The following is a 576,716-nucleotide window of genomic DNA, read 5'->3' on the forward strand; positions in this document are numbered from 1 at the left end:
TTGCTCCCCATTCATCAGTTAATTCATGGACTAGAGAGTCAGGGAGTGATCAGCAAAACTCACTTGCCTTTTAAACAGCCCCACTTGGTCAGTGCGTAAAGCCAGTGGAGAATGCAGGCTGACGGTGGACTACCATGGCCTGAATGAAGTCACACCCCCACTGAGTGCTGCTGTGCCGGACATGTTAGAACTCCAGTATGAGCTGGAGTCAAAAGCAACCAAATGGTATGCCACCACTGACATTGCTAATGCCTTCTTTTCCATTCCTTTGGCCAAAGAATGTAAGCCACAGTTTGCTTTCACATGGAAGGGTGTTCAGTATACTTGGAACCGTTTGCCCCAGGGGTGGAAACACAGCCCAACCATTTGCCATGGGTTGATCCAAACTGTATTGAAACAGGGCAGTGCTTCTGAGCACCTGCAGTACATTGATGACATCATCGTGTGGGGTGATACAGCAGAAGAAGTCTTCAGGAAAGGAGAGCGAATAATCCAAATTCTTCTGAGTGCTGGTTTTGCTATTAAGTGAAGCAAAGTGAAAGGACCTGCCCAGGAGATTCAGTTCCTAGGTATAAAGTGGCAAGATGGGCGTTATCACATTCAGCAGATGTGACTGACAAAATCACTGCTATGTCACTGCACACTAGCAAGAGGGAGACAATATTTTCTGGGTGTAGTGGGCTTTTGGAGAGTGCATGTTCCAAACTACAGCCTCATTGCAAGCCCACTTATCATGTGATACAAATGAAGAATGAGTTTAAATGGGGCCCTTCTTGCTCCAATTTATAGGAGGGAGATGAGGTTCTTTTAATATCTGAGATTAAGAAACAATGGTTCATATTTTACTCCAACCAGTTTATTACAAATCCTAATCAGGGAGACGGGGAAGGGAAGGAGGGCAATAGAAAAGACAGGAAAGAAGCAAGAATTGCGTAAAGAGGGGATAGCCACCACCAGGATCCAGCAGCTCATCTATCTCTCCTTGCCCTGGCCTCGTCCATCTGTGTCCCCGGACAAAGGATTTCACAACCTTTGCCCAGGACTTGCCTGGACTTGAACAAGTCCATGTGTGTCCCGAGCAAGCTTTGAGACACTGATATTAACAGAATAATATCTTACAGGCCCTGAGCAGCAGCAGGCTATTGAACAGATTAAACAGGAGATAGCCCGAGCCGTGGCCCTAGGGCCAGTACAGATGGGACACAATGTAAAGAACATCATCTACACTGCTGCTGGAGAGAAATGTCCCACTTGGAGATTGTGGCAAAAAGCCTTAGAAGAGAACCAAGGCCAATCCCTAGGATTCTGGAGTTGAGCATACAGAGGATTGGAAGAGTACTACACTCCAACTGAAAAGGAGATCTTAGCTGCATATGGGGGTGTTCGGGCTGCTTCCGAAATAATCGGTACTGAAACACAGCTCCTTCTGGCACCTCGACTGACAGTTCTGAACTGGATGTTTAAAGGAAATATTCCCTCCACCCATCATGCAACTGATGCCACTTGGAGCAAGTGGGCTGCACTGATTACATAAAGAGCATGGATGGGGAATCTCAGCCGTCCAGGGATCCTAGAAGTCATCATGGGCTGGCCTGAAGGTAAACAGTTTGGAACATTCCCAGGAGAAGAAGTATCACGAGCTAAAGAGGCCCCACCATACAGTGATCTACCAGAAAATGAAAAGAAATATACCCTGTTCACAGATGGATCGCGTCGTATTGTGGGAAAGCATTGCAGATGGAAATCTGCTGTGTGGAGCCCCACACGACAAGTTGCAGAGGCCACTGAAGGGAAAGGAGAATCGAGCCAATTTGCAGAGGTAAAGGCTGTCCAACTGGCCTTAGATGTTGCTGAGCGGGAGAAGTGGCCAATGCTCTATCTTTACACTGACTCATGGACAGTGGCAAATGCCTTATGGGGGTGGTTACAGCAGTGGGAGCAAAATAACTGGCAAAGAAGGGGTAAACCTATTTGGGCTGCTGAACAGTGGAATAAAGAATATGGTTGTAAAGTTGCTCAAATAGACCTGGACTGGCAGAACAAGGGTGAATTGTTTGCAGCTCAGTGGGCCCATGAGACCTCAGGCCATCAAGGAAGAGATGCAATATACAAATGGGCTAGAGACCGAGGGGTGGACTTAACTATGGATGCTATTGCACAGCTTATTCCTGACTGTGAAACATGCACTGTAATCAAACAAGACAAGAGGATGAAATCTCTTTGGGAGGAGGGCCGATGGCAAAAGTATAAATATGGGGAGGCATGGCAGGTTGATTATATCACCTTGCCATGATCTCACAATGTAAGTGTTATGTGCTTACCATGGTAGAGGCAACCACTGGGTGGCTTGAAACATATGCAGTACCCCATGCTACCACCTGAATCACCATATTGGATCTCAAGAAACAAGTCCTCTGGTGACATGGCACCCCAGAAAGGATTGAGTCAGATAATGGGACTCATTTCAGAAATTCTCTTGTAAATACTTTGGGCAAAGATCATAACATTGAGTGGATTCATCATATCCCCTATCATGCACCGGCCTCTGGTAAAATTGAACGATACAACGGATTGTTAAAAACTATGTTGAAAGCAATGTGTGGCAGAACATTTAAACACTGGGAGAAGCATTTGGCAGAAGCCATCTGGTTAGTCAATACCAGAGGATCTATCAATCGTGATGGTTCTACCCAATCCAGCTCCCTCCATACTGTAGAGGGAGATAAAGTCCCTATAGTACATGTAAAGAACATGTTGGGAAAAGAAGCTTGGGTTCTTCCAGCTTCTGGAAAGGGCAAACCTCTCTGTGGTACTGTTTTTGCCCAAGGACCAAGGTCCTCTTGGGTAATACAGAAAAACAGGGATGTTCAATGTGTACCACAAGGACACTTGATGCTGGGAGAGTGCAGTCTAATTCTATGTATATATATGTATATAGACATGTATATGCAATGCATTTTAATCATTGTTTGTTTGTTTGTATATGTGTATATATATTAAGCACGATGTAGTAATGTAGAATAAGGGGTAGAAAGTCATGGTTTTATGTTTTTTGTTTTTCAGTATTCTGCATCATAACATCATGTAGTGCACTGGGAGTTAAAGTGTTAATGCTCCAATTCCAGGTACCTATCCCTATACATTATGGAAGTCATGGGATCTGGCCTTTCCGGGTAGGGAGGTCTCTTACTGCCTTGCAGTGGGTGCTGGAGGGTGCTTTCCTAGCTGTACAAAGCTTGTCAGGTTTGGCTTGTTCTCAGGAACTCCCTCTCTCCTATCTTATTTATTAGTCTCAGTTCCAATTAGATTGTATTATATTGTGTTATCTTCCATTCCGATATCATAGTTAGTAAAATAAGTTTTCCTCCATAGATTGTTGCCGCTGTTTTTTTTTTCCTTCCTTGAGCCCAGCTCCCATGTCCCTGTTCCTTTTCCCTTTCCCTTCCCATTTTGTGGGGCCAGGCCAGGAGGGCCAGGGGCCTACTGCCCCCCTGTCATTGGCATAGATTGATCTAGTTAACTCCGTGACTTTTTTTTTGTGTGTGCGTGTGTGTGTGAAATGTCCAGTATTTCCTGTACATTTTTTCAAATTATTTTCTAGATATGAATGTGTATGTACTCAATTAACTAAATTTTAAAATTGTGTTTTTAGGATTATTATTATTTTTTAATTTACTTTGTCTTTTTTTACTTTACTCTGTCTATTAGACCAGCTGATTAATTATTACTTATTTAGTTGTGTATCAATTTTATTTTGGTATCCAGGTAATACTGAGCATGCTGGTATAATCAATATATAAAGTCTCATTTCAAAATCTTAACTGAAGATTGAACATGTGAAATATAAAATGTCTGACAATAAAATAGTACTTAATATAAATAAAGACTGCGTAATAGAATCATTCATATTAATTTTTGCTGGGCAGTACTTGTTTCTACCTACTCCTAACTTTTTTCCAGCATTTTTTGATAGATGGATATGAAACCATCAACCGTGCCAAAAAACATGTTTACTGCTCTAGTTGTTTTTACATGTTCACAGGAGAATTTATGCACTTGTGTAAATATCTAAGACATTAAAAAAAAGCAAATTAGTATTTGAGGGAAAAAAGAAAGTCACTGAATCACTGAAGGGGAAATTAAAGGAAAAGAAGAAGGAAAAGGTCTACAAAATAGTCTTTCTTCTCAAAGTCACATAAAGATTGGCAATAGCTTTGACAATGAGATGTTTAAGATAATGGCTAACAGAAGCTGTTAAATTTTGCTTATGAACTGTACGTTTCACCTTTAGCATTTTGGGTAATAGGATTTTCCCCTGTGGAGCGTTGTGGTAGCATTACTGCACAAGTGTTAATCCGCCATAAATTCACTGCTTCTGTGGACTTAAATAGTTAAAAATTACTGAGAACTTAAAATGAACTGTTATTATTTAGGTCACTGAAACTCCAAGAATCTTTTAACTGGAATAGCTGGAATCCAGAGTCTTGCTAAAAGAATAGTTTTACACTTCCAATTTAACACTTATTGAATTACATGTGTAGCAGAACTGGGAAAGAAATGTGTGGAACTGTGTTTTCATTCCTAGTCAAAATCAGGCTCTTTTGTTTTCTTCTTAATGCATTAGTTTGACACTTCTAAGTTTCTAAGTTAGTAGCTCTGTCTTCAGATCTTCTGTTGCTTGCCAGATGACTGATAGCAAGCAGGCCTACAGCTGAGTTCTTCTGAGAGCTCTGCAGTAATGAGGTTCACACTCATTACTCCTGTCGCTGGTTTTTAAACTTCAAAAGTCTGACTGTTCCCACAAAATTCATCATACATTTTTCAGTCTTGGAAGCATGGGGCTTCTTTATGAATGTGAGATAGATCCAATAGTGATGACTGATTAAAGAATAGAAATACACCTACTGTCTTCAAGTGAGAGAGAACTGATGTGGCAAAACATTATTAAAAGCACAGACCTGAGGTAAGTGTCCTTCCTCCTTGTCAAACACCTTCTGATTGAAAGGGAAAATTCAGGTCATCGCAACTCACCTTGACTAAATCATCTCTAATTACATAGCTGTGGTTGAAGATTACACAAAACACCCAAAATAAGTCCATTCATTTCTAAATTCCTGGACAAATACCTACTGGAACCTTGTGTGTGGATTACAGGCTTCTTCATGGCAATGCTTTCACAGAAAACGTCCTCGATAAATTTAACACTTCATTCCATGTTGCATATGTGGTGTATGTGCATATCAGTTTAGGATGAAAACAAAAGTTGAAATATCTTAAAGGCAAAATTAAAAGAGACAAAGAGAATTTTCAGCAGGTAAAAAAGAAATTTAGGTTTTTATTTGCTCACCCATTTTAATCAGAATATTTATTTCTTTAAAGAAAAGAAAAATTATTTTTATTCTTCTTTTTGGAGGAATAACAAAACCTATCTAGCTAGATTTTTATACCTCCCCTCCTTTACATGTATTTGAAAGAAATTAAATCTCTTCATTCTACTGATGTCTACACTGCATAGGAAAAAAAAAAAAAAAATACTCTTTTTGCACTTAGTTTCCTTGTTCAGCTAGAATTTATGCAATTTTAATATATACAAATGATTATTGAAATGCAAGTTGGATACACAAAAGCTGAACACATGATTTAAATCCAGTTGTGTTCAATTATCATCATAGAAAACGCATGTTATACTCGGAAATCCTGGAAATCCTGGCTGGAGGGTATCCATTTGCCCTAACTAACCTAACTAGAGAGAAGCTCACATTTTTGGAGCTTGTTGTGACTAGTATCTCTGTTCTGGTATAAGTTGCACAAAAATGTAGATTTCTACTCTGATTATCTCATAAAAATAGAAAACTCTTCTATTTGATTAAAACTTCATGAAAACAAAAATTTTCAAGGCTTTTTTTTTTTTTTTAAAAAAAAAAAGGAAAAAAAGCTTACATATATAGCGAACAGACTAAAGTGCTGTGGATTGGCTTTACTGGAGTTTTATACGTTCTGATTTCCTAAGAAAAGTAAGCTACCATACCTTTTTTTTTTTTTTCCAACATATAGTTGGAAAAAATGTGCACCATAATGTATTATTAATAAAACAGGGTGACAAAAATTAAGAATATGGGGATGGAATATTTTTGCTGTTCTTTAAATTATGCATATTGTTATTTTCCTTAAAAGATTAATAGAATAGATATATTTTTATAAATTCAGAACTCTTTTTGGTCTTCAAAGTCACACTGTATGCAATTCTATTCCTGCCTCAAAAATTGAAGACAGTTTAAGAATTTGTGCCAAACTCTTGTTCATGAGATTTATCAAATTTCTTTGTTATCTTTTTTCCTAATAACATTACATTTGAATCATAGTGATAAGTAAATAGTAGCATTGCTTCACAGAGATTGTATGAGAAAGATAGCAATAGATAATCAATTTTTTAAATTACTAATGTAGTCATTTGTCTTAGTAATTGGCATCAATGTGTAAACTTTGGAATTAAAGTGATAATTGTAACAGATACTGCCAAATGTAAGATCTGTCAGAATAGACCTGAATTACTTAACATTGCCACAGGGACTCCTTATAATAAATAATCTTCCTTGTCTCCAAGAGATCAAGGGCCAAAGAGGAGGAATTTGGATGTTTGAAATAAACCTCTGTAAGGAGGTGTGTGGTTTTAATTTAGTACATCAGAGAACTTCTGGTAGATTCAGTTACAGATCATGCCTTTGCTGCTTTTGCCTTTTCCTTTGATATCCAGAATGACCAGGCCAAATGGTTGTAATCCGCAAACTCCACGTACATTTTTTCTTCATTTAACTAGGAAAAATGAAAAAGCTGATTCATTTATTATTTCAAGTAATTAACCTTGCTAGACAGACCATGAAAAAGAATAAACAGGTAATTTGCAGCCAAGCATTCATTCTATAGGGTCATACTATAGGGTCATACATTGAATTTCATGAAAAGATGTATAATTTACCTTTCTGGTAACTCTTGTTTGAGATATTGTATCCAGAGGAAGTCAGAGAAGAAATACATTTAATAAACATGTGCAAGCTTTGATTAAAGTGTCAGGATTATGTAAACACAGTAACGCATTTCCCATATTCTTAGATAAGCATAGGAAATGTGAATTTGTCAGCATTATCTTTCAATTTTATTCCCACCTACACAGTACAATTTCTCAGAAGCAAGAAGGAAATACAGGGATATATATCTGTAGCCTCCTGATTAATGCTATATAACATGTAGGTAAAACTTATTCTGGCAGCAATTCTGATAGGAATGTTGGCAGGGTGGGAACTTTGCACTTTACATTATCAGTCATATTTTAATCCCCTAGATCACTGTAGTAGCAGTAGTCATGGTGCAATACACTCTACACTTGTGTTCAGCACTTTGCAGAGTAAATAGTTTCAGATGTCCAGTCTGATAAAAGAAGATACACAATTCTTCAAAATTCTCTATAACTATAAAAGAGAATAATGAATTTAAATTCAAATTCCTTTTCACTCCCTTGAACAGCCAGATGATACAGAAAGAGAACCACTCCCACCCAAACTCCTGTACACTTTATTGTATTTAAGGGTATAGAACTGATCGCTTTGTTACATACTACGTACACGTAATTTACTTCTCATTAAGTTATTTCAGACTTACTTTACATGCAGAGTAGAAAATGAAGCTTCCTGCCTAGCAAACTTATTGGGAGGGTAACCTTCGCTTCACAAAGCAGACTTTTCTATTCACGTAAGATTAATTTTCACAGTGCACAAAAACGTAATTGTTAAATTCAACAAAGACTTCTAGACCAAATATGTTTTATTCCAAAGCAACTTTGATGTGACTGTTGAACATACATTTGTACAGATGAGTTCCCCAACAAAAGAGGAGAATGGAAGAAGGAGGGGAAAATGTTCATTTACTTAGAACTATAGAAATTAAACACAACAGATAAAACCAATGAAAACAAAACAGCTTATGTGCCTATGTCCTTAGGTTAATGAGAACAAATATGTCCTCGAATTATTCAAATTACGTAGAAAGAATGATTTGGTTCAAATATGAATGAAAAAATATCATAAAATAGGAAAGATGAGATTAACAACTGAAAATGATAATTTATAGTAAAAACATGTAAAACGTCGTATTTTCTCAAGTCACTGACATTTGAAAAACAAATTATCTTTAATAATAATATCTTTACTTACAGGCTAGTAGGCTAAGAAAAAGTACAAAAGATACCTCATATGCCATGCAAACACGCAGGAGAATAAGAAGACAACTTTCTTAAATCCTTCACCATGTGCAATAAAATTTTTCTTTTGGAGAATTTTTCATCTCATGCTGCTAACATTTACAGAGGTTTGGAAACAAAACAATGTTTTTAAAATAAATAAGCATGTTCAAAATAAAAAAAGTCTAAAAGTCAAAAGAATTTCAAGAAAAACTAAAACAAACCTGCCAATTAAAGAATTAAAGATAAAACTCAGGAGATAGTCATAAAAAGAAACTAGGGATGTGGGTCTCTATTTCAGCAAATTATACCTATCATTATGAAAATTTTAAGGAACTGGTAAGTAGACTACTGTCTACAGCTGTGTGATGCTTTGCTTCCTCATGGATTAATCCATAACAGGAAAAAAAGATGGGTGACCTCTATATCAGGTGTTATTTTTTTTCCCCACTTCATCATAATTAAGAGGCCAGTAAAGGATATATATTAATATTAGAATCTTAATGTTTTCAGATTACACAATTTGAAAAGAGAAAGCTTCAGAAAGCTTTTGGATGATAAAGGTCAATTTTCACTAAGTGTCTGGAACTGATGAAATTACAGTTGCCCAAAAGAAAAACAGCATGGTGCCAATAGCTAGAAGGCACATATAGGGTGAATCAGATCATTAAAAACCCATGATTAGGGTCAGTTAGGCCATTGCAGTTCTGATACAGATTCCGAAATAATGGCAAATTTGATATGAAATTAGATTTTCCGTATCTCACTATTTCCTCTAATCTAGATTTAATTTAGTTAGGTAGAAATATTGGATTTATTCAAACACTGGAAATTGGAAGTTTAAGTACTAGATTTAGATTAGCAATTTGACATGAAAAATAAGTTTATTATAACTGTTATTATATGTAATGAATTATGTGCCATCTAGAAATTGCTAATGTACCATCTGTTTTCAGTAAATGACGCCATGCAGTTTGAAGTTCTTCATATGCCTACAAAGTTTAATTTTTTTATTATTGATTCATAAGGACAATGATCATTGATGAAATCTGTAGATGGCTTTTGTGAAAGTTATAATAAAGAAATGAGTTAGTGAGATTAAAAAGCCTTCTTTCCATGGCTAAATAAGCATGGACAAGATTTGCTTTTCTGTGGCCTACAGTGATTTCATGTATCTTAAATGTAAGAATGCAGATAATACAGGTTGGAAAAAGCATATATTGAGAAGTAATCTCAAAAATATACAAAATTTTGAATAACAAATAACGCAAGAAGTGATACCAATCTCCTATACTTAGATACTACTTAAAACCAGCAACATTTACAGATCTTACTCTGGCTTACACCTCTCTTGTAATATTAGGAGGTTACCTAAACTTTCATACATGAGTGAGGTGCTAATGTTTTCATTAATGAAAATTAATTAATTTAATTAAACATTTTCATTAATGTTTTCATATATTTATTGATTTGCTCAGAACCAGGGCCCTCAGTCCGCACCAAGAACCTTGTTTTAGCGGTGTATGAATAGAATACAATCAATAACGAGGGAAGCCTTTGTCTTCATCAAATCAACCTTTGTCAAGAATCTGTTGTATCAGATTTTTGACATAACTCAAATAGATTCTGCTAAAGTAGAAAGCCATACCTGAGAATTTATGACAAGGTCACAACCCAACAGTGTCAGGGACATCTCAGGCCTGCCTAAGGGATTGGCAGGACATCGACCTTGAGAGATTTTCTGTGTTTAAACAATTATTGCCTGAGGAACAAAAGGAAGCAGAGAGGGGCTAAAAAAAAGTGTGGGTTAACGTCACAGCTGATGATCTCTGATATATGATTTTTTTAATGCCAGGAAAAATATTTTTTTAATAGGAAAAAGCAATGAAGTGGATAGGACAGAAATAGTAAAAGTATGTTGAGAGACAGAGAAGAAGTGCAATTGTTACTTATTTATATTATATTGATCAAAAAACAATGCTACTATAGTATATCTAACAATAAGGTATAATGTAATGTATAAAAAAGTTGTATAAATTTGAAATATTACTGAAAAAAACTACAAATCCTTAAAAAATCCAAAAAACTATTGAATAAGTATGTTCCCTTTTATGTGTTTTCCCATTCATAGCCTCATTCTTTTAGTGGAGTGACAGCACAATCACTGCAGCTAATTGAAACATTTCTAATTGTGATTACAGTGCTATTTCTTTTTTGTAGCCATGCTTTCCTCCTTATATCCTCCACAGAATGTCTGTTATAATGAATGAGGGGTAAAATATGAGTACTATGTTCATGACAGTAGAGAACAAAGAATTTTTGCATTGCATCCACAGGAGTTTATTCTATCACAGGAAAGATATGGTGTTCTTTAAAAATGTCTAATATGATCATATGAGAAATACTAATTTTTGTTACCTCATATACCTCATATGAGAAAACTGTGACATCTGGAGGTTAATTTACAAAGATTTGGGGTGAGTCATCAACTGTGGAAATGCAAAAAGCTGGTAAAAAAATGTAGGAAAGATTGAAAGATACATGCATTGTAGCTAAGGGATGATGATGGTGATGATAAGAGAAATGCTAGAATATGTAGCAATTTAAAAATATTGTAAGATTTTAAATACATAATAGGAAGGAGAATAGTCAAATTGAACAGAGTTAGCTGACTACATGTGAAATGGTAAGGCATCATGGCACTAACTCTTTCTAAACTGATAATAAACTTATCTTAGGAAATGACTTTAATGGACTTGTACTACTTAAAATTAAGAAATAATTGATCTCTGACAAAAGGATTATCCTTCTCTGCTCATTCAGTCATTAGGATCTATGGACCTAAGCAGCTCTGCTAATTTACACAGAGAGCCTAGTCATACTACTTGTATCATGTAGCATAAGAAAAGTATAAAGGGAAGTACAATACAGAGCTTGGATGGCATTTTTGTAGCACGAAGATTAGTGCAACATCACACAAGAGGACATGAACAGCACTGCCACTATAATATTTTCTCTTCTTTATTCTAAATAGTTTTAGAAAAGATATTTTTAGTTTACAAATAGCTATTCCATAAGTACAGTTAATATTTTTGATACCACACACTGAGCCTCTGCACTCATAATGCATGTTTTAATCATTTTTTTTATTAGTCTGCCTGTCTAACTCACAATTCATATTAAGATTTATTCTTGCTTAATGGTTATGTTGTAGGTTACATTAACCTGGAGAATTGGAACAGAGAAAAGTCATAAATTTCACATACACTTTTGTGGGTTTTGTGTGTGTGTGATAAACAGATATCGTATGAAAGAAACTTCACCTGAATTTAAATTGTATGTAAAAATCTCATTAAAATGTTAGTCATTAAATTAACATTTTTAATTAATATTTTCTGTTTTTTTTTATGATTCTGCAATATTTTTAAGCTGATGATCAATGATTTATGATTCTATGATTCTATGATCAAGTATTACCCATGCTGATAACAGTTTTGATTACAAGCTGCAGGCGGAAAATTTTGTTCAGTTATAGTAATTTGAGCCTGCAAAACAAAACACTTACTGAAATACCCATTTTTTTAAGAAAGAAATACAGATAGAGGAAAAACACATTTCAAGAAAAATGAACAATTTTCTAACATATTTTGCCTTCTATGCATGAAAAGAATCAGTTATAGACACTGTTGCATGACGATATTTTCAATGAAGGTGATGTAGTCAGTAACTCCTTATTCAGACACACACCTATTTGTGGAGGATGGCTGCTAGGGAAAAAAAAAAGAAAAAAAAAAACGGACAAAGGAAAAAAAATAAAAGAGGTCATTTCCATTTCAAGTGTACTCAGAGTAAAATCCACTGCAGATCACAGTACTGTGCTTCTGCAACCACTCTTCCCCTCCTTCCACCTAGAGTTCTTCCCTGGGCTCTGCCTATTCGGACTCCAACAATTTGTCAATCAGCTCCAGATCTTTACCAATATACATTACCACCCTAAAAACTCATACCATTGTTTCCATGCTGAGAATTCCATCACTTCAGAGAACAGAACTGAAGTGATGATAGGAAGGCAAATGCCAAAGAGTACAGCAATAATAAAAATTGACATTAACAAAAATGTATTTGTCTACACCTGCTGAGGTCTTAATAATGTCAGAGTATGGCTCAGTAATCAAGAGAACTTGTCACAGGCAGTGACAGGTGACAAGATGGAATCAATTAAGCACACTTAAGTAGTAACATGAAATACCTGAGAAACACAGGCCTCTATATTTACTATACCCTTTTTATTTTTTTTACCCCTCAACTTTTCTAATAGCAGTTCTTCCAAAAAATCCTTTCCATCTGGCTAAACACTCAATTCAGATACAGAAAATGCATTGTTTTACTCTGCTTCTTCAAAAAATCATTTTCACATCTGAATTGCCCCCTCTGAAGCTAGCAGCAACACCTTTTTAATACCATGTAGTTGGCTCTGCAAGTAACGCCTACTATTTATTTCAATGAAAACTACGAAATCTACAAAGAGCAGTGTAATATTATTTGATATAGCAAATTCTCAGCTACAAAACACTATTTTTCAACATAGCTTGCACCGTTAGCTATTCATTTTTTGCCAGCAATCAGCAAGAGCCTGCATGCCTCACTCATAAAAATTTGTACCAGTGGAAGTGACTTACCATTGTTTTCTTTTCTGTTGAAATGCATCACCCACCACTTCACTTTGCAAACATCCATAACTTGATCTTTATAAATGTTCAGCAAGCATCAATGAATGTCAGTGGGTACAATTTTTTACACACGGAGGAATTCAATTACACACCTTTGCTTCATATGTGCTTCCATGTCAGGCACCACTTTGTCAGACTGCCCCTCTGCAGCCATTTGTCACACATCAACAAATGGTAATGGAATACTGGTGGGAAGGTTCAATTTCTACTGTGATACTACCAACATCTTTCTTTGACATCATAAGCAAATAGAATAAAATAGGAGGCATTACTTTTGGAGTAGCTTTCATATTATTTGTTTTCAATCATAACTGTTTCTCTTGAATTCATTACACAACAGTAGCAACAGAGTATACAGGCACAAATTCTTAGCATTATCCTTCTTTGGAGATACTGTCCATCCTCAATCTCTTCCAATAAGTAAATAGAAATGCAACATCCAGAACCACAGTGATATTCCACATCCATTATATAGTGGCTCCCAGTAAACAGCTGCACTTGTAAAACTTAAGAGGTGAGACAATACTAAACTTCTGTAAGTTCCACATAAATCCATTTCTGAACAGAAATTCAGAGCTACAACAGCAGCTGTTGCAGACCTCTTTTAAACTGCATTAAGCTATGTGTACTATGTGTACAGCAGAGGAATAAGAAAATAAGATTTGTTTAGGCTTTGATCTAAGACAATAATTGAGGTAAGCCATTATAGGTGGAATAATAGAGGTTAATTTTAGAGAGAATTTTAGGCAATGTTGCTCAAAATATTGAGGTTAGACTTACAGATACACTTTAGGCATTATCACTCAAAACACTGCAACATTGGACAGCTTAGCCTCTGGTTTTAGGAACGAATATCAACAGGCATTGAAAATGGGGTATGTCAGAAAGGCTTTGGAAGCATCATGTTATCACGCAAGGGATGGCTGGGCCACCAGACGCTGAAATTTCACTTGACTGGGGTATCTGTGTCAACTTCAAGCTCTGTAATAGAAAGTTGCAGTCTGACAATCTCAAAAACATTTTTTTCATCAATGGCCCTAATGATTAAAACACTTAGGGAACTGGAGACTTTACGTAAGTTTTTCCCAACCCTCAGGGCATTGCATCTTTCTGTTTCCACTTTTCAGAGTCTGCTCTCATTAACACATGATAAACAAGGCCAGTTTGAAGAAATGAAAGGGGAGAAGAAACATACATTCATTATTACTCTTGCTGAAAGTTAATTGCCCTGCAAAGAATGCAAGACTGACAGCATTAGAGAGAATAAACAAGAGGGAGTCTGACTCTCCAGGCCAATAGGGAAAGTGTCTGAGCAAACTCAGTACTGAGCAAGGCTAAGGACCCTCTGCAAGATGTGGTAAACTATCCAAGTAGGAAAACAAAAACTGGTTGAGATTGGATAGAAGATCATAATCAGTAACAGTTTTATGAAATATGCCTTAAGAGATATCAACATTTAAGAGAGAGCTATCTATCTTATAGAGGAAAATATACCACCTCACCCCAAGAAATCACTGTGGAAGAAACTGACCTTATGAGGATATTGTCTGCTTCTAATCGGACAATACTCTGCTTTTGTTTGGAGAAAATGGGATTGAAATCGTTTCAGCCTGTCACTTTGGTTGCAACCCTGTCTTCCATTTGCTGCAAATATATTGACCAATATCAGCTCTCACAAAGTCTGGAAATTACTCTTTAGAAGAATTTGACCAAAGAGTTACTTTCCAGAATTGATTACTTGCATGACTTCAATGGAGAAGAGTTCAAAATAGTTTCATGCAAGATCACCTAATAATGATACACTGGAAAAAGAAAATGGATGTCTTGAATGAAATTGGCCTAAAGGCAAAATAGTAATAATAATAAATTAAGAAAACAAACAATAACAACAACAACAAAAAAAATAGAATAGCTTTAGATAGATAATTAAATTGTTACCAGAAAAAGTGATGATGAAAATACTTATACCTAGAGAAAAAAACTGCAAAAGAGACTGCATGTGTTAAGACTGGAGATTAAATTTTCAGAGAAATTCGGTTTCAACTGTTATATTCTTGAACAGCAGTTAAACATGTCACTTTAGGGTTTTGTATGATGTACTCATAATATTTTTTCAGTTCAAGAACAAAATCCTCTACCACTAAGCACCGGCTTTGCAAACTCACCATGGGGTCTACGAATCAAAGTTGACACTTTCAGACTTACTACCAGTTTTGGAATAAAAATTTAGCTGAGAGTTTTGTTTATATGTAACCCAAATCTGTCCATTACGTTTAGCCCCAGGTACATAATATTGGTTTTTAAAAAGCAATGGGATGTCATGATAAAAATGTATGTAAAAAGGTATATGCTGACCCAGGTTAGCTAAGGGTTGTTTTATTTTTTTCTTTTTCTTTTTCTTTTTCTTTTTCTTTTTCTTTTTCTTTTTCTTTTTCTTTTTCTTTTTCTTTTTCTTTTTCTTTTTCTTTTCTTTTTCTTTTTCTTTTTCTTTTTCTTTTTCTTTTTCTTTTTCTTTTTCTTTTTCTTTCTTTTTCTTTTTCTTTTTCTTTTCCTTTTCCTTTTCCTTTCTCTTTTTCTTTCTCTTTTCCTTTTCCTTTTCCTTTTCCTTTTCCTTTTCCTTTTCCTTTTCCTTTTCCTTTTCCTTTTCCTTTTCCTTTTCCTTTTCCTTTTCCTTTTCCTTTTCCTTTTCCTTTTCCTTTTCTTCTTCTATTTTGTCTCATTTTTCTTTATTGTTTCTTCAGAGTCTATCATAGAATCATAGAATCATGGAATCATAGAATGGTCTGGATTGAAAAGGACCACAATGATCATCTAGTTTCAATACCCCTGCCATACGCAGAGTTGCCAACCACTAGATCAGGCTGCCCTGAGCCACTTTGCCTTGAATGCCTCCAGGCATGGGACATCCACAGCCTCTCTGGGCAACTTGTTCCAGTGCATCACCACCCTCTGTGTGAAAAACTTCTTCCTAATATCTAACCTAAATTTAAAATCCCTTTCTCAGTTTAAAACCATTCCCTTTGTTCTATTGTTACATACCCTTATAACCATCCCACATCCTGTTTTCCTGTTTGTATGCTCCCTTCAAGTACTGGAAGGCCACAATGAGGTCTCCCCAGAGCCTTCTCTTCTTCAAGCTAAACAAGCCCAGTTCCCTCAATCTTTCTTCATGGGAGAGGGGTGCTCCAGCCCTCTCATCACCTTAATGGCTCTCCTCTGGACCCATTCCAAGAGCCCTTCTTTTACAAGGGTCCCCAGGCCTGGACACAGTACTCCAGATGGGGACTCACAATAACTGAGTACAGGGGGAGACAATTATCTCCCTCTCCCTACTGGCCACCCCTTTTTAAATGCAGCCCATAATACAGTTGGCTTTCTGAGTTGTAAGCACATACTGCTGGCTCATGTCCAGCTTCTTATTCACCAGGGCCTCCAAGTTCTTCTCCACAGAGCTGCTCTCAAGAAGATCTTCCCCTAGTTTGTATAAACACCTGGGATTGCCCCGACCCAAGTGCAACATCTTGCATTTGGCTTTGTTGAACCTCATAGACTCTCATGGGCCCAGTTCTCCAGAATGTCTAGGTTCCTATGGATGACTTCCCTTCCTTCCAATGTATCGACTGCACCACTCAGCTTGGTGTTGTCTGCAAACTTTCTGAGAGTTCACCCAATTGCATAGGCTGTCATTGATGAAGATGTTGAAGAGCACATGTCCCAAGATTAGCCCTTTGGGGACGTTGCTTGTGACTGGCCTCCACTCTGACATAGAACCATTGATCGCAACCCTTTGGTTGTGACCAGCCAACCAGTTCTTAATCCATTGAGATGTCCATCTTTCAAATACAATTTAGAGAGAAGGATGTGGTGAGGGACCATGTTCAAGGCTTTTCAGATGCTTTTCAGGTAGATGGCATCTGTCTCCCTTCCCCCATCCATTGATGCTGTCAGATTGATCAGGCATGATATGCCCTTGATGGAGCCATGGTGGCTGTCTCAAATCACCTCTTTATCTCATATGTGCCTTAACATAGCATCTAAGAGAATCTGCTCCATGATCTTCCCAGGCACAGAGGTGAGGATCATCAGCCTGTAGTTCCCTGGGTCTTCCTTTCTCCCTTGCTTAAAAATTGAATTAATGTTTCCCTTTTTCCAGTCACTGGGGATTTCATCCAACAGTCATGATTTTTTAGATATGATGGAGAGAGACTCAGCAATCACATCAGCCATCTCTCTCAGAATGTTGGGATGCATATCATCTGGCTGCCCCATGGACTTATGTACAATCAATTTCACAAGGAAATCTCAGACTTGTTCCACTGTTGCAGTGGGATGGAATCCACTCCTCTCATCCTCAGCTAGAGGTTCAGGGTCCTGGCAGACATGGAAAGCCTATCCACCAGTGAAGACTGAGGCAAAGCACTAAGTGAGCACCTCAGCTCTCTCCATGTCTGAGGAAGCCAGTTCTCCATCCTCATTTGTCATAGGGGGAACACTCTCCTTGATCCATCTCCTCCTGCCTATGTACCTGTAGAACCCTTCCTTGTTATTTTTCACATCCTTTGCCAAGTTCAGCTCTAAAACATATACTTTGTTACCTGTAGTTTTGCTACGTACTGACACTTTAAAATGCAAATAGACATTTTATCTAAATTCTGTTGTGGATTAGGATTAAGGATTTTGTGTCCTTACAACTTTGAAATATTACATAACATGAGAAAAGCTACTTAATATAAGGAATTCTTAATGCAATTAATTTATTACAGTGGAAAATTAACTCCTTTTGCAAAATGGATGAGAAGTGTCTTCTAGCTTCATATGTCCTGTGGACTGTCTGATGTCTCTGCGGAGACATTCCTTTATCTGCTTCAGATCATGAATGAGCAAATGACATACTGGAGTTCTGGTTCCTCCGCCTTAAGCTATACACTGTCTAGTGCTAGCCATGTAGTAAACAAAAATCTTCAGAAGATAGAGAACAAACTCTACGCCTTGCTACAGCGGGATGAAGGCTTTGACAGTGAGATGTTAGAACTTTGTTAAGTAATGTGGTCTCTAGAAATGGATGTCCTACCCCATAATTCAAGGGGAAATTGTGACCTACTACTCCACCTAGACTATCACAAGTCTATTGGTCTGGATGGGATCTACCCACAGTTATTGAGGAACATGGCAAATATGCTTGCCAAACCACTGTCCATCATTTATCAGCAGTCATGCTCAACTGGACAAGTCTCAGATGACTGGAGACCTTCCAGTGTGATGTTCATCTACCAGAAAGGGAGGGTATTACAGGCTTGGGGTATAGTTGGACTTGGAGTATATTGGGCTGGAAAGACATACAGAGAAAAAGGATCTGAGGGTGCTGGTTGACATCTGTCTGAACATGAGCCAGCAGTGTGCCCAGATATCCGAGAAGGCCAATGTCATCCTGTTTTTTGTCAGAAATGGTGTAGCCTGTAGGGCCAGAGAATTTATTGCCCTTCTGTACTTGATATTAATTGCACGGCACCTTGAGTATTGCATTCAGTTTTGGGTCTCTCACTACATGAAAGACCCTGAAGGCCTGGAGCATGTCCAGAGAAGGACAACATAGGTGGTGAAGGTGGTGAAGCACAAGTCTTATAAGGAACACGAGGGAACTGTGAATATTTATTTTGGAGAAGAGGGGGCTTAGGTGAAACCTTTTTACTCTCTAAAACTACCAAAAGGATGTTGTGGTGAGGGAGGAGTCCATCTCTTCTTCCAGATAAATACTGACAGGATAAGGGGTAATGGCTTCAAGTTGTGCCAGGGGAAGTTCAGATTGGTTATTAGGAAAAAAACTCTTCTCCAAAAGAGTTCTCCCTAATAGTTAGGGAATACATATTTCAACAATAGAAATGTTGAAATGCTGTTTCTTTTCCACTTGTTAAACTTACATGTAGCCTTGGTTGGCATCTTAACTGATTCAACACATGTATCTGTCTATACATGATTTTTGTGTAATTCAAGTCTGTGAATTGTACTAGTTTATTAGGTGGTAAAAATTAGCAGCAATGGTCTGGTATGTAAAGTCTATTTCCTACTTACAGAACTCACCCTATTTCTTCTTAATCTTGCTGATTTTTTTAAAAATAATATTTTAGCCGTTCATATATTTATATGTATATATATATATACATATTACTTTTTACAAATAGATAGTGTAAAAAAGAGAACACCATAAAATTTTGAACCAAATATATTCATTTCTCTCTTTAATTTATTCAAGCAACTGAACTGACTATGCATGAAAAGTTGCAATTGCTAATAAGGACATTAAAGTATCAAAAAGATCAATGTTTAAATGTCATTCTTTTACACATATAACTAATATGATAAACTCCCAATGCAATCAACACATTTGAACACATCAACACAATCAACACAAAAGAACACATTTGCCATTCATAAAGTTAATGTTAATGGCATCGGGATACGTACCTGTGTTGAGCACTAAACCCTGTGATCATTTCACTTCAAAACATTATTGATATTAATTCAAAACTACTACCGTTAGATTACTTATTCTTTGCTTTTTGTCACTTACATTAACTTGGAAATCTTGTCTTTTACATGCAAGGAGGATGACGTTATGCAGTCCCTACTGCCTTTTCCTAGTAATTGTGAGTGTATCACCATATTAAGTCTACTGTGTGCATTATATCCAAACATCCTGTGTAAAACCCACCAGGCCAGTGTATAAAATATGATCTGAATAACTGCAAGTCCTAAACATATTTAAAGAGTATATGTACAGAACTGGATAAGAAGGCTAGAACAGGGAGTATTCTATCCACAGTATACTAAAGACTAGAATAGCAGATGCAGAACTGTGTTTCATAGAATCTTAGAATGGCCTGGGTTAAAATGGATCATCTAGTTTCAACCTCCTTGCCATGGGCAGGGTCACCAACCACTAGACCAGGCTACCCAGAGCCACTGTATTTGTAGGAACATAAACTTTAGTGTTACTATAAATTACTGCAGTTTTCTGATGTAGATACAAAAAGTACTATACCTACACAAAAGTACAATATATCAAGTTATATACAGAAGCATGAATTTAAAGTGCAAGAACCCAGGGGATCAGGCTGTCCTCAAGATTACAGACAAAGCTATAATAATCACAATCTGATTTTCTACCTGCAGCATTACTTGCTTGGAAACTTCAGATAATTTCACAGAACAAGACATAAAATCCAGGGAAACTACTGAGATAAGTATTAGGTTTTGAAGAATAGGGATATGTGACAGGAGACACATTTTCATTCTGTCTTTCCCTTTACAGTGAACACACTGCTCTGGAAAAAAACAGAGACAGATTCTACAGAAACATCTTTGCAAGAGAAACTGAGAAAAAGAAAGGAAACAGTAGTGCAAAAATTTCATTCTTTTTCTTTGTTGTTTTTTCTAGTATGTCTTTCTCAGAAGTTGTTCCATTACTTTTCAGTCTGGAGAGGACAACAACAACAAAAACAATGGATATTAACAATTTTTTTTCAGTCACCAAGGATATTTGTCACTGAAGTCATTCACTGAAATATGCAAAGTATTTTGCATTTAATTCTCAGAATTTTCTTCTGAATTCATTCCTCATGAGCAGAAATCTGGTGCTCCTGTCTACAATTAATTTGTTTTTGTTTTTGTTTTTGTTTTTGTTTTTGTTTTTTCCTGAGCTAAAGAAACAACATTGTATTACACAAAGCTTTAATGTAGTTCTGGGTCCATCTCTGTTGCACTCATATTTTTTCATCTTCTATACTGGATTCTGCATGTATTCCCTGTTTAAATGAGCATAGCAGAAGTGCCAAAAACTGGAACTCACTATAGTATGCAGATTTTTCAGAAAGAAGATAAAAAAGGTACTTAATTAAATTAAAAGAATTCCATGGAGTTATGTAGGAAATGAAATCTAAATATTAAGACATCATCCAAGTCTCTTCAGGCATAACTTTCTATAAAGTTATATTACCATATTAGACAAGATGCCAGTGCAAGATTTTCATATACAGCATTGGGCACAGATTTTATATGGATATGTATGCAGGGAGGTTTTTGTCTATGTAATAGACCTTCTTTTTTTTTTTTTAATCTACTCTTTTATCTACTCTTCCCAGTCTGTTGATCTGTGTCAACAGTTTATGGGCTGGTTTGGTCCAGTTCCATGACTAGCGGGGCAGAGGGAGTTAGCAAAATCCGCGCCTCCAGAAAAAGGGGAACAGGGGACCCCAAAATAGTTAAAAACAGCAGCAACGATCTGAGGAGAAACAAATTAATTTACTAAACATAGTATCGGAATGCAAGATAACACAACATAATACAATATAATTAGAATTGAAGCTAATAAATCAAATATAATTAGAGAGAATATCCGAAAGGTGGATAGGCTTCACCATAACACTGAGGTGAGATGCACAGTCCAGTTGAGCAACAGGGGACAGGAGGAGAGCGGACAAAGAAGAGCCAATGAAGAAGAGCGCATCAGGTGACCTTGCCAGGAGTTATATCTCCTCTCTGATTATAAAGCCCCATGGGGAATGTAGTTCTCTTCTGGACAGGTACCTGGAACTTGAGCATTAACAGTTCAACTGCCAGTGCCCCACATGATGTTATGATGTGGAATACTGAAAACCAAAAATCACAAAACCATGACAACCTGTTACAATTTTGAAAAGATATACCTTATTCAATGAAGTGTTAAGTAGCAAAATTCTACATTAGTAACTGCAAACGAAACTTTAAATGTTATGAGACAGAAGTAGTAAAGTCAACTAGAAAAAAAGTGTGTTTATTAATATTAAAATTAAAATTAATATTAATATAAAAGAAATGTTATACATAGCTATTGCATAAATAAGAAAATTAATTTTATTGAGTTACGTGGCAAGATTTTGACAGCAGGGAGCCATAGGGGTGGATTCTTAGAAGAGTCCAGCAGCTACTCCACGTCAGATCAGAGCCACAGGAATAGGCCCAGGCCAGAGCTGCAGCCCTGTGGAAAGGAGTCTGTGGTGGGGCAGTAAAGCTATGAGAGCTGCTGCCCAAGGGGTTTCTATGCTAGAACAGTCTGCTCCTGAGGTGTTGGTCCCATAGTATGGACCTATGTAGCAATTCTTGAAAGACTGCAGTCAGTGGAAAGCCCACACAGGATCAGTGTTGGAACAGCTAGATCGTGTGGTTGGGATTCCACACTGGAATAAGGAAGAGGATGAGAAAGGAGTCACAGCAACAAAGTGTTGTGTTCTGACTATAACTTCCGTTCCTGATTCCCCTCCACTACTTGAGGGGAAGAGGTAAAAGAGTGTGGGTGAGGGGAGACAGTGGCTTTAGTTTGCATTTAGTTTTCCTTTCTGTAGTCTGTAACAAAATGGCAGTAAATTATATCAATCTTTCCCAAGCTGAGTATGTTTCACATGTTACAGTAATGGATGAGTGATTTTCCTGTCCTTATCTCAACTCATGAGCTTTTTCATCTAATATTCTCCCCCTGTCCTTCTGACAAGGGGGAGTGAGAGGATTGTGTGGTGGTGTTGTTGAGCTGCCTGTGGTTTTTAAACCACTGCATGAATGGATCAGAACTTGAGATATTTTGTATCATTTATTAACTTATTTAAATTTCAGTACTGGTGAAACTAATGTATTCTCTTACAGAAGGAATATATTTGAATTATGTAATAGTGCCATTGAGTTTTGTACCTAACAGAAATCATAGAATGCAGCAGAAGTTCTTGGTGCTCCTTATTTTTTTCACCCTACACAATGCAATGGACAAGACTACTTGAAATTCATGAGTCTTTTGTTCATTTACTATCAGAAATAGAATACAAAAGGAATTCTCTGTGGTGTTCAGAAGCACAGAAGATTGACAAGATGCCAAATACAGTTAAACTAAAATCAAATTAACAACAACACACACAAAAAAAGTCTGAGTACTAGCTGAGTACCAGTATGATTCAGCAAGCTTGTCGCCTTCGATGGTTCTGAAGACTTTCACTCTTACCGCTTGTGAGCTTACGCACTATGAGCTGCTGCTAAAACTATTACATTAACTTCCTGCGAAAAAAAGTGGCAGCTGCATCTGATGCTAATCTACCGTTATGCTAAGAGACTTATGGTAAGAATCAAGCCATGTAAGTTTTCACATGCATAATATTGTGCTTCAGGGTACTAGGTCCTTGCTTATTTATATCAACATCTTATGAATCTTATGACTTGCACATGTGACAAAACCACAAAATTTGATAGTGTGAAACCAGCAGAAATTACAGAATCATGGAATCATTGAGCAGGCAGTCTAATTCAATCATATTTGGGAAAGCCAGAAAGAACAGTTTGGCCCCCATACGGAGAGCCTTCAAAGCAACCAATACACACTATGCAGTCTCATTGCAGTGAGTTGTCAACAGTTTATGGGCTGGGTTGGCCTGGTTCTGTGACTAGTGGGGAGGAGGGATTTCATGAGTCTGCGCCTCCAGAAAAGGGAAATAGGGGATCCCAAAATAATTAAAAATAGCAACAATGATCTAAGGAGAACCAAACTAATTTACTAAACATGGTATCGGAATGCAAGATAACACATTATGATACAATATAATTAGAATTGAAGCTAATAAATCAAATATAATGAGAGAGTGTCCAAAAGGTGGAAAGGCCTCACCATAAAGCTGAGGTGAGATGCGCAGTCCAGCTGAGCAGCAGGGAGGAGAGCCTGATGAAAAAAGGCATCAGGGGTTATATCTCCTCTCTGACCACAAAGCCTGCTGGGGTACGTAGTTCTTCTTCTCTTCCAGACAGGTGCCCAGAACTGGAGCATCAACACCTTAAATCCCAGTGCACTACATGATGTTATGATGTGGAATACCAATAACAAAAAAATCGTAAAACCATTACATGAGTATAAGGCCATTAAGCTGAAAGATCATGAACAAGCCTTTGTAAGAGATTATTCTTTTGCACCACTGTCTCAAAACTTGATGAGGAGCACTGATGGACATGTCCTGGGCAAGGGTTGAGAAACCCATTGTCTGAAGGACAAAAATGGACAAGTCCAGGCAAGTCCTGGACAAAGTTGACAAAATCATTTGTCTGAAGATTTGCAAGCCTGGGCAACTAAGGCAAATGAGAGAGAGATAAGCCACAGCTTAATGTGGAAGCAGTCTTTTGTGTGGGTTTATCTCAAGGGAGATAGGCATCTCATGGTACTGCACATCACTCTACCCAAGTGTCCAGGAATACCATGTTGGCAGAAGAAGGAGGATAAAAAAAGGGACCAACAACCATGAGAATAGGTGTCTGACATCACAGTCCTCATGACTTAATGCCTGTATGCTGAAGGAGAAGAAGGCATCTCTGACATCAGAAGCCTCAGGAGGTGATGCCTGCAAGCTGATGGATTCTCCTGGGCCTGCTACCTGACACTTGCCACTTCCTCCTGGACTTACCCTGTCACTGTACCTGCTTGCTGCCTGGCTCTGCTGCAGTGCTCTCCCTGTGCTTTTGCCCTGGACCATCAGAATGGCATGCAATAGCATGCTGCTGGATCTTGGTGGTGATTATCCCCGTTCTACACAATTCTTGCTCCCTTCCTATCTTTTCTATCACCCTCTTTCCCTTTCCCATCACCCTAATTTGTAATAGTTGCCGCCCTCCCCTTCCCCATCTTCCTGATTAAGGTTTGTAATAAACTGGTCAGATCAACATTTGAACTGTTGTTTCTTAATCTCACGTTGGGTATACATATATCAAAGAACCTCCTCTCCCTCTGATAAATTGGAGCGAGACAGTATGTCTCATACAATTGAACTGTTTTACTACAGTCAAAACAAAGCTGTATCCCACTTTTGATTATTATTATTTTTTAATGTTGTTCTTTAACAGTTTGGTGTTTGTAAGTCATCTTATAGATTTTAGTAAATTAAAATCAAAACCCTGACGTTCCACATTCCAAATTTCCACATTTTCATAAGTGATTTATTGAAGCAATTGTCATTGTAAAATACTATGAGTGCTGAAAGTGCTTTTTTCATTAATCACTGTAAGTGGTTCTGACATTTTTTAAGGGCCAATTTTACATGGAAATTATCCAAACCCCTTGGGTATAATAATTTGTTATTTAAAGCCTCTTAACGAATAGTGGTGGTACTCCTTCAATTTGTTTCAAGGAGAATTATATAGCTTTTGGTGGTGAAATGTAACCTAAAATAAATTTAAAAGGAATATATTTATTGCATTTATATATTTTTAGATGTATTAGTTATTAGTAAATACAATTACACTTTTTTTTTTTTTTTCTATTTTTTTTTCCCCCCATGCAGTAGTACAAATTTCATGGTACAAATGAAAAAAGAATCAGCTTTTAACTTTTAATATTTATTATATATTATTATATATTATTATATATCAGAAATTAGTGAACAGGAACATGTTGTCGAGAGAAGCTGTGGATTCCCCCTCCCTGGAAGTGTTCAAAGCCAGGTTGGATGGAGCCTTCAGAAGCTGATCTAGTCAGTGCCGTGTCCATGACAAGGGCATTGTAACTGGATGATCTTTTAGGTCCCTTCAAATCTAAACCATTCTTTATTTCTGTGAATTGTATTTGATGTGAAAATTGTGATTTTTATTAATCACTAAGATTTCTTCAGTTTTTTTCACAAAGATTAAGTGCAACTACAGTGTAGTGTTTGTGTCATGAAGTACTGTTTCATGCACTGTTTCTGATACTTTGCCATCTTTCATAACACTTACTAGAGAATGCTACATTCACAAGCAGTTTTTCTTCTTGTGTGTGGGAAAAAGAGTTGTAATATCTAGATAATATCCTGGCATGGAGTCATGACATGCCTGCAACATGCATCTTGATCTAGGAATTCAGAATAGTTTTTAGAGCCTCAGAATAGATTTTACATACATGCAGTCTGTTAAAATCAGAAATAATTTTCAAAGCAAAATACTGTGGTTTGGTATTATTTGAAACATTTGGTACTTGTTAACACAAAATTAAATGTAATAAGATTTTCTTTAAATTTTCTGTTCAGTGTTTTTATGTTTCATAAAAAAAAAAGAACTTAAACATCTGTATTTGTTTTCTTTAGAATTTATACATGAGCTCTCTCCTAAGTATTTTTGCAGCATATTTTTGCAACAAGAATATCATTAAATTTAAAATAAAGAGAAAGAAAGAGAAGGAGAGAGAAAAAGGGAGATAAACATATTATTTATAGACCTGCTTCAAACATTATCTGGCTGCTACACAGTAGCTGGCAAATGAGAAGCTACATACCTTTTTGCCAAAATATATATGCCATATGTTTGTCAAAGACAAACCATCTGCAATAGATGTCCTTTGGGTAGGCAATATCTTGTTTCCTGAATGACCATTTTTACTGATTTCAGAATAAAGAAGTTTGTAGAAAGCAAATGTTAAATTGAAAAGAGAACAGCTTTCCACATGCCTTACCTGAAGCAGGCAACAAAATCATGAGAACAAACAAACAAATAAACAAACAAAAAACACTTTTAAAATATAAATTCTCATAACATTTATTTCTATTAAAGCTGTAAGCATTTTGGTAGTAATCATTCACTTGTCTTCTCTGGTGGAAAAATGTTCTCAGTGCCTTCACAGCAAATTACGAAGTAGCTATATACTACTGGACTAGGTTTTCTGTGGAGATACATTTAAAAGAGAATCTGAGTGGTGAGTAGTTTTTGTTTAGCTGACTCTTGAATTAATTCTAGTTGGCTCCTGAAACAAGACTTTCTAGGTGATTTAAAATCTCATTCTAGGAAAGAAAAAAAAAAAAGGAGAGCACTCTTTTTTTTTCCAACTTTTCCTTCCCTTTGCATGTGTTTCTCCCTGCCTGTTCATTCTTAGACTCCTTAGAGTCGTCTTGGTATTTTTAAGGCTGTTTGCTGTAACAACTTGGCTTGCCAAAATGGAGATACCGAGTTGTAAAAAAACTTTTGTACTGGTGGTTCTGAGTTGAAGAAGTGTAAGACAAGAAAAGCATCAGATAGGAAGAGATCTAGAGGGTTAGGTTTGATGAATATACTGATAAAACCATAGCATTCGGGTTCAGTTTCAGACTGGAGTTCCTTTATTCAAGAAGACACGCAAGCTTATTGTATGAGATAATTAGCTAACTATTCTGGAAAAAAAAAAAAAATCAATCAGACAATATAAATAAAAATGTTCCTTTAAAAGTTATCAGTTCAGTTCATGCGTTACCTCCATACATATAAAATCTTCCACACATAATGTATACATTAATAAAGGTCTTCCAATTTTCTACCTATCCACCTTTTATAATGTTTGAGAAAATTACAATGATTTCAAGATATTCTTCATTATTTTATAATGTTCCTTGAACAACAGTTTGATTAAGTGTATTATAGATACACAGATATTATATTATAGCTACATAGATAGATAGCCTGAAAAATATTAAGCAACACCAGAATAAGGAATAAGTTGGTATACAGTGGGAGAAGCAATCTTGCTTAAGTCATGCAAGTTAGAAAATGCATCCAAGCTAATTACGTCTCTCAGCCATATATGTATGCATGTTGTCCTCAATTACATGGAACTGTTAAGACATAACAAACAAGCAAATGAACAAAAAAAGCAGACAAAAGTTTAAAGCTTCATTCACCCTTTCTCAAAACTTGATAATGCAGATATTAATACATGTGTGATATTAATAAATGTGTAAGCACTCAGCTGCATTTTAGAAATTAATAAGGAAAACAATATTCCATGATTCTCAAACATGTTTTCTTCTTACTCGCTCTGACAGGTAGTTAACAGATCAATTAGGATTACTTAACATTTAATGGTCTCATTTTTGTAATTAATCAGTCAAGAGATTTCAGTGATCAAAAAATATTTGCTGTAATTTTCTGTGGGTGACTTGGAGAAAAACAATCATTAAAAAATAACAAAGACTAAAAAATGAAAACTTTCACTCATCTATTTTATATTGTTTTACAAATATTTATTTTTTGTTTTTCTTTGCAAATAATCCTTCTTAAATATTGATAGTTTCAATATTTTCACAAAAATCTACATGATCTTGGTGCTCAGTTTAACTTCCAATTATGCATTAAAATCATGTTCCATTATATTATCATAATTTTATTAAGGTAAATAATGTTTCCTAAGTAACATTGATGATTCAGTGCTCATGTTCTAATAGTTAATGAAATTGTATTTTAATCCTTTCCACACTGATGGCAAATCATACATATGAATTAAAAGCACATATTTTTGAGTTCGAAAATGAGTTCGTTAAGATATTACATGGTAATTTGATAATTTTTTAAAAAATCATTTAAATAATTACTTTTCATTTCTTAAGATATTTCTGTTCTGTGATCAGTCTGGATATCTATTTAAAAGTTTTAATGTGAGTATAATTAAATTTCACATCTGTAATAATAACACTTGTTCATTGTAGAATCACATTAGGTTACAAGATTAAAGACTGATATAGTGAGAGTAGATGTAGAACAGTTGTTTACATTTATTACTGAAGCATGTAATTGCTCCATTTTCCATTCTGATCTGTAAGCATCCATACTCTTTTACTGTTTTTGCCCGTTAATTTCTCTTTTCCAACGGATTGAGATTTAAAACAAACAAACAAACAAAAAAAACATTAGCACATTTATTTTTATATTAATCACTTTATTTTCAAATCTGAATGGAGTCAAATCCAGCTGGCGGCCTGCCATGAGTGGCGCTCTTGAAGTCCCATCCGATTTAATCTGTTTATGATCTGGATGATGAAATTTGAGTGTATCCTCAGTAAGTTTGCAGATGACACTAAGCTGGAGTAAGTGTTGATCTGCCTGATGAAGTCTCTACAGAGGGATCTGAATAGAATGGACTGATGAACTCAAACCAACTAACTGTATGAGCTTCAAGACCAAGTGCCAAGTCCTGCACTTTGGTCACAACAACACAATGCAATGATACAGGCTTTGAGAAGAGCAGCTGGACAGTTGAGTAGTGGAAAAGAATCTAGGGTGTTAGTCAATAGAAAATTTGAATATGAAACATTAGTGTGCTCAAGTGGCTAAAAGGCCAGTGGTATCCTGGCTTGTGCACTTCTGGCTTGTAAACAGCCCAACCAGAAGGACCATGGAAGTGAACACTGCTCTATACTCAGCACTGATGAAGCCACAACTCAAGCCCTGTGTTTGATTTTGGGTCTCGCTACAAGAAAGACATTGAGGCCTATTCAAAGAATGACAACAAGCTGGAGAGAGTACTGGAATACAAGTCTTATAAGGAGCGTCTGAGAGAGCTAGGGTTGTTTAGTCTGGATAAGTGAAGCATCAGGGGTGACCTTCTGGCTCTCTACAGCTACCTGAAAAAAGATTGTAGTGAGGTGGGGATCTGTCTCTTCTTCCAAGTAGCTAGTGGTCAGATCATAGGTGATAGCTTCCAGTTGTTCCAGAAGAGGTTCAAGTTGTATATTAGGAAAAATTTATTCTCAGAAAGAATGGTCAAACAGTGAAACAGGCTGCCCAGAGAGGTGCTGGAGTCACCGTCCCTGGAGGTATTGAAGAAATGTACAGATGTGGCACTGGGGGACGGTTCAGTAGGCATGGTTCTGTTGAAATGGATAGTATTTTTTCTTGCTACAAATTTTAAATGCACATCTTCCCGTTATCCAGAGCATACCATAGTATTCAAAATAGAACTATTCAGAGACGATTGAATAACAGGTACAATAAAATGTACTTTAATACCTGTGTCAAAACACAGATATGTTCCATGTAAAACTGAAGATTTTTAGAGATAGAATTAGTCTCCTTATGTCTGACTTTGAAAAAGTTTTTATACTGATGATATTGCAAGCATTATTCAAATTTGTGGAAAACTCATTTTAAATTAGATTTTAAAAATAGACTGAATTTCTAAATAAGAACAGAGCATATATGTATGCTTTATAAGTTAAATGCATTTTAAAAGTGAAATAAATGACTCTTTAGTGTCAGTACCTAAGTTTAAGGTATTTTCTGATTACAGTATACATCATTGTCACTAAAAAGACAGGAAATTGTTTTCAAATATTCCAAGTGCAGATAGTAAGGTAAGGGTAAAATAAAATAAAACAAAAAACGAACAAACAAAGAAAACAGGATACATACCTTGGTATTATGCTGATAATGAGTTTTAAACAAGTACATTTTAATCTAATTGAAATAGAGAAACTGTAGAATAATACAATACAATTTTTTTAATTACTTTTTTTTTTTTTAATACAGCTTCCTGAAAATTTGAGATAAATAACTGGATATAAAATTCAAAATCTGTTTTAAGTTTTCTTATTTGTTTGCTTGTTTGTTTTGAAAGTTAGGACACATTATTCTAATTCAATTTATTTATAAATTAAATACATGCATTACCCATGTTTTAAAAAAAGATTCCTTCATTTCATATGGTCTCAAATCTATGTAGTAAATCAGGTTCAGTGCAGAGCACTATCTCCACAGTTATCAAGTAATTATCTGTTTTGAAGATTTTTGTCATATTCTTTCTTTCTTACATATGTTAGTAATTTCAAACAAAGTACATCCGTTGAAATGCTACCCAAGCATACTAGCATAATATTAGAAACATTTTTGTATTGATTTTTAACATGCACATTTCATTTTTTAAACTTTTTTTTTTTCCCCGGATTTTATCAGATTCCCTTCTTTTCTGATGTGTCTGATTCATGGAAAATAATTCAGTTCCCCAAATAATATCATAATTAAAAAAAATAAATTACAAAGTTTTATTTGCTCCAGTAGATGTCACGCTTCTATGTAGCATAAAATCATGATTCCTTGCTACCCACTGGCTGTTTATTCAAGCCCAGAGGGACATCATTCGGAGCACAGAACACTCATGGGGACAATATAGGATCAATTTCTGTTGAATGCCTTCTGTAACAATCTGGATGATGAGGCAGAATCAGCTAGTTTGCAAATGACAATAAAAAAACAACCAGAGAAGTGACTTTTATGCCAGAGGGTCATGCTGCCATCCTGGAAAACTTTGAAAGGCCAAAGAAATGGGCTGACATGAACCTCATGGGGACTGCCCAGAGGGAAAGAAGCTCTTCAGCAAAGACCTGGGGCTACTGGTGGACACAGTGTCCACAAAGAAGGTTAACAGTATCCTGGGCTGCTTTAGGCAAATGGTGAGGGAAGTGATCATCTCTCTCTACTCAGCACTGATGATGCTATACCTGGAATAGCGTGTCCACTTCATAGCTCCTATGTCCCAAATGAGACATGGATATATTAGAGAAAGTTCAGTATAGGGCAAAAAAAATATGATTAAGAAGTAGGAGTATCTCATATCATTAAAAAAAAAAAAAAAAAAATAAAGACAGAAAATTAGGATGCTTCCGCTTGGAGAATTCTCAAGGTGTATCTTAACAATGTTTCTGAAGACAGGATCTAAAGAGGATGAATTCAGGATCTTTTCAGTGATGTCCTGTGGCAGGACAAACTTCAGTGGGCACAAACTGGAACACTGGTCTCTACTAAACATGAGGAAGTACTTTTTTGCTCTGTGGGTGATGGAGCATGGGCACAGGTAACCCAGAATGGTTGTGGAGTCTCCTTCCTTGGAGATCTTCAAAAGCCATCTGGACATGCTCCTGGGCAATCTGCTCCAGATATTCCTGCTTCAGTAGGGAGATTGGATCAGATGATCCTTTCAGTCAAGCCATCCTGCTATTCTGTACTATGCATAGTGTTCAGCATTTCTGTCCTTACATCCACTTATTTTGAGGATCATTAGGAAGTATCCACACCATCTTTTCCTCCTTATGAATCCTAAAAATGATTGAATAAACATTTTTTTAATTTACTTTTAAAAATCTTCAGATTGTAACTTATTATGAGGCAATGAGGTTATTTGAGAATTATTGCTGTTATTCCTCCTGTTTTCCTATTATTATAAAATGCATGTTGTGCTTTCACTGTCCAAATTTGGAAGTCTTTTTCATCTAACCTTACATAAACTCTCTAGTTCATATTTACTTTCACTTGAACTACAATTCCTGAATTGTTCCGTTTTTATTTTAATTCCAATATTGGATTTGGTCTTACGAACATATAAACATGAGGTTAATGTTTGCACTCTTAAGTAGTTCTGTTGCAGTCACTGAGAAAAACAATATGAATTTCTGTTATGTAACATGTTTAAACTGTTGTGAAAATGATCAAAATATTTTTCTATTTGGCATAATCAAGCTTTTTGTGGCAAAAAAGGTTGCATTGGAGACTTTTCTGGCATGTGCTTTTATTTTCTGAGGCCTTCATTTGATTTGAAATGGTACATTTCTATCATACAATTTTTTATTTCCATTAGTTCAGTCTCTATGAAGCTGCCATATGGATTTACCTATGTTATTTCATTTTTGTAATACTAAACTTTTTTTTAATTTAAAAATGATTTTTTTTTAATTTAAAAATAAAACAATAATTTAGCACATATTTTTTTCACTAATAAATTTTTAAATTTCACTGCATGTAATAGTTTAAATTTACAGTTATCCGGAAAGAAGAATCTGTTTATGAAAAAAACTCTTAAAGAGCAGAAGTCACATTTAAGCATGGCCTTGGCACTGGAATTAGCAACCTAAAAAATCATTTTATATTATTTAGTCCTACAATTTTAAATAATTAATGGCAAATTTTCACAGCTTACAGTTTTAGAGCACATATTTTAGAAATAAAGTCTGTGTATATCTGCATTTTTAGAATGCAGCCTCACTGTTACACCATTTGTCATAGAGTAGCATAACAGTTCATTATAAAAGTAAAAATATGTATAATGAAGAAAAATTTACTTCCCTTTCTGAATCTTTTTTTTCTTTTCCTGAAAATATAGACCTTTTTCCCAATACTTATTTATCCATATTAAACTCGTGCATGATTTTTACTTCTATAAGAGAACACTGAATGTTTGTAGGCTCTCCAAAGATTTACTGTCTCATGATCCTGTAAGCAACAGTATAAGTTTTGTGAAGAAAGCCTACAGTTATGTCTCTCCAATCTGACTTCTGTATATTCTTGCTTCACATTCCAAAAGCGCTAATGTTTACTCATATGTTGATACCTATACGACTATAATGCTGGAAGTTTAGGTCGTTCAAAAAGTATATGATACAATATTTACAGATTTTTAAAAAATCACATGTTATGAGCTCCTTTTCTGATTTGGAAAAAGAAAACTCATATAAACATATATTTACACTGTCAAGGGGTTAAATATACCACCAGTAATAGAACTTCAAATTATGGAGTATCATCACTATAAACAAGACATGATAATTGTAATTGTAATATTCATTAATTCAAGTACTGTGTGTTGAAAGTGGAGATGCTGTATAGATCTCTTTTTGGAGATTCACAAACAAGCATGTATCAACTATACTCATTTTATACACATTCTCACAAATATTTGATCTCCCGATTAAGATTAAATTGCATGTAAGGCTATCCATTTTATCATTCAATATTTACTAAACCACTTTCACCTTAAAAAGAATCTAAAACCATATTAACCATCTCTTCATATTTCACAATTAAAAAGATATACTTATCTGTCCTTTATAGTTCATACAGCTAAGGTGAACATCAATATTTATTTTACTGAAAAGTAAACATACCAATGCTCTTGCAAGAATTTACCATAATAGTTCTTCAGTATCACTGAGTTATGAAGTGAATATTGAATCTCTCTGAACTACCCAGCTAACAATCAAATACCAATCAGTTGAGACTTGTTTTATTTTTATGTCATTGTAGAACAAAAACCTGCCTTTCTCACACACACCCAAAATAATTTTTGAGATACGTCATAGATTTTATTTGGTTTCATAAATAACCCTTTGAAGTCAGTTGTGTATGAAGAAACTCATATCCTTTTACTTTATCACTAATAGTCTTTTTATAGATATCTTTAATATATTCATAACAGACAATAGAATTCATTGTTTCTCTCAACAGAGTATGTCTTCTGAAGTGGTATTTTAACTATTTTTCTTTACAAATTATAAATGAGAAAAATTTTAATTCTGACAATTAAATGGAAGTGAGAGGGACAGTTACAGTTTCAGGCCCAGAGGGAACTCTCTAAGCTATAATCAAGAAAAGAACAAGCTTTTTCATGGTCTTTTAAATAAAAAACTGTAATTTTAATATTTAAAAATCTGCAGCAAAGCTTGTTTTCCAGGCAACACTTTGATAACATGTGATATAAATTTAAATACTGTCAACTGGCACATTTACTTTGGTACACTGAAGTGCATTTGTCACGAACAGGAAATTCAGTCACTTACTTAATCAAAATATAAACAAGTATATCTACTATTTGACTGATTCTTCTCATTCCACAATTTGAGCTGAGATTTCAACAGATTTAATATAAAAGATTGACTAAAGAAACAGAGTACTCTTACTTTTTGACTGAATAGTGGAACACCAGTTTTTAAGTATGTTAACAGTAAAAGGAAGACTAGGGAGAATGTGGCTCTCCTATTAAGTGAGGGGGTGTTCTGATAACGGGGGATGCTGAGAAGGTGGAGATATTAAATGCCTTCTTTGCTTCTGTCTTCAGTGAAAAAACTCTCCCTTAGGAATCCCAGACCATGGAGATTAGTGAGAGGATCTGGGGAATGGAAAACTTCCCTTTAGTCAGGGAAGAGGCAGTCCAAGAGCACCTAGGTAACACCAATGTTCACAAATCCATGGGACCCGATGGGATTCATCAACGGGTGCTGAAGGAGCTGGCAGAGGTGATTGCTGAACTGCTCTCTATCATCTTGGAGAGGTCTTAGAGAATGGGGGAGGTGCCTGAAGACTGGAGGATAGCCAATGCCACTCCAGTCTTCAGAAAGGGCAAGAAGGAAAATCCATGTAATTACAGGCCAGTCAGCGTCACCTCTGTCCCTGGAAAGGTGATGGAACAGCTGGTGCTGGATGCCATCTCCAGACAACTGGAAGAAAGGAGGTTATCAGTAGTCAGCATGGGATCACCAGGGGGAGGTCATGCTTGACCAACATGTTAGCCTTCTATGATGTTGTCACTGGCTGGATGGATGGGGGGAGAGCAGTGGATGTCATCTACCTTGATTTCAGCAAGGCATTTGATACTATATCCCACGACATCCTCATAACAAAGTTGAGGAAGTGTGGGATAGATGAGTGGAAGTGAGGTGGATTGAGAACTGGCTGACTGGCAGAGCAGAGGGTTGTCATTGGTGGTGCAGAGTCTGGTCGAGACCTGACTGGGGGATGATCTGCTGGAGAGGAGCTCTGAGGAGAGGGACCTGGGTGTCCTGGTGGACAACAGGTGGACAGCAGCCATGAGCCAGCAGTGTGCCCTTGTGACCAAAAAGGCCAATGGCATTCTGGGGTGCATTAAAAAAAGCGTGTCCAGCAGGTCGAGGGAGGTGATCCTCCCCCTCTACTCTGCCCTGGTAAGACCTCATCTGGAGTACTGTGTCCAGTTCTGGGCTCCCCAGTACAAAAAAGACAAGAGTCCAGCAGAGGGCCACAAAGATGGTGAAGGGCCTGGAGCATCTCCCCTATGAAGAAAGGCTAAAGTGAACTAGGTCTATTTAGCCTTGAGAAAAGAAGATTGAGAGGGGACCTGATCCAGGTCTATAAATATCTAAGGTATGGGGGGCAGAGTGGTGAAGCCAGACGCTTTTCAGCAGTGTGTGGAGACAGGACAGGGGAAATGGCCAGAAACTGCAGCATAGGAAATTCCGCAAAAAATGTGTGCAAGAACTTCTTTATGATGAGGGTGACGGAGCACTGGAACAGGCTGCCCAGGGAGGTTGTGGAGTCTCCTTCTGTGGAGATGTTCAAGACCCGCCTGGACACCTACTTGTGTGACCTGCTGTAGGGAACCTGCTTTGGCAGGGGGGTTGGACTCCATCATCTCTGGAGGTCCCTTCCAACCCCTATGATTCTATGATTCTATCATTCCGTGAACACATTCCTAATGCACCAGGAATGCACAGGTCTGTGCATGACTGGAATAAAATCTACTGGAAAAACTTTTAGCCTCTCGTTGTGGAGATTGTTTCATATTTTTCTTGCACAGATCAGTAACACAAGTCTTCAATGGTAAGCTATAGACACAAACAATGGCAGATTTAGAGACTTAGTTGGACTTTGTTCACGGATCAATACGCTAACATAAAATGTTGCTGAATATTGTTAGCACTACATTTGGATAAGATAAGATTAATAATATTGTAACAACATAATCACACACACAAAATAATCTATGTGTGGTAAACAAGTAAACTAATAGTAAACAGCTGGGATGTTAAATCTGTGTTAAAAGGAGTTAAAAGTCTCTGCATAAACTGAAAATAAAGAAATACAATATTTTTTTCTAATTAACTGCAAAACTCTATAAGCATGTTTTACAATTTCTATGTGAATTTTTTATTATGGAGGCAAAAATGGGCCATTTTACATTAATGCTTCTACTAAGCTGTTTTAATAATCTCTGTATGTTAAAAAATATTCCATGCTTTATAATTTATTTCAGGGAAATTTATGTTTGGACATAAGTTATAAAATCCTGTGTAGAAAGATCTGTGATTATCCAGTTCGTGTTTGTTCCTCTAGGAGTTGTGTGTGGTTCATTCTCTTCCATCTCACAAGGTCAGCTACCTACATAAAAGCTGAGTACAATTAAATACAAAACTTTGTAACTCTAACTGAGGGATTTATTTAACATTTGCATTAGAAATGAAAGGGATACCATTACAATAAATCTGTGCAAAGTATCATGTAGTCAGAGCAAGAGATTCCCATGAAAAAGTTCTTTCACGCACACTATGCATAACTGATCAAGAGAGCCATAATTTGAGTTCCTAATTACACTACTCTTCTGATGGATAAATTCAAAATAATGAGGTACTAAAACTTTTGCAGCAGGCAGACTAATGAAGATCTAAATTACAGTTTACAGGCTATGCCTACGTGTTAGGGGGAATCTTAAAATAAACACATATATTATTATATAAATATATAAACACACTATTATTACACTGCCATTTAGACACTTATGACACAGAAATGATAATCAAAATAAGCTCTGAAACCAGAGTTATTTTTATTGAATAGCAATTTGCTAACCAGAACTTTAATAATCACCTTATTAATAAAAATCTCTCAAAAGTTATAATTGTGCTGATATTTTTAAATGCTAACCTCTAAAATGGGAACAGAAAGAATTTGGAAAAAAAAAAAAAAAAAAAGGGGGGGGGGGAAAGAGATTCTGGTTTAAGAAAGCCTTGAATACTTTCATTTCCTACACCTATTTACACTAGATAGACAGATAGACAGATAGACAGAAAGATAGATAGATAGATAGATAGATAGATAGATAGATAGATAGATAAATGTTTTCACTTTTTCACTGTTCCCTCACTAAATTTTATCTATTTTCCTTAAGCTTATATCCTCCTGTCTTGTTCAAAATGCACACTTTTTTTTTTTTTTTTTTTTTCATTATTTGCATTATTCTATATGGTGCTTATTTTACTTTATAAAATTCTAATTATTGTTATAAGGTATACAAGTCATTTAACAACACTCACTATAGCAAGATATTTCATTGAAAGGGTCAAAATCTAATTATTTTTACAATCATTTGATGTATTTGACAGTTTGCTTCCTGCTTTCCGCTTTGCTTCTTGTCTGATAGTGTAAGGTTCTTTCTTCAAGTTGAGTAAACAGAGACTCTGTGAGGAAATCCTTACTTGTGGTATAGAAATTCAATTTAGAGTCATTGTCCAAAATCACATCTTAGACCTTGGACTCATGAGTAATTTAATCAAAATTGAGACAATTAGTCAAAATTGAGATTTTATTATTAGTGACAAATAATACTCTTTTCTATAGACTGGGTGAAAATGCATAAACAGAATCAGGTTTAAATCATCTGAAAGTAAAAGTAGTATTTATTTGAATTGAATAAATTAAGCAAGAAATGTAAGACATTGCTGTATGTCTCTCATTAAACAATAAAAGAAAAAACAATGATTTATCTTTAAGGAGCAGAAAAATATTCAGAAAAAAAAAAATCATTTTTATTTCAATGATTTTGTCTTTCCCTTGGCTTCTGTGGCATTCCCTGGAGGGTTTTAGAGGACACTGAAGAACTATCTTCCAGGGCCTGTCACATTCCGAACTTATTAAAAAAGAAATATTCACATTGACCTTGATTTCCACAGGAAATAAAATAAAACTTTCAGTATCAAGTATATAAAACATAGGATTTGAGGGAAAAAGTTTTCTGTAAATGTTCTCCAGAGAAACTCTGAGGGCTTAATGATTCAGCTCTCATGAAACCTGATTTTATTTCAGCTGCACAAAATCTCACCTCACTGGCCCTGCAGCAAATACAGCACAGGCTAGTTTTCAAAGTCTTCTGATCCATAAAAAAATTTCCTGAATAACCTCTGTCTTAACAAAAGAAACCTAGAAACTTCTTTTCAGATTCAGGAAACAGAAAGGAAATGCTAATAAAAACTGAAAGCAATTTCCATTAACAGCAAGAAGAACATTCAGTGACAGCAGCAAAGAATACTAATAGAAATGCAAATCTGACAATGTTCAGAAATAGTGTAAAATAGAAAAATTTGATTGGTCCAGTTCCTGCTGAAAATTTGAAGTTTTACTTCTGGTGTTTATTTAAATGCTGAGCCTCAGTTCCAGCAAAGAGTACCATAACGCATTTGTATGAGGACTTGACATACACATTTGAAAGTCACAGTCCCATGGTAAGTCTTGAAGATATGCTTTCTCTGAGGTACAATGACTTGATTCTCTTCACAGACAAATCAGGATCATCAAGCAAGCGATGTCTCGCTCCAATTTATAGGAGGGAAAGGAGGTTCTTTCATTATCTATATACCTGGTGTGAGATTAAGAAGCAATGGTTCAAATGTTGGTCCGACCAGTTTATTACAAATCTTAATCAGGGAAATGGGGAAGGGGAGGATGGACACTATTATGAATTAGGATAATGGGGAAGGGAAGGAGGGCGATAGAAAAGATAGAAAAGAAGAAGCAAGGGGTCTTTATAGGCAGCAAGAGGGAGATAGTCACCACCATGGATCCAGCGAGGTTCGTAGTTCCGTCTTTGGTCCTCAATAGTGGTGGGCCGTCGGGCCTCATCTCCCTCCTATAAATTGGAGCGAGACATCATGGAAGAAAACTGCTCCTTCCTTATTAATTCAATATTGCTACTGTGTAAGACCTACATACTTTTCAATCTTTAGCATTAAAATATTCCAGCAATGTATTTCTCTCATCATTTTTTTAAATTAACTATGAGTTCAGATATTCATATTTTTCCAGTGAAATGATGAAAAAGCTAACTTAATATCTTGCAATGTTTTGGGGAAAGAAAAATAAATATTTTCAGTATTGAAACTGTATTGGATGATAAAGAGGTTTAGTAACACATTTTCTAACTAGTGTTTTTTCCTTTGCATTTAAAAAGCATATATCTTCTACAAACTGTGCATATACTGAAGCAAAAATTCTTGTAGGCTCCCAAAAACAAAGCTTATTCAATATTAGCAGATATGGTGGGGACAGTCTGACTCTTCTTACTACTCTGAATGAATATGCTTGTTACTCCAATACAGTATGAGCTCCTGAGTTGCTAAGACTACAAACTAATGAGCTGATTATTTGAAAATTGTCTTATTTAGAAATTTATATTTTAGAGTTCTTCAGATGTACAGATTCCTAAAATAAGAGCTAAAAATTTCTACCGGGTGTGATTTGGGAAGGATAGGGTTACAATAATTTATTTTAATTAAGTATACAGGGAGATAACAGTTCAACAAATTTTCATCAAATCTAGTGAAATATTAGCTTGTTAAATCACATGTAGAATTATTCTTCACCAGTGTTTATGCTTAGGGGTCTGAATATGAAGCTGAATACTATGTCTAACTATGCAAGTGCTCTTAATTTTGTCTTGATAATTGTTGTCTGGTTTCACCTCAATGGGAAGGAATCTGCAGATAATCTCAGATATGGGAGCAATTATACTGAAAAGTGGTTAGGTGGTTAGTTCTTCTTAGTCTGATCTGGAATTCACGAGATCTGAATGGGGTCATGAGCAGGTCAGTAATTCAACATCTGCTCAGTTCTGCCTGAAATAGAAATCTCAGCCTTTCAGCTTAAAACCAGTGAGAGACCAAAATCACCTGAAGTTCTTAAGGCATCCATTTATGTATATAAATTAGTTTTCTTTGCATATTTATGAGCTTTTTCAATTTCAGTGTTTGTTTTGCTTTGTTTTGTTTTGTTTTTCTCTTAAGAAGCAAAATAGAAGACTATCAAAATGATTATTTATGGTAACTTGTGGTCCTGCATGGCTGAAAATGTCCAAGAAACCTAAGAAAGCACAGCAAAATGTTTTGTGCACTGATATTTTATATATACAAGTACATCCATAACATTTTATCTACTATTCATCACCATAAAACAAACAGTTCAAAATGAGCAAACAAAATGTTTCAAAAGTAATGTGTATAGGTAAACATGTTTATATACTAAATTCATGCAGTTCATTTTCTTTTAGTATGTCTCAGCTGGAATGAAGGAATACATTTTTATTCTGCTGTGATCAGATAGGGGTTAGAGGCACCGTCATCTGGGCTCTTAGTTTACTGTACAGTCCATGTACAGAGCACTTTTCCCCCTTATCTCTGAGCTGTCACACTAACATCAGATAAAACCAAGTAAAATATAAAGCTAGCTTTCCAGATGACTAACTGTATTTATTCTGTTCTATAAATAAGAAACTATATTATGCACTTTGGAAGTAAAGAAAAACAACTGACAACTCTTCTTTCCCTTAAATATTTGACATATGAGCCTATAAGGGAAGTAATTTACTTCACAAAAATAACTTGTCTAGAATAAATTTTGTTATGTTTAGTCCATATTTATATACTTATTTGGACCATCTGTGAAATTCTGCTTAGTTGACAAGGAAATAAACTTTTTGTTAATAATCCTAAATTGATTTCATGGACTATGATCTACTAGGCAATATATGAAAATTGAAAAAGTAAAAAAAAAGAAAAGAAGAAAAAGAAAAAAACAACCCATGCTATTATCTAGCTGTTGATATTAATTTCTTTTTTTATAAATTTTCAAAAAGATCAAAGCAATTTTATTCAAGGATACTGAGCATTTTGAGTACCTATTATGGCACTTCATCCTCTCATCCAAGTTTCTGCCTGCTATAATTAACTGAAATCATTCAAGAATGCATTTTGTTAATTTTGATTAATCTCATAGGGCACTGATAATTGTTTGTAGGATGATAGTCACAGAATTGACTGACTAAAAAACAGGAAATGCACTGGAGTATATACTTGCTTCAGACAAATCAAGACCATTTTAAAAAGACAACTAAATATTTTTCAGTATGTAATAAGAATGATGCATATGATTTATCACTTCTAGAGCAATGTTCTTTTTCATCCATAAATTTGTATTTTGTCTTTAATCTCTCATATATATCATATGTATCATATGTCCTTATGTCTATCGTGTGTGTCAATACTAGTTTTGAATAAATTCCTTTGTTATAAATGGGGATACGTTGTGTTTTCCCTAAATTGAGGATGTTAATTATTAAAGAAATGATTCTAAGAATTAAGGAATTTATAATGGCAGACAAATATTAATTTACAATATGCCATTTTAAGAAGTACTGTGCTTAATGTACATTTTTATGCTAACTTGTTAATCCTTAAATTAATATTATAGACTTTAATCTTTGACACAATTTAATAGTTTTGCCTCATTTTTAGTATTAAGTAAACATTAATTTTCTTCTTTACATATTTCATTATTATTTGCACATCTAAATATTGTATTTATCTATATAAATATATTGCACATTTATTTCTTCTGTAATTATGCATGTAAGTTTGTCTGAAAATCAAATTATGCTGTGATGTGAAGAATAACACAGACTTCTGCACAAAGAATGATCAAAATCACAAAGTTACAAAGATATGTCCTCAGAGATAAACTGCAGCACTGAGAACTGTATGGTGACACCTTTTTCTCCACATAAGACAGAGTTCTCATTAATAGCAAGTTGCTGTAGAGCAAAGCTGTTGAATTTAATCTTTTTATTGGATCATCAGATCATGCTGAGCATGAGCCTAAATACTAACCTTGGCATTATCAAATCACAGCTAGTCAGGAAATCACATTTTTCATTTTATAATAAATGACGCACAAACACAGTTATGCTGGTACCCTCCTTACATTCACTGATAGCTACAGTCTGCTTAGCCACCACTGTTAGACTATGCTGAAGGTGATAGTCTCCCTAAGTCCAATTTAAAGTTACATTTTGGTATTAACATGCATGCAAAGACAACTTTCTTTGCGGTTGATGGTGAAATTCATAAAATCACCTTTAATAATAGCTGAGATTACCTCACTAAACTTCAGATCTGTAAGGAACTGGACACTATTATGAGAAAAGCAAGAAGGTGTGAAGCTTTACTCAATAGAAGCAAAACATGACTACAAAGTATTTTTATTCAATTTGGTCTTTCCTCATAATAGATTTTAACATAATTTCAAGTATTTCATACTGTTTCAGCAAGCAGTATATTAAGCTTAGTGACAGAGCACTTAATGTGAGCTGAACAAGACTTTTACATAGTTCAAATAGATATGCAAAAATAGAAAAATAAATATAGGTGAATTTCTTCTTTCAGTTTTAATTCTTAAATGATTGTTTCTTTACATTTTGAGTAAGTATCTTCTATCATGGTACGATGTGAATTTCTAGCTGGGGCATTTGGTGTAAAAAGTAGAATAGAAATGAATTTTGATCAGATTCCAATTGCAGTTCTCAGTCACTCTATTTGTGAGACCAACAAGACAATTCATTCTCTGTATGTCGTGAATGTCACAGCTTGTCTCTGTGTGGTTTATGATTCTGTCATGCAGATCCTCAAGGGGCAAGATTGAAGGTGTAAACACACCTTAGGTACTTAACAATAATGGTAAATTAATTTCGGTCGCTGAGTAAAAGCAAATAATACAATGCTGAAAATGCCACTGGTATTTCTCTGGTGCTTTTATTTTTTATTTTAATTTTTATTTTCTACCAAATCTGCTATTCTAGCATTAGACATTAAGAATCACAGATGACATACTGAATAAAAGCAATAGATTTCAGCTTTTTTCATGCGGTGTGTATAATACTGTGTATAATACAGTAGCACAAGCTACTGTGTGGCTGCTATTGTATAGCCCTGGAAAGCAATGACATCTATTGATGTAGCACTGTCCTGACTGAACTGATCTGTTAAGCATACTCTGAGAAAGCTCACGTAGAGCATTATAAGAAGGATTAGTAAATATTACAAATGATGTGGCTAGAGAAACTTTGATGGAGATTTTCTTAGAAACATATGCAAAGGGACAAGTCACTCGTGTTCAGAGCCCTCAGAACATGAGCTTTTACTACTTTTCAGAAGACTTCTACTTGGTAGGAATAGATATTCTTACTTATTCATCTTTGAGCTCTATTCTATCTTAGAAATGAAAACTACAATCCTGAATTAGGCAGCTTTCTACATAGTTTCAAGACTGGAGAATTCTGTCTCAGTGCTATTTAGCCTGACCTTTCACAGCTGTAAGTAAAACATGTAATCTTACGTGATCCAGAGTACAGTGGTGAATTTGACAGTGAAGGGATAATGATAAAAACTCTTTGCTGTGATTTGCATGAGAAATTATGATTTATGTGGTTTATATAACTCTATGGTGAAGTTCATTATTACAAAGACATTTTCCTCCACTATATAAAATCAGCTCCTATGTGTAACTCCAGAAAAATAATTTTCAATTATTTGCTTTTAATATAAAAGTAAGACCGTTAATTACTTTCCATTTATCTTTACATTTTTAAATACAAGTTCACCAGATTTTTTCACTCAGTCTCCCATTCCCAATATAAGGGAAAAAAATAGATATATTTAAATATATTAAAATATATTATATATATATATTATATAATTAATTATATATATTTTATATATATAAATATATTAAATAAATAGAAAAAACAAACAAACAAAACATTTTAAAATATTGAACACAATTCTTTGGAAAAAATAGAGAACTTTTTCAGTAGCCTCTCTATGTCTGTAATTAAATCAGCCAGTCCTACTTCATATTACTGTTATTATTAATTCATCTTCATATAAATTATCATTTATCTTTTTGAACAATGTCCATTTCTACTCTAAAGCTTACAAAGTTTTCTGTGAAATTTTCTTTCATTCCATTAATGTATGCTAGAAAATTAGTTTTACAGATCTTCACTGGTAAGGAATTGAATATTAGGGTCATTTGTCTCAGACTCTGCAGCTGTTTAAAAGAAAATGTGAATATGTTTTCAGCAGTTCCTGGAGGTTTGAACAGCTACTGACCTCTGGGTAAAATGAATAAAGAGCAGAGCTGAGAATAAAAGGAAACCTCAGGCCACCATTAAATCACACTAATAAGGCAGACATATTGTACAATGGTCAGTACAAGCCTTGTTTGTAGATAGGCCATAAAGAAAAAGCTTTTCATCAGCAAAGAAAGATCAAAGGTTAAAGTTTATTATTGTTTTCAAGTAATTTTTCAGTGACAAATTTCTGAAATATGAATGAGTTCTTACACTTCAGAAGAATATGTCACAGTATCTTTACACAGCACTTGATGCTTTAGGATGCACTTACCAAAAAAAAAAAAAAAAAAAAAAAAAGCCTTTTTTGAAGATTTTGGGAGGCAGGAAGCTCTGAAGGGAAGAGAATAGTAAGCTTTTTATCATAAAATAGTCAAAGTAACAAAGATGTAGAATTTTTACATTTTATGGTACCTAATCCTCTAGAAAAATAAAACTGTAACTTAGCATATCTTAATTCAGTACTATGAAATATAAGTAGAACAAAATTATTCAATAAATTACTTTCACTTATAACAATTAGTAGGAATATGTAGAGTACCTTGAATATTATGCATTCCATGTATTTCTTTATTTGGACCTGATTCTTCAATTTTATTATAGTTCTCATGTAAAGTTTGCTTTTCAGAGAACTTCAGGGCTTAGAATTTTGGAAAGGAAGGAAAGAAGAGGGAGGGAGGGAGGAATGAAGGCAAGAAGGCAAGGAAGCAGGAAGGCAGGAAGGCAAGAAGGCAGGCAGGAAGGAAGGAAGTGCAAAGGGGAGAAATTTTGCCAACAGGAAGGCACACACTGTTTGATCAATAATATTGATATTTTCGGAGAAGATGCTAAACCTCATTATTCTCTTCTGCTTTTCTACATTTGTACTCATCTCCCTTTTATTTCTTCTGAATCAGAGATCTGATCCAAATCCCTGTTCTTTTATTCATCTGTGGAATTCCACATTTTTCAAGAAAATTATCAGTTTAGGAAGAAACACTGGAAAATTAATTGAAATCTTCATATTCAAATATCTACTTTTTGTGAGCATGCAGCTCAATCAGTAATAGTTTTCTTTGTTAAAATATATATGACAAACTTTGCTTTTAACAACTCCACATGATGCATCCTGTTATGCCTGTCATGCCTGTATCTTGTTATAGATTGGCATGATGTTATGCTTAATCACATAGGTTTCTCAAAAAATAATGTCTGCTATTTATTTCCATGGAAACTACAACAGATAAAAAGAGCACAATAACAATATTTGCTAAAACAAATTTTCAGCTACAAAACACTGTTTTTCAGCACCATCATTTCCCATCAAAGTCATCACCATCAATTATGCTTTTTCATTGGCAATGAACACAATCCCACATATCACACTCATAAAAATCTGCACCAATGGAGGTGATCCTGTGTCGCTGTTATCACTATTGAAATGTACCACCCACTGCCTCACTGTGCTCACATCCATGCTGTTGTCTTCATCAGTGTTCAGCATGTCCATGAATGTCAGTGGGTGAAATTTTCAGTTACAAATCTTTGACTCAAAGGCACTTCCACATCAGATGCTATTTTGTCACACTGCCCTTGTGCTGCCATCTGTCACATGGCAGTTAATGAAGTATTGACAAGAAGGTTCATCCTGTACCACCATACAACCAACATCCACCTGTGACATAATGGGTGAACACAGGAAAATGGAAGGCATTATTTTTGGAGCAGCCCTCATACTTCCTGTACTGCTTTTGCCATTTTTAAATCTGTTCACTTCCCATATGCCCAAAATAAATTAAGCCACCAAATCCTGGCCTTAAAATGACTTCTCTCTCTTTCCACAGTCATATATTAAAAATGTTAAAAGCTTGATGTTAATTAATGCAAATTCTTAATAATTCTGCCTAACATCTATTAATGCAAAAAATCTAAATAATTATGTTCTCTGAGGATGTAATTACAACTCTAGTGGTAACTGTCAAAACAACAGAGTTCAATTTGATTTTTTATTTTCCCCTCAGTAGTGTTTTTTTTTTTAATGAATAGCTTAAGAACTGCTAATGGTAAATAAAAAATCAGGCCCTGAAAATAGATTTTATGGCAATTATCTGATTTGGCTGACTCTTCCAGATGAATTTGACATATTATTCTTTTCTTTTAAAATCTATAAGAGGGATAGGCCGCACCAGAGTAAACACCATAGCTTTATTCTCTTATACAAAGGGAAAAAAAGTCTTTTTTTTCCCAGCTCACTCACTTCAGATAAATGTCTCTAAGGCTAACATGACTTCGAATGAATTAAGGGAGAATATAAATTGCTTGTTACCCTGTCAAGCAAGGAACTGTAGCGCTAATAAGGACTAGAAAGATCAAACTAAATTAGTTGCCAACAGTCATTTTTCTCCATCTCAAGCTATTCAGTTTCTAAAGAGTGAGTCAAAAAAAGTAAAATAATGAGTTGAGCAAGGCTAAAGATCTGCCTTCTTATGACATCCTTTCTCCTCTTGATTTTAAATGTAGTAAACTTTTCAACAATGCCTGAAACATGGCTTTTAGCCTCAAGAATAATTTCAACAGAGTAACATGCATTTCTCAGCCTTCAGCAGTTGAAGTCCATGCCTTGCATGAGAAATCTGATTGCTGGATTCAGCACAGCCTGTTGTACAGGTAGACCTGCTCAACAGGATGTTTAAACCCTGCTCTGTTTGATAGGAGAATGGGAAATTGTTTCAAAGAAAAAGAGCTGAGATTTAGATTGGATATAAGGAAAGCATTTTTTACAGTGAGGGTGGTGAGGGATTGCAACATGTTTCTCTGAGAGGTAGTGGATGCCCCATCCTCGGAGACATTCAAGATAAGTCTGGACCAAGTTCTGAATAACCTGATCTAGATGTACACGTTCCTGTCCATTGCAGGAGAGTTAGACTAGATGATGTTTAAAGTTTCCTTCCAACTCAAATGATTAGATATGATTCTCTTTCCCCCCATGGCTGCATATGAAGGCTGGCAAACTTTGCACTGCAAAACTTAAGGAATTTAGAGTAGAATTTTCCTAGGCAAGCACTACCAGACATAACTTTATTGAAGAGCTGCTCTATGTCATTTTTTAAATCAAGTTCAAGAGAAATCAAACCTAATGTCTCAATTCAAGGTAATCAAACTTCCCAAAGGACAGATATCAAGCATTCAAATCCTGTCTGAGATCCTGTCAAATCCTGTCTCAGATCTGCAGAGTAGTGCACAGTAGTGCCTGAGTTCTTAGCAGAGGTCTGATTCTTTCGAAGATAAGGAAACATTTACATAACGATGTTTTACAACTCCATAGCTACAAAATCAACAACTCATGACAGACAATGAGAAAGGTGATTAAAAAAGGATTTAAAAAAATAAAAAGTAGACAAATAATAGCAACGTCATTACAAACCAAGGACTACGTTGCAACATATATATATATATACATTTTTTTTTTTTCTCCTACAAGTACAAAAGAGGATTTTCTACAGTCTAATTGCAGAAAAGGAAAGTAAATCTGAAAGTAAGTCACTTTTATATTCTGGAAATCTCAATTTAAAAATGTATTTACTAAGCAAGTGAAAAAACAGCTTGATAAATTGATAAATTCCCAAACGTTAATTAAAATGCAGCTAAGATTCTCAGTTATTTTGTCAAATGACAGAACAGTATTTCTGTAGATTGTGATTCAGTGTTCATGTGACAGACTGCTCACATTTCAGTTTATTTCTGTGGTTTTGAGAGTAAAGTTTTAAGGAAAAATAAAATAAAATAAAATAAAAAATAAAAGGGCAGAGCTTATATAATCTATCTTATTCAAAAATATTGCTCTCTGAAATTGTTTCTTAGGCAGAAGTGTTCTCTTTCAGGCATACAAAAACCAAAAATTTAAACTATGGTCATGGTGAGATCATTATACAATGATCTCTGCTCTCAATCCCCCCATTGTCTCAGTGCTTATTGACAAGAAGAATGTCTTAGTTCTCAGTGTCTCCTACACTTGCCAAAGTGGCATATAAGTTTCTAGCTAAACTGTGGTGTAGTTTTTTCCTAATTTCTTTATAGACTAAGCGACAGTTGGAAAACATCATTTAAAGGATCTTTGGCTAGTTTTGAGTCTGCAAGGAAACTAGATTCAGCTATAGTTGTTTTGATGGAATTATACAGGAGGCAATTCAGTTCAATGTGTAAACAGTGTAATTATAATAACAGCAACTCAATAAAACTGTTACTTCATGACTTGTTACTCACATTCATGTTGAAAGGTATTTGAAATTCAATATGTTATTTCCTGCTCTTTTGATCTATGAAGAGGAAAATGACTCTCTTTTTAAAGAGCCGATGTTTTAAAGAGTATAGGAATTAGCATTTTACAAACTGTAGGCATGTAATTTACTGATGGTAGTAGTTGTCTTTGTTGCCAGAGATAAAATGAGAACTTTGTTTAGCTGGTGGCAGTGTAATGAAAAGGCTTTTTTTGTCTGTTTTGTTTTGCTTTAAAATCCATATTAATTTTTAAATACAAAATACATATTCACTTGCAATTAAATAATATATATCTTTAACTTACTTGTTGTTCATGCAGTAATTTTTCTATACTACTTATGAGTTCTTGGCAAGAATTAGATAACTTATTGTTTCTACTCTAGGAAGCTGGTATCAAAAGTGTTTTCACAAATCAGAGCTTGAAAAATGTTTGAAATTTATGCCAACTAAAAATATGCATTCAGATTTAAGTGTAAATAAATTAAACACAAATACACAGTTTAGGGAAGAGTATTGGTCTTCACAGTTATAAAAGAAGTAAATTAAAACAGTTCTCATTCTTGACACTTTCATCAATCTTATTATGATGAAGAACTTTTTTGACAGTGATCATCTCACAATCAAGTAGAATATCAAAAACACAAACTTAAAAAATATATATTTATTTGATTTGGAACTGTGGGCAGTGAACTCAATAACAACATGAGGAATGGCTAAGAAGTAAATGAATGCAGTCTTGTAGACATTTATATTATAGTAGGGTTTAGATTATTAGAAAACAGGATAGGAAAAATAGAATGTTGGTTGTTGCAGAGTTGTGAAAGGAGGATGGGAAGAGTAGGAATTTTAGAGAAAGTGCTCAGAATTAAAATAAAATAAAAATAAAAATAAATAAATAAATAAATAAAATTGTGAATTAATAATCAACCGAGAAATAATTTCTTCAGATATTACACTTTCTGCTCTTTGTTATCAATTCCTTGTCTTTCAATGTTGTTTGACAAGAACATCCTCATTTTTTAAATAGATCTAGGTGGTCTCTGTTCAAATTATACTGACATCACATAATTTTTTTGGGAAACATGGTAAGAAAGAAAGGAGCACTAAAGGCTGTAAGCATCACCAAACTACATATAATTTTCTCTTAAATTCTCTCCTAGCAGTCAAAATTGTAATCGCATTTTATTTCTAACTCCATCTCTTTGGAAGAGAACAACATTGATACCAAAACTCAGTGGCTCCTTTTCTGTTGACTTGAAACTTCGCCAGTTCTTTCACATCTATCCAGACAAAGTTGTCTGTATCTCAGTTGAGTCTGTGAGAAATCCTTGTGTCCAGGCTCAGGCAGAATTCACTATGAACCAGCATTTTTTTCTACACTTTTGCTATAGTAGGCAACATTAAGAAAACAAAGGAACTCCGGATCAGAGAGACACAACAATTTCCTACTTTGTGGTGCAAATTTTCCATTTCCTCTCTGAGTACTCTGGGGTTTACAGCCTATCCAATGCTTCTAATTCCCTTAATAGATGTCCCATTCCTGTTTACTTCTTGGTTAACCGTTCCTTGTTCTTTCTTAGTTTTATTCTTCATTGAATTTATAAGTTTCTGAATTTATAGAATACATTGTTTCCTGGAGTTCTTGCTAGCTACTTCTTATGCTGCATATGCTTTAGTCAAATATCACCTTGAAGCATTTATGTGCATGTACAGCATGCCTAGCACATGAACATTCTCTTACTGCTGTACTTCAACCGTTGCAACAGATGACTTAGAAATTCTACATTTCTAATCTAAATCAGTTCTGGGGCTTTGTTTAATTGTTTGGAATCAGTAATATTAATCACTCATAGTAAATTGAAGTAAACACCGTATTAAGTTGTTTGTAGTACAATAAAAACACAGAAATATAAATATTCCTGCTTTAAGAAACTGGACTAGTGTCTTGGCTTCTCCTATATAATAATTTAGGACTATTCATTCTCTAAAAGCATTCAATAGTTGAGAATATATCCTGTTCATAATGGAGGAATGGAGCTCTGTCTCCTAACCTGTTCGACTGTATTAAAATGATCACATATGTCAGGAATGAATCCAACAGCTAGAACACTGTAACAGCTTTTTGCAGAGTTTAAGTTTTTGGCTCAGCTTAACTTCAGGGGTAAGTGAGGAAGAGGAGAGAAAAGCTGATGAGTGAGGAAACTAAAGTAGCCACTCAATTTCCTACAGATCACTAACATATATCCTCTTCATGCTAATGTTTAGAGCTGCCATGCACATTACTCACATGCTTGGGAAGGCAAGTTACAATGTACAATGGGCTGGCCAGCAGTAGCACCAGTCTTTGGCTACTCCTTCTCAGAATGAGGTTCATTTGTGAAAGCTTTTCATTTGACATACATGGATTTGGATTTCTGCCCTCAACTTTCCCAAACCAGTTGGAAAATGCAGTATCAAGAAGACATCTAAAGTTAGATCAGTTTTGGTTAATGAGCCATCAAATTCCAAAGTTACTGATTTGAGGCACGTAGACTGTTCAAAAAGTATAGTATAAGCCATGCTTCTTTAGAAAAGCAAACTAATGAGAAATAGTAAAAATAACAAGAAAAATCTAAATACAATGAAAAAATAAATATTTTGCAGCAGGAATGAGAAATGTAATAGAAATAAAATTGTACAATAATAAATGGCAAAATTTGTGCAGCAATGGATGTTACACAAAACATAAACTGAACAGAAAGTGCTCAGAATTAAAGGAATGCAAAGATCAGGCAAGACTGTAAGTTGAAAGTTGAGAAGAACTATTAATTTTACTTACATAAGACTTTGCTAATGATTTTCAGCAATACATCTTTAATTTCTGGAGTGTTCATCTTCCCTTTCTGTCTTCACTACCATAATCTTCAAAAAAATGTGAAGCTTCCAATATTAACTATGTTTTCTTAATCTTTAATTTTCAATTACTGCCATTCCTTTAAGTATTAGTGTTCAGATTTTATAAAAATATATATCAAATGTATTAACTTACTCTTTTTTAGATTGAATTCAAATTACCTACTTTTCAATTAAATACAGGTTCAATAGATTTTCTTCCTAAAATCTTCTGTAGGTCTTTGAAAGTTCCTGCCTGTCATGGTTTTATGATTTTTGGTTATCAGTATTCCAAATTGTAACATCACGTAGTGCACTGGGAGTTATGGTGTTGATGCTCCAGTTCCAGGCACCTGTCTGGAAGAGAAGAAGAACTACATACCCCAGAGGGCTTTGTGGTCAACTCCTGGCAAGGTCACCTGATGCTCTCTTCTTCGTCAAGCTCTCCTCCCTGCTGCTCAACTGGACTGCGCATCTCACCTCAGCTTTATGGTGAGGCCTTTCCACCTTTCAGACACACTCTCATATTTGATTGATTGGCTTCAATTCTAATTATATTATATCATAGTGTTATCTTGCATTATATCATAGTTATCTTGCATTCCAATACTATATTTAGTAAATTAGTTTGTTTCTCCTCAGATTGTTGTTGCTGGTTTTAATTATTTTGGGGTCCCCTGTTTCCCTTTTTCCAGAGGCATGGATTTTGTGAAATCCCTCCGCCCTGCTAGTCACAGAACTGAGCTGAACCAGCCCGTAAACCGTTGACACTGCAGTAGACCTAAACCTTTGAAATAAATATAATTATTCCTAAGACCTTTGAAAATGAAATTTTAGCCATAAGAGTTTGGAAATTTTTGTTGAAGCAAAGAACTCTGACCTAGGACCCCATCTGGAGCTCACTGACCACACACTGTAGAGACTTTTTTCTTTACTTATTTTGTTAATTATTTGATGAAATACACTTAGTAGAAGTCCTTTTTGGTTAAAGTGTAAATAACTTTTTAATAATAATAGTATTAAGAAGCTTTTATTGTAACAGTAGTAATAAATATATTAGAACAAAAAATTCCAAAATAGCTCATTTTTTTTGTTGTTGTTGTTGTCTTTTTTTGATTGTTTATTCCTCCTCTTTCCCCACCCTGCACCTCTATACACTGTTTAATGCTTAAAGTTGAGATCTTTCATAAGAGACATAGGCTTAGTGAAAAAATTACTTTTAGCAAGCACTGGCCTTATTTGCCTGTTACAAAGATTGGATAAACCTGAAAACAAAGTAAATTCTCTTCTTTTTATGCAACTGTGAAGTCCCAGTACTGCAGGCTGATCTGTATGGAATTGGACAGATATAGAAACTACAGCAATTTCCCAAGTGGGCTTTACATTTTAACGATTTTAAGTAATGTGTTAAATTAAAACTTACATTCTTGAAGTTTTATTCCTAAAAATTCAGCACTCTGAGAAGATTCAGTTTGTGTTTCTTTGTTATGCTGAGGTAGTGTAAGTTTTATACTTGAGGCCTGATGATTTATTTTAAAGCTGTCCTCTGCTTGTCCCTTTGACAAATCTATGAAACGGGTAAACTATGTCCATCCATTAAGCCAGGATGTGTAATCTGTTTTCTCTCACTCTTTACAAATCATTCAGTAAGAGGTGTGGAGATCAGTGGTGGCAGAAAACTCAGCTAGTATACTGCCCCTGTGAAATGTCAAGGGCCTTTGGGCTGGAGGAACTTTCCTGTTTGAAGTGATTGAAGGCAGTTCTTTGAACGGGACTTGCCAAAGCACTTCCAATGAATCAAATGTGAAACATAAAATTCAGTGAAGTGAAAACTGCAGAGAGCCTTTACTTCTCCTTAGTTCTGCATGAACAGTAATGCAGTATGTATTTTTTTTCATTATTCTTTACAGTTTTCTAAATATGGAGTCTCTGACTCAGTATTCAAGTACAATCCTGCAAATTAAGACAGTTTTGACAATTGTGGTACATTTTCCTTTTTATTTGATTTTAGCTTAATAAAGCTATGTGTATGACTTAGTTTTAGGAAACAAACATAAATACTGCATACATTTTAAACCCACAAATGTCCATTATCTAAAGAACTGAAAATGTGAATGTGATATAAAAAGATTTGTTCTTCCCTTCCTACAAAAATAGGGTGACTGTATGGAATAATGAAAGTGATCATAATGAGGTCTAAATAAGTCTCTCAGCTGTCAGAGTGCTATACTATGTACACTATCACACTATTTTCAGGACTTGAACTCGTAACACCAACCCACTTGCAATGCCATTCTGGCAGAAACAGAAAGTAGTGAATTAAGATTTTGTATGTAAGTAAGATCAATTCAAATTTTAGATGTAAAGATCTCTTTTTCATGTAAAGTTCTATTCTATTCTATGGAACAATATGGACCGCAACTGAGTCAAAATGATAGCAAAGGTGAAGCTCTGAGGTCACCTCTGTGAGGAAAGGTCAGGGGCTACCCCACGATGGATATAGGACATAGATAACACTGCAAGACATAGCTGAGCCTAGCAGCCTAGAGGAAACATGTAAGGAAGGGCAATACACAACACAGACAGAGAATGAAAGGAATCTCAAAGAGAACAGGGAGGGCTCTCCACATTTGCAGAAAGCATCTTGAATAACATTAGCCATGCTAGGTTTGTGTGAGTATGATGACTCACACCACTGAATAAAGAATAAAAGGGAACATTGGGAAGCAGAATAAATAACTTCAGCATCATTCATGTGTTCACACCAGCTGATGTTCTGGCTCCTGAAGCTGCTTTTCATTCCAGAGAGGCAAAGTGCCTCACCGCAGAGCAACAAACTGTTCACAGTTCCACCACTGATAAAGCACATCCCTGAATAGCTACTGATGGTTATGCTTGAAAATTAACAATTTTTCTGTTAACACATTTTTGTGGATATGAGATTTTCCTGCTTCCTGATTCACAAAACTCTTTTACAAGCAAGCAAGCCACCCACTCAAGTAAATGTACAAATCCAAAAGAAGCCTATCCCATTAGGACGAATGTAGTTCAACAGTGCAGAAAATATGCTGTATTACAAAAAAATATGTATTTATGAAGATGTAAAAACTAGTAATAATATTGGATTGTCATATATTTATTTTTCAGGAATTGACTTAATTTACAAGGTAAAGCCAGAAAATGCTCATGGAAGTAACTCTGTTCAAATACATACTGTTCAAATTACGTCATTATTTTTCAGAATGAGTGGATTCCTTAGCCTTATTTTCTCAGCACCTGTAAGCAACATGGGCCTAATTCATGTTAGTTCAGAGACTTTGAAACAAGTTAACCTGATCTAGCTGTAGATGTCCGTGGTGACTTTTAAGGGTTCCTTTCAGCTCTAGCAATTCTATATGAAAAAAAGTGTTGAAGTTATAGTTTGTCATTGCTATACTTACTATCATGATGCCTGTTCTACGCTCAGATTAATCCACCAGACACAACATGAGAAGCACTGGGAGTGGCTGGAGAAGAGATGCAGAAGTATTTGCCTAGAAATACTGGAAATAGTTGGACTGAATATTGAACGTTAAATGCTGATTGCAAATTCAGCAACTTTAATGCTATAAAATGCTTTATTAAACCAAACCATTAGAAAATGCAAAATGTTATTTGGTCTAAATACATAAGAAATGTCCACCTGGGTCAGAACATCTGGTCCAATAGTCTGACCATGATAAAAAGAAATTCTGTTTGGGACTGTATGCAACTCTATCTGCTTTGTGCAAACAACACCCTCCATAACCTTTGGTATCCTTAGGTAATAGGAAAAAAAAAAAAAATAGCTCCATTTTCTGTGAAGTAAACAAGTTCAGAGAGAATTGTTTTAAATCTTAATCTGAACTTCTGAAAATGAAGTCTGGGATTTGCATCTTTATTTCCCTCTGGAAAAGTTCTTCTATTGAATGCATATGTAACCATTAGTACAGACACTCTATAACATCCCTGCTGTGGCGACAGATTATGATTGTGAATTCCAGAGGGTTAGAAATGTATTGCACTTATGATAACGTTTGGAAATACACAGAACTTATGCCAGATTTTTAGCCATAATTTTGTATTAAAATTTAGAAAATGTGAACATGGTTAGTGTTGATGAGGTTTTGGTGGTTCAGAGTTTTGCATCCAGCGCTAATCACTAGCAGAAAAGATCGTGCAATGTTTAACTGCCCAATGAAGATTTACTTAAATCATTCATCTTGTTTATTTCCCATTCAATTGTAAAATAGAGACCAAACACTTCATACCATATGAAGTTATGTTGAACAATGAAACCTAAGAGAAAGGACATTTTATAAAGGAGTTTGACTTCTGAACTCCTACATTTGTAGAGGCCTTGTTTTCCCTGAAGTGTCTATATATTGCCTGCTGATGGGAAGTGGAGGTTATTTTTTTCCCTTTTGATTCCATACATGGCCTTTGCTTTTATTTCACTAAGTTCTTTTTAACCCAACCTCTAAGTATTTCACACGCCACTTTCTTGCCTCCAATAAGTGAAAATTGGCTACAACAGAAATGAAGGCTGGGATACTCAGTCCATTTTTTGCCTTGGTCTTCATTATCAGTCAGGATTCCCACATCTCTCACATCCCTGAACTTTTGGTCAGGATCAGGAGAACAGAATCCAAGAAAGAGAAAAACATGTCCAAGACTGCCTCATAAGGCTGAATATGTACAAGTCTATGAACCTGGACAAAATGCAACCCAGAGACCTGAAGGAACTGGCTGACATAACTTCCAAGACACTCTCCATTATATTTGAAATGTTGTGGTTGTCAGGTGAAGTCCCTGGTGACAGGAAAAAGGGAAATATCCCTCCCATTTTTAAGAAAACAAGAAAAGAAGACTTGAGGAACTATAGGCTATGGAGCCTCACCTCTGTGCCTGGAGTAGACTTTCCTGGAAGATTTGTTAAAGCACAAGTGACATGATGCTATGATTTCTCATAAGTGATTGTTGTGGTTCTCCATAAGTGTTCCAATTCATAACATTATGCAATTAACTGATGGAATAGGGAAAAAGAACACAATTGCCAAAATGCTTTGGAAGTTTCCAGTTCTGGAAGAAAGATATAGAGCAATAGTGCCATGTGGAAGACTTCTTCTGCTTAGTCAAGTTAAAGTGAAGAATTGTTCAGAGATTTTCCGTTTGGAGATTTATTACTTTTATTTTCACAGAATCACAGAATCACAGAATTGTAGGGGTTGGAAGGAACCTCTAGAGATCATCAAGACCAACCCCCCTACCAAAGCAGGTTCCCTACACCAGGTCACACAGGTAGGCGTCCAGGCAGGTCTTGAATATCTCCAGAGAAGGAGACTCCACAACCCTCCTGGGCAGCCTGCTCCATTTTCTCTGTATCATCTCACTTTCCTTTACCATTTCTATTGTATTAGTTCTCCCCTTATCTCAGTTAAGCTGCTTCTACTTCCTCTGGTATTTTTTATCCCCACAAGGGGGTAGATGGTGGGTAAAGAAGAAAGCACCTGCTGCACAACAGACCCTTCAAATCACAACACATGAGCAGGTGATCTGAGACAGCCAGCATGACTTCACTAAGGACAGATTGTGCCTGACCATTCTGGTGGCCTTCTTTGATGGAGTGATGGCATTGGTGAACAAAACAAGAGCAATTAATGTTGTCCTTATGATGTTGGAATTGTGCAAGGCCTTTGATGTGGTCTTGTACCACATCCTTATCTCTAAATTGCAGAGGTATGGATTTGAACACTGGACTGATCAGTGGATGAAGAATTGATTGGATGGCTGCAGACAGAGGGTAGTGGTCAATAAATCTATATACAGGTGGAGGCCTGTCATAAGTGGTGTTCCCCAGGGGTACTGGGACACGTGTTCTACAGTGTCTTTATCAATGACAGAGACAGTGGGACTGTGTTCACCTTAAGCAAGTTTAAAGATGGCACAAGCTAAGTTGTGCCATTGATACAACAGAAAGAAGTGATGTTATTTATACATGGATAAGCTTGAGAAGTGGGCCCACATGAACCTACTTAATGAGGTTTAACAAGGCCAGGTATGTGTAAAGGTTGGGAGAAGAACTCATTGAGAATAGCCCTGCAGAGCAGAATTTCGGGGTCCTTGGTGGACAAAAAGCTAGACATGAGCCAGCAGTGTCCTCTTGCAGCCCGGAAGTCCAACAGTATCCTGGGCTGCATCAAAATAGGAGTGGCCAGCAGAGAGAGAGTTATGATTTCCTATTATACAGGAGGAGCTTGAGTTATTCTAGTCATTATCTTTTTTTTTTTTTTTTTTTTGGTACTGTTGTAGTTAAAAATTTTTATAATTTTTTTGTGCCTCACTTTTAAAAGTATAAAATAAAAAATTCAGAGAACATTTTCAGTGTAACGTGGTTGCATCTTGGAGGCAGGTAGCTTTTTGGGATGAAGATGTGTTTTGGTATTAAGAGCATATAATGAGCAAAGTTCACCGATGTATTTTTTTCAAAAAGATGGCAAATATTTGGCCCAGGAGTAGTAGGTGAGGTTTGGCACCACCAAGTTCAGATCCTTGAGCTGTTCTTCTTAGAGCAGGTGTTTTAGGTCATTTTAGATGGGAGTCAGTAAAAATATTTTTTTTATTTCTTGAATTTACTTGAAGCCATTCAATAATGAATCTTATTATTTGCTTTCAGTATTGTTCTCAAATACTTTTAAACAGGAATGACAAAATTACCTACTGAATATGCAACTAAAATTAATTGAATCATATTTTAGTAAGCTAACACATGAGAAAATTTGCATAAATCTAATTGCTATCAGCAGCAAAAATAAAACAATTTTTTAAAATAAATGTCTACTACTCAGGCTTTAACTACAGGTGTTATAAAAATAGAAATATTGAAATGGCTTTTTTTTTTCTTTTTTTTTTTTTACATTTAGAACTAATGGCTTTGTTTCATTTTTTTTTGTCACAGCTTGAAGAGTTAATATTGCAGACTTCCACTCTCCTCCCCCGCCCAAGCCTCAATCCTCAATCCTTTTCCCCCAGAAGCCTGGTGAGGAAGGGGAGAAGTGAAAGACAATCAATTAGACTATGAGCAAACTAATTTACTAAGAAAAATGTGAGGTAATACAGATTAATTAATACAGAGTAATTAAGAATAATACATCAAACAAAAGAATGGGAAAAAGATAATCTCTGAAACAGTTTTCTGCCCTTCACTCATGGCTGACCAGTAAGAAAGAGGGAACTTTCAGCAGTGTTCAAATCATTTTTACATCTTCCTTTGGAAAACCAGAAACCATCACTGTATTTTGGGAATTGCAGTCCCAGGAAAACCAGGAACTGAAGTTCCTTCTTCCCAGAGACAAAAACTACATGGGAAACTGAAGCATTCTGGGAAACCAGGAACTACAGTTCCAACCTCTTGAGTACGGAGAGCTTATGGCATTTTATGATATGGAATATTTACAGAACCATGCCTCTTTTAAAATTAAAATCTAAAACAGGAATGTTTATGTGTTTCAAATTTCTTGGCAGGAAAAAGAAGTACAGCTCATTGTTTAACAACTGTTTCTGCTATAACTCCAGTAGATCTTCAAATGGGAGATATGAAGCTGTCTAGCAATGAAAGGCTGAGATTAGCAAAGCTATCATAAAGTCATGATATACAAGCTGACTATGTCAACAGATAAACTCATAACTCTTTAGCTTTAAAGCCGCAGTAATTGCTATTCTAAGCTTGTTACAGGTATTTTTATTTATTATTATTTCACAAATGTCTGATGAATAGCTACATCTTTCCAGCAGCCAGCAATCAGACCATAAAAAATACATTTCTATTCTTCCTTGCAAAAACACAACAAACCTGAAGGTATTCTATCTTTCTACCTCATCCCATCCTCTTATCCTTCTTGTCAGGGAAATAAAGGACAATTTGTGATCCCGATGAGCGTAAGACTGTTGGAAATAGAGACAGCAGGTTTTGGGAAAGGAGGTCTCTGCAATGTTCATAGCATGGAAGCAGAAGTGTAGAGACTATGTGTGAAATACTGCATTGTGTATATTAAAAACATTAAGGTTAAAAAAAAAAAAAAAAGTATATTATTTTCCTTATAAAAGAGGGAGATAATGATTCTGATCATATTGTTAGATCTTGGAGTGATCCTTCTTGTTTACCAAAGCAACTGTAAGTATTTCACTGTTTTTAAAACGTATGAGATTGTGCTAATTAGGATGATATACCTTGCCAACATTACTGATTTCTCCTACTTGATACTAGTATCTAAGGACTAAATCTTTATTTGCGTGTATTCTCATGCATTTGAGAGAGAAGGAAATGCTGTTAAGCTGACCACAGGTCCTAGACTAGAGCATTAATTTCACTAGATGCATTCCAAATTATTTGATCAGTACACATATAGATAATGAAAAATATTAATGTAACTATTTCATATCTATTTCCAAATGAACTTCAAAATCGGTAAAATGTTCCACTTTCAGGACATAGTAATCCATCAATATAGAAACCTAAACTAGCTCAAATACACATAAATTTGCATATTTTAGAGACTTTTTTTGTGACAAAGATAAGAACTAAGGAGGTTCCTGCTGAGATGCCAGAGCCAGAAGCTGCCACCGCAAGGAGAACTGACTCAACCACCCTGGGTTTGAGCTGTCACTCAAAGGAGAGCTGACTCGACCACTTTGGATTTGAGCTGTCACTCCAAAGATAGCTGACTCAACCACTTTGAAGCATTGAAAAGGGGCCATCATCGCCATGGTCATCGTCTGTCCTCCCTTTCACCATTTCCCCTGATTAAGATTTGTAATAAACTGGTTGGACCAACATTTGAACCACTGTTTCTTAATCTCACACTGGGTATGCAGATATTAAAAGAACCTCATCTCTCTCCTATAAATTGGAGTGAGACAATAGAGTACACAAAATGTTATTCATTAATTAAAGAAAGATAGGTCACAATTGGACAAAACATACAGTAAGAAAACAAACAGGATATCAGCTAAACTGTTATTCTATCTAGATTTCATACAAATAGGCTTTTTATTAGGTCTATCTGACTTGGTAGATAACTTTTCTTTAGTTGAAAGAAACACAGATTTATCAATATAAAGGAAGCTGGTAACCTTCTCCAGCCTCTTAGATCTTGTATGGACCTTCTGTGTCATCCTCAGAAGTAATACTGCTACGTATGAAACCTCACCCTTCAAAATTGAGAATGCTTTTCCAGTTGAGATCAGATCATGTATTCAGTGTTACTTGACACTTCATTCACAGCTTATATTCCACAGCAGATGTAAACTGCGTAGTTATTCACAATGTAAAATTTATGCTAGGTTTCTATTAGCTATTTATTTATTTCCTGTAACAGTGATTTCTTAATTGTAATCATCCTTTTCTCTCCCTGGGCTTTTACTGTGACCAGTAAGTTAACTAATCAAGATTCAGATGGGAAATATATATATATATAGTCCTCACTATTACCTGCTGTTTAGAAATACAAGTGCCATTCTTTATTCAAAGTGTTCTTTTATTGTTGCTGTTGTTGTTTCCCTGCAGGTTTTTAAATAGCTACTTCTTGTTAGGACATTTGGAATATCACATAAAATTTGCTTACTCTTCATTATTTGGGGCTCAGAATTGTTACTAATACAGTTCTGACAGTGACACTGGCATGCTGTTAAGATTTTATTGGTTTTGGTAGCATACTTAGAAAAGTGCTTTAGTTTCACCAGGGGTGAAGTATTCCATTTGTGGAAGTAGGAATGTTACACATTTTATTGATACCTCAGGTCGTTCTGCTAAGTATTTACTAAAGTCATAGTCTTGTAGGCATTTTCTGCACTGAGGTTAACAATTATAACAAAAGTGTTGAATTAAGTATTAGCTCTTTCTCTCACAAAAATTAATTCCGTCTGCTGGTAATGCAGTAAATTACAAATTAACAGATATTCATATTCAAATAAGCACAGATTTTAGATTCCATGTTGATTGATGCATCAACTTTAACATGGCTATTTGACATGAAGAAAGGATATTCCCATTGGCCAGTTCATTGAATACGGCTCCATATTCCTTCCATGAAAGCTAAAGGATTTCTAGAAGCACTCTGAAACCTCTGATTCCCCTCAGGTCCTGGCACCATGAGAGGTATGATACTTTGTAAGCTACTTACATTCAGCCTGCACTTCTGCTGACTACAAACTCTATCTGCTTTTTCAGCATGAAACATCAGAACATTTCTAGGACAGACTAAAGAATTTCAGCAGTCACTGGAAGGACACTTTGATACCTTGACTGCACGCAGAGCACTAGAATAGCTAAGCTTGGAGGGTGCTGTAAGTGCAAGAGATAACATACCAGAAATCTGCAATAGTGTCCCCGTAGCCACCCGCTCTCATAGCAACTACTAAGTGATGTGAGAGTGTTATTGTTCTAGCCTGGAGGCTACCCGAGGCACCACTCTATGCATCTTGTCCTCTCAGAATTAATGAATTCTTGCTGCATCTTGTGAAATGCTTTATCCAACTCAGAACTATCTGTAACAAAACTGTCATTTGGACTAAGAGATGCATGTTGAATAATTTTCCTTACATTTTTGTTTTAGTTACATTTTTGAAACTGACAGATACACCATGTTTTTGCTATTTAAAAATTCTTCTCAGACTTCATTTTCTGAGGAAGTTTTCTCAAACCCACTAAGGAATTTACAGCATTCATCCAATTAGAAGACAACGTTTAGAGTTTTTGTCTTGTTTTGTTTTTTACATACCATAATTTTATTTTGTTTATTTTAATTGCCCAAGGTGTGGAACAATAATTATTGAAATTTGTTTGTTGAAATTTTGAATCTCTGTAAGGGACATATAAAGTTTACATATTCTGGTCACTCAAAACTGTTATATATCCAGTCCATCTCTTTGGGTGAAACAGCTGAACTTCTGATGTCTACACTGTAGAAACTTGCATCTGGCAGTGGTATTGGTTGAAGGAATTCCACTTTCAGTTTTGTTACATAGGCATGAAGTTAGAATCAGACATGAATTAAGTCATGCTTTGAGCAGGAGGTTACATCAGATGATCTGCAGAGGTTCCTTACCCTCTAAATACAATCTTATGAGCCTACCACTTGGAGATTCATATTTGACACATTCTCATTATGACCAATTCAACAAGTTACAAAACATATTTGCTATTTGTGTTGGAAAGAACACATTTTTCCCAACTATATCATTCTTTTTCTGAAGCATAGTTGAGGATGTAAATATAACCTTGTAATTACAATAGCAGAAGTAGAAATACAAAGGAGTTTTCCTCTGACTCTGATACAATCACATCATTACTTGTAGCTTAAGCTATTTATTTTTAACTTTTTATTTTTTTAAAGTGAACATCTCTTCGAGATTTTTTTGAGAGAAAAAACATCAACAACAAAAACATGTATGTGCAAGATTATGGCTTACTAACTACTCTTCCAGCATTTTCTTTAAATATACATATCAAAATTTCTTTTGAGAAAAAAATATAGACTTTATAATTATTAATGGACATATATTTGATGTTAAGCATATGAGAACTGTAATGCAAGATTCTAGTAATTTCAATATATGTGGCTATTCTCCGCAATATCTTTCAAAATGTTTTTTTTAAAATAATGAATGCTGATTTGATTACAAAATCTACAGATCTCTCAATCTTGGGTTTATTCTATTCTCTGGAAATTACTCTTCATTTGTTCACTGCCTTTCATGAAATGACAAGGTAGAAGACTTTTATTTAAGACCTGAAATAAATGTTGATTTAAAATTCAGTTAATGGGTGCCTTTTGTATAGTCATTCAAATCAATATCTACAGGCTACAGAGGAAAGATAAAACTATCAAATTAACATGATGAAAATTTATATTACATTACACTCTGTTCAGTGATTTCTCAAGACAGATCCCAATGGTGTATTATACTCTATTAAATATATATGGGTATAGCTTTTAATATAGGAGAACAATTTTAAGTCATTTTAATTGACTGAACTGCCTATCTAAGAATATTTAGGATAAGATTTCCTCCTTCAGTTTGAAATTACAGTATATTTATAATTATAGATTTATAAATTTATTAGGGTTTTTTATCTTATTTTTTAAATGCTGGATTTATATCATGCCTAATCTTTGTCACTTTTCAGAAGTCTAAAATATACATCTCAAAATCAGCATATGCTGTGCAATTACCTTTGAAAGTTAGTGGAGGAAATTGGGCCAAGGTACATTCAAGCTCATTGGAACACAATCCTCAACATTTTTTTGCCAATGCTTGGTGAAATACTGGCAGCACTGATAATTCTGACATTTTTGACATCTAGAATTGTCTATTGAATGTTGATGAATGGTTTTTCAGGCTGATCACATGAAACTGCTGAAAGTAAAGAAATCAGACATTTTTATATTTATGGTTGTAGACAAAACTCCTTTTATTGCTCACTTGACAGAAGAATACAGCTCATCTTACTATACAAAGCCTGGGCCAAGGCTTTCAACGTCATGTCTCTTTCCCAGATAATACTTCTTGCATGATCAAAGTGCAAAAGGAATGTAGTAATCATATTGAAATTCATGTTCATGTTCCTTTATAGAGAATGGAAAGGAAAAGGAAAACAACATTTAGCTGAAAGAAACCATGTAACTCTTTTCCAGGAATCTGAATTTTCCCTAAAACAATTACTTGTCAATGACATAAATAGTAGCATTTGTTTCAATTCCTCTGTTGTTATCCCATTCACTTTTTTTTTTTTTTTTTTTTTTTTTTTTAATTTGTGACTTTCTTTAGTATTTTATTCCCAATTAGATTTTTCAGACATCACTGTTCAATAGATAAGATTCTTATTTTCTGGTGTGTGTTTTTCCTCCTATAGCTCATTATTAAACAAATTGTATCATTTTATAACTGTGCTTCTGAATACAGAATTCACAAAACTGCAGTCTCATTCATAGGTACAAGATTACCAGTGATAAAAAAAATAAATATATTTTTAATTTCTTGTGTTTTCATTTACTGGCTTGAGTAAGTTGATTCAAAAGGCGTCAAATTAGTAATTTTTTTTTTCTTTTTTGAGAACTGCATACTTGCAGCTACTGAATACTGATTCTATGAAAACTCAGCATATAAAAATGCCTTCTATATATTACAACTAAATGTATAATTCAACAACATAATCATTGTTAATTTGTTTGTAGTTTATCTATAAATTCATTCGTTCATTTTCACATAGTATTATGTTACCTAACTGGCTTCACAGAATCACAGAATCACAGAATTGCAGAGGTTGGAAAGGACTTCAAGAGATCATTGAGTCCAACCTCCTGCTAAAGCAGGTACCCTACAACAGGTTGCACAGTTAGGTATCCAGATCAATCTTGAGTATGTCTATAGAAGAAGAATCCACCAATTCTCTGGGCAACCTGTTTCAGTGCTCCAATTCTGCCAGAAAGTGTTTTTCTTACAAATATAATTACTATGTGAGAACTGTTAATAATGCATTTCTTAAAACAAATTATTCATATTTACAGTTCATTCGGCGACCCTGACTGAAGTCTCCTTGTGAAAGTGTTCCGACAGCCCCGGCCAGTTTCACACGCTTTTCATGACACCAATATGGTGAGCGGCAAAATGGCCTTAATTGCAAGGAGCACATCCTTCTTAAAACTTTCCCCATGCCTTAGGGCTACTACCTGACCAATGGACATGTGGAATGTCTTGTTTCTTCCTTATTTGGTCTATCCTGTTCTTCTCCCTTATCTTCAGGTCATTTGTTGCCATGGTTTCCCAGGGGCCAAGGGGCCCCTGCCGACCCTGTTCGACTGCCTCAGCCCATTCAGTTAACTACATTTCCCCCTCCCTAAGCACAAGCCAATCTACTATAACCTGAGAGGACCCTAATCGCGTACATCCCGAAATCCCCGCATTGCGCCTATACATGCCATTGTCCTCTCAGTTAAGCCTTGCCCCGTTACATCCCGATTCGCAGAATAATCCTACCCTAATAACCCTATGACCTATTAATATAAAAATCCTAATGTCTTAAGCGTGAGTTCTACATAAAGCTATATACTGTATTCTTAGATGATGCTGACTCATTCATTTCAGCACAAACTATACTTATATATGTAATATGCCTATATATCTATATAACTAATATGAGTATAAGCGTAAAGCATATTAATGTTAGACCTAATACAACTATAACTGAATACAGAATAGAGTTAAACATAGTTAAACATCTGTTACAATACGTACGCGAACCCGGTTACAATCTTTCGAGAAGTCTATGGTATTCCAAGCGTTGATTGCTTAAACATTATTGCAGACAGTTGATGAAGCAAGGTATACAAATCAGACGCAGGTTTCACACCACTGAGCAGGGGAGGTCCTATCCCGTCACATCCCGAGTACTCGCCTTCTTCGCCTGTCACAAAATCTCTCCCATGCTCAGTGAAACCCTGCTCTGTTATACTGCGAAGCACCTGATAGATCTACCTTAACAGCCTAGAAGCCTACTAGCCTAAAGATGAGTCTTACAAGAGGCGATGTAGTGTATCCTCAGAGAATGCTGAATCGAGTCGGGACACTCGCCTAAGCAAGCGCCACATCTTAATATACATTATAATTATCAGTACTAAGCATAATAATGTTAAACCTAACACAACTACAACCGGATGTAGTACAGTGTTGAATATCCCTGTCGCTGTGGGGGACCATCCAAGAAGTACTTTCCACCAGTGGTGTTCTCCGTCCTTCTTTACTCTTTCTAGGACACGATGTATCTCTTCTGTATCATGGTGAACGGTGATCAAGGTTTTCTGTCCATTGTCTCTAACGCGTTTCAGCAATTGGTGCAGGTCGTCATGTTGCAAAAACTTCCTTACCAAGTTCCTTCCTTGGTAAGCCAAAGCGAGATTCATCCCACTTGGAGCAGGTGATAGGTCTTTAATCACCGTGTAATTATCCTGAAAGAACTGATGTGATGTCGCCAACACTTAATAATTAAAGCCACATCCTACAATACTAGTAAAGTTATAGACAGAGAGATTAGAGATTAGAGTGATTGCTGATAGCTCTAGTGCCCAATATATACCAACATTGTCTCAGGTACCTGTTCGAATGTACCTCAAGAATAACAAACATTTGTTCAATATCAAGGCAGATGTCTCAAGCCTTGAGAGCATTGCTCTCACAAACCAGCCGTATGGAATTACTTGTTCTCCAGGCCTCAATCTGGCCACCTGTCCATGAAGGGAACCCATTCTGATGCCCACAGTGCATACTGCACTGGCTTAAGCACCATGCACATCAGATTTGTTACATGCTGAAAGAGAAGGCCTAATGCTGTCAGGACTTCTAATGCATTTAAAGCGAGGAGTGATTTCAATCCCTGTTTCTCTGCACAATCTATCAGGTGTGTGATGCCTTTCGGATCAAGGAGTACTCTTTCTGGGTCTCTGTTATCATTCCCTACTATCGGGAAGGTCTCTAGTGCTCTTCCTTCCTTTATCAGGCTAGATCTAAACTTCCCACAATCTGTTAGTGCATCTCTCTTAACTCCCAAATGCGAATTCACCTCTCTCCTTTTGCTATCCTTTTCAGTCACAGCTGGAACCTGAGTGCTCCGCACCTCCCCCACTGTGCCCATCTCCCTTTGATCATGCACTGACTGTTGTAGAGGCTTCTGATTGGTTGCATGCGCACTCAATCCTGTAAAAGGATGTGTGGGTCGAGTCAATGGGTCTGAACACTGTGGCAAAGAGTGAGTCCGGAGACTATCGTTATTTCTTTCTCCACTGGGTGTAGCCTGAGCAGAGGGTGCCGGCCGGACGCCACCTACACCTTCAGGTGCAATTAGGGTGGACAGTGCTGGCCGGACACTATCATCCGAGCATCTGTAAGTTACATCGCTTCCCTTTCTCTCTGCTGTTTTCTCTTCTACCTTCTCCTTAACTTTTGACCAATCCGTACCCAAGCCGTGCCCGCAATTCCCACCCCCCTGGGTGTTACTGCATTCCATCTCCTGAGAGGAGACAGCAAGTGTCCCATCCCAGCTCACTTCTCCCCCTGCCCCCGCAGGGGGCAGATTACACAGAGACAGCGATTGTTGTGGATACAGCGGAGGGGTTTCAACGACCTTGCATTCCTGCCCTTTAGCCGTTTTGCAAGATAAAAGCGCAGACAGTTGAACGCCTTCTTCTACTTGCTTATGCGAAGCTGAAGCCGAGAGGGGGGTGAAGTGGGATGCCGAAGGTGCTGACGAGATGTTATCAGTCATAGCTGAGGGCATATTTACGGTGTTCTCTTCCTCAGGGGACCTGCAAGAAAGTACGCTCCCCGCACAAGTAAGCATAATCCTGCCCAAGGGGCGCTCTCCCATTCCCATGGTTAACGCCACCGTGGGCGAGGGGCTCACTGGGGTACGGGACCCCGACCTTGGGTAGGCAGAGTTGCATTGTCTGGCCCATTTGGTGTTCCGGGGGAGGGGCCCTGGGCCTAAGGCACCCTCCCATCCTCGTTTCCCTGCGGCACTATGACAAACTTCCGACATTGGCGTACAGTGTGGCCTAGTTTCCCACAGGCCTGACAGATCTGGCCTGGTGCCGCTTCTCCCTTCTGCCTCTCAGGGACTTGGCACTGGGCTCTGAAGTGACCAAACTGTCCACACTTAAAACACGGTCCCCTACTCTGATCCTCTCTCATGGCCATCGCTGCTACTAACGCTGCTGCTAATCCCTCATTGGTGAGGGGCGTTGTTCTCTGTTTCTCTAGTACATATCTAATGATATCTCCTGGAGTATTGAGGTCGTCTGGAGCAGCTCGAATAAGATCCTTAACATTTTTGTCTGATTTCTGTTTAAGACAATCCATGATTACTGCATTATGGGCAGTCTTTGGCAGATCTGAGCCTTCTACTGCCCGAATCAAGCGATTGGCAAAATCCGAGAATGACTCAGCTGGACCCTGGGCTACCTCTGCCCAGGGAGCAGAAGGTTCAGCTGTCCTGGAGAACCTTCTGAAGGCTGTCAGAGCTGCTTCTGTGGCCGCCATCAGCTCTCCTGGGCGAAGGCGTCTGAACTGGCCTTCAGGGGAACCTATCATCCCTTCCCCATACCCTAACAACCGTGTCAGATTAGTTATCTCTCCCTGTTCCCTGTCATTTGCTGGGTGTTGTGGGTTACATGACGCTGCTGCAACTACAGCCCTGAGCTGTGCCAACCACTCTTCCTTCCATAACATATACTGTGCTGGCTCAAGTATCACCTGCATGAGGCACTCTATATCGTATGGAAGCAAAGGTCCCGGCACCATAATTGCCTCCAGTGCAAAAAGTGTAGCGGGTGACCGTAAACCCTTCTTCCCTATTGTCTCAGCGAGGCGAGTTACTGCCCTTGGGTCTAACGGAACCCAAACAGGTCCCTGTCCCCTGATCTCTACAGGGAATGCCTTATAATCATCCAAGAGCTCCGCTGCTCTCATCTCCTCCCTTACCCGGCCCCAATCGATAAATAAGGCCCCTTTCCCCAAGTTAGCTGGGACCCTGGCCGTTTGGGAGGGCGGAACAGGTGGCGGGGGCAGAGCCGCAACCATCAATCGCTCAGCCCCTGAGGGCGGAGCCGCAGCCAGCAATACCTCGGCCCCTGCCCCTACCCCTACCCGTGTAGGATCCTCCCCCTGACGAAAGCCATGCAAAGAGGGGTACTGGAGAGGATACGGGGGAGGAGCCGTCGGCGATGATGGTGACTCTTCCTCCTTCTTTTCCGGTGTTGAAGTTTCTGGCGTGGTCGGTGCCTCCGGTACCATCTTGTCTTGGGGCAGATCCTTGAAGGGGTTAGAGTCTCCCGGCCGCGGTGACCCTCCCCCGCCCGGATCCAAACCCAACAGATCTCTGGCAAGGTTTTTGGCTGTCTTTTCTTCTCTCGCTGCCTTCAAAGCCCCCCGAATCGGACCCCAAAATTTAAGCACCGACGCCCCTTGGGACGACATAGCTCTCTGAGCAAGCGCTAATGTCAAAGAGTCCCACTTGCTGGAGTCATAAATCTCATAAGGAAAAGAAAGAAGTCCCTCCTTTACAAGAAAAGAAAGAACGGTACCCACCTCCTTCTTAGAAGGGGCGGTTTTCCCGCAGTACGTTTTACAAACTTGATATAATACCTTAATGACGGATTCCATCGTCGCCCAGGGAATTCAAACCCTCCACGACCTTCCACCAGCTACCGTGGTGGGACAACTTCGCAGCGCTGCTCTTAGCCCCAGGGGATCAGCCCCTCCAGCTCTTCCGCCGCCTTACCACGGCAGGCTCCTGCGTCCGTCCCGCAGCCGGCTGTCACACTTCCACAGGTGAGACTTCCTCACACGGGGCACCATTTGTCGCCTTTGTTTCGGCGACCCTGACTGAAGTCTCCTTGTGAAAGTGTTCCGACAGCCCCGGCCAGTTTCACACGCTTTTCATGACACCAATATGGTGAGCGGCAAAATGGCCTTAATTGCAAGGAGCACATCCTTCTTAAAACTTTCCCCATGCCTTAGGGCTACTACCTGACCAATGGACATGTGGAATGTCTTGTTTCTTCCTTATTTGGTCTATCCTGTTCTTCTCCCTTATCTTCAGGTCATTTGTTGCCATGGTTTCCCAGGGGCCAAGGGGCCCCTGCCGACCCTGTTCGACTGCCTCAGCCCATTCAGTTAACTACATTCAACAACAGGTTATTTTTTTTCTGAGTTTTAGTTAGAAAATATGATTTGCAGCTATAAATATATTTACTTAAAGTGCTATTAAATATATTAAGTATCAAGATTGAGGCAAACAGGCTTTTTTTGAACCCTTCCTGTTTTTATAAATGAAATATAAGAAAAGCAGTTAGCACAGTAAACACCAACTCTATCAAGTAGTTTCAAAAGCTACTCCCATATATTGATATTGTTCTGCTAATGGTAGTTGTCTTTAAAAAATAAATAAATCATAAAAAGAATATTTTAAAGTAAAATGCATTGTAAAATGAGGCCTAGAGCAAAAATTGCAACATGAATACATTAACAGAAGTTTATTTATTTGTTTGTTTTTAAAAAATAGTTATCTAAATTAGAAACCCTTACTTGCAGTTCAGGTTGTTATTAATTATTAATGTTTGTTTTTAAAATTTCATTAGCCTCTTATAACCTATTAGAAAGTTCTGCACTCTTGAAGCAAGGCATTAAACAAATTACATAAAATCTAATTCTCGTGCATACTTGAATGGAAACAGTTGTCTCTATTAAAGGAACTGGATAAAAATATTAAAAGGCTTTGCATAAAAAGGTAGATGATACGATACATTATATCAGTTGATATTTGAAGTTGAAATAATATATCATAATTTTTTAAATAATATTTTCCTCTCTGGCTTCCATGACTTACACAAATGCATTCTGAGGAAAAAAAAAATTAAAAAAATAATAAAAAAATTCTGAAGTTACCAAAGTTCTTAAACAACATTGATCAGCTTTCATACGAAGAATACAAGTTCTCTAGTTATTAATTTAAAGTGAGCTACGTATAATGATGTATACTATTCTTCTGAAACACAAGCATCAAAGAATCTTAAAAAATATCTCCTTTATATGTGTGTTCTCAAATTAGCTATTTTTACATCTTGAATTTAAAAATAATGTCCTGTTTGATCATTATCAAAGCCTTCATCACATACTTACAAGGTAAACATTCACATTTCCCTCATTTAACATCACATGGATGTGCTGTTTTAATCACTCTGTGGAATTTTCTGTGATAAAATACATTGTTACAACTAATTAAAAATGTATATGTTCATGAAATCTGCTTAATTCTAATGTAGTTCATCTCCAGTCATTCACTAAATTATTGATTTCTTTTAATGGAAAAGTATTTTTAGCCAAATTTATTTACTAAGACCATATCCTATAAAACAAATATAAATAAATACCTAAGATAATGCATGTTTGCTGAAGAAAACGCCATCGTTTCTATTTTAATATTCATACACGGTTCAGTAATAAATAAATAGAGTTGCTTTTATTAAAATTCATGTGGTTTAGATATATATATACATTAATATGCACATATGCATATTAATGTATATATGCACACATGTAAAATATGTATATTATTATGTATTACATTTATTGGTATATATTAAGTATACATACATGTATTTATATCTAACTACGGTAAACTAGTATTCAGTAAGCTAGTCTCAATTTCTCAGTTGTTTACGATAACTTTGAAAAATTATTCACATTAGCACCTAAACAATTGTGCACTCAGCAGCAATAAGATGATTAATAAGCTCACATAAATTGTCTTTAAACTGTTGACTAAAGAAAATTTCAACATATTGCTTCCCAATATTGCAATCTTAGCAAGATTTCATCAGTTTCATGCTTTCTTCCCCTATTATCACCCTTCTTACTATTGGCTTGAAATAACAATTTCTGGTACAGTTTTTCGAAATTGTTTAATGAATGCATTTCTGTGCATGTAGATTTACAGAGATGGATGGTTTGGACTTCATCTGCTAGCAAGGGGACGGCAGAATCGTTTTGCATTTCTAATATCAGAATTATACTTTCATAATAAAAAATATATAGATCCAGAAGAAAATCATACAATTTACTAGAATTCAGAAGGCAGCTGGGACAAATGCTGCTATTCTTGTTTGCCATTGAGTGTTTATTCTAAAAGCATCTGTAGCGCTGCAGGCAACATTTTTTTCTGAGTGAAGAACCTTTTATTTAAAGATTTGACTACCACACATTTCCTTCACAAACAGCATGAAATCATACCTAATTTTGAAACTTTGGTCTTTACTGTCTTGTGAATGAGGTAAAAGACAAAATCAAATAGTATTAAAAAAAATTAAACAAACAACAATTAAAAAATAAAAAGAATAAAACAAAAATATATTAGTGTTTTCTGCAATAAAGTTATAATGTTTGCAAAAATATTAGTACAAATATGTTTTTCAGTCTTACTTCAATTCTCAGGAAAAAAAAAACCAAAAAAACAGCAATAAAACAGATTTCCATATTACTGAAGTATAATTGTTTTGTTTTGTTTTTCCAAATAAATTATGCAAGGTTTCATCACAGAGCAATGTTTCTTTTACAGTGGAATTCTACTGCTGGTCAACAAATAACTGTGATTTAACTGTGAAGCAGTAGTGGCTTGATTTCTTACTGTATTTTTTCACTTATCTTTTTAAAATACATTTTCATTTTTAACAGGTCTACATAGCACAGCAGCATATCAAATACACAGCTCCTTCTGCATTATTGTTGTAGGGAGATACAATTTATATCACCTTTCAGCATGCAAAACTTTCCTAAATATTTTGACTGCTGGAGTTGAGTACATAATTCTATACTCATTCAAGTTTTTCTTATACATGCTGTTTGAAGTATGATAACTTTAAAAAATGAAGAGTAGATAAATACATACTTCTTAGGATGGAAATGGAGAGTCAAGCACAAAGAGAAAATGGATGTTACTTGTGAGTTTTGGAGTTTTTCTGGGAAAATAAATCTGTATTATCTATAAAAAGAAAGAGAACTTGAAAAGAAAACAGAAAAAAAGAAAGAAAAGAAAAAAGAAAAGAATGAGGTTATAAAGCAAAGAAAAAGAATGACACAGTCCAGAAGAGGGCTGATAGTGAGAAATGATTGGAGAGATGTGAATGCAAGAAACAATTGAACACTGAACATTATAATAGGGAAGAACATAAACTTAGGCAAGATATGCAAATAAAAAAATAGAAGTTGTGATACCAAGAAATACCTTTACAGAAAACTTTAGAGAGTCTGTGAAGTGTAAAACCAAACAAGAAGGGTAAATTACTTAAATTACTGAAAATGGTAACATGAAAACCAAAATTATATTTTGCAATAGATGAGAAAGAGTGATCTGGGGAGACATTTTAAATGGAAAACGATGCAATATTTACTTCATGAAACATTTCCTGAGAGTAAAGTTTTACAGAGAAGAGAAAGGAAAAAAAAAAAAAAAAAAGAAAAGACAAGAACAAATGCGTGACGATTTCTCAGTCTTTCTAGATGGCTTGTATGATACTCTGTGGAATATTTTTAACTATGCTTACAGATGGGCTTTTATCTCCTTCATTTATGGTTTTGAGAAGCATAAACCTCAAAACACAAACTCCAAATATAATTTTTGATTTATGTAAAAATTTTAATCTTGTATAAATTCTATTGATTTGATCTTTTACTACGTATTATCTTGAAGAATAAATAGAACATTCTCATGAGTCTTCATCAATTGCTAGCCACATTAAAGGCTACTATATTTTTCATTCTCTAAGTGTTTATTTGTGGGCTGGTTGGTAGGTTAGTTAGTTTCATCACTTCTAATGCTCAGCTACACATCTAAAGTAAGTATACACCATGTTATCTGATCTTTTAGAGGAAACAGCATGAACATAAATTGCATGTTTGTTCACAGTCCCAATCCCCCACACTGTTCCCCAAAGTATTCAGAACAAATTCTGATGATAATCAATCTGTATGCTCTCTGAATATTGGTTCTTTTTCGGGACAAAAGAAAATTTTTTACTGATTCTTCATTTTCCTCTTTTTTTTTTTTTAAGATAATTAACATCTTTTCTAATTTGTATGCTAATTTAGAAAAAAAAATGTAAAAAATGAGAAAATTAGAAGGAAAATAATTCTTTCTTCAACTCTTTTCTGTTTCTCTTCTTATTTCCAGTCCAACATTTAAATAAATCTAAAAAAAAAAAAAAAAAACCAACAACCATCAAAAAGGTAGCAATTTATCTTCAAAAGACAGTACTGGTGAAATGAAGAATATTTGAAAATAAACTAGTCACTTATTTCAAGCACTGTATTATTTCTTTGTTTGACAGTAATTGAATATTAGACTGAAGGTAATTTATACTTCAGTAGGCTGACTAATTTCCATTATTCATAAAACCAATACTTTTATTATGTTTCTTAAAAAAAAAAAAAAAAAAAAAAAAAAAAGGAAAGAAAGGAAAGAAAGAACAGAAAAAGATAACCCTGAAGTTCTTGCTGAATAAAAATGAAGCTAAATGAACCATTTCATACTTTTACTATTTAGAAATATTTCAAGTAATTTGACTGATTCAAATTTCTGCTTTTGCTTTCTGCCACCGATCTCCCCCACTCCTCAGAGGATATGAATCAGTAACTTGGAAAAAAACTTGAGAATGGTGGGCTCTGTTTATTTGTTTCTTTGATGAGCTAATTTACTGCTACCATATGGAACTTGATTGTTCTTCTGAAGCCAGAAAGACCAGCAAGATGCCATTTCACTTGAAATAGGATGTAATATCGCATATTTCTTGTCTATAAATAAATCTAGAACAGTTATCAAAGGTGGTCTTTCATAGTAATTTTTTGTAAGCATGAGAATATTAATCTGTTTTAGCTAATACTTGGATTCCAGCAGATGGTATCAATTTGGAGAATAAAATTCCTCAAAGGAACTCTTTAATTTGATTCAGTTCTTGTTATTTATAAACAAATTTTGTTTTAATTCTGATCACAGCACAAATCATATGAAAAGAGATTTGGAACTGTGACCACAGAAACTCTAAACTAAAACTCTCTAGAGAGAGTCATGTCCCTGTATTTGCCGGGTTTAAGTCTTCAATTTTCATATTTGCTCTATAGTCACTTGAGGAGAGAATTGCCTTTCCTCCCTCAGTTATCATATTCATTAACTAATGTTCATGGAATATCTTTACACCTCTAAGACAATTTCCATACATCTCTAGTGCTGCCTTAGTTATAGCTTGGGGTCTCTCAAAAGTGGAATACATGGGGACAGACATTTTCTTTGACCTGCTAACTACATGTTTTTGATGCAGCCTGGGATGTGGTTGGCATTTTGGGCTTCAAGACTATGTTTCTGTCTTATGCTGAGTTCTTTATCAACCAACATCACAAAGTCCTTCTCCATAGGAGTACTGTCAATTCATTTTTCACCCAGTCTGTATTTGTACTTGTAATCGCCCCAAACCACTTGCAGGACCCTACACATGGCCTTGTTGAGTTTCATGAAGTTCACAGGTACACATCTCAAGCCCTGTCAAGGTTCTCAGAGGATCTACCCCTTAATGCCCTTTCCCAAGAGACAAGAATGTTGTGCAGGTCAGCATCAAGTGCTCTGCAGAGATCTAAGCCGATGATGTCAGTTGTTTTTTTTTTTTCTTATTCATCAATTCTGTAGCCCCTTTATAGAGGACCACCAACTTTGTCAGCCATGATTTACCCTTAAGTGAAGCTGTGTTGGCTGTTACCAATCATCTCTTTGTATTTCATGTGCCCTAGTGTACTTTCCAGGTGGTTCTGCTCCACGATCACATCAGGCACAGAACTGAGGCTTGCCAGTCTGTAGTTCCTCAGGTCTTCCTTTTTTATCTTTTTAAAAATGATAATTAGGTACTTTAATATATAAAATCACATATCACTGGAGCAATGTTAAAATTGATTTGTATGAGTTTTCCAAATCACCTAAAATCAGAAAACTTAATAAAAAAATATGACCATATTCAAGTATAGCTATGTACACTAAGTTAGATCATAATGCATGTTAATGACTCTATAAATAGAAATAGACAAAGATAAAATAAAATGGAATATTAAAAAAAAAAAAACTTTCTGGGATCAACTGACTTTATCAAAATATTGGCAACTAAGCTTGAGATGCAAGTCAATTAAACAATCCTCTCAACAGTCAGTGGAGACAGGATTATTCTAGCAAGGAGCTGATCTAGTTCAATATATTTATTTCTTTTTCTCTATATCTACAAATATAGAATCCTACATGTATCTATTTTGAGTAGCTAGATGTGGGCAAAATTTATTAGTATGGGACTTGTATGTTTTCATACCAAATTTTTACATTCCAATTATTTAAATTTCTTCAGTGTAATTATGAAGTTATATATTTACAATTCAGGGTAACAAGTGGAGAATGAGATTCATTCCTAGGATGTAATTCATTCATAACATGTAAGTAAAAACACAGATGAACAGACCTGAAAACTTTTTGTTGTTGTTTTACAGAAGATAATATTGAAATAAAAAAATGACCTTTAAATAAAATTATTATAATACAAAGAACTGATTATTATATTTTAAAATTTCAATGTTAAAAGCAACCCTGGCTTCATTGTAGGCACCTTCATTTTGCACAACTCTCCACCCAAGGAACTTGGAGTAGTATGAATCATTTTTCTTTAATTTATTTAGAATCACAGAATTATTAAGACTGGAAAATACATCTGAGATCCTCTGGTCCAACCATCAGTGCATTACCACCATGCTCAGTAAATCATGTCCCACAGTGCAACTTCTAAATGTTTCTTCAACACCTCCAGGAATGATGACTCCATTACTTCCCTGGGCATTCTGTTCCAGTGTTCGACCACTATTTCAGGGAAGAAATTTCTCCTAATATCTCAACTGGACCTCCCCATGTGCAAATTGAGGCCCTCACTTGTCATTCTATTTCTAATTGCCAATCTCTACCTCATTGCAACCTTCTTTCAGGAGGTTGTAGAAAGTGAGATGGTTTCTCCCAAATCTCCTCTTCCTCCAGTCTGGAAATCCCAGTTTCCTCAGCTGCTCCTCATATAACTTGTGTTCCAGACTCTTCACAGCTTTGTCGCCTTGGACACATCCTAGGGCCTCATTTTTTTTCTTCTAGTGATGAGTCCAAAACTGAGCACAGTACTAAAGGAACAGCCTCACCATTGCTGAGTACAGGGGGATTTCCCTAGCCCTACTGGCTATACTATTTCTGATACATCCCAGAATGTTATTGTTCATCTTGGCCATCTGGACACACTACTGGCTCATACTGAGCTGGCCATCAACTATTAATCCCAGGTTGTATTCAAGTCTGTAGTATTGCACGGGGTTATTGTGACCAAAGTGCAAGATCTGACATTTGGTCTTGTTAAAACTCATACAATTAGACTCAGCCTATTAATCCACCTTATCCAGTTCTCTCTGTAGGGCTTTCCTATCCCCAAGCAGATCAACACTTCCTCCCAGCTTGGTGTCATCTGCAACTTGACTGAGGGTCCACTCAAATCCTCTCCTCCAGATTATCAATAAAGATATTAAACAGGATTGGCCTCAGAACTCCGAACTGGTTCTCAGAACCCCTGAGAACACCACTTGTGACCAGTTGCTAGCTGGATTTAACTCTATTCATTACCACACTCTGGGCCTGGCCATGCAGACAATTTTTTCCCCAGCAAAGAGTACACCTAGCAAAGCCATGGGATACCAGCTTCATCAGGAGAATTCTGTGGGAGCCAGGGTCAAAGGCTTTAATAAAGTCAAGGTAGACTACATATTTCCCACATCCACTAGTTGGGTCGCTTGGTCATAAGGGAGATTAGGTTGGTCAAGTAGGACCTATTTTTCATGAATGTGTGGTAGCCAGGCCTTGTGCCCTGCAAATACATCATGATCACACTCAAGATTATCTGCCCCATAATATTCCTGCATACCAAGATATTTTACAACTTAAGTGAAAAATTCAACATGCTCATGCTACAGAAGCTGTATATTCCCTCTAGCTTTGAAAAATTGCATTATTTTTGTAATAAAGCCAGTTTGTGATAATGCTTTGAGGAATATTATGGCTGAGAATAAAAAGTACTAACAGCTATTCCTGAAGGATATGGAGCTCTTTGCTGTATATATGAACACTAATAAGCTGCAGAAGTACTCTCCTTATGGCTGATGTCATCTTGGAAATTGTAGCCATTGGCTTATATTTTTATTTTCACTTTTTTTTTTAATCATAAATAAGAAAAGACATAATTCTAAGAATGAATGAAATTTCTTAATATATGCTCAATTTTACTTCAGGAATATTTAGGTCTTTCTCTTGAGTAGCTTTAAGGAACATTACATTGTCCTCTGATGTTCTTGAATTTACAATCTCTTCACTCAAAATACTATACAAACTCACATTTACTTTTAATCAAAGACTAAGCCATTTCTTAACTACTGGAGAAACCCTAGTTCTCAGTATTGTCCCTCAAACAATAATGTGAGAAAGAAAAAAACAAACAAACAAAAATCACAAGAACTGGAAAAATGAACGAAATTCACAATTTCCCTAATTATTATTTTATCTCAATTTTTGCAGAGAGAAAAAAAATCTGACAGCTTTTCATCAGAATTGTTACTGTGATTTTCTGTCTAGATTTTCAAAGGCTGATAAAGAATCAGTCTTATGAACACATACGTGTACACAAATATGTTTACTTTTTATTCTTCTGATGCTATTCTGAAACTTCTCCCCAGAAAATAAATATCATCACAGGATAGTACTGATCTAGTATTATTTTAAATGCTTTACATTTAGTCTTATTATAATTGTTTTAATTAATTGTAATCTTACAAGATCTTGTAAACATTTTTCCTTATATGCAATTTACATCTGAATACTTAATTTCACTAGGATTGTTGCTGTTGCTGTTTTTTGTTTTTGTTTCCATTGTGGATCATAATATTTCTAAGTTATTGTCTATATTTTAGAAACTCAAAGGTCTTCAGTGGAGCTGAAGTAATCACTACAAGTAGGCAAGGGTACATATAAATAGCATTTGCCTTTTTCCTGTTTATATAATTTGAAGTTTGTTTTTTTTTTTTATTCTCAGTTTCATGCCTACAACAAAACGGAAAGCAGAACTGCTAGAAGCGCTCCTTGAGAAGACAAGACAAATGAGGGAATGTTACCATCTCTATTACCTAATAGACAAAATTTCCCATCACCAAAATAGTACAATACAGACTACTATTTTTGAGTACTTAGTGCATTGTTAATTCGTTTTAAGGAGAATCAGTAAATGAATTTAGGCTTCAATTGGTAATTAACTTCACACTTCCTCTATACATGACTAAGCTTCCTTATAAGCAACCATATTAAACACAGTAGTTGACTGCTAAGACAGAAGGATAGATTTGCTGCAGTCTGACTGTGAAATCTCATCTTCTGCTTTTACACTCAGACTTGATGTTCAAGTGTTGGAAAGTATAGTAATGCAAACTGAGATAATATTGTGCTATTGCTATTCTGGAGTGTAATATTACTACCTTACCAAAAGATTGGTTGTGGGTTTGTTTTTTTGTTTGTTTGTTTTTTTTTCCCTTTTAAACTTACTTTAGTTAAGTGTTTTACCATTGTATATTAATGCCTTTGAAAAAGAACACTGCCTATTTTGTAATATTAATAAGCTACATATACATACACATATGCTAAGAATCATGTTTGTATTCTAAATACAAAAAATAATCTCTCAAAGCCATTTAAGAAAATATAATTTCACAAACATAGTTACTGGGAAACTGAAACAAGTGAAGGATGAAAACTGAACAGAACCTGATAATATCTGAAAATGCTTAGGGATATACGTTTTGAGATACTGTAGGATATTATGGGGGAAGGAACCTGGTGGCTACGATGATAACTTAGAATCCTCTAGCTCGTACACAGTTGGGTGAAAAGAGAGATTGGTCTCAGTGGCAAGGAGGAAACTTTAGGAAAAATCATAGGGAAGTAATCAGACTCCCTATAGCTTCCACTTTTCACTTCTTTCAAAAGAAAAAGAAAAAAAAGTGGGTAAGTGCCAGGTAATTATTTTTTAATGTATTTATTTTGAACATGCAAAATTTTTCTGATGCAGTTTCCCTAGTTGATTTGCAGAGTTTTCTGTTGTTTGTACTTTTTCATTCTCTTCAATAATAAATTATATTTAAGAAAATGTAGCGGCTCAGTATTGAGCTCTTCTGTGTATGCACATGCATAAAATCCAGGTATCTCTAGTCATTTTAGGATCATGTAACTTCCTTTTTTTCACACATTGGAGCCTGGGGTGCTCAGTTATGTCAGTAAACACTGGCTGAGGGAGGACCTTTAGGTTCTTTAGTTTTCCCACTTTGTCTCAGGAGGACTTTCCCAAATCAACATCCTAGATAAGGATTATAGATTTTTTTTTCTTTTTTTTTTTTTTTTTTTGCACTCATGTGACTATCTCAAGTTTGGTCACTATATCTACAGGGACAAAAGAATTGCAAATAGATGCTCCATTTGCCCTACCTTTAAGTCTTTTAACTTTTTTGTTTGAGCTGTGCATTATGGAAATAGGTAGAATGCTAATTTTACCAATTTGTTACCTACCTAACATTTCCAGATCCATGAAGATATCTTTTCATACATAGGTAATGTCTGACAGACAAACTGTTTCTATTTCATCTAAACTGCAGACTACAAGCCCTGCTTTTCTATCTCCATGATTCATTACTTCAAGAGCTTCTGGTCCCTGCCCAAATTTAGATAAGACAGCCAGAACAGGTAAGCCACTTTGCAGTGGGAAATTTTAGTAGATGCTTTGGCACAGAGGAACAGAAAAAACATTTTTACACATTAAACATGTACGAAATGTGGTTTCTTGCTACCATGGTTTACCATCAAATGAAAAATGGGCCTGACACATAAACTATTTACAAGCTCTTTTTAAAAAATCTTCATAATACTTGAAAGTAGACATGTGTCTCTACTAATCAAACAGTGGGAGGACAAGAAACTGCCATTTACCAATAGTTGCTCTTTGTCAAAGTACGTTTATACATTCTTGACATTCTTTCCTATCTCTCAGTCTTACAACCATTATAAAATATGACTGCTGGGAGCTACATGGAGAGGCCATGTGGACCACACAGAGGAAGAAAAGCCTCAAATGCAGTCCTAAAAATAATTCTATAATAGGAAAAAAAAATCTGAATAATGCTATTATGTATAAACAAGTGTAACTTAGATTCTAATTGCACTCTTTCAGTTCAGTATTTTAAAGCCTGAGTTTGGATAACTAAATAGTGTAAAATTAAAACATACTTGATTTCATAAAACATATTTTTCCAAGCTAGTATTAATCACAGTGGTCTATTTTGATAGTTTTGAAATCAGATATTGTTTTGTCACCTAGCAAATTTGGTTACCAGAAAGTAAGCTGTGCAGTCTGTTATACAGACTAAAACAAAAGCTTTGTTGTTAACAAATTCCCAATAGAAAGTTCAGTTATTCTGTGATGTGATTGTCTTTTTTCAGTTAAAATGTTATATTTTTAAGAAAGTAAATATAAAAAATAGTATTTCCATGGTTTTCAGAATGCTCACCTATTTTGAAGGAGTAAAGATAAATTATAGCTCAGATAAAACTCCCTCATTGTTTTCTGAGTTTCATTAGCAAGTTACCTTTTCCTGATTCATAGTGAGGCACTTAGAAACGTTTAAATCTTGATTAAAAAAAAAAAAAAAGGAAAGAAATAGCATGCAAACTAATGATAACGTTCAAGAGAAGCATTAGATATTATTCAAGAACAGGAGATTAGGAGATGACTTACAGGGAATAATATACAAAAGACCTGATGAACCTGATGAACCCTAGTAACTTTAAAACTGTCGTGCCTGCAGTGATTTTACTGCAGTGATAGTTATCACTAACAGATATTTGCATATAAGAAGATAATTTTACAACTCCTCTGTATTCCCCTCAGAAACAGAGAAAGAAATGAACAAAAAAAGCACCTGAATTTAACTTCTGTAATATCTTGCGATTTTGTATGGACGATAACAGGCACAGATCAAAAGATATTCTATGAAATATTCATACTGAAATATATGAGGGTTGCTCCAAAAGTAATGCCTCGTGCTTTATTATGGTGGTTCACAATGTCAGAGGCAGATGTTACTGGTATGACAGTAGAGGTTGAACCTTCCTGCCAATATTCCATTACATTTCATTGATGTGTGACAGATGTCAGCAAAGAGGCATTCTGACAGAATGGCATCTGACATGGTAATGCATATGAAGCAAAGGTGTGTAATTATGAGCATTGTAGTGGAAAATATGGCACCCATTAATCTTCATAAATGCTTGCTGAATGCTTATGAAGACCAAACAGTGAATGTGAATACAGTGAGGTGATGGGTGGTGCAGTTCTGCAGTGGTGACAGTGACAGTGAGTCTCCTCCACTGGTGCTGATCTTTATGAGTGTGGTAAGAAGGCTCTTGTCACTCCTGGTAAAAATGCAAGCTAATTATGGTGACTATGTTGAAAAATTGTGCTTTGTAGCTGAAAAGTTTCTCTATCAAATAGTGTTATTGTAATCTTTATATCTGTTTCATTTTCCACGGGGGAAAAAAAAAAAAAAAAAAAAGAAGCATTACTTTTGGAGTGACCTATGTATAATCATTGTTTTCTATTATTAATCAGAGTATCAACTTCGAACTTCCATGAGACAGTGTAAGTCTTTTAAATAGAGAAATTAATGGCACAAGATTTTTATTGTCTGTTAAATCAAAATATTTTCCACCTCTTTTAGCGGAGAGTGTGTTTAAGGCCTTTTATTCACAAAGGAAATGTGTCACTCTCTTCTAATGTATAAAAAAATTCTGAAATTCAATTTTTATTTATTTATTTATTTATTTTAATATTTTGAGCTTTAAGTAGAGAAATGTGATCCAAAACTCAAACAGATATATTGACTATTTGTATTTGGAGATACCAGAATATTATGACTGTTGAAAATTATGTACCTCCTACAAGCATGGCTTTTACTAAGCTTTCTTTTCCTGACTGAAAAGAACTACATATAAATACTATTTAGTTCTTCCAGGAATTAACTATCTGGGTACTTTAGATTTTACAAGATTATATCACAGAGAATTATGTCAGCAGTTAATAAAATCAGAGCAGACTTAATATTTTTATGAAAAAAACACCACTTCACATTTCTCTTAGCAGTCCTCCAGTTACCAACTATTTTTATCACATTTTTCATAAATTATCTGTTATGTTTACCTGCCCACCCATCTGCTGACCTGATTGTTTGTAAGTTGCTTGTTAACATGCTGATAGGGAGTATGAATTAAGCAGTTTGTCATTGCATGCTTGTAAAATGAAAACGTTTTTGACATTAGAATAAGTAAACAAAGAAAACTGCTACAAAGGATCAGCCAAAGAGCCTTCAGTCCTATATTTAGAAAGGTTGAACAAGGGAAAAGAAAAAGTCAATATAAAAAATCTAAAATCCTATCACATTTAAACTATTCATGAAGATTTGAAGAACAGTAAAATGGGAAAGTATCCATTTTATCAATTTTTTTTTTCCTTTTTTGTGTGTCTCCAGCTGTGGCAATCACACCAGTAAATTACTTTTTCTCTGTCTACAGGAGGAAGTAAATTTTCCTTAACCCTTCATTTCCACATAATAAAATCAGAAACAGACAAACAAACAAACAAACAAACAAAAACCCTTATAATATACTTACTGAGTAGAACACCGTAAAATGTGGGTATAAGGTGAATGAGTTTCTTTCATATTCTGATCATTGTGCAACTAGAAATTAAGTTTTCAAAGAATTTTATGAGATACATTCTGTGGCACATAGAATGTATTTCAGAGTACCTATCTCTGCAATATATGACTTTTTATTAAAAAAAAAAAAAAAGAAGAAGTGTGGGAGAGCACTTAAAAGCTTAACATTTATTTGTATATAGAAATTGATGATGGAAAAGCATTTGTAAATCATGACATCAATCACATGAACATCCAAGATTTTTGGTTGCAATTGCAAAAGTCTTATTAATATCCATAAATATTTTCAGGGAAATATAAAATAGAATTTAGAATTTAAAATTTTGAAAGCCATTCACTGTGTCACAAAGATTCTGTGTAAATTAAACGTTTTCATCAGCCTTCTCAAACAACTATCTTCTTTGCTTCTTTTTAACAAAGCTACACAATCACAGAATCACAGAATTATAGAATTGGTCAGATTGGAAAAGACTTTAAAGATCATCGAGTCCAACTGCAACCTAACCATATTACCCTAACTCTAACAACCCACCGTTAAATTATGTCCCTCAGCACAATATCCATATGGTTTTTAAACACATTCATGGACGGTGACTCAAACACCTCCCTGCGGAGCCTGTTCCAGTTGTAATAACCCTTTCTGTAAATGAATTTTTCCTGATATCGAACCCTAAGCTCCCCTGGCGGAACTTGAGGCCATTTCCTCTCGTCCTGTCTCCTGTCACCAGTGAGAAGAGAACAAACCTGCTCTTGCTGCAATCACCTTTCCAGTATTTGAAGAGAGCAATACAGTCTCCCCTCAGGTTCCCCTTCCCAACAAGGGATGAAGTTTCTCCGTAGCCCTTTTCTTACTGTTAATGAATTCATATAAATATTTATTTTTGTCTTTCACCTTAGTGGCCACATCCATTTGGGCTTTGGCCTTTCTAATTTTCTTCCTGCACAGCTGCACTGCATGTTTGTAATCCTCATAAACTCTTTGCCCCCTCTTCCAAAGACCATAATTTTTCCTTTTGTTCCTGAGTTCCAGGCAAAAGTCTCTGTTCATCCAGACTATCTCCATCCCCGTTGGCTCTTCTTCTATGATTTGGGGATGGTCAGTTCCTGCACCTTTGAAATTACTTAAATTATTCCCAGTCCTCCTGGGATCCCATGCCCTCCAGAACAACCTCCCAGAGGACACTCTCAACCACAGTCTGAAGGAGACCAAAGTCTGCCCGCTGGAAGTCTGGAAGTCCAAGGTGGTAGTTCTGCTGGCGCCTCTCTGTGCTTCAACAAAGATTGAAAAATCTATCATTTTATGGTCACTTTGCCCCAGACAGCCTCCAACCTTTGCATCCTTGACAAGATCTTCCCTGTTAAAAAATACCAGGTCCAGGATTTTGCTTCCCCTTGTTTGCTCCCTCACTGTTCACATTGGAAGTTATCATCCACACACTCTAAGAACCTCTGGGATTGTTCCCTTCCTGCTGTGTTATATTTCTGGGAAGTTGAAGTTCCCCCTTGCCCCCTAAAAACTTCTGTACACAGTTGTCCTTTTTGATAACTATATAGCCCAAATTTTGCATACAACCACAAATGTGTAAAAATGGCAGATTATTCCTGAATTCTATATCAAGTCTCAAAAATGAAAATGACTCACTATCTTATTCAATTCCTGCACTGGAAATAAAGCATCACAAAAAGATAATGAAAAGGAAAACAAAAAATAAAAAGAGAAGTGTAAAAACTTCTTTCTCCCCTGAAATGAAATGTACTAAAATATTTGTTTGTTTGTTTGTTTTTATTTACTCTGGCAAGAAGGGAGGCAGTTTAAAATTAATCAAATTATCAAACTCACAGTTCTGAAATCTGACAGGAAGAAAAGCAAATAAACAAGAATGGGCTTAGATATTACAGAAAATTTCCAATGACAATCAGAAAGGTGAAATATGTACAGGACTTTTTTGAGCTTGGGAGCAACAAGTTCACAGCTGTGTAGAATAATTTCAATCAGTAGAGACCTCTGGAGGTTAGTTAGTCCTACAGCCAAAAGCAAGATGGATTAACAGTACTTCATAATGATCTGAAGCTGAATGAAATGTGACTGTATGGGTTTATGTGGCAGTAGTAGGGGCGCTGCTTGGCTTCTGTGAGAAAAGTCCAGATGGTGCCCCATCCTCATGAGATAATTCCAAGCCACCTCCAAAAAGGACCCACTGCTGGTCAGAGCTGAGCCAATGGGTGACACTGACTGCAGCCTTATGATGTATTTAAGACAGGGAAAAAAATGCTGGACAACAGACACTGGGAGAGAGAAGGGAGAAGGAAACAACAGTGCAGACACCAGTGTCAGTGAAGAAGGATGCAAAGAGGTACTTCAGATGCCAGATCAGAAGTTATCTGCAACCCATGCACCACAGAACCATGGTAGAACAGGTTATTCACCTACAGTCCATGGTGTACCACAAAAGATAATATCTTCATACTTCAGCCCACAGAGGAACCCAAGGTGGAGCAGATGTATCTGAAGGAAGCTGCAAGCCTGTGGAGAGCAGTCACGGGATCAGACTCAGTGTCAGAACTGCACGGAGAAGAGCCCAAGTTGGAATAGAGTTTTGCCGGGAGCTGGTCCCTGTGCAGGATCTATGCTGGTGCTGTCCATTCCTGAAGGACTGCATCTAGTAGTATGTATCCATGCTAGAGTAGTTCTTGAAGAACTGTCATCAGTGGGAAGCTGTGTAGGGCTTGTTGAAGAACAGCTTCATCTTGTAGGAGGAACACTACTCTGAAGCAGTGGAAAAGAATGAGAATGAAAGACAGAGACCTGGAGTTTAGCTACCAAAGTCTGTGAAACGACTGTGACATTGATACAAGAAAATTGTTTTAAAATGCTACAAGAAAAAAATAACATAATCAGCTTAATAGTAGTGTCAAAGATTAGGATTATAACAGAATATATAGAAATATGTTCCCTTTGAAGCAACTAGGAGATTAAATCTTACCAAAGCAGGAACTTTAATTAAAATTAACAAGACCCAAAATTTGATTTAAATGGGTTACTTCTACCTTAAGAAAAGGAAGAAAAAGAGAGCCGGTGGGAGTTTGGTGGCCCTGCTAGGCAGGGGGGTTGCTAGGCATGATCCTTGGGGTCCCTTCCAACCCGGGTGATTCTGTGATTCTGTGATCTGATTCTGTGAATACGTGTGTGAAGAAACAAATACAACAGAGGGTCTGGGCTGAAAGACCTGCACACACCACAAACATCTTGCTTTGCCTGTTGAGAATAGTGGTCCTCACTGCAACCACCTTATGTTTGTGGAGATGGGTGTGTTCAGCCAGATGGCCACAGAGAGATAGTTAGGGGCGAGTTGGAGAAGAGCAGTTCCATCTCTTGTGTAACATTTGTAAAGTTATCATTAATGAAGTTTTTTTGTATTAGTATAGATTATAACTATGTAGGTTGCTCTGAAAGTAATGCCTCATTTATTTCCACAAAAACTACAACAGATACAAAGAGCACAATGACACTGTTTGATAGAGCAAATTCTCAGCTAAAAAAACACTATTTTTTCAACACAGCACCATTAGCTATGCATTTTTTCCAGTGATGAGCAGTACTCTGCATGTCATGCTCATTAAAATCTGTATGGCTGTCCAGAATGACTTGTCTTTCTAGTTGCTGTCACCGCTGCTGAAGTGGACCATCTTGTAGTGCTAACATCCACTCTATGGTCTCCATAAATGTTCAACAAACGATGAATGTCAACGTGTGTAATTGCAATGGGTACTACTTTTCACTTCGAGGAATTCAATTGAACATCTTTGTTTCATATGCACTCCCATCTCAGATGTCATTTTATCGGACTGCCCCCCCCCCCCTCTCTGCTACTGTCTTTTGCGTAGCAACAAAATTAGGTGGAATATTGGCAGGAAGGTTCAACCTATACTGCCGTATTAACAACATCTGCATCTGGCCTTGTGAGCCAACATAATAAAATAAGAGGCATTAATTTCAGAGCAGCTTTTATAGTATATATTTTTGTAATTAACTACTGATAGTTTCTGTATCTTAATTTAAATGTTAAATACCTGACTTCTTTTAAAGAGCTGTGAGTCCTTTTTACCAGTAAAAAAACATAACATTTAAAATATAGTCTTATAGAGAAATTCTGTACATTAAATGAAAAAATAGTAAAATATTAAGAACTCTATGTAGAACACAATATTCTTCTTTCTTTATTGTATTCTAGAAGGACAGAGTGATAAAAAAACTAAGAAAGAAAGACAACCTAATCTAACCAAACACCTTTTTTGTTATTATTATTTGGGTAAAAAGGGAGTAGAAGAAAAGAAGCATGAAAAATTAAGCATTTTGGATAAGACAGTCTGGCAAGCTTGCATTTCAGCTTATTAACTTGCCCTCCCATGAGCCAAAATCCATAACCTTCTTAAGCTTTGAAGGTTGCAGACACATTTTAACAAGACTGGTTATTGACAGTAGTACTTTATAGTCACATTGCTGTATTTAATAAAAAAGGTATACAAAAACAGTCAAAGTGTTCAGTTCAAGACTGAATAATAATAACAAGGGAAACAAAGTAGTTTTGGAGAATTTTGAAAGTTTCAAGCTACTTACAGTTGTTCTGTTGATCTACCAAAACAAATGACCAAGGGAAAAATATAATAATTAAAAAAAAAAAAAAACCCACAATACTTTAGTTATCTTTATTTTTTTTCCATCTCATCATAACCATTAATATAGATGCCCTAAGCATCTTTATTTCCTACTTTATTCCCACTGTATTTTCTACTTATCTTTGCCATATAAAGTGCTTGTACTGAAGCAATAACGTAAAACATGGAGAAATCTTTGAATTATGGATGTAATGATTTTAACCACAAAAAAGTGAAAATACTTTTGCACTGGAGGCAGTGCCCACAGAGGTGGTTATATCATTCCTTCAAATCTTGTTTTGAAAACAAGAGAAAGACAAAATAGATTTATGCATTTTAACCTCTTGAGAATTAATTTCTAACTTGGAAATACATTGATATCATTTAGATTGATAAATCTTAATAGATTTACAACATCAATTGTTTGGACAAGCTCAGCGTGAATAACACTGTTACTATGGAACATTACTATGGAGCCTGGGAAGATAAGAGTGGAGTTCTACTTTTAGTCTTTGTTTTTTCTCTCTCTTACTCTATTTAATTTAACCCCAAACAAAATTTAAATAATAATTTACTTCAAATTGAGTCTATTTTGCCTGTGATGGAAATGGGTAATTGATTTCCCTGTCTTTATCTCAATCCATGTGGCTTTCAATTTTCTCCCTGTGCTGTTGAGGAAGGGAAGGGAGGGCAGCTGTATGGGCACCTAGCATCCAGCCAAAGTGAACACAGTACAACTTGCTGTTGGTCTTGACAAAGAAAGGAATCTACAACAGGTTTCATCTGAATTAAACTGCCAAGAATTTTCCTTCTTAAGTTTTGATTACAGAAGTCAGAAGTTTGATAAATTGTTGAAAATAAAATCTTTTTTTAGTAAAGCTTTTAAGAGAACTGTCAACATATTTCTTATGACTGTGGATTTTTAATTCAAAAAAGCCTGTAGAAAATAATTTTCTTCTTTTCACTCTAATACTACATACAGTAATGTTCTGTATTTGTATTTCATTACAAAAGTAACTGTTTAAATTGTACACTGATTTAAACTTGAGAGTTAATGTTGGTGATTTGATTCCAAATGCTGAATTGAAGGAATTTTTAGAAGTATGTAGAACACAATTATTAAGAATTAAACCTGCATGACTACTTCAGTTTTTAAATTCTGCTTTAAATTACTCTTAAATTCCACAAAACTGTTTACATATGACTACAGTGACAATTGCTTTTCTCATGGAGCAGTATTTTCACTTAGAATTCTAATATTAAAATGGCCAGACTATGATTTTGAAACAGCAATTCAATGCATATGCCTTTTTGTTTTCTTCTTACAGCACTCCATGCAATAAAACAAATAATTTAGATTACTTCTGTTGTAGAAAGCATTTCTTTTAATATACAATTTAAAAATATAAGCGATCTTACCAACAATAAACTTTATAAATATCAGCTCCATTCTAGCATTATGTACCTTTCCCCCTGAAAAATTATGTGTTACTATTACCATCAAATTATCATAAAGAATGTTTAATATTATTCTATCCTAGAATTGAGTTTGAGGTTAGTCATCTTTATTCTATATTGACACCCTGTGAAGGAGGTGATTTAAGAAAAACTGGAAAAAATGACATTTAAACATCATTAAAACTGTATTGTTGAAGGTCCTTTCAACCATCAGTGAACTGAATTTAAATTGTTGATAGCTGCTACTACTGAGAATGGAAAAACAAGAAAGCAAACAAATTAGAAAACAATTAAGTGGTGAAAAATTAATGTCTTTCTGGTATTTAACATCAACAGAGTAAATTGTGAAGTGGCATTGAAAACTTCAGCTTTGAATCTTGTTCTAGGATTCTTCACAGCAATTCTTTAGTGTCTACTGCATATACTTTCTCCAACTTTTCCTTGTGTGATCTGATTTATGCTATGCAACTTGTCTCCCTGTCAATAATATTCCATGCCATTGGAGCTAGCAACTGCTTAAAGATGATATCTGATTTCATCTGCTGCTGAGTTTAACTTGCTTCAATTTTGTGTCATGTCCAAGTCATAGGACCAAGCTATGAGACTGAATGTTCACCACTATCTAGAATGAAAGATATTCTATTTACAAATATGGCCAACCTTAAACGGAAAAGAACTGTACGAATGATTTATGTAGTTGGTATCTGTATGCAATAAACAAGCAGCCTGTCCTTTAAATTCTACTCCCCTTCTTCTTGATGAATATTTAATCATCTTTAGCTAGCTTCGGGTTTGAACAACTCATTTCTTCTAAAATTTTGGCATTTTCCCCAAAGGTTTGTGCCTGCCATCCATATTAGTATTATGTAAGTGTATCCCTAACAGTTTTGTCTGACCTTGTTCTCTATACAGTACATAATCAAGTGACCTTGACATACTGAATCTAATTGTGTAAATTTTCTTAAATTACTACCTTATAGCAATAAAATATATTGTTGCTTCTCTCTTGAAAGTCCATTGTCACCTGCAACATCTTTATGTCTCCAGGACTTTTTCCTCGCATTTCATATTCCTCACTGACAATACAACATTTTTCTCTCTCGAAATTATGTTATCAAAGCAGCATTCTTTCTGTCAAGATATGATATAGTATATTTGCTAAAGCTATTATCAGCTATCCCTGCTGATAGTATGTCCACAAATAATTATACATATTTTCTTAAAGATTAAAGAGCTGGCAACAAAAACAACTGCAAAACTGAACGCAATCTAATAAGTTTTGCTGTTTTTTTTTTTTGTTTTGTTTTTTTTTTTTTTTTTTTTTTTTTTAAGATATTCAGTATATAATTTGTTCATCAATTTTTTAATTGAACTCAACTACGCAGACATGTCTGCATATTTCAAATCTGAAGCCCTTTTTTTGATTAATTTATGTTGTCATACTTATCACTACCAGTAAGAGAAAGGCTACTTTTAGGATTAATTATAAATCTGATCAGACTAAACAGGTTTCTGCATCACACTTTGATACCATATAACGCAAATCAGTATTCAATTTCTAGATTCAGTTCTCACTTCAGAAAAGATTAAATGTAATACCCTCATGACTTTTAATTATAAATTTTCCCATGATTACACATTCATAAAATTTTAAAATATCTTAAACAATGCTACAAATAGAAAGTTTTTCTCTGGGCCATGCTCAACAAAACCTTCAAATTCGCACCTAAAAGTCTTCCATTCTCATTTGGCATAGAAGTGAAACTAATAGATTTCAGCAAGTGTTTGATTTCCAGAGTGAATCTGACCTTTTAAATAGTATTTATATTTCATTTCTAAGCCCCTATTTATTAAGGGGAAAAAAAAAAAAAAGAAAAAAAAGAGAATCCAAGGTCACCTGTATATAATAAACAGACTTTTTGGATTCTCAGCTTAGTATCACAAATGAATGAAGAGCACTGGCAAACTCTTGGGATGTTAGAAGAGGATTTTGTAGAGTCTTAGGAGAGAATCATTTAATTCTGTCAAACAGGGAATACAAGGAAATGACTTCCATGGCTAAAACCATGGAGAAAAATATTCAGAAACCTTGAGTTGTATTTGACTGAACTATTCAAAGACACGTGCTTATCACAAATAGGTTCTTCTTCCAAAGGTTTCTAGCGACTTCAGAAAACAATTTCCAAATTTTGTTTTTCTCTAAGGAAATTAACCTTTGAAAACATTGGTTATCTCTAAGTTACAAATTCACTTGAGCAACATTCATGCACAGAGGTGTTCAAACAATCTTGGAATGGCTTAGCGTGCAGGGACCTTAAAGATCATCTAGTTCCATCCACTCTGCCATGAGCAGGACTGCCAACCACTACTTCAGGCAAAAGAGACAGTGCTCATTTTCAAAGTTCCTCAGCAAGTAATTCAGTAACCCCTGTGAAAAGGATTAGTTAGTGAACAAGGGGAGACATCAATGTGAGTGTGATCAATTATGCAGTGCTGCTCTATATCTTAGTCTTCTCACTACTTCAAATAGATCAAACTCATTTAAAGCACAGCAGCTAAAGATCAGGAAAATAGGCAGTCTTCTCCTCATTGCCTACTCCAAAATCTTTCTTTGATAAATATCCACAGATTTATAGCATTCTGTATGATGTCCTCTGGTATGGAATAACCCTTTGTTTAATTTAGGCCAGTTGTCCTGGTTCCACTCCCACTCCTGCAGCACCGTAAGGCAGCAGCTCTTCCTTGCCTAACTGGTTAGGGTTTAGGTATGATATGTGTTTACTATTTACTACTAACTGAAACACTAATCATGCTGTTTTAGCTGTTTTCTTCTGATCTTAGCTCCTGTCTCCCTCAGATGTATTCACAATGCCTATTGAATTAATCCGTAGTGGTCAGTCTTCCCTAAAAAATAAATACAAGATTAAGATGAAAAAACAAAACAAAACAAAAAAATAAACAAACAACAACAACAAAAAACCACCCAACCTTGTTATTCAGTTAAATGCAGAATAATATGTATTCCATATAAAGTGATTTGAAAACAAAATGCATAGCTAATACGTTTTAAACTGCAAAATTGTTTGTATTTATTCCAACTATCAATGCATACACAAGTGTGCTTTATGCAGGCTTAGGTAAATATATTTGTACAAAGGTAAAGGGAAAAGAAGATGAAAACAAACAGAGGTGATAGAGTTCTTCTTTAAAATATTCTTCTAATCATAGCAGAACAACAGTAATGGGAAAAATATTAAAATAAAAGGATTTCCTTTGAATTATAAATTTTATCACACATTAATACAAACACGGTGACATCCGTGAGAATACTGAAAGGCCAAAGTGAGGAAAGGATTTGTGTTATATCCACTTAATTGCTACGGAATGTTCAAACTCATAAGAAAACATTTGCTGCAATACAGGTGTGGCAGTAACTGAAAAAAAATAGTGCAGAGTTAAAACTTCAGTAGAATATTAACAGCTATTTAAGATGCATAGCAATATTAAGTAAAAAATGATTAAAGAAAATAAAATTAAAAAAAAAACAACCTTAAATTAAGTATATTTAACCACAGATATGATTGTGCGTTTTAGTTCTGTGATTTGAAATACAAAATATATCTTGTTTTCAAATGTACTTTTTTCTGTATTTGCATTTGAATGTGACTTGCAAAAAGGGTGGATAATAAGAGAATATTTCAATATTCCATGTATCTCCAGCAAGGAAACTTCAGAAGTTATTTATATCCTAGAGGCAAAAATAAATATTTAGTATGCAATAATATATACATTTAAAACATTTTTCCAAAGGAAGTTCTCATGTGTTCAGTCAGCAGATAGAATACTTTGGAACAGTAATGTCACACAAAGTTACCAGGAAGGGCCTTCTCTGACTCTGTGAAGTATAAGTATACTGACATGATTAAATTTCCAATTCTAACGCATTACAAAGTGAGCAGTTTCAAATCTGTGTTGGAAGTTAACTGTATCAACAAGGAGAGTAACTGAACATCTGATTTGACCTCTACTGAAGGTAAGTATGCACAAAAATTGACTAAAAAAAAAAAAAAAAAAAGGCATTCTTGTTTTTATGATCAAAATCTCTTTTACTTCAATAGCTCATTCCAGGTTTTCCTCCAAAGAAAACCTGAGGCATTTATTTTTAGGATACACTTCTGTTCCATCTGACTTTGTATGCAAGACTTTCATTGGTTTAATGAGACCAAGATCAGATTTCTACTTCACATGAGATTTTTTTGTTATTATTAATAAATGCTGTGGTACAGACACTATTACAAACTACTGCAAACTACTGTCCAATGAATTTTAGTAATTAGATCTTTTTTAAAATTTTTTTATTTTTTATTTTTTCTAGACTCCAAATAAATTAGACCATTCTCTTCAAGAAGAACAGCGTTTAATCTCACACTCTGCTTTCAGTCAAATAGTAACAAATATATTAGATATACTTAAGAAAAACCTTAATATTAAAAAAATAATAATCTTTCTACATGGTCTATAAGTAGACAAGCAATAAATGATCATATCTTCAGTCAGCATGAATGAACATAATCAACCTACTCAGTGTTATGGCACCACTATTAAGGGAATCAGTACTTTGGTATTAGCACATCAAGATAGACTAAAGGAAAATGGGAGAACCTGGAAAGGCTCTTAGCTGTTTTCCTTTTCTTGACCTACGTCATTGCAATTTGGAATATAGAAGGAAATTATTAAACTACATTTATGAAATTTAAACACATTCATATACATCTTCTATTGAAGGATGAAGCATCTGATTCTTTTTATAAAATAAAAAAAATACATATTGAAACTTTATACATATATATGGTAAAATAAAATATGTTTACATCTGTTAGTTTAATGTAAATTACACGTTAGTAATAGATGCTAATTTAGTGGTGTAATAGAAAATGTTTTGAGGTATTTTATCCATTATTTTGTCCATTATTATTATTTTTTTTAATTATTATTATTTAAATAATCTTTCATTTGAATTTTTTTTAATTTTTTTAATTTTTTTTTACAATTAATTTTTGTAGTGTAGCTTCTGGTTCTATAGAGCAATACGTTGTACTTTAGGACCAGATTCTGCTAGTGTATCTGTATGAAAATAGTTCTTAAACCTTAAAGATATCCTGGCAGAACTATCAAATTAGTGTATTTGTAAAAATCAATCTACCAAACAAACAAAAAGATCACTTTCTTATAATAAATCTGTTCTGAATTTCTGAAGATATATATATAGTTAATGAAAGACAGACAAGCACACATATTTTAATTGTAATTTCATATTTAAGACTGTAAAAAGTCAGTTATTCTTCTCACATATAAAATTATAGGGACTAAATTCAGGTAGAAATAGTATTTTCAATTATATACCAGTTAGATATTTCACAATGTTTGATTTTCTTTGTGTAAAAAATATATAGCATGTAAGTTTTTCTAGAAGTTCAGCATATATTTTCAACTCACATATTGAACTCATATGGTTACAATGACACCAGAATAATATATGTGACTTAATTACAAATCAAATTAATTTCTGTAATATGGATTCCATTTTGGTTCTCATAAAATGCTTCTAGAATGTTTGTGACACTACCTCTTGTCTTTTGTTACTCAGTTACTTTTCAATTGCTCCTGTCAGAGACAAAGCATCAAAATTCTTGAATACAAAGCAAATGAAATCCATGTTAATGCACGTTAGTGTACAGTCTTATACAATAAATATCCATTTTCCATTTGCACTTTTGTGTGGAGATTTATATAAGTGATAGCTTGTGAAATGGTATTGACAGACTAACATTATTACTGTACAAATGTCACGGTTTTGAGGTTTTTGATTTTCAGTATTCCACATCATAACATCATGTGGGGCAATGGGAGTTTAACTGTTAATACTCAAGTTCTGGGTACCTGCCCAGGAGAGAAGAAGAACTACATTCCCCAGGGGACTTTGCACTCTCAGAGAGAAGATAGAACTCCTGGCAAGGTCACCTGATGCACTCTTATTTTTGTCCACTCTTCTTCGTCGGCTCTCCTCCTGACTCCCTGCTGCTCAATTGGACTGTGCATCTTTTGGACACACTCCCTCTCTCTCTTTATATTTTGTGTTCTGATACTATATTTAGTAAACTGTTTCACCTCAGTTCGTTGCCGCTGTTTTCAACTATTTTGTGGTCTCCTGTTTCCCTTTTCCAGATGCCCCGATCTGCGGATCTTTCTGCCCCACTAACACAGAACCAGGCAGAACCAGCCCGTAAACCAGTGGCAACATTCCTACATTCCTTGCAAATTATTACATGGAATTTATAGAGTTGCAATCAGACATTATACCTAAATAAACAAGTAAAATAATATAAAATAAAATAAATTGGTCATGTCTCTCTACCAGACTTCCATAAGCCCTATCTTATCAGACAAACATATCCCTCACTCCACAGTCTTACTTATGTCATTCCTTTTTGGCAGCACATACATTTGCAAACAATTATTGTGAAACACAGGGAGAGAAATATTTCATCAGAAATCTCTGACAAACATTTTAAGAACTCACTAGGAATAGCAACTACTGCCATAGAACAACCCTGATGCATTTGTTTCACAAAAACAAGTTCAAACATCCCAGTAGTTTTACATTTTTGTTGTTCTCCATTTTTTCTGTTTTAATAATAATAACAAAGTCCTGTCACTTATATGTATTACATATATCACATGTTCTATATGCGGCCCAAGAAAAATCCTGATCTCTCAGCTGTGGTCCAGGCAAGCCAAAAGGATAACAATGTTTTAGAAGAAAAGACTCGGGAGACCTAAATCTTTCAGCACATAAAGGGATCTTGTGAACAGGAAGGAGAATAACATTTTACTCAGAATGATAGTGAAGGGGAAATCCATTTGAACTGAAAGAGGAGAGATTTTGTTCAGGATGACATTTTTTACTCAGAGGATGGTGAAGTACAGCACCTTGTTGCCCAGAGAAGTTGTGGATGCCCCATCCCTGGAGCTGTTCAAGGCCAGACTGGATGGGGCCATGGGCAGTCTGTTCTAGTGCCTGATTTAGCATCTGGAAATTCTACTGATGGCAAGGGGACTGGAACTTTTAAGTCCCTTCCAGACATCTTATGATTCTATGAAAAAATAAAATAAAAAATAAATAAATAAAGAACAACAACAAAAAAAGGAAATAAAAATTCTTCAAAAAATACATACGCTTATCACTAATATGCTTCACAAGAAGTTGAGTGTCAAACCAGGAAAGGTTCAATTATCTTGGTTAATTGAAAATTACGTCATAGAAAAGTGAAAAACAAATATTTCAAGCTTTTTTTTTTTTTCCTGATTTTTTTTTAAATTGATGTTTATTGATACTTTAAATATATGCCTCTCAGCCATTTATCATGTGCTTGGTAATTTTGATGCATTAACTCCAGTATGTGGAGTCGATACTTTTAGCTTGTCAACACTTTTCAAATCTGTTCTCCTTATGTTTAAATTAGCTTCTTTCTTATTTGTGTCTGGCTTGATGATGTCATAATAATACCTTTAATGAAGCAATGAAAATTGCTGTGTTTATATTATTGCTCTAATATCTAGAGAATTTGGTTACCAAGACCAACTACTTGAAAATTAGAAAATACATACGATATTTCAACAAGTGTGTTATGAATTCAATAGATGATACAGTAAATTAAGCATTAAGATGAAGACTGTGTTAAAGTAAGCCTATTCTTTAAAAATAACATAGATGTGTAGTTCAACTTCCATTGTCTCTTGATGGTAAAATAAGTAAAAGTACAATCTTTTTTTCTTTCTTTTACCAGCTAAAAGATTGTTGACGACTAGAATCTTTAAGGAATATTATATGCTCTCTTTTAATGCACTATGATTATTAAGAAATTTGTGAACATTAATTAACGCTTTTGTTAGTGGTATTTGAGCAAGACAATAGTATTCCTTTATCTACAATGTCTTTATTGCTTATAATATTAATAGAAACACTTATATTTAAATTGTCATGTATTTAAATTTCCCACTGTCCTAAAACAAATAAAATATGAAGAGGAAAGAAAAGAAAAGGGATCAGAGTATTTCATTTAACAGAGCTACAGAAAAATGAACAGGCTCCAGACTTCTGAATTTGTTCTGGTGGCTCTGAAGAGGAAATCTCTTTGGGCTTATTTTCTGTCTGACATAATGGAACTACAAACAGCATTCAGGCAGCACATTCCTCAGGTCACGTGAGACAAATTATGACAATTCTTGCTTCTAGTCACAGAAAATATCACTAGTCACTCAAACAGAATACATGTCCTATTGCCCTCGTAGCAGTATAGGTTACACTACTAAGCATTAGCCCATGTAATTTTTTTTTTTTTTTTTTAATGTATATATTGTTATTGCCATCTGGACAATTTGCAAATGTTAAGTATAGCATTTTCATATGACTGAGAGGAAACAGATATCTGAAAAACAGAACACTCACATGCTTCCCATTTCTGCCACACGTTGGAAAAGCAAAGTAATATAAATTTGACAGTTTACTGAAAAGCTGGCCATGTGCTTCCTCTTGTGTTGTTGGGAATTTTATGCTTGTTATTTATTATTATTAATATATATATATTGTTGGAGTTTTTTTCTTTTTTTTTTTTTTTTTCTTTTTTTTCAGATAAATGGATGCTAGCCCTGGAGAGAACCAGAAAAGTGGGGGCACAGAGAGTCCAAGGTGATTCCTATTAGGGACTATGACACTACATGGATTCTTCAGTGCCTGTTTATAGCATCCTTGGAAGGAGAATCTTACTTTCTCATGAGTCTCAGTATCATTCTGTCAATAAAGACTATCCTACATAAAGCTTATAGATATCCCACAGATCTGAAATTGCTGTTGTTTCACCATAATTTCATTTTGAGATGATTCAGATTTCAGACAGTCATAAGTACAAAACTTATGTGTATATAGGCATGTATTTATGGATATCTGACAGATGAATTTTGTATGAATACAGAAAATATGAGGAAATTTCTTCAGATATTTCTCAAAACAGCTGAATTAACACAGCCACCTTAGTTAATAGTCGCATAAATTCCATAAAATAAATGCCTGTAATAATACCGATATGTGGATTAAATTTGCAAGTGTGTATCTTGATATATACATAAAATATCTGAAATTGGCATTCAAAATTAATGAAAGAACCAACAAGGTTGTTTGGCATTACTTTATTTATAAACTAAAATTCAAGAAATTTCCATGAAATTTTAATTTTTAATCACAACAAAACACTGAATCTATATTTTAATCTAGACTGAAATTCTGTCACAAGATTATTATTTTTTGAACTGAACAAATTTTATTAGGACCAGCTTTTCAAATTTCAAAATCCATCACTTTCTTTTTGATCTTATTTGTTTAACAGACTTCAATCTAATTCCAATTTGAAATACTGCATGTTAGTGGATTTTAGGTTTTGAATAAGTGATGAAGAATGATTATACAGAGGACAGCATGAGAAAACAAGAGAATATAATCAGTACTGAGAATATTTCAGGTTTTCTTCAGATAGTCAAATGTCATTTTCTTTTTCCTTCCTACTCAGACACAATGACAGCATGACAGCTGTTTAAACAAGGAGACATTGATAGATCTCATTCAGGTATATCCTTTGCTCTTACAAATGAGAGCTTGTGCCTAAGTTGAATCTGTAGCATAAAACCCAATGCCTTCTATGATTAATTCCAAAGATGGGAAAGAGTAATGAACTAAAAAACCTCTTGCAACTCACTGCTTGCTACCCTAACAGTGTTGGAAGATATTGGGCCTCAAAGTGAATAATAAAGCAAGTACAATTTCATTGGCCATTCAGAAACTTAACAAACTATGACAATAACCAAATAATACTCAGATAGCATCTCCTATTCTCCCCCTATCTTGCCATGTGGTTGTAAGGACTTGACTTACTGTTTGAAAAAAAAATGAGTGAGTAGAAGAAAAATATCATTCCAGTATTTACAAAACCAAGATTCCATATAGACTCCACAAAATTTTTCCTAAGTTGAAAAGGTCAGGCACTCATTTCTAGGAAGGATGGAGACCAGGCCATCATTTTTTATATGTTAATAAGAAGAGGTGTCCATGCCTGGGAGGGTTTGATTACTCAAGTAGCTTGTTGACTGCCACAACTGATAAGAAGTAAAGCCCACTCTTGGTAGAAGTTGTGGTAGTGAAATATCCAGTATTATACTAGCTCAGATATGCAGAGTTGAAAGCAATCACAGCTTTTAGTTGAAAGGAATGTCCTTTTAGTTGGGTTAGACTACTTATCTGGACCTCAAAAATCTTAAATATTCATACTTCTTTCACCAAAACATAATTCATTATAAAGAAACTGTACACATTTCCTCATACAATATGTATGTGTTATTTAGAAATCAAGCATAAAGGAGAAAGAAAAACATAAAAGAGAAAACAAGATTAATGAGGTGAGAAGTTTGCAGTAGTATTTTGAAGTGTATAGCAGAAATGCAAAAGGAATTCTCTTGCCTTGTCTTCCTGATGTATCAGTCCCAGACCAAAAAAGGGAGTATTAAAAGAAAGCATTTATTCTAATAAGCAATATTTTTAACATATTTGAAGTCTGAATTCTTTTAAGAGAGTGCAAAAAACATTACTAAACTGATTAGAAATGAGGTAAATGAAAATGTTTTTCATAAGATTTTTTTTTTTTTAATCTCTAAACTGTCTAAGATCATGATATTTAACTTGAAAAATGCCATTCATTATCTTTAGGTACGATTTTCAAAAGCACGTTATCATGCGTTTATGCCTTCTCGGGAATTTTTTTACCAAACAATAATATAAAATGGAAAATTTAAATTCAATAATCTATGTATATATATCCCAGTTATAACTGATGGGTTGTTAAACCTATTCATACAAGAAACTAGAACAGATGAAACCACGTAATCCATTGTTTCAAAGACTAAAAAACGTTTTTGCTTCTAAAAAAAAATAAATAATGCTACAAATCTGTTTAACAGCATAATTAAACAGATAAGTCACTTTGATACCAGGAAGATATTTCAAAACTTTCTAAGGGGAGAGATACATGTAATGGAAATAATAATCTTCACTTGGAAAGAAGGGGTTATTCTCTGTGCTTCATCAACATAAACCCAGAATCCTTTGATCAAGAACTGCTTATACTAAACCTGAATATCTTAACCGCTGACATTATCACATTAATCAAGGACAATTATTCCCCTTGAAAAACTGGCGAGAGGAGAACTGTTCATCTTGTTCTTAGGTGACCCTATAAGGATAAAAAAAGTAAGGAGGACACTTCCCAAACCATCACTGTAGGTCACATAAGACCTCCCCCAAGCAACCCTGTTTGGACACACAGATGGACAGACAGACACGAGGATGGATGGGAAAGTAGCCAAAAGGGGATAGGGTATCACGATTGCTTAACCTTAAATATATAGATAGTAGATGTTTCTTCTGTATTAGCTAAGTGGAATACTTGGGAATTTAATGTATAAATATTGTCAAGAAACTTGCATTGTTGTTCTTGGTTTGGAAAACTTTCACCAGCACCTGGGCCTGAATAAAAAGTAAAATATCTCCCGTGTATTTGAGAATTGGCTCATTGAACACTGAGTAACAAATCCACTTTTCTGGAAGCAATATGATTGTGACAAGAAGTTTTTGTGTTGTTTTTTTTTTTTCCACCGAGACTCATCCATAAATAAAATAGCAAACCATACCTGGGTTAAAAAAAAGAGTATCATAGTATCATAGAATCACAAGGTTTGAAATGACCTGCAAGATCATCTAATCCTACCGTTCTCCATTACCACTGCTACCACAAGCTACTAAACCATATCTCGTAACTGCTCATCCAGATGCCTCTTCAACACTGCCAGAGACGGTGAATTCACCACCTTCCTGGGCAGGACATTCCAGGTGCCTGACCACTCTCTCAGAGAAGAATTTCTTCCTTATGTCTAATCTAAACCTCCTCTAGTACAACTTGCAGCCGTTTCCTCGGGTCCTGTTTGTTGCCTGGGAGAAGAGGCCAAACTCCTCCTCATCACAACATCCCTTCAAGAAGTTGTAGAGTGCAATAAGGTCTCCTCTGAGCCTCCTCTTCTCCATACTAAACAATCCCAGGTCCCTCAGCTGCTCCTCCTAAGATCTGTGCTCCAGAACCCCTCACCAGTTTCACTGCCCTTCTCTGGATGTGCTCCAGTGCCTCAATGTCTTTTTTTGTAGCGAAGGGCCCAAAACTGAACACAGTTCACCAGTGCTGAGTACAGGGGGATGATTACCTTCCTGCTCCTGCTGGCCACACTATTTCTAATGCAGGCCAGGATGCTGTATCCATATTCACTTTCATATCAAACACCATTTTGTTAGATGACTTCTCTGCTTCCATATATCCCACAGCAATAAAATTTAATGGTATACTGGTGTGAATGTTCAGCCTCTGTTGCCATGCCACCCCCATCTGCATCTGATATTGTGGCCCAACATAATAAAATAGGAGGCATTAATTTTGCAGCAGCTCTCATAACATTCTATAGATAGTTACGAGAAAATAGAAAAATGACATGAAGATAGTCTTTGAAATTTTACTATCTTTGTCTCCTTGTCTAAAACATTTATACTACATTGATGATATTTTGTGAGTTGCATGTTCTGACACAATACTAAGTACCATTCCAAAGTACCTGTTACCTGTTTTGTTCTTTTAGAATATATATATTTAACTGTACACAAGACACTATTTATTTTTTTCTTTTTCTTTTTTTTTTTTTGCATTCAGTCTAAATGGACCCAGAAAAGATGATTCTTAAAAGTCATCAAAGTTGTCTTTATTTTTATTTATTTATTTATTTCCAAAGGAAGAAGAGGAGAAATTACAGTGGAAAAGAGCTCAAGGTTTTAGATAAGGACAGGGAGATCACCTAACAATTACTGTTATGAGCAAAATGAGTCAGTGTAGGGAGATTAATTTATTTGCTATTAATAACAAACTACAGCAGTGAGAAATTAAAGCAAACTAAAAACACTGTCTTCTAACTCCTCTTACATTGAAGCATAAGGAAACAGGGAGAACGGGCTATGGTCAGTCCATAATGCTTCATCTTTGCTGCTCCTTCATCGTAACTCTCTTCCACTGCTCCAGCATATATTTTCTCCAATGGGATGCCATCTCTCCTAAACTAATCCAGTTTAAAACATCAGCTTTACAGTTTAATTTTAAACATCAGCTTACTACAGATTGCATTTCTTCAATAGCTGCTCCAATATGGGTCCATAGAATGGAGGCTATCCTTCAAGAACAGTGAGCTCCAGAATGGCTCCCCCATGGCCAGTAGCTTTCTCAGATCTCTTGCTCCACTTAGACTCTTCTCCAGAAGCTGCAGGTTTGTCCCAGAATCTTCTCTACGGGCCTTCAGTGGGTTGTATCCCCCCCTGCACCCCCATGGGCTTCTCCATGGGCTTCAGTGTGGAGATCTGTTCCACATGCTGCTCCTGGAGGAAGACAGCCTACTATAGGTATCTCAATGGGCTGCAGGATACTTCTGCTTCTGTATCTGGGGTACCTCCTCCTTCTCCTTTTGCACTGATCTTTGCATCTGCAGAGATATTTCACTTTATATTTTCTCACTTATCTCATCCAGCTGCTGCTGCACAGAAGAGTTTTTCTCCTTTCTTAAACATGCTCTTACAAAGGTAAAATCAGCACCTCTCACTGGCTCTGCTTTGGACAGCAGCAGGTCCCTTTTGGAATCAGGTGGAACTGGCTTGTATCTATAATGGGCAGCTTCCGGACTTCTCACAGAAGACAGTCCAGCAGCCTCCCTGTCCCACAGCAAAAACCTTTCCATGCATAGAAAGTTGAATGATTATTGTTTCATTGCTTTTGTCAGCCAGATTATGTTCTGAATTACATTACTTATTTTTTCATCTATTTCCTTTTTTCAGTGACATTCTACAACGATGTTTCTGGCAAAATCATCAGGGACGCTACTTGGCTGCAAGATTTTGACTGTGAACGCGTGCTAAATAGAAAGAAACAAACAACATGGATGATGTCTAACATGACTGCAAAATAAGTCCAAATAGCCAAGGAAGATCTGGTGCTGGAAAATCTGTAAAAGAAAAAGAAGGTTCTATTTCCTTCCTACTGATTCACATTGTCAGCAATGAAAGCATAAGGTTCAGAAAACTATGTGTTTACTAGCACAGCAGAAAAGTAGTCAGTCATTTATTATATATGCTGCTTCACAGTGTAATCTCTTACTGTTTAGAAGTAGTAGAACTGTCAGATTAAAAATAAATATTTTATTACTTGTAACAGTAATGAGTTCTTGCTTTGATGTATAATCCATTATTAAACTCACCAAATCTTTTTTTAGGCTAACTTATGTGGGTCACCATTAGGGCTTTGTAAAATACAGTTTTCTAGCCAGATGGTTAGAAGTTGTCATTAAATTAGCATGAATCAGTCAGTATTCCATCAGTTAACCTCATGTTCTATAAATGGCAGATGAGTTTTCTTTGTACTGATTATATAATTTACAGCATCTGCCCATTTTCTGCTTGACTGTGTCCTGTCTGAAATGGTCATTTCCCCAAACCTGCTAGAGCCAATCAAAAACCTGCTAACTTTGCAGGAAGACTGCAGGCACATGGCTATTCAGCTTCTATTTTCACCATGGGGTGCTTAACTATTATGTATGACTATGGAAAAATTTGTGGAAGAAAGTCATAAAAGTGCTGAAGAGTAAAAAGCATGGTCATGGCACAAGTTATGACAGAAGAGGAGATGTTCATCTGTGTATATTTTCCAGTTGAATAGTTATTTTATGAATGGATTTTGATTAATGAATTGGGAGAAAGCAATCTTAATAGAATTATAGGATTCCTATGTATGAAATAAAATTGCCTTATAATTGTAACTTTTTGTTTATATGTATGGATTTTGGGGGTAATGATTACACATTCCTAAAAAGAAATGGTCAAATACCAAGAATAGAATAAACTGGAAAATAGGCAAAAAGCTGGATGTAAACATCCTTACTGTTTACTAACAAAATACAATACCATTTATGACTTTTCTATTTGCATATTGCAGAACTAACAGATGCCTACCATGTATGAAGGCTGCTCTGAAAGTTTGTGCCTTCTATTTTATTATGTTGGCCCATGACACCAGAGGTAGATGTTGGTGGTACAGCATTACAGTCCTGTCAGTATTCTGCTAAATTTTATTGCCAAGTGACAGATGGTAGCAAAAGGGCAGTCTGACAAAATGGTGTCTGGCATGGAAGTGCATATGAAGCAAAGAAGTGTCATTGAATTCCTCCACATGAAAAGAAATGCACCCACTGACATTTGTCATTGATTGTTGAAAGTTTATGGAGACCAAAGAATGAATATGAGCACAGTGAGGCAGTGAGAAGTATATTTCAGCGGTGCTGATGACAACAGTGGGTCACCTCCACTGGTGCAGTTTGTTACAAGTATGGCATGCAGGCTCTTGTTTGTTGCTGGTAAAAAATCACAGCTGATGGTAGTGACTATGCTGAAAAACAGTGTTTTGTACCTGAGAATTTGCTGTATCAAATACTGTTATTGTGCTCTTTGTAGCTATTGCAGTTTCCATGGAAATAAATAGGAGGCATTACTTTCAGAGCAACCTACATATTTTCCATTACAGTACATAAGCTATGTAAAATTTCAGGTACATTGAAAACAAGGAGATCTACCTAGCCACTACTTTGGCAAAATCATATAATTGTCAGAAAACTTGTTTATCTACATGGACTAAATCTTCTGACTCTTGTGATCCCACTATGAAAATCATTTGCATAAAGAAGAGATTTCCTTCATCTGAGTGAATTATTTAGATAAGTGAAAATGTAGCACACATCATTTGAGAATCGGCCTTTTTCTTTGACAAAAAAAAATATTCTAAGGAACATTCAAACTGCCGTTCTGGTTTCAGATCTATACAGATCTTGACTAATGACAGAAAGCTGACTCACCTGGGATCTCTGCCTACTTTCAGCTCTTCAAAAGAGGCAACTCCCCTGTTATCATGTAGTAGTCAAAACAAGAGTAGAAAAACAAAACAAAATGAAGCAAAAAATTATGATTCGTCTTTAGTTCTAATACCATTTTTCTTTCAAAATTTCTCATTATTTTTTCCCTTCAGTATATTATTTTTCCAAGAGTTTATTTAATGGTTTGGATACTACCTTTTCTCAGGATATTCACAGAATCACCCGGATCACCAGATTACAGAATCATCCAGATCACCAGCCTGGCCCGGGTTGGAAGGGACTTCAATGATCGTAAATCTCTCTCTCTCCTTCTTTTTCTATCTTTTTCAGGACAAAGCTTATTTGTACATGGAATATGCAAGTTACTTCATTATCAATTTGCATCTGTTATGTGAATATCACACACAGCATATTTGAATGGAACACTAACATTCTGTTTGCCCCAAACTGATCTTGCCAAAGTGGAAGACAGTCATCATCTGGGGAAAAGTAAGTATTGTCTTCTTGAATACTGAAAAAATCAAGTCTCCATTTCAGCTAATGGAAGAAAGTTAACATTTCTTAATCAGAAAATCAAAGTGAATGAAATCTGGCATATGTCTGTAATCTGATACTGAAGACAGAGTCACACATAAATGCAATATTAGAGTGCTGTACTCCTTTCTGACTTTTGACAGAATATTTAACTCTATTTTTAGGATCAATAATGACATACTACTGCCACAGGGTATTTCTCATTATAAACAACTGTAAAAGTGTCTCTTTCAAAAGCTTATACAATTAGTTCACATCATGATTGTCAGAATAAATTGCACTTTGGAGAGTTCCCATTCCTCATTTAACATGGCACAGAGCCTGCTGCCTACTTTTTTGTGATATTACACAAAAATCCAGTGGAGACTTCTGTGCTTAATATAGTGACAGAATGTCTAGGTTGGGACTCTTGAAAACAGACTGGAACAGACCTGGAATCTAAAAATTTCTCCAAATGGTGACAAATATAATTCCAAGAAAGGTCCAATTTAATTTATTCTTACATTTATTAATGTTTCTGTTTTTCTCTTCTAAATAAATGTATTCAAATTGCAAATCTATAAAAAGTTTTCATGGAGAATTATTGCGTAATGAATTCAAATGAGGAGATTTCAAGTAAATTTAAAAAATTAAAAATTCTGTTCTATTCTGTTTTTTTTTTTTTTTTAACAAAATGGTGGAATAGTTTAAATACTGTAGGACTATATTCCAACTTTCATTATAATTGTAGTATGATCATTTATCTGACAAATTAACCATGTTTTCCACATAGTGTATTATGATTCTACTATATGCTCACTTGTCCTAGGATCTTAAGATTCGTTAAATCCTGTTCACTGCAAAGAAGTCTGCCCTCAGGTTTCACACTCTCAGAAAATCTTGCTTGTCTGTGATTTACAGCCCAGAAGAATGCCTAGAATATCCTGACGGATATCACTGGGAAAGATCCACAAGGTTCATTGAATCTAACTCAGACTCCACATCTCCACATTGGATCACCCAAGAATCAAACTGCATGCCTTGAGATCACTGTATAGAGCTTGAAGTCAGTCAGTTTTGTTGCTGTGACCACGCTTTGGGGTACCTGTTCGATTGTCCAACAACCCTCTCAGTGAAGAACCTTTTCCTAACAAACAACCTGACCCTTCCATTATGCATTTTCATGGCATTCTCTTGGATCCTAAGAGATCCAGAGAGAAGAGATTAATGCATCCTTCTCCGCTCCCTTTGTGCTTGTAGGCCTATATGAAGTCTCCCCTCAGACTCCTCCAAAATGAACAATCCAAGTGACTAATTTTTCTCCTCGTCCATTTTCCACATTAGGCCTTTCACCATCTTTGTTTCCCTCTTTTGGACATTTGGACACTTTTGTGCCCTTCTTATGCTGTGATACACTAAACTGCCCACAGTATTCAAAGTGATGCCTTTCCTATTGATTTGTTAATCACCTACGTAAATGTGCCCTTTGCATTCTTGCGACAGTATCCTTTTCACTGTTCACAGCCTTCTCCTTTAACCTAGCCATTATGCCCAAGGCCTTGCTCAGAACTGATAACACAGTCTTGCAATATAGTATGAGTCAATGTCACCCATGTCACGTCCCACCACTGAAGAGAAGGAGCAGTGACCAGATGCGTAAATTTCTCCTGTTTAGATTAGGGTAAAACTGACACTCAAGATCCAAACACAATCATTAATTTTAATGAAAATCTCTATACTGCAATTTTCTTAAAAATATTGGCACTCCTACAGTTATATCTATCTATCTGATCCGTGCAACTAAACTAGGTGACTTTATAAGAAGTCAAAATAAGCCTTGCATTACTTAACTGCTTTACAACAGAAAAAGAAAGAAGAGAGAAGAACAGAGTGGGAGGGCAGACACAAAAGAGATAGACAGAGAAAGTGATTATTAGTCTGGGTTTCAGCATTGCTCTAGGCACTGAGGATTCACTGGTCTGTAAGGGCACTCATTCAGAATTTCTAAGGTACTGAAGTCTCAAAGGACCTCCGAGTTTCTCTAAGGCAGTTATCTGGGAGTTCTGGACAGAGCAAGAATGCTGACTCTAAGATAAATTAGGTTTGGCACTTAAGTAACAAGCAGCAAAGTATTTACTAGTTATAATTTTTGAATTTTGGAGAGGTCAGATGAAGAGTAAATGTTCACCAACTTAAACATCAAGACACAGTAATCAGCTGGTTACTAGGAGAAAAAAAATATTCTTTTTTAAAAACTAAATTGCTATATATCCTACAGAAGTTTCAATGTACATAATAACTAGTAAAAGTAACTAGTAATAATGCATTTATATACAGGCACTGATATAACATATCCCAGATGACATCCGAAGATTATATGTGGAAATATTTGAACTATTACCACAGCATGACTTAATCTTCAGACTCTAATTAATCTCTGCTTACTCCTCTAAAAAAAAGGAATGAAAAATTTAAGTGCTAGACAATGCTATCAGCTCCTGCAATGTTCAGATTCTTGTAAATATTTATCAGAAGAGAAAGTTGAGTTTTTTCAACATAGAACCATAGAATCATAGCATCATTGAATGGCCTGGGTTGAAAAGGACCACAACGATCATCTAGTTTCAGCCCCTCTGCTATGTGCATGGTTGCCAACCACTAGACCAGGCTGCCCAGAATCACATCCAGCCTGGCCTTGAATGCCTCCAGGGATTAGGCATCCACAACCCCCTTGGGCAACCTGTTCCAGTGTGTCATCACTGTCTGTGTGAAAAACTGCCTCCTAATATTTAACCAAAACCTCCCCTGTCTCAGTTTAAGACCATTACCCCTTGTCCTATCCACCCTCATAAACAGCCATTCCTCCTCCTGTTTATATGCTCCCTTCAAATACGGGAAGGTTGCAATGAGGTCTCCCCGGAGCCTTCTTTTCTCCAAGCTAAACAAGCCCAGTTCCCTCTACCTTTCTTCATAGGACAGGTGCTCCAGCCCTCTGGTCATCTTCATGGCTCTTCTCTGGAACTGCTCCAAGAGCTCTACATCCTTCCTGTACTGGGGGCTCCAGACCTGGACACAGTACTCCAGATGAGGCCTCACAAGAGCTGAGTAGAGGGGAACAATCACCTTCCTCTCCCTGCTGGCCACCCCTTTTTAATGCAGCCCAGAACACAGTTGGCCTTCCGTGCTGCAAGTGCACACTGCTGGCTCACATCCAGCTTCTCATCTACCAGGACCCCCAAGTCCTTATTTGCAGTGCTGCTCTCAAAGGAGATCTTCCCCCAGTTTGTATAAATACCTGGGATTACCCCAACCCAAGTGCAGCACCCTGCACTTGGCCTTATTGAACCTCATTGGGTTTTCATGGGCTCAGTTCTCCAGCCTGTCCCTTTTGGATGGCTTCCCCTCCTTCCAATGTATCGATCACACTGCTCAGCTTGTTGTTATCTGCAAAGTTGCTGAAGGTGCACTCAATGCCATCGTCTATGTCATTGATGATGGTGTTGAAGAGCACTGGTCCCAAGGCTGATCCCTGAGGGATACTGTTTGTGACCAGCCTCCACCCTGACACAGAACCACTGATCACAACCCTGCGTCCAGCCAGCCAATTCCTAATCCATCAAATAGTCTATCCTTCATATCCACACCTCTCCAATTTAGTGAAAAGAATGTGGTGAAGGACCATGTCAAAGGCCTTGCATAAGTCCAGATAGATGACATCCATTCCCTTCCCCCATCTACCAAATCTGTCACTCCATTATAGAGGGCTACCAGATTTGTCAGGCATGATCTGCCCTTGGTGAAGGCATGCTGGCTGTCTCGAATCACTCCTTTATGTGCCTTAACACAGCTTCTAGGAGGATCTGCTCCATGATCTTCCCAGGCACAGCGGTGAGGCTCACCAGCCTGTAGTTCCCGTGTCTTCCTTTCTCCCTTTCTTAAAAATGGGAGTAATGTTTCCCTTTTTGCAGTCACCAGGGACTTCACCAGACAGCTACGATTTTTCAAATATGATGGAGAGTGGCTTAGCAACCACATCAGCCATCTCTTTCAGAACCCTAGGATGAATATCGTCTGGCCCCATGAACTTATACACGTTCATTTTCATGAGGAGGACTCACACTTGTTCCACCATTACAGTGGGACAGAAACCACTCCCCTCAACCTCACCTAGAAGCTCAGGGTCTTGGCAGACATGGGAAGCCTGACCACTTGTGAAGACTGAGTCAAAACACTCATTGAGTACCTCAGCTTTTTCTATGTCTGAGGAAGCCAGCTCCCCATTACCTTTCATCAGAGGAGAACACTCTTGGCATGTCTCCTCTTGCCTATGTACTTGTAGAACCCCTTCTTATTATTTTTCACATCCCTTGCCAACTTCACCTCCTTCTGTGCTTTGCCTTTCCTAATCCTATCTCTACATACATGGACAACAACCCTGTATTCCTCCCAGGGTACAAAACCCTGCTTCCACTTTCTGTACATTTCTCTCTTTTCTCTCAGTTTAAGCCGCAGGTCCTTGCATAGCCATGATGGTCGCCTGCCTTCCTGCTCTACTTCTGCTGGGGGATGGAGAGCCATTGAGCTCTCAGAAGGGTGTCCTTAAAGAGTTTGCCAGCTCTGTTCTGCAGCCATGCTATTAAGGACAGTTTCCCAAAGCATCCCACTCAGCAGTTCCTTGAGCAGCCACAAGTGCTCTCCTATAGCACAGGGTCCTAGCTCTGCTTTTTGCCAGGCCCACATTCTTCACAATCACAAACTTGACCAAGGCCTGGTCACTACAGCCCAGGATGCGTCCAATCTTAAGTTCTCTAAGGCTCTCTGCTGCATTGGTGAGCATTAGGTCCAGTAAGGCTTCACCTTGGTTTGTTCCATCTATTACCTGGACCAGGAAGTTGTCCTCAACAGACTCCAGTAATCTCCTGGATTATCTGCCACCTGCCATGCTACTATCCCAGCAGATATCCCCCATCAGGACAAGAGCCAGCAAGCACAACACCTTTTGCATCTGAAGCAAGAAGGCCTTGTCAACAGGCTCCCCTTGATCAGGTGGCCTGTAGCAGACCCCAACAACTAAATGCTCTTTACTGGACTGATACTTATTTTTACCTGCAAGCTCTCCACCTGACTGTGGCTGTTCCTCAGACACAGTTCTTCACAATCTATCCACTTCCTAACATACAGGGCAATTCCACCACCCCTGTTACCCTGTCTATCCCTTCTGAAAAACCTGTAGTCCTCAGTCAGGGTATTCCAATCATGGGATTCATCCCACTATGTGATAGCAATTAGGTCATACTTTCCCAACTGTGCCACAGTTTCCAGCTCTTCCTGTTTATTTCCCATGCTGCACACATTGGTATAGAGGCGCTTCAGCTTGGCTATTGGCCTTGTTGCCTTCTCGGAGGAGCCCTCCCTAGGACCTCTAGGACAAGCTTGGGGTTTTCCCTTACCGTCTCCCAAGGTGACAGCATTATCCGCCTTCCTCTGTCACCTAGTACACCCTCTTCCCCCATCATATCTAGTTTAAAGCCTTGCTGACCAGCCCAGCCAGCTTGTTCCTAAGATTTTTACTGGCTTGTTTATTTCTTAGACATCAAGTAGTATATTTGTTTTAATTTTATTATATTTGTTATGTTTTATTATTTGTTGTTATTTATTATTTATTATTTATTTATTTTTAAATTAATAAAACAAACAAACACAAACCAAAAAGCAGCACACACATTGACAATAAGTTACATTTGAGAGCTAGTATAATACATAAGGGATATGATTTTCTTTTGTCATTTCTGGTTTGCTTTCATACAGTAATAAGGTGGCAAGGTGGAAACAGTGACAGCTATACTCATACACTGATGAGCAAGTTAGCATGTAAACTATAGTCATTCCATCTGTAGTGGGGAAGAATGTGATGAAATATTATTAATGTGTTAGGCTTTTTTTGTTTCCTTTCTTTTTCTGACAGGATTTCTTGTCCTTCATTTGCATTTTGTAAAAGATTGATTTAAGATTTGGGGAATTTTTAATGGTCTGATGATCACGCAGTGATTAGCAAAGGGTTCAGAAAATTCTCCCTCATCTGTTATCTATGTCTTGTGAATATGATTAAAACACTGTGAATTTCAAGGCTGAAATTCTTCCTGCCAATACGTGTAGTGAAATAGGTGTTTGTAATGTTCATATTTTTAAGTTCAGTTGCAGTGGAAAGTTTTAACTGTGATTTTGATTCATGTGGCTAAATCTGGGCTCTCTGAGAAGAGGCCAATTAGCATATCAGGTCCATTGTACTCATCAGACAGTCTGGTGTCCCCTCTGGGAAATATATGTATTTATGTATTTATGTGCATATGTACATATGTATATATTAAATTTATATAAATATATATTCATACTAAGAGAGTTAGGACTGTTGAGCCTGGAGAAGGATCCAGGAAGGCCTCATAGTGGCCTTTCAACGTATAAGAGGAAAGATTCTCTAGCAGAGTCTATTGTGAAAGAGTAATATAATTAAAGATCATCTAGTTCCAACCTCTCTACCATGGATAGGGTTGCCAACCACTAGATCAGGCTGCTCATGGCCCCATCCAACATAACCTTGAATGCCTCCAGGATGGGGCATACAAAGATTCTCCATGAAACCTGTTCCAGTGACTTGCCACTCTTTGGATAAATAACTTCTTCCTAACTTTGTCGATCAGGACCCACAAGTCCTCCACAAGACTGATCGCAGTGAGTTCTCCCAGTCTGTAGTCATATCTGAGATTACCATGATCAAAGTACAACACCTTGCACTTGGTCTTGTCAAACCTGATTAAATTCTCATTGGCTCACTTCTCAAGCTTGTTCAGGTCCCTCCCTGATTTCTCAGCTCGGTGTTGTCAGGAAACTTGCTGAGGGTATGCTTGACTCAAGAAGGGCTCCTGGGAGAATATCAGTCATGACCAGCTTCCACCTGGATGTACAGGTACTGACTACAACCCTCTGGCTGAGATCGCCCAGTCAGTTATTTATCCATCAAATAGTCCACCCTGCAAATCCATAGCTCTTCTATTTAAAATAGTCAATAGTTGTATAAATGACTTAAGTCTCCAACCAAAATCAGCATGAACTGAAACCACAATGCATTTATTCTAAATTCTTTGAGACATTTTTCTGTTTCTGTTTCACATTTTCTTACTCTTCCTTACTCTTCAAAAGTGTCAGATTTTGTTCTGTAGAAGACTTGACACTAATTTTCAAAATCTTGAAATTCTTCATATAATAAAACTCTTCTTTTTAGTCATTCCAAACAGTGGTACTGGTTAATGTACAAGATGAAAGATACATTTTAAACAGATTTGTGCTGTACTATGTATTTTTGCTTTTCAAAATACGGCTTTATATCTTTCTATATCTATATTATCCAGTAGATTACCACATTGAATACAGTTTCCTTTATACATAATTAATCTGCTGTGTTTGAAGTATTTTCACTTAGTCTTGGTAATGATGTTTTCACTAGTTTTCCAAAGTTTCAGTCTACATTGTAGGCAACCACCTGCAGTATAGGAGAAGGTAAGTTTGGGTATAGAGGGTCATTTCACTAGACACTCCTGGAGTGGTGACTTTAATCTTATACTGATGACTGATTTCATGTGGGATACACCACAACAGCCACTGTGAAGTATACTCCACAGGAAAATGAGTAATGATAGCAAGACATAAGCAACAATTATTCTTCTATATCCTCTTGGCTGCGCTACTCTGTTCTTCCTAATGTTATAGCTTTTTCTGCTTGGTATTAAAAATGTGTTGCTAAAATAACTGATTGGAACATTGTTCCATTAGAGAATTTATTTATTTATTTATTTATTTAATCGCTTTTTGCTACCATAAGTGATTCTCTTTTTTCTTAATTAAATAATTTGCTATTTGGCTTTCATAATAGCCACTTATAGGAAAGTGAAGGAAAGGAAAAAGGAAAGGAAAATGAAAAAGGAAAAGGAATTTAGTTAACAGAAATCTAGTTGATATAATTGTGGAATCTAAAGTATGAGACTTCATGCTATAAATAGTATATCCTTAGAAGTGAGCTGTTAACGATGTCAAGCACAGTTTATGTCCAAGGAAGGCACTAAGCATTCCTAGTGATTTCTTTTGGCCTGTTTGTTTGCTTTTATCTGTGTCAATAATATACATTTTCCAAGGGGAAAAAACATTTACCTTTTTTAGAACTTCCAAAACTCACAATAAAGTCAGGAAGGCATCCCATCAAGGAGAATGAAAAAGGCTTAGCAATTTATGTAAAGAACACACCATAGGAGGTATACTTGTCATCAGTTAACATAACTGTTTAGCTTGAGAAAAAAACATCAGGGCTGTTCATTACAAATGCTGCTTTTAACAGAAAGATATATTCACATGATTTGTGATACATTTTTTTTCTGCAGAATATATAGAATTATTTTCTGCCTTAGTTTAAATGCTATTCTTTCCAGTTCCTCTAAGTATGCATTCATTTTATAGTTCTAGATCTTACATAACATTCACAGAATCACAGAATGGCCAGGGTTGGAAGGGAACTCAAGGATCATGAATCTACAATCCCATTCCAAATGCAGAGCCACCTACCTCCACATTTAATACTAGACCAGCCATTGAAGGATCTCCGCTGACAATAGAAATTCAGCATCTTAAAGATTTTCATTAACTAAGAGCATATGCTACTTACTTTGAAAGTGGAAAAGGCATCACTGTCCTCTTTATATGAAATAACCAGAGAAGTCAAAAAATTGCCCAGGAGAATTCCTTATTCACACAAATCCAAGCAGCCAAAGCAAGTTGTTTCCTTCAGTAAAGTTATAAAGTGATTTAGAGTGGGTGCTGTTGAGGGTATAACAACTTGCATGAAAGAATTCAATATCATTTGTAGAATGATATTGAAAAATCAATCAAAGAAAAAGAATTATAACAAAAGACATGATTCTGTAGTTCATTATTGTGTTCTGTATCACTGTTGGGCTTCGTTCTATTGAAGTTTAATGCCAAGTACCTTCAACAATACTTGGAACAGTGATTAGAAACAAAATTACTGTGTTTCTTTCTGAAATGCACAATTGCATTGCTTCTTGTTTTTATCTGATTTATTCATTAATTGATTTAAAGAAAAAAAAATGAACGTTATTCAGTTTTCTTACTACAACTCTAAATAAAATTGCACACAACCCCTTTATAGGTCCTAAAGAAATCATATGTGGGATTCCCTCTTTCTGCATACACAGAATGCTATCAAATACAAGACTAGCAAACAATAATGTAATAGATATAAGAAAACTCTTTCAGTAATTGCAGTGGCTTTTTTTTTCCCTGTATTCCTATTAATTAAGTAAAATAAAATTAAGAACAGATTACATTAGATACAGGAACAGTAAAGTACACGTCAATGTAGATATGACAAGTCAAGGAAATAATTCTGTATTTTAAAAATAAAGTTTGCTTAGGAAGATCATTTTGATAAACTGGCAAGAGATTGCATTAGAAGTTATAAATTTCTCACGAATCTCAAAGATTCGAAATATTATTTCCTTCCGGGAATTCATTATATAACGTTCCAGATCTATGTGCTCATCTAAATCAAACATAGCATAGGAAGACAGTAGAAGAGCAACAAAGGAATATTACAAGAGAATTTGAACAAATCTGATAGAAATGAAAGCAGACTACTCAAAATGACTCATTAAAAATTCTCAGTAGAGGCATCCCAGGAGGCATGCCTCGAGACATGAGCTTGGGATCACAATACTCAAGCTACATAATATTGTAGCTTCTTTGAGAAATACCACTGACAGCTCTCTTTTTAAGCGTTTTCATTTGTCTTTATTAATACTTTTGGTAAGAGAACAATTTCTTCTGTAATATTTCTAGAATTGCTTCTTGCTTTGTCTCCTTTGACATAGTCTGAAGCTACATACATGATAAAAATCAAACGTGTTCCCAGATTAAATACTGTTTTGTTTATTTTTATTTTTTGTTTTTTAGTTTCCATATGCCTTTTATTTAAAAAGAGTTGAAACACAACATTCCCCATCTTTTTTCTTTAATACTTTTATTTTTATCCATTTATAATCAAAGTTAGGCAACTCATGCTGTTAATAATTGTATTTGATTCTATATGAAAAAAGCTTATTATATAAAACTGTTCATTATTTTTTTTTTTAGTTTAAATATTCCAGTATTTAATAGCATAATTTAAGTATTATTTTGAAAGTATAAATGCTGACATACAATGTTGACTGATTCAAGAAAATTTAAAACAAGGAAGATGAATACTTGTATAATATGTATGAATTTTTTTTTTCTCTTTTTTACTGTATTCATATCATGGCTTTTTATTAATTAGGTATGCAATGAATTTCAAAAGACAGATTCTGCAGTCTACACTTCAATTAATTTCACAAATATGTAGTCTTGACTTAAACAAGACTGTTATTCAGTACATACACAGGTTGCTTATGAGAAATAATGATTTGGTCAAAGGGTTTGATAAAGAGTTTGATAAAAAGTTTGAGCTCAAGTGTTGGGTAAAACTCAACATATATTCATTCATGTACAACTTTTTATCCTTTCATACTTGAAACTCAGTGGAGAACTATGGTATGACTAAAAGCAAGAGATCTCATTTTTTGATCATGTGTTTCAAAGTTCTGCATTTTGAGACTAACTGGTCATACAGATGAATAATATTATTTAAAGCAATTGAAGTCTGAATCCAGATTCTATGCAAAAGAAAACAACTACAATAATAAAGAAGTGGAATACATCTAAGTGATTGATTCAGCACATTGTAAATCTTTTGGTATGAACTATATACAGTTCAGCCACTCAGAGAGCTTCCTATGATAGAAGAATTTAGGCACTGTGCTTGGGGTGAAACCTAGAAAAATACTATTTTTTTTCTTATTATAGATAAAACTAAGTTTCACTACTAAAACATTGATTAGAACCTTGCACTAGTTTAGTATAGTGACTGCAGAGTTATAAGTGATGACTTTTGAAACTAGATTTAGTCTGTGTTATAATGCTAATCACTTAATATTTGTTTTACAGTAAAGGCAGGCACTTGTAGCTTTCTATATCAAGAGGAAATGAACTTTCAATTTACCTATTTTTATTGTCTGTGATTATAATAAAATGCAAATGCTGTTCTCCAAGTAACATGTCCTATTTTATTATAGTCGCCCACCATTTCAGACGCAGATGTTTGTTGTGTAGCAGTAAAGGCTGAATTGTCACACCCGTACAGCATTAAATTTTATTGCTTTGGCAGCAGAAAGGCAGTCTGACTCTCTCCAAAGTACCCATAATATAAAACCTTAATTAGTAGTTATTTGAAAAATGTTAAGAATAATTTTATTGTAATTTGTTTAAAGATAAATAGTGGGTAAATAGAAAATACTGAATTAGTTTTGTTCTTTAAATTTGTTTCCACAGTTGGGAAAGCTTGCTTTTCCTGTTTTATTAATATGGCATTCCAGTAATCTCCAACTTCCACATCTTAGCCAGTCTAACACAAAAACTGGTGCTGTGTTCACTAATCACTTGAAATTGAGATGAAGGATAAGCTGCGCAAAGAGTAAAGACTGAAAAGCTTAGACTTACCTATTTACATTAAACCTCTGTAATCTGATGACTATGTGAGATGTCTGCTGTTCAAGTAACGTACTTACAAAGGTAGATAGAAGTTATATATTTTTTTCATTTTACTTTTCGTGTCAGAAATATAAAAAAGAATGTTATCATTTTACTACCATACAGGATATCAACTTCAACTCTTATTATCTGGTTTCTGGCATCCAGTGCAATTACAGTTTGTTCTCAATGTCAATAACTTGTGAAATGTCACTTGACGTTTCACAAACTGAGTAAGAAGAGTATTTGTGATTTTTAAGAGATATGCTAAAAAAAATTGTATTGTTAGCTTCTAAAATTTTCAGCAAAGAATTCTAGTGTTTATTCAGCTTCTTGATTTCAGGTTACTTAATTAGCTCACCCCAAGAAACTATTCTTAAAATACTGTTTATAAAGAATGCAATGGCACTGTAAGTGTAAAACTAAATGTACACCATGAACATATATTCTGAGAAAGAACAAACACCATAGCAACTTTGCCAGTATCATATGTTATTCAGCATCTTTCAGTTAAGTGAATTGGATATTTACTAGAATGTAGATGACTTCATTGTACTTTATAAATATTATATTTTAATGTTTGAGGTTATTCGTTTCATACAACATTAATATAAATCAGTACTTTTATATATAATATATATTATAGTATTATATTATATATATAATACTATATTATAATATTATAATAGTATATATATAATACTATATTATAATATTATATATAATAGTACTATTATATATAATATTGTGGTGGAGTCTCCTTCTCTGGAGATGTTCAAGACCTGCCTGGATGCCTACCTGTGCGACCTGGTGTAGGGAACCTGCTTTGGCAGGGGGGTTGGACTCGATGATCTCTGGAGGTCCCTTCCAACCCCTACAATTCTGTGATTCTGTGATATATATTTAGTCAAATCATTGCCAAGGACAATTCTCATTGATTGCTTTAGTTACTTTTTTTTAAATTTTTTTTTATTCCAAATACATTTTGAAACACACTTTGAAATACTTAACTATAAGAAATCAAACATTCTGGGAACAAAAATAGCATTTCATTGCAATATTTTCTTTAGTTTCATTACTCTACACTAGTAGAACTCTGCATTAGCAGAGGTAGCCCACTGTGTTGCTGCCACCACAGAAATGCACCTCCCACCACCTCATCATGCTTTCATCCATTGTCACCATAAATGTTCAGTGAACATCGATGAATGTCAAGGGGTGCATTTTATTATTGTTTTTTTTTCTGCATGGAGGAATTAAATGGCACACCTTTGCTTCACACTTACTTCCATGTCAGACAGAGTTTTTTCAGAGTGCCCTTCTGTTGCCACCTGTTGCATGGCAAAAAAATTTACTAGAATAATGGAAGGATGGTTCAATCTTTTCAAAAGCAGAACATCTCCTTCTGTTACTGTGGGTCAACATAATAAAATAGGAGACATTACACTCAGAGCAGACCTCATACCACTGCAACCAGTGGATAAATTCAGCTGTTGATCAGTTTTAAAATTTACTGAATAGATTTTAAGTAGGACCTGTATACTACATCTCTCATGAAAATTGTGATTAAATAAAAATTCTGCCTTATGCTAATAAAATTCCTTCAGATTTGCATTCTGAAAATTTTGTTTCAGTTTCTACATCATCTCTTGCAGTTTCTTTTGTAGTTTCTAATATTAAGTTTTGGCATTTGAATCTGTAGAGGTAACTAGAGAAGCCTAAGCATTAGCATGTTTTGTATACATGAAATAGTAAACTTCTAAAAGAAATTGAAATTAATGACACTTTTGAAGAGCTAAATAAGTAACAGAAAGACATTAAGAGAGCATTGACAATTATATAACGAGGAAAACTAATCGGGAAGGATTGAATTAGGAACAAAATGAGGTCTGTGTTACACTACACAATACATTAAAAGAGTAAGAAAAATCAATAAAGTTTCAACTCAATGAGAAAGTCTTAAAGAAATAACCTATATGTTTGTAATTTAACTTTATGGAAGTAACTTCCATGTGTTAAGCAGTAGAACTTAAGAGGAGATTTTAAATAAGACTGTGTAGTAGGATCTTGTAGATACTCAAAATATATAAAAATGATAGGTAAAGCCTTAGTATATCTGTTGGATAAACTGGGAAAGAACTTATGTCTGCTTGGAATTAGAATTATTTGAAATCTCAGAGCAATTAACAGGCTAAAAATAATAAAAAGGCAATTGTCGTGGTACATTTAAAAACCATATAAAGACTCATTCTCAAAACAATACTGCTTAATTAACAACAGTTCTATTGCTCTGAATTCAACTATGACGTGAATTATGCATTTCTAAAGGATAGCACGTGGGTACATATTTTAAAGCAGGCATTTATGTTACCAGATGGTGCCAGTTCATTAAGTGGGGTGCATATAATACATCATTCAGCTTATTGGTTCTGTTGGCAGCCTGAACACACAAAAGGAGTCTTGGTGCTCTGTTACCTCCCAGAATTTAGACAAATTTACAAGCAAAACAAATATGTGTGTCAATTCTTATTTTTAAGGGAATTTTTTAATATTTATTGTGATATTATCTTTCATGTCTAGTGGTGTATTTTTTTCTTTAATGACACCATTGAAACTGTAATTCTGTCAAGTTAATAATGCACAATTAAAAAAAAAAACACAAACACTTTGCTTAAAAGTTTAAAAGTTAAAAAAAAAAAAAAAATCAGACTGCAATCGAATTATACTGCACCCTAAATTTTTTGGCCCTTTATGCTAAATAAAATTACTTTCCTAGGAAAAAAAAAAAAAGTATAATAAAGTAGAATAGTTTTGAAGAAGAATACTAGTGTTCGCTGTACTTTTAACAGAAAAAAAAATGTCACCAAATGTTTTACTTTGCATTAATGATGAATGCTTTTTTTATATTTTTATTTTATTTTTATTTTTATTTTTATTTTTATTTTTATTTTTATTTTTATTTTTATTTTCAGTAGATTATTTGCAAAATATTGTATATCAAAAAATAGTTACTTTTGGAAACTTGACTATCTCTAATCTGTAATTTTTTTAATAAATAGTATCACAGAATCACACAGATCACAGAATCACAGAATCACCCGGGTTGGAAGGGACCCCAAGGATCATGTAGTTCCAACCCCCCTGCCTAGCAGGGCCACCAACATACATATTCAGATCAGGTTGCCCAGGACCCCGTCCAACCTGGCCTTAAACACGTCCAAGGACGGGGCATCCACAACCTCCCTGGGCAGCCCGTTCCAGGGCCTAACCACTCTCCTAGTAAAGAACTTCCCCCTAACATCTAACCTAAATCTTCCCTCCTTCAACTTAAAACCATTTCCCCTAGTCCTGCTGTCGTCAGCCCTTTTGAAGAGTTTACTCCCCTCCTGGGTGTAGGTTCCCTTCAGGTATTGATAGGCTGCAATGAGGTCACCCCGCAGCCTTCTCTTCTCCAGGCTGAACAAGCCCAACTCCCTCAGCCTGTCCTCATAGGGGAGGTGCTCCAGCCCCTTGATCATCTTAGTCGCCCTCCTCTGGACCCTTTCCAAAATCTCAATGTCTTTCTTGTACTGAGGGCTCCACACCTGGACACAGTACTCCAGATGGGGCCTCACAAGAGCCGAGTAGAGAGGGACAATCACCTCCCTGTCCCTGCTGGCCACCCCTCTCCTGATGGAGCCCAGGATCCCATTTGCCTTTCGAGCTGCCAGAGCGCACTGCTGGCTCATGTTCAGTCTCTCGTCCATCAGGACCCCCAGGTCCTTCTCTGCCGAGCTGCTCTCAAGGACCACTCCTCCCAGCCTGTACAGGTGCCTGGGGTTCTTCCGGCCCAAATGCAAAACCTTGCACTTTGCCGTGTTGAACCTCATCAGGTTCACCCGAGCCCAGCCCTCCAGCCTGTCGAGGTCCCTCTGAATGGCATCCCTTCCTTCCACCGTATCAACCGCACCACTCAGCTTGGTGTCGTCAGCAAACTTGCTGAGGGTGCACTCAATTCCCTCATCGATGTCATTAATAAAGATGTTAAAGAGCACCGGTCCCAAGACAGACCCTTGGGGGACACCACTTGTTACCGGCCTCCACCTGGACATAGAGCCATTGACCACCACCCTCTGTCTGCGGCCTTTCAACCAATTGCTTATCCATCGGGTCGTCCACCCATCAAATCCACTTCCCTCCAATTTGGAGATGAGGATGTGGTGGGGGACCATGTCAAAGGCCTTGCTCAGGTCCAGGTAAATGACATCAGTCGCCTTCCCTTCGTCCACCAATGCCGTCACTCCATCATAGAAGGCCACAAGATTAGTTAGGCATGACCTTCCTTTGGTGAAGCCGTGCTGGCTGTCTCGGATCACATGCTCATTCTTTATGTGACCGAGCATGTTGTCCAGGAGGATCTGTTCCATGATCTTCCCAGGCACGGAGGTGAGACTCACCGGCCTGTAGTTCCCCGGGTCCTCCCTGCTCCCCTTCTTGTATATGGGAGTGACGTGACCCTTCCTCCAGTCGTCCGGGACCTCACCTGACAGCCACGACTTCTCAAATATGATGGAGAGCGGCTCGGCAACCACCTCGGCCAGCTCCTTCAGGACCCTGGGATGCACGCCATCCGGCCCCATAGACTTGTATTCATTCAGTCTAAGGAGGCACTCTCGGACTTGCTCTGCCCTTACAGTGGGGAGGGATTTATCTCCTCGGTCCCCACGTAGAGGTTTGGGGATGCAGGGTTCAGGGACGTGAAAAAGACTAGAATCCTGGCCACCAGTGAAGACCGAGGTGAAGAACTCATTCAGCACCTCGGCTTTCTCTTCATCTGTTGAAACCAGTTCTCCTTTTAAATTTACCAAAGTAGGTACGCCCGTTTTGGCCTGTCTCTTCTGGGCAATGTACCTGTAGAAGGTTTTCTTATTGTTTTTCACGTCCCTTGCCAAGTTCAGTTCTGCCTGCACCTTGGCTTCCCTGATCCCACGTCTGCAAGTCCGGACGGCATTCCTGTACTCTTCCCAGGTGACACAGCCTTGTTTCCAGAGCTTGTACACCCCTTTCTTCGCCCTCAGTTCTCTCAGCAGGTCCTTGCTGAGCCATGCCGGTTTCCTACCTCGCCTGCCCACTTTCTTATTCAGCGGAATGGAGACCTCTTGTGCTTCCAGGAGGGCCTCTTTGAAGAGCCGCCAGCTCTCCTCAACATCCATGTCTTTGAGGGCATCACTCTTACACAGTCAAAGATAAGACACAGAAAGTAACTATGGCTAAAAATATGAGAATTATAAATAATCTAGACAAGATTTTTAGAACTTGCTATACTGTACATTGCATGAGAATGTAAAAAAAAAGTTGTTTTTTTTTTTTAAACAGCATTTCACTTGATAACAGTAGTATAACTGGTAATATATTGTCTCTTTGTCATTATTTCTGTAAAACACATTCAGATCATAAGCCATCAATATGTACTAAGAGCTGGACCTTCTCTTTCTTGGAAAGATTAGTATTAATAAATTTACCATATTAGTCCATTTAAACATCATCTTTCTCTTATACTGGAGACTTTATGAAAATCTTCTAATTAGAGTCTCAGGAAACAAAGACTTATTTACAAGAAAGAAATGCCACCTTAGTCAATATAGATGACTGATTCTCTTAACTCAGCCAAGACTGAATATTTAAACATTCAGGTTGCAGATTAGATGCCAACATAAAACACGTAAACACAAAAAAATAGAAATTAATGACTAAATGTTTTTTGTAATTATGCTTATAAGCGTTTAGACATATTTAGGAATACAAGTTCTTTAGCCCAGTCTGTATTTTTGAATATTTACTTCTGGTAAAACTGGTATTCATACTGTTACATCAGATCCAGCTCAATTTTGCCATTTCATTCAAGCTCTTATACTGAAGTAGTAATCATCACCTATTACTTTTAAATTTCCTACTGCTGCATGTTGAAACAGATTTCTCCCTTCTTTCTTAAAGGTACGGATATTTATTAAATATGCATTTTAACAAGTTGTACCAGTTGACAAATGTTGGGAATCAACACAATTCTACAGTTATACAAGAGACTTGTCAACATGAGACCACTTCAAGTTCTACTAGTGTCGTTATCAAAAATGCATTTGAAACACGATTTCCTGATGAAGTATGACATCTGAATTTTTATGAGGTTGGATGCATTGTATATTCTGTTGGAAAGCTGCTGCCTTTCTTCAACAAATCTTCACTGTGGTCACTAACAATCAAACTTCTTTCTCTCTCTTTTTTTTTTTCTTTCTTTCTTTTTTTTTTTTTTATTTTTTTTTCCTGGAGAATACTTTGAAAAGGCAATGTTAAATATGCAATTTTTGTTATTCAAAGATTCAGTAGGGATTTTTTTGATTGTTTTTTCTTGTCACATTTTTCAGTTTTGTATAGAAGATTCCAAAAACTGCCTTAGCCCTGAAGATGTCTTCCTCTCCAGTTTTGTGGGGACACATATTCTTGCTACATATTAAAATCTGGAAAACAAGCCAAGGTTCAAAGTCATGGAGATTGAAAATGTTAGATGCTAGATGAGGGTTCTACAGAGTGACTTTCTCAATCAAATAAATCCACTCCTGAACTGTATGTTTTTTGAAGGTTTAAATCTAACTGTCAAGTTCCAGTGGTTATACTGGATATTACAAAAGGGTGCTATCTCTTTGCCATTCTGCCAGCTCAAATGATTGTAACACACTCACAAGCAGTCATGGTACCCAGCTGGTAGAAAGCCACATCCCCTGTGGCCTCTAAAGCTACAAGAACCAATGCAACTGCCAAGACAGAGCTTCCAAGGGAACCTGCAGCTGTCCAGGTCTCAGGCTGCAGGATATGCCTGAGCATTCTGTGAGCATCTGATGGCAGCAGTGATAAAAGATAGAAGACTGATAGAAGGACTGCTTACTCTGATAACAGACTGATCTTACATAACCGGCCTTAAGTTTGCTGCATCTTACTTCCAGCTCTTTTTTGAAAATGAAGGTGATGGTTTCCTGAATATATCCTTGTCTTGACTTTTTCCCAAAATACCTCATTTTCTTTATAGAACATACTTAATTTATAAAATAAATAAAGTCAGTGTAGCCTAAAATCAGCACTGAACTGACGAAGGAATTATTAACACAAGTGGAGGTTCCAAGCTAACTCAGTCTGTTCTATAACTGTGTCCTTAGAGATGTCTGCTATGCTGCTTAAATTCTTTCTTTAGAATAAGAAAGCAAAAATTACTATGCTCGATCAGAAATAATTTTGCACCATACTATCTTGGATTGTAGTCAGACTAACTACTAGTTGATACCTACCTACTATCAACTGTGGCATCTGGTTTAAAATTTTATTGAAGAATGCACACTTAATGAGAAAAGCAAAATAAATTTTAAATTGTTCAGAGGGTTGAAAAGAAATCAGAAAAGTTGGAAGTTTTTAAGACTGTAGACTGACTGTAAAAAAGTGGAAAATTATACTGTAAGAAAAGGAAAAAGAGAAACGTGGACATCATTTGTTTGTGTTACTGTAATATTCTTGGTAATGATACTGGCAGTTACTTTTTCCATGGTAGAAAATTAAATTAATTTAATTCGAGGAAATCGGAGCCAAGAACATTTAATATTTAGTGTGGAAATTAGAATTCTCTGGTATCTTTGCTTTAAACAGTTCCTAGTTTAATTAGTTCCTAGTGAAACTGTTTCCTCATGTTCCCAGTGGTTATGTATTGTTCTTACTGCATTAATAGATAAAGGAACTTTCCACTTTTCTGACACCGGTTCACAGGTTGTTAGCTTGCACATTCTTTGTTATATGTCAAGTTTTCATGGAATGTCAGACTGGATTTTTGAACTTCGCTACCTCTGAAGAGGTCATACCAGAGGAGCAATACCTTTGAGTGTAAGCATCAAATCTAACACTATCAATAAATGAGCCAATTACCCATGTTAATGTCCAAGGCTTCAGTCTAGCATAGCATCTCTCTAGTTTTCCAATCCTGAAGTCCCAGAAGGTCACTGAACAGATATTACATGTGTGACAGACTCTTCTATTTTTCTCTGAGGATATAGGTAATCATGGGGTACAGTGAACAATTCACTATTCATCTGCCTGCTCCACTTTCCCCTGTCCTGCACTGCCTTCACCAGTAGCAAAGTCACATAAATTGAGATGAGAAACAGCCTCTCAGAAAGCAAGAGGTATTCCTAAAGATAATTCTACTGTGATCCCTGCTCTTGGTTCTCCTAAAATGAGAACACAATAATGAACAAATTGTTTAAAGTAGCATTGTGTCTTCTTCCTCTGTTAATCTATATAGAGGTTGTGGCCAGTTAGATTAATATTTCTTATTGAACCGATGAAGACTAAAGCTGGTGCATATAAGAAACATATTGGTGCAAGATGTAAAATTTAATTTTCTCTATACAATTTTATTTTGTTCAAGGGCTTATTTATAAACTAATCAAATGACTGAAAATTCTACTACATTACTGTGTTTTCAAGGATGGACACTGTTCTTTGATTCACCTGAATAAGGCAATGCTTGATTTTGCTGGTCTAAAATATATTGTCATAGTTTGGACTGGGATAAAGTTAATTTTTTTCCTAGTAGTTTTGGTGCTGTGGTTTGGATTTAGGATGAAAATAATGTAGATAACACATAGATGTTTTACTTACTGCTATGCAGCATTTATACTAAATAAAGGACTTTTCAACTACGTATTGCTCTGGCAGTGTGGAAGCCACAGTGCAAAAAGACCTGGGAGGGAACCCAGCCAGAACAACTGACCCAAACTGGCCAAAGGTATATCCCATATCCAGCAGAATCTCTCTTCTATTGATAAACGACAGAATTATCTGAGAAACAAAATACTTTACTAAATAAGATATTGGAATGCAATAACGCACTATAATAAAATAGAATACAACATAATTAGAATTGAAACTAGTAAATCAAATAAAATGAGAGTGTCCAAAAGCTGAAGGCCTTATTCTAATGCTGAGGCAAGATGATCTGGGGAGCTCACACACACTGCCAAAATCAAAAGGGAAAAGGGAAGCTCTCATGACCTTGCTAGGGGTTTTTTCTCCTCTCTGAATGCAAAATTCTCTGGGATATGTATTTCTTCTTCTCTTCTGGGACAGGTACCTGGAACTGGAGCATTAACTCTTTAACTCCCACTGCTACATGACATTATGATATGGAATACCAAAAACTGAAAATCATAAAACCATGATAAGTTTACAAATAATAAAAGTTTTTACCTTTGAACACAACATTCTGCACCTCCTTAATATGTTTTCACTCATAGTGATTAAAAGTCTTTTGTGCCTTACAATGAAGGACTTAAGGCTGACTTTTTCAAAAATAAACACTCAGGAAGTAATTTTTATTTTTATTTTTTATTTTTTATTTATTTATTTTCAGGAATATGGTACATATTCCTGATCATATTGTTGTTAAACAGCAGGACATGTAGAACATAGCTTGGAACAGACCTTAAAGATTATCCAGTTTCAATCCCCTGTCCACAGCCAGGGGCACTAGGACTATCCTAAGCACCATTCAACCTAGCCTTGAACATCTCCAGGGATAGGTCATCCACAGCTCCTATGGGCAACGTATTCTAATGCCTAACCATCCTCCAAATAAGGACTTTTTTTCCTTAAATCTAACTCATATCTATTATTATTTTTTAATTTAACATCACCCTTTCTCCTATCACTACACTCTCTGACATAAATTATCTCCCCACCTTTCTTCTAGACCCCCCTTAGGTACTGGAAAGCTGCTGTGAGGTTTCCTGGGAGCGTTATTGTCTCTGGGCTAAGCAACCCCAACTGTTTCAGCCTGTCTTCATAGTAGAACTGCTCCTGTCCTTTGATCATCTTTGTGGTTCTCATCTGAGCTCCAACAGTTTTATGTCCTTCTTATGTTAGGGGTTTCAGAGCTAAACACAGTACTCCAGGTGGAGTCTCATGAAGGTGGAGCAGAGAGGAAGAATCACCTCCTTTGATCAGATGGTCATGCTTCTTTTCATGTAGCTCAGGATAAAATTGGCTTTCTGGATTGAAAGTATGATGCATATTTTACCTATTTTAAGTATTTTTTTGTGTTTATTGCAACTCCCAAGTGACCCTGAATAATCACACAATCATAGAATGGTTTAGGCAGGAAGGCACTTTTAAGATTATGTAGTTCTAACTCCTCTGCTATAGTCAGGAACACCTCCCTCTATACCAAGTTGCTCAAAGTCCCATCCAGCCTGGCCTCGAACACCTCTGAATGGAGAGCACCAACCTGTTCCATTCTCTCACCACCCTCACATTAAAGAATTTCTTCCTGATATCTAGTCTAAATCTACCCTCTTCCAGCTTAAAACCATTTATCCTCATCTTGTCACTAGCCGCTTTTATCAAAAATTCCTTCCCACCTTTCCTATAGATGCCCTTTGGGAACTGGAAAGCTACTATAAGATGTCCTTGGAGCCTTCTGTTCTGCAGGCTGAAGATTCCCAACTCTCTCAGATTGTCCTTGTAGGGGAGTTGCTCCATCCCTCTGATCATCTCTGTAGGCCTTCTCTGGACCCGCTCCAATAGCTCATTGTTCTTCTTGTACTGGGAGCCCCAGTACAGGACACTACTCCAAGTGGAGTCTCACAAATGCAGAATACGGGGGTAGAATCACCTCCCTCAACCTGCTGGTTGTAATTCTCTTAATGTAACCCAGGATATGCTTGGCAATAATCTTTATATGAGAATCAGATTTGCTTATGGGTCAATAGCAAAATCAGTAATAAAATCAAGATGCTTTCATACTGACTGTCAGTCTTAAACAGTAAATTAAAATTAAAAACAACAACAACAACAACAACAACAACAACAAAAACTACACTCTTAAAACAATAAATGTTCTTCCTAACATACAGGAAAGCAGGTCAAATGACTATAATTTCTCATTTAAATAAAACTGTATTGCATTTAAATGTATGACTTCAAGGTAACTACAGTTTTCTGCCAGAAATGTAGATGTAGAAATAAAAAATATGCAGACAATCTTGTTTCTCTTCATCCAACTTAATATCTTAAATGAGATTTTATTAAAAACACCTATTAAAAAAAATTATTAAGGTAAAATCTTTCAAGCTGGGAAGGTAATATTCACAGTATAATATTGCCCATATAGTACTAGTCCAGTTTGACAAAAATTTGAAATAAGTATGCTAGAATGGATTACAATAAAACCTCAAATTCTGGAAATAGTTCCAATTTAGAGAAGTAAAACATACAAAAGAAATATATACGTTTTGAACTATTCGAACCATCTTAGTGAAACATTTATGTTCTGAAAAGCTCACATTAATGAATATTTATTTTAGGTAATTATTTTAGTTTTGTGGTCCACCTGAAACTCCAGAGTCTGCAAAATATTGAGTACTGAAGAAAAAAGATTTTCACAGCATTAAAACTGTAATAAAGCTGTATGATCTTTAAGAGATGCACCATCGCATTTTTTTGTTGTGAGTATAGCACTAGATAGAAGCTATTTAACTTAAAGCAATGAAAAATTAAAATATTTCTTAAAGTGAGTTTATTAAATTGCCCCTGTAAAAAAAAATCTATAGTCATTAGAAAACTAGGAAATTGGCCATGCATTTTGCATGCCATTCTTCTTTAATATCTTTCAATATATTTTTTTTTTATTGCTATCTATCAATTCTAAACGTCTTCTAAGTAAGAACGATCATTACAGTAGAATCTACAATAGGTTTCATACTCATTCATCTCTCATAAGACATTCTATCTCTGTCTCATTGACCACATAACCCAGATTCATTGAGCACTGGGAAACCAAGAAGGAGAAAATAAAATCTAATCTACAGTTAACAATGTTATGTGATGGATTGGATGTTATATTAAATTTGACTTATGACAGTAGTAAACATCAAAAGTAAATAAGTGGTATGGAAACACATTTTTAAGACGATATATGAAGGAGTCCCCTGAAGTCTGTAAAAATGCAAGAGATTGTTTTTCAGCTTTATTCAGAAAAAGTGTTAAGGAAACAAATAATCTCATTTATTTTTTTCTCCCCAAGGTAGAAGTATAGTCCATCCAACTCAATCTCTAAAGAGCACAAATGTGTAACATAATACTCAGTTAAAATTTAGAAGCTCAGAGTAAGTATTTTAAACTTGCTCAAGATTTTAAATTCTATTTTTTATCTGTGAGGGCAACCCCATGCCTTAATGGCCCTCCAGGACTTAACGGCCCTGTCCAGACTCCTCAGGCCTCCTCAAGTTTTTGAGGCCCTGGCAAGGCTGTTGCAGGACTGGTCTCCAGCTCTCCATAGCATTTCTCTGCCAAACTGTGGACCACCAATCCAGGCCCATCCAGACTCAACCCAGACTCAGCCTGTCATAACCACGGGGGGTTGCAGTTGTATCAGGCTGTAATTGCCTTTTAGTCCCTGGCTGCTCGGAACCTATCTGGAATGTACCCTGTACTCTTGCTCCAATGAAGCTATTTCTTCTCCCACAACCTGGACCCTGTGAGCCACTGGCCATATAACACCCTCGTACTGGCTTTGGACTTGCTAGTTTTAGTCCATATTAAGGTCTCTTCATCTGTACTTTTCAATTCTGATGGAGGATCTGCTCACTAAGATATATATATATAAAAATCTTAGTTGAGTGAGAAGGGAAAGTTGCTGTATGATTAAGAAACTCAGTGTACAGTAAAATGATTTTTAGTATCTAAACTATGTGGATTATACACAGATAGGTTAGAAAGTTTCACATTAACTACTCAGGGTCTAATAATGATGACCCTTGGCCAAGTGCTATAAATCCTGTTGATGTTCTTAGCTCTGTAACTATAGGTGTGACAAAGTGTCTCTTTTATCTATGAGAAATATTCTTTGGTTCTTGGATTGTTTGCTTATGCCATCTGAAAAAAAATGTTCATTTCTTCCTTGTCTTATCATTTTTCTTATTTTGAATCATAGAATCATAGAATCACAAGGTTGGAAACGACCTACAAGATCATCTAGCCCAACCGTCTCCTCATCACCATTGCCACTACAAGCACTAAACCATATCATGCAGCACGCCATCCAGACGCCTCTTGAACACTGCCAGGGACGACAGCTCCACCACCTCTCTGGGCAGCCATTCCAGTGCCTGACCACTCTCTGAGAGAAAAAGTTCTTCCTTATGTCCAATCTAAACCTCCTCTGATACAATTTGCGGCCATTACCCCATGTCCTGCTCATTGCCTGGGAGAACTGACAGTCTCCCATCTGAGACTGACAGTCTCAGATGTTACCTGAATATGAACATACTTCAGTGTTAGATGTGTCTCTTAGAAATAACGCTATTAAGGGAACTGTCAAATCCATTGGACTTGGAGCTATGGGGTACTTTACCACACTTCCAGAGCTGAAACTAGTGCAATGCTGGGAAAAGATCCTCAGTGTGATGGATATGGCTGCTGCTCTTCCTGTTTGCAGATCTGGGTCATAGGAAGATTCAGCATGTATTCCAGAGATGCAGCTGAAGAGGTGTGAATGCATGCAAACACACAGAATTTCTTGTTTGCACAAGCGAATCATGCTGATAGATCACTTAGAAATTAACATGTATTTTATTCCATAGACATCTCAACCACATTGTCTCATATCTTGAGTGCTCATACACAAAAATCTCTGGACCACTCATTAGCTCAGCTTGAACGTATCTAGCAGATTGCACAAGCACATGCACACGTACGCAGAGGACTGAAATTTCCTAGCTGCAGGCACTCAGAACCTACAGGCTTCTCGTGACCTTCTCCCTGTGTTGATAATTAGGTATACACGTACAGTATGATGACAAAGTGCCTACGACAGTGCGACTGTACAGAAAATAGTGAGAAAGAACAGTATTTATTAACAAGATTACTGCAGTAATCAGGTGCAGGTACTGATCAGCAGATTGTTTACATGCAATTAGCCTCTTCTATTCCCCCTCTTTAAGTTTTCCCAAATTTCTGTGATCCCCTCTTTCTCCAGCCATGCCTGCTCCCAAGAAACGCATTCTTGTCTATGCACTTTTTTCCCACTGGTCCCACTATCACTAAATGTATATCCAAATGTGATATTTCTGATAGTCCTTCCGTGAACAGACTTTACAGGATGGTTTCATCATATGACTGGTGGCAGGATTCCAGCCACAATCAGTGCAGCATGCTGTATCTGAAAGAAAAAATAAGAGGACTTGCAATACTTCTCTGGCTTCACTGGTGCATTTCAGAACTTTAAAAGTGCCTCCAGCTTCCAAAAAAGATTTACTTTATCTGTCTGAAAAGACCAAAATTACTTTTACTTCATGAAAATTCATTTTTCAAATTCAGAATATCTAACTTGTAGCAGCAAATTGTGTGTTAATAGCAAAAGGGTATTTGTCAAGTTTCTGAGAGATTGTTGCAGACTGTTTAAAACATGAAGCATTTTCTGTAGGAAGTAGTTTCTATGACTGCACTACAAAAACATACATTTATTTTCCTGTTCTTATTTGCACAATATTCATGCTTTAGTAAGGTACTCGCTCATCCTGCATAGCCTGAATTAGCCTGAATAGCCTGAATTGGCTATTCAGCTTTTCTGAAAGCATATGAAACACCAGAGACATCAATCAATCAGTTCATCTCTTAGAATGAAATACAGGTGAGGCTGTAGGAAATAAAAGGATCTTATCTATATTACAACTTTTTTGTTCAGTTTTCAGTCTGACTCCAGCTTACACTCTGTAGACAATGAAAAGACTAGATCTAAAGCGCAGCATTTCTTATTGAATACTAGGATCATATTCTTTATAAAATCATCTTAAAAATAATAAAAAATAAGATTGCTGCTGAGTTTAATTTAAATTGTTTTACCACTTTTAAGGACACCAACCTGTCATCTAAATGATCTCCTTTAATGTAATATAGTTAAAATTGTGGCCATAAATAATAGGATATACATTATTACTGCACATAAGAAATTTGATCAAAATCATTGTGATCTCTGCAACTCCTGCCCTTAACTAATGAAAGACATTTTCTGTGCAAGTGTAATTGATTCATAAAGCTCAAGTGGTATACTTTCTACTTCAAGGAAGCCTAAGAACTTCATCATTATTTCATTTGTTGTTGCTGTTTTGTTGTTTTTGTTTTGTTTTGTTTTGTTTTCCTTAAAATAGAAACATAATATATTCAACTGAAAATGAAGGCAGTCTACTATGAAGACAGCATTGGAGTTCATTATAAAATTTCAAAATTCAGTTTAACTCTAAAGGAAGCAAGAGGAATACATTTTATCGACATTGGAGACTAAAAAATTCATTTATATTTTCTGAGGAAAATTGGGCATAGAATAGGTCTAACTGTTTGTAAATGAGTCCAAGAGAAAAAAGATAATGTTGGTTTGATGGCAAAGCTAATAAAAAATTTAATCATTCAGATCCTGCTCTCATTAAAGAAGCTGTAATATTTGGATATCTGATAATTCTGATGGTTAATCAATGTGTTGCCTTCTTCATTAACAGATTGAAGACACAAGTTTTGTTTTCTGAGGAGTGTGAAACATCGGGAAATATATACAATAGGAAATGGGTTGAAACAAAATGTAAAAAACTCCAACAAACTGTATCAACAAGTAGGTTAATCATTTATACAGAACTATGTCAATATATGATATTTTAGAAGGAAGAAACCAGGTATCTCACCTGTTTTTAATGTCTTTTCTTGATCATTTTTATTAATTTTTTTCTTTTATTTCTTTATTTTAGTGTTGAAGGTTTTATTTATTTATTTATTTATTTATTTTCCCCAGAAAGAGTTTAAACTTGTAGCAGGCAAAGGTTTACTTTATCTCTGATTAATTGATTAAGACTTGGTTATTATTTTATGTAGGCCTGTAATATTTAGGTTGTTACAACCATGTCAGGATGTAGAGATGTCATTGTTTATCAGCCTTTTAAAGTAAGGTTTGGAAAATATGCAAAATATTTAAGAATAAAGCAGAAGAAAACCAAATAGAAAGGAAAAACCTTTTTCAGTATATCTTTTTTGTAGAACCTAAAGTCCAATTTTAGCATGAAGTGCTGAAGAGGCTTTTATTCAGTTAGAATACTACTATTACTGGTATGTCTTGAATTTCTATTTCAGGACTATTAAAAGCCTGTGTGTCATCTCCTTCTTTCATTTATTTTTGATAGTCAGATCTGTGATACCTAAAGAGGAAATAATTTCATTATATTGCCTTGGAATTATTATAATATGATTTCAGTCTGTTACATTAATTTCTGTAAATTATTTTGTATTTTGTATTATTGTAAATTTCTGTAAAATATTTCATCTAATTGGAGAAACATATACAGTAGAATTTGGTTTGAGATTAAGACACCTAAAAGTAAGCATCTACATAAAAATATCTCACTATCAGCTGTATTTCCCAGTTTCCATCTTAACCAATGAAGATCTAATCAAAGAAACCTAAAGAAGCCAGTCAGATATAACTGAAATGTTACAAGTGGATTATTCCATAATTGTTTTATATCATTTAGGATAATCTAGGGTTCCCAAGGCGTATTAACTCTATGCAAGATTGATGGATAGAAATCAGCATTTGCAGAAGATCTTCTAGAAAGAAAAGCAGCTGTAGATAAGGCTAGATAACTGTAACAGAATTTTGCCCTTAGCGGCTAATTAAGAGAGTTCCAAATTGTATATCCACCTAGGATTTTAACTGAATAAAAGCCTGTTCAGAACACTGCACATAACCTAGGCTTGATGTAAAAAAATGGTATGTATCACTGTCAGTGTAGCTTTCGAATCCAAGCTTCATACCCTTTCTGCCTCTAAAGGTACTAGGAGACTATGAAGTCTCCTTGCTCAGTGACAGCCAGGAGTAGATGTTTCTATAAATGTGGAAGCAGTACTGAAGTCTCCTTTGTGAGAAAAATGAATGTCCTTGAAACTTAATAACATTTATCTGTTTCAGGGGTCCCTAATATCATTTACTTACCTAACCTTTCATCAGGAATCTCACAAGATTTTCAAACTCCTTTTTGTCTGGAAGAAGACAAGGCTGGAGTTCTGCTTTCTCTGAACTAACTTTCAGTACCATGTCTTTCAAGACTTTCAGGAACATTGCTTCAGAGTCCTCCAATTTCCAAATTTTTACTTATTCTCTCCTTATATTTCCTAACGCTACAAATACTGTGAGCAATGAACTTCACAAAAAAAGCTTGCTTTTATTTAACATTTATAAGGACATACATATTTTTTAGTGCATATGTAAACATCAAAACATATTCAATAGTCTGGTTTCACTAACTTATCAGTAAATATCTAAATGGTAAGCTGGCCAGAAATCCTGTACTTTATCCAGTTTTCATATATTGTGTTCTCTAAATTTACATGACTTGAGCTCCCTTAAAAATGTACATTTTTAAATACCAAATGCAATTTCTTATTACAGGCTGTTAATTCATTTCCCAATATTCTTTTCTTTTCACTTTTCACAATATTCAATATTCTTTTCACTTTGAAGAAATACTTAGAAATATTTGAAATGACTTATAGAAATACAGAAATTCTTCTTTAAATCAATAGCCAATGAACATACAAATATATGTACTTCATTTTATGTATGTGTCCATTTGACTAAATATGTAGACATATTTTGTTATGAACGTTGATCAAGCACTCAGTCTGAGCATAAGGAATTGTCTGGATGGTCTCATTCAGAAGGCAGTGGTCAAAGGCTTCATGATAAGACAGTGGCCATTGACGACCAGTGATCCCCATCTTGGGGATGATACTGGGACTTGGTACTATTTAACATTTTTGTTGATGCTGTGGATATTGGAATCAAGTGCATCCTCAGCAAGTTTGCGAATGACACCAAGCTGTGTGGTGAAGTCAGCATACTGGAAGGACAGAATTTGAGCTTGAGAGATGCGTCCTGCACCTGGATTGAGGCAATTCCAAACATGAATACAGGCCAGGTGGAGAATGGATTGAGGATGTGATATGGCAACATTCCAGATCAACTTTTCCCTCTCTTTAAATGTATTTTTAAAGGACATAAATTTGAGAAAAATTTAGTACAGTTCAATTAGCTCAGTACTCTTGAGAGAGAGACAGAGAGAGACAGAGAGAAAGAGAGAGAGAGAGAGAAAAAAAAAAGAAATAAAGGCAGGCAGACAGACAGACAGAAAGAACTAATTCTTGTGGTTCAGCAATTTGGCATGCCTGGTGAAGAGGAATAGTTTCAGGCTGCATATAAAATATAAGATATAGCTTATGAATGTAAGTAATAAAACATTTTTTAAAATTTGTATTAAAATAAAAAAGCAATAAATACATAAAAGAAAAAACTAGTATGATATTTGACTTTGCTTTTGTGAAATTAATTCATCAGTATAGCTTGAAGGAAGTGGTTGCAATTAGTAGTGAGTACTCAAGGTGCCCACCAAAGGTCTTCGATGATAATTTTCTCTTCCTGTACTTCATCTGTGAAATCAGTTGTTCACCAACATACTGACAAAAAATGATTACATACACAAGGCATGATTATGAAGTGAAAGATATTTTTCTTAGGTAACATAGGTTTTATAATAGTATAGTAAATAGATATGATCAATTTTTTGAGTTGAATATCTGAATGCAACTGTATACGTTCAAATTTAAACTTTACAGGAATTCTCAAATTCCTTTATCAAAATGGAAAGCAAGGCTGTGTATGTTTTGCTGTTCAGAAGACTATGTTTAGCCAATGCATCAAATTACATAAAATTATTTGCCATAATTTGAGCTTGCCATAAGTTAAATTCCATTTTAAACATTGTTATGACTTGAAACATTGCAAATACTTTGATTTTCACCTTGAAGACACATTTAACTCATTTAAATGGGTGGCCAAATCCATGAAAAAATGTTAATATGTGGGTTTTTTCATGTTCATGTTCTGGCACAAATTTTCCCGCTGATTCCATAAATGACTCGATTCATTTCACAAATCATAAAATCTTATGAATTTGTTACCACAACATAGATGTCCCTGTAATCAGCATCCATACTTTTAAGGAACTGCTAGAACTGGCAATGATACAGTCCTTCAGACATAATGAAATTCATAACTTTGATGATGGTTTGCATAACATTAACCATTTTTAAAGATTTTCCTAATAAATTTTCTTGATATGATGCAGTGAATCTCATAAAACCTGAGTTGCTGATGCAATTGTATCATCTTCTGTTCATTTTATGTCTCTCTTTTTTACCAGTCATTCCTGGGATGCCATCTGTAGCTATAATAGATATGCTGACAAAAGTTAAAGAAAATCACTGAAATGTAATTTGTACTGCTTCCTACAAATTAAGAGGCTATGTAACAACTTAGAAAAAAATATTGAGATGACAGACTTCTTGCTGTTCCACTCTTATGCCTGTACAAAACATTCCTTGGTTTGCATTGAATTTGGCAGCATGGTTCTGCATACAACATCTTTTCAAATTGTAATTGTAAAAAACTGACAGAACTTCCTTACAAATGAAGTATAGTTCCATATTATTTGTCGCAACAAAAAAGTACTCACCAGTCCATTTTTCACTGAACACTCTTTCTCCATCCATGATTTTTCTTTCTTTCCTTGGTTTTTGTTTTCTTTTGAGACAAGATTAGGTAGGTTTAAATATTATTGTTAATTATTGTGTTTTACTTAACAAACTTAACAGTACAAGTGTATGTAATGTGCAATACAGTGTGTGTAGAAGTGTGTAGAAGTGGGGTGGCCAGCAGGGACAGGAAGGTGATTGTCACCCTCTACTCTGCTCTTGTGAGGCCCCATCTGGAATACTGTGTCCAGGTCTGGAGACCCCAGTGAAAGAAAGACAGGGAGCTGTTGGAGAGGGTCCAGAGGAGAGACACAAAGATGATCAGGGGACTGCAGCACCTCCTCTGTGAAGACAGGCTAAGGGAGCTGGGCTTGTTCAGCCTGGAGAAAAGAAGGCTGTGCTGCGGGCTGACCTCATTTCAGCCTTTCAGTACATAAAGGGAGCCTACAAACAGGAGAGGAATCAGCTCTTTGAAAGGGTAGATAACAGCAAGACAAGGGGAAATGTTTTGAAGTTGAGGGAGGGAAGATTTAGGTTGGATGTCAGGGAGAAGTTCTTTACAGAGAGAGTGGTGAGGTGCTGGAACAGGCTGCCCAGAGGGGTTGTAGACGCCCCATCCCTGGAAGTGTTCAAGGCCAGATTGGATGGGGCCCTGGGCAGCCTGGTCTAGTATTAAATGGGGAGGTTGGTGGCCCTGCATGTGGCAGGGGGTTGGAGTCTCATGATCCTTGAGTTCCCTTCCAACCCTGGCCATTCTGTGATTCTGTGATTCTGCAGTGGGCATAAGAGGCAATGTTAGTAGCACTAACAATTTCCCTTGTCCTGGTTTCAGCTGAGACACTGTTATTAGCACAACATTTTGGTTGTTGCCAAGCTATGGGTGTGCACTTGGGTCCACATGGAGCTGCTCTGCAGAAAAGAGCCAGCATTATGATGGCATAACATCAGAGAATGGGCTGGATTATGATCTGTCCCATGTGCCCATGTGTCACGAGATGGACATGCCTGACCTAAAATTTGTTGACATCTTTTTTTGAACTTCTTTGAAACAAATGTTGACAAAAAATATCTAGATTAATACTAAACATGACAGAACCCGCAAAGTTATGTCAAAGTTTAATAGGTAGTGAACACACTGCTCAGGCATGAAAATTGATCTAGAGAAATATATTTTATTTCAGTTTTTTACTTACTTAAATACTTATATTAAAAGGTGCTGAGTTCTGTGCTTTATAAAAAGAAAGAAAAGTGTTAATAATGCAAGGACACAAAAAGAGAAACTGCGAGGGTGTTTTTTTTTTTGTTTTGTACTGTTTTTTTTTTTCTTTTCCACAACTGTGGACAGAAGGGTAAAAAGGCTGCAAAAAATCTTTCTTAGGCTTTTGAACCATGTTCAGAGTAAAGCAATTATTAATTTATTTGTTTGTTTGTTTATTACAAATTTAAATAAATTAATCCTAGATATCTTCTGTTGCTTTTTGTTTTAATTTCAGATTTGCAAAACTTAGTCCTAGTAAACAAACAAGCAAACAAACAAACAAACACGATTCTAGTGACTTATCTTCCAACTTCTTACCTGAGTAAATTCTTAAAATTTACAATTTGCGCAGGCAAATTTTGCGCATTGTCAAAGGCATTAGGAACCTAAGGGCTTAGTATCTATCCATGGTCAAAAACTGTTCTGTGAAATGATTCAGTAAACAAAATGTATATTAACAGTTTTATTAACTTGAAACTGCTGGTATGGCACATGTTCTGGGATGTGGAATGAGGGCATATTACCTAATTTCAGAATCAGTTTGCCTTTACAGCTGTGTTAGCTAAAAGTGTGAGAAAAACTTCAGCCCAGTGTCAAAGTAATAACAGGCACTTCTCAATGTCAACCATTTTCATTATATGAAATTCAGTAAATCTGTTGAGACAATGTGCTTGACTTTTCCCAAGGGGTAGTAACACATTTTTACCTGGCGTATAAACAAAAACATTACAGGCAAAACTACATGTGCATAAATATGATTGTTTTTCTATGTCTTAGTTGCCAAAGAGATCTTTTAAATATCCAGATTATATTTGTCAACAGCCAACTCTTTTTTGTCTGTAATAGACAGAAAAATTATGGGTAATGTATTCATTTCATCCCATTTGCTACATACCTTTTAATTGCTTATTAATATAGTCATCAAATTTCTCAGAAATTTTCAGGATCTCTGAGAGAATACCTTCAGCAATACTTTAATTCTAAGTGGATATAATTCTATATTATAATCAGGCAAGGAGTAGTAAATAATCACAGTTTTATATAAAATGACAAGTGTTGTGTTTTAGAATGGATCAGACCTAATATTAACAGTCTGGAAATATTTCTTTTTCCTTTACATGTGTGTGTGTGCACATATCTATGTATAAATAGAAATGTGTTTATATATACCATCTGGTAAGTTCTGAAATCGAGAATGACAGCTGTGAATCTCCATGGCATTATCTCAGTGCAATTATTAATTTTATTGAATCAATTAGTTCTCTCTTTCATTTCACTTCTGGTTCTTACTACTGGTTAGCACAAGATCAAAGAGATTGTCTCCAGTCTGAATTTGAAGTATACTAAGAAAACAACTGATGTAACTGTACTGATGGAGTAGAATTACAGAGAAATGCACAAGTAGTATACAAATACTGGGTTGGTTGTTTCACAGATAATAGAAATTCCTACATCAGTTGTAATTTAATTTATACATATGCATCAGGGAAATCAGGGCTCTTCCAACTATGAATAAAATGTATTTCATTTTCACTTCATTATTTTCTTCTTTCCCTCATCTATGTAATTATTTATTTATAGCTAAGGTAGAAAATAGAAAAATTCATGTGTGTATTTGATTTCACTGTCAAATCTTTAGGAAGCTTCAGCTGACCATTTATAAAATAGTGCTTTGAACTTAACTAATTTAGTTTTGGTGCTCCTGCCTTGACCTCTGATGACTGTGATATCTTCATCAGTGTGCAGTCCCCATGCTGTTTTAGCTGTTTCATTACCAATTCTTCTCAGTCTTCCTCTACTTTACTCCAGCTGAATTCTATCATACCTAGATATTTATTTTCCCTACCCCTTTTTGTAGTAATTGTTGCGACTTCAACAACCTCTTCTTTCACTGTGGTACAAGATCATCACCTTGACTGTCTGAACTCTGACTCTTACCATCTTCTTTCCCTGTTCCTAATCTGCTGAACAACTCCAGTATGGACTTTCACATTTTTTGCTATATCAAAACATCTTTCACCTCCTAAAATTCAAATTATTTTTATGTAGCATGTAAAGTCTTTATAGTTTTCTTTTGACTTGTGTATACACACAGGGTATTTACATCCTAACGCTATCAGTTGCGTTGTGGTATGTCGTGCTTTACTTGTCTTTCCAAACTTCTTGTCTCCTGGAATACTTCTTTTTCTCTTTCTCTTATTCTTCCAAATTCACAAACTGCAACTTAATCCCTCCTACACTTATAATCCCTAATTGATACAGAAGAGCCTTTCTTCTGATCAGAAAGCCTTTTTACCTGTTCCTGTGGCTCATGATGTAACACCTTTCAACAGACAGAAAGAACAGCTCTAAATAGAACTCACTGTGGAACATTATGACAGTAGAAGAGAATCTACTTGATCATTCAGCAGGGTGATGCATTAACAGCCTAACTTGCCTAAAGAAGATCTGAGATGTTGTACAGAGTTGCCTAATTAATAGGCAGACATATATCAAACAAATCAGAATAATTTGCACAGGAACTGCAAATGACAATTCAAACTAACAAATAATCTTGAAATTTTTTAAATCATGGTTGCAAGCTTTATCAAAAAGGAACTCTAAATAACATACATATGTTTTCTACAATTTAATTTAAACATATGTGTCAGAAAAAATAATGGCTCTGGATCATTCTGGCTAAAACATTTTTCAAAAGACTTTATAGTAAGGAAGACAGCTAGAAAATTAGTATTTATGTGATAAGTAGCAGAAAATCATATAATAAGAAGCATCTCAACTGAAAGCAGTACTAAAAATTCTTTCTAGTGTCACTCAAATACTCATAAATAACATAGTTCTTAGTTATGTGCATGAGCAACTGCTAAGAATATATTAGACATTAAAAGACATGTACATAGGATGCAGCTACATCGGTTTCTGCTACATTTTTCATCTTAAATACTACAATAACTGCAGGTGCAGTTAAAACTATTAAGCCTTTTGTTTTCATTTGCACATGCTTTCCCTTTGGGGGATGTGAAATTCTTTATTTGCACATGTTTTATATGTAGAGAGAAGCATTTTAAGTAAAAATCTCCAGCTATTTATTTTACAAGAACTTAAGGTACGAATCATGTAATTAACCTTGAGGATTCTAAATTGTATTTAATTACCAGAATGTAAATACAATAGCAAAATCTATAGTCTTATGTTTAGTATTTCATTTTAACACACATAGGATTCAGATTAAAATTCACTGATATAATTTAAGAATGTATTAAGGAATTAATATGCTGACATGTAGATTAATTTAGCTCACAAGGCATTAATATTTTATTGACATGATGAGATTAACCAACAAAACCCTACAACAGACAATCAAGCTATTTTTGCAATGTTTTTTCCTAAATAAATCAAAAGAGCATACCCATCTTCCTGAACTACTTAGACCACCAAGGGGCAAATGTATACTGACTTATAGATAAACATATGTTTACAACCTCTTTTAAACTGTTGATGTTTCTTGATAGCATTTTTCAAAAACAGTGGAACACTGGCTTTTTAGAAGACCTAATCTAGTGGGAAATTCACTTTCAGATGTAATTGAAACCAGTTTGAAACTTCATAGGTTTTTAAGCTTACAAACACTATGAAATAACCTGTACTGTTCATGGCATTATATAAATTGAGCCTCTGAGAATTCTCCTGTCCTACTAGAAGTGCAGGATATTAAAACCTTGATGTAGAATTGTGACACTGGACATATTTTAATGTCATGGAAGAACACTTCTGTAGGAATAGAAACAAATCGGAATCGCACATAAGCTAAATCCCAAGTTCTTACACTGTTTGCTTTTATTACAGTACACAGTGATAAGAAAGTTTTATGGGCAATTAAACACCAAAAATAAATTTGAAGTAGCTCACATTTGCTAGCTTCCACTTTAACCTATTACCATGGAACATCTTTACCAGCTTCTTCTTCATTCCATTAGTGAGGCTTTGAGGTACAGTGATCCATCATCCTTCTGTCTTTTCCCAATATTTTTAGCTCCTTTATGATGATACGCTTTTCCTGGGGAGCAGTTTCTAAATGACTCTTGTCTCCATTTACTATAAGAATAGAGAAAAGCTAGAAAACAAAAATAAACAAAACAGACAAGCAATGACAGAAGCAAATTCAAAACAAAACAAAAAAAATTACATAAATGTGTGTAATAAAATAGAAACACTGTTTTTCAAATATAAAACCAGTTTTCCTCAACATTTTCCAATAAATGTGTCAGATTAGTATTTTTTGGCGGTCAGTATACTGCTTTCTAGAAGTGAGTATTACTCTGTAGAATAAAAGACTAGAATCACTTCTTCATGGAAAGAGAATAGGTACACTTTGGGTAGAAAGGATGGCAAGACTTTTGAAAGATTAATCATTTATCTTACATTAACTGTAAGTGGATACAGATTGTGTTCTTTGTGCATTAATATCACACGTTAGTGCACCTCAATTTCTCTCTTGGTAGCAGCAGCAGCCTCACTGGTAAATTACATTGGTGTAGGCAAAACAGGCAGGAAATGTATCTATGCTTGCTTCTTTAGAATGCCATGTTTACATCAGACACATATAGTGTGTGCATAGTAGATTAAATCCAGGATCTTTTCCAAAGCAGAAAAATATAGAAGTCTGAGAAAAACTCTGTAATTAAGTAACTACAGGACACCTGATGGCCTCATGTTATGTGTTGTCAAGCTCATGTAAGTGCTGTCCCAGTTTATCTAGGTCTGTTGTGATAAGACAAGGGGTTCAAACTATAATAGGGAAGATTTAGACTGATATAAAGCAAAATAAAAAATAAAAAATAAAAAATTATGATAAAGGTAATGAAGCACCAAAATAACCAAAATAGGGGCCTAGAGAAGTTTTTCTTACATATGCCTGGTGCTGGCTGTTTGAGGGAGGCAAATGTCTGTGTTTCCAACCTGACGTGCATGTGATTTTCACATGCATTTACTAGCAAAGTGTAACCTGGACTATCAAATGAATAGCAGGGGCCTTTTGAGAAGATCAAAGTATCTGGTAGGTGAGTGGTCTGTGCTAGTATATCCAAGAGGGACTTGCAAATGCGAAATATGTAAGGGTTAAGGGAGTGAGTGCATGTGTGTTAACTTCAAGCTGGGCTAGCCAGCAAGCAGGTGACCTGTGGAGCAGGTAAGGATCCAGGCAGGGATACTTGACAGACAGGGAAACTGAAAGAGAAATTGAGAGATCTGGGCAATGAGCCTGGAATCGAAAGAGGAACGCTAAGTGGAGGAGACTCAGTGCTAGGCACTTGAAGGATCCCCAAATGTGTGTACGTTTGTGAATCTAGAGAGTGGTATGTGTGCATGCGTATTCATTAGTGAACTTCCATCTCTACCAGAAAGAAGAAGAGATCTTCAGCTGTCTATGTGTATATTTTGTCTGTTATTGAAGGCAGTCACTGACTGGAGCAGCCTTTGCAACAGTTTGTGTTGGTGTTGCTTTGCTGTCTTTGTGTGTCTCTGTGATATGTGCTCAACTCTGCTATCAGTTGAACCTACATAAGGAAAGCAGTCACCACATTTCCCAGCCTGAGCAGACATTGGTTCTCTGGGCACCAGGCTGGGCCCCACTAGCCAGTTGAAAGAGGTAGACATGCTCTTTATTTTTCCAAAGCCCAGGACCCTATTTCAGCCACCTGAGGATGTCACCTCCTCCCCTGATAACATGCAGCAGGGATACTTGAAGCTCCCCATAGCTGTTTCCTGTTCAGCCACTGGCCCTACTGAGCCCATGTCCTATTCTCACTTCTATCAATCCTTATCTGCAGTGAGGTGCCTTGCTCCCACAACTTCCCTGCTCTAGGTTGGGTTTATTGGACAAGCCTTACCCTACCCAAGCCCCTATGAAGCTGCCTCTGCTCCTGATCCCTGGCTCCAAGGAACCACCAAGGAACTTGTGATGTGCTGGACAACTAAATTCAATACATTTCCTTGAAAAGAATTTGTGAAAAAATTGGTATGTATTATTTATGTATTGTACTTCACAATCCATACTGGTTATAGTCAACCGTACTTTTTTGTTCTACTTTGTAATCTAATACATGCTCTGAAAACTCTGGCTTCAAACAGGGAAAAAAATATATAAAATTCCCTTGTATACATTAGGAATCAAATGAGTATGCTAGCAATACAAATCTAATTGATAAGTTTTTGTCAGTAACTGCAGACAAATGGTTTCTTTCATTTCATATCAGATGTAATCTCCATTCCCACAGTAAGAATAAAGCTAATCAAGAAATGCTTCCTCAGTTACTTTCATGAAAAAAAGAAGGAAAAAAAAAAAAAAAAAAGAAAGAGTACTGTGATAAACATTTAATAAGATAGAACACAGAACTCTTTGAATTTCATGAAGCTGACATTAATTTTGATTGTAAGGTTCTAAAATGTGTGACCCAGAAACAAACCCCCTTCCTTCATCTACCCAGAATCTCTGTGGGAACACAAAACTGATCACAGGAGTGTTATACAAAAAGTACTATTATGAGGCCATCGACTTTCACAGAAAGGCTATTATGTTCATTGTATTCAAAGTGCACCATTTCTCAAAGATGATGAATTTAGTCCAAAACTTAGCTTTTTATTGGACATGGAATATTATCTTTGCTCTTTTGTGACAGATCTTGAATCCAAATAATTCATTTGTGTTAAGCGTCACTATTAAATGGGAAATTACAGTGATGTTACACAGTAGCAACCTATGGACCAATCCTTGCTGCCAAAGTAGACAAGTAACAATACAGTAAACCAATTAGCACTTAGTTGTGTGAAGGACGGGTTTAGAAGTGAAGTTCCTCATATTGCACTAAGAAATTAAGCCTGGCAAATTTTCAGATCAGTACATGAAAAAAGAAAAAAATTGTTCCCTGACTCATTCCTTTGCTGTCATGCATGATTATGTCATCTGATACAGTTCACAACATTTTCTATTTTTTTTTTTTGCACATCCTTGAGATGTTAATGTCTTTTTCTTTTTATTTGTTTTTTTTTTTTTTTGTTTTTAATACAAAAATTATTTTATTTCAATTGTTTTGTTTAAAAGGTTGTTTTTAGTGTTTTACAGATTTCTCTGTTCTTTTTTGGTATTTCTCTCAGAAGCCTAAGTTAGCATTTCCTGCAAATTTATATATATTTCATATAGAAATTATGGATTCCAGCTTTGTAAACCACTTTTAATCAATACTCTGGAGAACCCAACAGTGCACCACAAAGTAGACTGAATTTGATTAAAAAAAAAAAAATACAAGAACAACCATTCCAGATTTGTGCATGAGAATTACCATGAAATTGCAAAATAAATGCCAAACCTTTATAAACTTTATAATTCTTCTAATTAAGCATTATTCATGTGAACATTTACTTTCCTTAGAATGTCTTTAATTTTAGACTTAAATATGTTTTTCTTTAATTCACACAACACTAACTAAAAGTAGTGAAAACAATCCTTTTAACTATTATCTATTTGCAAAATATTTGTCTCTGTACTTTTAACTCTAAAATCTATCTATCCACATTTTTTTCTTACTTTCCTTAGTTTGGACATAATCCTTCTGTCCACAGTGACTACTGTGTCACTGTTACATTTCTATGGATCCATGAGTTGTAGATCAGATGGGCCATCCATAGGGACAGGACAAGTGTTATCAGATCACATAGCATCATGTAAAGAACCTTCTGATAATTCTTCAGTGCCAAATGCACAGCCCATGTCAGAGGCCCAGCTAGCTACTGTCCTTCAGTGCTTATACCCATGCTGCTGCAGCAGTAATTCCTTTAGTGATCTATAATTTTGTGGAAAGAAAAAGAGGACAACTCACCAGTGCTCTACAGTGTGGTGGGCTAGCCTTGGCACATAGACAAAGGCTCATTTACCCCCTGCTTTCTTAATAGGACAGGGGGAGAAAATAGGATGACTATCTTGAGTCAAAATAAAAACAGAAAAATCACTCACCAGTTACCATCACAGGCAAAACAGACTTCATTTTGGGAAAATCAATTTAATTTATTGTCAGTTGAAATAGATTTAGGAATTGAAAAACAAAGACTTGCTTATTAAATATTTAATATTTTAAAATATTTATATATATGTAATTATTTAAATATATTATAATATAATATTATATATCATAATATGCTGCATGCTTCAGTTCTTGAGAAAAAATTCTGCTGCAGTATGGGTCCTCTGCAGGCCAGTTTCCATAAGGAAAATCTATTGAAGCAGATATTTCCACAGAAATATTATCTTCTTCAGAAGATATTTAGTTTCTCCAGCACAGCACCTCCACATGCTGCAGTGAATTTCTGTTCCAGTAACGTGAGAATTTCCTCCTCATCTTCCTCATTACACACTGCTGTTCTTCTCTCTTTCTGTTCTCTTTTTCTCTCTGTCTGACATGTCTGATCATTTCTTAAATATATTTTCCTAGGGGAGAGATCAGGCCAACTGACTGGGCTTTGTCCTGCAGTGGTTCTGATGGAATCAGACTGTCAGGCACAGCCATCTCTGCAGCCCCCTTGACACCAACACCTTAACACCTGATGCAATTATGTCAAATCCCATGGCTATTATCAGCTTCATATTTTTTCTTGAGGTGACTGTAGAGCTCAGGGGAATCCAGGGCTTCTATCTTTACAGTCTAAGAGAATATGATAATGTCAGAAAGAATTGTAAGACTGCTCAATTTTTCAGAAATCAGATAATAAACAGAGTGTCAATGTTTTACGGGCTGGTTTTACCTGGTTCTGCGACTAGCAGGGCAGAGGGATTTCATGAATCTGCGCCTCTGGAAAAGGGAAACAAGGGACCCAAAAATAATTAAATACAGTGGCAACGATCTGAGGAGAAACAAACTAATTTGCTAAATATAGTATCGGAATGCAAGATAACATACTACAATACAATATGATTAGAATTAAAGCTAATAAATCAAATATAATGAGAGTGTATGAAAGGTGGATAGGCCTCACCATGAAGCTGAGGATAGATGTGCAGTCCAGTTGAGCAGCAGAGAGACAAAGAAGAGCTGACGAAGAAGAGTGCAGCAGGTGACCTTGGCAGGGGTTATATCTCCTCTCTGACCATAAAGCCCTCTAGGGTATGTAGTTCTTCTCTTCTGGACAGGTACCTAGAACTGGAGCATTAACACCTTAACTCCCAGTGCACTATATGATTTTATGATGTGGAATACCGATAACAAAAATCATAAAACCATGACACTTGCATACCGTCAAGAAAATTTGTGCTACAGATATAGGCCAAACTAATACATAATCAATAGTTTTCCCGGAATTCAGATACATATTCATTACAACTCTGAGAGTTCATTAGCATGCAGACCCTCCCCTCTTGCGTGTGCATAGTGGGTCGTGGGATGAAGATTTGTTGTCTTCCTCAAAAAGGCTTCTGGCCTTTTCCACTGTAAACTTCTGACCTTTCAGGGTGCATGCCCCCAAACCAGTTTCTTCTTGCCCTGTTGACATCTAATCACCTCCCTGCTAAATGTCCCTGGGTTGTTCTCTAACCTTATTGGCATGGCCTTCATCCCCCTCACTATCCCAGACACGGTGTCTGCCATCCCTTATTTTTCTAACGAGCCCTACATTCTTGCTTCTATAAACTATCTCTAACTATCCCCTTCTCCCCCCTTATCTCAGTCACTGTGAAGCCTTCTTGCCTTTTTACTTTCACTTATGGGGCCCTTCTCACCTTTCACACTACCCTCAGACAGATTGACACAGGGTGCACTCAGTCCCCTTGTCTAGGTCATTAATAGATACTGAATAGGACAGGCCCAAATACCGACCCCTGGAGAACACCATTTGTGGCTGGTCACCAGCTGGTTTTAATGCCATTCATCATCATTATCTGGGCCCGGCCATCCAGCCTGTTCTTTTCCCAGTAAAGAGTGTACTCGTCCAGGACACAGGCTGCCAACTTATTTAGGAGAATACTGTGGGAGACAGTGACAAAGGGTTTATTGAAGTCTAGGTAGACTACACTGACAGCCTTTCAGTCATCCACCAGGTGGATTACTCAATCACAGAAGATGAGTCTAGTCAATCAAGACATGCCTTTTGTGAACCTATGCTGGCTAGGCCCGATCCCCTGGTTATCCTGCACAAGCAGTGTGATCTCACTCATGATGATATGTTCCATAACCTCTCCTGGCATTGAAGTCAGGTTGTCAGGTTTGTAGTTTCTCAGATTCTCTTTACAACCCATCTTGTAGATTTGAGTCACGTTGACAAGTCTCCAATCCTCTGGGACCTTTCCAGTTGACCAGGATGGCTGACAGATAGTGGAAACTAGCTTGGCAATCATGTCTTCCCACTCCCTCAGGGTAGATTTCATATAGCTCCATGGACTTGTGACAGTTCAGTTGGAGCTGTAGGTATCTTAACTGTTTCCACCTGAAACGTGGGACGTTTATTTATCCCAGGCTTCCAGGTCAGGGGGTAGAGTACCCCAGTGACAATTGGTCTGACTTTTAAAGACAGATGTAAAGAAAGTATTGAGAAACTCATTCTTTTTGTTATCGTCAGTGGTCAAGTTCCCCACCACATATAGTAAAATTCTAAGTAAAATTCTAATTCTAATAAATAAATAAATAAATAAATAAATAAATAAATTCTAATTCTAATTCTAATTCTAATTCTAATTCTAATTCTAATTCTAATTCTAATACAATTCTATAGTAAAATTCTGTCTAAGAGAGACAGAACTGTTCTGCCTCCTTTGTTTATAATTCTTTTTACAGGTTAGAGGAAGTCAAATTGGCACTGTATTATAGAATGCAAATATATCTTCAGCTAAAGAGATTTACTGCTGGCACATACACTGAGGAATGCTCATTCTCAGTCTGCATCCTGTATCTACAAATCATCATTTTGCGTTTGTGCCCTTAATGATCTTTTTATATTTGTTCAGATACTTTTCAATTCCTCCTTCATTTATTTTTCCAATTTATCAAAATTTTATCTTGTACTATATTTAGAAAACAGCAGAAAATATTACAGTGTGTATTCAAATTATTAGAATAGAAATAGAATTTTATCATTTTGGTGTTTATATGTTTCCCTCTTTCAGTAGATAAGATTTTTACACAGATGAGACAGTCTTCACTGTACCCAAGTACTTCAGTAATAATCTGAATCACACCCGAAGTGTAATTCTAAATTTTTGCTATATCTTAACCAGTAGACTTCCTCTTATGAGTGATAAAACAAAAACTTTAGTCACTGAGATAATTCATTTTCTTGTTTAAATAAAGAAAAAAGAAAGCATTTTGTAATGTCCAATGTGATTTAGCAGGTGTAAATAAGAAATTAAAGTAATGTGATGGTTTTAAACAGCTCCATAGACAATCCTCACATGCTCTGTATATCTCAGCTTGCAGATATTTGCAGAATTACATTTGTAATATTGATGTTAAATATTTTAACAGTACGCTAAGAATTAACTTCTCGTTTTGTATTTTCACCTTGAAAGGGAAAAGATTGTGTCCAAAATTTTAATTTCTGAGAAACAGAACAGAATTGAAGTGAATATTGCCTATTTAACATATGCTCCCTGCACAGTTTCACAGATATCTAATCTCTGTTTCTCAGAACTGCTAATTTTTTAGGGGAGAAAAAAACAAAACAAAACAAAACCTGTATTAGAGTGGAAATATATATTCAGACAGTTATAAATGAAATACACTTGCATAAAACTTGTGCCAAGTAATAAAAACAATTCAGAACTAGTAAATCTAATTTACAGATGGCAGTGCATGCCTGCATTTACATGCAACAGGCTCTGGGTTTTTAAAGTTTTAATAATAAGGTAGGAACACATGTTTTTAATTTAAATGCAAAGAGTATAGTCACCTGTTTTAAACATCAGACAGTCATTCATTAAATATTAAACCATTCTGAATGTGGTTCAAAATATTTCCAGTAGCAATTAACTCCCCCCCATGTACTTAAAGAATTCCTCATGTTATCTGCAAGCCACATACTTGGAAAAAAGCCAAAGCTATATCTTTTCTTATGAAGTGTATTTTCAAATACGGAATAAATTTAACAGTGTATAACCTGGGTTTATCTTAAATTTCTTATTGATGTCTACTGACTGAAATCAAATGACTTCTTCACTGTGTTTAAAACAAGAATAAATATCACTCAAAGAGAAAAAAAAAAGTTGCACAGACTTCTGATACTTATTCCAAGAGAAAAAGTAAAGCTAATAGTATTATAGTACTTTTAGTGAGTTCATTTCAGAGCAGGAATCTAGGAAAAAGTGAAGTTAGATGTGATATCAAATAAACTGTGTACACATGAAAAAGGATACTGGAGTTGGATGCCATATGACTGAGAAAATGCATTCTGCACAGTAAAGGACTAATATTACATTTGTGGGACATCTGGAGCTGTTGCAATTTTCAGGCAATTTTTAATCCAACCAAAAGCAAGGTGCTCTCTATGCATGCTCCCTAAGATAAATTAATGGTGAGAGTTTTAAAAAACACAGTAATATCACATGTGTGAATCAGGTGAGACCTCTTGTGCTCTCGGGATGATGCTTAACTTGATGCTATTTTCATGATCAAAGAGATTGCACAGCATGTTGTAAAAATGGTCTGTGTGTTTCAGTCTTAAGACTGAAATATAATTATGCTCTTTTCAGCATTTTAGATGATGTAAATAGAAATCGTCTCCAACTACGCTACTTCCAACAAAAGAAAAAAAAACAAACAAAAAACCTGATATGTCTAGTTTTTCTTTAAGTAATAATCCAAACCTAAAGAATGTGTGATTGATACAAATAAGTTTAAGAAGCATAAGCTTTTATTGAAATAAACATACATATTTATCTTATATTTAATTTGAAATGAGAATTTACAATGGCTTGGAGAATATAAAATAACTGCTATTTTTCTCCCATAGATGATTACTTTGAGAAGAGCTAGATACACTACTTTTGTTCATCAATTTTAGGAGTGATATTAAATAAATACATGAAATAAATGGAAAAAAATGTGCATATATATATATAAATCATTCAAAATCTACAGTGTAAATTTCAAAAAGATTTTATTTCCCTTAAAGATTATACTAGAGGTATTGTTCAAGATTAAAACTAGAAGTATGGTATTGTAGGATGCCGCCACAAGCAGTAGGAAAAAGGATGGAATTAAGCAGCAGAATAGAAACTGAAAAAATAAATTTCAAAAGAATTGCACTATTTCAGAAGAAGGTAAAAAAAAAATTAAAAAAAAAATTAAAAAAAAAAAAGCAAGCCCTATTGTCCACTCATCCCACTAGCATTTGAAAAGTTTTTTGCAAAGTTCCATATCCATTTATTCTCTTATTCACAGTGAAAATGTTTCTAGATCCATTCTGAGATCTTGATTTGTAAACAACTCTTGCAAAATGATTTTACATTTGGTAGTCAGCCATCATGCCATACTTACTGAACTTAGGATCATCATCATGCTCTTTATTAATCAATCTTCAAGAAGCTATTGCTCTTTCTTATCTCTTACACATCAATTCAGTGGAAATGGGACACGTGCCTTTTGATTTGTCCTATGCTCAAACAGATTGAAGTGAACCTTACAAGCTGAAGGGGTGTGAGGAGTACACAGTCATATTTGTAATTCTTTGTGTGTGTGTGTGTGTGTGTGTGATGAGAAGCATATGGCACTATAGGTGTCAATAGTTGTTGCAGTTTAACTCTCCGGAAGGCAGCTAAGTACTGCACAGTTGTTCACTCAGTCTCCTGAGGTGGGATAGGGGAGCTCAGGCATAGGTTGCTAAGAGCTAAGGCACAAGCTTGGCAGTGGAGATACAACTGTAAGCATAACAATGGTTGCTTAAAGGAATGAAGACTTGGAACTGAACAAAACTGGTTTTAGGGTTAACAAGAAGAAGAACAAAAAAATTAACATATGTAAAGGGCAACCCATATATAGTAAATTGGATATAACATATTGCAGCAGAGCAGTGAGGAAAGAGAAAGTTGTAGAGGTGAGTTAACATATAAAAAATGACCCTGCATGGATACTGATGCAGAAAACAAAAACTATTACCATAATCCCACCAGCAAAGACTGGAAGGACTCCAAGGGCTGACAACTTACAGCATTATCTGTAAATGCATGTTGAAGGACAGTATCAGCCACTGGAGTGAGTGAAGGTCCTAGTTTCATTAGCTGGAGAGCGGCCATAGCTCTCTGGATCTAAGAAGCATCCTCCAGATTTTTAATCCAGAGTGCCAGCTACTGGGGGAATCTCTATGAGTGGACTGGATGCTAGCTGCTGCAGTAAGACTACGGGTGTGGTCTGAGGTGCCAGCTACTGGAGACAATGGGATCACAGTTTCGTCTACTGCAGTGACTGTGTGCTCTTCTGCCAGCCCCCACAACAGGAGTGGTGTGTGTCTGCTGGGGCTTTGGGCTGAGTGAGGCAAGTGAAGGCTCCATGCCACTATCTGGAGCAGGCCACAGCCCATGTGCCTAGTGCCAGCTGCTCTTGCTATGTCTACATCAAACCATGTGTATGGGATGTGCGTGGCAAACACCATTCTGGAGCAGCTGGCAGGTAGGAAACGTGGAGTAGATGACAGGGATCTAGCAGGGTTCTAGGTGGGCAGAGAGTCTGTGCCACTGCTCAGGCACCCACAAGTGCCTGTGTGTGCTAGCGAGTCTGGAGATGTGAGTGTGCCTGCACCAGAGACTTGCTGCCTTTCTCAGCCATGTAGGAGGAGCGGATTGCGGTGTCTGTGCTAGTGTGTAGTGTGAGGCCTTGTGGGGTGCTGCTAAAGGCAGCACTGATTGGTCTGTATGTCCCTCATTATAGATGGAGATCCTGGGCACCAGACAGAACTCCAGAATTTGGATAGGAACAGTACTGAGCTGGGGCTCTTGGACATGGCAGTTGTGCTCTTACATCATTTAATATCTTAATCTAATATCACTTAATCTAAAGGAGGCCAAATTTATTGACTTTCAGACACAGAGGAATAATAGAATATTGAACCAAACTCCAAGATAAGAATTAGAAACTGTGAGCTTTTATTTAATATTTATATTTATTTATTATTTAATTTAATTTAAAAGCCTCTAACTTTTGTATAATAGCTAAGATTATTTTCTAAACTAACAAGTCCTCAGGCAAATAATAAATTCTGAGAGTCAAATGCTTATGCACTAATATAGACTATATCACTTCCATTGGTTACAGTTTTTGAATGACAATATAAAAATAAATGTGTTTGAACTGGAATTTTATTTTAATTTGGGATAGATAAAGCTAAACTATTCACTCTAGAGCTTAAGTTTTCTACCTAAAGAGTCTTCATATTTAGGCATTGATAATGATCAACTATCTGAACAACTACTCAAAACCCAACACTGATATCACCTAAGCAAAATGTATCATCAGTGAGAAAACCAATCCAGACCCAAATAAGAATATATATATATATAAAACTTTTGAATATTTTTCTTTTGTTCATTAAGAACAGTGTTGTGATTCAAACCTTAAAATACATACACATAACTCCTCCTCTCCATTTTTTATACATCTGTTCTTTCTTGCAAAAAGTCAATTCATAAAGGTTTATTAAATTTGCTTAATCAAACCTATTTTTACTTAAGCAAATAGAGTTAAAAGTTGGCTGATGGTGGGCTCCAGACAGAAATCTGCAGGCCATCTGTAACTAAAGATCACAGCATGTAACCAGTCTCTGGTCTCAGCAAAACTAGCCTGCTTGACTTAAATGTCTGCCTAGAAGGCATATTTCCTTTTGGGATGAAGAAACTGGGATGTAACATGTTAAGTACAGATGATGTTACACTTCTGTTTTAATTACTTATCCATTATAAAATCACGGGAAGACTATGGGGATTATTTTACATTTGCCTTTTTTTTCAGATTTACTTTTATAGACATATATATACATATACATATATAATTGGTATGGGTAAAAAATAGGATTTCACATGCTATTCACATGTTTTGTTTAAATACTGCCAGAATTTTTAAAACATTGTCTGTCTTAGCAAAGATTATTCTAACCACCAGGAAATAGAGTTCAGATTAAAAAAAAAACAACCAAACAAACAAAAACAAAAACAAAACAAAAGAAACAAAACAACAACAACAACAAAAAAAAACAACCGAGAGCAGAAAACAATTGAATCAGAATATGGAAAAACAGTTAAATGGAAACTGTTGAAGTTGTAATTCAAGAAACAATGACAATTCCATAAGACCTTTTTAGGCAGCTTACGTTATAAATATGGCAGTGCTTGTCTAAGTAATTTGTTTTTCTTTTATTCATCTTACTGTTTATTATATTGAAATGTCTTATTAACTATATATAGTATTTTTCTGGCAACAATATTTTTTCCAGGAAATACATTTGCTACTTAAAAGCCTAACAACTTATAACTAAATCTCAAGAGTGTATACCTTTAGATTTTGTAGTCTTCAGAGAAATGGAATTTAGACGCAATTAAAATGCATTTATAATTTACGTCATGTTATGGTTTCTGAGTGGGATACAAATTATTGGCATTAATTATGCATTAACTTTAAATAGCTCTTGCCTTTTGAAATAAAAATAATTTCCTGATGACTGTGGATTTTTTTGTCTTCCTCTTTCAGCTTGTAAAACCATTTGTTTACCCTATCCACATGTGTTAAAATAATGAATTCCTCATGAAATCTGGTACAAATGAATGTTCTGTTCCTTCACTTCAAAGCTCAGTGACTTTTGGACTTTTGACAGATTTGGTTCAAGACTCATATATTTACACAAGAAAATGTAATAGGTACATGTAGACAAAATAGCAGGCCCCAGTCCTTCAATCATTATTGATTTTCATATTAAATCATTGTCATTTAGTTGTGTTATGTAAAAAGATATTTTATGTTGTCTAAAAAAATGCAGCCTTAATGTATTTTTTTTTTTTCTACATAGATCTGAAACTCATCACGGATTGTAGAAGTTTGCTGAAAAAAAGATGAAGCCAACCAATGAAGCCAATATTATGTATACCAGGTTTCATGAGCCATCACGCTTCCTCTGGAAGTTCTGGCAAGAAGGTGACTTATACAGTTCTCCTTGTGTTTCAGGTCCAAAGCCTCACACAGTTTCTGATACAGCATTCAATCTTACATTACTGAAGCACACAAAACTTATAAAAGCCCTTGGGATCTGTTAAAAGCATTACATACCTTAGACTGAAAGAATATTAATATTATTAATTCTTTATTATCTCACAGACATCTATGTGTACAAGTAGTTGGCAGATCTTTTTTCATAAAGTAGTATCCCTGTTCTATGTTCCATTGGTTTGTAATGAACACACACACACACAACAAAAACAAAAACAAAACAAACAACAAACAAAAAAATTGTTATTTACCATTCTCTGATTGATACAATGTTTTTATTTCTGTGACTGATAGGTCATTTGATAAAATATGTCTGGATGAAATGAAATAACATTTTTTAAAATTCTGTGTTTTGACAAACTTCATTTGAACTTTTTAATGATGGCCTGATGGGACATCCAACATTCAAGCAATGCTAAGTATGCTACTGATCTAGTATGGCAGATATTTGCAAAACTGGACTTGCAGAGTATAGCTTTATGATGCAAAGAAGCATCGTATCAAAAAACATTTTATTTTTGTGTTTAGACATAAAAAGTTTGCATTAAAAGAAGCTTTAAAATCTTTATGAAGTCATTGAAACAATCAATAAAATATTCAAAGAGAAATAGTTTACCAGGAAGCATACATTTTAGACATTCCTAGGATGTTATTCATTTCTAAAATGAATAAAAAATTACAATAACTTTTGAAAAATGGAGAAAACTTGGCAGAAATATTGAAAAATAAGGATTTTAAAGAGCAAATAAGTGATTTTGGGAGATATTTACTCATTCTTAAAATATTCAATTTGTTTATTTATTATTATTATTATTATTATTATTATTATTATTATTATTATTATTATTATTTTTTAACAAAACCATTAAGAAACTTCTCAAGTAGATCATAATTGTTTTGGCTAAATGGCCATTTTGACAACAAGTGACTTTGAAAAAAATAATACCACTAAATCAGAGAGAAACTCATGGAGAGGGAGAGAGAAAGAGAGAGAAAGAAAGAACAAAGGAGAGAAAGAAAAGAATAGAGACATAGGGTAGAAAAACATTATTGGGTTGTATTGTACTCAAAGGTATCTACAGATATTTGTTTACCCAATGAAGCATGTAACTTCAGATTCGCATCCTTTGCACATGAGCAAGTCTTTTTGCACTGAAGCTGATTGCTAAAGTATATTTCAGACTGTCTTTCTATCTATAAATAAAACTAATGCCCCATAAGTAGTGGCCTTGTATCTTCTGAATTGTCAAAACACCATAAAAACAAATGTGAATATTACCATGAAAAAAAAGTGACATACTTCATGTATGAATTTCATATGACCTATTGCAGAAACAGTGAAGCCAGAGACAGGAGGTGGTGGGTTTTGTTTGTTTGTTTGTTTGTTTTATTTTTTGTTTGTTTGTTTTTCCTTTATTTTTCCAGAACTCACATGCTTTTATTACTTTATTTAAATAATGTATCTTTGAAAATAATGATACCATAGACAACAGTCTACTTATGGGACTTGTAAATAAAAGTATAATTACTAGTAAATAAAATAAATAAAAATGGAATATAAAGACTTTAAATCTTAAGACACTTCAAAAATAATTGAAGTCAATACAAGTTACTCTGACTAAACAAAGATACTGATCAGTCCAAACACTAACACTGAGTGAATCAATTTTTTAAAATTTGTCATGTTTAATTGTTATAAATGCATGACATAGATATCCCTTTCATATAAATAAATAAATAAAAAGGCTTCCTAAGAAGACTCTAGGCTATTAACATTTTTCCATGTTCCCATTCTTGTGCTACTTTTGAGAAAGAGGAAGAAAACGACATTCTAGAGGAAGATATATTACAATAATGAAATAGTCAAGAATTAAACCATCTTTAAATTAGCAATGCAATATATTGCTTAAAAAAAAAAAATCCACAAAATTCAAACAAAGGAAAATTATACACACACATAATAATCAGAGCAACAATGAATTGGACATATTTTTCAATAATATATTTGGTAAAATAGAATCCAAAGTCTGAAAGTAATACTGAAATACATACATACACAAGGAGTCAGGGAAACAATGTTTGTACATATACATTTGCGTACAGCATATGGTTTTCATCACTTTGTTAAAAATACATTAATCTTAAAAATTGAAGTCTTTCCCATGTGCCTACCATATGTAACTGATTTCCAGAAAATTCTTAAGCTAAAACATATCTAGTTAAACTGTAAATTAAAAAACCAAAACCAACTATTCTTATATACCATTATACTTTTTCTTTTTCTTTTTCTTTTTCTTTTTCTTTTTTTTTTTAAGAACAAAAAATGTGGTTTATAAAATAGTTTAATACTTATGTTTCCAATCCTTCACAGTCTATGTCTTTGATTTTTTTTTTCTTTTTCAAACAAATGCATAGTGACATTATGCCACCTGAAATGTTCAGCCAGCACAGACCCTTGTCTCTCAATCTCAGTGTCAATTTTAACTATGATTTAGTCTTTTTTTTTCCTTCTTGAAGTCATAACTTAGAAGTTCTGAAAACCTCCTATAATAACAACTGAAACTGTGCAAATAACAACTGTTCTGTATTTAGTGGTCAAGAAAAATCTCAGGCCACATATGATAACCTCCTTCTTGTGCAAAGGTTTTAGTTGGTGCAAATACACTTCAACATATTATTGGAATAAAAACAACTTGATGATCCAGTCATATATTTCTGTATAGTTTTCTTTCTCAGATTCTTGTGAAACATAGTATATAACTATGATCTTGCCCAAGAATCTTTGCATTTCTGAATGTGTCAGAAAGAGCACTGAGTTGGGTGGACATGCCCTAGATCTGTCATGGTGGTTGACAGGGCTGTTGCTGCACTCTTCTTTCTCTTCTGCACTGCTGCTGGCCCCACACAGGGCTAGGGCCTGCTGGAGAGGGTCCTGCTGTGATACATGCAGATCCTCACTCTACAGAGGGGCCGGTATATCATGGCCTCATGAAAGACTGTAGTCCCTCAGCTTCAATTCACCAGAGGCAGTGCTGGGTGCTCCTGTATCCCCAAGGTTACTCAGTGCTACAACAAAGACTGGGATGACTATGACACAGAGTCTTCTACTCACTTCATTTGGGACAAATTGAAGTGAGCTGCGAAGGCTATGATCATCCAGATGATTCTTATTACATCTTGAGAGGATCCTGCAGTTTGCTGCTCAGGTTAAAGATGACTGAGGATGGTGAAAGGATAGCAAAGAACTGTGGAATCTTTGTTTCTGGTTATTACCTGTCAACACAGGATGCCTCTGATTCTGGTGCTGGAACAATTTTTGTAATTGTGCTATATGATTATTGGAGCTAAGACATGCAAATGTGAGCCACTTCACGTTTTACAGCCTATCTAAGCCATGAGAATCTTGGGCATTTTTTATATATTATGAAAAATATAATAAAAGATCATGGTATTAAAATATATAGAAATTGAGATTAGAGGGAAGATTTAGAGCAAAGATTTTGACTCAATATTATTAAAGAAAGGTTGGAAATTGTTGTGGAACCTTGGAAATGATCAGGCTATAATGATCTCCCTCCCACAAACAAAAGACCAGAAGCTGTAGAATAAAATGTAACATTTAGAATCCAGAATTCAACAGTCCAATATGAAGAACTGTATGGAAAAATGAAAATATTATTAACACATTTCCTTTTCCTTTATATTTTCCAAAAGTACCATTTTTATAAATCTGTTCAGTGCCTCCTGAAATAGAACATACATGTTTATTTCTGTGCTTTAAAATAATACTGGCAAGATTTCAAGCACATGTGGGTTTTTTTGTTTGTTTCTTCCCATCTTACAAAAGCATGTTTCTCAGGACATATAAGTAGATTCCATTTTTCTCCTTTTTTTTTTTTTTTTTTTTTTTTTTTTTTTTTTTTTTTTCCTCAGTTTATATATTCCCAATATTCCCAGATGTACTATAATCAAGAATTAATACACAGACTTAAGAATGGCAGTTTGTTATGATCCATGTGAACACACAGTTCAAAATGACATTTGGAATGCCCCAGTGGGAAAAACAAAGAAAATACTGAAAAGAAGATTAGCTTCAGAAATAGAATTTTATTTATTGTTTATTATTCTTAAAACAAAATAAAATACAATTTAAGGTTATTTTTCTGAGTAACTTTCTGTAGATGTACTCATAATTTAATCACAGAAAGATGAATTTATCTTTTAAAGATCTAGATACACTTACTGTAGACTTTTGACTGAAAATATTTCATCACTTTTTTTTACATTGTTAGGGCTCTTAACCTTGGTTATCTCAACAAGTGTTGGTATGTTTCCAAACTGAAATTCATTTTACATTATTTTTATTCTAACATTCATGACTTTCTTGGGAAAGCTGTGTGATTATTACTGTAGAAGTCTTGAATCAGTTAATACTGGTGCAATAAGAAAACCAAAGCCTACTATTTCCTCTTTCACACTTTAGCACCAGCTCTTTTCTTTTAAATGAAAACTACAAATAAGCACTGTCATCTGTCACACCATAAGCACATCTGCTTTGATATTCAAAGCTTATTTAAAGGGACTCATTTAAATTTTCCCACTGATATTCCTCATTTCTTTAGTTGCAGGGCATTTAAAATAAATCACTTGAAAAGATGGAGGAGGAAATGCAGTGAAGTTACAACATATGAAAAGCACATATGCATCATCATCTGTAGGCCAAACTTTGAAGTTTTATGGCCATTATGGCAAAGCTGAAGATTTTTATTTTTATTTTCTGAAATAGTTAGGAGAAAATTTCTTACAAGCCTGTTTTGACAGCAAAAATATCTCTTCTAAAACAACTACACAGCAGTCGTGACACTGATCTAACATGTGCTAGGAGAACTTGAAAAGAGGAAAGGATGGGTTTTGCTGAAATTTTGTAGTGGGGGAGCACTTCTGAAAGATTATGTGTTTAGGTATGTCTGTATTTATTTATTTTCCAAATATTCTTGGTAATTCCACTTTAAAACAAAAGTAGATTTTATTTCTGTGGATAAATCCTCATTCAATTTTCCCAGCACAAGTCAAGCAGGAACAATGAGTCATGAAAGTATATTTCATATTTGAAAATTAACCACTTTTCTACCTATTGAGATGTTTTGTTTTTCAAGAGCTTTATCAGAGTAGTAACATTATTAGGTAATTACAAATGTGATACTTTAAGTGAAACTTATTTCACTAGGGGAAGATGCAAAATGAAATTAAGTACCATAAATAATATATAAAATCTATTCTTCAGCTTTCTTCACTCAGTTTTCTTCAGTGAAATATTTTTTCCATGTTTTTTTTCTCTCAGTCAATATTGTACCAGGAAAAACTGAGTGTTCTGAGTGACTGTCAATGAGAATCTGACCAAAGCCCTTTCGGATCAGTGAACATTTTCCATTGGGTTCAGCTGTTGTATAAAAAGAGAAATATTACGTGAGCACAACTATATTCTCTGAATACTGAGCCATTAATCAAATGATAGACAAATATACCAATAATATTTATCAGCGATATACATCAGTACAGGATTTAGAACTTGGCCTTTTATATAGTATACTCTTTCCAATATTCTGAATGAGAATATGCATTAACAGCCTTCATTAGGGAACCATGATGTAAAATATTTCAATCAGAAGGGATTTCATTTTAAATTCCTATGCAATTTAGACTCCAGGAACACAGGTGTGAGAATCCTTCTTTGTGTTTTGTCTCAAAGCTTGCTTCCTGAGGTATTTCTTGTGATAAGACTCTGACTGATTTGTTGAGGAGGAAAGTGATGGGTACTACCGTGACAATCAACATCACTTTGGGAACATTTGAAAACCCCTTCCTCCAGAGCTGCTTGCCTCCAGAAGAGAGTACTCAGGAGTGTTTACTGGTGGAAGATCTGGCCTGTGACTAAATAGCTCCAGCTAGGTATGGGAAAATTGGGATATGATACCATCGTGTCCTGTGAAAAACAGGATGCCGGTGGGCATCCCTGCTCTTATCTGCTGGCAAGGCCCAGAAGGTGGGAACAAAGGAGTTTCTGCTGAGATCCCAGAGCCAGAAGCTGCCACTCCAAGGAGAGCTGACTCAACCACTTTGGATTTGAGCTGTCACTCCAAAGACAGCTGACTCGACTATTTTGAAAGCACTGAAAAGGGACCATCATCGCCATGGTTGCCATTGCCGTTGCCGGCGTCATTGTCAACAGAACAACTCTGCCAGATGACCCACAACTACTGAAGATCAATGACTGAACTATGAACCACGCTGGATCCATGGTGGTGACTATGTCCCTCTTGCTTCCTATAAAGACTCCTTGCTTCTTCTTTCCCATCCTTTCTATCGCCCTCCTTCCCTTCCCCATTACCCTAATTTGTAACAGTGTCCTTCCTCCCTTTCCCCATCTCCGTAATTAAGATTTGTAATAAACTGGTCAGATCAACATTTGAACCATGGTTTTTTAATCTCAAGCCAAGTATTCAGGTATTAAAAGAACCTCCACTTCCTCCTATAAATCAGAGCGAGACAACAGGAGAAAGGCAAACAAGGTAAACTTTGTTACAGACCATTACTCCTTTTGAGAGTAATTTCAAAGAGTCTTTGAAAAGACTCTGTCTTTTCTCTTCATTTCATTTTTTTTAATCCTATTCTGTGAAAGTGACAGTCCTCATCTCAGACTTACCAATATTCCATGCATAAAACTGTATGTCTATCACAAAAATTAACTCAACACTGAAAATTATGATCCTTGCCTCTGGATTTCCCTGAAACTTTCTGTTCTCCATGCTGAACAGCCCCAACTCTCTCAGCCTGTCCTCCCATGGAGGTATTCCATCCCTTGGATCATTTCTGTGGCCCTCCTCTGGAAGTGCTCTAACAGGTCCATGCCTCTCCTGAACTGAGGACTCCATATCTGGATGCAGTACTTCAGCTGAGGTCTCACCAGCACAGAGCAGAGGGGAAGGTTCACCTCCATTGACCTGCTGGCCATGCTTCCTTAGATGCAGCTGGCTTCCTGGGCTGTGAGGGCATATAGCTGGGTCATGTATAGTTTGTCATCCACCAATATGGTCAAGTCTTTTCAGCAGGGTTGTTTTCAATTCTTTCATCCCCAGCTTGTACTGATATGGAGCTTACTGCAACTCAGGTGTGAGATCTTGCACTTGGATTTGTTGAACCTTATGAGGTTCTCTTGAGCCAATTTCTTGAGACTGTCTAGGTCTCTGAATGGTATCCCATCCCTCAGGTGTGCTGTCCGCACTACACAGTTGTCATCTGCAACCTTGCTGAGGGGGCAGTCAATCCCTTTCTCAATGTCATTGGTGAAAATATTAAACAGCACAGACTCTGTATTGACCCCCGAGGGAAACCACTTGTGACTGACCTCCATTTGGACAATGAGCCATTGACCACCACTCTCTGGGTACAGTCTTGCACCCAGAACATGAGCTGTGTTGGCTAATTTGTGAAAACTTACCAAAAATCTAAATTATGGAAAATAGATTCTAACTATGTCACCTTTCTGCATCTTGCTTTGTAAGCTTGCTTTAGTAGCTTTCAAACTGCTAGATAATATTTTGGTCTGAAACACTGCCTTATGTTTGACAAGGTAGATACTTATACTAAACAAGAGAGTGATTCATTGTTCCCAAATAAATAAATAAACCTTGCCATTAGGAACAAAAGGATAAATGAGGCAGCAGAAAAGATAAAATGTATGATGAGGAAACAAATAAAAATAATAAATGGATTATTTAAGCATATATAGGAAGGATGAGCAACATCTCCTAAGGAGCGAGAAGTTGGGAGTGTACATACAAATCTGAAAAAATATATATACACTGATGCATCATTACAGAATGGAATTCTTTGATCTCTTTCCTCATTTCTGACTTAAAGTTGATTTCTACAGTAGTACATTATCAGGACCTGTATAGGTGTATCTGTAAAGAAAAACAGCTGGCGTTGATACCTTGATGTTCATACTGTATATATTTCACTGACTGTTTTTTTCAGATTAGTTCCACTTTTGTGTCATGAACCGAACATGTTTATTGCATTTTAGTATAGTTTTGAGCCAAGTATTTTTCAGTTTATCATCTGACGGGAATCCATTTCAAGTACTCTGGTACCGTTCCAGGATGCACATCAAAGCACTGTAGCAGCAACAGCTGGGAGATTCAGTTCAAAACTCACTCCTGGTCCAGACTGAGATAGTTGTATAAACGAACATTGTGAAGAACCATGCTGATGCCTTAAGGAAATCAAACCCTCAGAGTGCTCTCTCTGTCTCATCATTTAATCAGCAAAATTCAGCACAAATTGACCTAAACAGGTCAATTTTGATTCTGTGAAAACATTTCTCAAAATTTTATGATAAACTATCCATTTAATTTCCATATTAAAAATAAAGTTCAGGAAAATGCAGAGATGATACCAGCAGCCAGTATTGGAGGAAGTACCACAAAGTGTTTGCCATACAGTTCTTAGGCAACTGTAAAGAACCAGAAGAATCTTTGCCACAGGGTAGTGAAAAGTGTTTATTTCAATGTTTAATAATTACGAAATAAAGAGCAACCTTAAATTGTTGTCTCTACCATCAGTACACCTAAAGAATTTGGAGAGATTTAGAAAAAGGTAGAGACCAAACTAGTTCAGAATTTTAAACATTCCCTTCCCCTTTCTTTCTTTTTGCATTTCTAAAAATAAATAAATAAAGTAAGTAAATGAGTCAGTTATATTTGAAATATAACATAGGAATGCAGATATGGCAAAATGACCTAACTCACAGATAAGAGTATTTTAAAAAGATTTTGATTACACTTCAACATATCTCTTCTTATTCAGGTGCAGTTCCTAGAAATAGATTAATTTCTCTATGAGTTACGATCTGTTAGTTTCAAGGATAAACAGGCAAAGCATTTAAATGGAAAAACATTGTGAACTAACTTATTTTGCTACCATGTCTTTTTCTCCTGAAAAAGGAAATGTTAAAAGCAGATTTTTTTATTTTTTTATTTTTTTATTTTTTTTATTTTTTTATTTTTTTACTATTATTATTTATTTTCCTCTAGGACTATTATAATGATCTGCCCATGGTGTTATCATTACTGTTGTTTTCCCTCACTGAGCCACTTGTCATGGCAAATTAGTTTTAGTTAGTATTAGGGTCAAGATGTCAGGAATTAGTTTGTGAACTCTCTCTACCTGTCACAAAAAGGTGCAAGATTAAAGCTGAGGAGGAGTGGCTGTGCTGACTTTGCAAGCAGTTTTGCCAGCATAAGTAACAAGCTGGAGTTTGGGTTAGTCTAGCTGAACATTTTCTGTAGGGCAGTGAGAAAAAAAAGGAATATTTGCTGTAAGCTAAAGTTATAAATATAACGTTTTACATATTCAGTTGCTGTAGGTTAGCAAAAGAAGGAAAAAAAAAGGCATTTACTCTGTGGCTGAGATCTCATAGACATACACAGAAATTTGATACAAAGCATAATGTGAGCCATGGAAACAAAATATTATTCCACAGAAGATAGAAGGATTAGGGGTCAATTGTGCATGTTACTTTTTATTTTGATGCCCTAAATTTTGAGAATGACTTAAAACGCAGACAAGGAAGCGAGACCATATAATCAAGGAAAAAAATCTAGAAAAAACTCTATTGTGTCAGTCATCTAACCACATGTACAAATATACTATTATTCAATCTATGTTCAGTTAAGTAGGCAAAGCAGAAAATGAAAAAGTTGGTGTTTGCCTGCTTTCATTTGGAAAATGAAAATGTGTGGTTTTCTGTCCTTGTAGTTTCTTTCTTCTATCGCCTGGATGCAAAATTCACTTCAACAAGCTTTAATATATCTATTGAAATATGCCTTTTCTACATGTGTATGCATAAAAGAATAAGAATGTTTGTACATTTTAAATAAGTCACTTAACTTATTATTACCTTCAGATATGGGTGCTTTATCAGGTACAAGTCCCATCTTTTTTGAGATTTTGACAGTAGGATGAAACCACTGCAGTGAGAATTTAGGTAGCTGTACTTGGTCATAGAAATCCCAGCGTGGCATCACGTTGTTCAACAAGCACAGCGTTCTCATTTTTCTTTCATGTTGGATTTTTTAATTAGGGAAGTGATCATAGAATCAGAATGATAGAATCACCAAGTTTGGAAAAGGCCTCCATGATCATCCAGTCCAACCATCCACCTACCATGAATATTAACCAACTAAAACATGTCACCTAGAACCACAGCTAAACATCTCTTGGTCACCTCAGGGAATGGTGAATCAATCACCTCCTTGGGCTGCCTGTTCCAGTGCCTGACCACTCTCTCTCGAAAAAATATTTCCTAATTACAGAATCACAGTGTCAGGGATTGGAAGGGACCTCAAAAGATCATCTAGTCTAATCCCCCTTCTGGAGCAGGAACACCCAGACCAGGTCACACAGGAACACATCCAGGTGGCTTTTGAATGTCTCCAGAGAAGAAGACCTCACAACCTCTCTGGGCAGACTGATCCAGTGTTCTGTTACCCTTACTGTTAAGATTTTTTTTCTTGTATTTATGTGGAACTTCCTGTGTTCCAGCTTGCAGCTGCTGCCCCTTGTCCTATCATTAGATGTCACTGAGAAAAGCCTGGCTTCATCCTCCTGACACACCCTTTACATATTTGTTAACAATAATGAGGTCACTCATCTGTCTCCTCCAAGCTAAAGAGACTCAGCTCTCTCAGCCTTTCCTCGTAAGGGAGATGCTGCACTCCCTTAGTCATCTTCATGGCTCTGCACTGGACCCTCTCAAGCAGTTTCCTGTCCTTCTTGAACTGAGAGGCCCAGAACTGGACACAATATTCCAGATGCTGTCTCACCAGGGCAGAGTAGAGGAGAAGGAGAATCTCGATCTATTAGCCATATCCCTTCTAATACATGCTAGGATGCCATTGGCCTTCTTGGCCACAAAGGCACAGTGCTGGCTCATGGTCATTCTGCTGTCTACCAGTACCCCCAGGTCCCTTTCTCTAATGTCCAACCTAAATCTCCCCTGTCACAACTTGAGGCCAATCCGTCTAGTCCTATTGCTAATTATGTAGGAGAAGAGGCTGACCCCCACCTCAACACAACCTCCTTTCAGGCAGTTGTAGTCCTTAACTCTTCTATATATTTTTTTGTGCTTTTCTTTTCTACCGGAGACTAAATGCATAGTCAGCCTGTGTAGACATACTCAATTCACTTGCCATTCATTCAGGAGGAATGCAGAACATGGAAGTCTGCTACTGTCATCTTACAAATGGGTTAGCACAAGCCTTGAAAATACTTAGGAATGTAAAAAGACTTGTAACGATACAAAACTAAAGTGCAGATACATAAAATTACAATTCTACTTGAGAAACTGTACTAAAGAGAAAACCAATTGATAAGAAAGAGACAATTTGATACTGTATACTTTGATGACACTAAGAATAGTAATTTTTTAATAGTAATTAAAAAATATGTCATGGTTTTATGATTTTTGTTTATCGGTATTCCACATCATAACATCATATAGTGCACTGGGAGCTAAACTGTTAATACTCCAGTTCTGGGCACCTGTCCGGAAAAGAAGAACTACACACCGCAAAGAGCTCTGTGGTCAGAGAGGAGCTACAACCCCTGACAAGGTCACCTGATACGCTCTTTGCTTTCCTCTCTGCTACTCAACCAGACTGTGCATCTCACCTCAGTGTTATGGTGAAGCCTATCCACCTTTCGAACACTCTCTCTCATTGTGTTTTATTTATCACTATATTTTATTTATTAGCTTCAATTCTAATTATATTATAGTGTGTTGTCTTACATTCCAATATTATATTTAGTGAATTAGTTTGTTTCTCCTCAGATTGTTGCTGCTGTTTTTAGTTATTTTTGGGTCCCCTGTTTTGTGAAATCCCTCTGTCCCGCTAGTCAACCGTTGACAAAATGTTATTAGTTAAATTAGGTATAGATGAATGATAAAGTTATTTGATTTCCGGAATAAAGTATATAGTGGTATTCTCTGCTATCCTGTCATAATCCTCTTATTTATTTTGTAAATTTATTTTGTAAATTTCATCACTTACCAACTCTGAATGTTTATTTCTTTATTTTCAAATAAATTGCATGCCTTCTGTTTCTTCCTCCAGATTTTGATCACAAACAGTTTTTTGTCCTCCTAAATAGTTTTGAATTTATATATACATATATATATTTCTGATTACTTTTGTGTAGAAGACTCTTTTTAAATATCAACATGAAAAATAATATATAAAGTTGGAGTTGGACTAGATAATTTCCAGATGTCTCTTCCAATCACTATGAAAAATGATTCTATGATTAAAAAACAAACAAATATAAAATAACATTATTAGTGTACTCAAAAGGATGTTAGTTTTTTTCCATTTTTTTTAAATCTCCCTCCCACTGTGTTTTTGGAGAATTAAAAATAGGAAACAACAAGAAATAATAATATTTCTGAAATAAAATATCAGGTTTGTATAATTTCTACAGAACTAGAATTGCTTCTCCTCTGCCATTTAATGTCATGAAATATCCCTCTGTGTGAAGAAAGACAAGCATAACTGCCCTGTATTTAAGTAATTCTGTTGAATCATAGAGTAGAAAGCGTATTTTATTTTTTTGATAAATATATTTAATTAGACATTAAGTATATTACACTAACTGTTCTGCCTTTTCTGAAAAGCCTTTATTAAATATTGATAATGGGGAAGGATTAAGGTAATAATTATATTACCACAAGCCTTCACTATCTGCTCTTGCAGTTTATTTTATCAAATCCTGTGAGATTAGGACCATGTCAGATCATTCAGGAATCATTTCACGGAAATAGTAATAATTTTAAAAAATATATAATAATAATAATATTCACTATTTTCTTCTTCATTACTCCACTGTATTATTGATCATAAAGTGAAAAGTCTAAAAATATGCCCAAACATTGGTTGATAGATTCTTTTTTTTGTTGTTATTTTTGAAACAGGACAATATATTGAAAGAAGCAAGCTAAAACAGCTTTAAGAAGAATCTGGTAGGTGAAGAATTATCAGATAACTTTTATTCCTTTATTTTCTTTTCCTTCATTAGAAGTATATTTTTACCGTAAATGCTTTTTCAGTTCTGGATTCATCTCAAGCCCATTTCAACTGAATCTTCATGTTTACAGAGTTTTAGGCATCTGGAGCATAGTGGTTTGCACATGAGCAAATAAAATATTATCCTAACAACTTGATAAATATATTCAGATATATATATATTCTTTCCAATTTTGAGTTAACAATACAGGTCACTGGAAATTTTTTTAGTATAAAAATAGCCAGCAAAGGAAAACACAAAAGGTCAAATGGAAACTATCAATTACTTGAGAAAAACAGAATTTCAGTATATGAGAAAAATACATTATTTTTTTTCTCTCTTCTTTTTCTGTTTTTTAATTGGTCACATTATTGTAACTAGTTCTGACTTATAAACAAGGGATATAAACTGCCAAACAAGGCATATATTTGGCTGACATCTGGTAAGTAAGAGCAAGATCACTTTCATGCTTCCCCAAAATCCCTCGAAGAAATATTCTGAGTGAACAGAAATATTTTATCTTTAGCTCTGCCAAATGCTCCTAAAGTTATAATTTCCTCCAAGAAAGCTGAAAGCTTTAATGTAATGCCACAATTCACACTCTGATTTCAGTAATTTCTCTACCAGAAGGAAGGAAGGAAGGAAGAAAGGAAGGAATGAAGGGAGGGAGGAAGAAAGGAAGGAAGAAAGGAGAAAGGGAGGAAGGAACCAAAACCTATAAAAGGAAAAAAAAAAATCAACTTCTGGAAGAAAACATCTGAAACATTTAACAAAATTAAGAGTGATGAATATAAAATGACTTCCATGTCTCTTTCGTGTATATTCTCCATGTCAGACTCATCAGACTAAATTAATTTTCATATTTTAAGAAATAAAGGTAGATACAACTAAAATAAGATGAAAGCAAAAAAGCTTGTTTGCAAAATAGATCTTCCATATTGATGATCAATTCATTATTTTTAAACTGGAAACTCTTTGCAACTACAGCAGAAGTTTGAGTTATAGGTAACTAAAATTATACTTTGCTATATGTAGAGTGTTTTCTTTACATGTCCCCACAAATTTTCTTTTTGACATATTTTTTCAAATACACAACTAAGGAGATAATCTTATTTAGATAGAAAGATTTAAAGTTTTTGGTTACTTTAGAGATTAATTTGATTAAATATTTTGGATAAAGTAGAAAGTAGTTTTGAAGTGGTATTTAATTTCAAAGATACGTCATTAGAAACATTCTAATGACTTCATTTAGTTCCCCTACTCATGAGATTGGTCTCTGATTTATGCTTATTACACTTTGGAAACTTCTGATTCATCAAACTGATGAATCAGTTTTCTCCATCCTTAGCCTCACTCTCTAGGTCTGAAGGTCAAATGCATCAGTCTTCTCTAAGAATGAAGTTGGGAGCGTGGGTCCCAAAGCATTACCAGCATTCCAGCTCCCCCATAGGAAGAACTGTGACATCAGTAGGGATGTTTAATCTCACTCTAGGATATAATTTTATACTTTTCCTTATAATTTCAAAAATGTGTTCTTTCTTCACTAGTTCCTGTTTCTATGTAACATCCTAACATAGAATCTCTGAGAACACTGAATCATAGAATCATAGAATCACAAGATTGGAAACAACTTACAAGATCATCTAGTCCAACCATCCACTCGTTACTACTGCTACCACAAGTACTAAACCATATTTCGTAGCTGCTCATCCAGATGCCTCTTCAGCACTGTCAGGGACGGTGACTCCACCACCTCCCTGGGCAGCCATTCCAGTGCCCGACCACTCTCTGAGAGAGAAAGATTTTCCTTATGTTTAATCTAAACCTCCTCTGGTACAACTTGTGGCCATTTCCTCGGGTTTTGTTTGTTGCCTGGGATAAGAGGCCAAACTCCTCCTCATCACAGCCTTCCTTTAGGAAGCTGTGCAATAACAGTGCAATAAGGTCTTCCCCGAGCCTCCTCCAGACTAAACAATCCAAGCTCCCTCATCCACTCATCATAAGATCTGTGCTCCAGACCCCTCACCAGTATTGCTGCCCTTCTCTGGACATGTTCCAGGGCCTCAATGTCTTTCTTGTAGTGAGGGACCCAAACAGAATCAATAGTTTGATTGTATTTGAACAGTTTTGTCCTTCTCCCAGTGTTACATTCCTCGTGACTATATGATTGACAATTAACTATCAGTTCACACTCCTGAAGCCTCTGTTATCATCCAATCAAGACACTTCCACAGCCTCTGTTATGCTCTCACTTTTCTATAAACTTTTGTTTGTTTGCTTGTTTGTTTGTTTTCCCAGGTATCATAGTTAATTCTACATAGACTTATTTGTACTTATTATTTACTATTTTCAGACATACATCAACATTGTTACAAAAAAAGGTACCATATTGTAATACAAAAATGAGTGGAATCTAAAGCTAATTAAGTATAATCACTTGGATGTTTGAGAACTGCTGTTTCAGTTATCTGTAACCAGATACATAATGATCTAGCCAAGACAAGTCCCAGACAGAGCACTCCTTACCAGTTCCTGAGGCTTTGGTGATCTAGGACAAAGCTGTAACATAAGAATAGAAACTACTTTGATTGCTTAGAGATGCTTGATTTTGATTTTATTCTGGGCAGGTGCATCTTTTTGCTGAGAGGAAGATGAATTTAGACAAGTTCTTTTTCTCTTATTTACTGTTATGAGTGAGCAAAATCACACACGGATTTTTTCTTTCTTTTTGAAAGAAAGGACAAGAGAGAATGTCATCAGGATAAGTCCAAATTCAACAATGGTATTTCTAAATATCTTCTAAGGGATAATGTTATGTTGGTCTCTCCAAACATTTCCCGCGTAACTAACACCAAGTAACTTCTTGCACTGTGCATGAGTTCTTTGGAATATGTGCAGAAAGAGCAGGTGCATTAGCCCAGCATTTTGGAATATTGGTTCTTAAACATTGGTCAGTGCCACGCTTAGCATTATGTCACCTACATTCCCTAAGGCTCTTTTTCCAAATTACTCACAGTTCATGAAAAACAAAAACAAGAATGTCTTCCACTAATATTCTTACAGGGAGAAAATTGGTCTGTAGATCTCAGCCTTATGATCTTTTAGCTGGCCTTGTTCTTTCAGTCTGCAAGAGATGCAAACTACCACAGAAATATCTTTCTTTTTATTTCATTGGTGTTGTTCATCAGTAGGTTCACTACAGTAAACAAAACTATATATTTCTGCTTCTCCATTGACTTCTAATTGAATAGTGGGTGGCATCACTAAGAACTCTAAGAATCATTACCAATATTTTGTAATGCTAATTTTAAGAAATTTCAAAGAAAATACTGAAAATGGATTGAAAGCTTCAACTTGTATTTACATACCACACATTTTTTTTCTACATATTTTATCTTACTGCTCACTGTGTAAACTTGTCTTGGCAAAATTCTTGTAAAGCAGGAAAGCATCAGCATTATCTCTTTAAAAATGTCAGCTCATCTGAAGACTCTTGACTTCTATCCAAATACACTTTCAGATTAAAGTATCTCTTTATAAAAATAGCTTTACATTTTAGATAATTAAAATATTCCCAGACAGTTCTATACATTGTCACATAAAAAGTATGTTTGTGGGGACAGAGATAAGAATCATCTGGATTTGGTTTGTGATTGTGGGATTGTTAGTGAAATTACTAATGAGAACTTTTTTTAAAATTTATCTAAATCTAAACTGTTAATCCTTCCAATATGTGTGTATGAATTACTGTATAATCAGTGTTTCCGATTCTTTTTTTTTTTTTTTTAATCAAAGTACAGTGGCAAAAGACTTGAAAATTGCTTCAGTGCTCCAAAGTTAAATAAAGTTGTTTGTTTTATATATAAATTGCACCATAATTAATCTTACATTGATCTTATAAGTATGACTGGGAGATTATAATTAATTGATCTAGTAGAGAAAACTATTGTTTAGCCTTGTTAGCCTTGTCCATTTTATCTCAGTTTAACAAAGATGCCATATTGTCCTCTTCTACAAACAGACAAAACAAATTGTTGTTTAAAACCTATTAGTGCAATCTCCAAATTCCCAGGCTGAGAAGGAAGTGCGTTTGCAAACAGAATTATCCCATTTTACCCAATCAAACTGTTTGTGTACTGTTTCTTCCAAAAAGTCTCTACTCACTATCTTACTCATCCTCAGTATTGGAGTAACTCAATGTTTTTCTGGTGAATAAATTAATCCAACAATACATGCAGCCAATTAAATAAGTAATAATAATAATAAAAAAATAGGACACCTTTGCATTCTCTCTGAGCTTAAACATCCATTTAAATTGTAAAAACTTAAGTGTTGATCTTTCCAGATCCCAATTCTCACCAATATTATATATTAAAAAAAATAAAAATAAAAACTCTGAATTACGAGATAATTAGTAATATTCAAATACGACTTCAGTTCCTGTTAGGTGTCTCAGCACTATACTATGAAGTGCTCAAGTTTAATACTGAACGCTTAAGATAACAGCTGTATGAGTCATGATATTAAACTTCACTGAGTATGCACTAGAACTGTAAAGTTGTGAGAAAAGAGGGAAAAAACATAAGTGTCCTAAGTCTGTAAGCCTAGAGAACAAACTATATCCAATTTCTCTCAAATCAAATTTAGCTTACGAGTAGTGCCACTGCAGTCAGTAACCTGTACAGTTTTGTAAATATGCACAATATTTGTAATTCCAAGCCTTTCACATATGTAAATGAAATGTGAATGTGACTGTTTCTTTTCCCATAATAGTTAATTATCTTTTCCACAATGTGTCCTCAAATCAAATACAAAATTTTATCACCAAATAAAATATTTCTCAAAACATAAGAAACAAGTCACCTTCAACTCAGAAACTGAACAAATAATACGGAATGGAAAATTAAGTTGATTTTACAATAAGCTACTTGAATTTTTGATCAGTATAAATTCTTGTAGAAAGCTTTGTTTGTTTAAGAACTTCCAGAGTATACACAAAGCTTCACATAATCTAACTTTGGAAAAGCCAGTGGCTTCCTGAAATTAAGTCTTTTCTACCAAACTCCTCTGTCATACAGAATATTCTGGCTGTTCCATCTGAATTCCAGTGTTTTTTTCACATTCACAATATGGAGTACTTAGAAAATCATTTTATTCTTGGGAATCTAATTAATCCTATCTTTATAAATAAGTCTTTCTTCCTTTCTCAGCTCCAGATCTTACTCTCCTGGGGCTTTCATATAACTTTTGTTCCATTTGTCAATTTACAACTCTTTAGTTCCTCTCTGATCCGGGAAGTTTTTTCCAATCACAGAATCACAGTAGCTCCTACTCTCTGTAACAACTCCCTCCCCCCAGTTTTCCTTAAATTTAGTCCTATTTATGTGTATGTACATTTATATAAATACATAGAGAAACTGGAATTGCCATTGGCTCATGATGTCCTCTCACAGCGTAAGAGCAGTTCCTAAGAATCTTTTAGAGCACAAACTGAAGCCTTGCCTGGAAACTTCCTGACAATTAAGCCTGGCTGAATAATGGATGGCAAGACTAGGCTTTTGTCTTTACTTCAGTTTTCTCCTTGCTACTCTAGGCCTTCAAAGCAGTTTCAAATTTAATTTTCTTTATCACCAGTGTTTGTTGTAGTTATCATCCTCATACAGTGTCTCTTTCTCGCAATTAAAAAAGTCACATTTCCTTTCTCTTTCAAGCTGAATTACAATTATGGAGAATCCTACCTGACTGATACCTGCCCTCAGTTTTACAACATCAGATCTGATCGCATTTATAGAACATTTCACACAAGGTTTAATGAAACAAAATATAAACCATCATTTGGCTCTGCTATTTCTCCTGAAGGAAAACATCTCTAATGCTCTAAGGTACATTTCAGCTATGGTTTTGCAACACTAAAACACAGACTCAGAGAAAAGGACTCAAAAAAAAAAAAAATATTTTGGCAACAAACAGTATAGTAAATCAATGGATGTTGTACATATATGGTAAGTAGTGCTTTCAAGCTTATTAACTCACAAGGTTCAAATGTTTGAAAAAAAGGTTCAGGATATATCCACTACTCTTATATAATTTAACTCAGAAGTAAGAGAGAAAAAATACATAAACACTATTTATTGACTTAGGAAGCAAAATTAAAGAGTTCCTAATGAAATGAGCTACTGCACTCTTTGTACGGTAGTTGTGTACATGGAAGGAACAGCTTGACTGGTACTTTGTCCAGATGCTATTTGAAAAAAAAAAACTAATATGAGTTTGAAAGATACATGTGTAACATTTAATATATATAATGTAGTCTTGTACTTAAACAAAATTACATGTATTGAGATAACAGAACTATTCTCTACTTAAGCATATGTTGATAAAAACTCTGTTTCCAAATTAATTAATTTGGAAGTCTCTTTGAAAGTAATTTGTGAATTTGTGAACTGAAAACAGTGGCTTTAGTCAAAGAATAGACTTCATTTTTTTATTTTTCAGGAGAAAAAAAAAAGTTACAAAAAAATAGTTATACATCTATTAAGTCATCTGTAACATTTTAAAAGTTATTTAAAATAGTGTTGAAAATGTCAGTCTGTAGATCCTGAAATTCAACTATATTTCTTTTTGGAGTTAACGTAACACTGCCTGTGCCATATCCTTTTTTTATTCTTTGTTTGGGAAAACTGAAATTTCTGAAAGACCAATACTTTTTCTTCCCTCCCCCTCCCCCCAGCACCTATACTAAGTATAAGCCAAAGTATTGCTTGAAAAATGTCATCTTCATATTGCTAGTGCTATCTGTAGTCACATATACATATATATATTTTATTTCTTTTCTCTATAGGTATTAGTTTTTATTGTTCAATTTATGAAGAAGTTAGTGAGATCTCCTTGAAAACAGAAACATAATTCCTTACAAGCTTAAAACAGGGTTGATATGCTAAGTAGATGTTTATAATGGTGGCATGAGTTGAGCAACATGTCATTATAATTTACTCTTCAAAATTATTTCCAAGTTATTATTTAAGACCACAACAGCAGCTGCAACAGAATGTTTCTGAACTGATTTTCTGCAGTGCGGTAAAAGTCCAGATAGCAAAACATTCGTGACGAGGAGCAGTGAAACAGTAAAGAACAAATTAAATAGTGATAGTACACGGCAATTTATGAAATGAAAACAACTAATTATAAGGATAACTAAACGGTGAAAATGTGCCAATATTCCAATATGAACCCAACCATATTTTTTTTACAATATGAAGTATTTTGAGCAACATAGCCTTTATTTATTCCTTGCAGGGGATGCTATATGACTAGAAAACAGTTCCTTGCAGGGGATGCTATATGACTAGAAAACAGTTTTTCTACAAAATTTATTTTTCTTTTCCCCCCAGAATTTATCAGAGGAAGAGACTCTTTTTTTTTTTTTTTTTTTTTTTTTTTTTTTTTTTTTTTTAAATACTGAAGACCACACTCCATTTCATGCTTACTTTTCAACATTAATTTTGGCACAAAAATTGCACAAAGTAGGACTAATTAGAGTCTTGGTTTTTGTTCTATTTATGAGTAATTCTGTATTTTTAATTTCACAACGTTATGAGTCGTTACCATTGCAAGGAAAAGAGCAGGTAAACAACTACTGGAAGTACTATGCTGCCAGTGCATTACTGTCATTATGGTGTAAGTGCAACAGGTTTCCACAAAAAAATAGGGCATATGCCACGTTGGCACTGTATACTGAAATGAGGTTTGGAGCATTTTGCAACATGATGTGATTAATATGCAACATCTGTTTTATAATACAATTAACTACTTTCTGTTTGCAGAGCTAGAAAGTTATTTTGTATAGTGCTGTGACTGTGATATAATATGATGACTTTTATTTCTTCTCACAGATAGTAAAAGATAGATATTGCTGGAGGGGGAGAGGAAAGAAGTGTAATACTGGGAAACTGCTATGCCTAAATGGGTGACACTCTGTTTCAGTGATCTCCTGAAATACCATGAAACTGGTTCTCACTCAGGCTTACTGTGTGTCCACAGAATAGGTAGTATTCTGCTCTGCTATAAATAAACATAATACTGGTAAAGAAACAATGACCAGTGAGAAACTGGGTGTTGTTTAGTCAAGTTTAAGAACAGATATTAATAAATTGCATGTACAGATGAAGTTATTCATTGTGTGGGTATTATATTGAGCTACTCCAGAAAATAAAATCTTTATTTGAAGGAGAAAGCCTATAGAAATGACATTCATTGTCTCATAATTTAAGTCCAAGGAACTAAAAAATTTGACGGAATTTATAAGATAGTTTTAAAATCACACACAACATTTTCCTAACCAGATTGAAATTTCAATGGCATCTGTAGTCTGCTTCTACTAGATCAGAAAAACAAAAACAAAAACAACAACAGCAAAACAGCAAATATAGTCAATCTCTTTTACTGGGTCAATTCTTTAGTTATATTCCCACGCTTCCTCTTAAGTACCAAATGCATATTGCATTGCTTCCTATAAACTGTGCTCGTACATTATAAACACAAACTCTCAATTTTGTAGAGTTACAAAATTTTAAAAAGGTCTAACCTAACTATTTATCCATAATTAGTGAAGTACTTCTATCTGACACTTTCAAGGGCAGTGGCATCCCACAGTCTCATTTCTTTTAGGTTTCAAAATCTTCCCAAACCCACATTTGTCTTGACATTATTTTCTCAGAAGCTACAGTGTTGAGAGCTTGTTTCTATTTTAAGAACTTGAGGGACAATGTGACAAGAAATCAGGAAGTTTGTGGTAAACAAAAGGTCATCTTAGTTAGAAAAAAAACAGCAAAATAAAACATGAACAACTAACTTTCAGTATTTATGAAACAGTCTGTGGAGTTACATCATTTCAAATAAAACAGAAAAAAAATATATTTTGATTGGTACGCTAAAGTGGAGATGATCAAATGAAACCTGAGGAATCCTGGTTTAAAAATATATATATATATATATATTAGTAAAGCGCTAGGTTTCACCTTGCTTCATTTCTCTTAGACAAAATAAACCAAAAGACTGTTATACTAATAATATGCATAGTCTGAGACTTCACAGGAGTGACGAAAGAGAGAACAGTAAACATACATCAGTAAGTCTTGATGTATGAATTTCATACGGTTTGCAGGCATTCTTTGACATATTTTTCTTTTCACAGAGGTAACATATGTAACCTGATAATATTGTATTTCTGTATATGTAAATATATATAATATACATATTGTGTATAGGCATATAGTATATGCATGTATAAGAACTGTGTATAAGAACTGGTGTTTTAACATGTCTAGTGATGGCAATCATGCAGAGAATGTTAGGGAGAGAATGCTATTAAAGGCCTGTATGAGAAAAACACATAGGCTAAAATGTTTTCTTTATTCTTTAGTTTTGGCCTCTAGTCGTGGGATAAGGGAAGATGTTATTCTGATTCTACAGGGAATTAATTGTAATGGATAGAGTGAAAAGCCTTATGAGTTTTCAAACACTATACCATTTCAATCAGCACAACTAGGGTGTTCAAAAGCCAGTAAGGAAATCTAATTCAGTAGAAGTTCTTGCATTAGAAGAAGAGGGGGGAAAGTAGATGTAATTCAAGATCCACATAACCTAAGTTCTCTGTGGTAGAGAACTATCCTTCTTATTTCAATCCATGGTATTCATGACTTAAGACACTGACAAGAATGCATATAAATGCATATGAATAAAACAAGGATGAACCTCAATTTAATTAATTATTGTTTTATCATGTTTGGATACCTTAACAAGTACAGAAAGGCTTAAACTTCAAGTTTAACTAATTCATTAGTCATTCAATAACCGTATTCAAGTTTCTTAGGAATTAGGAGATAACCTTTTTATTTTTTTTTAATTTTTTTGTCATCTAAAGCTTGCTCCTGATATTATAAGATATAGCTTATTATAAGATATAGCTTAGCATATCATCAAAGCGTTAATAAGGACAACTAGATTTTTAAAGTAAAACTATAAGTTCAAGGTTTTGGTTTTGTCTGTTTGTTTGTTTTGAGCACTTCTGCTTATGAGTGTGTTTATACTGGAAATCTATAATGTTTGTTCCCAAATACAAGGCTGTTGAATTGATTAACACTGGTAGGTAGAAATAAGCTTTTTGCTTGCTAGAGAAAATTAGGGAGCACATGCATGAAAATATGTCAGATAATATCTGCACAGAAAGAAGTAATGATATCTAAGTGCTACTGAGATGTTGCAGTGAAATCTGATGTGATAGGTTTTATTTCTTTTTGTTTTAGTCAACATTAGAAGAGCTGTTCCAAACTGCATGCTTATTAGTGGGTTGGGCTAATGGGAATAAGTTTGACAAATTCTCAAATTGTCTGACATGCTTTCTTACCCTTCAACTGCTGAAATGAACTAGTAAAATCTGTGTTATTCTGCTATTTAATGCAAATCTTATCTGTCAGGCTTCCATGTTTGGAGATTCAGTGTCAACTTATTTATATCACTGATTCTCTGGGGATTAGAGGCAAAACTTTTGGCAGCAGTACTGTTTATATGAATATTCCCTGAAGGCTAATTATCTGTGGAAATGTCAATTCTAATATTATTCATTATGGGGTCTGGTATAATCACTTTTCTTCTTGAAGAGCTGAAGCCCGAAAAGCCCTAATAAATCAGTAAAGTCATTCATAAATAACAGAATATCACCTTCAGTGAGAAAAGTTATGTTCACTACCATTGAAATCTTCTATGACTTGCAGGATTTCGTTCTTAAATTCTTAAATTTTCATTTTCTCATTATTAAATTCTAATTACTTGTTAAATAGTGGCATTTTCTAGATATTATTAAGCATGTTATCTTCAGTTATTCTGAACTGCTTGCATCTTATCCTGAGTCTCTTCAAGAAAATCAGATGTCAAAAAAAGCAAGAAAAAGGTGACAACTGGCCATTGTGATTCTATTAGCAGATCATCATCCTTAAGTAGAAATGAAAAGGGCACAAATTATTCTGGATGGAAGTAGAGGATATGAACAGCTGAAAACTTATAAAAATAAATTATTATTAGCATTGAGTTTTGGTATTTCTTTCTTTTTAGGTAAAAATTGAGTATTTAATATATTCATAGATATATGAATAGCTTGAGTAGCTTCATTTTGTTCTAAATATCGCCTACAGACAACAATTAACATTAACATTACTATTGGTGACAAAATATTGCTTTTTATCCCTCTAATGCATTCTTCATTACCTTCATCTTCTCAAGTATTTCACCATGTATATGCAGCCTACCTTCTAAAATTATCTCATTTTTTATAGCTAAGACTTTCAGAAATACAATGATATCACAGCGTATAACTGATTATGTTAGAGGCTTCAAAGTTTAATTAAAGTGTTAATAACATTTAAATAAAATAACATGGTAAACAATAAAATAACAGTTGTAACCGTAATACCTAAATCTGATCTTGAGCTGGATTATGCAAAAAGGCTGATAAAGTTCTTTTTTTATATTCCTGAAGGTCAGGTCCCTTGCAATTTTCTTTTCTTTTTTCCTTTCCTCTTTCCTTTCCTTTCCTTTCCTCTTTCCTTTCCTTTCCTTTCCTTTCCTTTCCTTTCCTTTCCTTTCCTTTCCTTTCCTTTCCTTTCCTTTCCTTTCCTTTCCTTTCCTTTCCTTTCCTTTCCTTTCCTTTCCTTTCCTTTCCTTTCCTTTCCTTTCCTTTCCTTTCCTTTCCTTTCCCCTTTCCTTTCCCCTTTCCTTTCCCCTTTCCTTTCCCCTTTCCTTTCCCCTTTCCTTTCCCCTTTCCTTTCCCCTTTCCTTTCCCCTTTCCTTTCCCCTTTCCTTTCCCCTTTCCTTTCCCCTTTCCTTTCCCCTTTCCTTTCCCCTTTCCTTTCCCCTTTCCTTTCCCCTTTCCTTTCCCCTTTCCTTTCCTCTTTCCTTTCCTCTTCCCTTTCCTCTTCCCTTCCCTTCCCTTCCCTTCCCTTCCCTTCCCTTCCCTTCCCTTCCCTTCCCTTCCCTTCCCTTCCCTTCCCTTCCCTTCCCTTCCCTTCCCTTCCCTTCCCTCTCCCTCTCCTCTCCTCTCCTCTCCTCTCCTCTCCTCTCCTCTCCTCTCCTCTCCTCTCCTCTCCTCTCCTCTCCTCTCCTCTCCTCTCCTCTCCTCTCCTCTCCTCTCCTCTCCTCTCCCCTTCCCCTTCCCCTTCCCCTTCCCCTTCCCCTTCCCCTTCCCCTTCCCCTTCCCCTTCCCCTTCCCCTTCCCCTTCCCCTTCCCCTTCCCCTTCCCCTTCCCCTTCCCCTTCCCCTTCCCCTCCTTCCCCTTCCCCTTCCCCTTCCCCTTCCCCTTCCCCTTCCCCTTCCCCTTCCCCTTCCCCTTCCCCTTCCCCTTCCCCTTCCTTTATAACATAATTAAGAATCAATATCCCTCTCATCAGTAATTCTAATTTGTTAGGGAAAGACTATAAACTAATAAACATCCATTTTCCCTGCTTAACAACCACTCAATTTTTACACTTAAATACACTAAATACACTAAACTATAAACAACTGCATGTAACATTCATAGCTTCCACACAGTGAAACAATGATTCATAATAATCTTTTACTAGATTGTAGTAGGAACATAAAAAATTGACTAACATTAATACTCTTTTGAATTAAATGCAGTGTCTATTGCTCTGAGTACTTTGATTCTAAGTAAATTAAAACATGCTAAATGGCTTATTAACTTCTTTATATGACCTACTGGAGAGGTGGCATGTGATGACAGGTGAATTTCTTCTTAATTTCATGCATGACTTGTAAATTGCATGCACAGATTATGTGACTCCAGCAGTTTATTAATTTAAAGGGGAACAGCAAGTACAATTTTTATTATTTTAATTTTGCTTAATTTGTTAGGTTTTATTTATAGTGCATATTCATGGTAAAAACTGACGGGTCTTTCTGAAGGTTTATAATTAAAATGCTCACATTAATCTGAAGGCTAAGATCTTATAAATAATCCCTGAGCACATTTTCTCTTAATTTCTGTAGTCTTCTGATTCTTGGAGAGTTCTTTGACAGCTTAGTGAAGTAGATCAAGAGCATTACTTATTTTCATTTGGTGATTACCTTAGCTGATATATGTGAATGGTGCAGTTCGCACAAATGAACAAAGTGATGCCATTCAGAGGGACCTCAACAGACTTGAACAGGTGGGCCCGGGTGAACCTGAAGAGGTTCAACACAGCAAAGTGCAAAATTTTGAACTTGGGACGGAGAAATCCCAGGCATATATACAAACTGGGAGGAGGAATCCTTGAGGGTAGCTCTGCTGAGAAGGACGTGGAAGTTCTAGTGGATGAAAAACTAAACACAAGCCAGCAGTGTGCTCTTGAAGTTCAGAAAGCAAATGGTATCCTGGGTTCCATCAGAAGAGGGGTGGCGAGCAGGGGCAGGGAGGTGATCATTCCCCTCTATTTTGCCCTCATGAGGCTGCATCTGATATACTGCATACAGTCCTGGGGCCCCCAATGCAAGAGAGACAGAGAGTTGTCGGAGAAGGTCCAGAGGAAGGGCACAAAGATGATCAGAGGGCTGGAGCACTTCCACCATGAAGACAGGCTGAAGGAGCTGGGCTTGTTCAGCCTGGAGAAAAGAAGGCTGCAGGGTGACCTCACTTCAGCCTTCCAGTACCTAAAAGGAGCCTATATACAGGATGGGAGTCAACTCTTTGAAAGGATAGATAACAGTGGGACAAGGGGAAATGGTTTTAAGTTGCAGGAGGGAAAACAGATTAAATATCAGGGGGGGAGTTCTTTACCAAGAGATGGGTGAGGTGCTGGTTGTGGATGCCTGTCCCTGGTGGTGTTCAAGGCCAGATCGGATGGGGCCCTGGTCAGCCTGGTCTAGTATTAGATGTGGAGGTTGGTGGCCCTGCATGTGGCAGGGGGGTTGGAGATTGATGATCTTTGATGTCTCTTCTAACTCAAGCCATTGTATGATTTTATCATATCATACATGATTTTATCTTCCAACCTCTGTGCCATGGACAGAGTTGCCACCCATTAGATCAGGCTTCCTAAAATCCTATCCAACTTGGCCTCGAACCTCCAGGAATGGGGCATCCAAATCATATCTGGGCAGTCTGGTCTAGTGTTTCGCTATCTCTGAGCAAAGAATTTATTCCTAACATCTAAGCTAAATTTCCCCTCTTTAGTTAAAAGCCATTCCCCCTTAATTTGTCACTAATACACTGTCTAAAAAGTTAGTCTACCAACTGCTTATTAGCTCCCCTCTGCCATATATCAGACATCATCCTCACTCTCTCAGGGTCCTGTTCTTGGCGTGGGTGGTTAGGAACAAAGATAGGGTCATACAACATTTCCACCATGGCTATTTCCCTCAAATACTGGATACCCTTTTCAACTGTATCCCACTTTTTCATCATAGGCTTCAAGCTGTCTTTCAAGGGATACCTTCACAGGAAGGAAGGAAGGAAGGAAGGAAGGAAGGAAGGAAGGAAGGAAGGAAGGAAGGAAGGAAGGAAGGAAGGAAGGAAGGAAGGAAGGAAGGAAGGAAGGAAGGAAGGAAGGAAGGAAGGAAGGAAGGAAGGAAGGAAGGAAGGAAAGAAGGAAGGAAGGAAGGAAGGAAGGAAGAAAAGCAGAGGCAACAATCTAAGGAGGAAAACTTATTTTACTAACTATGATATCAGAATGCAAGATAACACAATATAATACAATCCAATTGAAATTGAGACTAATAAATCAAATAAGATAGGAGAGAGAGAGTTCCCGAGACTGAGTCAAACCTGAAAAGCTTGGAACGGCTAGGAAAGCACCCTTCAGCACCCACTGCCAGGCAGTAGGAGAGCGCCCCACCCGGAAGGGCCAGATGCCATGACTTCCGTAGTGTATAGGGATAGGTACCTGGAATTGGAGCATTAACACTTTAACTCCCAGTGCACTACATGATGTTATGATGCGGAATACTAAAAACCAAAAAACATAAAACCATGACACCTTCAAATACTCTAAGGCTGCAAGGAGATTTCTCTGGAGCCTTCTTCAAAGTGTATAGCAAATACTGTTGGAACAGCAAGTTTAAAAATTACGTCAACCTCATATTTGCTATTATGATTTTTATTTCTCTAATTTTGTTGAAGACATTAGGCAGACTCAATAACATAGTTAAAATCCGAAAGAGAACTTGCTTCACTGTTTTCATCACTGTGCACTACATCTGATGGAATCAGTCTGTCAGCTGAAAGAATTTAGGAGATCTGCCATCAAATAGAATCACAAAGAGAAATAGTAAAATAAATAATAAGAAATATATGTGTGTGACTTCAGGAGCTAAACCTGGTATTGTGAAGGAAACCAATCTTATCTGATAAGACACATAACCTATATAAAGAGAGTATCAACAACATTATAAAATCACCAAAGATTTTAAATAAGGAAAGAAATGACCAAAGCACTGTGTGCTAGAAAAAAAAAGAAAAAAAAAGAAAAAAAAAGAAAAAGAAAAAGAAAAAAAAAAAAAAAAAAAAAAAAAAAAAAGTGTTCATAAGGTTTCGACTGGTTCCACACCATTATAATGCAATTAATTTGTGTGACTAATTTATTTTTATCTTAGTTTCTTTCGTAGAGTAGCTTTTTTTCAAAGTACACACTTTATATCCTTTTCAGCTTCCCACAGGAAAAAAAATCACTTTCAGATATAAAATAACTATTGGCAGAGAATAAATTCCCATCAAGAGATAATGCCAGGTTGCCCAAACCAGCCTTATCAGCTAAGGTAAGACTTCTAACAAGGTCGAGACTGAACAAATGTAGTTATATGCCTTAGGAGGTGCTGAAATGCACACTAAACTACACTAGCTCTACTGAAAGATTCTGCCTCTCTACTGAGGAGTCACACTGACTTTTCAGGGATACCTTACAACATCATAGTTAATGTAGGTACTATTTAGATAGAATTTCTGATATACCTCTTCTTCGCTAGATGTCATGTCTTAATGATGTATAGCATTTAGAAAATCATTTTCCAGATTGTACACATTAGCCCAAGCCTCTCCTGCAATGTTGGCTGAGCAGTCATCAACCATATGTCACTAGAGTATGCATTTATATTTTCAAAGCAAACAAGTCATGATGTCAAATCATGCAGATGAATTGATGGGAACTTCTTTTATGAAGAAGTGTGCAAGGAAAATAGCCAATTTTTAAGAAGAAATTATGCCAGAATTCCAAGATAATATATATTTTTCATAACTAAGTTCTTCATAACAAAGGAAAGAACATCGCTAACCATATGTTATTGTAATCTACATGGACAGAAGCAGATGTGTGCATACTTGTCCTATTTAAGCTTTTGCATGGATGAACATGAGAAGTCTTTCTCTGAGCAAGCATGAACACACATTGAGTTGTTGTAGTTAGTATTTCATATACACTTCTACATAAGTATGTGCTTTAAAGTAGATCTTTTATACTGGTGAGGTCTTTCATTATAAAAGTTACTACTTTGAACTATGAATTTACATATCAATCTAGCCACAGAATGATGTAAACTCTAGTGAACTCAGATGACATAAACAGTCAAATTAACTGTGTAATTTACTCTTAGTTACTGCTCTGGAAAAGATTTAACTGAAATTGCTCTTTTGGGAACATCTAATGTTTTCTTTTTGTCTTATGTGTACAAATAAGAAACATGCTCCAAACTGTTGATATAGCTATTTGACTGAAAGTAGAATAAAAACTCTCCAGAATCTACCACTGGATACATAGCTAGAATATTTTAAATATTAAAACAAACAAATAAACAAAAAAAAAAACCAAAACAAAACAAAAAAAACCTTCCTTTTATGCTTTAATTCAAGCGGGCAAGACAAGTGCATAGGTTGTTTGTCAGCTCTATCTTATTTGGTACAGCAGGCTCAGTTTCACAATAAATCATTCTAAATCTGTTACTGGATAAAAGCCAAAGCATAATCATTCTTTTGATTCATATATCCTAGTTCTCCACCCACCCTGCTCCTAAAGTACAAGGACAAAAAGAAGACAAGAACTGACAGGTGCCCCGCCTCCAGCTTGCAGCAGAAGCTCTGCGCAAACAATGCTGCAAAGAGGCATAAGACTGAGCAGGCAGTCAAGACTGTCCTTTTAGATTATGATTAATTGAAAACCAACAAGACTCAGGTTTTGAGACACAATCCGTATTCCCATGCTCTTCAAAATAACTGCTTCTGCTGGAAAAGCAAGCAGATCAACAAGAGCAATGAAGGCATTGTGCCTAAAAGACCAGTGTTATTTTCAGGCACAGAGGAATAAGAGGATGATAAGAGATGGATGATTGTATTAAAAAAGCTGGTGAGGCTTTAAGCTCTCGGACCTTGGTTTACAGGCTAGAAAAACAATAAAAAACACAACAAAGGCTGCTAATTAGGAAAGTCGAACAAATTTGCCGTCATTGCAGGAGTCTTGCTGATAAAAACCTATGAGAACCACATGGGTCCTTAAATGCAAACTACTTTTTGAAGCTAGTGGACCAGTGAATAAGTTTCCAGCAAGGATAAACGTAACCCCCTGGAAGGGTTTTAATGCAGCCCCCTGTAAGAGAGTGATGAGCACAATGAGGATGTTTCCAAGCAGGGGCCGCCTACTGCTCTCCCAAGTACTGATGGCTGTTTTGAAAACTATGCTCTACTCCTACCTTCAAGTTTGTGAAAAGGGTTGTGAATAAGGCAGCTGTTTGCCCCATATTTTCCATGAAGGATATTTAGCAGAGAGAGTGACCAATCCAGACGTTTGGGGGCTATGCAATATGTAGAAGAATACAGATTAGCTTAGATCAGGTATCACTGAGTTGAGCAGATACTGTAAGCTTACAGCTCAGAAGGCCCAACTGTATTTTGGGCTGTATCAAAAGAAGCATGGCCAGCAGGACAAGGGAAGTGACTCTACTCTGCCCTTGTGAGGCCTCACCTGGAGTACTGCATCCAGACCATTTGCCCCTAGCACAAGAAAGATGTGAAGCTCTTGGAACAAATCCAGAGGAGGGCTTTGAGAATGATCAGAAGGTTTGAGCACTTCTTCCATGAAGAGAGGCTAAGAGAGTTGTGATATTCAGCCTGGAGAAGAGAAGGTCTACAGAGACCTTATAGCAGCCTTCCAATGCCCAGAAAGGAACCATTCTGGATGATCTACATGCAGATAACTGATGTTTGAAATACCCTTGAATTAAATAAAGGTGATATGACACCAGACAATCTATTAAAAGATTTTACTAATGGCAGAAGCTATTTTGGTAGAAACTATCTAAACCTTATTATCTACAATGGAGTGAACGATGCATCAGAACACATAGGTTATGTTCAGTTTTAACTGTAAGGCTGTACAAGAACAGTGAAGAACAAGAACGTATGGTAAATAACAAGAGGTAAATAGAATGTCCAAATCCCCACTAGCAACGTCTCAGATCCAGTTCCTTCAGCTGGTAACTGCACATGTCCTTGGATCTGAGTCTTTTATAGTGCAGGCCATGCATGCTCTGTCTGTTGTTCTAAGATCTTCCAGAAAAGCAGTGGGAGGAGGAGAATACTCCTATGCTCTTCCACTCTCATTGTAAGTTAGTTTCAGAAAGGTAAACTGCAATATCTCTGTCTCTTACAGGTGCTCCTGTTCAGACATGTGTGACTGTAACATCTCTTCTTCTGCCAAGTCTTTGAGATACTAACTCTGTTAGTTTAGGCTGTTTTCACAGCTCAGTTTCTTACAGATTTAAATGAAAAGAGTGTAGGTTTAGATCAGAAATTCTTTACTCAGGAGCAAATGAGACACTGACACTGGCTGCCCAGAGTAGCTGTGGATGTCCCATCCCTGGAAGTGTTCATGGCCAGGTTGAATGGGACTTTGAGCAACCTAATCTAGTGGGAGGTGGCCTTATACACAGCAGAGGGGTTGAAACTAGACAGCCTTTAAGATCTATTCTATTCTGAACCACTTTAAGAATCCATGATTCTATCAATACATGAGGCTTATGAATCTGGTTAATATGTTCAGCTCTAACTTAAGTTGTCAGTGTACTCAATTCCATATCCTCTCATAATTATTTGAAACAATATAAACACTGCATTGGAGAGTCAGTATTCTCCTATAAAGTACAATAGAGAGCTATGTTTTGTGTCCACTTTTGTATCACTATTGTAAAAGCTGTTGGGAATGGGGTAAACAGAATCCTGCATTACGAAATTGTAAAAAAAAAAAAAAAAAAAAAAAAAAAAGCAGTGCTTTCCAATTAATCTAAACTACAGCAGAACAGCAGAAATGATCTCCGTTTTGCTGGCTGTCTCACAGAGCTTAGAGCAGTGAGGGATCTGACAGATGCAAAATTGTTAAATGAAGCAAAGAGCAACATGACAAACTGAAATGGTCTGTGCACAGAATGGTTACACTGAGTGACATCCTCTTCTTTGAGAACTTTCTATATATTAATATATTGAGAGGAAAAAGTGTTGGGGGATTTATAAATCGAAAAACAATCCTAGATATCCTAGGACATGTTCCCTTTTTTAAAATGTTGAATGTTGTCATGGAGTTAGGGATCTCAGGAATGTGTTTGAGATGAGAAACATTTCTGAGGTTCGTCATATGCTGTATGAAACTGAATCTTCATCAACAAAACAAAACAATGTACTCTTGGACACCTTGTTTTGGTGCATTTTGTGAACTTTGATACTCTGATGACTTGCTTTGGGGTGGTCAAAGTAAAGGTGTACATGTCCCATGGGTCCCTTTTCCCTCTGCATTCTGTGATGATAAAGAGCAAATTGTTGTTTCACTTGTGCTCCACTTGTACTGAGACCTATTAGTCCCTCTGTATGCACAGTGATGAAATGGGAGTTTTATGAGTACCTGAAGTCCCCTGGAGCTAAACAAGGTTCAGGGAAATAGCTACAGAGTTGATGAAATCTCTAATCTTCATGATACACATGTAAGACTGCAAAATTTGTATCATAATATTTAAATTAGAGTGGGATCTTATTATAATTTCTGCTAAAAGCATTGTTATCTGTGAACCAAATAACAAAAAAATTGAGCAGCTCTCCCAGAAAAATTTCCTCTTTCTCTTGTTGCTGACAAGACTTAAGAGCTGTTACACTGAATAAATTTCTGAATTGTAGCTTAACAATTTCCAAACTTCTTTCTAAAAGTGGAAAGACCTGTCTAAACAGGCTGTGAAATATACCTCTAACATCCATACCATACATCACAGGAACATCTTGAAAGCCGTGGAGACCATTGGTTAGTCAAGGCTCTCTAATATTAACTTTCACGGACAGGTCCCCATAATTTTACCACTAGAATTTTGATATGTTTTCTGAAAATATCATAGATTTTAAAGGCCAAAGATGCAGGTTCTCAATCTTCTTCCCAAAGCAAAATGCAAGTTCCTGCCTGTTCAGCCATTATTTCAATGTTAATAATTGCAGAGGAGTGAATAATATCCTTTCTGCAAAATCTAGCCCTTCAGATTTTTTTCAGAGATGGCACCTCTGTTGGTGTTGTTCCAACTACTCAGACACTGTATTTCTGGGATCAGGAAAGCCAAGATGCTTGTTGTTATCAACTGAAGTTGATACTGATATTTTACTTTTTTTTTATTATTATTTTTATTTTTATTTTTTCCTCCCTGCAGATGTGAATGGCAGCTCTACAATCTCTCTGCGAAGCTTGACCTTGTTTCTGGAGATCATATATTTGCTTTTTCTTTCTTAATTCTAGGAGCCATTTCCTGTTCAGCTAGGTTTATCTTTTGCCCCACTTAATTGACTTGCAGCATAATAGGATTGTTTTTCAAGCCAATTTTGAGAAGGCACTGCTAAGTACCTCCCAGAGAAGTTTAAAATTTGCTCTCTTAATTCTATTGGCTTTTTTTTTTAATTTTTCTTCCTTACAGCAAAAATTTTGAAATCAAATAATTCACAGTGATTAAGACATACACCTGCCATCTCATCTCTGAGAAGGCCTTCTTTATTCTCAAACAGGTCTAGGAGGGCTTACTATGTACTGTGATAGGGAATCAGCATTTTTAGGATTTTCCCAGAGTAGTTTGCCATAGCAGTATGATATTCTCTGTTTATTTCTGGGAAGTTTAATGAAGTGCTTTCAAAAGGAAAGAGAAAGCAGACTAGAAAATTGCTGTAATATGATTTTTAGAATCTCTTGTCAGTAAGCAAAAGTATTTTAGAAATGGAGAGTTCAATTCCATACAATTTTGAATGCATATCTTGCATTTAAGATAACACTTGTGCTGTACTTCTTTGTATTAGTTATACTATTTGATATATACAGATACAGGTATATTTATTTATTTATATACACACAACCACTTTTTTTTTTTTTTTTTTTTTTTTTGAGAAGCAAGGAAGAAAAAGATGGAAGGAGGAATGTCTTTCTGTTTTTCCACTTCTTTGCTGTGTCGACTCAACATTAGTTGCAAGGACTTGTTTTAAATTGAAATTGACCTTTTGTAACAATCTAACTTCTTTTTAATGATTACTTTTATATACTGTCCCAAATTACTTAATTTAAGTCTCATCAACATTCAGCTGCATCAAAATCATTAAAATTTTTCTTAAATACTTATGGTTTTTTTCATAGTGAAGTTGAATGAGGAATTTAGAGTAATTATGTTTCTAAGTAACATCTAACAGAATAAGACAGTCAGATTTAAATTCCCAAGCACTCAGTAATGACATTTTCCAGTCCTACATCTCTTATAAATAAATAAATCTACTCTTGCCACATAATGAACTCTAACATGAGTTAGTGACAAGAGCATTAATAACTAACCCTTGTGGGCATTCAAACTCAAAACTTTATTCCTTAGATGGATTGTCAGGAAGAATATTGGTATCTGTTTGTTAAATGTTTTGTTTAGGCCTGTCTCTGCCATCTTCTCTCTATTGAGCCATTTCTGTTCTTACCCATCAGACTCTTTTATATGGAGTAAGGCTGATAAAAATGGATATAATGGATAGGAATTATAGAATATATATAACTGATGACATTCAGAAATAAACAAGAGTTAAAGGAAGATTTGGCAAGGATAAATAAATATCTTGAAAAATAATTTAAATTAAGATTTCCTGAAACCTAGGAATTAAATTCAGTAAATACGATCTGAAAGATTATAGTTTTGTTTCTAAATAAGATAGCCAAGAAGTGCCCCCTTGCCACCAACCTAAGTGCCACCAACTATCTTGTATTCATAGTTCTTAGAGCTAGTCCACTTGATACCAGATTTCTTTCTAAGAGGGATTTTTTAACAGATTCAAAATGGGGTCACTTAAGTAGCTTCGTCAGTTAGGTCTGCAGTGTTACATTTCACTCTATTATTTAACAAGACAAACTTTCTCAAAAAATGTGGAAGGAAAACAAAATGCTACAGAAAAAAAAATAAAATAAAAAAAAGATTAAAACAAGAGAACACAGTAAATGGAAAGTTTTTGGTTTTGTTTTTGTTTTTTAATGCTCAAATGAAACAGACAGAGTCTTAGAATTATAGTGTAGTTCTCTGCCATACGGTGGAACGAACATTGGTATTTGTTCTGATATTTGAATTTCAACTAGTAAAAGATAAAGCCAAGTTCCAGCCAGCTCAGGTTGCAATACTAGTATTTCTCTACAGTATCTGACTGTCACCTGATAAAGCTTTATTCTATTGTGTGCCACTGTTATCATGCAGAGAGCTGAGGAAGAATGAAATATTTTCTTTTATTACATATCTGTCTCCTTCCGATGTATTTTATGCTGGAGATATGCTTAGTTCATGTAACTTCATTTGTAGCTGTAATCTGCAATGGACAGTTGAAAAGATAAGCAAAATGCTTGAACATCAGCCCCTCTATGAATAAGGCTATAAGAAGCTGTGAGACAGTAACCATTAATGAAAGAGCAAGATAAGTTGAGTTTGAACATTAAAAAGAAAATAGAATAAAATAAACAAGTTATCTTGTGATATTGTTTGACTTGAACAGTTTCGAAGTATAAAAATGCCTGAGAAGTAGCTTATTTTTTCCATTTACTTAAGCCTCCTGGTGGCAGTTTATTAGTGTTCCATCTCTTTCATCAATTGCAGGAAGGATTTGATACAGATGCAAAACACTCCACCATCAGGTAAGATTGTTAGTGTGATTCACCCTGGTTTTCCACAAAGCTTCACTTTCTGAGGCTACACAGAAATAAGGGAGTAGCAGAGTTGTGTAAGAAGCAGCTACTGTCTTGTTGACTGCTGTCACTATTTTGGATATACAAGCTGCTGCTTCTCCTAAAGGCAAAGCTACCATCTCATCTTCCTTGTCTGCTTCTGTAGATGGATAGTCAAAAGAAACAGATGGGTCAAAATAGTTCCATCTGTTTCACTGTCATAAACTTAAAAAGATGTTCCAATTTTAGTATAAGACTTATGACATTAACTCACAAAATAAGGAAAACTAGAAAAAAATGTTTAAAAATAGCATTTTACTATTCTGACTTGTCCTGTCTGTTTGATAAGTTATTTGTGTATATTTAAATGCAGTGTGGTAACTGAAGTTGTGATTTTATACAATACATATTATATGATATTGGTATTTATTCCTATTTATTTGTTTGTTTTCTTTGAAATTGTGCAATGATAACATATCCTTAATTCTTACTAAAGCCAGATATACTATGACTTAAATTTTGGTAGGGGGTACAATATTAGAAAAATGTATATTTAATGTAGAGTTTTAAAATGGATAAATAAAAGCTATAATTTTTTTCTCCTCTCTAAAGAATCAGATATGCTAAAAATAGCTGATCATTTTACAGTTGTATTATAAATGAATTATTACATACTGTTTGACATTTTGGTACTTTGTACTTCATTGTACTTTCTAAGTAAAGGAATGCTATGTGCTGAATCCTTAATGAATTCTCATTAAAGGGCTTAGACAAAATACAGCTCTAAATTGGATCTTCACTCTTAGCTGTAGAAGAAAATATCAGGCAGCTAAATTGGCATTTACAAAAACAAATTCTCAAAATAATCAGGTTGAACAGGAACTATTCTCAATTAAACTATGTTTGAAGTTCCTCCTTTCTCAAATAGTTATGACTAGTCTTCATGACAAGTGCTGAGAAATCTGAATGCATTTCTCCACAGTTTTCGATCGGAGATGCAGTCTTTTATATTTACATTTTTTCTGCATGCAAACCAGTTCATAAGTAAAAGGAGAATATTCACTTATTTTATTCACATTGTTCTGATCAAGGAATTCATACTATCTTAATAAAAAGTAAACAAACAAAAAACTGAATATTTTGAAGCAGATCTGAGCTTAGTTTTAACATGGCCAGGTGACTGGGAGGCTGCAGGCTAGAAATAGTAAATTTATTCGTGCTCAGCTTCTGCATTTGTCTGCATCTGAACCCTAATCATATCCTTGCAAAGATCAGAAAGCCTAAATACTTTAAGCAGCCATAATGCTCCTGTCTTTTCCCCATCTCCCCTGCCCATCTCAACAAAAACAACAAACCACTAAAAATAATTTTTAAAAAAATTTAAAAATCAAACACAAACCTCTGAATAGTAGTCCTAGTGGGCAGGCTGCATAAAATGAAAGGGAATTCCAGCAAAATGCAAGTCACTATCCTACTGGAATCAAAGAGAATTTCATTATGCATTTCAGTAGCATTCAGGTTTCATTCAAGAATGATTCCTACAGGTTAGTCCATAGTGGCTCTGAACTTCTTAAGTAACTAGTGAATGCAATTCACCCTACCTGATGCAGGTATGCTTGTTTTTTACATCAGAAGGCTGGGTCTATCATCAGAACTGAAGTGTTTGCACAGCAGCTCCCCATGTGAAAAGAGAGGTGCTCATCTGAGCTAGATAATTAGAATGCTGTTTTTCTCCTTGCAGAGTATCACTTTTACAATATGGTTTGTTCACTGTTATGATTTGTTCACTGTTTCTGAATTATGAATTCCTTCGATTAACTCATTAAAATACAGAATTTAAAGATGCTTACCAATTTTGACTTTATCACTATTTCAAAAGCTGGCTAGACTTGTATTTTATAGGTGATTCAAGTACCAGGTAAGTTGTATCAAAATCTCATATGACATCTGGCATACTCATTTTATAGATGACTGATACTAAGGAACTCCACAGATGTGGGAAATGTCATTCTCTCATTAAGAAAGATATTTCAGACACATTATTCTAACTATTATAATGCTAAATTCCAGTATATCAGTAGTTTAGAACAATCATGATTTAATTGCTCATTTACATTAGACATCCTTCTTATGTATTAGAAAAACCTTTAAGAATTGCAGAAATTCAATATCTCCATCATGATACTGATGAAATAACTAGTCAGTAATTAAGAATTGCAGATTTGGCAGGGGCTTCAGTTACAACAAAAACAAGTATAGATGCAAATTGTAATGGTTTTATGATTTTTGTTATTGATATTCCACATCATAACATTATGTGGAGCACTGTGATTTAAAGAGTTAATGCTCCAGTTTCCTGGACAAACAATTTTTCCATGTACCTGTTTCTCAGAAGAGAAGAACTGCATATCCCAGAAGGCTTTTACTGTTCTGTTTCCATTTTCCATGTAGAGAGAAAGATAAAACTGCTCGCAAGTCACAAGATTGTTCCTTCTTTTATTGCTCATCACTGCAGTGTGTGCTCCCTAACCATCTCACCTTCATCACTAGAGTAAGGCCTTCAGCTTTGGACACTCTCTCATTTTATTTGATTTATTAGCTTCAATTCCAATTATACTGTATTATATTGTGTTATCTTTCATTCCAATATCATATTTTGTAGATTTGTTTTCTCCCTTAACTCATTGCCACTGTTTTGTTTTTAGACCCATCTCCCTATCTTTTCCCCTTTTCCCACTTTTCCCTTTCCTGGGGTGTGGGTCCATGGGTCACACTGCTCTATTAGTCATGGAACTGGGCCAAACTGGCCCAGAAACCATTGACGCAAAATAAAGTGCTTGAAATTTTGTAAGCAGAATTGACAGGCCATTTCCAGTTTACTACTGTAGAATTTCACCAGTAAGCATAATATTAAAAGTGTGAGATCGAAACTGAGCAAAGTCCTGAAATGCAGCTCCTTCTGCTAAATAAGCCAAAGGACACAAACCTCAAATACCATCAAATACCATGGAAAACTAGGAAATTTAAATTTTTTAGCAGTCAGACATAGCCAGACAAGCATTTTTAGATGTACTTATAGCAGGTCTACAATATTTTCACATCCTTACAGTTTTCAGTGAAGTTTTCTTCTAGCCTACATTCTCCATGATAAGCAAGATTCAGTATTTAATATTAGTGATTTTCCTTTCTTTCTTCCATGGAATATTTTAAGAAAGAAAATATTGGGGGGGGGGAAGGAAAATAAAATAAAATAAAATAAATTCTACTTGAAAGAAACAACCTGCATGACTACAAACACATACTGATTTGATAGCAGTAGAAATACCTTCTTCGCATTCATTGATTTTTTTAATGTGATTATGTGATAAACAGGCTCTCCATATTCAATTTACATATAAATTTAATATGTTATCTATTTGTATGTAAAAAAAAAATAATTCCTTCATATTTTGATGGTTAGTACAATATTTATATGAAGCCCATATACGCTTCATGCTTTAGGGATAGCATTTAGAAGGACATTTTTTATATACATTCTTAGAGTAGTATTTGTATCTGTATATGGTATGGAAAAAAAAGACAACTGAGTTACGGTAAAGAAAAACAATGATGAAAATATTTCTGAACTTCTGTCAGTGGTTCAAAGTAAGTTTATAACTCCCTTGCAGACCATGATGTATCCAGATATCTATGTCAGTTTTTATGGATTCTTCTGATATCCTGCTCTGTGGTTGACCCAAACCTTGTTCCCACTCGTTTTTTGTTAAAACTAAAATCACCACTGAGTCAGATTCTTTTTATAATCTCAAAGGATCTAGGTCATAAATCATGTGACAATCAAATGTACAATGTTACAGACTGCAATACAAGGCATCACAATATGTAAGAATGATTATCAGATTTAAAGAGAAATAGTGAATTTCATCCTGGTTTTGACAACTTTTTAATATCATCTTTATCATTTTCTGCCAAATTATCAATGTCATCTTGAAAAATACCAACATGATGATATATCAAGAGAGTGTGACATAATGAATGCCTGGATATCATGGGGAAAAAAAAATGCTGTGCAAAAGTAGTTAAAGCTGACAAACACTGTAAAAAATTGAAGGTAAAAAAAAAAAAAAAAAAAAGGTAACTTAAAAGGTAACTTTGCTAAACTTAAATTTTTAAGTAAGTCTCTAGAAACTATGCAATAAAATGTAGGTGACGGACCTAGTTTTCCAAGTAGAATTGCATTTGAATTTTTATCTTTTTTTCATTATGTTTCAGATATTCTTAATCTTCTGCTGCTGTTCAAGCATGCTGGGCTTCACTGGTGGAGTATGGTATTACATTTACCTGGCAAGGTTTCTATCATGGGGTGATGGGGTGAGAGGGGTTTCAAGAGTAACTTCTGTAAGAAGAGTCCAGAAGCAGCCCCAGGTTAGGTAAAAGCCAGCTCCAGACAATTTCAAAAGTGATTTGCTGTTGGCCAAGGCTAGACTGGTGAGCAATGTTGATTGGACCTCTTTAAGAGCATATGTATGGAAGGATAAAAACTGCTGTGCAACTGCTCATGGGGGCCCACATAGAAGCATGATCCTGGAAAGAGGTGCAGTTCATGGAGTGTCCACTGTGGAACTACTCCTGAAGGACTGCACCCCATGATATGGACTCAGAGTAGATCTTGAAAAACTGTAGGAAGTTAATGTTGGAGCAATTCATGAAGGACTGTTTCCCATGGGGCAGACCCCACAATGAGGCTGAGGAAGAGTGTGAAGGTGAAGGAGCTTCCCTTATTATTTCCCTTACTAGGTCTAAGGCTGTGAGTTATGTTCCTTGAATATAAAGCCTCGTATATCATAGATCTAACACATATATTTGTCATGCAGAAGATATGCCCAAATAAAAGAAGTGCTACAGCTATGCAGTCCCTTAATTCAATACTCCCATGACAGTGATGGACCAAGACAGTTGATCAAAACTATGAAACAAATAATTGTTTTTAAAAACAAACAAACAAAAAACAAACAAACAAACAAACAAAAAAAATATTGGCTAAAGATGATCAACCAGATTGGCAATAGTGAGAACATGGCTTAGAAGAACCCTCTACATTGCAATTTTTGCCACTTTCTTAATTATGTATGTTCAAAAAGTCCAGATTTCTTATTATTTTTATGTATTAATAAATTATTTTCTTCATTCTTTGTTGCTGTTGCTGTTATTGTTATATTTCCAAATATGAAGTACTGAAGAGGCCATAAGATCACCAACAACTGAAATGTGTTTAGAGTTTAATGGAATAACTGGATCTGAAGTTTTTATTTTCCAGACATTCTGGGTGATGACTCACATAACAAATTTGCATTAATATTTTTTGACTTGACACTACTTCTACTTCTTGATTTTAAGCATCTAATGCAAGTTTATTTTCATTTCATTTCATTTAGTAGCCCTAGGGAAGATTGAATACTTACTGCTGCTTGTAAAGACAGAAAGCAAAGAGAACCTGTCCAATGGACTAATGCTAATGTTTTCCACTTCACTGAAATCCATAGAGACTTCTGCTCCCTTAGGAATAGGTATCGTATAAGTACTATGTTGCTGAAATCCTTCTTCTTGAGTAACATTGACAGATATGATTTGAGCATTAGAAGACATTGGGAATGCATAGAGGCAATATTAGGCTTGGTGCAGTTAGGAATGAGGAAACACTGGAATGGCCTTTGTCTGGATAGATCTGAGCAATACAGTAAAACAAACAAACAAACAAACAAAAAAGAACAAAAAAGAAAATGCATTTTCTTCCAGAAAGAAAGTTTCTTCTACTTATTTTCTTGAGAAATTTCCCATCAAACTTCTATGCACAGTTTTTGGTTGGTTGGTTGGTTGGTTGGTGTAATTAGAACAGATTTTGTTATGTATGTTGTTCAGGCCTCCATCCCAGGTCTTGAGTAAAATCTGACTCTAAATTATTCCATCTCTTTATAATCAGAATTTTAGGTATGATTTATTTATGTAATGTAATTGGTCTTTATATTTTTAGGGAAAATTAGACTCTTAGAAACTTAGAAACTGGAGGCTTATAGTAGTTTAATAGAAGAAGACAATCTCTGTGGTTTCATCAAAGCTGCCATAATTTGTTGCTCCCTATATGTATGTGCCTTTAGACCTATTCTCACTTTTTGTTAAAACAGAACCATGTAAAACTTGATCCTTGACCTCCATAGGGAGAAACAAGAAGATACATTTAAAGAACTAGAACTGATCTTAAGAATTCTTATTTTTCTTATTTTCCTTCAGTTTTTAGTTCTTCCGTGATGGAGCAATAGAGTTGGAGGACAAAAAGAAGGCAATTGATGTCATCTACCTGGACTTCTGAAAGGCCTTTGACATGGTTTCCTAACACATCCTCATTTCTAAATTGGAGAGAGATTAATTTGAATTGTAGACTATTCGGTTAATAAGATATTGGTTTGAAGGTACAAGTGAGAGCACTGTGGTCAATGGCTTTTAGTCCAGGTGGAGGCCAGTGATGAGAGGTGTCCCTCAGGGGTCTGTCTTGGGACTCGTGCTCTTCAACATCTTAGTAACATCAATGATGGGTGTCAGTGCACTCTCTGCAAGTTTGCAATTACACCAGCCTGAGTGGTGCAGTTGATGCTTTAGAAGGGAGGGATGGCATCCAGAAGGACTTTGACAGACTCAAAAGGTAGGCATTTGTGAACCTCACTGAAGTTCAACACAGAAAAGTGCAAGTCTAGTTTTGCTTTGTCCTAACAAAGCAAAAATGGTTATAAAAAGATGCAGCACCTATGTGCAGTATACCAGACAGTGCACATCCTTGTCACTGTGTAAAAAAATTTATACTATCCCAAGATTCTCCCTACATCTGACAAAGTAGATATAACAGTAATATTCATTGTGCTTCCAATTTTATTAATTGCATATATGTGACAGACTGCTATTATATAGAGGGATAACATCCCATAATCCTTCTTGGAGAATTATATCGCTGATGGATCCCCTGTTTTCTTTCAAAAGTGACTTTTTTTTGTTTTGTTTTGTTTGTTTACCTGTTTGCTTTTTGTCGAAGATGGTGATGCTCCATGCCTTGTACATAATGATTTGTTTTATAGTGCTGGAGTTGAGATTCTTCTTCAGAAAGAAACAAAATCCAGAGAATAGAATTTTTGACTCCTTCCTCCAAAGTAAATAGCCTAATAACTAGACTAGAAAGTGATGCCTATGTTACAGTCCTGTAGCCCTTCAACTCAACAATTCAGTCAAAGTACCAGAGAGAGAACAGAGAATGCCCCCAGTCAGGTGGTTAGGACATGCATTTTTGCTTCAGACACAAGTAAATAAATCACAACCATTACACACAGACCCCAAGTCCAGCATCACTGCATGATTTCAAAAGGAAACCAATATCGAGATGGAAAAAACTCCACCAACCTCATCTTTCCTCCCTTATGTAGTGTTTTATACTCAAGCACAACCAACAGACAAGTCAGGGTAACCCAATCGAGCTTTAGATAACCCTGTGCAGTGCAGGGGAGTTGGATTAGATGACCGTTAAGGGTCTCTACCAATTCAAACCGTTTTACGACTCTATGATTCTATGATTCAATACAGAGTGAAGGGAAAACTGAACCTATACAGTACATATAGATATAATACAGTGTAACATCTAAGCAGCATTAACATTTTAATTGAATTTGTATGTAATGAAATATCTCCTACTGGCAAGCATCAAATGCTTTGGATTACTGTGTCAAAGAGAGAAAGAGCATAATACGGAATGATAAATGTTTCTCTTCTTTAATAACACTTTATAATTGTCTGTGGCAGACTCAGATTTGCAGTACTTTTTGCTGTTTGGATTTTATTTTACTGAAACTGTAATAGTCCACAGTACAAAGTTAAAATAATATTTTCTGAAATAAGAAACGAAAAGAAACTACTTTTTTGTTGTTTTTGTTGTTGTTTCACTGCAGAAAATCATCATTTCCTAAATATTTTTGTTAACACTAGTGCCTTTAAGGTTAATCTGTTTTTGAAGTCAAATTCTCCGAACGCAACTACTTCTTCCTTCATCTTTTAAATCAAAAGAGTTTTTAGGTGTTCTGAGAAACTGCTCTAATTGTCTTCAAATATATTGTTAGCCTGGGAAAAGCTAACTACTTTAATTGCTGACAACATCTGGGTAATTAATGCTATCCAGATAGTATACAAACTTTGTAAGCTTCTTTGTGAATCTTCCAGTGATCCTCTTGGGTATCATAGCTCAGTTTGAAAAAAGGGACTATAGCAGGAATTGTGAAGTTCACTACTAAAGGCAGAAAATTCAATTCCTTGTTGATTTATACATTTTTTATCATAGTCACTCCCAAGGCTTATTATTATTATTATTTATACACATGTAGTTACTGTCCACCGGGTTGTGTTTGTAAATAGATAACAACAAAGAGTTTGTGTGCAAAAATGCTTTGAATATAAGACTTCAGTTATTAGGCCATAAATATAGTTATCTCTAGCAAGCATCAGTAAAGAAATCACCAGAAGTGATACACACAGCAGAATGTGGTATGAAGAAGGCATGGGGAACACTTGGGAATAACAGGAAATGCTTTCTTTTGCATCTATGTATTTTTTATCTATGAAGTAAGGGAAACAAAGCTAATATTACAGAATTCATAAACATAAAACTTAGTTTGTAGGGAAGATTTATATCTATATTCTCCTAAATTTTCTAGCTAATTCTCTCATGGATATCTGCATTATATATATATTACAGTAAAAGTAAAGTAACCTAGGCTAATTGTAAATGAAATAAAGTAGTGGCTACTGTCCAGTCACTAGAATAGATCAAGCTTGCTAACCTGAGAAGCTGCCAGGGCTAGTCTGCTTCTTAGAATTCTAAGACTGGTTCATACAAAGTCAGTTATAGATACAGTAAACTATTACAGACTCCAGGTATATCATCCAACGTCTCAGCTATCAAAAGAAGACGTCCTCTTGCTCGAGCAAGTGACAACAGTAAGACTACATTGCGTACAGCTTTGTGGCATTATCTACGTGACCATGGAGAAGATATGAAGGAGTGGCATAAACAATCTACTCCTGCACATCAAGCATGGGTAAAAGAATTGCAAGACAAATCAACCACCAAGGTGAACTTCTCCAAAAAGGTGATTGCTCCAGTTGCTGCAGACAATGGAGGTAACAATTAGAGGGGCCCTGCCCCCAGCCAGGGAAGGAAGGGGATGTGGGGGGTGGGAAGGAATAATAGAGTGTATTGGACTGTGTTGATTAGATGGCCTGGCACATCAGAACCACAGAAATATAAGGCCCTGTTGGACACTCTAATGCCCTCGAGTCTCCAAGGGATAGAATCAATTTATATTCATGGGGTGACTGGGGGTTCCCAAGAGCTGACTATGTTGGAGGCTGAAATCATCCTCACTGGTAAAGACTGGCAAAAGCACCCTATTGTAACTGGCCTAGGGGCTCCATGTATACTTGATATGGATTACTTCAGAAGGGGATACTTCCAGGATCCCAAAGGGTATCGTTGGGCCTTTGGAATAGCTGCTGTAGACACAGACAACATTTAGCAGTTGTCTGTTCTGCCTGGCCTATCAGAAGATCTGTCTGTTGTGGGGTTGCTACAAGTGAAAGAGCAACAAGTACCAATTGCTACAAAAACGGTGCACAGACAGCAGTACCGTACCAACAGGGATTCCTTGCTCCCCATTCAGAAGTTGATTCATCAACTAGAGAGTCAGGAAGTGGTCAGCAAAACTCACTTGCCTTTTAGTAGCCCCACACGGCCAGTGTGTAAAGCCAGTGGAGAATGGAGGCTGATGGTGGACTACTGTGGCCTGAATGAAGTCACACCCCTATTGAATGCTGCTGTACCGGACATTTAGAACTCCAATATGAACTGGAGTCAAAAGCACCCAAATGGTATGCCACCACTGACATTGCTAATGCCTTTTTCTCCATTCCTTTGGCCAAAGAATCTAGGCCACAGTTTGCTTTCACCTGAAGGGGCATTCAGTATACCTGGAATCGTTTGTCCCAGGGTGGAAACAGCCCAACCATTTGCCATGGGTTGATCCAAGCCACACTGGAACAGGGAGGTGCTCCTGAGCACTTACAGTACATTGATGACATCATTATGTGGGGCAACAAAACAAGGGATGTTTTTGAGAAAGGAGAGCAAATAATCCAGATCCTTCTGCATGCTGGTTCTGAAGTAGTCGGTACTGAAACACAGCTCCTTCTGGCACCTTGACTGCCAGTATTGAACTGGATGTTCAAGGGAAAGGTTCCCTCCACCCATCATGCTACTGATGCCACTTGGAGTAAGTGGATTGCATTGATTACCCAGTGAGCGCGGATGGGGAACCTCAGCCATCCAGGGATCCTAGAGGTCATCATGGACTGGCCTGAAAGTAAAAGGTTTGGAACATCACCAGCAGAAGAAGTATCGCATGCTAGAGAGGTCCCACCATACAATGATCTGCCAGAAAATGCAAAGAAATTTGCCCTGTTCACAGATGGATCGTATCGTATTGTGGGAGAGCATCGCAGATGGAAATCTGTTGTGTGGAGCCCCACACAACAAGTTGCAGAGGCCACTGAAGGGAAAGAAGAATCAAGCCAATTTGCAGAGATAAAGGCTGTCCAACTGGCCTTAGATGTTGCTGAACAGGAAAGGTAGCCAATGCTTCATCTTTACACTGATTCATGGATGGTTGCAAATGCCTTATGGGGGTGGTTATAGCAGTGGGTACAAAATAACTGGCAAAGAAGGGGTAAACCTATTTGGGCTGCTGAACTGTGGAAAATTATTGCTGCCCAAATAAAGAATATGGTTTTGAATGTATGCCATGTAGATGCTCATATGTCCAAGAGTTGGGCTACTGAAGAACAGCAAAATAACTGATGGCAAAAGTATAAATATGGGGAGGCATGGCAGGTTGATTATACACCGACAAAGGTGTATCATGCTGGACAAGAGCCAGTTCCTGACAAATCCAACAGGGACTCATGGATAGCCAAAGTTAAGCCAACAAGCAGTGCTGATTGCTCTTCTGTGAGACAATATTGGGGAAAGGGTAAAAACTGCTGTGTGACAGTCGTGAGAAGCAGGAGTGAGAGAATATAAATAGATCTGCAGACACCCTCTGCAGAAGGAAGGGGGTGCTCAGATGCAGACAAGAAGTTTCTTGTAGCCCAGGAGAGGCCCTGGTGGAGTTACATTATATCATGTGGGATGGAATATCCCTTTGATCAGTTTTGATCAGCTGTCCTGGTTCTGTCTCTCCACAACTCCTTGTTTCCCTTTAGTTCTCCTCACTGGTAGGATAGTACAAGAAGTGAAGAGACTGAAATGACCCCTGTTTCTGTACAGCACTGTTAAGAACTAAAACATTGGTGTGTTATCAGCTTTCTTTTTCTCCCAAAACCAGAACACAGAATCATAGAATCATAGAATCATAGTATCATAGAATCATAGAATCATAGCAAGGTTTGGATTGGAAGGGACCTTTAAGAACATCTACTTCCAACTCTCCTGCTATAGTCAGGGACACTTTCCTCTAGACCAGGTTGCTCAAAGTCCCATTCATTCCGGCATCATATCTATGCAAATATAATAACAAAATATTGTATATTTCCAGGAAGACTGTTCAGCCATGTCTGGTTTGCAATATCATTATACGTTGTATTTTTATGCTCTAGAATAAATTTATCAGTGAAAGACTTCTCATATTTTGATTCACAGATGGAAAGAATTGAACTTGTATTCAACTAGAGAATATCCACATTTACTCTGCTAATTATATTTTAGTTTCTAATAATGTTTAGTCCACTCTACATTCATCAACTGATGTATTACAAATGCATTGAGATGGGATTCTAGAATGCATGTTAAGATCCAGATAACAATAAAAATTAGATTCAGCGATTAATAACCTAAAACAGTAACCTTACTGAGAGATAAACAAATTTCCAGAGAAATACACAGTCTAGGCAAAATAATCAGTTTTTTGAATCTTATTTTCCTTTCTGCATTAGCAGTATTGAAAAGAAGATGTTTCAGCTTGAGATAATTCAGTGCCTATGTTTATTCCGCTATGCATTGTACAGTGTATCCTATGGTAGGGTATTTGAGATGCACAAATAGTCTAATAGATGTGACAGAAAATTTACATTAAACTGCACTAATCTGAAGTAGTAGCTGAGGTTCAAGTGTGTTACCAAAGACAGACTTCTCTAAGCTCTACAAATGCTGACTTGTGTATCAAGCCTTTCATTTCCACAGATGATGATGGGGGCTTTGACAAATAAGTGATCTAACAGAAACATGTACATTTATTTGTCTTAATCTGTCCTAATTTACAACTGGGATCTACTCTCAGATTTTGAGATTGTTTCTACTTTATCAAAAATTTTATTCAGGAAAAAAATAACATATCCACTTTTTCTTACTCTGTTTCTCATAATGTCTTCTTTTCTTCCTTTATGTTTTTTGTTATCTTGAGCCACTACTGGAATTAGTTTATGATCGCTATGATCTCAATAATCTTTATGAACTCAGTGATCTCCAGATGTCCCTTCCAACCCCTACAATTCTGTGATTCTGTGAATTCTGTAATTACATGCCACTAATCGTTATATTCTTTTCCTTTATTTCTTTTCAAAGTAATAATATGATAACACAGTATACTAAGAGAGAGGGCTGAAAGTTGCAGTCTTTAATGCAGCAGTTCATGAAGGGGAGTGAAAAGAAGGATCATAACAATTGTGCTGAAGGCAACATACAAGAGCTCAGCAATGGTTGTGATACACCATCGTGGGAGAGGGGAACTGGCAGGCATATGGTGCTGCAGTGAGCTCCCTGTCCTGTCCTCCCCCTTGCTACAATTTGAGAAGGGAGGAGGTGTGGAAATGGGTACCAGCTCAGCAAAGTGGGCATCCCCCATTCCAACCAGGTGCCTCTGCGCAATAGGTTTGAGGCGCTGGAACTCTAGGGAGAGGTGAGTGGGGGTGTGGAGGGAGGTTCACCCATGAAGTTGCCTTGGGTGATGCAGTTAACCCCGTGCCTCAAGACTGCCTCCAGCCGGAAGGACAGAAGGGTGGTTGTTGTAGGCAACTCCATGCTGAGAGAAACAGAAGGCCCTATATGTTGGCCTGACCCTACCTGTAGGGAAGTGTGCTGCCTCCCTGGGGCACTGGTCAGGGATATTTCTAGGAAGCTTCCTGAACTGATTCACCCTTCTGATTATTACCCCTTACTGAAAGTCCAGGCTGGCAGTGATGAAGTCACTGAGAAAAGCCTCAGAGCTATCAAGAAAGACTTCAGGAGTCTGGGAGGAAAGTTGATGGAGCGTGCATGCAGATGATGTTTGCTTCTATACCTTCAGTGGCAGGGCAGGATAGTGAGAGGATCCAAAAAACCCACCTCACAAATAAATGGCTTAGAAGTTGGTGCAAACACAGGAATTTTGTTGGTTTTTTTTGACACAGCAATTTACTCGTCACCTGGTATGATGGCTGCAAATGGAAGTAGCCTGTCTCTAAGGGGTAAGAGGATCTTAGCTGAGGAATTGGCGGGACTCATTGAAAGTTCTTTAAACTAGGTGTGAAGGAGGAAGGGGATAAAACGAGGGCTGCTGGCATTGAGCAGGTCATTCAAGGGATCATACCAACCTTGATGGGCGAAGACTGTGGAATACAAAGATCATAAACAGATCTTTCTGGACGACATGCTTGAGGAATAAGTGTGTGATCTGAGATAGTCAGCATGGTTTCACCAGGGGAAGGTCATGCTTGACCAATCTGGTGGCCTTCTATGGTGGAGTGACGGCATCGGTGGACAAGGGAAAGGGGACCGATGTCATTTACCTGGACTTAAGCAAGGCCTTTGACATGGTCCCCCACCACATCCTTATCTCCAAATTGGAGGGATGTGGATTTGATGGGTGGACCACTGGATGGATAAGAAACTGGTTGAAAGGCTGCAGACAGAGAATGGTCATCAATGGCTCTATGTCCAGGTGGAGGCTGGTAACAAGTGGCGTCCCCCAGAGGTCTGTTTTGGGACCGGTTCTCTTTAACATCTTTATCAATGACATTGATGATGGAATCGAGTGCACCATCAGCATGTTTGCTGACAACACCAAGCTGAGTGTGTGGTTGACACGGTTGAAGGAAGGGATGCCATTCAGAGGGACCTCAACAGGCTTGAAAGATGGGCCTGGCTGAACCTGATGAGGTTCATCACAGCAAAGTGCAAAATTTTTCACTTGGGCAGGAGGAATCCCAGGCATCCATATAGACTGGAGGGAGCGGTCCTTGAGAGCAGCCCTGCAGAGAAGGACCTGGGGTCTTGATGGATGAAAAGCTTAACATGAGCCAGCAGTGTGCTCTTGCACCTTGAAAAGTAAATGATATCCTGGGCTCCATCAGAAGAGGGGTGGCCAGCAGGGACAGGGAGGTGATTGTCCCCCTCTACTCTGCTCTTGTGAGGCCCCATCTAGAGTACTGACTCCAGCTCTGGAGCATCCAGTACAAGAAAGACAGAGAGCTGTTGGAGAGTGTCCAGAGGAGAACCACAGAAATGGTCAGGGGACTGGAGCACCTCCCCTATGAGGACAGTCTGAGGGAGCTGGGCTTGTTCATTCTGGAGAAAAGAAGGCTGTGCTGCAGGGTGACCTTATTGCAGCCTTTCAGTACGTAAAGGGATCCTACAAACAGGAGGGGAATCAACTCTTTGAAAGGGTAGATAACAGCAGGACAAGGGGAAATGGTTTGAAGTTGAGGGAGGGAAGATTTAGGTTGGATGTCAGGGGGAATTTCTTCGCAGGAACAAAGGCTGCCCAGAGAGGTTGTGGATGCGCTGTCTCTGGAGGTGTACAAGGCCAGATTGGTTGGGGCGCTGGGCAGCCTGGTCTTGTATTAAATGTGGCATTTGGTGGCCCTGCATGTGGCAGGGAGGGTTGGAGATTAATGACCTTTGAGGTCCCTTCCAACCCTGGCCATTCTGTGATTCTGTAATTCTGTGACCTTTTTTCTTTAGATGTTTAGTTGACCTCATAAATTCTTACTACAATATTTGCTTTCTAGTGTAAAAACTTAGTGGAAAATTTATATAATTACTTTTGATTTTTCTTTCAGTCATTTAAATTTATAACTCCATCCTAAAATCATTATCTAAGTCACAAGAAAAAAGTCATTTCCTTCTGTGCTGAATTAATTGCTGTCATTTTCCTTTGAGTCAGGCAAATGCTAGCAGAATATACATCTATGTTCAGGAGCACAAGTCTTAAGGGTGTATCTCAAATTAGACTCCTAATTTCATACTTAATCAATTGACCAATGGTCCATTTGAAAAGTTTTGATCATATTTCAGTTCTTCCGCATCAAATATATATATATGTCCTATTAGGCATTATATGAAAGTTTGAATCTTAATAGTCTGTGACAGAAAATTTTCTGTGTCTCTGTATATTCTACAGATTTTCATTTATCTTGATATCATTCAGTCTACCTGTCTGGTCAGTCATAACAAAGAGTACACTAGGGAAATTTTATCCTTGGAATGCACATTCACTGTGGCAGACAGGCTGAGGCAGAAACACAGCTGGGAGGCACACAACCTTCCTGGACTGACTCATGCACCCAGACAGATCTCTTGGGGAGTGAGAAGTTTGCCCAGACCTTTGGCTGTGGGAAGCTCTGGAATCTGGAGGTCACCTGAGAGACTGAGGTAAGTGAGGGATGATGTGGCTGCAGATGTGCCCAACTTGACAATATTTCTGAGCATCTGACCAGGCTGTGAAAAGTGGCCAGGCTGAGATGTACTCAGAAGTGTGAGAGAATGACTAATGCATGGTATTGTGCAGTGGCACAGGCAGGCAGACAGCCCTGTGTTGGGGCTCAGACATCAGAGGAAGATAAGGAGGCTTCCCACCTGACTAAGGGTAAACATGTGCAGGGTGAAGGCAAAAGAATAAGACTCCTCCTTGCTCCTGAAGTCTCACTAACCAACAGATTTCAAGCTTGGGTGTGGGAGAGAGAAGGAGGTATGGATAGCAGCTCAGAACCAGAAACGGTTAATCATATTAAAAAGGTCCAAGCGACACCCCGAGTCACAACTGATATCAGTAAAAAAATGTGAAGGGTATTAGTATTTGGGATTCTTTGCTGAGAGGCACTGAGGTGCCCATCTACCACACCAATAACCTCTCTAGAGGGGTTGCTGCCTGCCTGCATTCAGGATATTGAGGATATTGAAAGGATATGATAAAGCCAGATGGCTACTATCCTCTCCTCATCTTTCACACTGGATTGGATGAAGCTGTGACCAGAAAATTAAAAAATACTGAAGAAGACTTTACATCCCTTAGGAAGATGTTGAAGGGACAAGGAGTGTTCTTCTCAGTCCTCCCATTTGGAGACTGGGATCTGGGAAGAAGAAGGAGAAAAGATCAGGTGAAAAACTGGTTATGTGGGTGGTGTCACATCAAAGACTGTGGGTTCTATGATCTCAGATCAGATGCACCTTTGACAAACCATTAGGAAGCAGTGGGTGGCTGGGGACTACTACAGGTCACCTGATCAAGGCAAGAATTGTTGCACTCTCGGGCTCTCATCTTGATGAGAGATTTCAACCACCCAGGTGGCTGCTGGGAAAACAACAAAGCAAGCTACTAGCAATCCAAGAGACTCCTGGAGTCCATTGATGATAACATTCTGGTTCAGGTATTGGACAAACCAACCAGAGCTGAAGCGTTGCTGGATCTGGTGCTTACCAGTGTGAAGGAGATTATTAAAGACATTAAGATTGGAGACAGCCTGGGCTACAGCAACGATGCTCTGATTGAGTTTGTGATCTCAGTGAAGGTGGGCCTGGCAAAGAGTGGGGTCAGGACCCTGAACTTAAGGAGAGCAAACTTAAGGATTTAATGGAATTGTTGGACGAGATCTCTTGGGAAGCTATCTTTAGAGACAAAGGAGAAGAACAAAGCTGGACACTCTTTATGGATGCCTTTCTGAGACTGCAAGAGCTCTCCATCCCTCAGAATAAGAAAGCAGACAGAGGAGGTAGGAAACCAGCATTGCTCAGCAAGGACCTGCTGGTCAAACTAAGGGAAAACAAGGGCATGTACAGGCAGTAGAAACAAGGATGTGTCACTAGGGAAGAATACAGGGATTCTGTCCAGACATGGAGAGATGGAAGTAGGAAAACCAAGGCACAGATGTAATTGAACTTGGTGAAAGACATTAAAGATGACAGGGTTATATAGGTACACTGGTCAGAAGAGATAGACAAAAGAGAATGTACCTGCTCTGATAAATGAGAATGGACAATGGGCTAAAACAGATATGGGAAAGATTGAGGTACTCAGTGACTCAGTGAGTTCCTTTCCTCAGTCTTCACAGGCACCCATTATTCTTGTATTTCTCACATCCCCGAATCTCACAGTCATGAATCTATATGTGGGAACTGGGTGAGAAAATTTCCCCCCACAGTAATAGCACAGGAAGTCTGAGATCACCGCATGAGACTGAATGTGTAAAAGTCCATAAGGTTGGACGACGTGCATCCCAGGGTCCTAAGGCAGATGGCTGTTATGGTTGCTAAGCAACTTTCCATCATGTTTGAAAAGTTGTGGCTGTCAGATGAATGCTCCAATAACTGGAAAAAAGGAAACATCATTCACATTTATAAGAGTGGAAGAAGAACCTGGGGAACTATAAGCTGATCCTTGAAGTCTCTTCCAACCCGGGTGATTCTGTGATTCTATGGTGAGCCTCTCACATCTGTGCCTGGAAAGATCATGGAACAGATCCTCCTGGAAGAGATGTTAGGGTACATAATGGATGAGCAGATGATTCAAGGCAGCCAGCATGCCTTCACCAAGGGAAGATCATACCTGACCAATCTGGTTGCCTTCTATGATGTAGTAATGATGAAATCAGTGGACAAACAGCAGGCAATTGATGTCATCTACCTGGACATCTGCAAGGCCTTTGATACGGTCCCCCACCGCATTCTCAATTCTAAATTGGTGTGATACAAATTTGAAGAGTAAATTATTCAGTGAATAAGATATTGGTTGAAAGGTAACAGTGAGAGCATTATTGTCAATGGTGCTATGTCCAGGTGGAGGCCAATGACAAGAGGTGTCCCTCAGGGGTCTGTTTTGGTATTGGTGCTCTTTAGCGTCCTTATAAATAACATAGATTATGGGACTGAGTGCACCCTGAGTACGTTCGCTAATGACACCAAGCTGAGTGTGCACTTGATGCGGAGGGAGGAAGGAATGCCATCTAGAGAGACCTTGGTAAACTCAGCAGGTGGGCCCATGCAAACCTAATGAGTTTCAACAAACCTAAGTGCAAAATTTTGCACTTGGTTTGGGGAAATCCTAGATAATATACAGACTGGGAGAATAACTCCTTGAGAGTATCCCTGCAGAGAAGGACTTAGGGGCCCTGGTAGATGAAAAACTGAACATGAGCCAGCAGCGTGCACATGCAACCTGGAAAGTCAGCAATATCCAAGGGTGCATTGGAGCAGGGGTGGCCAGCAGGACGAGGGATGTGATTGCCTCTACTCTTCTCAGTCCTTATGAGGCTCCATCTGGAGTACTGCATCGAAGTCTGGGGGTCCCAACACAGGAAAGATGTTGAGCTTTTAGGGAGGGTCCAGAGGAGAGGTCACATGGATGATCAGGAGGCTGGAGCACTTCTCCTATGAAGACAGGTTGAAGGAGCTGGGCTTGTTCAGTCTGAAGTAGAGAAGGCTTCAAGGAAACCTAATTACAGCCTTCTAATATTTAAAAGGAGTTTATAAACAGAAGAGAAATCAACTTTTTAGATGGATAGTGATAGGACAAGAGGAAATGGTTTTAAACTAAAGGAGGAAAGATTTAGATTATATGCTGGAGTAGTTTAGAAAGTTTAGAAAAATGGAAATTTGTGCTGAATGCTCATTAATTTACAGGAGATGATATTAAAAAAATCTCAGCTGGTCTTCGCCTTAATTGATTTGATCTACCAGAGATGTGTTTTTTCAAGCTATTACTTGTGGTGTTGTTTGGTTTACAGTGCCAAACAGCACCTTTTTCACTTCTCAAATTATACAGTTTTTGTTAGAAAAATGATTTCTTTCTTGCTCTGATTATTAGCAAGGAATTTAAAATTTCTGTTTTGCTGTCAGTTCTCTTATCACATGTAGAGTACAACAGAACAATGAAACTTAAATCAAGAACTTCCACTCTGTATATTATTGTACCACGTACCATGTATGTCATGGAAATATTTATTTATTTATTTATTTATTTGTTTGTTTATTTATTATTTGCCTTAAGAGTGTTCAAATCCTCATTTTTTTAACTTGGCTCTGAACTTCTGGTTTGTGTCTTACATATTTCTTGGGGCTACTTCCTATTAGTTCTTGAAAATATATTGATAGATATGAAATAAAATGCTTCATGGATGGAGACAAGAATCATGAGAGTAGAGAATAAGCATGCCTTCCTACTCCAGTAACATTCACCTAAGAATAAGGACTCCTGTGTTCAGAAATGTGGTTTTACTGGGTCTCCATGTAGTTTTTCACAGTTTGTATTTGTCCTCATACACTTAGTATATTGTCAGGTAGAGTGAGGAAATTGAAAGAAATTGAAGAACAGTGTCTCATCCAGACGAATATTGATTAAATAATAAATATTTATCTGTTCTGGTAATGGTTAGTATTTGGGGCATTTTACTATGCTATGTAATTCTTCTGGAACTTGAATTCACCTTGTTTGCTATTGTCCAGACTGGTCTGGAAGTTTCTCTGTAACTGTCCAGTCAGCGCTAGGACATGAGGGTCCATTCTGTACTCTGGAGTACTTAGATCAGGGACTACTTCAGGGAAAACTGAACAGAACACCACAGATCAAGCCACTGATTGCTGTTGTTATATTTAAAAATATGAATTACAAAAATAAACAAAAGAGTATAAAGACATGATGTAGTTATTACTTTCCACCACTCATGGTTTATTCAGATCTTGATCACATTACATGTTGTCTTGTCTCTGGTTCTTGTCTCTCAAAACCGTACAGAAACACTGCACTGATAATTCTCTTGTTTTTCCAACAGTGTTCAGTGAAGTGTTTAGTTTCATCTCTGAGCATGTGTGTTGATATGGCTGGCTAACGAATGGCATGTACTTGGTATTTATTGTTTAATCTGATCCAATGTACAAAAACACTCGAATTTTGTCATTTATAAATTATTATTTCCTGTTTTCTTTCATCTTTCAGAAAAAGTGAAAGATGCAGCAAGTATATTTTAATATTTACCTGACCAAACAGTTAGGGAGGGAGATTGTTTTAAGAAGTCAAAGTTCATGAAGCATTTAATGAAAGGATAGAAATTAGGGAGGGGAATAGCAGCTGGTAGTTGTGGGCATTTCACTGTGAACAGTGCTATTTTGTGCTTTTCACTTTTTTTCCTTTTGACTGATTTTTGTTTCAAAGTTGTTGGATATCACTAACAATATTATTTTCCCTTGCTTTGTTTCTACGTAGATTTTCCAGTAATGCAATGTTTAGCAGAATTTGGAATGAAGAACACACTTCATTGTTTTGTAAAATAATTTAAGAATAATATAGAATGATAACATCTAATTTTTTCTTTTTTTTTATTTTTATGGTATAAGGATTCTCTATGAATCAAACAAACAAATAAAAACACAGCACCATAGAGATGTATCACTTGCTTTTATTGCTTGATTTATGACTAGCATTTGGGGGTTTTATACATTTTTAAATATTTCCTTTTTTTCTTTTTTCTTTTCTATCTTTCCTGAAGAACTGTTATATCATATTCTTGTAGGCATATGTTAGCTTAGAAATTTCTTTGATATTTGGAACCTATTCTTTTTAGCTTATCAAGTTATCTGTTATGCACAATTAAGGCAGATTAATAATTTGAATATCTATTGAGAAACTGACTTTTTATTATATTTATGAATTACTGTTTAATAATTAATCACAGCAAAAGTATTATAGCGCAGCTAAGAAAAAACTGAACCATGAAAAATCTGATGTGTCTGCATATGCCATTCACAACAATAATACCTTTAGGTCGAAAGCATCTTCAATTTTCTATTTATTCCTCTCATCATTTGTGGCAATTATGTCTTTACATAAACAGTGAATATAAAGTGGGGAAAAAAAAAAAAAAAAAAAAAGACAATGCATTTTCCTACAACTGATTTTATAGCTACAGATGTGGTAAAATAAGATTAACACAATGAAGTGTCCACTGTAACTACTAGATCTTTGACCTAGAGCTCCACCTAGTGAAACTTTCATGACGAAATAACACAAACGTAGTGTTCATCTATTTAAATTGTAGTCTTTAAAATTAAAATTTATGGGTATGCTCTTCTGCTACAGGCAATCAGATTTAGGAACTCAAGCTACTATAAACTGAGAGAATATTTGCATTTTAGAATTATATCATTTTAATTAGCATAGAATGTTCCTTTACTTCTTTCCCCTAAAGACTTAGGTGAGTAGCGATGTATAAAATGTTATAATTTTGAGACTGCTTAAGAATATCTTGACTTTCTTTTCAGAAATTCCAAATAACAATAAAAAATACTCTCCCTCTCCCTTATTTTTCTTATCGGTATCTTTAACATTATTAAACAATTATTAATATAATCATTCTCCAATTGTAAAATACCTTTCTCCAATGGATTTTTTATATCATTTATATGAGTCATAGGGTCATGTTTGCTGGATTCTGTAGATGAATAATTTACATTTTATCTAAACACATATGGAAAGCACTAAAATTGCTCAAGACATCACAAATCTGATTTTCTAGCTTTTTAGGACATGGCAACTTTAGGAGTATACAATTGCTTTTCTTTTCTGAGCAGTATTGTGGTTTAACTGAGCAAGCAGCTAAGCACCACACAGTCATTTGATCATCCCCACCCAGGGTGATGGAGGAGAAAACTGGAAAAAAAGGTAAAACCTGTGGGTTGAGACAGTTTAATAGTACAGAAAATGAAGGCAAAATAACAATAAGGATAAAGGATTATACAAAACAAGTGATGCACAGTGCAATTACTCACTACCCACTGAGTGATACCCAGCAAGTCTCCAAGCAGTGAAAGCCCCCACCTCAACCAAATTCCCCAGTTCTATTGTTCAGTGTAATGGTATGGAATCCCTCGGCCAGTTTGGGTCAGATGTCCTGATTATGCTGCCTCCCAGTTTCTTGTACATCCCCAGTCTACTTGCTTCCAGGGCAGCACGAGAATCCAAAAAGTCCTTGATCTGGTGTAAGCACCTCTCAGCAACAACTAAGTGTGTTATGAGCATTATTCTTATCCTATATCTAATGCACAGCACCATGCCTACTACGAGAAAGAAAAATAACTCTATCCCAAGCCAGAACAAACTGTTAACTATAATTTTGTTTCGTGGCTTTATTTTCTTTGAAATAAGAGATCCAGAAATTCCTTTTATTATTATTATTATTACTATTATTATTATTGTTATTATTACAGCTTTCAATAGATTTGTACAGCATGAGAGAGTTAGTAGCTGAAGAGGCTTTTTCTTATTCTGGTGCTTTAGGACAGAGCATGGAATACTGGAACTGATTGTGGGGCTGGGACTTTTTCTTCCTCCTACTGAGATTTTCCAAGTGATGGGGAAAAGATACTCATGTGTTTGTTAATGCCCCTGTCCCTGCCCCTGCTCCTGCCCCTGGCCCCTCTTCCCCCATACTTCTCTCATTGAGTAAGAGATTTATTTGTGTGTGAATACATATATTTTAGTTAGAAATACTGTGGCTAGTGGCCACAACAGAAAGGCTTTTAGTCAGGAAGAATGAAATGAAGGGATAAGGATCACGGTAAATCTATATGATTTTTGCCCAGTTATGAGAGCCATAGATTTTCTTTTCCTGATTCAGCATTTTAAGGATATAATTTAATGAGGGAAGAATAAATTTGAAAAAAATAATAAAGCATTTCTCCCATAGGTAGAATTTGTTAATACATACAGCTTTGCTGACCAGAGAGTATAAAGGGAATTGTTATGCATATTTACACGTTTTAATCCTAGCGTTTTGCTTAAGATACAAGTCATTGGTAGTATCAAATGATAACCATGATCTCTAACAGAATGTGCTCCTAGGGAAGGAGCACATTCATTAAAAAGGCAAAGTCACCTACTCTAGAAAACACAGTTTCTTTTGAGCTCTAACCTTGGATGTCCTGTCACTTACAGCCAGGTTTTTATGCTTTTGAATACTGTTTGCAACTCAAAAGGTTTTCCTGAAGTGTCAGCTTCCTGAATGTGATTATATTGCATGTGTTGCACCTGACCTGTTTTTGCTGTGGGAGTCCAGTGCATTTAATTAATGTATCCTGAGGAGTGGCAAGCTGTTTCCTGGGGGAACTGAGGTGAGAAAAGGCAATGAATAATGGAAAATAGGTTTGGAAAGCACCTTTGAGTTCATCTAATTAATCCGTTTCCTCACAATGAAATGCAGAAGTGTATTACTTACAATTCTCATTTAAGAATGGAGCTCTGGTGCTATTAGTGCACAAGAATTATATCTTGATGATATGCTGAAATCTTGTTTTGAAAATCACTGGGATTTTCTCTGCTAAGGGAATGGTTATTGATCATAGTGTAGAAACACACTGATATGATGCTGAACTTTCTGGAATTACCACTTCTGCAATGGGAATATTGAGCCTGCTATCCAAGAGAGAAGGGAGAGTTACAAAAATGCTGTAAAATGTGTTAAATTGATTAACAAGACATCACAGTGGTACTTCAGATCACAACAGATATGGAACAGATATGGAAGAGTTTTTGTTTGGTTTTGTTTGTTTGTTTTTCTGTTGAAATCACAACAAATTGTAGTAGCTTTTTTTTTCTTTTTTTTTTTTTCTGGCCTCCCTGTATCTAGTTTCATCTACATAGGGGTGCAGATTTTCTGCAGATGTTATGTTATTTTTTGTGGTGAATCCTGATTTTGTCAGTAATTTATATGGATCTCCTTGATGGTTAATGGATACAGAAATAGTAGATGGAAAAAAATGGAGGCTATTAACTTACAACTGTACATGCACATGAAGATGATCAAATTTACTTAACCTTTTCTTATGGAATATCTAAGTAACTGACAAAAGTGTGAGTTAAGGTGCTCAGTAGAAGAAAAACCCTTATTTACACATAGCATGCTGTTTTTAAGTAATATGTCAGTACAAATAGCTGAAGAAGCACTGTGGATTTCAGGATAAGAAAAAAAAAACAACAAAAAAACAATACCACAGCAGTGATGCTGAAAAGAGAGACAGCCATACAGTATAAGATGAAATGTGTGCTTTCCAGCATATACTACTGTGAGTTAACTTAAGCCCAATTCCAACATTCCTTCATCCAGTTATACTACATCAGCATGTGCTATACTAATTATTGGAAATGTGTAAGTTCAATAAATCACATTTCTTCTGTAGGTTGATATTATTGTTATATTTGCACACCAAACAAAACAGGAGTTTCTGGGCTTTTAGGAAATGTATTCTCATCTAATATGCAAAAAAAAAAAAAAAAAAAAAAAAAAAAATCTTAACAATACTGCTGCTATTTTTGGAACTAGTTTCATTTTTCAATTTCTACCGGTTTTGTCTGAGTCTGTTTTTATAATTGTTTCCATAAAGTGAACTTTTTCTTAGATATCTCTTTCCAGAACACTGTAGTGATGTAACACTACTCTTTCATTTCTCCTCAAATAGACAGAGGGAGAATATGTAATGAAAAGAACCACAGAGATTGAGATAAGGACAAGGAGATCACTCAGCAGTTATCACCACAGGGAAAACAATTTTTGTTTGGGAAATAAATTTCTAATTTATTACTCACTGATAAAACTAGAGAAGTGAGAAATAAAAGCCAAATATAGATACCTTTCCCTCTATCTATCCTCTTCTATGTCTTCCCCTTGAGTAGCACAGGGGGAGGGGGATGGGAGCTTCACTCAGTCATTGTTCATTGGCGCAGCACTGGCCAGAGGCAGCTTCTGTACTTTTCTCAGAGAAGACATGTCTCTATCTTTCCCTTCCTCCCCAATAAAGCCTTACCACAAAATCTTATACAAACACAAAAATATGTGTTTTATTCCAGTATCTGAGTTGTTCTATGTTTCTATATGGACTTCTTGTTTGTACATCATAAAATACTTTTTTGTTTCTGTTGAAACCTTACTTCAGTGTATTCTCAGCACATGCTAATGTTTCTTATTCACAAGTTTGATCTCAATGTTTGGAGTAAATGTCAGTACCCTTTCTAGTGAGGTTTCTTGTCTTGAATTAAAAACAGAAAGTGGTGCTCTCTGTGTTGGAAAATAACTGTATGGAACTGAGGTACAGAATACTATAAAGTAAACGCAGGAGAGTGATGATTGCTTTATACTGGTGCTGGTACTGGGTGTAGTTGCTGTGGTGCTGGCAGGAGGGACGCATGGATGACCTCCCTGAGGCAAGCTGGGTCTGCCCCATGCCAGATACAGACCCCAGCCAGTTCCAGTCTATTCCAATCTGCTCCAGCAGCCCAAGCAGGGGGCACAGACGGGCCCATCAGCCACATTCCTGGCTTTGTCTTTAGGAATATGGATTAAGAAAATTCAAAGCACTACAGATATTAAGAAGTGAGGAGAAGAAGTGTGAAAAACAGTCCCATGAACAGCCAGGCACCAGAAAAGACACTCTCTTGTAGTCTATAGCCCTTAGAGAGGACTATGGTGGTATGGACTTTCACACTGCAGCTCACAGGAAGGACTTTGTCAGATCAGCTGCCAAGCCCAAGAAGGATCTCATGCTGAAGCAGGTGGATATTTCCTGACAGGAACTGCCTAGACTGTCCTTTCAGGACCTGAGCAGGAACCATGGAAACATCAAAAGTGCAGCACGTAAAAGGCGTGAAGAGGAAGGAGCAGTGAGAGGAGCAGTTACAGAGGGACCACAACCATTATTCCTCATCCCCCTGCACTTCTTGATGTGGAGGTGATAGTAGAAGATTTGGGAATTATGGGGTGAATTTGACCTTAGGAAAAATTCCCGTAGGAGGGAAGGTGTTGTTTTACTAATTTTCTCTTTGTCTCTCATTGTCAGAATCTATTTTAAGTAAGAAAAATAGAAGTTTATTTTCCCCATGTAAAATCTGTTCTACCCATGATGGTAACTGGGGATTCTATTCACAAGAACAAAGAGTCTGAAATTGCTGTAGCAATATTTATATTTAAAAAGATTGGAAATAATACTCTATAATCCTCTATTAATTCATATGTGGTATTTTTGTTTGTTTATGTCACTTTTATACTAACTGTATGTGAGAATCCTTCTTTGTTTTTTTGGCTCAAAGCTTGCTTCCTGAGGTTTTTGTTGTGGTAAGACTCTAAGTGATTTGTCAAGGAGGCAAATAATGGATGCTAACCATGTGACAATCGATTTTGCTTTGGGAACATTTGAAAGCCCCTTCCTCCAGAGCTCCTTGCTCTATAGAAGAGCGGAAGAGGGTGATCAGGAGTGTTTACTGGCAGAAGATCTGGCCTGTGACTAAACAGCTCCAGCTAGGTATGGGAAAATTGGGGAATGATACCATCGTGTTCTGTGAAAAACAGGATGCAGGTGGGCATCCCTGCTCCCTCTTATCTGCTGGCAAGGCCCGGAAGATGGGAAAAAGGAGTTCCTGCTGAGATCCCAGAGCCAGAAGCTGCCACTCCAAGGAGAGCTGACTCAACCACTTTGGATTTGAGCTGTCACTCCAAAGACAGCTGACTCGACCACTTTGAAAGCATTGAAAAGGGGCCATCATCGCCATGGTCATCATCGTGGTCAACAGAATGACTCTGCCTGACGACCCACCACTACTGAAGATCAAAGACTGAACTACGAACCACGCTGGATCCATGGTGGTGACTATCTCCCTCTTGCTTCCTATAAAGAATCCTTGCTTCTTCTTTTCTATCTTTTCTATTGCCCTCCTTCCCTTCCCCATTACCCTAATTCATAATAGTGTCTGTCCTCCCCTTTCCCATTTCCCTAATTAAGATTTGTAATAAACTGGTCAGACCAACATTTGAACCGTTGTTTCTTAATCTCACACCGGGCATATAGATAATAAAAGAACCTCCTCTCCCTCCTATAAATTGGAGTGAGACACTGTAAAATCCAGGTAACAAAGTATTGTAAATATATCCACAGCAAAAATAAAACATTGGGGAAAATAATGCATTATAGCTGGTCTCTGGTAAAGCAAGCTGTTGGGATATTTTATAGACTCCTTTGATGGTTCACACTCTCTTGAAAAATATATGATTTTTACTAGTCTGTTGCACTGTTTCCTTCCTTGGAATTTAGGGCATATAGTACATTTGCACATATGGTCTTCCATACTCCTTGTAGTTATGTTCTCTTATAAAATACATTAAACTTGGGAAATGGGTGATGGGAGTTTAAATTTATTCAATGAGAATAGAGAATTTAAAAGAAGGCTCCCACACTTGGGTAGAAGTAGAGTAAGATAAAGTGCTACAATACATGGATTAAGTGTGATGTCCCATTTAGTTTTTTAAAACTAAATAAAACCACTACTGTATTTCTTCAGTTTACACGTACTCATGTCTGCCTAACACAGGGATAATGGGGAATTTTGTTTCAAACAAGCTTACTCAGGTAACACCTAATCTCCTGAGTTCCACAATCCCTGAAAAAGTCTCTCTAGAGAAGCATTTCAAGTTTGGAAGATCTTAGCACCTATCTCCCAAATATGTCTCAGAATCATCTAAAAAGATGAAGCATTCCTCAACCTAATCGTTAAGTACAACTTGATCTAATAGACATGTTCAGAAAATAATTAGGAATTCTATGTCCATGCAAATATGTTGGCAGCATATATTACCAGCTAAGAATATATTTAAAATGAATGCAAAGTGAAAATGTGTAGTTTCTCTTTGAATATATGTTGTTTGAGTAAGAATTATTAATACATCTGGATATTCTTAGAGGCTAAAATTGTCTGTTTAGCACAATGTAGTCTGCTAGTCGTTCAACTGAGCCACTGAGCCATTTTCTTCAGTAGCTATAGGCTTGAAAAAGTAGAATCATAGAAGAAAAAAATAAATGAAATAATCCACCCTCTGCAACAAGAGTTTCATAATAAACTTTTAAAAAAATATTAAAAAGCTGAATTTTTTCATTTATTTATATAGGAAATAAAAGTTTTGAAGTTATTTTAGAATTATTGTTCACTGTGTCTAATTCTGATCTCCTGCCTTTTCATGTGGTTTATGTAGACTGCAAGAGACCTTGAGTACCCTAAGCATTTTATTTTAAACTCCAGAACCCTGGCATTATATACATGGCATGATCACCACATTATTGATATGAGTTTGTTCTGTCTCGACTCCCTGGTTTTTCACGTTAGATTGTAGTTGCTGAGAATATCTGTGAGTACTTTTTTTTTTACTTTCTTATTATTTATTTATTTATTATTTATTTTCTGTTGGCCGCATATCTCCAAAAAGGAATTAAACTTTTTCCTTTCCCCCTGTCTTGCCTTGTCCTTCCTCCCCTTCTCTCTCATTCCCTTCCTCTTCTTTTTCTTTGTTATTTATTCAGGATAAGCAAGTCCCAATCCATAACAGAAAGTGAGATTGAAACACAGTGTGCAAAGTAATGTCTTATCCATTGTAAAATATGCATTTTTCCTAATTGCTTGATGAGAAATGTTTTGGTGAAAAATCTGTATGCATTTGTGCAACTCAGTTGATTCTGACATCTAACATTTTTCAATTTCATTTTATGTAGAAGGTATAGAGTCTGCATTATTAGATTCCTATTTCCAGTGTTGGCTTACTGACAACAGCGGACACTACATAAAGGCAGAGCACCAATACTGGGGTATGGAAGACATTCCTAGTGTATCCTTAGTTTCTTTTAGGAAAAAAAAAAAAAAAAGAAAAGAAAAAAAAAAAAACCACAAGGAAACAGAAAAAGTCAACAACAACAAATAACATCCACAACCCACAAATCCTAAGCTATCTAAAGACTGGAAATAAATAATAAAAAATCCTTTCAGCACCACTACCATCACTGTTTCCCTAGGCAGTTTTCTGAATGTAGTTTGCAAAGACTATTTGAGAAAATTTCTAGCTATGGGAATATCACAGCATAATGACTTTATAAATTATACTGCTTTAGCTTTATGATGTTACTTTTGTCTGAAACTGTTTTAAGCCCTTCTAGTGCTTGAGATAAGCTATATTCTTTGGGAGATTTTTTGAACTGAGGCAAGCTAACAGAGAAATTTCTGGGTCTTTAGGAAGAGAATGACTTCCTAATTAAACATTTGCAATAAAGGGTCACAAATGTTTTGTTCTGAAAGCCCCACAGGGAGTCTACAAAGACTTAAAATCATTTCTGGAGATTAGACCATATGCAGCAGAAAAAAAGTTACCTTCATGTAAGTCTTGTAGGTCAAGAAAGCATCTTAATTCCTCTAGGTTGTAACTGTTTGTAACATATTTCTTCTGAAGAGAAAGTAAGTCTCTTTTCTTCAAAACCTCTTGTGTTTGTCTTTTTTAAATATAAGAGTAAGTTTTGAAGATTAAATTAAGTAGTATTTTCTCTATTAAGGATGTTTCTTAAACAGCATAAAGATATTTGGAAAAAACGATACTGACAAGGTTTGATAAAAGGTCAAAATTTTGAAACACTGGAAAATGGAAACTTAAATTTCAAACAATGTGTGTTTCAATGTCTGCTGCATTGTTAAGAACTTGTAGTGAGAATGCATACATAATAATAGCAATGACAATGTTAATAACAGGAACAATAATAATAAACATACTTTTTTAAAAAAGAGTGAGTGTTAACAGCACACAGCTTAATCAACTCTCAGTGTTTGCAATCTCTGTCCTTTATATTTAGACCTCTGAGATGATACAGCTGCTACTGAGTATTGCTGTTTTCCAGAAAGGTTACAAGTGCCTAAGAAATAATCTCTGCAGAAATCATCTTGGAGAGAAATTATGGAGGTTTGCATTAGGTGTGAAGTAAGTATACTTATATATATATATATATATATAATTATATATAACAAGGAAATAAGGACGAGGAGGGAGGAGGAATACTGACAGCACATGCATTTTTCTTTTGCCTGTTTTTTTTTTTTTTTTCTTTTCTATTGGCTAAATAGTAAGTGGAAAACAAAGACTGTGAATTTCAGAGTATCTAAAAGTCCTAAGATTTCTGATCTTAATAGCAAATACTTATTTATCATAACCTACATGATAACAAAAAAAAATTACAGAATATTTATGCTTGTTATAGTCAATGCACCATTAAGAAACATACTAATTAGTTACTACTGAGGGGGCTATAAATTTTCTGAGGCAGAACTTTATGAAATTCAATTTTTTACATCTATAGTTTAATTATTATCACAAATACTACTTAACTCTGTGAACACTGTATTCATTATTAGAAAGAATAGATGAAGAACATGAAATTTTTAACTTTTAGCTTGAATTCATGATGTTTTCAGGAATTATGTCTCTCTGCAAGGTTCTACAGTTCTTCAAACCAGGTGTTTCATAGGGCAAAGTAATTAAACACAAGAAAGATATTAGAGATTAATAAAAAATTATAGTATCTTCACTGTATATTTCTATATAGAAATAGAACTATATACACATGTATGTATATAGATGTATGCATGTTTAGATACATGTACATATGCATAGTGTTGTTGCTAAAACCATGTAACCAAAAACATATAAATGAAAAAAAAACTTTTTTATTATTATTATTTTATTTCTATTTTGTTGTTGCTGTTGTTTTGTGACTGATTATTATTATTTTTTGTAATATACATATTGTCTCCTACAATTACATGTAAGTAAGGACTGGAATAACTTTGTACTGAAAAGTTAGCAAATAAGTTTATTGAATATTAGCATAAGAAATCTGTATTTTACAGGGTGTTATCTCTACATATGGTCATCCTCTGCACAATATCACTGATAAAATACTGTTTGCATTTCTCTACACTACTTCAGAGTGTTACACAAGTAAATATCTCATCCTGCTGAGGGTAACTGCTTGTTACTGCTACATATATTAAACTACAGTTAAGCAAAATAAAGATACCAAGAAGTAGAGCAGATTTCCTTTTGTCACCTGGTCCATCAGAGAAATTGCTGCCACAGTTAAACCAGATCAAACAAAGTTGAAAGCAGATAAAAAATTATTCTGACAGAGGAGGCCTTGCAAAATGCAATCCTGCAAACTTGAAAGTTCAGTACAAAGCTTTTTACGAGTAAAAGATATATGATATTACAGTGCCACACCATTACGGATATGTAATGAATCTTATTTGCCGTATATTTTGTCTTTGACCTAGTGTCACTAAACATATCTATAAGTTTAATGAAGATGTTAACTTATAGCACAAGACAAAACTGAATAAAAAACACCTTTATGAGTGCAAGAATCTTTATTATTTGGCAATGTTCCATCCCCCAAAAATGAACATGTTAATATATAAAATATGGCAGCTTACAATCCCGATTATAGATCTTTGATTTATCTATATTTAAAATTCATTTTTGGTACCTGCTATACATCTCATGTTCCTTCAGATCTGCAGTGAAATTCTTTTTCTTAAAAAAAAAAAAAAAAAAAAAAAAAAAAGTCTTATTAGCCAGAAAGTAAATTTTAAAAATGAATGATTAAACATGCTATGCTTTTTTTTAAAAAGTATGATTAGCTTCCCCTGAGTGTTCACAATTAAAACGTTAAAATAAGCATTTGTTCTTTACTGAAGAGAATCAAATTTTGTTATTTTTAAAGAGGGTAAATTAATGAAAATAAAGCATATAGTTCCATTCTTAAATGATATATGCTATCACAGAAAATCACCGCTGGAAACTCATTAAATCTTTTCTTACAATAAATGTAAAATTATGCTTTAATGTTCATTTTCAGTAGCTTTGTAATGGTGTGAGCTTCCTTTTGCACAAAGGACCCTCAAACTTGATCAAATGTGGATTTCAATTATGTAAACTTCAGATTAAGAGATAAAAACTTACTGGGTTCTCTCTGACTTGATATTCAACTATTTATTAGCTTACATGTTGAAAAGTTTGGTATATACTGAAGGATTTTAAGCATGTATACAGGATTTCATTTTGACGGCATATATTTTTCAGAAAAATTAGTGTTTAAGTTCTACCAAAAAGACTCACTACTGTTGCTGAGTAGGACATAATGAATATTCTTTACATATCATTTAATATGATTTATTTATTCTGAGCCTTTCAACTGCTAAGTTTGTCATAAAAGAATGATGTTTTTCTTCATGTTCTATTAAATTCTATTATAAAATGTTCTATTATAAAATGTTCTATTTTTAGCTACTTAAAAAAAAAAAAAAAACAAAACTTTCCAGCCTTTGCCTTTTTCTGGTTTTCTGTAGCTTTGTATACTTTCATATTCCATTAACGTAAAAATAAAAAAATGCACTCAATGCACTAGCTTTTCCATTTATACTCTTTTGTTTTAGCTTTTGTTTTTCCTTTCAGCATCTTAATTAATTTGTACTCAATTAACTTTGACGTGCTTTCTGATTGCAATGTTGTTACCAGTGCTTTTGAGATGTCTTTTTATGTTGTTGTTTGTTGGGTATTCTTTTATTTATTTATTTATTTTAAGTTAGTAGATGATGCAAGTTAAATTGAGATGGAAGGATCCATTGGAAGGCAAAAATGGCAATCTCCTAGTTATTCAGAGAGAATAAATGACTGAATGAGAAGTATGTGCAGATTTTTAGACGAGAAGTGTTAGCACCACTTTAAAAAGTATTTAGTCAGAATGTTTGTGAAAGCTTTTTGGATGCCATAAGCAACTTAGTCTTCTGAGACTACTGTAATTAGTCTTCCTAACATCCATATATTCTGCAGAGCATTGTCATTGCACTCACAGGTCCAAGCTGCCCAGAACACACTGATTTACTGCATATGTTCCAAAATCTAAGTATTATGTCTGCAACAGATCTAACATGTCCTGCAAGCATCATCTAGGCTGCCATCTACACTGTTACACAGCAAATACTTTCTTGCCCCAGGGCTGACAAGAACCTTTGTTTTTTGTTAGTTTTTCTCTTTGCTTAGGGGAAGATCCCTCTATAACAGACTTGGACAGAGCTCGTGATAGCAATTCAATAAGTAATGTAGTGTGCTTACTTAAGCAGTGTGGATTATCAGGGGAACATTGAGCTCATTCCTTCATACATTTTTATGAGGCAGTATAAATATGTGTTCTGCAAGCTCACGTACAAAACTATGGTTGTGCATTTGAGATTGTCTTAGATTAATGTGAAAGTCTTCTGTTGTATGCATCTACCATATTTCTTGATGTAATTGTTTATATGTGATTGTAGAGTTCTTTCATCCTTGCTTTTCTTTCTGAGGCTCTATTGTTCTCTGGTGCTATGTTAACCTTGAAATGTTCAAATGTTCCTGTACAGTTATGGAAAAATAATCAGCCAGAGAAGTATGAACAAAGTCTTTGAATACGGAACTTCTGATCTCAAATATTTGTTTATGACTAATAACTAGTAATGTGTAGTCTTTAAAAATGGCTTTTGGAGGAATTTTGAGGCATTTACTTTCGAGATATATGAGGCAGACATTTATTTAACAATATTTTTTCTGGTCTACATGGACAAATTATTCTATTTATTTTAGTTCAGCTTCTAGTGCAAATATAGTTTTATACAGATTATCTGAACTCAGTCCTACATGGTATGATGAACACCTATGATGAACTTGAATTAAACCAGAGACATATAAAATGTACATCCTTTCCTCTTAATTACTTCTTTGCAAGCAGGTTAAGATATTATACATAATCTCAGCTAAGAGACTATGTTATTCTTCTCTACAGAGTTGTAAAAAACTGTAGACTTTCTAAGTAAAACTAAAATAGAATAAAAATCGGAGAACAACTTCCTCTTTATATACTTAAATTTTAGTCTGATTGTCATCTTTTTTCCTTCTATCTGTATTTGTGTTTATCTGACTACAGCACAAGAAATTTCAAAAAGAGAATATTTGGATTGTATGTGATTGCTTGTCTGTCATCACTTTGTTGTTCAGATCCAGTGAATACAGTGATCTTCTTAAGCATCTGGCATTAGAGCAAGTAAATCAGTAGGAGTACAAATGTCTTTATAGTATTACCTACTGTCTTCTGAAGAATAGGAGACCAGAAATCTTATCCTTATGCATATGTGAATTTACTGGTATGCAACTTTATACATGCAATATCTAATGTGTAGGCATACAATAAAGTCATAAGTGTGTGCACAGTTACAGGAAAGCTAAACATGTAATCCATTTTGCAAATGGCAAATGAATAGTGAAAATAATAATAATTTTCTAGAACTATTTAATTTATTATTTCACTTATTTCTGGTTTAATAACCCCTTGGAAATCCCTGAGAATCCAATAATTCATATGCCGTCTTGCCACACTATAAGACATGCAACATATCATCAGTTTCCTGATATAAATATCGTACTCAGACAAACACTGATCTCCATTATTTGGGATCATCTGAACAGGAAAACCAAACTTCACCATAAAACCAGAATGGCATTACATGAGCTTCTGAAGGAACCAAAGGCTGAGTACCTGTCGCCTTTGTTTCGGCGACCCTGATTGAAGTCCCCTTGTGAAAGTGTTCCGACAGCCCCGGTCAGTTTCGCACGCTTCTCATGACACCAATATGGTGAGCGGCAAAATGGCGTTAATTGCAAGGAGCACACCCTTCTTAAAACTTTCCCCATGCCTTAGGGCTACTACCATTATCTCTGACCAATGGACATGTGGCATGTCTTGTTTCCTCCTTATTTGGTCTAACCTATTCTTCTCTCTTATCTTCAGGTCATTTGTTGCCATGGTTTCCCAGGGGCCAAGGGGCCCCTGTAGACCCTGGCAACTCCCCCAGCCCATTCAGTTAACTACAAGTACTTAGTAATACTGACATGACTGACCTGCATTAGTAGAGTTTAACCCTAACTGGTACATTAGCTGGCCCATAACTTTTCTTCAAGTATATCTATCAGTCTCTTACTGTATTTTATTTAATACTGGATCATTAAACTTATCCACAGTTTTCATTAGATGTTTACCATTTGTCAGTCTGTGACAGTTTCGCAGATGCTCAGCCCTATTTCCATAGTGTTGTGAGTTAATTCTGACACCATACAGAAATTTGTTCACTCTCAACACTGCCCCAGTGGGGCACAGGAAGAGGAAATTGAGAGGAAAAGAAAGAATACTTGTGCTCAAGTTAAAAACTGTGTAGTAAGTAAAGAAGTAGAAGAAAAGAGAAAGAAAATGAAAAGGCAAATGATTTCAGATTGGATATTAAGAAAAAGTTATTCTCAGAAAAAAGTAGTCAGTCACTGGAATGGGCTTCCCAGGGAGGTGGTTGAATCACTGTCCATGGAGTTTTCAATAAACATTTAGATGTTATACTAAGGGACATGGTTTAATGGGGAAATATTGGTAGTAGGTGGACAGTTAAAATAGATGATCTTAGAGGTCTTTTTCAACCTTGGTGATTCTATGCAAAAGACAAGTACTAAAATATATCTAGATTTTATTTCCCAATCTAAAGTGCTATTATAGAATATTTTCTGATATCATGGAAATCAAGTGAAACTGATGTTAATGTTAAATAATTAGTGTATATTAAATTTGTCTACTACACATTTCAGTTTTTTGCTAAACATGGTGAAAACACAGTAAAACATTTACTGTCATTACATTTTAACCCACCCCAAGTTGATTACATAATACACATTTCCTGAAGGGGGGGAAAGAAAAAAAAAAAAAAAAAAAAAAAAGACTTCAATACTTCAATTAGTATGAATTTAGAGAGTATTTTATAATATTTATTCTGGGTGTTTTGTTTAAAACCAGGCAAATTCTAAGATATTCACATTATTCATTGTATAAATAAATAACTTTAAAAGCACTCTGTTGCTCAGAGAAAATGAGGAACCAAAACATTAATTATACGCATTGCTGTAGAAATTTTTGCTGTTCCTCTTACTGTTAGGCTTTATATTTCTCCATACTTTTTACGTACTGTTAAAGAATTGATTGATTATTGCCAAAAAAATAAGCAGACTGTAAAGGGGAAGTATCTGTAAGAAAAAAAGCAGCCTTAATGTCATGTGCAGAAAATATGCATGGCTATGAAAGCATCATGTACTGCAGAGACAAATAGGAAAGCATGTAGTATCCTGTGTATCCAGGGCAAGAAATGATCTCTCCTATAGTCATTCACTGCTTTGTTGCTATTTTATGATGCAAGGGAAGAGTCAAGGACATAATGATAGCATTCAGAATTTCACTTTTGCTCTGTCCTGGTCCCAGGGCAAAGTTATAGCCCTAACAGTGGAATTATATCCATATACTGCTATTTCACACGGTTCAGAAATCTGTAATGAGAAATGACAGGAAAACCTTAGAGAACATAGATAGTGCTACAGTCACAGATATTTTGTGGCAGAATAGGGAATGCAGATAATCTTGCTTGGTATAGACTTGAATTTGTTGGCTTTTTTTTTTTTTTTCGTAGAATAATTTTTAAAATGAGGATCTCAGTAAAATGAAAAAAAATTTGTAACTAAATGTGTATTATATTAAACTGAAATAGTGAAATCTCTAGATTGATAAATGCCTGCAAATGTAGGACTGAATAATAATAATAATAATAATGATAGATACAGATGGAGAAAGACACAAAGACAGTTTTGAGTCCTTTAGCAAATAGCATGGATGCAATTTCATTATGAAATACGATCACTGATGGAAATAATAATTAAAAAGAAAAAGAAAAAAAAGCATTTACTCCTATTAATTCATTATATGATATAAAATATTAAAATTGTATGACTATATCTCAGTTTTGACTAGGTTAGAATTAATTTTCTTACTACTACCTGGTAGGGTGCCAAATTTGGGATTTAGGATGAGAATAATGTTGATAATACACAAATGTCTTAGTTGTTGCTGAGCAACACTTACAGTAAATCAAGCACGTTTCAACTTTCCACACTGCCCAGCCAGCAAGGAACTGGGGATGCCCAAGCACTAGGAGCTGACACAACCAGGATAGCTGATCTAAGCTGTCCAAAAAGATATTCTATACCATAAGGTGTCATGCTCAATGATAAAACTGAGAAAGTTGGTTGGGATAGAAACTGCCACTGTCCCAGGACTGAATGACTGAATGAGCATCAGTCAGCGGGTGGAGAGCAATTTAATTGTGCATCATTTGTTTTCTATATGCTTTTGTTATTATTATTGCTACTACTATTACTATTGTCACTATTATTTTGTCTTCCTTTTCTGTTCTATTAAACTGCCTTTATTGCAATCCATGAGTTGTACCTCTGTCCAATTTTTACCCCCATTCCCAAGAAGGGGAGTGAGCAAATGGCTATGTGGTGATTAGCTGTATACTGGATTAAACCACAGCTGAGGCATATATATTAAACAAAGATATATACATATATATATCTTATCTATATATATAAGGATACATATTTAACAAATAGAGTAAATGAAATATTGAAGGTTTTGCTGTTTAATATAATCATTGATGGAAATAGAAAACAAACAAACAAACAAACAAACAAAGGCAACTTCCATTGCTTCATGTTATGCTACAAAACATTACAATCACCCTTGAAAAATTAATTTTTGGCCCCTTATTGTATTGCTACTTTTTCCACCTAATATTACTTATTTCACTAACTTTAAAGTATACTACACAGTTTTCAACTCATCATATACACATTCTTTGTATCATTGTTAGTTTTACTGTTTATAGAAGTTCAGAATAATCGTAGCACATTTATTTATTGCCAACACTCACCTGTACATAAAATATCATGTAATAAAATATATATTGAAATGTAGAAAGAAAAACAAACAAACAAAAAAAAAACCATAGCAACATGAAACAGTCATTTCTATTGTATGAATAAATTGTCAGTACTGATTTGCTCTGATGAATATGAAAACTTGTCAAAAAGTTCTTATATTTGTTCTGGAAAACTGAATGTTTTCATTTTTGTTTCCTGTATTCTGGGAAATCTACCATTCACAATACCTGCATGAAATACAGGCTTCAGTTATCACTTCATTACATCAAGAAGTTCCTATGCAGAATAGTTTTGTTTCATTTCCTAATAGTCTTGCCTTCTTGCCTTCTCATTAGATATATGTGCAGCAGCAAACGTAGTCAAATTTAAAAGAAAATTCTCCAAGTGAAAAAAAAAAACAAAACCTAGGCAAATGAATAAATGCATTCACTATAATGGTTTCTGCTATTTTATTAGTTGCCAAGAATAAAGGTTCATTTGCTTTTCACATTCCAATTAGAACTACAAAACTGAATAATAAGTATACTGAATAATAATAAATACTTAAAAGAAAGGTAGTATGTTCTTTACAGTGTTCTTGTTATTCAGGACATAAAATTAGCATGCTTAAGAGAGTAATTTTAATGGTGTATAGACTCACACATATGCAAGTACATGTTTGTGGTTTTGCTTTACTGCATTTCTTTATATTTATTATTAAGGTAGCTAAATAATTTTAAAGTTAGACACCTAGCATACTCCAACATACTGCCTCTCAAGGAATCCTAATTGCTCTAAGGCCAGGCCAATAAGAGAATTAGAATCCTTCAGTTTAGGCTATTAATCCTCAAATGCTTTTACTAACTATTATGAAAAAATATAAGGCCAGATAACACAGAAACCAACTGAGCAAGTTAACCCCTTTCTATAAATGATAGACTCCCTCTTTGGATCATTCATATTAAGTAATTTATCATCCTGACCAGTTTCTAGACCTGTCTTATTATAAACATCAGTATGTAGTCAGAGATTAGCCTCCCAAGGAAATCATAGAATCATAGAATCACAAGGTTGGAAACGACCTATAAGATCATCCAGTCCAACCGTCTCCTCATCACCATTGCCACCACAAGCACTAAACCATATCATGCAGCAAGTCATCCAGACGCCCCTTGAACACTGCCAGGGATGGTGACTCCACCACCTCTCTGGGCAGCCATTCCAGTGCCTGACCACTCTCTGAGAGAAAAAGTTCTTCCTTATGTCCAACCTAAGCCTCCTCTGATACAACTTGCAGCCATTGCCCCGTGTCCTGCTTGTTGCCTGGGAGAAGAGGCCAAATGCTTCCTCACTACAACCTCCCTTCAGGAAGTTGTAAAGTGCAATGAGGTCTCCCCTGAGCCTCCTCTTCTCCAGACTGAACAATCCCAGCTCCCTCAGCCGCTCCTCATAAGACTTGTGCTCCAGACCCCTCACCAGTTTTGTTGCCCTTCTCTGGACACGCTCCAGGACCTCAACATCTTTCCTGTAGTGAGGAGCCCAAAACTGAACACAGTACTCGAGGTGCAGCCTCACCAGTGCTGAGTAGAGGGGGATGATCACCTCCCTGCTCCTGCTGGCCACACTATTTCTAATGCAGGCAATCATTCTTAATGCAGGCAAATCATTCTTAACACCCTCATTTTCCACTTGCTCACACACATACTCTTGCTTAGAAGTATCACATAACAATCTAAAAGAAATTGTTTAATAAGCAGTTTCTATTGTTAAGTCTAAACATTCCAGAAAATGCTTACTTGAAAACAGCTTTATTCTATACAACTTCAGTCAGAGTGTCTAAGCAGAGAAATACTTCTGCTTGATTCATATTATAAATAGTTGAGAGATGTCAAGATTCTCAAGCTCAGGCAAATCCAAACATGGTCAGAGGTGGAATTGTCATAACAACTAAGAATATTTTAATTCAAAAAGGATATAGGAAGTATTTTCATGATTAGCTGGCAGCTACCAAAGGGAATACTTTTGTTCCCTTAGAACTGCAGTATTAGTATGCACAGGTGTTCATGCCCTGATGTTCTAATTGTCTATACTCAGTTTCACCATTCTCACTCTAAGACAGTCATATTGAAAACTGTTTAGTATAAAGGTCAAATAAATAAATAAATAAAACCTAAACTATTTGTAAATGTACCTATTTATTTGATTACATTATTTGACTTACAGTACCACAGCAGATATCATGACTTGTTGAAAGAAAATGAAGACTTAAATCAGAATCAGTGGCAGACAACAAATAATCTTGTATGAAATTTTGTATGATTACTACTGTGATGCAACCAGCAATTGCAAGTTAGGTCCACAATATACAATAATCAAAAGACTGGCAAATTATTTCAAATAAATAGCTAAATTAAATTAAAAAAAAAAAAAAAAAAAAACAGATAATATGATCAGGATTTATTTTTTGTTATCAATTCTGTGGCTAACAGGGCAGGCATAAACCGTCATAAGCCCCAGAAAGGAAAAAGAGAAAAAAAAGGAAAGTGTAGAGAGATGAGCCTAAGAATAACATAGCAGCAATGATCTGAGGAAGAACAAACCAATTTACTAAATAAGATATTGGAATGCAAGATAACACACTATAATACAATATAATACAGTAATTAGATTTGAAGCTTATAAGTGAAATAAAATGAGAATGTCCAGAAATCGTTGGTGTTACTCTAGTGCTGTGACAAGATGGCACCCACAACAGAAATGAGCTACATGATTGAAAGGGGGTAAGGTCAAGTGACCTATCAGCAGCTTTTTATCTTTTGCTCTGAGTGGAAATGGTTAAAGAGCAACACACAGACCTTGGGAGATGTAGTACTTCTGAGACAGGTACCTGGAAGTGGAGCATTAATTTGTTAAGTCCCAGTGCACTACATGATATTATGATGTGGAATACTAATAACAAAAAAATCATAAAACCATGACACTTAGAATGATTATGTTAAAAAAATATATCAATGCATAGAAATTAGCTTACTCGTTATCTGACAAGTAAACATTATTTCTCTCTGGAGTTCTGTGTATCCGTAGGCTTTTCAGAATTTTCCTTAAAAATTATATCATTGGAGCACACAATAAAATCCAATCTCCATCTTTGGAAATATCTTTATTAAGAACATAAGTGTGCCAGCACACTCAAAAATATATTTGTTCCCTGAATTAGCCTGAATGGTAGGATGTTTTGTTATTTTCACTTGGTAACTATTAGAATGGGTTGATTACTAAGGGTGATTTTATAATATGGGAATAATATAAGTAATAGATATAAGATAATTTTAATACTATATCATAAATTTCTTTCTCCCAGTAACCTCCTACCTGTTTTACTCCTACAAAAACTACATATCTACATATAGTTTCTAATAAGGAAAAGGTTTATATATTTTTTTCTCGTTTAATCATTTACACAGATTAAGTAACATAAAAATGATTTTGATTGTGTGTTTTGAAACATTATCTAAGCATTATTAATGTTATCTTAACAAAAAAATATGGCATTTAATTTAATTTCACAAAAGCATGATGTAGTACATACAGTTTTATGAGTCCCCTTGGAAGAAGTTTGCTGTTCTGTGAATATTTGCTGCCATCTGCAAAAACAAACAAACAAACAAACAAAAAAAACTTCCCCTTCTCGAAGAAAACTTGCTTATTGTGACTAAATAAATTTTATCTAAGAGATTCAAATGGCTACAGCTATGAGCTAGAATAAACTTCTGGGAAAAATAATATGCACTCAATATGGATTTTGTTTTGAAGGGGTAATTTTTTAAAGTAATGATTCAATAGATTCTTACAGATCTTCATTTGATTGTTTTTAACATTTTTTTAAAATTAACATTTGAAATAAAAAATTAATAAATTGAAGGTGACAGTTTCCTATAACAACTTCTGAACACTGAAATTTGAACTTTGAATTCTTACAATCCAGATAACAAATTTTAATATAACTTCTTCACAGTTTTTCATTGGAAAAGATCAGTCTCATGATCACTGTGGGCAAAGGCTATTGATTTTTATTATTATTATTATTATTGATACTTCTTGGCTTCAGGGAACTGATCTCAACTAATATGTTCAAATCCTATTTCTGATTCATGTGATTAGCTCTCCCACAAACTCTGATACCCGATAAGAAGTTATTACTATTAAAATACAGATTTTGTATCTTATAAAATGAAAGATAATTTTATAGGATACTATTGACACTACTTTAATCAGGTGGTAGAATTTCAGAAAGAAATGAGGGTGTCCAGACAGTGACCTCCTTTAACTAGACAGCTACTGATGGCTGAATAGATAAACTGATAAAGATTTAACTATTCTCCATTCACATACGAATATCTCTTCAACCGCAGTTAAAAAAGCCTTATCTTTCAAATCTTTTCTTTAAAGCAAATGTGATTGAACAACTGTAATGCAAATTCTAGGAGAGCAAACTTTAAATGTAGTGCACTGGATTCCTTTCAACTAAAGCAGAAGGCTACACCTTATTTTATTTTTTTTTGGTTAATGCTACTCAGCTTCTATCATATCATATATTTATCTATTGAAATTAATACCTCTTTTGCAACATCGTGAGATTTTACAAGGGCTGATCCAAAAGTAATGCTCCTACTTTATTTTGTTGACTTACATCAGAGGCAGATGTTGGTGTTATGGACAAAGAATTATAGAATCATAGAAGCACCGAGGTTGGAAACAACATCCAAGATCATCCAGTCCAACCATCCACATATTGCCAATATTTCCCATTAAATCATGTCCCTCAATACAACATCTAAACATTTCTTGAATGCCTCCAGCATCACTGACTCCATTACCTTCCTGGGCAGGGCACTCCAGCACCTGACCACTCTCTTGGAGAAGTATTTCCTAATGTCCAACCTGAACCACCCCCAGTACTACTTGAGGCCTTTCCTTCTAGTCCTATTACTACTTAAATGGGAGAAGAGGCTAACCCCCCACGTCACCACAACCTCCCTTCATGTAGCTGTAGAGAGTGATAAGGTTACCCTTGAGCCTCCTCTTCTCCAGATTGAATAATCCCACTTTCCACTTCCCTCACACTCGCCTCACAAGACCTGTGCTCCAGATCTCTCACCAGTTTTGTTGCCCTTCTCTGTACATGCTCCAGGGCCTCAATGACTTTCTTGTAGTGCGGGCCCAAAACTGAACAATGTACTCAAAGTATGGCCTCACCAGGGCTGAGTACAGAAGGATGATCAATCGCTTCTCTACTAGGAAAGACCTTCCCATCATTATTTTGTTACATTTTGTTGCTGCATGACAGATGTCGGCAGCAACAACAACAAAAATAATTTTTTTTAACTTTGAAGGTTTTTGTTTTTGTTTTACTTTGAAAAGGTTTGTTGTTGTTGTTGTTGTTTAACTTTGAGAAGTCCTAAACCATATACTGTTCAGAAGAAGAATTGAGAAAAAAAGATATTTATATCTTCTAATTCCTTTCATATTTCCCTCCCTCTCTCCTCTCTCATTAAAAAACAATGACAAAGAGTGTGAGGATGTAAGACTTATTAGACTCTGACTATTAAATAAGAATCTTTCTGATTTTTTTGACATGCTGCACTTCTGCTCAGCAAAGTTTAATTATTAAATTGTGTGTTGATATCTCAGGAGCCTGAGATGCCAAGATTTATTTTTAAAGCTGGAATTCTTTTTGGGTGCGCATCTCTTTTCTATCAATTAATTCAGCTGCAGTGTGTGCCTTGCTTCACGTTATCTGCATTACAATAGCAGTGACGACTTAGCCTGTGTGGGCACCTAGCCAGAGAGACAATAATCTCAGTGTCTCTCTGTGCTTTCACATCCATTTCAATGGACTGTTTCTGTCAGCAGTAAAAGCATTATAAATTGAAGCTATTTCTTTCTCTTGCAGAAAGCCAATGATACAAATATGGAGTCCTGTAATATTTTACAGGAGACTGAGACCATCTGTTGAGATTTGGCTGGATGGCTTTTTGGTCTAAAAGAGTGGAAATGTATCTTGTGACTGTCTATTTGGGTGGTTTCTTTAGCTGTCTTTCCCTTTGTTAATCCTTCAGTAATCACATTCTGTGTCACTGAGCGGTCAGAGCAATTTCCGCTCTCAGGTCAAACCTTAGGGGTTATGCTTTTAGTTTATTTAGTTAATTACTGACTTGCTCAGCTAAAACAAAGTCCTGTTAAGCCTTACCCGAGAGGAAAGAAAAGAGGAGTAGGCATTTATGTTTAAAAAGGTCAAATTTAGGACTCAGATGCCATAAAACTAAATAAAGAGCAACAGAAATGTTAGGAAACATTGAAAGTTAACATTCCCAGGATATTTCCTGATGCAGTTTATTCTGTCTCTGCCAAAAGGTGGAAAGTCAATTCAACAAGCTGCAAATATTTTGCAATATATTTTATACATAAGATTCATACGGTACATCTCTCACCCCACATTTTTATTTTGTATCTCAAAAGTATTGCCAAAGTTGGCATGAAATATCATTACACCTACACAAAAATGGAATTGGCAACTTGATGGTTGTTTTTGTTTGTTTGTTTGTTTGTTTGTTTTTGTTTTCTAAAGAAAACTTGACTAAAGGATTAGTAACTGAATGGAGAATTGCTTTTCACAGGCTTACCGACTTCATTGTATGATCATTATAGCCTCTTTCAACTTTACATCTCGTGATTTTTCATCCTGCTGTTGCAGCAACTGTAGTGGTACGACTTCAGAGAGGTCTGTGAAACAAAACATATTCTTAAATCCTTTGATAATTTTATATTTAAAAGAGGAATGTAGAAGGGAAGGGGGAGGGAGTGGAAAGTAAAAGGAGAAGGAAAGGGAAAGGGAAATGGAAATGGAAATGCAAAGGGAGAAAAAAGAAGAAAAATCTTCTTGTGTAAGAAATTTGATCCTCCAAACATCTGACACAGTCATTCCAAATGCCAAGTGCTGACGAAGAACAGATATTTCTTGCTTTTATTTTTTGGTACATAGGTAGATTCAAATTATCTTGTACTAATTTACTCATTAGTACTCGTCAGTCAGTAAGGAATACGGTAGTGTGGTAACAAGGGTTGACAACAGCATATTTATTCCACTCAAAAGCATAAGTATTATTTACTGTATTGTCATGGTTCTATGTTTTTTTTTTTTTATTTTTGGGTTTCAGTATTCCACATCAGAACATCACGTAGTGTACAGGGTATTAAAGTGTCACTGCCCCAGTTCCAGGTACCTATCCCTGTACATTACAGCAGTCACGGGATCTGGCCCTTCCGGGTGGGGGGGGGCGCTCTCTTGCTGCCTTGCAGTGGGTGCTGGAGGGTGCTTTCCTAGCCGTTCCAAGCTTTTCAGGTTTGACTCGGTCCCAGGAACTCTCATCTTGTCTGATTTATTAATCTCAATTTCAATTAAATTGTATTATGTTTTGTTATCTTGTATTCCGATATTATAGTAAAATAAGTTTTCCTCCATAGATTGTTGCCGCTGCTCTTTTCCTCCCTTCCTTCCTTCCCATTTTTGTGGGACTGGGGTGGGGGGGGAGGGCAGAGGCCTGTCGCCCCTGTCACGGACATAGATTGATCTGGTCAACTCCGTGACATGTATAATATAGTAGCCTTCAGAAAAGGACTTAGGAAGAATAATAAAAAAAAAATATTTCCATCTCTGAAATGTGACATTGTCAAAGTCTGGGCTATTTCATCTTTATTACTTGGGACTCATTCAAAAATTTAAACCTAACTGTAAAGCTGTATGGTGGTGTAATATGCATCAAAAATAATTTTTGTCTTTCTGGACTAAATTCCTAGGAATTGAAGGAAAATTACTTTGATGCATTCATTGCATTGTATTCCTTCATCCATTCTTTCTGTGATTGGTGGGAATGTTGAATAGTCAGACCTTAACCTCTGTTAAGAAGGAATAGCCTTTGCAATCATATATAAGGTGAGTGTTTCAAAAATAGAATCAATGTACTTATATACATATGTTATTGTAGTATTATATTGTACATATATATATACACACATACTATATTATTATAATTCTGTAATTTCCAGACATTGCGCTTCACATAAATTCTGTAGGAGACTTCTTATCACTCACCAATGTTCTTCCCTTGATCACAACACTAATAGGTCATAAATGTAGAAATGCATTAAATGGAATGAATCCAATTTCACTTATTTCTGTTAATTTCTCACTCTATGGTCTACTCAGAGGGAAGAGCTAATATGAAGCTAGTAGCTTGGTTGCCAAATTCTAATCTATCTTCAGCCTACAATATTGTTTTGTTTTAATACATATATGCATATATTTAATATGAGCATCGGAAACATTTAAAAGCATATGTTTGTAGTATTTCAGATAATTATGTAAAGTAAGTAAGTATTAAAGAATGTGATAAATCTGTCCTGCGCCTATATATACCATGCCAGTATGTACTATGGGATTGATCCTGGCTTCATGGGCCAATCAATTCAAAGGTGGCACATTCAGCCCTTAGGTAGGCCTGAGACACCCTAAATAAGGATTTTGGCATTAATTTTTGACACTGCAGTTTGGTGTATGTTTTTATTTGTTTTACTTATAATAGATTGATGAATGAGAGCTTAGCACAGTCTTGCGCTGGATGTTATAAAGTGGTTACACCAGACATATGAATGTTATGGAGTGATTGATTTTAGCACAGTGTTACGCTTACAGTGATACTTGGGCCAAAATATTAATTACTTTTGTCTAGAGATAGTTGTTCCATTCCAGGGAGGGAAATAAAGACAAAGATATGAAAAAGGATCAATGTCAACTGGAAGACTGGAAACTAAGACCCTGGAAAGAAAAAGAGACAACAATTCAAACATATGTGCAATTACAAAACTGTCTTCATTGAGTAGCTATTTTTCTCAGACAGAATTTTCAACACATTATTTTTACATTCATCATGATATTTGTACAGCATTTCAAACTACCATGTGGAATGTGTTTACAGAAGAGTTAACTTTCAACTCAGAACTAGAGCCAGTTTTATGAAAAATCTGGGGATTAGAAATAAAAAATAGATACCTATCTTTTTAGGTAATTTTTCATGTTTATATTATTTTACTGAAACTTTTGAAGATAAATCACTAATTCCAAAGACTTCCTTCAAATCAGACTGAACCAGTTTTACAAAAACAGCCAAATATCCCAACATCACTGATAACTTCTAACACTGTGTTCATAGATATTTAATATGTTCCACTCTATAATACAAATTTCAGTATATAATAGACCTGCTGTTGTGAATACAGTTGTCACCTGTTTTGGCTTTTTAAAGTTTTTCATTTGTTTGTTTCTTTCTTTTTTTTCTGTGTATGTAAAGATATGGAGGTACATATGTAATACATACATAATGTCTTTTCAGGAAAAGTTCCAGTTCTACTTAAATTCCAGAGTTATCATGCATGGAGATGTGTAGCAAAGTCCTCCTTTGAATTTATGAACTCAGAAATCTCTAGAATTAAATCTTCAGTAGGCGTAGTGCAAGATAGATACATTAAATGTAGTGAAGTAGCAGAATTTACATAGGCTGAGGATGTGTCCCTTTAATATTTAATCCAGCTTTCCCACATGATTCTTTTAATCGCTCTCTATGTTCAGCTTTATATCTATCTGACAATTACAGTGTGAAGATTATCAAATATTTAATTAAATTGTGGAGTGACAGCTGTATTTTATTTCACAACATTCCTAAATGGTTTAAATCAATATGTTCAATATTAAAATTTTAAACATGAACACGATGAATTTTTTGTCCCATATGTGTTTGCATCATTCTGTGAAAGTAAGTACATTATATCACTTTCAAATCCAATTTTATTTTGAATAAAAGACCAAAGCAAATATTTCCTTTGTAAATTATTGTTATTTCTTCCCAGTTGCTACTTTATTTTTATTTTTATTTATTTTTATTTTTATTTTTATTTTATTTATTTTAATTTTAGTTTTTGTTTTTCAAATGTTTATGTGGTATTCAGAAAAAAATCACAGTCAAATTCCATCTTTTCTGAGAGCTTTCAAATCCACTTTTGGAAGTAAGTGATGTGTCTAGATATTTCTACCTTTAATGAAAATTATTTTTTTCAGTAGACAGTTTTCACTGAATCAAGTTTTGCCTTGCCCATAAAATATTTCAGTCTGTTTTAACTAATATAATATAAACCAAAATTTTCATTTGCATGTATAAAGTGATTTGGTGTCATATACATTTGTAATTGCTTAATTGGTCTTCAGAACGACCTGGAAGACTCTATACTCATTCTTCCAACAAAATTCTGGAGACAGAGCTAATACTAAATGAAAAAGAGATCAACTAAAATTTCATTTAACAACTTACTTTATAATCGGAGTGTTATTCTGCTTATATACATAATTGCTCAATATGGTGTTTCAGTATTATCACAGACTCTCACTGCACACACTGAATACTTTTCTCTGTATAGTATGCTCATTTATCTATGGCAATCTAAAAATAAATTTATCCTGATGGGTATTTTATATATATGTACGTATGTATACATTACATATATATATTTATTTCTTACAACAATTAAAGCTTTGAGAATTGCTATTAAATGGGAAAAAAATTAATTGCAAAGAATCTTAAATCAAATTTAACAGCTAAGCTTTTGTACACAGTTTGGAATTCCAGGATCAAGTCTGATCAGATTATATATATATATTAAAAAAAAAAAAACAACCCACAAAAACACAAAAACACAAAAACACAACCACCAACCACAAACATTATTGTCTTTCTATCTGTTAAGGAATTTTTTTAAACTGAAGATATTAATAATGACAAGTCCTGAACATATGTGCAGCTAAGTTTATCTGCCTACAATCTCTAAGCTATGTATGTTAAGTTCACTGTTTATACATTCTAATGTTCTTTCTTCTTGCATACTTTTCACATTTCATTGTTTTGAAAATGAGATGTAGTTTTCACATAGCTTTCACTTATATGTTCAAACTGTATTTTTATTTTTTTGTTCCTTTGGCTCTGTAAAAAGTTTAGCAAGCAAAGTGGCTATTTATGTAAGTCTTTTATTGTTGTTGTTTGATTGTTTGTTTTGCTTTGTTTTGTTTGCTTGCTGGTTTGTTTGTTTATCACTGTGATTTTCCATGACCACTTTAAATGATTTTTTATTTTTTTTTGTCAGTCAGAAAAGTATCCTTTTTTGGAAGCATGTATTTCTAGATTTCCTTTTCAAAATAATTTAAGTATCTATTCCAATTTAAACTAGTTTAAGTATCTATTCCAATTTAAACTTTTCATTAACAATAATTTCTCACCAGTAATGGCTAATAAGCAAACTTCTGTGACTCATCTGGCATGTTGTCTACTGAAGAGCCCCTCCTGGAAAAGGGAGTCGTGAAAAATACAATATCTTAATACTTATTTATTATTTTATTAATTTATTAATTTATGGGGAAAAAAAAAAGAGAAAATCTTTCTCATTTGGTGTACAGTGGCTGTTATTTCACTAGGCAATTATTGAAATAAACAATCCAGGAAATCTTGTCTGTATATCTCACACTTTGTGGAATAAAGCTTACAGAAATGCTTATGTAGTTCTTCTTCTCTTCCACACACGTACCCAGAACTGGACCATTAACACTTTCACTCCCAGTGCACTACATGATGTTATTATGCGGAATACCGATAACCAAAAATCATAAAATCATGACAGTATCATCAGTATCTGAGATATTATTTTTTTTTTCAATTTTGTTTTGATTTTGTGGTAACATTTAATTAGTATTTTTCTTTTAATTGATTTTCACTGAGTAAAGCAGAATACCAAAGCATGGATTTGTCTAACAAGATGATTCTATGCAGTCCAGGAAAAACTTTTAAGGAAAAATTTCTTTATTATGGGAGTGGTCATAATATGGTAGGTTTCTAGAGAAGTGATTGATGACCTGTGACTGACTGTGTTCAAGAAATGCTTGAACAATGCCTTCAGTAATATGCTTTAAAGTTTAGTTAGCCCTGAAGAAGTCAGGAAGATGTACTAAGTAATCTTTGAAGGTCCTTTCCATTTCATCTCCCTTCCTCCTCCTCTCCGTTTCTTTTCTATTCTAAATATTCTACCGTTCTAGTAGTAGTTTTTCTGCATTCATTATGCCAACCTCATTCACAGTCTAACCTAAAAATACATTTCCGTGTGTCATATCTTAATAGTGATATAATTACTTCAAAGTATATTCCTATCACAGGAGACCTAACCACGTTCATCTTCTGCCTGCAAACCAGATGTCTGTGAGGGCAAGCACTTGATTAGAGTGATGGTGTTACAGTCAAACTTTCTGATCAGCAAGAGGAAATCTAATTCCCCAATGTCAGCTATAAACAGTGCACCACAAATCAGAGTTACAGGGAGCTTTCAAAAACAAAATCAGAAATAATTGCAGAAAAAGTCTTTCTGTCAGACAATCTCAGGAATTGATGAGCTTTGTTAGCATCTTAGCAGACTAACTGGATTTAGTGCAGCAAAAACAGTTTTTCAGGTAACCAGAGAGAGGAAGATAAAGGTTTTTCTGGGGAGAAAACAGTAACATTGTTTTTGTGGTTAGTACTAACTTTAACGTGGTTAATACTAAAGCATGATCTCACTGTGCACTCAGCTCTTTTAATGTGCTAAAGCATGACTTAACAGTTGATTAAAAGACAAAAATGAAAATAAGGCTTTTTCTTTCTTGTCTTTTTGGTTCTTTAAATATAAACAAGATAGCAATAATAACAAATAATTCATGAGTCACCAATTAATTATTCAGCACAAAAGAGAGAATGTTTGTAAAGACTTTTATGATTTGAAAGCTTATAGAACAATAGCTTATTGTATGCCTTTCATGATTAGGTTTCTCTTTCATACAATAACCAGTTTCAAAATCTGTGTGTAAATGTGTGTGTGCTATTTTTTATTTGTATCAAACTGCTCTATCCCTTAAAAAACTTCTGTGTATTTCAAGTGTACTCCCGAGTGCTTCACGAGAGATTATTATTCGTATAACTAATCTGACATTACTTATTCATTCTGATAAGTTACTTCAAATTACACTGCAAAACAATATGAGATTCAGTGACTAAAAGAATGCCTATTGGTAAATAAAACACATTTCCTGGAGTTAGCAGAGTTTATAACATTTTCTGGAAGTGATGCAATTTGTTGTTGATAACAACTCAGTTCCCTGATTCAGTCCTGTGTTCCACACAACTGAGCATACACAATGCAATCTCTTAGGTCTAAGGAGATATAACATAGAATCCAGAGATGGTCTAGAACCAACTGTTAAGTGGTTTGGATATTTTTATCTGGAAAGATCTACACTGAACAGTGGGAACAAGTTCTTCTGCCTTACTAGGGAGATAATTTTAGGACTGTAGATACAAATCTCTCTTTTAAGAGAACTGAGGAGGCTGTGAACAGATATGATTGTGGGGAGGTATTTTTGCTCCCGATGAGAACTCGTGATTCAGGCTAACAGTCTTTTTAATTCAGAACACAGTATGCAATGCAGAGAACTTTGCATCTAGAAAGGCAAAATGAAGGAAATCAGGAGAGGGAAAAAAAAAAGACCATTTCTGAATGAAAAGCAGAAGTTTTGAAAAAACTAAATTCAAGATTTGAAACAGAAAATTTGACTCTAAATGATCTCACAGTGCTCTGAGAAGTTTCAGGCTTGTTTAATATATACATGTTGCATAATTTACAAAGGAAACCTCCAAACTGATCCCATAATGCTGTATAATTCTTTTAACAAAGTAAACCAAACAGAAGTAAATTAATTTGGTCCTCAGTTTATTTGAATTTATGTAGACCTTTGATTGTCAATGTAATTGATTTGTACCTGCTCTTAGTAAAAAAGAAGAAAAAAAAAAAATATATATATATATATTTTTAGTTGAGTAATGTGAATCCATCTAGGTGGTAAAACATATATCTGATTAAATCCCAGCAAATGAATTCCATTCAAAATCATCATGCTGTTGTCTCTGGAAACAACTCAAACATTTTTAATTTTCATTGCCATGTTTCCTTCAGAGAGGCATCTCTATTTTTTAATTTATGTATACTTAATGAGTCACAACAAGTTCTGACTACCTTCTATTAACTCTCCAACCTATTGCACAGAAACAATCAGTTTGCTATATTCTGTACTCCCTCACAGAAGCATAAGTATGTGGAAACCTCATCAGCTTTTTTACTCTCCTCTTCACATGCTCAGGAAAGTCAGTATCTTTCTTGTAGTAAGAATGTCAGTTCTTATAGTGAAATGTAGTGATTTTTATCTATTGTTCCACTTCAGGACACTACATCAGAACACATAAAATATATCCCTTTTCATCCTCATCAAAGCTATGTAAACATTGAAATCTCATTAAAATTCAGAAAAAAAATCAGAAGCTTATTTAATTATTTTTATTATTTTTTAAAGCATTCATTTAAACACATGGAATGTACTTACTTCATGTTAATTTCCCCTAAACACAAAGTCTGATCTATTAAAATCTAAATCTGGATTAAGGCATACTGAAGTAAAATTTCATATTTTACTATGAAAAGTAATCTAGCATAAGTTACCCTGCCAAATTTACAGAATACAGAGATACAAGTAGATCTGGATTCTATGGGTAACAGTATTCAAAAATCAAATTCCCATAACACAGAAGCACAGAGTACAGAAAAATAAGTTTTTTTCTTATGATATTCCCAACTGCCTTTCTCTTATATGACAACAGCTATTCAGTGCACTTTCAAATTGTCTTAGCTAATCAAAGACATCTCTGATCAGTGGGATCAAATATACAAAAACTACAAAGGACCAAGAAGCAAATCAACCAACACGTCAGCAGAAATCACTGTGCCTTTGTGACCTCTAACAAAGCAGTCTCTGTAGCAAGATTGTTTTAATCATGAAACTGTTTAAACATCTGAAGTGGAAATATGAGGCATCCAAGGACTGTATGCAAGCTGGAAGGGTGGAAGAGAATAGGTAAATGAGGAAATGAATAGAAAAAGAAAAAAAGAAAAAAAAAAAAGAAAAAAAAAAAAAAAAAAGAAAAAAGCAAAGAAAAAAAAAAAAGAAAAAGCATTCTCTAGTAAGTAGTTTTCTTCTCTTCTCTTCTCTTTTTTCCTTTCCTTTCCTTTCCTTTCCTTTCCTTTCCTTTCCTTTCCTTTCCTTTCCTTTCCTTTCCTTTCCTTTCCTTTCCTTTCCTTTCCTTTCCTTTCCTTTCCTTTCCTTTCCTTTCCTTTCCTTTCCTTTCCTTTCCTTTCCTTTCCTTTCCTTTCCTTCCCTTCCCTTCCCTTCCCTTCCCTTCCCTTCCCTTCCCTTCCCTTCCCTTCCCTTCCCTTCCCTTCCCTTCCCTTCCCTTCCCTTCCCTTCCCTTCCCTTCCCTTCCCTTCCCTTCCCTTCCCTTCCCTTCCCTTCCCTTCCCTTCCCTTCCCTTCCCTTCCCTTCCCTTCCCTTCCCTTCCCTTCCCTTCCCTTCCCTTCCCTTCCCTTCCCTTCCCTTCCCTTCCCTTCCCTTCCCTTCCCTTCCCTTCCCTTCCCTTCCCTTCCCTTCCCTTCCCTTTCCTTTCCTTTCCTTTCCTTTCCTTTCCTTGTTTTTCATTTTGTTTTTCATTTCATAAAAAGTACAAGCTGCAAAAGCAAGAACAAGACAAACTGGTTGGTTTTTTTTGCTCCAATATAGTTTATGAACACAGGTGTATGACTACAATAACTTCTTCACATATTTGTAATAACTATGAATTATCTATAACAGTCTGCATGAAACATAGCAAGACTGACCAAATAAATCTCTGAAGGAATGGGATTAGTTGTGACATAAAACATAATCAAATTAAGTAAATACAAAGAGTACTTTCAATTTGCCAGAGAGGAAAATTACATTTTGATTAATCACTTTTTCCTTAAGAATATATTTTCTTCTACTGCTGAAATATTTTTTTTCTTGTAGTCAGCTTGGTCTGCTATATTGTTTGTCAGTCATAGGAGGAGATTAGCGTTAAAGAGGAGCTAAAGGTCTTTTTTGTTGTTGTTTTGGTTGGTTTTTGTTTTTTTTTTAGTTTCTTAGTTTATATGTGAAGGAATGTAGAGGTGCAGTGCTTCAGATGGTATTTAACTTCCTTATTCATTTATCCTATCAGTGCCACAGTATATCACAAATTCTACACAAGAATCCAGGCACTTTTTTAAGTCTGTTTTCCAGGCTGTGATCAAGGTATCACCACTGAGAAAGACTGAGCAAACAGTAAGCACCAATATGAGGTTAACTCAAGTCCAGGTACGAATACATGGTATGTAATAAAGAGAAATAGAGAGTAGAGGCAGCAGACAAAAGCTTTTATTGCAACACATGACCTTGCAAAAAAGAAGACAAAATTACTATGCCACTGTTATATCCATAAATATCAGAGGTCTTGTGAGCAGCCTGAAGAGAGCATGCTAGGTCATGCCTTCAAGCATATTAAGGTGTTCACAGTTTGTGAACACAGTACCAGCTCCATGGCATACAGAACCCCACATAATTTAGGAATGACCTTCATCTTTACTTGGAAGCTTGTAGGTCAGGTAGACAAAGCCAGAATAGTGAAATTTATTGTGTCTCACAGTAAGTTTATAGAGCATGTCCTTTCTCGGAGCCATATTTACTATGATAGTAAGGAATAATTTTCAGTATTTAAGACTAGAAACAAAATTTTAAACTGTTTAATGAAGAAGCATTTTGATGTAGCTTCCTACTACATTTTGACAACACCAAAACAAATTGAAATTCTTGTTAAAATTTTCAAAGAAAGCATGAGTTGATTTGGTTGAGAGGTAAAACAATAAGGCTGAATGTGAATAATGCATGACTTATGAAATCTCAGTAGCATACCATTTTCACTGTTGGTGAAACTTTAAAATAAGATTTTCCTTTTCTCTTCCTATTCTCTGCTGCAGTTATTAGAACTGCTCTTGCTCTTAATATATTCTGGAAAGCCTAGAACAAATCTCATTTCAAGTGGAAGTAGTATGAATAAGGGAAGCACTGGTACTTGACCATAGCTACAAAGAAACCAAACCAAACCAAACAAACAAACAAACAAAAGAACTAAAAGACAGCAAGACAAAACCTTGCAAGGGAAAAAAAAAAAAAAAAAAAAAAAAAAAAAAGTATTTAAAGAATTAACACCATTTTTAACTTTAGACAATGAGAAAAGATCCTCAATGGAACAAAGGCTGCAAAGGAAAAAAAAATAAAATAAAATCCTGCAAGGTTATTTTTCCTGTGATTCATTAACAACTGAAAATGTTATCTTTGCTTAAATGTAATAGCTTTTTTTTTTTTTAAAAAAAAAAAAAAGTAGTGCTTAATGTTTAATGTGAAAAAATTGCATATTTTTTTAAATCAATCTTTTCTTCCCCTAGGTTAATTTGGAATGTGTACTCCTTTCATTCTAAGTCAATGACAAACAAAATCTATTTGAAAGGGCTATTAAGAGGTCATGGAAGCAATATTGTGCAGAAAGAGAATTAAGAGGAGTGGAACCATTAAGCTGCTGCACCTCCAGAGGCAGACAAAACTTTGAAAATCACCTTGAAACTCAATAACAAAGAAAGGAGAGTAGATGAGAACCTCTGTCATAGCAAACTTCTGTCTATTCTTCTACAGCACATGCACTATTATTCCATAACTGTTGACTACAACACACAGTATATTTTCACACATAGAATTGAGTGATTTTAGTATTCTTATTGAGGCCTTTAGAACTCATACTGTTAATCTTCACCTCAAAAAAATGCATAATTACACTACTATTTGTGTAAAAAGAAGGGCTTTAAGGAGTATTACTTGGAGTGATGATGTGCAGCACAGTCTGGGGTGCTATGTTACTGGATTATCTGCTAAGATTTCTGTCATCTCCTTGATGCAAATTGGTTCATATGTTCTTTAATTTCTGGAAATCTATTTGAATTTTCACATCCTACCCTTAATTCTACCTGAGATTCACATTTATGTTACTAAAGTAGAGTAAGCCATCAGAGGTCATCTTCATCCTTCAGAATAGGTTCATCTGTCCTCTAATCTTTCCACACTGTCCACTGTCCACACTGGGAGACCTCAAGCACCACAGCTTTTTGACTGACATGACTTTAGGATTGTTTGTGGAGAAAGGGAGTACTTATGTTAGCAATATGAAAGAAAAAGAGGTAGAAAATAATGTCACGTTTAGAAGTTGACCCAGATGCAAAAATTAACCTGGAGGTTTGAAGGTTTCCCAAGTCTCATACTAAAACGTGCCTCAATGAAACAGAATATAGGTAAGTGAAAGATCAGTAAATTGAAACTTTATGGAAACAAACAAACAAAACAACACAAAAATTCTAATCAGGGCATTTAAATGTGTATTAGTAAGGACTTATTTATTTTAAACAAAGTAAAATTTATAAATCAGATTCCTTTATTTGTAGTGTGAATTCATGAACATAGAGCATCATTTTCACTAGCTATAGTTGCTCTGAAGTAAAATTTTCAGTCTATTGCAGTTTAATTCCATGTTAATTTGAAGAAGCAATGTTCTGCCATGGCCTGCAATTAGACATTTCTACAGCAGTTGACTGTAACTGTGAGTTAAAATTATTGTATTATTATATGTATAAAATTATGTCTTTTGTTGGATTACACCGCCACCTGGTGGTTAATTCGACGACATGTAACACTACGATTAAAATTTCACCATCAGAAGGAGTTACTAATACATTCACAGTCAATTTTATAATATAAAGAAATTATTTTAAAATGATTTAGGAAAATAATCTTTATCTGTTGTTTACAACTAACAATAGCACTTTTGTGGGATGAAAATACGATGTCTTGATAACTGATAGAACTTCAATTATATTTCTTAATTATTTTAGATTATATAACAAAGTATTATTATTTGTGCTTGGCAAATTTAGATCAGAAGATTAGGTACACAGAGAGAATCTTCACAATAATAAGGAGAATTATTTCTGGCTCTTTACTGAAATTCAAGTTTGGGTGGCGGAAGGAGAGTGTGAAAAAGAAGTAACAATGGGAAAGGAAAAGAAAGAGAAATGGAGAACGAGTAATTACTATATGTTTAGTTCATCTGCAAAACTTCATTTATTCTGGACGAGTTGGTTGCACAGTACATCGATTAAGGTCTTTAAACTAGGTAAGAAGGGGGAAGGGGACAAAATGAGGGCTGCTGAGGTTGTGCAGGTAGTTCGAAGTTCAAAAGAGAACTTGATGGGTGAGGAGGGTGGAGTTCAAAGGGATGGAGTGTGGCAGGGGAATGCTGCTTCCCTGAAGTGTCTATACACTAATGCACGCAGTATGGGAAATAAACAGCAAGAGATGGAGATCTGCGTGCAGTCACATGGCTATGATCTCATTGCGATCATGGAGACGTGGTGGGACAGCTGGCATGACTGGAATGTTGACATGGAGGGCTATGTGCTTTTTAGGAAAGATCGGCCGGCGAGGTGGGGTGGTGGAGTTGCTCTTTATGTAAGGGAGCAGCTAGAATGTATTGAAATCCACCTGGGGGAGAGCAGTGTAGCAGTGGAGAGCTTGTGGGTAAGAATCAAGGGGCGGGCTGGTATGGCTGACACCGTTGTGGGTGTGTGCTACAGGCCCCCTGATCAGGAGGAGGAGGTTGATGAGGCCTTCCACAAGTAACTGGAAGTAGCATCATGATCCCAGGCGCTGGTGCTTATGGGGGACTTCAATTATCCAGATATTTGCTGGAAAAGCAATGTGGCCAGGCACGTGCGTCCAGACGGTTCCTGCAGTGTGTTGAAAACAACATTCTGATGCAGGTGGTTGAGGAATCAACGAGGGGAGGAGTATTGCTGGACCTTATTCTCACTAATAGAGAAGGGCTTGTCAGGGAAGCAAAGGTCGGGGGCAGCTTGGGTTGTAGTGGCCACGAGATGGTGGAGTTCAAGATCCTGGGTGGAAGAAGTAAAGCAAAAAGTAGGATTGCTACCCTGGACTTTAGGAGAGCCAACTTTGATCTCTTCCAGGACCTACTTGGAGCTATCTCATGGGCTAGGGTGGTGGAAGGTAAGGGGGCCTGTGAGAGCTGGTCAGCATTTAAACAGCTCTTCTTCCAAGCTCAGGATCGGTGCATCCCTGTGAGGAAGAAATCGGGGAAGGGTGGCAGGAGACCAGTGTGGATGAGCAAGGAGTTCGCGCGCAAACTCAAAGGAAAGAAGAAGGCCCATGAAATGTGGAAAAAGGGTCTGACTACTTGGGAAGAATACAGGAATGTTGTCAGGGTCTGCAGGGATGTGACAAGGAAGGCTAAAGCCCGCCTGGAATTAAATCTGGTGAAAGGGATAAAGGATAATAAAAAAGGTTTTTTTTAAGTACGTTAACAGTAAAAGGAAGACTAGGGAGAATGTGTCTCCCCTGCTAAGTGACAGGAGTGTTCTGGCAACGGGGTATGCTGAGAAGGTGGAGATACTGAACGCCTTCTTTGCTTCTGTCTTCAGTGAAAAAGCTCCCCCTCGGGAATCCGAGACCCTGGAGGTTAGTGAGACGATTTGGGGAATGGAAGACCTCCCTTCAGTCAGGGAAGAGGTGGTCCGGGAGCAGCTAGGCAACACCAATGTTCACAAATCCATGGGACCTGATGGGATGCATCCACGGGAGCTGAGGGAGCTGGCAGAGGTGATTGCTGAACCGCTTTCTGTCATCTTTGAGAGGTCTTGGAGGACGGGGAAGGTGCCTGAAGACTGGAGGATAGCCAGTGTCACTCCAGTCTTCAAAAAGGGCAAGAAGGAAGACCCAGGCAATTATAGGCCAGTCAGCCTCACCTCTGTCCCTGGAAAGGTGATGGAACAGCTTGTGCTGGATGCCATCTCCAGACAACTGGAAGAAAAGGAGGTTATCAGGAGTAGTCAGCATGGGTTCAGTAGGGGGAGGTTGTGCTTGACCAACCTGGTAGCCTTCTATGATGTTGTCTCTGGCTGGGTGGATGGGGGGAGAGCAGTGGATGTTGTCTACCTTGATTTCAGCAAGGCTTTTGATACTGTTCCCCACGATACTGTCCCCCCCAGTATCCTTATAACAAAGGTGAGGAAGTGTGGGATAGATGAGTGGACAGTGAGGTGGGTTGAGAACTGGCTGACTGGCAGAGCACAGAGGGTCGTCGTTGGCGGTGCAGAGTCTGGTTGGAGGCCTGTAACTAGCGGTGTTCCTCAGCGGTTGGTGCTGGGTCCGGTCTTGTTCATCTTCATCAATGACCTTGATGAGGGGATAGTGGCCACCTCAGCAAGTTTGCTGATGATACAAAGTTGGGAGGATTGGCTGACACACCTGAAGGCTGTGCTGCCATTCCACGAGACCAGGACAGGCTGGAGAACTGGGCAGAAAAACACCGGATGAGGTTTAACAAAAGCAAGTGTAGAGTCTTGCATCTGGGGAGGAATAATTGCATGCACCAGTACAGGTTGGGGGATGACCTGCTGGAGAGGAGCTCTGCGGAGAGGGACCTGGGTGTCCTGGTGGACAACAGGTTGGCCATGAGCCAGCAGTGTGCCCTTGTGGCCAAGAGGGCCAATGGCATCCAGGGATGCATTAAAAGGAGCGTGGCCAGCAGGTAGAGGGAGGTGATCCTCCCCCTCTACTCTGCCCTGGTGAGGCTTCATCTGGAGTACTGCGTCCAGTTCTGGGCTCCCCAGTACAAAAAAGACAGGGATCTCTTGGAAAGAGTCCAGCAGAGGGCCAGAAAAATGGTGAAGAGCCTGGAGCATCTCCCCTATGAGGAAAGGCTAAGTGAACTGGGTCTGTTTAGCCTTGAGAAAAGAAGGCTGAGAGGAGACCTGATCCAGGTCTATAAATATCTAAGGTGTGGGGGGCAGAATGGCGAGGCCGGACTCTTTTCAGTTGTGAGTGGAGACAGGACAAGGGGAAACGGCTGGAAACTGCAGCATAGGAAGTTCTGCACAAATGTGCACAAGAACTTCTTTACAGTGAGGGTGACGGAGCACTGGAACAGGCTGCCCAGGGAGGTTGTGGAGTCTCCTTCTCTGGAGATGTTCAAGACCTGCCTGGATGCCTACCTGTGCGACCTGGTTTAGGGAACCTTCTTTGGCAGGGGGGTTGGACTCGATGATCTCTGGAGGTCCCTTCCAACCCCTACAATTCTGTAATTCTGTAATATTGCAGCTATTGAAAATTATATTTGCTAATATTTTCAGATCCCAAGATTTATTATCCTTAAATAGTAAAGCAATATTTGCTTGTTCAAATAAAATGTCGTGTAAGAAATGCAAACTTGTAATGCTACAAAGAACATGATGCCACTGGAAAATCAGCAGTGCATATTTTCTTTTTCTTTTGATCCACTAGTTTTGCTGTCTACTAACTCCTTTTACTTCATCATAAATATTCACAGCAGCCATTTGGAACTCACAAAAGTCACACAAGCTAACATCCAACAGAGACACTGGACAAAAAGCGTTAGTCAGTTTTTCAATTTTTTTAATTTACTTTTTTTTTCTTTTTTTCTTTTTTTCACACTCATTCTTGTGGTATTTGAAGATATAGGTAGTTCCAAAAGTAATGCCTCCTATTTATTTGCATGGAAACTATATTAGATAAAGAGAGCATAAAATTTGATATAATTTGCTACTCTGTACAAAAAAAAAAATTCATATCGATTTGCTGTTTGATACTGCAAATTCTTAACTACAAAACACTGTTTTTCAACACAGTCACCACCATTAGCAATGCATTTTCACTTGCGGAACAAGAGTGTTCACTCTGTGCTCATAAAAATCTGCAGCAGCAGAGGTGAACAACTTTCACAGCTGCTATGCTTTCAGAGCAGCTTTCTCAGTAGTAATAATTAGTCTATGGCCTGAGTGCTACTGGCTATTTCTACAGTATCTTTGACTAATTTTATTTTAAGAAAATCCTGCCTTAATCTAATTTTGATGAATGAAAATCTCAACGAGAGGTGAATATTGTTGTGGATGCCCATTTCTGGAGGCATTCAACACTAAGTTGTGGTGCAATGTGCAGCCTTATCTAGTGGATAGCAACACTGATCATGGCAGGGACACTGGAACTAAAGTATCTTTAAGGTCCCTTCCAACCTAAGCAATTCTGCTTCTATGATTCTATATTAGCTTATATTTATAGTTAGGAAAAACAGCATCATCTCACTTTCAGTAACATGACTCCTTTCATTCTCCAGAGATGTGATCTCCAGTTCTGAATACTTTGTAAATGAAGTGAACACATACTCAAGTCCATACTGCTTGATTCACTATCTTACTTACAGGAAGATCTCTGTAAATTTGCATTTCTGAGGTTAAAAGGGATCATAAATTCTAAAAAACTCAATGAATTATTTGTACTTCTTCTGGTGTTTCGAATATATTTATTCATTGTATGTATAATATGCATTTGTGAACAGGTAAAACTTGACTTATAATTTCACAGAATAAGCAATGTATTTGTGAAGGAAAGAAAACACTATCGATTAGCCATTATCTGTACAGAACACTTTAGTATGATGATTAAAATACTTAAAAAATAGGCCAAGAGTTCTATATTATAATAAACTTCTTACACAGTACAAAATTAGAATGCTTTGCATGAAATACAAAAGTAAAATACAGAATTCATTATGCTTAACCCAAAATTTAATTTCAGGAGTCTGCATCTCCATCTAGACTAACAGATTAAGTGTGGGAGTTGAAGGGACATGGCCAACCTCTTTTCAATGGTCTGTGGGACAGAACAAGGGAAAATGGCCATAAACTGGAGCACAGGAAGTTTCACACCAATATGCAAAAGAACTTCTTATTGGTGAGGGTGATGGAGCACTGGAACAGGATGCCCAGGGAGGCTGTGGATTCTCTCTCTGGAGATATTCAAGACCTGCCTGGACCTATGTGTGCAGACTGCTGTAGGGAGGCTGCTTTGCAGGGAATTGGATTTGATGATCTCTGGAGGTCCCTTTCAACTGCTACAATTCTGTGTTTCTGTGATTCTGTGATTAAGCGTGCCTGTGATGATTCTTCTAGCCCTGAGTCTGAATAGAAAGTGGTCATCTCTTTTTTGGAAACAGTGTTTTGTCCATGCTCACTCCTTACTTGAACTCAGCTTGCCTTTGGAAAAGTACAAATTTCCCTGAAGCAATTCCAGGAATTGTGAATCTTTTTAAGTGAAGAACTGATAAATTATTTGTACCCAGAAAAGTACTGTTGCACTATTGAATTTACTGAAATCAACGTAGATAGTTCCAACTCAGATCTTTCAAAAAATTCCTCCAACTTAAGACCAGAACTTCTCACGATACCATAACACATAACACACTCCAAGACCTGTAAGTACCAAATAACCTCTTGTAAATGAGGCTTAATCATGTGTGAACTGCAGCCTGATTAACTCAACTCATATGAGAAATCCAAAAGGTCAGTACAAATTTTTTTTTTTTTCTTTTGAAGATCTTTTACGGAAAATTGTGACCCAGAACCATGACAAAGCTTAAATGCTCCAAAGTAGCCTCCAGCTACAATGTAGTTTTCAAAATATTTGTCTGAGAACCATATCATTCTGAAAATACCAAAGGAGATGTTAGCAAAGATAAACCCTCTCCTCTGAACAGCTATTACACTGGAGAATTAAAAGGTAAAACAATAGATTAAATCATAGATGTCAGATGAGGAATAAGAGGTCATTGAGGCCTATGTATAAATTAGAAAAATGACAATTGAATAAAACAGCAGGATTATCTTCACTTACAAACCCAAGTTATTTCAAAAGGAAATAATGATCTGCTAATGTTTTAGTCTCGCCATTCAGCGAGACCTGGACAGGCTGGAGAGCTGGGCAGTAAGAAACTGGATGAAATTCAACAAAAGCAAGTGTAGAGTCTTGCATCTAGGGAGGGATAATTGCATGCACCAGTACAGGTTGGGGGATGACCTGCTGGAGAGGAGCTCTGCGGAGAGGGACCTGGGTGTCCTGGTGGACAACAGGTTGGCCATGAGCCAGCAGTGTGCCCTTGTGGCCAAGAGGGCCAATGGCATTCTGGGATGCATTAAAAAGAGCGTGGCCAGCAGGTAGAGGGAGGTGATCCTCCCCCTCTACTCTGCCCTGGTGAGGCTTCATCTGGAGTACTGCGTCCAGTTCTGGGCTCCCCAGTACAAAAAAGACAGGGACCTCTTGGAAAGAGTCCAGCAGAGGGCCAGAAAAATGGTGAAGAGCCTGGAGCATCTCCCCTATGAGGAAAGGCTAAGTGAACTGGGTCTGTTTAGCCTTGAGAAAAGAAGGCTGAGAGGAGACCTGATCCAGGTCTATAAATATCTAAGGTGTGGGGGGCAGAATGGCGAGGCCGGACTCTTTTCAGTTGTGAGTGGAGACAGGACAAGGGGAAACGGCTGGAAACTGCAGCATAGGAAGTTCTGCACAAATGTGCACAAGAACTTCTTTACAGTGAGGGTGACGGAGCACTGGAACAGGCTGCCCAGGGAGGTTGTGGGGTCTCCTTCTCTGGAGATGTTCAAGACCTGCCTGGATGCCTACCTGTGCGACCTGGTTTAGGGAACCTTCTTTGGCAGGGGGGTTGGACTCGATGATCTCTGGAGGTCCCTTCCAACCCCTACAATTCTGTGATTCTGTATGTTTGGTTTAATAGAAAATCAGGCATGAAGATGTTTAAAGAATAACCAATACACTTTTTCATTAATATTTTCACATTAAATGTTAACCATCTTCTGTCAACTTCTAGTTAGTGCCAGTTGTTCTGTAACAGAATATACACACTGCAGAGTTTCAGCAAGTTTAGAGGGAATTATAGTAATTAGAACACAGATAAATTTCACCAGTTTTTATTATATTGCATTTTACATTATATAAAAATCAGTAAGATGAAATATGTGTATGAAATCATAAAATGTGTATAGACTGCATAGTTATTCACTTCATGGCATAGAAAATTTATGAAACAACACTCACTAAAATTACAAAGGTAACACATTCAGTACTTTTAAATGTATGTAATTCTTGGACACAGTCACTGCAACACAGAACCACAAAATCATAGGACCTTAGGGGTTGGAAGGGACCTCTGGAGATCATCTAGAGTAATCACAGAATCACAGAATGGCCTGGTTTGAAAGGACTTGAAAGATCACCTAGTTTAAACCCCTGGCTACATGCAGGGTCACCAACCACTAGACCAGGATGCTCAGAGCCACATCCAGCCTTGAATTCAGAGGCCTTGAATTCATCCTGGGATGGGGTATCCACAACCTCCTTGAGCATCTACAATCCTCCTTGCCCTTTTTGAGACTGGAATGACATTGGCTTTCCTCAGTCTCCAAGATCCTCTCCCATTCTCCATGAGCCTTTAAAGATGATAGAAAGAAGCTTGCCAATCACTATTGCTCCCTCAGCACTCATGGGTGTATCCGATTGTAACCCATGAATGTATGTGCATTGAGTTTTCCAAGGTGATCTCTGATCAGATACTCCATGACAAAGGGGAAGTCTCCCTGTTCCCAGACTCTCTTTCCTCTCTGCATGATCTAGAAGAATCAGTTATAAATTATTAAATAAATAAGTAAATATGGATAGCCGATATTTCACAGTTCTTTGTTTGCATTTTTCATCTTTTCTTTTTCCTAAGTCACAGTAAAATAATTTGACTGTTTCTCTTTCTGCACCACTTAACCTCTTTTTTCAAATGCAAACAAAATATTTGAAAGCATACTTTATCTCAATCACATGAGAAAAATATTAAATAAAAATATTCTTAGATATTATTTAATATTTATTAAATTTATTAATAATAATTTAATTAATTAATTTATTATTATTATTTAAATATTATTAAATTATTAAATATTAAACAAAAAGATGCTACCTGTGATGGCAAATCTTTAGCTTCATCTACTTTCCCTTTTTTAGTCTTCCCATTTCCTTTTTTTATTGAGATTGAATGTGTCCTGTGTTGTTAGATGCTCCTGTTCCAGCCTACTTGGCATTTTGTTTTAAAAAAAAAAATAAATGAATAAAGCATTAGTGTTCAAACAACTCTGTAACATAGTACAATTTTCCTCTGAATACAGCCACATGGTACATCACAAATCAAATCCACCCAGAGAAATCCACTCTGCTTCACAATTTTTCCCGCTCTGCCATTGTGTTGGGCCAGATACAAAGCAGAATGGATGTAACAAGCAGTTTGGAAAGCCTAGAAGTTGTCACCTTATTCAGTTATTTTGTAATGATAGTACAGAAGAGTTTGGCTAGTTAATCATGAATAGAAGAAAAAGTGTTGAAGAAGGTTTTTATGTTTTGAAATAGTTTTCCCTGCTATGACTAATAAAAGATCTAATAAAAGATTTTATCTGTACATATAATTGCATTTTTACTATTATGAACAGAGGCTTTGGGAGCTGAAAAAAGAGACAGTTATATCAGAGATATCTAAATGAAATGAAAAGAGGTAGAAAGTTTCTAAAATAGTTCTGAAAAGACTAGAACTAGATCCTAGTTATGAATGTCCATTCTTAAAAAAAAAAAAAAAAAAAAAACACCAAAAAAAAAAACAAAAAACAAGCAAACAAACATGAAGAATAATTTAAAAAAAAAAAAAAATCCTGCTACATTTTAGGCAATAATTGTCAGAGAAAACATGATTTTAGAACCATTTACCCAAATTATACATTTTATCTGAATTTTCTTATACCTGTATCTTTCAACTGATATGGTCATATTTTTAGGCAGCTCCTAAATAATTTAAGGAAGCTGACACTCAATCAATTCCCTGCCACCTCAGGAAAGATTAATGTGTTTTCTGTTTCTAAGCTTTGCCTACAGTTAAACACAAGCACACACTGACTGATGCTGCTCTCCTGTCTCCTTTCCCATGGGTGGCAGTGCTACACTGCACTTTTCCCACAGATACAGAGAAGAGACCAGTGCAAGGTGACAGTGCTGCATTGGGAAGAGAGGACACCATTAACAATACCTATAAGGAAAGCATTCTATTGGACCAAGGCTGAAAAATACATCTGGATGCCTAGGCAGATTATTGCATGGGACCAGTCAGAATAAATCAGTAGGACTGTGGTTAAATATACTGTAAAAATGTGTAGGAAACAATTCAACTCAAAAAACCATAATACACACACAGTTGGCTTAAATGTATGAAGTGGTATGTCTATTTTGTTTGAAGGATCTGCCTGAGGAGCAATCTGTCTGATTGTGAGCAGTGTTCAAGTTCTGGCCTCCACATCAGATTATGAAGATCTGTCTGACAAATTAAAGAATCTGTGTTCCAGAGATCTCTTCCAGAGATCTGAGCTGCTTCTAATGAGTTTAATGAAATCTGCTGCTTCTGCAGCTACAATAAACCGCTGAAGATGGGAGGATGTGAGTACATATCTGTCTGTGGGTGAAGGAGGAAAGGGCTAAGTCATCATTCGTTCCTTAGAAGGAAGGAAGTCATTTTAAATTTTTCTGACAAGCCACAAGTTGAATGATAGGCCTGAAGCTGCCTATTGAAATGAAGAGTTCAACAGAAATGCAGTCTTTCATCATATTAGGCTTCTTAGCTACAGTGCAAATTGTTGTGAAACATAAGTATGCACTTTTATGCTAGTTTATTGCTAGTTCATTTACATGTTTAGAGCTATGCTTTTTTAATGAGGAAAACAATTTAATCAACCAAAAAAACTATGTAATAAAGAGAGGAAGAAACTAGTGAGTCACTGACTTGCTTGCTTATCTCCTTTAGATAGATTTACTCTTCTTCTGGGAAGATTTAAATTCCAGTTCTTGATGAGATTAAATACAAAATAAATTATAAATAGGAGAAAATTTATGATTAATAGTATTAAAGAAAAAGAGGTTATGAAAAATTGTTTATTGCTATTTTTCATAGAATCATAGATTCATAGAATATCTTAGGTTGGAAGGGACCTTCAAGAATATTTAATTGCAATCACCCTGTTCTGGGCAGGTTTCCCAGCGGGCTGTCCACAATCCCATCCAGCCTGGCCCTTGAACACCTCCAGGGATGGGGCATCCACAACCTCTCTGGACAGTCTGTTCCAGTGACTCACCATCCTCCAAGTAAAGAAATCTCTTCCTAGTATCCAATCAAAATTTTCCCTTCTTAAGTTTAAACCATTCCTCTTTGTCTTAGCACTATCTGACCACATAAAATGCCAGTCATGTTTCTTTGATTCTGGGAATTTATGCACTACATTTTGTATGATATTAATTATCAGTTTTGGAAGCCTGTCTCAATGTTTGAAACAAAAAGAAAATCTATTCATCTAGCCTCTGTATTTCCCAAACTAATAGTGCAAGGAATACATAAGAAGAGACATGAGATCCAGATCACTCTGCAAGTTTAAAATACTTTTTCCTTTCTCTTGTCTCTGTAAAAGAATTTATACACTATATAAAGGCATTTTATAATAATCTTATAAAAAAATTCTTCTGGCTTTAGCAGTTGCAAAGTCCTCAAACCTGGTGTTTGTCAAGTCTAAAACTTCTTAATTTTTTTTCCTATTTTTATTTCCCATAAGTTCCATGAAATATTTTCATGCACTATTAAATAAATAAAAGGGCCAAGAGATGTAAGAAGTTTTTAAGGAGTAAATTACATTAAAAAAGCAAAATTTTGTTAAATAATTAAAGATTACTTTGCATCATTTTATGCTTTTATTGTATCACATTAAGTAAAACAGAAGAAAACTTATACTGCATGGGATGCTGAGGGTAGTCATGAATAATTTATTTGCACTGGCTAGAAATAATTAATACAGTATTTCTTATCTGATATAGGAACAAATGTCAATGTTAGATGTGCTTTCCTTCATAGTAGTCATAATATTGTGTGCAGCAGCTGATCCTCTTTGGTGCATTATTCTCTTGAAATGCAATTTCACATCATAGCAAAACTGTGAAAGAGGAGTGATCTATGATATAACCACATTTACAAGATAAAGACATGTCAGTGTGGCCAAAAGATCAGGTGGTAAAATACATTCCAGTTTCAGCTCATTAGGAAATACTCCAGGCTGGCAGCTGTGCCCTACCCTTCTCTGTTTCAAACTCTGATGTTCTGTGGCAACATGTTGCTTATCATATTTTGGAAAAGGTATTTTTCAAGTTTGATCTTCATTTTAGGCTCACTTTAGACTTACAGTTCATTCCAATGTCACAGTTTGAGTTCATTACATCTATTAATTGACATAAGAAGTTGGATCAAAAATAATAATATTAATAATAAAAAATACAATTATTAATGTTTTCAAATGTATTTAAACTCATATTTCCACAAGTTATTTCTTAAGTGACACCCAGCCTACAGAAAATGTATTAGAGGATGAAGAGTAATCAAAATAGGAACATTGTAATTCAGGCCATAAAATGTGTAATTTTTTCCACATCTGATCAGATTTGCATATATTGTAATAATTTCTCTTGCAGTTCTTAAGAGACAAGTTAGGTATGATCTAAAATAGGACTGTTTTAATATATACTTATATTCCTAAGACAAGTTGGGTCTATTTGAGACACAGAGAAATAAAATTAAAAATATTTAACTAGAAAATAATGCATACATTTTATCTGTAAGAGGAGGGTTTTCAGCTTATCCAAAATCTACCTCACCTTAGGGAAAGATACATACAACTCTTTTTAGTGTATTTATGTTGATCCTTTTGTTACGAGCACACCTGATACTCACCCCTACTTGGTAACAGTAAAATCACACATTTCTTCTTCAGCAGAACTATCTATATCTACTTCCCTAAGAAAGATTACTTTGGCAACAATAGGCTTCATTATGTAAGGAGGGAGTGGCAACATATTCAGTATTTAAAAAAAAAAAAAGAAAGAAAAAAAGGAAAAAAAAGAAAAAAACCCCCACAAATTAGGAGAAAAGAATAGCCTTCTTTTTATAACTCTTATTTCCTTAGAAACAAGGGATGGATGGCACATTAAGGATTTAAAACAAAAACTGTGAAGGTTAATAAAAAAAAAGGCTTTTGTCAAAAGCTTAGAACCTCATTATGAGTGACAGCAGATGCCACCAACAAACTGTAATTAATGATGCTCTGATAAGAGTAAATGTCCCCTAGAGAGAAAAAGAAAAAAAAAAAAAAAAAAAACAGTGACAGAACTAGAGAGGAAAAACAAAACAAAACTAAGGATATGACAAAGAAAATTTTGTGGCTTGAAAGCTTTGTAATTAAGTAAAGCAAAGCTCAAGTTCATTAAAAAGCCATGCTCACACATCTAATAACTTCTCCTGTTTCCATAGTAGTTGTCACATTTGGGGGAAATAGAATGTACCCTTGGGGAACTTGAATTTACATGCTCTATGTGGCAATAATAATTGATTTCAACATTGCAAAAGTGACGTCGATCACATGAGGAAAAATGACTTGAGGTTTTTGTTGTTTTTTTTTGTTTGTTTTTGTCTAAATTATATTAATAATAATTGGAAATCAAATTCAGATATGACAGGTGAAAATATTTTGAGAAAGATTTCTGTTATGGTCACTTGAATTAAGTAGATTTTGTAACCCCACATTTATGGAACATGTGTTTACAAGTCCCAGAGTCCTGTTTGCTTCAACTGTTCCAGAGGAATGCCCCATGGTTTTTATCATTTTTCTCTCCACGTAACTGGGCATGTTCCTTGTCTTGTTTCTGTTTATCTAAGGTTTACCTATGTCTGTAGAGCTCACAGAAGCAGAATTGAATATCTTTTTCTCTAAGGTCATCTGTTTTGAACTAAGGTACACTTGTGTGGAGAAGGAGTGTGAGCTCTTCTTGGACTCCACAAACAAGGCATAATTGTGTGCCCCATGGCCACTTTCTTTCATTTCCCTCTTACTTGTCCCATGCTATAAATGTCACCTCTTTCTGCCAGTGATATAATCAACAAAGCAATCATGGTGAAAGGAAAAGGTGGTTAGACATTTTTTTTTAGGGAACAAGTCAGTTGTTACATATTGTGGTCACATTTTAACCTCAGATCTTGATTTTGCAGTTTAGACATATTTTACAGTGAATAAAAATTTAACAGTGATCTTCCAAGGTCCAGAAAAAGAAAAATGAATTAATTATCTCCCTTGTGCTCACTTGGAAACTGCTCAAGACAGGTACTGGAATGGCCATGTGTTTTGGTCTAGATTTCAATACAGACATAAAAACTTAACAGGAATTTAGACTTCTCTTGCATGGACAGCAGTTCAAAGAGTTTGGAATAATAGACCATTGTAAGAACAACTCTCTCTGCCTACTCTGCCCTTTCAGAAACGTTCTGAAGACAACTGTTACTGGTGTCAGTAGTACCTCGCCTAAAGAAGCAATCAAACTGAAAACACAATGGGCATTTATACTTGCAAGTGAAGTTTAAGTGCTTCCTGATTACGTACTCAGTCAGCTCAACTGTACAACACAGAACAAGGAGTCGCTCTTTAAAGTTTCTCCAAATAACAATGCTGTGCTTGTGTCTATAACACAGAAGCCTCAAAAAATCTCTTCTAATCAGTTAGTTTGTCACCATAAGTACTGTTGGTGGATATGGCAGCAAGGATCACCAGGTAAACTAGTTTAAGTGTTCTCCAAAAGTTTAACATGGCTCAAGTGTCTCCAAACACTTTGTTTTGTTGCAGTGACACACAACACAAAATATATGTTGTCAACATTAATCATTGCTTGTTTTCAGAAGATTTACTGCAAGATTTTCTGTAAGAATCTCAGATTTTTTGTGTACCTGTGAGAAATTTAACTTTCACCTAAAATAGTACTAGTCCTTCTATAATTAGAAAGGATTAAATAGGTTGATTTCTAAATTTGATTTCATTTTTCTTAAATTTTGAAAATTCATTTTAAGAAACCAGTCAAAGCCTTTCCTAGTTTTTACATCAAAACTTTTATAATTAAAATTTATTTTTCTCTGGAGATTTAGATATTGCTTCTAAGGTAAGACAATCAACTACCAGTTATAAAGTACAAACACACATATATCTGCACATTTGTACGCTTCCAATGGCTGTCAACGGTTTATGGGCTGGTTCAGCCCAGTTCCATGACCAGCAGGGCGGAGGGATCTGCGGATCTGCGCCTCTGGAAAAGGGAAACAGGGGACCCCAAAATGAAAACAGCGGAAACGATCTGAGGTGAAACAAATTAATTTACTAAACATAGTATCAGCAAAATATAATGAGAGAGAGAGAGTGTGTCTGTGTCAACGGTTTACAGGCTGGTTCGGCCCAGTTCCGTGACTAGCAGGGCGGAGGGATCTGCGGATCCGCGCCTCCGGAAAAGGGGAAACAGGGGACCCCAAAATACTTGAAAACAACAGCAATAATCTGAGGTGGAACAAATGATTTACTAAATATAGTATTAGCAAAATACAATGAGAGAGAGAGAGAGTTTGTCTGGATGGTAGATAGACCTCACCACAATGATGAGGTGAGAAGTGCAGTCCAGTTGAGTAACTGAAGAAAAGCAGATGGCAAAGTGCAGATTGCGAAGCGCAGACAGCAAAGAGCAGGCGAAGAAGAAAGATCAGGTGACCTTGCACAGAGTTATATCTCCTTGCTGACTGCAAAGCCTCCTGGGGAAATGTAGTTCTTCTCCGTCGGACGAACATTCGGCAGAAGTCAACCCCCCCCCCCTCCCCCCCAGTGCATTACATGGTGTTATGGTGTGGAATACTGATAGACAAAAGTCATAAAACCATGACAGTCTGAAAGGTGGATAGGCCTCACCACAAAGCTGAGGTGAGAAGTGCGGTCCAGTTGAGCAGACGAAGAAAAGCAGATGGAGAAGAGAAGACGGAGAAGTGCAGGCGAAGAAGAGCATCAGGTGACCTTGTCAGGAGTTATATCTCCTCGCTGACCACAAAGCCCCCTGGGGAAACGTAGTTCTCCTCTGGACAGGCACATGGAATTTGAGCATCAGCAGTCAATCCCCCATGCATTACACAATATTATGTTGTGGAATACTGATAACCAAAAATCATTAAACCATGACACAGGTGACACCAAGCTGAGTGGCGCAGCTGACACAACAGAAGGAAGTTATGCCATCGAGAGGGACCTGGACAAGCTTGAGCATTGGGCCCACATGATCCATGAGGTTCAGCAGCTCTATGTACAAGATGCTGCACTTGGGTTGGAGCAGTCCCATGCATGTGTACAGACTGCAAGAAGAACTCACTGAGAACAGTCCTGTGGATAAATTCTTGGAGTTCTGTGTTCAGTGCTGAGCATGAAGCATGTGAATGGTGTGGAACATTGTGTATCAGGTCCAAAGGAAAGGTGTGAATATGTTCAGAGCTCTGGAGCACCTCTCCTGTGAAGAAAGACTGAGGCATCTGGGCTCTTCCAGCCTGGAGAAGAGAAGGTTTGCAAGGAGACCTCACAGTGTTCTTTCAGTAGTTAAACAGGCCTCATGAAAATGATAGAGGAGGTCTTTTTATGTGAGCAGATATGGATAGAAGAAGTGGAAATTGTTTTAAACTTAAAGGAGGGGAAATTGTTTGGATGTTAGGAAGAAATTTTTTCCTCAGAGACTGGTTAAGCACTGGTAATCTTTTATTTCATGACAACCTGATTGTTCTTTTGCACAGAAAAATCAAACAAGTTCTGTTCGTAAATATTTTGTTAATTCCAAGTTGACAAACATATCCAGGCCCATTAATATATACTTACCCAACTCTTTATGCGGTAACATTTTCTCATTTTCATTTTTCTAACAATGTTTATTTCATTTACTTTTCATTGGTAAGGTAAATAAATATCTCTAGAATGATAACCCAGGAAGAATTTAGTGCATGTAAATGTGACAAAATTGTCCCTGAACTTTAAGAAAAAATGTCTGCAAATGTCAGTGATATGTAAAGATTAAGACTAAGTCAGTAGAGGTTCATGTCCTTACTTCAAACTGCATAACAAATGCCAGTTTCTGAACTTGAATATCAAATATATTTAACAAACCTTCATGAGTAGAAATGATTATATTCAGTATTATTATCCTCCTGATTTTTTCCTTATGAGAATAAGCAAATAGATTCAAAATCAACTGTCATATTTCTGCCCTGCCCTTCCCCAGCTCTACCACCATCCAGCTTGCTTTCTTTTTATTTGAAATAGAAAACCATAACCGCTGGGAAAAATACTGTGTAAGTTTGAACCATTTCCATAGAATTTGTTTTCTCCATAACTCAGCACAAGAACTTAGTTGTGAAACAGAAAGAAAGCTTAAATATGATGAAGTAAAGGAGGGGGTATTTAATTTTTTTATTTTCTTGGAAACATAATAAATATCAATTCTATGAATAGCTATTCTTTGATGGAAATATGAATTTAATTAGCTCTGATCAAAATATTCATTTATGTAAGTTATTATTATTTTTTTATAGCATGAGGAATGGAATGATACAGAATTTGGTTCTGCAGGAAAGAGAATTGTGAAAGGCACTTTATCCCTCTGTTTTTCCATCCTAAGTAACATTTAATTTAAACCATTAAGGGTTCTTTCTGCTTTTAAATTCAGTGGGAGTTTACCCATTGATTTTGTAGAAGAGAAGTAAGTCACTAAAGTTGATGCTTTTTGTGTGTTTCAGTAATGCATTTTGTCAGTTTTATTATATCCCAAATCTTGTATTGTCACTTTAAATCTGAGTAATCTGGATCATAAATGACATAAAGCTTTGCTATATGAAGTCTGCCATTTTGAATTTATCACCTAAGCTGGTTATTCAACTGGAGCTGCTGGAGGGGCTGAAAACACATTTTCTGATCCTTGATTTTCACCTTGGCTAACGTCCTAAATGCTAACTTCATATACCAGTATATAGCTCAGTTAAACTAGTTCCTTTTTTGAAAAGGGGTACAGTGCAACAATGAACTGCGTCTTGGGCATCTGCAGGATTGTTAGTGTGTCTCCATTTTGTTCAAGTAGAGATGAAATGTGCTTACTGCTCTGTATTTGTGCAAACATTTTTATATTTTTCATTAATAGAAGTCAAACTTGTGAGAAAGTATCCTTTAAGGAATGTAGACACTTTTACTAGCTAGAATAAATGAACTTAATTCTGAATGTGAATCTGGAATAATAGCTTTGAAAACTTTGACAGATACTGAAGAAAAAGATAACTTGAGTTCAAATATTACATTCGTGTACATGAAAAGCAAAAGCTATAAAACTCGAATATCTATGTGTGCACACCTTTTTATAGTTCTCAGTTCTGGTACCTTACATTTTGCTACCTTATAAATAGCAAGTAAGTAATGCTTGCGTAATTAATATATATAAACCCCTCAACATAAAATGAAAGATTATTAATATGATTTTCAACATTTTACCTCTCTTGGAAAAAAAATATTTCTTTTGGTTTGGTTATTACTCTCTTACTGATAGCATAAATAAGGGTTAATGAAATCTCATTTTACTTTAGTCTGAAAGTTTTAGAGTCAGGGCAATAGACAGTATTCAAAGTGACAATGGAGATTTCAATATCTTTAATGAGTTCCTTCAGTGATCAGATGTCAGGAAATGTTGTATAATGGACTATGAAGGGAAAGACTGAAATGAGTAGGTAAAGATAAAACCTTTAGGTTAGGAACCAAAGGATTGAAAAACAGATAAAAGCAAAGTCTCTGAAGTGAAGAGACTAGAGCTCATTTTCCCTCTCCTGTATCCACCTCAATTTATTCACTTAACTGTGCAGTGAAGTGTAATCAGATCCACAGTGGATTGAGAGAAGTTCCCATATGCACTGGTTCTTTATCTGAATTTAATATTGTTAGTTTATTTTTTGAGATGAATGAATGCTTTGTCATTAATCTTCAGTTACAGATTAAATGCAAAATTGATAAATCCCTACTGCCCATCACTATTTACTCTTTTTTTAGGATGATGTTGCACAGTAGAGAAATTTAGTCTTTCTCAGAAAAAAAAAAAAAAAAATCCATTAAGGACTGAATGCTGAAAGATACTTCAGTGCTGCACTTGTAAGTAGGATAGAACAGGAATTTTGAAGTAAAATAGTACGTTTGAAACAAGGCAAAATCAGTAATAATATGTTCTTTGATCAATGCATTTTGCAGATTTGATCAACACTGTGTTCCCTTCTTTCTTCTGGTGTCGCACTAGTTGTATTTAGATAGTATTCTTTATGTTGTCCAAAGCTAACACATAATCATTTCCTTGGTAACAAAAAGTGAGGATGCAAGACCCTGCTGGAATGTTTGGCAAGAGAAAATGCAAAGGAATAGCAGAAATGTCTGCTCCAAGATAAAGACAGAAAAATAAAGATAAGAGTACATCACTATTTCAATACCCTCCCCAATTCTTAGTCCATTTGAACTTATTTTTGTGAATAAAAATGAAGCCTGAATTGAGCAAGAAAATAACAATTTCAAAGCATTCATTGACATGAGTGCCTTGAAGTTACCAGGGCTTTAGCAGCAAAAATAAATTCTCACTGCTGAGGTACTGCTCAAGCGAAAAATCATTATGTTCAGATGGCTCACCATCAGATATTAAATAATTGAGTGAGCCTCCTCTTCTGAGAATGTATACGCTGGGGGCAAATGTATCCGCAGAAGAAAACTACTATAAACTGAACATGCTGATATAATCTCAATAGAATTGGCAAGAATTATCTGCTGCTTTACGAATTGCTCTCTTTTATTTTTTTAAAAATGTCTTCCTCCTTCAAGATAACAAAACAAAACCAAAAATAAATAAATAAAATTTGCATGGAATTTAAAGAACATAGCTGATAAAAATATGTAAGTTGCTCCAAAAGTAATGCCTGCTATTTATATACATGGGAACCACAACAGATACAAAGAGCACAATAAAACTGTTTGATAGAGAAACTTCTCATCTGCAAAGCACTATTTTTCAACACAGTCAACAGCTTTAGTTATGCGTTTTCACCTGTGATGAACAAGAGCACTCATGCTGTGCCTGTAAAAATCTGCCCTGGTGGAGGTGATCCACTGATGGCATTACCACTGCTAAAGCATACTACCCACTGTATGGGTAGTGTTGTTCTCACATCTGCTGTTCAGTCTCCATAAATGTTCAGCAAGCATCAATGAATGTCAATGGGTGCAGTGTTTTCTGCATGGAGAAATTTAATGACACACCTTTGCTTGATATATTCTTCCATATCAGACACCATTTTGTCAGACTACTGCTCTGCTGTCAACTGTCAAGCAGCAACCATATGTAATAAAACGACAGGAACATTCAACCTCTGCTACCACACCACCACCATCTGCTCCTGATATTGTGGGTCAGTGTAATAAAATAGGAAGTTTTGCTTTCAAAGCAGTCCTAGTACATTAGATTTTATCAGTTTCTTATAACCTGAAGACAACTTCACATTAATAAACACGTTACACTAATATTTTGAGTTCAAAATTTCAATGAGATGTTTGCTCAGTCTTTGTTCTTGATATCTGTGATGACTGATAGAAATATTCTGACACAGATGGTAATGACACACAAGAAAAAGTTCATCTCAGCATTACTTACAAGGTAGGGAGAATAAATCGTTCTTAAACTTTCCAAATTGTGCAACAAAACTTCACTAGACAGCAAGAATTTGTGTCTGCTTTCCAAAGAATATGTTTCATTCCTGTAATCTCATACTTTCTTTTCAGTTCCATTTTGCATTCAGACCTACATCTATCCTTTCTGAGTGCTGTTGCAATGGCACAGGGCAGGTTCATCATCAGTCCTCACTGCACTCTTATAGTGACATGTGGAATCAAACTCTATAACTGTAAAGTAGTTATAAAAGCAGCTGTGTTTTAATCAGTTCTGCACAGACACCAGGTGCAAGGGCAATTTTTCCTCCTAACTTGCACACTGTCTGAGAAATCGTGCTATAGATATAGGCCAAACTAATACATAATCAATAGTTTTCCCAGAATTCAGACACATATTCATTACACCCAAGAGAGTTCATTAGCATGCAGACCCTCCCCTCTTGCGTGTGTGTAGTGGGTCATGGGATGAAGATTTGTTGTCTTCCTTGTGAAGGCTTCTGACCTTTCTCGCTGTCAACTTCTAGCCTTTCGGGAGGACATCCCCCCAAACCAGTTTCTTCTTGCCCTGTGGACATCTAATCACCTCCCTGCCAAATGCCCTCGGGTTGTTCTCAAACCTTATCGGTATGGCCTTCATCCCTCTCACTATCCCAGACCCAGTGTCTGCTATCCCTTATTTCTAACAAGCTCTACATTTTTGCTTCTATAAACTATCTCTAACTATTCCCCTGCATCCCCTTATTAGTTACTGTGAAGCTTTCTTGCCTTTTTACTTTCACTTATGGGGCCCTTCTCACCTTTCAATAGTTTCCCTTGGGATAAAATTTGGCCCTACTATGATATTAATAAAAGGAAGCAAATAGTATATTGTTGTTTATCACTGTAAAAGGAAGGCTGAGATTTGTATTAATTGCTTGCTACTAGGATATGGAGCATTATGGGAAGAGCTGGTGATTTGTGTCACTTTGAATTGCTCTGTCTGTCTCTCTGACCTTTCTGAATTGAAGTTTTATGGACCTCAGCTGTTTGCCCTGTAGTCTTATAGAGATGCATCAGCTTTATGTATTTTCCTATCTGTTTCAGGCTAATTATAGTTGTGTGACCCAGTCACAGCAAATGTTACTGAAAAATACAACCAAAGGATTTAATAGTCTTGATATTGAGCAGTTTGTGAAAAATAAGGATAAGCATTCCAAAGCTTAAGTATTAAATATTTTGCTTTAACTTCATCTTAATGTCTGTATGACTATTTTTATCAAGGAATGGCTGGAAATAAAAATTCCTTTTTCATAAAGAAAAATTCATTTTTCATAAAGAAAATGATTAAGGTAAAAGTTTCGGTTTTGCAGTACATCAGAATAAAGAAAACAAAATGAAAAACACTGTCATGGAGACTCTTAATCGCACAAGGCTTAAAGCACTCAGCTAGCATTGACACTGACCTCTGTCTCTGCTTTGCATGATTTGGAAGAGGGATTTGAGACCAGAAGAGAACTTTAAAGAACTTTCAGTCTTCTTCAACCTTAATTTATTTTTATTGACTTAATGTATGCAGCTCCACTAAACCTATTTTTATAGCTTCTCTAATTTCTTGAGGTACTTCTGTCCCATATATTTCCAGCCTGCTTGCCAAGACAGTAAATCTGGTAGATGATCTCCTAAAGCAAGAGACATACTGATACAGCAATTGTAGTGCCTCTATATAACTGCAGGTGCAAACTCCTGCATTAGTCTTGTTCCACTTCTGTTATAACTCAAAGCAAGGAGTATAATCATGGGAAAGGCAGCTGTGCCTCATTCAGTGCCACTTCTGCTAAGTTTAAGTGACAGCTTACATAAAATTTATTCATCTGGTGTGAAACTAACTTCTCTTAATTAGAAAGTTTTACAGTAAATTTTCAGTTCACTTCCTTTATATATAAGCATGTTTTTGAATAAAACACTTTCAATTTCAAATACTAATTTTGCCTGTGACACACACAAAAATATTGAAGGAAAATTATATTTTATGCTGAAATCCTGTAAATGTTTGCATCTACCTGAAGATGACAGCTGTTACTAAAAACTGAGCTATATACCAAAGTATTCAAGCTTGAGGCTGTATTTTCTATTGGCATATTATTAAACTTACTTGAAATCTGGAAAAGAAGACTGTACCTGTCCTAGCATTACTTTTGACAAACATCTTTTGGAAAGAGGGTTTTACATTACATATAGCAGTTTTAATATTATTCCTTTTTCTTCTTTTGTATTTCTTTTATTTGGGACAAGAAGAAATGAAACAAATATAAAAAAATATAATTTCACTAGAGAGTAGAAAATGCCTGGGATTTGTTACCAAAAGATTCACTTTTGAGTTCATTTGATGTAAAGTTTCTAAAACAGTTGTACTCTGAGCTGTCTAAATTCTGAATCATCATACATCAAAAACCAATAGTACTGTACCGTGGTCACTGTTTCTCAGGGACATGATTTAGCGGAGGGTTGTTAGAGTTAGGATAGTATGGTTAGGTTGCTGTTGGACTTGATGATCTTTAAGGTCTTTTCCAACCGGATAATTCTATGATTCTATGATTCTATCCAAGGAAAGAACTTTGTGATAGAAAATTCTTCAGTTGAACAGTCATGTATTACAAATGCACATAAATGCTTCCAAGGAAGTCACCATTAATTAATGTATACTTAAACCTTTGTATCTTAAACAGAAAGTGTCTAGACATGTTTATTTAACTTGAAAATAATAAAACAGATTCTATATATGAATACAAAGTAATAATAGTATATGATGATTAAAAAAATTATGTAAAAAAATAGATATTGTGTACTGAAATTACCTTTAAACTTATTCATTCTTTTGTAATTTGCATGAAGCCTTTTTTTTTTTTTGCCTTAATTTCTGAGTGCTGATAAGACAGAAAAAAAATTAAGGACAAAGTTTCAATTCATAGTTAAATAATTCAGGTAAGTCAGTTAAAAACTTGCTAAAACCAGTAATCACTGAGTCCAGTTGGAGAGCTCTCAGTTTCTTGTAGCATCAGAATAGTTCTCCTTTATTGTGTTCAACATACATCTTACATACCATTCACTTACAAACAAGAAGTTCCTGTTCCTCTAACAGATCCTCCAATCAGTTAATTGGCCTTAGCTTCTCCCAAACAACAGTGATAAAAGATGAAAGGTTTCTCAGTTGTGACAAGATTAACAATGCATCCAAAAAGAACCTCCTGTTTACCCTCAGAGGCAAACAGACACGGTTTGCTCTCTGTCTTACACTTCAGTCTCCCAAGGTGTCACAGTGATAGGGTATATCAAAGAGTCTGATAAGCTCTTTGGTGATTCGCCCACAGTTACATCTTCTCCCACGGTAATCCTTGTAAGATCTCTTAACTCTTGTGAAATCAGAATGCTCAACCTCAACATGGTCTCCATTTTTATGATCACTATGGTTTTTGTTTGTTTGTTTGTATGTTTGTTTGTTTGTTTTGTTTTATTTTAGTTTAATGACATTCTGTTGAAGTAAAGCCCATTCAACTTCTTGAGAAAATCGCAGGAAATGCGTTTTCATTTACTGGTCCCAAACATCAAATCTATTTGAAAGGTCCCTAAGAACTTGTGAATGTAACTGATAAAAATATAGCATATAGCTACAGAGTTGAAGGAAAGACTCATTTTTTTTCACAGCACTACTTTGCATTTTTCAGTGTGAACAATTTTTTGGCAGCATCATCTCTAATGGACAAGTAAAGGATATTTTTTCTCAGCTTCCATAGCTGTCAGTCTTCAGTAGGAAATTAACTGCTACATGAATAAGCAAAAAAAAATTACACAGAATACACTTTAATTTTTTAATTTTTTAAACTTTAACTTTTTTTTTTTCTGCAATCATTTATTTCTGATTCACATTCTTCTGAAATTATCTGTAACTGCTGTTAAAAGAAGCCCCCAAAATATGACATTAATTCTTCTAGATGTGTGATCTAAGTCATCTCACACAACTCTGAATGTCCAGTATTCAGATGTTTGAATTTGAACTCAACTAGCTTCCTTTGGAAGCAACAAATCTGTGCCGATTTACAAATCGCAAGTATATAATATAATTAAATTATTGATGATTAATTTTTGCATTGATATTTTAATTAATATATCAGTTTGTATATGAAGTAGGATGGGCTGTAATCTGTGTAAGCACCAAAGAAATAACAGCGTAGAGTCATCTGAGTTCTTCCAGCAAGATTTCATTTGTCATGAACAAAGAGCAAATTTCTTTGTCTCCCAGGTCAGGTGCATTTGATGTAACCTGAAATGTGTGTCTAAGATGAGATGAACCGTCCTTGGGAAAACTTCATTTCTTTTTAAAATTACTGTGAGGTAATTAGCTTTGATTTTGAAGCTATGTGATCTTCCGTCCTTTGACATCTTCTATTAACTGCTTTTAATCAACAAATTTCCCTAGTGTTCCACTCTTATATGATTTTAATCTGGTCCCACCAGAACATTTAAGATTAATGTTTGCATTGGATCCTGCTGAGAAAGAGTTCATTTTCTTCACAGATGCCTCTATCGATCAGCGTATAGTTTTATGACTAAAACAGTGCTGATAACATATCAGTGTTTTCATGACTATGGGACACTGTTTGCATAGTGTCAAGGTTTTCTCCACTTCTCACTCTACTCACCCAGTGAGTAGGCTTGAGGTGAACTATTCAGGTTTAACATCATACGGCCACTCACTCCTCAACAGAAAGAGGAGACAATACTGTGCAAAAGTCTTGTTGACCTGACAGTTTCTAATGAAAAATGCTTTATTCAAGCAGAACAAAAACTGTAATTTGCTACGTTTGCATCTTTACAAAAAATACGAGTAACTTTTTTCTGTTCTTGAAGTAAGAAAAGATTTATAGCTTGTTATTATTAAGAGTAGTCTGTGGGGAGATGACCATGGATAGCTGCTGAGTGCCCAAGGTGCCTTTGTATTATTTGTTGTTTTTTGTTGTTGTTGTTTTCCCTTCCTCCTTCCTCCACTTTATTTTCTAAACAAATTTTACCTCATCCTATGAGGTTTTTTTTCGCCTTTTGTTCTTCCATTTCTCTACCCTATCCTACTGAGGGAAGTGTCTGAGTAACCAGCTGGTGGGTGCCTAATTCCTGACTAGGATTGACTTGGCATAACATTCTCAGATACTCAGAACAAAACAGCTGACGGAAAAGATATCAGTATATACACATTTATGTGTATATGCACACTTTACGATCCAATTTTAATAACTGTTTTGAGGAAAGCAATTCAAAAGTTTATCAACTTTTATGAACTGCAAATAAACCAAATACCAAGTCTGCATATACAGTTTATGGATAGGAACAGCTGTCCTATTAATTTTAGTGTCCCAATTTTAGTACTACATGAAAAATAATTTCAAAATATTCAGGGTCAGTGCTTGTATCGTTCACACTACTTAAGCAGCAATTTAAGTGACTTAGAAATAATAGCAATAAGAAAACACTGTTTTTATCTTTTTACTATTTCTTATGAACTCTTTAAAAGTTAGTTATACTGGAAAAAAATTTAAGTGATTCCTCAAAGCTAATCTAATTATTATTTGAAGGCAGCATTTTCTTCTTTAATAATTACATTAGATACACATTAAATAAGCTGTCCATATATATATATATATATATATAAAACATACAATAGCATGTATTATTCAGAAATGTTATGATTACTAAAAAATTATCATGCACTTGGCTCTATTTGTAAATGCAATTAATAATACTTATCTGTATTCTGCATTTTTTTTCCTTTGTACCGTTGTGTGAAAGTACAGATTAATCATATCTAATAATTTGAATACAGTTTAGACAGGACCATAAGTCTGCCTTGGGTTCAAGGTAGATATCCCTAGATTTGATTCCTTAATGAGCAACGCAGCAAAGACTGAAGGTTTTTCAATACAAAATGCCACATTGGTTTTGTCTATCAAGTCTTAAACTCCATGTCACAGGGAAACATACAATAGAAATAAGGAATATTTCTAAAAGATTTTAATTATTAAATATTGTAATTTACAGTTGCAACTGTAAATTCTATGTTACAATTAAAAATTGAAAGTTATTTTTTTAACACAAATGAACTTTAGCATTTCTCTAATTTGTTCTCATTTAATTTTTTGATGGCTCATATTTTTAACTCCTATTACAGATAAAATAATGAAAATATTCCTGGTTTACAGTAAAATTTGAGTGAGCTTCTTACTCTATGAATTCATGTTGTAACTGAAAGGTCTCCATCTTCTGTTTTCAGGTGGAATTATCTGTTATGTACTGAATATTAGCACTCTCTCTTCAATAATTTTCAAATTATTACTCAGTAAAGTCAGATTTTCTGTGGTATTCTTGATTCTTAATGACAGAATTATAAAATATTCTGCTTTGGATAATCTGTGCAAGAATCATCAACTCCAACTTCTACTTCCACAGAGAATTACCCAAAATTCAAGAAATATTTCTGAGGGTTGTCCAAACACTTCTTGAACTCCATCAGGCTTAGGATTGTGCACTGGGGAGCATGTTCCAGAACCATCTACCATGACATACAAGTCACAGAACTCTTCCCACCAGCTTTTGCTTATTCCAAAGGTGGTGTAGTTCTGAGTCAAGACTTCTAGCACTTCTAGCTTATTCCTCACACTGCACATTTGGCGTAGAAACATTTTAAATGTGTTTCATTGTACACACTGCATCCGTAGTGTAGAACAGATTGAAGGATCCCTCACATTTTGGCATGCTGTATAGCTTATGATTGGTTTTACCTTTTTCCCCTTAAAATCTAGTTTAAAGCTCTGTTCTTATCAGCAATCTCTGCCACTTAGTCTCAGAAAGTACAATTTTAAAAAGTGCAGTAATATTTCTAAGATCAGATTTCTTGATTGGTTAAGGCCTCATTTCAGCTTTTGTTTCATTCTAAATATGAGTCATAAAGACTTTCACAGAGGTTTGAAAAATATGCAGTTTCAGAAGACAATAAATAAATTTATTTATGTTTTACTTCTATTCAGTCACATATCCTGTAAAAACAGAATTAAAGGATAATAAGTTTACTTTTTTTTTTTTTTTTTTTTTTTTTTGGCTGAGGAACAATCAGGGCATAAATATCTTCTCCTAAAGATTAGTTCAGCAATTAAAATTGAAGTTATCTAATCATCAACTTAAATTTTCAGTCCATTGGATAGACAAAAAAACCCTGAGAAAGCCCAGTATTTGTGCTAGTGTAACTAATATCTTCAATTTTAGCTAATAGATAACGAGCTACATAAATCTCAAATTAAAAAAAAAAAAAAGAGAAACAATGAGATTAGTATTAAAGCCTTCATAATCAGCATACAAAACAATTTTATACTTCATTTCACTTATTACTATGCCACCTGCTACTTTCTTCACTCATTTATCTTAAAAAGATCTGTAGCAGAGACATGGAAAAGTACAGATATCAGAAAAGATCACATTCACTTTTCACAGTGTACTCTCAAATATTTTCTCTAGTGACACTGAGTTCACTGAGAATATTTGGGAGGCCAATGTCATGTTTTTGGTTGTATTTTCATTTGTTTCTTGCAGTATAGACAAAATTCATTAAATGCATTTTATAGTAAAGTCATTAGGTATTTTAAAACTTTACAATGCACTTCTCAGTAGAGTAGCCCATACATACTTTCTATATAACATTCTATGTTCAATTAACAGATCAAACAGTGTCTAAAATATCAATGTCTCTCAAGAGACATCAAGAGCAATCATCTTTGCTCCTTAATTCAACAGAACTTCTTATCCAGAAGTGTAATGCTTGCCTGTGGAAGCTTTTCAATCCAGTCCATTCTATGATTTTAAGATGGTAAGAACAGCAGAGACAGAAAAAGATGCCAAAATTCTTAACAAATATAAAGAAAATTATTTAATCTCTTTTCATAAAGAATATCATTTTATATAGACAGAAAATTGTACGTATTGAAAAAATAATTTGCAGACCTTTGTAATTTCTTTTACAGCGGAAAAGAGTATGTGTTATCAGCTGGTGACTGGTCACGAATGATATTGCCCAGGGGTCAGTGCTGGGGCCTGACCTCTTCAATATCTTTATCGATGACCTGGATGAGGGCATTGAATGCACCCTCAGTAAGTTTGCAGACGATACCAAGTTGGCTGGAAGTGTCGATCTGCCTGGGAGTAGTGAGGCCCTACAGGGGGATCCAGGACAGGCTGGATAGCTGGGCTGAAGCCAATGGGATGAGGTTCAACAAGACCAAATGCTGGGTCCTGCACTTTGGCCACAACAATCCCGGGCAACGCTACAGGCTTGGGGTGGAGTGGCTGGAAGACTGCATAGAGGAAATGGACCTGGGGATGTTGGTTGATGCTCAGCTGAACATGAGCCAGCAGTGTGCCCAGGTGGCCTCTTGGTTTGCATCAGGAACGGTGCTGTCAGCAGGAACAGGGAAGTGATTGTCCCCCGTACTCAGCTCTGGTGAGGCCGCACCTTGAGTACTGTGTCCAGTTTTGGGCCCATCACTGCAAGAAAGACATTGAGGGCCTGGAATGTGTTCAAAGAAGAGCAACAGGACTGGTGAGGGATCTGGAGCACAAGTCTTATAAGGAGCCAAGGAGTAGCTGAAGGATCTGGGATTGTTCAGTCTGGAGAAGAGGAGTCTCAGGGGAGACCTTATTGCTCTTTGTAACTACCTGAAGGGAGACTGTAGTGAGCTGGGGGGTCAGCTTCTTCTCTCGTGTAACCAGTGACAGGACTAGAGGCAATGGCTTCAAACTGCACCAGGGGTGATTTAGGCTAGATGTTAGGAATTAGTACTTTTCTGAAAGAGTGGTAAGGCACTGGAATGGGCTGCCCAGGGAGGTGGTGGATTCACCAAACCTGGATGTGTTCTAGGAATGTTTGGACATAGTGTTGAGGGACATGGTTTAATGAGAACTATTGGTGATAGGTGGATGGTGTAAAGATAGGTGGATAGGTGGTGGATTTCCAGTACCAGGTAGGAGTTGACTGCTTGCTTCTCTGTGTTTATGGATAATTTTATCTTGCAGACAAGGAATACGCTCAGCACATGCTGAGGAAAAGTACATACAGCAAAGCACACATAACAAAAAATTTGGCCTCATTGATCTTTGCTGCCCTTGCCTCATCTTGCAGATCAGAAAATAACCAGCTCTTGGGGTAGCATAACTCTACTTCCAGTTATATGATCTAGCCTTTCACAGAAATTTATCGCTAACAGCAAAAGCTTTTGTAGTATTTCAAAATAAATAGTCTATATCAGATCAAAATAATAGTTATTTAAATGTACACAGTACTGACATGCTCAAGTAACAGGATGACATTTGCCACTAAAAATCTTTGGAACTACGAACCAAGAGCATGTCAAAATGATTAATGACTGTTTTCAGTTCAATCATCAGTCATACAAAACACGAACATATATTCAGTATATATTTATCAACTGCAAAAGACGACATTCCAGATTTTGTCAGTGGAAATGGACAAATCACTGGACAAAAAGAAATAATTTTAAACTATTTGCAAGTCTTTCTTTTTCTGCTTTTGAATAATATAATATACTGAAAAACATTTTGACATCACATAACAGATTTACTTCAGCAAGATTAAATTACTGATATTTGATATCAGATTGAAATTTTCAAGGTTTCTCAAAACTTGCTTTAATATTTCTAAGTTGTAAGATAATTATTTACTTATTTGACTGTTTATTTTTATAATACAACTGAACACTTTTTTCATTTAATTCCTAAGGCACTAGATTAAAATTTACAAATATCTATGGAAAGGCTATATAGTTTTCTGTCTGTTTTAAGATATAAATAATAAGCTCTTAATAAGCTCTAGATATAAATTTAGGAGATTTGGTTTAAATTTTACATTTTACTCAGAGGGTAGTAGGGTGCTGGAACAAGTTATTCGGAGAGGTTTGTGGTTGTCCTATCCCTGGAGGTGTTCAAAGCCAGGTTGGATGGGTCCCTGGGCAGCCTGATTTAGCTATTGGCAATCCTACCACAGGGACAGTGGGGGTTGGAATTAGGTGATCTAGAAGTTCCCCTCCAGCCTAACCCATTCTATAGTACTATGATTCATCATAATACCTCCGGCTACAGCCTTACAAACTGGCAGTTAACGTGGGGAAAAACGCTCATTTAACTGACCATTACAGTTGTTGTCAGCAACTGCGAAACTGCGAGACCCCCTCGCGGGGTCTGATGTGTTAAGCTCCCTCCCTGCTCTAATGATTGATGTGTGATGTGCCCCCTTGGGGGCGTAGACGAAGTAATTAGGCTATATAAGGTAGTGTATACGGGTAATAAACTCCATTTGCTGCTCATCATATTGGTGTCGCCTCGGTAATTGGCCAAGCTGCGGTCTCCCGGGAAATTCGAGACGGGTTCGAACGGCAACATGTGGTGACCCCGACGTGATTCCTGGGAGTGAATCAGCTGCCTGCCGGAAGCAGGATTCCACTGCGGTAGCGGTAAATTCAAATCCGCGGAGTGGTGGAAACCCGGGGACGGGGAGGAGTGCGCATTACTCCTCGTCAGGCGGGAGGCTCGGGAATAGGAGCCAAAATTCCCCTAGGACGCTAGGGGGGAAACGCCAGAAGAGGCCAGGTGTATGTTCGGCCGGAGGCGTTATGGAAGCCGTCATAAAGGTGATTTTTCATGCATGCAAAAATTATTGCGGGAAAAATGTTCCTTCTAAGAAGGAGATATCAGCGACACTTATGTTGCTGGAGAAGGAGGGATTACTATCATCCCCTTCTGATTTATATGATCCTAATAATTGGGATTCGTTTACTGCCGCGCTCTCACAGAGGGCAATGATTACTCAGAAACCAGCAGAGTTTTTGGTATGGGGATTGATTTTAACAGCTCTTAAGAAAGCAAAAGAGGAGAAGGTTGCAGGTGACCGTGCTAGGGAGCTGCTGGGGCTCGGGCCAGGGGGGGGTCTTGTCTCCCCTACAGATTCGCCAGAGGGCAAGATGGCGCTGACTCCTTCGGCCCCACCAGAAACAACGACCCTGGAGATAAAGAAGAACGAAGTGAAGCAGGAGCAATCATACCATAAAAGGGAGGACCCACCTCCATACCCGGCTCGCAGTATATATCCTTCGCTTAAGCCCTATAAAGATAACGGGGAAGGGGGGTCGGTGGAGGAATGTAGTATAACTTCTAGCACAGTTGATAAGAGGGTCCTTGAGAAGGGAGAGATGTCTGGAGGGGCTGGGATACAACTTGTGGAATGCGACAGTGGGGGCGGGACTCACCCACTGCCCGATTCTGCCTGCAACGGTGGCCACCCCCCGAGGGGCGTGGATTGTCCCCGGCCTTGCTGTGGGGGGAGCGTTCCGACGGGGATGGCCCCGGAGTCCGCCCAGGAGGGGCGTGGTCCCATATCGACAGCTTCATGGGGCCCGCCTACCCTCACTGATTGGGCTCGAGTGAGGGAGGACATACAGTCCGCAGATCCAGCAGGTGTCGCTCGCGCTCTGCCGGTGGTGGTAAGACCAGAGGGTCCAGCTTGGGTTCCTCTGGATTCCAAAGCGGTTACTCGTCTTTCGGAATTAGTTAAGAGCAAAGGCCTGCGTTCCCCTGTTACTATGGCAGCGGTGGAAGCTCTTATGGCTTCTAATCTTTTGCCATATGATGCGGTGAACCTTATGCATGTTATTCTTGAGCCCGTACAATACACCCTATGGCATGATGAATGGGATAGACTACTTCAAGCTGTGGTGGCTGCTGCCAACCGGGACCCCCACCATCCAGCCAATGGCCAGCGCAGAGGCGAGAGAACTACTCTTGTACGTCTTCAAGGCCGGGCAGATGGAATGGTGGGATCCCCGGAGGGCCAAGCAGCAATGCTCAGACCAGGAGAGCTGGCAGCTGTTACAACGGCAGCCCTCCAAGCCCTGCGAGAAGTGGCTAAGGTTGCGGAACCTGTGCATCCGTGGGCAGACATAAAGCAGAGCCACTCTGAGTCATTTTCTGATTTTGCGAATCGCCTAATTCGTGCAGTGGAGGGATCTGATCTCCCAAGGGAGGTCCAATTCGCAGTCATAATAGAATGTCTTAAACAGAAATCGTTGCCAGACATCCAGCAAATCATCAGAGCAGCACCGGGTAACCTAACTACCCCAGGGGAGCTTATTAAATATGTGTTAGATCATCAGAAAGTCGCACCATTAACTAATGAGGGATTAGCAGCCGCCGTGCAAGAAATGATAGCTGCAAATCAGGCCGTACGCCATAAAGAACACAGGCATGTCATATGCCGGATGGTCGGCATGGCTACATCGACAGGCACTTGATACACCTAGAAGAGCAAAAAGAGATGTTTCTGGTATTCTGGGAACAGGTTTAGGAGTCTTAAACAGTATAGACACTGAAATACTCATGAGTAAATTGAATGCCATTACAAGTAATATGCGTGAATTGCAACATCCTCTACAGTCGTCTCTATCAGGTTTAGGAACAAGCCAATGGCTTTTATCAGATGTGTTACCGCAATGGGAAAAGATAGATAGAAAAGATCATCAGCTGATTATGGATGCGCTTTCAGCAGTCCAAGGTAATACTTCTTTAGCCCTCAGTTGCATTCAGGCCCAGATGTGGATGCAGTTTATAGCAGCGACAATCGTGAGAGAAGGTGAGGATGGCACTATACCCACTGAAATTAGAAAAGTGATTTGGGACAATGCAAATAGGTTTGAAAGAAGATTTCAATCATGGTGGCATTTAGTTAACTTCACTTATGACCCTGTCACCAATTATGCCATGGCTTTTGTTTTGATGATAAGTAATGCTTCAGTATACACGATCTATCCAATCGTGGCTCTAGGATTAAATCATGGTGAGACTACTCTGTATCCAATTGAACATCGGATATGGGCTCTTCAAAAGAATGAGAAATGGCAAACTGTGGACGTTAGTTCATGTGCCATGCGAGAACAACAAGGATTTATTTGTGAAAGTAATACATTTGAGACCCAAGATATCTGTTTTGACACTGAACAAAATATCTGCCACTTTGAGGTCCAGCCTGGTAGAATGTTCAAATCAATGCTTGTCTATATTGGAAAAGGATGTGTTTGCATCAGAACTCATTGCGACTCCATACAAGTAGGGGATATGATTGTTGATACTGCCAATCACTCAAATCTTTGTGTTTGCAATTTTATCAATATTTTAGGATGTGATTTTAACTATACAGTTCCTGTTACTTCATATCAGCTTTTGAAGTTCAATTACACCCTGATCAAAGATTTGCGTCCAGCGCTGATTGGAATGAATCTCGCTTTGGTAAAGGAGCTTCTACAACATGACGATCTGCATCGACTACTAGAACGCATCAAAGACAACGGACAAAAGACCTTGATTACTGTTCATCATGACGTGAAAAAGATACATCGCATCTTGGAAAGAGTAATGAAAGCTGGAGAACATCATTGGTGGGAGGTTCTTTTCGGTTGGTCTCCCACAGCTACGGGAATTCTTAACTCTGTACTACATCCGGTAGTTGTTATATTAGGTCTGATAGTATTATGCTTGGTTCTTATAGTTATATTATATATAAGGACATGGCGCTTGCTAAAGCAAGTGTCCCAGCTTGATTTCGCATTAAATAGGGATACACTGCATCGTTTTTTGTAAGACTTATCTTAAGGCTGATAGACGGTTGTAACGTTAAGGTAGAACTTATATAAGATATTAAGATTTTAGGATTGTTAAGATAATAGATTGTCATTAAGTTATAAGTTAATAAGTTAAGTTAAGTTAATAAGTTAAGTTAATAAGTAAGTTAAGTTATAAGTCATTAAGTTATAAGTTATAAGGTTATAAGGTTATATAAGTATATAAGTATATAAGTTATAAGGTTATAAGTTATAAGGTTATATAAGTTATAGAGTTATATAAGTTATATAAGTTATAGGATTATTAGGATAGGGTATTTTGCGAATCGGGTTGTAACGGGGCAAGGCTTAACCGAGAGGACAATAGCATGTATAGGCGCAAATGCGGGGATTTCGGGCTGTACGCGGTTAGGGTCCTCTCGAGTTGTAGTATGCTTTCTTGAGCATGGAGAGGGGGAGATGTTGTCAGCAACTGCGAAACTGCGAGACCCCCCCGCGGGGTCTGATGTGTTAAGCTCCCTCCCTGCTCTAATGATTGATGTGTGATGTGCCCCCTTGGGGGCGTAGACGAAGTAATTAGGCTATATAAGGTAGTGTATACGGGTAATAAACTCCATTTGCTGCTCATCATATTGGTGTCGCCTCGGTAATTGGCCAAGCTGCGGTCTCCCGGGAAATTCGAGACGGGTTCGAACGGCAACATACAGTTCACTTTATTTTTCTCAATCTGGGCATTTTTGGATGAAAACTTAGTCCTCTTGCACTCATTTTCATTTGAATCAAATATTCTATGACTACATATCCTATATTGCTCCTGAGAATAAGCATATGAATATTTCTTAAATATTTCTCAGTCATTTAAAAATAGTATTTCAGATCAGAAAGTAACAGCTAATTTATACTTTCTTTCAGCCATGGTAAGAGTTTTATTGCTTCAGAAATACAACAAATTTGTTCTCAATTTTCCCCAAACATTCTCCCTTTAAAACCAAGAATGGCACATGAAAATAATACCTAATATTTAGGAAATGTGTATAAACACCAAACCCACTTCCATATATTTGAGGTTGCTTTCCATAAGAAATTACAATTGAACAAAAAGATTCAGATCTGCTTTTTATAGACAACTTCAGAATTTGTGATGAAACATTTATTTTCTTAAACCAAATCAGTGACATCTACCAAATGGTGTATGAAAGAAAGGCAGTAAATTCCTTGTTTTTAAAGCAGTCCTGGGATTTCTGTAAAGAAGAATGGTGCATCTATTTTTCTCCCTCCCCCTTAATAATGATTTTGTCTCTTGTATAACCTCTGACTTGTCTGTACCACTGAATGTTGCTAGAAAAATACTCCCTGTCATGTTCACCACAGAAGAAAACTTCATGGATTTTAGAAAGCTTTTTTATTGCAAGTTTGGCCCTTACATGTGAAAGACTCCCAAATTTCAATTTCTTAATTTTGTTGTGAGAAAGAAGAAATCTATCTGCCAGGCTGAGAACCTATGTTGTTGCTTTCTTATGCTGAAACTGCCCTAGCCTTGTCTTCTTAACTCTTGGGCATCTTTTCTGAGCTGTGTTGTTTCTTGTTTGTTCTGTAATAAGGAATTTATACATAGGTTTGAGTTCTGGATTATGCTTTGGAGACCAGAAAATAAAATTTAGCCATATTAAAAAAAAAGAATACTAAAGAATAAAACAAAACAAAACAAAACAAAACAAAACAAAAAAAAAAAAAAAAAAACTCACAAGAATTAAAGAAAAGCACTGTAAAGGCTGAAAATACATGAAGTTTCTTTCTTTAGCAAATAATAATAATCACTATCATCATCACCATCATTGTATAATCAATGAATGTATAATTAATGAATGTTAATGTCATGATTGGTGTCCCTTTAGCAATGAAAATTGGAGTGTTGACCACAGTATCAGTAGGCCATGTACCTATTACCGGAGGGACTACTGGGCCTCCCACCTCCAATAATCTCCCCCAAGGTGCAAGTATGCCAGACCACTTTGGTCCTACCTGCACTTTCCATTTTATTCTATGGGTGCCTGGATCTAAATTCTTAGGGGCAGGGAGATTATTTTCATTACCAATCTGGGGTCTTACCTGATTATCAGGTAATTTGGATCCTAAGCGAAGCGGCCCATGTTGTCTACAACATTCTCAGGGGGCACTGGGTCTGCCGTCTCATTCTCTCGGGGTCATTCATTCAGGTCCCGCAAGGTTTCATACAGTCTTTTCATCCACCCCTTGCAGGGACTGGGAGTCTGTTCAGGGCAGCCTTAAGAATACCATGATAACGTTTAATGAAGCCTGCCCCCGTTGGATTATATGGCAGGTGGAATTGCCATTCAATGTTATTTTCTTCTGCCCAGCGCTGTATTGTTGCACCAGTAAAATGAGTCCCTTGGTCACTCTCAATGACTTGAGGTGTCCCGTAGGCAGACATCAGTTTAGTGAGTGCCTTGATGGTATATGCCTGGTTTGTTGCCTTTCGGTACTGGATAGGCCTGCAGTAGCCCACTTGCAGTGTTGACGCAGGTCAGGGCGTATCTCGCCCCCTCGGACCAGGGAAGGGGCCCAATGTAGTCAACCTGCCATCGTTGGAGAGGATTGTGTCCTCTAGCAAGATGGGCTGTTGTTTCAGGCAATGGTCTTGGTCTCATCTTAGAGTAAGACTCGCAATCCTGGCATGCTTGGACAATGTCAGGTAGCTGTATGGGCAGTCCCCATGCTTTAGCAGCTGCTCACATTGTCTTTTGTCCCTCATACCATAGCTTCTGATGTAACCAGCGGGCGATGTTTTCAGATGGTGAATTCTCAATCCATCGAACTTGGGCGAGTGTGTCGGCTTCATTGTTTCCCAGTGACTGTAGGAGCTGATGACCAGAAACATGGTAGACACATACAGTCCTGTGTTTGACTGTATTCCATATGTCTAACCACATGTCCTTGCCCCAGATTAGTCAGGCATGGATAGTCCATTCCTGGGTGGCCCACTGTGCAATCCAAAGAGTGAGCCCCTGGTACACAGCCCAACTATCTGTGCAGATGTTCAGGATACCATCACCAGGTTCCTTGGTTATAACCATCCACATAGCTCGCAGTTCTGCCCATTGGCTGCTCTGACCATCCCCCTCGTCAAACCAGATTGTCTCAGTAGAAGAATTGTATGCTATTGCTCTCCACTTCTTCGGGTTGCCCTTGCTGGACCCATCTGTGTACCAGGCACCTTCAGGGATAGGATATTTTCCCTCCTGAAGGAGACTCTTCTATGGTGGAAAGACCAGTATTTCTTTTGGTGCATCACTATGATACGTCACTGGGTCTAGGATCTTCTGCAGTTCTTCTTTCAAGGGAGATGAAGACAGTCTACTCCTTTGGCTGAAGTAGGTGACCTCATCATGCCACCGTTTGTGCTTGGGCCACCCCTGTCTTAGGAAGATGGGTCAGATCTTTCACCCACCCTTCAATTGGCAGAGTGGTCTTAAATATAACTTCAGCTGTTTGAGTTATTGGCTCTGCTGCCTGTAATGCAGAATAGGCAGCCAATAACTGTTTTTCAATCGTACTGTATCTTTATTCTGCTCCATGCCAAACCTGAGACCAGAAGCCAATGGGGGTCCGAACAGAACTCTGGCATTGCCACAGGCCCGAACCAAAGCTGTCTTGAGTAACATGAACATCCAACTCGGCTGGGAGGGTAGGATCGAATATACCCAATGCCTGAGCTTGTTTAACTGCCAGTTTTGCTTGTTGGAAAGCATCCTGTTCGGTTTTCTCCCAGTCCCATAGCTGCCCCTTTTTTGTGAGTCTGTATAGTGGCCTTAGCAGCTGCGCTAGATGAGGTATAAAGGAACGCCAATAACCCAATATACCTAGAAACTCTTGCAGCTGCTTTGATGTTGTAGGGACTGGGAATGCCTGAACCTTATCTATGACAGCACTGGGTAGTACTTTGGTCTTTCCTGTCCAAACCACCCCCAGGAATTTTACGGACAGGCCCAAATCTTGCACCTTTTGAGGATTTACAGCCCATCCCCTCTGTTGTAAACAGGCGGTTAATTAATCTGCTGCCTGCCCTACTGCCTCCAGTGAGATGGATGTCAGCAGGAGATCATCAATATAATGATATAGGTTAACATAATCAGGTTTGTAATACTAAGGCCAAAGAGCACCTTTTAAATATGAATTCCAACCTTTTTATTTTTATTTTTTTTAAAAAAAAAGCTAAATCTTGTCTGTTATACCTCTTCTGAGCTCAGTAAGTTAAACTATTTGAGCAGACAATAACTTGTGTTTGGCTGAAGTGTACCTTACAGAAAGGCAACCATTCTTTATTTCATGGTTCCAAAGGAAGAGAAATCTACCTCATCCCTTAGAAGCTTGTTTAAATGATTAATTGCTCTTGCTGTTAAATAGATGTGCCTAAATTCTAATTAGAATTTATCTGGCTTCAGTTTCCAAGCATAGGTTTTGATGAGGCATCTGCCAGATTGAAGCCCCTTAGCAATTGGCACTTTGCCTCTTTTTAAGCACATGTGATTGTAATCAAGTCATCACCTAATTTTTTTTGATCAGTCAAGCTTCTACTATAAGCTATTTTTTGCAATTTTTGAATGTATATCTCTTTTCTGTACCTTTGTCATTTCTTTTTATCTTTTAAAGGCATGAACATTAATTTTGGGATCAGTGTGTTACATACAGGTAAAATCACAGAATCACTGATTCATAGGATTTGGAAGGGACCTCTGGAGATCATCTAGTACAATCCTTCAGCAAAACCACATTTCCTTAAGTAAGCTATTCAGTAAAGTATTCAGGCAGATTTTGAGTAGCTCCAGAGGAGACTCCACAACCTCTCTGGGTAGCTTGTTCTGTTGCTCTGCCACCTTCAAGGCAAACAATTTTTTCCTCATATTCTTATGGACATTCCTGTGTTCCAGTTTCTGCCCATTGACACTTGTTCTTTTACTGGGAACCACGAAAAGGAGCCTGGACCCACCCTCTTTACTACAGACCATTAGATATTTACATGCATTGGTAAGATCCCCTCTCAGTCTTCTCCAGGTTGAGCAGTTCATGAACAGTTGAAAAGTGTCTCAACCTTTCCTCATAAATTACATGCTCGAGGCCCTAGCCACACTTGTGGCCCTCCACTGGACTCTCTCCAGTAGTTTCCTGTCTTTCTTGAAGTGGGGAGCCCAGAACTGGACACAGCCTTCTTGTTTGTCAACCACTTCCCCTGACTTTGTATCAACGACAAACTTATTAAAGGTACATTTTATTCTAGCCTTTCATCCAGATCACTGATGAGGATTTCGAACGAGAATACCAACTCCTGTAGAACATTGCTGAATACAGGCCTCCAATTGGACTCTGCACCATTGATCACAACACTTTGAGATCTGCAAGTCAAACAGTTCTCTGATAGATGAGTCACTGTCGACTCATCTATCACACACCTCCTAAACTTAACATCCCACAAGGATGTATCAAACGATGATCTTCCATTGATAGCTACTGTTTAAAATCTGTCATATGGTCATTTTTAAAATCTACTAATGTACATATCCAGAATTTTATTGTCATTTTTCAGGCTTATCATTTTAAAACAACTGACAAAAGTGTAAATCAGAGGATTTAGATAGAAAAGTGGAAGATTTGCATATACCCTTCCATCATACCTGCAAGAAATAGTATGTTTCTCTCTTTGTTCAAGGAATCTACTTTTTGTTGTTGATGTCACTGTCTTTGTTCTACTCAGAGTAAATAGCCATGAAGAAGAACAAACCAAAGAAGAAATGCAAATCAAACTGAGAAATACTTTTCTGTTGCAAGCTGCAGAACAGCATGATCTATTTTCCATTCATTATAGAGAGCATTTTAGTCATTATCAAGTATCTGATTCTCTGATTTGAAAGGCAATTTTTTTTTTCAATTCAATTTTTCAATTTTTTTTTCAATCAATTCCCCAAAATTCAAATGAAAAGTGTTAAACCATTTCTTAATTGGTCTTTACTGATATGACCAATATTTATTCCACAGAAATGTGTTCCCATGATAAATATTATTTTTAAAGCACGGAATTTTACTACAATATTTTCAGATTAGAATTGCCATTTATTTTAATTTAAAATGTAGCAGATTTCTTGCCAGAAAAATTGTCTTTCTTCTATTACTGAAAACCTGTTTTGCCTTTTGATTATATAAGTGTATTAGTGTTTATTGTGGTAGTACATTTGACTTTTACAAGTGTAGAAATAAAAAGTACATTCACACAGCTTCAAAATATATGCTGGAACACTTTAGCTCGTAGATCTAAGGAAAATTAAGATCTCTATATAAATAATATGTGGAGATAATGGTAGGTTTAGCAGTACTGAGTAGATGTATCTACCTTTACAATTTCTTAAAATTGTAGGTTAATTCGATGTATACCAACAAAAAGGGAGAAAATAACTTTAAAATCTGATGCCATTTTAAGGAAGCTAAACAATTGGTATATGAGACAGCTTATCATCAATCTGTGTGCTTTTAAAAGCTAAGTGTTAGGAAGACTAATGTACCATACTGATGTTTTAGGTATTTCATTAATGTATTTGAAAGACTGTCATAACTCACTCACCTCTGTGGAGTTTATGAGCCATGGGTTTCTTCCAACTCGTAAAATCAGCTTGCTCAACACAGTACAGTGAGTGATAGCATCAGAAAAGACACTTCATGAAGAAAGGTGACTCATTCCTTTCTTTACTTTTTTTTTTTTTTTTTTTTTCAATTTGTAAAAGTTTTGTAGGACAATGCAAAGAAGCAAAACACAGGACTGAATAAAAGTTTGATAAAATACTATTCTTACAGTGACAATTTAACTACAAATATTCCAGCTGTTTGTTGTTCTTTGTAAATGTTTATAGTAAACTGGAATGTAATGTTAACTTCTAAAATCTAAACGAATTACTTTTATTTTTCGGCTTTTTAAAATATAATTTTAAGGTACATCTGACATGAAGAAATATTGGCTATAAAAAGACTGCTCTTCTATCAGCAGTATTTATATTAAATGTTTGCCTAGCAAATTTTGAGAAACATCAGCTTTCACTTACATGGGATAGAAACAGGGCTGGTCTACAAGCTCATACACATTTTGTAATAATGAGTTAAAACCATTTTTTTAAATATTATTTTCACCTCTCTCTAATTATCTACAATGCAGATATCATCTCAGCTAGTCACTCAAGACTTCTTTTAATAGTGAAAGCAAATAGCAACCTACATTATAGGCATTGGAGCAAGTTGCCCAGAGAGGTTGCGGATGCCCCATCCCTGAAGGCATTGAAGGCAAGGCTGGATGTGGCTGTGGGCAGCCTGGTCTAGTGGTTGGAGACCCTGCTAATAACAGGGAGATTGAAACTAGATGATATTTGAGGTCCTTTTCAACCCAGGCCATTCTATGATTCTATGATTCTATGATTCTATGATTCTATGATTCTATGATTCTATGATTCTATGATTCTATGATTCTATGATTCTATGATTCTATGATTCTATGATTCTATGATTCTATGAATATGTGGTTTCTGAAGAAATATTTATTTTCATTTTCAATGTCAGTGGTTTACAGGTTGGTTCGGCCCGGTTCCGTGACCAGAGGGGCAGAGGGATCCACGGATCCGCGCCTCCGGAATAGGGAAACAGGGGACCGCAAATTAATTGAAAACAGCAGCAACGATCTAAGGTGGAACAAACTAATTTACTAAACACAGTATCAGCAAAATATAATGAGAGAGGGAGAGTGTGTCTGAAAGGTGGATAGGCCTCACCACAATGCTGAGGTGAGAAGTGCAGTCCAGTTGAGCCGATGAAGAAAAGCAGACAGCGAAGAGCAGATGGAGAAGTGCAGGCAAAGAGAAGGCGAAGAAGAGAGCATCAGGTGACCTTACCAGGAGTTATATCTCCTCGCTGACCACAAAGTCTCCTGGGGAAATGTAGTTCTTCTCCGGACAGGCACCCAGAACTTGAGCATCAGCAGTCAGACCCCCAGTGCATTACATGATGTTATGGTATGGAATACTGATAACCAAAAATCATAAAACCATGACATGCAATTATGCAGTTACCTAACATAACTTCAGAATTTGAGTACTGTTATTTTAGAATTGGTCTTATACTTAACTTTATTCTGAAGTATATTTGGTCTTGTAGTGTATCCACCAAATGACAAAAAGAAAACAGCAAATAGTGTTAACTTAATTGGCAGTCCTGAGGCTGAGAAGTTTTTTACTTTTTTGTACTTTTGTACATTTTTGTACTTTTAAACTTTTTTGATTTTTTTTTTTTTTGAGATTATTCTCTTATCATTCTCCTTTATTGAATATTTTCCTATATTTTCAGTGTTCCTTCTTATAAAGGCATTTACGATCATACTATTTTGGGTACGTGTGAATGTGTAATTACAGTTTCAGTTGTAAGATGAATTCAAGTTTTCTTTCTTTTCTCTAAGATTTAAAGTAGGAAAGAATTGAGTAACATCTGTTAAGAAAATCTGAATCCATATTGCCAAATGTAGTGCTAAGCCTCCTCTGCATATGACTACATCATTTCAGATCTTAACATCTTTATCAGATCCAAGCCTGCACAATTTGATATTTTATTTAATTGTGAAGAACATTTTTGGAAAACAAAGTTTGATTATTCTGTGTCAGTTGTGGACTGAGCTCGTATCAGATTAATTTTTCCTTCGGTTTAGGTATGTATTTCAGATAAGCATGGTTGTATTTTCCTAGTTTTTAATTCTGAATTAATCTGCTTATTAGTAACTTCTGAATCTACAAAGTAATTGCATGTCACAGTATAGCATACATTGTATGTAAGGAAATCTGGTCCCACAGTAATATTAGAACACACAGCAGGTGTGTGAGATTTTCTTTTTTAATACTTTGCAGATTTTAATTTGAGAAAAAGATTAATTTTTTGCTCCTAGATACTTGTTAATGCATGTAGGCTATATTTTACATAAGAGTTCTTTGTCAGACTAAAGTGAACCAAATTCATCATTACTTAAACTTACAGAAAATCTCATTCTCTTGGAAGGATCATTGCATATTTGGGTAAGGATTTATCTAGCTATTACTATGAAGATTGAATCTTGTATGAAAATACACTCTTGGATATTGCCTGAGTTACTGTGGTAGAGTTTATCTTTGCCAAGTTTTGTTATGTTTTCTGTGTCTTTCTTGTAAAAGGATCTGACATATATTAAGATTTCTGTGCAGAGACACTTGTGTAAGGATTGCCTGGAATGGACAGAACTGCAGAATACTTGGAACCATCTTAAGTACAAAGGCTAATGCTTCAAGTGGCCCAATTGTAGAGAAAATTCAGACAAATTACTCAAGGAATGGGGAATCACCAAGGTTGGAAAAGACCTGACAGATCATTCAGTCCAACCATCCATATATCACCAATAGTTCTCATTAAACCATGTCACTCAACAAAGTGTGTGAGTGCTTTCTGGAAAAGTAGTAGTGAAGGTATCTATAAATGAGACAAACCACTCTCTAAGTGAATATTGCTAAAATACACGTGATGTTTTAAGCATGAAATGAATGGTAATATTCACTCCAGATTTCTGAATACTCTTTTTCCCCTTTTGTTTGTATGGATGGTGGAGAACATTGCATTAGCTAACGACTCCTTCCGGAAGAGTTCTATTAACTTCTGACTTTCCTGAGACAGCTCTTTGTTTGTTTGTATACTTTTGACATATTTTATAGTTCTTAAATAATTAATTATTTTTAGCTAGATTGTAACCACTATGTAACAACTATTAACTCTCCTGCCAACGCACTCTTTAGACACTATTTCAAGGCTCTTTAGAACTTGCTGTGAACTGGCAGGAATTCTATAAAGACAGAATTAAAATTTTGGCTTAGAAAAATAAAAGGCTGGGATAAAACAGCATGCAATACAGGGAAAAATAAAATAAAATAAAAAAGTCACCAGTTTGAAACAAAGATCCTTATACTGAAAATTAGAAGAATTTTCAGAACACTTTGTTACTTTGTGTATTTTATATCTGCAGCATGAAATATAAAGGTTTCCTGTATACAAGTGCTGTGAAGCTCACAAACACAAAACACGCCTGCAGACTTTTTGCCATTAATCCTGCAAAACATATTTTGGAGTCCTTAAAGGCAGTCACTAGAGGGAGTAATGTTCAAATGAATTTTACTACATGTCCCTGCAAAGCTCACTAAAATAACGTAGGTTTTGTTGTTGTTTGTTTGTTTTTGGTTTTTGCTTGTTTGTTTGTTTTTAGTGGTTTTTTTTGTTTGCAACTGAATTCTTAGGAAGAGTATATACTGTGGAAAACAATTGACTCTTTCCTAGTTGAATATGCCAGGTCATGTGAAGAATTCCAGAATGGAAAAGAAAAACAGTAAAGGTGCTGCAGCACTATTAGGTTTGTCTATTCTGTGATTTCATGCACTTAACTCAAAGTTTCCAAGTACTTGTATATTAAGAACAGTCACCAAGTGTAATGGGAATTACCTTTTGAGTAATTAGTGGTGCATGTTTTGCTATTTAATTTTAAAAATTACAGATGTTCTCAGGGTCAGTATATTTAAAATGTAGTAAGATCAAAGTCTCAATGAAATGCAGTCACAGTAATTTCTTTTAAAAACATAATTGAAGCCTTTTTAGGGGGATAATGAAATAGTAGTTTGAGATCTCACACAAAGGACAAATAAGGGGGATGGGAACACTGCACATATAGATATTATAGTAATGAATACCATTATTTTATAAAACCTTCATTTGGTTACAGACAAATAAACTGTTTCTACTAAGCTATTGCTGCATGAAAAAAATAAGCCTAATACCATTTAAAATTATAGAATAAATTAAAAAGGGATAAATTTTTGAGAATAAATAATGTTAAGATTTAGGAAGAGAGTTTATAGCCTATTTCATTCCCTTAAAAAGGCAAAAATATATGATTTTGAGTGACTTATATATGCTCTTCTTTTGCAAGATTATTAATTTAGACTGGTCCAGCATTGTTTTCTCTCTTTCTCTTTCTCTTTCTCTTTCTCTTTCTCTTTCTCTTTCTCTTTCTCTTTCTCTTTCTCTTTCTCTTTCTCTTTCTCTTTCTCTTTCTCTCTTTTCCTTTTCCTTTTCCTTTTCCTTTTCCTTTTCCTTTTCCTTTTCCTTTTCCTTTTCCTTTTCCTCTCTCTCTTTCTTTTTCTCTTACAAGATGGGACAAGAAATGTGTTTCTTGAAAAAAGTATTTCTGTGGATGTAAGCATTGAGGCTTTAAGGAAATCAGCAAATTTTGCAGCTCATAATGCCATTATAGGAGCGGATATTGCATGTCTAACCCAGAACACGCAGACAATTAGTGACACAAATTGAAGATTTCTGAGAAAAAAATAACATGTTCAAATCAATTTCTGGAATAGACAGGCTACTTTGGGAATTTTATTTACTTGTTTGTTTGTTTTCTGTTTTTATTTTTGTTTGTTTGTTTTTTGTTTTTGTTTTTTATATCTATGTAAAATGTTTTAAAACCTTCTATGATGCAAACTTAAGGTGCATGACTAAAAATAATTCATTTTTTAACTTGTATAGACGAGAACGATTTTATTGCAGACTCATTTCATCATTAAGTCAGTAATTCAGAATATTTCCAATTTGAATTCTAGGACTCAAACAGATGGTAGAGATGTATTTTAAATAATGTTACTTGAAATATGATTTCTGTAAATAGACCCACAGCTATAAGATGCTTTTTGTAAATTTGCCTCCTTGGAAGAAACTAGAAATTCTCTGTCACTATATTAACTGTTCCTGAATTCATGACATGGATACATTTTTTGAAAATTTTATCTTAAGATCAAAGGCAGATATGAAGGCAGATGTTTTGCATGTTCACTAGATCCTCAGATGTCTTCACGGCCTCGTCATAGAATAGATTCCTGAGACATACTGTTCACAGAAATACACATTTAGAAAAAACTGATGAAAAACATTTTCACCAGTTTTATAAAACAGTAGCCAAATTCTTCTATGATGATGCAGGCTGCAACTGGAGGAAAAAAAAGTATTGTTTTTTTCTTTCCACGTATGATTAAAATAACATATCTAAATTAGATTTGGCTTGTGAGCTTAAAAAGTTCTCTTCATCAAATTTAGGCAATTATTTGGATACTGGAATATCAAGTATGGAGGGGAGAGAACTAAATAATGTACCAGAGCCAATATTCTATCCACTGGTTAGTGTTCTTTGGGAGAAAAGTTATTGATTTAGGGAGAGGGAAAAACAAAACAAAAAAAGACAACAGAGAAACAAGCAAACAAACAAACAAAAAAAATAGATGTGGTAGCAGACCTTAAATAATATGAAATAAAAAAAAGTTTACCAGTCTTAAGTCAATCTCCTTATGATGTTTTCTGTCCTAGGAGAGGTGCATTCATGTTTTCATTCAAGATTGATACAAACTAAATAATAAACCTCAGAAAGTCTTACTAATGTAAAAAGTTTTGCTGAGAACAAGTGAAAATGAACAGACTATCATTTTAATTTTCTTTAAGAAGTTTAGCAGCTACAAATTTCCCTATGCACTATTTATTCCTTGTTATTTTAGTTATAGTAAGGAAGTAATGCTTTCTTTGCTATGAAAAATACTTTTGCTGCCAACTTTGTCAAAACAGAGCTTCATTTTTACATTTTTGTTAGCATCAGTTTCTCAACATAAAAGCTAAAATATTCTGAATCTAATCAAAATTTCTCAGGGTCTCAGGACAGTAGAGGGTTTCAATAGCCTTATCTGTTCAATACTAAAGATGTTTGTAAGTCCTGCTAAGTAGTCTCTAGTGATTTATTTCAAAACTTTCAATATGTGATCATAGATGTACTTCTAACCACACTGTCCTAGAGACATTTTTTAGACTGGACTCTTAATATCACTACCTTCTAAATCAGTTCCATATACAACAGTACCATAGCAGGGAGAAAAAGGAAGACTTATTTTTGGTATTTTTATCATTGGATTTTTTTTTTGTTATTATTTTTTTTATTTTTCCAGATACAGACAAGTTATGAAGTGGATTGCCTCCGGCAAAGATTTACAAGTGCATGCAAGAAAACACTTTAAGATTCAGAAAGTTAGACAAATTTGTTTTGAACAAGAAATATAGTGTGTAGTAAGACTCAGGTTTGAACACAGCTTTGAAGAGTACAATTTAATATTTTATAAGATTATGTAGATTTGCAGTGAGAAGGTTATTTCTCTTGTTGGGAGCATACAGAATTAATTCAGTGAAGTGGAATAATGATGACTGTGCTACAAAAATAAATAAATAAATAAATAAACTTTTAAACGCAGATTCCAGCTGCAGTGCAAGTTTTTTTGTTTTAAAAAAAAAGCTCTGTGAACTATATGATCTCCTGTATGATTTTAAATTAGTGCACAGAGAGATTTGAGGTGAAATTTCATGTGATAACTGTAAATAATAATCCTTAGCCAGTGCCATTTCTGTACATCACATGATTGCACTGGTGACACTGTCTTGAGCACTTACATTAGAATTCTTCTATTTATTCAGTAATTCAAAATGAAAAAAAAAATCTACCTTTAGGATTGTCTCCTCCTACTTATTCAGTTTTAAAAAGATGCTCTCTGCATGGAACAGAACTTTTTATTTTCATTAGTTTATAATTTTTTATATAGAAATATAAGAGCTGCCACATTGGAATGGAGTCAGAACTGATATAATGCTCTATCTATTAGGGAAAATGAAACTGTATGTAGTAAAGAAGATACAGTGAAGAACATACTTTTGAAATTAGCTTCCACTGAGGTTAAATCCTTGGATTTACACTTTGGAAATTCACACTCAAGTTAATGTAACTACAGAACTGGATAAAAAACTAGTGATTAGAATGTTACAGTTCAGCATTGCCCATTGGAATAACAATATTCATTTCACCCTCTGTCAGGAATGAATTCCAAGCATACAGCGAATTACTGTTATTTATAAATATGGTGCTATTGAACAATACAGAGCAGCAACTCCATGAAGAGTCTTTCTTCAGAAGGAAATTAGCTACATTTTAAAAATGTATATGTTATTTGAATTACACAGTCAAAAAAAAGTACGTTTCTGTGCCTAGCTACAGAATTAGGTCTTTTTTTCCACAGTAGTAAAATGAAAAAATGTAAAAATAATATCGACACACTCCATCTTTTTTTCCAACTAACTGACTAAAGGAACAAGAAGCACTTACTTTGTCCTTAGCTGAGCCCTTATTAAACCATACACAGTAGAACTTATTTTCCCATTTATTTTCACGCTTAGATGTGCAAGGGTTGTGACAGGAGATTGACACAGATGTTGGCTTAAAGGCGGTTTGTAGAGATAAAACCATTTTATGTAGTGAAAACTATAAACACTGATAAGATTTTGAGCATTCTAATCCCTTACACAAGCCCTCCAAGAAAGTAAATGCACAGCACCATCAAACATTTTATGACTCAAACTGCTGTTCAAGCAGTCTTACAGAAACAAATGAAAGACATAATGCTTAGATCAACTGAGTCAAGGATCTGATATTGAGATGGGGAGAGAATATTTCATCTAAACTAGAACAAGAAACAGCTATAAAGAAAAAAAAAATCACAATAATAAAATTAAACCCAAGAGCATTTTTCAGACATGCTCTTAAATCAAGCAAACAAAATACCCTGCCTGTGATAGAATTGTTAAAAACAGAATTGGAAAGGACTTTAAGATCATCTAGTCTATTTCTTGTTAAAACCAAAATCAATCACGTTTATGTAAGTAAATCCTTTTTGTTGCAGTTATTTTTTTTCTAAATATTTCCTAAAAAAATAAAATAAAATAAAAAATCATTGCATCCTTTTCCCCAAATCCACACACACACACACAAAGTAATTTAATCGTGTCTCATTGCTATTCTTTTTTTCCTCAACTTTTTTCCAGTCCAACAGTTCTGTTTCTCTGCAATTGCTTTGCTGTTTGATTTGAGTGTGCAAAACTTTTAAGAAATGCTTTCTCTTATTAAGTTTTTTTTTGTCTGCCCTTTGTTTTGTCCTTTTTTTAAAAAAAAAAATAATTATTTATTATAATTTTTTTTTAATTTCCCAAGAGAAACTTATTCTAAGTTTTATTCTTTTGCATATGGGTTAATGTAATAATGCATGGTCTTTAGCATCACATTGAACTCCCTAGCTTTTAACTGCAATGAAAGATACCCCACAGCCTTCTTTTCTCCAGGCTGAACAAGCCCAGCTCCCTCAGCCTGTCTTTATAGGAGAGGTGTGGGAGCCCCCTGATCATCTTTGTGCCCCTCCTCTGGACCCTCTCCAACAGCTCTCTGTCTTTCTTGTATCGGGGGCTCCAGACCTGGACACAGTACTCCAGATAGGGTCTCACAAGAGCAGAGTAGAGGGGGACAATCACCTCCCTGTCCCCGCTGGCCACCCCTCTTCTGATGGAGCCCAGGATACCATTTGCTTTCCAAGCGGCAAGAGCACACTGCTGTTTCATGTGAAGTTTTTCATCTATAACGACTCCCAGGTCCTTCTTTACAGGCCTACTCTCAAGGATTGCTCCTTCCAACCTGTCTATTCAAGATTCTCATCTCTGAGAATGACTGTCCAGCTCAGTTATGGTCCTATAGGATATACTTGGATCTATATCCCCATAGAATCTATGCAATCCAATAATGTTCCTGTGGGGAAATCTAAGTCTTTCTCCTGTAATACAGTTTGAGATGAGCTGATCCATAAAATTAAGGCATGTTTGTAATCACAGAATCACAGAATCACAAGGTTGGAAACGACCTGCAAGATCATCTAGTCCAACCACCCTCCCATTCCTATCAGTGCCACAAGCTACTAAACCATCTCTCGTAGCTCCTCATCCAGGCGCCTCTTGAACACTGCCAGGGATGGCGATTCCACCACCTCCCTTGGCAGGCCATTCCAGTGCCTGACCACCCTCTGAGAGAAAAAGTTTCTCCTAATATCCAATCTAAACCTCCTCTGGTATAACTTCTTGCCATTTCCTCGGGTCCTACTATTTGCCTGGGAGAAGAGGCCAGACCCTTTTGCACCACAACCTCCCTTCAGGAAGTTGTAGAGTGCAATGAGGTCTCCCCTCATTGCACTCTAATGATGTACTGAATGATAACAAAGGATAAATCTGACACCAAAGCATGGCTATCTCTGCTGTTCACTTATTAGAGTGGTCCTTGGGACCTTTCTGACACAAGTCAACTTGCCCAGTCCTGAGCAATTTCTGAGCAATGTGTTATGGCTCTTAGTACATTCTCTTCTTGTGACCAGGGATTCAGCTACTGATGCCCAAGCTGATGCTGCATGGCTGGGTTATCTGGGATCAGGTTCCTGTGAAAGAGTAGGATGGAAAGAGTGGTAAGAGTGACTTTTCAGTTTCTGCTCAGGAACTGCATTTGAGCTCAAGCACTCCCACTTATACTCTCCTTGAACTGCATGCCCAGCTTGCTGCACCAAATCACAGAAACACTGAATGATTAAGGTTGGGAGAGACCTCTGGAGGTCATCTGGTCTAAACTTCATTCTGAAGGAAGAATGCCCAGAATAGATCAGCTAAGAGCATGTTCAGATGGTTTTTGAATATCTCCAAAGAGGGAGAATCCACAACTTCTCTGAGAAAACTGTTCTGGTGCTGTATCACTCCACACAGTGAAGAAGTTTAGACAGAACCTTTTGTGTTCCAGTTTATGCCTTCTGCCTCTTTTCATGACACCAGGAATTACTGAAAACAGCAAAGCTCCATCTTCTTGACCTGCTGGTGATACTTTGCTTAATGCAAACAAGAATACCATTAGACTTCTTATCAGCAAGGGCCCACTCATTTCCAACTTCATGTCCACCAGGACTCCTAGGTCCTTTTCTGCTAAGGTGATTTCCAGCTAGGTATCTATCAGTATGTACTGGTATCTGCCCTGGTGCAGGGCTCTCCACTTTTTCTTGGTGAAATTATTTGAATCCTGTGAGTTCAACTCTCCAGCCTGTAAGTGTAACCTCCGAGTGACATCGTAGCCCTCTGGAGAGTCAGCCACTCCCCCCAGTTTCATGTCACTCAAGAATGTACTGAGAATACAATCTTATCTAATTGTCCAGATCATTACTGAAGATATTAAACAGGTCTGGACCCATTACTGACATCTGAGTTACTAGGCTCTGCACCACTCACCACTGTCCTTCAGGTTCAACCATTTAGCAAGTTTTAGATCTATCTCACCATCTGCTCATCCAGCCCATGCTTCAGCTTTCCTATGAGGATCTCATAGAAATAGTGTCAAAGGCCTGAAGAAAAATCAGGAAGACACTAACCACTGCTCTCCTCTTATCCTCCTGGCTGATGATTTCATTATAGATGCTTATCAGGTTGCCCAAATATTTTCCTTGGTGAATCCATATGCTGTCTACCTTGCTGATTTTGTTATCCTTCACATGCCTGAAAGTGATTTCCAGAATTAGATGTCTCACTATATTTCTAGGGATTTATATGTGTCTGACTGGCCTGTAGCTCCCCAGGTTGTCCTTCCTGATCTTCTTGAAAACAAGAGTGACATTTGGTTTCCTCTCACCTTCTGGTATTTCTCCCAGTTGCCAGGATTGGGTAAAGGTTATAGATAATGGCCTCAAAATCACATCTGCTAGCTCTCTCAGCACTCATGAGAGCATCCCATCAGGGTTCATGGATTTGTGAAGAATCAGTTTGCTCAAGTATTCCCTGACCTGATGATCTTCCATCAAAGGTTCATTTTTTTTTTGCTTCAGCTATTTTTCCTACCCTATGGGATCTGAGATTCCTGAAGGCTGGTCTTGCTGGTAAAAAAGACAAAGAAAGCACAAAGTACCTCAGCCTTTTCATATTCCCAGGTCTCTTGAAATGGCTCAAATTATTCATAATCTTCCTTTAATTACCAGGGTACTCGAAGAAGCACTTATTTTTGCACTTTACATCCTTGGCCAGATTCAGTTCTGTCTGGACTTTAACTTTCTTAACTTTCTCCATGAAAGTTATACTTTCTATATACTTTCTATATACTTTCTATATAGGTTGCATTTATGAAAAAGAGTGTTTTTTTTCTCACTTTTATCTTCCAATTTTATGAAATCATCATATCAAAAAGAGAGAGAAAGAAGTTAAAATATTTTGAGTATTACGTAAAGAACAAACTGTGTTCCAGGTGTTGCTTGGATAATATGATGAGGGCAGAAATAAGTAATGAAAATTCAAGCAAAGTGTTTGGCATTATAAGAAAGATAAGCATTTCTTGATTAAAACTATTGCTGTCATAAAGGAAAGGTGTATAGGAGAAGCGGTGAAACAGATAAACTTTCCCAATGAAGCTCTCTGAGAGCAGAGAGGGAGATTCATTCTAAACAGCTAGAAAGCAACTGTTGTCCACATTTTCCACCAAAGAATGTCAATGGTTTCTGGGCTGGTTCTGCCCAGTTCCGTGATCAGTGGGGCGGAGGGATCCGCAGATCTGTGCCTCCGGAAAAGGGAAACAGGGGACCCCAAAATACTTGAAAACAACAGCAATAATCTGAGGTGGAACAAATGATTTACTAAATATAGTATTAGCAAAATACAATGAGAGAGAGAGAGAGTCTGTCTGGATGGTAGATAGACCTCACCACAATGCTGAGGTGAGAAGTGCAGTCCAGTTGAGTGACTGGAGAAAAGTGGACGGCGAAGCACAGACGGTGAAGCGCAGACAGAGAAGCGCAGACGGAGAAGAGCAGGTGAAGAAGCAGAATCAGGTGACCTTGCACAGTTATATCTCCTCACTGACCGCAAAGCCTCCTGGAAAAATGTAGTTCTTCTCCGTCGGACGAACATTCGGAACTCAAGCATCGGAAGTCAAACCCCCGAGTGCATTACATGATGTTACGGTGTGGAATACTGATAACCAAAAATCATAAAACCATGACAAGGTTTTGGGTTTATTTCTTCCTAAGATGATCTTTTAATTTATTTTAAAACTGTAAAAGTAATTGAATCAGGTATCTTTTTAAGGCATATCTACTTTGCTTATGTGGGTACTTGGAGTACTATATTCAGCTCTAGGACCGCCAGCATGAGAAACATGAAGCTGTTAGAGTGCATCAACAATTTACAGGCTGGTTCAACCCGGTTCCGTGACTCATGGGGTGGAGGGATTTTCACAAATCCACACCTCCAGAAAAGGAAAACAGGGGACCCCGAATAATTAAAAACAGCAGCAATGATCTGAGGAGAAACAGAACTGATTTACTAAATATAGTGTTGGAATGCAAGATAACACACTATAATACAATATAATCAGAATTGAAGCTAGTAAATCAAATATAATGAGCGAGAGTGTCCAAAAGGTGGATAGGCCTCACCATAACACTGAGGTGAGATGCACAGTGCAGTTGAGCAGCAGGGAGGAGAGCCTGATGAAGGAAGGCTGTCAGATGACCTACCAAGGCCTTACATCTGTTCCTCCTGAGCAGAAATGATAATAACACAGCAAACAGTCTTTTGGGGAATGTAGTTCTTCTCTTCGGGGACAGGTACCCAGAACTGGAGCATTAATACTTTAACTCCCAGTGCACTACATGATGCTATGATGTGGAATACCGATAACCAAAAATCATAAAACCATGACAGAGCGGGTACAGAGAAAGGCCATGAAAGATACAAGAGGACTGAAGCACTTCTCCTATGAAAATATGCTTAGAAGTTTGGAGTTATTTAATAGAGAAGGCTCTGGAAAAATTTTATAGTGTCCATTGTGTAATTAAAAGAAGGCTACAGGGAAGATCTGGAAAGGCACTATCAGAGAGTGTGACAGAATGACAAGAGATAATGATTTTAAACTAAAAAAGGGTAGGTGTAGACTAGATATCTCTTCTGAGGAAGAAATTCTTCAATATGAGGATAGTGAAGCACTGGAACAGGTTGTCCAAATAAGTTGTTAATGTCCTAACCCTGGAAGCATTCAAGGGCAAGTTGGCAAGCTGTTCTTGTGAAAGGTAACCCTTCAAATGGCAGAAGGTTGAAACAAGACTGTCCTTAATATCCCTCCCAACCACATCATTATTTGATTCTAATATACTGGTTATAATAAATGGCTTACAAAAATATCAAAGATATTTTGCTAGATGAGAACTAGCCAATATGAAATAAAACTCTGTTCAGCTTAATTTGTCTTGCTGGTACAATAGCCACATGAAATTATATTGTACCAGCCATATTTACTGTCATTGCTTGTGCAGGGAACAAAACAGAAAAGCCTGGATGATGAATTATTTTTGGGAGTTAATATCACAGATGTTTTTAACAATTATTGATGCAAAATGCATAAAGGAACAAAGAAGAAAGACAGAATGTGGTTTTATTCAGAAACAAAATAGAAATTCTTCTGATCACTTGTATTTGTTTGTTGTCATGCTGTAAACTTCAAGGAGATCCCAGCTGGTTTAAGTATATCAACTTTAGACCAGATTAAAATGTCTAGCATTTCATTCATGACTGTGAAGTCCTTTAAAACTTAAACAAATTCTATAATTTCAGTATTTACTTTTGGGTGACATCTCAGTGCTATCAGCCTTATATCACAAGGTTGCTGCTCCTCTTCTTCTACTTCTGTTTTGATTTGTTTTGCTTTGTGTCTTGTCCTTCAGTGTTTTTTTGTTGTTGTTGGGTTTTTTTTGTTTGTTTGTTTTCTGAGGTATCTTTTCAGCAATTCTTTCATACTCAGTGAAACATTTCACCTGGTTGGCATCTGTGTCTGTAGCATTCATATCATGCATGTATACAAACTGAATATACTGTCTGAATCTACATTTATCATGCTATTGTGTATATTTCGGGAAATGAAGTAGTTGTGATTTCTGTAGTAGTTAATGATCCAAACATTATATACTCAATATGAAAGATACAGCATTCAAACATAAGTTCATTCTTAATACAGATAACATTGAGGGCTACAATTAATATCTTTAATTTTCCACTATTTTTTCTTATTAATCCAGTACAAATGCAATGGTACCATTCAGCAAATTAGAACAATATTGTATGATCATTTCAAATTCTCCAGACTCGGTCTTCTTCTTTCATATTTGTACCACATTTGCTGCATCAGTATATATCGACAGCTATTATCTCCAGTGCTGTCACTTCACAAAAGTAGTGGTCTGAAAGATTGTTATGGATTCCGTGAGTATTCCTGTGCTTTCATGGGATTAGTTATAGCTGTGCTTCAAATCAAACTTTGGCTGCATCTGAAATGTTGAAGGCTTTGATTTTGTTTGAAGGGATTTGAACATTGCTTTCTCTTAAATTCACACCTCTCCTTTTCACCAAAGAAATAACAGTAGTATATCTACCTTAAATACTTAATTGGCAGTGGCAGCTATGAGATTTCCTCTTGCCTGCTTCAAAATAATAATCCAGTAAGGTCACCCAACCAGCTATCAAAACAACATTTTTCTTAATATATTCAAGGGGATGAAACTGTTATTGTAGATGCCCACAAGTCATGATAACAAACTACTCCTTTATATTTTATATTTCACAAAATAAATGACTTAAGTCTTTACCCTGAAATCTGAAAGAGCCTGTTTAATAAGAGTCTCTTGAATCACACGCTGAAGCACTTTGAGCTATTACATAAAATACCGTAATTATATACTATCATAAACAGTTCAAACTAATAAAACTTTTTGTAAAGGTTAGTAAAATTTTTTCCATAGACTCTTATTTGCTAGACTCCTTGTTTTTTATTTTATAGAATCATCATAAAATCATTTGAGTTAGAAAGGGTTTTACAATGTCATCTAGTCCAGTCCCCCTGCAACTAACAGGGACATCTACGACTAGATCAACTTGCTCAGAACCTGGTCCAGCATGACCTTGAATGCCTTCAGCAATGAGGCATTCACCACATCTCAGGGCAGTCAGTTTCACTGTCTCACCACTTTTATTGTAGAAGACTTATTTCTTATATCCTATCTAAATCTCTCCTCTTTTAGTTTGAAAAATTTCCCCTTATCCTATCAGAGCAGACCCTGCTAAAGAGTCTGTCCCCATCATTCTTATACCTCTCTCTCCTCCCCCCATTTAGATACTGAAAGATCTTACCAGAAGCCTTGTCTTCATCAGGCCCAGTTCACCCAGTCTGTCATCTTATGGGAGCTGTTTCATCCCCAGGATAATTTTTGTGGCCCTCCTATTGACATGCTCCATGTCTATTCCACACTGAGGACTTTACATCTAGACACAGTATTCCAAGTGAAGTCTCAGCAGCATAGAACAGAGGGGCAGAATCATCTCCCTCAATCTGCTGGCTGTGTTTCATTTGATGCAGCAAGGATACAGTTGGCTTTCTGGACTGCAAGGGCACATTGCTGACATTTCCAACTTGCTATCCAACAGCATCCCCAAGTCTCTTTTTTTTTTTTTTTTTTTTTTTTAAATCAGGGCTGTACCTTATCCTTTCATCCACTAGCTTTAATTAATAACGAAGTTCGCCACGACCCAAGTGCCAGACCTTGCCCTTGTATTTGTTGAACCTCTTGGCGTTCACCTGGGCCTACTGCTTGGGCCCATTTAGGCAGCATCCTAGCCCTCAGGAGTGTTGACAACACAGCACAGCTTGGTGTCACCTGCAAATTTGCTGCGTATGCTCTCAATTCCACTGTTGATGGAATTGAGGAAGATGTTATAGTCTGTAATTTATTCTTGCAAATTCTCCTTCTTGTCTCACGAATAAAGATTTTTTTTTTTCCCTGTAATTTTATCCATTTATCTGGCTTGCCATGCAGGTCACCTATAAAAGAAATTAATCTTCTACTTAAAAAAATTACCAATAACATTCAACCTTACCTCAATAAATAATCTTATATGTTTTCAGGATTGCTAAATTTGTATGTATACATTGTAAATTCAGCAATTTTTATTTAATTTCTATAATGTGGGAGAAATTTAAATTGTTAAATAATGAATGGATCAAATGCTTCATTGGAGAAGAAAACTTTCACGGCATTTACTTCAGCAGAATTAGGTATTTTTCTGAAATGTGGAAATTTGTAGGAGGTTCTTCAGATCTGTTATAATCATATATATTGTACTTTCTACGTTGTTAATAGTTACCTTTCAAGACTGGATAGGTTATTACATGCTTTGCCATAGCTTTTAAGCCTACTTTTGGCTCTATCAATCCATCTTTTATTCCCATAATCATGTTCCCAAAAACTTTGTTGTGAAAGAGGGCAAGTAAAGCATCCTAGTGAATTATCATGAAGTGTTTAGCATAGTCTAGTTTCCTCCAGCTCTGCATGTTCAGCATGGCTAATTGGCATAGGGGAAATAAGCAAGTAATCATTTTTCTTCCATTTTATTTTTTATTGCATCCCATTGCACAACAGAGGCAGTTCCACTCCAAGGTATCACTGTCAGACAAAGAGTAACTTTACACCTGTCTGGTTTTGTTATTGCTTTCTTTTCACCTCAAAGATAAGCCTTTCAGAGTATGCATTGAATTCTGTCTCCCACTGATTTTACTGAATTTATAATTTCACAGAAGAATTCAGACTAGCACTTATCAGAATATCTATAATAAGCAAAAGCTGTAACAGACTTCTTCACTTGTTTCAGCACCCTACAAAATCAGTGGGGCTGCCAGTGAGAGTAAGGTGTGTACAGTATTTTTAGTAGCAGTAATCGACACTCCTATCTTTTATTCACAACAGGAACAGCAGAAGTGTCCATTTGAATTTTTTTTTTTTTTTTTTTTTTTTCTTCCTCACCAAGAAGATCCCAGTCTCTTTTTTTTTTTTTTTTCCCAGTGGAGGAAATAATAATAAAAATAACAATAATAACTGTAAAGATCCAGAGTAACAAAACACCTTAATAAGGTTTCATAACAAGTTAGTCTGAGCAGTGCATAAAAAAATACTTGTTTTAATGGAACATCATTTGTTAAGCTCAGCCCCATTTTTTTGTTTGTTTGTTTTTAAACAACTGAAGCAAGAGAAGGAAAGCTGTTCTATGACAATCAGGCATTTCCATGTAAATTTTGTGAAGCATGTTATCTTGCTGAAATATTTTTGCATTTTGTTGTTAAAGCTAGATTTTTTATCTCCTCCAATTTCATTAATTTTAGAAGATAATAAAAGATTTTTATGTGAAGTACCTACGTATCAGGAATTGTAAGTACTAGTCTTACTGGCAGTGAACAATTTTTTTCTTACTTTAAAGATGTGTATCTTCTCCACAATTAGAATTATACTGAACAGAAACCGTATTTAGAAGAGCTTGTCTCAGCCACAAGAATTATTTATCATAGCCTGCACTTCAAATGATTCCTTAGCCTCTAGAAATGATTGAGTTAAACCCAACACATAAGAACATGCAACTGTCATAGCCTACTCATCAGCAAGAGGAATACAAAGAGAAAATACAAAGAAAGGCTAAATGAAGACAGATTTCACGTGCACGTTCTCACCATGTTACAACATCACAGTTAAGGATAAGTTCCAAAAAGGAAAGAAAAGGATAAAGAGCTGAGCTGAACACTGTGAAGTTCAAACTTCTCAACCCCAGATATTATATAGTATTGACTTGGGTAGAAATTTGCATGATGTGGGAAAGCTTGTTTCTTACCTTCACACAATTGTGTTTTCTCTGAACGATCAATTTCCAAGGAGTATTTCAAAATATATGCAAAAAAGAGCTTCCTCTGAACCTCAGTAATTCTACTTGGAATGCACAAGGGAACTGTTAAACCCCTGACTCTCCTGTAACACTGCTTATATTCTGATCATTTAATTCTAAAGTAGTTAGACAAATAACTAAACTAAATTTAGAGGAAATAATTATAGAAACATCCAAATGTTTACAGACAAAACATGTTTTGATATAAGGTCATACTGAGCTGATTATGTATTGACAGCGTTTTGTTTGTTGGAAGAATTTCTATTTCAGAAAGCACAGGTGTATGTCAGGCAAACAAGCAATTTTGGTGGTGTCTAAACTTTCCTATTATAACATAATGCTATTTATCTGCCTGTGTGGGATTCTCCAACAAGAAACAAGATTAAGCTGAATTATATGACTAGTAATTGCAAGTACCTCAGAGATCAGAAATAACCGTTTTTATTACTTTTTGTTTCACATTCTATGGGTGGGTGTACATTGGATGTTTGAAGAACATCTGCTAATAATGAAATTGTTAACATTAACATCAAAGTTGAGTAGAATTTAACTCAATCTTTAAAAAAGTTTTCAAAGTGAATACATCTGCAAAACAATACTAACATATGATATTGGGTTTGATTTCCCTCCCTACTGCAATTGAAAAATATTCAAAGGCTCTAATTTTCAAAAAAATATGAGCAATCCAGTTTCACTGATTCACCCTGAGCACCACATAAGAACAAATCTTGAGCCAAGGGGGCTCTTCGGCATTCAGAGGCTTTCAAATATTCTGTTCTACTGTCATTATAAGGCTTAAGACCTTCACATTACTCCAGTGTAATTACTGACTAACAGACTTGAGGTAATATTTTACTTGTATTGTATGAACGAATACATTAGAAAGGAAATTCTCATGCTTCAGTAATGGCGCATTTGCACAGGTGGCTGAAAAGCATGAATAACTTAATGGGAAAAAAACTAAGGAATTTGGAGTTGTGTACTAAATATAACAAAACAACTGTACAACAAGTCTTGAAAATAACCTCATATCACTTATTTATACTATGATTTAGAATACTTTAGAACCACATAGAGCCTCTTAGCATCTGCTTGAAGTACTGTACATTGTGACTGTTACTAAATAAAAATGAAAGCTTTCAGGAGATTTATCACACTTTTCCAACTCTTAATGCTTCTTGAGTTTAAAAAACAGCTATTATTCAGATTTATTTTATTCCCTATGCACATTCTGCTGCAGAATTTGGTTAAAATATTCAACTTTGAGGCCATTTGTGTGAAGCAATAGTTAAAAAAAAAAAAAACAGATCCCTTTTGTGTTCATCTTTGCACAACTGTCCTTGGCAAGACAAAATAAGTGAAATAAATCACGTGTAGTCATGGTCATATGTTGATAACCATTATCCTAACGACTTTTGGTTGAGGTTAAGCTGAGAAAATCACTCTGAATATTACTACTTGTTTTCTCTCTCCATATCTAAGGCAGAGATATACTTTTTAAAAAAGAATCTATCCTCCCTCCGTATTGCTAATATCCACAATTAAAAAAACATACAAACAAAACAACAACAACAAAAAAAAAACCAACAAAAAACAAAACAAAACAAAAAAACAAGAAATGAAGACAAACAAGAAAAATATCAGTTGTGGGAATAGTGATACCAGGAAGTCATGTGCTCTAGCAAAGATAAACAATAGAAACTATTCTATTATAGAACAGGTTGTTTAACTGTAGTATGCCTGTCTGTACATGTGAGTTTAGATCAGTTGCATAAATGTATGCATCCAGTCTCATCTTTTTCCCCTTGAGAGTATTGCAAGTATGTTATTACATTTCCTTTTCAAAGACACAGACCTCCTGCAGTCCTATATCATATCAGGCAGATGTGAACACATCCTAGATGACACTAAACTTAAAAATATGGACAATAAAGCCCTGTGTCTTTATGGAGTTGGAGCTTAAGAAGCATTCAACTGACCAAATGAAGATGCCTAATTTAGGGTGAAGATTACAATGATGGTACTGTTCAATTTGATGTAGGTGGATATGCATAGGCACTTTGTACAATCTTGAGATACGGAAAATCTCAGGTGGATACCTATGGCTAGCAGATGAGACCAGCATAGAACCCTTGCCTTACAGGAAATATCTGAAGATATTTCATTTAATTGGTTTAATATCTATGGATAAATTAGTACAGGACGCAATAGAAAATTAAAGTGGCTTGCATACATATCTATATAGAAAAGTGTAGATGTGGGTGATTATTTGACAAATTTGATCCCAGTTACTGTGACAATCAGTAAGCATGTGGTAAATAGTCTTTCCTGCTAGTTTTGTTTAGGGCTCGATTCATTCGCCTGAGAATAACTGTTTACAGCATTAAAATAATCATAGAATAATAGAATCAGGGTATCCTTAGAGTTGGAAGGGACTATCTAGCCCAACTCTCCTACAAAGAACTGGGATATTCACAGCAAGATCAGGTTGTGCAGGGCTTAATCCAGCCTCACTTTGACAGTCCCCAGGGATGTGGTTGATGCCCCATCACTGGGGAACATGTTCCAGTGCCTCACCACTTCCACTGTAAGACCTTTTCATTACATCCAACCTAAGCCTACCCTTTTTAAGCTTGCAGCCATTTCCTCTTGTTCTATCACCACAGATCCTGTTAAAAAGTCTGTCCCCTTCATTCCTGTAGCTTCCCTTTGGATACCGAGAGGCAGCTATCAGGTCACCCCAGAACCTTCTCTTCCCCAGGCTGAACAGATCCAGCTCTCCCAGTCTGTTCTCAAAGGAGAGGTGTCCCACTCCACGGATCACTTTTGTGGCCTTTCTCTGGACATTCTCCAACAAGTTAATGTATCTACTGTATTGTGTACTCTACATCTGGACACAGTACTCCAGTTGAGGCCTCACCAGCACAGTGTGGAGGGGCAGGATCACCTCCCTCAGCCATGCTTCTTTTGATTCAGCCCAGAATATGGTTGGCTTTCTGGGCTGTGTACACTGCTGACTTATGTCCTGTTTACCATCCACTAGTACCCTGAGGTCTTTTACACCAGGTCTGCACTCAATCCTTTCAACTCCCAGCTTGTATTGGTGGTGAAGATTGCCTTGATCCAGGTGTAAGATCTTGCACTTGGATTTTGAACTTCACGAGGATCACCTGGGCCCACTGCTCAAGCCTGTCTAGGTTCCTCTGGATGGCATCCTCTGGTATGTCAACCGCACACAACAGCTTGATATCATCAGCAAACTTGCTGAGGGTGTTCTCAATCCCACTGTAAATGTCACTGATAAAGATCTTAAAGAGTATCAGTCCCAGCACCAACCCTAAGGGACACCACTCACCACCAATCTCCATCCAGACACTGAGCCATTGACCACCACTCTCCAGACAGTTCTTTCATTGAACAGTCCATCCATCAAATCCAAGTCTTTCTAATTTGGAGAGAAGGATGTTGTGGGGCCTGTATCATAGGCCTTACTGAAGTCCAGATAGATGACATTAGTGGCTCTTCCCTTGTCCATTGATGCATTGACACCATCATAGAAGACAACTAGGTTAGTTAAGCAGGATCTGCCATTGGTGAAGCCATACTTGTTCTCCAGCATTACCTACCTGCCTTTCATATGCCTTCGCATAGCTTCCAGGAGGATCTTCTCCTGGATCTTCCCCAGCAGAGAGATGAGACAGAGTCAGTAGACCTTGAGGCCCTCCTTTTCACTCTTTTTAAAAACATGTGTGATGTTAATTCATTGAGAGTAGCATGGTAACTACACCAGCTAAGAGGTCTGTATGTAAACCACTGAACCTTTAGATACTGTTCAAAGAAGCAAAGATTATAATGCCTACTACTCTTAGGGACATTTTAGATTCCCTAGGACATTTTAAATAGCAACAGACACTTATTGAGGCAAAGCTGAACCCTTAATTTTTAACTGTGAGAAAACCCTTAAGGATCCTGATAACGGCCTCAAAACAAAACAAAGAAAAAACAGTCTAAGTATATGTAACACACTAACTCAAGAAGATGTCCTTGCATGCTAGATGTTGCAACCTTTACAGTGTTTATCATTGCTCCTATTAAGTCAACTAAGCTTTGAGAAAGATAACAAGCTTTAACACGATTAATAGATTTTTCTGTATGCATTATTGTGTCAGTCAGAAAGATTAACATAGGGGAATGAATAAAGAGACAATCAGAGAGAGAATCATAGAATCACAAGAGTGGAAACAACCTACAAGATCATCTAGTCTAACCGTCTCCTCATCACCATTGCCACCACAAGCACTAAACCATATCATGCAGCACGTCGTCCAGATGCCTCTTGAACACTGCCAGGGACAGCAACTCCACCACCTCCCTGAGCAGGGCTTTCCAGTGCCTGACCACTCTCTGAGAGAAATAGTTCTTCCTTATGTCTAATCTAAACCTCTTCTGATGCAACTTGCAGCCATTACCCCATGTCCTGCTTGTTGCCTGGGAGAAGAGGCCAAACCCCTCTTCACCACAACGTCCCTTCAGGATGCTCACCCATATCCAAACATCTAGGCTCACAAGGGAGGGGGGGAGGGGAAAAAACAAGCAAACCAAACCAAACCAAACCAAACCAAACCAAACCAAACCAAACCAAACCAAACCAAACCAAAAAACTCCACAAAGGACATCTCCAGCATCTCCAGGAAGAGATCCATCCCACGTGGCAGTCAGCCCTTAAATGGGGTCTTCCGGTCACACAGGTGAACTGCCTTCACCTGTTCTCCCCCAGCTGACCCAGTCCCTTCCTCAGGTGATCAATCCGTGGTTCACACCATGACTCAACAGTTCCCATACATTTATGCATTATAATTGCAAACAATATCTTTAATTGATATTCCTTGAGTGAGAATATATAGTGGATTAAAAATATGTGACTTGATTTTCATTTACACTCAGCTGATACAGTATACCATTACATTTGTATGAGATTTTCTTAACCTGAAACCCTTTTTAGGACTACTTCACACTGTGAAATAAATTAAATAAAAATAATTCTGTATGTTTTCACCATTGTATGCATTTGGTGAGTCCTAACTACAATAAATACACAGAAATTTAGAGGAAGTTAGAGAAATCCCACTCAGTGAACCTAAGAGAAAAATGCGGGATATCTGTCTGTGTAGGCTAAAACAGAGAGCATGATGCAGATTGAGGTCTCACTTATATAGTCAAATGAATGTACAATGTTATGAAGAACATTTTTTGTTTTGCTTTCCATTTTTGAATGTTTTGATTTCTAGATTTTGAAAATATGGAGATGCAGAGCTTTATAAACACTTGAAAGCAACACTCATTATCAGTCCAAATTGGATACCTACAAATCCAGCAGAGAAGTTAAGAATCATTCACCAATCTAGTGGTGCAGGTGTCCAAATTGCTGTTTGAAACTGTTTTTTTGTTTTGGTTTGGTTTAGTTTGGTTTTTTGTTTTTCTTCATTAAAACAGAAAGGAAAAGGGGGGAAGTTTATATATAAAAAAACTTTAATTTCTATATATCGAGAGCATGAATTTTACTTAAAAAAAAAACACAAAACAACAGGAAAACATACATGCATAGGCAAGGCAAGACTGTTCTTGTCCTCCATCATGAAGAAATTGTCAAAAATAATTTTCAGTTATGTTCTGAAAATGTTATTGGACCTCTTTTCCAAATCAGTTTGAACACCTTCTTTCTTCTCTTCAGAAACTGCACTAGGCTATAATGTAGTTTTCCTGAAAATAAAGATAAATTATATCTGAAAATTTTAGTGCTTCTCTGCACTAGAGGGCAGATGAGCTGAGAGGGAGAGAGGAAGGGGAAGAAGAAAGGAAAGGGAAAGAGGAACAGGAAGGGAAATGGGAAGAGGAGGGGAATGGGAAAAGAAAAAGGGGAGATGAAGGGAAAGGGAAAGGGCACAAGCATCTGCCTATTCAGATTAAATGTACTTCGGATCCTTCTTGTATAGTGACTTCCTGATCAGGATCACTATGGAAACTTAAAGTATTTTGGAAAGTGAGATCATCTGAATATCTCCAAGGTAATGAAATATTTGCCTTCTAGGTATATTTAATCTTTAGAGAAAGATATGAAAAAGCTGTAAACAGCAACATGTTTTACTCAATGTATTTAAGACTGAGTATCTCATAGGAGAACTTTAATATCAGCAAATTAAACAGACTTAGAAACATTCTGAAAAGCCATCTCAATAAATACTGTCTAATTCACATGAACTGTGAAAGGAGAACCCTTTCATAAGGGAAGAGAGTTATTGTAATCTTAACAAGTTATACATATATATAAACTCTAATGTTTTTATATAGAGAGCACGAATTTTACTAAAAAAAATAAAACAGAAGAACATGCATGCATGTTTTACTTGTAACAACTTGTATACAAGTTGTATACAAAAGTCTTTTCTCTCGCTCCCCACTGCTATGCACTGTAATAAATGTACTGTGTCTGATTAGTTTGCAGTATACGATGGTGAAATCTCACCCTAAGTTTCAGGAAAACTCCTGCAAGACAGGAGATGTGCATATGAGATTGAATTTTATATTAAAAAAAAAAACAACAAACAAAAAACAAAACACAACAACTTATGACTTAATATACAGGATAAAAATGATGTGAAAGAAAGACAGATTTTTAGCCTGGGTAAAAGTACCAGTGTAACTGTCTGCATGTGTAAATGACTGATACTACACTTCTTGCCATTTTGCAAAGCCCTCAGTGATGCTTTAGTCACAAAATAGAGGTTGCTAAGAAACTAGAGACCAATTCTTTAATAACAATGGAAGCTTACTTACAACCACAAGCAAGGAATGTTTAAGAGTTTTATAAATAACAAGGGAAGGTAGAAAAAATTTATGGCAGTTTCTCACTTTTTTTCTTAGAGAAATACAAATTGTATCTAAATGTATTTTTATAGACTTATTACCATAGTGTATGTTCCATCTTGAAAATAAAATTACATGTAATGTCATCAGTAATTATTAAATTAATATCACAAAATTTATCATCCCACCTATTCTGTCACTTGTTTTAGGTCTCAGACCTTGTTTTTGAGTCAATCTTTATTTTATTTTATTTTTTATTTTTAAAGGCTGCCTGATCCGAGAATCACAGAATCAAAATCTTATTAAGATAGAACAGCCCAGATTGGAAGAGACCCTGAATGATTACAGAATCGTAGAATCATAGAATCATCTGAATTGGAAAGGATCTTTAGAAATCACCTGGTCCAACTCCCCTGCAATCAATAGGGATGTCTATAGCTAGATCAAGTTGCCGAGAGCCCTGTCCAAACTAAACTTGAATGTATCTGTGAATGGGACATCCATCACTTCTCTGGGCAACTCATTCCAGAGCTTCACAACCCTTATTATAAGAAACTTTGATATCCAATCTAAATCTTACCTCTTTTAGTTTGAAACCTCTTGTACTGTCACAACAGACTCTGCTACAGAGTCTGTCCACTTCTTCCTCACAGGCTCCCTTTATATACTGAAAAGCCACTACCAGGTCTTCCCAGATCTTACTTTTCTCTCTCTTAAGCAGTCCCAGCTCTCTTAGCTCATCCTTTTAGGAGAGATGTTCCATCCTTTGGATCATTCTTGTGACCCTCATCTAGATATACTCCAACTCCTCAGTCTTCTGGACTGAGGACTCCACATCTGGATGCACTAGTCCAGGTGAGGCCTTATAAGCATAGGGTAAAAGATCACCTCCTTTGACTTGCTGATCACGTTTCTTTCAACCACCCAGTTCTCACATTTCGTTAGAAAAAGGAGTCCAGGTGAGATTATCTAAAACCCTATCCAATCACATCTTGAAAAAATCCAGTGATGGGGTACCACATCCCTGGGAAATTTTTTTCCTGTGATTGATCACTCTTATTGTAAAATATCTTCCTTATATCAGTATGAAACCTCTCCTGGTGCAACTTATATATATACTTATATATGTTAAAATATTTGTGTGTGGAGTGTGGAACGTTTAATAACAAATGAACTTATTTGAAGATATTTGATGTTACATACAATTTCTGATTTAGCAGAGTGACATGATATATTTTAAATCACAAAAGAGATGTAATTTACTCTTGGCAAAATGCAGTGACTGCAATAAAGTTTGATCACAATACCACTATGATTCCTATTACTGGTATCTATAATATGCTCACTGTCATGATATTGAGCAGCCTCAGTTACTGGGAAAGCATAGGTGGATTGAAGCCAACTTAAGCCTAGCACACACTTAAAAATGCTTTTGCTGTGTGTTTACTTTCTATATTCAGTGTTAGACTGAGTCACGTATTCACGCCCCCATGTTAGTCAAGTGAACTCAAGGAGAAGCATTTGCACTACAACTGATTCAGATGGTATCAGCTCAGAAAGTGTGGGATAGATGAGTGGACAGAGAAGCAGACTGTTTGATTGGCAGAGCTCAGAAGGTTGTGATCAAGATAGTGGTGCAGAGTGTAGTTAGTGGTCTGTAGCCAGTGGTGTTCCCTGGGAGTGGTACTGAGTCTAATCTTGTTTATCTTCATCAGTGATCTGAAGAGATAGAATGCACTCTCAGTAAGTTTGCTGATGACACAGAACTGAGAGGTGTGGCTGACACACCTCCTTTTTGGTGAGAATAAGGTACAGTGTGGCACCTCTATTATTTGGGGAAGGAAGTTATCTACAGTACATTCAAACAAACTTTCATTTCAGAAGCAGATATACAACACTTATACTAGTTTATTGCTGTACTCCAAAAGAACAAAAACATACTTTGCTGTCATGATATGAATATTCTTACTGTAGCATCTGAAACAGTTCATATGCATATTAGATATTTTTAAGTATATCATGTAACCAGAAACTATGTCTTAATTTTGATTATAATAAGAAAAAGTGAATTTGTTAAGGTCAATTTTACCTTGACTTGTAACATGTTTCAAATTTGGTAATAGTGAGCATGACTAATCTTGATCAAAATATTCTCATTGAACTGAATTCATTGAACTTGCCCTAAACCACTGACAGAACTTTGTATTATTTAAAATAGTAGACAATCATCACTGATGTTCACTAACAAATTCACGTATGTCTCAGAAAGCCAAGTGTCTGTAATAGACATGAGATTTTAAACTGAACTGATGATTAGTGTTATTAAACATTATGTCACAAAGAAATAACACTGGCCATTGGGTTTTCAATTGATCTTGAAACCTGAATTGAGATAAACTATAAAGCAGCATCTTACACTGTATTTGCAAATGATAATACCCCAGGAGGGGGAGGGGGGCAGCCACTTCGGCTGTAGTTGCAAAGCTCACACAAAAATAACTTCTATTAGAATTGTAAATAATCTGATATTTTGTTTAAGGAAAACATTACTTTTATAAATTACTTGTATGCAGTTCTAAATAATAGAGTTTTATAAAGAGTTCTGATGCAGAAGTTTATCCATCCACCTATGCTGTGGTTTTGACTTAAGATCCTTATTACTTGGACTAGAAGTTTGCTTTTTTGTTGTTGTTGTTTATTTTTTAATTTTTTTTTTCATCAAGAAGGCAGTGAAAAACATGTTTGGTTCTCTGCAGATAGCTTGCATGCTTTAGCAGTGTTATGTTACGTTTTCATTGCATTGAGCTGAAGAAATCAAAGGCATTGTACTGAGTATTCAGTTCAGCAAGCACAGGGTTTTCTATTTTGGTAGTTAGTCTACAGCAGATTCATGGCATAAGAGAATTAAATTATTATCCAGCCTACCTTCCACTCAAGGAAATTTCAGCACCAAATTCAGACCAGATTGATGAAAGCTTTATCCAGCTGGGTCTTGAAAATCTCCAAGGACAGCGATGACACAGTTCTGTATCCATTCATGGAAGTCAGCTGCTCCTGATTATTTTCCAAGCTGTGTGCATTTGTGTACTTAAGCTTGAGGTAGACGATCTTCAAGTCTATTTTATCTTTCAGAAGACCTCACTTGCTTCCAACACCCTGTCCCATGTATGTCCATGTTAATTCCCTCACCTAACTGCAAGCTTTTATCACCATCTGCTGGTGCGTCAAGTTTAAAGCCTCTGTGCAACATCCTAGATCTAAGGCCAGTAAACAACAAACCTCCTGTGGTAGTAGGTCTGGTTAGAAGGTGTGGACCTCCATCTCCTGCAAAACAAAGTCTTGAAACACTATTTTTTGCTGGTTCCTTCTCTCAACTATTTCAGTGCTGTATGTATATGTAAATATGTAAATTCAGATCTGAAGTTCCAGGAGCCCCTGTTTTGCTGTCAGAAATCACAAATTACCTTTCTTATGTTAATGTTAATCCACATTCATTTAAGTGTAGCCTTTTCTTGTCCATCCTTCCTTGTACTGTGTAGCTCAGCCTCTTTCCTTCACAATCTCTGTGAAGATCACCCAAACCTCCCATTCATCCTCTCTGATTCTACAATACACTAGTCTACTTTCCTCCTGTCACAGATGGGGCATCTCACCCATCCCCAGGAAAAGCATTCAGACATGGAACTTCAGAGGCAACAGTCTCCTTCTGAACTATTGCATAGACTATGGCCCAAGATGCTTTCTCCAGCAAAAGCTGGGCACTGATTCTGGTGAGAAAACCACCAGTGCTGTGTAGTCTCACCTATCTGAAGAGGAGTTTCTGGACCTTCTTTGCCTTTTTAACTGACACTTTAAGTTCAGAAATAGTTGTGCACATTATGATTTATAATTAAAATTCCATAAACATGAAATTGTTGAAAATGAATAATTAGATAAAAAATACGTGAGGTGAAATTTGTGCTTCACAAAATCAGAACTGAATATTTTAAAAGACATAGAAAAGAGAAACAAGGACTTCAAATGAGCTTTTTTTCTCCATCAGTTTTATAGGACTATTTTGGCACAAATTCTAGTGATGAATAAAGCAAATCTTCCTGCCAGCACAAAATTTCTTTCCAAATTAGTTATTACTCTTGTTAATCATAGGTGAAGTAGATAGAAATGTCTGGCTTTTGAGTTTCCTGGAATCACTTTTATGACTGTATTTTGCACTGTTTAAAATTCTGTCAGGCGTCAAGCATTTGGAATGAAACAGTCTATGTGTGCTATCTCTTGGTGACAAATATTTAAGGAAGTCTCACTTAAACACTTGTTTCAGAATGTAACATGCAGAAAGTGCAGTAGATTGCAAGAATGCAAGCGTAATAGATTGCTAGATTGCATGCATGCTCACACAAACACACACAGGAATCTTTTGAAAATCAAACATTTTGATTTCTTGATATGTATGTCTTTCTTTTCAGTAACCCAGGATGGTCATCCTGATATTCTTTGCAAGAGTTTTATTGCTCAGTTAATAACATCAAAATATAAGGACTAGAAAAATCTATCTTACATATCCAGACTCATTTTAGAATTCTACAGCTAAATTCTGAAATTGTTAGCTGCACTGAGAAAATACTTCTTTGTGATTGACCCAGGCAAATACATCTCTAAAATTAACTGAGCAATAATTCAAGCAGTGAGGAAGGTTTTCTTTAAGTCATTCATTCTTATTGGACCATATAAGTCAGGAAGATGTTTTATTTTCCTTCTTCCCTTATTAATATAGAGACAAAATATAAAAGGAAAGACAAAAATATAAAAGGAAACATATTCTTTAGTAATTGCAAAATGTAAGGCATAAATATTTTACAGCATTCTGAAATATGCCTGAATTGGAGGAATAAATTTTACATTTTTTAAAGTTTCTTTTATACTGCCTATCTATATTCTTTCATACCTTAACATTGATTAAAAAATATACTGAAGCGTGCTATAAATCATAACTTGCATAAAGGTCACTGAAAATAATTCATGGTTTTATGAAAAATAAATAAATAAATAAATAAATAATCCCCTCTTCAGTGTGTTTCAGGTTGAGGTCTCCTATCTCTGGGAGTCTGAGCAGACTTGATATAATAAAATTTATTATATAATTTTATTTTTTTAATGTAAAACAGAAGCAGTGAACCTTGGCGATCAAGGGATATTTTTTCCTATTGCAGCTGTTTCTCAAATAAAGGCTCTGTTATTGTCTTTGTTTGCTCTATATATACTTATCCTACTTTTGCCACAACCTCAAAACACAAATTTACAACTGTAATTAAAGAATATGGAGAAATAAACAGTGGTAAATGTGTAATTTTGAAGTATAAAAGAATTTAGAATGTATAAAACATTACATGCACAAAAAAAAAAAAAAAAAAAAAAAAAGGCTTGTTCAAATTCATAGAATCATAGAACTATAGAACTATAGAATCACAAGGTTGGAAACAACCTGCAAGATCATCTAGTCCAACTGTCCTCCCATTATCACTGCTACCACAAGCTACTAATCCATATCTCGTAGTTCCTCACCCAGACACCTCTCAAACACTGCCCAGGACAGTGACTCCACCACCCCCCTGGGCAGGCCATTCCAATGTCTAACCACTCTCTGAGAGGAAAAGTTCTTCCTTATGTATAATCTAAACCTCCTCCGGTACAACTTGCAGCCATTTCCTTGGGTTCTGTTTGTTGCCTGGGAAAGAGGCCAAACTCCTCCTCACCACAACCTCCCTTCAGAAAGTTGTAGAGTGCAGTAAGGTCTCCCCTGAGCCTCCTCTTTTCCAGACTGAACAATCCCAGCTCCCTCAGCCTCTCTTCATAAGACTTGTGCTCCAGACCCCTCACCAGTTTCGTTGCCCTTCTCTGGACACGTTCCAGGGCCTCAATGTCTTTCTTGTAGTCAGGGGCCCAAAACTGAACACAGTACTCGAGGTGCAGCCTCACCAGTGCTGGGTACAGAGGGATGACTACCTTTCTGCTCCTGCTGGCCACACTATTTCTAGTGCAGGCCAGGATGCCGTTGGCCCACTTGGCCACCTGAGCACACTGTTGGCTCATGTTCAGCTGAGTATCAACCAACACCCCACAGGTCCCCTTCCTCTTCACAGTTATCCAACCACTCATTCCCAAACCTATAGTGCTTCAGGGGGATATTGTTGTGGCCAAGGTTCAGGACCCGACACTTGGCCTTGATGGAACCTCATCCCATTCACCTCAGCCCAGCGATCCAGCTTATCTAAATCCCTCTGAATGGCTTCCCTACCCTCAGGCAGATCAACACCACCTCCCAACTTGGTGCCATCTGTAAAATTTACTGAGGGTACACTCAATCCCTTCATCTAGGTCATCAATAAAGATATTAAACTAGATGGGCCTCAGTACCAACCCCTGGGGGACATGAAATGGGTCACCAGCTGGGCTTACCACCATTAACCACTACCTGTTGGGCATGGCCCTCTAGCCAGTTCCTTACCCCAAAAATTCAGCTTCTTAAGCATTTTAAACATGCCTGAAGATTCTTGAACAATATAACCATCTTCAGTAGGAAATGTGTTGCTTTCTTTGTATTGAAGAAATAATGGAGCAGTTTTGAATTTTCATCGATGATGGCATTATTTTGCTTTCTCATCTGTAACCTCAGAGATTATGATGGATGACTGTATTCTAATTGTTCTACTGTTTTTCTAGTATTTCTTGTGGTTAATGTAAGATAAAGAAATAAGACGCGTAAAACAGTTTTTTAGGATACTTGTGAAGCAAATCTCAAACTCTTTCTTTCTATCTTCACCTTTCTTTACAGCAGTGTCCTAAACAACAAAACAAAATCAAACAAAACTAAAAGCTAATCAACCAAACAAATACAATAGCAACAAAAAATCAATCCTTAATAAATCCAGCTTCAGAGACTTTCAAAAGCTGAAGACAGGCAGAAATATCAGAATGATTCATCTGACCCAAGAAGAAAGATAAAGTTTAACTGTGCAAGGAAATAATATTCTTTCCTTAAAACAACTGCAACAAAACACACACACACACACACACACACACACACACACAAAAAAAAAAAAAAAAAAAAAAAATTAACAACAAAACAACAACAGCAAAAAAACATATTTGAATGCATTAAGAATTGCTCCTGGAAAAAAAAAAAAAAAAAAAAAAAAAAAAAAAGGATTTTAATTTGATAACTAGTTCTTTAGCTTTTGGTTTTAGAATGTTAGCATTTACTTTTTTTTTTTTTTTAATGGAAAAAAAATTTGCACTGTAGCCTTTTTCAATTATTTTTAAAAATGAATTATGTGCTAATCTATGTTACAATAAATAAAATCCACAATGGAGCAAACTTAAATAAAAGTATCATTACATGCCCACAAACACTTTCTATTGTTTTATTTATAAAACAAATGTGAAATTTTCAATTATCAAATTTCACTCTAGAATACATATTAACACCAGAATTTTTGTTTCTTTTACCTAATCACTGAATATACAGGAATGAGAAATAAGGAAAATCTGAAAATATTTTATCCTATGCAAATTTCAATTTAGATTTTTATTTGGAGATCAAATGCCTTCCTTCTTTATTTCACATAAATTTTATAGAATCGTAGAATCTCAGAATAGTTTTAGTTGGAAGGAACCTTAAAATCATCTAGTTCTAACACCTTTGCTATGAGTAGGAACACCTTCCATAAAATCTGGTTTCTCAAAGTTCCATCCAATCTGGCCTTGAACATTTTCAGGGATGAGGCAGCAACAGCTTCTTTGGTTCCAGTGCCCCACTAACACCATTGTGAAGAATATTTTCTCTATAACTAATGTGAACCTACCCTTTTTTGGTCTCAAACTGTAAAACCTTGTCCTGTCACTACACTTTCTGATAAAGCGTCTTTTGTCCATCTCTTATGCAGGCTCCCATTCACTAAGTACTGATAGACCTATATGAGGTCTTCCCAGAGACTCCTCTGTGTTGAATAAATCCAACTTCCTCAGACTTAAATTTATTTAAACTCAAGATAAGAATAGTAAGACAGAAAGTAAATAAATAATAATTTTAAAAGCATATTAACATTCAGCATTTTTATTTACTGCTTTCAAGTGGTTGAGAAGTGAATTTTCTATTAAGATTTTATAAAAAAAAAACCAACAAAATCATAAGAAACAGTAAAGCAGCGTATATATTTGCCTACTGAAAGAACAAATAACATACAAAAAGTGTTGAAAATACACTTCCACAATTTTTAGAGAGAAAGCTCTCCAGGGAAGGCCAGTAAGTTTCACAGAATAATGTGTTAGTAGGGAAAAACTTTAAAAATAAAAGTAGAAAATAAATTCATAATATATTTCCATAGTAATTTATGTAGTATATATATAGGAATAGATCGCCAGTCAGTATAATGTTAACATGAATCATATTTAAAAATACAATCACATTTCTGCAAAAGAAACCATAGAAAATAATACAGAGTTTCCGACAGTTTTCTACAGTTTATACTTTATATCAACAGTGTGAGAAAACATCAATCCTGACCTGGTATAAAATCATGTTAACGCAGATTGATAGCAACTGATCTGATATTTATCAGACTCTGACTATCCCTTCGATCATTTGGTAACAAATTTGAATGATAAAGGTGAACTGGTACCTGTTTTGTATATAACATAGGCACAGTTTTTTTAACCATGTCCTAATAATGGTTTTATTATGTCAAGTAAGTCTGATTTAAAAGTTTGAAAACAGTTAAATATGAGATTGATAGAATGGCTTAATGGGATATAGCTTATCTGACAGGTATATAATGATAATAGTAATGTTGCCACTCCAAATAAAAATGCATTTGCTTAAATAGGTTTCACTGAAGGCAGCTGAACTGTGCATAAATTCAGTGTGCACTATTTCCCCATAACTCACCCATATGTGCCCTCCCTTGCAAGAAGGCTAACAGTATTCTTGGCTATATTAGACAAAATATCACCAGAAGGTCAAGAGAGGTGATCCTCCTGCTCTGCTCAGCATTTGAGAGAATGCTCTTGCTATGTCTAATTCTCGACTTAGGCAATGAGCTCCAGGGCAGGCATATTTTACGTTGAAGCAGGGGTTTACCTGGTTTGCTAGGAGCTGGCAGCTCCCATAAGAGCCGTAGACAAGACATGGGCAGGGCCAGGAAGGTGGCCATTTCCCACATATACAGAGGCAGCTCTAAGGGAGTTCTGAGGCCAGGGTGGGTGAGTTGGGTGACATACATCAGTCAGTGAATTGCACAGCAGTTTGTGTGGAGGGCACCTCTCCATTGTCGAAGTGGGAGAGTAGAAGTGCATATAACTCAGCAAATGGGACCATTCACTGAGTTTGCACTGGCACCTACCTGACTTTCGAGGCAGAATGGTGGGCCCTTCTCTTAGGGCAAACACTGCAATTTCATCCCAGAAGTCTGCACCATCTGCCCCACCACAACAAATAAAAATCATAACCAAGCCAAGAAGAGAATAGGGCACCTGCTAAAAATGGGATAACAATTTCTACCTCACCATATCAACTATGGTGCTACAGGCTGGAATTTGCCTGGAAACTCAGCTGTTTAATGAAAATACAAGATCTCAAGTTAAAGTGTAAGAAAGAAGGTACACATTATCTTCTCTCCTTGAAGAGCTCTTTAGCCTGACCATGTACATCGATGAATAAGCCCACAAACATAAATATGGCATCAGTTGTGAACACTATATATTCTGTCTTAATGTGGGAAATGATTAAGCACTGATGATTTTAAATAAGCAAAAGTAATGACCAAGTAAAAGCTGTCAAGTATGTGTTTTATCACATATTTGGTTAATTTATCACTTTGATTTATTGCTGATTTATCACTTCCAATCACTGCTGTCAATTGAATCTCTAATTCTCTGAAATACAGACATATATGTATTCTGTAAGAACAGTTACCTATCCTCATTTCTAAATAACTTCTCTTTATACATTTTGGGTCAGCATGTAAGGTATAGTTCTATGTTTTATTTTACATTAAGGATCTTGCTATGTGTTAAAACCACTGTGAATTCTCTTTGCAGTCTGTGACTCCTGTTGTTTACTTATGTCTGCATCCTTTCAACAGCAAGAAAAAGCACAGGCAATTTCCTCTATACTCAATATTGCCATAAACCAGGGTTAAACTGAAACAAAATGAAGTTATATTGATTTAACTGTTAGCCTATTATGACTAAAAGAGGTCAATCATCTCAGGTCAAGAAAAATGCCAGTAACTCCTGATGTTGTTATTATTATTATCATTATTATTTTCAGAAGTTAATGAAAAATCTGTAGCCTTTTATTAGTAACAGTGAAATTCAAATTTATTGACCTATGTTATCAAAATCATCCAGTCCATTATCATACTTATTCTCCTAACCTTTAAAAGATAGTGAATTTGAAAGATTGCTAGCCTGAGAAAATTCTTAGAGTGTTTGCTCAATGTTGGACATACAGGTGGAAGTTGAAATAGTTCTCTGAATGAAATATTGCTCAGTCATTTTGTCTCAGTTAAAATTGCTTACATATAATTTGTTAAAATGGGACATACACAACATGGTGCCAGACAAGATTATTGAACTTCCCTATTTATCCTCTTTATGCTTTCCTTGCTGTTATATAAAATCATGCTGTCATGTTATTAATTAGATGATATGATGTGGTTATTTCTAGTAAAAGTTGGTGAATACTGAAGATTTCTATTTGTTCATTTTATATATTCAGTTCACATTTTGCATTTGACAAAGTAGTTCCAGATTTGAGAATGTGCACAAAGATGCATTAGCTTGAAACAGGGGAAGGAGGCATCTACCTTATGCTAAAATCCACGTGGATACCTAACTACATTTAAACTTTTTAGAAGATTAAGTAAATCTTTCTTGGTTTTGATATTTTGAGAATTAAAAAAAAAAAAAAATGTAAAAAATACTTTGAAAAATATAAAATCAATTTGAAAAATATTAAAAGAATGTATATTTTTACACACTGAAGTTGCTATACATCATGAACTTAAAGATATCAGTCACTTTATGGTGGTAAAGCAAACAACAGGATCAAATGAAAAGCTGTATGAGATGAATACATTCATAAGTTGATTTTTTTCCCCCATATTATTTTTTCCAATGTTTTTTTCATCATCCTTATTTTCAAGTCTGCCTTTGCTAAGTTTCTTCCCCATATTAACATGATATGACTTTTTCCTTGTGGATAGCTTTAGTGTAGGTTCTATAGTTTCTAATTATATAGAAATGTATGTGTTGAAGAAATTTTACTCTAACATTCAATTAAACCCTCTAAATGTGTTTGGTTTAGAGTCATCTTGATCATTAACTTACTGAATTATGCAAGCTGGGAGCTATGACCTTAGCTCATCAATCCTTCCTTCTAGCATCTCAATAATTCTGTTAATTATCAGTCTGAATTTTTACTTTTTGTAACATGGGGTGGGATTCCAGGTCACACAAATCTATATATAACGATGAAGTTCAACTCCAGATTGTAGACAACTAAATGTAGGCTTTTACAGTCTGGAGTTGAATGCTATTTTAGTTTCGGGTGAGTAAGCTGAAGATCGAAATATGATCTTGCATGATTTCTGAGGTTTTATTTAGCTTCTAAGTTTTTTTTTTTTTTTTTTTTTTTTTTTTTTTCCTTCATTAAAGAGGAGAGTAGGACAGAATAAATCTAGTCTTCTGAACCACATCATTCTCATATCAAAATCAGAATATCCCTAACATATGCTTACTATTTAATAATGTTAAATATAAATGTACACAAAGCAATATTTGTTTATGAATGTTGTTATTACTGATGAACTTCAAAATTGTTTGCTAACATCTCGGTTGATTTCAACCAGAATAATTACATAGAAGGGATAAATATTTCAATTTTATTACCTAAAACATCACAAAAAGGCAAATGTTTGTTATTAGCACTTTTCTTTGCTGTTCTTCAAGGTAAATTACTTTGTTAAATTACTTTTGATTGAATTATATAAATAACATTACAAACAGTATTTCTGCTCAAGGAAAAAAATCCTTGACTAGGAAATATCAGTATCACAGTTAGTTCATGCTTCTTGTGTAGATGAATACATACATAAAAGCTAAGATATGAAGTAGCAGGTATTCCAAGGAAGTGGAAGGGCCAAAAGGCATCCAACTGCACAGGAAGATTAAATTTTAGGGAATCCATTATTTCGCCAAGTGCTTTAAATAAAATGCTTCCTGACACAGTTTGTCTCTTTATAAAACAACAACAAATAACAATAATAAAAATATCACATCACAAACATTATATCAGTAACTTTTTCTTCTCTTTATAAAGTTTTCTCCAAGAAGGCCTATCTGATTGACATAATCTCTACCAATTTAGATAGACAGACTCCGGTTTAGGAAAGTTGTTAAGCAAGGAATAGAACGCCTTAGATCTACATGTTTGGAGAGTTTCTTGAACAAGTCAATGTAACAGTATGTATAATGTACAATGTAACAGTAACAAGTCAATGTCATTCCTAAAGTATAGTTACACAGCTTTTAAAAAGTCTAGCTTCCCACGCCTAGCTCTAAAGCTACGATTCCCTTGGTTGTTTTTGTTCTGCTTTCATTGAGCAGTCATTTTGATGTCACAGATGTTTCAAAAATAAGTGGAAACTGAACTTAAACTGAATAAATCCCATAAGTCTCAGAAATGCTAAACACTAGTTTGATCTTTCCAAAGTCGAGTAGCAGCTGATAGTAGACTTGTAGAATTGGAAATGTTCGTTTAGGCATTGGTAAGTTAAGAGTAAGAATTGTCTCTCTTTGTGCTACTTTGACAATAGAAAAAAAACTGAAAGCACAGAAAGGATGAGCCTTTGATTTTTCTCTTATTTTCTCTCACCCAGAAGGATCTCAAGAGGGAAGATAATGGATTTACATGTGTAATAATTGGCTAGATAGCAAGTGGCTGTTTAGACATTTCTAATAGGTGTGGGAGGCTTTAGAATACTTAGTCAATCTTTCAGAAATTAGAATCTCTAAGAAATCTCTACTAAGAACATGCATACCACTCTTTCTAAAGCTTATAACTAGGTTAAACAAGGACAGATTTTAACAGGAATTGCAAAAAGGAAATCCATTATGCAGAAGTCAGTTCAATGCCGAATTTCAAATTTCTATTGCCAGAATTCTATTAACATTCAAATATAATGCATTTTTTCCATAGCGTCATGCAGTAGCTGAAGTTTTTCTTGCTAGAAGTTAAAAGTATACTCAACATTGTCAAAATTTCAGCTTGAGGTAATTCTTAACCTAAGTGGGAAAAATCTGAATAAATAATAAGCACCTGAAAACCGGTCCAAAAATTGAAGTTTCTGGGAACATTGAAAACAAAAGCTAATAGACAATAACAGAACAGAAGAGTCTTGCCAGAATAGCATGCTTTCATCAGGGAAAACATCTGTGAATTAATTAACTTCACCTTATACTTCTACAATAAACTCAGCACCAAGTTAAAGAGAGTCCTATTTGTGCCAGTTAAGTCAGTGGAGCTTCTACTCTAAAATTATTAGATTCAAAACTAAAATAGCAGAGAAGCATCTCAATAAACAAAATTCCATCTGTTTGAATAATTTTTAATACTAAAAAGACAATAACTCTCAACTGTCTCATGAGTGAACTATTTTTTGTTATTACAATACTAATTTTCAAATTAGAGAAAATAGAGAAAAGCTTTGCATGGGCTTCAGGAAAAACTAGAACTAGAAATCTAGAAAAATATCATATTTGTTGTTTGCTTGTTTGGTTGTTCATTTTTAAGAAAAGTGACTTTAGGTTTTTTTCTCTCTCTCTTTTTTTTTTTTTTTTTTTTTTTTTTTCCTCTCCCTGTTTTTGTGCCTCATTCCATTTTAGCAATATTTTGTTTCTTATTTTCATAAATATTTACACTGGGCAATAGCAAGCCATAATTAATCACAGCTGTGACAGACTGTTGACTTCAGCATTACTTTAGAGTTGATCAATGATATTTGATGTGACGTCAGCCACCTGCTTTGCACGTTCTGTTCCTTGCAGTCTTCTGGCAGTCATTCTTTGTGACCAAGATTCAAACACTAAATTTCATTAAACAAAGGTAAGAGCTTTGTTGTTTTTTTGTTATTAGTGGTGTATTTGTTGATTTGTTTGTTGTTTTGTTTTGCTTTTCGTCTTTCAGACAAACAGCAGTTCGTTTAAGGAACAGAAGAACAAAAAACAATATTCATGTCTTTAGGAGCTGTTGGAAAGAGATATTCTGCAAAAAATGTAACTCTGATATTCATGCAGGCAAAAAAAAAAAAACAACAAAAAACATGTTGATCCTCCACTTTCACCAACGTCATCTGAATGTCAGAATGTTGCTGTACAAGAAAATTATGCATTTATTTGTTTGCTCAGTCAGTGACTTTTGCCTACAGTATTTATAAACTTTAAAGAAGTCCTAAAAGAGCAAAAATCAGTTAGACATTATGAAAAAGCAAGCAAGCAAACAACCCTAACTATTGTTCTCTTTCTTCTAAGCTAACCTAGAGATGCATTTGTCTATCACACTGCATACTAGTACTCTAGATAACATTTTTTTAGACGAAACTAGAAACAAGTGGAATGAAGCAATATACCTGAGACCTGAATATAGAATCATAGATTTATTAAGGTTGGAAAAGACATCTTTGCACAGCTGTATTAAACTGATAAACTTTTGCCATTTTAATTTAGTCTTCAATTCAAATGGATTGAGGTCAGTTAAAATCAATGAAGTTAATGGAATTTGTCAGTTTGTCTTCTTTAAGTACAGCACTGAAGATAACGACATTGAAAACTAATTTACAAATTTCTCCTTCAATAACACTGAAATGAATGGGGGATCACCTGTAGGACTCAATTTAGAATAACAACTTTACAGGCAATATGAAAATTATCACTAAAATATTATGCTTAGTAGCAGTCCAAGAGTTAGATCAACCAGATGGCACACAGTGGTAGATAGAACTATTTTTGGCACCTAATGTTAAATATAGCTATAACAATATGTAAGTACTATTAAAGTACATGTCCAAGAGAAAGAACAAGATTTATGAGAGCTTGTTCTATTGTGCTGTAACATTCTGGAACCTTATTTATCGTAAAACATTAACTAATACAGCTTTTTGCTGCTGGATATAACTCCCAAATTCACAGCAGACTGACATAATTCTTTCAAGTCTTTAGTATTCAAGTCTCAATGAAAATGCACTGTAACACTTCAAAATATTTGGCTGTGGTTTCCTAACAGCCTGTAATCTTCACTTTTCACAGACTAGAACATGAAAATTGTAATTTCAGCAATTAAATTACAGAATCAAGATAAAAGAGACTGATCAGGCTTACAAAAAAATAGAAACATTGAAAAAAATTATTTAGTAGCAATCTATTGACTTCTGATATTCAGCGATGACATAGATGTCATGTTTTACTTTGGAGAAATTGTCTTACTGAGTATGTATAGAATTTCTTATTGAGCTCACTGAAAGCAGACTTCAGAATACTAGAGTTTGCAGAACTCTTCATTTGCATTGTTCAAACCCTTAACACTGCTATTCTATTGATGAACTTTTCATATGATATGATCTATACTAATCTTCCAACACTGAGGAGCAATGTCATGGTTTTATGTTTTTTGGTTTTCAGTATTCTGCATCATAATATCATGTAGTGCACTGGGAGTTAAAGTGTTAATGCTCCAATTCCAGGTACCTATCCCTATATATTATGAAAGTCATGAAATCTGGCCCTTCCGGGTTGGGCGCTCTCTTACTGCCTGGCAGTGGGTGCTGAAGGGTTCTTTCCTAGCTGTTCCAAGCTTTTCAGGTTTGACTCGGTCTCCGGAACTCTCTCTTTCCTATCTTATTTGATTTATTAGTCCCAGTTTCAATTGGATTGTATTATATTGTATTATCTTGCATTTCGATATCAGTTTGTAAAATATGTTTTCCTCTACAGATTGTTGCCGCTGTTTTTTATTTCCTTCCTTGAGCCCAGCTCCCATCTCCCTATCCCTTTTCCTTTTCTCTTCCCATTTTGTGGGGCACGGGAGGGAGAGGTGAGGGCAGGGGCCTACTGCACCCCTGTCACAGGCATAGATTGATCTAGTTAACTCCGTGACAAGCAAAAGAATAAATCACTGATGTAAGTTAATTCTTGGAGGCCTTCTTTCTGGTGCTTTAAGAATTGTCGAGTTTCATATGACAACATTTTATCTGTACTTGACTTAATATCTCTATAAGATGAGTGATATTAAAGACTTTTCTGCAGTTGTTGCTGTTCATTTTCTTTCTAAATTCTTACTATCCTCAAGTTTTAGCTACCAAAAGTTGACACCTTTATCCAAAATAAGTGAAGAGCCAAATAAAAGCATAGCTGTGTTTCATTGTGCTTGCTGAACTTTTAAGTTTTCACTTGATAATAATTTACATACACCTTTTAAAATCAGGAAAATAGGGGAGATTTTTTAACACAGAACTTTTAATGGGAACTCTGTTTATTGATGAAGGAAAAGGATTGTGATTAAAAATTTTATTTGTGAGACAGATTTCTAGAAAGACTAAGTACAAAACTTTGAAAGGGTAAGACATTGTGAGAGCTGGTAGGGAACAAACATTGAGGTGTAGAAAAATGGGAAAAGCAGAAAAAAAAAATCAATGTCTATTGATTTATAAAAGAGCAGACTACAGAAAGTAGTTTTCCTGATAAGTTTGACGTTATATCAATTTCTAGGGAGATGAATTGAGATAACTAAAAAGATTATACTTCTCACTGTTTCCTCAAGGAGCAAGGATAACGTGCAGGAAATTACTTTTGTACCATATGAACTTTCTTTTGAACTTTTGAAGACTTCAACCTGCACTGTTTTTCGTGTATATTATACATTTTGAATTCTGTGAAATACTGCTCATCACCTTTTATGCTATCTTTTGTCTTAACCGCTAAACTGGTTACATAAGACTTGCAAAAATTAGACTTAAAGGGATGATATGATAAGAAAAAGTCCCAGTGATCTGTATTTTGTTATCAGTAGAAAGTATAGATATTCAGCATCTTTGAAATTCTTCCACGAGTTCTGGTTGTTGGCGAGATAGAAGAAAATGAAAATTAGAAAAATACAGCGAATCAGTTTCTACACAGGTCAAAATGACATAGATATTTTTAACCTTAAGGTTAAAAATTTGAATAATTAATATGTTTCTAGGTAATGTGGACTTCTTATTATGATGATAGAATCTCGAAACATAAATTATGGTTCTTTCTAATAATATGATTTTGTCTTATTGCCTTCCCTAGATGATACACATAATTATGTCAGTGTCTGCAGATTTCAAAGATTTCAAAGAAGGAGGCCATTAGAAAAGAAATAACAAAGATATAGTGAGTTTGTGTATTGATACATTTTGTGTCTGGAAGAACATTACATCTGTAATTTGCTGAACACAAGTGGGATCTGTGAGACAGAAAGATAAACTTGGGCATAAAAAGTCATGTCACAAGTGATTACAAATTTTAATACATTTAGGAAAGAAATGGCAGGACATACAATAAATTTGTACTGCATGTTTTATTTTCATTTATCCTTAAGCAGAATTATCTGTTGGGGGGTGGGGAAGGGAAAGACATGTAAAGTATTTTCTTAGAGGGGTGATCCAGTCCTTTGATCATCTTGGTGGCCCTCTGTTAGAATCTTTTCAGTATTTCCACTTCTCTCTTTTATTAGCAGTGGCATAAAGGGGTCCAGAGCTGTACCAAGTACTCCAGGTAAGGCCTTAGCAATGCTGAGGTTGAATGAAGAAACTGTACTGAATTTAAATACAGGGTAATATATTACTTAAGAAGACCTAAAATCCCAGAGACTGAATGTGAAATGTAAGAAACTGAGAAGAATACTATAGTAGAAGAACTAAACTTATGCCTCATAATAAAAATTAAAGATGGTCAAAAATCTTACTGAAATTCAAACAAAACTGTTTACTTAATAACATCTGCCTAAAAAAAAACTTGTTCCTAAGTATATTCTGTCTATAAATCCCATTAGAATGCAGCTCAGGTAGGTCTTTCTGGTAAAATACCATTCTTAGCCTGGAAATATGTAAATATTGTGAGAAGCAGCATGTGTTTGTCATACTTCAAAGATCTAATATACTAAAAACACTAATATACTATAAATACGAAATACTTCTAAAAACAAAGATCAGTCATCTTTGTTCATAGATTGTTCATCCATTGTTTCATAGATTTAGTGGTATAATTACATATGCTAGGATCTGTGGAGAGAAAATTGGAAAAGTTAGTTCTGCATCATAGTGATTCACTGCTTGAATCTTGATGTATACTAAAATATTAGAAATTTCTGTTTGAGGTCAGATGTTCAGTTTCATATTATATCATAAGAGCTGCTTAGATTCTTGATGGCAGGATGTTTTAACAGGAGCAGACACTCAGAATCACTGTAGTTCTCTCTGGAATCAACACTCTGGAGGCCCAGTGCCTCCATGTTATAACAGAAAGATAAGCAATGTTTTTCTGCAGCATGTAGCAGAAACTTTTATTTAGATTACAGCTGTGGAGCCAAAGCTCCTTAAAAGTTATTTTTAGCAATGGATATTTGGCAGGGTTCTTCATACATAATAATATTCCCAAATGGTCCAATACCAACTCAGGATATTATGTAGTAAAATCAGTTAGTGTCTTACATTAGGAAGAAAACAATGAGACAATTACAGCTACATATTCAGTGGTTTTTGAATTTTTTAAAGTAAAGTAGGTTATGGCTGTTAGTCTGACCTTCTGTATGGAGGAATTGGAACAGGCTGCCCATTGAGTTGGTGGCATCACTGTCCCTGGAGGTGTTCAGGAACCATGTGGATGTGGCACTGAGGGACATGGTTACGAGGCATGTGACCACTAGACTAGTGGTTAGACTGGATGATCTTAGAGGTCTTTTCCAACCTTAATGATTCCATGACTTTGTGATTCTATGGAAGGGAAATTAAATCAACAATGTTGTTTAATTTGGTTGTGATTAATTAATTTTGATTAACTATTTAAAAACATGTTTTACAACTCCATACTTTGTCGCTGTAATTCTCTTTTAAAATGTGTAAGCAATGCTAGAGGAAAAAGATTAAATTTGTAAAATTCTTAAGACCAGTTGTAATCAATTTTTAAAGTTACAGCAGGAACTGAGTGAATAGCTCAGTTGTGATAAAGACACAAAGAAGTTTTGCACTGAATTAGAAATCAAGAGACTTGTGTGTTATTGCTTGTTCTGTCTCTTGTTCCTAAGGCACTTCACCTCTCTGTACCTCATTTTCTGTAAAATTGCTATAGTGATACTGTAGCATTTTTGTGAAGTTCTTCATAGTCTAGACATATTATATTACGTTACATTTAAGTCATCTAACTCCAACTTCTATTGTTACCTATGCTACCTACACTACAAGTCTTGATATTACTCTAAACATTTTTAAGATTCAGCTGCATATTTAGGAGACAACCTTGCTGATACTTTTGTCAATACCCTATTTAACTCTATTTCTGTATCACGAAAAACTCAACAATATTTATTACCACGTAGATCACTCTATCTGATGACACTTCTGCAACACTTTCAGAAATAAATACATGTCCATGTATATACACACATATGAGAAATACTTCTTGAAAAGCATACACAATCTTTTGACGAGGATGCATAGGAACACTACTTTTTATTTGCTTATTTTCCTTATAAGGCCAGATTTCTATACTCTTCTTCATATTTGGTACTTCAGCTATCTTATCAGACACCCATACACCATTTTGAATATGTACCACCATTATATCAAGGATAAAGCCATCTAAGTGCTAAAGTGCATCTTTCAGCTATTAAGAAAATGCTGTGTTAACACATTGTTCTACTGCTTTCTATAATTTAAATCTAGGAATAAGCAAATGGGATTGTAACGTAAAATAGTTGAGGACTCATTTTATTTCTAGCTTTTTATGATTGTGTAGTTTAACAAAAATTAAGCAAATGGTATGATAAGCCACATTCTGACAGTTTTATGTACTCACTGTTTTCTTCAAAGTAAGAACAAAGTGTTTCATTGTCTCATTTCAAACTGCATAATGAGAAACAAACTTTTAGTGTGCTTCATTGCACTTCAGAAAAATGTCAGATCTGAAGTGAATCTCAGATTAGTGCCATTACAGTATGGGCGGAAAGAAACCTAGATATGTTTTGTTCTGTTTTGCCATTCTTGTTTTTATTTTTTCAGTTCTACATTGTTTTAGATAGATAGAAGTGGTGTAAAGTTAGATTCCTGTTGAGTTAGTCAAGTGCTTGTGGGGATTTTACTTTTTTCCACATTTTAACAAATGTCTGAGTGAATTAAACAATCTTTATTATTATTATTATTATTATTATTATTATTACTACTACTACTATCTTTTTTTTTTTCATAAATTTGAAATACTTCTTAAATTTCTGTTGAATTGATGTGGGTCATGAAGTTAACTGGATTAATTAATGCCCGTAATGACAGGGAGAAATTAGGCCCCTGCCCCTTCCCCCCCTTCCCCAGCCCCACAAAATGGGAAGGGAAAAGGAAAAAAAACAGTGGCAAAAATCTATGGAGGAAAAACTTATTTTACTAACTATGATATCGGAATGCAAGATAACACAATATAATGCAATCCAATTGAAATTGAGACTAATAAATCCAACAAGATAGGAAAGAGAGTTCCGGAGACCAAGTCAAACCTGAAAAGCTTGGAACGGCTATGAAAGCACCCTCCAGCACCCACTGCCAGGCAGTAAGAGAGCGCCCCACCCAGAAGGGCCAGATGCCATGACTTCTGTAATGTATAGAGATAGGTACCTGGAATTGGAGCATTAACACTTTAACTCCCAGTGCACTACTTGATGTTATGATGCAGAATACTGAAAAACAAAAAAACCATAAAACCGTGATATTAATATAAAACCATGACAATGTGTTTAGCAGAGCACAAGGTATAATGGTCATAATGCTTTCAACTCTACAACCATCCTCAACTGCAGCATTGATTGCATTGGTACATCTCCTCCAAATATTCATAATCACCACATTTACACACAGCTGTTTCAGACGGCACATGATTTACGTGCTGGGAAATTGATGTGGTACTAATAAATTTGATCTTGATTTCAGACAGATATTTGTCTGGAGATCTGTGCAAAGACTCTCCACTGAACTTTTCCTTCTGTACTCAGCCAAGGGTGATTTATAGGTTTTGAAGAAAGATGTATGATTCTACTTAACAATTTCATACCACCAATAATGAAATATATGTATATATCACAATACTACCCAGTTACACAACATTTTTTTTTCTTTTTTTTTCCCTAGAGTAAGAGTTCAACTTCATAAACATAATTTTCTTCTATTTTTTCTCCCCTCTCAATTATCTCTCACTTTCCAATTAGTCTGATTTATCCGGAGTATTAAAAACTGTCCCTCCTGAGTAAATAACTGCTTTCCATAGACTTACAGTAAGCTCTCTTGTGACTCACAGAATGTCACTGTCACTTCTCACAGAGGAGCGCTCCTTTTTTGGCAATGCTTTGCAAAGAGCATGAAACAGTTTCTAATTCTGTTTTTGGACTGCATTTGCACTCTTAGAGAGTTTGTATTTTCTGATTTCCAAACAACATATATAGTCAGCTACAAAGTGATGAAGCAAGAAGAATCTCACAAAGCTAAATGAAGTAGTGCTATGTCAGGCCAAAATATTCATAGCAGATCATCATCAACAACAACAAATAGAAGGACAAAAATATATGTAGCTTTATGTGAGTATACAGTTAGTATATTTTGTGTATGAAGTATATGCAGTTACATAGTTTTGTCACAGAGGCTGCATCTGGAGTACTGCACCCAGGCCTTCCAGTACTTGAAGCGATCATATAAACAGGAGGGGGAATGGCTGTTTACTAGGGTACATAGTGATAGTACAAGAAAGAATGGTTTTAAACTGAGACAGTGGAAATTTAGGTTAGATAATAGGAGGAAGTTTTTCACACAGAGGGTGGTGACACACTGGAACAGGTTACCCAAGGAGATTGCAGATGATGCATCTCTGGAGGCACCCAAGGCCAGGGTGAATGTGGCCCTGGGCAGCCTGGTCTGGTAGTTGGCAACTCTGCACATAGCAAGGGTGTTTAAACTAGATGATCATTGTGGTCCTTTTCAACTCAGGTTATTCTATTGTATGATTCTATATGTGATAATCAAAACTGAAATATTCACTTGTTAGATAAGTGCCATTCCTGAGTTAAATTAGTAGAAAATTTCAGAATTCTGATGAAAGTTTGCTTAATTGAATTCTCTCATTGGAGATTTTTAGGGATAAGAAGGGAAAAAAAAAAAAAGTGTTTTTTTTTTTTTTTTTTTTTTTTCCTCCATTTAATTCAACATCAAATGTGAATTTAAATTAAAATGCACATTACTATACAGGAAAGACATGAATTGTCTAACCATGTATAGATTGCAGTGTTCATGTCTGAATTAATTAAAAAGATGAAGTCACTTTTTAAATAAATTGTAAAAATTGGGAATCACTTTTCATTTACCAGACAAAATGCAACAAGATGTATTTTATTGTAAGCTGGAAATTCAAAAATGTAAAGTGGAGCTGTAAATACCTCATTTTAATAGTACCAGTAGATTAACCAACAGTAATTATCTGTAGAAAATTGCTATGTCTATTAGTTAGGTCAACTTCTACTTAGAGCAAAATTTAACCCACACGCAGTCTTAAATGCTAAAATGTTTAGATTTAGAATTTTTTATTTTATTTCATTTTTTTTTAATATTAGTAAATTAGGTTGGAGATTACTCAGGGATAGAAAATCTCTAGCTGAATCTGCCTCAATTAATCTGTTTCTTTCTATAGTTGCATATATTATAGAAAAGCACAGTGTAAGAAAATACAGAATTAAACCCAGTGCCAAATATGATTCTTGGAAAGGTGAGTGATGTTTAAAAATGGATCAGCATTTTTTAATATCTTTGTCCACATTCTACCTGAGAACAAAATTGAATTTAAAATAGTGTTATGGTATTTCCTAATTTAGTGCCAAACTCTGTGTATCGACCTGCATTCTACAATTTCCATTATGTATTTCTCTTAACAACATTTCTAATTCAAACATGATTTTCGTTGTTTCTTAAAATTTTAGAAGAACAAGTAATAGAAGATTTAAATCCTCTCTCACAAGCAGCATTGTTTACTAAGACTTCCTGCACAACCTTCTAATTTTAAGTAGATCAGGTATATCAATTCTGTAAAGTGGCAGAGTGAAGGTGAAAGTATAGAAGACCCAAAGCACTTAAGGGAAGTTGATAAGTGGCAAGAGTGCTTCAGGAAAATGAATAAACTCCTAGAGAACTTAACACATACATTAGTACAAATGATAACCTATAAACCCTAAATATTATTAAAAATGTAACTGAGCATATAGACTAACTGGATTTGAAGTAATTAAAATCTTAAGAGCTTTGAAAAGGATCTGTTGGAAGAACAAAAATTGTAAATGTTTGAGGAACAAAGCAGACAAAATAACTGAGGAAAGAAGATCAAACAGATGGGCTAGCTGAAAGAAGATCAAAGATTCCCTGTGCTACTTCAAATGCAGCAGAGAGATAACTGTGCTGGGGAGAGTTGTCATGGTTATGTATTCTTAAAATGTATTTATAAAAAACATATTTTAAGATACATCTCCAAATATAGATTAATACTCAATTTGCAAACCAGCCAGTGGATCTATTCCTACTCTCTTTGGGTACTGTAATGTACAACTAGGAAGTGCTGTAAACAGATTTTTGGGGGTTTGCCCAGCAACAGATGGTAGAAAGTTTATTACCCCCTTTTTCTTTCCTTTCTCTGATACACTTGTTGAGAGGATACTTTATATTAATCAGCCAATAGAATGCATCCTATATATTGTCACAATCTAGTTTGATTAGCAGCCACATTGTCTACTGTAAATTATGTCAGGAAAGCTACATAGCTTTTAGAAATTCAGAAATTAGGGAGAACAGTGATAGCTTAACATTTATTAACATTAAAATTTGCAGTTTGGCAGGATTTGTAGGGGTCAAAAAGGAAAAATTACGCCAAAAGCGATAGAAGTGTTTTGGAAATGACTCCTGGAAGCATAAAAACCACACAAAGTAAAATACTAACATCACTGCATAGGTAGAAGATACTTTATGAGTTGAACAGAAAGCAGAGGGCAGGAGAACAAAACAAAATAAAATAAATTGGTAATGACTGTAGAGTGAATATTACCCTAATGCTATTTGTTAAGACAACACTAACATCAGTCTTTCAAAGATTTCTGTGACTGATTTGGAAAAAAATCTGTTTTCTACTTTCTTCTTTCTTCTTCTTTCTTTATTCTAACACTTAATTGTCTTTAAAATATGAAACAAAGGAAACATTTTTAAAATAATATCTGACACTCCTTTAAAATATTTCTGTGAATAATCTTAACTAAGATACATCCCATAAGTGACAATATCTTTGATATCTGGGAATCTAAATTGCAAATTGAATTTCTTAAAGAAGCAAGTTCAGATTCAAAAACTAGTCAATAAATTTCATGAAACTACAGATAGTTATAAAGGCAGATTACCTGTTAAGTGGTTTAAAAGAAAAACCTTGCTTAAGTACAGCTTAAATTATTTAAAATATTATTTTTAAATACATATTTTCAGTTCCAAAATTAATTTCATATTCACCGTAGGCATTCCCAACCAAACTCAAAGTCTAAGCTTCAAGACAAAAGAAATGTGGGTATAATGGAAACATAGGTGTGCAGTGTCACCTGAGATGCTCTAGGTTTTAACAGTGGAACTGTTCAAGGCTGTACACAGTACATTACACTGTATACACAAGAGATACATCTCCCTCCAAAGTAATTTAGAAGGCAAAGCAAATAAAACACAGGGTCCTGAGTGTTCTAAAATGCTTAGCTTTAAGCAAGTCTTACATTTTGTCAATACAGCCAATGAAAAAACGAGAACACTATTTAACAGAAAAAAAAAAAAAAGTTAATGCTGAACAGTGTATCACTTCAATTTAATCAGTTAGTATAATTCAGTCACGTAATCATAGACAAATTAATCATAGACAAACACTGCTATTTGAAATGCCATAGGAAACATTTCCTTTCTCTGACTCTTGATTCAAAGTGATATGAACTTCTATGTCACAAGGACCACTCCAAAAGGATGATGTCAGGCCTCAAATGTCCATAGTAAAGGAAGACTATTAACATAAAAATAAAAATTGAATTGTTTTAGAAAATAATGAAGATATGCATGATGGAAAAATAACTGCACAACTCTCCTATGGAAAGTAGTGGTGTAATACATTTATTACCTCAAAACTGAAATTAGACAAAGTTGAGTTAAAGTCTGCTTTATTTTACCCACTTTGTTTTAGAATAAATGGCCCCAAGTAACACTAGAACATTAAACCAGTAATTAGACTTAACTCACTACTGCTAGAACAGGTTACTTTGAGATTTGATGTTTTGATTTATGTTAAGATACATTATAATTTATGTTTGGCTAATGAACTTCAAGAACAAATTAATTCAGGATTTCATTAGATAATGACATTTTTATGCAGTCAGACTGGGTCATAAGATACGCAGTTGGACTGGGATTCTGGGCTTTATAATTCAGAGTTCAAGGTCTTTTGGGACAGTATTAGAAAATGATTGAGAGCAAAGACATAATAAGGACAACAGTTTCATCTTTGAAAGGGGGTTAAGAATTGTATTCAATTTCCTGGAGAGTAAGATCATGCTAGTTGAACAACTGAAGAAAAGAGACAAACCTGCATATATTCACTTTCATTTATATTTAATTGGAAGATGTAAAGTTTCACTACTTTGTGTATTATAGCTGTTGTTTTTACTATGAAAATCCTAGAATGTAGAACAATTCAGCAATAACAGGGTGTTTCTTTTGAGAGGAAGACACCTATAGGATGCCATAAATATCCGGCACATACCATACAAACTACTCACTATTTAGCATATCTGAAATATTTTAGAAGAATGCAGCTTCCCATTTATGTAGGCTGGAACCAACCAGAGAAAACCAACGGACATCCTGTAACTTTGAAAAGTCGTTCTCTTCAGTGAAGTTTTGGAAACGACATAACTGAGAGCTATACTAACCATTTACATTTATTCCAGGCACTTATTATTTCTGATTTAAAGAAAAAAAAAAAAAAAAGTACGTGTCCTACAAGACAATTTGTACAAATGCCATCTTTTGAGTACTGTTTTACTTTCCTATACGCACAATGTGAAAGGAGGAAAGATAGCTACTACTCACAGTCTGCTGTCAGTTTAAGCATTCACAACCTGTCACATCTTCTGAGAACTGAACATGCAAATCAGTCTGCCGCGAGCAGTTCAAAAAATGTGCCAGGTAGAATAAATTCCTCTTCGTCTAAATCATTTAAAAAGTGATATAAATCTATCAATAAATGAACATTACTAGCACTAATGACCTCCTCTGCTGCACTGAAAATATACAGAATGTCCAATGTCTAGAATCTGCATTTATCTAGACAATAAAGCTTAAATAAATCATAGTAATTTATTACAAATTTATATTTTTTCTATGTAACATTTATATGGACTATAAATGCTTTATTATCTTACCCACTGATTTTGTTTATGTCTATTTCATCAGTGATACAAAGGTGACTTCAGTGATAAGATTGAAGGGAAAAAAAAAATCACAACAAAACCTCCAGGTAATTACAGGCCAGTCAATCTTATCTGCGTGCCTGGCAACATCATGGAGCAGATCCTTCTGAAGGTCCTACTAAGGCAAATGGAAAATAAAAATGAGGTGATTGGTGGTAACCAGTATGGCTTCACCAAGGGCAAGTCACATCTGACAAACTTGGTGGCCTTTTACAATGGAGTTACAGCATCAGTCGATATAGAAAGAACGACTGATGTCATTTACCTGGACTTCTGCAAACCATTTGACAGTGTCCTGCATGATATCCTGGTCTCCAAAATGGAGAAAAATGAATTTGATGGATGGACCTCTCACTGGATAAGGAATTGTCTGGATGGTTGTTCTCAGAGAGTTGCAGTCGATGGCTCTGTGTCCAAGTGGAGACCAGTGACAAGATCCTCAGGGTTTGGTGCTGGGACCAGTGTTATTTAACATCTTTATAGGCAACATGGACAGCAGGATCAAGGGTACCCTTGACAAGTTTGCAGATGATACCAAGCTAAGTGGTGCATTTGATATGTCAGAGGGAAGGGATGCCATCAAGAGGGACCTGGACAGGCTTGAGAGGTATGTCCATGTCAATGTCATGAAGTTCAATGAGGACAAGGTCCTGAACCTGGGTCAGGGAAATCCCAAGTACAGATACAGGTTGGGCAGATAATTATTTGAGAATAGCCCTGAGGAGAAGGATTTGGGGGTGACAGTTCATGAAAGATTCAGCATGAGCTGGCAGTGTGTACCTGCAGCCCAGATGGCCAACTATACCCTGGGGTGCATCAAGAGAATCACAACCAGCAGGTCAAGGGAAATGATTTTGCTCCTCTACTCTGTTCTTGTAAGACCCCATCTAAAGTACTATGTCCTGTTCTGGAGTCCCCAACACAAGAAGAACATCAAGACCTGTTGGAGCAGGTTCAGAGGAAGAACATGAATAAGATCAGAGGGCTGGAGCACTTCCCCTAACAGACAGGCTGGGAGAGTTGGGGCTCTTCAGCATGGAGAATTGAAGGTTTCTGGTTATAGCAGAATGCCTGAAGGGCCAGGAGGGACTTTTTATAGGGGCGTGTAGTGACAGGATGAGGGGAAGTGGCCAGGCTGAATGGGACTTTGAGCAACCTGGTCTAGAGAGAAGTGTCCCTTACTATAGAAGAGGGGGTTGGTACTAGATTATCTTCAAGGTTCCTTCCAGCCCATACCTAATTTCTTCCTCATATCTCATATCTAGCATAAATTTACTCGCTTCCAGTTCAATGCTGTTTCATTTCCCCTTGTCTTGTTGCTACACAACTGCATAAAAAGCCATACCTAGCTTTCCCATAGGGCCCCTTCAGGTACTGGAAGGCCACTATAAGGTCCTTTCAAATTTCATTTTCACTGTTATTCAAATTCATCTTTTATAACATAAGCTTAGTTCCATTTGATCTTCTGATCATAAATCTTTCTCACTACTTTTGTGACCCTCAACTCTCCCTTACATTTGGACTTACATACTGTAACATAACTTCTACATTTTTATTAATAGTGTTGGTTCACATTCCTTTTATGGCAAAAGAGAGTGATTTAGGCTGTATATATGGGACTTGACATAAACCCTTAGACACTTAAAAATAAATAAATGAATAAGGCTTGGAAACCTATGCTTGCCATTATGCTCCTAATTACTATGGTGAACTGCGTAGGACATGGACAAGAAAGCAATCTAAATATAAGCAGAATTAGCTCTAAGTAAATTAGGGCAGACATATAACAGCTAAATAAAACAATTATAAGATTAGCTAGCATTTGTAGGAGGTAGCTTTCTTCATGAGCTTCCAAGAAAAGTTAAGGTTTTTTTTAAACAGAAATTAAGGAAATTAAGGATCTCTTCTAAGCGATCTTTATAAACCTCTTTTTATAATTTCATCTTCATCACTAAAATGAGAGACTATATATCAGTAGAATAATGTAGATAATGTAAATAAGTAGAAAAATGTGTTCCAATATTTTATTAAACACTAATCAATGTTAATATTAAAATGCTGTTAAAAATAAAATTTTATAATTTAACTCCATTTTATAACGTTGAGAAATGCCAAGTACTTTTTGAATGTGTTTTGTAGACATATGGCGCAATAAGCTTGTACTACTGAATGCCATCTGTTGTCTAGGCTTAAATGCACTCTGAATTTACTTTTAATTCATAACGTACATGAAGTATGGAAGTGGCCAATGTACTGTATTTGGCTTAGTTTTGGCAGGTGCATATTAAAAGCATAAAACATATTTGTAATTGTAAAATGGCTATTCACAAGTTGATGGTTATCTAACCATTATTAATGAATAAATGCATGCCATACCATTATGCTCCTAATCACTATAGTGGGGGAAAGAAAACTAAAAAGATGAAAGGAAAAAGCATTCCTTTACTAATGTAGTATAAAAGTCATATAATTAATAGTGTCAAATTTAAATCTTGTAAACATTTTTTTTTTAATTTTTGAATGTGTAAATGTAGACTTACAAAGAATAGGGACCATTTAGTATGTCTGAATAAATTTACAAGATTATTCATGATGTTATTAATATACTTACCTTTTAGATTTCTATATTTCAGTTAAAATGCATTTGTCTCAGTCTTTGTGTACCTGCTAATGTAAAATGAAATGTCTGAAAATGTATGTTTCAATTTTCCACAGTCTACACTGAAAAATTAGGAGAATAAACTATAGCCTAAATGTCTAAAACGTTGGCTCTGATCCAGGAACTTGTGACTGATTCCTCAAAAATTTAATCCATATACTCTATTTTGTAGTGTGTTCATGGAAAACAAAGCAAAACAAAACAGCATCCTACCTAGTGGCACAAAATTCTCATAATGTTTAGCATCATATAAGTGATTGCAGATATTTTCTCTAACTTTTTTGTTTGCTTGTTTATTTTGCTTTGTTTTAAGTCTGTCTTGTCTGACTATTGTTTTTATTTCTCTTTACATTGAAAATTAATTTGACTTATTTATTGTCTAGGTAGCTGTCTATTTGTTTTCTCAACATTTGTTGCTGTGAAATTCAACAGAATGATAGAACTTCTGAATCTATGCCTGTACGTGGCAGTTCAACCCCAGCAGGATGCTTAGTACCATGCAACTGCTTTCTCACTCTTTCCAGGTGGGATTGAGAAGTGAATCAGAAGGGTGAAAGAATTTACTCACAGGTTGAGGTAAAGACTGTTCACTAGGCAAAGCAAAAACAAAGTGAAAATGATCACACTATACTACCTTTTTTTCATTTTAATTGAAAGTTCTGTCACTTGGAAATGTTCATTCTAGCATTCTAGATTCATGATTTATTAGATTCTTTACTTGTAACATCACCAGATGTCAGATGTGTAGCAGGGAGAAGATAGAAAATGCATGGCATTAAGCAAGCACTCTGATTTTAAGTGACGATGAGCTGCTTGTGCTTTACAAGCCACCATTTTGTTACAGCTCTTGTAAATCTAAGTGAGACAGTTGCAGAGTTGACATTTGAAAGACATTCAGAAACATCAGCTGTGATGAAGCATGCATCAGCTATTTAATCTCAGGATGTAACAGCAATGTTACACAGGGAAGACAAGATTCTTAATAGTAAAATCACTCAATGGAGATAATAGGAATATAAAGGCTGGCACCCCATCCTTCTTCACCTCTACATTTTAGCAGAAAAATTGAATCAGACTGTTTTTCAAGTGATGCTTTTGCAGAAGAGTCAGAAAAAGCAGAAAAAGTATTTCAGCATCTTACAGGCTTTCTAATTAAAAATAATCATCAAGATAAAGTTCAGATGAATTACTGTATTTCTTTGACTTTTAAAATTTTTTAAGAATAATTTATAATTTCCTAGATAGAACTTACTATTAGAATTTTTTATTTTTTATTTTCTTCCTCAGAGCAGTAATACAGCATGGCTGTCTATCTTGAATCAATTCTAGCTGAGCTGTTCTTTTCTTTTGAGCAGTTCTTTTCTTTATATTTGCTTTCAATTCTTTACAGAAATTCAAAGTCTTCACAGAAACACAAAATAGTTTATTTGAAGGCACTTCTGGAGGTCATTTGGTTTAAATCCACTGTTTAAGCAGGACCATAAGGAAGGATACTCCACAGCCTCTGTGAGGAATCTGTGTCAGTGCTCAGCCACCTGCACATTAAGGAAGTATTCCCTGATATCCAGAGGTAACCTCTTTTGCTCACTTTATACCTATCACTCCTGTCACTGGGCACCACTAAAACACCCAGAATGCATCTTCTCTTCAACTTCCCTTCACGTCTATTCATACTGGTAAGATTCCCTTCTCTGAGCTGAGCTGAGCAGTCCGTCTTCTCACATTTTCCTATGAGGAAAGGCTCCCTTAATCATGTTTGTGGCACTTCACTGGATTCTCTCCCGTAGCACAATGTCTCAGTTATACTGGAAAGACCAGGACTAAATACTGTAGACCATGTTTGGTTTTATCAATGTTGAGAAGAGTGAAATAATAACTTTCCTCAGTCTTCTGACGCCATTGCCTGATGCAACCTAGGATACAATTATCCTTCTTTGCAGCAAGGATGTATAGTTGTTTTACATTCAGCTTCTTGTCCACCAAGACACTCAGGTCCTTTTCTGTCAAGTTACTTTCTAGCTGGGTGTCTCACACAGCACAGACTAATGTGACAAAACTAATTAGACTAAACTAATTCAAGTACTACCCTTAGTTGAACTTAATGATTCTGTCAGCCAGTTTCTCCAGCCTGTCAAGGTTTCTCAGTGTCTACATCACAACTGAGTGATTTTAACAAGCTGTAAATTGTTTTGGACTACGAGACAGATATTTCTTCAGTATTACTAGTACGGATACTACCAAATTTGCAACAGATATACTAGTGCTGGACAAAGTAGGCCAGATAAACTTCTCTCAAAATATTAGGCATTTTCAATGGCTGGGGAATTTATTTCCTGAATATTCCCAGTGATCATGATTCAGGGCCAATGACAGAATAAGAATGCACATATGTGGGTCTCACTGTGGATTGGCAAGGTACAATAACGAGCAAATCATGGCACATGGGTGTATTTTGTGACTGAACACAACACTACCATGGATAATACTGTAAGGTTCAAGATCCTTTTGGGGTAAGTTAAGGTGAAGTGACACCGAACAGTTAACAATTTTATATATATCAAGGAGGAATTGTTGTTTGATTTCAAAATACTATTTTTTTTTTAGTATTTTTTAGTATTTTATTCAAATAAAGAAATATTTTTAGTATTTTAGTATGTAGTATTTAGTATTGAAGGTATTATTTGACACTATATGTTTGCATAATATATATATATTACTGCATATTTATCAAAAAAATCCCTCAATGCCACATTAGACAAAGTTGTTTCTCTGGTAGTGGACATGTACCCAAACTAGCAGTTTTTTGCCTTTTATGTGCTTGTGCCCCACTTTTCCCAAGAAGGAGCACCATCACTAGTTGTGCAATACTGATGAGAACACACAGTCCTTCTTCAGAACGTCCCAGAAATTAATCAGGAGTCTAGGTGGTATTCAGACCTCCCTTTAACATTATGATTGAAGTATGACCCTACCACTGCACAATTCAATTTTAAGAATTCTCTGGAAATGGATCTGTGGGAGGAGGCTTCAGGTCTGGAAATGGGTCTGTGTTAGAGAGGCTTCAGGTGGTCTTGCTGTCCCCTTTCCGAAGTGACCACTAGTTGACCTTCCTTAGTGTGCAGGCATACTTTGCAAGATCTCTCTCTCTCCCCCAGAAAGTTTGCCTGTTACTGGTCAACAGTTCTACATAATCTTACAAGGTGAAGAGGTCAGCCCAAAAATTGTTGCCTCTCCTTTGCAAGGCACCCTCCTCCATGCTCTAGTTATCATATTAGAGTAGTGACCTTTTTCACCACCTTAGTTCTCATTGCACAGACACAACACAAGCAGCAATATGGCCCACTAAGGCACAGGCACAGTACTGATTTGGTAGCACCTGACATAAGCATGGCACAAGTAACGCACAATTGTGACACATAAACAAAAAGGTGTGGCACAGCAGGGCAGAGGCATATCACAACATGGCACAGAATGTCACAGGTAAGCCCAGCCATACAGCAACACTCCTGCAGAAATTTCCCCTCATCACCTGGCACCAGTGGTCTCTTCTCACTGGTGACAGGACTAGCGGTGGCCTGAAATTGCTCCAGAGTAAGTTTAGGTTGGATATCAGGAAAAATTTCTTTACTGAAAGGGTTGCTAAGCACAGGAATAGGCTCCCGAAGGAGTTGGTTGAGTCACCATCCCTGGATATATTTAAAAACCATTAGGATGTGGTGCTCAGGGACATGATTTAGCAGAGGGTTGTTAGAGTTAATGTAGTATGGTTAGGTTGTGGTTCGACTTGATGATCTTTAGGTCTTTTCCACCACGAGCAATTGTATGATTCTATGATTTTATGTGAATGTAAAGCAGCACTCAGATGCAAGTGTTCCAGATCATCACTGAAGTTTCTCCTAGCTTTGTTGTGGTTTAACCCAGGAACAGCTATGCACCACACAGCCATTTACTCACTCACTCCCCCCTCTTCTCTCCCCTCCCCCCTGCCCCCCCCGTTCTGTGATTCTATGATTCTATACCACTGCATACTTTAAGCATATTTAAAGTTACTGATGTGATCTGTGCTCCCAGTGTTACAGCAGAATTGCAAAATTATTATTATTTTTTTTCATTCCCTTGGACTCTGGAAACATGAACTTGAATGAAGTTATAATGTGTGAGCATACATGAATGCATGTTTGTAGCTTATTTTTCTAGGTGTTCACTTTATTTATGTCTATTTGATTCTGTAAACACTATGCAAATGTAGGAAAAAATCAAATCATATTTAATACAAGATAACAGAGCAAACTATTTAAAAAGTTACTTCGTTCCATGTTAGAGAGAAAATTATATGAAGTTAAAGTGTGATGATTGGTATAACATCCCAAATATGTTTTCTCAAAGAAAGCTATATTTAAATTATGCCTAAGGAGTAATATCACAAACCAGGTAAGAAAACCTGTGTAATATTTTGCAACTAACAATTGTTATTTGCATTGCCTTAAGAAAGAATGATCCTGGATTAGTGAAATATTTGTATAATGTTTGGTTCATTTTAAACTGAAACCAGTTATTTTGTTACTGGTTACATACAAAATAGTATGTCTTATCCTATCATCAGTAAAGCCAGAGTAATTGCTCTTCTGAACAGTGGAGCATGTTTAAACAAAGATAAGTACTGAGAAAATGTCTATAAATAGAGTAAAAGTATGACAAGTCAAATCCACTACAACTGTCAATCAAAAGTGTTAATTGCTGATAATATTATAGAATAATAATAAATCTAGCAATGCTATTGACAGATACATTGAATGGATTTTTTACACAGTGAAGGAAAGGATTATTCTTGTCACTGTGTACCTGAAAATGAACCTACCTGCAAATAATATCTACCTGATATCTCATTTGAAAAAGATAAATTGACATCATAAATTTGCAAAATTGTATAACAAGTTTCAAATCTACCAGTAATTAGTTTTTATTTTGAGATGATCTCTCTAGTCAGAATTTATTATTTTTATTGTGGTGTTGTGTCTTGAATTAAAAAAAAAAAATCAAAAGTTATTCTATTATTAAATAAAGTGCCAAAATAGACATTTATTTTTATTTGAAATAAATTGTTATACCTGAAAATTTAAATGCATGAACATTTTAGTAAATTAAAATGTTTCTTCCAAATTCAATCTTCGGAAGTAATAGCAGTCCCCACTGTCTTCAGATGTGCAATCAAAATAGTGGGAGGAGGGGGGTGGTAATAGTGGGAGAGAATTTAATTGTTTGATGATCAGGAGTTCACCTTACACACACATATCAGTCAAGATATATACTATATATGCAACTATTTTCACTGTATTTTTCCCCCTATTATTACATCTCTAAGATCCTTTTTACTCAGAAGATAAAAGCCAACAAAATGAGTTCATACAGATATCCAGTGTCTGACTCACACATTGTTTTGGTTCACAGCTTTATTCTAGAAAAACACTGAAATAAATAATACTGAAATCTGCTGAAATTCAGGCATATATTCCTTTGAGGAACTGTATCACTTCTTATAAGAGGCATGGTTTAACAAGTCCTTTTTGTTGTTATCATTATCTTCTGTAAAAAAAAAAAAAAAAAGAATTATAATTGCTCAGTGGTATGATAGCGTAAATGTGAGATTTATTCACTGCGAACCATACATGAGGGAACAATACATGTTGCAAAAAGCAAGGGCAAGGAGGAGATCTGGATGAGAAAAAAGAGTGGCTTGTGTAGTTTTTAGCACTGAAAACAAAGTTAATGAATATAATAATAATGGTAATATTTTATTTTCATAGCAGAACAGTTAGGGAACTTCTGAATAGATGTAGACTAAAGATATTCCTCTTGAGGACAAGACATGAATAATCAGTGTATTAGTATGTGAGGTGAAAACATGGAAAAGACTGTAGAGTGAAATGGGTGTTATTGTAACTCAAATGACCACATTTTCTGAAACAGGGAATGATGTCTTTGAGTAAGATCTGTAAGTTCTATAGACTGCATACCTACTATGCTTTATGGAGATGCTTCTCTTTCTTTATTGATTACATAGAGAAACTTGGCACTTGTCTAATGTCAACAAGGATGAGTCTGATCCACAGTAGCTATTTGTGTTATATTTACTGAGTTAGCTGATCTGGTTTTTCTTCATTCCTCTTCTTTCATTTTTTTCAGCTATTTTTCCTTTGCCGTTGTACAGATACCACCTATGTATACAACAATATGTTAACAATAGTTAGGATTACGTATTAATTAGGAAGCTTTACTAGAAGTATTGATAAACCCAATAAGTAAATACAGAAAAGTCCCATGGTTGTCTGAACTCTATCAATTCTTTGTCCACCGATAAAAAACTTCCCCTTTCTATACTCCTTTCATTATGAAATCTTATATGATAATATCAGGTTTTCTCTCTTTGCTCAGTTTTGTGGAGAGATATGATATGTCTTTCTCACAAAATGTATTCTATGTTTTATTATTTTATATATCTACTAAGGATTAATGATCTCTTAATACTTTTTTAGATAAGACTTTGTTGTCTGCGTCAAATTTTTTAAAAGGCTAGGCATAATTATTTGAAACAGATTCAGTACTTGAAAATATGAATATTCCTATCCAGTTAAGAAATTCAGGAAAACCTACCTGGTATGATGAGAAGATTGAAATATATTAGAGACCTAATGTATATGTGTTGAATTTTCAAAGCAGACAACTTTGTTTACTTAACTGAGTAGTTAAATTTGGCTTGATTTTAGACTCAGGAAATATTCACAGAATTAGGTTATCCTGATACAGTTCAACAAAAAGTGTTTCATGGCAATTCTTAGTTATCTATATTTAGAGTATCTGCATAATGGACATCCCTAAATCTTTGATGTTTTTGGACTCATATCCCAAAAGAATAAGTGAACCTATGGTCTAAAATGTAGTCTAACACAGTAGTTTTCCTGTTGAATTTAAATGACTGTTCAGTGAGAAAGAAGATACATCACCTTCCAGGAACCTATGCTACTTTCTTTCTGATTTTACTTAACTTTATTGACAGCCTCCAGTATCCACTTCATAATTTCAGAATATCAAATTGAAGGTATCACAAAGATCAAGTCGAAATCCTGACTCCATACAAGACTAAATTCAGTCTATATTTATGAAAGTGTTTTCCAAAAACTTTGCAAACTCTGGTTTTCTGCCTCTATCTACTTTATTATTCTGAGAGATGAACAGTACTTGCACTCTCAGAAAGGCATCCTTAAAGAGTAGCCATCTTTGTTCCATTCCTCTGTCTCTAAGGACAGAAGACCTTATCTAATGATTCCTTAAACAGCCTGATGTTCACTTTCTCAAAATTCAGGATCCTGATTCCATTCTTTGCCAGGGCCACGTTCCTTAAGACCATACACTCAGCAAGGGCATATTTGCTGCAGCCCCGGCTGCCTCCAATTCCAACTTCCTTAATGATCTCCTCTGCATTGATGAGCACCAGGTCCAACTGCACTTCACCTCTGGTTGGTCTGTCCAATATCTGAACTAAAAAAAACCGATTGCCAATAAAGTAGATGGGGTCTCCTGGATCCCTTGTGACTCACTGTGTTGTTTTCCCAGCATTTTTCAACATCTTCCCAAGAGAAACAAAGTCTTGATATTTTTTAATTTCCTTGTTGCAGTCTCATGCAACTCAGATTGAAAGACCAGAAGAGGATAACGCCATCTGGCTTTGTCATATCTGATATTCTCTTCTTGATGTCCTAATTGTAGGTCTCTGGCAGGAAGAAAATCTCTCTAGAGAAGTTATCTGGACAACAGATGTGCACCTCAGTGCCCCTCAGCAAAGAGTCTACAATTATTAAGACACTTTGCCTTTTTTTAACATCACTGGTTGTGAGTCCTAAATCGGACTTTTTACGTGATCACCCTCTTCTGGTTCTTCTCTTTCCCATTCTAGAGTGTGAAATCTATTGGTTAGTGGGACTTCAGGAGCAAGGAGGAGTCTTATCCTTTTGCCTTGAGCAGAGACAAAGGTCCAGTCTCCTTCATCCTGCACGTTTACCCTCTGTCAAGGGGGAAGCCTCCTTACCTTCCTTCCCTGTCTGGGCCCAAGACAGAAATATCTGCCTGCCTATGCCATTGCACAGTATAAGGCATTAATATTTCTCTCACACTTCTGAATAAATCTCAGCACCTGTAATCCCAGGTATACATACAAATTGGGAGAAGAACTATTTGGGAGCAGCCCTGCTGAGAAGGATTTAGGGCTCCTAGTTGATCAAAAACTGAATATGAGCCAGCAGCATGCACTTTCAGCCCAGAAGGCCAATGGTATCCTGGGCTGCATCAGAAGAGGAGTGGCCAGCAGGGCGAAAAAGGTGATTGCCTCTCTCGACTTTGCCCTTTTGAGGCCCTATCTGAAGTACTGTGTCCTGGTCTGGGGCCCTCAACACAGGAAGGTTGTGGAGCCTTTGGAGAAGGTCCAGAGGAATGCCGTGAAGATGGTCCAAGGTCTGGAGCACCTCTCCTATCAAGACAGGCTGAAGGAGCTAGGCTTGAAATTATAAACATGAGGGGAATTAACAAGGGTTGACAGTGATAGGACAAGAGAGAATGGTTTTAAAATAAATGAGAGAAGATTTAGATGAGATGTCAGGGGGAAGATTTCACCAGCAAGGTAGTGAGGTGCTAGAACATGTTGATTAGAGAGGGTATAGATGCCCCATCCCTGGAGGTTTTTATGGCCAGTCTGGATGGGACAAGGAGCAATCTGATCTAGTATTTGATCTAACCATTGGCAACCCTGCCAGTTGCAGAGTGGGATTGGAATTTGGTGATTTTTGAGGTCCTTTTCAACTCAAGTCATACTATGATTTTATCATCTTATCACTCTCTTACATGATTTTGACAGTTTTGATGCCCTGAGGAGCATGTTCCAGTGCCCAGACACTTTCTCAGTGAAGATGTTTTTCCTAATAAGCAATCAGATATCTTAATGATATTCCCTTGGGTTCAATCAGACCCTTTGTAGCCAGAGAGAAGAGATCAGTACTTGCTTCTTTGCTCTCCTCTGAGGAAGATGTAGACTATGATAAGGTCTCATTTTCTAAAGGCTGAACAAATGATTTCAGCTGCTCCTTATATGTCTTGCACTCTAGATCCTTTACAATCTTTGTAGTGCTCTCACCCTCCAGTTTGTATGTAGATACAGGATTGCTCTGTTCCAGGTACAGAATTTGGCACTTACTCTTGTTAAATTAGAATACTTTATTTTGCTAGGTTTAACACATCCAATCCATCTTAAATTTTTAAGATGTATTTTAAGATGTAGCCCTGTATTTTTAGGAAATTTAAAAAAAAACAAACTCATGGAGATAACCCTGCTCATATGTGAAACTATGTATGTTCATTTTATGACACAATGGGGATTTGACTCCTCCTTCTTAGTTTTACATCTTGAAGACTAAGGTTCTCCAATTATATCATACTTGAAGTTTTCACTGTCACATTTGTGGACATCATAGACTGGAAGAAAAGAATTGGGTAACAACAAGATTTATGAGCCTATATTACACATTGCATGTTAATTTTGTTTTTAGGTTTAGGATTGATACATTGTATTTTTTACTGCATTTAGTTGTTTATCTAATTTGCTTGGTTTGTCTTGCTTTATTTTTGTCAACAGATATGACAACTACTTCTTCCATCCCACTGAGAATTAAATCTCTTATTACTTCACAAAATTAAAGGCTTTTATCTTTATTTACTTTGCTTCACCTCACCTTGCCTTGCCTCAGTTCCCCTTCCCATCCCTTTTTACTTTTTTCCTTTTTAACTGTCAAGTTTCAGATATGCTTAATCCTGCTGCTGAACTGAGAGGGCTCTGAAAAATAATTTGTCATTTTTTTTTTCTGTATATAAATAGAATAATGTAAACACATTTAATTGTCTCTAAAGCAAATGTAGTATAAATAGGGAGGCATTATAAAACCATATTTCCAAAAGAAATACGGCAAAATAACTTAAAGTGGTATCAGATTTTCTGCAATTGGATTCTGCTTTTTTTTTTTTGGGGGGGGGGGGGGGGTGAAGGGGAAGCATTTTTTGGCATTTTTTGTATAGTATTGAAAAATCACATAACTTAAGAAAGAATATTCTTGAACAGTCCTTATAAAATCATAATAGATTATTTTGATTACCTACCAGTAAAGAACAAAGTAGGTGTAAAACTAGGCCTAAATTTAGCCCTGAGATCAATTTCCTACCTTGATACTGACCTTAGTTTCTTACATGTTATCTGCCTAGTTTTATAGTTTGCAGGTATTTAGAAAATTACTTTGCCTCAATCCTACTATGCCACTGTTATGGATTTTAAATTTTAAATTCTATGGTGCAAGCATGTTAAAAGTAATTTTCTTCTGTGACTCTTGAAGATAGAAATGAAAAAACATGTATCTGTAATTGAAAGCATTATGCTATCTATGTTGAGAGCGGTTTAACAGAAAGTCACTGCTATTCTTTTTTATACTTTAAAAGCATATGTAGAATATATCCTAATAGTTTAAACTATTTCTACATGTAGAATTTACTTGCTAATTTCATGTTCATATTTTCTATTTGTTTGCTTGTTTTAATATTGATGTCTATGGAGGTCTGCGGGAAATGAGCTAGAGAAGAAAGATATAAAATTGATTGCATCATCTGCCTTAGTGATGTCAGAAGCTGAAAAGAAATCAGTAAGTAATTCTTGTTCATATAATTTTGTCACATTTAAAATATATTTATAACAATAACAAAGTTTCTTTTAACTAGCTATTTGGCAAGTCTAAGTCTTCAGTCTGGTCTTCACCACCAGGTGTAAACCATTTTATATTTCACTGTTTTGTTTATAAAATGGAAGTAAGATAAAGCTGCAAATTGTAGAGCTCCTTAACTTTTACATCAGATTTCCACCTATCTACACTCCTTCCAGCTTTTGTCTTCATAATGCTTCAGCTTCATTAAAGTAGCTGAGGCAGGCTGATTTTTTTCTGAACCAGGACAACATCCACCTCTTGTTCTGTACAGTCTACATCATGTTTAGGTCTTACACTTTCCAATTTTCTTTACTTTTTCCAATGCATCTTAATTGATCACCACCACCCTTCCTGTCCTTTGGTATACACACTGAGATATCACTCCCTTAATCTGTGGCCATTTCTTAAGACCATCATTAAAGCCCTTTAAAATATCAAATGAATTCATTTTAGTTCATAACACTGGACTCACTTTGTCACAACAGTCCTTCTGTTCCATGTTGAAGCCAACTCTGTATCACCATCGCACCACAAAATTTAATCAAAATTTATTCCTCATTAATCTGGGTGACTCTTAGTATAATAGCATTGATATGACATACAGAAATCATAGTAGAGATTATATACAGCTATACATTATGCAGCAATTAAAATTGTAGAATTCAGATCATTCAATATTCTCACCCAACATCAAATCTCCTTGAGGTATATATCAGACTTCCCATTCTACCAGCCATCAAAATGTTTCATTTCCATAGCACCTGGGAGATCACTGCATAAGGACATGTGATATAGTATGCAGCTGAAGAGTACTTGGGAACTGCATAAGACTTGCACAAGATTACTGTGGGATGATTAGTTGAGGAACAAAAAGCAGGAAAGGCCATGGATTTATACGATACAAAGGAGGAACAATTGTGTGAAAATTGAGAAAAAGGAATTAAACAAGGTAGGAAGGGGTAGAAAATTAAACAAAAAAAAAAAATTGCTGGTAGGCATGATTGTCTCCCTATGTCTTCTGCCTGATAAGCACCATCTCATTTTCTTATTAGAACTCCATTTCAACCATTCTTCCCAGGTGAGGGATTCAAAGTTTGATGGAAATGTGTCTGAATGGGTATCTGACCAATAGCAACTGAAGTCAGACTACAAGCTGGAGGATTGAACTTTGTGCAAGCAACTGAAAACAAAAAACAAAACAAAACAACAACAACAAAAAACATAAAACAAAAACAAACAAAGAAACAAAAAACCAATGAAGTTAGTTGACTTAAGTACCAGTAATTGGAATGGGACCTTGGATCACAGGGACCATGTCTTTGTAATGCTAGAAACTGGAGTAAGTGTAGATGTGTGTGTGAGTGTGGTAGTACTAGCAATCATCAGGATGGACTATCCACTCAAAAAGTAGACTGACTGGCAAACCTTGAGGCATATGTCTCTGATAGTAAGATCACAGTAGAAGCAAGCTACCAGAAAGACCAGATGAGTCCCAGTTAACAGCTGAAGAGACCTTAGAATCTAGGGATTTTTAGGAGAAAGACTGATCTAACTGATGAGTATGTTTCTAAGGACAGGGCCTGGCTGCGGTCTCATGGTCTGACATGTTCAGGTACAAGCAGTTGGGAAGACAGGGATCCAGATTAACAAGAAATATTCAAAAGGATAGGAGTAGAGCCCTGAATTAATGGATGGATTCCAAGAAAAAGTCAAGATAACATCAACAGAATCTAACTGCTCCTTGTAAACCAAGCAGAGTTCTTTGGAGAAGTCAGAACAGACAGCAAAGATCAGGTTTAAAAAAATCACCTAGAGCTTCTGAAAGGAAATAGATATGATCCATTGTGAAAAAATTCTAAAGATTCTTTTAAAAAATAGGAAATGGGATGCAGGATGAGTTTTTATACTATTTATTAAGATTTTGTGTATGTGTGCGTCTTTCACTGTAAGTGATACAACAGGTGGTAGATACTGAAGTGATGAGACTTCTTATTAAAATAACAGAGATTAAGCCAAGTGTGAAAAATGGACAAATAACCTCAAAATACCAAGAATTTTTTTTTTTTTTTAAAGGTAGATAAGTGTAAAGGAAGATAACTGTAACATGATGCAGAAAATTCCAACTTTTTACATACAGTAATTCTGAGTGGATGACTAAACGTACTAAATGAGATCTTGAAGTTATAATTGTTAGATGTATCTGCAAATATCAGTGCAGTAGTGCTTAAAATTATCTGATGTTAGGAAGTTAAGGAAGGAATTGAGAATAAAATTAAGCAGTTTTATAACATTTTAAATTCTAAAGTAAATCCACAGGAAAACAAAACAAAAAACAAAACAAAGAAACAAAAAAAAATTCACCCACAATATTGTATAAAAACATGAGATTATATAAAACATCTTTTGTATGAAAGATAAATAAGTTTACATTTAAGTATGAAAATATACTTCACCTGGAAAAGAGCTAAATGAAGTGTCTGTTCAAGGATGGGGACAGAGGCATGACAGTAGCAGGGTAGATATTGTGATGTCATAGAAACTAAATTGCACAGCTAATGTGGCTTAGAGAATGATAGGTGATAAAGCTTTCTGTTAGAAGAATTTAGAGTTCTTTAGCAAGACTAGGAAATGTAAAGATCAAAATAAGCTAAAGAAAATCATAGAATCATGGAATGGTCTGGGTTGGAAGAGACTTTAAACATAATTTAGTTCCAACCCCTCTGCTGTGGGCAGTGCTGGTGCACCCACTAGGTTGGATGGCTGGTGCACCCATCAGGCTGCACAGGATCCCATCCATCTTGGCCTTGAGCACTTCCAGGGATGGGGTAGCTATAACTTTTCTGGGCAGTTTGTTCCACTGCCTCACTACCCTCTGAGAAAAGTGTTTCTTCCTACTCTCTAATTTAAATCTACTCTCTTCATTTTTAACCATTACTTCTTCTACTGACACTACAATACTTTATTAATAGTTACTCTCTATCTTTGTTGTAGACCTCCTTTAGATACTAGAAGACCACTATAAAGTCTCCCTATAGCCTGTTCTTCTCAAGACTAAACAGCCTATCATTATAAGAAAGGTGTTCCAGCCCTCTGATCATCTTTGTGGCCCTCCTCTGAACCTACACCAACAGCTCCACACAATTTTTGTTCTGAGGGCCCCAGTCCTGAACTTAGTATTCCATCTGAGAGTAATAGAGACTTCTACACAGAAATAACAGAGATAATGCTGTTTTCTATAAGTGTTTCAGACTGCTATCTATTCTTCAATACCAAGAATAAGATAATGTTCATTTTTTGAGACACTCTGCAGTTTTACATTTTTCAGTTTAGCAAAGCCCAGTTAACTCATACTGTATAGATTTCCAAGTCTAGCCTTTTGGGATCAATTTTGATGAACACCAAGGAATTTTTAAATTATTTTCTTACTTCAATTTTATCCTCTTTTTGTCTTAAAGAAAAAAGAAAATCAGGAATAAAATAACATTTTAAGAATTAGCAAAAGAAAATGTATTTCTATAATAGGTTATCTGCATGTATTTAATTTTGTTTGTTTGCTTGTTTTTTGTTTTTTCTTCAGAATTAGTAATCCCTTTCAGAAGTCCTAATAAAGAAGAGTATTGGAGATTATCCATGATGATCTGCCATCAACTTTAAATGTTTCTGAACTTTGCAATCCTTAAGTTCTTTTCACCTGCCTGCTCATCTCTTCCTGAATACATCTTGTTATACAATAGGGCATCTCCTGTATTCACACAATCTTCTTCTTCCTGAGAGGAAGAGTTGACTCAAGCAGTTCTGGGTTGAAGAACCAAGAATACAGCTGAGTTACTAGACTAAGATAGACTTAATGTCTACAGCTTCATAGAACACTCTTAGTTCAATAGATGGTTTCGCATTACCTGTATTATATTAATTATAAGCAGGTTATTCAGTACACAATGATAACTGTTTTATTGTTGTTTACAGTAATCCCAACACATATTTTGTGAGTTATCTTACTTAATTTTAGCTGGGGACTTGACAACCACATAGACATCTGCTCTGGGAGTTCATGTAACTATATAGTAAATTAAAAACAGCCTTGATGAATATCTCCTTTAAGTTCTCCAGACTGAAAAAGATACGACTTAGATATTTACACTATTAGGCTACAGAAAAAATTAAACTCACTAATTATTGTTTTTGGAAAATTAATATTCTCTATTGCACTGACATTTTAAAATGTAAGTTGGAGAACATGTGACTAAATATTTATTACCCAACAGAATTCCGAATGTTCCAAATGGAGAATTGGCATGTAATGTTTTTGTAAGAAAGAAAAAGAATCTCACCTCCACTCATGGCAAATCTGACTTTTTGGGGGGGAGGGGACATGAAAAATAGAAGTTAATTTTGGGTAAAATAAATAAGTATATTCAAACATACCATAAGGTGGATGCAAGACTGGATTTCCTCTTCCTGCATTTATTGATATGAATGACAAGTGATGAAAGAAAGTGTGATTTGCTCAAATATATCTATTTGGTATTTTCAAGGGAAAGGGTGGTTTGCATTTAAAAATTATGAAAATAATGAATGTTTTTATCATTTAAACCTTACAACTTTTAGTCAGGAAGCAACTTTTCTCAAGCAACAGGAGAAACAAAGCCAAAGATCTGAAATGATCAGCTAGTTTACCTGTAGAGCCCATCTGTACAACTTCTTTCTGATGCTGAGGATAATCATAAGGGAATATTTCAATTCCCTTGCAATCAGTTCCAAACATATGGAAGAAAGTCTTAATTTTAGATTTTTTTTTAATTGTTCTACTTTAACCTACAGGCCATTTGTCATAATTTCTGACTTAAGTAAAAAAATATCAGATAATACATAACCTCTGGAGGTTAGGTAGGACTCTGAATCTGCCTCTAGATAGGAATTTGGAACAGGATAAATTCTTCAGAAGTGTAGCAGGGGAAGTGATAGAGAAGGGCTGTAAAAGAGATTCAGTGATGCATTGCATCTGTCTCTAAAATTCTGCTGTTGGGATTTCTACAGTACTTAGCTTATCACCTTTCCTAACTACTCACTTTGTGTAGTGTGATCAGGAAGAAAAGTATATTTCTAACATTAAGAAGGCATTCCTGGTAAAGCAGCTTTACTTGGTAGCAGACTCCAGGTAAACCATGTGCTGTTCCAAGTGGTCAAATTGTTCATAATTATACAATAAGGAATAACACCATAAGACACCTACTTAGTTGATTGCCTAAAATATTCTTTTCATAAAATCTTCATCGTGCCTGAAAAATATGCATAGTTTGTTTCTTTTCTTGGAATTAGTGACTGGGTTAAATATAGAATATACTGACAACATGGATATAGTTATTTTATATCTCATTTGAATACGGGGTACTTTTATCAAAAACTGCATGTTTGTGAATTGTAGTGAGGAATGGAAGTGAAGTGGCAACGGGAGAGATTTGTAAAATGAGATTGCTGTTTGTAAGGACTAGAAAGGGATCAAATGAGCATGGTATTTAACTGCAACTGTGTAAAGTAGGATCTTGTATATAAAAGCTCTAGCCCTTCAGTGCTTTTTTTGATGTGTTTTATTAAAAACGAAGTATCAACAGGAAAGAATGAGAGCTCCTTAACTTTTAGAATATTTGATATTTCCAGAGGACTTGAGAGGTAGCCAAAACTTCACTGATTGAGTAGGAATATATTTTTCAAACTCATGAATTCTTTAGTTTGAAACTTAGCTAGTAAAAGAGAAATATGAATATTTTGGCCACAGATTTTTTCTTTTTTTTTTTTTTTTACTAACCTTCCAGAAAAGTGCTTTTTTTACCTGAATCTTAGATTCTGCTCTATTTTTTTACTATTGATCAAATAAACAACAACATCAGTGCAAGAAAATAAAATATAAAAAATCTTACTGACTCATGTGTGCCAAAAACTTGATATTTTTAATATGTTTTTACAATCAAATAGTGAATGAAATGTGATCCAAAATATACCTCGTTGATCAAGAAATTCTATCATATATATGCAATAAAAGAATTCTACAGATTAATTAATTTTCAATGATACTGAGTGGAAAAAAAAGTGACTATGTTCCACAAAAAAATAAAATAAAATAAAATAAAATAAAATAAAATAAAATAAAATAAAATAAATAAAGGAAATCCCCAAGCCCCTCTCCAATATAAATAATTAGGCAGGTAAAAAGAATGTGAGACCACAGTGAGTGGTTTCTCCATAAAGGCAAAGAAGTTACTGAATTCTGTATGTTGTTTTGTCAAATACTCTTCAGTATAAATAGAGTTGTATGTTAAAGATTTTCTAGACAAAACTAGCAGTGAGTTTTTCACTGAATATATATATATATATATAAATTAACTATTTCCTAGAATGCACTACATTATGCATGCATATCTTTAATTTGTGTTTTTGTGAATCTTAAGATCTTGTTGAAGTACACTGCTTTAAAATGCATATATGTTCACCTTAAATTTTACTTTTTAACATTCCTATTCTGCACTAGATGGCACTCTGAATTTAAACTGTAATATGTGCTTTTTATTTCCTCCTTAGAATGGAGAGAATGTTGCCGTTGTTCTATAATTAAAATCCATCACACAAATTAATCAAATAATTTTACTTTTTCCTGATTGCAGCAATAGTATGATGTCTCTTAAGGCTCATTACTATGCTATCAAATAATAAAGAACATAAAAGAAAGAATCAGTCAACTTACAGTATGCTGAGATACTCCCACTGAAATTCAAAAGCTTTTTTAATCTAAAAAAGCAGAGCATTTAATGCTATTGAAGTGCTTGTTGCAATATTTTAGATTGTTTACTGTATAAAATTAAAAAGTCTTAGGACTTGAATTTGGATGTAATCACTAACCTATGTTGTAAAAATAGTGAGATCTTTGTAGAATTCTTAGTGCTGTATGTCAGCAATTCATATTTAACATAAAAAATCTTTGGCAGTTAGTTTTAAATCAAGGTGCCCTAATTGAAAATGAGCTTTGGTTGTATAACTTGCACGAGAATACTAAAACTGTACTACTATTTTGTTCTGAAAACATTAGAAAGAACAATACCCTAAAACCCTCAAACATACACACCTATTACAAGATCAGTTCTTTGTCTTCTACTATTCTGCAAGAGATAATTAAATATATTTTTTTACCCTGTAAATGCTACTGATGTGAAAGCCTTACGGTGACTTCTGCTGATTGCCTACTACAATGTTTATTATAGGCTGTCAGCTTAGGAATATCCCACTATCTGGGACTTTCAAATAAATAAACCAGAAACTTTGAAGTTAAATAATTTCGTATGGAAGGTTGGCTACCCAATTTTTTATTTGAATACTACACATAAGAAGCATCTTAAGAACAGCTTAACAATGCGTAGAAAAATGCATATCTCAGAATAAGAATTTAATGTTATCTGGTAAGGGAAAATGGTCATATGTCAGAGTTAAATGAAAATAAGTTTTCTAATCCCTATGAGCTCAGCCTAGCTCTTCATTAATTCAGCTTCTACTCACAAATAATTATCTCAGTCTTCAGATTCTCAGACGTTCATCTAAACTAGGTTTCGGGCACTACTACAACTAGCTTCTACAAAACAGCTATTCCACTATCTTCTACAGCGTAACTATAGTACCGTTACGTTTCAGTCTCACTCTGTATACAGAATGCTGTTCTCTCTCTCTCTCTCTCTCTCTCTAAACATATGGTTTCATAACACATTGTAACATTCCATGACTCTATTATCTGTTACTTGTTAATAAATTAATTCCTATATGCAAAGAAGTATGCCTTATGTTATTGAAAGACAAACTTTCACAGAATGATGCAGTTTATATTCTAAATCAAGTCAATCAGCTTAAATATCCTAGAATCCAAACAAAAATTAATGAGTAGCCAACGTTCATTAGTTATTCTTTTGTTATATTAGGATCATAATAACTTTTTCAGTAGTCCAGGGTAAAATACACTGTTATTAATAGTCTTCAGTACTTACTTTCATTTTTTATTTTCCTAACACTTGTGAAGAACTGTTGTTTGAATCACTGCAAACCTAGGGGCTTACTTCCCTCCATAAAATTAAGTCAATTTTAGAACACAGTAGAAAGTTCCTTTTGTATTAATTCTCTAAATAAAAAGGATTGTTCAAATGTAATAACTTATTAGCAAGCCATAATAGTCTATATTTATATTTTTAATTACAATTACATATTGTATTATAATAAATGTAATGAAAAGTAATGTAAACTAATGTGATGTGATGTAACGTAATGTAATGTAATAACGTGAACAAACTGCGTTCAGAATTTGAAGTAGGTCATGGAGGTCCAGCTTCAGTAGTTTTGCATGCTAAAGTAGACCCAATTGTGAAAATCATAGACAAATAAATTCTGACATTTGTGGTCTGCTCAAACTCACAGAGCAAAAAAATGTTATCATATGCACACTGTGACCTAACTATGAAAGACAGCAACAATCTTAAATTCAAGTAAGGATATGCAGATGTTACATGTCTAAGTGAATTCAAACTACTCACTTTTTGTTTTGTTTTGTTTTGTTTGTTTGTTTGTTTATGGGGGAGTTCCAAGTGTCTAAAACTCTACAAAAGGTCATTAATGAAAAAAATTACCAATATTTACAACAGAAATATCATATTATTAAAAGAATATATACTTTTCATATTTTATAAAAGTTAAATCCCTTTAGCTTTAATAATATTACATTTTCAAATAAGTATTTCTTGCTGATTGTCACAATCATGTGCTTTGTCTTCATTAGCAAGAGATTAAGCAGTCATCAGAGAATCTTTGTACTTTCAAAATTAAGTAATAATTCAAACATAGTGTGTATTTTTGTTGTTTTGTTTTACTTTAATTTTATATTTATTTGCAAGAAGGTGGTATGGCTATATTGCTCATAGAATCAATCCCATACTGCTATAATAGTTATGACAGCCGTTAGCATGAGAAAAGACAACATATAGATAAAAGATTTAGAAATATATATCCACAATACATAAATATTTTTATAATGTATCTATTTATATCCATATATGCAAATATATACAAATTTATAAGTATATACATATATATTATCTTTTCTACTGCTACCTGTTTCCACAGCAATCGCACAGAGAATGTGTGGAAGTTGCTGACAGAGAAATAGATATTTACTGTAATGGGATCATCAGGATACAATTCAGCAAATTTTGTTTGAATTTCTGGCACTGTCGCAGCCTATATTTTCAAAAGAGGCAAAAAACGTGAAAGAAAAAGCTAAGCTTTATAAGCATTATACAAAGTCAATTAAAATTAAATGATAAAAAAATAGAATTAATTACATCAGTATTTTTGCTTCATTTCAGAGAAACAATCCTGAGTACACTTTATTCCCATTTTATTAAGTTGCAATTTCTATTATATTAACAAACATTCAGCCAACAGTATTTCTGTAAAGACTGAAAGACAAGAAAGACATTAAAGAAAAAAAAATATTCTCTTGACTGTAATTTCTTTGAATCTAGACTACTGTCAAAGCAATTGTAAATTTAAAAGACTTCTAGAGCTAAAAAGGAAGCTGAAGTAGAGAAATGTGTGACTACTTTCTCTCAAATTCACGCATCTGATACTATATGTTTTCAATATTTAAACTATGAAGGAATACAAAAACATGCAGTGATACATGGGATTCTAGTAAATTTGTAATGAAGAAAATAAGATCACCTTTAGGCTACTACACTATGTATAAAAGAGAAGACAATTAAAAATACTACTTGAAAGACCTGAAAAATAAATTCATTTATCAAATAAGATTGTTATTGGTATCATATAGTTGCTTTAAATTACATTTAAATCCACAGAATGCATGAGCTGTTGCTATTCCAGCTGATTTAATTTATGTCAAACATATCTAACAATCTCTTTCTCAGCTTTATGACGAGAAGGGACAGTTTTCAACTTGATGTGAGATGGTTCTGCAGGTAACATACTAAATAAGAAATAGAAATGTAATGTGAAATTTCAAAGCATGTAGAAAATGGAGTTCATTTTGCATAATGTTTCATTCAATTTTTGAAAATAGATTCTTTGGACAAAAGAATGCATTTTCACAAAATAATTATTTTAAAATATAAATACACTTGTAGTTAATATATAAATCTTATAAATGTAGATTCTCAAAGTCTAAATATATTATATCCCTGTTTTTATTATTAAAACTGGACTATCCGCATTCTACTGTCAGTCAAGTTTCAGTCAATATTATTCTCTATGTTCTTTATGGAAAGCACTTACAGGAACCTTAGTGCATTAAAAAGGATATAGCAATTAGTAAAGAGATTTTTACTATTTAAAACTGTGCTTTAAGACTTTTCTGCAACAATTAAATGCGCTGTGCTACCCTGTTACTGGAGGATTATCTCCCCTAAAGCAAAATAGGCAGAGGCTGATCTACTTTCCTACATTTTTGCTCCGCTGTTGCCCTAGGAAATGGTACAACTATATTCCTAATCTGATACAGTACCAGGTTAGGACCTTAGAACCATGGCTAGGTATTCAGTTAAAGAGAGCTGTAAAAAAATCTGTAGAGTATTGCTTTCCTTTCTTCATTTTTTGCATGACAAGTTTTGGTGTTTTAAAAAAATTCTTCAGTGCTTACCAAAAAGGAAAACTCATCAGTAAGACAGTAAGATACAGAAGATGATGATGTGTTAGAGTATGCTGTTAACTCTCTGACATTTCACAAAATTAACTCCCCAAGGGACTGGAGAGTGGCTCATCTCATCGAGTCCAGAGAATCTAAAACCAAATCTGATTTAAATGTTCTAACAAGAATTTCATATTCTTCTAATGACAAGAGTATTACAGTAAGTTGTTTTAGTTCTACTTTTTGTGCCTCTGGCTATATTTTGAGCTGAATTAATGATGTATGAGTAAACTAAGTGGTTTTAGACCATGCCTATAATGTCAAAAACCTAAGTAAATTATGGAGATTTTGTATACCTTTTCACTTTTTTTCTGAATCATATTAAAGGGTAGGCTGTAAGTATTTAACATGAGCTGTGAAACTTCTAAACATGAAAGGGAGTATGTGAGTAAGTGTTCATGAAATGAAAGCAAAGTGCCAATTAAATGTATCTCCAGAACTTGGCAGTCTTTTTTTGTAGGTGGTCTGAATCATGTTCTTAAGCCTCTAGGTAAATTCCTCCCTGTTCCATCTTAGGAATTCTAACAGACAGTCTGAATAAACCCTCAGTGTTTAAAGATTTGCTGCTAGCTACGTCAGATTTACCTTAGGATTCATAAATTAGCATAATGGAATCTCTGACGCTTGAATTAGAATAGTATACTTTAAGTATGACTACTAGGTCAAGCTTTGAATAGTTTCTGTGGCTAATTAAAGTGAACACAAGCAAGCTTTATTTTTGGAGGGCAATAGCAAGTTTTTTATTTGGATTTTATCTGTTATTATGACCTTAAGAATGTGACATTAAAGAACATATTTCCTTAGGACGATTCCTATTCTTTGTTATTCAGAGCTTACTGTTTATCAACGTCTGTTTTCTCCACATCAAGGTACACACAGACGCAGCTGTAGCAGCTTCCATACTAAAATTAATTCTCCATTATGATGAACAGCCAAACATCATGAAATTGATAGTTTAAAGGGCAGAAAAAAATCAGCTAATCCACTTTAAGACACAGAAAAAGCAAAAGCTTTGAAATTATGTTTTGTTTTTCTATTTTTTGCCTAATAGATCCACTATAGTTTTTCTATGTGTTTACCAGCCAAAGGAACTGTGTTAAGTGAATTTTTTCATCAATATTTTTGAAGTTGTGACTGATATTTCCACGGAATTGAGTAAGAATTCTCAGGAAAATGTTCTTCAACAAGTTGATACAGGGTCAACGCTATAAATTGATGTTGATGCCTCTTCAAAATAGTAGTACAAATGTAAAACATAGAAAACTTCCATAAAGAATGAGCAGTATCGTGGTCAGGTATAAGAAAGCATAAGGAAGTTTGTTACCACTGATATTTTACTCTAGTCAAAAATCATGTCAGTTAGCTTTTCCATATTAAATCTAAATCATAAAAATATGTCTTTAATCCAAGATGTTGGCATCGGACAGAGATTGTTTTATACATTAAACTTTCTGAAGTGGGCAGTGCAGTCAACATATGAGTTTCACAAAAAATAAGTACTTTAAGCATTAATTAGAAAGCTGACAAAGTCATGTTTTTAAAGCTTTAATTGATATTTCACTTGTTTCTATGTCTTTTTCTATAGAATTAAAGTAATAAGGTAATGTGTATTTATGCAAACATACTATGATTAAAATTATTTAGTAATTATATTAATAAGATAACTAGTCCATGGACTATCACTGACTATTTTTCCATGTCTATTCTAAAAAGAATGTCACTAGAAATTTAGCCACAACATAGATCATAGAATCATAGAATCACAAGGTTGGAAATGACCTATAAGGTCATCTGGTCCAACCATCTCCTTATCATCATTGCCACCACAAACACTAAACCATATCATGCAGCACATCGTCCAGATGCCTGTTGAACGCTGCCAGGGATGGCGACTCCACCACCACCCTGGGCAGGCCATTCCAGTGCCTGACCACTCTCTGAAGGAAATAGTTCTTCCTTATGTCTAATCTAAACCTCCTCTGATACAACTTGCGGCTATTACCCCATGTCCTGCTTGCTGCCTGGGAGAAGAAGCCAAATCCCTCTTCACCACAGCCTCCCTTCAGGAGGTTGTAGAGTGCAATGAAGTCTCCCCTGAGCCTCCTCTTCTCCAGACTGAACAATCCCAGCTCCCTCAGCCGCTTCTCATCAGACTTGTGCTCCAGACCCCTCACCAGTTTCATTACCCTTCTCTGGACACGTTCCAGGGCCTCAATGTCTTTCCCGTAGTGAGGGGCCCAAAACTGAACACAGTACTCAAGGTGTGGCCTCACCAGTGCTGAGTTACAGGGGGATGATCACCTCCCTGCTCCTGCTGGCCACACTATCAGCCAGGTCACGTGCCACTAGATTGTGACAATACATTGGTGAATGCACGTACCCCTGTGGCAGGACCTGAAAGGTCCACTGCCTGCCTCTCCACATAAACACAAACTGATCTTGCAATTCCTCAGCAACTGGAATACCAAAGAACACATTCGCTAAATCTAGGACAGAAAGATAGGTTTCTATCTCTCTACTTAATGTGTCCATTAGGGAGGCAATATTGGGTATGGCCGCATAAATAGGTGGCGTGACCTTATTTAATTCTCTGTAATCCACTGTCATTCTCCATGTGCCATCCGACTTTTGCACTGGCCGTATGGGGGAATTATATGGGCTGTGTGCAGGTCTTACAATGCCCACTTTTTCTAATTCCAGTGAGGTGGGTTGAAAACTGGCTGACTGGCAGAGCACAGAGGGTTGTCACTGGGGGTGCAGAGTCCAGTTGGAGACCTGTAACTAAGCAGTGTTCCTCAGGGGTCGGAGCTGGGTCCAGTCTTATTCAACATCATCAATGACCTTGATGAGGGGATAGTGGTCACCCTCAGTAAGTTTGCTGAAGTTGGGAGGATTGGCTGACACACTTGAAGGCTGTGCTGTCATTCAGCAAGATCTAGACAGGCTGGAGAGCTGGGCAGTAAGAAACCAGATGAAGTTTAACAAAAGCAAGTGTAGAGTCTTGCATCTAAGGAGGAATAATTGCATGCACTTGTACAGGTTGGGGGATGACCTGCTGGAGAGGAGCTCTGCAGAGAGGGACGTGGGTGTGCTGGTGGACAACAGGTTGGTCATGAGCCAGCAGTGTGCCCTTGTGGCCAAAAAGGCCAATGGCATTCTGGGGTGCATTAAAAAGAGTGTGGCCAGCAGGTTGAGGGAGGCGATCCTCCCCCTCTTCTCTGCCCTGGTAAGGCCTCATCTGGAGTACTGCGTCCAGTTCTGGGCTCCCTAGTACCAAAAAGACAGGGATCTCTTGGAAAGAGTCCAGTGGAGGGCCACAAAGATGGTGAGGGGCCTGGAGCATCTCCCTATGAAGAAAGGCTAAGTGAAGGCTCCATCAAATTTGATCGGATCTCCATAGTTAATTGATGTTTCTGATCCAGTGTCCACTAATGCTATAGCTCTCCAAACATTTTTTGGGGACCAGTATATTGTTAATTCTACATAGGGCCTCCGGACCCATCTGGAGGCCCTAGGGAAGCTAACATCCCTTGCCACACCGTAAACTGAGTTCATTACTAGTTTTTGCCCGTGTGCTACTTAGGTGAAACATTGTTTTCAGTCAAATCAGTGAAGTCTGTTATTTTTTATGTATATTAATTTTACATCATATTTCACATCATGACAGATCCTGTTTTCTTTCACAAAGTAGTTAACAGTTATTTATTTAACTGTTAATGAATCAATAAACACTAACATAAATATTGTTCTGAAAAATGTTTCTCGGTATTACCAACAATACTATGATATGTAGTTTCATATTTGTTTAATGGCATGCTTTGGTTTGGTATTTTTATATTCTAACAAAATTTTTCATTTTTCATTTTCCAAGATTAAATTCTATTTCAATTTTCTAAAAATTTGCTGCAGGGAAAAAGAAAAAAAAGAAAAAAAAAAAAAAGGGGGGGAGAAATAAAGAAATGTGTCCTTTAAAAAAAGAAGAAGAAAAAAAAAAGAAAAAAAATCTAAGTAATCTTCTATTGCTTTCAGATATCAGTGAAGGTTGGAGTACCTTTAGAAGTAGAGGGTCCTAAATACTCATTCAGCATTAGATACGGATACTGTATGAGGAAAAGAAAGATTTATATTGAAGGCAGAAGGAAGGATAACAACTTATTTGTTATATATAACAATCTTTGTGGTGTGTTACAGAAGAGGAAACCTGATGAGAGATTTTTTACTGAAGCAAGACAAGATAAGAGAAAATAAAAACTGCTGATAACCTCAGTAACTGATCCTAAAATACTTTGGGTAAGTAATGTACTAAGACAATTATACTGGACGAGGCCATAGAAAACAGAATATTGGGCAGACACAGCTAAGCAAGAAAATAATGGTTTTTTAAACTGTGGATTTTAACTGAAAAGCTTCCATTCTAAGAGTTCATGCAATCTTAATATCAGCTTACTACTAAAATAGACATTATGGGCACTTTAACGTGACAGATTGGAGATCTGTCAAAAGTGAGACGAAAAACACTTATTTACTCTTCTTAAGGGAAATTTAAGCACCTTCCAAATTATTATGGGGTCAGTAGGGAGGATTTATTTTCTCCCTTTGGGAAAGAAAACCTCTTTCCTTTTCAAAAATCTGAAATATCAAATATTGAGACTGTATGGGGTCTATTCTAAAATCTTGATAAGAAAAATAAAAAGCAGATGGCAGTAGTGACTATGCTAAATTAAAATTAGTAATAAGCAATGATATGTCCAATGTTAGGTAACTGATGGGATTTCTGATGACTAAGATAATAATATAAGATTTAATATACATGTTATTACTAATATTAAAAAATATTGACTGCATCAGGGTGGATAATCTTGTGGAAAAGAAAAGTGTCAGATGAGTCGAAGTTTGAATACTATTCTTGGCTCTTCCAAGTACTTCTTACCTGACTTGCATTAAATCTGTGACTCAAACAGCAAGCCATGTATCCCATAAAAAACACATGAAATATAAAGTCATGCACATTCTATTTTATATTAATAGACTGGAACTTAGTTTATCTCCTCTGGGCCTTCATTTATGAAATATGGGCAGGGATACTTTCTATCATCAGAAATTTGATGAGTGTTCAAATACTGTGAAAGGATTAAAAAATGTACATGAAATACTTAGACAGATGTAGTGAAATATATGAATGACTTATCAGAGACTGAAATACAATCTAGTCACTATGACCATAGCTACAGCAGAGACACCTCACCTTCACAAGTATAGAAACACACAAAATGTGTTAAATTAGCTTTTTTTTTTTTTTTTTTTTTTTTTTTAATCGTATAAATAAGTATACTAATAGAATATAACTAGGGCAGCATTTTTCAGTTCAATGGCTCCCTAAAAGTAGGATCACCATTACAAATAATAGGCCTCTGGCCTGTTATTGTAAGGCATTGTTTGTGCCTTTTGTTGTCTGTACATGGCCCTAGGCCCCGGTTTGCTGTTATCAGTTTCTTATGGTAACTGGCAACTAGAGTTTTAGTATTGCATTCTTATGGTTAATGTAGGTTACGATTACTAAGGAGTAATTATTCTGAATATGTAGTGATAATGATTGATAATGCATAATAAAAGATACAATGATCCATTAGCATTAAGCATGTTAATGAATGTCAGTTTAGTAAAGATTTTTTTTTTTGTAGCTTGAAATTTGCCTGATCTAACAGTCATCTAAAACTGCCCATCACAGCACTCCCTAAATCACTGATGTGTATCTACACATTGCTGATACTAAAGATCTGAGTAGCATGAAACAACTTCTAAACAGGTCTTAAAATAAATAAATAAATAAATAAAAATTCTGAGTTGCTGTTAAAATATCAATTTTTTATGTTTTGCTTGAAAAATTTAAATAGATCCTGGTGATCATAAGTGACATCTGGAAGCTCTGAAATCTGAAAAGGAAGAGTGTTGTCCTGGTTTTAGCTAGGATAGAGTTAATTTTCTTCATGGTAGCTTGTATGGTGCGATGTTTTGGATTTAAGATGAAAATAATTTTCATAGCAGATGGATTCTTTAGTTGTTGCTGGGCAGTTCTTACACAGAGTCAAGGACTTTTCACTTTCTCATGCAGCCCTGCCAGTGCAAAGAGCGTGAGAAGCCGGGAGGGACAGAACCAGGACAGCTGACCCAAACTGGCTATAGGAATATTTCATATCACATAACTATAAAACTGGGAGAATTAGACAGGGGCATGGGGGGGGTGAGACTTCTCAGAGTATGGCTAGGATTCAGACAGCATGTGATACATCACTTGTTATGAACTTTGTTGTTGTTATTATTATTATTATTATTACTCCTCCTTTTTCTGTCCCATAAAACTACCTTTATATCAACTCACAAGTTTTCACCTTTTTCTGATCCTCTCCTATATTTCATTGGCTTGACTCTGCAGTGAGTAAACAACTTAAATAACTGTGTGGTGCCTAGCTCCCCGCCAGGTTAAACCACAACTGCTTACAAACACTATTTTTTTTTTTTTTTTTTTTTTGAGGGCAGGACATTATAGGGGGGGTTATATATAGTCAGCTGTCTCAGTCTAGCAGTCTAGTAGAGGATATACACTCTACTATGTAATGCAAGAGTATATTATTTTAAATAACGAATCTTGGCCTCCTAGCCTACTGAATTCTTACATCCTACTCAATGGGTTGCTTGTAGAAAGGAACATATACCTTACTATTTTAGTCCCTATTATAGCAAAGACAAAACTGAAATAAACTGAATAAATAAATAAAATTAAAAAAAATCTTACTGAATTCAAGTGTATGTGTTATAAATACATACAGAGCGTCACACTCTACAACTATGTGAATGGAGATGGGATTTGGCATTTTCTTCCAGGTAGCAGCAATAGGAGAAGCAGGAATGGGATCAATTTGCATGAGGAGAGGTTCAGGTTGGATATTAGGAAGAATTTTTTCCTAGAGTGTTGAAGTATTGGAACAGGCTGCCCAGAGAGGTGGGGAAGTCCCTGGATATGTTTAAGGAAAGTGTAGATGCAGTACTTAGGGATGTGGATTAGTGGGCAATATTGGTGGTAAATGGATGATTGAACTAGATGAAGGTCTTTTCCAACCTTAATGATTCTATGATTCTATGATTTACAGATGCTGCTTTAAGTAACTTCACATGTGTATAATAACAGTGCCTAAATCAGTACAGACACAGTGCCATCATAGGTTTTCTGAAGAATCTCAGATCTCCGTCATGTAAACATTGTTTTCAGCATCTCTGTCGTGCTGAAATTTATCTTCCCTGGAGGTTCGCTGTTAGTATAGATCAATGACACATATGTAACACAAGCAATATCAAGAAGCAGAGCAGTGTGCTGTGATAGTTGTGTTATGTAATGTGATATTTTTTAAATAGAATTATTTAACTGATCCCATTCTCAGACCATACTAAGGTATATATTTGTCTTGGGTCCATCAGATTTTCTCTTACGTTGATGAAAGTCTATCTACCTGTTACCTCTACATGCTGTCCCTCAAGAATTTTAATCAATTTCAGCAATTACAGTGTATCATATGCAGACTGCACCCAAAAAGATTAGAGTCAAAAAGCACAATGGCTTTGATTGACTCAATAAAAGCATTCACATGTACACATTTATTATGGCTTTTTTCCCTTTTTTTCAGATTAAAAAAAAAAAAAAAAAAAAGATTTATTTTTGTCTGCAAGACTTCATTTTTCCACATGCCTTATAAATAAAATATTGGCCACTGTCTGAAACTAAGATTGGTGAAGAAAACTATAGCCATGTCTTCACCTCATAAGTGCACAAAATGTTACTTTTTTTTCCTATGCTCAATTAACAATGTCTAGTGATCTTCTTTTCTAGTAGTTTAACTTTGATAACTGGGGTTAAAAAATAAATATGTTCAGTTAACATTTAAATCTCTGTGAACGTATTATCTAGGATATAATAGAATCATACAATAGAATCATAGAATCAAAGATGCATATAATGGTTAAGGGACCACAGAGATAATCTATTTCCAACCCCCTTGCGACATGGGTGGCCACAGGCTAGATCAGGCTAATCAGAGTCCCAGGTAAGCTGGCCTTGAACACCTCTGTGGATAGGTTATTCATAACTTGTCTGAGCGACATATTCCAGCATTTCATCACTCCTTCAGTGAAAAACTTCTTGCTGGCATCTAATCTACTTCTTCTCAACTTCAGTTTAAAAACATTCCCCCTTGTCCAATCACTGTCTACCTAGATATAAAGTCAGTTCCCCTCCTGCTTTAAGCTCCCTTCAAGTACTAGAAGACTGCAATGACACCTCCATGGAGCCTTTTCTTCTCCAGCTTGAAAAAGCCCAGCTCCTTCAGCCTCTCTTCATAGGAGGGTTTCTCCAGCCCTCTGGTTGTTTTGGCTGTCATTCTGGACCCTCTTCAAAAGCTCCATTACTTTCCTGTGTTGGAAGCCCCAGATCTGGATGAAGAATTCCACAGGGGAGCACATGAGGGCAAAAATAGAGAGGAGCAATCAGTTCCCTCTTGCTGCTGGCCATTCCACTTCTGATGCAATCCAGGATACTTCTTGGCCTTCTGGGCTGCAAGTGCACACTGCTGGCTCATGCTAAGTCTCATATCTACCAGGACCCCCAAGTCCTTCTTGATAGGGCTATTCTCAAAGAGAACATAAGACATCTTTTCCAGTGGAACTTCACACATTCACTGTCAGATTCACTTTATGGTTCTTTCTGTTTGTTTTCTTGCTGTTGTTTTTCCCTTGATTATTTCCATATGGCTAAGGTTTTCATCTCATTAAAACTTTACAGGACAACTTTTAAACAACTAGAAAACATCATAGTCTCTAGGAATGAAGACAAGGTAAAAGTGCATCTTATTATGTGTTTTACTGAGAAACATTAGAGAAACACAAGCAAGACAGATCACACATGGAACTTCAGATGGTAGGGGCAGCACTACAAGTACCAGGCTGCAGAGAGTTCCTGGAGCCTTTGTCTGATGTCAGGAGGTCTGTCTCTCTGTCCTGAAGGCTGTATGTCAACTTGGCAAAGTTGTGCTGTTGAGAGGAGGATTTAGACTATGCAACATCTGAGAAATTGGACTGTCTCTAAGATAAAATAGTTTCAATAGCCTCAGACCTCAAATGCAACAGAGAAGTGGGTAGTGTTCAGTCCCATTGTTAAGGTAAAGACAACCTCTGAAGCAGGAAAAAATGGAATCTGTCGATTTCTGTCACCAAGAGGAAGGCTTCCATCTCATATAAGGGTTTATATCAAGGAAGGCTCCTCCAAAAATAATGTCTACTATTTTATTATGTTGTCCCATGACATCTGAGGTGAATGTTGATAGTATGTCAGTAGAGGTTGAATCTTCCATCCAATATTCTGTTAAAGCTTGTTGTCTTGGGACAGGTGACAGCAGAAGGATAGTCTGACAAAATGGCATCCGACATGGAAATGCGTACGAAGCAAAGCCGTGTCATTGAATTCCTCCATACGGAAAAAAATGCATCCACTGACATTCATTGTTGCTTGCTGAACATTTATGGAGACAAGTGGATGTGAGCACAATGAAATTTGAACTGTGATGGCATCAAGGATCTTTACCAGGGAGCATGGCTGGACAGTGGATCAGATTCCCCAGGGAAGTGGTCGTGGCACCAAGTCTGCTGGAGATAAAGAAGCATTTAGAAAATATGCTAAGAAATATGATTTGATTATTGGGTGGTCCTGTGTGGAGCCAGGTGTTGGGCTTGAAAATCCTTGTGGGTCCCTTCCAACTTGGGATACTCTATGATTCTGTGATTCTGTGATAATACCTCAATGGTACTGAAGTACACTAACTGGATTATAGATGAATGAAATTAAACTTGAAGATATGTTTCAGAGAGCACTGTATGCATCCCAGGCATTAGTGGATATTTAGCCTGTGGAATCAAGCTATATTTCAAATTAAAATATCCATAAGTTTGGTGTAGGCATCACCTCCTCAAGGCGAACTGTTTTCTCCACTTAGGTGACACTATTAATTTAAACATATACTTTGGCTGCTTGTGTTACATTTATATGAATACATAGTACTTAATTTCTTCAAATTTCAATTAACAATTTTTGGTGATATCTGTGTGGAGAATTCTAAAGGATACTGACTCTTGTGAACATAGTGCATTTTCATATGTGCTTATATTTACACATGCAGTTCTGGATTAAAACAAAGCAATTATTCCTATTTATTTATTCATTTTTACATAACATCTGCTTTATTTTTATTTGGAGAAAATTTGGAGAAAATAATATTTCAGAGATTTCCAAAATAACTTATTTCCCTCTCCTCTCACCCAGTTCCTTTTATGCATAGATGTACTTGTGAAATTCATATTGGTGTTTTATATCAATATGACAGGGCTTCAAAGATACAGTGAAGCAGTAACAGAGTATTATGTCAGTAATTTGACAGATCAAGGACTACTGAAGGACGCTTTAATGAAAAAATTCTCCTTTCACTTTTCTGTCGTAGATGCATGCTCATTTTAGCTTTATCAAAATTTCTTTATTGTCTGTTAGAGCTAAAATGATGCTACTGAAATTCCACTTGTTCTGTGTATATTTTAAGCTGCCATTAAAATTAAACCAAGTTTAGTTGAATACAATCAATTACAATTTCAGACAAGAAAAAAAAATTAAACTGGGAGTAGCTTAAAGGATAGCATAATCTTTACCAACAAAAATGTGTCTTTAGAATTAGAGATCAACACATAATCAAAGGCAGAATTTTTGCTTCTGCTTATAATACTGATATGCCTAGTGCTGCAGAGAGTGCTCAATATCATGTGTTTTTAAACTGACAGTGCCTGTGTTGGTAGTGGAGCATGCATTTCTAAATGGGCATACAGTGCTTGCATTAATACAAAACGGTGTCAACATTCTGTGGTCTTGCCAACTCTCCATAGAAATTCTAGAACTAGAAGCTTTCTACCTCTGTGATGAACAGTAATTTGAATTCCTCACTATGTCTGACTTGTAAGCTGCACCTCATAGGATTTAAGTGACAAGACTGTTAGCTCAAGTTCACTGAATCTTTAAATATGGTACATTTTAGAGAAATCATAACTTCATGGAATTTAATCTTCACTGAAGTTAGTATTTATTTCCTTACTCCTACTATATGTAAGGGAATGACTATTCACTTGCACATGAATGCCATATACATTAACATTTTATTTGGCTTATTTTTGCATTACAGATATGGACATTGATAAGCCTTTTAACAATTCTGGCAGACGCAAGTTCAGAAATGTGAATATAAAGCTTGTGCAATAAAATGTATGGGAATATACAGAAACAACTGAATGAGACAGTATTAAATTATTTTCATGCACTAATCCTAAAGAATTAATAGGCTTAAAATACATTTTTTCTTTAAAGATATAATACTTCTGTGAAACTAGCATTTAGCTTCTGTGGTAACAGGTCTGTGAACAGAAAATTATTTCAGAAAAAAACTGAGTTCTCAAAATTCTTTCAGAGACTAATATGTATTTTTCTAGATTAGTTTGCAGTGATAACCTGATATTGAATATAAAATTGAAAAAAAGTATAAGTTTTTGGGGATGTCTGTGAGAGTTAATAAAAAATAAGTAAATAAAATATGGAGGTAATGATATTTGGGAATTAACATGTTGGACTGCATTTAGATGAATATGTATTGTATCATTCTTCCTTATATAAATTGGCATGACATTAACTTTTACTGGCCACCTGTAGCCATAAAGTTATTATTATTATTATTATTATTTCTCAACAAAATGTAGCTTTTATTTAAATAATTACTTGCACTCATCATATTACACATTTATATATTAATTGTTTATTAGATTTCTCCTGCCTTCAAACCATTTATCTATGTTCCATACTATTTAATTTTCTTGCATTGGGAATTTTAAGTGGTATAGAATTATATTCTTCAAGCTTTCTTATTCACCTATCTGCAATAACTACAGAATGTTTTCTTCCAATTTTTATGTATATCTCATTTATATTTTTTATCTCTTCCAGTTTTTCCCTCAAAAAATGACTGAATCAGTCTTCTTCTTCAATCAGCATTAGTATGAATGACCCTATTTTTTTTGTATTATGGGCTTTGAGGGCAGATGTTGACCCTTTATTATCTGAAGATACAGTATGTCACTTTGTTGAGAGTACATTGATCTCACTGAACTCAAGGGGAAGCAATTGTGCTCACCCAGTCTTAGATTTCTACTGCATGGACAGCTAAATATAAACCAAGTATCCCAGCCTCTGTACATCGCATCACTTTCATGTAGCACATATGCCAAAAAAAAGCAACACAAATATAAAGACAAAATTTTACTCCTAGTCCCATTGAAATTTTAATGCAGAATTTACACGCAATTCATTTACAGTGATGTTAACAATTATACTCCAAAGAATCAAGTTAAACTGCCTCTTTGCTTATAGAAATAATTACCCTTTTTTGTGTGTGTAAATAACTGAAGTGTAATTAATGCCCTTTCCTCTGATATCATGGTAACCTTTTTGAATATCCCCCTCAGCCAAGAGTTGGTGGTGTTATTCTTCACTGTGAAGAATGAACATGGAGTACCAGTACTAACTCAGTGATTTTCAGTGGTTAAATAAGGACAACAGAATATTATCTACAGGATGTTTCAAGTTATGGTTAAAATTCCTAGGTAACAGAATCTGGATACAATATTATCTTGCTGTTTCAAAATAAGATATTGCTTAAAACTTTAATCATACACATGATCTTGATTCATTACTGAAATACATTAAAAAAAAAAAAAAGTGTTCATTTTATAACAATGTCATGTTTTAAAAAACATATATTCTATTAGATTATTTATTTTCCCAAGAAACAACTACATCTAGATATTTGCTGGATATTCTGTAAATCAGTCCAGGGCTTGGTTTCACATAGCTTCCACATGGCATTTAGATATGCGACTCTACAAACACCTGCAACTCCTATGACTCTTCCTCATAACTCTTTGTTTCTGTGGGAATTAACCTGGGCATCAGTCACAAACTGGAACTGTCTTCAAGGGAAGCCTTGTAAGAAAAATGAGGGGTCAGTATCCCTGAACCTTGTATTTTCCAGCAGATAAATACAGACGTAGCCTAAATGTAGCGGTCAATGAAAAACTGTGAAGTACATGAAAGAGAAACATGAAGTTCAAAATAAACTTCTCTGGGCTAGTTCCAGTTGGGGAAACAATGTTAGGCAATACTATAAAATACATATATATTTAAATTGCTTCTTCCATTCTTTTTTTAAATGTTTTTCAGAAAGTGGAAAGCAGCAAGTGAAACAATGCATTGCACAAAAGATGCTATTGAGGCAAACATTTAAGAGCTTATCAAACACAGATCTCAGTGATGCATTGAAACTACAAGCAGACACCATGTCAGTTACTGTTTTATTTATAATTTCCTGTACATTAACCTTTCACATTCCCTCTAAGGTTATGAGGGAATATTTCTATGGCTAGAAATTGAGTTAGGGTTTAACCATGGCCTTCACTAACAAGAAAGGTGTTTTTGAAAAGTTGAGTGGATTAAGAAAGCATTATACCACATCATCTCTAGAACAATCCTCAGAGAAGAGCAAATGATGCTGTATTGCAGATGTGTATTCTTATCTCAAATGTACAAGTGGGCTGAGGTATGCTAGTCTCAGAGAGTGCCTGTGATTGAAAATATTTCACTTGTTTGTATGCATTATTCCTTTACAGTGACAAAGACTGAGCCAGAGTGACCACTGTTCTGGAGCCTACAGTGAGGATCCACATCAAAAACATGGAGCTTGCAGATCACATGGACACAGAGAGACTTCTATGAGAAACTGATCAGTCAAATTCCAGAAATTAAAAAAAAAAAAAAAAAAAAAAAAAGTCAGTGTCTGCTGCCACCCAGATAAGAAGTACCTTGGCTGAAATCAGGTCAAGAAGTAAGATGCAAGCCACAGTCAGAAGTGGCAGATTGCTTATAATGCTTTTTACAGTCATATATGGTCTGTGCAATATTTCTTCATTAAAAAAAAAAAATACCATTGTTCATATTCATAATAAGCTATGGTGATTTTTGATTTAAAATCTCTGTTAGTCATTTCTGGGGAGCCAAATATTAGGGGAACAAACACAAGCAAACAAACAACCTGGTCATTGCATCATCATATGCCAGTTTGTAAGAGGGCACTTCATATTTACATAAGGCCAATGTAAAGAGATGTTCTTATCAGTAGACAAGCCTTCCACAAGAACAGTCTTATAAATTGATCTCATAATATTCTTTTGATAACTTTCAGAAATTTTTACAAATTTTTAAATGTTCTATGTGAGATACTTAGCAGCGCATAATTTGCCAATCTGTGAACTTCTTTGTGAATATAAAGCTTATTCCTATATTCTGGTATTTAATCTTGATTTTATGCTCAAATTTAGAAAGGAAGACACATAGGACTAAATAGAGGTAAAACCAGAAAAACTAAAGCTGGTGAAAAACAAAACAAGGTTTTCATTATTGTTACCCTCAAAGGCATTTTGACAGGAAAAGAAGACACATTACATGTAGAGCTAAGAAAGTTATTTTTATAATTTAAGATTTAACACTGTAATATAAAGAATGGGATTAGCAGTGAGTTATCAAGGTTACCAAATTCGTTGCTAGGAGAAATTTGATGTCAGAGCTGTTTTTTCCATTCTCTTAAGTCTTGGGAATCACATGGGGCTATTTGTTTGTTTCCTTTTCCTGCCAGTTAACTTCATAGTAGCCTCCAGCATGACCTTTGAAAGAAAAAGCTATATTTCATCTGGAAGGTGGCCCCTTGCCTCAGGCAGCAGTCTCAGAGTTACAGGTACAGCAGGGCAGGCAGTAGTCACTTGATCACTAAGCAGTTATCACAGCTTGTGATCCTGTAATAGCAAAAATTGTATCTGCTATGAAACACTTTCAAGGAAATTACTTTCAGATTACTCTTCAATGGGAACACAATCACCTAAGAGAAGATTGGCTGATCATCCAAGTGAGTTAAACATCTTTTCTGTGAATCAAAAGTTGTCAGGGAAAACATACAGTGGAGATCAAAGAAGGCAGATTAAAACAACAATAAACAAAACAAAACAAAGGGATATGGAAAATATATATATATATATATATATATGCATTTTTAATCTACTTTTAGCACATCAAGTGGAGTGGAAAAATTTTGTACTAGGGTAACAGTGTGGCAAGTGGAAATCTTACTTGTATGAATTCTGATGAATTCCTAGAGATTTTCTAACTTACACTTTGGTCATTTGAACATTCTTGGATCTTGGAAAATTTTCAGGAAAGACTTAATTTATTTTCTCTTCAGTCTTCCTCCGGCTTTATTTTTAAATCAAATAATAGTGAATTAACTAACTTTATGCAAAGTCTTTCCTGCAGTTATTTGCAGATGTTAACGATTTGTTACATTTGACCTGAAAAGTATCATGTTTTTATGATTTTTTGGTTATTGGTATTCCATATCATAGCATCATGTTCTGCACTAGGAGTTAAAGAGTTAATGCTCCAGTTCCGGGTACGTATCCCAGAAGAGAAGAAGAACTACATACCCAGGAGGATTTTGCATACAGAGAAGAGATAAAATCCCTGGCGAAGTCATGGGACTTGGCTTAGACATTATTTTGTTCACATGTCACGATTCTGTGTTTTTTGTTTTTGGGTTTCAGTATTCCACATCAGAACATCATGTAGTGTACGGGGCATTAAAGTGTTAATGCTCCAATTCCAGGTACCTATCCCTGTACATTACAGAAGTCATGGGATCTGGCCCTTCCGGGTGGGGGGGGCTGCCCCTGTCACGAACGTAGATTGATCTAGTCAACTCCGTGACATCACATCATCACTTTTCAATGTTACCTTAGATCTGATCTCTGCTATTCACAAGGGTTTAATTACACAACAGAAAGGAATAGCTCAGCTGCAAGAGATCTTCAAAGATTGTAAAGCCCAACTGCATGACCACTTCAGGGATAATCAAAAGCCAAATCATATTATTAAAGACATCGTAAAAAAAATTTCTTGAATACTGACATTCATGGTTCATCAAAAACCTCACTAGGAAGCCTGTTCCAGTGTTTAACCACCACTACTGTAGAGAAATTTTAGAATCATAAAATAGTTTGCATTGGCATGGACATTTAAGATCATCTAGTTCCAACCCTCTTGCTCTCGGCAGGGACACATCCCTCTAGACCAGATTGCTCAAAGCTCCATCCAGCCTGGCTTCAAGAGTCTCATCATCCTCACAGTAAATAATTTCTTCCTGATATCTATTCTAAATCTACCCTCTTCCAGTTTAAAACCATTTCCCCCTTGTCCTGTCACTATATGACCTTATGAAAAATTACTTCCCAACCTTCTTGTAGGCCTTCTTCAGGTACTGGAAGGCTGCTACAAAGTCCGCAGGAGCATTCTCCAGGCTAAAGAGCCCCAGCTCTCTCAGCCTGTCTTCACAGCGGAGGTGCTCAAGCCCTCTGATTTTTCCTTATATCTGTCTGAATATGTCCCAGCATAGCTTTGTGCCATTCCCACATATCCTATAACTGGTTACTGGGGAAAAGAAACCAGCACCTGCTTCTGCATTTCCCCTCTTCAGGAAGCTGTGGAGAGCAATCATATTACTTCTTGGCTTCCTTTTCTACAGACTATACAAACCAAGTGTCCAGAACGAGTCCTCATAGGACATTCCTTTCCAAGCCTTTTAGTAGCTTTTTTGTCATCCTTTGGATGCATTCAGGTATTTTAATAGTCTCTTTTATATTGTTGCGCCCAGAACTACAAACAATATCCAACTGGCTACAACTGTCCTGTTAATAGCTTTGGATGATGAAGATGTATGAAGTCAACAGGTGTGGAGAGTTTCTCTGGAGTTTCCTGGCACACTTAGAAATCATGCCGTACACCAATATGGTTAACATGCGGAATGGTTCATTTATTGTTAGATCAGTGTATGTCTATACATGCTAGCAGTAGCAGTGCTTGTAATCTTGTTTCCAAGGTTACACCCACACAAGGTTTTCCAGATGCCATTCCAGAACAAACACTGTCATGTTCCTGTTTTGGTGGTCGGTTTGTTGAGGTTGCTGGAAGTATGCACATTTTTAGCTGCTGCTTGCCACCTCCCCTACCAGCACCAACAAAATCTATCACATTACAAGTAATGTATTTTATGACCACAAATGTTCTAACGCCTTCATCACTAATAATGTGAAAATTAATGAGAAAATCTCTTAACCATTTGTGCTAATTAGCCATGCTACCTACATATTGCTGTCCTGAATTATGAGGTCTTGCACCTTCAATAAACAGGGCATTCTTACACATTTCCAACAGTAGGTTAACATGTGCATCTAGCTATTTGAAAACCTTCAATGTAACATTTAATGCAATGCTTTAGTCTGATCTTGAATTTCTTTTTTTTTTTTTCTTCCCCTCTTCCTGCTCTATCTTAACTGTAAGAAGAGAGGGGAATCAGCAGAAAGATGGAACAATGAAGCAAACCAAAACAAAATCAACCATTCTTATTAATGAGAACAATAAGGGAATAATGCAGATTAATGCTCTAAATTAATGTTTAGGCCAAAATTTCTGCTTTCTACAAGCATTAACATGGAACTTTGCTTGTGCTCAGTCTATATGAGATTAGATATTTAGATCTGCATTTCCACAGAGACGGACAAAATTTCATGGTTGAAATATTGAATATTCCTAGCTTGAGAACTTGGTGAATGATGACTTCAGCTTATCTGCTGGAAAGATGAAAAGCACAAAGATTTACTACAAAATGCAACCTGAAAACAAATAAACAACAACAACAAAAAAGCAAATAGTCCTGTTTAAATTTCTGTGAGACTGAAAAGAAGGCAGATTATGTTAGCAATTTAAATGCAAGAATCTTTTACTTGGATTAGTTGCTATCCATTAGTTGCTATTAGTTCCTATTAGTTGCTATTAGTTGCTAGGGTGTTCTGCTTTTGTCTGAACAGAGCCATCTGTACCCTATCATTGTACCAGTGAGGTTCTTCATAGGCTGAAAGTTATGCATACAGGTTGCAGAGGGAAGACTTCAAGGGAATAACGAATTGTTGAACATCCAAGAAGAGCTGAGTGGATGACAGATTTGAAATTTATGTCTAGCTAACAAGAGTTACTTTAATAACAGCGATTACCTTTTTCTACTTGTGAGTTTGTATGGGCTTGATTGATGACTCAGATTTTAGAATGAAAGAATCAAATTAATGTACTTTAAAAGAGACCTCAGAGCCAAAATTTTAGTTTCAGATCAGAATTAGGTGAAAACATCCTATAACCCATCCATCTGCATTTTGAAAGGATGCATTCATAGATATTCCACAACTTCTTTGTGCAGCTTTTTCCAATATTTGTCTATTTATTTACCCTCATTTAAACAAACAAACAAACAAACAAACAAACAAACATCTACTGTCTGAACCCTCTGAAAAACTCATTACACTCTGGTAGTGCGTGACTGGAACTTGTAAAGATCATTACTATCTCTTTGGTTAAAGGCAGACACATCCAGACCATGTGCTGCAGGCTGCATGTGGCTTGTGTCATGCCCTGCACCTTCGTAGAGGCAGCTTTTCCCAACTGAGCAGACTAGTCTAGCCCTTGACATGCACTCATCACTAAGCAACAATCAGACACAGATTAAATATCCCCCCACTTTTATGTTTATATTGCCTTTTTCTGTTTGTTTGATTTAATTAAAAAACATTAACTATTAAAGTAAGTTTTGTTAAATATTCATATTAACTATGTTGTTCATTTCATAAGAAGTCTAAGACAATTCAAGGAGGTCCAGGCAAGCCAAAAGATTGTGCATCCATCATTAAGGAACTTAAAACTTTATTGAAGGAGTAAAATTCGTAACAACATAATTCTGAAAAAGAATTTTAAAAAATGTACATTACAGTAACATTGGCAGCAGCAACAGATGGAATAAAATCACCACCATATGTGTTCTTTATACATAAAACATTACCAAAGAAACAGCTGTCTACTGGAATAGCTGTCAAGTGTCAAAACCGTGATGAACATCTACCAGTTTAGTGAAGCACTGCCTGAATGTTATTTAGAGTAGGAGACATGATGTTAAGGAAAAGAGGAATGCTTGTTCCAGAAGCAGTCAAGGAATATTTGATATTAGCAGTGAAGAATACTATCTGAGAAAAGAATATTGAACTTTTCACATTAGGAATGAAGATGTTGAAACTACAAGTCTTTGACACAGTAGACCATCTAGACTTTACATAGAATGGATGTTGGCATAGGATCCTATTTTAACTCCTACAGTGGGAATTAAACAAACAAACAAACAAAAACAAAAATAAACAGGGAAAGAAAAACAATTTTGTCATTGTATTAAAAAGCTGAAGATTTATCTAAAGATCTAAAGACAAATCCTAAAGTTCTAGCAAAAGAGTTAAAGAAATTTTGTTTTTCAAATATTATTTGTTTGAATTAGAGAAGAAAATTAGCAAGTTTAAGAGATCAGAAGTGAAGGAAAAGAAGGATGTTCTTCTTTACTCTGCAGGTGGTTTAGCACTTGGGAAAGCCTTCTGGATATGGTCTTGGGTAAACTACTCTGAGTGTTGTTCCCTGAGTGTGAGGGTTAGCCAAGATGGCCTCCAGAGGTCCCTCCTAACCTCATTCATTCTGTTTTATGTGAAAAGTTGAAGATTATAAAGATAGTGGGCAGCCAAGGAAATAATGAACAGACATGATACGTAAAAAGCGAAAAGCAATAGTAATAAATAGTAATAAAATATTAAAGAAAATATGCTGACTTCATGGTCAGTTGTTAATTAAAGGTTGCTTTATAACAGTTACAAGTAACAGGTAACAAGTATATAATTTTTATGAGTTGGTAAGGATATTATGATACATTGGATTTAGCATTAACAAAAGCAGTGTTTTGTGTCATTAGCGTGCAGTGTGACAAGGTTGATACAACATAGGTCACTTCAAAATTAATGCATCCTATTTATTTACATGGAAACTGCAAGAGATACAAAGAATGAAATAACAGTATTTCATAGAGCGAATTCTCAGCAACAAAATGCTATTTTTCAGCATAGTCACCAGCATTAGCTATGCATTTTCACCAGCAGTGAAAAAAAGCCTGCATGCCGTGCTTGTTAATATCTGTGCCAGTGAAGGTGACACTGTTGTTGTTGTCACTGCTAAAACATACCACCCACTGCCTTACTGTCATAACATCTACTGTTTGGTCTTCATAAATGTTCAGCAAGTGTCAATGAATGTCAACGGATGCAATTTTTTCCTCATGGAACAATTCAGTTCTACCTTTTCTCTTCACACATACTTCCATGTCAGACACCACTTTGTCAGATTACCACTCTGCTGCCATCGTTGCACAGCTACAAAATCTAACAGATATTGACAAAAACTTTCAAGCTCTACTGCCATACCACCAACATCCTCCAGGGCGGGGGTCAACATAATAAAACAGGAGGCATTATTTTTGGAACAGCCCTCATAAAATATATAATAAATGTAAATACGTATCAACATTTATTTTAATAATTAATATTTTTTATGAAAACAACAAAAACAAAGAGTGACAAAAGCATAAAATAAGTGGGGTATTTCATCTTATTTCTTTGAAACCAATGAATCAGCCTAGCTCAGTGGTAGAAGCTGCAATTTGTGGTGAGTTCTCAAAGCATTTGTCAGAGATTTTGATGGAATTTTACTCTTCCTGTATTTTATCATTGAAAATAGCTGTTCACAAATGTACGTACTTCCAGAAAACAATGATACGGTGTGCTTGTGAAGCAAGGGGTATTTTCTCTGATGTAAGAGAAGTCTTACAATGGTCTAGTACAAAGACATCAATTTTTTCTTAGAGTTGAATATCTGATTGAAAGTCTATACATTCCAATTGTAAATTTGCAGGTAAATTATTTATGTTAACTGACAATAGAATCACAATTATACCAAAAAATTGGTGCTTTTTATCCAGCAATCTTGAAACCAGCTCTTATTTAAAAAAAATATTATTATTATTATTTTTTAAATCAGAGTGGAAAGAAAGTCTGCACATTTTTTGCTATTCATGGGATCATGTTTAGTCAGTGTGTCAAAATGCATAAAGCTGTTGACAGTAAGTTGAGTTTACACTGCAAAGTGCCTTCCCCATGTCCTTGTTTCAGCCCAGACAGTGTTAGTGGCACAGAAGTGTTAGGTTGTTGCTGAGTCATGGGTGCATGCCCAAGTCAAGCTGGGTTGCTCAATGAAGAAGAGCAGCTGACATGACAGAGTGGGGCAGGATAGGGCTACACTGTGAGCTGTGTGCCAGCCCCATGCAGCTGGCAGGTCATGGGTTGGATATGCCTGACATAGTGTAAGGGCTGCTCAGCTACAACTAAATCCTTGGTGTATTATCAACGCTATTTTTCTCTTAAATCCAAAATACGATTCTAGACCTGCTTCTACTAAGAAAATAACTATCTCATCAGAAATCGAGCCAATTAACTAAGAGTGTGCTTGGCTTTTGGCACAGAGCAATACTGGATGCATTAAACACAACACAGCTAGCCAATTGGACAAGATAGTTTTCCCAATATATTTAGGTAAGATGAAGCCTCACGTTGAATAGTTTGCACAGTTCTGGGCTCCATAATATAAAAAGAATGATAACGTCCTTGAAAGAATGATAAGGTCCAAGCTGAGCAGTGCAGGCGATACACTGGAGGGAAGGGAAGCCATTCAGAAGGACGTGGACAGGCTGGAGAAGAGTTCCTATAAGAACCTGACCAGGTTCAACAAGGCCAAGTGCAAGGCGCTGCACTTGGGCTGGGGCAATCCCAGGTATTTATACAAACTGGAAGAAGAACCTCTTGAGAGCAGCCCTGCTGAGAAGGACCTGGAAGTCCTGGTAGACGAGAAGCTGGACATGAGCCAGAAGAGTGCGCTTGCAGCCCGGAAGGCCAATTGTGTTCTGGGCTGCATTAAAAGAGGAGTGGCCAGCAGGAACTGGATTTGTCCAGTCTGGAGAAAAGGCAGCTGAGAGGTGACATCATTGCTCTCTACAGCTTCCTGACAAATGGAAATGGAGAGGGAGGTGCTGATCTCCATGGTAGCAAGACATACAGGAATGTGCAAAACTTCATCAGAAGATGTTCAGAACAGATGGAGGGAAAAAATTATTTACCATACGGGTGGTCAAACAGTGGAACAGGCTTCCTAGAGAGATAGTTGATATGCCATGCCTGGTAAGTGTTCAAGAGGCATTTGGGTAATGCCCCATTAATATTTTTTATCTTTTTGCTAGCTCTGAAATTACTCAGGTAATTGGACTTCATGTTCTCTGGAGGTCCTTTGCAACTGAACTATTCTATTCTATTCTATTCTATTCTATTCTATTCTATTCTATTCTATTCTATTCTATTCTATTCTATTCTATTCTATTCTACTCTATTCTATTCTATTCTGTTCTATTCTGTTCTGTTCTGTTCTGTTCTACTCTACTCTACTCTACTCTACTCTACTCTACTCTACACCTCTCTACTCTAATGGGATGTTACCACAGAACAGGTAAGTATGCTGTAAAATATAAATTTTATATCACTGCAGAAATAATATGTTCAATAACATATTTTCTTTCATATTCACTGTTGCTTAAAAAGAAGACTGCAATACCATCACACAGTGGCAACTCAAGGGTTTTGAATTTGGAAAAACATAATACTTTTTAGCTTAATTTTGATCCAATTGCATGATACTCTTGATTTCTCTGGAACATTTTATATGTGATTTCAGGGTCTATATTATTCACTCTATAAATGGACTTCTGAAGGCTCTTCCATATGAATTCTTCTGTAGCTAGTTTTGACACTGTATAACTGTACACAGTACTTTCTGATGCTCTCTAAATTAAATGTTTATTAGAAGCACTTTGTGTGAACTGTTTTGATTTGCCCTTATTCTCAATTGCTTTCATTTAAAAATTTAGTTACACAGTTATAGCTGAGATGTCATCTCTGGTAGCACCATTATCATTTGTGCATGAATGCACTGATAGAGGGTAGTTTAATTTCAAATGGAAAAGACAAACAAGGAAATTGCAGTCCTTCTCTCCAGAGAAGAACCATAATTTAACAGGTGGACAAGAACTGAAAGAATGTTAAGGAAAAATCATAAGCTGTAATCATTTTGGTTAATAGAAAATTTTACCCCATAAAAGCAAAGAATAACATTCCCTGGAATGAGAAAAAAATGTTTTCAGTATAGGCAGTGTGAATATTTGATACGTGAACCTATAAAAAGCATACTATATATATTTATCAAAAAAAAAGAGAAAAAAGTTTTAGTTTTCTCTAAAGAGAAAATGGTTTTCCTAACAGAGAATTAGTACTTTTGTTATAGTTACAGTTAGAGCTGAATGTGATCTAAAATGCCTGAGAACATCTAGCTTCCTCACATTCACTGAATGTCATTCAAGTCTTGATTTACTTATTTGGTTTTTTTTGCTGCTGCACTGAAAAACAGTTGAGAGAGAAAAAATATATATATATTATTAGCATAGAGAGCAGCTCCTGAATTGGATTAATTTGTCAGCTGTCATAATTTTTTCCTGTATACAACTTTCCTTGGTCTAACACTCATTCTTACTTACATGTTTAAAACCACTATCCCTTTGGTTATATTTTCATTTGGTTTAGAATCCTTCTCTCTCTTTATGTAGAACAGCTTTTGCCTTACTTTATTTAAATAAGGATCTGATTGTGTTCTGAAAGTGAATATGGCAAGTTGATTAAACATGTGGGATCATGTTTATCTATATTGATTGACCTGTCTGTAAGACAAGAATTCAATAGTGGTATCAGAGAGATTATTACGCTTTTAATTCAGAAGGAAAAGCACATATTAAAACTACTAGCTCATATTCTCAATGCCATCTATAAAAAATGTCTTATTTACAGGAGATCAGTTCTATTTCTATGACATATTACTTTGTCTCAGATCAGGCATGTGATTTGATGATATTTGGTACCTGCAGGAGTACAGACTAGATATTTAGTCAGGAACTTTCCCTGTGTAGATGAAAAATAGTCTTTAAGGACAAGATGAAAAATGTTCTTCAAATAATTAGAATCAGTTTGGTATTCCAAGCTTTGCCAGCTTTCATAATTTAAAATTACTGTTGTCATTTTATCTTTTCTACCATAAAGAATACCAGATTGAGTTAAACATCACGTTCCAGAGCCATGCTGATTCTATGTATTGTCTCTGGATGTTTTCTCACTGATTTCAGCATCCAAAGTCTGCTTGATAGTAGGCCGGGGGAGGGGAGGGATGATGTGCAGGGCAGGGAGGGCTTGAAGACAGATATATTGTTGGGTCAAAAATATAGTTACTGTTCTGCTCAACCCTGAGCAGCCCTGATTTAACCCTACCTTGTGTTCTTCTTTTCCTCTCTTTTTAACATCTTAAGTTCTTCAACTTAACCATCCCTATATCATCCCAAAGGAACAGCCCACCTCTCTCTATTCCTTCCCTATGGGCCTTTGATCAGTTGACTTTATATCCTTTTGTATCTGCAATATCACTGCCCTTGTAATTTCTCCTTTATACATCTGTTAACCACTTACTAATGTTAACTAGCAAATCCCTTTTGTTAGCTACTCTTTCAAGCTGCTAGCTTGTTAGGAATGCCACAAGTCAGAGTGGGTGATAAAATCAATCCTTTTCTGTTTTTTATAACATCATGAAATTCTTATTGCTATTTTTGAAGTGGAAATGGAGGCTCATATTAGACACCTCTAAGCATATACAAACTATTACACAGAGGTTGTACTGCATCTTTTCAATTGTTCCCATTCCTTTGTTTTAATTTTGTCAAACTCTTTTAATGCAGAAATATTATATATATATATATATATATATAACTTCTTTTTATCACATCAGCACCAGATCAAATGTCAACATTTATACACATTCTGAACTTCAACTAAATAAATTAAATAAATAAATGACTACATAAATAAATAATCAGTCATGGAAATCATTACTGATCTTCTATGGCACAAATTTAGGGAAATTTATGAAATGTTACTTGAATCTATAAATGTTACTTGAATCTATATTACCACACCTTATGTTCACAAAGATTAAATTCTCTTGGAGTGATAGTTAAAATGTCCCTGTCCTTTCCTTCTTCCCTTAACCCAAGCACAACATGTATTTGAAGTGAACAGTGGAAATGTTTTTTTGGTTTTTTTTTTTCCCCTCACAATTGAGTGATCATTTCTCATGGATAAGAAAATCTTAATTTACTGTCAGCTCTTAGCAGAGTAGGTCTTGATTCAAACACTATTATATATTGTTGTCCATAGCCTTCCCTGGTTGACTTGGAATGTCAGAAGAATCCTATATCAAGGAGTGGATCCAATCTGGAGATTTTACGTCTTCTAAACCAATGATTTTCCTTATTCTGAAGGTATGTTGATATATACTCATTTAATGCAACTCTCAGTTTTCAGTGTACTGAAAAGTAGTTAATTCTGGAAATAATATATAGTCTTACTTAAAATGTAGTTTACTTTTTGAGTACTGGTAATCTAAGTCTACTGTAAATATTAGTTATGTTGACAGGGAAGAAATTGAATCTAGTGTTCCACGAGCATTTTGTCTCTGAAATTAGCTGAAGTGTGCTACCTGACTAAGCTTCAAAAAATTGATTTGTATTGCTGGTAGGTTTTTTTTTTCTGTTGTTTGCTTTTTTTTAAAATCACTCTACAATTTCTAGTTGTCTAAAATCAGGTGTGAAGGATCTTTCTAATCCAACTTTCTAGATGTATGTTCACCCAAAAGCCTTTCTATCATTTATAATATGATAAATTAGATGTTTGTATTATCTGTATTACCACCTTCAAGTAACTTCCCTGATCCTGTTACATGGTTCCACGCTGATCATTTGGCAGTAGAACTGCAGCTTTGTGCTACAGGTATTTTGGGTTTTTTTGGTTTGTTTGTTTGTTTGTTTGTTTTATGGACCATCATTACTGAAATATATTGCTACTTTGATGTAGTCATCCAAGACTCAGAGGAATCTAATGCACATCAATTTATTGAGAGCTTTCTTAACTAACAGCTGCAACTACCTGGAGGTAAAAATTGGCTGATTTCTAAATACAATTAATAAGAGTTACAGATAAAATAATATTAGGCAAGGGCTACTACAAAGAGTAAAAGAATAAAAGAAGACAGAGAGAAAAAATAGAAAATGGGGGGAGGAGAGACAGGCAGATACACAAACACAGCAAAGCAAAGCAGTTCACCACTCCTTCATCCAGCTGTGTCTTGGTGTCAGGTGCTGGTCTCCAGTAGTGATGGATCATCTGAGGTTGTGTTGTTTGATTGACAAGGACTAATAAGGACAGTATAAACTCTTACTCACAGTCCAAAGTGGCTGAGTCAGCTCTTTTGAACTGACAGCTCAGGCTTTGGGATCTCAGCAGGAACTCCTTTGTTCTAAGCCTTGCAAATTTAAGTTAGCAGATAAGAGGAAGCAGGCTTGTATCTTGCCTTCATGGCATACAATGGTATCATCTCCTAGTCTTGTATCAAGCTAGTTTCATTTACTCCCAGGCCAAGTTTTCAGCCAATAAACAATCCTGAGCCCTCTCTTTCAAAAGCAAGCAACATTAAGGAGATGCTTTCAAATGTAAAATTGTCCACAGAGTAATGTTTATTGTCTCATGTTGATTGAGACACTCCTTACCAGTCTCAGATAGCCTTCTTCTATGGAGATATTCAAGACTTGTCTGGATGCCAACCTGTGTGATCTGATGTGGGGCATCTGCCTCAACAGGGGGTTGGACTCCATGATCTTTTGAGATCCCTTCCAACCCCAGCAATTCTGTGAAATTAAGTTTGTTTGTTTAGCTATATGTTCAGCGTTCTCTTAAAAATCAATCCTGCACATGCTTACCACACATTACTACTGCTCTGAAAAAAGTATATCTTTATATAAAGATCTATATCTTTTTTCTTGTAAATCTTTTAGCTATTCACAGATTAAAAAACTTTTTTTTTCCTTTTTATTTTATTCCGTTTTCTTTTAGCAGAATTATTAACCTAAGTTAATATATTCAATATATTTACAAGCTTGGATTTTGTTGCAGGGGAAAAAAAATAAAATAGAGAGAAGAAATTTCTCTCCAAGATTTAATTCAGAGAGAATATCCACTGATCATCCTTAGTTGCAGTGGAAATTACTCTGTGAGACTGAAGCAGGAAATCATGTGAAAATTTGAGTAACCCACAGTAACAAAAAACTTTTCCATGAAGCAATACTTGAATAGTAGTTATAATTGAACGTATTTGCAAATAATGAGTTCTTAGACATAGAATCATTTTGAATATGTGTATTGTAGCTTAACTCAGTAGGCAACTAAGCAACACACTGCTGTTTGCTCACTCTTCACCGCAAAGTGAAGTCAGTGAGAGAACCTAAAAAGCACAGTCAGTCCTCAAGCAGCAGCAGCCCCCCCAGCCATCTACCCACATTTTTGTTGTTCAGCGTGATGTCATACAGTATCAGATATCCCTTTGGCCAGTTGGGATCAGGTGCTCTGACTGTCCCATCCCATGTTCTTGTACATCTCCTTGCTGGTTGGGCAACATGCGAAGATGAAAAGTCCTTGACTTTGTATAAACATTACTGAGAAACAACTAAGCCATCAGAGTGTAACAACATTGGCTTTTTCCTAAATCAAAAGCACAATGTTATGCCAGCCAATACAAAAACAGCAGCAACAACAACAAAAACCCAACTCTATTTTACCTGATACAAGCTCTCCACTGTCTGGGAGAAAGAAAGTCCAAAAATATTTTTTAAAAATGTTATTTATGCTACATACATTTGATTTGAAGGAGTTATTATACAAAATATTATGTTGATGCTTGCTTGCAGCACCATAGTAGCCTTTATATGTTGTAGATGATAATAGTTATGTAGTGCCGTAGATGGCGGACATGTTGTAAGACTATTTTGCTTTAACAAGGCAAAAAATACAACAACAGTGAAAACGTGCCTGCTTAGTGGAGTCCTTATAAGCCAGGATCCACACATGCCAGGTGGAATTTGCCTAAAATGTGACAGATAGCATCAAGACATCCTCTTGTGTCTTCTTTATGTGTGTGTGCAGAAACTTTTCCAATTGTCCCTCCATTCTACAGCAATCTCTAGGATGAGAGGAATGTTCTGAGGAAGTAAACAACCCCCCCCCCCAAAAAAAAAGACTAACAATAGACAGTGCTAGAAGGACACTAGATGACACTGAAAATCGCCAAGTAAGGCAGTGTCTGTCAGGCAATCATTGGACATGATGCACGATGCTAGAAGACTAGATGACATGAAGATCACCATATAAGGCTATGTCCACTGGCAACCATTGGGAGTGGATAGGATAATGAATTTGGGAATGTAATGAATATGTAACACATTAAAATATAACCTGTTCACAAGAGATCAACCAGTGGATCATTCTTGGAGAGTTTTTTCAATGCTACCCCTGTTCTACCAATAAAGAACATCTTGCTTAACAGCATCAAAACTTTGCTGTTAAGTTTCTTCACATTAATGTCTTTGACTCGCATTGTTGAATACTACTTTATAATAATGTTTAATAGGTATTGTCAAATAGACAAATTGAAAGGGTTTAAAAGACCATTTGTTCCTTGCAATGTGATGATTACATAAACCTCAGTACAACAAAAGGAAACTCTTATAGCAGGTTTTAAAGTGATTCCAAATAAGCTGTCCTTTTACAAAGTGAAGTTATTGCTTGATTTTTTATATATTTATATATTTATACATTTATACATTTATATATTTATACATGTATAAATGTATATGTTTATATATTTATATATGTGTATATTTGTATATTTATATATTTTTCCCCTGGAATTCATATGGAGGTCTTTACACGTGCAGTCAGGCACAGTAAATGAATTGAGAAAGCTGATGAATGGTTCCACAGATTTGGCATTAGGTTATAATTATTCTCCAGGGATTTAGATTTGCTGGTTCATTTCCAGTTCATATTGGTAAAGATAGAACCTTCACAAGAAGAACTAACTTATATAATAGGTCAAAAATAGTATTTGTCATGAGGTCTGATGACTTTGCACAAATACAGGGTATTACTTCTCCAAAAGATCTAAATAATTTGCAGTGAGGACACAGACTGATGAATTTAACTGCATGTCAGGAAGTCATTAATTTCTTACTTAAATGCTGGCATTTGAACTTCAGAAATACCTCAGGTGGAAACACAGTCCATTTTATCTTCATATTCAGAGAATGATATATCTTGTTGTTTCTTCAAAACATTCACTTGCTTGAATGTGTATGTAGGTAGATAGGAAGACTATTAGATGTTTTGGCACATGCACTTTGTGTATGACAAAAGAATTCCTTCAGCTGTTGTTTTTCAAAGAGAATATTCTAAGTCTGTAAATGGGAGGAAGAACATACTTCATGTGAGAGCAGAACTTTCTCTGCTAGGGAACAAATGTTTTTCATGACCCTTCACAAACAATTTACAAACTATAATTCTCAAAATATTTAACAGTCAGATGAGAAACATGGCAAGAACTGAATTCAAGATGAATAATGTTAAGATGAATCGTTAAGATGTATAGTGTACTTCTGGAGCTGCTTGGGGAAAATTCTTCACCTGATTTTATGATGCAGAATCATGTAAAAAGAAAATATGTAGGCAGAGAAAAGTACTTAAGGTGAAAATGATCCCATTTTCCTATTTCTGACAGACTTCTAACACAGAGTTACAGTTGAAACAGAACTGGAATGTTGTACTTTAAGAAGCCATTCTTCCTCCCCAGTGTTCCTCATTTGGCAATCCAGACGACTACAAAATAGAGTGCCACTCATCAGAAGTAGTACAGACACATCAATGCATAATTCAAAAATACATATAGCAGAAAATGGACCAATGCATTACTATGCATGGTCTTCTCCCTTTGTCTTTATGAAAACACTACTAAATAGGGAAAAGAACAAACTATCGTGTTCACCCCATTGTCCAATATGACATACCAGGATTATGCTGTCTGACTGGAAGTATATCCCAAATATCACAGAAGAATATATTGAGAATTACATATTTGTGACCACAGTCATAATCAGAATCTTATTTATTCTTATATCAGTGAGCTGAGGTTTACTTAACTGAAACAATCTGGATGCATCTCCATGGCACGGAGTATTGACTATGTTTACAGTTCCTAGCAATGTTCAGTGTATGTGCTACGTCCAGCATATCTTAGTTCTGTGAGAAAAAAAAGCTAACATAGATGCACTCAACTCAACATCTTTTCTTTGAATGCCAAAATTTATGCAAAATGCATTTTCTGGTTAAGAATGATAAAAGAGGTGGTACTTTTGTAATGTAACTTCTTTGAGCACAACTATGTCAGTTCCAGGAGAGAAAAGAAGCTGCAAGGAAGAAAGAGGGAACTCTTTATATCACTCCAGGTCATGCAAGAGTCAGTGATACTGAGAGATAATAGTTGCATACAGAAATTTCCATGCTTCTAGCCGTAATGACTTTTTAAAGTGTTTACTCTAAAAATGTTTACACTTTTAAAAAGTGTTTACACTGAAACCAACCAGGCTCCTCTTTCCCAGGAGATTTAGAAGAGATGTTTAGTTGTTAGCAATATTTATCTAGTTGTTAAAAAAACAAAACAAACAAACAAATGAACAACATAATGAAATAAAATCTAAAAAAATTGAATAATTATTTCCTATTTATGATCAGATACATTTTCCTGCTACCTCAGTCTTTACAAAACTGGAATTTCAGTTGATTCCTGAAAAAGAAGAGTGTTTGTAATGAGTGAATTCAAATAGGCGGCACTTGAGCATAAAGATAATAATAAACAGAAGGCTCTCTCCTAATTTCCAGGCACAATATTTAAGTAGGCACAGATAATAAAAACAAACAAACAAAAAGACTGAGAATTATCATCTCTCAATGAAACAAACTGACACAGTAAGCTCAGTACAATTTCAAAATTGTCATGCAGCAGTCAGTGATATTAATAAAGATTGTAGCATGCATGAATCTTATTTAGAAATAAAATATACAATGCTAAATAAACTAAAAATATCATCAGGCTTAAAAAAATCATCAGCTGCTTTAAAATAGATGTTTAGCATCAACAATCTACAGAAATACAGTATTTCAAAGATCCTTACTTGATTTGTCTTATTAAAAATAAGCAAGTAAATTTTAATTAGACATTTTGTCACTCCTTTGCATTTCAAAATATGTATGACAGATTAAAAGTGGAAATTCTAATGACTTGTTCAATGCAAAAAACAAAGGTGAGTTACATAAAAGGGAATATTTGTTGTCAGAGTTTATCACAGAATCACAGAATTGTAGGGGTTGGAAGGGACCTCCAGAGATCATCGAGTCCAACCCCCCTGCCAAAGCAGGTTCCCTACACCAAGTCGCACAGGTAGGCATCCAGGCAGGTCTTGAACATCTCCAGAGAAGGAGACTCCACCACCTCCCTGGGCAGCCTGTTCCAGTGCTCCGTCACCCTCACTGTAAAGAAGTTCTTGCGCATGTTTGTGCGGAACTTCCTATGCTGCAGTTTCCAGCCGTTTCCCCTTGTCCTGTCTCCACTCACAACTGAAAAGAGTCCGGCCTCGCCATTCTGCCCCCCACACCTTAAATATTTATAGACCTGGATCGGGTCCCCTCTCAGTCTTCTTTTCTCAAGGCTGACCCAGTTCACTCAGCCTTTCCTCATAGGAGAGATGCTCCAGGCCCTTCACCATCTTCGTGGCCCTCCGCTGGACTCTTTCCAAGAGATCCCTGTCTTTTTTGTACTGGGGAGCCCAGAACTGGAAGCAGTACTCCAGATGGGGCCTTACCAGGGCAGAGTAGAGGGGGAAGATCACCTCCCTCGACCTGCTGGCCACACTCTTTTTAATGCATCCCAGGATGCCATTGGCCCTCTTGGCCACAAGGGCACACTGCTGGCTCATGGCCAACCTGTCATCCACCAGGACACCCAGGTCCCTTTCCGCAGAGCTCCTCTCCAGCAGCTCATCCCCCAACCTGTACCGGTGCATGCAATTATTCCTCCCCAGATGCAAGACTCTACACTTGCTTCTGTTAAACCTCATCCGGTGTTTTTCTGCCCAGCTCTCCAGCCTGTCCAAGTCTCGCTGAATGGCAGCACAGCCTTCTGGTGTGTCAGCCAATCCTCCCAACTGCTCTCCCCCCATCCACCCAGCCAGAGACAACATCATAGAAGGCTACCAGGTTGGTCAAGCATGACCTCCCCCTGGTGAACCCATGCTGACTACTCCTGATAACCTCCTTTTCTTCCAGTTGTCTGGAGATGACATCCAGCACAAGCTGTTCCATCACCTTTCCAGGGACAGAGGTGAGGCTGACTGGCCTATAATTGCCTGGATCTTCCTTCTTGCCCTTTTTGAAGACTGGAGTGACACTGGCTATCCTCCAGTCTTCAGGCACCTCCCCCGTCCTCCAAGACCTCTCAAAGATGACAGAAAGCGGTTCAGCAATCACCTCTACCAGCTCTTTCAGCACCCGTGGATGAATCCCATCAGGTCCCATGGATCTGTGAACATTGGTGTTGCCTAGGCGCTCTCGGACCACCTCTTCCCTGACTGAAGGGAGGTCTTCCATTCCCCAGATCCTCTCACTAACCTCCTGGGTCTCAGATTCCCGAGGGGGAGCTTTTTCACTGAAGACAGAAGCAAAGAAGGCATTCAGTATCTCCGCCTTCCCAGCATCCCCTGTTACCATAATACTCCTGTCACTTAGCAGGGGAGCCACATTCTCCCTAGTCTTCCTTTTACTGTTAACGTACTTAAAAAAACCTTTTTTATTATCCTTTATCGCCTTCGCCAGATTTAATTCCAGGCGGGCTTTAGCCTTCCTTGTCACATCCCTGCAGGCCCTGACAACATTCCTGTATTCTTCCCAAGTAGTCAGACCCTTTTTCCACATTTCATGAGCCTTCTTCTTTCCTTTGAGTTTGCGCACGAGCTCCTTGCTCATCCACACTGGTCTCCTGCCACCCTTTCCTGATTTCTTCCTCACAGGGATGCACCGATCCTCAGGTTGGAAGAAGAGCTGCTTAAATGTCGACCACCTCTCACAGGCCCCCTTACCTTCCACCACCCTAGCCCACGGGATAGCTCCAAGTAGGTCCCAGAAGAGATCAAAGTTGGCTCTCCTAAAGTTCAGGGTAGCAATCCTACTTTTTGCTTTACTTCATCCACTCAGGATCTTGAACTCCACCATCTCGTGGTCACTACAACCCAAGCTGCCCCCGACCTTTGCTTCCCTGACAAGCCCTTCTCTATTAGTGAGAATAAGGTCCAGCACTACCACTCTCCTCATCGATTCCTCAACCACCTGTGTCAGAATGTTGTCTTCAACACACTGCAGGAACCGTCTAGACTGCGAGTGCCTGACCACATTGCTTTTCCAGCAAATATCTGGATAATTGAAGTCCCCCATAAGCACCAGTGCCTGGGATAGTGACGCTGCTTCCAATTGCTTGTGGAAGGCCTCATCAACCTCCTCCTCCTGATCAGGGGGCCTGTAGTACACTCCCACAACAGTGTCAGCCATACCAGCCCTCCCCTTGATTCTCACCCACAAGCTGTCCACTGCTACACTGCTCTCCCCCAGGTGGAGTTCAATACATTCTAGCTGCTCTCTCACATAAAGAGCAACTCCACCACCCCACCTCGCCGGCCGATCTTTCCTAAAAAGCACATAGCCCTCCATGACAACATTCCAGTCATGCCAGCTGTCCCACCACGTCTCTGTGATCGCAATTAGATCATAGCCGTGTGACTGCACGCAGATCTCCATCTCTTCCTGTTTATTTCCCATACTGCGCGCATTAGTGTATAGACAATTCAGGAAAGCAGCATTCCCCTGCCACACTCCATCCCTTTGAACTCCACCCTCATCACCCATCAAGTTCACTTTTGAACCTCGAACTACCCGCACAGCCTCAGCAGCCCTCATTTTGTCTTGTTCCCCCATCTTACCTAGTTTAAAGACCTATCAATGAGGCCCGCCAGCTCCTGGGCTAGGATCCTTTTACCCCTTGCAGACAGGTGAGCTCCATCTGCAGCCGTCATGCCAGGAGCTGAGTAAATTGCCCTATGGTAAAAAAAACCGAAGTTCTTGTGCCTGCACCAGCCTCTAAGCCATTTATTGATGAGGAGGGTTTTTTTGATCCTCTCAGTGTCCTTCCCTGCCACTGGAGGGATAGAAGAGAAGACCACCTGCACTCCCGCACCATCCAGTACCCTCCCCAGACCCTTGAAGTCATTCTTGATAGCCCTTAGGCTTCTCTTGGCAGCATCATCACTGCCAACCTGAACTACCAATAAGGGGTAGTAGTCAGATGGGCAAATAAGCCCAGGCAGCTTTCTAGAGATGTCCCTGACCCATGCCCTAGGTAGGCAGCACACTTCCCTCCAGGTGCGGTTTATACGTACTTCCAGCTGAAGGAGTCTGCCTCTTCTCAGAATTATATACTAAATATAATTATATTGTATTGAAAGAAAAATCCATGATAAATACAATACATACATTAGTGTGACAATGGAGAAAAGGAAATAGAACAATCTCATTACAATTGCATTTCTTAGTAATTTGGTAAATGTACAATGTTTATGCAAATTTTAAACAATCATTTTATGACTTGTTTCAAGTGGTGAACCTCGGGGGTCGGTACTGGGGCCCATCTTGTTTAATATCTTTATTGATGACCTAGATGAAGGGACTGAGTGTACCCTCAGTAACTTTGCAGATGACATCAAGTTGGGAGGTGGTGTTGATCTGCCTGAAGGTAAGGAGGCCCTTCAGAGGGATCTAGATAAGCTGGATGGCTGGGCTGAGGTGAATGGGATGAGGTTTAACAAGGCCAAGTGTCAGGTCCTGAACCTTGGCCACAACAATCCCATGCAGCGCTATAGGCTTGGGGATGAGTGGCTGGATGATTGTGAAGAAGAGAAGGACCTGGGGGTGTTGGTTGATGCTCGGCTGAACATGAGCCAACAGTGTGCCCAGGTGGCCAAGAGGGCCAGTGGCATCCTGGCCTGCATTAGAAATAGTGTGGCCAGCAGAGCAGGGAGATAATTATCCCGATGTACTCAGCACTGGTGAGGCTGCATCTGATGAGTACTGTGTTCAGTTTTGGGCCCCTCACTACAGGAAAGATGTTGAGGTCCTGGAGTGTGTCCAGAGAAGGGCAACAAAACTGGTGAGGGGTCTGGAGCACAAATCCTTTAAGGAATGGATGAAGAAGCTGGGATTATTTAGTCTGGAGAAGAGGAGGCTCAGAGGAGACCTCACTGCACTTTACAACTTCCTGAAGGGAGGTTGTGGTTAAAAGGGGTTTGGCCTCTTCTCCCAGACAACAAACAGGACCCGGGGAAATGGCCGCAAGTTGTACCAGAGGAGATTTAGGTTAGACATGAGGAAAAACTATTTCTCTCAGAGAGTGGTCAGGCACTGCAATGGCCTGCCCAGGGAGGTGGTGGAGTTGCCATCCCTGGCAGCTTTCAAGATGAGCCTGGATGAGGAGCTGTAAGATATGGTTTAGTTTGTGGTAGCAAAGGTGATGAGGAGACGGTTGGACTAGATGATCTTATATGTCATTTCCAAACTTGTGATTCTATGATCCTATGATTCTGTGACTCTTCAGATTCACGCTGCCATTTACAGAACATTGAACAAGAAAATTCTACTCTTCCTTAGCTACACTATGTCAGTTGCGGGTAGAATATAATTAATACATCGTTTCACACTTGATGAGTATAATTTAATTTCCCTTACTAATAACAAACAACAATAACAACAAAAGGTTTATTTCCAGGAAGCTGTGAGAGATCAGAATTAACATTAAAGAAACAAAGACTGTTAGTAACTACAGAAAAATAAAGAGATGCATTTGTGCATTTTATTGAGAGAAAATGAATAAGCAAGGACTACTGCAAGAACAATAATTATTTGAAGGTTGGTAGTAATATGCTTAACTTAATCTTTTGTGAATGTATTTTCAGAAATTTAAGTGTTGTTTCACCAAGTTGATATATTTAATCCTTTCCCTTTTAATATTCATAGCTATACAGAAATATAGCTGCAATAAGGCATATGACAATCTCACAGAGAGGTTCATAAACAGATAATATGTCTGAATATGTCTTATTTGTTTGTTTCCTGTTATCATTTGCTCTTCGTAATAAAAATTCGTAATGGAGATCTGTTTCTAAGGTGTATTTATATATCTAAAATCACACTAGGCAGTACTTTATATATATATTGTGTATATATATATATATACATATATATATATATATATTGTATCTTTTATTATCAGTACTGATTAATTCCAGGGTTAACTGAGATAGTGATAGAATTCGAGGGAATGGCTTCAAGCTGTTCTAGGGGAGATTTAGGCTGGACATCAGGAAGTAGTATTTTTCTGAAGGAGTGGTCAAGCACTGGGATGGGCAGCCCAGGGAGGTGGTGGAGGAGGTGTTCAAGGAATATTTGGACGTTGTGTTGAGGGATATGGTTTAGTGAGGACTATTGGTGATAGGTGGATGGTTGGACTGAATGATCTTGTAGGTCTTTTCCAACCTTGGTGTTTCTGTGATTCTGTGATTCTGTGATTATGTGATCTCCAGACAAGTTACCATGTGAAATTTCAGAAAAACACAGACAGAAGTGCTCTGGTTGCAGCTATAAAAATGTTATTGAATTTTATGCATGGAAAGTATTAATTGGTAAATTCTGGCAGTCATTTTCCCTAAAATGCTATGGTAATGCCATGGTAATGCTTACTGTCTTCTGCATACAAAGAATGAACAGTAGCTAATCCCAATATCTAAATCTGAACAGAATGATTTTTTTTCCCAATAATCCACCATCTCATATGTAACTTCTTTCTTTTTGTGGCTGTTCTGTGGGTAGATCTGCTGCAAGAAGGAAATTTCTTTCACCAAGGTCAATATTATCAATTTCAAGCTTGCTTTGGAGACATATTGTCAGTTACTATGAATTGGTTTATGCAGTCATCACACCTCTATTTTCTCTTAAGAATTGTTCTTATGGCAGACATTATTTAAAGTTGTGGAGCTGCATAAAATTAAATGCATTCACTGTCATCATTTTCACTTGTGTGAAAGACAGAACTGTTTTTGTCTCAAAGCTTGATTTGTGAGACCTTTCTGGTGATAAGACTAAGTGACAACTGCAAATTATGTAGGGGGACAAGTGGTGGATGTCACTGTGCCACAGTACCTCTGCTTGTATAGAGATACTGAGTACCTCTGACTGTAAAGATGCAGAAGCAAGACAAGCAGTCTTTTTTTCAGGGGTGCGGCTTGAAGGAGCTGACCACTGCAAAAGGCAATAATGCTTATGCATAGAAACAAAGGCACCAGAAAACCTTTTTTTTCTGGAAACAAAGAAACCTTTGACGGAGAATTCCCTGAGGGGAACACCTCTTTGGAAGACCCCCCCCCTGGCTTGTTTGCTGCCAAGTTTCCTGGCTTCCTCCCATCCCCCATGGTGATGAGTTTCTGAGAAAAATGGACCTGCTACGAACCTTGCTGGATCCATGGTGGTGACTATCTCTCCTTTGCTTTCTATAAAAACTTCTTGCTTTTTATTTCCTATCTCTTTTCTATAGCTCATCTCCCCTTCCCCATATCCCTAAGCAACTAGTATTTGTAATAAACTGGTTGGGCTATGACATGTTGTGTCTTAATCTCACCACTGGGTGTACATATACTGAAAGAACCTCTTCTCCCTCCTATAAATTGGAGTGAGACAACTTGTTATGAAACTGTCAACAATGTAACCATTGGTAATTTCAGGATGTAAAGCTTAATGACAGTTCGTACAGTTGTGACCAGTGAATGTTTTTAATCCAGGAAGAGATCGTATTTGTTAGAGAAAGTATTTTGAAATTAGCACTGCAAACTAATATATCGAAAATCAAACCTGTATTAAACTGTATGGCTAAATAAAGTATTGTAATTATTGCTATTTTTTATGAGGATGCTCCAAAAGTAACACCTCCCATTTTATTATGTTGATCCACAACATCAGAGGCCAATACTGATAGTATGATAGTAGAGATTAAGCTTTTCCACCAATATTCTGTTACATTTTGTTGCCATATGATAGCTGGTAGCAGAGGGGCACTCTGAGAAAATGGCATCTGACATGGAAGCACATTTATAAACCAAAGGTGTCTAATTAAATTCATCCATTAAGAAAAAATCGCATCCACTATCATTAATTGACATTTGATGAATGCTTTTGGAGACCAAACAGTAGATGCTGACATAGTGGGGCGGTGACTGGTATATTTCAGACGACAGTGAAGTGAAAGACAAGCCACATTCTGGACAGCCATGCAGATTTTTATAAGCACAGCATCCAGGCTCTTGTTTATTAGTGATAAAATGCATAGCTAATGGTAGTCACTACATTGAAAACCAGTGTTTTGTAGTGGATAATTTGTTCTAGTAAATAGTGTGCTCTTCGTATCTGTTGTATTTTCCATGGACATAAACAGGAGGAATTACTTTTGGAACAACCTAGATAGAATCTATGACTTGGCTCTGAAGCTAAGTGAAGTCAGTTACTTCATCACTTTCTATATCTTCAAATCTTCACATGCACATAGGTCCAACACAGCACCACAATGTGAACAAACAAGTCTTGCTCATTGTTTTTTTGTTATGTGTTTGGTTTCTCCATTGTCATCTTTTTTTCTTTTTAATTCAAGTTTAATAACCCTCCAGCTTAGCTAACAGGACAATATTCTCTAATACTGTGAGAACTGTTGAGGAATGCAGCAGATAAAAACACTGCTTTACACAGCTAGATGCTTCTACAAATACTCTTGGTCTTTGCTACTTTGATAAGAGTGTACTTCTCTAATAGCAAATTTGCATGTAAATATAATCACTAGCAAGAAATACTACAACCTTTCTGCTTCTATTTTCTTTTTATCTTCTTTTTCCTCAGGGAAACTGGACTGCAAATTAATAATACCAGCAGTGGCTCCAGGCTATCTTATCTTCCTTTTCTTTAAAAAAATATGATTTTTTGGCATTTTAATAAATTTAAAATAATATACAATGTACGTTATTACATATATAAGCAATTGAAGGAAAAAAGGGATACAGTTCATTGTAGCATGGAATATCCTGAGTTAGAAAGGATCCATGAGGATCTTTTAGTCCAAATCCTGGCTCCACACAGTACCATCCAAACATCAAACCCTATGTCTGAAAGCATTGTCCAAATATTCCTTTAACTCCAACAGGTTAGGTGCCATGATCACTTCCCTGGGGAGTCTTTTCCTGTGTTTGGCCACCCTTTGTTCTGTTCCTAATATTCAATCATCCAAATCTTCTTTTCTTACAAAATTTGACTGCAAACTAATGTTTGACTCTACTCATAGGTGGCTGGTACATTTTAAACCTGAAATCTCTTTGTAGTTATTACTGAAGATGTGAAAGTTTACTGCACTTTTATTTTTCGTTATCTGTTCAAAAATCCTGATCCTAGTCAGTTTTTCCAATAACGCCATTGTAGCAATGCTCTACCACTATCAGTACTATCAGTTGATTCTCAATAACAATCAAATATGTTCTCATGGGTTTATATTTTAAATTTCCATTAGTTTGCTTTTTTTTTTTTTTTTTTTTTTAATGTTTAGTTTTGAATGAAGAAGTACTGCTTTTGGAACTGTGATTTCACACAAAGAAATTCTCTACAGTCTAGCATGAGATAGAATTGCCCTTTTCAACTGTTAGCTCAATGGTATGGTTTTATGGTGCAAAGGAACTGCATATAAGATTTATATTTAAATATCCTAACAGATTGATTGTTATTGTCTTGCTTTTCTAAACTGTTAAATTACACAAACATTAATAGGATTAAAAATTTACTTGTAACATTAGTGCTGTCTACAGTAATAACAAGAGTAATAATAATAATAATTGTCATGGTTTTATGATTATTAGTTATTGGTATTCCACATCATAACATCATGTAGTGCAGTGGGAGTTTAAGTGTTAGAGCTCAAGTTCCAGGTACCTGTCTGCAAGAGAAGAAGAACTACATTCCCCAGGGGGCTTTGCGATCAGAGAGGCGATATAACACCTGGCAAGGTCACCTGATGTGCTCTTTTTTGCCCACTCTTCTCTGTCTGCTCTTCTTCATCTCCTTGCTGCTCAACTGGACTGCACATCTCACCTCAGCATTATGGTGAGGCCTATCCACTTTTCGGACATTCTCTCTTTCATTACATTTGATTTATTAGTTTCAATTCTAATTATATTGTATTATAGTGTGTTATCTTGCATTCCGATACTATATTTAGTAAATTAGTTTGTTTCTCCTCAGACCGTTGCCACTGTTTTTAATTATTTTGGGGTCCCCTGTTTCCTTTTTTCTGGAGGCGTGGATTTTGTGAAATCCCTTAGCCCCAATAGTCATGCAACCGGACCAAAACAGCCCACAAACCACTGACAGTAATAGTAACAATGCTAGTCTGGAAAACTTGGAAGGGGTTACTTATTTTGTATTTTTTTTTGCCCCTTATTTCTTTTTCCAGAGAGATACACTGAAGGCAATATTTTGAATTCAAAAGGTCAGTGAAACTGGGAAAGAAAATAGAAAATAGCTTTGCAGGTCATGTTTTCTCTCATTCTTTCTTTTTATCTTCATAGTAAAATACCAATTTAGATGTGTAACATGGCACAGATTCTTACTTTAAGTGCTTTCAAATTTGTTTTCTACAGGTTAACAAAGATTCTGGATATGTTTAAATGATAAGTTCACTGTGTCCATGACTTAGAACTGGCATGAAATATTTCATTTTATCTGACTAATCTGAAAAACAAAATACCGGTGTGATGTTAACCTGAGTTAGCCAACTGTACTCGAACTTTGAACATTTGCTGGATTGGTTATTATAAGCATCTCTTCAAAACACGATCCTTCAATTTATGAATCACAGATAAATATAAATGTCAAGTCACTCATGGATAGTGTTGTATCATGTGACACTGTGTACATAGATAAACTTCCTTTTGGCACTTTGTAACTGAAACCCTGTATATATGCTAAATAAATGAAGGCCTAGGAGAGATGTTGTGTCTCACTGTGTCTTGCATTGTGTCCAGCATTGAAATGACTCTCCCCAACATTGTCATGAGTCCATACAGAGTAAGTCTTTTATGCAGATGAGTGTGTCAGTTTGCACTGAGACAATATTACGTGAAGCATTTGGCTCATTTGAGATTCATTTTTATGGCTTTTGTTACAGTTCAAATAGGTATGTTCTTGCTTAACCTGGAAGACAGTTAAGCAAACTCCCCTGCGTTTTTAAGGTTTTTTTTTGAATGATATCATATGATTATGGAATTTTTCCTTTGGACACTCTATGTCAGCTGTCCCGCTTCTGTCCCTTCTCAGCTTCTTGTGACCCCTCAGCCCTCCTCACTGGCAAGAAAGTGTAAGAATTTGAAAAGTCTTTGTCTCTGTGCAGCCACTGCTTAGCAACAGCTGAAACACTGGTTTGTCATCAACATTGTTTTTTCTCCTAATGTCAAAGCAAAGCATCATGCCAGACACTATGAAAAAAAAATCAACTTTGTCCCAGCTGAAACCAGGACAATGCTTTATAATCATTAATGTACTTCTTCAGTTGCGTGTCAGACTATTAACAAAGTGTTCTCACACAGTGTAAATAAGAGCATATGTTGCAGCAATCAGGCTTTCTAACCTGGCCAAGAATTTTGGAAATGAAAGACTGAAGTCAATAAATGAGATACACCTAGATGCAAATGGAGAAAGTATATGAGGTGGTAGACAGACAGAAAGACTTTCATGCCACTGCTTAGAAACAAGAAGAATTATAGGGTTCTCTGCATTCCTGTGAAGAGCAAACCAAGCAGACAGAAGGAACTGCAAGTCCAGTTGCTTGTGAAATCTACCAGAACCATGGGAATTAGGTAAGATAGCATGCACAACTATAACATGGATATGACTTCAGAAAGAATAGCTAAGTAGAAAAGGAGACAGAAGTTTTACTCCATAAAGACATCCCTGACTATACAGAGATCCTGTACAAAATCAGAAATGTGTCATTTGGCAGTTTTTGAGTCAAGATAAGGAGGAAGCAGTCTTGGAAGAATAATACACTGTGGTCATTTCAAGACCATCATCCCAAGAAACATTTGCTTTCAAGGCTTTCTAGAATAGATCAGTGGAATTTTCCTGGTCATGAACTGCTATCTGTCTTCCAAAGTTTGTAAACAGCATTGCTCTCTCAGCATTTGCTGAGAGAGGTGCAAATGCTAGAAAGACCATTTGGTAGTAACGCTGTTCTTGACCCGTTGTTCTTAAGCTGTTAGTTACTGAAAACATATATGACACTTTTCAGGAACCCTGAGATGATTGAATTCAGGATCTGAAGAGCATTTGGAAAGGAAAAGAATCAAGATCTTCTTTTACAGAGATATAATTGCTTTCATTGCAACTGTCTTCAAAATTCATCCCACATTTTTTTTCAAGAGAAATACAAAAATCCAAATCTTGTAGCCAAAGAGATATTTCAATGAAGAGGTGATATGCAAAATTCGAACTATATAGTAAGCTTGATTGTGATCTCAACTTCAGTACGTGCAGTATTTCAGTGTATAATTTTAATTGGTAGCCTAAATAAGTCTGCTTTTTAAGACAGTTAAAGAAATATCTGAATAAATTGCTTTATATTATAGACGTTGGTTTAATTTTGTCTGTATTTTTCTTTCAGCTTTGTTTCTAGAAAATCCCAAATATATGATTCTACTAGCAGATGTTAACATACAAAGAACCTGAATGATATATTTGAACATTTGTTAAAGTCAAAAGTAAATTATATACTTTCTACATTTTTTCTTTCTTCTTGAACATCTTGTATGTGTCTATCAGAATCACCAAAAAAACATCTAAAACATTAGTTAAAAACTAATGAAGTGGGAGCATTCTTATTGTGCTCCTTCCTTGTGAAATACAGAATACAGTACCTTGATTAAGGAGAAGATTTTATCCAGAATTACTGATGAAGACATGTTAATTTCTTGAGAATAATTTGCAAGAGCAAACAGAAGCAGGAGCCTTAACTCTTCAGAGCTCAAAAAACTGTTGGTCAGCTGATTAGTGGTATCTTACATATATGAATTAATTCCACTTTTTCTGTGAAGATCTAGTTTCTGTGAGCAGAAAAAGCTTTATCTAAGCTAAACACCAGTCACCCACAGAGTCTGAGTCTACTAACAGCTCAGCAAGATCATGTAAGTTTTTGGATTTGTAATACAACGCTTTTCCAAGAGACTGTAAAACATGAATAAGCACTTGGATCTTACTCTGAAAGTTAAGGTGAATAAGCCTGGAGGCATAAGGTCATGAGAAGCCTCCAGAATCTATACGACTCCTTAGCCCCTGCTCATGTCAGTATTTATTGGGAAAAGTGATCCATAATCTTCTGTGAGAGGTCATGATTCATAACTTGCCTTTCATGCTGATCTCACAGTTTCAATAGGAGCACAAAACACTTGCCATTCAGTGGAATATCTTCCTTGTGTAAATGATGGTGCTTCTAATTCCCTCTTCCTACTGAACTTGATGCTCAGTATGAGCTTCTGCCACAGAGAGACTCTTACATGCAAGAAAAACTGTCATAAATCCTTCCTCTCTACTGCTTCTCATACTTGTCTCACATAAAGCAGATTATTGCCTGCATGAAAGCAGCTGTTCATAGCTACCAGATCACTCTCCGGAGAGTCACACTCTGAGCTCTATCACAGCTGAACTCCTGTTGAGTTTAGATCTGGATCCTTTTTGCAGAAGTTCGCAGTTAACTAGATCAATCCATGCTCTCTCTCTAGAATAGTATATATAGGACATGGTAAGCACAAGCCAAATGCCAAATAAGTTGTACCTCTTTAGATCTATGTAAGCCGCACTGTCCCTGACTCAAATACCGGCTTAGTTTCTTGGGATCCTACAGGTGTTCAAGAGTGAAATCCCATGGCATTGCGGGTCCCCATGATTCTAAGATTTTTCCTAAACCTCTCCATATTCCCTGACAGTCAGATTCCCTGCCCAGATTAAGCAGTGCTCAAAGTTTACAGACATCCCAGAATACTGGCAAAGATGCCTGGCCTTTCAAGGTCAAGTTTTCCAGCACAGAAACCTGAACTACTGATAATGTTCCCTAATGAAGCTCTCTGGGAACAGAGAGACAGATTCGTTCTAAAAGCTAAAAAGCAGCTACTGCCTGCATTCTCCACCAAAATCTGTCACGGAGTTAACCAGATCAATCTATGCCCATGACAGGGGGGCAGTAGGCCCCTGTCCCTTCCCAGCCCCACAAAATGGGAAGGGAAAAGGAAAAGGGATAGGGAGATGAGAGCTGGGCTCAAGGTAGGAAGAAAAAAAAACAGTGGCAACAATCTATGGAGGAAAACTTATTTTACTAACCATGATATCGGAATAGATAACACAATATAATACAATCTAATTGAAATTGAGACTAATAAATAAGATAGGAGAGAGAGAGTTCCTGAGACCGAGTCAAACCTGAAAAGCTTGGAATGGCTAGGAAAGCACCCTCCAACACCCACTGCCAGGCAGTTAGAGAGCGCCCCACCCGGAAGGGCCAGATGCCATGACTTCCATAATATATAGGGATAGGTGCCTAGAATTGGAGCATTAACACTTTAACTCCCAGTGCACCACATGATGTTATGATGCAGAATACTGAAAACCAAAAAACATAAAACCATGACACAACATGAGAATGCAAAGACACGTAGTGTTGTTCAGTTGATACTATAGACAAACATGTCTGGGTGGAACATGAAGTAATATCTTTTCTGGAAATAAATGTTATGGTAGAACATGTTTAGCATTTTGATTTAACTTTTTCTCCCACATGAATTATTTTATATTCTTACAGAATAATACTAAGCAAGACAATAAATGTATCAGGGTATTCCATTACATAAGAATACTACAAATGCTAATCATCATAATCAATCTTCAGCTAAATTCAGTCATTTCTTTCTGGACAGTCAAATAGAAGAGTTTCAGGGAAATCTTACAAGATTTGGTATTTTCTCATGAAGTGGAACTTTCAGAGATTACTCATTAGAAAATGCAGTATTTCATCTGAAAGATCTGAGCGTTCACCAAGTGGTGTTTAGATACAGGAGGAGATAAAGATGCTGTTTTTAAAGGTGTGCTGGTTTTGTTTTTTTTTGGAGTGTGTATGTGTGTGTGTGTGTGTGCGTGTCTGTGTGTGTTTTTCCCCTGCTCTCTTAGAGACCATCTAAAGGAGACCATGGGGACTGAGGAACAGCTGAGGCCCCTGTGTTGGCTCAGAGAAAAGCAGCAGAGAGCAGGCCTCATGGCAGCTGCAGCTCCACACAGGGACCACAGGGGCAGCACTGAGCTCTGCTCTGTGTGACAGCGAGCGGGCCTGAGCGAATGGCATGGAGCTGTGTCAGGCGAGGGGCAGCTGGTGGTCATGGAAAGAGTCTGCACCAGAGGGAAGTTGAGCACTGGAATAGGCTGCCTAGGGCAGCGGTTATGACACTAAAGCCTGCCAAATTTCAAGAAGTGTTTGGACAGTGCCTTTGGAAATACAGTTAGAATTGTAGATGGTCCTGCATGGAACCTGGAGTTGGATTCAGTGAGCCTTGTGGGTCTCCTGCAATCATATTCAAAGATTCTACCATTTTTCTGTTTTGTTACTTGTAAACAGTGATTATTTTGCACCAAGTTCCATAATGGTCTGTTAAATTAATCTATTTTTATTTTACTTTCTTTTAGGTGTCTCTGAATTTTTGTTCTACAGTAGTACAGTTTTTATTTACTACACCATATTTGACCAGTTATAGGGAAAGGGGAAAATGCCATCCTTTCAGATTGCTATTGCAGGCAACTATGGTGCACACTCTGCATGATTAATGCATGCTTCACTTTATCAATCAGTCTTTGCAGATCAATTTGCTTAAGTCTGCAGTGAGCTGCATTTACAAGGGAGAGTGTCAATCTTTAATAGGATTATGTGTCAGAATAAGACAAAGTACAGTAATAAACTGTAGGAACAGCTCAGGATAAGAAGTCGCAGAACTGCCTATTGTGCCATAATTTTTTGTGTACCTGTCTCTTTCTTTACGTGTTTTCTACTTAATATTTTAATAAAATTAATTGCAGTTGTCTATACTTAGTAATATAATATATGATAGCTGAACGATTTTGCACAACACAAGAGTTCACTGATTCTAAGGACTTTAGGTTTAGAATCATTTTGTGAATTTTTCAAATACATTAAGTAATTAAACTAAGGCAATGAGGTCATACAACAGTGAGTGATAAGAAACGCCTATTAAAATAAAGTGTAGTTATTATATTTATGACGGAGCAACAGATTATTTCTACTTATCAAGTCTGTTCTCATTTCTATTTTATACTCTTAATGAAATATGTGGAGAAGATCTTTTTCTTTCAAAAATACAAAACTCTGCCTGTGGAAAAATCGTTACATAATCATAAATGCATTTATTGCATTCAACCATGTATTTTTATTTTAGTGGTAGTTAAGCATAAAATAATTTTGGATGAAAACACTTTATTATCTTCTTGTTTAGCTATTCTACTGCTAGACAGTGCTAGATCTAGTGATTAATGTGTGTTTTTGTGAATATTTATCCAAATTTCTGGATTGTTAGTGTCACATATCTTGTAAATTCTTCTGAAAAGCCTTGTATATTTTTTTTAATTGGTATTTGTATCTGCCTGTACTTGATGTTACACTTCCCAGTTTTTTATTTGTGAAGTTTAAGAATGTATGTTCTAAGACAAAACTGAAGAGAATAATACAAATAATTAAGTACATGAAAGTTATTTTTTAATTTTCAGCTTGATTCCATTTAAAGGTAAGATTCTGTTGATGAAAGGTAAAACTCAGCACCTAGAAACTCTGCTAGAAAAAAAGGTTCCTCATATAGTCAGTGAACGAAGTAAGGATCTCTATAGCAATTTCTCCCATTACAAAGTAAAATATATTGAATTTCAGATAAATTCTAAGCAAGTGCTTACTTCAGTTCACCATGTATATAACCTAATAACTAACTCATATATAAACATCTGCATTAACATCTAAAATAAAAATAAAATAGGTAGCATATACTTTTTATTATATATTTATTATATAAAGTAGCATGACTAAAATAAGCAGTCTACTCATGGATGCACAGGGCTTCCATTTTTAACTTTTGTTTGTTTTGACACAGTGTTTCTTACATTAAGGTCTTAGATTCTAACTTCCTTTGTTACTAATCATGTGGCATAATACTACTTTACACATTTCTGCCCTCTAGGATGCATTTCTTTGATCTGACAGTTCCAAAAACAGCACCAGAAGGCAGTACCCAGCCCTTTTTTTTTTTTTTTCTTTTTTTTTTTTCCACACGTGTGTGTGTGTGTGTGTGTGTGTGTGTGTGTGTGGTGATTTCACACCAGTAGGGAGCTCAGCATCCCCATACTGCACTTTCATTTCCTATTCATGACAAATCAGGGAGAGAAAATATGGTGGGAAAAAAATAAGTAAATAAACTTGAAGGGCAAAGAAGTCACTGGACTGTAATGGTCACAGGCACATCAGACTGTGCATGAGGGAGATTAACATAATTTACTGCCAACTAATATCAGCCTATGGCAGCGAGAACTAAAAGCATTCCTCCCCACCCATGCTCCTCTACCTTGTTACCCTCAAGCAGTTTAGGAGAATAAGGAACAAGAGCTGCAGTCAGTATGCAACACTTTATCGCCTGCTCCTCCTTCATGATCACTCTCTGCCCTTGCTACAGCACTGGGTCCATCATGGGATGCAGTTCTTCACAAATTGATTGAACACAGAATTCCCACAGAATGCAATTCTTCAAGAACTGTCTCGCTTATACTACTCCTTCAGCAGGGCCCTGTTCCAGCATGGGTCCCCACAGGCTGCAGCTCTTTAAGGACTATTCCAACATGGCTCCCTATCATGGGGCCCACCTTTCAGGCACTGCTCTTCACGGGTCTCCATAGGCAGCAGCTCCCCCAACTCTCCTGCCTCTCCATGGCCTGCAGTTCCGGCCCAGGGCTGCTCCTGCAGGGGTGTACATGGGCTGTGTCTCTTACAGGCCTCATCCCCTGCTGCACCATGGGCACTTCCAAGGGTGCACAGGGAGAGTGCAGCCCATAGGCTGCAGGGGGACAGCCTGCTCCTCTATGGGCTTCTCCTGGGCTGAGAGAGCTTCTTTGCACCTGCAGCACCTCCTGCTCTCCTTCTGCACTGATCTGTGTGTCTGCAAGTATGTTTCCATCAACATTTTCTCAGTCTTCTCTCTTAGCTGCCATGGCAGTATGTCGTTTTCATAAATTTGCTCTCCCAGAGGCTCAACCAGCATTGCTCATTCTCTCTGCTTTGGTCACCAACAGGTCCCTTTTGGAACTGACTGGAACTGGCTCTTAGTGTAGATATGGATAATCTTGTCTTTTAGAAGTGTCTTGAATATTAATATATTTTCTATCTAGCATTCTGGCCAGGAGATTAGCTCTACCTATGACTATCCAAATATGTGAATGGGAGAGGTAGGGTCGAGATCTCAAGACCTCACTCTGAATGAATAGAGATAGTTTTCCCAAATGTATGTAAAGGATGTACCTTTCTTCCTTCGATGTACCTGTTAGGTGGAAATGTCTGCTGTGCATCCAGCACTATAATAAAAAGTAACACGTGCTTCTAAATACTACATTGGTGTTAAGGAGTTGTGTTTGGGCTGGGATTTGTCTGGCAACATTATTATGGGGCAGGTCCTGACACTTCTTGCAGAGGTCACTCTTGCAGTGCCACTGAAATAAAAATCTTGCTATATAAACTCAATGCACTTGTACAGCTAGTCTGGTTTCCTGACAAACTAACCATCTGAAAGAATTCAGAAGATGATGATGAATGCTAAGACCTTCCTCTACAATTATGTTTGCTACTCTGACTGTTCCCTTGACAAAATTTGTAATAGGATTATCAGTTAACTTAAATGATGTAACCTCTTAATTATTTGAAAATTAATAAAGGGAAAGTGTGGTGTCATTCCTTTGAGTGCAATCGGTTGTTTTTTTTTCATCCTTTCTCACAATAAGCTTGTGCATAGTATCTTTCTCTGAAGACTAATTTAGAAGTAAGACATAAAACTCAAGATTTGTTTCTATTTAAGAATATATAAATTGAAAGTCAGTTTGTGTATCAGTAACATTTTTTGTAATGTACAAAATTAAAATATCACCTCAGCAGAAAATAACCCTCTTATGGGGTCATCATAGTGGTATCCCATTCCAGAGATAAATCTGCAGCTGGACTTCCAAACATAAGGAGCAAATTCACATGAATTAGCATTAAGCAAAAATATTAGCCTTGAAATAAAGGAGAAATATATTCAACTCTGAGGTAGAAGTACATTATAATATCAAAAGAACTTGCAATTTCACAAACACGCCATCTCTATCTATAAATAATTATAGCCTACCTAGCTCTATGAGGACACTTGATATGACCATCAGAGACTATCAGAGCATTGCATCTCAGTGATTTTTGCAAGGTAGCATGAAGATAACTACGTTATTTCTCAGAATGAAGCTGGAATATTCAGGAATAGTTGTGTACCTCTGCTGCACAGTGTATGCTTTTTTTTTTCTTTTTTTTTTTTTTTCAGGAAATTATGTCATAGTAAAGTTTTACTTAAGCTGTTTGTCATGGTTCTATGTTTTTTGTTTTTGTTTTTGTTTTTGTTTTGTTTTTGGGTTTCAGTATTCCACATCAAAACATCATGTAGTGTACGGGGCATTAAAGTGTCACTGCCCCAATTCCAAGTACCTATCCCTGTACATTACAGAAGTCACGGGATCTGGCCCTTCCGGGTGGGGGGGGCACTCTCTTGCTGCCTTGCAGTGGGTGCTGGAGGGTGCTTTCCTAGCCGTTCCAAGCTTTTCAGGTTTGAATCGGTCCCGGGAACTCTCTCTCTCATCTTGTCTGATTTATTAATCTCAATTGCAATTAAATTGTATCTATTGTGTTATCTTGTATTCCAATATTATAGTAAAATAAGTTTTCCTCCATAGATTGTTGCCGCTGTTCTTTTCCTCCCTTCCTTCCTTCCCATTTTTGTGGGACTGGGGGGGGGGGGGGGGGGGGGGGGCAGAGGCCTGTCGCCCCTGTCACGGACATAGATTGATCTGGTCAAATCCGTGACAGATTTTTTGGCGCCCAACGTGGGGCAAGACTGCTTTTTAGCTTTTTGAACGAATCTCTTTTTCTCTCTGCTCTTCGTTAGCTTCGTTAGGGAGCATTATCAGTAGTTCAGGTTTCTGTGCTGGAAAACCTGACCTTGAAAGATTAGGCGTACTGCCAGTGTTCTGGGATATTTGTAAACTTTGAGCACTACTTAGTCTGAGTAGTGCCTTTTTTCCTTTTTTTTCCCCTCCTCTTGTTAGCTTCAATTCATTAACCCTTTTTTAGCAAGCACCAGCGATGAACCCACTCGTTATCGTGGGGGTGCTGGGTAAAGGATTTAAAGCAATGGTGTTAGTCACAACCTACTGGCCAATAATCCATCTCACACTTACGTGTTGTGGAATTGCATTCATATATAACTACCTAAGGGCACTGATGGAGACACCTATGTTTTACCTATTTGCAATGTGGTATGATTTGAACTTTGACATCTACATCCCAGAAGGAATGGCTAATTTCTCAAACAACTACATCCCAGAAGGAATGGCTAATTTCACAAACAACTACATCCCAAATGGAATAGCTAATTTTACAAACAACACGATGTTCAGACCAGTCTCCGGGTTTTCTTCTCGGTTTGTCAAACGTTTTTTGAATCCTGAATTAATAGTCATGTTGGTGTGCGTGTCATCAATTCTCCTGAATGTATTCTTTATTTGTAATAAGGGGAAGGAGTCTTCTCCAAAACTAGAGAATGATGACTGGCAGGGAATATGGAGAGGTTTAGGAAAGGTCTTAGAAGCATGGGGACCCGCAGTGTCATGGGATTTTACTCTTGAACACCTGTGGGATCCTGAGAAACTAAGCCAGTATTTGAGTCAGGGACTATGCGGCTTACATAAATCTAAGGAGGTACAACTTATTTGGGGTTTGGCTTGTGCTTACCGTGCCCTATATAATACCATTCGGGAGAGAGAGAGTTTCCGAGCCGAGGTTCAAGCCAAAGGGGAAAATCCCCAAGTCAAATCTAATCAATCACAGGAGACACCAGTAACAATACCAGTTGCTCCTGTGGAGGGCAAGAAATGGAAACGAGTGTCTTCGCGTCTTGAACGAAAAAGAGAAGAAGAGGAGGAGGAGGAGGAAGATCCAGGCGAGGGGCCCTCCTCAGAACCACCACCATCGCGAAAGGCAAAAGCGAAAACTAAGAGACATGCAGAAGAGAGTGATGAAGAGGAAGTCTCTATTACTACTCACCGGCCTCTAAAGATGACTGAAATCCAAGGTTCAAGAAAGGAGTTCACACGGCGCCTGAATGAAAGTATTGTTTCCTGGTTGGTTCGCTGTTGGGACAGTGGGGCCCATAGCTTGTCTCTGGATGGTAATGAAGCTCGCCAACTAGGCGCCATTGCCAGAGATCCAGCTATTGATAGAGGAATTAGTCGATGTTCGGATGAGGCTGCCTCCCTCTGGGAACGAGTGTTAATAGCCGTGAAGGAAAAGTATCCCTTCAAAAATGGCTTGAAGATTGCAATGAAAAAATGGGATACAGTTGAAAAGGGTATCCAGTATTTGAGGGAAATAGGCGTGGTGGAAATGTTGTATGACCCTGACTTTGTTCCTAACCAACCACACCAAAACCGCGACCCTGAAAAGGTGAGGACAACGCCTGAGATATGGCAGAAAATCGTGACAACAGCGCCGGACAAATATGCTGCTACACTAACGTCAGCGTGTGACAGATACCAGGAACAACAGAGAACACCCTTAATTTATGAATTAATTGTTACGCTCCAAAACTACGAACAATTGCTGTCCCCAATTCATTCTGCCGTTGCTGCAATATCAAGAATGACGGAGCAAGTGTCTCAACTGATTAACCGTGACAAACCTGTAACAGTATCAGAGACGCTGGATGAAGATCAGGATAATCAAATGAGTCTAATGAAGGAGATGAAGGAGGTGAAGGAGACGGTGAAATTTTTGCGAGCCCACCTAACTAAAGACGATGAACCTTCCTTCTTACGTGCACGATCAAAAATCTCAGCTGTTAGAGGCAGACGCTCTCCGGCTCAAGTAAGGAATAATACACCGCGAATTACCTTATGGTATTACCTACGTGACCATGGAGAAGACATGGGGAAGTGGCACGGTCAACCTACTCCTGTACTACGAGCCCGGGTGAAAGAATTACAAGGCAGATCTACCACCAGTGCAGTTGCTCCAGTTACCACAGGTAATGAATAGAGGGGCCCTGCCCTCAGTCAGGGGGGGGAAAGGGATAATAGAGTATATTGGACTGTGTGGATTCGATGGCCTGGCACATCAGAACCACTGAAATATAAGGCCCTGGTGGACACTGGTGCACAGTGCACTCTGATGCCCTCGAGTCATGAAGGGACAGAATCAATCCATATTTCTGGAGTGACCGGGGGCTCTCAAGAATTGACTGTGTTGGAGGCCGAGATAAGCCTCACTGGTAAGGACTGGCAAAAACATCCTATTGTGACGGGCCCAGGGGCTCCATGTATACTAGGTATTGATTATCTCAGAAGGGGGCATTTCAAGGATCCTAAGGGGTATCGATGGGCCTTTGGAATAGCTGCTGTGGACACAGACAACATTAAGCAGCTGTCTGTTTTGCCTGGCCTGTCAGAAGATCCATCTGTTGTGGGGCTGCTGCGAGTAAAAGAGCAACAGGTACCAATTGCTACAAAAGTGGTGCACAGGCGTCAGTACCGCACCAACAGGGATTCTTTGCTCCCCATTCATAAGTTAATTCGTCAACTAGAGAGCCAGGGAGTGATCAGCAAAACTCACTCGCCTTTTAACAGCCCCATATGGCCAGTGCGTAAAGCCAGTGGAGAATGGAGGCTGACGGTGGACTACCGTGGCCTGAATGAAGTCACACCCCCACTGAGTGCTGCTGTGCCGGACATGTTAGAACTCCAGTATGAACTGGAGTCAAAAGCGGCCAAATGGTATGCCACCATTGACATTGCTAATGCCTTCTTTTCCATCCCTTTGGCCAAAGAATGTAAGCCACAGTTTGCTTTCACATGGAGGGGCATTCAGTATACCTGGAACCGTTTGCCCCAGGGGTGGAAACACAGCCCGACCATTTGCCATGGGTTGATTCAAACTGTATTGGAACAGGGCAGCGCTCCTGAGCACCTGCAGTACATTGATGACATCATTGTGTGGGGCAATACAGCAGAAGAAGTCTTCACAAAAGGAGAGAGGATGATCCAAATTCTTCTGAGTGCTGGTTTTGCTATTAAGCGAAGCAAAGTGAAAGGACCTGCCCAGGAGATTCAGTTCCTAGGTATAAAGTGGCAAGATGGCCGTCGTCACATTCCGACAGACGTGATCGACAAAATCACTGCTATGTCTCCACCCACTAGCAAAAGAGAGACACAATCTTTTCTGGGTGCAGTGGGCTTTTGGAGAATGCATGTTCCAAACTACAGCCTCATTGTAAGCCCCCTTTATTATGTGACGCGAGTGAGAAATGAGTTTACATGGGGCCCTGAGCAGCAGCAGGCTTTTGAACAGATTAAACAGGAGATAGCCCGTGCCGTGGCCCTAGGGCCAGTACGGACGGGACAGGGTATAAAGAACATCCTCTATACTGCTGCTGGAAAGAATGGTCCCACTTGGAGTTTGTGGCAAAGAGCCTCAGGAGAGACCCGAGGCCGACCCCTGGGATTCTGGAGTCGGGCATACAGAGGGTCTGAAGAGCACTACACTCCAACTGAGAAGGAGATCTTAGCCGCTTATGAAGGGGTTCGGGCTGCTTCCGGAGTAGTCGGTACTGAAACACAGCTTCTTCTGGCACCTCGACTGCCAGTGCTGAACTGGATGTTTAAAGGAAAGGTTCCCTCCACCCATCATGCTACTGATGCCACTTGGAGTAAGTGGATTGCACTGATTACACAACGAGCACGGATGGGGAACCTCAGCCGTCCAGGAATCCTAGAAGTCATCATGGACTGGCCTGAAGGTAAAAAGTTTGGAACACCACCAGGAGAAGAAGTATCACGTGCTAAAGAAGCCCCACCATACAATGAACTACCAGAGAATGAAAAGAAATATGCCCTGTTCACAGATGGATCATGTCGTATTGTGGGAAAGCATCGCAGATGGAAATCTGCTGTGTGGAGCCCCACACGACAAGTTGCAGAGGCCACTGAAGGGAAAGGCGAATCAAGCCAATTTGCAGAGGTAAAGGCTGTCCAACTGGCCTTAGATGTCGCTGAACGGGAGAGGTGGCCAATGCTCTATCTTTACACTGACTCATGGATGGTAGCAAATGCCTTATGGGGGTGGTTACAGCAGTGGGAGCAAAATAACTGGCAAAGAAGGGGTAAACCTATTTGGGCTGCTGAACTGTGGAAAGACATTGCTGCCCGAACAAAGACTATAGTTGTAAAGGTGCGCCATGTAGATGCTCATGTGCCCAAGAGTCGGGCTACTGAAGAACAGCAAAATAACCATCAGGTAGACCGAGCTGCCAGAATTGAGGTGGCTCAAATAGACCTGGACTGGCAGAACAAGGGTGAATTATTTCTGGCTCGGTGGGCCCATGAGACCTCAGGTCATCAAGGGAGAGATGCAACATACAAATGGGCTAGAGACCGAGGGGTGGACTTAACTATGGATGCCATTGCACAGGTTATTCATAACTGTGAAACATGTGCCATCATCAAACAAGCCAAGAGGATGAAACCTCTGTGGGAGGAAGGGCGATGGCAAAAGTACAAATATGGGGAGGCATGGCAGGTTGATTATATCACCTTGCCACGATCTCGCAATGGTAAGCATTATGTGCTTACTATGGTGGAGGCAACCACTGGGTGGCTTGAAACATATGCAGTACCCCATGCTACCGCCCGAAACACCATACTGGGTCTCGAGAAACAAGTCCTGTGGCAACATGGCACCCCAGAAAGGATTGAGTCAGATAATGGGACTCATTTCAAAAATTCTCTTGTAAATACTTGGGCCAAAGATCATGGCATCGAGTGGATTTACCATATTCCCTATCATGCACCAGCCTCTGGTAAAATTGAACGATACAATGGATTGTTAAAAACGATGCTAAAAGCACTGGGTGGAGGAACATTTAAGCACTGGGAGAAGCATTTGGCAGAAGCCACCTGGTTAGTCAATACCAGAGGATCTATTAATCGTGATGGTCCTAATCAATCCAGTTCCCTACATACCGTAGAGGGAGATAAAGTCCCTGTTGTACATGTAAAGAACATGTTAGGAAAGGCAGTTTGGGTTCTTCCAGCTTCTGGAAAGGGCAAACCTCTCCGTGGTACAGTTTTTGCCCAGGGACCAGGATCCACTTGGTGGGTAATGCAGAAGAATGGGGATGTCCAGTGTGTACCACAAGGAAACTTGATGCCGGGGGAGTGCAGTTACTAATTCTATGTATATGTATATAGCCATGTGTGCATTTTAATCATTTTTTGTTTGTTTGTATATATGTATATATATTTTAAGCATGATGTAACGATGTAGAATAAGGGGTGGAATGTCATGGTTCTATGTTTTTTGTTTTTGTTTTTGTTTTTGTTTTGTTTCTGGGTTTCAGTATTCCACATCAAAACATCATGTAGTGTACGGGGCATTAAAGTGTCACTGCCCCAATTCCAAGTACCTATCCCTGTACATTACAGAAGTCACGGGATCTGGCCCTTCCGGGTGGGGGGGGGCGCTCTCTTGCTGCCTTGCAGTGGGTGCTGGAGGGTGCTTTCCTAGCCGTTCCAAGCTTTTCAGGTTTGAATCGGTCCCGGGAACTCTCTCTCTCATCTTGTCTGATTTATTAATCTCAATTGCAATTAAATTGTATCTATTGTGTTATCTTGTATTCCAATATTATAGTAAAATAAGTTTTCCTCCATAGATTGTTGCTGCTGTTCTTTTCCTCCCTTCCTTCCTTCCCATTTTTGTGGGACTGGGGTGGGAGGGGGGGGGGGGGCAGAGGCCTGTCGCCCCTGTCACGGACATAGATTGATCTGGTCAAATCCGTGACACTGTTTTAGCTAGTGAGCTGATTAGTGGATTATTTCAAAAGAACTAAGTTCAGGATTACTTTCTCTACTTTGAAAATAAAATAAACTACTTCAATCTTAGTGAACTCTTAAGTGCATGCTTGGGAAGTAAGTCCAAAAAACTAGCATTGTATTAGCATCCTTGTTTATTAATTCTTTATCATTTAGCTAATCCATGAATGATTAAGATTCAATAAATTAAGTCAGCTGGATAAATAATCGATTTCTTTACTAAATTTTGATGAAGAATGACTAGATGATTAGAGTACTGAATGATTTCTCTTTTAGTTTCTCTGGAAACACAAGCCATAAAAATTACTTTTTTCAGTTGTAAGGTATTTAGCTGTACTGCTGTTAAGTTAGTCACAAATATCAAGGCATTTCCCTTTGATTTAAAGGAGTCAAAATTCATCAGTCGGGTATACAACTGAGCTAATTACCCTGGGCAGCCTTACTAGTTGATAGATAGAGTATATTTCCAGGACATAATTAATCTTGCTTTAATGTTGACATCTGAGATAATTCAGATAATATTTGTCTGAAGTGTATCAATTTTTCTTTTTTTAATCTGAAATAAAATTAGAAAGACTGGCTTATCTACAACATGGGTGTCTAAAAATAAGTATTTCCATTGTTAACTGTCAGTCTTACAGTTTCAAATTGCTTTCTTTCTGTCCCTCCAGAGGGGTAAAAAACAAACAAACAAAGAAAAAAAAAACACAGATTTTTCTACTTTGAATTAGATTCCGAAATTAATATCTAATACAATGAAACACAATTTCACTTATTATTTGTCATAGTTTTGTGATTTTTGGTTTTTGGTATTCCACATCATAACATCATGTAGTGCACTGGGAGTTTAACTGTTAATGCTCAAGTTCCAGGTACCTGTCTGAAGGGAAGAAGAACTACATTCCCCAGGGGGCTTTGTGGTCAGAGAGGAGATATAACTCTTGGCAAGGTCACCTGATGCGCTCTTTTTCATCCACTCTTCCTTGTCCACTGTTCGTCTGCTCTCCTCCTGTCTCCCTGCTGCTCAACTGGACTGTGCATCTCACCTCAGCGTTATAGTGAGGCCTATCCCCACCTTTTGGACACTCTCTCATTGTATTTGATTTATGAGCTTCAATTCTAATTATATTGCATTATGGTGTGTTATCTTGCATTTGGATACTATACTTAGTAAATTAGTTTGTTTCTCCTCAGATCGTTTCTGCTGTTTTTAATTATTTTCGGGTTCCCTGTTCCCTTTTCTGGAGGTGCGGATTTTGAGAAATCCCTCCACCCCTCTAGTCATGGAACTGGGCTGAACCAGCCCATAAAACATTGACATTATTTTATTTCTGTTGTTAGAGCTTTTAAAATATAGTAAAGATCTTCCTTATATAGTTATACTTCAGTGATGACCAATTAAAAAAAAAAAAAAAATGAAATGAAAAAATAGTCAATAATCATTGTGTAGTTTCCTCCTGGACACTGAAGAATGGTTTTAAACTAAAGGAGATTTAGATTAGATGTTGGAGTTATGTTTTTCACTGAGAGTCTCTCCAGAGAAACTGTAGATGCCTTGTCCCTGGAAGTGTTTAAGGCCAGGCTGAACAGGGCCCTGAGTAATCTAATCCAGTATTTGATTTAGTGATTATCAGCACTGCCTGCAGTAGGGGAGTTGAAATTTGATGGTCTTTTAGGTCCTTTCCAGTTCAAGCCATTCTGTAATTCTATGATGTATGTATTTTCACATCAAAGGAATATTGTAAACACACTTAGCTGGGAAAGAAGCTTATAAGATTAATTGTGTGTAAAGAAAATCTAGCTTTCCATATTTATATACAACTTCAGTTAAAAGATTAGAGACATCAGAAATAACTATCGAACAGATAAACACTGATATCAATCAGCATACTACTGCCTGAAAATGTTTTGTTTTAATAAAGATTTAGTAATGTTCCTGAGACTGAAGTCTTGAACAGATGTGCTAAAAGGAATTTTTGTTTGATCTAACTCAATTCAAGCTTATTCACTTACAAATTTCATTATATCTTGAATAATGCCAACCTGAAAAATAAATATTTTTTAATTTCTGATCTTATGCATGCTTCTAGGGTACATTAGTCACTCTTATATTCTTGTTGTTTACATGACTTGAAACATGACAGTTATGACATTAGAGCACAATAATGAATTAGAAACAAATTTTAAATTAGCATTCCTACTACACATTTAAGGAATATTTGTGCATGTTACTGAATTTGTGTCTATTTTTTCTTCTCACTACCTCAGAAAAAGATTATTTTTTACAGAAGAAATCAGAAATACTCTCATAAAAATCAAATATTCTTATAAATTAATATCTGATTTTATACGCCGTATGTCTGTCTACTGCATGAGTAAAAGTAACACGGTAAAATTAGATTCTTATTAACTGGACTGAAGGTATATGTTTTTCCATTTTCTGTTAGAGATGAAATCAAAATGTCTGCCTATACGAATTCCCCCATGTAATGTCAGTAAAACACATTTTAAAAGTTTTCACAGTATCACAGAATGTCAGGGATTGGAAGGGATCTCAAAAGATCATCTAGTCTAATCCCCCTGCTGGACCAGGAATACCTAGATTAGGTCACAGAAGAACAGATCCAGGTGGGTTTTGAATGTCACAGAATCACAAAATCACCAACATTGGAAAAGACTTTCAAGATCATCCAGTTCAACCATCCACCTATCACCAATAGTTCTCACTAAACCATGTCCCTCAACACAAAATCCAACTGTTCCTTTAACACCTCCAGGGTCAGTGACTCTACCAGCTCCCTGGGCAGCCCATTCCAGTGCTTGACCACTCTTTCAGAAAAGTACTATTTCCTAACTAAGATTTAGTCCAGCCTAAATCTCTCCTGGTGCAGCTTGAAGCCATTCCCTCTAGTTCTCTTACTAGTTACACAAGAAAAGAAGCCAACCCCCAGCTCACTACAACCTCCCTTCAGGTAGTGATAGAAAACAATAAGGTCTCCCCTGAGCCACCTCTTCTCCAAGCCGAACATTCCCAGCTCCTTCAGTTGCTCCTCATAAGGCCTGTGCTCCAGACCTCTCACCAGCTTTGTCGTCCATCTTTGAACTGGCTCCAGGGCCTCAATGTCTTTCTTGCAGCGAGAGGCCCAAAACTGGACACAGTACTCAAGGTGCGGCCTCACTAGAGCTGAGTACAGGGGGACAATCACTTCCCTGTTCCTGCTGGCAACACCATTCCTGATGCAAACCAAGATGCCATTGGCCTTCTTGGCCACCTGGGCACACTGCTGGCTCATGTTCAGCTGAGCATCAACCAACATCCCCAGGTCCATTTCCTCTACACAGTCTTCCAGCCACTCCGCCCCAAGCCTGTAGTGTTGCCCAGAGTTGTTGTGGCCAAAGTGCAGGACCCGGCATTTGGTCTTGTTGAACCTCATCCCATTGGCATCAGCCCAGCTATCCAGTCTGTCCAGATCCCTCTGTAGGGCCTCGCTACCCTCAGGCAGATTGATACTTCCAGCCAACTTGGTGTCATCTGCAAACTTACTAAAAGTGCATTCAGTGCTCTCATCCAGGTCATCAATAAAGATATTGAAGACAGGCCCCAGCACTGACCCCTGGGGAATATCACTCGTGACAGGTCACCAGCTGGATTTAGCTTGATTCACCACCACTCTCTGGGCCCAGCCTCCCAGCCAGTTCCTTATCCAGCCAGAGCGTACCCGTCCAAGCCACAGGCTGTCAGCTTCTGCAGGAGAATCCTGTGGGAGACAGTGTCAAAGGCTTTGCTGAAGTCTAGGTAGACTACATCAATAGCCTTTCCCTCGTCTACCAGACAGGTCACTAGATCATAGAAGGAGATCAGGTTGGTCAAGCAGAATCTGCCCTTTGTGAACCCATGCTGGCTAGGCCTAATTCCCCAGTTGTCCCACACATGCCATGTGATCTCCCTCAAGACAATCTGCTCCATAACCTTCCCTGACACCGAGGTCAGGCTAGCATGCCTGTAGTTCCCCAGATCCTCCTTACAACCCTTTTTGTAGATGGGAGTCACGTTGGAAGCCTCCAGTCTTCTGGGACCTCACCAGTTAACAAAGAGCGCTGATAGATAATGGCAAGCGGCTTGGCTACCACCTCCACCAGTTCCCTCAGCACTCTTGGGTGAATCCCGTCCCATCCCATGGACTTGTGACAGTCCAGCTGGAGTAGTAGGTCTCTGACTCTGTCCTCCCAAATCACGGGGGCTTCTGTCTGCACTCCAATCGAGACTACCAGGTCAGAGAGTGGAGTACCCTGAGGATAACTGGTGTGACCTTTAAAAACAGACATAAAGTAGGCATTCAGTACCTCTGCCTTTTCCTTATCCTCAGTGGTCACATTCCCAGCCTCATCCAGTAAAGAATGAAGATTCTCCTGAGTCCTCCTCTTACCACTGATGTATTTGTAAAAGGGTTTCTTGTTCCTTCGAACCCCAGCGATCAGGTTGAGTTCAAGATGGGCTTTTGTCTTTCTGATTTTCTCTCTATACAGCTTAACAACTTCTTTGTACTCTTTCTGAATTGCCTGTCCCTTCTTCCACAGGGAGTAGAATCTCTTTTTCTCCCAGAGTTTCAAGAATAGCTCCCTGTTCATCTCACCGGTCTTCTTCCCCGCCAGCTCATTTTGCGGCTCAGGGGGACAGCCAGCTCCTGTGCCTTTAAGACTTCCTTCTTGAAGAGTCACCAGCCGTCTTGGACCCCTTTACTCTGTAAGAGTGAAACCCAGGGGATTCCCCCTACCAGCCTTCTGAATAAGTCCGCCCTCTGGAAGTCCAAGGTAGCAATTTTGCTGTTCCCTTTCCTGTGTACACCAAGAATCAAGAACTCTACCATTTCATGGTCACTCTATCCAAGACAACCCCCAGCCTCCACATCTCCCAACAGACATTCTCTGTTTGCGAACAGCAGGTCAAGTGGAGCAGCTCCTCTCATCAGCTCTCTCACCAGCTGTGTCAAAAAGTTATCCTCAATACACTCCAGAAGAAGAAGACTCTGTCTCCAGAGAAGAAGACCCCACAACCTCTCTGGGCAGCCTGAATGTGTTCTGTTATCTTTATTGTGAAGAAGTTTTTTTCTCATATTTATGTGGAACCTCCTATGTTCCAGCTTGCACTTGTTGCTCCTTGTCCTACTGTTAGATGTTACTGAGAAGAGCCTGGCTCCATCCTCCTGACACACACCCTCTACATATTTATAAAAAATAATGAGGTCACCCCTGTCTCCTGTTTTCCAAGCTAAAAAGACCCAGCTCCCTCAGCCTTTCCTTGCAAGGGAGATGCTCCACTCTCTTAATCATCTTTGTGGCTCTGTGCTAGACTCTCTCAAGCAGTTTCCTGTCCTTGAACTGAGGGGCCCAGAACTGGACACGGTACTCCAGATGCGGTTTCACCAGGGCAGAATAGAGGAGGAGGAGAACCTCTCTTGACCTACTAACCATATTCCTTCTAATACAGCCCAGGATGTCATTGATCTTCTTGGTCAGAAAGGCACAGCGCTGGCTCATAGTCATCCTTCTGTCCACAAGGACCCTCAGGTCCCTTTTCACTATGCTGCTCTCCAGAAGTTCAGTGCCTAGCCTATACTTATACCTGGGGTTGTTCTTGCCCAGATGCAAGACTCTTCAGATGCCATTGTTATATTTTATTAAATTTCTCCCCACCCAACTTTCCAGCCTGCCTAGGTCTTGCTGAATGGCAGCACAACCTTCTGGCATGTCAGCCACTCCTCAGAGTTTTGTGTCATCAACAAAGTTGCTGACAGTGCACTCTAGTCCCTCATCCAAGTCACTGATGAATATGTGGAATAGTTCTGATCCCAGTACTGACCCTTGAGGAACACCACTAGATACAGGTCTCCAACTAGACTCTGTCCCATTGGCCACAGGCTTCCTTAAGAAGTTTCAAAGACTCTTCCTTTAGAGTCTTTGAGAGGTGTTTATATCAAATAAATTTAGAAATTTAGATATTTTCCTCATATCTCAGAGTGTGGTCTCTCTTTCAAAGCTTTGGTGAGAAACATACATCAGAATGTTTTGTATTGTATGATGCATTGTTACTTAAGATTACATGATTTCTGTCTTAGACATTTATCTCCACTGGCTGTAGAAGAAATATGCAGAGATCAGGAAATTGTATAGCAGAATCATATCTCTTCATCCTTCTACATAGCTCTTCACCTTGGAAGAAACTTGGAAAGCTACCTTCTTGATTCTTTTGTTTCCTTCTCTTCAATGAATAACAATATAGCTAAATATATAAAGCTAAGAATAAAGAATAAAGAATAAAGAATAAAGAATAAAGAATAAAGAATAAAGAATAAAGAATAAAGAATAAAGAATAAAGCTAAGAACAATGAAAGGTCTAGATTGAAATCCTAAGTAAAACATTTTTCTTCTGTGTCTACTGATTTTCAATATTTGAATCCAGAAACTGTACTCCACAGCATAAACAAATATTCCAACAGTTGAATTTACAAGTTTGGGTTTAAAACAAAATCACAGAATCATAGTATCACAGAATCATAAAAGTAAAGACCTCAAAGGTCATTAAATCTAACGGTCAACCCATCACCATCATGCTCACCAAGCCATGTCCCTGAGTGCCATCTACACCTTTCTTGAAACTTCCAGGGACTGTGCAGGTGCACTTCCTTGGATAGTCTTGGATAGTTCCAACACTTGACCATTTTTACACAGAAATTTTTCCAGGTATCCAGCCTGAACCTCCTTTGGTGCAACTTGAAGCCATTACTTCTCATCCTATTGCTATTTACATAACAGAAGAAACTGACCTCCACCTTGCCACAACCTCATTTCAGGTATTTGTAGACAGCATTAGGTCTCCCCTAAGCCTTCTCCAGACTGAATAATCCCTGTTCCCTCAACCACTTCTCATAAGACTTGCACCCTAGGGGCTTTGTTGCTCCTCTCTTTATGTGCTCCAGGATCTCAATGTCTTTCTTATTGTGAGGGACCTGAAACTGAATACACTACTTAAGATGTGGCATCACCAATGTCAAGTACAAAGAAACAGTCACCTGTTTGGCCCTGCTGACTGCACTGTTGCTGATACAAACCAGCATGCTGTTAACCTCCTTCCCCTGCTTTTCTCAAGTAGGAAGTAGAAGGTGGATGTAAGCAAGGTGATTTTAGTGTGCTTTTAGTACTCACTGCTCAAGTCTGTTATTAATTGGCAATAAATTGCATTAATCTCTCTTATGTTGAGTTTCTAGCTGTTGAGTGACCTCCCTGTCCTTATCTCAATTTATGGCCTTTATTCTTATTTTACTTTCTGTCCTTTTTGGAGGAGGAGTGAGTGATAATTGTTGTAGTGCTAGGCTACATTCTGATGTGAAAGTAACACAAAAGTTTTTGAAACCACTGAAGAAATTTACATTTTCTTTTACAGTCTTCAGGGATTTCAGACATTAAAGCAGATTTAAAAAAAAAAAATTCCCATGGTGAGAAGGAGTACTCAAGGAGACACTCAGCCTTCCTTTGCTAAGATTTACAATATTTTTTAAATGAAGAAATGATTTTAATTTCATGTCATACAAGCTAGTGTCTTGAATATAAGCGCCCTGAGGATTCATAGAATCATAGAATCATAAAATCACCAAGGTTGGGAAAGTCCTCCAAGATCATGCACTCCACTGTCAGACTCATCATAGCCGAATTTCAGAAAAAAAGACATTAAAAAAGTGAAAGTGATCAGTTTCCAAGTAAAGAAAAAATTGTTCCATCTTTTCTATCTTTGTACCAACAATACAACACAGAAATCAACGGGGTGCAGAGATTCTCACTGACGTGTTAAGATTTGCAACTTTTAATCCACAACATTACAAATACTATGCGAAAGAACTGTAATTCTACTGAGATGCAGCCTTTGCAAGAAGGCACCTTTAATATGCAGCTTCAGAAAGTCTTATCCCTAAGTCAGTTGTTACTCTGTCTGGCAGTGCTTTGTACACAGCTGGACTTCAGTCTCTTAAGGATTATGTACTGCTTTTAACTCATGGAACTACATAAATCAAATGAATTCAAAAGTATTGTAAATGTAATACTAAGAATCACACTTTCAATATATAAATATTGATATAGCATTGTAAATATAATATTAAAGATCATATTTCAAAATATAAATATTGATGTAGCTGTATTTTTGGAGTTACTCTACACCTCATTAGTGATTTAGGCAGAGGTTCCTTTCACTTATTCCCTACATCCTCTTCAGTTTTTATCTTTGAATTGCTCATTGTCCTTAAGTGGCCACATAGTCATATGTGACATTTATAAATGAAGTAATTTTAAATATTTATATAGTGCACAATCATAACACCCATGTTATATAGCAAAAGATTTTTTTTTTTCCACACAAGAAAAATAAATGTGCCCCTCATGTTACTTCTACGTTTCCCAGCAAAACAGGAGTAATACAGTTCAAGACTGTAAATATAATTTTTTTTTTACTATGCAGATGAGGATGCTAGCACTATATCGATGTGATTATATGTATTTGTTCATCTCAACATTAAATATTCTAAATAACAACTTCAAATAATCATCATAAAGAAAACAAATAAAATAAAAATAAATAAGTAAACACTGGGACTTGTCTTAAATTTATAAACACATGGCATCATGATTTGTTTTAGACAATATAATTCTAGTTAGCATAGCTGTAAGAAATCAAACAATTCTATTTCAAGAAGACAAAGATTTGTGCCAACATAAAGAACTTGTATTAGTGTATAGTAGTGTAATTGTGTATTAGATTTTACTTTATTTTATTTTATTTTTTGGAAAACCAAACCAGTACTAATAATTTTAGGCAATCTAATTTTAATACTTTGAAATTTTTCTAAATGAGTTCCCTTGTCTTTATCTGAAGTCTTGGTATGGCAAGGTAATTTACGTTGTATTCCAAGGAATTTTTCGTCTCCAAAAGAATCTGCAAAACACGTTGGTCTAGAATGAGTAATGCAGTCCCTCACCGCATGATATTCTATTATAGAGTCTCTGAAGAAAGAAGTGAAGCAGAATTAAGCTTCCAGATAATCTGAGGAAAATTGCTTTGAAAGTTTCACCAAAACTGACAGTTTGTAAAATATTTCGCTTTCAGTACATTTGTGCTTATTTGTTGTTCTTTTTATCTGTCTATCTATCTATCTATCTATCTATCTATCTATCTATCTATCTATCTATCTATTTCCCTGGGTACCTTAAAGCTCACAATGAAACCTTTAAACAATCCTGAGATGATTAGATGCTGGAGTAACTTCTTAAGACTGACTGAGACTACTGATAAAATTATACTTGACTCTAATATAGCTGATTTACTGGCTCTGCTCACATTTCACATTATGTATGTAGGAAACATCTCTACCTATTTATGCTGTATCCTTCATACCAGTGTTTTATAAATAGCCAGAGGACAGAAGTAAAGACTGGATGCAACTGGGATTCATTATCAGAGGAAAAGCTAGCAAAAAGTTACTTGTTAAATGTCTGAGCTTGCTGCTTATGAAAAAAATAAATGTGCAGCACAGATGGAGAGGCATAAATAGCAAAGTAAACTTGATTGAAATAATAGAATAAAAACTTAGGTAAGTATGAAAGATAACTCATCTTGTTCAGGTAACTCTATGGCAGAATATATTTTTAATCCATAGTTTATAAAATCTCATATTGATATTTTTTTAGTTGTTTTTAACACAGTACTGAAAAACAAAAACAAAAGTACTATTACCGAAATCATTACATATGATCTTCACTGAATCTGTGTTTTATTCTTTGTTTTTTTTCCAGCTGCTCATAAGCACCATTTCTTTTTCATGTAACTGTATACTAGAACATGTATTTTTTTTAATGATTGTTGCTGTTGTTTCATTTTTTATTTCACTCTAAATATCTCCAAATTAAAAACACATGTACACTAATGTTTTTATCAACTAGCATATCTAAGGTCTACTCTATTGTAATTGATTTTTATTTTCCTTATGATCTTTTACTTTCACTAAAATCCCAATCTTGAATCCTGAAAACAAAGAGATCTAGGAAAAGGTTATGTGGAAAGGAAGTATCTCTAATTACAGAGAAAGCAAAATTTGTATTAGCATTTGTTATAAAATGTTATATACATATATATATATACGTATATAGATATATGTCTTGGCATGTGCTTTTAGTTTAAAGAAGCACAATATATTATCATGATATAAATTTTTACAATAATTCCTGCAGTTGCCTCATATACACCACTTACCTTAAATATATTTTAATTAATATTTTCATATTTAAAAAATATAGATTCTTCAAAGTAGATTTTACAAAACCTGTCTTTCTATGCACTGCATGTTTAAGTCAGACAATATTTAAAGTTAATATTTTTATTTTCTTTTTATTCATTTTTCCACTTTGTTCTCTTGGTAATTAATGCCACTTTTTTATTTTTTTTTCCTAACTTTTCCCTCCTGTAGGTAGACTTTTAACTTCTCTGTAGAGATTAAGAGTAGTTGTATGACCTAGTAATATAGCAGACTGATTTTAAAGGCCTTTGGATATATATTTTTTTTATTATTACTTATGGAATTTGTATTTCACCCACTTGGGTTGTGATGCTGTTGAAAAAGCATCGAGGTCTGGAGATCTTCTGAGATATAACAAAATGTCTTGTTGGCTCTGAGTACAGTGCTGAGTTGAATAACCATCAGTGCAACACAATGCTTGTAGTTCTCTAACATAACCTATCCTGAATTTTATTTTCTTTGTTTTCTTCATGTTGCAGCTATACTGGAACACTGCATATTATACCTAATATTGCGTACCCTTAGTTTTCCCTTCTTCTTTTCTTCCCTTAGATCCTGACCTATTTCAATTTTTTAATTTCTCCAAGGAGTGCAATTAAATATTTTCATATATACTATCATGATAAGTTGTCTATGATGTCCTTTTTTTTTAATTGACATTATACGTGAGATTTTAGTGCTCTTTTCCTCCATCCTGGATTTGGAAGAGATTGTAATTATGGTTTTAACTTTGACAGTAGTTATACAAGTGATATTGAGTGATATGTTGCTCTTCACTCGCTTTCTTTGTGCCCTGTGTTTACTATTTTTAGTACAGTATAATGACACAAATTTCATCTTTAAATTGCTTTTCTTTCAGTAATGACACAGTCACTGCCTGTAAAAAGACATCAAGCTGACAAAATTGTTTCCTTTACAGTATTACATAATAATTTTAATTCCCTTCATCCTATCCTACCTTAACAATTGTTACTACTCAGTAATGCTAAACGTCAAGTCCATTTCCATCTTTCTTCACTGTAACAAGTAGAAAAGGTGTTTTATTATGCTATCTCATGTTTGAGCTTTCAGTCATGCTATTTTTACAAATTTTTACCAGTAAAAATATAGAAATACAGTCACAGACAATTCAATATCCAATTCATTTCTGAATTTATTATCAATTTATTATAGGTACCATTGTCTTGGTTTCAGCTAGGACAGAGACTGATTTTTCCTTCATAGCATCTGTTATAAGCTTTGTCTTTAGGAGAAAACAAGCAAACAAACAAAAACAACAACAACAAAATACCACAGTGTTGTTACCACGCCAAGCTTTTAGTTGTTGCTTCATGGTACCGTGCAGAGCCAAAGGACGTCTCAGTTTTTCAGCTTCACGGGCTGTCCTGACAGTGAGGAAAACTGAGGGGTACAAGAAGCTGGGAGGAGACAGAACCTGGACAGCTGACCTAACCTGGCAAAAGGGATACTCCATACCATATGAAAGTGCACAAGAAGAACTTGGAAACGGTGAGTAGTTGGATGAGTGGATGGCTTCTACTTGGGCACTTGTTGGGCAATGGTCAGCAAGTGGTGAGCAATTGTTTGTGTATCACTTGTTATATATAATTATATATAATATCACTATCATCTTTATTTCTTCTTCTTTTTCTGTCTTAGTAAATGGGTTTTTGCCTGAACCCATGAGTTCTACTTTTCATTTTTTAACAATTCTCTACTCCACCCCACTTAGCAGGAGGGCTGGGGAGTGAGTGAATGATTTTGTGGCATTTAGCAGCCTGCTGTGTTAAACCACAACAACCATGAAGCATTTCCTTTTTTTTTTTTTTTTTTTTTTTTTTTATATAAGATAAAGTTCTACTGCAGGATGGAATCCCCATGGGGAAAACTTTTCTTGATATAAGGGCTTTTTTCTACACTTCAAAAGAAACTTCTATTCTATGAAGTAGGGAATGAGATTTGATGACACAATGAGCTTTAGTACTTAGTCTTCATTAACCTACTGAATTTTAAGTAAAAAGTATGGTGGAATAACTGAATGAATGGAAATTATTTATTTATATATTTTTACAGTTTCACAACTTCTAAGTGTGTGTGGGGGGGGGGGGGGAGGAGGGAGGGCAGAGAAGCAAAAAATAGTATTGTCAGAAGTAACCAAAAAAAAAAAAAAAGAGAGAGAGAAAAGAAAAAAGAGAAACGACCATGGGGCATTTGCTTGTTCTCATGATGTGCACTGAAGAAACAAGAGGCCTCAAAGAGACAGAGAAGCATAAGCAAGATATATGACAAAGTTCATTAGAGTAAAGTGCCTGATAAGAAAAGATACAAATCTAAACAGAACACAGCTGTTTTCACAACAATAAACCCACATCTTTTTATGACAGATAAAATAGATTCTTGGAGAAAATCAACATATTATAAAAGAAATCTCAAATATTTAAGTTTAAATATTTCACTGGAACAGGCTGCCCAGGGAGGTGGTGGAGTCTCCTTCCCTGGAGATGTTCAAGACCTGCCTGGATGCTTACCTCTGCGACCTGGTGTAGGGAACCTGCTTTGGCAGGGGGGTTGGACACGATGATCTCTGGAGGTCCCTTCCAACCCCTACAATTCTGTGATTCTGTGAAGTGTGGTGAATCAAATCATTTATATCTTAATTGTTCTGTAAGTAGCAGAGTAAACAGACTAAAGTTATATGAATAATTTATACAGTGTCTTGGAAAAGCATTTTTAAATTAATAAAAAATGATGAATCTATGAAGGAAAATTTCTTAGAGAACAAATTCTTCTGTCTGGTTCAGAACAAGGGAAAAAGACACTAGGGATTGCAGTCTGTGTTTTGACTGCTATCCGTTGGTCCTTTTCTACTTGTGGCCAGGTGAGCTCCTGAACTTCTGTCCTCATGTCAATGGTGAAAGAATGTAGTAAGACTGTATTTATACTTATGATGTGTCTTTTCCCTGGTGAAGGCTACTACTGTGCATGGAAATGATATATAATGTCAGAAGAGAATTCACCTGAGACAGGAAATCCTCTGCCAGTGATTTTCAGCGAGGTTATGGTTCATTTATAGCAGCTGAGTGAGTGGCACAGTGGGATCATAAATATATTTGAGAATCAGGAACAATATTTCCCTGAGGTTTTTCTATTACTAAAGTAGTTGAACTACTATGCATTTTATATATTTTGTGATATATTACACTACTAAATAACAGAACAAAAATACATGTGGAATGACATCTTGTCTATTTATAGGCATTATTTATATTTACTGTACATATACATTTATTTTTTCAAAAATCTTGATATTTTCTGATTTCATCTTCATACAGACTCTGCCTTCTAAAAATAGCCCCTTGCTTTCATAGAATCTGACTATAATTTTATTTTATTTTATTTTATTTTATTTTATTTTATTTTATTTTATTTTTTTAGCTTTAATCTACAGAAAAGAGATGTGGAAGGATTAAATTCACAGTCTCACTCAGCTCCCTCCAGTGGCATGTTACATAGTTCAACTAATTTCTACTAAGAATAAATGTTCTTTGATTTTATGAATATACATTAATGGTGCTAGTTTAGTATATCAAATCATTAACGAGTGTTAAGAACTATCTGCAGTTAACTTTATTATTATTAATACTGACTCTAACGCTGAAAAATAAGCAGAATTTTTTCTTCCTTCTTGATGCTGTTTCCTACAATACTGTATTATATGTATCTCTGAAAAACTCTCAGATTTACAGACTTACAGATTTCAAGCCTTATTACATGCAACTGAAATATATATATGTTCATTATTTATGATGATATGATAATGATTAATAGTCTGTGAAACTATATGGATATATATATATTTATGAGATGTTCATGAAGTAGATATAAATATGTCAAAAAATGTTTTGCTGCAATGTAAAGCATCTTATGAAATATCTTGGCTATGTTTTTTTTTTCCTATGTAGAGCTTTGTGCTAGCATTTTTAACATCTGTCTTCCCCAAAGTAGAGATTTTGGGTTTAGTTGGGATTTATAGCAGCATAACGAGAAAAGCTGCCAGAAGTCTTTTTAATCCACTAAAAGAAGCTCTATAAAATGATAGAATCACACATTGCAGAAACTTTTCAACAGTAAAGTTATCCTTCTGTTATTTACTAAAAAGTTGAACTTGTGCTTTTGTACCTTGCAAAACAGTTTTGCTTGTTACTATTTAGAGCTGCAAGCATATATCAAATCAGAGTACTAAATATCTAATGAATAATTCACCCTTCTAAATAAAAAATAAAAAAGCAAAAAAAAAAAAAAAATAGATAAACGAGGAAATGGAAACAGGAATGTTCTACAAACAGAGTTCTAATCTCCTCTAATTTGTCAAGTTCTTCCTCAGAAGTTCTGAGCAACTTCAGCTGTTTCTGAGGTCAGTGGGATTTGTGAGTACCTGTGACCTTTTCAGGGAGCGTAAAGAACCTGCTGCTCTTAAAAATCTTGCTAGTCTAGGACTCCAAAGAAGTCAATTCAAAGCATTTGTCTCATTCTGTGCCATGCCACAGTGCAGCAAAATATGACCTACCTGTAAAAGACTAATCAGAGCACTGGAAGCTGTTTAGTGGAAAAAAATTGGGATCTTAATTCCCTGAAATACTCCTGCTTGTCGCTAGCTGAATCTACAGTGCTTCTACTGAAGCCAAGGGAAACGGGCACTACTGCTACTGGCAAACGACTGCAGTGGTAGGATAGATCTCGCGAGGCAGATAAGTCATTACAGTGAATTTCACAGATTGGAAGGAGGTCACACCTTGCTGCTTGGGGCTATCTGAACTGAGAACTTCTCTTTCTCATCCTCTTTTACAGGTATTCCCTGTTTATTGTTGGAGACTTTTAGAGGAGTGACTGCCATTAGGAGTCTAGGAAGAGGTTCTCTTGTTGAAAGGTAAATATATAGCTAGTGACATAATGGGAGAGAGCAGTAAAATTAGAAAAGCCTAGAGGCCAACTGCTATCCGTACAATAATTCATATGGTCCACTGCTTACTTTCTTACAGCTTTGTGAAGAGAAAGTATGCAGTGTAGAGCAAACTGCATCACTTTCTCAACAAACAATGCTTTCAACTTACTGCTTTACTGAAACAGTGTATTTTTTGAGATCTATGTGAAGCTTCATCCAAGGGTCAACCCTATTGCTTCCTGGAAGACCCTAGATCAAACTATATTATTTAAGTAGTAAGTTATACCATGTAAAAGTACTAAAACTGCGATGTATAGCTTTGACTTCCATGGCTGGACCTCATTGTCTCAGCTACGGATGCTAAAGTTTAAGTGTACTAAACAAAATGATATAGGTAATTAACAAAGCAAGATTTTAGAAGCAAGTCTATTGACTAAGAGAAATTGCAATGAAGAATGGATTTACTATGAAGAATTATCATTATGCTTTTTCTGTTTCTCTCTTTAAAAATATATCAATTCTTAATAATGCTTATGACAACTTTTTTACAAAGTAAAAGTAAAAATTTTCCAGATAAATTCCAGTGTTAAATTCTTTTACATATTTACAAACTTCCAAGATTTTAGTAGTAGATATTGTAATATCACTTTCAGAAAATCCAAAGGAGATAAGAAACTGAAGTTATTATAATTTGCCTTTGAATAATCGCATCAATTCTTGAGATTGTGTGGTGGCAATGTTACGGCTTTTCATGGAGTATTTCTATTTTCTACAAAGATGTCTTGATGAGCTCTCATTACACTTTTTATTCAAAATGATACTTAACTAATCAGTGACATCAGTGTTTTACAGTCATGTTAATTTGGGAATTTTACTAATCATTCTTGCTATGTCTTATGTTACACCTGTGGAAGCAATGAAACTTGTGACTCATGTCTTCTAAGCACTGTTTAACTGCACACTGTAGTGTCCTGTCTCATAAACCAACATTATTAGGTATTGGCATGTCAGAACTATGACACAAAGGTAAATAAAGTCTGTTAGGTTGTTGCAGAGTGAAAAAAAAATCTTTCTCCTGACTCAATGTATTTATAAACTTGTATCACTCTATTGATTAGTAAGGCAGACTTTCAAAAAGATATGAGCGTTTTCTCAAATAATAGCTGTAGGCTAAAACCACATTCAACTGACAGGGACTAAGTTGCTGATGATTTTCATGGAAAAACAGATTAAAATATTGTATCAATGAATAAACTCATTATTGAACTTGTTTTACTAGCCATCTGGAATCCAGATTCTGATGGTTAAAAAGACATTTATCAAACACAATCCGCCTTCTTCCACTGTGCTTGCAGAGTTGACTGCTTAGGATTCTACTGGTTTTACTGTTCCATAGGAAAACGAATTCAAGTAAATATTGAGAAGAAAAGGTTATAATCTAAAATAACATTTTATGAGAAATATAGAGAGTAAAAACAAATGTTCTTGCTTTTCAGATTGAGCTTTAGACTATCTGTATAAGGGTAAGACTGGACTTCTGTAGGAATGTTTTTGATCAAAGAGGGTTATGAGTTCACAGAGAATATAACTGAACTTATTCCCCCTGGTTTATTTCCTTACTTATATTAAGGTCATAGATGTATCTAAAATATTCTATTCTGGTGATCTAATAGCAACACAAAATTTTCTATGCTTTTATGAACTATAAACCACTGAAGAAGTATCAGGATTTAGTTTGTACAAAGATTAAATGGGATTCAAGTGAAAAAAGGACAAGTACTCAGACAATATTGACAGAATTGGTGACAGCCAAAGGATAGTCTTAAGATTTTATTTTTAGAAATAGCAAGTGTAAATTGTTGTCATGACTGTAACTATTCTGTGTTTTGGAATATTTTGCAAATATGAAAATGTTGCAAATGTTTGAATTTTGCAAAATGCATAATGAAAAGAATGATAACAGCTTAGCTTAGATTTTTAGATTTTAGAAATCAATGGTTGGAATTGTCAGACAGCATAACTATAAAAAAATAAAAAATAAAAAAAGCATTTTAAAATGACAAAACAAAATGTAAAACTAACATGAATGCCCACCCCTAACAATAAAGTCAAAAATCAAATGAATTTTTCTGTCACTACTGTGTGTTCCTCAGAGCTCCACCACACAAGGAAAAAAAAATATAATGTAAAAAGACGTTGTTTGTTTGGAATCAAGAGATCCTGTATTTCATTATTTTAATTACCCTGTCAAAAAGTCTCCAAGTAGCATCAACTTCTCGGTGAATTACAGCAGAAAATGTTTGCTGGTTTGAAACCAGTTCCATTTCATTTTTGTTTCATTCTTGAAACAAAATTTTTTTCCTCACGTTTTAACATGATATTAAGCTTCAAGTTATTTTTTAAATTATTTCTAAAATTGATTAATTCAGGTTTCACCTAATCAAAAGCATTCCTTGAAGTTTAAAGCACAGCTTGAATTCTTAGTACTTTGTTCTGTAGCAGCTTCTAATATGCCTGAACTTATATACTTGAAAGAAGAGAGAGTTTGTCGTGAGGATCCTGTCCTTAAGCAGTGCTTGGTTAATTTAGACAACTCTTAGATGCTACTATATAACGAACAAAAATTTCAACCAAAAAACACAGTGCTGCACAAACATGTAAGGTTTTCAGAAATAGCATGAGCAACAATTCCAGTCTTCTTCTTCTATCTAGTGAATGGGTTGTGAATTTCTGCAATGATGAGCCTTTCACATTTACTCTCCATTAGATTTCTGCTATGATATATGAGATGAAAATACAATTCACATCTTATTATGCCTGTGGGAAAAGAAAGTAATTACCTGCATTTTCATCAGAGCTATCAAGTAAGTAGAAATGAAAGACATTTATTTCTAGCACAAGAAATTCTGCTCTAAAACTAAGCAATAATCGTAACAGTTTGTATTTCTTCTGCATCTCTTCTTTAAGGGCAACTGGGAAAAAGTTTAATTTTAAAGCCAGGAAAAAGACAGTGTTCTAGTGACTTAGCCTACATCTTGCTGATCATTTTGGTTTACATCAGGTGCTTGCCTTTAATTATCATTTTGGCAATAAGATGCATGATGCAGTTACTGTCTGTTCAGCAATACAACTTCCCAAAGATTTGGGAAAAAATAACATTTTTCTGCTCAGGTTTTTTCCCAGCCTTTCTGTGTGGGGATGCACATTGCTGCAATAAGTGCCTACTCTGCCTTCACTCTGAGACAACTGGAAGATGTCTAGCTGTTTTCTTACGTAAGAGTGTTTAAACTCCACCACAGAAAAGGCTTACAAGCTTCAGGTAAGTATGAAGCAGTTTATCTAACGTGGTTGATGAAGAGAATGGAGCTTGCTTGTGTCTGCCCTCAGAAAATAATCCCTCAAATGTCTGAGTCACAGGACATGTTTTTAGAGTCTAAACACTTTTTTTTTTTTTTTTTTTTTTTTTTAACAGACAACCTAAGAGCATATTGGAGGGAACTGGAAAGTATCCATGTGTCACAAAATTCCAAAGTTTAAAATGAAACTACTAATTTTTTTCAATGTAAACAACTAAATTAAATTTTAAAACTGTCGTTTTCTAGACTTACAAATCTTCACTGGACTACAATATTGTTGTAAATTCTTTTGTTTCATCAGCAGCCTAAAATTGTTACAAACATAGGCAAAATGGAAAACTATTGCTCACAGACTTTCTCTTTTTTGGAAGAAAATAATCTATCTTTTAATCAGAATATATACATTATATATATTATATATATATATAGTATATATGAATATTATATATAATACATTCATTGGTAATGTGAAAACCAGGAAAAGGAAAATTTTATGTGACAGATAGGCAGTTTCATTTGACATCAGGTCTATACTATGTATACCACTGATTATGATCACTGATACATAAATTGAACTATTCATGAGTAAGTGACTTTTCCTCAGTGCTTATTGATTGGGTTTGCTGGCTGTTTTGTCTGTCTCTATCAAATGTTCTTCTAACACTATTGTTAGTTATTACAATCAGGCAATTTCATTGGTAGCATCCTGGATTTAATATAATTTAAGTCAGTATGAATCAAATTATACCTCCATAGTCTTTTTCAGAAACTGTTATAATATCCTCTAATTTTTCAGTTGTTTTGTTTGTTTTTGTTGGTTGTTGTTGCTGTTTTTAATGTTTTGGATTGTAATAATGGTAATAATGGTGACAGAATTCAGGCACACCTATGTTTAGACCTCTAAAAGTAGACACTTGAGATGAAAGTGTATTTAATCTGTTTTGTTTTAAACGCTTATTTAACTGCAAAGAAAAAGATGATTAATCAAATACTACATTTTAAGGTCTAAACTGAAATTAAATTATGAATTTCTTGAAGACCAGTTTCTCAAACAGAATATTGCTATTGGATACAACTATTGAACTAGAGTTGTATCAACCCTTCACAAATAGATTTAAAGTGTATCACCTTCTACATATATATAATATTTTTTACCAGGACTATGTCAGAAAAGGGAATGTTATCAGCTTGATTCAGTTCTTTTGTCTGCACAATAATGTAGGTATAAGAGATGGTGAATTTTGATGCCTATGTTCCTATTTATTATTTGTAACCTTTGTTTTAATTAATTATTTTAAATCTTTAAAAGTTGTATTTTTTTTGTCTATGTTAGGTGCAATTTGCTTTAATAACTCTGCAATAAACATTTTAGATATTTCTGAAAGTAGACACATTTTGGTGATATTGTTTGCATAATTTAATTTCATTCAGATGTCCTAGGGTTCATAATTTTTTTTTTCTATGATCAGTTTTATTTGTTTATTTATTTTTAATTTCCCCCTCTGGTCAGTGTGATCTAGTGTGCAAAATGTTCCCATAAAATTTTGTCAAATATTCTGGAGTATGCATGTTAGCAACCAATAATAACTGTGCTCAGTGTGAAGCTTAACACAAGCCAGAGGTGTGCCCAGGTGGTCAAGAAGGCCACTGGCATGCTGGCTTGGATCAGAAGCAGTGCAATCAGCAGGAGCAAGGAGGTGATTGTCCCTTTGTACTTGGTGCTGAGACAACACCTCAAGTACTGTGTTAAGTTTTGGGCCTCTCTCTACAAGAAAGACATTGAGGCCCTGAAGCGTGTCCAGAGAAGGGCAACAAAGCTGTTTAGGGATCTGGAGTAAAGTCATATGAGAAGTGGCTGAGACAACTGGGATTATTTTGTCTGGGGAAGAGGAGGCTCAGGGGAGATCTTATCACTCTCTACAATTAGCTGGAGGGAGGTTGTAGTGAGGGGAGGCGTCAGCTCTTCTCCCAGGCCTAGAGGAAATGACCTCAAGCTGAGCCTGGGCAAATTAAGTTTGGATGTGAGGAAAATATTCCCTGAGAGAGTGGTCAGGTACTGGAACAGGGTGCCCAGAGCGGTGGTGGAGTCACCATCCCTCAAGGTGTTCAAGAAACTTTTAAATGGTTTACTGAGGGACATGGTTTCGTGGGAAATATTGGTGATAGGTGGACAGCTGCACTGGGTGATCTTCAAGGTCTTTTCCAACCTTGATGACTCTGTGATTCTATTATTCTATAATATTAGAATCATGAATCTAACCTAAAGAACCTTGGCATATGACAGTGTGCTCACAACATGAGAATGTCTTAATTATCTTAAGGTTCTACCTAGCTTTAAAGTTGAAGCTAACAGACTCGATAAAGCACTCCCACGCCTTGTCCTCACTGTTCCAAATTGAAAAGAACTTAATGGAGGCTAGATTTATGCCAGCCAGTGTCTTAATGTCATGCTGTTAATTAACTACACAATTAGTTTATTCTATTGAGAATACAATCTTCTGAAGCACTGAAACACTCAAGTGGATTAGCAAGTCACTTATATTTACTCAGATCAATTAGGTCTTCAATAGCACCAAACAAACCAGGTCTAGTCAGCTTGCTGCCACTGACATGTTAGGATATCTGACCATATATAGTTATTAATTTTCATAGAATCACAGAATAGCTCAGATTGGAAAAGACCTTAGAGATCATCAAGTCCAACCACAACCTAACCATACTACCCTAACTCTTACAACCCTCTGCCAAATCATGTCCCTGAGCATCACATCCAAATGGTTTTTAAACACATTCAGGAATGGTGACTCAACCACCTCCGTGGGGAGCCTATTCCAGTGCATAACAGCCCTTTCTGATATTTTTCTTGATATCCAATCTAAACTTAAATGTATATCATAGCATATCAAGTATATCATTAAAAATTTTCATGGTCGTTAATATGTTTAGAGAAATATTTGTTTCAATTCATGAAATATCTTGTTATATATCAAGAAAAGTATTTCTTGTTCTGTAACATAATATAAGCAATCAGCCAAATCCTCCAGCAGTATAGTAAATATAACTTAACAACTCTCAGTACAAGATTCCATTGAGACAAAGCATAGGTAATTGCTAGAATTATGCTGTAATTCAGTTTTCAGCAAACCCAATGAAAAGCCATACCCATTTGATAAATGAAATTAAAATATTTGCATAAACTTCTGAATTCTACACCATTCTTTCATCAGCATTTAAGTTCACCTTGTATTTCAAATATTAAAAAAATATGCACAATGAATATGATTCACATTTTTCCAAAGGAACTGTACCTTCTATTGCTTAAAAAAAATAATAAAATAAAAAATTAAATAAAATAGAACAGAACAGAAAGTAACCAGACTCATGTGAATCTACATAAAGAAGGATGTCTACAAGATAGGCAGTGGGGAAATCTTCTCCCATTTTTTGTGTGGAGTAACATCACTGAGTGCTTTTTTCAAGTGCCTGTACACTAACACATGCAGCAAAGGAAACAAGCAGATGAAATTAAAAGTCTATGTGTAACTAACAAGCTCACAGAAATCAATTCAATGGCTGTATAAAGGCTGTTTAGCAAGGATAGGCTGAGACAGCAAGGAGTAAAACTGATGTTTATGTGAGAGAACTCTGAGAATGCTTGGAGCTCTGCCTGGGAATAGCCAATACTCGGAACAATGCAAAGAGATATGGTTCTGCAGAGAGGGAGCATCCAAAAAGATTGATCTGTTTTCAAGAATAATTTCTCCAAATTTGAGAACGATTCATCTTGATGTGAAGTAAGTCAAGCAAAGAAAGAACAACATCAAGGTCAAAGAGGAGGCTCCTGGTAGAATTCACGCATAAAAAAGGCAGCTGGATCAGGTGGTTCAGAAAGAATATACATTGTCTGAGCATGCAAAGATGTGGTTTGTGCAGCCAAAGCCCACCTGCATGTATATGCTAAGTGGCATGAAGATCAACAAGAAGGGTTTCAACAGGTATATTAGAACCAAGGCCAAGATACTCTCTTCACTTTTATTATCACTGTAAGGATTTAGTAATCCCAAGGTCTTTAGGACTTTTTGGTTCTTTAGACCCATAAGAAAGTCTGGACCAGTGAAGACAGCTTCACTAAAGGAGGATCTAGTAACTTTCAAATTAGGTGGTCACAAGTCTTTGCAACCTCACAAGGACAGAGAAAGCTGGGTGATGTCATTGTGAGGACAATCTTGATTATTTTTGCATTTGGAAGAGGTTCCTGAGGAGGATTGAAGGAAAACAAATGTCATTCATATCTTCAAGAAGGAATCACAAAATGTGATCAAACTGTGCTTTCCTTGTCAACTCAAACTCATTCAAATGACTATTCATTTTTCAGGTCATATCACTATTTACACAATTGGCTGAAAGTAGTATATAGTAATCAGAAATATTTTTATACATTACATTTGTTTTCTTTCTGACTCACGCTTCATACCTTTATCTCAGATTCAGCCACACACTCTAATTGTTGAGTTTGCACCACTTTACTGATTAAATTGAATATTTTAGTAAAAAATGTGCATATATATTTTTAATGAGGTAAAAAACTAAGCAGTGTTATTTTCATGTCTTTTTCTATGACGTATGCTTTGTCAATCTCCGTGATGTAAATGTGGTTGAACTTTGTTCAGAATATTTACAGATCTTTTTGAATTCATAGAATCACAGAATGGTTGAGGTTCAAAGGGATGTCTGGAGATCATCTAGTCCAATCTCCATTCTCGAGTAGGGTCCTATAGGACACATTACATAGGATTGTGTCCAGACTGCTTTTGAATACTGCTAAGCAGATAGAATCCTCAACCTTTCTGCGCAATCTGTTCCAGTGCTCAGCTAGCCTCACAGTAAAGTTTTTTTCCTTGTATTCATTGAAACTTCTCGTGTTTCTATTTGTGCATATCTTCCTTTGTCATTATGCTGGAGACCACTTGGGAAGAGTCTGGCCCCATTATCTTAACATGCTTCCTTCAGATACTTATGCACATTGATTAAAATCTCCCCTGAGCCGTCTCAAGATCGAAGAGGCCCAGCTTCCTTGGACTTTCTTCAAAAGAAAGATGCTCCAGCCCCTAAACCATTATAGCAGCCTTTGCTGGACTCACTCCAGGACCTCCACATCTTTCTTGTACTGTGGATCCCAGAACTGGACACGGTACTCCAGGTGAGCCCTCTCTTGACATGGCAATGTTCTTCCTAATGCAGCCCGGGATACCACTGACATAAGGGCACACTGCTCACTTGTGCTCAGCTTGGTGACTACCAGGACCTCCAGATATATCTCTGCAGAGCTACTTTCCAGAAGATCAGCCTATACTTTTCCTTCCCAGTTGCAGGACACTTACTTGCCTTTGTTGAATTTCAAGATGTTGCTCTCTGCTCAACTCTTCAGACTGTTGAGATCCTTCTGAAAAGCAGCACAGCACCCTGGGGTATCAGCCACTCCTCCCTGTTCTATATCATTAGCAAACTTGAAGAGAAACTCTTATCTCTTCATCCAAATAATTGATGGATATTGGGCTCAGTACTGAACTCCCAGGGACACAGCTATCTGTAGGCCTCCATTAGATTCTGTGCCACTGATCACAACCCTCTGAATTCTTCCATTCAGACAGTTCTCAAACCACATCATGGTATGCTCAGCCAGCCCACACTTCATGATATTGCCTGTTTAAGTATCCAACATTTAGCATACTCTTTAAGAAAGTGCAAAAAATAAATAGTTCTCTTAAAAATAAACATGTAAGTTCCCTGATATGATCAAATTGATGTGGTGGTTTAGAGAAAGCATTGAACTAGACAAAAGATCTATACTGCCAGAAACAAGATTTCTACATTCCTGGGTCCAAAATTTGATCTGCTGCTTAGATACTCAGAAAAAAAGTCAGTTCCTTGTACACTGAAAAGACTTGATCATATGGAATTTCTCATAATCTCTTGAATGGGTATGAAACTTAGCATTGACTTTGTTAGAAAAATGTTACTGGCAGTTTTGACTGGTTAAATATTGATGCTTAATAAAGAAACAAACAAATGACTAAACTAATAATACCAATTGCAAAAACAACAACAAAAAACCTCACGTAATTCATTAAAGATCATATTCTATACACCTCTGTGTAGCTTAAGGATGATATTATAGATGTTATAAGATTTTAATTTTTGTTGTTGTGTAAAGTAAGTGTTACATTCCACTATTATAAATCTATACCTTGATGTGGGTTGCTGGACCTTTTTTTTTTCCTGATAACTTTGAATTCATTTCTGTTTTCACTCTCCGTCTTTGCCTTCTTTAGTGTGTCTGTAAACATGTACATGCTTTTGAACATGTTATTCATCTTTCATATGAGAATAAGTTATTGAATATAAGTACTGAAACTGGTCTCACGTTTTTGCTCGGTTGTGTTTCTGCTCACAGGACAATGGAATTAAATTTTTGGAAAGATGTCCTTGCATACTGGTTTGCATATGCAGTGTGCTGAGCATTCCTAGGCACAAAGAGGTCTAACCTGTGGGAGGTAAGAGTCTGAATCACTTATAATTGATGATTCTCCAGAACTGAAATAGTCATTTTCCTCAAAAAATGTTTTATATTTGCTGGGCTATATTGCCAGACATTGGAGTGTTCTTCAGTGTCAGGCTTAAAGATACCATCTGAGCATTCTTACAGGTATTAAAGGACTCAGCTATGCAAAACACTTTATCACATTTCTTAATCATTATTCTATATTTTGATACTCTATACTGATGACAGTGCAGACAAAGCAAGTTGTAATTTTATTTCAGTACATCTGTTGAGCCTGACCAGATTTCCAGGAACACTCGTACAAAGATAGCTTTTGCCAGTCTTTTCTCAGTTTTGAGTTAGGATTGTCCTTATTTTGACTGGGATATAGTTAATCTTTTTCACATTAGCTAGTATAATGCCATAATTTGGATTTAGGAGGAATATAATGTTGATAACAAAGCAAAGTTTTAGTTGATGCTGACCAGTGCTTACGCATGTGCAAGAATTTTCTGCTTATTTTGCTACCCTGCTAGAGAGAGGGTTGGAGGTGCACAAGAATCTGGGGGGGAACAGAGTCAGGACAGCTGACCTAATAAAATATTCCATGCCATATGATATTGTGTTCAATAACACAACTGGGAGAGCTGGCTCAGTGGGGCTGCCATTACTAAGGGCTGATGAACATAAGTCATCTGAATTGTGCATCACTTCCTTTGTGTTCTTTTTGTTTTGTTTTAGTTTGTTTCTTTCCCTCCATTGTCTTTCCTATTAAACTGTTGTGAGAATCTTTCTTTGTTTTTTGGCTCAAAGCTTGCTTCCTGAGTTATTTCTTGTGATAAGACTCTGATTGATTTATTGAGGAGGCAAGTGATGGGTGCTACTGTGTGACAACCAACATCATTTTAGGGACATTTGTAAGCACCTTCCTCCAGAGCTGCTTGCCTCCAGTGCTTGCCTGAGAGTGCTCAGGACTGTCTACTAGTGGAACATCTTGCCTGTGACTAAATAGCTCCAACTTGGTATGGGAAAATTCAGGAATGATACCATTGTGTCCTGTGAAAAACAGGATGTAGGTGAGCATCCCTGCTCCCTCTGTCCTCCCTCCTTGCCATGTCTGCTGGCAAGGCCTGGAAGGTGGGAACAAAGGAGTTTCTGAGATCCCAGAGCCAGAAGCTGCCACTCCAAGGAGAGCTGACTCAACCACTTTGGACATAAATAAGTTGGTACTGCCATAGAAAAGTAGCCATCATCGCCGTGGTCATCGTTGTCCTCAACGGAAAAACAATGCCCGATGACCACCACTACTGAAGATCAGTGACTGAACTACGAACAACACTGGATCCATGGTGGTGACTATCTCCCTCTTGCTTCCTACAAAGACACCTTGCTTCTTCTTTCCTATCTTTTCTATCACCCTCCTTCCCTTCCCCATTACTCTAATTTATAATAGTGTCCATTCTTCCCTTCCCCATCTCCCTGATTAAGATTTGTAATAAACTGGTCGGACCAACATTTGAACCGTTGTTTCTTAATCTCATGCCAGCTATACAGATATCAAAGAACCTCCTCTCCCTCCTATAAATTGGAGTGAGACAACTGTATCTCAATCCATGAGATTTAGTTTTTCCTGGTTTTCTCTCCCATTCTACTGTAAGGGTGAGTGAGTGAATGGCTGTGTGGTGTGTGTAGCTGCCTGCTACAGCAAATGCATGAAAATCAGCAGGTATAATCTTTTCCTCATGGAGGATTTTAATTACATCTTTGATTTATATGCACTTCCATGCCAGATCCCATTTTAGAAGACTGACCCTCTGCTGCCTTCGTTCACATGGCACCAAAATGTCATTCCTACCAATGTAATACTTGTGGGAATGTTCAACCTCTAGTGCCATACTAACAGTATCCTGCTCTTAGGATGTAGGCCAACATAATAACATAGGAACATTACTGTCATAAATCCCTCATGTGTGTGAATATATATATAAATATATATGGTGCATGATTTGTGATCTGTCTTTAATGAAATCTAAAGAATGACTCCCATCGTCTGCAGCATCCAGCTCCCTTTGGCATTGTTGCCAAAAACAAACAAACAAACAAACATAAAAACAACAGCAATCACTTCAATATCATTATTTTATGATTATGAAAACACTTGGAATATACGGACAATATGTATGAGCACATACCTTTTTTATTACTTCACTATCTATAGAGATCCCATGTATCTGATGTAGACCAAAATGTTATAGCACAAGGATTCTGATGAAGTAGATTTATTACTTTCATGGCAGTTATCTAGAAGAAAACTTTCAAATCATTATCTTTGGTGTGGATGTGCATAATTAAAAGACAAAATCATGCATTTAGAATCAGTATATTAAAAATCATACAGCAAGTGCATAGATCAGGGACACAGTTTTATTCAGAAAATTACAAACAAAACAAGCCAATAAGATAATATTGATGGTGATGTATTGAAAGTATCAGCAACTACACTATGGAAAAACAAACAAAAAAAGGAACAAACAAACAAAAACACACCAAAAACAAAGAAACAAACAAAAAACAACTAATGGAATATTACGATCTGCTGTTCTGTGACTACATCACAAAAAAAGTTAATATTTTACTCTACAAAGATGAATCGGCAAAGACTTTTTTTTTGATTGAGAGCAAATATCTATGCTATAAATTTATTGTAAAGATGAAATTAGACGACAAAACAATAAGAATACTCTTCCCAAGTAAATCATAAATAAAAGCATATTCTGGTATGAAGAATCACTAGATTGACTGTCAGAAATTAGATGCATCTTGATTAGATATATGTATAACTGACTAATTGCTAGTTAGTCAGTATTGCCCTCATCTCACCATAATAAAATAAATAATTGATACTGAAGTCATTTCTATGGTGTTTGATCACATTACGTATTTTTCAAACTCAACATTATATCCCAAGATTCTGGTCCCCTTATTTTTTCAAGTTCTTAGCTGAGATGCAGTTAGAAACAAAGATATAGAGTAAGGAGAAAGTATTTAGGAAAGACAAAGAAGAGGGACAGAGAAGGAAGTATATTGAGAGATTTGTAGTGGAACTGGAGTTTGAAGGTATTAACTCACATGTCCAGATTTAAAATCCTCAGAGATATCGCAGAATCCTACTTTGCACATAAAGTTGTTGATTTTTAATTAATAGGACTTACGTTTATGTTTTGAGTGTACTGTGTATGCAATGTCATGGTAAATCAGTGAGATATAGGTAGCATACAGAACATCAGGAGCCTCTGCATTGTTTACATTAAGTAGGTACTATTTTTCTCACAATTTATCCATATTTATTGTTGTAGCTGTTGTTCATGGTTGAAAAAAGTAACTCCATGACCCCAGAAAGAGGAAATAAGAGATTGTTGTTATTCAGATGAGCTCTGGTAATAAGCAAATAAACAAACAAACAAATAAAAAGGAGATTCTTTAACAGTTCAATGTAAAATGAATAAATGCATATCAAGTTTTAATGAATACCTCATTCAGGAAGCATACGAGAACTGTAATTCTGTAGAATTTAGAACAAAGAATTGTCTCCATTGGATATTAGTAATAAAATATGTTGCTCAGGAATGAGGCAGACATGATGTCTCATACTCATCAGAATACAATGCTGTCAACATAGACATGAAATCTTCTGTTTTTCAATTCCATTACTATAAAACTTAACATTCCAGTTATTCTAGTAATAAAACCATACTTGTTTGGAAAATCTGTCCTATACCTAATCATAAATCTGCTGCTTGTGTGAGTCTCAACATAACAGAATATGTAATAAAAGTTTTAAGTACTTCTGAAATTGTGATAACCTTGGTGAGAAAAACATTGATGACAGATTGAAATCCTGTTCTCAGAGCAATAGAGATTGATCTCTTTCCATTGCCTTAAGAGAGAACAAGGCTTTCATTAACTTGAGGAAGAATTTTACACATAAATTAATCAGTACAATTTGACTATTTAGCTAATTAATCATTACAACAATAGCGCAAAAACGAGGGAAGAATCATCTCTTGATGGAAGTCTGAATATCTGGAAACTTTTTTTTTTTTTTTTTTTTTAAACATGCTAATATTTTCACTTTAATATTGTTTTTTATTTATAATGAAGGTGATATTACTCACATGTAAAATTCAATTATGTAAATATTAAGCAGAGGGGAAGGCCAGTGTGGATGAACACAGAGCTTTTTTCAGGCTCCAGGAGAAAAAAAGAACTTTCATCCCATGGAAGAAGGGACAGGCAACTTGGAGAGAGTACAGGGAAGTCGTCAGAATGTGCAGGGAGAAAATTAGAAAGGCAAAAGCCCAGTTGAACTCAACTTAGCTGTTGGGGTAAAAGCGAAAAAAAAAGTCTTCTTTACAAATATATTAACAGTAAGATGAGGGCTGAGGAGATTCTCCATCTTTTACTGGATGAGGCTGGGAATGTGACCACTGAGGATAAGGAAAAAGCTGAGGTTCTCAGTGCTTTCTTTGTGTCTCTCTTTAAAAGTCAAACCAGTTATCCACACACATCCCCTGACCTGGAAGTCTTGGATGGGAAGCAGAATAAATCTCCCATCATTCGGGTGGAAAATGTTGCAGACCTACTCTTCCACCTGAACTGCAACAAATCCATGGTGTCAGATCAGATCCATTCAAGGGCACTGAGGGGGCTGGTGAAGGTGATAGCCAAGTGGCTTTCCATCATCTATCAGAATTATGTTCAACCAGAGAAGTCCCAGAGGACCTCACTGGACTCTTATCTACAAGAAGGATCATAAAGAGGATCTATAGGTCTGCCAGGCTGACCTCAGTGCCAGGAGATTTTATGGAACGGATCATTTTGAGGGAGATCACACAGCATGTGTTGGACAACTAGGGGATCAGGCCGAGCAAGCATAGGTTCAAGAAAGGCAGGTCTTGCTTGACCAACCTGATCTCCTTCTATGATCTACTGACCCACCTGGTGAATGAGGGAAAGGCTACTTATGTGGTCTACCTTGACTTCAGGAGAGCCTTTGACTCTGTCTCCCAAATTACTTTCCTTGATAAGCTGGCAGCCCTTAGCTTGGAAAGCTACACTCTTTGCTCAGTAAGAAGCTGGCTGGAGGACTGGGTCCAGAGAGTGGTAGTAAATGGATTCACATCCAGCTGGTGGATGTTATTGGTTGAAAGGCCACAGAAAGAGGGTGGTGATTAATGGTTCTATGTCCAGGTGGAGGCTGATACCAAGTGGTGTCCCCCAGGGGTCTATCTTGGGACCAGTGTTCTTTAACATCTTTAACAATGACATTGATGACGGAATCAAGTGCACCCTCAGCAAGTTTGCTGATGACACCAAGCTGAGTGATGTGATTGACACGGTTGAAGGAAGGGATGCCATTTAGAGGGACCTCAACAGTCTTGAATGGTGGGCCCAGGTGAACCTAATGAGGTTCAACACAGCGAAGTGCAAAGTTTTGCACTTGAGCCAGAGGAATCTCAGGCACATATACAGAGTAGGAGGAGCAGGCCTTGATAGTAGCCCTGCAGAGAAGAACGTGGGGGTCCTGATGTAGCTTAACATGAGTCAGAAGTGTGCTTTTGCAGCTTGGAAAGCAAATGGTATCCTGGGTCCATCAGAAGAGGGGTGGCCAGCAGGGACAGGGAGGTGGTTGTCCCCCTCTACTCAGCTCTTGTGAGGCCTCATCTGGAGTACGTGTCCTTGCATCTTGGAGTCCCCAGTTCAAGAAAAACAGACAGCTGCTGGAGAGGATCCAGAGGAGGGTGAAAAAGATTATCAGAGAGCTGGAGCACCTCCCCTACAAAGACAGGCTGAGGAAGCTGGGCTTGTTTAGCTTGGAGAAAAGAAAGCTGCGGGGTGACCTCATTGCAGCCTTTCACTTCCAAAAGGGAGCCTATAAACAGGAGGGGAGTCAACTCTTAACATGGGTAGATAACAGCAAGACAAGGAGAAATGGTTTTAAGTTGAAGGAGGGAAGATTTAGTTTGAATGTCAGTGGTAAGTTCTTTACTATGATAGTAGTGAGGTGCTGGAACAGTCCACCCAGAGAGGTTGTGGATGCCCTGTCTCTGGAGGTGTTCAAAGCCAGGTTGGATGGGGCCCTGGGCAGCCTGGTCTAGTATTAAATGTGAGGTGGTGGTCCTGCATGTAGGGGGGGTTTGGAAGTTTCTGATCCTTGAGATCCCTTCCAACCCGGGCCATTCTGTGCGATTCTGTGTGATTCTGTGTATGATTATGGCAAGCAGTCATGAGTGGTGTTCCCCAAGTGTCAGTGTTGGGTTGTGTCCTATTCAATATCCTTATGGATGACCTGGATTAAGGCACTGAGTATACCTTCAGTAAATTTGCAGATGACAACAAGTTGGCAAGAAGTGTCAATCTGCCTGGTGGTAGGAAGGTCCTACAGAAGGATCTGGACAAACTGAATCACTGGGCTGATGCCAGTGGGATGAAGTTCAATGAGATCATGTGCCAGGTGCAGCACAGTGGAAGACTTTGTGGAAGAAATGGATTGTATCAGAAATAGTGTTGCCAGTAGAAGCAGAGAAGTGATCATCCCTCTCTACTCAGCACTGGTGAGGCCACAGCTCTAATACTGCGTCCAGTTTTGGGCTCCTCAGTACAAGAAAGACATTGAGGCCCCAGAGAGTGTCCAGAGAAGAGCAACAAAGCTGAGAGGTCTGGAGCACAGGTCTTCTGAGGAGCAGCTGGGGGAGCTGAGGTTGTTCAGTCTGGAGAAAAGGAGGCTCAGGGGAGAGCTTATCTCTTTCAACAACTACCTGAAGGGAGGTTGTTGTGAGGTGAGTTAACTGTTCTCCATGTAGCTAGCAATAGGACTAGAGGGAATGGCTTCAGGTTGCACCAGGGGAGATTCAGGATTGAAGTTAGGAAAAAATTCTCTGAAAGAGTGGTCAGGTGGTAGAACAAGCTGCTCAGGGAGGTGGTGGAGTTACCATTCCTGGAAGTATTCAAGAAAAGTTTAGATGTTGTACTGAGGGACATGGTTTAGTGGGAAATATTGGCCATATGTGGACAATTGGATTGGATGATCTTAGAGGTCTTTCCCAACCTTGGTGATTCTAAGCTATTATATATGTAGCAATACAAAAATAACAGCTTAAGGGCAAGAAGTTAGGTCTAATATTTCAGTAAAGTACAGTTTAATTTTGAAGCAACTGAAGTGAAATAACTATGTGTCAAAGATATAAAGGTTAGAATTGCACTTTAAGAGTGCTATAGAGTTTGACATTGAATGTACAGGAACATAGTTTTATATCTCTGATTCATCTTTCTCTACTGTGTCAAGAAGGGATTAAAAACACTAGACAGTTTGACACTGCCAAGCTCAATTTACAAATGAAGCCAAGAAAAGAATAGCCTAGCACATAAAAACTTGCATTTGTACATGTGCATGGAGACACACAGTTACAGTTAACAGAGAGATTCTTAAATCACCAAATCAGCAAGTCAGCACAGCCCAGACTGTATCAAAAGAACATTTGCTCAGTAGTTTCTGTGTTTTTGGATAGGGCTTGCCAAGAACAACTTTGGTGCTGACACCTATTTCTCCATAGACAGTACTATGGTTTGTCACACACTATTCTTGTTTTCAAAGCCAGGTCAGCCACAGCTCAATGCACTGTTATTCAAATGATGATCAAGATAAGTTTGTGATGCTTTTCTGACCCATCACTGTATTGATTAGTAATGCAAAGGAAGTATCTCCACATACCAAATCCTCTGTGCTACATACATGCCTCCAGATGCTGTATTTCAATTCTCCAATTCTCCAGTAAGAAATAGTAGTGTATTTCTTACACTAAATAGTAGTAGATCAGATGTATTTTGTTCAGAACATTGTTTATGCATACTTTCTGTAAAATCTACGAGAAGTGTACACAATACACAGAATAAGTACTATGGAATAACCTATATCCAAAGTTTTACATTCTCTTACCAATCCCAGTTAGTGAGGGTATTTGCAAATTGTACAGTGGAAATATACTACAACTTACAACAAATCTTGGACCAAGTTTGAGAAAGTGTTAATTGGCATGGCAGTTATACGGATGATCAGTTCCAGTGATGGTTTCAATATAAACATTCTCTACCACTTTAAACTGATGAGCACAGAGATAGATTCTGCTTATGTACATACATGAAGAATAAGAAATATATGGAAGTGACAGGGATCAGCTAGAATGAGATGTGGCAGCCAACATAAGTGGTCTCTGGGCATTTTTACTAAAGACACTCCATATGGTAGATACATTCAAACAGTTCCTCAAAGACTTGATTAAAATGAAGAACAGAGAGCTCTGTAGCTGCTCAAGTCTGGATGCTCCATAGAATGTTCAGTCTGTCATCATGAATTTACAGATGTAGATATGAATTTAAATCAGTTTTAAGCTATGTAATCTCATAGTATATGAAAGTAATACTAAACAGTTGCCTAACATTTTCTAAGGGACTTTGTTGTTGTTGAGTGTGAAGCAGAGCTGAGCTTATCTATTTCCAGCAGACTGAGTCAGGCTTGTGAAGAGAAGAAAGAAAATTCCTTGCTCTTATAAAGACTGTACTCTGTGCATTGATTCCAGTGCTATTGCTGTAGACTAGAGCTTTCCTTTCCACAAGATATTGAAGAAATTACTTAGATACCATACAGTGCTTGGATTATTTTTTTCTAGCTGAGAATACTCTAAATGTCAATTTACAACTATATTCTACAGAGATTAAAAGGAGACTGAGAATGCTCATCTGCACTGAGGATGTACTGTTCATCAGTTAAAAGTCTATGTTATACAAGTTACATGCTATGATTATACCGTGAATACAGAGACATCACTCTTGAATGAAAGGTGGAAGAGAATCTGTGTACTAAAGGCCATAGCTAAACACTTTTTGTTGTTGTTGTTGTTTGGGTTTTTTTTTTTTTTTTGAGGGAAAAAAAGAAGTCCATGGCAACAACAGAGAAGAAGCTTTATTAGAAATTCCAAGGTTTTTACTGTCTAAGTTTCTTTTGAAATTTGTTATGATATATGAGATGCTATTTATTTTTTCTGTGTTGCATTTAATTTAACAGGAAACAATATAATAGACTTTGCTGCAAAGTTATCTTGAAGATCCATAAAAAAACTAAAAACAGAAATCTGGTTTATCGTTCAACAAGGAGTTAAACTAAAATACATGGTGAAAAAAAGAAAACAACAACACTATAGTTTGGTATAATATTGTCTCAGCATCTTTCTTTTCTCCTCAGTCCCTTGCACCTGTTTCTCCTGCGTATTCATAAATCTGCTGCTCTAGCAAGGTATTGTTTATCCTTTGAAAATCTGTTGAGATCACTTGTTTAGCAAGTTAATGAAGTTAGAAAGAAGTATTTTTAAAGCATTTTGATTCATCTGATACTATAGCTCAGGTTGGTTTTTATGTAGATACAAAGAGTAGGATAAAAATGCATGTTGTTTTTTTTTTCCTCCCCCTACCCCCTAGTAATACTTATTTGGGAACTGGCTGTAGTTGAAGACTTTTTTGAGAAATGTTCAGTCTACAAGGAATCAATAGGGTCATGGAGAAACCCTTGAGACATAAAGCTTCCTAGGGAATTGAAGGGAGAGCAGAGTGATTCTATAATCTGAGCAGTACAGCGGCTAAAAGACAACAGACTGCTTGATCAGCCTTTCATGCTGGGACAAGCTGCAAGAGCAGGTGTTTCAGGGTCTCAGAACTGCAAAAGCCAGATTTCTTAAAACCTCGCTTGCTGAATCTGCTTTTCTCTATCATAAGATTAATTACTTCAAATAAATCAAGAAGAGCACAATGTATGCTACACCAGAAAATATACTGCAGTTTACTTGAAAGTTAATAATACAGATTAAAAAACAAACAAACAAACAAACAAAAAAAACCCAGAATTTTCATTATTATAATTTAATTATATATTTCCATTGTCAGTAAAATTAGGAAGCAGAAGCTATCTTTGCTACCTTGCAAATCAGAGTGAAAGCCCTGCTTTCTGACTTTCACCCCATGAGGTACAGTACAAAGTATAGATCAGTGCAGAGCGAGGTCCAAAGTGCATATATCCCAGTTCTCTCATGAGCTTTTACAAGACTCTTTACCTTCATCTGTCCTTTTTACTGTAAAAAACTTGGTATATGCAATTCAGTTGTGTTTTGTTATCAAAATTTCTGTATTTGTCCTCTTCTTTATATATATATATATTTAACTTTATTTTTAATTATAAAGCAGTTAAGGGCCAGTTGTGAAATCTAAGTAGGGATTCTGTTCGAGGTTGATCTCTCTACAGTCCAGTGGCTACATATAGGTCATATGGATTTGGGGAATAAGCCATGTTGTAGTCTGTTCACAGATGCACAATACAGTAAAAAGTCTATGGACTGATTATGGTGATAAGTACTAGATGCATGTTTCTACTATACTGCAGTGCACTGTGATGTCCAAGATATCTGTATGGTGCTGGCAGGTATGACGCAAGATGGAGGAAGGACTTGCATTCTTTTGGAGTGGCAAATGGATGCAAAGCGGCATCTGAGAACATCTCAAACAGCAACAGATGCCAGTGTTTACACAGTTAACTCAAGACCCCACTGATTATAATGGCAAAAAGAGAAAAGATTTTCTTGCACAAGTATCAATACGTGAGATCCCTACCTTCCAGTTTCTGGATCTAAAGCTTGTTCAGTTATGTGATAAAACCTCATTTGCATAACTGCAAAACAGTTCAGAGGGAGAATTGCAGAAGGAAAGCTCAAATAGTAGCATTCCTGACTGCTCCTATGCCCACCATAAGGAGAACAATCAGCCTTTACAAGCTCCACAGGGTCACAGGAACTAAGGGGCACAATGGCATACGAACCCAAATTAAAAACAAGTGAAGGAGACATTGCCAAAGGAGAAACCAGGGAAATGAATGTATTTAGGTGATTTGGGGAGGAACAATATGGAATAAGAAACAAGTAAGGGGATAAAAAATACTGGCTGTGGGTAAATAATTTTCTGCTCGTTATATTTGTCTGTCCATGCTCTGTGCCTAATCAGCCCAGTCTGTTTTATCTTCTTACTTAGTTCCTAACTCTTTTCCTGGACGAGGCTCTCCCTATTTAGTGCACGCGTTCTTGTATGTGTGAGCACAAGCCAATGAAATGTGCATTGGAGGGTCTGTATGTCTGTGCTGCCAGCAGCTGAAATGAGTATGGGTCTGGGTGCCAGCCATTGTGCTGGAACTGTGAGCTGGAGGGCCCAGATGCCTGGGTTCCAGCAACTGGAGAGACCAAAGTGAGTGAAGATGAGTGCTAGCCGCTGATATGGGATCAGAGGCCTATGTGTCTGTTGTGCCAGCATCAGAATGATGTGTGGGGATGTGATTGTTAGTGATTGTATGAATGAGGAAAAGTCAATGTAAATTAGCTTGTAAGTGTGTCTGGAAGCTCAGGACTATGGGTGGTTGTAGACAGGGGAGTCCCAGAGAGTCAGAGAGTTCTTTCTGGCTGTATGAGTGTGTGAGCAGTTAACAGTCTTTACCAGCAACTTCAGTGGAGCTATAGCCTCAAGGGGCTTATATGTTCAATTGCCAACACCTGGGAAGACATGGATCCAAGCTGCTGTTGCACAACAGTTTTTCCTTTTCATAAATCTGCTCTCCCAGGGGTACACCCAAGCATTGCCCATGGCTGAGCTCTGGCCAGTGGTGGCTCGCTTTTGCAGCTTTTGGGTTATTCTTACCTAGGCCAGCCCTGCGACTCTGCTCTGCTACCAAAACCTTTCCACACAATCCCAATACAATATATAAAAGTATAAATATATATTCCTAGTGATGGACCTTCCTCTAGCTCAGCCAGAGAGGGAAACAGGATGGGTATGTTAGTATTGTTTATGTCTATGTTGAATGCTCCATACAGCTGCCTGTGATCTTTATAGCTGGTTATATGTATATGCGTACATATGCGGCATACGTGTGTTGTCTACCTGCCTATGCTTATTGAGTCTGTATCTTCAGTTTTACTTCTTTTGTACCTCAAAATCTGAGATGCAGTAGCTTCTCTTAGGCTGTCAAATCCCATGAGATAATATTTCTTCCTCTAATATTCAGCATTTAACAAAGCTCATTCCTACCCTTACCATATTTCACAGTTTCTGGTGCCTAATTTACAGTTGTTACCACAACCACTGTCAGCATTATGAACATACTAATTTTTTAAAGTAGATGCTTTGAAAAATATAAACAGGTCTTTTAAAATCATTTTAATTGCTGTTTCTCAACACAAAACTGAATTGAAACTTTTTCCAATATAATTTGTGTTTGATTCACATTATTTTACTGACTATTTTCTCACTACTAAATTTTCATTCTCTCAGTAGTTTCCTTTGGACAAGTGTAAGAAGTAAATTGAACTGGACAGTCTTTACTTTCTTCTGCATACTAAAAGGTGCCTATAAATCTTCTTTCATGGAAACTGGAGGCAGAAAACTGTACAAAAATGCCACCTTCAGCTGAATCAAAAAAGAGCCTACAGAGTAGTACAACAATTTTCTAAAGGAAGTAACAGGTGCTCAGTTTCAGTGACCTGAGTCATACATTTCCATGACCTGAGAACATATTAACAGCTGTTAGGTAGACATCAGGACCTCTGTATAGAACAGATGCAATTTTCTTTCCATCAGGTGCTCTAAGTAGACTGCATCAACTTAGCAGCCTCAATATGAAAGATGTAACAAAATAGATCACCAGATTTTGAATGAGTGTATGTGTTCTCATGGGCAACTTGCTGTGGGGAACTGAATGGGTGTAGAGTAAGAGCACTCCTGTCTCCCAGAAAAGTTTTGTGAAAATAGAGCAATGCACACTCATAAGAAAGGGTCTTATGCTAGTAACCAACATGCCACGTGGGGAGTGTGTCTATGCATGTAACTAAATGTGAGGAGTGGCTTGGAATGTTTTGGGACTTGTTATAAGTAGGTATTTAGGAGTGTGTGGTAGTTTACAGAAATTTTGTAGGCTATACTGTACTGTTGATACTAACTCTGAATACATAGTGCACCGATTAGCAGCTGAACATCATTAAAAAATCAGTGAACTATTTCAGTGCCTGATTTGACTTAAACCATGTGCAACAGTTTGTCCCTGTGACATATTCTGGCAAGCTTGCAGTGGATCAGCAAGACTCTTGGCCTAGTCAGAGCAATGTGTCTCAATTTGACAGCAGCTATTAAGAGGAGTTCACAGTGGCAAATTTTTCATGAAGGAAGAATTCCAGATGATCCCAAAGCAATGTCAGTAGACTGCAAACACTAAATCATTGCAATTTCAACTCAGCAATCTCTTTTGTATCTGTCTGGAAGGCAGCCTTCCATAAAGCAACCCTACTACAAACACAGTTGGTGCTCCAGTTCATGTTTAAAATGTTGATTTCTGTCTCTTGCTATCTTTTAAATCAGTAGGAAGTCAGAAGGTCCTCTCATTGTGCAGTTCAGAAAAATAGAGGACCACACTTAGTGAGAAAGAGATATTGCACCACACACGCACACACACAGATCTTCACACTTTTGAAATATTTCATACTTGTTTTCCATTCCTACCTTTCCTTCAACAATATAACTACCAGATTTTTTATCTGTATGTGTCATTTTGATTTCATACATGTTTTGCTTCATGTCCTTAGCAGCTAACCTATAGTTTCTGTAACACAGGCTTATAGAAATTTAGCATTTATTGGCAAACCTAGTTTATATGTGTTATTTTATCTGTTGAAGAAATCCATATTTAAAGTAAATTTTATCAGAGTTATTTATTAACAGTTGTTTCATAACCAGCCTCTTCTTCTTGCAGATTTTGCTCTTGCTAAAGTCCAGTTCTTATTCTGCTAGAAAATGTGAGTATACAGTATATTCTTGTAGATTTTGTCTCAGCAGTGATTTCCTATAGGCAGTAGCATGGAATGCTTTGTGCATTCAGGAAGAGTAGGAGACAAGTGTTTTATGATTTATTCAGGCACTGGAATGGACTGCCCAGGGAGGTGGTGGTATCACCGACCCTGGGGGTGTTCAAGGAAAGATTGGATGTTGCGTTGAGGGACATGGTTTAGTAGGAGCTATTGGGAATAGGTGAACGGTTGGACTGGGTGATCTTTTAGGTCTTTTTCAACCTTAGTGATTCTATGATTCTATGATTCTATGATTGCTGCCAGATTCTCCATTGCAAAAATATTTGAAATTTTTCTTGCCAGTTTCAGAGATGCAGCAGAAAAGGGCTATGACTGTAGTGACTAGCTAAGCCACTAGGTGAAATTCACATATTTGTAGCAAAATAACCTATGTTCAGTGAAGACTCCTAAGGGGGATGCATAGACACCTTCAAATTCTGAAAACAAATTGCTAGTCTTATTGTAAGTATTTAATTTATATGTAAGTGTACAGATATAGGTCAATTTTTACCTCTGAGACAACCAAGAAAGTTCAAAATGCAATGCTATATAAAGCTACAACAAAACAATTAGAAATCTCCAAATCCAGTTATCCTTCAAGTTAATTGAGATAGCTCTAGGCAGAAGAGAAAGTTCAGACAAGTTCGGGGAGACACGTTTAATATTCAGATCTCTTCCTCCTTTTGGATAAATCAGAAACAAGCTAAATAATAACTGATGTTTTGGTAAATACTATAATGATCCAAAGTTCAAAACTAACTGAAAATTCTACAACTTGATATAATTATTAGGAAATTTCTCTTTTATTCATTTCAGCTTTTACTTCCCTATTCTAGGAATCCCCTTGCCTCAAATAATAACTTACCACTTAACAGAATAAATAAGATTGACTGAAATTCATTGAATTAAGAAAGATTTTTAATGCTTTATTCTGTTCAAAATGTGACTTCCCTGCATCTGAATGCATGGTTATGTTCATGAAGGGCAATATAGCAATGTGACTGCTTGATTAGTATATGAAAGAGAACTTTTTTGTGTGCTATGACTGTGAATCAAATTGGCAACAGAGGTACAAATGCAAGGACTTTTCATTATTTTTCAGATGCAGTATTCGTTATCTCAGCAGCATGATTAGTATAAATTCTTGCAGAAACCTTTATCTCTTTGCTCCCAGAATACCGTGAACTAGTTTGGTTACCTAACTTTGTCTCAGATACTAAAACTTGTTTGCTCTCTACAAAGTCCAAGAGCCACAAGGTATGCATTATTAAATTTCTGAGTGCCAGTGCTGAACAGAATACTACAAAACAAGAAGCAAAAGGCTAACTGCTATACTGATGGGAACAATTATTTAGTGTTTCAAAGTCAGAGGTCAATAGGTCTTCTATGCATTCAAGAATTTTCCTTTTTGGTAATTTCTTATGAATTCTCTTTGAAGACAAGATGAAACAAAGAAACTTAAAAAAAAAAAAATTGCAGTAGAATTTTACATTAGGGAAGAAAATTCACAAACTATATTCATTAAAAAAACAAACAAACAAAAACTCTCCACATCACTGGCAACAATACTTGAACAGCATTTATCCTTTTAGAAATGTTTATCTGTAATATTGTGGGTGTCATTTATCATAATGTGATGTGTCCTCCAAATAACAATGAATCTCTGCAGGAAAAAAAAAAAAAAAAGAAAAAGAAAAAAAGGGTGCATTATGTACTGATGACACGTTAGGAGGCCCTGTCTCTGAGCTGTCAGGAAAACTAATAAAATAGCTAATATAGTACACTTGCAGAAATGTTGGCTCTGAGTACAAATGTTAAGGACACTTCAGCTTAATAACTAAAAGAACTTTTCACATCTTTTCACTAAAATGGAAAATTGAAGAAAATATTCATCTGCTCAACATCGTTTAGAGCAGGAAAAAATAATAATTATTATTTTTTTATATATTATTTATGTTGGAGTAAACTACAATGGACTTTCTTTTATGCAAAGTTAAAATCAGTAAATGTACTAGTGAACAATTCTATAATTTTAACAGACATTTAAAACTGATTCAACAACTTAAAATACATTACAGAGAGAGTCTTCTACTGTCTGTCAATTCCTACTACGTACTTTGACTTCCATTATCAGACTTGAGAACATCAGGTCTTAAACATTTGATTATTTCCTCCAATTTACAAAGTCTATTTATATTTGACAGTATATGTTCCCTTCTGAGCTGGAAACATTTCTTTATTTAAATCTTGGTTTCTTATTAAAACAGTTCATGTAAGCTCCTGACTCTCAGCTGACAGATGGAAAATTCTTATAAGTAATTGAAGATTCCCTTATTTTGTAATGTTATACGCAATTGGTGACTAGTGCTTCATTTTACACATTTTTTTCCCTATTTTCCAGATGTCAAGCTGGATTTTGAATCAGCTTTTGCTGGTCTGTATGTTGAATGAAAAGTTGTAATTACTGTGATTACTGAAAATTTTTCTGGTGTGTCAGATTCAAAAACATAAAACACGGAAGTGCTATCAATTTCCTTGTTTCTCACTTTTTTGTTTTCTCTTTCCAAAAGGAAATGGTTTAAAATAACAAAAACTAGACTTTTCAAAGCTTCAGATGGTGGTATTGTAGATAACAACATCTTCATGCATGGAAGAAATATGTTAGCAAGTCAGATATTTTATTCTTAGAAAAATGATAAAATCTGCTGAAAATGTTCTGGTAATATTCATAATATTCTGAGGAACTGGAAATTTCTGTCAACTAGATGAACTTTTGTAGACATACAGAAATCACACATCTAGATCAAACCATTGAGCAAATAACCCCCAACCAAAGAAAGGTGTAATGGACTAAAATCAAATGACTGCCTATATGTATTTCCAAAATATTTTTTTTTCTTGAATCCTGAATAGTTTATTCTTGTATGCTTTTTAAATTATCATTTGTTCTCTAAAAACAAATTTATCACTTAGCCATATTAGTATGGCTAGGCTACTTCTATTTTATTTCTGTGGTTAAGAAGAGATGCTTGATACACAAATGTTTTATCTGAGAGTAGTAAATGACTCTGGGTTCAGTTCTTTGAATATTGCTTTCCTCTTGAAGGACTATTAATTAATTTTCCATAGCTATGGCATGAAATGGGTAAACAGGGAATATTTTTTGAGACTAAGCAGTGGCAAGTCTTTTTCTTCGAAAAGATATTTGATGTAGAAATTTCCTGGTATACCTATAAGCCTAGTCTATATGTCTGCTTCACTTTATCTGTTAGAAATATGCAACAAATCTGGAACTTTGTAGTGGTACAATATTTCACAGTGTTATAATTATTTTTAACGTATCTTGATATTATTCATTGTTATTTGGGACCAACTGGATGCACAAACTGTCTGACAAATAAAAAAAAAAAATCGTTCAGCTCTCCATAGGAAGAGTAACAAGGATACCTATGTTTGCACTATACATTTGTGCAAGATTATTAATAAATAAGGTATCACGTTACTGTACTGTGAGAGTAAGAATGACCATTAAAACATAAATGTTAGTGTGGGCTGGCAGAGAGGTTTGGGATGCAAGAGGAAACTGTCTGTAATGGGGCGCACTGCTAAGATTCTATGATTGATTTAGGATTCAGTCCCATGGAAGAGCCCTGTAGTAAGTGGTAAGTTCATGGGAGCCATGGGGCTGTTATTAATGTAGAAATTATTTCTAAGTCAGAAATGTTGTGTAGGAACAATGTCTGAATATCCAGCTTGAACTGCTCTTCTAACATGTCACAGAGTTAACTAAATCAGTCGATGCCTGTGATAGGGGGGCAGTAGGGTCCTGCCACCCCCCACCTCCTTCCCCCAGCCCCACAGAATGGGAATGAAGGAAAAAAAACAGCATCAACAATCTATGAGGAAAACTTATTTTACTAACTATGATATCGGAATGGAAGATAACACAGTATAATACAATCTAATTGAAATTGAGACTAATAAATAAGATAGGAGAGAGAGAGTTCCTGAGACCGAGTCAAACCTGAAAAGCTTGGAACAGCTAGGAAAGCGCTCGCCAGCACCCACTGCCAGGCAGTAAGAGAGCGCCCCACCCGGAAGGGCCAGATGCCATGACTTCCGTAGTGTACAGGGATAGGTGCCTGGAATTGGAGCATTAACAATTAACTCCCAGTGCACTACATGATGTTATGATGCGGAATACTGAAAACCAAAAAACATAAAACCATGACATAGCAGCACTATTGAAAGAGCAAATATATTAGCTTGGTGGTGTAACTTTTATGTGGCATCATTTCAGTTGTCATAACTGATTTAAAACATTTGAAATTGGATGCAAAATCTAAAGTTCTTAAATGGGCGAGGACATACCAATTCTGGCAGATGTTTGCTATTTATCATAGCAACTAGTGAATGTCACAGTGAATTAACAGCAACTGTATTTTATTTGCAAATGCAATATTTATCCAATGTAGCCTGTAATTTCCAGTTGCAGTGGATAATGTTGCCTTTATCTTTTTCTTCAATAGTAGGGGTATATCCCTACCTTCAAAATACTGTATTAGTCTTTAGACAGATTAAAAAAATCCAAGTAAGCAAACAAGTAAACAGAGCTCAAACAAGAGAAGATACTTTCTCCATGTTTTTTTTTTTTTTTTTTTTTTCCTTTTTGACTATGTTTTCACTGGATTTCTGATCTTTCATGTTGGACCACCACTGCAGCTTCTTTAGCAAAGTGTAATTTCACAATTTTATCAGTACTGAGACAGATTTACATTGATAAGAATTTAGCTCACTTTTGCTCATGTTTCTGACACTGCAAGCTTAAAAAGTTTAATAACTTATTGGAAGTTGCTATATCCTTTAGAAGTATTAAAACTCACTTTAGCATGGGCTGCTATATTCAACATTTTGTGAGTCTGCAGTATTCTACAGCTCAGTGAACCTAGTGTGTGTCATATTGTATTGCGCTGTACTGTATTTTTAAATGCAGACTATGCATACATTTATCTCAGTTACCACAGAGTAACTAGAAATGATAGCCATTATCCTGATCGTATACTGTTGGACCATTTACCAAAATCATAAACTTATGCTCCTGTATTCAGATGGGAAAGTTGCAATGAAAATAATAAGGAGAAAACGTAACAGGAATCATTTTGTAGAAAGATTATGAAGAATCCCTGTATTTACAACAACGATTTAAGAACTTCATTTATATGTCATAATTTCCACTTTAGGAAACTTCAGAAAAAAAAAAAAATATCTTCATCCCTTATCCCACAAGAAGAAGCAACATGCATAGGAAAAGAATATCTGTTACAAACATATGTATCAACAAATGTCATCACAAATATCCTTGAAGATAATGGTTACTCATGTTACTTGTTGCCCCGTTATGTCCTCCTTAGCTATAAAACTCTTCACCAGCAGTTGCAGGCCCACAATTTTCAGAGTTAAAAATGAATATGCGATGGAGGTAGAAAGGGAGATAATATTTCGGAGTATATAACATAGAAAGTCAAACCATAATTCTGCCCTATTGTGGATCTCAATAATGGTATACTATCATGAATTATACATATCCCATCTGATTCCAGGCAAGATGCAGAGTTTTTGCCTGTCAGGAAAAAAATACCATGGTTCTGAGCCAAGCTATATTCTATGAAGACAGAAATTCTTTACCAGCATGGCAAAATTCTGGGTTTAGCATACTCAGAATAAAGATATGTTTTATAATTAAGGAAAGTAGTTGTGTATTATAATGCAGTTCTAGGAACGGTACAAAGGAACTTGAAAACAGTGATTAGTGTCAAATGTATCTTACCATAAATGATTATTTTGATATCTTCTTTCATTTCAGTGTGTGTTACTTTTTGAAGCTGAATGGGGCATTTTGATTGCTCAGTTTGAAATTATTTTCATACATGAAATATAGTTTGTACTATCCAGAAGGTCAATATTAAACCAAATCAGTCATCCTTTACCTAAATGCATTTTTCTGGTAATCAGTGATACATCTGGGAAATTCTAAGAAACTTCACTTTCATTACAACACCCAAAGGAAAAAGAATTAAAAACCACTGGTTGGTTTTATGAAAATACAAAAGCTGATTTTTGCTTGTTTAAATTTATTTAAAATACAATCATAACACAGATCAAGTATTTATTGATCTTTTGTACCATTTGCACTTTCCAGTGTTCAGGGAAAATCATTGAGATTAGCTAGCTTTCTCTTTGGTCAGAGAATAAATACTGTTAGTTTCCAAGAACTACCCAGCAAAAATAGATAAATAAATAAATAAATAAAAATAACCTTAGGGAATGACAGAGCTGGCACAAAATCTGTCCTGGGGTAATCAACTGCATAAATGTAGCTAAACATGTGCCATCTGTGAAAGAGTTTGTTGAGCATTTCTTATGCAACATATCCAATTGCTCTGGAATGAGGTTCTGTGCAGGTAAATGCATAATATCTGAAGCTCTTGCCAACATGTTGTACCAAAATGACTGAAACAGACTGCATTTTGTGTAGTGAGGATTACTACAAAAACCATTAAAAAGAGAAAGTTCTGGGACCTTATTCCATTGTCCAACTGACTTGTGTACTCATGAGCAGATGGTATTGCAACCACAGGGTATCTCAACTGATACATTGGCTGCCCTAATAAGTAACAGAAAGAAATACCAACAGGTTTCTATCTTGTTAACACAGCAGTATGTACAGACTAGTGATGAATGCTGCCAAGTGCCAAAGGTAACAAACTAGATGGATGCACTGGGAACACAGCAAACTTATCTGCCTGATTATTTTTAGAGCTCTGATCTTCCTTGCATTGCCACTTAACACATAAAGTCTATGCTTTTATTCTAACAGATTTACTGATCTGCAATATTTCTTTGTGTACCTCTCTTACTTGAAAGCAGCCTTGATTTTTAACCCATTAATGACTTTATTTCTCTACTGTAGTACCTGTTTGCTCATTAATTTTCAGTTTGTTTGCTTGCTTCTTTTGCATTCTCAGGGATAAATAGTATATGTGACTCAGATGTTGGCCACAAGTTACGGGAACCAGAGTACCTGTGTCTTGAAATCTTTGAAATACTACAACAAAAAGAGTGGCAATATTTGTGGCAAAAATACATATAGATGCAAGAGTACTATTCTGTCGTGCCCCTTGATAGCCTTCATGAACAGATCTGTGCTTCTGCATTACTGCTCTACTGCTTTGGGATCTGCCTTCCTTCAGTCCCAGTATCTAAGAAGGTGGAACAGGTTACATACAGATGAAAATAATCTTGACATCACACGCTATTCCAATAACACTCCTTCTCCTCTCCTACAGGAGGTTTACCTGGGCTTGTTTGAGCCAGTTTGAAGAAATTGGAGCTGGTTGGAAGTGGCTGGAGACATCTGGAGCCATGTCTCCGCGTCTCCCATGTTCTGGTGATAGTAATATCCTAGAGTGAGCTGCTGCTTGCTAGAGGCATTGGCAATCATGGCAGACCCTGGAAAGAAGGATTGAGTCCCCACCCTTTCCTTGAGGAGATGGGGACTCACCCATTGCCACCTCCAGAAGGCCCCGAGAAGGCAGATAGTGGCGGTGAAGTTTTAGTAGAGAAACCCTCAGAGACCCAAGCATGAACTTGGGCTGACAGGGACAACACCCACCTCAGGCAGCCCATTTCTCCCACTGGGGGCTGCAGTACAAAGGCTGTTACTGTAAATAATGAGATGGGATTGAGGGGCACAGTACTGGAGAGAAGGGATCAATTTCTTGTTAGTGCCTTTTAGACTCTGAAATGAGTGATGTTTTCTGTACTGATTGGATAATTCAGGCTCTTAGGCAGATTAAACATTAACTGGGCTAACAATAGATTCATAACTGACCTATACGCAGTGTTCCTTGTGCCCAGAATGAAACTTAGAGTGAGTAGTTGCTTTTAGAACTGTACTGAGTGCTACATTCTTTAGAACCAGCTTACAGTTGTGTTAATGGTTTACGGGCTGGTTCGGCCCAGTTCCGTAACTAGTGGGGCAGAGGAATCTGCGTATCCGCACCTGCAGAAAAGGGAAACAGGGGACCCCAAAATAATTGAAAACAGCGGCAATGATCTGAGGTGACACAAATTTACTAAATATAGTATCAGCAAAATATAATGAGAGAGAGAGTGTGTCTGAAAGGTGGATAGGCCTCACCACAACACTGAGGTGAGAAGTGCAGTGCAGTTGAGCCAATGAAGAAAAACAGACAGAGAAGAGCAGACGGAGAAGCGCAGGTGAAGAAGAGCAGGCAAAGAAGAGAGCATCAGATGACCTTGCCAGGAGTTATATCTCCTTGCTGACCGCAGAGCCCCCTGGGGAAATGTAATTCTTCTTCTCCTCTGGACAGGTACCTGGAACTTGAGCATCAGCAGTCAAACCCCCAGTGCATTACATGATGTTATGATGTGGAATACTGATAACCAAAAATCATAAAACCATGACAAGTTGGTCCAAAGAAATAAAATGCTGAACATGTGATGTGAATGTTCTCAACATTGCCAGTTTTGCTAAACATAACAACTTGTGTTTGTTTGTATTACCTGTTCCTGTAAAGATTTGTGAAGCAGCAATATCTGAAGCACAGCAGCCTCACAAAACTAATAAAGTATATTTGACTTTATACTTTGTCTTGTCCCCTCAGATACAATAGTAAAGCATTTAACAAGAACAAAATGCAAACAAATTTATCCAGCTAGTGTCTCCAAATAACTGAGTTTACATACTTACTGTTTACATCATGCTTATCTTTTGTCCAAAAGCAACTAACAATCTGTGTGACTATTTTGACATATGTGTTTTCTAGCATCCATGCCTATAGGAAGGATCTAACAAATGTAAAGCAATACGTAAATTGTGTCAACACAGATGTCTAAAAGCATCAACATAATCATTTGTATGATTATTTATTGCAATTGCTTTGTGACTGCTCAAATATAATTGGGCCGGACATATTCCAGTATTCTGCAGCTTTCTGCTCAGCAAAGAAACAGGTACAGCACAGCCTGTGGCAGTGTTTGCTTTCTTCTGTCAACTTGTCAGTATTCCTGCTTTGAAGTTACATCATTGAAGTCTTGTTTTCTCCAACAATTCTGTAAAAGGCAGTTTCATTATTATTATTATTATTTAATTAAAACAGCTGTAATCAAAATATACGGAAAACAAATTCTGTCAACTGTGAAAATAAGAATACTCTCAAACGCAAAATCTTTCCCAGAGAAATTTGAAGTGCTGAAAATGTGTTCAAATTACTGTATGTATCAAGGGGGAATATTTAGTTGTTTTAACAATAAAACTGTATTTCAGAAATAGAGATGTATAGGCATCTCCAATTTTACATGTTATATTACTCAGGAACAGTGGTGCTGTCACTTGTATTGATAGTGCAGTGGATGAAAAGTTCTACAAATATTAACATTCATCAGGTCTACAAAGCTTTGACTGTAATCAAAATTGTGATCTGTAACACTGCCATATACGCATCTGATAAGGTAGATTGTTCACATCTCCCTGGCTCTAGATGGCACTGTTTGAATTAAGTTGCCCTAAGAGGCCGCCTCCACACTTCTTGAGAAACTTAAAAAAAAAAGTGTTCTAGAAAATTTTAATAGTAGAGATGATATTTTCTCTCTAATTAGTATTACTGAAGAAATCAGAAACAGCACTGACATTTCAGTTCCAATATTTTATACTACAACTTTTGATTGCTTCTAATAAAAGTAGAATTTGAGTCTAGACTTAACTTTCATTCATTTGCTTGGTTTTGCCGAAGAACATTCAACATTCACAAATTCCAAACATCTCAGCTTTCATTTCTGCTTGTGCTTGAATAGTCACACTTTAGGGGCTTAATGCCATCCGTGCTTGGTTTTCCATAACAATACACTGGGTCTTTATTTTTGCAGTATTACTCAAATAATAGTATTTTCCATAAGACTTGCTAGCCTTTATTAATATTTCTCTCCATATAGTTCTATATTGAGAAAAAAAAAAAAAAGAGATTAATGTTTAACATTACCGTTTAGTTTTTTTTTTTTTTTTAATGAAGGCAATTTATTAAAACAAAGAACATAGATTTTTCACAAAGAGGTTCCACAGAAAAAGAGTATTTTGGCAATTTTCCCCATCAGAGAAACTTGCGTAGTGTTATGAAATACACAACAGTATCCATGATTCCTGCACATAGCTGGCAGATAAGATACAGTTTTTACTGGGAGTATCTGTACTTCTGGAGAGGGAAGTGGAACCAAAAAGAATGCCTTAGGGAAACCCAGATAGGCTGGGATGCTATGTTTAGATAACTGAAGCAGATCTCTGGATGGCTGGTAAGTGACATTGCTGTCTAGGACTCACTGATCATATTAATTGGATTTCCAGGGCATAATTCATTTCGTAAACATCAGTAAGTCAGTAACAATTTGTCCACAATAAGAGCATTCTTAAGTACCAAGCATCCAAGTATTCAAGCATCCAAAAACCTTTACAAAGTTGGAAGATATAGCATGGATTTTACGGAGTGCCTGAGGAAGAGAGTAGACAAGAATAATAAAGACCAGCCTCTGTTCTCTGCCAGCTGCCGAACTGACAAATGCCTCTTTTGGAGATAGCGTTAGAAGTCAGATAAAGAATGTGAAGTTGGAGAAAGAGAATAAATCACTTTAAAAATGAAACTCTGCATCTGACAAAAAATGTCTGGAACTAAACACTTCCCAGTCACAACTGATTCTGTTAGTGAAGTAGTAGGTCATACCTAGAGACATTTAGTCTTTCAGTAGACCATTAAAAAGAAGAAAAAAGTTTTCTTCATGATAGGAAAAACACTAGCATCTGCAATATGAATTTTCTCCCAAAGAAAACACGATTTTTAATGCAAAAGAAAGATGCAGAGCAACTGTAGGATTGTTTAACATTCCAAGCTTTACTTGCCCACTTCTGAATGCCAGTTCCAAGTGATTTTAGTAGTGCAGCTGGAATTTTCACTGATTAGAGAAATCTACTTTGCAGTGAACATCTTACTTTCCTAGAAAAGTATCTCACAGCTTCCTAATCAATTTATCAATTAACAGATCTGAAACTTCTCAGGTTTATTTTTTTTTAAAAATATATTTATTTTCTTTCCTGCTCTGACTTTTATTTCCCTCTCTGCTTCTCTTGTGTATGGAAAACATATTTAAGTAAATAATAACCATGAATCTATAGAAAATACAAAGGACAGATCATGTTTTAGAGAGACAATTATAGAATCTTTTGATTTGGGAGGGACTCTTAAAGGTCATCTAGTTCAACTCCAATGCAGTGAACAGAGACATCTGCAACTAGATCAGGTTGCTCAGAGCCTGATCCAGCCTGATCTTGAATGTCTCCAGGGACAGGGCTTCCACCACATCACTGGGCAACCTGTTCCACTGCCTCACCACAATTATTTGTGTAAAACAACAACAACAACAACAACAACAACAGCAACACTTCCTTATATCCAATCTAAAATGTGGCCAGCAGGGCAGGGGCAGTGATTGTCCCTCTCTACTCTGCCCTCATGAGGTCCCTTCTGGAGTACTGTGTACAGGCCTAAGACCCCCAACACAGGAAAGATGCACTACTAAAGAGCCAGTTGCTAGATGCTCCATCCTTACATCCCCCAGCTGGTACTGATAGCAGGTGTTGCCGTGACCCAGTTGCAACAAACTGTACTTGATTTTATTGAACCTAAAGAGGTTCACTCGGGCTCACTGTTGAGCCTATTTATGTCTTTCTGAATAGCATCCCACTCCTTAGTTGTGTCAACCATACCACAAAGGTTGGTGTCATCAGCAAACTAGCTGAGGGTGCTCAATTCCACTGTCATTGTTGCTGATAAAGCTGTTAAGGAGCACAAGAACACATAGTTTATGTATGTGCAAAAAGAATCTCATTAGAATTATAGTGCAAACTAGCTGCTGTAGACACAGCAACAGAAATTACTGACTTTAGGCATGTGAAAATAAAGCATTTTCCTTAGCAGAGAAGTAACAATGGTGATGGATGCAGATCAGATATAAAAATCTAGAGGAAGCAGTAAGGTCTGGAATTTCATATGTATAAATAACTTTTACCAAAAAGAATATTTTTAGAGGGGCATAGAAGAAAAATAAGAGTCAAACCTGTATCAGAATATTTCTACGAAGTCTTAATTAGTAGTATATCATAGTTACTTTATTGTGTTTATATTCCTAATGGTTCCTAAGTGCTAACATCTTGTATATGTTTCCAGCAATAAGCACTTATCAACAGAAATATAATTGCATTTATAATGAGTCATGAAAATCAATAGTCAAATAAAACTGTCAAATAATTTCTGAAAGCACATTTTCATTACAGGTGAACATTGAACACAGGTGTGGTATTTATATACAGCTCTTAAACACTTTAATTTCTATTTCAGTTTGATCCAGTTTATACAGATGGGACTGGTGGTTCATCTCTAGTTCATGAAATAAGACTTACTGCAAATGTCACATGTGAAACTTAGAGAGGCAGAGACCCAAATGACAATAATAGTGGGAATAAATGGTGCTATCTAATGAAAGAAAAAATGTTAAAAAATGGCTGATCTCCTTTTACTATTATTTTTACTTTCAAGAGAGAAGACTTACAAAGCTGTACTCTAACCATACTTGCTTTATTTTGGGAAGCTTGTGTTCAGAAATAACAGAAGTGCCACATGCTTCATGTTACTAAGCTCTTATTGTTGCTGAAGATTATTCAGATTCAACTTTTGTGACTATATGTTAATAAATGTTTGGCAACTCAACAAAATCATATAATTTGCCTGATACTATATTGCTGTGTTACAGTGTGCATGACTATGATATTATTGATAATTCATATATTGATGCTCATATATAACTTGATGTTTCATGTATCATAAGCATACTGAATAGGTGTAATTAAAATTGAAATTTTAATATTGAATACAATTTACAAATTAAACAGGCATAGTTTTTCAAAAATATATGTTATAAAAAACTTATGAAAACTTAAAAATGTTAGAAGCTATAAAAACTATACAAATTAACAAAAATATTTTTTATACCATATAATATGCACTTCAAATCTATCAAAAAAAGCAAGCTCTTTGTAGGGGACTTCAGGTATCTATTCCAGAATTTGTTGTGCCCAGCAAGGTATTTTCTTCTGTGTAGTGTTACAACAACAGGCCTTTAATTTTAGAAATTTTCCTAGGTGGTATCTTTTAAATACTCTTAATAATTTTCACAAAATTCTCTACTTAAACTTTCTCTTACCTTAATGTAGAAAAGATAAGTGTTTCTTCACAGATAATCATCTTTTGTGAAGTGGAATCACAGTATGTAGAAAGCAAGATCAATTGCTATTTGCTATTAATTATATTAAGAGGGCCTTGCTTTTCCAAATCCCTGCTGACTACTCTCCATTTGTGCAGGAAAAAAAAAAAATTGTTTTAATAATAGGCTCATATTTAATGCAAATTGAGAATTTGATGAATGATTATAGCCTACCAATTAATTTCTGAAATTTTTGTACTTTTGGAAATACAAAAATATCAACTTATGCAATCTTGCTTCATGGATTACTCTTATTTTTATTTAGTTTGTTGATTGCTTAATTTGTTTATGGGGCAGAGTGGTGAGTATTGGAAGGGTCTTTTCCATGTGCACTTTATGAATCATCTTCATGGGAAAATTATTTTTAGTACTTTGGAGCTGGGAAATAGGAATATCTGTCATGACTTGTTTCTAAACTACATATCTATATGCTGTGAGTATGGAATTCTAATCTAAAATCTGTTCATTTTTCTATAAATCTATGCTTTAAAGTTTTTATTGGCATAATTGACCAAATGCTGCACTGTCAGAGCCAAAAGACTTCAGTAACAAAAGTGTATTTTGCTGCAGCATGAAACTAAAGTGCAAGCAATTGAAGATACTTATTTTCTCATATCACTGATTTGTTGCTCTGTGGATTGGTTTGCTTGCTGTTTTTGTTTGTTTGCTTTGTTTTGTTTGTTTATTTTTCCATTTGATCAGGTTTGTGGGTATCTGTAGTCACATTAGAAAAGAAATAGTGTAACAAAATACATATTTTGTGTTTGTGTATATGTAGGAGGAATTTCTGTTGTATGCTGGGAGGAGCATATAATAGTTTGAAATTAGACAACAGAACTATAACATACAGGAATCAAAATTTCCTAGCTAATGAACCCAATAAATCAGAGGGCTTTTTTATAATCACTTCAAAACATGTTCTACAACTGTCTGCTTGTAAACTATGAGCCTTCATGACTGAAACCTCTTCAATGAGTATACTGTAAGGTCTTTAAAATACATTTTTATCTGTGTTTTGTTTTGTTTTGTTTAGTAAAGTACTTCAAATTCTGGATTTTTGGTTCATAGAAAGATAATAAATGTAGGCAGGGTAGAAGTGTATCAGTACATAGAGGGATACAAAGTTTCACTTGGTTGCAAAGCCTTTTTTTTCAGAATTATATGGAAGTTGCATTCCTCATCTATTCAGTCTCAGTGATTAAGCAGTCTAAATAAGAAGGCTTGTGTAAAAGTGCTATTTTACATAAATACATTTAAGACAGCTTTATACTGCACTAAAGATGTTTTGTAGTTCTTATACATTTCTTACTTGAAGAACAATAACTTTTCCTCTAATCTTAAGACTAATTGATAATTTTGTAGTCTAAATTTGCATTTTACTTATTTACTGAGTTCACAGTTTGACAACACTTAATGAAGACCCACATGCATCCAACTGATTTGTTAGATTTTAAATTATGGAAGATGATAGCCTCAAAATTGAAAGCTAATTGTCTCCAGATGATGATTAATCGTACAGTAACACTGACATCTATTTTAATGGAGACAAAGAACTGTTTATCTCTTTTGACCATGAAGTATGAGTAGCTCAGACTTCAAGCAATAAAACTGAGGGGAGTTAGCTGCAAGGAGAAGCTGCTGCGCTTGGGGACGTATTAGCTATCAGTCAGCTGGTGGTGAGCAATTACATTGTGCATCACTTGTTCAATGAATTCTTATCATTTCCTTTTGTTTCCTTTCATTTGTTTCCCTCCCTTTTATTTCTTATTAAATTGCTTTGATCTCAACCCATGAGTTGTATGTTATTTCCCCCAATTTTCTCCCCCATTCCACTGTTGGGGGAAGTGAGAAAATGGCTGTTTGGTGCTTAGCTGCCTGGTAGGTTAAACCACAGCAGCCTCTTTAACAGGCCATTGTCAGAGATAGTCAGCTAAAATAGGTGTATTGTTGTGTAACAAAAATAGGCACCCCCAGGAGGCAAATACATCATTTTAAAACTGACCAGTAAATTTGATTAGATGACTCATGTTTAAAAGTATCTCTAATGACCATAGATGTAGGCATGGATGAATAGCCTTGGTTTAGCAACTGAAATACCTATAGAGCATATGAAAACTAATAAATGAATGACATACATAATCTAATGTCATTTGTAAACTTTAAGCTCTTAGAACATGATAAATAAGAGTAATCTTTATGTAGACTAGCACTGTGAGCAGGAGGTAGAGCGTATTTCCTGAAGAAAATCCAAAACTAGAATACAGATACAATAATTCTTGCCTTTTTCTTCACATAATTCTCTTAAACCTTATGATTTATGCAGAATGATACAAAACATCAAATAAATTTTATTTGGAAAATCTGTATTTCTTATGTATCAGAATGACCATTTGGGGTGAACAAGTGGAATGTCAGTAATAAGTTTCACAGAATCATCAAAGCTGGAGTAATCTTCCAGATTATCCAATCCAGCTGTCCACCTAGCACCAATATCTCTCTCCAGCAAACTGTGTCTCTTAGTACCGCATTGAAGTGTTTCTTGAACACCTCCAGGAATAGTGATTTCACCATCTCCCTGGGCAGCACATTCCAGTACCTGACCACTATTTCATAGGTGGAATTTTTCTAATATTCAACCTGAACCTCCCAAAAGAAGTTTTCTTAAAATATTTCAGTTAGATCAAGAATTTGCTACCTCTGTGCCCCTTATCTGTTCCCTAGAATTGAAACCATATCATCTATTTTGTAAGCAACCTATTACCTATCTTTGTCTCCTAGCCGTTATCTCCACATAACTGCAAGATAAATAAAATTAATCAGAAAAATAGCAAATAAATTTTCAGAGGTTCAATATTACTATTACATTTTTTGTTCTTTTTACTGAAATCCTGACAGCTTCTTTATAGTATACCTCTGACATTCACAAAGCAGTGCATATCACTAAAGCAAACAAGAGTTAACAAAATATACTGTCTTTGCCACCAAAGCATTTGTATGAAAAACTTAGTATCATCAACATTATTTTAATTTTATTTATATAAGCTGTATTACAGGTCAAAACTACCCATCCTCTTTAAAGATTTCTCTTCACAACAATATTGGACTTACATGGCAAGTATTTGATAGTGGGGCAGGAGGCTACAGGGCTGGCCTCTCAGTAATAGCTCAGATGCTACATGGATGACAAGAGTCATCTTCAGCTAAATCGAAAAGAGACCTGCTCCTGGCCAAAGCAGAGCCAATGAGAAATGTCAGTTTCTCCTCTGGGAGGGCTGATTTAAGAAAGAGGGGGGAAAAAAAGTGTGTCACAGGACCTGGGAGAGAGGAGTGAGAAAATGTGAAGCACTCCTACAGACATTAATGTGAGTGCCAAAGAAGGACAGGAGGTCCAAGTGTGGAGCAGAAGCTTCCTGTAGCCCAGGAGAGGCCCATGGAGGAGCAGGCTGTTCCCCTGAAGCCCAGAGGCACCACATGGAGAAGACTTTTATGTGTAGCCCATGAAGAATCCATTGAAAGAGCAGACCTTGTCCTAGAGCTGCAGTCTGTGGGGACCCAAGCTGGAGCTGTTAACTCCTGAAGAATAGACACCATGGAATGGATCCATATTGGAGTTTTCAAAGAGCTGCAGCTTGTGAGAATCCAATGTGTCAGTTTGTGAAGGATGTAATCCCTTGCTGGAATAGAGAAGTGAGTGAGGATGGAGAGATGGAAATAGAAGGTGTAATGGGCCGACGCATGGTCTCCATTTTTCTTTGCAGTGAGGAGGTAGAAGAAGGTGGATGGGGAGTAGGTGTTTTTTGCTTGCTTTTAGTACTCACTGCGTTAGTCTGTTATCAATAGGCGATAAATTAAAATCATCTCCATCATACAAGAATCTCCTTACACCTGTGATGAGTAATCTTCCTGTTCTTAACTCAGCCCATGAGCTCTTATCATTCTATTTTCTCCCCTTGTTCTTGTAAGGAGCAAGAATGAATGTGGCTTGGTGGAGCTTAGAGTTAAATTGCCACAGCATCTTACACTGTTTCTTTAGTATTCTGTTGTCTTTAGTGGTTGTTATGTTTGTTTGTTTGTTTTTGTGGTTTTGTTTTGTTTTTATTTCTGTTTTTCTTTCAGATGTATAACAAAGAATGTCATGAAAAATATTTTTCAGTATTGACTCTCCATGTTGGAACATTTTCCTGAAGTAATTGTTATGATAATTTGGATTACATTGTATTTTGACAGATTTATTCCCTTTTAATTTGTTCTTTTCATTGCACAAGTATTTCTTTTTGCTTATTTTTCAGCTTCTTATAAAAGAACTAAAATAAAGGAAAAAGCAGCCTTTCTACTGTTAGTATTAAGTTCAGAACCTATAGATAAGTTCTGTCACAGAAGTAACAATGTAGGACTGTGTCAGAGATGTTTGTGAGTGTGGAATGAGAGACGGAGGTAAGTTGAGTTGAAATCTTCCAGATGTGCTTGCTGGAATTTCAGGTATTCTCTTTAGTGTGTGGTGTATTTGCATCTGAGTCTTTGTACACTTTGTAAAATAGTTGTAAACAAGTTTAACAAGGTTGTGGGAATGAACTCTCAAAATATAATGAAATAACAAAATGAAGGTATGAGATTTTGGATAGACGTGCCTTGTGCCTTGTTTCAGAAGTTTTCTCTTTTCACCAGAACAGTGCTTTCAACGGTGCTGCTGCTCTATGAGAAACATCCCTTGTTTCTGGATCTTCCTGTAATGTTATGGCACTAGCATCTTTTACTTCACTATTCCAGATACAGATGAAGAAGCAAATCAGAAAAAAAAAAAAAGTAAATAAACTCTTAAGTATGAGATCTATCAGCAGTGTTAGTTAGAATCTTAGTGCCTGCAGCTCATCTCATCAGATCTCCACACAGGACAGGAGTTAAATAACTCTTATACTGTAGTTCTGTCTTATTTCTAGTGTAGGAGACCACTTTGACCTTTTTTTGTTTAGACTTTGAAGACATCTCCTCAGCTGTAGTTGTAAGGTGCTTTTGATATTAATAATCCCAGGGGATTTTGGGGATTCCAAGCACTAAGATACCACCCTGGGATATCCACTATTCTTTCTTGGTTTCCCATATAGCGGGATTATATTCTATCCTACACCGATCTCATTCACGTCAGTGTGTCTATACTGATACATAAATGCAGTGTGGGGGATGACTACCAGTAGAGAACTCGTTATTTGAGTGAGAAACATATGCTCAGCTTAACATATTTGATGTCACAAGTTCTGTATATCCCTTAGCAGAGTACTTTTAAATGTTTAATTCAGATGTTGACAGACAAAATTTTGGCTTTGCTTCATATTAGTAAATGTCTCAGGGAATTGTCCCTTATCTTGGAAAATAAATCAGAAGCTGATATATTATACATTTAACTTACTGCAGTTTATCTACAGAACATTTTGGTGCCTGTAGATTCATAAACTAAGAAAGTAACTATCCTGAAATTGTATGTGGGATATCAGGGACTCAAAATACTGTGTTTCTATGTTAGGTTTATACCAAAAAGAATCTTTTCACAATCAAAAGCAACAGAATGTATAAATACTTTAATTAGAAAACTATGTTTAGTATAACTATCCTGACAGTACAGATGTGTGACTGAGTCATTTTAAACTCTAAGTGCTCATTGCTGTTAAATCTACAAACTCTTTCCTACTTTCATAACTAATCAAGCTGACATTTTATGTTTGAGCTCTATGCAAATATGTAGTCTATCTGCTGACACTTTTGAAAGTGTAATAGCTGTTTGTGTGATAAAATATTGCACTGCGCTGAAAGATATTCATGCCATTTATCATGTTTTCAAAACTGAAATTAATGGTCACATAAACATAAGAGGGATGAAGTGTCAGAATAGAGAGCTTGTCTTTAAAAACCATCTGTGCACAGTACTAGTTAAATAAAGCTTCTTAGCTTGACTGTATTATATCACTAATTCAGATATAATAAAATCACAGTTTCATTCACACTACAAAATTTTAATTCCTACTGAACTAGAATAAATGTAATCACGAAATAGAATAATACTTAGTGAAAGTATTTGATAGATCTTCTATGTCTAATTGCCTTCTGAATTTTAAAGATTTTACATAATTTGCGTAGCCAGGTAATGGCTATTTTTACTCCTTTATCTTTTAATCAAAAGAACAGAGAAAATCCTTAGCTGTGCTATAGTTGTTCTATCTCAGAATTGCAATACTAGATATATTTCAGGTATAAAGTAATTTTGGTAAGAGACCCATGTCTTGGATGCAAACATATCTTATGATGAATGACTTACCTACCTATATCTGTGAGACTTTTTCTTGATTCATACATGATGTGCGCCACACTGATGTCTGTCATTCTAGAGTATATTCTGAAGATGAACTACGTTAATGTGGTAACATTTTATTTAAATGACCCTCTACACGTATTTAGTAAATCTAAATACAACTGCAGCTCTGTTAGTGACTGTTCATCTCCACTGAGTCTTTTTTTACTCGATTGTTACTTAACAATAAAATAAAATAAAATAATAAAATTGATCAAGTAATTATACTTCGTAGAACAGAGAATATCTGACTATGAGAATGACTTAATGTAGAGGACTATAAGCAAAGAGTAACAGTAGAGATCTTTCAAATGGAAGACCCAGTGTGCAATTGGAAGTACATACAGGATATTCAGGCATAGAATGTTAACAGAGAGGTATGGTCTGGCAAAAGGGTTCTAAACAACTCACCAGTAGTCAGACAGAGGAATGCCAGCCTAAGAGTTGGACAAAACAAGTTCTAAAGGTAACAAGAGGAACAAAAAGCAAGGGTCAAAAAAATTCGGACACTGTATAGACAGTAAATTTGGATTTAATGTGCACTTGCAGACCAATGAAATTTAAAAAAAATGGTATGAAAGCATCAGAAAAAATAAGAATAACCAAAATTGAACCCTAAGATTAGAAAGAGAAAACCACCAGCATATTTCTCCTTGCTAATAAATTCTATCATTAAAGTCACTCTTCTCTTGACTGAGAACAGATGACAATGACAACAGGATGTAACTCCTTCCAGAATTGAAGACCTCAACATTAGTGAAACAGTGGAAGGATAAACAGAACAGCCAAGGAAGCAGAATTCACTAGGAAGAGTGTGTATAACAGTTCTAACTGCATTATTACTATTTTTCTGAAATGCTATTATTTTTGTTTTTCATTTTCTTATTTATTTATTTATTCTGAGATAATTAAATTTTAATTAACAGTGAAAACGCTCATTGAAAATCTCACATGGAAGAGCAAAATTTATGGAACATGGAAAAAGACTCTGATCACTTTAGAGAAATATAGGAACGTTGTCAGGTTATGCAGGGATGTAATGAGGAAGGATGAGGATGACTTAGAGTTGAAGGAGGTCAAGTATAATAATAACAGCTTCTTTATGTATGTCAGTAGCAAAAGGAAGATTATGGAAAACATGTGCTGTTATTGAATGAGGTGGGTGCCCTGGTGATGGAGGACACCGAGGAGATGGATATATTGAATGCCACCTTTGCTTCATTCTTTAATGCTAAGACTTGTCTACAGGAATTCCAGACCCTGAAGGTAAGAGGAAGAGTCTGGGGAAAGGAAGACTTCCCCTTGGTTAAGGAGGATTTGGCCAGAGGTCGCCACGGCAAAATTGATATACACAAATCCATGAGTTTCAGTGGGTTGCATCCATGAGTGCAATCAGAAGTACTGTGTACAGTTCTGGTCTCCCTAGTTCAAGAAAGACATGGGTCTTCTAGAAAGAGTCCAGTAGAGGGCAACAAAGATGATTAGGGGCCTGGAGCATCTCCCTTATGAGGAAAGGTTGGATGACCTGGAACTGTTTAGCCTTGAGAAGACTGAGAGGAGATCTTATCAATGGTTAGAAATATCTAATAGGCATGTGTCAAGTGAATGGGGACCACTCTTCTTGGTGGTGCTCAAAACAGGGCCAGGGGTAACAGGCAAAAGCAGAAATACAGGAAATTCTATACGGACTTGAGAAAAAGCTTTGCTTTTAGGGTGACAGAAAACTAGAACAGCCTTCCAGAAAAGTTGTCTCGTACAAAATATGATTGTCAAACATACATGTGCTACATGGTACTATATGGATTCTTCAAATAAAATATTAAAAAATCCCATGGCACAGTATCTCCAAATCACAGGAAGCCATTTTGCAAACACAGTCTTTCCAAATGCCTTATACATGTAATGTCAATATTCATCCATACTCCTCTTCATTTAATGAGTCATCTCATGCACATCAAGAATAGTACCTCTTTCCTCCCCACATCATCATTTATGTATAACTTGATCCTTGGGCTTCAGTGATACAAAGTTGATCACTAAAGTATCTAAATATTAAAGGCAAGTTCATTCTGGGAGTGAAATTAGTCATCCTGTGGTTACCATGGTCTGTATCTTCGTCTTATTTTCTCTTTTTGCTAATATCATCTAAGAACATTAATGCCACCTACTTCCATGAAGCGATTTTGTTGATTGTGGAATATTCTGAGAGAAAATATGCCAGATGGCAACATAGCAGGTAGTAGAGTTGCCAAACAATGTACAAAAAGAAATAATTTTGTACTCTTCTTTTCCAGAGGCTTCTGTTAAATATGGAAAAGAGTAGGAAAAGGATAAAATAAAATGGGGATATCATTCTGGGTAAGAGCTGACTTTAGGAAAATATCTGAAGATTATATATGCTAAACTGCACACCTCCATATCTGCACACATACACCCACATTCCCACACACTGACACTTCGAAAGTTATCGAGATGTATTCATGTCACATCTAAGATGTACTCACTTTTTTCTTTTATTTTTGTACATGCAAATGTGTGTAATATATAAAGGTACATTAAAAAAAAAAAAAAAGAAAAAAAAAAGAAGAAAAGGCCTTTTAGGCATGTTTTAGCCAGCTAGGAATATGTTGTGTTGTTTTTTTTTTTTTTTTTTTTTTTTTTTTTTTTAATCTGCTATGAATATTTGTTCTGCCTTATAGGACATGACTCCTATGACTATTTTATTAATGATTTGGTTTAGTTTCATTTTAAGGAAATTTGAAAGAAGCACCGTATTTCAATCTCAGAAGTGTCTGGTGATTATATTCTTTCTAAATTATAGAGAATAGAAACTCAAAAGGGAAAATCAGTTCTGATTTTGTCATTCTATATAGCAATGAAAATTAAGAAAAGTTATTTTAAAGACCTATTCTTGATGATATTGGTGATAACTCATAAAACAAATTCCTCTGAAAGTTAGAAAATCACTGGACTATAGTCACCATTTTTCTGTACTACCTGATTCAGATCATGCAGCAATGTAATATGATTTTCATTACTAACATATACTCTAACCCTTATGGAAGTTATCAAGTGTAAATCAGATTCTTTAAAATTTGAGGATGGGAAATAATAATATTTAGTTTCATGCAGAATTGATTTGGACTGATTATCTTTTAAAACTAGTGAAACATGGGATGATGAAGGGAAACATTAATGCTCCTATCAGCAGTTTATTTTTTCATGCTATTTCAGAAGAAACATGCCAACATAAACAGAAAATGTAGACAAGCTTTCTATGGATGTTTTGTTATACAGCAAGTAAGTTGATGTAAAATAGTTATTTCATCCAGACTAGTACCACATCGGAAAACAATGCTATTGTCAAACATAATCCGTTACTATTGCCTAGTAGGTGAAAAGATCCTTGAAAAGTGAAAAGTTCTTCATCCAGATTGAAGACTGTTGAGTTTGGATTGTGAGGAATCTTCCTCCATTCAGAGGACATCTCTCTCAGACTGGAGGTCTTTTCTCTCAGCCCAGAGAATCTCCCTCTCAACTTGGAGTCTCTTCCGGAAACTCCCGTTTTCAGCTTGGAGACTCTCTCACTCATTTTGTACTTTCTCCCTGAGACTCTCCCTTTCAGCTCTGAGACACTCTCTCAATTTCACAAACCCTCTCCTTCCCTGCTATATTATTGAATAGGGCCCGATATGCATTAGCCAGGCCCCAAAGTCATTTGTGCCTCCTCAGATCTGCCTGAGCCACTACATTCCTGTTTAAGCTCTCAGTGTCTTTCAGGTGTTCAGGAGTGAAGTTAGATGACATCAAAGATGTCCATCTCTCTAAAGTCTCCCCAAGACTCTTCACACTCCCTGCCACTCAGTATTCTCTGGTTTTGGGGAAGGCTTCCTCAGGATATTATAAATCAAGACTGAGTGAAATAAGTAAAATAATGAGCAGTACATTCAGGGAGATTAACAATGTGATCAGATGAGCATTCAAAAAATGCATAAAGGATTCAAAGGAGAGATTGGGAACCTGTTTAAAAATCCCAAATTCTGTAAAATTAGCAGCTCCCTCTGCAAACTGGTTTAGAAGAGAAAGCAGAATCATTTTTTTTTCTCTTTACAGAAGCAAAATAGCAGTGTTCAAAATTTACAAATATCCCAGAATACTGGCAGTCTGCCTGGACTTTCAAGGTCAAGTTTTCAGTGAGCACCTGTGAAACAGATAAACTTTCCCAAATAAGCTCTCCGAGAGCAGAGAGAGATTCATTTCAAAGCTAAAAAGCAGCTTTTGCCCGCATTCTCCACCAAGAATGTTAGCGGTTTAGGGGCTGGTGCGGCCCAGTTCTGTGACCAGCGGGGCGGAGGGATTTCATGAATCTGCGCCTCTGGAAAAGGGAAACAGGGGACCCCAGAATAATTATAGACAGTGGCAACGATCTGAGGAGAAACAAACCGATTTACTAAATAGGGTATTGGAATGCAAGATAACACACTATAATACAATATAATCAAAATTGAAGCTAATATATCAAATATAATGAGAGAGAGTGTCTGAAAGGTAGATAGGCCACATTATAATGCTGTGGTCACATGTGCAGTCCTGTTGAGGAGAGCCTGAAGTAGAGGAGCGCATCAGGTGACCTTGCCAGGAGTTATATCTCCTCTCTGACCGCAAAGCCCCCTGGGGTATGTAGTTCTTCTCTTCCGGACAATGCGTGAAACTGGAGCATTAACACTTTAACTCTCACTGCACTACATGATGTTATGATGTGGAATACCAATAACCAAAAATCATAAAACCATGACAGAACACTACCACTCATTCTATTCTCCCCCTCCAAAAAAAATACTACTAATAATATTAGCAATAGTAATAATAATAAACATGGGGAAAAAAAATAATTTTTTTAATGTTTTTGTTTAATGTTTAATGTTTTTTTTAATGTTCTATGCATGAAAATCAGTTGAGTTATACACAATATGAAATGGAAATTGCTACTTTCTTTCAGAAATTGACCAGTGAGTATTTCCTGTATTTACATGGCATTTTTATGCTTATAGCACAGAACTCCTGAATGACATATATATTACTTCTGCTTTATAGTAGTACCTAAGAATGCTCAGATCAGAGAATCATGGAATGGTTTGGGTTGGAAGAGACCTTTAAGATCATTGAGTTCCAACCCCCCTGGTATGGGCAATAATGCCTCCTTCTTCACCATCCAGCCTGGCCTTGAATGCTCCAGGGAGAGGGCATCCACAACATTACTGGGCATACTTCAATCTGTATGGATAACTTGTAAATGATCTAAAGTCTGAAAATTGTTTCTACATATTGCACGGAATTTTTGTTAGTCAAGATTCATATCAATTCATCCATCAGAAGAAAACAAGACAAGTTCTTCTTCTTACAATCCTGAATTCTGTAAAGGAAGAAAATTTAAGAGATATCAGTTCTTGTTACTTCTCCAGTATATTACCTGACTAAGCTTCTAAGTAAGAATACTAGCTATTTTGAGTAATAATTTGGATAAATAATGCAATTTCTCACATACTATATAGGAGACTGATCAACCTAAGTGGTCAGGAAACTGAAGAAATAGAAACTTTGTTATGTAACCTCATAGCCCATCATCACATTTTACTCTTCAGTCACAAAAGAAATAACAGAATCACAGAACCACAGAATCGTAGGGGTTAGAAGGGACCTCCAGAGATCATCTAGTCCAACCCCCCTGCCAAAGCAGGTTCCCTACACCAGGTCGCACAGGTAGATGTCCAGGCAGGTCTCGAATATCTCCAGAGAAGGAGACTCCACCACCTCCCTGGGCAGCCTGTTCCAGTGCTCCGTCACCCTCACCGTAAGGAAGTTCTTGTGTACATTTGTGAAGAACTTCCTATACTGCAGTTTCTGGCCATTCCCCCTTATCCTGTCTCCACACACTGCTGAAAACAGTCTGGCCTCACCACTCTGCCCCCCACACCTTAGATATTTATAGACCTGGATCAGGTCCCCTCTCAGTCTTCTTTTCTCAAGGCTAAACAGACCCAGTTCACTTTAGCCTTTCTTCATAGGAGAGATGCTCCAGGCCCTTCACCATCTTAGTGGCCCTCCGCTGGACTCTTTCCAAGAGATCCCTGCCTTTTTTGTACTGGGGTGTCCAGAACTGGACACAATCTTCTATTGTAGGAATCTCCTACAATAGGCATCTCCTACAATAGGAAGTGCAACACATAAGACCATATGCAAAAAATTATATCTAAAAATAGTCAGGTACATGGAATTTGAAGATCCCAATCAAGTTCTCAGTTTTGTCAAAATAAATCTAAATATTGGCAACTATTTCTTACTATCTTTTACTTTACTGGGAGTAATGGAAGTGGTATTTTTATTATTTTTAAAAGGACGAAATGAAGAACTTTCCAAACGTCATTTGTTTTTAATCTGAAATTAAAATATAATATTATTGAAGTACTAATCATTCTATGTCTAAATGCAAAAAATGTTGTATCTTTATTTTTCATCAAAGCTCATAGCAAAGAATATGATGGTACATGCGTACCACCATATTAACAGCCATAATGATCTCATTTATCTTACTGTATCCTTCTGACTGCACACTACATATGCTGCAGCAGCAGGTGGTCCTATAGTTCAGCTTAACCTTCCCAGGTTCTCTATTTTCTCACAGTACATAATGGGCTGAACAAAATAAATGCTGTGAAACTGCAGGTAGTTATGATTGTGCACCATGCTTTCCAATTTCCATGCATGCAAAATCATTATATACTCAGTTTTTGGTTTGGCACATACTGATAAAACATAATTTACCATGCAAAGGAGTATGATGCTGCAGCTTATTGAGGCTTGGATATTAATATGCTTGAGCAGCCCTTGGAACAATGGCAAATCCTGTACACTTAAGAATAGATCTTTGAATAGATGTCCTCTGGTATTATCCCAAGAGATTCCTGGAAATAACTGACCTCCAAGCTAAGTAAATGTAGTCAGGCATAGTTGTGTGATCAGTGTTTTCTTCCAAATTCACAATGAAATACAGTTTTATCTGAAAATTAGAATGATGTCCATACTACACAGACTTTTTCTATATTCAGTAATGCAAACTTATAGCTAGAAAAAAAAAAAAAAATCATTAAAACCTGTAAAATGGGTAAATGCAACTACATCTGTACCTGCAGACTTAGGACTGCTTCAGACTTCCTGGATCTGAGTATTCATTCTGGGACCCAAGTGATACTATACAAGAGGCAGAATGTGATCTGCCTTGGCATTTTTCTCAATTTCATTTTTGGTTTATACTAAAATATGTTTATACAATATAAACTTCTATACTAAACTTTACCTTAAACTTACCTTCTACAAGGTTGGATAGGGAAAAATTTAAGTGCTCAACTCACTGATCTTTAACATAAAATATACACATTTCTAAAATATCTTTTATAGCTCCTAATAAAATATCCTGATTAATTAAATAATTAGTCAGACTTGGTCAGCATGAATATGCTGATGTTTTATATCCTGCTCTATGTTACGGTTCCAATAATTAATTAATTTAATAAGGCTTACACAAGAGTTAAATAGTCTTCATAAATAGCAAATAGTTATATAATAATGTATATGTTAGTATAAATGTTGTATGTAATATTTATGATAATTCATATATATAAATATTATAAATATGTATTGGGAAGAGATGTAAGATATACAAAAATATGGCCGCAAGTTGTATTAGAGGAGATTTAGATTAGACATAAGGAAGAACTATTTCTCTCAGAGAGTGATCAGGTACTGGAATGGCTTCCCAGGGAGGTGGTGGAGTCGCCGTCCCTGGCAGTGTTCAAGAGGTGTCTGGATGAGGAGCTGCGTGATATGGTTTAGTGCTTGTGGTGGCAACGGTGATGAGGAGACGGTTGGACTAGATGATCTTATAGGTCGTTTCCAACCTTGTGATTCTATGATTCTATGATTCTATGTGTAATACTTCAGGATCGCATTTTTAGACAAGAGGAACCTGCAGATTCTCTTTAAGGCAATTGAAGTAGTGTCTGTCAATGGTTTATGGGCTCATTCAGTCCGGTTTTTTGACCAGCGGGGTGGAGGGATTTCTCAAAATCCTCACCTCTACAAAAGGAAAACAGGGGATCCCAAAATAATTAGAAACAGCAACAATCCGAGGAGAAACAAAATAATTTTCCAAATAGGGTATCGGAATGCAAGGTAACACAAGATAATACAATATAATCAGACATACATAATGAGAGAGAGAGTCTGAAAGGTGGATAGGCCTCATCATAACGCTGAGGTCAGACGTGCAGTCCAGTTGAGCAGCAGGGAGGAGAACCTGATGAAGAAGGGCCATCAGATGACCTACCAAGGCCTTATATCTGTTCCCCCTGTGCGGAAATGATAACAGCACAGTGAACAATCTTCTGAGGAATGTAGTTCTTCTCTTTGGAGACAGGTACCCGGAACTGGAGCATTAACACTTTAAGTCCCAGTGCACTGCATGATGATATGATGTGGAATACCGATAACCAAAAATCATAAAACCATGACAGTGCTTTATATATGCATGCACATTCTGGTAATTGTGCTTTTGGTTTCTGATGTTTTCTGGCTAGTTAAATAGAAATTGGACATGAGCCTCCTCAACTCCTGTATAATTTCTGCTAGGTTGAAAACTTTGTATTCTATTTTGTTCCCAGCAGCTATGGGAACCACTAATCCTTCTCCTGTGGCTGTTTCCCTTCCTCCTACACTGTGCTTATTACACAATGTATCTGTAAAGACAGTGTAGTGAAAACAAATGAGTTTAATAACTATATTTAAAACGTCTCCATTAAAAGAAGCCATAAAGAACTGTTTTCAAGCCTAAACAATTAATGTCATGTCTAACTCTGTAGCTTCACATTAGAAACCTGCATTCATTTTCCACCTTGCTCTGTGCTAGATGTTCCTATAATTGAAGTAGAAGTAAAATAATAAGAATAAAATTAAAACAAAACAAACTAAACTAAAATTGTTGATGCTACTATAGGAGATAAAACTAGGTATATGGCATTTTACTGCAAGCCCCAAACTACTTTTGATTACTAATCTTTTCTGTAGTTTGAGCTCTATTCATGCTACATTTTAAAGCTGAACATTTAAGTAGGTGCTCTTACAAGTAGTGCCTTTTTAAGAAAGCAGTTTCAAGAATACTCTTATATAAGGTCAGAAGTTTGAGCCAAATCGGAAGTTTGAGCCAAAAAGGATGCAATCTCCAGAGTTACTGTATGCTGAAATCATCACTAAGAGGAATTGTTAAAGAAAGGTGTAGCATTGCTCCCTCACATAGGCAAACTGCCTAGTAATGGTACTACTACTATACCTGTGGGTCAATGTATAAATTGATATCTTAAATCTTATTAATGTTATTGGATGAATAGGAACTTATTATGTAATCTCAGCGCTAGACATCTCTTGAAATCAAACAAAACAAGAAGTCTTCAAAGCAATGTATCTTGAAATCTGTAGCTGTCAAATTAACTTTCAAATTACTGCTAGGGAAGAGTTCATAAATCTTTTTAAATAAAATATATTCTTTGTTTCTGCCTTGGATTTGCCTATGTACTTTTTATTTTTATTATGTTAGTAAAAGTGAGTAGATAAGTGAACAATCTTTTTTCATTATTTTTAAAATACTTGGAATTGATAAATGCATACATTTACATATACTTTTGCATGCATCTTTTTAACTCTCAGAGATACGAAACATATGTTAATTAAGGGAATTGCTATAGAGAAAGTAACTGAATAATCATAGAACATTCCCATAGGATATCCCAAAGAGTATCTTGAGTATCTCAGATCATATTAAACAACAGTTCTGCTGTGTACAAAATTAAGAGAAAAGAGGATGGGGTTTTCTAGTTTTGTAAGACCTAAATTAAATAGCTACTAGAAATACGAATCTTCAGTCATCACTGCAAATAAACAAGAAGCTAATGTGTCAGAAGGCAAGAGCTAATTGAAGGGAGATGTTAAATGTGAACAGATAAATTAAATGCAGGAAACCATATTTCTTTGAAAGTATTGGCCAATAAATATATATCTGCATAATGCAATAGTTAATTTCAAGCCTTTCCTGAAGTTCATGTTCAAGAACACTAGATGACAGAAGAAAAAATTCTGTGGAGACAGACTGAGGAAGCTGAGGGCAAAATGATCTTAAATGCAACTTATCCTTCAAACACTTATCTTTGAATCAATCTCTCTGCGTCTATTCTTCTCATCAGACAGAAGTAAGATGGAGAAGTAGTAGCATTCATTAAAGAAGCACCAAACCAGAAACACTCCAGGCTATGTTTCGGTTTTTCAGCTTCTCCTATTGCCTTGTCAGTAAGGGAGCCTGGAGAGGCACAGGGATCTGGGAGGTGATAGAACCAGGACAGCTGATCTAAACTGGCTGAAGGAATATTCCATGCTGTATGATATTATGTGAAAAAACAAAGGGGAGTTGGCCAGAGGAGGGGCCACTGTTCAGGACTGGTTGGACACTGGCCAGTGTGTAGTGAACCATTTCTTGTGCATCACATATACTCATTATTAATATTTCTCTCCTTTCCTTTTCTGTCCTATTAATTAGTTTTCTTTTTTCCTTTTTTTTTTCCTTTTTTTTTTTTTTTTTCTTTTTCTGACTCTATCCCCCATCCCACTGCGAAAAGGGACAGTGAGTGAAAGGCTGTGTGGAGCTTAGCTGTCTGTCTGGTTAAATTGCAACAGTGAGCAGTTTGAACTGGACTCCAGTTTTGTTGTCAGCTCATTCCTTGGCTATATTTGGACAACTTCAAATATTTTTCTCCAAAAGCATATCGAAAACAGATGTATGCAATAAATGTCATCTTACTAAAAGCATCTTAAAGAAATCAGATTTTAATTTTCAGGAGAATGTTACTTGTTCTTCATAGAAACCTTCTCCTTGAGAGAGTGCAACTCTGTGCTCTAATATATACAGAATTTTTGTTAAAGCTACTGCCTTCATTTTATTTTTTTACATTTATATATGTATATACATATATAATTTTATTTTATTTTTTGTTTATGTCTATTTTAGCTCTTAACAGTTTCTGGAATCAGAATACATGCTAATTTAAATATTAAGGAAGTTTGACTGTCATTATTTTTAACTGTCTTTAAATTGAAGACAGCAATATTTTTAAGATATGCAACAGAAACATCACAATACGGCATGTCCGGATATTTAATTTAGCAATGATGATTCATATATAAATCATTACTAAACAGGTTTGTCCACACATAGTCAGGAAATGCACTTAAGAACAGAAAATGAGTTAAGTAGTCATACATCTCCTGAAAAAAATATTTCCCTCTCCTTGAGCAGATGGGACTCTTTGTGTTACAGGTAACGAATACAGTATTATCCCATAATTCTGTAAATTTTATTGAACTTTCAAAACATCATTCCTAAAATTATAATGTATTAACAATAACTTGGATGTTCACTAATTTGTAAATATCAGCAGAATTTTGTCACAAAACTATAAAACATATTTTTATTTAAATGTGTATGTTCTCTTTTTAATGTGATATTTATGTTATGTCATATTTTGTTATTTTTGTCTATGTTTCATATTTTACATAATTTATACAAATAAGATGATATTTCACCCCATGTACCAATAAACGATGGGGAGAAAACTACCTAGAAATTAGTTTGTTAGCAAAGGATATAGGGGTCCGTGGAGGTGTGACTATTCCCCCCTTTCTCTTTTTTCCCCTCTTTTGGTCTGGCCTTACAGACAAGGCCTTACACAAGAAAATAGTGAGCTATAGTACTGATAATGACCACAAATCTGTCTCAGACTCGAGGGCTGAAAGAACAGACAGCAGACACCTGGTTCAAAAACTGAGGGTCAACTTGAACGTGTTTCTGAAAACAAAGTCATCTCACCCCATAGTGAGCAGCGCAAGAGCTCTTGGAGCATTTCTGAAGGACAGCTAGCTACACAACAAGATCTTCCCTCTGGTAGGGACATCTCTCAAGATTATGACTATAAAGAGATTCCATACACATTGATGACAAAACGCGTTTCTGCTACAAATCCTTATTGTTTTGGGCTTTGTTAGCTTTGCTAAGATCCTATATTTGATTGCAAGGTTAGTTAGCTTCACTAAGATTATATCTTACATTGATTGTGTATGTAAAATCCATTAGACATAAATCATTGATTAATTGTGGAATAAAAAGTGGATTCAGCCACATCTAGCCTCTGTGATTCCAATTTTGAAAGCAAGTCACACTCTGAACCTCATGACTCAACAGGAGCACTTGTATGTGTGTTTAACCTTAGCCTCTAAGCAGTAAATAATCGAGTGTATACAGTCCTCAAATCTTGTCAGTAAGTCACTGTTAAATCAGTACATTATATCTATATTATATCTACAAGTATATTCTTGTTTCTCCCTTATCAGAGAAGTGTATTGTGGAGTTGCTTCTGTCTGCAACAGATGGACATCAACTTCAACATGAGTCAGCAGTATGCCCTGCTGGCAAAGAAAGCTAATGATATCCTGAACTACATTAAGCAAAGTATTGCAAGCAGGCCAAAGGAGGTGACTCTTTCCACCAGTTCAGCACTGATGACATTGATGACAGTCAAACTTGGAGGGCTGGGTCCATTTCTGAGCTCCCTAGTACAAGACAGATATGGACATACTGGATGCAACAGACAGCCACAATGATGATTAAGGATCAGGAGTATCTCTCCTATGCAGAACATTGAGAGATCTGGGATTACTTAGCCCAGAGAGGAGAAGTCCTTTATAATAACCTTTATATTTGTTCTTTTTGCTACCAAAATTCAATAATAAGCAAGCTGGTAAGAAAGTACCTTCCATGAAACCATATACTCACATTCAAGATGTGGAAACCTACTTGTGGCATCCTGCATAGAAACTCAAGATGTTTGCAGTGGAGGATGCACCATCCAGTTTAGACATAGGCGTGATGCTGATAAGACTTGTGGCAGTTCTCAATCAGGTGTGTCTGCACCTCTTTTACTACTTCCCCACTTCAAAGACTGCAAACTACTAATTCCCTTTTCATGTTAACTCCTTGACTTCTGAGAAAGTGACTCAATAATCTTCTAGCTACTTTTTAACACTGTTGACTGTTGTCTTAAGATAAACTTATGCTTGCTCATTTTTTGGAGTATGGTGACTTCATTGTCAATAATTGTGTCAGACTAGAAAGTGTTACATATTCTGCTCACACACAGTATTTATACTATTATTTCTATCAGCTATTGTGGTACATGTCCATTATTTTCAAGCTCATGGAATATTAGATATATAGGCAAAACTTCGCCTAATAAATCAATGTATAGTAATTATTAAAAATAGTCCACTCCTCCTAATTAACTCTCACATTCTTTACCAGTTTCCAGTCTACAGAGGAACTTTTCTGTCCCTCAATACACCATGTTATTCCATTTTATAAACCTAAATTAAAAAGACAGAGATAAGTGAAGGTTATGACCAATCTTTGGTGATGGATCTATGCTCCAAAGAAGAGGAGAGGAGAGGAGAGGAGAGGAGAGGAGAGGAGAGGAGAGGAGAGGAGAGGAGAGGAGAGGAGAGGAGAGGAGAGGAGAGGAGAGGAGAGGAGAGGAGAGGAGAGGAGAGGAGAGGAGAACGCTTTCCTTAAATACAGAACTGACAGAAAGATAGACAAGGAAATATGCATAACTGCCTAATCATGCAATAGTATGTGTATTCTATCAAAAAATGTATTTTACGTAAGGGTTTTCTTATATTTGGAAACTGGGATAAAATTTATTCCTCAGAAATCCCACTCAGTTAAATGAAATGCTCTGTTGCCAAACTTGAAGTTCTTTCAGATGAAATGCGATTGACAATATTTATGAGTTAAACAAAGGAGAAAAAAAAAAAAAAAAAAAAAAAAAAAAAAGAATTACAGTCATTATATTTTGTATAATCCACAAAATCAGATCCTGAAATTTCATAGTTAAATCTATATTTTTAAGGAACAGTAACATGGCAAAGTTTGAAAATGAATCCAGCAGGTTTTTTTAAATGTATTTTGATTTGAGACTGTAGACACCATCTGCATAAATAATCATTCCATTTTACATTACATCATTATTTTGTTTATTAATATGCCCTCATATTCTTTAGATCCCAACTAATACCAAATTTTCTAAGGGTTAATTACATCATGTATTTTTATTTCTGATTATTTTCTTCATTATATTATGTTTTAATCTAATCACAGCTTGCTTTTGAGATATGCTTTTGATTTATTTTGTCTGGAAATTAATTGTGATTATTATGTATGTTGGTAATTAATAACCTCATTTAAAATTAAAAAAAATCACAATTGCTCAAAAAGCATCTGTACAAGAGCTTAAAGAGTTTTTAATATGCATAAAATGTAAGGAATATGTTCTTTAAAATAGAAGATAATTTTCTGATTTAAAAACAGAAAGATTGATAAAACAGCTATAATTCTTGAAGGATTTGTGCTTTGAATTATTTTTGACTCATAAACACTTCACTTGCAAATTCTCAGAAAGCTCATTTCATATTCTAGGCACTAGGATTTTATTCAATACATTGCCTTATTAAGATCAGACATTTCATGTTGCAAAATAGCCACCTCAAGGCAGGAATTTACAGAATGCTTGCATTGTTCTCTGAAAGAACTTATTCTCCTCTACTAGATTAGAAAGTGGCCATTAGTGAAATCCCTCAAATTAGGTTAGATGTATGTAGTAGTAAGTTTCATAGGACAAAGTTAAACTATCACTTTTGCAGAGCTGTTGGCTAAAATGTTAAGAATATCATGATCAAAGGCAGAGAAAAAATAAAGACAAGACAAGTTATCTGGTCAAAAATTTTAAATATCTCTGAACATACAGTCTTCGGTCCCAGAAAAAGTGTGGACATTTGCTAATGATGATTTACACATACATCATAGGACAGAAGCATGCTATTCCCTATTTACAAACTGGCAGAACTGGGAACTCCCTAGCAGCTGACGAGCTGGAGAAAACCGTGGGTCAGCCTGCAGGTCAGGGCAAGGATCAGTCCAGGTGATGTTCAGACACAGCCACAGTCACGTTGGGTTGTCAGCCCATAGCTGGGGCCTTGCTTAGCATGGTTGGGCAGAACAGGGCAGAGCTGCACTACAGCATGACTAGTAGCTCAGGAACCTCTAGATGAAGACAGTACTCAGGAGTTATAAGTGGGCCCTCATTGCAACAGTCCTGCAGAATTAACTAGGAGACTCTCATGTGACCTCAACTATACAGAATCTAGCTTGTTCTTGACCTCCCACAGAAGGGATAGAATGCACTCAGTATCCTTTCACAATAAACGTTGCAGATGCATATATGTGCAGTGCTGTGTTATTTGAAATTAATTGTTCCACTTTTTTGAGATGGTTTGTTAGTCAGGTAAATTAGTTTTGAAAAGGACTAGCCTCAAAGAATGAAACTGCTTTCTGCCAGGGAAAATTGCCTTTTTCACTATTTGCGCATCACTAAACACAACAGGATTCTTAGAAGAGTCTGATTAAGTAGTTCTTAATAACACTGAGTAATTTTGATATTAAGAACAACTATATGACAATGTCAACTATAAGGCAGTTCACTGTCTATCATTTTGTCATGTACACATTGATTCCTTTTCAGCAAATTATTTTAAAAATGTTAAATGGTGTTTCTCTGCTTGACTATAACTGTTCACGGAGTGAAAAGCAAATTAGAGATGTTTATTGTAACCTACTCCAAATTTCAAAATTAATCTAAATGAAATCTTCTTCCATTGTTCTCTTGTTTACCATCAAAATTTTAAAAGTAGTTTTTGTTATATCATGTATGCTTCTGAATGGTTGTACTCGGAATGTTACAGGCAGCACATAGAGTTCTACTTATATACTCAGTATTCACAATAAAAGATAGCTAAAGATTAAAGAATTGCTATTTCATTTATTTACAAACCTGTATTCTCAGTGGCTATATTTCACTCATATTTCTTAAGTTTTCTATGCTAAAATGAAATATTTCAGCGCCAACAAAAGAACATTGTTTGACACTCTAATGTCTGGTCAACATAACATATTTTGCTTCCAAAGGACATGTTCATTCATTAGTGAACTGATGTAGAATTTTTTGTTTGTTTCTTATTTCTCTTTAGATAAACATAATAACACAGGCATAACGTGGAAGTTTTCTTAGCAATTCCAATGTAAATTATCTGTTATTGACAGAAAAGAATCTCAACACTGATCGTTACAAATTCCATAACAATTGATGTGTCAGTTGACCTACCCGAATCATAGCAACTGCTTCAAAAAGATTGTACTGATCAGCAGTTGTCTTGATGCAATTATTGAATTTTACTACAAATTCATAGTTAGGGTGCTGGGGAAGGGAAGGCAGGCAATAGTAAGAAGATAGGAAATTAAAGCACTGTTTCTTTATAGAAAGCAAGAAGTTTTCACCACCATGCATTCCAGCAGGATTCCAGTGGCATTCCGTTGGTCCAAGGATATCTTCAGGTCATTGAGAAGAATTTTCTCTCTCGTTTTTCCTTTTTCTTTTCTCTATCTCTTGTTAGAACAGTCCTATATACTGTCTTCTCAGTCTTGAGATTCTAGATATCAGCACATGTTAGTACATGTTAGTTCATTCCTTCTCAGGTAATTGGTCTTCTGCAAGGCCCATTCCCCAGGAGGTTGCTTGGCCATTCCTTGAACCCTAGCAGAATCGTTTTTCCTTTCTGATCTTACTTTTGCTGCCCTTGGAGGCATAGGTAGGACTGGCAAGACAAAGTAGCTGTGAGACTTTGTGTGAACCTTGAGACAAAGAGTGTTAAATTACTCATACAGATTTTAAAATAAGGGGTCTCGCAACAAGCCTTGAGACAAAAGCCCAAAACAGTGTCTCATGGTGATCAGTTATAATACTTACATATGTTACTTGCATTAAATGATGAATGTCATTAGGTATTATGCTGTCCCATTTACGTTAGCAGAGAAAGGGTGGCTGCTTCTCAGATACAGACAGAAGTGTATTAAGTGCTGAAATCATCCAAAGACAAACAGATGGCTGCTGTTCATGAAGGGAAAAGCAGTGATTATACACATCTGTACAATACCAATAAGTGCTAATATATCCAGTAGGAATTAGCTGTTTTTTCCAATAAAGCAGAATTACTCAGAACAGCTTTTATTTCAGTATTTGGTCAATTCTACATAGAAGATATAACTATATATAAAGTATTTTTTAATGTCAGTGAATTCAATTGTCTATAATGACTGAATACTCTATTGAGGAAAGTGGATCTACAGCTCAATATAAGAATATCACAATTACTTTCTGTCACAACCCACAGATTTTTTTCTGATTTTATCTGTTAATGAGAATTTGCCTCAAGATCATTATGCACAATTACTGCCCAACTCTCTTAGATTTTCACTAGACTTACCTGCCTAAAAGGTTAACCAGAAATCATTTTACATATATGAAGTTGGAATATATGTAGTATATGAAAACTGAAAGTTCTTGCCCCAGAACTGATACTCTCTTTTGAGCTTTAATGTACTGGTATCTACGTCTAATATTGAACTTGAGTTTCTCAATATGCAGTACAGACATCTGGACAACTACATTAATTGTTACAATATTTAACTCTGTTTTTGCACAGCTTTTTGAATCAAACTTTAATAAACTAAGTTTTCTCTCTAGAACTATCATCTCTTGGCAATTCTTGTTAAGGTTAATTATTTTCTTTGTCTAAGTAACCCCATTTTCACCCAATCAGGTTTTGTTTTCTAGCTAGCAAAATACTAACTATTCCCATATTTTTACTTACATCCAAAAGGTACTCCTAAATTCCTGAAAAGAAAAAGGTCAGGAAATGAGTCAGAACAATTAATTTCAATTTTCCACTGTCTTAAACAGTAATATCTGGGTTTGGCTCCATTTTGGACTATCCCAATTGCTGTGGCCAAAGCAAATTTATTATAGAAAGGATTAACATCATGCAACGTGGAGGTAAGCTAATCAGCTTTAATTGAATTTCTTTGTTTTAGTTGCATGGTCACAGAAATACAGATTAACATGATTAACACCATATTTTATTTGACTTTTTGAATATAATATACTATACTTGATACCAAGTCCAGTCCCACGAGGTTATCTTTACTTCTGTTTGTATAAACAAACTAGACTCCTTTTCCTGAACTTCTTTACATAATACAGCTTTCCATTAGAAGTCATATGAATGTGTTAAAGTAGCCCTCTGGGAATCTGCCAATTATGATGAATTTCCCAGTTCTCCAAATCAGTGACAAAGCTTCAAGAGTAGACATGACTTTCTTGTGTAAATGAATGTGTGTCCTTCCACAGTCTTTTAGTAATAATTCCTGATCCCTTGGCAAGTCACATTGTATTTTCTCTAATCTAAAATGAATGGTTTGTTACAACTAATTAAAATAATTTTGTTTGTTCTGAACTATTTATTTGACAGATCTTGATTTAATCAGATAGATTGTCTATTTTTTTTTCTGTAGGACATGAGTGGGACATGAAAGGGGATGTTGTTTAGTTTGAAATGCAATAAACATTTTGCAATCAGGACCAACATTCATCATATTCCAAGACAGAAGAAATATACCATAGCACTGAAAACACAGATGTAAAAAAAATGGAAGCCCCACGTGTAAAACTTAGAATCCTTAAGGGAATTCATCCTTGAATACTGATTAAAGAAAAAAAAAAAAAAGAAAAAAAGAAAAAAAAGGTTTATCTCAGCATACATGAAACAGTAATAAAACAGTAAGCGTTTAAAATGCAAAAGAGGCATAAAGTTATAAAAGATAGTCATAGTTCCTATAAGAAATGAAACACAAGATGGACAGAGAAACTCTTTCAATATTAAGTACATTGTGCATGATCAGTGCAGCTACTTCCATCTATTCCATCTATTATGTTCTCCATCACCTCCAGCAGAGAAAGCACTGCTTCTGGATTTGCCACAGTATATTTTGTAGAAGGTATATAAATATTCACCACATAACTCCTACTGTCAAGCTGCCTGAACATAGAGAGAAGCTTGAGGTATGAACTAGATTTCAGAAGTATCCAATGTACCCTAACAAAATCAGCAATCAATTCTGAAGAAATATTAATTTTACGGGAAGCCAATCTTTCAGCAGTATGAAGCTCAGTTAGTTTGAATAAAAATTATGCAGGGAAATATCAACTTTCCTATGCTTAAGATCCTTCTGCCTCTTTATTGTACTACTATTTAAATAAATACAAAATGTGGAAGCACAAATATAATACAAGCATTGTCTGTATTGGAAATACAGTCAGTATCTATTTACTAGAATATCAGTTTTGTTCTTCGAGAAAATCAGAGATGATAGTGAAAGCTTGTCAGAGCAAAGTCTTCACACTCTTTAAAGAAAGAGAAATTGTCTAAATTTACATTAGGAAGAAAACAGAAAAGCTGCAATTTAGAAGAGAATCAAAGGAGTTACCCATAAAACTTCAAATGTATTTGTTCACTGGTTCCCTAACTAAAACAATATGTACATGTGTATGATTATAAACTTGCTGAGATGAATGTATTCCCTTCAGATCCTGTGTTCTTTATTTGAGGTTCAGCAAAACAGAATGATACGGTGTCACTTAAACTGCTTACTAAAAACTGACAAAATAATAATAATAATAATAATTTAAAAAAATTCAAAATCAGTAATATTCTGATTTACTTCAGCTTGTATTCAAAGTTGAGGAAAACATTTTATAGACATTTGTGTCTTGAAAGTTACTCCTTGAAAGTAACTGCGTAGCCAAGCTCTCTGGTACATCTCATAACTATAACATCTGTACATTCATTGATTGTACAAAGGCTAATTTCCTCCAGGTCTGGGATAAGTTTTTCTCCCAGTGGTTCCTCATTTGCAGGAGACAATGCTCCAGTGTCCTACAAATCATCAATATTTATATCATATTCCAAGGAAACTCTGCCCTCTTCATTCCTCAGATTCTACCAATTGTGACTTGTGGATCTTATCTCTCCAGAGGTGTTCTCCTGTGGCTTTCATGTTACAAATATACATCATGCCTGAATAAAATTGAGGACAAAAGAAAACTTACAGGAAATGGCAAGATGATAACCATCAGAGTTAAAATTTATTACTTGGTTGTGCATCATTGTGCTTTTGATGTTCAGCTTTTCACTGCAGTTAATTCTCTTCTTGTGTGATCCATCAGGTGTTTTAAATTAACCATTCACTGAGATTACATCAGCAAATGAGTCTCTGTCAACCAAGACAGAAATACATTCATCCTATTTATGACTTTCAAATATTTGTCTAAGTATTTGTTAGCCGAACTCCTCACAAATCTCAGCGTGCCTGCAGTGGTTAAAAGTAATTTGCATCTTGACAGTGAAAATTTAAAACCTCTATACATGTATGAATTTCAGACATGTATACTACAAAAATAAAAAGGAAGTTTGAAATTTGCTATTGCATAGGAAAAAAATAACTGATATAGATATATATATATTTTTAGTCTGTATATAGAATCTGTACTCTGTACCTCACATTACTGTACTTTGTTACAGTGCTCTTAATTTATTTGTATTCCCACAGGCTGTTTAAACACTCTGCAAAAGCCAAGCAACATGATATATGCTGATGGATAGTGATCCATTTAACAAACAGTGATCTTAGATTTCAATAGTTCCTTATTTTTAAGCTCAATACATACTTATATTTTAACATGAAGAGCTGTCTCTTTTCTGTTTTTCTAATAATTTATTACCAATCAAAGTGTTGGAGGTTTTAATTAGACAAATAGAAATCACAGAATAGTAGTCTAGATGCTTTTATTTCCTTAGAGTATTATTTTCAGCAGGAAGTGGTGAATATTTACAGTCTGAATTTCTGGACTTTTGGAGACACTGACTCTACTCTTACAACTAGGAAAAAATTAAAACTAGAAGTTAGAGTTCTGTGGATGGAAAAGGGCAGAATACAGGAGACAAAAACTTTTTTTTTTACTGCACAATTTAAACTGGAATTGAGTGATGAATAGGAAATAAAATATTTAACTGTGCTAACATCATTACAAATGTGATGAACTGTTGAGCTTGAAGAAGAAGTCTAGGGGGATTTGTTGGACAACTGTTTGTACATATAAACTGGGAATTAAAAACTAAAAACAAAGACATTTCATTTTTGGTGGCTTATCTGGCTGGGAGAAATGATAGCTGACATTGCTGTGATAAGACTATTAAAGTTCCTCCAGTGACCTTTGAAAAATGAACTGCAGGCTTTTCACTTCTCATAGAAAAGAGTGGTGGGGAAATAATATTTTCTTCAGCAACCACTTGATCTTTTTCTGTAAATGAATTCAAACCATAGTGGATTAAAAAGTGTTTTGCAGCTGAGATGATTGAAACAATTATTTTTCAGTGAGCATAAATACCCTACATTAAGAAACAATATACAAGGGTTTGCCCTGTGAAGCAAAAGTTAGTTCTTAACACTTATTTAAAAGTAAATAGCCTTGATGGTGTAGCCACTATGTTAATCAGCATATTGCTCATTCTATGCAAGTCTGGTTCTGTTCCTCTGAGACAGAACGACTGAATGCAAAATCCTCACCACTTTCCTCTTTTGAATTCCCACTAGAGTCCCCTGAAGTAGCTTCTTGACAGTTCTCTCAAGCGAATCTTGATCTTGGGATCACTGAGTATCATTTAATGTGATTAATGTGATTAGATTTCTTTATACGAAAAATATATTTTTACATAGCAGATGTGATTTCTTTTTTTTTTTTTTCTCTTTTTTGTAGTATTTAAGTGTTGTTTCTTGTACTTTGGTTGATATTTTATTTCTTTGCAAACAGTTATATCTGTTTATTCAGTGATTTCCTCACAAAATAAGTACAAAATATTTTATTTGTTGGGCGAAGTTCATTCCTTGGGCAACTAACACAGCATCTTCTGAATAAAAACTCCATTTGCGATAGAGAGATCTTAGAGTCTTCATCAATGTATGCAAGGAATTGTTGGGCGAGGAACACATAGTCGAGATTTTCATTCTTTTTTCTGGTAATAAATTAATAGGATAAGGAAGAACCGTTAAGTCTGATAATAAATGTAGTAGATGAGGTTGCCCTGCAAAGCTCCCATAACATAAAATTAGCCCTGTTCTTCCAGGATCTGGATATGCTTCATAAGATAACTCGCGCATCTTAGTGAAACATCATTCTCTCAAAATTAGGAGGGATTTTGATGCTTATATAAAAAGAAAGGAAAGCAAAGGTGTCAGTTCTTGCTAGTGAGACAAAACAGCTGTGAAACCTTTGCATCCTAATGGGAAACTCTACAACATTGTATATGCAGCCCTTCCGTGAGGTTATTTCTTCAGTTATATTCCAGCACCACTTTTTAATGAGTATCTTGTATAGTACAGTGAACAGCAAACAATAAGCACATAGAAAGCAAAAAATCATATAGTCATAGAATGGGCTGGGTTTAAAAGGACCACAATGGCCATCAAGTTTCAACCCCTCCTTCCACGTCCAAGGTTGCCCACCACTTGACAAGGCTGCCCAGAGCCACATCCAGCCTGGTCTTGAATGCCTCCAGGGATGGGACATCCACAACCTCCTTGGAAACCTGTTCCAGTGTGTCATCACTGTCCGTGTGAAAAACTTCCTCCTAATATCTAACCTAAACCTCCCCTGTCTCAGTTTAAGGCCATTCCCTCTTGTCCTATCAATATTCACCCTCATTAATAGCCGTTCCCCTTCCTGTTTTTATGATCCCTTCAAGTACTGGAAGGCTGCAATGAGGTCTCCCCAGAGCCTTCTCTTCTCCAAGCTAAACAAATCCAGTTCCCTCAACCTTTCCTGATAGGAGAGGAGCTCCAGCCCTCTGATCATCTTAGTGGCCCTTCTCTGGACGTGCTCCAAGAGCTCCATGTCCTTCCTGTACTGGGGGCACCAGTCCTGGACGCAGTACTCGAGGTGGGGCCTCACAAGAACAGTGTAGAGGGAAACAATTACCTTCCCTCTCCCTGCTGGCCGCCCTTTGGTGGCCTTCTGGGCTGCAAGTGCACACTGCTGGCTCATGTTAGCTTCTCGTCCACCAGGACCCCAAAGTCCTTTTCCACAGTGCTGCTCTCAAGGAGATCTTCCCCTAGTCTGTATAGATACCTGGGATTGCCCTGACCCTGCATGTGGCGTTACTGATTAGGTTTTCCTGGGCCCACTTCTCCAGCCTGTCCAGGTCCCTCTGGATGGCTTTCTTTCCTTCCAACGTATCGACTGCACTGCTCAACTTGGTGTCATCTGCAAACTTGCTGAGGGTGCACTTGATGACATCATCTGTGTCACCGATGAAGATCTTGAAGAGCACCCATACCAAGACCAACCCCTGAGGGACACTGCTTGTGACCAGCCTCCACCCTGACACAGAATCATTGATCAGAATCCTTTGGCTGTGATCAGCCAGCTGATTCCTAATCCACTGAACAGTCCATCCTTCAAATCCACACTTCTCCAATTTAGAGAGAAGGATGTGGTGAGGAACCATGTCAAAGGCCTTGCAGAATTCCAGGTAGATGACATCCACTGCTCATCCCCCATCCACCAAAGCCATCGCTCCATCATAGAAGGCCACCAAATTGGTCAGGCATGATCTGCCCTTGGTGAAGCCATGCTGGCTGTCTCGAATCACCTCTTTATTTTGCATGTGCCTTAACACAGCTTCTAGGAGGGTCTGCTCCATGATTTTCACAGGTACAGAGGTGAGACTCACCGGCTTGTAGTTTCCCAGATCTTTCTTTTTCCCTTTCTTAAAAGTGGGAGTAACGTTTCCCTATTTCCAGTCACCCAGAACTTCAGTAGACAGTCATGATGTCATGGTTTTATGATTTTTTGGTTTTCGGTATTCCACATCATAGCATCACGTGGGGCACTGGGATTTTAACTGTTAATGCTCAAGTCCTGGGTACCTGCCTGAAAGAGAAGAAGAACTACATTCCCCAGGGGACTTTGCAGTCACAGAGTGGAGATATAACTCTTGGCAAGGTCATCTGATGCGTTCTTTTTCGTCAGCGTCTTCGTGGGCGCTGCTCCCATCTCTCTGCTGCTCAACTGGACTGCACATCTTACCTCAGCATTGTGGTGAGGCCTATTCACCTTTCGGACATTCTCTCTCTCATTATATTTGATTTATTAGCTTCAATTCTGATTATATTGTGTTATAGTTGTCACAGAGTTGACTAGATCAATCTATGTCCATGACAGGGGTGACAGGCCTCTGCCCTCCCCCCCCACCCCAGTCCCACAAAAATGGGAAGGAAGAAAGGGAGGAAAAGAGCAGCAGCAACAATCTATGGAGGAAAACTTATTTTTCTATAATATTGGAATACAAGGTAACACAATATATACAATTTAATTGAAATTGAGATTAATAAATCAGACAAAATGAGAGAGAGAAAGTTCCCGGGACCGAGTCAAACCTGAACAGCTTGGAACAGCTAGGAAAGCACCCTCCAGCACCCACTGCAAGGCAGCAAGAGAGCGCCCCCCCCCACTCGGAAGGGCCAGATCCCGTGACTGCTGTAATGTACAGGGATAGGTACCTGGAACTGGGGCAGTGACACTTTAATGCCCCGTACACTACATGATGTTTTGATGTGGAATACTGAAACCCAAAAACAAAAAACAAAAACAAAAAAAAACATAGAACCATGACATTAGTGTGCTACCTTGCATTCCGATAATATATTTAGTAAATTAGTTTGTTTCTCCTCAGATTATTGCCACTGTTTTTAATTATTTTGGGGTCCCCTGTTTCCCTTTTCTGGAGGCACGGATCCGTGGATCCCTCCGCCCCGCTGGTCACGGAACCGGGCCGAACCAGCCCTTAAACCATTGACACGTGATTTTTCAAATATGACAGTGAGCGGCTCTGCAACCACATCAGCCATCTCTTTCAGAACCCTAGGATGGATATCGTCTGGCCCCATGGACTTCAATTTGATGAGAAGGACTCAGACTTTTTCCACCATTGCACTGGAACAGAATAAAAAAAAAATAAAAGCAATTGAAAAATGAAAATAGGAAAATGAAAGACCATCCGTCTGATAACTAGTTGATATTCCCACCTTGGAGAGCCTTTTGTAATGTGCTATATTATGAAGACAGGAAGTGAAATTGACACTGTTTCAGCAGTCTGTCAGTGTCCTTGACAGTATGAATCCAAGATATGACTGCTTGCATTTTAAGCAAACTTTTGCATTTTGTGGCATATAATCCAGTGATTTACCACCAGGAATTGAGGTCTATTTTACTCTTCTTGTTGAAGTATTTGTTGGACCTTTGCAAAGAGCAGAAAAAGCAGATAAGGGTAACTTTTATATATTGGTTTTGCCTTATTTTGAAGAAAAATATTAAATATTCCAAGGAGAAAATAGCCCGGAATGTTTTGTTGGGATATTTTTAGATGTAAGGAGGCCTGGATATTTGATTTTGTTTGTTTTATTTTTTTGTTTGTCTTGATTCGATGTATCTATCAGACTTCAGTTTCATCTTGCTGTCTGCATATGGAAAGTCACAGTCATATAATTTCATAAAGTTTATGCTTTATTTTTTATTGTCAGTTTTTAAAGTTATAGTGTACTATATACATGTTCGTATACTTTATTTATCTGACTTGATATATCTCGACATTTAATTTATCTTTGGATAAGAACGGATTATTTAATAAAAAAGTACACTTAATTTGGTTGGGTTGATAAAACAAAACAGGTAGATTATAAATTTTCTTAAGAGGAAATTGCTAGGTGAGCAAAAAGATAGCCTGAAAAAAAGGGCAATGTAAGCCTAAGCATTTGGAAAGCTAAAAACTGAAAGGAAAGCCTCTGCCTGATTTAGAGTTCATAGTAAAGTAATGAACAAACAAATAAATAAATAAATGTTATTTATTACTCTGAAAAAAAGTCTGCTATTTATTTCCACGGAAACCACAACTGGTAGGAAGAGTACAATATCACAACTTCATTGAGAATTTTCTCCACTACAAAACACTATGGTTCTGCATAATCACCACCATTATCTGCATTTTTGCCGCAATGAACAAGAACCTGAGTGCAGTGCCCACAAAAATCTGCACAAATTGGTTTGTCATTTATATCAACGTGGTCATTGCTGGAATGCACCACCCACCACCTCACTCTCCTCACATCCACTGTTTGGTCACCATAAACGTTCAGCAGGCATCAACATTGCCAATCGTTGTCATTTTTTCCTCATGACAAAATTCAGTCACACACCTTTGCTTCATAAGCACTTCTACATCAGATGTCCTTCTGTCAGACTGCCCTTCTGCTGACATTTCTGTTACTGACAAGTAGGTTAAATATCTACCACCACACCACCAACATTCACCCCTGACATTGTGAGAAAACATAATAAAGCAGGAGTCATTACTTTTGGAGCAGGCCTCCTATGTCATTTGGGAAAGGAAAGTTGGAGGGAAATATATGAGAAAAAAAAAATTGTTGTGTTCAGTTTTCTTGTGGCAAAAGAAGTTTGAGAAGAAATGGGAAACAAAAAATAAATGTGTTAGAATCCACCTATAAAAGCTAAAGACTTCTAGATATAACCAAATGTGTCTGTTAATATGCATGCAAGTAGATTTTTGTTGGATCAGAGAAATCATGAATATTCAGATGATTACCAGATGCTTTACTTACTAGTTTGTTTTAAGTTTTCATTTTCCATTACCTGCAGTTCACGACTTGCTTTATGTTATAAAGCAGAAATTTCAGTGATCTGTAGAGAGTTCAAATAATACTAATGATCACCCAAACAATCTATTTATGAGCTGTTTTTGAGCAACAAATAGTAGTATTGTTCTTCTCATAAAGTTTAAATGCCTTTGAAGAAATAAGGAAATCATAAATAACAACAACAAAACAAATAATTCAAGTGCTGGCCTCACAAGTACTACTTGACCAGTTTTAGCTATAAGGAATATTTGTGCAAAAGGAGAACCTTTTTTTAGATCACAGTGTTAATTAGCTTTTGCCTTTTCTATCTGGAGGATTGTTTCATTTTACACCTGTAGCATCAGCAATCATGTGTGAGAGAAGAAGGCTTTCTCTCCAGTAGGACATAGCCTAGTGTCCTATGTAGACAGGTTCTACTTTGGTCTAAATGGGGAGTACTGTGAAATTTATGACCACGGTGATGTGTGATGTGATTTCATGTACTTACAGAAAAATGCAAAGGAGATAAATTCAGATCTGTATACAGGCCAAGTAACAACAGAAATACACAGTACAAATATTACTTACAGAGTTATTTAAATGCTTGCAAGTAAGAAGAGGTACAAAAATTAGGCTAGCTTGTTCACAAAAAAAGATAAATTATGAAAAATATACATGGATACAGTCAGAAAGCCACATGTGAGAAGTTCCTCTTCTTGTGTGGCTGTATAATAGCGGCCTTGCCTTGAAAAGCAGCTATAAAGCACTCCAGCAAGGAGATTTCCTGTGCTAGGAACAACAAAACAATGGCCAGTGTTTGTCAGACTGTTGCAAGAGAGCTTTAGGTGCAATACAGTGATTGGATGTGTTTTCTTTGTACACAGAGTGTTTTTGTGAATCTCACATACAAAGATTCAATTGTTCCTTATCTAGACTTTGCATGCACTTCAGAAGTAATTTGCAAGGATCGCACTGCGGAGGCTCTTGCTCATCCACTTATTTCAGGAAGTTTACTATATTATTTTCTTTCCAAACAGTAAATCCGGGACTCTTACATTCTGACCTTAAAACGATTTTCACCAATGAGTGCTGAAAGTAGTAAAAAGGATCTATGTGCAGATAATTCAAAGAAACTATTGTAGGAAATTTGTTTTAGCCACAAAATGTGATACACTCCCTGATAAAACCCAGTTTATATATAAATTGTTAAATCACGTGGCATGCATGAATTCAAAAAATAAAGCTGCAAACAGAAGTGTCAATGAGTATTTCTAGCTCTTGAAAGGACAGTTTGAATTAAAATGAGAGGCTTTGTAAGGTACAAAGACTGTCCAAGGAAGGAAATGTCAGATTGTATGTCACATGAGAGTGCAGCTTGCTTAGTTGCAAAAACAATTCTTTTCTCATGACAGAAAAAAACTAATGAATAGAGTGATTCTATTGGAGGTCAAAACAAGAATACTTTTCAGGGAAAGTGAGCTCCACTGTTTAGATTGCTATAAGCACTAATATAAGGCAAAAGAAATAATTGTTAATATGCTGTCTGTAAAACTTGCTTCCACCTGTAAACATCTGATATGAGTATGGAAAATGTCTATTATCTAGAACACTGTCATTCTCACTGCTGCAAGGTACCAATAAGTTAATGTAGCAAACAGATCAGCAAATTGTCATATACAATGTCCTGTTCAATTACACATTTATTGCACACAGTAACTTCTTTCTCTACCAAGAAAATCACTAAAAATTAATTTCCATTAATTATATATGAAAACAAACTCAGTCATCATTAACAATGATTTTAAGTGAAAATTTGCCTATCTCTTCTTGCAATAAATTAATAGTGCAAACTATTGAGCTAGATCCTCAGCTGCTATAATTGACTCAGCTGTACTGAATTTGTTTATCTGTAGTTATTTGCACAGACCAAATGTCTAGTTAATTTTATTATTAAAGGTGGATATATTATGAGCTAAAAAGTGTATGATTCTTTCCTGCTGATTTAACCATTTTTTTTCTTGAATCATAAGACAAGTTCATACAACATTTGGGAAGATATGTTCAAAACTTATTTTTATTAGCCTTTGTGAACAAAATAAAAATATTACTGCTGTAATGTTCATAAAAAGGATCTAAGCTATCTAGTTTCCCCATGATCTCAATGGGTTTTGGATCATAATTCTGCATGAAGTGAAATGATTACAGGTCTAGATTTTATGCACTTAAAAATACAGTAGCTTACTAGTTTATTAAGAAGATAAGATGTAAAATCTCTTCAATTTACTGTGTTTTATTGTTTGTTTGCAAGCAGATTTTGTTTGTTGTTGCTGGATTTTTATTTTTCTCTGAGGGAAAAGATGCTGTAATGACGGACTCTAGTAGGATAATAAAGCAGAACAGTTATTTCAAATGCAATGCACTGCAAGAGGATTTTTGAATGTGTACTATCAGTACCTAAATAACTGTTAGAAGTAGTAAGGAATATAACTTTTTTTTTTTTTTTTTTAAATAAAAAGAATATTTTTTATTCTTTTTTAAGAATAGTTTTTTAAAGTAAAATATATATATAATATATATATAATATATATTTTTATATATTTATAAAAAATAATTTTTAAAGTAAAAAGAATATTTTTTATTGTTTTCCATCCAGAGCATTGTGGATTAAAATACTTTTTTGCTTTTTGTTCATTTGTCTGCTGAGACTATTATTCCAGTTTCAGCTCTTAAGCACTGATATAACTACATAGTAAATTTTATTTCATTTACTTAAGTCAATTGCCTCCAATATTTCAAACTTGTACATATTATCTAGTTTCATAGTTGTTTACAGTTAATATGGATACCATTTGTGTTTCAAAATTTACATCGATGGCTTATAAATACAGAAAGCTCAGTGAAACTTGATTCCTTTTAGTAAAATAAGTAGAAGCAAAAGTTAAGCATGGAGATATTATATTCAGTGGTTTGAGTGTCATCTAAGTCACTCTCTTACTGTGCCTTCCCAGTTGGATGAGGGGGGCTTATCCATGGCTGAATGCTCTAACATTCCCTGGCTGCTTCAGTGCACAGTTGCACTCCACCCTTCTCTGTGCTCTTACCTGTACTTTGCACCAGGGCTGAGTTTCAAAAAAAAAATAATCTTGAAAAGTAGTTCTTAACCAGAAATGTCTAAAGAGTGTGGAGTGATTCTTTCTTCCTCCTCATACATAAATGAACTAGGAATCAAAACGGAAATATTTTGCCTTTCAGATCTTAAAACTCCTCAAATATTAACTTCCAATTTGTCAGCAGGAGCTATAACTGTCAGTCAACTGTAGGAAAAGGGAAACAATACGATCCATTCCTGTAATATATGAAGACCCCCAGTTCATTAATTCTGCTCCAATTAAGGCAACTGGATTTTGAATGTTGTGCATTTGGTCTGTTGTGTTATCTGCATATTTAACAAAATGTAAATAGCCTGTGCTGTATTTGACACAGGACTAGATAAATATTTTAGCTATAGCAATCAAATTTACACTGAACAGTTGGGAAGATAATTAGTTGTACAGAAGAATTAGGCATATGCTTGTTTGCTTATAAGGTTTGTATTAGAAGTGTGAATATATTCTCAAAGTCTTTGTTTCAAGTCCTTAAATAATCTTTTTGGATTAGACTTCTGTAAGCAGCAGATGTTTTGGTATTTAATTTCTTAAGTAATTATTTCATTTAAGAAAAAAAAAAATTGGCTTTATCTATTGTAAATGAGGAAAATGCATAATTTATACACATTTTTTTCCTATATGTTTATATTTATTTCCTGTATTTATATATGCTACATGTAGTCTGCTCCAAAAGCAATGCCTCCTACTTTATCATATTGATCCACAATATTAGAGGTAAAAGTTGATGGTATGGCAGTAGAGGTTGAACCTTTCCTCTTATATTCCATTACATTTTGTTGCTGTGTAACAGATGGCAACAGAGAAGCAGTTTGACAAAATAGTGTTTCATGTGCAAGTGTGTATGAAATAAAGATATGTTGTTGAATTCCTTCATGCGGAAAATATTGCAGCCACTGACATTCATTGTCACTTGTAGAAGAGATCAAACAGTGGATGCAAGCACAGTTAGGTGGTAAGTGGTTCACTTCAGCAGTCACAACAGCAACATGAAAGACAAGCCACATGCTAGGTGGCCATGCAGATTTTTACACATGCAGTATGCAGGCTGTTGTTCATCACTGGTGAAAAAGTACAGCTAATGGTGGTCACTATGTAGAAAAATCTTGTTTTGTACCCAAGAATTTTGTCTATCAAATAGTGGTATTGTACTCATTGTATCAGTTGCAGTTACCAGGGAAACAATTAGGAGGCATTATTTTCAAACAACCTACATATATTTACATTAATACAAAGGCATTTAAGATTTATGTTTACCTTGACATAAAAGTTACTTTAAAAATATATATGTCTTTACTTCTTTTTATAAAAAAATGCTTTTTTTTTTTTTTTTTTTTTTTTTTTTCACCTAAGATGCCCATTTTCTAAGGCCTCAGAACTCCCTCAAAACATAACCAATAGTTCAAAACCAAGGAAGTTTTTTTTTTTTTTTTTTTCCTGTAGTAGGTATCCTCAAATACAATGTATCTCTGGAAATCTTAGATGTAATAGTCTAGCTAGAAAACAAGGAAAACAAGACAATAAACTGACAACAACTGGCGGGCTGAGGGAGTTGGGCTTGCTCAGCCTGGGGAAAAGAAGACTGCAAGGAGACCTCGTTGCAGCCTTTTCAGTTTTTAAAAGGAGATTGTAAACAGAAAGGGGAATAAACTTTTTACTTGGGTAGATAGTGATAGCACAAGGGGGAATTATTTTAAGCTAAAGGAGGGAATGTTTATATTGCATGTCAGGGAAAGGTTCTTTACAGAAAGACTTGTGAGGTGCTGGCTGCCCAGAGAGGTTGTGGATACTCCTTCCCTGGAGGTGTTCAATACCAGATTAGATGGGGCTCTGGGGAACCCGATCTAGTACCAGATGTGAAGGTTGGTGGTACTGCCTTGGCAGGGGGTTGGATATTGATGATGCTTGGGTTCCCTTCCAACCCAAACCATTTGTGATTCTACAATGATTCTATGAAATTACTGAAATTACTAACAGAGAGTTTAGTAATAAATAACGCAGATAATTGTGTTGTACTATTGAAATCCTCAACCAAACCAAATATGTCCAATAGATTGTTAGTTTTGAGATGCTGAAGTCAAGAGAAAATTTGCAAATCCTAAGTGAAATGGTCTCACATTCACTAGTGTTTGATCTTCAAACAAGGGTTTCGGAACTCGGAGACTATCAGTTATCCTCCAGCTTCCACTTGGCATTCACCAGACTGAAACTTTTCTCATTCACAAGCTATGATTTTAGGGTAGGTGAGGAATCACTGGGAGCTTAGCTCTTTCAAGCCCAAATAGCAAAACAAGGAAATGTTTCCCCTATCCAAACAGTTTAACATTTTGCACTGTATTTCATTTTGAGAAATATAGTACTTAGTCTCATTAGTGAGCTATGTTGTTAGTTTAGGTGTGTCCCTTTATTTATCTAAACTTTGCTTTTTATGAAACTGTCTTCTGTAACAGAGAGAAAAGTTAACAGAGATGCCTTAGACTACAGAAGGACTAGATATATTTTGTTGAGACTATAGGGCACTAGCAGAAGAGCAGTGCCTGCAGCCATTACTCCTTTCCATCTATCCTATCCTCTTGACATGTTTGTGAGTAATTTTTAAGTCTCAAAAGCGGTTGGTGTCTTCTATCAGTTAAAGAAAACTCTGTTTGGAGACCAGATGTTTCATTTATTTTTCACTGAAGGAAAGCCAGTTATCTTATCCTGTTAGTATGATGTTAGTATGATTCATGTATCTTTCTGTAGAGACAGGAGTTAAAGGGGCAATCACTTGAAAATAAGTTTGTTAGAGAGATACAACACCATTCTTCACCAAATTTCTAGTATAATAGCTTTATTTAAACCATGAATTCTATTTTTTGTAGATGGCATTTGTCATTTTTCTTCACAGAGGTGATATTGGACTTAAATGCTGAGAAAATTGGTCTTGAAGGGATTTTTGAGAGGTTAAGGAACTTTTTATTAACATTTTTATACGCAGCATTGTAAGTTTTTTATAGTTTCAGTGTAACATATTCTTAATGCTAAGAATACTTGTTCTTAGCTTTTTGAGCACTGAACATGCTTTCCTGTCAACTTCTGTGTTTTCTTGAGGATGTGTTCCTCTCCGGACATCTAATAAATAAATATTTATAATAAGTAAATATTTGAGTATGATCTTGAGTAGTGAAGATCAACTTAAACAATGTGTATGAATTTCTCTTTAATGTTTTCTTTCTTCATTCTCTCATTAAATCCTTGTCAGAAACATGATTTACATAAACATTGAACTTTCATGCATAAAACACTAGACAAAACTGTTTCTAAAGTATCTTATTTTTCTTTTACATCTCTAGTTTTCTTAACCTTTTTAACTAGTCTCTCAAGAACAGATTTATTCACTTAATGAGTTATTTATTTATATAGAAGCTTACTAACTTCCAGTTTAGAAAAGACAATGTTTATTCACTTCATATACGGAGTTTATTTCTTATCAGCTGAAATAATAAATATAAACCTTATTTTAAATATCTGTAAAGTAGGATACTACATCTTATTCCTATATAGAGGCTACCATTATTGCAGAGAGAAATGCAGCCAGCAAAGTTTCAAAGTTTATATCCTTTATCTATCTGTTACCTAAATATGCAAGTCTAGGTTTCTAATGCCAACAAGATGTCCTAAAATGTTTTGTTTGTACTAAGTTGCCACTTCAGGGCAATATGAGACTCAAATAATTTTTATGCTTATCATTCAGTTTTATACATATTTCTTAGGTATACATATTTCTTCTATGGTACACAAAGTGATCATAGATATCTACAATTAATCACCTGAAAAACATAAGATTGGATATCTCTATATGAGATACTTCTCTAAAATCTCCTTACAATCAAAAAAAAAAAAAAAAAAAACAGTGAAGCAATCACTTCCAGACTACAAGACATTTAAATCTAATATTGGCAAGAGTTCAGACAAATTTCTTATTTTTTCTTTTGTCTGGAAATCTGTACTTCTGGCTCACAGCGAGATGCTATGCTGTGGCCACAAGAGTTGGACTCAATGATCCTTGTGTGCCCCATCCAAATCAGAACGTTTGATTCTGTGACCTCCTTTTACCATACTCACATTGGAGGATTATACAATGCATATCATAATAAGAATATTGGCTATCTTTGCACAGTTTACAATAGGCAAAAGAAAAATATTATTTGAAATGTCTTTCACAGAGGCACAGGTATTCACATTGTGTAATAAATACTAGCTATCAAAGCAAATACTTTTCAATTAGAAAGAAAAACAAGTAAGGAAGAAGTTAGTTTCATTTATCCTGCACTGTGTCCTTCATTGATTCATTCATTCATTCATCCATCCATTCATTCACTCTTTCATTCATCCATTCATTCATTTTTGCTTAAAATAGTAGGTAAGCAAGCTTAATTTTTCCTACTGGGAAAACACCTTAATATGTATTTACCAATAAAATAAGCACAGCGTTAAGACCTCAGATTGTTTTCTGTTGTGATACATTACAGTCTTAAAAAGACCGCAACAGGAAAACCACAACGTAGAATTACTGTTATTTTTTATGTGTCTTAGTGCAAATAATTGACACAAACAAGTATGAATCAGTAAAGACTTTATTTAGAACATGGAAGCCAAAGCCAGGCTTTGCTATTGTGTCACTTTGCTCTTGTATAAATTTATACAACATCATTGCCATAAAACTTCAGATAAAGAGATAGCGATGCAGAAGTAGAACACGTTTCTGCATTATCCCGAAGTACTCTCTGTTTTCTTCTGAATGTTTTAGAAGTGAGATAAATTTATAACACCACTCTGCAAATATCCATGCTGTTACCAAGTGAACATGTCATAAAGCCAAGGCAAAGAGAATAGCTTTGTATCAGGAATCTGTTGCAACAAGTTTAATTAGCTCAGGTGGATTTATGTTCTGGCAAATCTATTTTTTGTTTGTTTGTTTGTTTGTTTTTGTTTTTGTTTTAATTAAAATTATCTATTTGTTCTTAATATTCTCTTGGGTGGACTACAACATTTTATTATTAGTATTAGTATTTTCTAATATAACTTTTTATTATGTGAAATATTACATCCATCTTGTCCATTTCACTCAAGAAAATTTATTGTTCTTGTGTACTGTATAAGCTGTACAGAATGTGTAAATGTGTAAAAAATAGAAAATCATAGGGAAAAAATCTCCAGTTTTAATAGCTGTTGGAAAACTTCTATCTTGTAGCTGTTTTGTTCCCTCTTGCAAGCAGATGGATAACTTAAATAGTAAGTGCCTCAGTAAATGTAGTGGCTCTGGCAAGCTGGTGTTTCTATGACAGGTTATAATGACATAAATTGTTAAGTTGCCAACTCATACTAGTGTAAGCTACAGAACAGTGGCACTGTCATTTTCTTAAGCTGCCCTACATTTGCTATGGCATTACTTTATACCCTTATTTTAAATCAAACATCTGGTCTTTACGCCTACAACCAAGCTGAAGAACGCTGATTGTATACCACAGTAAGAAAACATCAATATTTTGTTATTTATGCAGATAATAGGTAGAAAAATTAAAAATCTTCTTTTCAACTTCAAATCCTATACTAAATATTTTTCCTTATATTTGCAAACTACTGTATTTTATATAATAGTATTAAGTTTAATAAATAATTGATTAAAACATGAGGAAATATCTTCATTACTTTGTAGTTTAGTCTTTATTTGATTTCAATTATCTTAGTCTTTTATATTCATTCATAATATTTCTACTATGATTTCAGCTACAGTATTTTCTGATTAATGCTAAACTGAGTATCTCATTATTTCACCAACTAGGAAATAAGAGAAATACAAATAATTTTTTCTAGTAACATGATATTAAAATAAAGTTTATTACACTGTTCATTTTTAGAAAATAGCATGCATCTATTTAAAACTACAGTGCCTTTATAATCAAATTGCCAGTTAAGCACCTTATTTCTATTTCAACACTTTTGTCATCTTCATGAAGCTATCAGGAATATGTTTCTTTCTCATATACAGGTTAAAACAGTAACTGAAGAACATCACCAGAACCTTTCAATACAGAAAATATTGATTAAGTTTTTATATAAATTCCCCTAAGTGTATTCTCTATCCCAATAGCATTAAAAAAAAGAAAAAAAAAAGAAAAAAAAAAAGAAAAAAAAAAAAAGTTTAGAACAGATAAAATGTTTAGAACAGATGAAATGTAAAACAATATAACTTTTTTTTTTTTTTTTTTTTTTTTTTTTTAATTGACAATTAAAAGATGTGGGCTCCATTTCTAACATCATGTTCACAATTCAAAAGTATTTACCTGAAAATAGTAGAAAAACTATGATTTCCATTCTATATGCTTTTAAAAGGAAAAGATACTCTACAATTTAATTAATAACTACGCAACCAGAAAAATGTGTTTCTGGAGGGAAAAGGTGGAATGAAATTGAACTTTGAGGATGTCTAAACAGTCATTAGTAAAAGATCTGTGTAATGGAATTCATTTGAGTTCATTGGGAAATGATAACTGAAACAGAACTGATGAAATGTGAAATTATGTACACATTTAAAACAATAGCTTCACAGGACATTTAGCAGGATTGCTTTTTGATAGACACTGCTCTGAAGATACAAGGCTTTAAATTACAGACTTAAATTTAAGCCTTTATTTTTGAATATCAAACATGTCATATAGCTCCATAGTATGAAGATTAGTTGAAAAGTATCAGGGAGAAATCAAGAATTTGGGAGAAAGATTTGGGAAGATCTTTCTAGGGAAGAGGAAGAAAACAAACTTCTTTGTAAAACAACTTACTCTACTTTTTTTTTTTTTTTTTTTTTTTCTAATCTTGATCTAAGAGAGAGATTAGTGGGAAAAAAAAATGACATTTTGATTCAAATAAAATTCAAAAAGGGTTTATTTCAGACCCCAGTTGAGGCCTAGCAACTCATCATAATGTAGATATTTTTTATCATACTTTCTCTCTTTTGCATAATTAAGGAGCAAACATATTTCAACTTGACCAATTTGTTGTCACTCATTGACTCATCTAGGAAAGTAGACCAACTGCTTGTGTACAACTAGAAATAAAGAAATTTTTAATCATTCCAGTATTTTCACTTTTACTAAAATGCAAACCTATTCTAGAACACAATAATCTTTGTCAATAATGGGTGTAGTTATAGAGTTCATTTCATCAAAAAATGCAATGATGTTTTTTCCTAATCTGCCATTTGTTGAAGTTAATATATAAATTCAAGCTGAATCTAGTATGAATATGGTATTAATGAAGAATGTGTTTATAATTCCATGTTGGATAACTGAAGGTGAAAAATGCATTTCCCAGTCACAGATTTTGGCTGAGTTACTGGAAAATAAAAAGAGGAACTGAAGGCTGACAAGCATGACATCCCCAGGCTAAGAAGGCTTTCAACGAGCTCTTCCATTTCATATTACTATATGAAATAGACATGTAAACATATATAAATATACATATATATATTTTTAAAAAAATATATAAGTGGATTCAAGACTGAAGAGGAAGAAATTGCCATTGACCCAATTTTTCTTCAGGAAGACCAAAGCTGTGGATCTTTGGATTCAGAGTATCGTTGAAAGTTTAAATATAAAATGAGAGAAAAGGACTTAGTACCAAAAACTATAATACGTTTGAATTGTATTACTGACTGCAAGTGCTATCTTCAGTTTAAGTGAAATAACAATAACTTTTCACTTCATCTTAGACTGCTAAGATATTAATTAGAATAAAAAATATCTGTCCCATATATAAGAAAGATTATTTTTTACTCTTAGCAAGGTTTTAAGTGTAACAAAGAAGGAATGAGAATATTTCTAATGTAAATGCTATCAGTTCTTTTATGCTATTTATCACTAAATTGTCCTATCTACGTGAAAAGAATCATATTTCATTCCATTCTTCACACTGATCCTTTTTATGGTATAGTAAGTTTAAGATTTTTTGAACCAGTTTACAAAAACAGGAAGTTGAGGGAAGAGATTGTCCTGATCTGCACTGGAATGACGTGTCTTCACTGGGTGCAGTTTTGGACACCACAGTGCAAAAAGGACTTAAAAAACATATGAGGAGCAGTGTACGCCTGTTAGTTTGTTCATCCCAGAGAATAGGAGATTGAGGGGAGACCACATTGCAGCCTATAGCTTCCTCACAAAGGAGGAGTGAAAGAATAGGTGATGATCTCTGCTCTCAGGTGATTGGTGATAGAGCATAAAGGAACACCATGAAGTTGTCACAGGGGAGAATAAGGTAGGTTATCAGGAAAATGTTCTTCACCAAGTGGACGTTTGGACACTGGAGCAGGCTGCCCAGGGAACAAGCCACGACACTTATCTTGCCAGAGTTCAAGTATCTGGATAACAGTCTCGGACATATAGTCTGATTTTTGGTTGGTCTTATGTGGAGCCAGGAGTTGAACTTGATGATCCTCATGGGTCCTTTCCAACTTGGGATATTTTGTGATTCTGTGACTCTAAGATTGTTTAGCCTGTAGAAGACAAGGCTTCAGAGACCTCATTGTGGCCTTCCAAGATCTAAAGGAGGCCAATGTGAAGGATGGAGAGAAACTTTTTATCAGACAGTGTAGAGATAGGGCAAGTGGTAATGATTTTAAACTTAAAGAAGTTAGATTGAGATTAGATATTAGGAAGAATTGTTTACTATGGGAATTGTGAGGCACTAGAATATTTGCCCAGATAAATTGTGGATGCACCATCCCTGGAATTGTTGAAGGCCAGGTTGGATGGGGCTTTGGGCAAACTGATCTGGGGGAATCTGTCCCTGTTCATACCAAGGGGGTTGGAACAAGATGACATTTAATGTTCCTTCCCAACAACACCAATTTATGATTCTATGATTTACCCACAGAGGTGGTGGATTCCCTGTCCCTAGAGACATTCAAGGTCAGGCTGGGCCAAGCTCTGAGCACACTGATCTAATTGTAGATGTCCCTGTTCATTGCAAAGGTGTTAGAGTAGATTACCTTTAAAAGTCCCTTCCAACTGAAAGAATTCAATGATGTATGAAAAAAACAACTTGTCATCCTTATCAGATCAGTAGAGAAGATCATATTAGTCATCCTGCAGCCAGATCTATGATTCCTTTGATACTGAGCTAAGTGCTGAACTCAGAGCTTAAAAGGATTCTTTGGGAGACATAATGGTTTGTATGAAATGAATGTTTTCTTTTGAAGCTCTTTGCACATACACATGTATGTGTACTTGAATTAAAATGAGAATAAAAAGTTGAGAATGCAAAATTGCTTATATCAATAATGGAATTTCTTTTAAAACACGTCTCTTTAAATTCACTATGGAAATTTGAATTCACAGATCATAAGGGTGGAAATCAGGAAATCTCCTGTCCCTCACTGATCACTCCTCAATTGAGTTACTCTGATATCTGCTGTTGTGCAATTTATAGCCTGAGGAATTACTCTTGCTTTGTGCAGCAGCTGCAGAAGCAGGTGTTGGATTTGCTTTGGTGGCATGCATCCAAAAAAAGTTAAATACAAACCAAAAATTATTTCTGGGCTGTTGCCAGGTTTTTTTCCAATGTTTTCCATCTGCTGGAGACATTTCAATTTGTAATTACTTTTTTTCTTTCTTTCTATTTTTTAATGCTTCGGGCCTTCGCAGTCATGTTTATTTCTGAATGTTTGTATGTCTGACAGCCAAACGTCATTTTGAGATCTATCTGAGGTAACATCATCTATTGTTGGAACTCTTTATAAGCATGATTAAGATGTACTTTGGGTGGGTACCTAGTGAAACTGACTAACATATATGGTAACTATGGTAAAATGTTCAGGTCCGCTTTTGGAATAAAAAGTAGCAGGATCTTAATCCTTTGAAATTTCATGATTTTCAAGTTAAACAAAAATATGTAGTCTTTGGCAGCTTGATCTGAATGAAAACATTATGAATGGAAAAATATTAGAGAAATAAAGAATAATTTTTTAAAAATTCTTTTTCATTTAGATTTTCAGTCCTAGAAAAATGCGTCAAAAGCAAAATATTCTGTCCTACTGATTACATGGAATCATAAACAACCAATTTTCTAGCATTCTTGAAGATCACACTGATGAATACAAATTTAAAAGCTCACCATAAAATTAAATAATTGATTTATCATAAATTTGTTCAAAACAAATGATTAATGAGATTTAGTTTGATACTTTTTACTTCTTTGCTGCTAATTGTATGAATCCATACCTTCCTCCTGATATTCTATTGTATGCTGACCATACATGTGCCTTTTTATTGTAAAAGTAGAAAAATCAAGTAATGATTTTGATAGGATGTTTAGGATGCTGTAATGTTTTTTTCTGTAATAAAAAGCTTCAGAAAAAAAGAAAAAGAACTATAAAAAAAAAAAATCAGTTCAGCCATACTTGTGATAAATATGCCATGAATCAGAAGCCTTTCAAATTAATGCAGCTTTCTATTTTTATTTATTATTATTATTATTATTTTCTAAGAACTACAGGTTTATCTATTTCTTTCCTATATTTCTCAGTTTTGGAAATATTTCTGAAATTTACTTTGGGATCAAAATGACTACGACATACAATTGTAACAAATATCAAGACTGCAATATCTAGCACAGAAATGTCAAAATCTCCTAGGAAAAATTATGATTGTATTCTCTTTTTCCATATTTGACTTTCTTTCTGGGGAAAAAAAGAAAAAAAAAAAAAAAAAAAGGACACTGAGATGATAGCTGATGATGACATTTTCTATCTTCAGGGGGACGGTTTCAAGCTACGGCAGGGGAGATTCAGGCTGGACATGAGGAAATATTACTTTTCAGAAAGGGTGGTCAGGCACTGGAATGGACTGCCCAGGGAGGTGGTGGAATCACCGACCCTGGGGGTGTTCAAGGAAAGACTGGATGTTGTGTTGAGGGACATGGTTTAGTGGGAGCTACTGGAATAGGTGAACGGTTGGACTGGGTGATCTTTTAGGTCTTTTCCAACCTTGGTGATTCTATGATTCTATGATCTTAAGGACGAGGTGAGATTCTGAGATGTTGAGTTACAAAATTGTATTTTTGCAGATGCATATGAATGTATTGACAAGAAAATTTCATATTCTGATATAGAGTAGGTACGCTTTCTCTAAGGAAGCATAACTTGCAATCCATTTACCACAGTGTAGTTTTGGGTAAGGCAGAATAGTGACACAATTAGAATTGGTGATGCTCACCTGCAAGCTAGAAAGATTGTGAACATTTTGTGGTAACAGAATGCCTACCTATTTATCTGCATAAGAAAGTATTCACTGTAAAGGTCATAGTGCAATTATGCAAGATAGTAAAGACAGTTTTTTAAGTACGTCACTGTCAGAAGGTAGTACAATATGATAATAGCTTGCTTTCATAGTAGAAGCTCTTTCTTTAAAATGGCTAGAGCTTCTGATTTCTGTAACAACGTAGTTAGAACTTAAATTAACCACTGTGTAACTGCAAGAATTACAGAACTGTATAGGGAAAAAAAAAAAAAAGCACTATATGCTGGTTGGTATGTAAGAGAAGTTTCAGATTCAGCTTGTGTTCCTCCACTGGCCATGTATGCATCTGTGTGACATACTTTAATGTCCTTCTTCAATACTGTCTTCTAAATGCTTCAAACTGGTTTTGCCATGTGGAAACTTTACTTCTCTTACAAGTGAAAATACATCTACACGGGAAGATTTTCTGTGTTTCTGTCACAATCATAAAGAAATTATTGTATGAAAAAATTCTTTGCACTCTATCCCAAGAGACCATTTGTCCTTCAAAATATCTCAGAAGAATAGTCATAACAGAAAAGCAAGTGCCTAATGTAGTACTATATATTGCTAAATACTTCCCCTGCCAATTTTATTAATTAGAGAAGCTCTTAATATTATTGAAATAGGGAGAGATCTTCGCAGTTGTGATTTTTTGTCCACTCATTTTGTTTCCTCTGGGATTGGTACTCTTATAATTTATGGCCTAGATACATCATGCTTTACTGTCTGACATTTCTACTGCCTTTTTAAATTAAAAGATTTCCTGTCTATCACCTCCATATATTCTAAGAACAAGAATGTTCAGACTTCTAGAGTATGTATTGCCTTCTTTCTCTCTCTTTGCTACCTGAATGACAGCAGTGTCATCTCCATTATAACTTTCATTTACTCCTGTTTCATGAGATATCAGAGTAGGCCTTGCAGGAGATGACAGATTCACAGAATCACATTGTTTTGGTCAATCTCTATAGACACCTGAAGGGAGGATGCAAAGAGAATGAAGCACCACATCTTTTGAGTGGTACTCAGCAATGGGACAAGAGGCAAGGTGTATAAGCTGAAACACAGGATATTCTGTCTAAACATCAGGAAGCATCTCTTTACTGCTTGGATGATGGAGCCTGTTACAAGTCACCTAGAAAGGTGGTGGAATCCACCTCCTTGGACATATTAAGAAAAAATCTGGACATGGTCTTTCCTGGGCAAGCTTCTCCAGCTGCCGCTGCTCAAGTATGAGGGCTGGATTGGATGACTTCCAGACATCCACTCTGACCCCAACCATTTTCTGATTTTGTGATTCATTTAGTCTCTTATTCTCTTCCCCATCTTACTGTAAGGGAGTGAGTGGGCAGCTGTATGGTGATTAACACCCTAATGGAGTGTTTTTATTTAATACGGACAGGCAGTACCTTATTGCCACTTTCTTACTCCCACTTCTCAGGGGACAGGGAGTGGGAAATGAGATGGAGAAAAGAACTAAGATAGAAGCTGTTTAGTGAAGGAAAATAAAAATAAAAATAAAAATAAAAATAAAAATAAAAATAAAAGTCTGAACAGAATAAAAAGGAAAAAAACATATATTCACTACATCCCATCAGCAAGCAATATTCAGTTACGTCTTGTGAAGTAGGGTATAATATGCATAGTGGTTGCTGGGGCACATATATGCTTTCATAAATAAGAATCTTCCTTTCTCTTTCTTTCTCTCCAGCTTACATTACTGAGCATGAATTCCTAAAGTATAAAATATCCATTTGGTCATTTTGGATCAGCTCTCTTAGGTATGTCCCTGTTCCACCTCTTGACTAGACACAGCTTACTGGCTTTTGCAAGAAGAGACAGAGAGCCTAGAGAGACAGCCTTGATGATGTGAAAGCAGTGCTCAGCAATAACCAAAACACTGGTACGCTATCTATGTTTTTCTATCTATGAATGAAATGCATAACACTATATGGGCTGTTGTGAGTAAAGTTACGTTCATTCCATCCAGATACAGTAAAAGGAGTTAGCTCACAATGCATGTTGACTGAGAATGCAGATCAAGAATATCTATGCAGAAACAATCACCCTGCAGAGAATAAAGACTGAGCTCCATGCTGCAAGGAATAAATCAGAGGCAGAGACCTTGATGAAAGGAGCAATAGAGGAATGACAGGAAAGACAAGAAGTATGTGTCTTCTGGCAGCAGTTGGAGAATTCCATTTTTACTGCATATCTGCAGTTTCAGAAGAAATAGAGAATCACATCATAGAATCAAATAATAGCTTGGGCTCCACAGGACCATAAAGATCACCTAATTCCAACCCTTGCCATAGGCAGGGACAAATCCCATTAGATCAGGTTGCTAAAAGCCCCATCCTACATGACCTTGAATTGTTCCAGACAGGGCATTCACAATTTCTCTGTGAAACTTAATCCAGCGCCTCACCAATCTCTGTTTTGTAAAGAATTGACTCCTAGTATCTAAACTAAATCTCTTTAGTTTTAAATGACCAACTCTTGCTCTATAGCTATTAGATCATGTAAGAGGGGCTTCTCCATCTGTTTATGAAATTCTTTATAATATTGAAAAACCTCAGTGAAGTCTTGTTCTGAGATTGGAAGCACCAGTGACAGCTGAGGCTCAGGCATGTGTATGAACTACAGATACAAATGATAATGACCAGAAAGTTTGTCCTGAATGGGATGGGAGCAACCATCTGCTAGCCTGATGTGATGTCTCAGGAGATTTGCTATTTTGTGGGTGGTAAGATATGGAATGCTCCTGAGAGATTGTTAAGGTTTTTCCAGTCCTGAGACTATTAGCTCTTGCAGTTCATCTAAGCAGGCATCAGGGCAGAACTTGAGCATATCACTATGTGAGTATCATATTGTACCCTGTTGCTTAGTGAATAACTAAGCATAACTAAGCGTAAGTGAATAATTGATAATAGTTGATAACATGGTACCCTGTGGCTTACTGAAACAAGTGACCTTATGACAATGGCAAAAGCAGAATTACTCAATGATTTTTTAGCCTTAGTTTTCATCGACAAGGTCTGCTCTCAGGCCTTCCTTGCAGAGCTTACTTGCAGAGCCCGTGAAAGCGAAACTGCTCCCACTGTAAGTATATCAACTTCGGGAGTGCTTATGTAAATTGGATTTAAGAAATTCCCAATGATCAGACAGGATGCATGTAATATCATTGAGGAAGATGTCCAAAGTCATCAAAATAAGTTTTTCTAGTCCCTTTGGAAGTTTTAGGCAATGACATAATCACAGAATCACAGAATCACAGAATCACAGAATCGTAGGACTTGGAAGGGACCTCCAGAGATCATTGTGTCCAAGCCCCCTGCCAAAGCAGGTTCCCTACACCAGGTTGCACAAGTAGGTGTACGGGCAGGTCTTGAATATCTTCAGAGAAGGAGACTCCACCACCTCCCTGGGCAGCCTGTTCCAGTGCTCCGTCACCCTCACTGTAAAGAAGTTCTTGCGCACATCTGTGCGGAACTTCCTGTGCTGCAGTTTCCAGCCGTTTCCCCTTGTCCTGTCTCCACACACTGCTGAAAAGAATCTGGCCTCACCACTCTGCCCCCCACATCTTAGATATTTACAGACTTGGATCAGGTCCCCTCTCAGTCTTCTTTTCTCAAGGCTAAACAGACCCAGTTCACTCAGCCTTTCTTCATAGGGGAGATGCTTCAAGACCTTCACTGTGGCCCTCCGCTGGACTCTTTCCAAGAGATCCCAGTTTTTTTTGTACTGGGGAGTCCAGAACTGGACGCAATACTCCAGATGAGGCCTTACCAGGGCAGAGAAGAGGGGGAGGATCACCTTCCTCGACCTGCTGGCCACGCTCTCTCTAATGCACCCCAGAATGCCATTGGCCTTTTTGGCCACAATGGCACACTGCTGGCTCATGGCCAACCTGTCGTCCACCAGGACACCCAGGTCCCTCTCCGCAGAGCTCCTCTCCAGCAGGTCATCCCCCAACCTGTACCGGTGCATGGAATTATTCCTCCCTAGATGCAAGACTCTACACTTGCTTCTGTTAAACCTCATCCGGTGTTTTTCTGCCCAGCTCTCCAGCCTGTCCAGGTTTCGCTGAATGGCAGCACGGCCTTCAGGCATGTCAGCCAATCCTTCCAACTTCAGCAAACTTGCTGAGGGTGGCCACTATCCCCTCATCAAGGTCATTGATGAAGATGTTGAACAAGACTGGGCCCAGCACCGACCCCTGAGGAACACCACTGGTTACAGGTCTCCAACCAGACTCTGCACCACCAACGACGACCTTCTGTGCTCTGCCAGTCAGCCAGTTCTCAACCCACCTCACTGTCCACTCATCTATCCCACACTTCCTCAGCTTTGTTATAAGGATGTCATGGGAGATAGTATCAAATGCCTCGCTGAAATCAAGGTAGACTGCATCCACTGCTCTCCTCCCACCATTGCTCATCCACCCAGCCAGTGACAACATTGTAAAAGGCTACCATGTTGGTCAAGCATGACCTGCCCCTGGTGAACCCATGCTGACTACTCCTGATAACCTCCTTTTCTTCCACTTGTCACCTTTCCAGGGACAGAGGTGAGGCTGACTGGCCTGTAATTACCTGAATCTTCCTTCTTGCCCTTTTTGAAGACCAGAGTGACATTGGCTATCCTCCAGTCTCCCCCATTCTCCAAGACCTCTCAAAGATGATAGAGAGCGGTTCAGCAGTCACCTCTGCCAGCTCCCTCAGCTCCCATAGATGCATCCCATTGGGTCCCATGGATTTATGAACATTGGTGTTGCCTAGGTACTCTTGGATCGCCTCTTCCCTGGGATGGCTCCAAGTATGTCCTGGAAGAGATCAAAGTTGGATCTTCTAAAGTCCAGGGTAGCAATCCTACTTTTTGCTTTGCTTTTTCCGCTCATGATCTTGAACTCCACCATCTCGTGGTCACTACAATCCAAGCTGCCCCCGACCTTTACTTCCCTGACAAGCCCTTCTCTATTAGTGAGAATAAGGTCCAGCAGTACCCCTCTCCTCGTCGATTCCTCAACCACCTGCATCAGGAAGTTGTCTTCAACACATTGCAGGAACCGTCTGGACCGTGTGTACCTGGCCGTTTTGCTTATCCAGCAAATATCTGGATAACTGAACTCCCCCATGAGCACCAGCACCTGGGATCATGATGTTACTTCCAGCTGCTTATGGAAGGCCTCATCAACCTCCTCCTCCTGATCAGGGGGCCTGTAGTACACACCCACAACAGTGTCAGCCATATCAGCCTGCCCCTTGATTCTCACCCCACAAGCTCTCCACTGCTACACCACTCTCCCCCAAGTGGAGTTCAATACATTCTAGCTGCTCTCTCACATAAAGAGCAACTCCACCACCCTACCTCGCCAGCCAATCTTTTCTAAAAAGCACATAGCCCTCCATGACAACATTTCAGTCATGCGAGCTGTCCCATCACGTCTCCATGATTGCAATGAGATCGTGGCCATGCGACTGCACACAGATCTCCATCTCTTCCTGTTTATTTCCCATACTGTGTGCATTAGTGTATAGACACATTAGGGAAACAGTATCCCCCTGCCCCTCTCCACTCCTTTGAACTCCAACCTCAATACCCACCAAGCTCTGATTTGAGCCTTGAACTACCCACTCAACCCCAGTGGCCCTCATTTTGCCCTCTTCTTACTTCTTTGCTAGTTTAAACACTTCTCAATGAGTCCTGCCAGTTCCTGCGCTAGGATCCTTTTACCCCTTGCAGAAAGGTGAGTTCCATCTGCAGCTGTCATACCAGGTGCCGAGTAAATTGTGCCATGGTCAAAAAAAACCCAAAATTCTTGTGTCTGCACCAACCTCTGAGCCATTTATTTATGAGGAGAGTTTTTTTAATCCTCTCAGTATCCTTCCCGGCCTCTGAAGGGATAGAAGAGAAAACCACCTGTACACCCGCTCCATCAAGTACCCTCCCCAGGCCCTTGAAGTCATTTTTGATAGCCCTCAGGCATTTGTCTGCAGCTTCATCACTGACAACCTGAACTACCAAAAAGGGATAGTAATCAGATGGGTGAATAAGACCAGGAAGCTTTCAGATATCCCTGATCTGTGCCCTAGAGAGGCAGCACACTTCCCTATGGGTATAGTCAGGCTGACATATTGGGCCCTCGGTTCCTTTTAGAAGGGAGTCACCTATGACTATCAGTCTTCAAGCTGGAGCTAACTGCCTCTCCTTAGAAAAGCTTGAAGTCTGCTCCTTCATCTCATTCTCAGGCATCTCACCCTCCAGTTTCAGGGCTTCAAACCTATTACATAGAGGCACCTGAGGGTCCAAGATAGGTCGGGATGGGCGTCGCCTGCATTGCTGAGGTGGACCTGCTGCCATTCCTCCTCTCTTCTCAGGTTGGCTCTCTTGGTTTGACCATGGCAAGGGAGAGGGTCCATTACAATTTGTGGGTGGCAATCTCTGCTCCTTTCTTGCAAAGAGTCACACCACCAGTCTATATCCCTCTCACACTCTCTAATGGTTCTTAATCTCTTTACCTCCTCCCTAAGCTCCACCACCAGGCTGACAAGAGACTCTTTATGATTAAAATAAAGACAAACATCACATCCACATTCACTGACTCATAAGCCAGGTTTCAATCTCAAAAACATATAATAGGAGAAAGTATGTACTCAACAACTTTGTGGATTATGCCAAATTACAGGGATCAGTTGAAAAGTTAAAGGTTAGAGCTACTACTCATGAGGTTCTTTGTAAGACATAGAAACAAGTTTACAGGAAACTGCCGATGTTCAACCAGGGTAAGAGCCACATCTCGTACACAGAGTGGAATAACATACTGCATTTTGATCAGATGTAAAGTGGATCACTAGAAAATTGTCTGAAGGTACTAGTGGACAACACATTCACAATAAACAAGCAATGTTTCCTTACAGTAAAAAACACCAACAGCATCCTGGGCTTTATTAGCAAGAATATAGCCAACAGGACAAGAAAATGACTCTTTCCCTCAGTTTAGCTCTGAGTCTGTATCTTGTGTTCAGTACTGGTTTTCCCAGTACACTAAATACATGAATACATTGGAGTGATTTAACAGAAGCTGTCTGAATGGTCTAGGGCTATGTGAGAAGAAACTAAGATTAAAAGGTTGGAGAAATGGCTGGAGAAAAGAAAGATAATGGGAGGTCTCATTGCTATTACAGCTAAGTAATAGGAGACAGTAAAGAAGACAAAACAGAACTCCTCTCAAAGATTCAGAGTGATAAGACACAGGCTGGAACATTCAAAAAATATGTCAGCAGAAAAGAAAAACCTTCTTTGCTATGCAGACAATCAAATCTGGAAAAGGACTCCCCAGAGAAGCTGTGGAAATTCCATAATCAGAGATATTAAATCTCCAGTTTGGACAAGTCTCTGATTACCCTGACCTAATTGGATTGGGTTTGAGGAAGAGGTGCCCCATCCAACTTGAGCTATTCTGCAGTTCTGTGATTTCATCTGCTGCTTTTCAAATTATATCCAACTTACATCTACCCTCAGAAAAACATAATACATATTGAAACATGTCTCTGTGAATCTGGATAGCAATTGCAAAAACTGTGCATAATAATGCTGTATTGCAATTAAATAAATGAGTTGTTCAGCTCTAACCCTGAAAATAAAGTTTCCATGTGTTTTGTAGCAGATATTCTGTGGTTTCAATTTGGAATTCAGAACGTATTCCTTAGTTGTTTTATAGAATAGAATGAGTACACATTGTGTGCTTAAAGTAAAACAGTCTGATATTGTATATTCTGCTTCAAATTTTTAGTGTTCACATTTTGTTATATCCTACTTGACAAAAATGCTGGCTGCCTGCTAATTGACTTAAATGGGTAAGGTGCTTAAATCATGTACAGAAAGCTTACTTTTAACCATATTGATAGTGTTGTACTGTGAGTTTTGAGTTCTGGGTAAGAAACAATGCAAATTAGGATTTTCATATAAGTAAAAAAAACAAACAAATGAAAAATACCACAGATTTTCTCCTCATTGAATTAGACAAATAATTAAAAAAAAATTAAAAATTTAAAAAGAACATAAATGAATATCTAGTTCAGATTTTTTCTTTCACAAGCATATTTAAATGCTAATACTATTAATTTAACTTTTCTGACCACTTTTTTTTCTTGTTACATATAAAAAACTGAATGTTCCAAAAGGCATTTTGCAATTTCCCCGTTTTCATATATAATCCTTATTGCATTATGTAAGATGCAGATATAAATATATTATATATATTGAATGAGAAATTAAAAAAAAAAACAGCAACCATTGGTGGCTTGAAGACCAAAGAATAAAAAAGATTAGATATTTTGGTAAAAACATCTGAAAGAAAAAATAGAGTAGGAAGCACTTATGGAAAGGTATTCCTAAGGATGAAATAAGTTTAGCAGCTATTTCTAGAAAAATGTCTCACACTACCATTGTTAAAAGGGCTGCTCTGAAAGTAACGCCTCCTATTTTATTATGATGGCCCATGACATTGGAGGCAGATGGTGATATGGAAGTAGAGGTTGAACTTTCTTACAATATTCTATTACATGTTGTTGCTGTGTGACAGATGGCCACAGAGAGGCAGTCTGGCAGAATGGCACCTGACACGGAACTGTGTATGGAGCAAAGGTGTCATTTAATTCCTCTATACAGGAAAAAAATAAAAATAAAAAATAAAAAAATAAAAATATAGCACTCATTGACATTTATCCATTCTTGCTTAATGTTCATGGAGACCAAATAGTGGATGTGAGCACCGTGAGGCAGTGGGTGGGGTATTTCAGTTGTTGCAACAGAAATGTGAGATGAACCATGTTCTGGTCAGCTACACACAGATGTCACACCGTGAAATGAAAAGCATCTCGATTAGCTCATCCATAGGAATCTGTGGATTACAAGTAGGGAATTTTGTGTGTAATTGAATACTGGCTTCACTGAGTTGGAAATGATGGTCACAACATTGGAATATTGAAAAGTTTGCACCAGGTGAGTTCCACAGATGCTCACATAAAGAATAGACTGAACACTGTATGTAACTTTGTCAGGACCTACTGAACCAGTAAGAAGCTGAATTTTTTTCTGAATAGAATCTTATGATGTGGTATCATGGTATCACTGCTACAAGCTAGAGTCACAACAGCAGTCCATGGACTGGCAACAGGTGGAAAAATTCAATATGCAGTCCTCAGCTGTTAAAGTGATGTGTCTTTTGGGATAGGAAAGGAGTGGTCCTTCTGCATTTCTTGGAACTCAAACCAACCATCAACTGTGACTGCTACATCACAATATTGACTAAACTGAAGATTCTAATTTCCTGAGTCAGGTCAGAGAAGAGGATAATCTTTCTCTTGTAGCATGATATCATATCCCCATATCAGTTTAAAAACCATAAAGCACATCATCAATCTTTGACAGACATCCCTACCATACAAAGTGTATAGTTCAGATTTGGCACCTTCTGAATTCCATCTGTTTGGGCTGATGAAAGATGAGCTGCGTGGATGATATTTTCCTGGGAAGGACACTGACATGGCAGCTATGAAATAATGGGTCACCTCTGCTGATACAGATTTGCTGAAATGTAGCTTGAGGACTCTTGTTCTTTACTGGTGAAAATGCATAGCTAGTGGTGGTGGCTATGTTGAAAAATTATGTTTTGTAACTGATACTTTGCTCTATCAAATAGTGTTACTGTGCTTTTTGTATCCATAGTTTCCATGGAAATAAATAGGAGACGTTACTTTTGAAGCAATCTATATAATACAGGCTAGATATCATTCATGTTCAATCCCAACCTACTTTATTCTTAATAAATATGCCTCAGGATACAACTAATGCATAAAAATAAAGTGAACTTCACCATTATGATGGCACTTTATTTCAGCTAAGTGACTCTGCTTGTAATGGTTGGAAACTGTTTCCTAAAATGAGACTTTTATATTTTTAATAAAAACTGTTCCCAGGTCTCTTTAAGCCAGAAAGCATTTTGGACTCATAGCTGTTTCATCTGGTGCTGTTTTGCATATCATTTGGCATGATTCTGTCCTAGCAAAATCCAGGTTTGTAGGTAGAAGAACTGTTATCATTTTGATCTGATGTCAACAATTATAATCATGCAAATAACAGAGTACAGTATTTTCTTCTAGCTAGAATAATAATTGAAATACAACTTCTTAATATAACTCACTGCATTTACACTTTTTCTGAAACCTGATTTTTTCCAAAAAAAAACAAAAAACAAAAAACAAAAAAACAAACAAAAAAAAATCCACATATTTTCTGATGAAACTGATGAAACTTGAAACATTTCCAAGGCTTCACTTCCAAGCAGACGGAGATATGACATTATTTAGCAATCTCCATGGGATTGTGTTAAGTAGTTCATCAAGCAGAGGCTGTATCAGCTTTCTTTTCAAGTATTACTAGGTGAACCTGGCAGGAAAATATTAGGTTTTGAGTTGTGATGCCTTTATTCATGTGTCTAAATACTGATATCTAGAAGTGGACAGGCACTCAGTTTCCCAGTTTAGTTTCTGGCAAACCAGTCTGTTCAGCTGGTAATGAGTAATGAGAGAAATGAAGAGGAAATAGTCACTTGAATCTCATTTGGATCCATACTAACCATATGAAAAATAACCATGTCAGATGTCAATCGCCTATGTAGGCACAGTTGGTTTAATTTAGTAGCCAACACACAGATCTCCAGAGTAATTGAAGATGTGCTGGGACAACAAATTTGCTCTGTAGATATTGTTAGAGAACAAGTTTTACTTTGACATTACGTCCTATTTGCTGCCAAAGGCACAGAACTATCCACGTGATTCCAAGCTGGTAAATGACCTCTGCTTTTTGGATTGGCAGCTGAAGATGCTATAGATGGCCCTAGGACATTGTGAATGGAAAAAGGCTTGCCATTTATGCTAATCAATTTTTTTTTTTTTTTGGTGAATTTGAAGTGTTTAAGTCTCAAATCTATTCCCACTTATGTCCCTCCTGTTTTATGTTCCATTTATTTTTCTTGTTCAGTTTACTTTCAAGATTCAACTTTTTGGCATTTGTTTCTATTACTTTCTGATTCTCTATTACTTTATAAGTTACAGAAAAATGTTTCATATTTTTCTATTTCAAAGTGAAAGGTGGTAGACATTTCCTTAATACAACTATTAGCATGCACCTGCATATATGAAAAATCACATTGGTCACTTACTTGTTATGTCCTATTCTGCATTTATCATTCTTACAATGAAATACTTATAACTGTATTAGGTAATGAAGTCATAAATGAAATTAATGTGTCCTCCAGGCCACATACTTTTGTTTTACAGTATTAAGTAGCAAGAGTTAACCTTGAGCTCATACCCTCTAGTGGCACTTCTGTCTTCAGAATAGTTATAATTTTAAGTTGCCATAGTGAAGTGTGAACAACAAAAAAGCACGGAATACTCAGTGGTTTTGTAACAGTGAACTGAAATGTTATCAGTGGCTCAAATTCTATAGTCTCAGAAAACTCTCAGATACACGTTACACTAAAATAAGGTGATTTTTTTTGTTGCTGTTTTTGTTGTTGTTGTTATTTGTTTCTTTATGTCCAGTGCCTGTTTTTATAACTGAAAGTCTGTATGCAAAAATATTAAAATATAGGGTTTCTTATTCATTTAAGGTTCCATAATGTTGTTGAACTTGTTGTTAATGCTAAAATGGAACTGAAAGTTTTTTCTATTAGCTAATAAGGAAAGCTTGTTAGAGAAGAGTAATTTCTTTTTTTTTTTTTTTTAATAGACTAAGTATAGCTTGGAAAAAAAATCCAAGCTCTTAGGCATACAAGCCCCTCTTCAGGTTTAAAATAGAAACAGCAGCCTTCAAGCTAAATACTGGTTAAGAACAACTGCTCTAGGTTTAATTTCATTATGTTAATCATTTAGACAATTTGAAGAAAAGACATCTAGCATTGGTGAAGATGAGAGAGAAGTGGGTGAGATTCCTAGTTACTACAGGAAAGAGAAAGACGGATAATTATTACTTTCAGTAGTGAAGAGGAGGATAAAGTATGAGCAAAACCAGTGTTCTATCAAATTACTATCTTTACTGGGTCCGCACATTTTTGTTCCATGTCAAGCTACAATTTTTAGTTTACTGGCTTTTCTCCCCATAATATTGTAATATATCATCTTTGATTTAGGATTTTGAGGAAACATAAGTAATTAAAAACTCTGAGAAGGAAAAAGATTCCTTAACTGATGTTGATACTTACAGATCAGTTAGGTTACTCCAGGAAGCTGTCTTTATTGGGTCTATTTCTAATGTTTCCAACTTTGAGTTAAGTGAATATAACAACCAGAGGGTTGGGTTTTTTTTCTGTTTTGGTTTTGTTTTAACAGTCTTCACAGCTTTCTTTAATTTCCATGTACTCTACAAATAAGTACCATGCATTTTTGCCTTAGTGAAATGGTGACAATTAGTCTTGTCATACAAAACTATCTAGCATGGTTTATTTTTTGTTGCAGTGCTGAAAATTACACACACACACACACAAAATATATACCACAGCACCAACATTTGATATAGCCTTTTGTTCTCTATTCTGCTTTTGAAAAGGGGAAAATAAATCTTGGAGATATGCTGAATAGTTCTAAATAGTTTGGGTAGCTGCAAATTAGAAAACATTCCAGATAACAAGCAAAGCTTACAACATTTTTTTTTCCATTTAGTCCAATAGGCAAATTCTATTAGGAAATGGTGGGCAGCCACTGATACTGTCAAAACTGGAAGAAACAACTATCGTCAGAGTACTAATACCATTTATTTATTCACCCCCTATATTCACGCAAAATACCCCATTAACTCCCCTTCTGACACTGGAAGCCAGTTTAATGCCTGGGGCACAGACGGAATCAGAGCTCTAGTGCTTCATTTTTTAGGCTGCATCTTGCAGTGATCAAGCACAGAGCTGCCCAGCAGGGACTCACAGACAACTCTAGACATTAGCTGTATCTCTACCAAGACTTCATAGTCTCTGTGCTTCTACCTGGATCATCATTTCCTCTCATAATATCATGGCAAGGGTTACAGAGGCTCTGCTGGACTTGCAGTACTCTCATCCCACAGAAGTCCCAGTGTGTCTTGCTCCAATTTATAGGAGGGAGAAGAGTTTCTTTGATATCTGTATACCCAGCGTGAGATTAAGAAACAACAGTTCAAATGTTGGTACAACCAGTTTATTACAAATCTTAATCAGGGAGATGGGGAAAGGGAGGACGTGAATTAGGGTATTGGGGAAGGGAAGGAGGACAATTGAAAATATAGGGAAGAAGCAGCAAGGAATCTTTGTAGGAAGCCAGAGGGAGATAGTCACCACCATGGATCCAGCGTGGTTCATAGTTCAGTCATTGATCTTCAGTAGTGGTGGGTCGTTGAGCATTGTTGTTCTGTGGACAATGATGGTGACCATGGCAATGATTACCACTTTTCAGTGGTAGTACCAACTTATTTATAGAGTCCGAAGTGGTCAAGTCAGCTCTCTTTGGAGTGACAGCTCAAATCCAAAGTGGTTGAGTCAGCTCTCTTTTGAGTGGCAGCTTCTGGCTCTGGGATCTCAGCAGAAACTCCTTTGTTCCCATCTTCTGGGCCTTGACAGCAGATAAGAGGGAGCAGAGGTGCCCACCTGCATCCTGTTTATCACAGAACATGATGGTATCATTCCTCAATTTTCCCATACCAAGCTGGAGCTATTTAGTCACAGGCCAGATCTTCTGCCAGTTTACTCTCCTGAGTACTCTCTTCCAGAGGCAAACAGCTCTGGAGGAAGGGGCTTTCAAATGTTCCCAAAGGGATGTTGATTGTTACATGGTAGCACCCATCACTTGCCTCCTCAATAAATCAATCAGAGTCTTATCACAAGAAATACTTCAGGAAGCAAGCTTTGAGCCAAACAACAAAGAAGGATTCTCACACAGTGTTCCCCTTAAAGCTGTCAGCGAGATTTGTCTGTTTCTTACATGGTTATCCCTTAGCTTTCCATGCAAGCTCTCAAAGATCCTTACCCTGTTATTTATTCTCATGCCACATAGTGTAGTTTTTTGCAGGAGGTGTTTACAATGAAAGAAGAACAAGTGTTTAGTGAATGAACAAAACTTATTTAACTTGTTCACTATGGAAACTGTGAACTTTCAAAGAACTCATGCATTTTGAGATGGTTGACATAAAAATAAAACAAAACCCGTAACACTGCTGTGTGATTGTGATTTACATTGTTGAACTCACATTGCTCTCTGTCATTCTTGCAGCTCACATAATTTCACCAAAGTGAATTTTTTTTGTCCGAAGTGTAAATAACACACTTATCAATTTGTTGTTGCAGATTTGTTCTTTACTAACCTTTGTAAACATAAAGAGACAGTTATCACAAATGACAGAATATTCTTTTTTTATTTTTTTCTATTATTACTTCCTATTTCAATTTGATGTGGCTTTCTTTCTATGCTCCTGCAGATGAATGAGTTACTAAATTTTTATTGCCACGTAACATTCCTAAACATCATGGGAAGTCACAGATTGATCATGAGAAAAAACACCATTGTCATCTACAGCAAAGTAAAGTATATGACTGCTATAAAATGGAAATACTGAGAAAAATTATTAGAAATAAAATGCTATGTGTATAAAATTCTTATAATACACTACAGAGAGTCAGAAAGACATCTGCCAAGTTTCTCTTTTCACAGAATCACAGAATCACAGAATTGTAGGGGTTGGAAGGGACCTCCTGAGATCATCGAGTCCAACCCCCCTGCCAAAGCAGGTTCCCTACACCAGGTAGCACAGGTAGGCATCCAGGCAGGTCTTGAACATCTCCAGAGAAGGAGACTCCACCACCTCCCTGGGCAGCCTGTTCCAGTGTTTATGTGTTCAGTTTGCCCAGGCAATGAGATACTCAGCATTAAGTTTGCCAATAATTTAAAAGAATATTTAACCATTTAGTCTTAATGTCCAGAAGTTAGATGTACTGATTTCTCTTAAAATCTCAAAATTTTTGATTCTTTATCCCTGGTAAAGACAAGTCTTATGAATTGCTCTAAACTCACTCACCTTTACAAATAAAAATATATATATTTTTTTCCTCCATTTGTTTGGGAATATTTTCAGAATTTCCTTCAAACCTGAAAGAAATTCCAACATAAAATTCATAATTGTTGGAAATATTTCTTTAAAAAAATAGAGAAACTGGCAACGTTCAACTCTTAATAGAAAGCTACTGTAATTCTACAGTGGATATTATATAAAACACGTAAAAACATATGTTGTATATTGTATTATATGCAGGTAAAATATGATTAGAATTATCAACATCTATTTATTTACTAGAAATATATATAAAATTCTGAAAACCCAAACTTATGAAATCATCCCTATGACTTTAAGCGCGCCCATAGCTGCCTCATTAGGCAGAGACAATCTAAATTGTCTCAATTTTTCTTCATTTGTAGATTAAAGGATATTCTATAGTATTATTAGCCTTCTCTCCATTTTCCCAATGGCACAAATGTTCTTGCTTCCTTTATACTTCAGACTGTTACCTGGATTTCTCAGACTGTTCTCATTAATCCTCTGATTGCTGTTTAATTTTTCTGATTGCCTTCGTAAGTGAACATTCACTTTTCTATTTCATTTTTCTTTGTTATGTTATCAGGTTTGGACCATGGACCACCTCAGACTAACCAGTTTCAGATAGCCTATTTATGCAACAATTTTCACTCACCTTTCTATCTTACTAGCTGGTGTATTCCATGCCATATTAAGAAGAAGGGGCCGTGTGCTTTCCTTCACAGATATAATTTCTCTTGTGGTTTCAATTTCCTCTGCTATATTCTAATACTTAAATGCTGGGATTTCCAAATTATACATTATTTTATTGTTGACACTATTATCTTCATTGAAAGGAATAAAGTTTCTAACTTTGTGCTAAATTCAATTGGTTACACTGTTCAAGATGAAAATCAGGGAGTTAAAAAGTTAACATTGAGAAATTCATATAGCTCTGAAACTAAAATCTGTACTGAAAGAGATAGTGGAAGAGAGAAGAGGAATGAACTTTTAGAAAAAGATCCTGTCAATATTGCTTATATAACTGACATGCCCTAAAAGAGTAGGAATAAAGAAAAAAAAAAAAAATCAAGTGTTCATATTCCATAGCTGTTAGTGGGGAAAAAGAGAGAGAAGAGAAGAGAAGAGAAGAGAAGAGAAGAGAAGAGAAGAGAAGAGAAGAGAAGAGAAGAGAAGAGAAGAGAAGAGAAGAGAAGAGAAGAGAAGAGAAGAGAAGAGAAGAGAAGAGAAGAAAAGAAAAGAAAAGAAAAGAAAAGAAAAGAAAAGAAAAGAAAAGAAAAGAAAAGAAAAGAAAAGAAAAGAAAAGAAAAGAAAAGAAAAGAAAAGAAAAGAAAAGAAAAGAAAAGAAAAGAAAAGAAAAGAAAAGTTGTGCTATTAAAGGCCTTTGCGGAAAGATTCTAGCGAGATAAATTTAAGCATTCTGATAAAGTAGACTGTATAGTCTTCTGAACCTCTTTAAAGTCACTTACCTTGCTCCCCATTGAATAAATCATGCTCAATGTTTTTAATGAAATAAATTTCAATCAAGTAAATTATTTTGATAGATTACTGGGACAATTAGTATTATATTCCTAAAGCATTATTCCCAGGGAGTAGAGAAAGACTGGCTAACAAGTAGAAGAATTCAGACGAAAAATTTATTCTTTAATTAATTCTTTAATGCTTCATGATCAGTTTCTATGCCTGATTGAAGTGGATTATCACAGCAGTTCTTTTTAGTCTGTATATTTATCAATTACCATTTCTCTAGGGAAATTCAGAATAGCTGTAATGTTAAGGGCAAAACCAGCTGTGTTTTACTAGTGATGTCCCCCTTTCTTTTGTGAAAATAGAACCTATTATTGTAGGACTATATTTTAGTAGGTAGTGGACATATCTGAAAGTGGGTTTTTTTTATATCTCACATGTATATTTCATCTTCTTTAATCAAATTCCTGAAATACCAACTAAAAAAAAAAAAGATATTTTTAGACTGCCAATTTATTATACATTTTGTGTCTAGTATGTAACTCCATACCAATTAAAGAATATATTCAAAGATAGGTAGTCAGAATCCAACCTACATGATATAAAATAACATTAGTTGTAAAGAGTTGTTTTTGTTGCGTGCATTAGATATTCAGTAACAAAATCTTCCTTATTGTACAATATCTTCATTCAACCTAAAATTCTTCTCTGTATTATAAAAGGATTTTCTATTTAAAAGGATTTTCTATTTCCACATTTCAATACACTGAATAAATTCATTTAAGATATTAAATTGTTTACTTAATTACATAGAAATTAGATACATAATTAACATAACAAGCCAAACATTTACTATAAAATGCAACACTATTTACTTAATAAATCATAAGTTATTGTTTGTTTGTACATTTGTTTTTTTGTTTTTTTTTTTTTGTTTCCACCCCCCCACTTACTTCTATTACTGATGTGCTAATGAACATGTCAGCATGCTTCTCCTCTTCAGTGTCAACTGGGAATCTAAAAACATACCATATCTTCACGATCTGTCATGCACAGCAAGATTCTGTTTCTTAAATATGGTGCTACTTGAAAATGCTCTTTTTGGGTGCCTCGTTTAGCTTTTAGCCTTCTCTTTAGAAGAGTGAATCTCCTTTGTCACAAACATTAGGTATATAACTCATATGCTTCTGGCTGCCTCAATTGAATTGGATAACTATACATTACTGCATTAAGATGCATTGGATGTATGATTAGAGCCAAAGTATGTGCCAGTGTCCTTGATCATCTACAGCAACAATGAATGCTTATAGTTATAGGTTCCTAAATGCTTCTTTGGGTTTTACTAAAATCTGTGGGAGAAAAACAAAATATTTCTGTAAGTGATTTATCTTATTCCAAAATGGAACTCTGAATGAGATCCATTGAAGTTTACCCTAGAATAGTCTAGTTTTCTCCTTAAAATTTTCTCTCAAGAAGAGTATGAAGTCTAGAGTATGTGCAGTTACACATGTTGGTAAAATCTAGAATTATTTAAGAAAATTTCTACTGCATATAGAGAAGAACAAAGGTGCTCACAGATATTTTCAGAACATTCATATCACAGCTAGTACTGAGGTTCAGTACAAAGTGCAGCTTTGCCATTATTAAGCAGATTTGAAAACACACATAGGAAGATGACAAAATAAAGTGAAAATAAAGGAGTAAAAAACAACATAAAGGACATTAATTATGTTAATGAATTCTTACATTTGGATTTGAAAAGCTTCTAACCAGGAAATGCCTAGATTTAAGGTTTCTTAGAGTATTGAACATTTTATAATATACAGTCCGCACTTAATGCTGCCTTTTTAAAAATAAAAGATTGGGCTATAGATACAACTTGGTCATATAAACGTAGGAACTCTGTAGATTTCTGACTACCCTAAAGTGTCTGTTTCAGGCTGTGCTGAGGTACCTGTCTTCATTACAGTCAGAATTTCATATGTATGCTTCATTTAATTTCAGTGCTTTTTCATTTGCATATTTACAGTACTGGAGTCTTAGATATGTAAATCATTATGTGAATTCTACACTTACTGAATATAGGTAAAGTTTATTTACGTATCAAATAAAAACACATTTTGTGTTCTTTGCTTTCCTTTGCTCATAGGTCTCAAAAATGATTTTGTCTTGCAAGGTTCATTGGAGTGGAAATCATTTCATATGCTAAGAAATTTAAATGGAAATTTCTAAATACATGTATCTGAACCAGATTGTGTAGATCTCTCCAAAACTAATGCCTCCTATTTATTTCCGTGGAAACAACAGACACAGAGAGATACAACAGATGCAATAACACTACTGGATAAAGAAAATTCTCAGCTACATAATTGTATCTTCAACAGTCAGCATCATTAACTGATTTGTACAGAGAAGCTGATCAAGATGTTCTTTATTTCATGGTGTGAGTGGTGTGAGAGTCATGGTTGTCTGGAATGTGACTTATCTTTCTCACTGCTGCCAGCAGTGCTGAAATGTGCCACACATCATCTCACTGCTCAAATGTGCTGTTTTGTTTCCATAAGTTTTCAGCAGGTGCCAATGAATGTCAGTGGGTGTAATTTTCTCTGCATGGAAGAATTCAATTACAATCCTTCTTATCATACACACTTCCACATAACATGCCATTTTGTAAAGACTGCTTCTCTGCTGCCATGCATCACACATAAATAAATAGATAGATAGATAGGTAGATAGGTAGATAGGTAGATAGGTAGATAGGTAGATAGATAGATAGATAGATAGATAGATAGATAGATAGATAGATAGATAGATAGATAGATACATAGATAAAAAGCAACAGAATCATGGAAGGACGATTCAGCCTCTAATGTCATACCAGCAATATCCACCACTGACACAATGGGCCAACATAAGAAAATAGGAGGTATTACTTTTGGAACAGCACTTATAGACATTTTACTGAATTTCCTAGACATAGTTGTGCAGTGCAGTTTGAAATACCTTAAGACACCCAGGAAATCTACAAAAGACTGGCAGACATTGTAGTGATAGTCCAGTAGGCTTTTGTACTTCTACAACATAAGTGAAAGGTTGACAGATGCCTGGAAAGTTCAAATGAAGCTAGCTGGACAACTATTTCAAATAACTGAATCATGTTTGAATTTTTACCTTGGAATGAACTGAACAGCATTCTCTGCACCATCACCTGTATTCAGTGATAATCTGTTTTGTTATAACAAAACTGAACCTTAAGAGTATTTGCTTTACTGTAGGAACATAAACATGTATGGTGTGAAAACCTACATTCTATTTCGTCTTTGAATATATGTTATATATGTTAAAAAAATATAAAATTTTATTTGTTATAATATTCCAATTCCAAATTATTACTGTTTAACTAATAAATGCTACTTATTTTTCCCACCTTGCTTTTAGGTAGTGCAGTACAATCAGACAATGTCATCTCAGTATCAAATAGTAACAGCAAGGTAATCTACTAGATTATTCAGAGCCTGCAGTATCTCAAATATAATCTACTGATTGATTACCTACAAAAGAATATTCCAAAGTTTTATGAGACAATCTGCTGTGCAATATTAATAAATGCAACCAAGCTGACTTTCATGTTCTATTTATAACATTTTATGGAATAACAGCAAGGGCAAGTCACTACAATGATAACATTTTTAATAAATTATATTATTATTTTTACATTATTTTAGCAATAACAGTTGTGGATATGAAAACTGATATTGGACATCTAGTTTAGAAAAAACAAACCTCTTGCAATCTAGCATTCAATTTATGAAAAGTTGAGCTTATCTCTTTGTCGCATGTACAAATTACTGAATTATTATAAAATAAGCTTCCTACTATTGGAAAAAATGTTAAACTTCTGTACCAGGCCATGCATTTTAAAAAGTTCTCAAAAATCCATTTTAAAAGGGCAGCATATTCATAACATAACCATAGATGTTCTCTTCTATCTGAAGATTATCTGTCCGGGAAATAGAAAGTTCTCTGTTCAGAGACATCTTGATTATTTTCCTGTAGATTCATTTTAATGCCTTTTTTTTCCCCCTTCTTTCCTTAGCATTGGTAAAGGACAGGATGTAGGCTGTTGTTAGTCAGCAACATAAATAAAAGTAAAGAGAGGCCAAAGATAGCCTCCATAAAGCTAACTTGATTTATTCCATACAGACATTTTTTCCATATGGCTTATTCTGTGTTTGCTCTTTTCTTGCACTGGCTTTCCATATGGCAGTGCCTCTTTCCAAAACTTGTTCCCATCTCTCATTAGCATCCTAGATTTTTGAAAAATGAATGAAAACATGGGTCTGTCTACTGTTAAGATATTTGTAATTTTGAAGTTGCGGATACTGGAACTGATGAAACTACTTATATCACAGCCTGAATTATAATTTAAAATTAATTTAAATTTGTTCTCATTCTCTCTCATCAGATTACAGCATTCTTAATTCAAATGTTCAAACTCAGATGTGGACATGATCAAAACGACATCTGAAGAAGTTTCATTTTTGTAGGAGTAAATGAGTCACAAGCACAGATACAGTAAAGAGAATCATCCAGTTGTATATGTTCATCAACAGTCCTTTATTTACCTCCTTTTCTTTCTGAAATTTCTGTTGGATTTGCTACTGCAAAATCTTTGTTTTGTATTTTTGGAACTTGGATTAACCTGTCATTCTGCCTGAAAGAATACAAAATCTCAGCATGACAACTTGTTATTTATTTCATACCAAATTTCTCAGATGTTTTATGTCATCACACACGTGCCTACCATGTTCTTACTAAACTTTGTGATCACAGTGTTTATCGCACTTTTCATTATTCTACCTTTTTTTCCCATTTCTTTTTACACTAAAACATGATTTTAAGTTGTAGTTGTCAGTGAGGGCTACTCTGAAAGTAATGCCTCCTATTTTCTTATGTTGGCCCATTGTGTCCGAAATGAATACTGGTGGCACGGCAGTAGAGGCTAAATCTGCCCTCCAGGATTCTTTGCATTTTGCTGCTGAGATGCAATAGACGGCAGCAGAGGGGCAGCTTGGCAAAATGGCATTTGACATGGAAGTATGTGTGAAGCAAGACCAAGAGCACGTCACTCCATTCCTTCACATAGAAAAAATTAAACCCATTGTTATTAATTGAATCTTAATGTATGTTTATGGAAACCAAATAGTGAGTGAGAGCACAGTGAAGTAGTGAGTGGTATTTCAGCCGTGGTGACAGAGACATGAATAACAAACCAATCAGTGCAGATTTTTACAATCAGGTTCTTGTACATCACTGGAGAAGATGCATAACTAATGGCAGTGATTAAGTTGAAAAACAGTGTTTTGCTCTATCAGATAGTGTTACTGTGCTCTTTATATCTGTTGTAGTTTCCATGTAAATAAGTATTTTTTCTGATTTGAATACACAACATATTTCTTCAAAACTCTATTGTTTTGTATTTATTTCAGTAATATATTAATTTTTACTTAGTATGAGGAACGTCTCCCACCTATCTATTTATTTTGCTGTGCATGTCAGAACACAAATTAAATATTAAATTTGAGTCATTAACAGATGAAATAAAAAATATTCACTAAGCCATGCAGAGAGAATATCCAAAATTTAAGATGAAAACAACATACAAAAAACTAATTACAACTGACTGTAATAATGAAAGAAAAATTTTTTGTTGTTGTTTTGTTTTTTTTTGTATTGTGAGCCTCCTGTGAACTTTATAGATGCAGGGATTCAACTTTAAAAGAAAACAAATGCACTGTAGCTTGAAAGTTCTCTCTAAAACATAATCAGTTAGCAGCTGTGACTGTGAAGAAAAAAAAGAACTAAAAGAAATAAACAAAGAGAATTCCAAGTATTTTGAGGTTTTAATATTATGAAATTGACCACACTAATCACTTTGTCCCTCCCAGCCATAAATAAATTAAATTAATGAAGCTGCTGCACATAATATAGCTGTTCTTTTTGGAATCAGGACAGATGAAATGGACTTCACTAGACATGTCCTTGTGATAAAATCAAAGATCACTCCCATGCCAGCTGGATTTATTCTTCTGAATACAAAAATACATGATATATAGAAAGAAGCATTATTATTCGAATGACTTGTTAATTGATTAAACTATTTGCTCAGGTATAAAACAGTTTAACATAGGATCAATCACAATGCTTGTATTCAGAAACTGCAGTTAATTTCTCTTTTGTAAAATTTATAATACTGCTTAATTTCAGATAATATATAATTATTTAGACCTTAAATATAAAATATACTATGTATTGTTTTTAATATAATATGAATAAATAATTGACTGATACTGATATATGTATAATAGAATGCCAATAATACTTTATTTTGAAGTTGTATTATCCTTCAAGTTAAATTCATCATTTGAAACATTGTAGAATCATTTTTAAATTCATTTAAATAAAAATGGACCATGCTAAATTTAATGTATAAGAGACACCATTTCTAGTAAGTAACACAGACAGGATGCTAACCATGAACAAGAAGAAGGCTGAGGTATATAATAACAGTTTTGTTCTCGTCTTCCCTTGTAACTACTCTTTCACACAATTCTTGAGCAGGTGAATCACAAGGTGAGAACTTGGGTTACAAAGCCCCTGCCTCTGCAAGTGAAGATCAGGTTCATGACCACCTGAGGAACATAAATATCCATAAATCTATGGGTTTCCATGAGAAGTATCCTAGATTTCTGAGGAAACTGGCTGATACAGTCACCAAGACACTCTCAATGACATTTGAAAAGTCATGGCAATGTCACACTCAATTCCTGAATTGAGATCAGTGACTTGTGATGTCTCTCAGGGGACTGGGACTTTTTGGGGCTTTCTGGGACTGTTCATTATTATCTTCGTTAATTACACTGGCAGTGTGATCGAGTGCACCCTCAACATGTTTGCAGATGACACCAAGCTGTGTGGTACAGTCAGCACATTTGAGGGATGAGATGCAATTCAAAGAGACCTAGACAGACTCAAGCAGTGGGCCTGGGACATCCTTGTGAGAGCCAACAGAACCAAGAGCAAAGTATTGTACCTAGATCACAGCAACTCTCACTATCAGTACAAGATGGGGTACATAAAGATAACGCACAGCCCTGCTGAAAAAGACCTGGGTGTACTGGTGGATTGGAGGCTAAACATGAGCCAGTGATGGGCCCCAGCAGCCCAGAAAGCCAACTGTATCCTGAGCTGCATAAAATGAAGTGTGGCCAGCAGGTCAAGGGAGGTTATCCTGCCCCTCTATTATGTGCTGGTGACGTCTCTCCTAGAGTACTGCATCCAAATGTGGATCGTTAGTGCAGAAGAAATATGGACCTGTTGCAGAGTAATCCAGAGAAGAGCCATAAAAATGCTCCAAGTGATGAAGAACAGATCAAAGCTTAGAGCTCTGGGTCTGCTCAACCTGGAGAACAGAAGGCTTCTGGAGAGACCCACATTCATCAGTGCCCTATCTAGAAAACTTCCATGGGTATTGCCTCAACCACTTCTCTGGACAGCCTGTTTCAATACCTCCCCTCTCATTCTGAGAAATTTTTTTTCCTAGTATCTAAACTGATTCTTACCTGGTGCAAATTAAAGCCATTAGCTCTGGTTTTATTGCAAGTTATGTGGAAGAAGAGGCTGACCTCCTTCTCTCTACCAGCCTCTTTTCAGGTAGTTGTAGAGAACTAGAAGGTTTTCCCAGAGACCTCTCTTTCCAGACTAAGCAGTTCCCACTCTCTCATCTGCTCTTCATAAGACTCATGCTCCAGGTCTCCCACCAGCTTCATTGCCCTTCTCTGGAAATGGTCCAGAGTTTCTGTCTTTCTTGTAGTGAGGGGCCCAAAATTGAACACAGTAGCCAAGATGCAGCTTCATCTCAGCAAAAAGAAAAAAAGAAAAAAAAATATTTTTTTCATGATGTTTTGGGTTTAGTATTTTTCATCATTGTTCTTCATACTAACTGATAGCTTCTAGTGAAGTGAGAACAATGGCACGTGACTGCTTGTAAGAAGTATTTTTCTGATGCATTTTAGAAGGCAAGCGAAAATAATTAAGAAATAAAGATTTTAGCTTCATAAGATGAGGAGCTGACTACAGCTGCAGCTACAGATTTGAAATTTAAAAATTGTTATCAGTGAAAGCAAGATTTTTTTTTAATTACTAAAAATCAATCTTAATTTTGTCTAAATATCTGTGATGAGGGAGATGCCATATGTACTTAAAGTATAATTATTACTTTTTTATTAACTGCAGTGTTAGAAGATCTAAGTTCAGAGTCCATCAGCTAATTCCCTTAAAATTTCTTTTCTGTGTTACACAGAAAAAAATGGGTGAGAAAGATAAAAACAGAGAATGAAGAAGACAGGACGTGATGTTTCATTTTCTATTGTATCCACTTTTTTGGAAAATTCTTTGTTAGAATCTGATTAAGGATGTTTAAGCTTGAATGTTAACTGTCCCATCTTCTTGTCTTTTTTGTCATCTTAACAAATATGTCTTAAATGAGGGAACAAACAGACTATTTTGGATGCCAGAGTTTTTCTATCACACCTTAGCTAAAGAACCCGATTATAAGCAAAAATTTAACTTGATTATTGCTTTTACTTTTAAGCTAATACGAATTTTCCCTGGAGATGTACTGTAAACAGTGTGGTGAGTTGTCTCATGCTAAAATGCTTTAACTACTTTAAAAGTTCAAGCTAGATGACATGCAATTTTAAGGCATTTTTGTTTGTCTGTTTGTTTGCTTTTTATTTGCCTAAAAGGCTAGAAAATATTAGGCTTTATTACACATAGATCATAAGATTGTGGAAAATAATTTAACAAATTTTGCAACTTCTCAAAGAAACCACAAGCTGTATTTTATTTATATAATTAGCTAAATGAAAAGATCCTTCAGGAGTCTTATTTTGTCAGAATACATTTTGAAACAACTATGATTAGATCATTTCTGATGTTAAGTTAAATAAAACTGCAGTTTGCTGCCACTAATATGACTGAGTGTAATTATCAAAATAATTCTCTGCAGAAAAACAACAGACATGTTTTCATAATGAGATAAAAAAAAAGACATTTTGTTCTTGACTGCAGAGTTCTTCGTCCATTTAAATTCGTTATGACCCCATTTGGAACTTCAGTTATATGTACTAAAATTTTGTCAAAAGATTCAGTTATATTCAATTTGTTCTCTCTTTATACAATGCAAAAGACTCAAAATCTTCAAAATTCAGCAACTTCTGATTCTTTTACTTTTTGGCGGTAAGCAAGTTCATCCTTCTAGTGATCTAGATACTATTATGTTTTGCATTTTTCTTCCATGACCTTTTTTCTCAACTCAGCTATTTCTTCCTTTTTTTGTCTGAAGTTGTGTTATTAGCTGAATTCATGAAATACTAGTCATCTTTTTAATAAACATTTATGTCTTATAATTTGTATTAAAACATATTAGTGCTACTAAAATAAAATTTTCAGATGTATTGGAGATGGAAAACATAAACAAAGTTGCAGTTACAAATCAAATAGAGGGAAACAGACTGTGGGAAAATATTGTCGTGTAATAGTAGGAATGAATGTCTTCATTAAGGTCAGGGTCTCCACTAAATTTTTTCAGCTATGGGTTTGGTTTTACCATCATCTTCCCTACTGTCATATGACTGCTAAATATGGCCTTTACATCACAGCAGTTCTGTTTCTGTACCCACTACAGAACTGGGTTGGAGAACTAAAGCAGACAAAGGCAGAAAAAAAAACAAACAAAACAAAACAAAACAAAAAAAACAAACAGATTTCCAGAAGCTTTGACAGCTTCCTGTTAAGAACATTTGTACAGAAACACACACATGCGCAAAGTTTCAGGATGGAAGATGCATTAAAAGGCCAAAAACAAGCTATCAGCAGAAAAACATCTTTTGTTCCTGAAATCAGTTTCTCCACCAAATAGTTATAAGTGGATCTGTACCATCTCTGAAAGCATTATTCTATCTTCTTTTATCTGCATTTGTTGAACACGTTGCTATTCTACCTCTCATTTTCATCATAAATCCAGAGAATAGTAACTTAACTGTACTCTATATGCTAAGATCATTTTCATTCAGAACTGAATGCAGTTGTTTAAATGCCTAAACTTATGGTATAATTTGAACTTGAAACACTTGCTTCCCAACTGTATTCAGCTTGATTTTCTGCTTTTCTTTTAGATCTGGAGAGGAACTTTTGTGCTGACAGCTGGTCCATTTTTTCCACCTATATCTGTCTAATAAAATGTGAACTTCTTCCTCTCTGTGATAGAAAAATCTCTTTTCAGCATTTTTATGCTCAGAAGCAGCTGAGGAGCAGCAAACATTTATTGTTTAGAAGCCTGATGAAATTTAGTGATTTAATTTACTCAACAGAAAAAAAAAAAAGGCAAAAACAGAAACAAAATAAAACAAAACCCTCACAAAAGCACATCTTTGCTTTTGCCAGCAATAAATATTTAAGGAACAGTTGAAGAATAAGCAGACTATCATATCCTGTACAGAAATAGTTGATATGGTCAAAGTTGTGACTCGGACTGGTTCTAACATACTCACATAAACACTGCAATCCATGGGATATTTCATCAACATACTGCTTGATGAAAGTTATTTTCTCAACTAGATCTCAAGTCTTGAGCCATCCATACTAGTGATTTTTGTTTGGGATGGGGAGGAGAGAGTTTGTCCATGCACCTGTATGAAAACAGATTTTTCTGTATCTTAAAGCTGAGAACTGCTCCAAATTCTATCATTATAATTTATTTAAATACTCTACAATGCTGACGCTTACAATATAAATGTCTAAGATTTACCTCCAAATTCCAGATGAATCATCACAATAAGAGATGTAGCAAAATTCTGAAAATATCTCTATAGAGCCAATGGTGCATTAGCACTGTGCTGTGCTTTGGGTCATTGTATTTCACAATATTAGTCTTTTGTGGTACTGCAACATTTTCATGGGGGAAAAAAAATGTGTCTTTAAAACACTTGCTAGAAAAATGCAAAACAGAAAAACAGAAAAAAGCCCACATAAAGCCATCTCATGTAATTTGTCTATTAAAAAACAATCTGTAGACCAATACATAATACAATTCTTACACTCATTCAAGCTGTAACTCTACTCAATAGGGGAGAAATCACAAAATATGCGTGAATGATTAATGCATATATTCTGTTATATTAAAATAACAGTTGTGACATTGAAAATCCTGCATTCAATTTCTGCATTTTATGTCAACCACAACATCCACCCAAATGAGATCTAATTTCAACAAAGAACAAAATTTATCAGAGTAATTCATGGCAGCGCAGCATTTTCTAACAAAAGATTTCAAGCAGCAAAAATTCCTAACATTAACATATTTCTGTCAGATTTGGAAATCAAATATCACCATTAAAATTTAACCGAATACTGACAAGAAGTTTTGTTAAATGCAGTTTATCTGAAACTAATTATTTCCATGCATGGTTGTGTTAATTTTTTGAATTTTGTCCAGTTTATAATTTATGAGTTAGAGCAGTTTACTGTATGCTTTAACAAATACAGCACAATTTATATAACATCAAAAAACAATTTCTTCAATGGTACATCACCTAGAAATAAATGTATATTTTGTCAAACAACGTTATTTGTTGTTGTTGTTGTTGTTGTTCCCAAAGATTCCTTTATAAATATTCTAGCATATTATTCTGTCTTTAAATCATGTGGCTAATATAAATAACATTATTGAATATAATAAACTATAATCTAAATATTTTGATGAAAGTTAGGTATTCTGTCATGCTTAAGGATCAAGATGGATGAAACAAAGACTTTTGTTCACAATCAACTGTAAATTTATTTAGTAAAATGTCATTTTTTACCTGAGAAGTGATTGAAAAATGTTTTCTGCAGATCTAAAAAATCTAAACCCACAAAAATCTAAAATAATTTTATTTTCATTATGTACACACTACTATTATCATATGACTTTGAAATGTTCAGTCTCCACTGCTCACATAAACAAACAAACAAAAGAAACATTCAACTCTTTCACATAACATTGTCAATTTTCAATAAGGAAATTCTGATTTTTTTTAATGCTGTTCTCTCATTCATTGTTGATAGGGCAATGCAGGTGATGACATACACAACAAACAGGAAAGCAGGGAGAATACAGTTTGGAAGAGAAATAACACCCTTCTGGAAATTTGAGTAGTGCAAAAAGTACCTCAAAAATTACTATGGTCGACTGCCTCCTTGTATGGGCTACAGGTGAAATATTTGTTCAGAGGCTTTCTACAATGGTTAGAAAGAAGTGCAGCAATACTACAGCATTACTACAAAAGTACAACATTACTACAAACTGGCAGGCAGCAGAGACATTGTTTGAGTGGGGTACCACAGGGTAGTGATCAGGGTGAAAATTTAGCAGTTGTGTTTTCTTTGAATGGAGGAGGATCTCAGATGTAAATATAAAAACATTACTTGCTACATTTCTGTTAAACTCTAAAGTGAATTATACAGGTGCCCTAGAGCCTTATAACCATGTGGGTACTATGCTAGCTTGACAGGCTATGGACAGAAAAAAAGTCCTGCCAAAAAAAATAACTGAAAGCAATCTGTGTTTCATCAGCCTCAAAAAAATAGCATAGCTTATTTTTCAAGTGCAATCTTTAGTTTGTTGCAATATTCTGCTGCTTAAAAAATATTCTCTCACTATTTGTAAAGCAACTAATTAAAGAAACTAGTTAACAGCCCTATGTACATCTGCTTCAGGCAGTAAGTTGTCCTAGAAATGAGGTAGAAACTGATGGAAACTGATATATGCACAACTGCATCTCTTCCACTGATTCTACTTGCCTCTCTTGTCAGTAAACATCAGGTGCTGCATGGTCACCATCTTTTTTTTTGTCCTTTGACTCAAATGCAATTCTTCTTAACTGTTTTCAGTTTCAAGAATGGAATATATGCCTTATAGCTATCAGTTTAAGTCTTGCCTGACATAAACTAACATAGTTACAGCAGTTTAGAGGTTGCTCCTCTGTCATTCTCTTGCCTCTATATGTGAGTCCTTGCTACTATGTCCCTACTGTCAGTTCATTTCCACCATTATGAAATCTAAGTGCCTTTTTCTGAAGGGCATGCCCTTCTCTGTGAGCCACACAAGCTCAAGTTTTTGGGCCCTGTAATGAAGAACATCAATATTAATTACACTTTATTCAATCTTGTCTATGTCATAATCCTTTTGAACTACCAGGAGAATTGGATCCCTGCTCAAAAAAAACTTATTTAGCATAAATTTTACAGATATTTCAGAAAAGCCTATCTGTCCTACAGAGGAGACAGATGCAAACCACGGAAAAGACAATAAACAGATATCTTTTAGAATCATAGTTAATTCCAGTGTGTGCAAATTAATTTCATTGCTCTTGGGGACTATTAAAACAAGAAATCTTAATCTTAGAATTTTAATAGCAAATATACATTATTTGACTTTGAATATTTTTGGTATTTTCCATTGTAGGAACTTTTCATGCTTCAGTAGGACTTTTTTTGGTCTTAGAGATTTCAGAATATCTCTGTATTATGTAATGAAGTCCCCGCCGTCCTTCTGAATCAAGTCAATATAAATTATTCCAGTTCATTCCAGAAATCAAGCCAAAGGCTCTGTTTACTCATGTTTCTGAAAATTAGATGCCATTTATAACACTGTCATTCTTTTTCACTTGTCAAAGTTCCTTTCTAGTATCCACTGTACTATTCTTTGTAGCTGGCTTTCCAATATTAGCACACCATTTATTTTCCTTTTGGTACACATTTCATTCGATGTGAAAAGCAAGGCACGTGGAAAGTAAGAAGCAAAAGTGGTCTGAGAACTGGAGCAGCACACATGCGCAGAAGTAATAAAAACGGAAATTTTAGAGGCCATGTAATGGCAGCTAATATGTGAGGAATACTGTGACCACCAACTGTAGATCAGCTCTAAAGTGGCCTTTACAGAAGTGGATGGTGGCATTATCTTTTCATATCTAAAGTAGCAAAGGGGAAACAACACTGATTTCACTGCTGGATCGACAGAGCATATCTACCAATTCTATCCTTTGCTGTTCATATTCTAGCCATGGTTAGATGCATTTTATTTATCACTCCAGTAGGTTTTTGTTGTTTTGTCTGCAACTGTACTTCTTGTCTGACATATTCTTGTATGAAATTTTTGTTGTGTTCTCTTCATTTTTTCCCCACTTTTTATAATTTGAATGGGTCTTTTTCCTTTTCCTTTTCCTTTTCCTTTTCCTTTTCCTTTTCCTTTTCCTTTTCCTTTTCCTTTTCCTTTTCCTTTTCCTTTTCCTTTTCCTTTTCCTTTTCCTTTTCCTTTTCCTTTTCCTTTTCCTTTTCCTTTCCCTTTCCCTTTCCCTTTCCCTTTCCCTTTCCCTTTCCCTTTCCCTTTCCCTTTCCCTTTCTCTTTTCCTTTCTCTTTTTCCTTTTGCCTTTCTTTTTACTTTGGCCATGATTTATGATGATTGTATTTACATTTTTTATTACATTTATTATTCCCTCATTGACAAGAGCATATAGTCAACAAGATTCTAATTGCATTTGTTGGGTTTCTAAACACATTTCAAGCTGGCACTAAATGATGTATGTTATAAAAAACAACAGTAGTTTTTTTTAGATTTCCACTCCTTCTTTTCTCTTACTTCAACCTTTTTTACTCTTTTAGAAATTTTTAATATAAATCCCATTTTGTTAAGGATGTATAATTTCTGTATGATAATATATATATATAAATGTGTTTTGCACATTTTAGTTACTCACAAGTAATCTGAATGCCCCTTTTTATCAGAAATTAAGTAATAGAAGTGCATTCAGCATATTCGCTGCAAGTATTGCAACACCTGAAACATTACAGCTTATCAACTGTTTTGATTTGAGGATGAAACTGATTTCCTAAAAACAAAATTATGTTTCAGTAAGCAACTGACCTGTCATAAATGGAGACTGGAAGTAACAATCATATATTTACAATTTCATAACTGAAATATTGAATATATTAACACACAAAAATTAGAATATTTCTAAATGGAAACAATACCCTTAACAGCAAGACATGTAGCAAAGGGATTATATTATCATCTTTTGTACTGACTGGGTACTGATAGTACAAACTGTACTAACTGTCTGCTGGCCTCTTTGCCTTGGTTTTAAACAACTCTAGTCTGCTACTTTAAACTGGTGCTTGAAAGCAATAAGCAGCTTTCTAGAAGGTTTATTTATTAGCCATCTCCACCAACAATAATATCTCAACTGGTATTGCAATACTATCCATAGCTTCCATCCAAAATTCATATACACTGGACATTCTATAGATAAATAGAGTGACACTTTCTTTTAAAGATTTTGAAGAAATTCTGTTTGAAAAGCAATTCTCTTCCTCTAGTTTAATTGCCTGAGAGATGTGATTACTTACTTCATATTGATTCAGAGAAAATATTATATGTATTACATATATTGTATATTCTGTATCATACGTGGAAAAAGCTAGACTGCCATGTGAAAATTTGAACTTAGATAATATTTACCATATCTCATTTGATGAGATGCTTCTCTGGAGAGCAGCTTTGAAATATGCTAAAAAATCTTGTATGACTATGAGTTTTTTTATATTATAGATCACGGAATCACAGAATCCCAGAAATACCAAGGTTGGAAAAGACCTACAAGATCATCCAGTCCAACCATCCACCTATCACTAATAGTTCTCATTAAACCTTATCCCTCAACACAAAATCCAGAAGACTGGAGGCTTGCCAGTGTGACTCCCATCTACAAGAAGGGTTGTAAGGAGGATCCAGGCAACTACAGGCCTGTTACTCTGACCTCAAAGCCAGGGAAGGTTATGGAGCAGATTGTCTTGAGGGAGATCACACGGCATGTGCGGGACAACTGGGGAATCAGACATAGCCAGCATGGGTTTACGATGGTCAGGTCCTGCTTGACCAACCTGATCTCCTTCTATGATCTGGTGATCCATCTGGTAGATGAGGGAAAGGCTATTGATGAAGTCTACCTAGACTTCAGCAAAGCCTTTGACACTGTCTCCTACAGTATACTTCTGCAGAAGCTGACAGCCCGTGGCTTGGATGGGTCCGCTCCTGGCTGGATAAGGAACTGGCTGGAAAGCCAGGCCCAGAGAGTGGTGGTGAATGGAGCTAAATCCAGCTGGTGACCTGTCATGAATGGTATTCTCCAGGTGTCAGTCTTGGGGCCTGTCCTCTTCAATATCTTTATTGATGACCTGGATGAGAGCACTGAATGCACTCTCAGTAAGTTTGTGGATGACACCAAGTTGGCTGGAAGCGTCGATCTGCCTGGGGGTAGCGAGGCCCTACAGAGGGATCTGGACAGGCTGGATTGCTGGGCTGAAGCCAATGGGATGAGGTTCAACAAGACCAAATGCTGGGTCCTGCACTTTGGCCGCAACAACCCCAGGAGACGCTACAGGCTTGGGGCGGAGTGGCTGGAAGACTGTGTAGAGGAAGTGGACCTGGGGGTATTGGCTGATGCTCAGCTGAACATGAGCCAGCAGTGTGCCCAGGCCAAGAAGGCTAATGGCATCCTGGCTTGTATCAAAAACAGTGTTGTCAGCAGGAACAAGGAAGCGATTGTCTCCCTGTACTCAGCTCTGGTGAGGCTGCACCTTGAGCACTGTGTCCAGTTTTGGGCCCCTCGCTGCAAGAAAGACATTGAGGCCCTGGAGCGGGCTAGATCATATGAATAAATGGGAATGTGATTTGCACATTAACCCATGGGAAAATCCACACATACTGCCAAAGCTATACCAAATTATACTTTCAGCCACTCAAACCCTTTGTTCATCCTCCACAGTCTCATACAACATCTAAATATGCTGCGCTAGTTTATATTTAGACACAGTGATATTCTAAATGAGATTAAGTTTGTCATGAGAAAACAATATATAGTATTAGACCAATTTACTTATGAAATGACACATTCTCAGATATACAAAATCTTCTCCGAGTTTTAAATTATGGTGTTAAGACAATCAGTTTTAAGACAAAGGTCTTAATCAAATCAATTCCCACAGATGACATCTCAAAAAGATTGGGATTTGTAAAGAATTTCCTTAATTTAATTCACACTCATTCTTTCAAGTGTCTAGATTATTTAGTTTCTGTGGGAAAAAAAAACAACACATGACAGAATAAAAAAAAAAAAAAAAGAAAGAAAAAAATAAAGATTAGAAAAGACTCATTTGTCAAATTAACAGTTATTTAGAAAGAACTGTCAAAGAGTAAGGGAAAATAGGTGTTCAAAAAGGTAAATCTATATAAATGTTATGCTGGTTGTCTAAATAAATACAGAAAGCCATTCAAGGCTTTAATGCCTTATTTATTTATTTATTTTTTTTTGCCTGAAATCAGCCAGTAGATATTTTTAAATGCAAACTACAGAAATAATGCATTTCCTATGGAAAATTCTATCTGATTCAGAATCTACAATGTGTTTTGACCCCTTCCAATCCCTTCCTTTATTTTGCCTGCCCGATATTTTTAATAAATTCCTTTCTAAAAGGGATGTCCCTGCATGTATTTGTAAAAATTCAATGGCTTAGTTTGGTGTTTATCTCTGGAGCAAAATAAACCTGGAGATCAAGAAGGAACAACTCCATAAATGTTTTTATTTCTTAGACCTACACCAGTCTTTGTCTTCTTTTTTCCTTTTTTAAATCTCTGATACAGATTATATAGTCATGTCACAGTGTCCTCCTTCCTTGTATATTATCTTTATTTTACTGAACTTGAGATTTTTTTATACTGCAGAAATAGATCTTCACGTTTTCTATGGACACAGATTCCCTATGGTCTGCAGATTTTGGAGGGGAATATCCTGAAAAGGGAGTGAAAATTACATTTCTATAACATTATTTCTCAGCTCCTGCATCACAAATATGATAGCAGTATAGCACAAATGATTATTAGGTTTTGAAAATACTTAGCAATCTAAAGCAAAAAAGTAAGCAAACTTCTTGAAGAAAACCTTGAATTTTCTTCTTCAACCTCAGTTAGTCCTTTCCAGCTTTTAAAAACATATGACAGAACTTATTAACAAAATATTTTTGCTTTCATAGTGAATGTAATTGAGTATTTGATTTCTTCAACTAATAGATCACTACCTCTGAATAGTTCAGTCACTCATCTAGAAAGCCATCAACAGAACTACACAGTTGCTTTGTGACATTTGTTTATGCACATTTGTACACCAACTCTAATATTGTGACAAATTGTTCCATTTTAGCAACAGAAGTCTCTTGAATGCCTTTTAATAAATAAGCCTATTGAAGTTTGGCTGCAGAGGTTAAAACAATAAAATCTTAAGCAATATTATTGACTTTTTTTTTTTTTTTTTTTTTTTTTTTTTGTAATCTTAATGTGTTGAAAGAAATTTGCTGCCCGTGAAGTTAAGTTTCGATGTGAAAAATGTATTTTAGACTTCTTTGAATGATCTCAGTATATGCAGACAGAACTTCTTTTCCAACTTTGAGCTGAATGGAAGAAAACTTCTATGAAATAGTGAGATCATTATCCCATTAGACAACAGTTAAGAGTATGCATTTCAGAAATTGGGTACTTACAGCTGACCTGATTAGCTTTAAGGCATATGAAGTATGAATAAAACTTGTTTCTGGCTTTGCCTTCCTCCTATTAGTTTCTTTTCTCCTCAGATGCTTTGTTATAGTCCAAAGAGATTAAGAAAGTCCTGAAATGCCTTTTGACTACAGGATGGGCTAGCTAGATTTGAACTGTTGATTTACACATCATTGATTTACACATCTTTGAAATGCCAAGGTTTAGACTGGATCATACATTTCTTTTGCAGGTTAATGCTTCTTCAAAAGTTATCTCCAAAGTATGAATAAGACTAGGAAAAGCAAAACTAAAACAAAGAAGTGTTTCTTTTATTAATGAAGCTCAAATACAGACAATGGGGGGAAAAACAAGACAAAAAGAACCCCAAACATACACACACACACACACTAAACAAACAAAAAAAAAACTTTATGGAAAGGAAAAGAAAACAGAACAGTAGAGCAGTTATTGTGATTTACTTTGGCAGTAACCATAACTTACAGGCTCAGAAGTAAAACAGAAAAATGAAGTAACAAACAGAAAAGCAACTGAACTTCTGGTCTCAGTGTTATAACTTCATGGGCATATATTAGCACAACACTCCTAAGGTTACATGAAATTATGTCTTAATTTTTTATTACTCATAAAAGTTGTTTTTTTTTCTTTTTTTAATTGCAGAGATAATTTTCTTCAATTGATACTGATTTCTGACAGGTTTTAATTAATTCATTTTTGCAGGAATGAACTGGTCTTCCTGTTTTAAAATCCTTTTGTGGAAAGATTAAGTAGAAAGCCATTTCCATAAGCATATGATATCCGTAAGAAATGTAGACTCAATAAAAATAACATATTTTTCTTAATAATTTTCTTCTCTGAGTGAGAAAACATTTTAAATAATGTTGGTCTGAAAGTAGTTCTTGATGTATTGAATGACATCATAACAAGAAAATAGAATAAGATTTTACACAGGATTAGGTGTTCAAATGACTGAGTGAACTTCAGAAATATAATTTTAATTTCAAACATTTCCTTCAGTTTTTCTTGTTGACTATCTCTGCAGTAATACCCTCCAAAAGGCTCTATAGGGAAATCTTATCCAGCTGGGAAAATCATTCTGACTCCAAGAACCTACACTGTACGTAAGAAAATGACATAGGTGCACTGACTTATGCCAGTAGAGACCATTTTGATGTTCAGTTGTATTCTCCTGGATATGTTTAAATTTCTCAAAGCAAGGAAACAGAAATAGAACAGACCACTTAATGTTTCTTCTGCCTTTATAGAGAGAAGTGTTATTTTCCTACCAGAGCAGACATTATATCATCACAAGGATTTTGAAGAAGTGAATTTCAGTTCATGCATTCATCTATAGAACACAAGGATGGAGATGAACATTCACATACACACTCACTTTTTTTGATGAATTGCATTTTATTACAAGAAAATATGTAAAGTCTTAACATAAATGTCACTGCACGTGAAGGAGAATTTAAATACTAGAAATAGCACAACATATACTCCTTCTTTCCTGAAAATTCCTTATTTCTTAAGGAGAAAAAAAAATTAAGAGCTTACTAAAGGTATTTATACATATCAGATTAAACCAGATTATCCAGATTAAATCAGATTAAACCCACCTAGAACTGAACTTGGCCAATAAGTTTAAGGTTAACAATAAATATTTCTATAAATACATCAACAGCAAGAGGAGAGCTAGGGAGAATCTCCATTACTTGTTGGATGCTGAGGGCAACTTGGTGATTAAGGATCAGGATAAGGCTGAGGTACTTAATGCCTTCTTTGCCTCAGGCTTTAATAGTAAGACTTGTTCCTTCCTGAGAACACAGCGCCCTGAGCTGGTAGATACGGATGGGGAAAAGAATAGGCCCTGTGTCATCCATGATGAGATGGTTTTGGACCTGCTCTGAAAGCTAGACACTCACAAGTCCGTGGAGCGAGATGGATTGCATCCTAGAGGCTGAGGGAGTTGGCGGATGTGGTTGCCAAGCCACTCTCCATCATCCTTCAATAGTTCTGGCTAACTGGCGATGTCCCAGCAGACTGAAGTCTGGCAAATTTGACGTCCATCTTCATAAAGGCTGGTAGCTACAGACCTATCAGTCTCACCTCAGTGCCAGGGAAGGTTATGGAACAGATAATTTTGGGAGTCATCATGGACCAGTTAAAGGTTAACCAGCGGATCAAGCCCTATCAGCATGGGTTTATGAACGATAGATCCTGTTTGTCAAATCTGATTTCATTCTATGACAAGGTGACCCGCTTAGTCGATGAAGGTGAGGCTGTCGATGTGATCTACCTGGACTTCAGTAAAGCCTTTGACACTTTGACAACATTCTCTTGGAGAAGCTGGCTGCCCATGGTTTGGATGGGCAGACACTTCGCTGGGTGAAACACTGGCTGGATGGCCGGGCCCAAAGTGTTGTGGTCAATGGAGTTAAATCCAGTTGGTGGCTGGTCACGAGCAGTGTCCCCCAGGGCTCTGTACTGGGGTCACTTCTGATTAATATCTTTATTAACTATCTTGATGAGGGGATTGAGTGCACACTCAATAAGTTTTCAGAGAACACCAAGTTGGGAGGGAGTGTTGATCTGCCTGAGGGGAGAAGGGTACTACAGAAGGACCTGGATAGACTGGGCCAAGGTAAACTGTATGAGTTTCACAGGACCAAGTGTTTGGTCCTTCATTTTGGTCACAACAACCCCAGGCAAACCCACAGGATTGTGAAGGAGCATCTGAAAAGCTGCCTGATGGAAAGGAACCTTGGTGTACTGATGGACAGTTGGCTGAATATGAGCCAGCAGTGCAGCTGAGTGGCCAAGAAAACCAATGGCATCCTGGCTTGTATCAAGATTGTTGTGGTGAGTAGGACTAGGGAAGTAATCCTGCCCCTGTACTTGGCACTGGTGAGGCCCCACCTTGAATACGGTGTTCAGTTTTGGGCATCTCAACTCAGAAAGGACATTGAGGTGCTGGAACAGGTCCAAAGAAGGATAGCAAGGCTTGTGAAGGGCTTGGAGAATATGCCCTATTGAGGAGAGACTGAAGGAACTGGGAGTATTCAGTCTGGGGAAAAGGAGGCTGAGGGGAGACCTTATTGCTCTCTTCCAATATTTGAAAGGTGCTTACATTGAGAGTGGGGTTGGTGACAGATGACAGGACAAGGGGAAATGGCCTTAAATTGAGCTAGGGGAGGTTTAGGTTGGATATCAGGAAACACTTCTGTACAGAAAGGGTTGTTAAGCACTGGAATAGGTTCCCCAGGGAGGTGGTTGAATCATCACGTTTTTAAAAAACCATTTGGATGTGATGCTCAGGGACATGATTTAGCAGAGGGTTGTTTGAGTAGTTTGGTTAGGTCATGGTTGGACTCAATGATTCTGTTTACTTTCTTCAGACTGTTGGTAGTCTATGTCTTCAGAAGTTGTCCCACTGTGTATATTCCTGAATTCTACTGCTTTCATAGATGCAAATTACTTTGGATTTTGTGGAATTATATTATCTTCAGTGAATATGTTTCTATCTTAAATCTCTCAAATGGTCCAAAATATTTAAGTTCATAATATCTACTGGGTTTTAAATGGATGAAGCTGCATAAATGTACTAAGCTTCATATCTTCATTTAGTAATGATTGTAAAGACATCCTCGGCAAATCCAAATGGAATTCACAGATAATCTTTGAATCAAGGAACATCAAGGAAAAGATGACTGGTATTTGTCCAGTTTTTATATAATGTCAGACTAAAAAGGGATTTGAAAATGAAAGTTAATTTCTGCTTAATGTACATATCAGCATAATACAGATTTTGATATACATAAAATAATATCTTGAAACCTCAGTGAAGGTCAAGGCTCCATTGCATTTGGCTGTCCACCAACACAAAGAAAGTGACAATTATTCCCAAAGGCTTAACAATTTAGTCCTGGAAATGATTACTGAATTGCAAAACTATTTGTAATTACTGCACAATTGATGAGTCTGATTTCATACATAACTGTTAACAATTTGTTGTCTTGAGAAATAGAAAAGAAATAAAAAATAGAAAAGAAAAATAGATATAATAGCTCTCTTTTGTAGGCATAATACTGGTGCTGAACAAAGTCCTTTTTTACTGTAAAAGTCACAGTGCCCATTCCTGAGCTAGAATACTTGTATCCTGAATTTTACCTTAACTTTCATGTAATTCAGGATTTATTTCTTTTAATCAAATGATTTATCTGTAAGCAATAGTTGTAAAGCAGGTATTTCTGTTTTATTCTAATCTATTTTAGTTTATAGAACATTTAAATGTCTCATTTAACACTTAGGACCAGGACTGGAAACTGAACGATCTTATTTATAAAATGCCATGAGTCAACTATAGTGCTTACTCTCAGAAAGTAATGATTCTCACAGAGATTCTAGTACAGATACTGGAAAAATTTATAAATCCCTTGAAATTATAACCAGTCTGTCTGAATCAGGCAATTTTAGGATGCCATTTATGTTAGGTAATAACTGAAATGTTTATGAGTTTTTTATCACTTCTCTAGTCAGATTGCCTGAGACTCAAACTCTGTCAGTCTTTTGTCTCTTGTGATTATCTCAAGTTATCTCATATCGGCTTTGTACTTTTCCATGACTTAAAACCCTCAGCTTATTGTAATCTTCACCCTCTTGGGTTAATGTTAGATAATACACAGTTATTAATGTAAAGAGTATTTATACAAAGAAAAATTTTCAAAGGAATAAAAGCTGATTCAGCCAGCGGAAGACAAGAAAAATAAAAAAATAACATTTTTTATTTTCATATCTGTAAAATATATACTGCATTCCATAGATCTAAAAGCTACCTGACTTCCTGTTTCAGCAAATATCACACTCAAAAAACAAATACTAGTAGAACACAGTAGGGATAATTATACAGGGATAATTTAAAATAGGGCATTCTGCATTGTGTGACTTAGATATACATCAATTATTGCAGAGGCTTAGGTTTGTAAGCATAATTAACTATTAACAATTAAATTAAGGACGTTTGAATTCCCAATCCACTGTGAAAGAACTGAGCAACTAAATGTAAAATACATAACAGTTAAAATAGTGAAAAAATACATGCATAATTCACTTAATAGAAAACAGCAATTGTGCAAAAGGTCCTAATTCTAGCTTCTTTTCCAAAGTTAAGTTTAGAAGCCTTACTTGAAGCACTCATTCGAACACTGTAACTGTAAAATATTCTATAGAAAAAGAAGGAAGGAAGGAAGGAAGGAAGGAAGGAAGGAAGGAAGGAAGGAAGGAAGGAAGGAAGGAAGGAAGGAAGGAAGGAAGGAAGGAAGGAAGGAAGGAAGGAAGGAAGGAAGGAAGGAAAAAAATGAAAATCTGAGGCTGGTTAACTCAGACAGAACTATTTGGATAGGGTTTAGCTGCTCTGAAACTAGTTTGATCAACAGTAGTTCAGAAATCTCACAATCATTTCAATTTATAATTTATAACTTTATAATATAAATATAATTTATATAATTTATATTTTTTTAATCATCTAAATTTATAAGTATAAGATGGAAGATCAGTGTGATCAAATGCAGATTATTCCATCTACCTTAATTCTCTACACCCTTCTGTATAGCAGTCTGTGAACAAAATGTTAATTTAATCTTAAAGTATCTAATGGAAAAAAAAAGGAAATTTGTGTCATACGCTGACTGAGAAAATGATGTTTAGGAGTACTTATCATCTAGCCTGTTTAGACAGTAAATTCAACAGAGGTATTTCCTTTCACCTGCTCAGTGGCGGAGATTCTTCTGTGCTACATCATCTGGATCGATCTCAATACCTCAAAGAGCCTAAAATTGATAATTAAAATGAATTTATATGCATTCATGTAAAAATCTTTGTAAATTCATTAAAAAAAAAAAAAAAAAAAAGAACTAGTTAGACACCTGCAATGAAATAAGATTAATTTACAGCAAGTTCTTACGTTTACTACATTTAACTGAAATTCTATTAAAACTTTTGTATCAGGCATAAGAAAATATATACTATATATATATATATATATAAGAAGTATATACTATTTGCACTTTATCTTGCCATTTAATATCCTATAAAGCAATGGATAGATCTTACAGGAATATTCATATCATTATTATTGACTAATACAAACATGAAATTAATGAAGTAATTTTTTCATTTTTTTTTACTTTTCTTTTTACGTTGCCTGTTTGTTCCCTCAAGATGCTGTGCTTCAGTACTGATTCCTGGGTAGGAAGCTTGGACTATCATAGACCACTAGATCAGAAGATATCAAGAATAGGCACTTGAAAATGATTTGCAATCAAGCTGCCAAAGCAGAGATTCTGATGTGGTACAATTTCAGTTTGATTACTCAGATCCCCTTTTGAGTCATCATATAGTCAATTAATATGTTGTTGAAAACCATGTAGTATTCTGTTTCCTTATCTAGTAGTGTTTATTAGAAACTAATAGCAAGAGCGATTTGTCACAGAGGAATATGGAGGACAGTTTCTAGTTACAAAGGAGTGTGGAATAGCACCCCTTTTAGAATGCTATCAGGCTTCATGGGTGCCAAATTCTCTTTTAACCCACAGTGGTGTCACTCATTAGTAGGAAAAATGTAGCTTACATGCTGATAATAATGTGTTTTTCTGTATAGTAGTCCTGAATGGAGCTAGTGTATAGGGTGAGGAAAGGCTCTGAACAGAGCACACCTCTCTATAGACCATATAATGGGTATAAACAAATATTTTGATTTCCAAGATAGTTTCTAACATAAAAGTTTCTAAACATAAGTTTCTAAACATAAAAAGAATAATTCAGAAAGCAGTAGATTTAAGAACTGGGAAACAGATGTTAATGCTTCCTCTTGTTAAATTTTAAATAAATATTTATATTTCTTGAGGTTGGTGATACACTGGAACAGGTTGCCCAAAGAAGTTGCAGATGCCCCATCCCTGGAGGCATTAAGGCCAGGCTGGATGTGGCTCTGGCAGCCTGGTCTAGTGATTGGCAACCCTGCACATAGTAGGGGGATGGAAACTATATGATCTTTGAGGTTCTTTTCAACCCAGGCCATTCTATGATTCCGTCTTTCTATGATTCTTTGTTAAAATGGCATAGTAGAAGCAGAATAGTCTGGCTTTAAAAATACACTATATAGGGAAGCATAAGCTTCTAAAAACATTTTTTCAACATTTTTCTATCCTTTATTTTACCAACTTTGCAATAACATTGCATAAAGAAAATAGCTAATGTAGTAAAAAATATATTTTTAAAACTTATATATCTCAGAAATTAAACTAGCATCAATATTTATTAAATTATTATGTTTATATTATAAATGTGATTAGCATACCATATTTACTGATAGATTCTTTTTAGCCAAGAATCATGTACGGTTCTAGTAAGCAACCTAACAGTCATCTTAGTCTAAAAATAATTTCTATTTTATTATTCTTAATCAGTAAACAAATATAAGATTTTACAATAACTGCTATCAGTATATCTACAATGCTATTTATTTGTGTCTAGTAGATAATTAATACAACTACTACTACATTGCATGGACAGACTTCAAAAGAAATTAATTCTACTCAAGCTAAGATGTATATGGTGAAAATACCAGTGTCAATGCTGGTCATTTTAAAGGTGTTTTGTAATCAGTAGAAATATACAACAAAATCAGTAGAAAAATATAGCAAAACAAACCAACCAAAAAAACATTCTTGGTATTGGCTTAAACAACCTGTTTGAGATACTTTTTACAATAAGATCAATCATAATCTACTGAAGCATGCTTTTCTGTTCCTACTCACAGTAGAAGCCTGTATTGTAAAAGTTTACATTTGTTCAGATGAATCACACACACAGTCATTGTAGCAGGTTTTTGCTCACAGTTTTGACAGCATTTCAAATATGCTAAAAGGATTTTAGTAAATTCGTACATTCTTCGTTCTATTATTTTTATTTTACATTTATTATACTTAAAATAAGGTTAGCAGATATGTCTGGTGAAAGAAAAGAGTAAAGACAATCCAATATTTGGGGCACAAATATTTCATTAGTTTTGAGAAGGTAAAAAGGACTCTCTTACATGAATATAATAGCATGCAATTATGTGATGTAGATTTTATGTCATTCTATCAGACAAGAATTGAAGGAAAGTGGCTGCAGGGAAGTGACAACACCCAATAAAAAAGATGCGTGAGGGTCAGGTCATATCATTCCTATATTCTTAGTACTAAATGCTTTCAGTGCTGTCACTTCTGCTACCTGCACACAGTATTCTGCATATTTAACACCTCTGGGCTGAATTTCTTTTGAGCTTTTAGTTTTTTCACATTTCTTTCCAGTTCATAGCAGAAAATAACTATGTTTTAAGTTTAGAACAGAAAAGAATAGTTTGATTGGAAGAGACTTAAAAAAGATGAAGTCCAAATAACTGACCACTTCAGAGTTTAAAAGGAGTTAAATGTTAAAAAGTTAAATGTTAAAATGTTAAAAAAAGTTAAAATTTTAATGAGGGTATTCTCCAAATGCTTTTGGATACTGATTAATATGAGATATCCACCACCTTGCCTGTTCCTGTGTTTGACCATTCTCTCGGTAAAGAAATTTTCTCAATATCTAGTCTGAACATTTACTCATGCAGCTTTCTCTCATTTCTGCATGTGCTATCATTGGTTGCCAGGGAGAGGAGATCAGAACTTCTATCTCCATTTCCCCTCCTCATTCTGGGGGTTACCTCTTGATGTTCCCTCTTAGCCATTTTTTCTCCAAAATAGACAAATCAAGTAACCTCAGACTCTGCTCACAGTACATGCCTTCTACCCCCATAATCAGCTTTGTTTTTGTTCTTGTTCAACACATTCAAGTATCTTAATACAACTTCTATATCAAGGAGCCCAAAATGGAGCATAATACTCAACACCAGGTCACATCAGTGATCAGTCTCACAAATGCAGTGTGAGAATTACCTTTCAGTGTCAGCACTTAGTCGAGTTAGAGAGCTCTCACAGTTTCTTGTAGCATCAGGATAGTTCTCCTTTATTGTGTTCAACATACCATTCACTTACAAACAAGAAGCTCCTGTTCCTCTAACAGTTCCTCTAATCAGTTAATTGGCCCTAGCTTCTCCCAAACAACAGTGATAAAAGATGAAAGGTTTCTCAATTGTGACAAGATTAACACTGTTTGCTCTCTGTCTTACACTCCAGTCTCCCAAAGTTTCTCAGTGATAAGGTCTATCAAAGAGTCTGATAAGCTCTTTGTTGAATCGCTCACAGTTACATCTTCCTCCACATTTCAGCAAGCTGATATTACTGTGTTTAAAGTAACCCAAAATGTAACTCGACCTCTTGGCTGCCAGAGTACATTGCTGACCCATGTTGCTGTTGACCAGTACCCCCAAGGCTTCTAGTCTCTCCAGCTACTCATCTCCCAGTCTGAACTTGCATCCAGCATTACTCCACCTCAACTGCAGCACCCAGTATATTCCTTGCTGAATTTCATACCGTTTCTGTTTATGTAATGCTTCAATTGATCTAGATCCTTCTGTAATGCCTTTCATCACACCAGAGAGACAGCAGCATCTACCAGTTCAATATTGTCAGTGAATTTGCTAAGGATACAATCAAATCCTGCATCCAAATCATTGACAAAAAATGTTGAACAGCATCAGCCTTAGGACTGAACCCTTGAGAACACTGCTTGCTGACTGACCATCAGACAGATGTATGCCCATTCACTGACAGTACAGCCATTTCATCATCCAAAATTCTGACAGAAATACTGCACTGATTACTTGGGCTATTTCTTTCTGTATCCCTCTGTGTTACTGAGAGGATTGAAGAAAAAATAACATGTTCTCCCAGAGTTCTCTTCCTATCTTCTCAGGGCCTCAAAATGTCTTTTGATTGTCCTCAAGCATCTTGTTGCGACATTGTTGGTATTCAGAAGAAAGAGCAGTAGTGGGAAATAATACAAAGGCTGTACTAATCTTATAGAATTACAGTTGACATTCCTGATCCTAGTCTCAGGGACGCAGGATACTCTCAACTATATTTGAAAAGTTGTGGCAATCAGGTAAAGTGGTGAAGTCCCTGGTGAATGAAAAAATGATGATGAAATCATACCCACTTTTAAGAAAGGTAAAAAAAAACAATTATAGGGACTAGCAACCTATCAGCCTCGCCTCTTTGCTTCCAAAGGTCATGGAGTAGGTACTCCTGGAAGCTATCCTGAGGCACACAGAAGATAGGGAGGTGATATGGGAGAAAAAGCATGGCTTCACCATGGGCAAATCCTGCTTAACTAACCTAGAGGCCTTTTGTGATGGTGCCACTCAATGGCACACAACACAACACAACAATGGACAAAGGAAGAGCCACTGATGTCATCTACCCGGACTTGAGTAAAGCCTTTAATGTGGTACCCCACAACATCCTTCTCTCCAAATTGGAAAGATATGGGTTTGATCAGTGGGCTGAAGGATTGAGTCCTGAGAGTGGTGGTCAATGTCTTCATGTCTGGATGTAGATGAGTGAAAAGTGGTGCCCTCCAGGTGTCAGTGCTGAGACTGGTACTCTTTAATATACTCATCAATGACCTTGACAGTTGGATCAAGTGCACCCTCAGCAAGTTTGCTGATGACATCAAGCTGTGATGTGCAGTTGACACACCAGAGAGACAGGTTGCCATCCAGAGGGACCTAGACACACCTGAGTGGTGGACCCAGGGGAACCTTATGAGGTTCAACAAATCCAAGTGCAAGATCTTACACCTGGGTCAAGGCAACCATCACTGTCAATACAAGCTGGGGGATAAAAGGATTGAGTGCAGCCCTGCTGAAAGAGACCTGAGGATACTAGTGGATGGGAAGCTGGACATAAGCCAGCAATGTATGCTCACAGCCCAGAAAGCCAAGCATATCCTGGGCTGCATCAAAAGAAGCCTGATCAGCAGGTCAGGGGAGGTGATTCTGCCCCTCTACTCTGTGCTGTAAAGTCCTCACCTGGAGTACTGTGTCCAAATGTGGAGTCCTTGGTACAGGAGAGACGTGGACCTGTTGGACCGTGTCCAGAGGAGAGCCACACAAACTGATCCAAGAAACAGAACCTCTCCTGTGAGGACAGGCTGAGAGAGCTGGGGCTGTTCAGCTTGGAGAAGTGAGGGCTACGAGGTGACCTAATAGCAGCCTTTCAATATCTAAAGGGGAGCTACAAGAAAGAGGAGGTCAGACTCTTTAGCAGGATCTGTGGTGATAGAACAAGGGGAAGTGGCTTCAAGCTCAAAGAGGGTAGACTTAGACTTAGACTTGGGTATAAGAAAAAAGTCTCTTACAGTGAGGGTGGTGAGGCACTGGAACAGGTTGCCCAGAGATGATGCCCCACCCCCGAAGACTTTCAGTGTGAGGCTGCATCAGGTCCTAGGCAACCTGATCTAGCTATGCATATGCCTGTTCATTGCAGAGGAGTTTCTACTAGATGACCTTTAAAAGTTCTTTCCAACTTCAAATATTCTGTAATTCTATGATTCCATGTAACATCTCTTTTAAGACAATCTTGTTTACAGGTGGGATTCTCCTTTACCTTCCAGAGGGAATTTGTAATTACAACTTGCTATTGTATTTTCATGGCACTGGTCTTAAACTTGCCCTTGCTACAAGGTTGATATGATCTTGCTTGGAGAACCTGCAAAGTACATCTTCTAACTTCACCTCCCTTATCTCCATACCCAGAGCCTAACCTCTACTGGATAATAGAAGCTGAATAGGCAGACAGGGGCTCCACTTACTGCTATGTGCAATAACTTAGTGCCACTCCTTGTTGACCTTCAAGTTGCTGAACTTATTTTGATGTAGATTAGATTCTGCATCTGCCTTAGTATTGGCTGTGCTAGGTTGGTATAGGCATGCCAGAGCAGGCAGAGCACAATTCTATTGAACTATCACTTTCTCAAACTCCTAGATTCCTCAGTCTCCTCACTTCTTCCTGGAGTTTGGATACTAGGCAGAGCAGTTCATTTACCTGAGCACACTTTCTGTGGGTATACTATTCTTGCTACATCTCAGGAAATAGCTCCAGGCACATAGCACAGTCTGAAAGGTGAAAGCCAGTTGTTCACATGAACGCCACAGAATTCCAGCTGACTAGCTTCATTGGTCCTACTGGCTGCCAGTGGAACAGAAGCAGAGGGCACAGCTCTCTGCCAAGTGGTCAGCGTGTCTGTATCTCCTCTCTGTTGTGCACCTGACAGAATATATGTCAATGCATTGCCATTGGTTGATGAGGTCAACAGGGCTGTAGCCCAGGCTTGCTGGTGAGCAGAGCAGGTCACCCACAGGCTCAATGCAGTTTCTTTTCTGACCAGGGCCCTGTTTACCTGTTTACCTGTTTATCCTGGAGGCAGCACTGTCATTCATAGATGAGTTTCTTGAAGCTTCCCATGGTTTAAACTGGCCAGAGGGTCTGCTGGTATTGCCCAACACCCGTCTAGCCCTCTCTGAAAACACTCATCTACTATTAAGAACGGACAGAGTGTGAGAGCCCAAAACACACTCAGGCACCCTCTGGGACCTCCCAAGTCTTGTGCTCTTTTAAGCACTTAGTAGTTTACTACGAGAGGCCATTATGCATCGTAGAGATTATAAAAGAAAGGTTTCTGTGAAGAACATAGCAGATATTATTACTCACTAAGATGAGACTGCTCACTGTTGTAACATTAGAAATATAAGGCTCAGGTGTATGAAGTGGGCTGTGCTAAACGAGCCAGTGGTCTAATCAAAAGGAACTCTGGCAAGAGAAGATCTGTTAAGACAAGTCCCTAGTATAAATGATATTCTTCACCAACATTACACTTTCTTCTATAGTAGAAATCAATTCTAAGAATATTGAAGAGCAATCTTCCCCCTCTCGTTTGCAAGTACTCCTATAGACTGAGGTTATATTTTCTTTTGAGGCAAACTATTGCAGCAATTGTGCATGAAATGAAGGGCTGAAGACATATATGTAACATTTCATTTTATGTTTTAAGTTTGATGATTTTTATACACAGCTTATTATTAAGAGTGTACATCTCAAAAAAAATCAGGGCTGCAATATGGAGCTGTTCAGGCAGAGGGTTTGCATCAGGCCCTCATTTGCTTTTTGTATTCCCAACCTTACTGCATGGATATTCTTGCGAGTCCTCATTCACTGAGTCAGCTTTTATAGAAGCATCATTGTTCTTGGAGACTGACACAGGTTACAGGCTGCTTAAGAAATGTGAATTAGATACAGCAGTACAAAGGAATGATCAGAAGAACTTGAAAACTCATATTTTATTGGTGTGGAGTTTTTGTGGGTATTTTTTTTTTTTGTCTGATTAACTCTACCTATCTCTATAGTACCTATATCCAGATTAGCCCCAAGCTTCAAAGAGTTTTAACAAAGCTTCAAAGCAGGCAATTTATGCATCATTACTATTTGACTTTGAAAGCATAGTAAAGAATGATTTTTTGAGAAATCCGAAACAGATTTCCAAGAAATTGAATTAAGCTGGAGAAAACCTGCTACTTCTCTCCTAAGCCTTTTTTTTTTTTTTTTTTTTTTTTTCCCTCATTCTTTTTGTGTTTTCTTCATAGCACAGAAACAAACTACCTTGCAGTCCTTTTCAGGGTCATTTTGTCATATCACATAAGATACAGTGAGCTGCACATTCAATATAGGTCTACGGATCAGTTCAAGAGATCACTACACATTTTCAAGTACTCATTTCCATGTAGCAAGAGTGAGAGCAATTAAGACGAAAGAAGCTGACGTGACACTTTTTGTGCCTCTGCTGGATAAATATTCTGCTGCATAAACAAGTGGACCACCACATGATATTTCTGTGAGATTGAAAATGACTGCAGAGAGGACAGATTTATAGGTTGTCCACTGCTCCCCTCCTTATGGTTATGTATCAGTGAAAATCAGCATTCATGCAGCATCCTTGGGTCTCTGTCTTAAAAGTCCATGTTCTACAATTTTCTATCAAAGGAAGGCATATAAATATCCATTCTGTGTCTGACTTTAAAAAGACCCAGACATGATTAAGGGGTGATGCTAGACACTTCTAATCTATTACGATATTCTCTTGAAGGTGGCAAAGTGCATTTTTCTGTAATGATTAAAGTTTGTGTGGTTCCAAATCCATCAGTATTTCCAAATCATAATGTTTCTGTTGCAGATGGATAGCTAGTCAAATAAACTGGCAGCTGTACCAGTACAACATAAATGCCTGAATGAGAATATAACAATTGAGATGTCTTCATCAAGTGACCAGACAAGTACTGTACAGATAAAACCCTTCATTATCCACTGATGATGAATAGTAGAGGTATCTTAATGTTCTAACTGGAGAGAGTTGCAATTTTCTAAACATGGGTTTATTTATTTAAATGTGATTAACCGACATTCTGAGCACATATTCAATATTGAACTATACACATTAAAACATGCAACATGCTTGTGTTTTTGAGAAAATACAGGCTTTTCACTTAAATGAAGGAAAAGTGAATTATGCATTACAGTAAATCAGCTTAAAACTCCTGGAATAGTTAACGAGAGCATCCACAAAGGAAGGTGATGTAACAAAACTAGTCCGCTTTAAATCTAATTCTTCAGTGAAGTCGGATTAGTTTTGGTGGTGGTCCTTCATGAATCAAATACAATTTATTTGTTTAAAGATAAACTGAAAGAATGATAGAAAGTTCTAGGCTGGAAAGGATCTCTGGATATACTCTCATCGAGCCTTCTACGGAAAGCAGGGCTTTAGACTAGGTGAGACTAGGTGTGTCACCGTGTCAAGCTGTCTTGAATATTTCTAGATTCTATCACAGGTCTGAGCATCATATCCTATTTAATTCTTCTCAAGTTTTTTTTTTTGTTTTGTTTTGTTTTTTTTTCCCACTCAAATATAAATGGAATTTCTCCTGAAAAAATCCTCACATCTGTTGTCTCTTGTTCATGTTACAACCTTGTGAAAAGAATGACTCCTCTACAATTATCATACAGGTAGTGTGAAGCCCTGATTAGATCCCTCCTGAGCCTTCTCTTCCCTCAGCTGGAAAAAACAAACAAACAATCAATCAACAATTCCTTCAGCTTTTCTTCATAGGTCAAGTTCTGCATCACTCTAAACATAATGATCTTTCTCTAATCCCTCTGCAATTGTTCAGTCTTTCTTGTACTGCAGTGCCAAAACAGGACATAATATGAAAGGTTTGACTTTACAAGAATAAACAGAGAGGAATAATCTCACCCCTTGCTCTAATGGTGATAGAGTTGCTGCTGCAGCCATGGACATGGTTTGATTTTGATGCTGCAAGGGCACACTGCTGCACACATTTAGTTCAGTGTCCACCAGTACAGCTTCTTTCCAGCCTGTAACTCTACAGCTTGTATTACTAGTTGGAATTATTCTGTTATAGCTGTAGGACTTGCATTTGTCTTTGTTAATGACTTTTTTCTCCTGTCCTCTGTATCTACCTCTTCTCCCAGTGTGGTATAACTTGTAAATCTAATTATAGTATATTCAATTCCATCAGCCAGATTGTTTTTTAAGACTCAATGAATTGCAGTCATGACCAGTTGCTAGTTTGATATACTAATCAACACCTTTTGAGTTCATCAATTTAGGCAGTTTTCCATTTATCTTGAGGCTATTATGTCCAGTCTGTACCTTACAAGTTTCAAGAATGATGTGAGAGAATGTCAAACAACTTGTAAAAGTCTAGATAAATGGATGTCCACTACTCTCCTCCATTAACTGAACAAACCATTTCATCATAGAATGCAAGCAGATTGGTTAAGCACAAATTGCCTTTGATAAATCCACAATGGCTTTCTCCGTTCTCCTACTTGTCCTGCATTTGTAGAGAAAAATTTTACAAGAGGATGAGTTCCATAGCCTTTCCGGGGGCTGAAGTAAAACTTCCAGGTCTTTATTCTAGTTTCCTTTCAAATATACATATATACACACATACGTACCCTTGATGGACAGATTCACCCTTTCTTGACCATCTGTGATTTCCCATTATCTCAGTAGCTTTTTAAAGTTGACAGAGTGATATTGCATTAATATCTTCGAACTGTGTTATACGCATCCCATCACATCCCATAGACCTACATATTTTATTAGTACAAATGCTCGTCAGCTCAACTCTCCTCTACCATCAGTGATTCATCATTTGTTTCATCATCACTTCTTGGAATAGAGAGCTGGCAGCTGACCTTACCTTTAAACGTCAAAGAAAAGAAGCACTTAACTGCTCAACAAGATTGATTTGTTTTGATGCCTGCTCCTTTCCTTTGCTCCCTGTTCCCCCTACTTATGGAAACAAACATTTCTTGTGCTTTGAGCAATGTACATCTGAAAATCTCACAACACTTCTGGGTCCCTATGCTTTTCAAGATAGGCTCTCATGGAAGTCTTGACAGTTCCCTGAGAAAATCATTTCTAGGAGTTGAAATCTACACTTCTGATGTTGTTTATTTTGCTACTTGTCTTCTTCTTCATGCTCCTTAGGAAATTAAACTCTGAAACTCTGTGGGGTTTTTTTTTTTTGGTCTTGGGCTGCCGATAATGGTCACATTGCTAAACGAGCAATTTTTATTTTTGTGCAGTAAATATAAGGAGACAGTTTCCATCAAGGTAATTTTTTTCGTGGGGAATAGATATTAGTACTCTGATTTTTGCTAGTGTCATGTTGAGAAATTTGCTAATCATGCAGAAATCAGTCTAACACGTATGGTATAAGTGCCTATGTATTTTTTTTCTTTCAAATCTGTATTCTGAATGCTCTTTTTTGAATGGAATCTATGAAGACATTAGTAGAAAGAATGTGTTAAAATATCTATGTGTTTGTTTTGTGTATCTTGGGTTTTTATTTGTTCTGTTTTTGTGCTTTTTGTTGTTCTTGATGTTATGTTCATTTAATACAAACAGCATATACAAATCACAGGGATTTACTGATCCTTCTGAATGCAGCTGTCTCAGGAACTTAGGGTAAAGGAATATTGCAATAATTAATGTATTTATACTCTTCTTCTTCCCAATCTACTTACAGTTTACTGCTTTTACGTTTAGAACAAAGAATATTCAAGGGTCAAAATATTTTCAAAAATGTGTGAATGAAGAAATAACACGCTTTTGTTTTCACAACAAAAGCAATAAAGGGTTTTTCAAAACAGTATTTTCCTGTAGCTGTGAATATAGATAAAACAGTAAAACTGGAGTAATATAGTGCAGGCTGGAAATCTAGCTCACTATGGGGCAAGAGATTATAAGTGACATTGACTTAATCTCACAGATGTTTTAAGGTGAGGCAGGCAGTTCAGGTTAGATGTCTATACTTTATAGAAAGAGAGAAGGACTGAGACCTCCAAAGAGTTATTTCATTTTTAAATAGTTATCTATTAGAAACATGATAAAGGCATCTCTGGAGATACTCCTCTCTCACATGTCTGCGGAGGAAGTTTAGATGAATTGTGAAGATATCTAAATTCTTGATACTTAAGTTGAAGTGAAATGAATTTTATCCTCTGTACCAGCCCCTTGTGAAGACATTAATTAGATGAAGGCATCACAGAACTATTTACTAGTAGATATGAGGAACATAGACTGTCACACTAATGCAGCCCCTACAGACAGCAATATGACAATGCTCAGTGAGTGTAACAAGTCTGTTGGCGGATTTGTTCCTGACAAATACTTTGGTTGTATAAATGTTGACATTTATAGAAATAAGTAAAAAAAAAAATACAATGGAAGAAAGGAAATTTTAAATGTTACTAATGTTCAAATTTCAGTTATGCTTGTAAAAATCAACCCAAAAAATGGAAGTGAAAAATATTATTCATTAATGTGAACAATTTCAACCAGTCATACCACCTAGTAAAAAATGCTAGACTTTATTCACATTTGGTTTATATTTGTAAAATAGTAAGTCCTCCTACTTACCCTTTGGTCAATAAAAACAAATCAACACTGTGAAATCAAAAACTCTTAATCTATTTTTTTGAGATATTTGTGACACCTTCATGTTGCCCATCAGTGAATTTAAAAGGGATTAGCTTAGATTTCAACATCTCAGATAGCAGAAATTCAGTTGGATTTGATGAATTCCATTTGGTGCATCCCTTTTAACAGAACCACAGTACCATACATTAAATATATTCAGAAATGTCCAGAATAGGATGGGTAATTCTTCAAGCCAAATTCAATAACAAGTAGAAAAGGGCTTGTATCATCTCTCTTGCAGTACAAGCCGGTAAAATACACTTTTTGTAACATCTGCTGGATTACTGAAATTTCTTCTCTACAGATCTGCTATAATAATGGAAGTCAATAATTTTTGTAGAGGCATTAACTTTTGGTGACTTGCTTTTTACTACTTTCTGTAAGCAGCCTTTACTACCTGCACTTTCAGAGACTCACACACAAAGTACAAGTGTGTCTCAGATA

General features: G+C 36.2%; 1 protein-coding gene across 1 annotated transcript; it reads left to right on the forward strand.

Moving 5' to 3' along the window:
• Positions 1-282,031: 282,031 nt before the first annotated feature.
• LOC125700006 (uncharacterized) lies at positions 282,032-283,675 on the forward strand. The gene is given in 2 exon segments (XM_048960134.1): positions 282,032-283,347; positions 283,350-283,675. Coding segments are annotated over 2 exon segments (1,347 nt in total). The 5' UTR covers positions 282,032-282,048; the 3' UTR covers positions 283,398-283,675.
• The last annotated feature ends 293,041 nt before the right edge of the window (positions 283,676-576,716 follow it).

Source organism: Lagopus muta, chromosome 1, assembly GCF_023343835.1.
Source record: "Lagopus muta isolate bLagMut1 chromosome 1, bLagMut1 primary, whole genome shotgun sequence".
Taxonomy (NCBI): Eukaryota; Metazoa; Chordata; class Aves; order Galliformes; family Phasianidae; genus Lagopus; species Lagopus muta.